Genomic DNA, 533,286 nt, shown 5'->3' on the forward strand with positions numbered 1-533,286 from the left:
GTAAGGGTAGTGAGCTGTCTTGAATAAAAAGCTGTGACTGCTGTTATGGCAGCTTGAAACAGGGATATACCAAAGCGATCTAAAATTGCAAAATTCCCCAGAGATGGTCTTCCAGATTTCCTACGTATATAGCATTCCACAGACCCCAGTGAAAGAGTAATCCACAATATCTTTCCCTTGTCATAACACAGAGCATAGGCATCAGGGAGAAGGGAAAGTTCCAGTTGCATGATGCTTTGTTGTTTCTCAAATTTAGGTCTTTCTGTTATTAGCTTTAAACACTATTTCCCAGGTCATGACTGTACTGGTTTAAAGAAATCGAAACACATATATAATCCTAGCATAAATATGTACAAGCCTACTGAAATGAAGTAGAAACCCCAGGAGGGGGAGCTGGAATGTGACATGTGGAATTCAAACTCTATCACCACAGAGTAGTTATAAAGCAGGTATGTTTAATCAGCATATGCCAGATGCAGGGGGATATTCTCACCTAACCTGCATACTGGAGGGCAAGAAAGGCACATACTTAAAGAGGAAGTTGCTTACATAAGATGTCCAAGAAAAGGTTGGATTTTTACAATGAGTCCCCAGAATGATTGACATTCCCCCCTTCGCCCCAAGTCTCCACTCTTTTACACATGTGTATCTCTCTGGTCTTTCTGATGAAGATCATTTTGTTATTTTCTTGGACTTGGGTTAGGATGAAGGATGCTTGGGTGTCTCTTGTTAATCATCTCATTGGCCACAACTCTGCTCACCAATCCGTTGCTTCTTTGTTAATTTGTGGTTTGCTGTTTTAGTCTACTGTCTCACATTCCAGAGATAGGGGAGCTAACAGTGTTCTTTGGAAACAATACGAGATCTTCTGTCTGCACTAATTGTCTAAGTCTGTAGAAAAGCATCTGTTATTGGCAGCAGGAACCTGGCTTAGCAAGGTCAAATCTGCAGCTGCCGATTCAACACCTCACATAATTTTTAACCTAACTTAATTTCCTTAATTCAGATGTAACTATAGACTACATGCAACAAACTTGGATCAGTTAGATGGCTTTTCAACAGGAAGCCGAAGTACTGGCAAGGTGTTCTTCAAACACGGTAGGACATGAGGTATGCAGGCAGAAACATGGCTTTTTGCCAAAGTGAAGTGGAAAAGACAATAAGTTAAAAGCTTAGGGAGAGAATGATACTGTGGCACAACTACTTCAAAACAGGAGAGAACAGTAAGGAAGTCTGGCTGTTGTCAGAGCACAAAGAAATACAGCTGAGTTCACCATAGAAGCAAATGACTGCTGTTTTTTGCATTTGGACTCCAAAGGAGCATACTGGCTGAGCTAATTTATACTCAAATGTCTGTAATTTAATTATGCATTGGTGAGAAGAGCTGGGAGAGATAAGGTTCACTTTGGAAAATGCAGCCCTTTCACAGTAAGAGCTGCAGGATAATGCAGTTCTGCCAAGAATCAAAGTCTTTGGTTGAACTTCGGAGCACCTTCTATTATCCTGACCTTTGCTTGATGATTTGTTTTAGATGGTAATTTGTAGGTGGCAGAGAGTCAGCTTACTGTAATCAAGGTATCTGTAAGCCCATAAATGTTAGTATCTGTGTCTTGAACTGCTCTTTCTTTGCACCAAACAGATGTGGAGTTGTCATCTGCACAGCTGCTGGTGTTCTTCCATTACGCTGAAAATTGGTCCCTTGCCGTGACGGACAAATCTCAGCTTTCTCTTCTTATGGCTCACCACTTCTGCTGCCCCTCAAAAACTAATAAGCTCCTAGTTCTCTGGAGCTGAGTCATCTTTTACCTTACCTCATTCCCTGAAAATGGACATCAAAATAGATGCTTCAAGAAGCTGTCATGGCAGTTGCTGTCTGCCTTTGGTTTGATTGCCAGAGTGTCTTTTGCTTTTATTTGTAACAAGCTGAGCATGTTGTTGGAGCCAGTCAAATAATCTAATTCTTAATCCTTTAAAAGATTTCCTTTGCACAGTAGCAACTGCCTTTGAACTCTGACTGCTCTGATTCTGAGTTCATTGAACTGTATCTTTTGTATTCACCAATGTTTGCAGTACGGTTTGTCAAAGGATTTCTCTCTTTGCCAAGGGCTGTGAGGGGCTGGGTACTCAGAGGAGTGAGGTGCGTGTCTCACAGAGCTTATGATCTAAGCAATGGGATTCAACTGAGTGAGGCATCAACAAATGAGAGTAAGATGCTCTGCCCTTGAAGTGTGACCCTGCTGAGAACTGTGCAAAAGAGCATAATCTGCTGTGTTCTGGTCAGGTCATGCTAGGTGGCTGGCAAGCTGACTTCCAATTTTTGTTCAGAAGACACTGGTTGCTCAAGTCCCTCAGTGACTGCTTTAGCCAATTCATGTAGTTCAGTTTGCTTGTCAGTCAGGACTTCTTACTACTCCTGAAGACTATTGGGGGGGGGAAAAAAAAAAATGAAACTGATACATGAAAATGCTTTTTTTAATCTAACATTCATGTTGATAAAGAAGTGTTAGCATGTTTCAGGATAATGCCTTCTGCCCTAATGACTAGTTCAATATAACCTACTCTTGTGATCTACCCTGCAAGATTCTTTTCTGTTCTTTTACTGATGCACCTTAAGCTTGTAACAGAAGGGTTTTAAGCACCATAGCACCTCCTTTAATGTTCTTTTCAGAACTAGTGTGCTGCAAATATTCAAAATTGAGCTGGTTGGAACTTTTTTTTTTTTTAAAAAAAAAAGGTATGAAAGAGCTTATTCATTCTTCCCATAAAGAATGGGAACAGCATGCCTTTATTCTCTACGTTTTCTTATTTTCTTGTCTATGCTCAGTATCTGCCATTCTACCTCCGGTGCTGCTTTATGCACCTCCTGTACCATGCCTGGTGGAGGCAATCACTGGCTAAGGAAAATGAGACTGTACCTTTCCTTGGTGAAGGTAAGATCTTGAACAACAAGATTGGGAATAGAAGGCTCTGGATTTCTTTTTTCCAGCTAGAGGATTTGAGAGCAGCTCAAACGTGCACTTGAAAGTGTTCATCCATGTCTGCTGCCTTAACTGTGCTCTAGCTTCCTCCTGTTGAAGAACTTTGACTTTTGGCAGACCCTCTCTTCTATGGGAGGTTAGGAGATTGTGAGATGCTGAAGAAATGATGCAGAAATGCATGTAAGCAACAGGTACATCAAGACTGAAACCTCTGTGAAGGTGAGGGGGGAAAGGAATATGTGTACACCTGGGTATTTGGGTACCCAGGAGAAAGATGTTGCCATGTACCACAGGAGCCTGGGAGGCTCTGCTCTTCTGCTACAGCTTCTCAGGGAAATAGGGCTTGGTGGTAGCTCTGTTGAGGGAGCTACACTTAGGAAATGGTCTTGCATTTTGAGTTAGGACATGAGCCTCTGGAATCTTTCAGTCTGCATCTGCTGGTACAGGGGCAATGTGGATGTATTTGCATTGAGATATCTTTCTATATGTTCACCTGCTTTCTCCAATGTTTCACATGTGCTGCATTGCAGAGAGATGCATTTTGTGTGTGTATATATGCATGGTCCTTGGCCAGGTTAGCTTAGAGTGAGTCCTTGTCCACCCAGATGGTCTTAAAAGTCAGGAACTAGAGGGGGAAAAAAAAAAAAAAGCAATAGTAGGACTGAGTGAGTCATCATAGCTGCTGTTCAAATGCCTGCAGAATAACATTGAACCTTTACTGTTATTTCAGCTGGGTAATTAGTTGTACACTGACACATAAATAATCCTGCTGTTCAAACTGCATGCCACTGAAAGCTGCAATGGAGTCACCTGGCAGACAAGTCAAGAGAGTCAGGTAGAAGAGCAGAATATGGAGAGATGGGACATATTTCACATTGTCTTGTGACAGTGTGAAATAGCATCTCTCAGCTTTCTGAAACCTAGTTCATTAAGAGTCTCCCCGCACTGTTTCCTTCCTCGACCCCTCCCTCTGCTTTAGTTTTAACTGTGTGGTTGTATGGGAACTGCTGAGTCACAGCCTGAACCTCTGATTGATCACCTGAGGTGAGCCATGAGTCAGCCAGAGGAGCACAGGTGAAGGCAATTCACCTGTGCTGCCGGAAGGGGTGGAGCCTGGCTGCAGCCCTCCTAGACCTATTTAAGAGCTGGCTACCAGAGAGGAAGGATCTCTTCTGGAGATCCCCTCTTTTGGTGTTTTCTGGTGAGCTCAACCCAAGGGTAAGCTCTTCCACTTATTCTCTTTTTGTGATTGTTGTCTGCTTTGCCTTACTCTCTTGATTATATTGCGATTATAACATCTTGGTTATACAGTGGTGGATTTCTAGACATGTCTGGGAAACTACCTCCCCCCTGCTTTTTGTTTCGTGGCCTTTATTTGAAAACAGCCACAAGGACAGCAGTAGAAGCTTGTCACCTGTGGTATGCCTTATTCTCTTCAGAACTGTCTCTGAGGGAAATCTGATTTAATGACCGCTGCAGGAGGGAGTTGGTCACAGGGTCCTGGTTTCTCTGGCTTATGGCAACCCCATGTGTTGATTTATTACATGTGTTGATTTATTTCTTTCCAGCAACTGAGGAAAGCTTGTCTCTGATAAAAGTCCCTGGTTTGATGATCTCAATGGTAAGAGCATACGGACAAGGAAGTTGGTCCTACTAGGAAGTTTGAGATTTGTGAGCAATAAATGATTAAAGACTCTGTTGTACCTTCCCAGAGATCCTCCTATCCGTCTTAAGGCAACATCTGCCTGCTCAATGCCTGCCATTTCAGTGACTTCCAAGCTTGCCTGTGCTATTGAAGTGAGTAGAGAAAATGTCTGCTCTTCCAAGTACCTGAACCAAAATCTTAGATAATACCCTCCTATCAGTGAGAAAAGCATTGTGCTTGTCTTAGAAAAAAATGAAATCTTGTTCTTCAACAAAGGAAATCCACTTTTAAAGAGCAGTTAGGCTTTCTTTGTACCTCTGCAGTATTACGCTGTTTTGGCAGACTGGAGGCAATGAGCAAGACTAGGTAAATGGGGTAAATCATTTATTTCAAAGCTCAGTCTAAAAGTAGACTCCCTTGAAAACTGGGGTGAAAAATGTAGTAGGGTGTTAGTTCCTTTTCAGCTCATCCATCTATGAGCCTGATTGCTTTTCCCTGCCACATTCTCCTGCTTTAAAGGTAGTATTGGCCGTTGCAAGGGAAACAAAAAAGGAGAAACTTTGTACATTATGATTCGTGATTAAAAAAGAGACTGGACAAACAATTTCCACATGAGGTTCTCTGTAACACAAATTGATCTTACAGTTCTCTTAATGTTTAAAACTTACAATGTGTGTCAGGTAGTGAAATCAGTGTTTTGCTTGTGGGCTTATGTAACTGCTATTAAAACTGACACTGCCATCAGCTCATCCTCGTATTTACAAAGATGAAAGTGAATTATAATTTCTAATCGTATTTCCTTTTAGTAAATGATAGTAATATCCTGAGTTTCAGCTATATGAGGCCAGGAAAAACATGTGGACAAGGCACAATCTTTCCTGAGGTGTGCTCAGACCACCGTGAGATGCTCAGTCCAACAGCACCCTCTACATCCTGTGAGTTTAAGCGCATCTCAGTGCATCCCTCACTGATGTGGTCTGTGTCAGGTGGTGATATCACTGACAACGCATTTTCTGGGCAACTTTTCATCTGACCTCAATGGCACACGAAGTTTAAAAGCAATTATTAATCAGAAGAGTAATTAAAGCCTTGGTGAACAAAATAAAATGTGGTGGAATCAAGCTTCTTGCCAACTCCCTCAGTTCTAGAAAACCAGTAATCCAGGCAAAACAGAACAAAGGCTGCTATTCACTGAAGAGTGCATTATATAGTCTGTGAACATTTTAGGGAAGAAGGGCATTATACAATGGTGCAGGCATTACGTGGTGGACACTACATGGAGGATGATTTGCAGAAGTATTACACTGTCTGTATATATGACACTATATTAGCCTAGATAATTGATCATAATTATTCTGCATGTAGATAATGTCTCAAAAGTTTCATATGCATATAAAGCATTATTCTGTGAATCATCCACCTTGTATTGTTCACCTCAACATAACACTAACTCCTCCCTATAAACCTTGCAATTTCATATAATGCCAACCTCCTTGTAACCCTCACCACCTCTATATGACACCCTCTTCAATATAACTATCCTCCATATGGTGTCTGTACAGATCCATATAACAACCTATTTATACAATAACTCCCCTAGAATTGCCTTCATACAATCTCAGTAGCACAGAATAAATTCTCTGGCAGTGGATGTTAAGATAATATACATTTTAAAAGTTTCACATTTTACAGTGATATAAATTAAGAACTGAAAGAAAGCTTCACTCCCAACAAAAAACAAGGTATCTCCACATTCCAATTCAATCTCTATCATTAAAAAAAAGACCATAACTGTTATTTATGTCTCTCATTTATTGCCACTGTAACACCCATCCAAATATATTGCCTATCCCTCCATATTATGTGTGCATCTCAATAAAATGCTTCCTCCAAATAACAACTCCTTTTGTATAATGCTTCATAAATAATCCACCATGTAATACTTACAACACTCACCTCAGTATAGTGCTTGCCCCTCCATATAACCCATGAACCTCAGGATAATACAGCCTTCCATATAGCCTCAATACAGCAGAATAATTCATCAGGTTGCGCGCTCTAAGATAATAGAAGTATAAAGGTTCACATTTTATGCTCCAATAAATAACTGAGACAGAGTGTGGTTTAACTCAGCAAGCTGCCAGTGGGGTTTCTGTACACATGTAAAACTACATGGAGATGCAGGGTGTGTACCCACTTACTTTATCTGCTCTCTTGAGTAGACAAATTCTTACTGCTAATAGCTGAGGTACTGGTCCAGACAGGTGAGGAGCAGCACATACTGTATGTATGTCCAGGGAACTGGCCCTGTTATCCCAGCATCATAGCAGTCAGGTGACAATGTGCTCATCTGGATGACAGATGAAATCTTTTAGCATATCTCACAGCTTGTCCATAGTAAGACGGTTATTGTCTTCCTCACGAGTACTGACTCTTCTTCCACTTATCCTCATGATGGCCCTTCTTCATCTTCTTCTTCTTCCATCTCGTTCTATTTGAACTTTATTTCCTTACTAAATGAGCTGACTTTCACAGCCATTTTTTTATTCTTGTGTATAAGAGTTGAACCACAGGGCCTCTTGCAGGGGTTGGAGCAACCACATGGCCTAGATGGAGAGTGGACATTGTATAGAATATAATTTAAGAATTACACCTGGCTTGTTTAACCTATGAACCGCATGTGGCCCAGTCCATCTTGTACTGCAGCCACCCACTGCTTTGAGCAATCATGGCAACAGCTCTGCCCCACTGAGCGGCCTGTGTATATGCAGCCCAAGACAATTCTTCTTCACTCAATGAGGCCCAGGCAAGCCAAAGGGTTGGACACAAGTGTTTTACACTGTATGTATATATGACACTCTTTGTCTAGCATAGAGTTAGCACAGACAAAATATTGTCTGGCATACAGAGTAGTTATGATCACTTATCCTTTTTATAAAATACATGTGAAATTGGATTGGAACAATAAGAGAGAAAAAGAATCACAGGAAAGATGCTTCGGAGCCTTCACTCATTTTGCAAACCAAGCTCCAAATCTGATCCCTGTGCTTCTGTCTGGTTCTTCCCTTCAAGAGTATTTTTCAAGGAAGCTCACAAGGTGGTGCTGTATCATCTTCCACGTCAGAGCTAGGAAAACTCTTTTGTATTGATCAAAACCAGAATGGAACAGGTTCACCCTTCCAGACTGATTTCAACCCATCTGGTTTGCTTTTGGTTTGGTGTTTTGCTGGTTTTTATTTTGTTTTTATTTATTTTTCTTTTTTTTTCTTGTTTTTCTTTGAGGCTCTGAGAATTGACTGTTAGTACAGCTCTGAGAAAGGGATTAACACTCTTCCTGCTAATCTCTGAAGTGATGATGTACAAGAAATTAAATCTGATTTTTCTTGGGGTACACTCAGCCCAGAAATGCTTCTAGATTCATTCCTTTCTAAATGTGTAAATAAGAGGGAGCCCACATAGGTAGTATGCGGTTTGTACTTGCTAAAGCAGCCATGACTGACAAAAACCTTTCCAGCCTGGAGATGCTGTGTAGCTTGCTGCTGGAGAGGTGTGGGCTGCATTTTGGCATTGATTGACTTTTCAACAGCATAAGGAAAATGCTTTAGTTAAAATCATTAAATATTCTTTTGGAATGCTTTCTGTGTATGAAGAGTGCATTTCCCAAGGAACATTAGGGGAAGAATGACTCTTTCCTACCAGGCAGCTCTGGGTACATACATACCTGCTGAACACCTTAGGTAAAATTATTTATGTCTAAAATTGTGAATCACCATTATCCATAGCTGTTGCTAAAGAATGCCCTTGTGGACCTGCCATGTTTCTGTCCCTTGTTCTTATGAGAAATGCAAGCTGAACTACTAGAAACCTTCCCAGCAGGTTCTGGTTCCAGGAGCCCTCATCTTCAACAATGGAGAAAAAAACATCTAGGCTTGAAAAGATTTTTCTTTAAGTCCTAAATTGTTTCTAATCATGATTTAAGATGCATCACAAAGGCTCTAAGTGAGATCAAAGAAGATCTATAAAATGGCAACTTCCTGGTTTTGATTTGCAATTTTCTTTCTCTATTTCTCTTTTCTTCACATATCATATTACTTTTTAAAATAATTCCCAGTGGGACATCATCTGTGAGATGCCTTCCCTCCCAGCCTGTCTATAGCTCAGCAATTAAGATGGAGGGTGCAGTGGAATTGCCAGGTCACAGCCTGAACCAATCACCAGGTCACCTGATCACCAGGTGAGAAGGTGTGGCTAATCCAGGGAGCTCAGGTGCAAGCAATGCACCTCAGTGATTGGAAGAGGTGGAGTCAGGATACTCTCCTCCTCACCCATCATTAGCAGCTAAGGGGATAATACTTTTTTGGATAGAGATTCTTCTCCTCTTGAGCTATCACTGGTCATGGGAAGGGGTGAACTGCTTTTCTGTGTGTTCTTGTTATGGGTTATTTCTCTGTAGTTCCTGTATTCCATTTGAAGGTACTGTCATCAACATCTTTTCCCATATGGAGGGGAATGAGGCAGGAGCATGAACAGGGCTATTCAGCTCAGCATTCTTCTTGGTGATACTGCAATTTTGGGTCAGCTCATTTGCACTACTGGCCAAAAACCTTAGTTTGTCTTGAGTCATTATAACTGAGGAAAGTAAAGATGTCACCTGCTTTGGGCTGTAATAATTAACTTCTGATTTATTTTGTTACTTAACAAAGACAAAAGGCCCTGAAGAAAGGTTCTGATCTCAATGAAAGTTCAGAGGCAATATATATTTTTAATAAAAATACTATCTGAGTAAGCAAAAGGTCATGCTCAGAAAATGAAATGTGAAGTGTTTTTTTTTTGTTTGTTTGTTTGTTTTTAAGTCAGCATTTACAGAAGGAATAATATCATCTGAGAACATGATGGAAACTACTTTTCAAACACTGAGTGAAACACTCTGGTAGCAGCAACTGAATGTTTTGTTTCAACAGCTCTGCAGAGGTATGTGCATGTACACTCTTTAAGCATATTTCAATAGGAATTTACTGATGAGAGGACTGTAGCTGTTGATCAAAGACCAACAGGAGACGTTATAATCATTTTTTAATGTGGGGGAAAGAAAAAAATAAGCTATTAAAATGTTGCTAGGAGATAAATTTCTTTTAAAATGGCTGTTTTCAAAAATTCAGCTTTATTTGTACCAATGTATTTTAATGATGAAATATATGAATTTTTTTTTGATAATTAAGTAAAAGTTTATGAAAAAAAGATTTCTGCTATATGTCTTCTGCTGTTCTTTTTTCCTGACATCATTCCTGGTATAGGGAGCAATATTTTCACTCTAAGTTAATAAGTCTTTTTAAATAAGAAATTATTTCTGTTTTATATATTAAGGAAAACAACAACCCTGATAAAAACTAATGATTGTATCTTCCTCATTTCCTATGAAAACAAGAAGTAAACAATAAAGCTGTTTTTATAAGTAATTGTATGTTTGATAAGCTGTAAAATTAAAAATGTGGTTATTTAAATATAGTATTTTTGTTTTGCTTTAATTTTTTTTTCTTTATTCAAACTAATTGTTTTCTTGCATTATTTTAGAAACCCATTATTTGGTGATGTGCACAGGCTACCTGATTATCAGATAGTTCTGTTCTCTGAAGGTTCTGTTCAGAGCCTATTTCAAGTAAAATTGTTATGGCTATGGCATTAGAGAAAGTTAAATATTTCATATACACACTTCCAAAGTCAGGCAGTTGAGTCCCACAGGCATTCTTGCATTTATATTCTAAGTATGGAAGAGTACAACGTGGGGTATCCTCCTCACCCCAAACCTACAATTGCTAGTATGCTCGCTTCGTCCCATTGATTTATGTATCATCTCTATGTAAATATTTCTGTTAGTAAAGCCTGCCTTTTATTTCCATGGAAGCTGCAACAGATACAAAGGGCACAATAACACCATTTGATAGAGGAAGTTCTCAGCTACAAACTGCTATTTTTCAGCACAGTCACTACCATGAGCTTTGCATTTTCACCAGTGACAAACACAAGTTTGCGTTTTGTAGCTGTATAAACTTGCATCAGTGGAGGGTCCTACTGTCTCCACTGCTGAAATGCACCTCTCACTGTGCTCACACCCTCTGTTTGGTCTCCATAAACATTCACTAAGTATTGATGAATGTCATTATGTGCCACCTTTTCCACGTGGAGGAATTGCATTACAGCCCTTTGCTTCATATGCATATCCATGTCAGACTCTGGACTGTCCTTCTGTTGCTACCTGTCTAATGGCAGTAAAACGTATGGTGGGAAGGTTCAACCTTTACAGCTGTATCACCATCAAGTGCCTTTTATGTTGTAGGCCAACATAATAAAATAGGAGGCATTACTTTTGGAGCATTCTTTGCGTGTGTGTGTATGTATATATATCTATATATATAGTGAATTGTAAGAATTTGGAGGCATGAATGATTTCTTTGAGATGCTGCAGAAGTTCCTAAACATTTGAGAACTGACCCCTACAGGAAAATTTCTGTGAAAAGGGTTTAATTTCTTTTTTGGGTGTGTGGTCACTACAACTTTGTATTACCATAAGGCATGCAATTTGCTTTGCTTTTTTAATTTAGCTTTTGTTAATACATGATTAATGGCATTGATTTTTTTTTTTTTGTTTTGTTTCTGCCTGCTTGTACATATATGCTAATTGAAATGGACTTAATTCATGCACCTAGGAGTAAAATGCTCTACACTTTTGTCCAAGGTGCACTCTGTCTCTAAGCAGTACAAATTCTTCAAGTTAGTTGTATCACTCTCCAATGGACTTGCAGAAATTGTGCTTTCTCCATTGTACCCCTATCTCAAATTTGTATTGGGTTCAGCTGGGACAGAAGTGATTTTTTTCATGTCTGATATGATGCTGTGTTTTAGCTTTGTGGTGTTCAGTCAAAGAGCAGTTCTCTATTGATTTCATTTCTCCGCGTGACCCCTTAGCATCAGCTAGGGATCTGGCTTTGGGAGGGCTGGGCTATGTCCCAGGATCATCAAAACCCAAGGAACAAGGCAGGGAAGGCATATCTCTGGGTGAAAACAGTCCCCTGCGTGCACCGTTCTCTGCCCCCACTCACCAGCACAGGGCTGGGGCAATGGCTTTTCCTGAAGAGAAGCAGACACAGAATGAAAAGGGGGAAGAGTAGCCCCTGGGGTGTAAGTCTTGAGTGCTGATACAAGGAGTCCATTTGGTTCCTAGTCTACAGACTATAATTATTCTCCATAAGAATGCTTTCAGAGTTGAGGCCTGTTTTTACTAACCTGCAGGTGCTCTGAAATGGTCAGCATGCTTTAAACCCTAGATGTGATCCTCTTGCATTTATAAAGCTGTTGTTTTCTTCATTACTTACATACAGAGTGTTCTTCCGTTATTCCAGCCTGTTCCTCCTGCTTTGCCTTGTCTTTTCATTTTCATTTTGCCAGTCTAACCTCAACTCTTATTATTTGGGTGGGAAGTTTTGTCTGAATTACTCTGGTTTTCCATTTCTTCCCTTCCACCTCCCTTACTCCTTCGAAAACTTATATTTTTTTTTCTGAAACATTTCCCAGTGATTGCAACAGAAGCTATTTAATTTCTAGATGAAGCAAATAGTTATTAGCTGACACAGGACTAATCCATCATGCAGATGGGACAAATGCTTGCCCTCAGCAGGAAGACATTAAGAACTGTTCAGCATTCTCTAGAGGCTTTTGGGGTGGCTTTGGGGAATTGCTTGCAAATCTCATGCTAAGAACATCAATAATTGTAGCTTCCTTTTTGTTTTCCATATTTCATCCTTTCACTGAATGCTTGTTTTTTGGTGTATGCTGGGTATGAAGTAGCTTGTTGTAATACAGAAATGAAAGCTCCCCTTTTGTGATGTATTGAAATTGCATTTCCAATATCAGAGTAAAGTGTTTAAAAAAAAAAAAAAAATGACTCATGCGTGCTTTTAATCAAGGCCATAATTGTGTGAAGAGGTTTGATCTCATAAAAGCTAGAGGGCCATATTTAAGTAATGAAAGGAACCTTTCTGTCAATTTTGGTGGCTTTTTATTACTTGGTTTGTTTATTTGCTGGGTTGTTGGGTGTTTTTTGCACTTTGTTGCTAATGGCACTGTTTTTTTCTTTGATACTAGTGTAAAAGTACAGCAAAACATCTTATGTGCAGTTTCAGTTGTGATTCATGCTTACAAGCAAAAGCTATGTGTGTGCTACTCAACGGTCTTTCTAAAGTTTTCCCTTCTGATACTTACAATCTGCAATGCAGAAAATCAGAAATCATGTTTGCAAAACTAGGTCTTGAGGATTGAATTATTCTTATCTAGCAGCAGTTCTAGCCCCAGATTAGATGTGTGTGGAAATGACTTCCTTTGCCTCAGAGATGAAGCTGTGTGCACACCTACTTTAGCACACTGAATATGGGAAATTTTCAAGGTAGATTTGAAGTTTTTTTTTAAGATAGGACTGAATTTCACATTGTATTTCTTAATCTATGTGTCAGTCAGCCATTATCTTAAATGGTGTGGACATCACTGAACAGGAAATCCTGCTGTGGATCATGTTGCTTATAACCATCTAGGCATTTCTGAGTTATGGACACTCATTGCAGAATTGTAGAGATTGAGAAGAACCTTTGAAGGTCATCTAGTCCAACACCCTGCTAAAGCAGTTTTCCTATAGTAGGCTGCATAGGAAAGTGTCCAGATGAATTTTAAATAAGATCCTACTTACTGCATTGTCTTCTTCCATGTAGGATCCTGAATTCCACTGTATCGTGTTCACTGCATCCAAGGCTGCCTCAACTTTCACATTCACAACCAGTCCTTCCTTTGTAAGAACAAGATCCCACCTCTCTCCTTTTTGACTCTTCCACCACCTGCCACTGGAAGTTTTCTTTCATGAACTGCAAGACCCTACTGGCCTGCTCGTGCCTTGTGGAATTGCTTCTTCAGCAAATACCAGAGTGGTTAATGTCCCTCATGAGAACAAGTACCTGTGATAGTGAGATTACTTTTTGCTGTCTGTAGAAGGCCTCATCAACTTCCTCTTCCTCTCCCTTGACTGGATAGATCTTACACACAAATATTAAGAACTTTAGGCTGTAGTTTCATGGTCACATTAAAGCAACAGAAATTGCTGCTGGAGCTGAGGAAGTAGTCTTGTCCCTGTATTATCTTTTGTACCTAAAAGGAACTGAAACCCATTCATGTTGCCATAATCTCCCTCTTGGCAGTAAGAAGTGAGCAGGATTTGGGCAGTGATTTATGTCCAGTATCTCTCATGGCCTTCTGTAGAGCTCCTGGGGTGGTAGCATAAGGAGAGAAGCAGAAAGATGCTGTTGACTTAGCAGCGTGGATATTGCCTTAGGGTTCATGCTGGCCCATTTGCAGCATGGGCACCTTTTGTCTATGTAAGACAAAGATCTTTAAGGCAGAAGCTCGAAGCAATGTAGGGGCTGGAAGAGTCACCTTGATGCCCAAGGAAAATCTGATGTGGGTGAAATTACAATACTTCCTGGAAAAATGGAGGAAGCACCCAAGTGAAGGGTGTTAAAGTACATCAACTTTAGGTCCCACTTTGGCAGTGCAAGTTGCTAAGGAGGATCAAGGGAAAAAAGTAACTCTCAAAATATATGTTCAACAAAGGTGAAGAGCCCTCTTCAGTCGATTTGAGCAAATTAAGGAACAGAGCAAGGATAAGAAAAGGGCTCCTTTTTTAAAACTCCTTTTCTAAAATTGTTTTTATTTATTTTTACTATCTTCTTACTCATTTTCAAGCCTTATTTGGGCTGCATATTTCCAGGGAGTTAGTAGTTACCCTATTACTGTCCTTGATCTGTGTGAATAGGGAACAGGAACAAGCATTTCAGATGCTGTAAAAGCTTTCTTTTGATTACCCTGGTTGAGAACATGATGTGCTCAAAGGAGTCGTTTAAAAGGCAAGTGTAGTTTTTTCAGCTTCCAAAATTGTTGTGACAGGCTTTTGTGTGGTCCTTGTCTTCTCTTGTTCTGAGGAAATAGAAAGTGAGCATCCTCTTTAGAACCTCTTCCATCTTTCTCTCCCCTTCTCCTTATGCTAAATAGGAAAGCTAGCTTGTGCCTCAAGGTTGATGTCTAATCTGAGTGTTATAAATATTTTTCTATGTTAAGTCTCCAAGATGTTTCAGTATAAATTTATTCAGGGGGAAATCAAGCTTCTTGTTGTTGTTTTTACATTTCTTTCTTGCATGCAGGTGCACTACTGATACATGACTGGTAAAAACGAGCAAGATTTCATAAACCATGAAAAAAGGGGCTTATGTTGGAGGTGGATGAAAGAGGCTTCAGCCCACTTTAAAACAAACAAAATCATTGTTAGTACAATGTGTTTCTTTTTATCCCTATTTTTATGCCTTGCTCTTTTCCCATGTTTGACCAGCAGAGCTTACTTGGCAGAATCCTTGTGCTCAGGGTAATTAATGCATCTGTTTGTTTGGTGTTTTTCCCAGATGTGTAAAGAAAAGGGTGCGTAGCACCCAACATGTCACTTTAGGATTAGATGGACTACTGATTATGTTGCTGCCTCTCTAGGCTGGGGAAGATATTGGCTGACAAAGGGATGCAAATGCAGTGAAGCTAACTTTTCAGAGAACAGTGAGTTAGCTGATTTATGAGATTCTGGTCTGCCCTCTTGAGGTTCTGTTGAATTTCAAAAGCAATAGGAAGATCCAAAATCTCTGGAGATGCAAGAAAAAAAAATATATATATTTGCACTCCCAGTAGCATGAGATGCAATTTCAATTATGGATAATCTCTGCAGTCATTTAGCCCATAAACTGACAATAACTAAACTAGAAGTCAAACATTTTTTAATATCAGTGTCTAAAACTTAACACTTTGTTATGTGAAGATCCTTTTTCACAGATGCTTTTGATTCAGGTTAACCATGCATAAAAAATAAAAATTGACATTCAGAATGTTAATATAGTATTTCTTGCTAAAGAATAGTTGGCTTTTCATGGCTTTTTTTTCACTGAAACAGTAATTAAAATATAAATGTGAGATTTAGGAAGGCACAGCTTTATGATGATATAAAACTTGAATTAGAAGAAATTTATGAGAGTGTAGTTAACCACTGGCCTTTTTCTACATTAAAGTTTAGTAAATTTTAATGACCTTAATTTTAGACCACTGTTATAGGGAAATGCTTCATCTTTAAATTTTTATACCTGTTTCCTGCTAAAAATAATGGAAATCAGGTAGAGCTAGCTGAGGGGTGAAATTTTGAAAATAAAACTCTATACAACCTGTCTTTATATGATCCATGGGCTTAGAAATGGACAATTTGAGCCAAACGTGATTTTCTATGTGAGAAGCATATAGGTGTTTGTTTGTTTTTCTTTTTCCTGTGTCAGAAAAGAAGAAAAAAGCAGAATTCCTCTCTGCAGCTGTATTTGGTTTTGAACCTTCTTGAGATGGCTGCTGCCTAGTCAACTTTGAGAGGAAAACTGCAACATTTTGAAGAAGAAAGAGTAGGTGCATGTGTGTAGCAACTGCTGCTAATAGGTAATACTAGGATGAAACAACTGAATGCATAGCTGTAGATATCCTTTCTTTTTGGAGGATCTCTTACTGCTGTAAGACTGTCACCAAGCTGATTGCTCACATTGTGGTGAATTTATGCAAAATAGGAGATTCCAGTATGTTTGGAAATGTAATCTGATCTATAATGGGGGTATATCAGCAAAACCTACCCCACCAAATGCTATTCTGAAGCAGCCTCTCCTGGCTCCTTTGTTACTCAAGATACATCTAGATTTACCACTGCCTTTTTCAACCTGTGAATTGTTAAAATAAAGGCAGCTTCAAGGAGTTGTGTGTGCTGCTTGGGAGGTAGCTATAGCTATGATGTCTCTGGTGAAACAAGTCTAGTGACTTAATTTGGGACTTCTAGTGATTGGGCTGGGCGGGGAACAGTGCTTCTGTACTCCCCAGTTATAATGGAGAAGAAAACAAGAAAAGCTCAATGTGGGAATATCTTCCACTGAAAAACCCAAGTGGACCTCAGAAGCATTATGACCCCAGCATACAAATATCTCCACAAGGTAAGAAATGGTTGCAAAAGGAACATCTACGATCTTTTCTGTACATATGTTGTAACTTGCTTAGCCAGAGTAGAAGTCTGCAAACATTTTTCTCTTCCTTTCTCTCTGCACTGTGGAAAAACACTGATTCCAGGTGGACTTGATAACATTTCTCAACTTGATGAGAAACTAAACAATAAATCTACAAAATATCCAGAAACCAGTGAGATATGAAAAGGCATTTGTCATTTACATTTCTCACCAGAAGACTGAACAATAGGAAAAAAAAAAAACCAACAAACAAAACACCTTTTTATTTTTCAAGTCTCAGTTTATATTTTTGTGGATAACAAGTGAAATAGCTTAGCCAATATAATCCTTATTTTGAATTTGTGAAATACTAGTCATACCTTCTCAGCAGTACATTTATTTTAATAGCACAGTATGTAATTCTATACCTTGCTAATATCAAAGATGCAGCTGTTACTTTTTACTTTGAAAAAAGGACTTGCAAAGGGTGATTTTTACTAAATTGCAGCGCCTGGTATCTGACATTATATTTCTATGGTTTAGCAGTAAATTTAGCTCTATTAATACCTACCTGATAATGGATCTTACTAATGCTGTGGATATATTAAAAATCTAGCATGTAGAAAGGCATTGGTCCTGTAAACAAAACTAAACAACAGATATTTTACAAATGTAAGATGATTCATCAAAGCCATAAGGACAGAAGTAATTTCAAGGGAAAAGGAAGTTTTATCTTTGATGCTTATATAAATCTCAGTCTCATCTCTTCATTCAGTCTATAAATGTTTTGTGATGATTGTAAGGATAAAAATACTGTCTCTTACCTAGACAGGCCTGTTTGAGAAGTGAGGTATTTCAGATCTCTCATCCCATTTCTAGTTACTTTATTTGATTTTCTACATATCATTAGTTTTTTGGGGGGTTATGCCAGCTGACATATAAAGACTTTCTTGTTCATTAGGTATTTGGTGCCTAAGTCAGCTCTGAGGGTTGCTTTTGGATAGAGAGAAAAAGTGAAGCAGTGAGGTGATTAACTGAGGGGGTTAATCCAACAGGTCTTGCTGAAGACTGAGGGAGATGTGCTGGAAGAACAGAAGTTTTATTGTGAGTTTAATAGACTTTCTCTTTGCAGGACTGGATCCTAAAAGTTCTATCTATATTATATCAATATAATATCAATGCCTCTTGAACACATGGGGAATAGAAGGCACTCAACATTCCTTCAGTTACAGCCACATATGGGCGCTGAGTTTTCAAATATAGGTTTAATGCCAGGCTTGAGAGCACCATTTCTTTTTTGCCCAAAGAGAATTGTTGGGGGGGAAGTAGTGTGCAGCTGAGAGGGCCTGTGAAAACTGGCTGAGTTCAAACACAGTTAACAAAAAACAAAAAACAAACAAACAAAAAAACACAAAAGCAGACCCAGTCCATTTAGCTATCAGCAGTGACTCAGAGTTCCCATTGGTCTGGAAGAATGTAATTCTGCATATAAGGTACCCACAGGTGCAGACAAGCCTGCAGCTCATTCCCTCTTTGCCCTTTGTTTAAAACTGTGAACACAACTCCTATATTTTCCTGCTCTGCACTGTTACACAGAGAAGCACGGGTTTGAATTACAAGGCAACTATAAGTAAGATGAGGAAGTTTAAAAGTGCCATAATATTTCTGGAACCTACTTAGTATTTAACACCCTTTAAAAAATAATCACCGCCATTTACAGCATTTGAGGTCAAGTAGGAAAGTAATGAGGCTTATTATTACTTTTTAAAATGACTTAAACTGTCTGCAGATAAGTGGGTTACTTTTGCATCATCTATTTTACTTGAATGAAAGTGATTCCCTCCATTTAAGTTAATAGAACACTAACAACTCTTCTGTACTTAGTTTTTTCTCTGCATTCTGATACGGTGAAAGGATATGGAGATGAAGTAGCAAGCTGGTAATAAAATTCAGGTGAGTGATGTTTTTGATATTTCAGTGATGTTTTAATATATTTGTTACTGTGGTCAAAAACAAAAACAAACAAACAAAAAAACTATTATAAGCAAACAAGAAACCAGTCAACTGGTAACAAATGTACTTCTCCTTATTGCAGAAAGTCACTAAAATGTCTACAGTAAAATGCGCTTCTGAAAGTTTTGTTTACTAGATTATTGTTTGAAACTAAACTCTGGAAAGCCAAATACTGCCCTTGTGTTCACCAAGTTGTTTTTTTGTTTGTTTGTTTAGATAATAGGTTCAATTGTATACTCAATCTTTTTCTAAAACTCTGCATCTTTTTGGCTTTTAAGATTTGATTTTCAGTTTAACGCCAATAAACCTCTTAAAAAACAAAAACAAACAAACAAAAACAAAACAAAACAAAAAAACCCAACTGAATTTCTCTGAAAAAAGCCTCAGTTTCATCAAACAACAGAATGTCATTCTGAATCAGTGTAAGAAATGCCCTTGCAATCTCCAGATCACTTAATGGAGAAGATCCCCAGTGGTCCTGCTGGTCGTTCCCCAGCAAATTCAATAATAACTCCCACAGGATCACTGTAGTTACACAGTGGAAGGGAAATTGGAAGTGGAGGAAATTGGAACAGCAGGTATCTGTAAAATTGGTGTACTGATTAACAAAATATGGAGCATAACTCTGCCTTTCTTTAGAGTACACCAATTCTGCCTAACTTTGTGTCTCAGGTGCTTTGAGTTATGAGAGATCTACTGCTTTTAAGAACATGCCTTATTCAATTATGAAAATAAGTTGAATTAAGGTTAAATTGTGTAAAATATTGCCCTTCCGGATTTTTTTTAGCAGTACAGGTGAGAGTTCAATATTTCAAAGTCAAACCACTAGTGTTTTTACAAAGGCCAAGATTTACTATGAGTAAATTATGGTGTGACCTCCATCTTTGTGCAGCCTAGGAACCCTGCTTGTAAACCAAGCCCTCTGCTGTACAAAGGCAAGAAACTAGACTCCATGCTTTGCCACTAAGGTATGCTATGAAGAGAATATTTTATGAAAGCTGGCAAATGCAGTAGGCAGTCTGTAGGGTGGTTTTCTGTGATTTCTGTTGAGTAATTTATAGCAAAAGGAGTACTATTTAATTTTTTTTTCAGATTCACAATAGGAAACCAGTTTAATCCTTTTGAAAGTGAAGTGATAACCTCTTATTCCTGATTAGTTCTGAGTACTGAAAGACACTATCTTACTAAGTTATTAAGTAGAGAGCTCATAGAAAGGAAAAAAAAACTGCTGGAAATAATAGGGAATTGAGGTGAAGTTCATTGATATATTTAATCTTGAAAACTGTTTCTGCATTCTCTCCTGCTGCAATAAGAGTGCAAGTTAACATTTGACTAAAGCAGATCAAAATCTCTGCAGTTGAAAGATTGGCATGCCTTCTTCATCTTCTCCTCAGCCTGTGTTTCAGCAGTGTTGTTGTGCAGGGAGCAGTCAGCTACCATCCCCTGTATTTTTGATGTTTTCTCCTTCAAAGAATGTGGCCTATTGTTGTATCAGTGATCTGATGTGACTTGCTGCAAGGCCTTAGCATAGCTAATGTTGACACATGTTCAGCCAATGTCTGAGGAGTAGCATGGTCTGGGCAGAGATACCACTTTGGTGGTAACCTGACTCTGGGTTCATATCTGCTTCAATCCTGCCAGAATGTTTGTCATGACAGGCTGCAAGAATTGGCAGTTTGCTTACTTAGCTAACTATCAACACTGGCTAACAGGGTAGTCCAGTCTTTCTGCTATGGAAACCTCTCTGTGCCCTTTGCCTACCTGTAGGACACAGAGTTGGTTCTTGGCATATTTCTATTCTAAATTAAATTGACAAGTTTAAGGCCGCAGCTATAAAGGCTGTTATTTTTGAATTAAGCTTGCTGCCAAATATGCATGTAAAACAACAGCTATTATGTTATTCTTACGGACATCTAAGCTGTCCATAAGGATATCTGTAGTATCTGTTTTCTCGCTTAAAAATGCCCTTCAGATATGGCATGAAGTGAATATGGCAAAGCAGAGTGCTAAGATAAATTTTAATAACAAATGCCTGAACAGTTATAGCTGCAAGAGCAGCACACTGGTTCACTACCCTTTGAATAGCACTCCTTGATTTGAAATTTTGGAGAGCGTGATCTTTCTTTTCTAACTTCCCTTCCCAAATGATTCATCTCTTACTTGGCTGTAAAGCAGAGAAAAGCTTTGAAAGTGGATCTTCCGCCGTCTCTCACTGAAATACCAAATGAAGGAAAGATGCCACCAATTTTTCTGCTCTGAGTTGGTTAGAAACTTTCTCCTTTTAGGAAAAAAAAAAAGAAAAGAAAAAAAAAAAGAGGTATCTTAGAATAGAAAGGAGTTAGTCATTGAGTGTTTTTTTCCTAGGGGTGTGTGCTACTAAAATCCTTGGGACTGGGCTCTGGGGAGATCTTAGTGGATCATTTTTCCTGGTAACTCTGAATAGCTCTGTGGATGAATCATCTGGGACACTTTAGATGCTTGAACCTTAGTGCTAGCAGTTGTATATCAAACTTAGCAGCATGGGCTCTGCTGCTCTGCTAGGGGAGATACTTCTATGCTCTGTGCTGAAAGCTCTTTTGTGGGTTTCACTCTTTAAAGGCTGAATTTTTCCAATTAGTGTTGCTAAGTTTTCATGGTTTGCAAATAGAGCTTTAGAAGTTAATTGGAATCAGAAACTAAAAGCATAGGGCAGCTTGTGTTGTGCTATAAGGTGATAAAAGAAATGCAGGTATGTCTCATTTCAAGAAGTGTGCTTTTCAGAATGATTCATCAAATATAGCTGATGCACTTTTCAGCATCAGTGTTGTGTGAGACCAAAAAGTATAGTCAAATAACAGTTCCTATCTTCATTTGGATCAGATAAAGAGCTAATCTTAAGGTACTGAAGTTCTTATGTTCCAAGTAACAATGTTGTTCAGTGTTTTTTTTTCTTATCCTCCCCCCTCTCATGATGGTATTTCTGTATATGAAGTAATTCTTTCTAAACCTAGAGAAACTAAGAAAATATTTGCAGTCTCTGTCATGAATACGAGAAGAAAAAAAAAGACTTGCAAAGAGAGCTTTTTGAATTTTTCAAGTATGTGTGCCTGGTAAGGTTAAATTAAATTGCATCTTAATTTGTTATCATTACATCATTTCTTGAATGTTGTTGAGAATTTCCATTCTTTGTCTTTACTCTGAGGAAGATCTCCCAGCCATGAATAACAGACTGTAAAGCTACTCAGGCAGATTCCTTCGTGGCTGACAACACATTTGGCCATAGATGAAGGGTGAAGGACATCAAACATCAAAACCTCTTTCCCCAGCTTCTGTGCATTGTTGCTTTTTGCAATTTGGCTGAATTTCTCTTTGGCTGTGGAGGAAGACCAGCAGAGAGCTACTGCTTTCTTTTTCACCCGTTAGCTTCACTTGCTGGAGGATGGATGCTGAGCACTCATGGTCCAGGATTGTATCCTGTACCACTACTTATGCCAGAAGCAAGAAGCATAGACTACTGATAAATGTTGCAAAAACAGTTGTGTTTGAAGGCTCAGCCTTTGTTTTTTCTTATTGTTTTGTTATATCCCCATTCCCATTTGATTGTCTGTGAAATGGGAAAAAACTCTGCAAGACATTCAGTCACTGGAACAGTCTCTAACCTGTCAGATAAGGCTGAACTCTTCCTACATGCTTCTGTCTTACAGTTTCACATCTTCTTCTCACTTCTGTTTAGATTTGTTACTCGAGAAGAACGACAAAGACTTCCACGGAGAACTTCTTGCTTGAATTGACAGAGATTTTGAGCTATGTAATGAGAGCTTACAACGGAAAAAAAGTCATGCACTTCCACTGCATCCACTTGCTTCCAGAAGGCTTAGAAGGGTTCAACCTGGTCTGTCTGACCAGAAAGAGACCCTGGAACAAATACTTTTTAATTGTAGGTAAGCATTAAAATGTGGAGTGAGAACAAGCAATGAAGCAAAAAATGCGCATGTCTCAGTTGTGTGATTTCACAGATGAAGCACTACTACATTTGTGGACTGAATTCTATTTGTATGAAGAATCTGATGTTGCATGGTATGTTTTTTGTGGCAGTTTGTGTATTTTCAGTAATATTCATAATTTTTGGGAAAGGCTCTGTGGCTATGGTTGTATTTCAACAGAAGAGACGTAGTAGTGCAGTTCGGTTTTGTGGTCTTGGTATGATCACTGAAGAAAAATGGGTTCCTAAGTTTAGGAGCCTGTTCTTAGAGTAGCAATCTAAGTATTATTTTCTTATTTAAATAAATTATATATATATGTATAAATGAAGGAAGAAAATGCCCCTCTTATTCCTGCATAATAACAACACTTTTTGAAACAGTAATGATTTTGCAGAACTGGATTATTTTCCCTGCTCCCTCCCAATGTCTCCTTCATTTAGACATCATGTGAGATGTCTCACCTCCAATTTTTATTATTTTTTCTATATTTTTAGCTGATTTTTACTATATTTACAGAGGAAAGTGCAACAGGACTGTTCTGGGAGTAGAAGAATGCATCTAAAAGAAATAATTTTTTTTTTGAGAAATTCAAGGTCATCTGAAGTTCTACCTCTAAAGATGTTTCTCAACATCAGTCAAAATGAGTGTTTAGCAAATGCTTATGTGATGTAGAAAATAAATGCAGTGAATTAATAGGAAAAAAAAATCCAATGCAAGGTTTGATAAATATTTGCCCTAAATTCCTTTTTTTTTTTTCCTTTAACTACATGGAGTGATCATGAATGAAGGTGGATTTTTGCCAAAGACATCTTGGTAGGGTTAAGGGCTGAAGTACAGTTTTTGAGAAGCAGGGAAAAGCTAAGAATGGAGCAAGAATGATCTTGAGAGAATTAGCAGAAATGCTGTACTTGAGGAAAAGGAAAAACTGCTGTTAAAATGCAAAAGTAAAAGGACGCATTAAATTGAAGTCTTTAAGAAAAGAAATTGTGAGGTTAACAAAAAGTGCTTCTGCGGTTGCTAATGGAAACTTCCGATGGCTGCAGGTGTAGCTCAGGATGTTCTGTAATTATATCGTCTGTTCTCAGACATTACCTTAGTGTTGGTTTGTAAGGTACTGGAGCGGAAGGCAGTGTATTTTTACTTGTGAGGAGATACTGGAATAAAGCTGTATTTTCGTGGAAGTAGTTAATGGATTTTTGGCTTTGATAAACAATGTTTCCACTGCTGTGCCCTAACCAGAAAATCTGTCTGTCTCTTTAGTTTGTGTATGAAAAGTGGAATAAATCAGAGCAGAGAAGCTGCTCTATTTGGGTAGGTGGGGAAAAAAAAGTGAGCAGTTATCAATGATAACTCTTTCTTTAAGACAGTGTCTTGGTCACTTTGTTGTTTTGCTTGTATGTTTTTTTGTTTTGTTTTTTTTTTAGGGGGGGAGGGTGGACACTGAAAATATCTGTCAGCCTCCTTTGCTAAGCTGTGCTATAATTTGCAGGGGAAAAATGTGAGTAGTGTCATATGGTGTGTGAGCCCACATTTTTCATTCCTGATGTTTGTGATTAAATTCAACATGTTTTTGGCTTCATCAGGGGAAGTGGAGCTATTCTTTATAATTAATTTGAGGACCATTTGGACAGTCTGACATACAAACACGTTTTATTGCATATTAGCCTATATTTTTGCACTGTAGTCAAATTTGGCCATGGAGCTGGGGGCAGGTGGGGAGCATACAATCACCCAGAATTCTGTCTGCAGTTTCAGTGTTCGTTCTTGAATTAAAAATTGTCTTCTGATTTCTGTTCTCCAAGAAAAAATCATATTGCTTCTTGTTACCTATGGGTTGGGATTACTCTGGCCTGGTTTTCAGTTTAGGAGGTGGTCCAATATATTAACCAAGCCTGGTGAGATTATGATAATTGACTTTGAGCAAAGGTGAGTTACCCAACATGTAAAAACTTTGCACCATTTGAGCTTGCATGCAATGTTCATCCTCTTTACACAGCCCACACTGCTCTATCAGGTGAGAAAAACATACAGATGCTTAACTGAAAACAGTTCAATGACAAAGGTGCTTATAAGGTATAGCTATGCATTTTTGCTTAGTACTAGAGCCCAAGGGAATCTTTTCTGCTTGAACTTTCCTATAAGGTTTCTAACTTCCAATCATTTTAAAATATATGGCTACAGTCAACCCAGCGTAACAAATTTATTTAATACAAATTTAGAAGGCATGACACATTTGTTTTTTTTTTCTGGTTAAACCAAAGACCATAATACAACAGTCCTACAAATTTAATTCAGTGTGGTTTATTGTACATTCCTTTAAAAGAGACAGAAAGCTGCCTGTAAGCTTTTCTCAGTTGTGTACCTATGTGACTGAGCCAGCTTGTTTAGAATTCTATGGTGAAGTGGGCTTCTACTGTACAGCATTGCCCACATTTGAAATGGGCTCTGTTGGTCCTGCCTGTCCCACAAATCAGTTCTGGTTACAGAATTCATAACTCTCTCTGTAAGAGGCATCAGGTAGCTGTTAAATGCCTTAGCTTCACATAATTCGTCAGGATTGCAATTTTTTCTTTAAATCACCAACTGATGCTTTAGGGATATAATATCTATGAAGTATCAGAGTAATCCATTCAGAATGTCTTGAATGCAGTGGTATAGAACAAATACTGTGCTACACAGTCCAGTGTTAACTTACAGCACGTATAACTTCAGGTATGATGAAACTGTGGGATGTTCATGGTGCTGTAGTATAGCGTTTACTCATGCACAAATCAAGTAAATCTAGTAACAAAACTCAGAACGTGAACTACAATTTTTGGAAGCAATACGTACATCACTGACTGGACAGTAAAAACTTTGTATTTTTAACTGTCAGAAATGCAGCATGTTTGCCTTTCTACTGAAAAGCAAATGCTAATGCTCCAGGTCTTTAAAATCTCCATTTAATTTTCTTCTGCATGAGGGAATATTTTTAACATAAGCTATTCCTTTCTCAAAATGTTTGTATGTTTATATTTACATGTGAAATAGCTCTTCCTCTCCCTAACATGGAATGGATTATTTTGGAGAAAATGAATGAAAATGTTGGATGGAGGGGATTTGAAGCAGATGCATATTTTTTGCTGGTAAATAGAGCTAAGTAATTATCCTGTTTATAGGTTGTGTCGACCTATGAGGTCTTCCAGCCCTACTGAACCAACTCTTTTAACTTGAATCAGGTTCTTGAGGAGGATGTGTCTTTGGAGAGAGCAAAAGAGCTTGTATCAAGATAAATAAGCAATATCTTGAACTTTAATCTTAATCCCAATACAAACAGCAATGGAACTGTGTTTATGTCAGATAATTCAGGTTATACATTTTCAAAAATGTGACTTATTTTAACACCTAAATTGTGACAATTGAAGCATACCAGAAAATATGGTAAAATGATAATATCACCCTATATATATATATACATATAATATGTATATTAGAAACATTTCCAGGTTTGGGAGTACTAGAATTAAATGTTTATCCAGAATAATTATTAGGGAAGCAACCTCAGTAAAACAAACAACGAAATCCAAACTAGTAAACTGTGGAAAAAGACATAAATTGAAGGCATGATGCAGTTTGTGGAGGAGGGGGATGCAGAGTAGCCCTCCTCCACAGCTTTTCCAATTCTTTTTTTATCTATGTTTTCTCATATTATCAAAACTGAGAAGGTAGAGAACAGGCTTAACAGCAAAGAGGAAATGCTGTGCTCTGAGGTCAGCTGGTAGGTCATACAAGCAGCCAGCAGGCAATGTGAGACATCTCAAAGAATTCATGTATGTCTAGAGATCTGAGTATAATGTCCTCAGTTTGGCCCAAGATTGAGGACATGATACTCAGATTCTGGAAAGGAGTGAACTACAGAAACTTAAAACTTTGTACAACTTCTGTGCCATTAGGTAGGATTGTTGTGGTTTAACCTTGCAGCAGTTTGATACCATGGAAGCTGAAATGCCTCTGTGCAGCACTGCTCAGCAACAACTGAAACATCAGTTTGTTATCAGTATTGTTTCTCTCCTAAAGACAAAACGTAGCATTATACCAGACACTGAAGAAAATCAATTCTGTCCCAGCTGCAGCCAGGATAAGGATCATATCAAATCTCTACAGTGTCTTACTGGCTCTGTGCAAGTCTTTCCCTGGGGTCAAAAATACAGGCATTGCTGAGCTGCCATGAGTTGTGCTGTTTGCTTCTGAGCACGTATTTCACCACAGTAAGACTTCAGAATCTGCCTGTCTGCGATGCAGTGTCAGTGAGGAGTGCCATGAGTGCCGGAGTACAGCCTGTGACATCCAAAAAACACCAAACACTATTGAAAGGGAAAAATATTCTTAATGATGAAGGAACTTCTATCCTACATTTGAGCCAGCTGTGTGCTGCTTAGTCTTAGATTGTGATGTTTGCAGGATGTAGATGTGGACATAAAGGATAAGGTATTTAACATGATGCTTAGATTATATCATATAGTGTATGAGAGAGAATGGTCTGTGTAAACACTTAATCTAGAAACCAGTGTTTCCGAGGGCAGACCCCTGAATTGAGCATCTTTCTGCTTACTATTGTAAGGAATTGAAGGAGCAATACTATTCCACTGTCCCTTTCAATGAGCAAGCTGGGCTCAAGGAGCACACAGAGTTCTTGTTTGTTGCTGTTTTTTTTTCCCCACCTCAGTGTAACTTTGACATTTTGAAGGAGCAGTTAAGCAGAGCAGTTATCCTTCAGACAAAACCAAGTATGTCTCCTTTCTTTACAAATGAGAATGTCATCGAGTAGCCTTTTGTTTGAATTAAATATTTCATTCCAATAAGACAGAACAGCTAATAATTTTATTTTCTGTTCCAGCTCAAAGATCTAAAGGTCCTTCAAAACTAAAATTGTTTTCAACCAAAAGAATTAATGGCAGTATTGAGTAAGAATGTTGTCTTCAATTTTATTTTTTTTTTTTCCATGCAAATAGCAAGGAACAGATAGGACTGTTCTGATACCACCCTGTCATATCACTTAGTCTTTTTTTTTTGTCCTTTGTTATTAAAAAAAAAACGAAAACAAACACCTCTTCTCAGCTTGTTTGGCAAGAGAAGCACTCAGCTCTTTGTGATAGAGAAGTTTGGAATGCACAGCTCATCTGTGTCAGGAAAGCAGGTTAGCACAAAAGCAAGCCGCTCCCACTTGAGCTGCCAGGGCCTGGCCTTCGTTGATGGTAAGGGCATGGAGGGATTTGTGCAATATAGCAATGCTTTCTGTGTGTGTAAAAGGTGACAGTGTGTCCTCATATATGAGAAGCTTTTCCTCTTTATGGTCAAGGATATTAATAACCAAACAAAAGCAATGGAGAATAGTTCAGATAAATTTGTTTGTCTCACACAGACCCCCAAATGTTTGATGTGAGAAATGATAACCAGTTATACACCTCAGTGCTCTCATCTAAGGCTTTGGGACTAACCAAAGCTCAGTCAAACATACAGTAGGAAACCGTGATGCAGATGTTGTATTGCTGCTACAAATTAATGTTCCGTGATATTCAGTGGCTATATGATAGTCTTGCTCAGTTATATCATAATAAATAACAAGTAACATTACAAAATTGCTCCTGCCTTCTGAATTACTGAGAGAAATCGGTTAGTAAATTGCTGAGTACCATACTTTTAGCTAATCATCATTAAGTATGTGTATATATGCACATACATGCACAAGGCTTTTTAATCAAAACTCAATATGAAACTGTCTGAGGAAAACCTGTTAGCTTCCTATGTGGCATAGTACAGTGTGACTCAACTGAATGTACTATGAAAGTTGGATTGCTTCTGTAGGTCACTGCCTATCACGAATGCTTTGTTGCATTAACAATCTCTGATACAGTATGTCTTTGGTTCTGTTTCATAGTAGGAATCTCCCTTTATAAAATGAACTTTGGCTGTCTTGAATCAAAGTTCACTATCCAAAATAATAGGTTTTATGTAGGTTTTACCCTGTCCAGTTAAGATTAAATAAATAATAAAGTGACCATTTCACCTGTGGGAAAATGGGGAAAAAGGCATTAAACACTTCTAGAATGGATTCCCCAGTCACATTATTTGCTGTAGGAGCCTATGATCTTTCATGTGAGTCAAGGTGGAAGAAAATATTTGGGATTAAAAGGTTTTGGTGTTCTTCCCATCTTCTTCCGTGAAAAGAGTAATAGACTTCTCAGCCATTTCAGGAAATGTGAAGAAGAAAACGTGAGAGAAGAGATTTCTCTTTTCTTGCTTCAGACTTTCCAGAGCTCTGATAATTTTCCAGCTTCTCCTACCTGCAGCACATTGGTTTTGAGTGATGGAAGAAGCCCAAGAATTTGAGGTGGGATGAGAGGCCATTGATTATATCACAGGCTTCCTCCATGCTGTGCAGATGGGAGTACAAGACTTGTCTCTGCTTCCCCAGCCACCTCAGCCCAAGCAAAGGGATCTGGGTGCCCTGGAGCGGATGGTGGGAAATGGCCTCTTGGATGGCCGTGGCTGGAATGTATCATCTGAACTTCTGTCCAAGCATACACTATCATTTTCAGTTTGTTTGAATGACTGTCATTTTAGACATCTGCTGTACTGTTTGGAAGGCTTAGAAGTAGAAGTAGGTACCTAGAGGTAGAATCTGATGCTTGATCTTTGGTATATTTAAAGAGCAATCAGAAGAATAAATCACAGTTCTATTCCGTTCTTTATCTTTCATATCAACATTTGATAGAAAGCGAAAATTATTCCATCTGATTTTGAGACAGGAATATTGAAAATCATAAGACAGGTTGTTGCTTTCACTTATTTTTAATGTTAATGTTGAGTTGACTCTGGCAATACTATCTGAGATCTGACAGTGTTAACTCACATCAAATTGTCATTGATAATGATTCTAAAAGACAAGGCAGGATATATGTATGTACATATACATTCCCCCAGGAAATAATAAAATAACTGAATATCTGTTTTTGAAGGCAGTGCGTACTATCTGCTAATTCACGTCAAATTCCGGCCTATGTTTTAGCCATTTTTCTCCAAATAGAAGAAAACAAGAAATATTTCACTTTTATAGTTTAGTGCTTTTTTTTTTTTTTTTTTTTTTTTAACTATTTTGACTCTGGCTTACAGCTGAACTATTTCAAAAAATGGCTTAAAAATTATTACGTTACTTGATGTTTAAACATTTCGTTTCATGTAGATCAGAAATGAGGACTTCAGTTGTTATTATTCAATAGTTTTCTCCTGTTATTGAAGTACCTCCATATGTGTTTGAGGAAGAGCCAAGAAAAGTCAGAATAAGCTTTTCGGTTATGTTACCACCACAGCAGGAATAGGATCTGAATTTGCAAAAATACTTCACAACTTACATTGTTGGTTTGGGGGGGGGGGGGGGTTCTTTTTGTTATTTTATTATTATTTTTACCAGAAGCTACTAAAAAAAATTTTTTTTTTTTGTAGCTTCTGGTAAAAATAATAAATAATAACAATAATGGAAGTTTCCTGGTGGATAATACTTGAGTTGTGTCCTATGGATTCTACTTTGTCAGTCCTGGCATGTATTTTTGTTTTGATTCTGTTTTGGAAGACAAATATTTATTTTCAACATTAATATTGTATGGCAAAGGCACTCAACATATCTATGAGAAGCTGTTATGAGACATAAACTGGTTTGCTTATTTAGGGGTTAGATTTATCAAGGTAGGGACTGTCATTCTTAGCCATAGGAGCGATAGGAAAGCTGATATCTTAAAGCTAAAATTAAATGCCTGAAAAACTGATATGAAAAAGTGATTGTTTCTAACAGCACATTATTTTTATTCATGTTTGTTTATTAATTTTTATAGTTTTTGAGCCAAAGAGCTTCTCTCATTGTTTCACTAAGTTTTGTTTCTCTTATTTTTTCTCTCTTTAAAATTCCAGTTGAAAGGAAAGAAAGAAAATGACTATTGCTAGTTATTTGCACATATATGATTACAAAATTATATATATAGTTATATATAAAGTACGCATTGTTTTACTAAGGTCTTCTATGGTCTTGTAAGCAGATGTGCATAGGCTGTTTGTTCCAGACAGAACGTACGTATGTGTATGTTGGCTATAAATACCAATACGTCATCCAAATGTCTCTTTATACACATTTTTATATCCAAAATAGTGAACAGCAGGACCAGGGAGATGATCCTAGATGATCCTGAGCTCTAGTGAGGCCGCAGCTCAAGTGCTGTGTTCTAGTGAGCACTGAACAGAGGGCAGTGAGCCCCTGAGAAGTTTTCAGAGAATAGTAACAAAACTGGTGGAGGATTTGGAGCACATCTTATGAGGAGCAGCTGAAGAAATTGGGATTGATCAGTCTGGAGAAGAGGAGGCTCAGGGGAGACTTCAAAGTCTCTACAACTGTCTGAAAGGAGGTTGTGGTGATATGGGGGTTGGTCTCCTCTTCTGGGTGAGACCTCCTCCTCTCCTCATCCAGCTATAGGCTGAGAAGGAATGGTCTGAAGTTACACCAAGGGAGGTTCAGGTTGGATAGCAGGAAAATTTTCTTCTCCAAAAAAGTGATGGGGCATTGGAACAGGCTGCACAGGGACAAGGACTCACTGTCCGTTGGAGGTGTTAAAGAAATGTATAGTTTTGGCACTGAGTAACAAGGTTGAGTAAGAAATATTGGTGAAGGTGGATGGCTGGATTAAATAATCAAGAGATCTTTTTCAACCTTAATGACTCTGTCATTCAGTGGTGAGGGGGAAAAGGAGGAACTGCAGATAGCAATGAAGGTGAAAAATACTGCTGTCCCAGATCTGCAAATCAAGGTGATGCCCATCAACTGCTGTATTATCTTGCTGTGTCTTTTACATTAAAATAGTGTCCTTCGCTTTAATTGACTTAGTGCTGACTAATATGCTGTCTGTGACAGGCATGTGAATTTTGTTAGTAAATGCTCTTTAAAACCTGCATTGCCATTACTTTGTAGCACCCATATAAGTTCATGTGAGTGTTGCTGAGTTTTCTCAGCTTTATGTCAGCAATAGTACACATTTCTAGTTGTATAGCTTTGTTTTCCAAACATTTCCAGCTTCTAAAGTTTAAAACATGTCCCCTTCCCTGACAAAGTGTTGCTGGTTTTCCTTTTCCAAATCATTCTGTCTCTGTATGGAATTTGTATTTTATTTAGAACGCAGTAGCCACTCTTTTCAAATTAGATAAATACATGTCAGATATTAAGTAGTGTACACTTACAAAGAGGCTGACGTAGTAAATGTAAGATGTAAAATGTGCATGCTTGCTTTTTTGTACTTAATCACAATGACAACTGTTGTGACAACGTACGTTAAAAAAAAATGTAGTTCTGATCTAATCTTCCTTTTTCTACTCTGAAGAGACAAGCAATCATGTTGTATTGTGATATATAGTAAGATCAAGTTACTTTGAAATTTCCCATTTTTTGATTTATTTTTCATGAAAACAAGTTAGATATGTAGAAGAAACAAGAAATCCTTCAAGTACGGAATAAGGCCAAGTTCTAAAACCCTAAAATCTAGCAGTACTGTATTAGCTAATGAAGTAGACCTGTATTAATCACTAAATGGGAAATTATCCATTTTAAAGGCAAAAACAAGTGGATATACATCACTGTCAATCCAGGGTAGCTAGATTCCTTATGATTTTTGTGCTGTTTCAATTAAAAAAGCAATGATTATTAAAGAAATGATATTATTTCAGAACAGCTTTATACTATCATAAAGCTATGGCTGGCATATTCTAGCCTGGCATATTCTGCACAACTCAGATCAGTCTAACCTATAATTTACTATCAACATATTTATCTCTGTGTAATATACAGTGAATATTTTTCGTTGCTCTAGCCACTCTACTAAATGTGTTGATACTCGAGAGGGAGCAGTGGGCTTTGAGAGTCTTATCAACAGATTCATTGAACTTGCTTTGTTCCTTTACTGGGATCCACATTCAAGAGAATTTGGAGCTTATATTTAATAAAAGGTAAATATGGATTAACTGAATAATATTCTAATCTCTGCACTCTACATATCATCTTCTTATTTCTCATATAGTCAGTAATTTTTGTTGGGAGTGCAACTTATATAACTAGCTGTATTACTTTCTTATTTCTTTTTTAATTGAAGCAGGAATTTTCCAGTTAACATAAGCCATATTGTACCATTGAGAAGACTCCTGCTGGTAGCATGTATTTCTTGAAGAAACAAAATATTGTTAACCCTTCCTTTTTTTCAGCAAACGTACTTAGAATTGCAACTACGGGTAGCAAACTAGACTAGAATATTAATTGCTTTTAGTGGGAGAAGGGAGTTCATTGAGTGCAGCTTAGGAATTAATCTGATAAGACTAGACTTAGAACCTCTTTTAGTTATCTGTCAAAGCAGTATAAAACCAAATAATTTGTTAGTGTTTACTTATTTTGGAAAAGACTGAATTGACAAGCAAACTTAAAAATATGGTCTTGTTTTCATTGGTGTTCTGAATGATTTGTTTTTAGACTGCTGGCACTGAATAAATAATGGAGATTGACTGCTTTCTGTGTGGCATTGTGCTCTGGGGCCTACAACCTCATGGCAGGTAATGACAGATCAGCTAAACATCTGCTTTAATATTCTTCTATGTAAGGATTATTGTACTCAGTATTTTCCAGGATGAAGTTCTATTAGAAGAAAACAATCTGTAGAAAACAAGCACAGTGAGGGTAACAGGTAGTACTGATCTGTTGTAATTATTAGGTTTGGTCAGTACGTAAGTTCTCTAGATACAGAATAGAATTGCTGGAAAATGCATGTTAATCAGAGTGTGAATTATGTAGGTACTACTCAACATATGGTCAAATCTCTGAGTTCAGACTCAAGAGCAGAAGTTTTTTTTATATGATTTGGGCTTTCCTAAGCATATAAAGAAACTGCTTTACTTTTTGGAGCCTGAGCTCACTAATGTGTACCTCCGGTACATCACAGCAGATCTGAAAGGAAGGCCAAATGGACAAGAACAGAATAAATTACTTCATCAGGTAATGTTTCTAACATTAGTACGTCAATCTGGAGGATGCTAAGGCAGTTAGTGGTAATTCTAAACAGAATTGCTTCTTTTTGCTTGAATGTAACCAGCCTTCAAATATAAGCATTTGAGTTAAATATGAAGAGTAACAGTGTCAGAAGCAGGATAGGCAAATCCAAAGTCAATTTAAATAAAAAACTCCTACACTTATATTCTAAATAAAATGATGAAACAGCTTTCAAAGTTTTTATGATAGTGGAGCGATTTGCTTTAATTCCTCAGATGTAGCACAAATCCGAGTATGTGTTACATCAACATTAACAAAATTGTGATGTGTTGATACAAGTAGTGTTCTGTAAGTTGTTCTGCATTGCTGCCTAAGACACCTAGCCGTTACCATGCTGAGACTGTGGCACTCCATCACTCCCAGAGCAGTCACAATGATGCCTGAATGAGCTATATCCCCCTGCAGTGGTTTGCAAATGCAGGATGAAGGTGATCTATGGTGCTTTGGTAGAGTCAGGAAGGAATGGAAGGATTTCTATAGCTTCTACATTGATGGGATCAGGAGGAGTCTGTCTGTAAGACTAGGCAGGGAAATAGAGGTTGTACTGGAGAAAGTGATCTCTTACTGCAGCAGGTGGGATAGCATCCCTATTTCTGTGGTACCTCATTCATTAAGCCAATATAAAAACTTCTTATTGGTGTTTGCAACTAATAAGGAAACAACATTAATCTGACTCGTCATAGGACTGTAATATTGAAATATTACTACTGAAAACGTTAGTCACATCAAATATTCATCAGATAATCCTCAGAACGAAGCACTTGCATTAATCCTTTATCAAATGATTTCAAATCCAGGGGCTTGCTGTCTTTCTGTGTCATGATTATTCCACCCTTTCTCCCACTTCCTTCAAACAGAAGTCTTTCTGGCTTCAGTAAAGACCACATGACATTGGTAACTACAGTCAAAGTAATGCACTGATCTTCTCCCAACAAATCCTTTCTTCAATTGGACACTTCCCTATGAAATATTTTGATCTGGGTTGAAGTCTATGCTAGATTATATTGTGAAGCTAGATACAGAACAGAGAGAGAAGGAAACTTTTGGTTGTTCTTTTATTGTTGGTTGTTCTTTTTTTTTGTTGTTGTTGGTTTTTGGGGAAAAGACATTAAACACACTCATTCCAATTCTGTATTAAGATTGCTCCTAAGATCAAAACACAGGTAATTGAAGAACGAATGGCAACAGCTAGCTACTGGCCTCAAGATCATAAAGCTGATTTTTTTAGAGTGGTTTTCTGCAAACCAGCAATGAGGAAAACAGATTATGACTTCTTCCTTAAAGAAACTGAGATATTTTGTAAGATGTCCAATAATTAATCTTTAGATATTAAAGCATCTAAATATAGAAGATTCCTATCTTAGCTAATCTTAAAATGATGAATCTCATTTTAAGATTAGAAGTTGCTATTGGTATATGCTGGAAGAAGCACTGAGACTGTCACAGCATTGGTTTATGTGTGAAATTCTATAATACTTCACAAAGCCCAAAACTTGTTGCATATTGCCTCCTTGACTGAGTTTTCCCATTTTAGCAGAGGACTTCTATCAATTCAAAAGAATTAAAGTTTAAAGCCTACCCAGCAGCATGTTCCTGCAGTCCAGAAGGCCGACAATATTCCTGGATTGCACCAGAAGAGGGATGGCCAGCAAGGAGAAGGAGGTGATTGTCTCCCCTTACTCTACCCTCTTGAAGTCCCATCTGGTGTACTGTGTCCAAGACTGGGTCCCCAGTACAGGAAGGATGCAGAGCTGTTGGAGTGGATCCAGAGGAGGGGCCACGAATATGATCAGAGGGCTGGAGCACCTCTCAACAAGCTGGGCTTGTTCAGTCTAGAGAAAAGAAGTCTCTGGGGAGACATCGTTGTGGCCTTTCAGTACCTGAAGGGAACATATAAACAGGAGAGAAACAGACTTTTTATGCAGTCTGAGAGTAATAGGGTAAGTGGGAATGGCTTTAAACTTAAAGAGGGGAAATTCAGGTTAGATGTTCGGAAGAAATTTTTCACTCAGAGAGTGGTGAGGCACCTGCACAGGCTGCCCAGAGAAGCTGTGGATGTCCCATCAAGTCCAGATTGGGTTTGGGCACCGGGCAGCCTGAGCTGGTGGGAGGCAGCCCTGCCCAGGTCAGGAGGTTGGAACTGAGTGGGCTTTTAAGGTCCCCTCCAAACTAAGTCATTCTATGATTCTACTTTGGACTGAGATTTCGATTCTTGTTTTATTTGGGTCCGGTATTTGGAACAGAGTACTCTAGAAATGGCATTCCCTCTTCTGTCAGCAAAGTAAGTAGAACAGAGTCATAGCCTGAGAGGTCTTGACTTGCAGCTTTCTTTTTTAATGGTCAAGAGGAAGCTTTGAAGCTGTGCCTGACATTCTGATGGTTTTAGTGCTCTTTGTTGCTTCCTGCTACACTGGAAGCAACTACCTCTTTGTGGGAAATGTTGTTGGACCTCCTTAGTAGTTTGAGTACTTCTGCTGTGTTTTGTGATATATTCATATGCTCTCATTTGCATTTTATGTCTGCAGTACTGAGTTCTGTTGTTTGTTGTATATCTGCGTTCCTGCATGAAAAGTCTTCAGACATCCCTGTGGTTATTCAATTTGTTGTTCATTTTCCAGTAGGTCTCTGCTTGATCTATTATGGAGATGAGCAAAAGTATGCCATTTTAAAGCTCCTAAGGGAGATGGGACTTATTCCACTGGGATTATGGATATTACTATTTATGTAGCATTAGAAAGGCCAATGGTGGCTTCTAGTCCCCTTTTCTGTATTTCTTTTCAAGACAGATGTAGGCCACCTGGGGGCAATTCAGTGAAGGTAAGAGGAAAAAATAAATTTATCTTGCAATTTATATCTGAATATTTCTCTTCAAGCTTGTATATCTCACTGCTTTATGCTCTTCAGAGAAGAATACTATAGAGCATTCCATATATTTCTAGTGTTATCTCTCCAAAGAGATGCAAATTGTTATTTCTCATGAAATCTGATAGATAAGTATTGGAGTACAGTGCCTTCTACTGTACAGAGATGTGACTATTGGATTGCTGCTTTGAATCTTTTAATATTAAAGTTATTAAAAATGCTTTATTTCTTTCAAACTTGCTTCCATTCTCTTAAGCAGTGGTATGTGTACGATCCTGTAGAATGCAGACATTTTAAATTACGAAATGTTCTGTAAACAACCAGTAAAACTGAATAACATGATGGTAACAATTACAACCTGGAATAACCTACTCCATCCCCCGAGCACTGTTGTAACTATTCTTCAAATTGGTTTTCTAGGCTCACTTTATTTCATTAATGTTTTTTACTGCATCCTTTGGGACATGATACCAGCACAATGTGGTTCTCACCCAGTAGGTGCTATTTTTTTTTTTTTAAGCTTCTTGAGATTGGCAACTTCTAGTACTATCCCTACCTTCTTTTTACTTTTCTATTTATTTGCACTTTAACAGCAAGAGAACAAATTCAATTTACTGAAATAAACATGCAAAACAAAGCTAATTTAAGTTAGATTCCTTAATAAGAGATGCCCGAAAGCTCAAGGAGACAGATCACTCAAGAACTGGAAAAATATTATCACATCTCTTCACAAAGAGAGGCAAAGGGTTTTTCAGGGGTCACTGCAATTTCTACAGGACTGTTTGCTCATTAATTTGTATATTCAGAAAGCAAAGAAAAGTATCGTTTGTGTGATGTGGGTTAGCAACGGTAATGAAAGATCACTGAAGTTATTTTAAAACTGCTGACTCTCTTAAAAACGTGTAATGATTTGTGAAAATTGTAGCAAAGGGTAATAGTATTAAGCAAAGTCTTTTAGTACCCTTTCATCTGTCATTCTTATGTTATTCAAACTGCAGTAGTGTATCGTAAAACAAAAAGAAGAGAAGCTTTATAGCCTCATGGCAATTTTTAATACTGTGTATAGAGAGAATTGTATGCTCTTTTAATGTTACTCATATCTTGACCCAGCTTCATCTCTGTCAGGATGCCATCAGCTTTCTTTCTCTTTCAGTATTTCCTCTTGTATAATCAATAGATATCAGGATGTTATAATCACAATATAATTGTATAATCAATAGATATCAAGATGTTATAATCACAATATAATCAAGACAGTTAGGCAAAATAGACAACGATCACAAAAAGAGAATAGGTGGAAGAGCTTACCCTTTGGCTGAGCTCACCATAAAACACCAAGAGAGGTGATCTCCAGAAGAGATCCTTCCCCTCTGGTAGCCAGCTCTTAAATAGGTCTAGGAGGGCTGGAGCCTGGCTCCACCCCTTCCAGCAGCACAGGTGAATTCCCTTCACCTGTGCTCCTCTGGCTGACTCATGGCTTGCCTCAGGTGATTAATCAGAGGTTCAGGCCGTGACTCAGCAGTACCCATACACCTCTTCAGTAGTAGTATCTGCCCCTCTGCATCACCATTTCCTTCCCTCTTTGCCTCCTGTTTCTGTCTTTTCCTTCCTGCTTTCTCCACCTGATACTCCTCCAACACAAGTGTTTGTGTGTCAGTTGAACCCCAGTGCCACTTTCTGTTCTCAGTGAAGGCAGATCCCAACTGCCCAGTAACGCTTCTGAGTGGAGAAAGATCCTCTTATCTCACTGCTTTGAAAAGTCTATCTCCTTTTAGGCACCATCATGGTCTAGAGGGAGATTGCAGTATTAAAGGGTGTTTATTGTACCGTGCGCATTTGTATTCTGCCTTTGAAAGGATGTTTAATGTTTTTAAGACCTTCCCATACTCTGAGGTTATTCTGAGCGGCATTAGTTATCACTGTTTGGCGCTCCAGAATATGCAAGACAAAATTTGCTATTCAGAGAACTACCCAATGTGTGCTGTCATCACCATAGCAGATTTTATTGCTGTACATTACTAAGATGTGAAAAGCTGGCAAACTGTTACTTTATTCCTTGAATTAGCATCCAAGTAGATTTCATTTGTTCCCAAATACCAATTGGAAAACAATAAGTGGATCCCATTTAATCTCTGACTCTAAGTAGGCTCATTAATTTCAGTGGGGTAGGACTAAGAAATGCCCTGTTTAAAAGAGTAATACATACTGTTTAAAAACCAGTGGAAGATTATGTCTACTCACTGAGAGTCTTAACATAATTATTCTTTTGGTTCATTTATGTGAAATGTTGCAATGCTTCTTGTAGGATCACTACCTCGGCTCTCCTGTAATTCAGTGCATTGAATCTAATTTATTTTTTTTTCAAAACCCTGTATTGTCAGTAATATCTAAAGTTTATGCTATGATTTTCTGCTTAGTTAAATTAGTTTAGCAATAAAAATGGGAACATGTAATTTAATACTCATTTCCAGTGGAAAAAAAAAAAAAAGAAAAAGGAAGAAAAAAGTAATTTGAGCAGAGTACAGAACGCATGCTATGACTTCAGATGAATAGAAATACTTGTTTTCAGTCACTGAAAGCAGTCATAAAAATAGATTGAATCTCAGATTTCAAAAGTAAATGACTGTTTTAGATACTTTTGATTTGGGATATCTTTGAAGTTTAATTCTTAGCACATTTGGAAATGAGTTTTAAAACATATCAACTTTGATACTCTGTATGTGGAAGTGTCTTGCATTATTAATGATTCTAGGAAATGTATGCTTACGTTATCAAGGGACAAGTTTTCTAGCAATTAACTGCCAAGAGAATTCCTGCTTGTTCTTGTGGGCAGTGCAAAGGGATGTGAAGATAGCAGGCTACAAGCAGGTGTGGGGAAGTAGGGGATATTGGCTGTCAAATGTAAGTCATCCTGGTTCCCAAAATAACATTGTCATGATGTAAAGCTGACTAGAGGCAACTTTAACTAAGCAATAAACTCTTTCTTTCACTGGACTAGCCAACAGGCAGTCATTCCTCAGTTCTTCATCACATTCAGGCTCTCATCTCTTGTCTTTCACAGCAGTTTCTGCTGAGTTGCAGGGAGAGAGCTTGCAATTATGGAAACTGTTTTTTATTCCTCAGAAACATAGAAAATAAGATTAGAAAGATCAATCAGCTCTATGTCCTTTCATTCAACTGTCTTATGGCAATTGTTCCCATGTAACCATTGAGCTCTCTAGGTTTCACCTGCCTCAAACTTATGCTCTTATAGCTGACAAACAGGAAATCCCAGGGACTTTATTAGAAACTACGTTTGTATATCTTGGCTTTCCAAATTACTCTTTGAGAAGAACTTTCCCGTTTCAGAATTTCTGGAAAACTAATTAGAAGTTTAATGCATCTTTTCTCTGCTGAGATTCTTGTACCTTCTAATGTTTCTGGAGTAAACTTATACCTGACTTTATTAATTACAGGCTTCCTGGCATTTAGGGGTCTTTCTGGAAATGGAGTGTAGGAACTGTAGTTGCTGAAGCAATTCTGAAAATCCCACCTATTGTTTCTAATGATTATTTTTTTTAAAGAAAGATAGTAAGCTTGAAGTTTTGACTTGAAGTTTTAATATAGGAATACAATTTTCTCTGCTCTTGTAAAGTAGTTAAGGAACAATTTCCAGTGAGTGGTTTAATTTTGCTGGCTTGTTCATCAGTAATGAGTCTATGTTTTCACACTGTTGATCTAACCATCTGATAGTAATTAAATTACTCTACATAGCAGTCTCTAAGATGTTACAATACTACTCTCAGAGGCTGAAACAAGGCAGTTCTGGAATAAAATTATAACTGTGACATAAAACATTAATGGAGATAGAGAACTTTTCTCTGCTGTTTCTCATATGTCTCCAGAAAGGCCTTATATTACCAAATGAAATGAAGCTGTTAGTGAGTTTGTTTAACTTTCAGTGAGTCTGTTCTAGTAGATGTGTTGTTTAAATAATAATAAAAAGCAGTGTAATTAGCTTCCATAGCTGTAAATGTCTTCTACTTTATTTCATCCTTGCTAGAATTATCTTGAAAAGAAAAGGGACAGCTCTATGAACTCCCTAGTCTATTGCTGCATGTGCAGACATTATTTTGCTCTCCTCATTTAGCAACTGTTGCTTCTGTCAGACTCCCAGCTCATTGAGGGCATGACTGAGCCATTAATTAGGTCTTTCCCTGTCCCATTGTGGCACATTATGTGGAGCTGCAGTGGCCAACTTCTGCATGCAGGGAAACTAAGGACCTCTTTGTCCTTCACTGCAGTCAGAAAGGATGATAGCAGTGACTGATGGCTCTCATGCTACATAGGTGACTCACTTGTCATTGAATTGCATAAGTGTGACTAGGCATGACACTAAACTTAACTTCATTTGCCTGTTTCTGTGCGAGCCCAGAGATTCCAGGGACTTCTTTAGGTGGTAAGAAGTGTGGGATGCAAGACCAGTAACAGCCTTCAGTGGATCAAGTAATGAAGTCTGGATCTTCCTGACCTCCAGCTCATTGCAACAGGCACCGAAAGCTCAGTACACCTGCACGGTCCCATAATTCTGACATTGCTACATTGCAGTAGCATCCCATGGTGATTGTTGATGAGGAAAACCTGTGTTCATACTGGAGAACCTACAGGATCACAGTCCTGCAAAATGCTCTATTTTCTATGCAAGGTGCTTAAAGCTGTTGACTCCTACAGCTGATTTTTAATTCTGATCTTTATGTCAGTCTGTAGCTAATGAGATATTCTCAAATGCTTCACAGAGTGAGCTCAGTCAGCACATAAAGGTTAGCCAGACAAAGATGGGCTATTGCATAAGAAGTCAAACTTAGAAGAAGGTTAATGGAATTATTTAAAAGTCATCTAAATTAAGTGAGACATAATGATGGCTACAGTGTAGTGATATTCATGCATATCTAAAATTTTGCAATACATATATGACTCATATGGAGACAGTGATTTCAGTTATTCTGTGAAATTCAATTTGATTTTCTCATTTAACCCGAGTCTGGATAAAACTGATGGAAAACATCAGGACAGTGTCATTGTGTCTCCATCTTCCCTTGCCTTCTGCATGACCAGGTTGGGTGCTGAAGACTTCACCTCTGTCAGACAATACTGTCAATGCTGTTTGCCCTCTGGCTCCATGGGAAGGTGTTTCAGTACTCCTATTAGTAGATATTAGAATGACAGTTCTTCCCACAGAGAGCTAAGAAGATCTTGTATTGTTTCCCTTTCTTCTGTGTGTAAAGAACAGTGGATATAAATGTATACTCATTTATATGTATACACATGAAATCTGTACGTGTGTGTAAGTATAAGGAACAAGGACCACTTATTAACAAAACTGGGGATTTTTTTCCCCCAACGTTTTACATAATTACATTAATGTGCACGAAGAGCTTTGGATTTTCTTTGCTTTGTTTCGGTGCATTAAAATAACCTACGTTTTGGGTGGACTGGAGGGTAAAATGAGAAAGCAATGATGGTTATGTTAGTATGCATGCATCTCTGATCTACGCTCATTTGTTTTCCACCTAGCTCCTTTTTTTTTTTTAATTTGTGTGTGTGTGTGATAGATGCATAAAACTTCCTGGTAGCTTAAACATATGGCAACCAAATAATTTTGGAAAGGTACTCATGACGAGTTCTCTGTCCTGTATCATGTTTTAGCCAATGCTCAGTACATTGTCTAGCAAAGATCCCATGCCCATTACAATCATAGGACGTAAGCAACTGAAAAGATTCACAGTGTACTCAGGACCAAGATGCTCATTTCTGTTCTGCATTGGTATTATAGTCTATGCAGAACAATCTATTTATTTTAGTATACGTATTTTATTTCTGTAATTCCACCTACATCTATTCCTGTGGTTGTTTGTTTGTTTGTTTTAAATACTAATTCACCGGTAAATCAGACTGAAGAATTTTAAGCGTCTTCCTTGACCGTGTATCATTTGGGATGATTTCCTGGAGACAGAAAGGGGCTGGCAGAGCACGTACCGCTGCCTTTACTTAAGGGAAGGCTCGGCACAGAAATGCTCCGAAGACTGGGTGCTGCGCTTCTTGCAAGCTTCCACATGGGGGCACAGACGGTTCACTCTTGCAAACCTCTGCGACGGGCTGCGGGAGGAAGAAAACCTGGTAAGTTTAATTCTGGCAAAACTTACGAAATAGCCATGGGACTGGAAGGTGTACAGGGGGCATGCCTGTTGAATCTCTGCCTGTGCTTTCTGGACACTCCAATTTCTACTTGCAGATTCAGCATACAGATGCTAACTTTCTTGAGGAAAACTGGGTTTCAAAAAGTGTTCTTGGTTTCCACATAGATGAGTTTGTGCATCTCCTTCTTAAAGTGGTTGGTTGTGATTTAATCTGGCAGGTGGCTGAGCACCACACGGTTGTTTGCTCACTCTCCAACTCCCAGTGGATAGAGGAGGTAATCTGGGGGGGAGTGGGAGGAGGAAGCAAAGTAGAACTCATGGCTGGAGATGAAACTATTTACTAAGGTAGAGAAAAGCAGAGGATAATTGTTATGATGATATATATATATATGTATGTATGCATGTATGTATATAAAATGCTATATGACACCAGACATCAAAGAAAACTTAGAGCAGCTAGAAAATATCATCATTCTTGTTTCAGTCATGAAATGTTAATGAGCCTAATAATGTGAAATATTGGTGGCTAATGGGTCATTTTTCCTTCTGGAAGAGGCGTTTAAGGGTTAAGAACTTGAAAGTGTTTTTTAACTGCTAACACACAAATAGATGAATCAATCAAAGTGCTCTGATTTTGAAATATTTTTGTTATTCTTTTTTTCCCCGCCATATGAGTGCACTGAAACTTCTATAGATAAGAAGACAGGAAAATAAAAAAATTCCTTTTGAAACTGAGATATAGTAGCACGCTATATTTTTTTCTTTAAAGAAAGTAAACACAACTGTTTAATCTTATTAAACAAACTTATTAAATGTCATCTTTTTCTCATAACTAATTCTGACAATTTTATTTAAAATGTTTTGGTAGCAGACATCTGACCAGCTCTTCTTAACTGACACGGAGTTAATTCAAGATTTCCTTGTATTTCTGTTCCTCACAGAACCTTAACAAGAACAGATGTTTCTGGGACCTCTCTGCGTGTGGGATGTGTTGCACCTCCAGAGCATGCTGTTCTGCCAAACACATTGGTACCCAGAAGCAATTACGACTTACCTGGACATGTGTGCCAAGCTTCATTTTTTGACTGGTGAACTGATGAATTACGACATGTATCCTCTTTATAGAGACACAGTAGTGCTTGATAAATAGGAAGGAATTCCCTGGATTTCCTCACTTTGCCCATCATGATGCACAATAAAAATTACACCCCCTTGAACTTTCATGGACATAAGTTTGCCTCCAGAAATCAGAGTGAAGGAACCCTTGGAAATGATCTGCCTCTGGCTGCACAGCCCCAAGAAGCAGGTCTGCTCCCATCACAGGCTGGCAGATAATATAACCCTAATGTGGCAGATAATAACCCTAAATGTGGTTGAACTCTCATCCCACATGTTGGGTATTCCCCTGGGATGCACTCAAAAAATCTGAAGAATTCAAAGAAAATAATCCATAAACTGTGAGCAGTGTGAAGAGGTTTGCCCACTAAGCCTGAAGCAAGTCTCTACCATCAAGATAACCTGTTCAGCCTCCTCTGGTTCCTGAAGTGCCCTTGTGGAAAAGTGCTGCCAGTGTTACTGTTTTCCTGCTGAGACTGATAGGGTTGGAGACAGCATCTGTGAAATGAAATTACAGCTCTCGATGCTTTCTACTTCATCTTGAGGAGATTTCAAGAGATACCGTGTAACCACTCTCAGTAATTTTTAATCCACTTGCTACTGTGGAAATTAATTAAGAGATTGTGAAAACAGCAGTGCTTTGCGGTGTTGGCTTGAGTCATGCTTCCAGCATGAGTTTATGGTAGACTAACAAAACCGATGAGATCCACTGTGCCTTCCGAAACAAAGAACTCAGTATTAAACAATTGGAAGGTTTTCATAAGAGAACACTAAGGCTGTAATGGTGGTCTCCTGAGTTTCTGTATATGCAACTAAAATGTCTGGAATTACCCTTGTGGTGAATGTAGCAATTAAAGTATGGACAACATTGTTTCGTTTGGAGTCATCATGACAGAGGCAAGTTGAATCACTGTTCCCATTTTATGACATGTATAATTCACTTACGGACCTGGGTTCGAGCTGTCAAGAAATGTAAAATAATCAAAGTTAACTTTTTTCTGAACTGAAGTAGTCCAAGAGAACTGAGTGCTCTCCAGAGTGCTTCACACATGAAGAGGAGGTACAGGTTAGTGGGCCAGAAGAGCCTCAGGGTGCTCTGGGGTCCGGCGCATGACCTAAAAGGGTAGCAGGTTGGTGCTAGACTTTACACAACTGCTCTTCTTGATACTACTATGACAACTAAATATTTTCTGGTGGCACTTCCACCAATGAGAGAAGACAGGAGAACATTGTTTTAATCTGATTTTACACTATATAGTAACTATGCCATATTCAGTATAAGTTTATTTAAATGAAAGATATGTATATGCTTACTGCAATTACCAGGGAGTGAGAGCAATGCACAGATTGATGTAACAGCTGAAAGATAGTCTGGGTGTTTAAAGGTAAAAATCCTTGAAAGGGTTCAACTCTTACTTTGTCACCTTCAGAGGGAAATTTGGGAAAGCTATGCAGAAGGGCAGAGGAGTGAAAGGAAACAGCTATTAAGACAACTGAAAACCTTTATTTGCAGTTAAATTAAATAGTTCAACTACCCAGGACCATATCTAGAGAAGGGCAGTGAAACTGTAAAGAGTCTGAAGCACAATCTTATCGGGAACAGTTGAGGAACTGGGATTATTCAGTCTGGAGAAGAGGAGGCTCAGGAGAGACCTTATCACTCTCTACAATGACCTGAAAGGAGGTTGTGGCAAGGTGGGAGTTGACCTCTTCTCCCAGATTACACCAATAGAATGAGAGGAAATGGATATAAGTTGTGCCAGGGGAGGTTCAGGTTGGATAGTAGGAAAATATTTTTCTCAGAAAGAGTGGTGAGGCATTGGAGCAGGCTGTCCAAGAAGATGGTGGAGTCATCATCCCTGGAGATGTTCAAGAAACTTGTAGATGTGACACTGAGGGACATGGCCTAAGGCATTTATAGGCAGGGGTTTATGGGTTGATGGTTGGAATCCACTGTCTTATTGGTCTTTCCAGCCTTAATGATTCTGTGCTTTAAACTCTCCTTCCTGAGTGTCCACAGAAGCAGCAGGAGGGTGGGAAAGTGAGAGATGTAAGTGGTTCAGCTGATAAGAGGTCTTGTTTTCCACAGTGACTAGGTGAGAAAACTGTTTTGAGAACTGAGAAATTTCACTTGCTTTACGCAGCTTTACTTGATGTGAATCACAGAATCACAGAATTGTAGGGGTTGGAAGGGACCTCCAGAGATCATCGAGTCCAACCCCCAATCAGTTTACTTGATGTGATTACTCGATTGAAGTATAGAAATTATCAAATACAGGGTACTTAGTACACAGAAAGACAATGTCACATTGTATTCAGGCTTTATAGTGTAAGCTGAAACATAGGCAGTCACTTGACAGGAGAAGAAACAGCAGATATTAAAGAGCACCTACCACAGACTTTGAATTTTTAATTCAGGGTAAATGTAAAGACAAAAATCAAGTCTCTAAGCACAGGTTTAAATCCAACCTCACTGGCTAATGCAGAGGAGATAAATGTTTTATAACTTGTGCAATGCAGCTGTTCACAAAACCTCATTCACCTATTGGGAGTGCTTTGGGGAAAATGATCAGTTACCAAGTAGCAAAGATTAAAATGTTCATTTCAAAGTAGATATTTCTGCTCATGCAAGGAAAAGGGTCTGGTTTTTTTTTGTTTGTTTGTTTTGGTGTTTTTTTTTTTGTGAGGGTTTTTTTTTTTTTTTTTTTTTTTTTGAGACTACTAAGTTCCCTAAAAAAAAAAAAACAACAACAACAACAAAAACTGTTCATTAAATCAGTAAAAATTTGACCTTTAATTTCAGTGAAAAAGAGAGTTGAAAAACATTTGGAAAATGCAGATTTTTAAATGTTAAATTAAGAGCTTGAAGTTCAAACACAGCTAAATTTACCACAGAAATTAAAAGCAGAAGAGATATTGAAATGTTGCATTCAACTTACCCGATAATATGAAGACTAAAATTCAGGAAAAATTCAATCTTTTCTGAAGTAGAGGAGTATCCTCAGTACATTGCTAAGAATTCCTTTTTTGTTCAGCAACTGAATTAAAACTCACCAATGGCCACTAGGAAGCCTATCAGCCTGATACTGTGGTTCTGTTCAGAGGTAAAAAAAGGGAAAAAGAAAAAGTTTAGAACTTCAGTGTAGAGAGGTGTCAAAAAGAAAAGGATTAAGGGAGAAATAGGTAATGGATTTGCTTCCGATTTATTTTGTGGCCAATATTGTTGGCACATCTCTGTCAGTGTTTTTGAAATGGCAGTATAGTATAGGCATTGTTCTGTGCACAGTGAAAGAGTAAGTGAAGAAAAAAAACAAGACGGAGCACAATGCAAATACAAAATGACCTTGTTCTGTGTAAGGGATGGCACTTTGAGCACATGGTTATTGCCACATTGACTGCTTGGTTATTGCTGCTGCCTAGGTGCAGGCTTATCCAAGTGCATCCACATTTCAAACATCTTGTTTTAAGGGATGCCAAAGTTTAATAGCAGTTGCCACTTTCTGTGTGCTTTTATGTACTTTGAAAGACAGGTTCATCCAGGATCACCTAGGATCCTCCAGTTTTTGCCGTAGGTATCTGTATGTAATCAAACTGCTTATTTTGCATGAAAGGTAATTTTAGGACATATATATAGGATACCAATTTAAAAAAAGAAGAAGAAGAAGAAAAAGAATTATGTTACTGTTCATCCGTAAGCCTAAGCATTTTGAGAATTGCCAAAATTATGTAATTATGTATCAGGGAAATATTGAAAAGAATTAGGAGGTATTGTGTAAAACATCAAGTTTCTGATTATTTTGAATTTCAAAGTAGAAAAAGAAAAGTAAAACTATTTCTACTATACATGTTTATAATGATCTGTAGTCTTTTACACTCCTATCCTCCTAGAATGCTACATACCATTTCAGAAAATTAGGACTGATTTCTACAGTGGATCTGTACTCCAAATGAATGGAAATTTTAGTCATTTCACTCAGTGACTGGTTTCACAGCATGACTGTAATAACAATGCCAGGTATTTCATGAAATACCTGAATAATGTAGGCATTTCACATAAGGCCCAGATAGAGCAGTCAAACGATTCTGCAGGATACCTGTTGTGTCAGTCATTGTGCTGAGTGACCGAAACTCAATAATTTCACAGAACAACAGGTTACACATGACAAGATGCATGTTTATCTTCAGACCTTTGCAATTTGCAAAGGTGGATCCACCATATTTCATGCTTGCTTAAGCCTAACCTGCTGAGCTCTGCCCCAGTTTTCCAGTCCCACTGTCAGCCTCATGAATTTGGTGAGCACTCGTGGGGAGAGGACAGTTGCTCCAGCAGCATCTAGTCCTGACAAGTCACATGGTGAGGTTCTGCTCAGCTGTGCTGGAAGTGAGGGGATATGAGCAAAGCAAAGGGGACCACAGCATTCACATGCTGCCAGGAATCCTCTTAATTGCTCCCACCTGGAGAAGAACTTCACATGTCTGAGAAACAGTGCTTGGTCTGGCTGAAACGTGCAGGGCTGAGTGGAGCTATACGGCTTGGCCATCTATCTGAACAAAAAGTGGCCCAGATCTGCTGGGTTCTTGCATAAAATAACATCCACACCACTAGTCCACGTCTGCTTGCAGCATAAAATGCTGTACCTGCTCTTGTGACAAACATGTAGTGTAAATAATATCTAAGACAGAAGGGAATACTTGGAAACAACAAATGTTGCTTTTCTCTTCAGTGTTTTGTTTGCTTGTTTCAGAGTGAAATAGCCAACAGAAGTCATTTACCATTTTTTTGTTTTCCACCATCTCTTAATTATATGAAAACATCAGAACTTTATTTAATCTTTAATTAGCATAATCCAAATACAAAGTTCAGCCTCATCAAGGACACAAAAATATTGATTACCTGTCCTTCCCACCATAGAGCCAAAAATCACTTCCGTGCTGTGCTTATTAATATATGCTCATAGCAATGACATTGAAATCTATCACTGCGATCAACCTTTATTTTCAGTCAGTCAATGGCCATTGACCCGTGCAGATAAATTACTGTAGTGAAGTTTGCAGCTGCTTGCTCAGGCTCTTACATCAATAGTTGACCTACTGAATGCTTATTCTTATTTTTCTCCTCTTCTTCCTACCAACAAAGCACAAACTATGCACAGAGATTTAAACAAATATATTATTAAGAAGCAGGTTGCAGATTATTTTCCTGTTCTCTGCAAAGACATGTGGTTTCTTTCTTATTTTTACCTGCTGGTGTCAGTAGAACACCCATTTTGCCAACCTGAAAGGGAGAGTGGAATAGTATTTTAAATAGAGGGAACTTCAGAAAAGGAATGTGTTGTCCTGTTGGCTACAAAAGATATTTCTAAGATAAAAATAGATAAAAGTAGATAAAAATAGTCTTCCTAAGTGATTGTTAGACTGTAACCTACACTACAACATTTTGGTCTTGATTTGAATAAAAAAATCCCAATGTTCAACTAGGTAATGTTGTTAGATTTTTTCTGTCATATCTGGAGACCTCCTGCAAGTATGGGGTCTGACTCTGGGCTTTATCATAGATTTTGAGACTTCAGAAGCAAAATCTTATTCTGACTCATCATTTAAATAACTTTCAACTTGGAAAATGAAATAATTTCTTAGGTTGGCTTCAGATTTCCCTCTTTGCTATACAAAAAATGAATAAACTGACAAGAAAGAAATGCATGGTAAAAAAAAAAAAGATAAGTCAACTTATTTGTGTCTTTTGTATTTTTGATTCAAAAAGGACGTGATTTTTATGCATCTTCAAAACTGTTTTCTCGTGTTATGAAACAAAGAAAAGTTCTAGCAAGCAGATGGCCTGGTACTTATTGTACAGAGCAACACGAAAGTTAAGGGATGTAATCTCAGTGCAAGTCTTGTGCCACTGAACTGGAAAATCTTTGAGATTTAGTTTTAGCCTATTCACCCTAAAGTTATTTTTTAAGGCAGAATGTGAGTTCAGTAGACAAGTATCACACTTGTTGTGTCTGATGAAATTGCTGTTAAATGACATGATTCAATAGAGGGTTTTCTGAGTTGTTTTTTGTTTTTTTTTTTCTATTTCCATTTAAAAAAGAAAAAAGCTAAATGTACATATATACTTTTTTTTTTTTTTTACAGAGCTGCAAGGCAGATTGCAACTACATTGTTTTGCCCTTCTTTTATATATAGCTCTGCAACTATCCATAACACCTGTGTTTACATTAGTGTTTTGTTTCAAGGCAGTAGTTTGGCTTTAGGGTTAATCCCCTGTTTGTCAGGGCCTTGAGAACACTGATGGACCTTAATGCTATGACTAGTTTCACCTGGGGCCTACACCTGAGACCAGCAGCCCCATTTCAACTCAGCTGGAGGCAATTAGTCCTGGCCTAGGCTACCCTGTAAAAGTACTTGTTTGTCTCTTGCTACTCTTGAGAACTTCAAAAACATTTTGAATGAGAAGTCTCTCCAGTGGTAGAGAACTCTGTGGAAGAGTCAGAATGCTCTTAATTTTACAGTTGCTACTAGGTGGAAGAGGAGTTGCAAGCAATGCTAGGGGTGTGAGGAGGTAAAGACCATTTAGATGCCTGTGTTAGCTGTGCTAACGTGTGAGGTGCAGTAGGTTGCTCCATTAAGGAGACCTTCAACTGCTGTTTAGATGGACATGTGCTACCTAACCTACCATATGCTTGGCCTCTCTGGATCCCAGAGCTTTTCTATTGGTCGGTTCAGAAGAGCCAGCATGTTGTGGAACCTGGTAGAAGACCACTGTGCAGATACGTGCAGGAACAGTCTTCTGGTTTAGTTTCTTCTCCAATCGATACTGCGTGCTTCCTGTGGAGATCTTCTGCATTGCTATCTTGGTAGCAAAAATGCTATTCTTTAAATGCATAATGGAAGAAACACGGGATGCATGTGAGTATATATATATTATCAGTCTATTGACTGCAAGAGCTATAGTACTTTCTAAAGCTTTTCCCTGGGACTCTGAGAGATCTCCTGTAAGTCAGAAACTAGTCATTGTACTCCTATCCTGTATTCACTCTTCGCTCACACTACTGTGTTAACTGTACATGCAGTAGGAGAACCCTCTTTAGCTTTCCTTCTTTCTCCCTTCTGACTGTGGCTTGTTATGGGCCGATAGCATAGACTGTTGCATTGTACTGTATGCACAGTATATTCAATCGCAGTTGCTGACAACAATAGACATAAGAGCACATACTATAGAATTGCAAATCTCATCTCTGCCTCTCAAGCAGTAGGAGTGACAAAGTAATGGGGTGCAAGGCAATGGCTAGAAAGCAGCCTGAGTGCTTGGAGGTGTGTGGCTGCAAAGGGCTACGGCTAGTCTTGAATGCAGATAGGGATACTTGAAATCCAGTAAGAAGATGGCAAGGTCAGTGGCACACCCCAAAATTTTTTAGACATGAGTGTAATATAGGCTTTTTCCCCTTTGGTGCAATGTGAGTGAAAATTGTCCTATCAGTGAGTATTTCTGGTAGGAAACAATCATGTTTGTGTAGAGTAAACATGATATGGTCACTGGCGCAGTGCAAGTTTATTTTATGCATCACTCAAGTATTTATTGAGGAAATAGAGGCTGAGCAAATATCCAAGAAGAAATCTTAGTATGATACATGATAATGTTGCTGTCCTTGCAGATGTACCATTTCAAGACATCAGAGGTCTTGATCACTTGTATGCTTCATTTGAAAGACTTAATAATAGTTGAGCATGTCTGCATGTAAGATGTTGACTCAGAGTAGGTCTGAAAGGCAAAGTAATAGAGATTGAATTTAAAAAGGAGAGCATTTCCTACAAGTTCACCAATACAACTATTTTTTGTCTGTATTCTGTTTTCTTTGGAGATTTCCTGGGGTGGGGGAGGGAGGAATTAAATAGCTTTAATTCTCACCATTAACTTAATATAATTCAGGATGATTTCATTGCTAAAAGTATAAAGTACAACTGGGTGTTCTAATCATAGTAACTACTGTATAATTAGTCTTCCGAATGAATGTTTTCCACTCATCAGAATGACTAAATAACTTGTTGAGTAAAATCCTTAATTTACATAACTAAAAGTCAATAACAGCTTCATCTACCTTCATCTGATTATATTCTGGTTTTATTTCTACATTTCATTGGCCACCTGCCACTCTCTCAAGAGTAGGAGGTAATTAGAACCAGGGATATTGCACTATAGTTTCACTTTTTACTGCACAGATGCAGTTGGGTGCTATTATCATATGTGGTACAATTTTGTGGATAATGTCATTATGTCCTTTTTGCCCATAAATTTAATGGGAAATGGGAATCAATTGAAAATGCATTTTAATCTCTGCATTATGCTACATTTTGCTTAATTTCCAAGTATATTCAAAATGGTATCTCAAAGTTTTAACAAAAATGTTACACCATGCAGACAGCAAATCTTCTGTTGCCTCTAACTGTTCTGTTTGCATATATACACACAAAAAATATTTTACTGTGATAAAATAATCTACTGTACAAAATACAATAGAAAGTATACTGAAGTAAGGGAACTTGATGTTTAAGAATAACTAATATTATTATGCTTTCTATATTGCATTTTCACCTCAACTGACCACACAGTACCATAATAAATTATAAATCACTGCAAGTAATGAAATTGTTACATGTTTATCTCTTTTTAAAATGAATTGCAGTACACCTTACGTAAAAGATTTTTTTATTTCACCAAACTAGTGTGTTACTTCTTATTCAGCTGCTACAAAACAAAAAATAAAAGCAGGTTGTTCTGCAGAGAGAATTGCTGAAGTGTTTTAGCACAAAGATTGGAAAAAATAAACACCTTCTTTGGATGGCCACTAACCACAGGAACAATTTCCCTGATATGTTTAACCCAGGTAATCTGTGAAGGGAGCTATGTCAAATGTTCCATCAATCCCCCTCCAGGAATGAAACTCATTTGCTACCATACTCTGCAATATAAATTTTTGTCAACCAATTCTTTCCACCTCTAGAAATGGCATCTTATAATCAACAAATTGGAAAAAAAAAGTTTCAGAATCTGAAAGTGACCAAAAAGTCCAGTTAGCCCCACCCAGTCTTTAATTAGTTCTAGATAACATTTTATTATCTTAGTTGCATTGGCTATTGATACATACATACTTTAATTTGGCATTTTTTTGTCCCGAGATTATACTACTTCTCTGCTTTAAGAATATTTTATCTTCTCTTTTTTCCTCTAATGAGTCTGAAAGAAGTGCAAGCTACCTATGAAGTTACCTTACATCATTTTAAATCAGTTCATGGCTTGGTTCCATTGGCTATAGAATGCAATATCACAAAAAATGTCATAACCTTTTCCCTTGAGGTTTTTTTTTCTTCCATTTGCATCAGCCTCTTAAAATTCTGTTGCATTCATTGCCAGCATATACCTCCTATATTTCTGATTGGCCTTTCATGCCTGTGAAGACATGAAAAATGGGGAGAAAATGTCTGTCATCTACTACAGCAAGCATCAGAGGCATTTCCTTCCTACCAGATTCATTGTTTTTTGCTTCTCAAGTCTCAAAGAGTTAACAAATCAATCAAATCAATTAACAAATCAAATCAATTAACAAATCAAAACAAATCAATCAGATCAATTAATCAAAAAATTAAAAATTAAAATGGCAAATGTCACGCATGCTTTAAGATATTTTCTAACTTCTTAGAAATTTGGGGTTACTACATTGGAAAATAGAAATATCTTTAAAACTTGCAGCTCCTGTAAATGGGGTCCAGGCCAATTATCAGATCAGTGTGAAGTAGAAAGCACTGAATGTTTAACTGTTTCATGAGGGACGGAAGCTAAACTTGGACTAATTTAATCCTTGTTTAAATTAAGGAAGAAAAAGCAGGATTAGCATTTCATAACATTATTTCTTCAGTGACCATGGGTATGTCTATTAATGATGAAGCTGATGAAGAACAGGCACAAACTTTGCACTACGTTAAGAAAATTCACAAATAAGAAGTGGGAATTGGATATAGGATTTTTCAAGTAGCTGTGTCTATCATGACGTTGGGATGTTATAGCAAAGAGGCATCAAGTGTTGATCAGGTTTGCAATGTGAAATGCCAGCACTAGCATTTCCCTCAAGTGTAGCACAAAACTTGCAGAAGGGATGAGTGTTTGATATTAGAACCATCTCATACGGGAGGAAACTTGAACTGAATCTACCTGATTTGTAACTCAGGAAGTCTGATAGACAAATTGATAGGGAGTTTTGTTGCTGTGGACAGGAGAAGAAAAGTGTACTAAACATGGAGAAGTTGCACAGAAGTTGTGCTACTCTTTTGAAGCAGGAATTTATATTTTAAATTAGCAGCTGCTTGAGGCTTCTTAGGAAACAAACATTTGAACAGTGGTAAGTTGCTACTGATGATTTATCTAATTGATGAAAGTAATTGAAGCAGCTTCTGGAAGGAAGGTATAAGGTGGAGAACAGCAACACAGGAATCTGATCTGAGTGGATTTGACTTGGAAAAGCTATGTCAATGAACAAAAACTTGCATCACTTTGAATGGATTTTTCTGCAAGGTTTCCTGTGGAAGCATGTTCCATAACTAACTATTACCTCATGCTATTGTAAATAATGAAAGAAAACAGAAAATGATCACTTATCCTGAGATGATTATGTTTGGTTTCAGGAAAGCAGCTTCACTTTTTCTAGTTGATATTTGGGAAGGAGATGTCAATTACTGCTTATTTACATGGCTGTGTGTCAGAGATATCGAACAAGGTTAGAATGCATTTTCCCTTCCCTTTCCCACAGTAGAGGAGACACTTCACCCATGTGGTTTGTTCAGCTGCTGATCTAATTGAACAACTGCTCTAGATGTACTCATAGCCAAATAATTATTCCTTTTCCTTTATTATGAAGAGACTTTGTAATTAGTGGAGAATTACTAAAATATTTCTGTGTATGTTGTCTCTGCTTCTTTCAGGAAAACTTATCTATACAAATATACCTGTTGAAGTACAATATATCCTCTAATTTGCTTATACTAATAACCTGACTTCGCTTTGAAATATCTTAGGACTTTAGAAATTCTTTATTTCTTCTTAATTTGCATTTGGATATATTGTCAAATTTTTTTTCCACTTCACAATCTTTTTTTATTCTATTCTTTTATTTGTTTTTTTTTTTTTAATTAGTCTCTCATCTTTCTTTTTGTTCTATAACAAAATCAAAGCATAGTATACTCCCTATATTATCATTCACTTGCTTAGTACTCTTTAACGGTGCATGCCCTTCCTTCGAACAGCTCTAGTTGATATCCATTGCCTTTAAAAGGTCTCTTTATGCCAAGATTGTCTAACTTCTTTCCTTGATTGCAGATAAAATATTGTCTTTTTTCACTTCCTTACTCATATATTATGTTTGTACGTTTACTTGTCATTCTTCAAGTTAGTATTTAAATTGTCTTCTCTTCCCCTTGGTAGCCTTCCAGCTGAACATCTTAGTCCTTTTTTCTCTTTATCCAGCAGTCTAGCATTATTTACTATTTAGCACTGCAGCATGACTAGTTAATTTGCTCCTTATAGGTTTTTGCTTTCCTATGGCTGCAATTTCTCTGGGATACCTACATCTCTGTGGCTCTCTGTATGTAAACTTTTGAAGATTAGATAAGCAATGTGTTTGATTTATATATCCCATTTTAGCTTTTGCATGCAAACATTCATATTAAATGCAATGAAGTTCTAATGCTTTTTGTATATACCTTCACCCAACTTGCTTTTGCTGATTTTTGTGTGCAGAATAATTGTATGTGCAGAATAATTGTATGTGCTATATGAAGTTTTCCCTCTATTCCAAAGCTTGAGTGCAATCTTCTTTACAATTCACATATTTGGATAGATGAAGTCTTCCTTTCTTCCTTATTATATGGGGAAAGTCTTAAGGTGATACAGAGCTTCTCTAATGACTTTACACCCAAGACTTTCATTCTGCCTTTGTCAAGGAAGATGTTCCATGATAAGGGTCCTAAATGTGATTTTCTTAAAGTGGGTAAATCTCAGGTTTCTTCTGGAAACTGCTGCTTGATAAATAACACAACCAGGGCAAGTGAGATTTCCTGAAATTTTGGTGACTTTGAGATTACAATAACTGTTAAACGCAATCTTTTATGCCTATACAATTCAAAACTAGGATATTTAGATGCCTCAGTGTTTCAAATTTCTTTTCAACAACAAAGAAACTTCAGCAGCAAAAAATGCTGTTTAAAATGCCACCTTGGCTGATAGCATAAGAAAATATCTGACACTTTCAATCACTGTTGATCTGTCTGTCTTAGTTGGCATTTGGTTTGGTTTTTGGGAGTTGGGGATGTTTTCAGATTTATGCATGTCACTTCTCATACTTTCCTTTGATTAATGAAAGTTTTTGATTTCAGAGATGTGTGAATGGGAATTCAATGGGAGTTTTGGGAAGTTTTTTTTCTTTTTGCTGTTAAGTAGATAATTATGAAAGAAATTATTGGCTTATTCTTATTGTGTTTGTGCACTCCAGAACTTTGGTATAAACCATATAATCTACCTAACTTACAAAATATTCAGACTGCTATCAGGTTATACTCTTTATCACATCAAATTGACCTAATCTTCTTCATCTATAGCTGTTGAATCATCCTTTAAGTTGGGCTTTAAGTCCCTATCAAAATTAGTGAAATTGCCTGCATTTCTTACCAGTTTGACTAGGTCATGTGAGGAACTAAGGAAAAAACTTAAGAAATTGGAGGGGAGAAAGAAGGTGGCAGTTTAAGAGGAGCTCTGGAAGACTTCTCAAAATTGATAGCATGATAGTAGTGATACCTTCTGCACTAGCTACTGTTTAAGTTCTTCCTGTAGAAAAACTTCCACTGATGAGTCTGCCAGTGAGACAAGATCTGACCAAAACAAGGTGATATTACTTGCTTACATCTCATCTTCTTACCAGCTATCATATTGGGCATTGTCACTTCAGAAAAGTGACTTCACCACTGTAGCAAACATTGTTTTCAGTGGTTCTGCTCAGTTAAGGAGCTCTGCTAAATGACAAAAGGAAAGGATTTTTTGTTGCTGTTGTAGTGATTGACCATCCTGATGATTTGTTGGTCTTCTCTAAAAGAGGAATACCTGAAGTTGGCCCATTCTCTTGAGTTGTTTTATCAAGTCACATGTTATAACTCTCATTACCTTTGGTGAATGCTTTAAAAAAAAAAAAAAAAAAAAAAAAAAAAAAAAACTGAACCTGCTTATGCTTTCTGAAGACAAGAAGCAGTGTTCTTTGTTGTCTCAGGAGGCAATCTACTGATGCTTTCAACCGTGGTAGGAAATAATTTTGTTTGCAAACTTGTGTACAGCATTAATGAAATCACCTAATTATCAAGTGTCTCTTAACATCCTCACGGAGTACTACTACCTAAAAGAGTTTTGTAACCACACATGAGCTATGTAAAAAAAAGAAAATCTGTTTTAACTTCTGTAAATGTAATTCAAGGTTAACAACTTACTTATATTTGCCAGCACTGTAAAAGGAAGGGATCTAACTGTGCCACTCCTTTTTAAGTGGTCTTAGTAAAGACCTTCTTCCAGTTTTCACTCAGTGCTCATGCCTAATGAGGCCTTCTCTAAAGCTGATGGCTTTGTCACAAATCACTTCTACTGCTCATCTTAACAGTTTTCTGACACGTGGTATATTTTGATTAGAAAAGACACAAGTCCAAAATGGTTAGTGAATGTTTGTTATTCAACAGCAAAATAATGCTTTCCATAGCTTTTATTCTTTATTAAAATACTAGAAAAGTGAAGTTAGCTTTAAATTGAAGAATCTGGGGCATGTCATAGGAGTGAGTCATAACTCATAAAACTTATTTGTTGGTATAGTATAGAAAATTTTAATTTGTCCCACAAATGAACTCAGGCTGCTGTTTTAAAAGAGCATGTAGGAGGTGTGCATAGATATCACATTAATTTCCTAAGAGTCCAGTGCATCCTGCTGCCATGGTACTCACGTCTTCAAAGAATTCAGCTCTGTAAAGCACTTGCTAGGAGTACATTTTTCATTAGTATGCCCTTTTCCTTTACCACATCAACATTAAATCAATAATGAACATTTCAGTTTGTGTTTGTCTGGTTCAAAACCACAAAACTCTGAAATAAAGTGCATTGAAAGTGGGCAATATATTGATGTAACCAGCCTAACCTGTGGAAGTTTAGAATGCATCTTAATGGAAGAGACGTATGTTCTATGACTGGTTCTAATGAAAAAGAATTAGGACTCATAAGAGACAAAATACAGAATGCAAAAAAGAAGTAAAAGGCTTCTGTGCACCAAATCTCAAAGATTTCAGAATAAAAGATGAGCTGATGGCTTGAAAGGCTGACAAACCAAAGGTAAACCCTGCCAGTTAAAATACAGCATAATGTTAAACTCCACCAGGCGGAGTAGGTAATGTTTGGTGGAAAATCTGAGTGTGAAATGACCACAGCTGATTTTCCCCTTCAGGCTTAACTCTGAGTCCAGGATTTGGGGAATGTTGTTTTACTTTTTTTTTAGTAATAGCACTGTACTATGAGGTTTGAGCCAGGAAGCCCTAGGGAGATGTTGCATTGAGTGGCAAGAAGAGTTACATGATGCAGGTGGGAGCTGCAAAAGGAACTCAACATTTAATGTGATGTAGAGAACTGTGAGAACTGTGTGCTCAGAATGGTTTATTGATTATTGAGCGTGTTTCTTAAAGTGAGTATCTTTCAACCTGCTGTGAAAGGGAGATCTGGATTTAGCCAAAGTTAAATATTGCATGTTAATGAAGTAGAAGAGTGATAAATAACATTCTGGAAGAAAACTAACTCTATTGGGATAGTTCTTCGATATAAATAATATGATATAATGTGATTGAAAAGCATTGGCCTTCCTCCAGCAATGCACAATGGGTGTTGCTGGTTGCTTACCCCACTGAGCTGTGAAAAAAAAAAAACCAACTAAATTGTCTGAGTAACATGTTGGTTATTGCTGTGATCCCTCTGTGCTACAAACATGAACTGCTTTTTGTGTGACTCAGACAGCAAGATCGCAGTTAACTCATGTGACGATAGGAAAAAGATTGATTTCTGGTGAGTTCATGACCTGTTTATTTCTGCAGAACAGGAATAGGTGTTGATGCTTCTGCTATGTAGGCTGGAATTGGTTCATAGCTGCCTGAGGGGCTTGAAGATGTGATTTTTATCAAAAGTAAATGGTATTTGGGCTTGCAGATCCTTAAGGTGAGATTGAAAACTTCAGCTTTGGCCCACCTGCATCTCTGCTTTCCTAATAAGAAGAAAAAAAAAAAAAAAGACTTGCAGCACTTAACATTTGATGTTAGGATGGGAAGCTTCACTCCTCTGGAATCTGCAGAAGATACTGAGATGATAATGTAGGGCAGTTGTGCAGGGGGAGAAATAATCTCTTCGAGCAATAGCTGAGTTTTTGGTGCCAGACCTCATAGCATAAACACTGTCCTCTCACTGCCATGACTACTAAGAAGTTATTCCTTCTGTTTCAAGATGCTGAGAAGACTTAAGATAGCATTAACATTTTTTCTTTATATGTTGTTGTCTTCAAGATATATAACAAATGTTAAAACAAGTGCTCATATTTCATTATTAATAGGCAAAGAGATAAAACTGCAGGGTTTTAATTCATTTGTGTAACTTACGCATTCACTTTGATTATGGAGACATAATTAAGATGGGTAATTACAAACCCTGCGCTTCCAACTTACTATTGCGTGAATATGTCACTATGGTGTCTTACAATATCAAGCTCACACGTAAAGCAAATTATCTATTTAGTTTGAATGATATCACTAGAGCCAATTTAAATTCTCTGATAAGCTCGATTATTCATTAGCTGGCTGCACACTATCTAAAAGCCACTCACATTTTGGTAAAAAGTTGGTGTATTATCCTACTCTAGATGCATTTGCTCTCAAAAGCCAAATATACAAGTTTAACAAGTTCAGCCGAGACCGTTTCATTTTTGCAGTTTCTAATTAACTGGAATTAAATTGCTGCTGACACATCTGTCTTAGATTGCGTTTCGCTGTGAGCTTCTGACCTGCTGCAAAATCCCTTTCAGAAAGTGGCTCTTAAGGCATGCTGCAGTCTCCTTCTGAACTGACAAAAAGGAAAAAGCAGTTTTCAATAGGCAGCTGGGTAAGTTCCCCTGAACTGATTGTTTCATGCTGCTGAATTTTAAAACGCGCCATTATTAGTATATTAGGCTCTGAACATGCTGGAGAGGTGTCTTTAGGTATTTAAATCAAAATAAATAAAATATTGACTAAGCTGAGCTCCATAGCTCACTGAATTAAACAGAAGCATTACATTCCAGTTTTAAACGATGCTTTTGTAGGGATTTATTCCAGTTTAAATCAATGCTTAAAACTCTCCGCTCTGAATTGATGTGGTACAAACTTTTGTGCATAGACAAAATCTGAGAGGTACTGCAGCACTCACTTGAAATTTATAGGAAGATCTATTTTTCCCTTTCCTTGAATGTTATTTCCCACATCATGTTACCATAGAATATCCCGCGTTGGAAGAGATCCTTAAGGATCATCAAGTCCAGCTCCTGGCTTCACATTGAATTACCAAAAACCAGACACAGGGTATGGGAGTGCTGTCCAAATGTTTATTGAACTTAGTCAAGACTGTTGTCATGCCAGCTGCCCTGAGCACCCTGTTCCAGGGCCCGACCGCCTCTGGTGCAGAACCTTTCCCTGACCCCAGCTGCCCTCCCCTGACGCAGCTCCATGCCGTTCCCTCTGGCCCTGTCACTGTCACGCAGAGCAGAGCTCAGCGCTGCCCCTCCGCTCCCTGTGAGGAGCTGCAGCCGCCATCAGGCCTTCCCTCAGCTCCTCTGCTCTGGACTGAACAACTCAGGGACCTCAGCCATCCCTTGCAAACCCTGCCCTCCAGACCCTTCCCCATCTTTGTGTCTCTCCTTTGGATGCTCTAAAGTAATTTTATGTCCTTTATGTCACCTTCTAGATTCTTGATACCATGCAATTTTTCACATGTATCAGGCCCTAGGGTTGTCAGGGAATGTGGAACAGTTAAACATTGTATATATACATTGTATATACATATATACATTGTATATGTGTATATGTTTTTTGTTTTTGTTTTTTTTTCCCTTGGATAAAGAATTCCTAATGATAGTCTGCGGTACCCACTGACACAGAGTTCCAGGTTAGAACTATGGCCTTTATCCATATCTGGTAAACTGCTGATTTGAATATTATCACTCTATGTTTCAGTGGGAAACAGCATGTAAGTAATTTAAGGAAAAAGTTTAAGACATTAAAGCTGACATTATAAGAAATAAACAATACAGTTGTGACTTCATGCCATTTCTGGCTTTAAGTTTTAAAGTTATTTTCTTCCATTAGTTGAAGTATGCATGAAGATAAATATATATCAATCCACTGAATATGAGTTTCAGATCTGAATCTCAAAAAACTCAAGGCAATGTAATATGAAGACTTTTGGGAGTAGATTCAGCTCCTGGTCTAGGTTGTCCTGTAGTAAAGCAAAAATGTATTACACAGAGAGGTGGTGGATGCCCCATCCCTGAAGACACTCAAGGTCAGGCTGAATGGGACTCTGAGTAGAGTTGGACTAGATGGTCTTTAAGGTTCTCTTCCAGTTCAAATGTTTCTATGAATGAAGCTTCTGCAGTAATAAGGAGAAAAAAAACAATTTTTTTTTTTATGTAATAAATATCACTGGCTTATAGATTTATTAAAATGAGTGTGCCTTAGTTTCAGCCAAGACTGTTAACAGCACACTGACGTTTGGTTGTTGCCGAGTTATGGGAGCACACCTGGGGCTGAACTGAGCCTCAGCAGCAGTTGGTGGTGCAGAGCTAGGACAGGTGGCCTGAATTAGTCCATGGATTTCTCCATATCAGGTGACACCATGCAGAAGGTTATAAAGCTATGGGCAGTTGGCTGAGGACCAACTCCTGCTGGGGAGTTGTGGGGTCAGCAGGTGGTGAGTAATTGCATTGCAACTATATATATTGATCTCATTTTGTTTTTGTTCCCATTTTCCTCTTCTTTCTTAGTTTTTATCTCAATCCAAGTTCTACTTTGTTTGAGTTAGTAAATGGCTGTATGGTGCTGAGCTGCTGCTGGGTTAAACGACAGTGAAGTGTCATATTTAGGATCTTCCAGGAGTATGGAGCTTTGAGCTGGATCTCCTGCACCTTTTAAAAAGTCAAGCTATAATCATTTAGATAAAATACAAACTAGAAAAGAACTTCTTAAAAGGTGAAGAAAATAAAAGCTGAGGTGGAAATAAAATAGGATTATAAACCTGAGTCTTCCTTCTATTCTACGTCTTTTCAGCATCTCTTCACACACACACACACTCTTAAATTCCTTCCTATCCAGCAATGTGCCAGCCAGACTATAACCACTGGATCCTGTGGTGTGGATGATTCTAGGAACATAAATGTTCTAAAATCACATGAATGCTTGAGAGTGCAAGTGATGCTGATAGGTCTTAATTGAGGTACAAACCCACAGCATAATTAGCATCTGATTGGATACATAAGTCTGGAAAATGCTATACCGTTTGTTGATTAGCCTGATCTAGTAGAAGTTGTTCCTACCTGTGGCAAGGAGATTAGTACTAAGTGACCTGTAAGGCTCCTCCCAGCCCAAGTTATTCTATGATAAATACCAAAATGTTATACAAAATTTGAAATTGCTGCTAAGAAGCACCAGAAAATATGATAGCTGGATTTTTCAGAACACTCTCTTGAGAATTAGAAAGCTAAGACTGGTCTGCCTCTATATATCCAGTCTCTTCTGCAAAAAGCAGCATGAGAGTGAGTAACACCATGCCATTGTGACCTCCCCTGCTGTTCTTAATAAACTGTCCTTTAGCTTCTCTGTTTTTCTTCCTTCTCTTGACTAGTCTGAGAGTAACAGCAAGGAACAGTTATTGTGGAGCAGGCTGCAAGGAGAGTGTTTTTACCATTATAGACATCAACATATAGCCCAAATATTTCCCAAGGGAGAGGAAAACAAAATGTCTGTGTCTCAGTGCAGGAAATATTTTACCTCATTTGAAATAAATAAGGCTAACAGCAGCAACTGCTATGCCTGAAAGAAGCAATTTCCTACCTTAATAATCCTGGAATTTTTCACTCTCTCTTTAAAATTAAATCTTGTAATTAAAATGCAAATCAATGCCATCATGATATAATAATCGGCAGGTTGATCTGAACCATAATGCTTATCTGTTGGAGAGGAGGTAAATAGAATAAACAATAAATATTTAGATTTGTGCATTTCAATTACAGCAAAATGTCAGCCCATTTTCCTTTCTTTTGGTGCAGTATTTGGCATGTGAACAGCTACAGTGAGAGATGCTGCTGCTAAGGAGGAGATGTCAGTTGAAAGTTTCTAAGGGATATGATGAGAAGACACTGTAAGTTATTTACTTTTGAGCTGTTCCCCCACTAATGTTGACTAACCATGCTTTCAAAAAATAAGTGATCAACTGAAGAAAATTGAACCCAATTGAAGACCCAGGGGAGAAACAAGTAAAAGGCATTTGAGTGTCTCTCTCTGCAGACACCCAATCCCAAGATGCAGAATCCCAAGGATCCTAAGCCTGAAAGATGTTGCTGTCTGTTCTGCAGGTTGTCTCCCTGCTCCAAAGCACTGAACAGCTACAATTCTTTTAAACTTTATGAATATGTTTGATGTTTTGAAGCCTTGACAGAAAGAACAGAGGGTGCTTCTACCAGGATTCATAAGCATGGCTGCATGTGCTTAAAACTTTAGGTAGACAACCTTGAAAATTTTCCAAGGTTCTTACCAACACCAATTTACGCAATATGACAGCATTCCAATTTAATGAGATCAACTTAACGCTTCAGTTAATATCATGCAAATGAAATGTGATTTGCTGGAACATATTCTACATGTCAAGTGTTATACGGGAGTAAGATTTATTAGTAAATAGTGAGCAATTCCCGTCACTGGCTTCATTAAAGAAAAAAAATGTTTTCTTGGAGGATATAGTCAAGAAAGACTGTTTAAACAAACAAACAAACAAAAAACTAAAAACATTTGGAATCTGGATGATTAATTTTAGTCAGCTGCACACTAAGCAGACAGTTACTTTCAAATTTTTACTTCTATAGAAGATAAGAAAGGAATGATTCTCTGGCTAGCTAGGTATTGTTAAATGTTCTCGTTGGTCTGGTCAGCTGGATCAAGAAATCACTTGAGACTGAAGTTGAAAATGTTCTTTTCATATGTTGACTAACTTAGCAAGTCTTCTATGTATGGGGATAATCGATATAATAAAAATGGAGAGGCTGACACGTGATGAGATGGGTTAATATCTCAATAAGCAGTGAAACAGTGCTGCATTAATAGAGGCTTCACATCCTGCTGTGCTGAGCTCAGGTTTCAGGTAAGGAATGATGAAAGGAGATGGTGACCCTCTCCAGGTAGGGATTCTGCAGACGTCATGTCTTCTTTATGTTGCTTTGGTAATTTTAAAGGCAGGATATTTCTGAAACCTGGTAGGGAATTCTAGTCAGTGTATTGATTACAAGTAAGTTGAGGGGCATTTTTTTCTGGTCGCAAGTTGGTTAGTGTTTTTGTTTCTTCTGCTGTCCAAGACTTTACCAAATAGTCTGATCAAACAATTTTCAGTCTCAGGGGATCTCTTCAGTCTGTTTGTTCTGATCAGAGGCTTTTCTTTGCATGCAATGTTTATTGTTGGTTTAGCTTGCACTTCTGCAAATTGTAAAGCACTGCCATTGGTGGTGGATAATGAGAGTAACAAATATCCCTGTTCTCACGTGAAAAGGGGCTGAGAGTGTCCATGTAAAAACACTCCTACAAATAATTCTGTATTTATATAGAGAACTTTGGAACATTCAAGTACAGAGAGCACACATTTATAGAACACTTCAAATGAACCGGTTGAGGTTATCCCTGTTTTAGAACTTGGTCTCTTGGGTTGGGATAAGGAATCTCACAGTGGTGACTTTGACCTGATCTTAGTTGTTGTGTCTATTCATACTTTTAAATCTTGCTGTCTTTCTCAAGTAAAATCAGAGGTGACTTGCACTATGGTATTCTTCTGGGAGATGGATTGAGGGGAAGCTCATGCTGAAAGAATCCAAGCTATGGTTAGCGTGAAAGACAAAAAAGAGGCTGCGAGTTCTCTCTGATTATACATTTTTCTTTGCAAAGCCAAAGTGCAGGCTACACAGATTTAGATGCTTTTTAATTATTAGTTTGAGTTGTATGTGTGTATGTCCCTATGGGTAGCATTCATAAAAATTCTTTAGTTTTTCTACACCTCCACGATTATTTAATGCATGAGAGTGCTGTCTTTTATGCAATTTATGCCAATGTGTGTCAGCTGAGATTTTTGGCCTGTTCTTCTTGACACTGCTTCTAAGAAGGCTCTATTAATTATACTGAAAAATTGCATGACATAAAAAAAAAAACCAACAAAAAAAAACCATGAAGCTTCACTTGATTCTTCTAAATGCAGGCCCAATCTGTTATTCTATACTTGCAATGCAAAAAAAAAAAAAAAAAAGTACTGAACACCTACAGTTGGTTAACTACATATTATGCAAATTAATAAACTCTGGTTTGAAAATGATCTTGTTCTGAATTACACACTCTGAAAACGCTGCTGTATTATAGCGCACTACTGCATTTACTGCTGGGGACTTTGCAGGCTTTACTATCTAACTCTTAGTTCTATTGGAGGAACAACAATTTCCAATAAATATTTTGAGAAATTGAAAAAAAAAAAAGAAAAATTAGAGCATCTCTACCTCAGATTTTTTCTATGTCTTCCAAACTCCACCACAGTGCCTATTTTTCAGCCCTGTGTCAGAACCAGTAGTCGTTTCAGTTGCAAGTATTGGCTTAGAATTCAGATCTCTGGAGTCAGTATGTGGACCCATCCTGAGGTGGAGAGCATAAAGGAAGGATTACTTGAATTATTTCTCATAATCACACTTCCACTCGTCTGTTAGTAATCAATGGTGCATAGAGTAAATTTGGACTGAGAGGAAGATTTTATATGTAGCATGTAATAGCTGTGACTATATTCTCACTGAAGTACTCGCAGAAATTTAATAGTTAAACTTCAGGTTGCTGAGATTTTTTGGAGGGATTTTATTTGCCTTCAAAAGGACAAAAGGTGGCAGATTAGTTGAATCAAAAGGAAAATGATTGCTTGCATTACTTTTGTTTTTCCTCCCCTGTATGTGAGGTATGGTCAGTCATCTTGACTTTTCAGAAAGACTGAGAGTATACTGAGGGTGAATACACCTTAACATGCCTCTTTTTTCATCGATCATTTGTGCCCTTCTCTCAGCAGAAGGCAATGCCACTTCAACTATCTTCACTCTTCCCCCCCTCCCCCCCCCCTTTTTTTTTTCCTTCACCTTTCATTTTAAGGATACCAAAATTTGCTCACCAAGGCTACATAGTGCTGTATGCTCATGCCTCATTGTACCACAACAATAATTCTGTGTTTGCTGAGTGGTCTGAAATTGCTTCCCATGAAGATGTTCAGTTATGTTAATGCCTTTCATTCCCTGAGAGGGTTCAATGCTGGTGGAAGTACGTTTTCCCACCCCTATTGAATTCCATGATGAAAACAAATCAATCTCGCTATGATTAATTATCCATTTCTCTTAAAATAAAGAGAAAGCTCAAGTGCAATTGATCTGCATCAATTGTTTTCTTGAACAGTATAGATGATACTGTATATCCAAATTAAACGCCATTGTTACTATTGGCTTTCTCATCTAAAAATGTAATAACAAAAAGGAAGTGTGGACTTTGTGGCAAGAAATCCTAGGTTTTTATGTGCATTGCTGCTGCAACAGCTGAACTACATACTCACTGTTGCTTTCCATCTCTTCTGAAAGACTGAGATGCACTTGAACATGGCACTGATTCTTGTTTCCGGCCATGAGCTTTGCTGTACCAAGCACTTTCATGCTGAAAACTTGCTTCACACCCTCTCTGAGGCACATGGGATTAAGCTTCATTCACAAAGTGATTTGTTTCTGGGAGTGGATATATACCCTGGGAACTGCAGGAAGGAGAGGACTTTAAGTGAGCCTCAGGAAGAGGAAGGAATGATGCTTCCCTGAGTGTTTGATAAGTTTTTATTTTTTCCATAACATCTCAATCTGTAACTAAAAGTTTGTGCTAATTGGTAATAAGTAAAATTCCTGGAGCTGAAACCGTTTTGCTTGCAGCACTGGCTTTATTTGAATTCAAAATGAGCCAACTGCCTATGCGTGCTGAGATACTCAGATGTTTTCCATTCTTTCCTATTTCTTCTGTCCGTGTGAAAGATGCATCCCCTATCTGCTGGCCAAAACTAACAGAAGTGAAACTGAAGATTACAAGTGCTGGTCCATTGATTTGCTGGATTCTAAAGTTGTTCAGGCTTTTGAGCCATCCTGGCCACTGCAGGCTGGAGGTCCTCTGTGCAGGGGCTCCCACCCTAGCAGCCTTCCTGGTAGCTGGCTGTCTGGGGACACGACCTGCACAAGGATGCTCTGTTGGTCATGCTGCCCTGCGTGAATCTTCCTCTGAGAGGTACTAGGGGTGTTACAGAAGCTTCAGATTGAACTGGAGGCTTTAGAGCCCTTGGGTGACAGCTCCTTGTTTTCAAGAGCTGTGCGCTGCTGCTGCTAGTCAAGACACAAGTGAAGGGTGGGACCTGGAGCTGCAGGCTGGTAAGATTGCTGGATCAGCCCAGGGCTGTGGAGGTTTGGGGATGGACAGTCCTAGGTCAGCAGAATAGGTAGGAAGGCTGCCCCAGTGCACCTGAGCCCCACAGGCAGTAGTTGCCCTGGGCTTGTCTTCAGAGAAGTTCTACAGAATGCCTTAGGCTGTATGAGTAGAACAAGCAGACAGTGTGGCAATTGGTGATGCCTTTCATTGCCTTCATTTTGTCTCCTGTTCCACTGTTAAATTACAGAGTTGTTTTCACCCTTCAAGGATGTGATATGAGATCAATATTAGAGTAGAAATTTCCCATGTATTCTTAATGTTTGCTAACCAAGCTGTGTAAATTAGTCTTGTATCTATTGCTTGGATTTCTCACATAACTTAAACCTTTTCAGTAACTATTTAGGGAGAAGTCACCATATAGTAACAAAATATAGACATAAGCATAATTTTTTCACATTTCTATGCTGTAAATTTTTGTGCAAGCGAAATACCTGAAATAAAATAGGTAAGCATAAACTGTGCATCTCCCTTATATTCACCCTAATTAATCTTTGTGCCTATGGAATTAAACTCCAACCATATATACTCTTAATCTTATCAAGGAGATCAATAAATAAATATATAGGCATTTAAAAGCTACTTAAAATACTGCTTCAGTAGAGCTCCTCCCAGATGCTCTCTAGTAAAACGTGGGAGCTTCTGACTCAAGACTCTGAGGTCAGTGGAATCTCAGTTCTAATGACCACAGTGCAAAGATGCTACATCTTCATGGTGCTGTGCAGGAACAATACTGGGTCAGGTTCAAGTCCTCAGCCGGGATTTGGAAGCAAGATGTATCTGCTGCAGAAAAAGATAGGCTGCAGGAGATGAGTATATATCCAAAATTCTAAAATGTTCTGAAATTTTTGGAACATACTAAATTCATTGTCTTCATATAATCTTATTAACGTCTTGAATTTACTATGCTGTGATGTATGTCTCATCATTCACAGACTCCTGCGGGAAAAGAAGTGCTTGCAAATTCCTTGTAAGTTACTGTTTTTTGCTAAGGCAGAGAAACAGAGACTGATAACAGGATAGATATCTCACTTCCATAAGCTGTGTTTGTATTGTGGCAGCTCTTTTTGCTGTTGTTTGTTTTTGTTGATGGTAAGTCTTGTATTGTTCCCTTTTTAACATGACTATGTGGATTTTCATCTGAGGTATAATAAGATTGTTTTTCTATTAGAGGACTGGTAGTAGAGATTTTGATGGAGACCAGAATTTCAGTAAAAAAAAAAAAAAAAGGTGGATCCTATTCAGTATTTGGAAATCAGAAATACTGATGGTAGATCTTGAAGTAGTAAATATGATTTGCAAATCCATCTGGAGCAGTGCTCTAAGGATCTACTTTAAACAGCATAAACTTTGACACTGGTAAATATAATGTCTGCATTTGAGGGAAAGGAAATATCTCAAAGGTCACGCTTAGTAATAGTATTCTAATCTTGATTAAAACTGAAAAAATTCAAGAGTGTGGTGAGCTAAATGGGGAAAAAAAGGCAATCATAGAATCACAGAATATCCCAAGTTGAAAGGGACTTTATAAGGATCATTGAGCCCAGTTCCTGGTTCCATACAGAACCACCCCAAAATCAGACAATATTATTGAGAGCATTGAACAGACACTTGAACTCCAGCAAGCTTGGTTCCATGCAATATGGGTGATCATGTAGAATGGTTGGATAAGAATACATCAACAGAAAAGCAAAGCATACATTTTGGTGAGTGTAATTATGTTGGAAGAACTTATCTGGATAGATCCTGACTCCATTCCTTGAAGGTTCTAAATTTTTCTGGACAATTCTAGAAGTCTATTACTTAAGCAGAGATTTTGTGTGTGGGCCTGATGCAGAAATTTCTCTTAGGAATTTAGAAAATGTTAATCATAGCCATAATACTCATTCTATCTCTTGCCCTTCAACCAGTGCAAATCCTAGATCTCAAATCTTCTGAGGTTGATTTTCATTTGAAAGTCAGGAGGAAAAAAGTCAAATAAATTAATTATTATATAAATTAGTTATTCTGCAGATGTACAGCCAAGGATTTATAAATTCCTTGTTATTCCAAACTGTAACGATATCCAGAAGATCAGTCTGGACTAAGTGAGACAGTTTTAAATAAATTCATAATAAGCAATCTCATTCTCAAAGTAGCAGAGCAGTCCTGGCTTTGTTAGAATTATTTTCCAAATGTCTTCCAAAATTAAATCTGAACAACAAACCTGATTTTAGAGTCCCTGAGATAATATATTGCCAAGATTCACACTTTGTGAGGTTGAAATTTCCAGTCAGCTTTGGTTCGTTTTTTTTTTTTTTTTTTTTTTTTTTTTTTGGACTCATCACATCCACAACTCAAGTTTTCCTCCATAACTTTTTTATTAAGGAGAAAATGAAACATTGACATTCTGTTGAATTGCAGTAACTATATTGCTGTCTTTAACTGTGTGCTTACAAAAAGATCTGTTAGATCTGTGCTACTACTTTTAGTGTTGCCTTATGTTGTCCCAATCAGTTCTCACACATAAATAGCATAATCTAGATTCTGCCATTAAGGTACTTCATTACTTTGAAAAGCAGTATCAATGAGTCAAGCCCAACCTGTATGTGTGCTTGGATCAACTTGTCAGTGGAACCCTCTAGGACAAAAAGGCTGAACCTCAAGGTAATCTTTCCATTCATTACAGCAGCTTTATGTTAATGAAAATCCAATAAATTTAATAGATTTCCTCTTAGTTTACACCAGTGTAAATGGGAGGGAAAACCAGACCTCAAGCATTTTAAAGAGAAGAATGACAATCAAATTTGTCTTTCTCGGGTCATTTCCAAAGGCAGTTACAGCTTGTGGTGCCTTCGCTATAATTTTGATCTGCAGCTAATCTGCAAGCTCAGACAGTGCCTGCATGTGTGACCATCCTGCAGAACCATTGGTTTGCCACAGTAATCTGTGTGTCCCAGCATGTGTAGGATTACCTTGAAAAGTGCTGTAAGGACCAGGCAGTAATTTCTTTCCTGGCATTAGCGTTCCTATAGGACAGAGTGCCATTAAATAAGAAAAGTTCATAACACTGTGTATGTCTCACACTATCATGTATTCCACTTTTGTAAGTGTGAACAGGGTTTTGGTATATGGGTGCATGCCCTCAAATACTGGGGATGGTCACGCCTGCAGGCAGACGTAGGTTTATGGTTATGTGTAGAGACAAGGTTTTGTTCATTGTTCCTCTTTCAGTTGTACAGCTTTTATTTCCATTTACTGAATAAGCAGGACTGTAGCACTTTTTGAGATAATAAGAGTAATGGTATGAGGCAAAATGAGAAAATCGAGGATCTCTCTCCTGTGTGGAGGGAAATACAGTCCACGAAGGCAGAAATAAAGAAGTGAGAATTTCAAATTTATGGCAACCCTAACCTGTTCCATTTTTTGATGTGTTGGAAATGGATCTGATGGCTATTTTCACTGTGCCATCACAAAGCTGAAGTGTCATGTCAGCTTCAGAACAGGATGAGCCAAAACATTCCCTACATTAGCAGAAACTTTGCCCAAACTTGTGGCTCTTACATTTAATTCCATTATTTTTATAAAAAGACTTTTTACTCTATTGATATTTGTGTTTGTGGAAGATGTTTTTCATATTTTCTTTGAAAACTCTTTTTGATTACTGTTTTTTTTTTTTTTAAATCAAAATACTATCGAATCTCACCCTGTAGAGTTTTTGTTTCTGAATTGCAGAAACATGGGGAAGAACTCAAATTTCATTCCTTCTCAACATTCAAGTAACAAAGATGTGTGGATTTTCATTTATTAGTAAAATTCATTTATTTACCAGCACTTTTTTCAGTCCTATTAATTTTTCATAATTTTTCATTAAACCTTGATTAAATTCTTACCTTGTTTTTTGTTTTTGTTTTTCATAAGAATGTGGTGGATTGGAAGTGACAGAGGTGAGTTGGGAATCTGCTGCATCACATGCAGATACGTTTTATTTGGCTCTGAAATAGAAAAGTTGATGGACAGAAACTGCACAGAAGCTTGTCTTTCTGCGTAACAGTAGGTAGTCTGGAGTAGTTTTTAGTCTTCCTGTAGTGTTATTGCTATGAAAACAGGCTACTGTATCTTGTTTTGAAGTAGAGCCTGGATGTTCAGCATAGCATAAAGCAACTGTAGCCTCTAAGAAACAGCTCTGATTTTTTCCTCCAGCCTTGCAACTTTTGTTGGTGCTTTTGTGTTAAGATGATGGCCTCTAACTGCGGTACAAAGCCTCTCTTGCAAGCTGTGCACCAGAAACCAGGGCTGACCCAGTTGCATCACAGCTCATGAAAACAAATTTCTTGAAGTATATTGTGCCAGACTGCTTGTGCCCCTGGAGATGTGTTAAACTCATCCCTACAGATGTACACAGGACTGCAGAACACTTCCAGCGCCTGAACTGAACACATCTTTCCCAGCAACTGTTCTTCCTCAGTTTGCTGAGTCCACAAAAGGGTGTAAGTGCTCTGCTTTATGTAGAGCAGAAAACCAAAATGCGCATCTCAGGGCCCTCATCCGGAGTTTAGCTGCTTGTGCTCAAGGCTGGCTCTGAAGTGTTGCAGCTGAGTTGCACTGGAAAAGAGTTGTGTGAGAAGCCTCTCCCTCAGGAGACACATTTATGCTCAGGCCCATGCCTGAGCTGTGTTGCAGCTGTGGCTGGCTGTGAATTCTAATGATCTTGACCTGATCGCTCTTGCAGACTTCCTGGCTTGGCTTCAGGCCTGCCTCATTCCTAAGGGATTGCCCGGTGCCCTGTGTGGCTGACCCTGCCTATGGTCACTGACCAGACCCACTCTGTTCTGTGTGTTCAGTTGCCTTACCTGCCTTGTACTCTCATCTTCAGACCATTGATTTCTTCTCTGTGAAGTGCAGCATATTCTTGCTGCTCCTCAAAGAAGCTGGAGTGTGATTACTCTTGCTTTTTCAGATGTGCTATTTGCTAATGACTCTGTGTCTAACCAAGGGAAGTTTTCTGGCATAGTACAGTCCTGTTTTGTTCTTATTATCAATTACTTCCAAAAAGAATAAGGCACAATGAATAGGGATTCTGTCTTGATGTCTTTTTACAGTGGGATTATGACAAGGCTTATCGTATTCCTGATTAAATATTCATAATAGTAATTACTTGTTCATATTACAATACTTCCTGCATGTCCAAGCTAAGATTAATGCTCCACTGTGCTAGGTAGTGCACAAATACAAACAACCTAGGGTGGGGGAGGAAAAATTACATGAGAGATGACAGAGGGCATAGTTAAATACATAGAAATTTGAAATCTGAGATTGAAGATTTCAGTATATTTAAAAAAAAAAAAAAAGCATCTTAAGATTTTGGAGAAAACAGAAACATTGTAGTGTTGTCAGAAAACAGATGCCATTTATCAGTTAGGAAGGAAATAACTTGCATGCTTCTGGCTGAGAATCTGCTGCTCAATATTTTGAGAAGTCATCTTGTCACCATCCCAGATAGTTGCCTGGTTCTCAGATCCATTTCATCTAGCAAGGATAAGGCTGTTAGCTAAGGATTTGGGAAACAGCCGATCTCAGTGAGCCCCTCAGTGTAAGTCTCTGAAACTTGTTTATGGAGGGGCATGCACAGGAAGTACAATCAATACATGAGGTTCCACAAACAGGACAAAAGGGAAGTCAGTTCTGAGGAAGCCAGTAGAGATCCTAAATGTATTCAGATCCCATGGAAGGGTGCTAAACTCAATGAATCCAATGAAAGCAAGATGCTATTTAAAAGCTGCACAATATATGCTGCAAGTCAACTGACATATTTAGAAATAACTTTAAGGGTAGAACCTGAAAGAAAGCCATGACTGCATTTTACTTTCCTGTTTAATATATTGTATGCAGTTTACTTTTCTAGTGCATTATTTTACATACATTTATTTTTTTCAAAAGCCATTCTCTATTTCGTGTGTAATTCCCTTGTCATTATGCATGTAGTTGGCAGCTCCTCAAAATCATCTTTTGATGTAAAAGGCAAAACTCTACTAAAGTCAATGGAGCGCTAACTATTTACATGTGCAAAACACTTCTCCAACAACAGTTAATATTATTACTTCGTTTTGCTGATGCATAAACACTGAGAGGAACAGACAATTTGTATTTTTTTAGATCCTCCATTTTGTTCTAGTCTAATTCTTTACAAAAATGTTACAATGTTGTATAATATTTATTCAGAATGGGAGGGACTATATCATCAGAACTACCTCTTAAACAGTTGGTGTTCTCTGCAGTCTTCTCTGGAATGGGAAATTAACCACTTGTGAAATTATGTTTTCACAAGAATAGATCAGAATTTGTGCTTTGATGGTACAACAAATCTAGACATTGAACTGGAGTTATTTCAAATTAAGAGAGTTGTTGTGGTTGTTTGCTTTGTTGATTTTGGTTGTTGTTTTGGTTTTAGTCAGATTTATAACTTTAGGTCTCTATCAGACAAAGTACAAAGTGTCTGCTTTCTTGTAAACTTCTTAAATCTGGAATAAAAACAGAAGGTTGTCCTATGCTGTTTCATGTTTTCAATATTTCAAGGGAGTTGTATTAGTTTCTATGAAGGTCTAATGCTTACTATACTTATTATAATTCATATTTTGAACAAGCTAGAAACTTTCCTGCTGTGTTTTCTAGTTTGTTTCTTTGTTTTATTTTTTTCCCCCAAAATTTTAAGGATGAGGAGTTATTCTCTTGTTTTTCTTGAACAATAGCAAAATTAAACTGATGTGCAAAATGAGGGTGCTCTCTGTCCATATGAGCCACAAGCAGCCAGATGACTTTCATTAAGGTTGTCCCAGCCCACTGGTTGGCGTGGTCTTTAGGCAACCTTCTTCAGGATATCTAGGAAATTCTAGACAGGCATTTTCTACTCAATATGCTAACCTAAGGCCTGCACACTCTATCACAAATTAAGTCTATACCACTTGGGATGATCTGTCATTCTCCATCCCTGCAAAATCTAATTCCAAATTCCGTTGAAGATATCAGTTGAAATAGAAAATTTATCAATGGTCAGTGAGATATATTTTTGTTTTTACCTCCTAACAGGCTGAATTATTCTTACAGACTGTTTCTCTCACTTGTTCATGGTTTATACCTAGAAATCAGAAAACAGAGTATTAGTTTTCAGCTTTATTCCTCTTATTTAGGAACTTCAGGTTTATTCTATACTATGAAGTCCAGACTTGAAAACAATCTTCAAAATCACAAGTGCAATTCAGTATATATGTTTTAACATTGCTGTTACAAGATTGGTCGGAAGATGTGCCTGAAAGCACTATAAATTCTTTGGATATTTATGGTCTTTGTGGAAGTGTGAGCTGAGTAGACTGTTTTTGTTTTTAAAGATTCAGTGAGATGGATTTTTTTTTTTGCCACTCCTTTCATATTTATTTTTTTCGTGTTTAAGAAAATTCATGTGTAAATTTAATTGTTTAGAAGTTTAATTGTATGTAATTATATAATTTATATTGTTCATAAGAATTTTTGAGGTTGTTATTTCTTTTTGTCTAGTCTAATAGGATGTTACCCACATGGATACTGCATCACAGATGGCCATGAATCTAGTTAACTGAGGTGACAATTGCTAATACTCAAATTGGTGCAAATTGACCTCTTTGTTAATAACTGTACACACAGTTCTCCACCGTCTGTCAAAAGAAATTGTTTCACTTAGGCTTAGCTTTTCCTACCATGTTTCTAAATGAGACAAAGACTGATGAATCTGGAAAATAATTGCAGTTGTAACATATCTATCTGGCAACATGATACTCCAGAAAGCTCTTTTCTGTCTGTTATCTGATAAATTAATTGCCGTTGTTGTAAGGCTTGGTTGGCCTATGTAGTTTTCCTCCACATTTCCTCATTCCTAAGGGATCTGGTACAATCTCAGAATGATCTTAAGTCAGTACTTAAGGTCCATTTATAGCAGTGAGCATAAAGAGTACAGAGCAGGACTGCTGTGGCATCTTGCACATCTGGAGTTCAGCTGATCTGCATTCTATCCCCCTCTTTCAGGTATTTCTTTCATGATCATCTTCAAATAAGTTGGATCTGTAGGTCTTGTCTGTATAATGAGTGGGAATGCTTAGCTATCATGGTAGGAATGGAGAGTAAAAAAGAAAGATCTGAGATAAGTAGTTAAATTGTGATACTATTGTAATAATATATAGAAACAGTGGTCAAGCCCATAAACTTATTCATGAAGTCATTACACAACACCTTTTGGAAGAATGAAATAGCTTACAATCTGATCAGAGAAGACAAAGATGAAAAAGAGACAGACTTGAAAGCGATGCTGCTGTACAGAAGGCGTTATTGAGATGGAAAATGCTACCTACCCTTCAGCATCACTGTCTCTGAAAGAAAACTAGACTTTTGTCCCCACTAGTATTATACTATTGCCTTTCATGGCATTAGTCCCAGGCATGGATTTCTCCAAAATAGTTTGGTTTAAATACTACAAAATAAAAATGCCTTATGTTCTAGTATTGGCGTGGGTTGGTTGGTTTTTTTTTTTGTTGTTGTTGTTTGTTTGTTTTGAAGAAAATCTGTGCTTCGCTCTTAATGGTATCATGGTACACCATAAGGTTTTCATTCCCTTCCAATCACTAATTTTTAGTTTTAATCTTTGTTTTTCATTTGAATTATCAACTCTCTCTATGAAAATACATAAAAAATTATTACTGAGTGGTTTGAAATTGGATTAGAATAGGTTTCTTCTTTGCCTGGTTTCCTGATGATTTTTGTGGTTTTGTTGTTGTAGTAATTATAGTCTGCCTTAGTTTAGATTTTGCTATCTCCCAATATGTCCCATTTAATTAGAACATACCCAATTAATGAATAATGGGCTTATGACTACGTAAGCCTGAAGATATTGAAACAAGATTTCTCTGCTGGGAAGGTATTATATTCTCAACATATGGTCTGAGCTTTGGATTTTGTGATTCTGAAGAATAGATTCACTCCAAGGTTAACAAAGAGTGAAAATTGAGATGTTAGAGGCAGATTTCAAATGTCGTGTTCAACATGCAAGATCCTGTATGCTTTGTCAGTCACCAAGCTAAAGTACAAATCAATAACACAGCTACAGGTGTTTATCTCCCAGCAGGGTTCTCATTCACATTAGCTAACTCAAAAGAGGCAATAAGGAAAACACAACTTTTCTTTTTTTTCTTTTTACCCTAGACTTTGGTTCAGGAATCACTTCTATCAATTACAGTCTGAAGGATCAAGCCATAACACCATAATGCTGTTACCTGCGATTCTTACTTTAGATACTGTAGTAAGTATACTATAAATCTTGTTTTGAAATCATGAAAGGTTTGAAAGCATGTCTGATTCTGAAAACCAGAAACTTCTTCCTATGCTATGATAATTTCAGCCTTTCCATGTTCCCGGACCTTCCTGCTTGTATAATGCTCTTAAACATGCTGAACTTTGGTTTGCATATCTGTCTACCTGTGCTGCAGAAAGCACAGTTTGGGGAGGAAGGATGTGTTTCTGAATTTCATCCTGCTGTGGAAAAAAGCTTTCAGAGGATATTAATGCTTACCAGAGCTCAGAACAGACTCTGTCAGAGTCAGAGATTGTAATTTGTTATGGATCTGAGTAGACTTGTGGCCTGCCAGTTTTTCCTTTCTTTCTCTTCATTTTATTTTCGTTTAGACTTTGTAAAAAGATGATTGAAACATTGAGTGTGTTTTATTCTTTTCAGTAAGACATGAGATTAATTTTACAGTTAAGAAATGCATTGAGTTCTTTATAGGCACCCCAAGCAGTATATGTATTTCTGCTGCCCCTAGGTAGCAGAATTTAAGAGGTCTGAAATCACAGGTAGAACACAAGTGAGCTATTTCTGTGAAACACTTCAGATACTCTAGAGTGCTTAAAAAAATAGGGATTTGATATAGATGGGTTTTTAATATTCCTCATAGAAGTAGATAGACCTTTATAGATATTACAAATATTACAATGAATTTTTTAAATGTATTTATGAACCCTGTAGGAACTTCCCTGATTCTCCCTATATTATAGTGAACTCCACTGCCATCGTGCTCATGCATAGAATGCTATAAAAACAAGCATACTGGTATGTTCAGTCTTGTTTCAGGCAACATAACTAATTTACCTGAATGCTACTGAGTTGAGCCTGCAGGACTCATGTAGATATTGGAATTTTTGAGCATTTGTATACTATTGTTGGAACAGTATTCACTCATTTCACAAAATCAGGTCAAAATAAGAAATAGAAGAAAAAAAAATCAGTATCATAGCAAAAGACAAGTTATAAATGTCTTAGATTAATTGTCTTCAAGATGATTACTGAAGGCAGTAGCCAAATTAATGCATTACAGCAATTGCTTGTAGTTGGCACTCTTATTTTTTTCCCAGCCTCATGTGATCAGATACTGTTTATGTCTCATGATACAGTGATGTATTTTCAGAGAAAAATGTATTCCTGCTCATGTGCTGACCTCTTCAGGGATGTTGTGAGGACTATCTTAAGCTATCTGTTTATGCCACTGGACCTTAGTTAATCACAGGTCATTTCAGTGTTCTGGAGATGTAACCTGTAATGCCAGCTCTCAGCTGCTCAGCCTCTCTGGAAGCAATCAGAAGATTCCTGCACAGTCCTTAGCCTACCAGTGAAGATTCACCAGTACCAATATTCTTCTTTACTGTATCAAATCTTCTTAGTAATTTAATCCACTCAACATCATGATCAGCCCTCTAGTCCTGTGGGCTGGTGGGAATGTCTATATATACATATATGTGTGTGTCTGTGTGTCTGTGTGTCTGTGTGTCTGTGTGTCTGTGTGTCTGTGTGTCTGTGTGTCTGTGTGTCTGTGTGTCTGTGTGTCTGTGTGTCTGTGTGTCTGTGTGTCTGTGTGTCTGTGTGTCTGTGTGTCTGTGTGTCTGTGTGTCTGTGTGTCTGTGTGTCTGTGTGTCTGTGTGTCTGTGTGTCTGTGTGTCTGTGTGTCTGTGTGTCTGTGTGTCTGTGTGTCTGTGTGTCTGTGTGTCTGTGTGTCTGTGTGTCTGTGTGTCTGTGTGTCTGTGTGTCTGTGTGTCTGTGTGTCTGTGTGTCTGTGTGTCTGTGTGTCTGTGTGTCTGTGTGTCTGTGTGTCTGTGTGTCTGTGTGTCTGTGTGTCTGTGTGTCTGTGTGTCTGTGTGTCTGTGTGTCTGTGTGTCTGTGTGTCTGTGTGTATATCTATTTATTTTTTCCTTTTGAGAGAGAAGAAAAAAAGGTTGCCAAACTCATCGTTTGTAGATACATGGGAGAACACAGATACAAGGGAAAATGGTTATAATGTGTCTGGATTTAAGACTTTTGGGACTGTTAAAAGCAGATTTGGAGTGAGCCTCCTCCTATTAAACAAAAAGAAAAAAAGCCATGAAAGAAATGAAGAATTAGAGAAGGAACTTTTAAGGAATATATGGGGATGGGTGCAAGCATTATGACTGCAGCATCTTTTGCTTTCATATAGCTTTGAGGCTAACCAGATTGTGTTTCAGTAAGTGCTGGCATGCTGGCAACACCAAAGAACAATTCAACTCATTGTTGGACCTACTTCTTGATTGTGTTGTGCCTTATGTTGTCCACTTGTAGGAACTGGAATGCGTTTATCGGAGATTGAAACTCCAAACAAAATGGAGTCCCTTGAAAGCCTAATTCAGCCCCTGAAAACACAGACACATAAGCACGGGGGCATTCTGTGTTCCACTGGCATTAAATATTTGTTTTCTTTCTGCAGTATTCATAACCTTACCACTTGAACTGACAGATATTTCGAGCCACTGCCTGGCTTCTCAGCTATCCTCAAGTCTGTCGAGTTTTTGAGCAGTTTTAATAGAGCTGGCATCTGAAATTCTGAAAATAAATTGTTCTTGCCAGTGGTTCTGCTGCTAATTCCTATAAGCATTTGTACTCAAACTGAATGTTTAGAATATCTTTTTCTCACTCTAAAAACAGTCTGAGAAGAGAGAGTTTTCTCCTATCCAGAGAAGGAAGGAAAAGGTTAGTGTTAATACCTCCTTGTGTATTGAAATGTGTTCACTAATTCTGGGAATGTGGTCATTAATTCTCATGCTTCTTTTTTTGTTTGTTTTTAAAGTGTTGTTTCATTGTGATGATTTGCGGGCAGCAAAATGAAAGTAGAAAAAAAATTAATAACCTACTATAAATTCTTTCTTTCAGGAGAATCTAAATTCAAAAAGAACATAAAAGGATGAGGTCAGGTAGTTTAACTGTGATAACAAAAGTCCATTTTTAAATGCTAATTAACTCACCAAACACACACCTGGTTTTTAATTAAGGTCTCTAATCATTTCACTTTAAAGTTACATATTCTATCACAGATTAAAAAATTAAATATATATATGTGCAGATTCTTGAATTTGTCTGAAAAGGGACCAGGCAAGTGATTAAAAAGAATGAAATCTACATGCAGAAGGAAAATTTAATGAGTTCTCATGAACAATTAAAGAGACCATTTGCATTCTTCTAGCTCTATTGGAAAAGAAAAAGAAAAAGGAGGAACTGGAAGAAAAAAAATCTAAGGAAAGTTTAGATACAATCACATGCTGTGAAGAGATAGAAAGGAGAACATTAAATGCTTTTCATGATTCCTCCTCAACTCCTCAATAGCACCACAGGATGCTTATTAGCATGCATATTGGTGTGACCTGGTTTACCACAGCTTTGCATGTAGGCAGGTGCTTAAAACAGGTGTACAAATCTTCTCTATTTTTTTTCTTTGTCAGAACTCTGATAATATGGACAGGTTGCACAGTTTATATCTGTTCTTTCTGTTGGGACTTTATGGCCCCTTGGTTGCTGCAGGTGGCTTTAGGCGATCTTGTTCAAATTGATTTATAATCCTTCTGAAAGAAGCAGAAAAGCGAGTTCTCAGTCTCAAAGAAAAATTTCCTTCCTTTCACATAACATAAAGCATTTCAAACATGCAGTGTGTTTGGTGTTACCCCCAAAGTGGATGTTAGTTACCAGAAACGTATCAAGCAGTAATTGCCACTATGTCTATAGCCCTGCTAACAACAGTGACATAATTGAAATTTAACATCAGTTTTCCTGTTTAACTCTACCTATCCATAATCGTGTTATCTGACATAGAAGTGGCTTGGAGGGGAAGTAATGCATTGTGCAATGCAAGCTGGACCAGGTGGACTGTTGCAAACAGCTATGAACATTGATCCAGGCCTGAGTATGTTGTGTCTTTAGATCATACAAGTGGAAAGAATACCTAATACCCAGTAATCTTTTAAGTACATTTAAGTCTGATCATGCAGAGTTCTACCAGTGATATCAACAGAACCGATGTTGGAGATAATGGAGCTCAGAGCTGTGGGAGGTTCTTCTGGGAACTTTGCTCTTCCCTGCAGGATCATCTTCATGCAGTTCACTGAACATCTTTCAGTGACTCTTTGAGAGCAATCTGTTTTGTAGAGCCACACTTTCCCTATGAGACCATAGCCCTACACTTTGTAGTCACTTAGAAAATAAGCTAAGAGAATCAGTGTCTGGAAAGATTACAGAAAGACCGCGTTATGACAATGAATTTGGTGCTCATTCCCATCTGATAAGATTAAGATTCAGAACAATTTTGGAGGTTTTACATCCAGAATAATTTCTCTGAAAAATCTTCCTTTTTTCCTTTCCCCCTCTCCTTTCTTTTTCCTCTTCCCACCCCCCCTTCCCCCCTTCTTTAAACCTCTTACATAGGAAAATAATTATGCAAACTGAAAAGGAACTTGTAATTCACACACAAGCAAGCAGAGAAGTGAAAAAGCAGCCTTCAAGCTATTAGAAATGTTGAACTGTGTAACTTTAAATGGTGCTGCTCTAATCGATGTTTTACCTAGCAGGAGAAGAGAAAACTCAAGCAAATAGTTAGCAGTTATTTTGCTTTCAGAAAGAACCCTGTCACAGACATCTTCCTACAAATGCCACATCACTTGCTAACAAGTTGTTCTGGGAGAATCTTCTTGCTGATTTATGTGCTGCCACACAATTATTTTTCAGTCACTGTGAACATCTTGGATTTTCCCTTTTGTTATTATACAATGAAAGATGCCCTGAACATGGACAAGAGAGCCTGTTAAACTGTTCTCTTCTGGATGCTAGGAGCACAGGAAACTAATGAACATGCTGTTCTTTATGTGTTATATGCATGGAAAACTATGGAAATATACATTATTTTCTGCCTTAACCCTGAAATAGCTAATATCTGTTTCTTATGCCGGGAGCATGGGGACCTATTTCTTTTAATCCGACAAATCAACTTCACAACTTAAATTTAGCACTAAGCGCTTCTGAAAGGAGCAATATTCCCTCTACTGTTACAGAGGAAGAAGAGTGCCTGTAGGTAAGGCATTAAATTGGGAGTCAGGGGACTCAGGGTCAGTGTCTGGCTCTCTGGCAGGGTTTTGTGATTTTAAGCAAACCACTTTCCTGCCTGACTGCGGTGCTCTGAGATAACACAGAGACTTGGGAGGGATGTGAATACTGCACAGTGAGTAGGGGCTAGCAAACAGCTAGGAGAGTTCTCTTTTCTCAGTCTTGTGACTGAGTTTTTTTTGCTGGTGAGGAATATAAAAGATTTGTGAAATTTTTATTTTAAGCAACAAAGCCGATGCTAGCTGCAGCACTGGGTAAGAATATCTGCTGTAAGCAGGCAGGTAGGGGTTTTCTTAGAGCATGAGCTGTTAGTTGTTGAACAACTTCTGGAAAGTTTCAGATGCTTTGGAATAGTAGGAATAATTCACATCTCATTCAAGGGCAGGAAACACAGTGGTGGTGATGTATCTTGGTAAATCTCATGTGCATCTACACCTCTGATGTCCTTGAAGTTATACACATTTGGAGAGTGAACCCTCAGGAAAGCACAAACCTGTCTCTTGTGGCCTAGTGGTGACTTGGTGTTAGAAGATTTTGAAGGAACCAGAAAGGCTTCATACTTATGTCACTGGAAATAACAACATCTATTTTTTATGGTTTGCTTTCTGTTAGTACATGCAATTAAAATTTTCCCTCTTCAGGAATTAATACCTTTGTTGCTGAAAGAAACTCTGGGCTCACTAGCCAAGATCTGTAATTGGTAACACATCATTAATAGTAAGTAAAACAAGAAAACCTGCTTCCTATGCACTTGTTGTTTTGCTCTTATTTTTGAAGGAGGATTTCTTCTGCTTTGTGAACATCGCCTTTTAGAAGGGATGGGGAGGATCAGGTAAAATGCTATACATGTTATTATAACCAGGCTATTGGCAGACTGTAACACAGTGTAGATGACACAACTAATTTTGCTGTTGAGAGATAATTTATGTGGCAAGTTTTACATGTAGCTGTAGTTTGTACAAGTTACTCTGTCTCCAGAGACAGTAGATGCATATAGCTTTGACCATGAGTCAGCCCTAAACCTGCATATCCCTTCCTCACAATGTCATTTGTATGCAAGAAGCTGTCCTGTGACATTCATCTCAGTAGGAATTAATTGTGTCACTTCTTGGAGAGCTTGTCTTGCTGCATAGATGTTTTTGTTTAAATTCAGACCAGATGTTTTGCAACCAATCTTCTACTTTGAATTTTGTCTGCTAAGAAAATAACTAATTAACATGTAATATTTCATAGTCTGCAGAGAAATTTTTATAGTTTATATATACTTATCTTTGCAAGGTTCACCAGATTCTGATTTTGAATGTTTTCAGTAACTTATCATGATGTGCACTTGACTCTCTCATAAGTAACATTGCAGCCATGTTGGTTTGAAAAACAAAGCAACAAAAATACAGCATAATAATGTGATGAAAATCACTGTTTATTCTCCCCCAGATAAACTCTTTCAGGGTAATTAATTAATTGCCTTTCTTTGAGGCTAAGCAGCTAATGAAGCATTCTTCACCAGCCTTAGCCATTGATTATTTACTGAAGGGACAATGTAGTGGCAAGGATGAGCTGAACTGTGGACAAAAATGCAACCTACGTACTTTATATGTCTGTAAGGGATGAACGTTTTCAACTTGTTTATTTATATTAATAGCATTCATAGACACAGAATTGTATAGTTGGCTTTTCATAGCCTTAAGGTTTGCTTTTAATTTTCAGAACTCAGATTGTTTATTTAGAGGTGCAGACAGATCATATATCTGAGAAGAACATGTATTTGAGGGTTTATGTTTTCCTTTTCAAGTTTGAGATATGTGGGGAAAATAATTTTCACTTGTAGTCCTGGTACCACTACTTTGGATGAGCAAAATGGAACACTGTATTGCATGTGGTGTAACCATTTATATCTGTGCAAACTGACTTAAATGCAATGTTGTAATCATCCACTGTTTCATACTTGCTTGAAGGTCTACTCAAGATAGAAGTCACACAGACTTTGCAGTTGATTTCAGATCAGTCCAGCCATGTCTTAGACACTAGGGACCCAGATTTGTTGGGGGGAATGGGATAGCCCTCGTTTTAACATCAACATGCTATAGAGAAGAGTATTCCTTATAGATTTATTACTGGAAATGTTAATGACTAAGGCCACTGCAGACATTTTGCTTCATGACCCTCCCTGAAGAGGATTTGCCCTCTTCCTCTTACTAACAGTGACTGTATTTTGGTGTTCAGTTAGACAAGAAGGGATAATTAATATTATGTGAGATAATTAACATTATGTGATATTAATAATATGTGAGGGTCATCCTCACTGATTGTTCTTTTGTTCCAAGGAGGTGTTTTGATACAGTCCTGATGGATCTCCTTTTATCTTGTGTCCTGGCTGATGCCTATATGGTGCTGTTAGAAGGGATAATGAATAGAGATTGCTGTGATGTCTGCATTATACAGCTTAGTGATTTACCTAGTGTGTAATGGATATGAGACCATGGATGAAGGCTGCCTGTTGAAATTCAAGCTGATTTATGCAATGTTTGTGGATTGGGAGATGACCCTACAGAGCTGTTTATATACATACCTTTAATTTGAAATTATATGCCCTATTATTTATTGTTCAAGCTAATATTCCTCTCTTTGGAGGCCAAGGCAGTATTAATATTTACCAGCTCAATTATCCTGCAGGAAACAAGTTGTGATGGAGCTTCTCCATGGTGATCCTTGACAGTTAACTGCTAACTGTTTGGTACTTTCTCTCATGTGGCCCTATGTTGTCAGTCTTGGCTACAGCCTGTGGCTCTCTCCATTTCACTTCTCCATCTCCACCCTTTCCAAAATAAGCAGCAAGAGTTCAAACTTGGCATACAAATCCAAAATATCCTGGGCAGGTTTGACAGTACTATTTCTTTTCACTATATCAATGAAATTTTCAAAACATCATTTACAGTTTTTAGGGATACTGATTCCATCTTCATGTTTAGACAAAGAAAAAAAAATATTCTTAGCCTCATGTGTGAAGATGAATTATTTTCATTAAGCCAGAACACTTAAAACTTAACAGTGAAAGAGGTTTTTAAAGTGGCTTTTAATGCATCTGTCATTCTTTTCATAACTTAATTACTAATACTCTAGCAATATTTTGCATTCTACTATTTTATCTGTAATTAGGTCGTCCTAATGTAATTTTTTAAGATGGAAATAACTTCTATGAAATCTGGAAAGTTCAGTTGAACCACTTTAAGTTGTTAAAATAATTGCAGAATTTAAAGATAATTGATATTCTGTGAATAAAGAAACAGACCCATTCCTTGATTTATTCAGATTGAATTAAAATCATAACATGCCATGCAGTTCTTTGTCACTGTTTTCTGTGCTGTGAATGAAGTCTAACACAGCATGCAGGAGGGAGATGAAAAATAATATCCCATGTTCAAATCCAAAGGTCATACTCAACTTTCACTTATTTCTTAGCCATCTATGTCTTCCCATGTTCAGTGCTATTCTAGCTGAGCAAATCCTAAGAATCAAGCAAATGACCTAATCATCCTAAGCCTATTTGCAAGTGTTCATTTACTGCTGCTGGATCCGAGAGTGAGTTGGCTTTGGAACAGTTTAGCTAACAGACTGTTCAGCCATGCAGCTAAAACACTATAGTAGATACTTTAGTGGGATGGCATTATGTTTCACACTACAGCCTTGTTAATTCCTCTTTTTGCCAGTAGGTCTTCCATTATAATTTTGTTGTTGTTATTTTGTTTTGGATAGATTCTTTTGTTTGTTTGTTTTGAAAGAGCTTTCACCATTAAATTTTATTCTGAAATGTATAGGTGATAAATCAGTGCATTTGAACAAAGACCCAGGAATGCATGTAGTGTACTGAAACACTGTGCCTTGCAAGAAGCAAGTAAAACTACTATTGAATGGTTCAAGTCTTACAGACCTGGTTCTTCTGTCATTTTATAATTTGGATTGTAAGTTTATTTAGCCTTCAACAAACAAGTCCGTGGATAGGAAAGAGTAAGGGGGAAAGGAACTTTAGGGACAGTAAAATGCTTCCAAAGGAAAACTAAGTGGTAAGGCAAAAGCAGCAGCTGGCAGCTGAAAAATGTAAAGAAAAAGTTGGTGAACAGAGCATCCCAGGGTGCACCTGGTTTCCAGAAGTCATCCAGAAAGGGGATTTCAGCTGCTACAGGGCTGCTTGTGTGAGTGAGCAGTAAGTTTGTCTTCAGTTCATAGCAAGCTAGCAGTGACAATCTTAGCAGTCATGCTCACTCACCTCTCTTCAGGTGAGGTCCACCTCTCTTCAAACCCTGTATTTCTAAGCACCTTCATCCAGACTGGAGCACTAGTTACTAGATGACATAGCTTCCACTCCTGAAGATAAATATGGGTGGGTTTTCTTTTATTTCACCAAAGAGAAAGAGAGAGAGAGAGAGAAGGAAGTTCATACACCACTCAATATTAACCATACTTACACAGCAAGCTATTGCACTTTATGAACACACTCCCTGAAAGCATCCTGTGACAGGTCAAAATGAAATTTAAAGGGAAAAAAAAAAAAACCAAACAACAAACCCTGCTTGCCTTTTTAATAACAGGCTATTGCATTTTCAGCACATGCACAACTGGATGAAGATGTTTGTCTCTATTTAAGACATTCAGTGGTAGATGTGAAGGTTTAATATGTGTCACAAATGTAACAGTTGTTTTCATGTACAGTTTTCTATAGAAGTCAGATGAGATATTCTGGAGTTGTTTGTCTTAAAAGAGAAAATTCATCTTTCACATGAAAAATCTCAACCAATTCAGTATTTTTGGATCCTTCGTGTATTAATGATGAAGGTGAGAAAGGCAAAGAGAGAGCTAATGAGCAACTCAATGGACTAAGAATCTGAGCTACTGCTGTCAAAGCAAATAGCAAGAAAACAAAAGTATATGATTGAGTTCAGCCTTCTACACCTCAAATAATTTCTTGGTGACCTTTTCTCCGTAAGTTGTGTTAAGAGCTAACTTAAATCATCCCTGCTGTCATCAATCCTGTTTTCACTGCTGCAATTGGAAAGATGTACTACCAGTGATCAATTAGAAGACACTACTGCTTTTATAGTGCTGTGGCCCATGAAACAATACTGTCATATGAAGACTACTTTGTCCTTCTCAGTGTCCTTGATACCAAAGACAACCCTTAAGAGGAACAAAATAGTGAGTAATGTTCTGTACGTGCTTCATCTTCTTTCACTGCAAATTGAATTAACATAGCCCTGAAAATGGAAAGCGACCAGTTGAAAATGAGTGTGTGCCTTCCTTTGTGACCCATCTAAGTCTATGTAACAAGCTGTAAAAGCTGTTTCAGCCTCTTCTCAGTTGGCTGAAGAGCAGCTTCTAATTAGCTACTTATCTAGTAAATTAAATAAAGTGAATCCTTATGGTATACACTGTAGCAAATGTAGGAGGAAGGGGAAAAGTAATACCGTGGATTTCTTCAAGGTACGAATTCCAGGTTTAGGAAACTATGCTTTTATATATATATATGTATAATTCAGCATATGTTTTTATCATGCTGCTGTGCAGGATACACCATGTAAAGAGGCTCATACCTCTCATCAGGCTTTCTTGGTACAACACAACATATATTGCCCTACTCGACTTTCATGAGAAAGCTTCCTGGGGACTTAAGAGAACTGCATAAATTGTCTGTATGATTCATACAACTTATTAAGTAAATGCTCCACGTGTTGCCAGTTGAAGTGGACACGTTTCAATTAGCAAGTTTATGTATCAGGCTCTAGCGAGCTATAATTGATTTGGGTCATGTGCTTACATTCACGAACGAGATAGTCAAAAGCAAGGTTACTGCAGATGCCAGGGGTGGTAAAGTCCCCAGTTGCTGCCGGGCAGGAGAGGGGAAGTGTGTGTGGGGAGATGTTACATTTGGTAAAACTATGTTATAGGCTATCAGGTTGTTGGGTTTTTTTCCCTCGCTCTGCCTAAGGGGTTCTATTTAGGGGCCTGGGATTGGTTTTTTGACAGCGAGAGGAAAATATATCTGTTTCATCCAGGATAAGTTCTCACAGCTGCTTCCCTGAAAAGCTTCAATACACCTGTGATTTTCAGAAGCAAATTCTGCACAGTTATCAAGGTGTTTGTGTCTGTCATAGTCTGCTCAGGTTCTGATGAGTTATACTCTGCTCAAAAACCTCTCTGATTAGTAGACTCAGATACAAATCTCTCTATGTTTTGCCTTCACTGAGCACACTCCCTCCCCTCCTGCCTGCTGGGAGAGAGGTGCCATGAATGTACTATTCTCAACCCATGAGGCCTCAGGACAAGATTTCAAAAGTGAGAAGAATTTCCCATGCAGGGAAAAGAACAAGAGCAAAACAGCATGGTGATATGGCAAGGTTGTCCGCATAATTTATGCTTGTGCAGCTCATTTTTACAGTGAGATTCTTCTAGTAGTGTTATTGAAATTACTGTGTTGCAAATGACTCTGCTGGTATATATTCCTGGCCTTTCAATGCATAATTTCAGGCTATGGCAGTGTTATCATGCTTGTTTTTAATGATGATACTTTGATGAATAATGAATCTTGTAAAGAGATTGCTGGGAGTTGGATGCTGATTTGTCCTATCTTTCATATGAAAACAAGGAGGAAAAGAATAAGGATAGTCACCAGAAAAATACAGAAGAGACCCCAGAGTCCAGTTTGCAGTAGGAAGGTATAGGCTTATAGGTATATATAGGTATATATAGGTATATGTAGGTATAGGGTTGTGCTGGAGAAAAAACAATTGATCTTGCTGAATAGGAGCTGTTGGACAAGACATTGATCTGAAGTCTTTTAACTATGAGAATAAATGTTATGATCTTTGGCCATCCCAAAAACTTGGGCTTGCCTTGAGTAGTCTTTAATTTTGCTGAGGAAACTGAAGGGAGATTTGCATATGCAAACTGAATTGAGGGACATCCTTCTTAAAATAAAAAAAAGCCAGGTGTCCCACCTCTATGAATATCTGAAAGAACTGATTTTAAGCAGTGTGTGAGCTCACCTATTCATCTCTATTGCCTGACTTTATTTTTAGGAAGAAACTGATTGTGAATTCAGAGACGGTATGTGTGAATCTTTTCACTGACATCTCCAGAAAGGTTTAAAGCAGAAGGTTTATATTTTGCAGGAGGAGAGGACTTTAATAATGTGCAACGGAGAGCTTCCAAGTATCAGGTGCTGGGGAAAGCAGTTATCAAGAGACTTCATAGAATTGGGAGTTGATGCTGCAGAAATTTCTGTAAATCACCAATATGCTCAGAGACTCTTAAATTAAAATATAGCACTTGGGGTCTCTTCTAATATTAAGCTTAAACACAGGGTGTCCTTTACCTGCAGCAAGAATCTGGGTAGGTGAGAGGTTGCAGATATGGTGAGATCACTGTCAAATTCAATGGAACTAATTTGGTATAAATTGGAAAACCAAAGCTGACTAGAGTTCATATGGGTACAAAGCAGAGGATAAATGGGATGTTAGGCTGAAGAGATTTGGGAATTATGTGGGACTGAGTGTGGGCAAAGGCTGCATAGGAGGAGTATGTAATGAAGCTTAAAAACTATGGGAAAGAAAATAGCTGCCACTCATCCTGTAAAACAGATTTTTAAAAAAAAAAGTAATTACCATTGCATGTTTGAAAAAATGACTGTGATCTGGAGAGCAGAGGAAAGATAAAACAAACAAACAAACAAAAAAACAACCAAACAACACATGCCTACTTTTCAGCTATGGAGATCAAACTCCTCAAAGGTTTACTCACTCCTTGACTTAAGTGACAGAGGTACATGTGACATATATAAAGGTTTTCATCCTGCAGTCTGGTGCATGTAGAAATGAATTAGGGAATGCAGGGTGTAGTTTCCAACTCTTGACATTTGTTTCAGTTTGCTTTTTAAGTCTGTGGGTAATCTACCAAAAACACTGCTGTTGAAAGAATGCTCCAAGAAAGCAGACTGTTAGCATTTCTTATTAGAAATGTTAAGCAGTTCTTGCTTTTACAGTAATCTCAAATGATTATTATGAAGAGAAATCAAGGTTTATGAAGCGTTTGTTACTATAATGATAGACTTCCTAGAATATCCTACTAGGAAAAATAGATAAAGTTGTGTGTGGAATATGCTGCATGGGAAACTGTACAGCGATGCACACTTCAAACATTCAAATTAAAATATTTAACAGTGAAAATCATTTGAAAAAGCCTGGCTTCATAAAATTAACATTATTTTGTTTTGTTTTCTGAAATTAATGGAATGCACATAGTCTGTAATCTGGAAATATTATACATATGTGATTTCAACTGTTTCAAGTCACTTTTCTATTATGATAAGGGTTAGTGATTTGTGGAGTTCAGCTTGTAAGCTGAGGAGAGTGGCTTTTCTTTGCATCTAGCTGTAATTCAAGCTTTTGTTTGAGTGACTTCAAAATGGATGTATCAGGCTGTTTAAATCTCATATTCCACTTGAAGTACTTCTGGATTCTAGGGCTGCTTTCTCTTAATTATTCTGGAGGGGGTGAAAGATATAATTCATGTTCATTTTAATTAATTTTAAAAAGACAAAATGAACATTTTAGTATAAAATTACTTCATGCTTCTGTTTGTGGCCTCTTGAGGGCAGTAGTCTTTCAGAGCTATAGAAACAGATTTGCCTAACTTTTCAGTCGAAGCATGCTCCTCGTAATAATCATAATTATCCATTGGCAATGCAGAGGGATGTGAGAATTCATTGTGTCATTCAATCAATAAAAATGCTGCACTCAAAATTTTCAAGCCAGTTTGTTCTTAAAAGTGTCACACAAGCATTTCTATTTGTGTTTCATTACGGTATAATCTGTATAACTGGACCATATGTTCAGCTAAAACTAGGCCTTACTCTGAAGATCTCCAACTCCACTAGAAATGAGAAAGCTTTGAATAAATCTTTTTGTTTCCTTGGAGAGAAGTAGATTTCACAAATCTTAGAGATGAACTCTGCAAATCTGACTGAGTCTTCAGTCTTTCAAAACCTACTTGTAGGTAATGAAAATGTATCTTATGCATTTTGACATACAAATGCCATTTGTTTTATACTCTAGCATTAAAATACTGCAGTGTGGGAGGCAGGCATGAGATCCAAGACTGTCTGGTGTTCCTAATGGGACCTCACTACCTCCTTGATACTGAGAATATTTAAACTTTCTAGTCAAGTAAATAAATGGTCCACTGGATACATATCCAGTTTGACTTGATTCACAGTCAAAACTGTGAACTTAAAGCTGTAGCAAAATCTGGAAGGAAAAGGAGGGGAAGCCATATTCCAACCCTGCCCATATCTTCCTCATTGCATGACACAGTCACCGACTAAACTGCTGGTATTGGAGTGGGAATTTATACCACAAACATTCCTTTCCAGATGAACATCCTAAGCTCCAGGCTACACTATTAAGCTCTGTTCTGTATTCTGCAACACCAAATACTATGATTTCTTTTCTATTAGAATATCCTCAATAGGTTGGGTTGTGTGTCATCAGCTTATATAACAACCACAGCCTGGTCCCTTTCGTTGAGAGAAATGTGTCTGCACCTGCAAGCACAGAGAGAAATTTATTCCAGAAGTCCTACTTCTCCCACAGGAATGTTCTAAATGCAAGATTTTTCATATTAAGTAGCTTTTCTTTTTCCTAGAGTTCTTGCTTTCTTTAGTTTTAAGTGGTGACAACCACAGTGGTATCTGACAGACCTGCTTGTGGGACAGCCATATCCAACCTATGGCCACACCCTGCCCCATGCCATCATGGCGGTGTCTCTGCCCCATGGTGTGGCCTGGCCTGATCCTGGGCATGAACTCATTGCTCACAACAACCAAATACCAGTGTGCACTCAGCTCTGCCTGGGTTGAAACTGCAACAGGGAGAGGGCACAGTGCAGTGCTGACTCAAGTGAAGGCAAGTGATTGTATATATTCTGATACAATGGCTGAACACGGTTCCACAAACAGTGAAAAATATGCAGCTGTGCTTTCTGTTTCAGTCAAGGAATTTGAGAATAGGTTTCAAGAATGCAGAGAAAACATCTTTTTTTTTTTTTTAATAGTAAAATATTTTGAGAAATAAGTGTATCATCTTGTAATAGCTATCAGCTGAAAATTCAGAAGTCTGAAATATTTGAAGTTGGATAGATATTCTTGACTAATATTATGTGCTATTGGCAAAAACTTTGCTATCATCTATTTTTTTTCACCTAGAGCCTGCTTTACTACTAAAACAAGACCGTGTTTGGCTTTCATAATGACTTGTTTAGAAGCTCTTTAAAATGCAAGCAGATTTCACAATTATGTTCTATTATGAGCTACCAACTGCAATTTCACTTCTACTTATCGAAGTTATCATGCAACTTACATCCCTGCAAGCAGAGGAAGATTTATACAAACATGGCACGGCAATAGCAACTTTGCATGCACGTCCTATTTATCTATTTCTTGCCCACTGAGCCAGCAGAGCCAGATGTTACAGGTGTCCCCAATCTCTGCTCAAGCCTGCTCCCCTACTGCCATCTGATTTCCACCTGGTAGGCTCTGAGCTGTGCTGAGTGAAGGAAACTCTGGCCCAGGCCAGCCACTCTCTTTTGGCACCAGGTTTCTGATTGAAAGGATGATGCGTTCAGTCATTTGAGATTAGATGCTGTAATGCAGCTAGATCTTATGTGCAAGGAAGGCAAAGATTTTTCAGCCTGCATCAAGTCAATAAACAGTAGGACTGCAGTTGATCTGTGCCTGTTCACTCATGTCAGTTCAAAGGATGGTTAAGTTAGATATGCTGTTTTGCCCATAGGTGAACTGCTCAACGCTGTGCTATTTCTCTCAGTGTTAAAACATAATACTGGTTTTAAGCATGCGTATGGGTTATGGATGCCTGGCATTATCCCTGGCAATTCTGTGTGTAACAAGGCCCCATTGCAGGGCATAGCTGGACACCCTGGGGAAAGCCTGGGGAAGAGGGCACAGTGTGGCCACAAGCAGAGGGAGAAACAGCCCTGTCTGCACCTGGAGGAGAGAAGGAGGAGGGCAGGAGGAGCACCAGGCACAGTGGAATAGAGATCCCCAGCAGCCCTGGACAGGAGACCCTGAGCTTTTACTCAGCTCCTGGTAGTAGACAGTAAAAAGCAAGCCTGGTTCTTTCTGCAATTCAGAGTAACAAACATTGCCCTTCTGATTCCCCTCGCTCCCTGGAAACCAACATTTCAAAAGTAAAAGTGAACTTCAGTAATCTATTCCATATTATGAGCTACTAGCAATAGCTGGGGTTGCAGTTTGAAACTATAAATTACCGTGCATAGATGATAGCTAGTCATTTTATTTATTTTTCCCTATAAAGCTTCCTGTTGTGTTTAAACTGCTGTAATCCTTAGAAGTGAAAGAATACGTGGGGCATAAAAGCTGTCTTATTGTAAAATTATGAGATATGCGCAGCGCTCATCAGATGCAGGAAAACCAACTCTGCTTTTTGTACTTCAAATATTAATTAAACTAAATATATATAGAATCTTTTATTTTTTGTCAAGAAGAATGGCAGCAGTTATTGCTATCTCCAGCAGCATTGTGTGAATTGTTAAAGGAAAGGGAGAGGCCAAGCTGCAACTTACTATCCAAATAGAGATGTACGAAAGGGAACCTGATGTATTCTGACAAAATAAAACAGTTGTGCAGCCCTGAAGAAGAGTCAGTATGGAAGCAGAGGTAAAGAAAACACAGGTTGATTTGGAGATCCAGGGCCAGGCTAAGCCTCCTGAAAAGCAGCTCATACAATTGAAGTTAGCAAAATCTTCCATGCTTTTTTTCCATTCTCGATTTAATTTGACACAAACTCTCTCTAATTGCTGCATTTAAAGTGAGAGTCTTTCCTCTGGAAAGCTTTTGTGTTTTTTTTTTTCCCAGTCATTTTTTCTTCAAAGTCCTGCTCAGGGTGAGACAGGATAGCTGGTGTCTGGTCCAGAATTTCTAGGCTGGTTATAATGAGAATCAGGCCTGGGCCTTTCATGTCACTGCACAGAGAACAAGCCCAGGGTGCATGCTTCAGAAGGCAATGCCAGTGCTGTCCAGAAGGTTCAAATGACTTTCTGTTTCAAGACCTCAATTAAATAAGACCATTCCTTGGCTGTTATGTCAATCAGCATATTTGCTCTGCATGCATGTAATCTTCCTGCTGAAAATCTGAGCTCTTAGCTGTACTACATACAACAGAGTCTATTAGATCAAATAGAGGCAACCACAACAGCATGGGTTTCAACTAGGTTTTATCTGGCTAAAGATAGATGCAATAAATAAAATCCCTTTCTCCTGTTGTTCTATTTCTGAATTTGTTTTTGATATCTCCAGTAATGTCCCTCCAAATTTCTGGATAATGCACTAAGAAGGGGCTGTATTAAAGGTAATTCAGTATAAATTACAATGTTCATTTAAGGGAGTTTTAGTGGCAGAGATCAGAAGTTTGTATGTATTAATTTTGTAACTTCTAGCTGTGCCAGCTGTATGACTTCTCCCTTCTAACTGCAAAGAATGTAATCCTTTTTTCTTGAACAGTTAAGAGAGGTGCATTTGGTGCTTTTTCTTTCTTTCAGTTGTGCAACTTTCCTTCTCTTTCTTCTGTTTTCCTTGACAAGAAGGAGGTAATTTGAAAGCAAAACATGAGCATCTTTGTTTCAAATTTCTTCTGAACACATTATTTTCCCTATAATGAAGAATTAATGGGAACTAAAAATAAAAGTTGGCTCTTTTTCTTTTTAATTTTTTTTTAAGCAAGGTATTTGATTGGCTCTATTTATTTATTTATTTTAAGCAAGATATTCCTTAACTAAACAATGATATAGAGTTAATTTCACACTCCGATTAGTGGAGATTTCCCTATGTGTGGAGCATTCAGACCCTAAGAATAAAGAAGACAAATGGTATTGATGAGCTTATGTGATGGTATTCTTTCTTTCCATCTACCCCTGTTCTATCTGTGGGTATGGAATGTGGAATGTAGCACATAGGATGGATGCAAAAGACAGAGAGAATCAGCAGGCTGGGAAACTACCAGCATTTGCAGAAAAAAAAGTTTCCCACAGTAGTGCTGTAAAAAACCTCTGGAAAGTTGCTGAATTACTTGATGCAATCTCTGGCAGGTGTAGGAGAATGCACATAGAGATTGACAGACATGGGTGTAACCTGTAAGTGAACAAATTCTCTTAAATAAGTCCTGAAGAACCATGTTTCGGTGGGGATACGGGGAGGGAATCATGACAAATGGAAGCTCATGGCCTTCATGGGGCTTTTCTTTTCCTGACAAAATTTGTTCTAGTGCCACTGAAGTTCTGTTTGCACGTCTTAATGGATTGTTGACCTTACCCTCCCAGCTTAAATGCCTAATAAATTTTTGAATCCTTCCCCTAGGTTTAATTACAGGAAAGCGCTTTTAAAGCACCAAATGAAACAGTACAAACAATGCACAAGAGAAGGAATTGTCACCCTTTCTGGCAATCTAATTTCTTCTGTGCTTCTTCTTGAACTACTTCAGAATAAGCTCTCCTTCTTCAGAAGACAAATCCAAATGTTAAACATTTCATACTTGAGTTCTCTGATCACTGTTCAAGGCATTGCTAGATTTTTATCTGCCTGCCTCTGACAGTAAGTAACAATTACTTGCTTGTATTGTTTGCTGAACTCAAGTCAGAGCTACAATAACCAGCTGTAAATTTCAAAACAATCGTAGAAATGGGTTCTACTGTTATTTGAGTGCTTCTCAGTATGCTTGATCCAGGCCACCTAATTTGAGGCATAGATGAAGATGCAGGCTTTACTGGAAGAATATAACCTTGAGGAAATAGGTGCAAAAAGAATACAATGGTGCAGCAGTTATAGCTGATGCAACGTAAAGATCCAAATGGTGCAGATTCTGCTGTTATCTTCACATGCTCCGTCTTCTATTTTCTTTGGGGATCAGTATTTATTTGGCTGTGCTGTGTGGAGGTGAGACAAAGACAGGTGATATCACACGTAATGTTTGCATTTGAAAGTGGTAAGATGTGAAGAACAGTGCTGGAGAAAGGAAGTAGCTTGGAAGATGGACTGGGAGGATAAACAGTTACTTTATTTTCTATGTTTTTTTCAGCAGTTTTTGTTGTTGAGATGCCTGAAGTAATAGCCCAAACAAAGCTGGACATGTCAGGTTTCAGAAAACATCCTCTGTCTTTGCTCTTCTGCTTTATTTACACCTGTTATTCAAAAGGCAGCAGATGTAGAAGCTTGATGGTACTCAGTGAATAGCTGATTTCTTGAGAAATGCTGTTTCTTGAGAATGCACAGTTAGTTAGGTGTTCACTGAGGGGGAATATATCCAAGTTCTGGGAAATCCGGGGAACTAGAGGAGACTGTACAGGAACTGTGGGCACTGCAGAAGGAAAATAGAGATAGGAGATGGAGTAGGGCTTGATGTATCACTGCTGGCTACTGATAATTAACTGCAGATTCAACAGAAAGGAAGAATGGAATTGAAATAAGATATCAAAGTAGAAATTAGAAGATAAACTGTAGGAGGGTATTAATTGGGAGATTCAGACAAGATGGAGAGTAGCCTGAATAGGCAAGTCAAATCAAGCAACAGATTTTTTTCTAATTATTTTCTCAAAATCACAGAATTGTAGGGGTTGGAAGGGACCTCTGGAGATCTAATTTAATGCCTTGCTAAAGCAGTTTCCTACAGCAGGTTGCACAGGAAAACACCCAGGCAGGTCTTGAATATCTCCAGAAAAGGAGACTCTCCAACATCCCTGGGCAGCCTGTTCCAGTGCTCTCTGACCCTCACAGGAACTAAGTTCTTCACAGCATGGAACTTCCTGTGTTACTGCTTGTTCCCATTGCCTCTTGTTCTGCTGCTGGGCACCACCAAAATGAACCTGGCCCCATTCACTTGACTCCTGCCCTTTAGATATTTATAATTAGTCTTCAGGCTGAACAGTCCCGGGTCTCTCAGCCTTTCCTCATAAGGGAGATGCTTCAGGCTCCTCATCACCTCTGTGGCCCTCCACTGGACTCTCTGCAGTATCTCCCTATCTTTCTTGAACTAAGGAGCACAGAACTGGACGCAGCACTCCAGATGTGGCCTCATGAGGGCAGAGTAGAGGGGGAGAATCAACTCCCTCACCCTGCTGGTCACTCTATTTTTTTGCAAGTACAATTTACTGTAACATAATAACTTATTCTGCTTTACATAATTTATGGTAACAGTGAAAGGCTTTTTTCTCCTGATGATATGTGGTAGACATAACGGGCATTACCCTTTAGTGACAGGAATCCGAACAAGAGACATATTGCTGTTTAGTTATATTTTTTTTTTGGATAAAGAAAAGGCCCTTCTGCTTTCTCCAGCTCTTAAATTGTTTCCTAGTAGGATGGAGTCAGTGAAGTTGATGCTGTCTGAATAAGTGGACTCCAGAGGACAAGGAGACCAGGTCCAGAGACCAGGAGGACAACACTGGAGGCTTGAGGCATAGGAAATAAAATAACAGACAGGGATGTTAATTGAATCAGAACATTGGACTAGTAGCAGCTTAGAAGAAAGTCTTAAACCCCTCAAGGACAGAAGGAAGGAGAATAAGGTGAGATGTTCTGCTTTACAGGGTTAATAATAGCATGGTGTTTTCTGATTAAGCTTCTGCGCGTTCTTTATGGGAGGATCCAGAAATTGAATTCATACTAGTATTGCATTTTCTCATTAGATCCTCTAAGATGGCATTGTTTGCCTTTTTGAATATTTTAGGCTGGTTTGTGCTTCTAAGGGTACTGCAAAAGGTTATTGCCGTAAATAATCATCAGGGATTTGGTATTCTTGCCAAAAATGTTTTCATTTTAATCAGATATAAGTATATTTGGAAAGCTTCAGAACTTGATTAGAAAAGTTCTCAAGTGGGGATATTTGCTTAAAAATATACCAGATTTTAAAGTCATATTTCCACACTTTTGTCCTCCAGTTATTCCATCCAATTTTTGCCTCTCCTATTAGGTTGTGACAGTCCCATGCAATCAATCAGAGATTCTTCCTAAGGCCAGGTAGTGTGGAGGAAGCAAAGGTTTGAATTTGCATCCTTAGAGGCTTTATTATGATCCTGAATTAAATACTCTTAAGAAAACTGAAGGTGAACTACGTTACAAGTAACATTTAACTCCTTAACTCCTCTTATCTTTGTAAAGAAGTCCAGAAGATGGTTCCTTTCTCACTATCTGGTCATTATCTGTAAGTACACAACGAAACAAACAGAACAAAAGTACAAAAAAATCTTAAACAAAGCAGATGATAAACTGCTGGGTATGCAAAAATGAAGGGTCACAGCAATCTAGTAGTAAATTGTTTTTTTTACTTTAAAATCCAAAATAAATGAACACATCTTGCTCTCGTTTACGCCTATGTAAATCGTGTTATATTCAGCAAAGATTTACAAAAAAGACAAAACTCATCATTTGCAAATTAAGAAATGAGCACATAATGGGGAAGAAACTGGGTGCCTACTATTTCCCAGGGCACTTATTTTTCGCCATTGAAAATTTACTTAAGCATCTTATACTTTATGCTTACTTGGGATCTTGACCACAGGCTGCACCTACGCTGTTTCAACCTCCCAAGTCCACTTGGCTGTATTTAGAAGTTGGAATTGTTACTAGCTACTTGCTGTCCTGGGACCTGGAAAACCTAGCCATGTTTTCAAAGTGTGGGAAGTATCCAGTATGAAGTTTTGCTACCCATTCTGTGTGGGATGGATGTGGATTTATCCCTGGGAGAGCATCTGAGACTGGGACACTGAAAACCTAGCATCCTAAACAATTGCAGCGAGGTGTTATGAGACTCCTGTTATTTTAATGTGCAACCAGCTGAGGCCAGCTAAAAAGTAAAGCAGAGCACTTAAATACCTTGAAGCACTGATTGGGCACTGGGCACCTCCTCCCAGCTCCAGTGAATAGAAACTACAGGTGCACAATACCTCACGGATAAGGCCCTACTGAGCAATTTGTACAGTCACTTTTGTCACTGCAGAATCCCTGAAGGAAAGTTAATGCTCTGAATCCACATTACACTGGTGTAAGAGATTGATTAACAGTACACAAAGGGTAGCACATCAGGCACTGACTAAGAGACCAATGGCATCACATGCAAAAAACAAAGCTTATGAGAGTCAGTTGTGGTTTTGGAATCATAGAAACACTTAATGTGGCTGTGGCATTTTTTCAGATTGTAATTTCCTCTTCACTGTTATTATAGTTCTTGAAAAGGGATGACAGCCTACTACCTTCAAAAAATGTTCTCTGTAAATAATAATTGCTTATTTGAATCTTTAACCTGCTGTGTTGCATAATTGCTGAAACACACTGAAAAATTATTGAATATATTCCTGAGCAAATATAATATGGCCATCTTTTGAAGAAAAGAAATTATCTTGCTAATATTACTGACTGCATGCTTATAGTTTTGCCTGCCAAGATAATGAGGAAAATTGTACACAGACTACTCTTCAATTACATATTGGGGAAAAGTCTTTTTTTTTTCTGTCTGTCATGATTTTGCCCAGAAGTAGAATACAATTTACAGTCTTATTCTGTATTGTTTAGCTGTTGGTTGAAGTTTCAGATACTGTGTAGCAAGGCAATTTGTTTCTTCTACATTTCTTTTTCCTTTGTGTTTAACTGTTGGTATTTTTAGTATAGGATCACAGAAAAAAAAAAAAAAAAAAAAAAAAAAAAAAAAAAAGCAAAGCGAATGCTTGACTATGACAAGTAGAATGGTACACCCACCTGCACCACAGACTGACAACATCACTGTACCTGAGTAAATGTTGAAAAATGTTGAGCTTGAGATACGGTTAGATTCTTCCCTATGAACACAGGACTTAAATGTAAAATATGATGCAGTAGGCTGCTTAATGTCTTCGTGGTGCACCTCCACAATGAGAGATTGTAGAATAACTAATTAAAACTTTAATTAACAAAAAAAAAAAACAAAAAAAAGGAAGTCATAAGGGTTTCAGGGATGGCTTTAGTTGTATTTGAAGGTCTTTCCTTTTGTATGGCAAATGTCTTCTTTTTTTTAATGGAAAATGTGGCATAACCAGTACTTTAAAGCAAATTTAGCTTGAATGAAATCAGGAAGTAATGTCTTTTCCTGAATTTCATTTATCTTTACACATTATTTCTCCTTTGAGGGTCAGAAGAACTGAAATGCTATTGTTACAAGTACAAAACAGTCCGACAACCCAACCTACAACACGGGTCTGTTATTCTGGAGCAGAGGCCCTTATTTTTCCTAGCACAGTGTTTCTTGTTGTCTGAGCAGACATTTGAGGTGAAAGTTGAAAAGAAGGTGTTCTGAACTGAGAATACAGCCTCAAAATAATCTGCAATTTCTTTCTGAGATATTCAGTCCTTCATATTTGAGTTGCATGTAGCTAATGTATTTGTGACTGGTCCTCTCTTGTTCTTCCCAGAGTACTTTGTGGAGAAGATAATCTTGCAAATATCTTTTCCTATAATTATTCTGAAAAATAAACACTTAGAGGAAAAAAACAGAATGCTGTATTTCACTATGATTTAATATTCATGGTAATGGTAATAAAGTAGATGTAATGCTATTTAAAGACAATTTAAAATTTACCAGAGTTTGCCCTTCAAGTGGTAACCAAATACGTAACATACATTTTGCAGATTAAATAGATTAAAATGCAGCCATGAACAGATATGTTTTCAATACTGTAAATGGGAGCGGGATAGAATATTTTAAGGGTGTTACATTGTCAAAACTACTTAAATAATTTTAGAGAACATCTTTAAAAGAAGGTTGTACTTAAAGGTCACTGTTACCTTATCGAAAGGTTATTTATTCCTAAATGTTCAAAACATTGCTGTGTTAGCTACGCTTCTCACATGTTGAGCACTCGCTTTGATTAGCAGCTGTATATTGATAAGCAGTCCCTGAGGTAATTTGATGCCCTGAGGGACGAGTGCTCAGAGAAACAGATTAAATCCAATTAAGAAACCATTTACCTGCCAGCTGTTAGCACATAGTGGTTTCTGAGGCCGTGATCTGCACTTAGCTTGGTGTAAATCAGTTTATTAGCTTGTTTGGATGTTTGGAGTCTCTTCTACCTGCTGTTTCTGAATATTTCCTCTAACAGTGTTAAATTCTGAATCATGTTTTTTTTCCAGTTCTCTTCCCCATATTGAAATAGCTCAGAGAAAATGAGTGAGGGCCAACTGAAAAAACTGCTACAAGTAATGAGGTACGTGTATGCTGTCCTGCAGTCATAGTTTAAGTACAGCATATTCTTTGGCTACGTGCACTCTACTTTGCCATGGAATAACATCTTAAAAAATTGTTGGTCCCTCCCCCCCTCTTTGTAGCAGTCAAAGAACGTTAGCACAGCAGATAATTTCTCAGTGACTGACAGATTGCATGTGTTAGACTCATAAAACCAGGAGTAAGATTTGACAAATATTTATTCATTAAAAAAAAAAAAAAATTTACAGGCTATGTAGAATTATGTTATATATATATATGTATTTATCTTTGATATGGAACAATTTAACTTGTTATGTTACTACTGAAAGTAGGAAGACAATTTCAAATAGAAGTGTTGTGGTTTAGCCTGGAAGCGGCTCAAAACCACTTAGCCATTTGCCTACTTCCCTCCATGCTGAGTGATGGGGGAGAGAATTGTAAGTGAACAAACAAGTAAAACTTGTAGGATGAGATTAAAAAACAACTGTCTACTATGACAGAAAAGAAACAGAGAAATGACAGTCATGATAATTACAGATCTACAAAACAAGGGATGCACAACACATTGCTCACCACCCACCGATACCCGGCCAGGCCCTAAACAACAGCTACCCCTCAGCCAACTCACATCAATTTCATAGTTTTTTTTAACTGATGTAACAGTTATGGAATATCCCTTTGGCAAGTTTAGGTCATCTGTCCTGGTTCTGTCCCCTCCCAGTTCCTTGTGCCCCTCAACCCCTGTCACTGGCAGGACAGTTTGAGAAGCTGAAGCACCCTTTGCTCTGTACAGCACTGTTCAGTGACAAGTAAAATGTCAGGGTGTTATCAATATTATTTTTTCCTAGAGTCAGAAACAGCATCATACCAAACACTCTGAAAAAAATCAACTCTGTCCCAGCTGAAACCAGAACACTAACCTAGACATAATCTAATCAGATTTTTCTCCCATTTCTCTTAGAGTTATTAATATGATTATTAATGCAGATTTTCAAGTGTAATTTCTGCTTGCTGCAGTTTCTCAGCTGTCTTTGTCATGGGAGGATTCTATTTAACTTGTGCAAAATGCAGAATTCAGAGATGTTCAACAATCCATTTACAAAACACTGTGTGGGAGGTACAGAAAAACATTTCTTATTCATTTTGAAAATTTAAAAGGCTATTATGTGTCTCTAAACTCTTCAGCAATTTTGTACCTTTTGCTGAAATTATATTTTCCTGCAACTGATGCTCCAAAGTTGTGCCTTAGGAGGGTCCTTTGTTAATACACTGAATTTTCATGTGACTAATGCTTTGAGGAGATGACAATGTAGCAGCCTTTTCCCTTGCTGGTTGAGCGAAGTCACCTATTCAACAGCTGAGAGGACTTTGCATTGCTCACAGGATGCGGGTCCTGTTTTACACTCTGATAAGAGATCTGCTATGAGAGTACAGACGATTGGCTGGAGGGATGGAATGAAGCCAAAGAGTTGCAATTACCCATGCATTAGCAAAGACTGCAAGGGCTGTAAATCAGAATATTTATTACATCTGGCACCTGACCCCACTGTCTTTTCTGACAAGCAGTTTCTCGGTTCATGTTTCCTTTTAACCTTGTTTAATCTGTAAGCGTTTAGATAGCCTGTGACTCTATTGGTGGTATCTGAAAATGAGCCCCCTATCTTTTTATTCCAAGTATGAAGACTAGAATTCTAAAGGGATCATACTGGATACATTGTCTTTTTTCATTTCTTCTGCCTGTAGAACAGAATTTGGATTATTGTTAGGAAGAGAAGTAAAAACAAAACAAAACAAAACAAAACCTCAGCATGATAGAAAGTTAAACCTTCTAATTGTATGAAGGAAAACAGAACATTAAAATGCCTCACAGTTACGTGGTTCTTAATCATATAATCATCTAGCATTAGGTTGTAAACTATGCACAAGCTATGAAACAAGCATGTTCATGCTGTGTTAAGCAAATTCAGTAAATCATGTTGGAGAACTGTATTGGTCTGAGCTTTCACTGCCAGAAACAGCTGTGCCTACAGAAAATGAATTTATCATGACCATATAGACTTATATGATTCATTTTGACATACTTTTATTTTTGTAAGGTTATTTGAATGAATTCAAGTGATGATCTAATTGTGGCCTTCATTTTGAGATGGGGTAGATTTGAGCCCAATGTTTCAGATATCTTTGGTCTACCATACCACTTCAGTGCTGTTTCTTATCTTTAGATTTTTCATTTAAGAGATCAGGCATTCAATTTGTTAAATTTACTCCTCTTTGAGGTCACTACAGTTTTTTGGTTTTTTCTTTTTTGTGGTCAACGAGGGAAGAGAGCTGTCTTTTCTTCTCTTTTTTTTCTTTTTTTTTATAATTTGTGTATGACTTGAATACCAATTAAATGATTAAAGCAAAATAATTCTCTATCATCGTTGATGGCATCTGAATGAGCTGATATTATGCAGGAAAGGGAGCCAGTCGTTGCTCAAATGAGGTCAAGAAAAGCACATAGAACATTAGAGGCCGTTAGTAAAGGCACAGTGAGCAGAACTGAAAGTGGTATGCCACTGTATAAATAATGTTTTTCATGTCTTGAATACAATATGGCATTCTTGTTATTCCACATCGAAAGGAACTAATGGAATGAAGAAAAAAAGCACAGATAACAGCAGCAATGATGATCAGAGTTGTAAGATGGATTGAATAGACTACACTTCATCAAGGAAAAGAGGGATATGATTAAGGAGGGATATGATAAGATGTGGTATGCTGGAAGTTGGTAATGTGATATGTAATGAACGATTATCCAGCGTCCTTCACAACACAAGAGGCTGACGGTACCAAAAGAAGCTAGCAGACTTGAAACTGTCAGCTTTAAAACAAACAAAAAAACAGAACTCCATGTAAATTTGGAAAGTGTAAATGCTGTGAAAGTCAAGTGGCTAAATTCATGGTGAATAGAATCATTGAGTGGAATCAGATATGATGGTCTCCTCACAGCCTTGGGCTCCACAGTCTCTAAACTGGTGATTTCCACTAGATTTGACAACAACATAAAGGCAGAGCATATCTATTCTTTGTTAAACATGTTCTGGTGACCACTGTTAGACACAGGTTAATGGATCTTTTTATCTGCCTCAGTGAGGAAGAAACTTCCTATATTTCTCAGAATTTTAAACATTATCCCCTCAGGAATTGCCACTTGTGCCCTTAAATAAAAACACAGTTACTGCCAGTTGCTGTCCCTCAAATTGATAATGGGATTGTGATCACAGCCTTCCTTACTCGCTGAGTCCTTAGCAGCAGCTCTGACAATTGCCATTTGTATTTTATCTGAGATTGGACAGGTAGTGGTTGATGTGCACAAGTTTCCTTTTCCTCAAACTGACACATATTTAATTTAGTTCTGGACTTTGTTCAGCTGCTTTGTTTTGCTGAAAAGCTCTAGAGGGTGAGTCAACAGCCACAAATCCTTCCAGGTTTGTGTTCAATTTGCAAATCCTATATTTGTAAATGAAAAAAAAGCCCTTTCTGTTCTCAGTGGGAATGTTTGTCAGATCTTTTTTGGCAACAGCAGTAAGTAGTTTATGGTCAATTTTGTCTAACAGTGGCCTCCCATAAATAAAGATGTGGAACCTTTTACATTCATTGACTGAGGCCAAAGGGCCTTATTCTTTTTGCACACATTAACACTTATATGTTTTAGACACTAAAAGAAAAAAATGACATTGATCAGCAGCTGTGACCAGAACTGGAGAAAGCCTGTACTATGACATGAATTTCTTTTATGCCCATTAGAAAATTTACCTCTGAATTTGTTGTGTGTTTTGGCTGTCTGAGATGCTCTCAGAGTCTGAGAAACTGAATGTCAGCTCAAGATTGCCTTGTTCATAATACCTGTATGTTAGCACAACCTCAGTACTGGTTTAAATAACTAATGAGATGCTAAGCTACCAAACTGAATTCATGCTCCAATGATTTTTTTTTGATTTTTCCACTCAAAATTTTATAGTCGTCTTATATAGTCTTTCTAGCCCCATCAAATGATGAACAATTGTTTGTATCAGCTGCTTCTTGTGGACTTTCATATCTCATTAGCTAGAAGAAAGTATCCCATACTTTTTGTCATTTCACTTGGATGCATGGATGAGATCTGGTCTGCTGTAGTGAACAGTGTGAGTGCGTCTTGATTATCAGTCAAAGAACAAGTAATTGAATGTTTTTAGTTTTGTTTTTTTTTTTTTTTTGGAAGACCAGTACAGGTAGAATAATTCGCCAAGTTAGAAATATTTTAAAACTTAGTTGTTTCAGTCCTCTGTCCTACTGATCTAATACTTTATATGGTACAATGGAGATTAATTATTTTAACCCTGTATTGGGCGCTTTCTTTGTCATAGTGCATGTATTTACTTTTCTCCACCATTTTTCATCCAGTGGATTTCTCTGTAAGTTTAATTACTTCTGCCTGAATGGGGAATGCTTTACCACTACTTCCAGTGAGCATCCAAAAAGAACCCAGGTACTACAGCATTGAAAACAACCTTGTGCTTGCCTCATCCAGTGTTTTTTCAGACTATTTCCTGAAAATCTGAGTTTGTTGTCCATCGCTTGAGTTTCTTTTGAGCAGTATTTGATTGCTTATATCATCAGAATACTGGTAAAGGTCTAGAGACATCTTTAAGTTCTTCCTCTTGCTATAAGGATGAATCAGTTATGTTGGTGTCAGTCCTAAGAGATGATTGTCTGTTTTGCCCTAAAATGTGGAGAACAGACTGCAAAGATGAAGAGAAGCATTTTATATATCTTAACCATTATTCAAGAAGTCCTTCATCCCAGATTTTTATTTTTATTTTTTTCTAAATGTAATAGAACCAGGACCAATTTGTTTAACATGTCATTTAATTCATTTAATTCCTGTTTTCACATTTCTGAATATCTCTGATTTTTCCAATTGAGTATACTTTGAGATTTATGTGTAGATGCAATACTTGGAGGCCATTTAATGCTGGATAAGACTGATAGGTTGTATAAGACTGTTAGGTTATATTCAATGTCTTTACAGAGTGATGCAATACCATGACATTTTTGACAGAAAGCAATTTGTAATAATTAAAATTATGTTGCAATAATCTTCTTATAATTTTGTTACAATTGATTTTCACTTGCTTGTGTTGTGATGTAGTCTCCTTTTACCCTCAAAAATGTAAATCAGATTTGCCAGAATCTTTTTGAATTCCAGACTTTGCTCTGTACACTGTGTCCTTTCTAGACTGGTGCCATGAATAATATTTAATAGGCATATGCTATATTCAGTCACCAAGATTTTGAAAGTGTGGGTTAATACTATACCTAAGAAAGAGTCCTGTGAATTGCCATGTAATGATGCCCTCAATTTCAACACTGTTATTGACAACTATTTTGAGAATGATTTTTCTGACCAGCTTGGCAGTATTTCTCTAGACGTCTTTGTACCTTCTGAGCTGGCTGATAAAAGTGTCATCTGAGGTAAATCCTTACTAAAGCCAAAATGCGTAACAGAGTCCTGCACCAATCTACAACAGTCATTTCTCTGTCAGAGAAGGAAAATTTGATTTGTTCAGTCTGTCATTAATTTCCCTATTTCTTTTTCTTCAAGATGTTTTTAAATTTTGAATTAATCCGAGTATTTAAATAGGAATTCAAATCAAACACGATTCAACTTCTTCCCTTATTTGCTTTTTGAAGATATTTACTGTACTTATCCTTGTCTAGTCTTCCTGCATCTCACCCACCATCTTGGAGATCAACAATACATACCACAGGTCATTGTTTAATTACTTCAAAAAAAGCAAAAAAAAAAGCATGTGTCCTAGGACAATCTGTTCCAGTACTTACTCCTCTCATGGTAAATTATTTTCAGCTTTTGTCTGATCTCAGCCTTCCAAGCTGCAATTTATGGCTGTTGTCCCTTGTTACATCATCTGCCAGGGTTGAGCTATTGTTTGTTTGTTTAGAGAGCATTTTTCCTGCTAAGAGGATTTTCTATGGATGGAGTTTCTCTGTCCATCTTTCTCTCGGGTTTATAAGTATGTAAGTAGAGATTTTTTTCTTGATTTTTCAAAGCAAAACACATTTTAGGAGAAAAATATCAACAACCCCTCAAATAATCAAAACTGCTTATTTATCAGCTTTGTTTTGTCAGATAGCTATAGCAAGTGTTACTTGAACTACCAGAAGCATAAGGAATGTATTTAATACCATGTTGTATGCCTTTGTAGGCTACTATGTTCTGAAAAATAATCCCAGGTTTATTGAGAACTCATTCAGAATTTCAGAATACTGGGTTTTTTTTACGCATGTTTTCGGTCTGCCATCATTTCTCTCAGCAATACAATTGATGCAAAGACAGCTGAGATATCTTTACTGAAGTTAAATTGGTTTTAATTTGATTTTTCACAAAGGCCTCACAAATCCTAATAAACTGGATTCATGTTCCTTCTCTGCTTTTCTGTATTCATCAGGAAGAACCACCTGATTGAGATGTTACCTAGTTAAGTGGGAATTAAACAGTGGATCAGAAAAACACTTTCCTGCCATGATGATGACCGTGCTAGTGCTGCCTGATTGGATCTTAGCATTTTAAAGCATTAAAGCCCTGTTTCAGTGAAGTGCTTGAACGCATGTATAACTTTAATCATTTGAGTAATTGCAATGATGCTCAACGTAAGAGGTGAAATTGGATTCATGTCCTGAGAGGTTTGTCTCATTTATGTATTGCTATTTGTTGTATGCAAACAGAGCTGAATATCAACTCAAAAGAAATCACTGTTTTCTTGCTTCCCAGCTTCCCACATCATCAAATGGAAAGCAAATAACAAGCTAGATTACAACTTGGAATTTTTTTGATGTGCAAAGTTCAGCTCCAAATCTGTAGTATTTCTGGAAAATCACTGAGATACTGAATTGTTTTTGGATTAAAGGGAATTTATTCTTGAGTTCAAGCAAATATTTCTTACAGCTCTATGTATTACAATATGAGCAAGTCTTATTTCATGCAACACTAACTTAGAGATGCTTTCCTAAGTAGAACTGATTACAGTATTTGTTTTCCTTTATATAGTCAGTGTCAATAGTAAGTCATGCATAAAGTTTATTAAGCCCTGCTGATTTTTTGTCATTTTTAGGAACCATATGCCTATGTATGTACTGTAGATGATTTGTAAAATCTTGTGCTGAAAAATGAAAAAAATCAGCACAAAAAATATCTAGACATTATAAGGAAAGTTTTGAGTCTTGTGTGCTGATCTCATAGCTAAACTGTAAAAAAATGACATTGGACTTGAAATATATGTATGTTCTTCTCAGGGTTTTTAATATTTGTTAAATAAGCTTCAGAAATGGAGTCCTGTGGGCAGTAAGGTATTGCAAGTGGTGCATAGAAGCCTATAGCCCATATGTAGATGGAATATCCATAGTTTCCTTCATCTCACATCTCTGACCTGATTCTGTTTGCATTGTGCAGCACTGTAAGAGGAAAGAAATAGTCATCTTAAGGGCAAGCTAACAGGTTTAAAAGTGGTGCAAATTCAGGTGATTTTATCTTCAGATAACCTTTTTTTCATAACTAACTCCCAGTTTCAGCAGAAATGAAAGAAACAGCATCAAAGTGAAAAGCAAGTTTCACTCTATGAATTTTCAGATCCAGCAGCTATGTGAAGTATAGGATGTGTCATAAAACAACTCATCTGTCAGTCACAAACCCAACGTGTCAGAAATGCAGTTTCTTGTTCCTGTGAAAGTCATGATAGACAATGGATAGTATGTGCACATTGTAAGAGGAAAACAACATTTTTCTTGTTTTCTTTTATGTTCTGGCAGGGTATTTTGAGTGGCTATGAGATAGAACTGCCAAAACTGTGATAGTTCTTCAAAAACTGGAACTAATGCAAATCTCTAAAATCCCCCCCCCTTTTTTTTTTTTTTACTAACACTGACCAGAAATGAATTTATCATATGTTTAAAGAATAAAGCAGCAACTGAAAAACAGTTGACCTGAAACATGTGGGAGAATAATAAGGTGAAGTTATCAAAATCAAGCTCTTCCAAAATGTGCCTGTAAAGTTCAGGTTTCTTTTCTGACCAGAAAGTGAAAGTTTCTGTTGAGTTTACATTTAAGAAAAGCCTCAGTAAAATAATAGGAAATTTTGTATATCTGCCAGTAAGATGTGAAAATATCAGTATAGATCCTGGGGCTTTCACATGGAAATAGGCTGCTTTTTGAAGAAAAATTTTCTGTTGTTGTTCTTGTGTGATCATCCTTTGAAAACACTACAGTTTGTTTCAGTGGAAAGAGAAGTCCTAACAGGTCTTTAGCAAAGATAAAATGTCTGTTAAGGACTAAGTGGGAGGAATGCAAAAAAACTGCAGATGTAGGTATAAATCCAAGTTGTCTATAAAACCTATGATATTCAGATACTTGATATCTGGTACACATTTAAAGAAGTAAGGCATATACAATAATCAGCTTAATCCAGAAAATTAAAATTATACATTTCTACATGCTAAGGGTATATGAAATAGAACCTAAAGGCAATGGGACAGATCTTCATCTGCACTAAATCAACATTTCCATATTTAGATGTCATTGCTTCATGAAAGTCTGTGAAAGTAGTCAGAAATGTGATTAAGTTCTTAAACAGGGATGGTACTAACATAAAGTTAAGGTTGCTTCAGGAGCTTATGATGAAGTTAGCACATTGAAGGACCTGAGAATTAATGGTAATTTTGATGAGAAATTTCTTCTTCACTAATGTATGTTGTGTATACACTGTGTACATAAAAAGACTATATATTGTACATTTTGCATAATCTACATAATATATCTTTATATGTATGTTTATATTTCTCAAGTCTTTTCTCTAATCCTGAGGAAGAACCAGAATTTACTCTTTTGCTAGTGGAATTGAAAAGTAGCTAGCTATTTACTGTTAGCAGTGTTCTTCATTTTGAGGGGAGTGGGGGTGGAGAAGAAAGCCTCTCTCAGTATAAAATATCATTTTTTAAATCTTGCTAATTATGGAATGAATTCACAATGGTAATAGACACATATTTATGTCATCAGCTTTTACTAAGAGAGACAAGCTTTGAAGAACATCTACAATCTTCCTTTATATTAAACTACCAATCAAGAAGTTTTTATTTGAATGCTAGTAAAATAGTTCTAAAGCTATCCCATGTGCTTATAGTCATTTTTGTGTATTTTCATATTTTCAGTATGGTCGCTTAAAGATTTTCCTACTCAACTCCTCCTGACCTTTGTTAGGTAACAGAGAATCCCTTTAGATAAATATATATATAGTTTTTTGCTATTGTTCTTTTTTCAAGATTTAGAGAAGGCTACCACTTCTGTTAAGAGCTAATAACAAACATGTTCAAGAATCAGAAAGTTCCATGCATGCCACCCAAAGTCTTATGTCTTTTTCTGCCTTGTCTCAGTGTCAGGGCCAAATAGGATTTACAGAGTTAAAAGCAATCATGGAAAGAAAAAAAATGAGATTATCATACATTAGATTAATGATGCCTATTAAAAAGGATCTAAGAGGCACTGTGAAAGAGTATAAGCACGAAAGAGGAGAGCAGAGGATGAATGTTGCCTATACTTTCCTTGCTTTGTCAGATTCAACTGTGTGGCCATAAATATTAGTCATCGTTTGCTTACAGTCATTACTAGAGAACTTGAGAACCTTGAGACTGGTGTAGTTGTTTTTTCTTGGGTCTGCCTGTATCTAGAGCTAGAAAGAAAACACTGTAACTGTGAAAGGTGAGTTGATAACCTGCAATAACCACAGAATAAGGTTTTCACAAGTACAGTATTGGAGCCTTGTGAGGTTTCTTTAGAAGTACTAGGTTGTTCTTTATGCCTGAAATGATAGGTACGAGCTTAGTCATTTCCACAGTTCATCAACTGGTCAGCATGTTTTAGTCTACTCATTAGTTTTGGGACTCTTGATTTCAATGCTATATCATTCTCACGATTTAAAGCTGTATCTTATTTTCATTCTAATGAAAATACTCTCATTTAATAAGGTCTCTCTTTGGAAGTGGTTCATTCTTGCTAGGTCTTGATTTATTTTTCCTGTGAATGGGCATGTGTTTTATGAGTTTGTGGGCGTACATATAAAAGCTGAAAGTTGTTGTTGTAAAGTTGAACCTAGTTTTACAAGTTTTTCTGCCAAGTTCAGTGACAAAGATTGTTGTGAAATCAAGCAGCCTTTGACACCTTCATTACCACAGTCCCATCTGCAGCCAGACATTTATGGGATCTTGGAATCTCTACTCTCTTGGTGTACTTTGCAAAATGATCCTATTTGTCTTGATACTTCTGTTAGGGCGTCCCTCTGATCCTTTAAAATATTTGTGATGTCAAATCTGCCAGGCCTGATGTTCTCCATGAGTAAGATGCACAAACACTGGTGAATGGCAGAACACGAGGCTGCTGTTGATGCTTTTTTCATAGTCAGGTTTGGAGGGAGCAAAAGTAAGAGGGTAGATGAGAAGAAAAGTGTTTAAAAATTACTAGTATCTATTTATACATGACACCTGGTGGTGTCAGCAGTCATCAGGAGAGGCCTTCACTTGGGATAGCTGATACACCTGGAGTAACTGAGGCCAACAGCAATTTTTTTTGATGACTTCTGCTATTTCATAATGTACTTACCCTTGAAGATTCCATAGAGATATTGATGAAATTCATTCTAAGTGCCAAATGTTGTCATTACAAAACTTTTTTTTTTTACAGCCACAGCTATTAGGCACTAACATTACATGTTAGCAGTATTTCGGTCTGTCTTCTGTAGATGCTGAGGCCAGGAGATTCTCAGACCAAGGATTCTGGAGCAAGCTGCAGCCCAATAATTCATGAGCCTTTCCTCTGCTTTCCCATCCCTGACACTATCTCTGCCATGCTGGAACATAGCTCAAACTACTGCCCACTGTGGCATTTCAGTCAGATCTGCTTTCTGTATGTCAATAATACACACTTCTTTCATTGGGAGACAGCGTAATTTCTCCCAGTCTCATTTCCAAAATACTGCTGGCCTTAACTTTCATTCAGTTGTCCTAATCTTGACACTGATAACATGTTGTGGTTTTAAGAAAATTGTATTAGCTAAGGCTAGTTTTCTGAAAGCATTCAGTTTTGATACAGAATGAAAAAGAGGTGAAAATTCCAGATCATTTGCCTTTTTAATACTCATTATTTTTCATTTCTTTTTATTTTTATTCATTTTTAAATTCTAGCTTTTGACTTCCATTTGCTTTTTCTTGCTGCATTAAACAGCTTTGTGCAAACCAGTATTTTCCCTTATTTAAAGTATTTGTACACTGTAATCAAACTGCCTTTCTGTCTTCTTTCTCAGATTGAACAGATTGAGATCTTTGTTTTCCAGTGTAAGGCACTGTCTCCAAACCCAAACTAATTTGTCTGGCTTCTTTTTACAAATCCTTTCATTTTTCAGCAACTTCTAAGAAATGAGGATGCCAGAACTATTTGCAATACTCTTGTATAGGTTTCACAAAAGCTATATACAAATGTAAAATTATTTTCTGGATCCTACTCACTACTCCTTTGTTTTCTAAAAGACTATTAACTTGGAACTCATTCCTACAGCTTTACAAAATTGCACTTGAGAATGATAGATTTTTATTTATGCAAAATGCTGTTTTAAGGTAATCAAAACTCCATGAGCTTAGATCAAATTTAGCAGCTGGATTCAGCCTAAAGGAGCAGTAAAATGTTTCAAGAGGCTATAAATTTCAATTTGACTCTTTGTTGTTTAATAGAAAATGTTTTGATTCCTCTTTGGAAAACTCTTGTTTTTTTTTAAAGTACAGAAAGAAATGATTTTGAAGTATTTCTCTTGAACCATGTTTTTCTTTTAATGTTGTTTCCACACACTTTCCTACACATACATTTCACGTCTGACACCAGACAGCACAAAACTAAAACAGGTTGCAACTTTTTTCAGCTCTGCCAACCTAAATCAAGTAGATGAGAAAACTAATTGCACAAATTGAGTATTGATGCAGGCTCAAGAGGAACTTTGCAGTGTGCTGGAACCCAACACTTAACAAATGATACAAGGGCTACATAGAAAAAATGCACAAAATTCCTATTGGAACACTTGTGACTAAAATATAATAGTAAGGAAAATATTCTGACTTGTTTCCAGGACTAAACAGACAAAATGTTGTCCAAACACTTGTAAATAAAACATAGCAAATGATATTCAGGAAGCAGTCCAACTTCTAACTTGCTTTTGCAACTTATCTATTCCTGTCATAGAGATGAAAGTCTAAAAATCAACAAATCAAACCAATATAACAATAATATAATATCATATATAATAATATATTAATATAACAATAATTATAATAACATTCCTATGGGTAGGACATGCAGCAGCAGCATTGCTGTTGCAAGTGGTGAAGGAAATAAGACTTTGACTAGCTGAAGTTGAATTTCTTTGTTTTGTAAAGATAGGTATGAGCATTAAACAGGCGATTAACAGATCTAATAAGAATGTGGTTTTTTGTTATAGATCTTCATCTGCCATTCTTGTGATACTGGTAGAAGAAACTTTGTAGGCAAGTTGAAAGAGGAAAAAGTCAACACTGGAGATCAGACTTTCTTTCCTACCTGCTTCCATTTACTACCCCACTTCATCTTGGAGGAATTTCTCCTTTTCACCTTGTCACATTGCATAGTGGTTAGTTTTCAGGACCAGGGGAGGCTTGCAGAGAGGATAAAATAATCATTATCTTAAAAAAAAAAAATTAATTAGTGCTGTGTATGTATTTTTCCTACTTCAAGTCCTTACACATGTGAATTATTTATGTTCTTTACTAATGGCTTCGAAATTTAGCCCATCTTTTGAAAACTGTTTTATAGACAGGTGGCCATGATGAAGATGGTGTTCCTCTGGAACAGCGTAGAGCAGGTACAAATACAGCCACTGTCTTTAGACTTCTTACAATTCTTTTGTTCTAATGTAGCTTGTATGTGCCAGCAAGAACATCAGAATATGCAACTATCTGAAACTGCCACACAGTACACTGGAGACAGGTGATGTTCCACTTACTAGCTCTGAGGAGAGATAAGGACTTGGCAAAGCTGAGAGTCACTGGTAGTCTCACTGGCAGTGAGGAACAGATAAATGTGTACTTTGTGCTGGTTTAAGACAGAGGGTCTTGCGGACTTTCTTCTCTTGAGTTTCACCCTCCTTACTTTTGGGTACATTGGTAATATTCATTTGATTTGTTTGTGACTGTGCCTTTGAATCCAATGGAAGCACTGAAAGCCCAGAATATTCAGCTTTCCAATACTTAATGGGTACAGCAAATACTCATTTTACTGAAACAGCTTTACTATCCCTGTGCATGTCCTTCTCCATACCTCACAACATAGATCAGCACCTACTGAAGAAAGATAGCCACAGACCTAGTAATGCAAGCATTCTAGGAAGATCACCCAGAATGTTGAAACAAATGCAGGGTTATAGGGCATCCTAAGGTAAGGTTAACAGCATAGCTAGAGGTTATTCTGTAAGTTTAACAAGCAAATTCAAAACTCATTTATGTTAAGTGATTAACAATAATATAATGAATTCATTAAGGTGTGTTGTAATATGCTATTTAAAATGAAATTGCTCTGTGTCTATTATGAGCTAATTTATTATATTCTTAGAGAAACTCCTGCAAAATTAATGTTGTATCATTCTTTAGTATTAGTATCAAGGAATATTAGTTTTAATGAACAAAGATAATGAAAGAAAGGAGGAAAATGCAGGAGGAAATAAAATAACTAAGCCAATGAGTTTTAAAATTCATCACTTTTTAGTGTTCTGTGAATGAATAAATAAGTTGCAAAGTAGATTACTGGGTTTCTCCAGGAGCTAAAGTCACTACAGATTCTAAGGCTGAATTAAAATTTCCACAGACCCTTCCTGAAGCCTCAAAGTGGCAGCTGCCAGAAAAAGCAGAATAATAGAACTAGTTGAACCTTCCTGAGCCTCATCCTTCCTGAATTAACTGGAAGGTGATGTTTCCCCATACAGTGGATCTAGCTAAGATCTGTTTCCCTGGTGACCTGTCTTCACCAAGGTGTAAGGCAACTAACTGGCACTGTCTTACAGACAGGCAAAATTAATTTCAGAGGTAGAGGGGCCCATAATTGTCTTCTGGAGGGTCCCTATGATTTCTGGAGGCATTTTTGTGTTAAATCCAGGTGTCCATATAGGCTCCAAAAGTAACTAGACTTTCTTTATTTCCTTGCCTAAGAAAAGCACAAAAAGGAAGACAGCAGAGTATGCCCATGCAAGTCATGCTAAACAGCAATAAATTATTCACTTCTTCACTCTGGCAGAATTTTCTGTTGCTGAGCCTGACATCTGGAGCGCTGTATGTTTTGTGAAAGGGAGTTGGGAGAGCTAAGAGGATGCTTTTATCCTAAATCAAGGTATGTGGATGTTGTTAGGTCTGATTATAAACAGACTTTTATCTCCTGCTCCAATCAATTAACAGTTGATGTCTGCTGTGCTGTAAATGCCATGAAGCAGTAGATTTTTTATTGACACCAAGGTACACTTAGTCATTAGTATACTCAGCGCTTATTTTCCTCAAGACATCCTCTTTGCCCAGAGAGGTTCTCTTTCCTATTGTGCTTAGTTATTTCTGCTCTCAAGCAGAGGTTCAGATCTTTCACTGATACAGTGATACAGCTGTCCTGAAGTTAATGAAGTTAATGGAGCAATGCTGAGCCACACTGGCTGAAGATTTGGCCAGTGGGAAACCTGTTATTCCAGAGCTCTCTAAAAGGGAAAGATAAACTGGAGAACTCCAGGAAAGGAGGATTTGAAAAAAACAGCTGTAATAATTTGCTCTACGATACACTATGTATTAACAAAAAAAAAAAAAAAAAAAAAAAAAAAAAGGAAGAGGTCTCTGAAATAAATCTTCTTTTCTTTTTCCCCTGTGGCATTATCTTTGTCTAATCAACTGTGACCTAAGACTCTCTGTGAACAAAACTTGCACACTTTGAAACTCACTTCTTAATGCAAATCAGCTCGCTTGTTTTCAGCTTCATAATCCTTTCCACCGCAACAGCCTATCAGGATGTCACAGACAGAAAATGATGACTTTTGATGAGTAATAAGAGGCAGGGACAAATGAATCCTTCAGGAAGAGGAGAAAAAAAATCCTCTTCAGATTAGATCTAACAAAAAGAGCTGAATTCATCAAGCATGTAATTTAAATCCAGTGATGATGTTTGCAAAGTTTACTTGGTCTTCAACTCCCTTTACATACTCTCTGTGCATGATGCAGCATAACTTTCTAATCTGCTGGCTCCCCATCACCACAGCAGCTGACAGCAAGAGTCCTGGAATTTGTCCCAAAAGAACATGAAAATCTAGCAAAACATTCCTGATGAATGAAACTGATGAAACAAAAGAGAAATGTTTCTATAGGGAGAATTAGGTGGAATTTTAATATCTGTTCACCATGCTGAAGATTTTTACTTGCTATCACCTATGTATGGGAGGCTTTTGTTTCTTCTGTCAGAATTGTCTGCCACCTACTGTTTATTCAGATGGTGTTTTTATAGTTAAGAGTGGCATAACTACCAACTAACAGATATTTCTTGCTGCAGGGATTTTGTGTCTCTGGGAGATTAGTTGAGTGACTTAGAAATTTGTCTTGCTTTTGGTTAGGGGTTATGCTTTTTGAGAGATGTTATATAGAAATATTGGGGATCTAGGGTCCTGAGCCTTCCCTGAAGCAGTGAGTGCTAATGATTAGCCTAGTCTTCCCTTGCAAATGGCACTTAAGTGATTTCAAAAATTAATGTATTGCCATTACTAAAATCTGAATGTTCATATGCACAGAATATAGCACACTCTCAGATGCCCTACCACAGAGAGGCAGATGCATATGGTTTTAACAGAATCCTTCCTGGTTTTAGGTATTTGAAAATCTCTGTATACTTGAACATGGCATAGTCATAGCAGCCCAGAAGAGGTACCAATTAAAGATGCTGCTTCAAAAGGAAGTAAGGAAGAAATAGAATCTTTCCCTCTTGCATTTCCCCTTTATTTCCCTGTGGCAGGAGTAACTCATGCTTTCCTCAGGAGATAACGTATTTTGGTGAAACTGTCTGCTTGAGTGGGTCTTTGCAATGAAAGAAGCATGATTTCATCCCTTGCTCTTTCAGCTTTTCATATCTCCTTTATCACATCCACATTAGCCTCAGGAATGAATGAAGCCTGTTTTATTTTCTCTGGCAATCTAAAGCAGGCATATTGGGACGGCAATCCCAAATAGGGTTCTCTTGTCTTTGGGAATTGTTATTATCTCTCTTGAGAAGCTGATCGTTGATTGTTCTGTATCAGTTCACATAGTGGTATGCAGCATCTTGCTCATTTAAAATTTAAAAACTTTGTTAATTTGATAACTGCATATGGAGCTGGTCCACAGGTGTCCAAGGCTTGGTAAAGAAGGAAGGGAAGAAATCTCATCTCTGAACATCAGCATGCAGTTTATGTCATTTGGCAGAGTCTGAAGTGTTTTTCAAATTAGAAATCTACTTTGGCTTCATTCAGGCATCTTCACCAGATTAAGCATACCATGCTGACCTGCCTGCCATTTTGACATTTTCACTGTTAACATTTTTCATAAACGTTTTAACTGATAGAAATGGGGAAAGAGGTACTATCCACATAAAGCTGATGATTTAAGCAGATTTGGTGGAATATGCTGATACTGGATGGAAAAACTAATGCAGTTATGAGTGACATCTCTGAAGAGAGAGGTACTTAGGTTGTCAGTGTACTGCAAAAACAATATAAGATGATGTGTTTTAGTACTAATGGCATTGAATAAGAATGGCTTTGGTAGAAGAGTCAAAAATCAGACATGACTAAATGCAGTGCTGGCTAAGTTTTGGAATCACATATAACACAAAAATAATGTCTAAGTAGCTTATATTTTATTCTAAGATACTCCTTAGGATGTCCCTTGAAAATAGCTGCACTATCAGATGAAGCTGTGACTCCTCTTTGTTTAGCCCTATGAAACACTGTCAGCACCACTGGGGTGCCTGCTAAGCTGTCTCACTGCCCCCTTTGAGTCACAGAATCATTAAGACTGGAAAGACCACTAAGATAATCTACCCAAAACATCAACCCATTGCAACCATACCAAAATCATGTCACTCGATGAGGCATCTACCTTTTTCTTGAAAACTTCCAGGGACGATGACTCTTCCATCTCCCTGGGCAGCCTGTTCCAATACCTCACTACCGTTTCTGAGAATATTTTATTCCTAATATCAAATCTGCACCTCCCTTGATGCAACTTGAGGCCATTACCTCTAGTCGCTAGTTAGCTGGGAAAAGAGAACGACCCTCACCTGTCAACAACCTCTTTTCAGGCAGTTGTAGAGAGCAATAAGGTCTCCCCTGAGTTTCCTCTTCTCCACTCTAAATAACTCCAGTTCCTTCAGCCACTTCTCTTTAGACTTGTGCTCCAGACTCTTCATCAACTTATTTGCCTTTCTCTGGACATACTCCAGGGTCTCATTGTTTTCCTTGTAGTAGAGGCCCTAAACTGAACACAGTAACTATCTCTGTGTGGTCAAGGAAACAAAGATTTAATTGAACCTTTCACTGGTGTCAGTGTTCAGGTGCAACCAAACAAGTACATGCACAAGCCTCTATGAAGCCAACTTGACTTCTCCTAACTGTAATGGGAGAATCACCATTAACTTATTTGGATACTGGATAAAAGCAGTGAGAGAAATTGCAAGTCATTAACATTCCTTGTGGAAGTGGGCTGATAAAACTATGAATGATTCTTCAAAAATTAGGTTGGGTTTTTAAAAAGGCTTTAATACTGTTAAGTAAGGGTCTTTGGCCACTACATTTTGTTATTTTTAGCCATTAAAAATATTTTATGGCAAATTTATACATGTTTAGAAACACCATGTGATTTTTAAGTGAGGACAAATTATTCTTCTTTGGGTTCTGTAGAATTTTTCTTCTCTGTTACAGAAAAAATTAACCTTAATTTATGAAAAATTAGGCAAGCTTAGTTCACAGTTTTAAGGAGCTATTCCAGTCAACGATCTACCAAAATAACTCAAGGGATGGAACACCTCCCTGGGAGGACAGGCTAAGAGATCTGGGGCTGTTCAGCCTGTGGAAGAGACGGCTCTGGGGAGACCTTATAGCAGCCTTTCTGTTTCTAAAGGGGAGGATCTAAGAAAGAAGGGGACAGACTCTTCAGCAGAGTCTGTTGTGACAGGACAAGGGGAAATGATTTCAAACTAAAGAGGGGAAATTTAGATTGGATATAAAAAACATTTTTTATGATAAGGGTAGTGAAGCACTGGAGCAAGTTGCCCAGAGGTGGTGGATGCTCCGTCCCGGGAGACAACCAAAGTCAGGCTGGACGGGGCTCTGATCCTGAACCTGATCTCTCTGTGGGTGTCCCCGTTCATCACAGGGGAGTTGGACTAGATGATCTTTAAAGGTCTCTTCTATGATTCTATATTTACTCCAAATGTCAGCATTAGCAGTAAGATGAAACTCAAGATACAATTTGCACATATAATGATTGTAAATGTATTAGTTCCAATGTTTTGTCAATTTGAAGGAATAGGATTTGGCTGGAGCCTGAAACACCCAAATTACATTCACAAATGGTAGGATCTGGGCTGGAGAGAAAACTCAAGGATTTCACCGACTGACTCTTTATACTGTTACACTGTAGGCTAATTTTAGTAGTTGCAGATAAACAGTTTATGTAATGTAAATAATCAGTTTATACTTAGCATTTAATTGCTATTGAAATGTAATTGGAGACTGTGGTTGTTGCTCCTAAATCAAGACAGTACTGGCTTGGATTCTGCATGTTTACAGAACTGGAGTAGAGCAAGCTGCTGTTCTCTAAGACTTCAAAAAAGAAGTATCACGTTTCACATTGCACCAGTTTGTAAACAGCAGAATGAATCATGCATCAGTGCTACCAAAATTGTTAATATGCAGTTTGTTACCATTTGTTTACCTCGATAAAATACTTATTTGAGATTAGGTAAACAAATTGCTTTTGATTATTTTTTTCAGAACTAATAATGCATGATTCTTGTTTCTCATTATTTGGAAACTTGAAATATATGTTTAATGAACATTTCACAATTGAAAAACATCCAAAAGTACAAATAGATGTTCAGATTAATACAGCAAATTCATTTTAACTAAGCTGTATACTTAAATTATTTTTAAGTTCTAAACTGTAAAATTCTGTTTAAGGCAAAACAGCTGTTAGAATGAATACATTTGCTTTAAATAGGAGCTCTGAAAATGTTAATGAAAACAGTGAAATTTGAAACGAAGCTGGCATACTCAAGAGTTAATGTACGAAACTGTATTATTGGATAAATTTTGTTTAAAGAGTGCATGGTTTGATTTCTTTCTACTTATTCTAACATTCAAACTAAGTGAAACTCCAGGGAATTATTAGAGAGAGAAATTAAAACAACAGATGGACTTGTAGTTACGTGCATAAGGACTTCTTTTCAAAAAGCCTCCTGACAATTTCAGATATTCCAAGTTTTTCTATTTAATTTCAAATGAAGAATCTTTCTTTTTGTGCAGAACTGTCAATCTCAGCAAACCCATAAGAAAATGATTTAAAAACATCATGAAATATATTTTTCCACTTGTCTTTTTTGAAGTACTTTGACAATCAGCTTATAAAGTAGGTAGAAAAATGCATTCCATTTTTTGATGAATGCAAAACATGAGCATTCAGATCTTTCAAACTGAGTAGGCTACAGTGCTTATCCAGGAATGATTTCTTTGCAGTCAAGCACATTGACATAGTCTTTGAAAACAAAATACCAAATTTTCCAGTGGTTTGTCTACTCTTAGAATTAGAAAAAAAAGTTTTTGGAGGGTGGTCATTCCTTTATCAGATCAAACCTCCCCAGGTGTCTGTAACATTGGATTTGCACCCTGACTGCAGTGTTAGAAGATAATGAAATAATTCATGAATTTCAGGGAAAGAGATCTGTTATTGCTGTACCTTTTAATTGTTTGGCCTCCTGCACTTGTTTTTAGCCATCACTAGTAATTCAGAGGGAAGAACAGAAAAGGTAAAAAAAAAATCTCTGTCAGCTTTTCCTTGCTAGCTTGACTTTCTACATGATGTACAGGAAAGTTTTGACGCTTTGTGGCAGAGCTGTTTAAATATCACCCAGCTTGTAGGAAATAGATGAATTAGAACCACAAGTGCCACAGAACAGCTAATCACAGCAGGGTCAGCTACCTCTGTTTATCTACCTCCGTTGGGCTTGATACAAAGATTTAGAAAAACAGATAGACAATACTTACAAACCTGTGAAACTAGCAAAGGCAGCTCCAAAGCAGGCACAGCACTCCTGTTTGAATAGGTTGGAATGGAGCTAGTCAGTGTACAAAAAATTTATTGCTGCAAGAGTCACCATGTATACTAAAATGTTCCTCTTTGATAACGTCATAGCCAGATCAAAGTTCACTTTTTATTGCAGTGTCACAGAGCACGGAGCAGTACTTTTCAATTTATATAATGTCTTCTTGCATCTCTGCCCACAGGTAACTACTAGCACTGAAGAATTCCTTAATTAGCTCTTTAAACAGAGTTGTGCTTCATGCAAAGGGTACCCAAACTTCTTCAATTTTCTTTTTAATATGCAGGTAGATAAATATATATTCACTGATCTTTATGTTCTTTTGTGTGTTGTTGTTTTTTGTTTTTTTTTTCCAGTAACTGTAAAAGCCTGGTTTTCCAAGTTGTTTTGTTGTTGTTGTTGTTGTTTCTTTTTAACACTTCTGGGATGGATATTCACCACTTTGTATTTGGGATCACACCAGTGAAAATTTAGATGAATTGAGTCTCTATAAATGTAAATGTGTTCCTGTTCTTTGAGATTACTCAGAACCACATAGAAAAGCTGTTTCTGGTTGTTAAGAATGTTGCTGCTTCAATAAGTGATTTTTATGAAGGCTGCAGGTACTGGGGCTGCAGAATCGTGGCAATGGGAAGGAAACAACCTCTTTCCGTCTATTATTTCACCTAATTTATAATAATGCGGTATTCAAATTTGAAGCATGATTTTGAATGGGATGCTTATAAAGCAGAATTACAACTAAGAAAGTTTAAAAAAACAGTTTTGATTAATAAGTAGCATTTTCCAAATGTTATATTTGGTTACTGAAATCTTACCTGTTAGCACCCAACGTTGACTGTGCTTATTAAAGCAAATAATTTTTGACAAACACAATGAAAAATTAAATGAAAAAAATTGCAAGTAGAACTTGAGTAAAACCGTATTTTATTGCTAATAGATACTCAATTCATTTTTAAATGCTTTCTCCTAAGATTTAGTACTCTCTGGCAAGAAAATAAGCTAATGTTCTTTAAATAGTAAATGAGGCTTCAAAAATTACATGGCATATCTAAAAGTTGTGTCAATTTATTACAACATTTAATATTTATAGTCATTTTTATTCTAATGGGATAGAGCTGTTTTATTTTTACTGTAGATTTTCACAGCTTGGTGGTAGCACAGCTAATTGAGCATGCAGGGCCAATGCATTGACCCATTCACAAAATGCTTTTCTGAGATTTACAGCCATCACAATGCAGCAAAAATTTGCTGATTTACTTAAGAAACTTCCAGCACAAGAAAACATGAAATTGTTCAATTGATGACTGCTACTGATATATTTTATTTATTCTTTCCCATTGCCAAAATGAGGTAAGTGACTAAAGTACAGCAGCTCACTTGATGTTAACAGTACAATCTTTGGAAACATTCTGACAGTGATACTGTTTTAGCTTCCACTTGCTATCATAAGAAGTATATAAAATGTTTTGAGTCTTCTCTTTGTAAATCCGGTTACACCAATATCATCACCAATTTTATTTGGACTATGACCGTGTCAAGTCTCATTCAGATCTTTAATACCTGAAGGGAACCTACACCCAGGAGGGGAGTAAACTCTTCAAAAGGGCTGACAATAGCAGGACTAGGGGAAATGGATCCAAGTTGAAGGAGGGAAGATTTAGGTTGGATGTTAGGGGGAAGTTCTTTACAAGGAGAGTGGTTAGGCCCTGGAACGGGCTGCCCAGGGAGGTTGTGGATGCCCCGTCCTTGGACGTGTTCAAGGCCAGGTTGGACAGGGTCCTGGGCAACCTGATCTGAATGTGTATGTTTGGTGGCCCTGCCAGGCAGGGGGGTTGGAACTACATGATCTTTGAGGTCCCTTCCAACCCGGGTGATTCTGTGATTCTGTGATTCTGTACCTATTGCTACAGAATTAGATTATTTTTCAATAGTTTCCTGAAGTTTATCCTAAATTAACACCAAAGCCTGAATTCACATCCAGTCATGATCATTAAAATTATGCAATTGAAAGACTCCTTCAGACTTCAGTAGATGTTTGCACTGGTCCCTTTATATCAATATACTTTCAGAATTAGTCTTGGAATTGTGCATTGAAGTGGATTGTGTATCTGTTCCAGCAATGCTAGGAAAAAAAAGTTCACTTTCATTTCAGCTGCTGGAAGTTTTCTTATTAATGAGTTCAAAATTTGACACCTGGAATATGAAAAAATTTTTGCATGCTGTACTGAGCTGTACTGTTTGTTCCTTTTGAGATAGGCAAACAGCCTTTCAGGACTTAATTGATAAAGTGTGCCACATAGCAAGAATTTTTTGTCCAACTTCTCCTGTTTGACAAAACAGCTTGAGCTTTGTGTTCCAGAGTAATCTTGTGTCTCACCGAATTACGCTCTTTGTGAGAAATGATTGATCTTTTCCAGTTCCAGATCTCCTCTGGCACAAATCACTAATCAGATTTGTAAGTCAGAGAAATCAGTTCTATCCCACTGTTCTATTGAAATGATCAGTAAATTACTAGGATAGGCCACATAAACATGCCTAGCAATGTTAATAAAGCTGGAAAATGGGTTGTGTTTCAGGAAAATACACAGGCAGAAGCATGGTTGGAAAATAGGAGTCCTGAGACTTTGTTCTCAGAAAACGATGAAACTGTAAGCAGTTGTTGTAAAAGCACTCTAGAAACCCTTTTGTTTCTTTGTGATATAGAAACCAAGAAAGAGGGAGGTCTGGGTTCCTTTGATTATGGAAGCTGAAAATCTGTCTGTACTCTTGATAGCTGGGTAAAATTACCTGAAAAAGAAAGGGTAGCATTTGAATAGAAAACCATAGCCATGTATTTATTAGTAAGAAAAGTATCACACGCAGGAGGAAGTTCTTGAGGGAAAAGAAGCAAGCAGAGTTCATAGTTGTTCACCAGCTATATTCCAGAGTCTGGAATTGGAGTTCTTGAAATTAGAGGACTTCAGCTGCAAGGCACCATCAAGAGACAGTGGTGAGAGAGGAGCAAAGCTGGAACTCATTTTGGACTTGGCTTTGGGAGGACTATAAGTTTTGGTAGTTTTAGTAACAGCCTGCAACCTAGCACTGAGGAGAAAGGAACAGGCAGCTTCCAGAGCTCTATGCAAGGTTTTGCTTTGCATGCTGTACCGTGATAAGCAGCAAGATGCAAGCTCAAAGCTTAGTTCTCTATAAAGCAAGGACAATGTGTAGCATTCCCATTGAAGTCAGTGATCCGATAGTACATAGAACACAGTACGCATCCTTCAATTCTGTCTCTTCATTATAGCATTTCATCTATTTTGTAAGGTGTAAAGATGTACAGAATGAATTGCTGATTTATTTTTAAGACCCTAAAGCGGAATCAACAAAGTACAAAAAGAACTGAATCCAAATGCAGGCACTGATAGCTTAAAAAGATTGGTTTTGTAGTCCACACAGAATGCTGCAGCTGCCTGTAGGAAGGATGTGAGGAATATATTTCTAAGTAGGTTGAGAACATTTGGGCTTAGTAGAAATTCATGAAAAAAGTCTGACAACAAATGCATGGCAATAAAATAGTCCATTGGCTTTTTTTTCTAAATCATCTTTTGTGTATAATTTCTCTTGTAAAACATGATGAGCTTTCCTCTATAGAAAGGCTGTGCCAGCTAGATAATAGCTAGAGGTCTCTCCTCCTTTTTCTCTCTGCAGAAGCCAAAACACCCTGGAGTCTCACATATCAAGACAGTATCACCTTTGTGGGGCCTGAGGATGAACAGACTAAGTCTCATTATTTTGCCAAGATATACACAATACTGCTGAAAAGTGTATAATAACTTAGAAAACTATTAACACAAAGTTTATGGCAGTCATAGACTCAGACATTTCTAGGTCAGTGTAAGATTTCTGCTGTCAAGAGTTCCCGAGCCTCTAGATGATGCTGTAAAGAAAGATTCACTCACTGTACTTGAACAGAGAGTGAGAGAGAGTGTACTTTAGCCTATTTCTTTGCTTGCTTGGTTCCTTATCTGTTTTCTGAAAGCTGCTGGAAAGCAACAGAGATTTAGCTGCCAGGTCTGAACTGCAGGGGTGGAATTGGCAGTAGTAAAAGCAAAAAGATTCAGCAAATAAAAGATAATATAGATCGTCTCCTGTTGTGCCTGTTTTCAAATTACTGTGTTTAAATGAACTTCTTGTTCTGCAAGCTGTCTTTAGTCTCTCACTTGCTGGCCTCCAATGACCTTTCTCTGATTTTCTTTTTCCTTTATAGTCTCATGGCATTGCAAACTTTTATCTGCCCTGCTGTAATTTAATTATGAATAAATTCAACACATACTTTTAATCTTATGGGAAGTCTCATCTCAATTTGTAGATGTTTAGGCAATGGAATAGAATGTAAGTTAATGCATTGTGCAATAGACTACTACTACATGATTTTTTGCCTTGTGAGTATATATAGGTTGCTCCAAAAGTAATTTCTGCTATTTACTTTGGTGGATACTACAACAGATACAAAGAACACAACATAACTATTTGATAGAGCAAATTCTCAGCTATTAAACACTATTTTTCAACATAGTCACCACCATTAGATATGCATTTTTGCCAGCCGAGAACAAGAGCCAACATGCTACATGGCTTGTCCTTCACATTGCTGTCTCCACTGCTGAAATGCACCACACTCCACCTCACTGTGTTGACATCCACTGTTTGGTCTCTGGAAATTTTCAGCAGGCACAATGTTAATATCCTATCTCTCCCTTTCTTCAGTACTGTATGGGAACTGCTGAGTCATGGCCTGAACCTCTGATTGATCACCTGAGGTGCACAATGAGTCAGCCACAGGATCACAGGTGAAGGCAATTCACCTGTGCTGCTGGAAGGGATGGAGCTTAGACCCATTTAAGAGCTGACTACTGGCAAAAGGATTTTTTCTGAAGAGCCCTCCTCTGGAGTTTTGCAGTGAGCCCAGGACATGGGTAAGCTTTCTATCTTTTATCTTTTTGTCGTTATGATCTGCTCTGCCAAACTCTCTTGTTTATTTCACGATTACAGCATCTTTATATTCGTTGACTATACAAGTACATACCTAAGATCTGAAAAAAAAAATCCTGGTCAGATTCAGTGGGAAAGATTATTTTTCTTATTTCTGTAAATGAAATCAGCCTAACGTAAACACTTTTCACCTGAATTTTGATGTTATTCTATGTGATATTTTTCTTAAATGTTTTTTTGGCACATGCAATTAAAAAGAAAAAGAAAACAACAGTAATAACGTGTAATGGAAGAAAAGTGCGCTGGAGTTGTTTGGTTTTATTTTTAGTTTTTTTTTTCCCCCTCCCCTCTTTCTCCTGTTTTCGTTACTTTAGAACTTTCAGGGCAGCTCCTGGAGGCTTTTGAGAAGCGTGCGTACTGCTGGCAGAGTGGTGTGTTTGGGACTGTGTTCATCTGTGCTAAAATGGGTGAGAAAGGGAGAACTGTCTGCTGTGATCTCATCATGACATTTCCCTGCTCAAACAACTTTAGTAGTCTGACATTGTCTGCTAGAAGGGAAAGGTTATCCAGTACTCCCTGGTTCCTTGCTGTTCAGTGACTAAGTAGTACTCAGCATTGTTCCAGATGGGAAGCAATACTAACGAGTCAAAAGAGAAGGATAACAGGCTACAATTGCTGAAGGGTGATCTAGAGCAAGTAATTGTTGAAAGGTAGAGCAAATGACCAAGGGTCAAGAGCTACATGTGTTGTTCTTTTTGTCACCATGTCATCAAGGAGGACTGTCAGAGGGTCTCTTAGTTGATGCCCCTTGAACTGACTTTACATTGATTGCCAGGGTGTTGTAGAAGTACCTAAAGAACTTGTAATGCTTAATGTAATTATATTCATAGCACAGAGTGTACCTTGCTTGAAATACTTGAATATCTACAGCAAAATAACAAACTGAACATGGAATTCCTAAGTCTGATGTCTCTAGACAAATAAGTACTTACAGTCTTTTCCACTCCTAGTTAAACTGCTTGTGCCAAAACTTGAACTGCACCACTTTCTGCATGTGTAGTAATGAACTTAAGAGTCAACACAAGTATTTGGAAGATAGGTTGTTCATCTCCCCTTTTGGCTTTTAATTTTTATGAGATGGACTTAACAAAACTGCCCCGTTCATCTGACTATGACCAACTGGGAGAACTATGTCTTGTGAAAGAGTTTGAGGTATGTAAGTGAAAGGCACATTGCTAATTTTAAATGCAGTTATTTTATTGGAAAAGTATACTTCTACTAGCAAAAAAATTTTTTGCAAAGTTGAGAAAGTAAAGCAAAGAAGGGAAACTTAGGGATGTGTTCTTTCTCATTCTTAATATGAGCAGCGTTGTATATTTGAGAAGGTTTGAAACCTGCTCTGATTTTTCAACTTTAACAGTGTGCTTTCCTTCAGGGCTGCATATATATTTTTCCTTTCACCTCCTCTTTCTCTTGGTGGATCTCAGTGCTTTCCATTCATTTCTTTTCCTGTTGCAGTGTGAAATGTGAAGGAAAGTGAAGAGAAACGTGCTTCTTACAAACTCTTATCAACTAGAAGCAATGCATATTGCCTAGTGTCCCAGGAAAAACTATAAAGGAAGGAATCTGAATCCTACAGGTCCATTATTATTGGCCTGTGGCATTGTTATTACTCAGCAAACAAAAAACCAACAAGACTAGAAATTGCAAGAATAAGACTTAAAAAATGCATGGCCAATGGCATTCAGGTGAATTTAATGCTAAGACTTCATTTTCTCTTGATATTTAGGTTTCCCAGACATTTACTTGGTGCCTGATTTTTATTGTTGTTGATTTTTTTTTGTGTATTATTATTATTATTATTGTATTCTTTCTTGTGTTCTCTCAATAGCAAAGCTCTGTATGTCCTTCAGCTCCCTAGGTAGTTCTTTCAAAATATCTCCTATCCAAAGAGGAAGTGGCTGGAACCACTTCTGAAATTCACTATGCTAGGACAGGTATTAAAACCATCAGGTAACCGTAGAAGGTAACAATTAAAATTTTCCACTCCATCTGCATCTCCAATGCAGATGGAGATTCCAATCTCCACATTGGAGATTTCCAATCCATCCATGCATCTCCAATGCATGGAGAGTAGCTTCCCAGAGTGCAAAATGCCACTGAGGAGCTTTTCAGAGGTGCTGTCTCCTGTTGGTGTTAAGAGCTTTTAAAATTCCTGTTAGCAATCAGCTTCTTCTACGTTCCTCTCTTCTGAAAGTGGCTACAGGCATCCCAAGAGAAAACAAGTAGTGTGGTATTGATAGGCTAACCAGTCTTTATTTGCTGTAGAGTAGCAGAAATCTTTTTATAGGTCTCACTGCGGGTTCATAATAGTTATTGCAGATAGATTGTACATAGTGACTTGTGGGAGCTACATTTGGTCTTTTTCAAAGGACCGAATAACTGAGGAGAAAATATTTATGGTTCAAGGTAGCTGAGCAACCCAGAATTCATTGTTTTGCACCAACTTTAGAATTTATTTTAGAAGAAAGCCATTTCTGACCAGCCTGAGGAAAAGCTAATTTCACAGAGAAAGTTGCATCCAAGCCATTAGTGATTGCTGAGATGCACTTTCCATAGATTAAAAGTCAGTCTTCTCTCTGTGATTGTGGACTCATTTGCAAGTAACTGATTTGATCAAACACACCAACTTGTGTTTGTGCTCCCCAGGCGTGGGACAAGGATGTTGTTAAGGAGGATTTTGTCAGGGCACTGTACTCTATGTGGTTTGTGTCTTTTCTATAAAGGATAGCTGCTCACCAAAGACACCTGACCCTTTTGTATAGGTATATTCAGCATCCTGGGTGTAACTTGAGTTATTGAAACTGCTCAGCTGTTACAGTAAAAAAAAAAAAACAAAAAACAAAAAAAAACCACGTTACTATACAACAGTGTTTGTGACAGTTTTGAGTTAAGTAAGAAAACTGTGGAGTGTTTTCTATATTTATGTCTCTTTGAAATGTTTCTTTGCTAATTTATGCCACCCACTGGGCAATCTGGCTCTCTGCCATCTTTCCTGTTGCCCTGCACAACTATGTTTGTAAGATTGGATGGTATAACCTAACAATTTACTGTTTTCAAGTGTTCAAAACTTCTCTCAGGAGTATTATGTATGTTTGGGTGTTTGTTTTTTTTTTTTTTCCTAGGCTTTATCACATACACAGCACAGGTTAGGTTTTCCTTACTTCATAACACAATTCCCTAATTCTTCTGTATTTTTCTAAAGTTTATCAAAAGGAGCACCTCTGAAAATGCACATGGGCCTGACACTGCATATGCCTATGAGTAGCAGTGCAGCTGGGACTCCTAACAGTGAGGTCAGTGGGCTGTAATTATTTCTTTACCCACTTTCTACACAGTCACTGAGAAGACATCTGTGCTCAGGCCTGCCAGCTGCCAAGCAACCTGGCTCTGGTCCATGAAAACACTTAAGTATGTGCTTATCTTGAAACAGGTATGTTGAACTATATCTTCAAAGAAACACTTTGCATATTTAAGAGCTTTGTTGATTCAGTGCCTAAAGAATACAGCATTTTTTTCAAAAGGAAGCTGTCTGTACCTCTATTTCATCTTCTGTCCTTTCTCCTGTCCACTCAGAGCACAAGTGCTTGAGGCAGCAACCATTTCTCATCCTCTATGACAGTATGTGCAGCATTTAGCGTTTGGGGATTTTTATCTGAACTGAAGCTTTTAATTGTCTTCAGTAGTTGCTGCTACTGTTCTGAGAGGAGAAAAGAGAGGAACTGTGCTTTTCTTTGTAAACGCTCATCATTATTCTCACTTCTTTCTCTTGCTCTCCTTTGCTTTTGTTAAGCATTCTGCTTTTGAGAGGCTTTCATATTTCAAGCTGCTGTTCAGAAATTCCCATGTGTTTTGCACATATATGTATGAAAACACTATCTTTAAATTTCTTGTTTCAATAAGATAATGTTGACAAGTGGGGGAAAAAAAAGACATTTTACTCAAGCCAATGAACTTGACTGCTGGGAACATAATAACTGAATATGCCAAGTTGGAAGGGACCTGGAAGGATCACCAAGTCCAACTTCTGGCTCCTCACAGCACCACCCAAAATCCAAACCCTCTGTTTTGAAAGAATTGTCCAAATGCTCCTTGAACTCTGGTACTTAGGGCTCTGCTCACTGCCCTGGGCAGCCGTTCCATGCCCACCTTTCCCTGACCCCCAGCTGCCCTCCCCTGATGCAGCTCCATGCTGTTCCCTCGGGCCCTGTCACTGACGCAGAGCAGAGCTCAGCGCTGCCCCTCCGCTCCCTGTGAGGACCTGCAGCAGCCATGACCCTTTCCTATATTTGTAGCCCTCCTTTGGACAGTCTGACAAATTTATGTCTTCCTTATACTGTGACAACCCAACCTTCACCAGGTGCTGGAGGTGCAGCTGCCCAGCACAGAGCGCAATGGGACAGCCCCTGCCCTTGCCTGGAGCATTCCTGTGTCAAGTGCACCCCTGGGTACAGTTGACAGCAAGGAAGTCAGGAAAGCAAATATTAATAGACCATCTTATGCTGAGCAAGGTAAGAATTTTATCAGTGTCTCCCTGCGCCTTCAAATGTGATAAAATTAGCGAGCAAAGATTAATATGAAATAAAATTTTAGTCAGGATACTTCCAAGTTCTGATGGAAATTTAATTTGGAGCCAAGCTAAGCATCTCAAACAACAGTGCTATGATTCTGGATCACTATGAATTAGGAGTGTTATCAGCATATTGTAGCGGAAAAGAAGACAAAACTGTAAACAAGTCTGGATATGCCATCATCAAGTCAATAACAAAATTCAGAGTATGTTTCAGAGCTGTTTCCTTTAAAAGCGATTTAGAATGAGCTAGTTTCAAGGTCCTTGTAAAGTGTGGCGAGAGGGACATCTTGCAAATGTGCACACACAGAAGAGAAGACAGAGGAATTATTGTTTCCAGCAAGTCTGAATGAGAGGCTTGCAGAGTTTCTAGAGGTTCTGGAAGGTGGTTGTCTTTTCACACGTTATCATAGGTGGTATGTTTGTGGCAGTGTGTGTTTGATCAAAGGAGGTGGCCTGAATCCTTCTCTTGTACTTACTATTCATTTTATCTTTTTCTCCTGTGAGTTCCTGGTGAAAGTTGTGCAGTTTAAAAGATGTGCTTTGTCACGGAGTTGACTAGATCAATTTATGTCCGTGACAGGGGCAACAGGCCTCTGCCCTCCCCCCCCCCCCCCCCCCCACCCCAGTCCCACAAAAAATGGGAAGGAAGGAAGGGAGGAAAAGAGCAGCGGCAACAATCTATGGAGGAAAACTTATTTTACTATAATATTGGAATACAAGATAACACAATATATACAATTTAATTGAAATTGAGATTAATAAATCAGACGAGATGAGAGAGAGAGAGTTCCCGGGACCGATTCAAACCTGAAAAGCTTGGAACGGCTAGGAAAGCACCCTCCAGCACCCACTGCCAGGCAGCAAGAGAGCGTCCCCCCCACCCGGAAGGGCCAGATCCCGTGACTGCTGTAATGTACAGGGATAGGTACTTGGAACTGGGGCAGTGACACTTTAATGCCCCGTACACTACATGATGTTTTGATGTGGAATACTGAAACCAAACAAAAAACAAAACATAGAACCATGACAGCTTTTATGAGTATGTCAGTCTTGAAAATATTGTAGCCTTCCAGGTCCTGCAAGTATTCAGTATTAGAGTTCTTTCTGCTTTTTTGTCTATGCATTGAGTTAACAATATGAAAATGAATGGGAAAACTTTTTAGTGCATCCAGGATAAACAGGATGCTTGCTAACTCATCTGGTCCTTCAAATACCCTTATATTTTTACACTGTAATACACTATCTCACTTGCATACTGTTCTCCCTTCACTATTTTCTGTACCATTCTTTTAATTTTAAAGTATGTCCTTCTTCTACATTTCTGTAGTATCTACTCTTCTTCCAGACATGTATTCTGTGGTTTAGACCCTTTGTGCATTCTCTTTTTCTGTCTCATTTGTCCTTGGACTACTTTATTTTTCTCTTACTTTTCATAGAATCATAGAAAGGCCTGGGTTGAAAGAGACCCCAAAAATCATCTTGTTTCAACCCCCCTGCTATGTGCAGGGTTGCCAACCACCAGACCAGGCTGCCCAGAGCCACATCAAGCCTGGCCTTGAATGCTTCCAGGGATGGGGCATCCACAGCCTCCTTGGGCAACCTGTTCCAGTGTGTCACCACCCTCTGTGTGAAAAATTTCCTCCTAATATCTAACCTAAACCTCTCCTGTCTCAGTTTAAATCTATTCCCCCTTATCCTATCACTATCCGCCCATGCAAACAGATGTATCCCTTCCTCCCTTCAAGTAATGGAAGGCCACAGTGAGGTCTCTCTGGAGCCTTCTCTTTTCTAAGCTAAACAAGGTGAACTTTTCCTAAGACAACTTGCAGACCTCAGGATGGTATAATTTTAGCTAAGTTTAGTAACAGTCACTGATGTCAAAGTTATGCAAAATGGGATTTATTTTGATTTTGTTGTTATTGTTCAGTCACTTTATCTAGATTTTTTTGCCTTCATTTCAATTTATACTTTGTAAAAATAAAAAAATGAAAAAAAAAAAAGTGGTCAACTATAATGATATCTATCTGTAATCATTACTGTAACAGGGTGGAACTGTTAATTTGGTTTACAGCATAAATACCATTTTGCCTGCTTATACTCATTCCCATTCTAAACTCCTGAGATCTTTTGTTTTCCTAACATCTGGCCTCTTCTTAAGATCTTAATAATGTTTTTTGTATCCTCCCTTCTCTTAAGATGAATCTTCCTCCCTGCTCTCATTTCCACCACCTTTAGAAGAGCCATTCAGTGTTTCTGCTGATTAGAGTCAGACTGAATTTGCATAAGCCAGTGGTTATCTAACCAGTATTCCATGCTCCTGTTAGTCTGAATTATCTCGTTCTTCTTTATCTGTCAAATATAAATAACAATTCTTTAGAGAAATCTAAGAAGCAAACATGTACCTTCTGAGCTTTAAATATATTCACATACTTTAAAGGAGCTAAAGCTCACGTCTTCTTCCTACAAAAAGTCAATGTCTGTCTTACCTGTATCTTGATTGCCACCCTTTTTGCTCCGGCAGCATAGTGCAGATCGATCTCTTCATGATGGCAGTCCCTTGTAGTTTGTTTTCTGCATGTACACCAGCCCTTTAGAGACACACTTACTGCATTGTTCAGTGGCTATTGGCACAAGAGAAAAGAAATCAAAATGGCCTGTAGATGGAAATAACAAGGGAGATAAATGACTCTGACAGCTAAACAAGGGGACTGTGGTCTGTCCAGAAGTGAAATTTTAATTGGGGAGGATGTGATGGTCATACTGAGAAATAACATATTCATTTGTATGCAGTTACCCCTCTGCAATAAATGCACATCCTTTTTTACTAAGGTTTTAGAGAGCTAGGACAGGTGAGCATCTTTTACTCAAAGCCCATTAAAGGTGAAGCATTAAAAAGTGGCTTTGCTGTCTCTGTAATAATGCACAATGGGATAATGAGGCTAGTTCACAATGAATAAAGCGTTGCTCTCCACTATATTAAAATGAGTGGTTTTATATGTGATAAATGCATCAAATGGTTACACAGAGCTTGATAGATAATTGGCAAATCGTGTAACCTTTCAAGAGAAGGTCATCTCTTAAACTCTTATGTCTCAGCTATTTTAATTTCATCTTTGCTGTTATTTAAATACTTTGATACTCTGAGTCGGCAGCTGGATTTCTCTCATTTAAGTGTTATTCACCCTACAGTGCATCAGTGAAATACAGTCTCATATGTGACTTTTCCATGATATTCAATTGAAGGAAAGAAAGACTGTCACAAGCATAATTCTTTTGTTTGGAATGACTGTATCAGCATAGAATTATTATTTTTCTTTTAAATAACTGTCGCTTTTGTGTAAGTGTATTCTGAATCATCAAATCTTCTCCTTTCTCTTTAGTGCAAAATTCACTTTGATTATTTATCCCTTATAAAAATAGCTTTAGATAGAGATTTCTCTAATATTAATTAGAGAGATTACTGCAAGTGTTTGTGGCCATTAGGGATTAACTTTCCAGACAGCGGAGAGTAGGTATTGCTAATAGTCTAGTGTTTAAATGTGTAAATGCTGGATATTTTTGTTAAATAAAATGAAGAGCATTATTTTCTTCCTTTGATTTTGAAATAGAAGTATGTGAAACTTTCCACCTGAGTCAACAGGTAACATTGAATGCCTACTATATGCAGTCTGGGAGGCGGTCCCCTCACCAGTGCTTTCAAGTTTAAGAACAGCTATCTGCTGAAAAAAGTCATACATGAAGTTCATTTTCCATCACTTTGAAATTGTAGTTATCCTCTCAGTTTAACAATGCTAGCATCAGAAAGAGAGAATACCAAAGAAAGTAGTTACACTTCAGAAAGTATAGTATCTACCTCTTCCTGCCTGGTACATTTCTCCAACTTTTAACAGGTTTTTAACACATTTTAAAGGACAGATTTGCTGGAAGATGAGGTAATGGAAAGATGAGACAAAACGTGATGAAGTCTTGACCACCACTAAAGGGGTGTTTTCCTTTCATGACAGGCACTTCAACACAGGGCTGCTAAGGGAGGTTGATGTTCACTTTACTTGAGCAAACCCATAAATTTCCTTCATCTGCTGAATGACTCTGAACTGCCCTTACGAAACAGTTTAGGATATAGGAGGTTCATTTGAAAATGCATCTTGGGCTCCGCTTTTCCTAGCATGGGCCAGGCAAGAGGCAGAGCACTTGAACTCCTCTGTGACATTTCTGCAAGCTGCAGTGTAAAGCATTATTAATACTGTATGGAAAAGAAGTTCCACGGTGTCCATTAGGCTCTCATATGCCATTCACTTCTTACTGAAAATAAATACAAACTAAGGCACAGGCAAGTGGATTGCTCGCTTGGTGTCATGTGTTTGTGTCAAAATTTTTTTGAATAAAAATACTCTGATTTTTATTTTCAGACGTAAAACTGAACCTGTTTTCACTAAGTTCCTTTGTGTGCTCTGACATGGGCACTTAAATCCCTGATTCTGCGTTCAGGAAAATAAAATGTGAAAACTCATTTTCTGCCACAATGGAACGGTACATGAGAATTACTTACGTACGTAGTTTCTTTCTTCTAAAAAGATATTGTTTTTAGAGTAAATGTTCTGCAAACTGGAATAATAGAAGAATGGTGAGGTAACTGATTTATGCTTAGTAACTTCTAAGCAATGTATTGAGGAAACCTTAAAGCCTTGCTTGCACTGGGTTGCATGTGATTTTATATGTTTTCTTGGACTTAAGACAGGTCCATGCCAGGCAGCTTCACATGACCCAGCACCCAGAGCACGTCTTTGCAAATAGATTAACCTTCTGAAAGACAAGTTGTCTTTAGGCCTGTAGTCACACGAATCAGGAAGGCTGAGTGCAGAAAGTCTTGTCTTGTAAAATACAGGTTGCTCTGATCAGTCCTGAGAAGTGTCTGTAAATACAGAAACTACTGATAAGGCAGCATAGATATTCTTTCAGGCAAGACCTGCTAAAACAAAACAATGGTGATTGCTGTCATCAGCTCTGACTGACAACTTTGCAGCCTCTGGTTTTCAATTACTTGCACCTTTTCTAAGAGATGCACCTACTTGAGTGAAATTTCATTATTAATCTCTGCCTGAACATAAATACTTTGTTTCTAGTGTTTGAGCTTACAAAACAGTTATTTCCTTGTAAGCTGAAGAAAACTACAAAGGAAAATATAGTCTGTAATAGGAACAGGGTGTTTTAAATAAGGGAAATTGCTGAAATTTGAAAGCTGACGTTTCTTTCAGAAATTACCCTTAAACTGAAGGGAATAGGAAGGAGATTGGTTTTAATTTGACCAATTTTAGCAGTTAAGAATTGATTTCTGAGAATGCACAATGGATTCCTCTTCTTTTTCCCATTCTCTGGTGAAGTGGAAAACCAGCAGGGCTGATATATATGTTTGCATGACTACTACAATCTTAAGTTTGCAATTTAACTACCCAAGCACCTGGGCCACAAATGAAACAGGAGTTCCTTTGTCCTTGGAGAAACAGAAAGAAACTAATTTGCTTTGAGACTTCACGCAAGTTACTCTCCATTAAGAAGAATGGGGAACTGTTCACATCTCCTCTTGTATCATCATAGGATCTTTTGAGTTGGAAGGGCCCATTAAAGACCATCTAGTCTGACTCTTCTGCAATGATCAGGGACACCTATGATGAGATCAGGCTGCTCAGAGCACAGCCTGACCTTGAGTGTCTCCAAGGGTGGGGTATCCAGCACCTGCCTGGGTAACCTGTTCCAGTGCCTCAACATCTTTTTTTGTAAGAAACTTCTTGATCCACGAAATCTTCATTTCTTAACCTTAGAAATATACACAATGCTTGAGATAAGATGAGATTTTAATACTTGCAGACAAATGAATGAAACAAAACATTGGAGATTTAGCTTAATCAAGCTTTTCTTGCATTTTCTGAAATTAACTTTTGTCCTCCTGCATATTATGCTTCATTGTGTGAGGTATAAAACAGACATAAGATTTCAATAAGACTTTTTTTTTTTAACATGGATAACTGTACTTCTGCGTAACTCAGTGTTGTGTTATGACCACTGCAAAAACAGACCAGCATGTTTGTATAGCATAAGTAGCATGAAGAAGGTTCCATAATGATTACTTCCTTCAGCTGTTTGCTGTTTTCCTTAGGAAAAAAATGAAGACCAAAGAAGCCAGACAACAATGGTATGCTTATAACAGGCCCAAGTGGTTCCTGCTAGTTTTAAGTTTTGAAGTCCTATTTAGTACCAATGTTTGTGTAAGAAATTGACAGCCATCTGATGTTGCATTGCTTCATGACAATGCAAGCAGCATCCTTAAAGGTAAGAGAAACTTGCAGCTCAACAACCCATGAGCAGTTCCCATGGATACAGATGTGAAACTGTGCTCAGAACTGTTCAGATCTGTGTACCAGTGGAGAAGAGGCCTTGGAAAATCTCCAGTCCTCACTTGAGAGTTCCACTATCTGATCTTGGCGTTCTATTACAGTCTATTTATCTTTTTAAGCACTTCTGTTGCTATTCTGGTCACGTTTAGACTGGAGCTAAATTTTGAGCTTTAGTTCCATCATGAGTTCTGTTTTTAGTTTGCTGCCTCCCCCATCCTGCTAGCAACTCCTCTTCTCATGCAGCCCAGGCCTTCTGTGGTGCAAGTACCCACTGCTGGCTCATGTCCAGCTTCTCATCCACCAAAACCTCTTTCTCCACAGGGCTGCTCTCAGCAAGTTCTTAGTGTCTACTCACCTCTGGGATTGTCCCAACCCAAAGTGCAGAACCTTTCACTTGGCCTTGTTCACACGAGCCCACTTTTCAAGCTTGCTGAGGTCCCTTTGGATGGAATCCCTTCATTCTGTTGTATTAACTGAACCACTCAACTTGGTGTCATCAGCTATCTTGCTTTGATCATAGTCTTAGCTGGAGTCTGAGGAAGTTAAAATATTAAGCTATCTTACATCAGTTTTAGACAGATTACAGACCCTCATCCTAATACAGCATCCATCCAATTGGAAAGGACATGGAATTTGCAACATAAGGCATCAGTGAGGTCTATTAAAATGAGATTACGTAAATAGTCTCTTGAATAGGCGCCTACCAATGCTATGTATTACAGAACTTTCAGCAAAAGATTGGAATAGAATTACTAAATTTCTTCAAGAATTAAAGCTGTAATAGTGTCTGCTATTTTCTCTAAGAACTCCTCTGTGTTCATTTAAACTGGGAGTTAATTTTGCCTTGAGGCTTTTCAGTGCTAGTGGCCTATCAGTTAGCCATCCTCAAAATAAGTTTATTTGGCCCTTCAAACGCCTGCAGCACAAAATCAATCTAATTTGAAAGCAGTTCTACTGAGATATTCTTATTATACTTTTATTTGGTCTTCACTGTTGAAATAACCTCTAAGACAATTGGTGTTTTTGTTCCCCTTGCCTTTTCCCTCCCAATTGACAACGAAGGAAGGATTTCTGAGGATGCTGAGTGTAATATGCGTTGTTAGAAGAATTGTTCTCTTGCAGTTTTGTCCGTATCACTGAGCAGTTTATTCTTTACTTACACCTTGAAGCACAGTTTGAGTAGAGCATCTGCTGGAATGTGGTTGGGATTAAGATTCTCGTGATTACCTTATATATCATGATTATCTTACAAAGCATTCCAGTATCTTTTTGTTGTTATGTTTTGTTTTTACCTATTTAATTCATTAAATTCTTACTGGTTTTGTTTGAATGAATGGAAAATAAGACTTACAGTATCTTTAGGTACAATCCATGGATTTGGATAAAGAGTGCCTATCGTAACTTTTTCAAATTTGGACTGTGATTCTTGGCAAGGATTCATCAGTGATGTCCAGAAATTACTTTAAAAAATTTTTGCCATGTACCTTTAGTGCTTCTCTCCACATTGTTTAATTCTGTCTGTTTGCCAGTATAAAAAGCACAAATGCTCTTCCTCTGCAAGTGTACTAAGATGTATGAATCATCTGAGTAGCATATCTCTTGAAAGGTCATGGCTAATCACGAAGAAAATGTACTTTATACAGAATAAGTACATGAGGAGTGAAAAAGCCCTAATTAAAGCACTGTTACTATTCCCCACTTCATAATTTAGAATTGGACAGATGCCCAATTGCTTTTTATCAGTGAACTATCTCCAAAATGATTATTTTTATAGAATATTCTGGGGTCACACTTCAGGTGAACTTCTTTGCCTGCCTCCAATTTCTAGTGGCTTGATCTGTTGGTCAGCAGGTCAGACGTAGAACACTGCACACCACATCCCAGGAAACCTTGATTGCTTGATGTATCCGTAGAACTTTTAGATGTGGAAAGTAGTTTTCCAGGGATTACAGGAGACCTTAAAATAGCACTTGGAGTCTGCAGCCCTAGACATTCCTCTTTCTTGGCTAGCAATGCATCTGTGATGGCATAGTTGGCATGTCTATGGCAGTAACTTGTAGCCTTCTTCATTGCTTTGTGACAACTGTGTGACCTGCGCTCTGTAAAAGAATACAGACCAAAACTTGGTGCTTTATCCTGGTGCCCCTCTCTGTGATACCTATACTGCTACTCTGAGTTCTTCCCACGCAGACTCTGAGTACAGTTTTCTGTTTTAGAAATGCTGTGCTTGGAGAGAATTATGTAACTCATAGCAGTGTTGCCTGCCTTGGAGGATATCAAAGATCTTACAGCACATGTAGGGAAATACTAACCCTGCTGCTGAGAACAAAGCTGCTTCCTTACAAAATTGTTTGTTATTATTGACAGTGCTGCATAACCTATGGGCAGCCTGGGCAGGGCAAACTTCCAGCAGGTGGAATGGATTCAATGGGAGATCAGAGGAAGTAGAGAGGGGAATGCTCATAAGCTGCCTCACATTTCTATGCATGTGTAGATGTGTGCTTCCAAATGAGCAGATGAAAACTATTATTTGCATTGTAATTTCAGTCCCAACCTGTGTGGAGGGTGAAAGGCTGAGCATAAGTGCTCAGCCCAGTTTGGTATTGCTCTATATCTGCACCATTGCTACTATTGAGTTTATTTTTCAGAGTGCCTCAAACATATTATTTGTGTGTGGAGTGAAATCTCAGGACGGTTTTCGTCTCGATCTCCAATCTTTGACTCCATATTCTTTTGTCAGCATTAAAACCCTGGAACACAGTGCTGGGTTTGGTTTTGAAGTGCTTTGTGCCTTTGTGTGAACCTCTGAGGCTGCCTTTTTACCATGTAACCGCCAGTATCGCGTTCCCAAGAGAGACTTACAAAACATCAGGTGACAGCTTGCTATTTATTTTAGCTGACATTGTCTAGAAGGTGCACTGTTAGTCATTTACTCCTCTAAAATGTTGTGTGAAAAATCTGGAATTTAGTCATGAGTTTTTTGTGCTGATCCTGAAAAGGAGGGGGTCTGCTGCCCTTCTCAGGGAGCAGAGCTGCTCTTCCATTAACTGAAGTGAGAAAATAAGTCAAAAAAATGGCTAGAACCATAAAATTCCTTCTGTACAAAGTCTTGTGGTCAGCTGCAAGACATCTGTCTAGTTTTAGCAAAGGAAGGAAGTACGGGAACAATGTATGTTTTGACACAAACTTCTGCAGGAGCCTCTAGATTGTGATTTATATTTAAAGAAATAGATATACATGTATATAGTTAGCGTGTACACAGTGTGTTTTTGTTTTATTTCCAGAGTATTTCTTGCTCAGAGCAAATGCATGTGAAATCTTAACTTGAAATTGCATTTCCCCAGTAATGAGAAAGAAGGCCTCTTGTCTCCAAGGGCTCTTGACCCAATCAGATTAACAAATTAATAATTGTAGGTTTCACAGAGTGATCTTCTCCTGTGAAATTAACTCACTCTGCTCCCATTTGACAGATGTCAGTATCTGGTAAAAATGTTACCGTGCTAATAAAGGAAAACTGGTCACTTAACAAATAGACTCAGAAGTGTAAAAGAAACAGCTCTCTTTCTGAGGGATGGATTTTCTTTTGACTGTCTAGGACTTATGATCTTCCTTTAAATAAAAAAAAATTAAATTGCATTCTTAAGTTTATTTCCTCCAATTTTCTTCTTATGTTTTATGTCAGAAAGAAATATTGATTGAGACGTAATACCATGTGCAGTGAGCACATTGATTATGTGTGTGATACTGATTGTTACTGTTAAGTGGAGCTCAGTGGTGGAAAAGGAACGTGCTGTTTCTCAAGCCTTCAGATTCACTTCTGATCCACAGCCCCATGTGCTGCAGCCACTAGTGCTCGTTTCCTATGAGTGCAGCAAGTGGCAGCACTTTTTCTTTTCCTTCCCCCATATCTCACATTTCAGTCCTTGCTTCCATCAATAGGAAGAAAACTTATCTGTAGAGAACATAGGGAACGGTGTGAGTAACCAACACAAGAGTTGCTTAAATGGATTTGTAAAACTCAATTGTTCTAAGCTTGTCCAAACTAGGACTACAATTTGAATTAAACATAAGGTGACTCCTTCCATTGAATTGATAAGTGCAAATAACATAGCTTGCAACTCTGTTTTATTTCCTAAACAGAAATGGTTCTTAGCAGCTTTCGGTTATGCTTCAGCTGCCTGCTGCTAAAGTTGTTTGCTTTTTCTTAGAAAATTTGGTCTTCTACAGCATTAAAGCAGACAAGCATGCATTTATCCTGCTTGTGCATACCTGGGGCTACAATCTGTAGATGTTTGAAAGGCAGGTTTTCTAATGAACGTGATAGCTTTCTACAAACTTTCTTTTAGCAAATATGAACAATAGGGATGGATGGTACAGTAAAAAGTTTTTGCTCGTCCTCACTCAACTTCTAGCTGGGACTGGATGTTTTGATGACAAAGGCAGTCCTTCCTGTTATTGAGAAATGTTCTTTTGCTGCTTAGCTATGAATCCCTTCTTTGCTTCTTTAATACGGTTTTCACTGTAAGATCCTGTGCTCTTGCTGTCCTTTTAGATGTGTGCTCTGGTATTTGGCTTGCTACCGGGACCTTAAAGCATGCATTTTGCAGTACTTGTTTCCATTTTGCAAATATGTTGAAGCACATTGTAATACCAGTTGATTTTTACAGCTGGTGTATGAATGGATTGTAGTCCCAACAGGAGAGTGATTGAAATGCAGACACTGAGAACAGCTGCTTACAGCGAAATCCTGTTTCCCAGTTGGTTTGCTCTGAGCACAGAGGAGTTCCCTAGAAAAGACAGATAACCTCTGCTTTTACTGTTGCTTAAAATATTCTCCATCCCAAGGTATAAGCTCTGGATCAAGGTTCCACATTTACTATTTCCACAGTATTCCTTCAGCAAAGCTAACCATGACCAAAGTCTGCTCAGTTAGGATTTTTTTTTTTTTTTCCTTTTCTACTATTGCTTTCATCCTCTCTAGGCCACAGGGTATTATACTACCTCGTGCCCTTCCAGTGGTGTCCTATATTAGCATAATTTTTAGGTATCAACAGTGAGATGCAATAACCTCTGGTATTAGAGATCATTAGAATTTTATGGGATTGCCTTTCTGTTCCAGTACTCCCATATACTATAGTTCACTCTCGCTTTTCAGTCTATTTCTCTGCATACTTAATCAATAATTAAGTAGCTAGCAGATAAATGAAGTAGAAAGGAATTTGGAATCTTTTATTTTGATATACCCTTTCTGAGTCTAATACACAGAATGGAAGAGAGAAAACCTTAATTTGTATGAATCAGCATCCTCTTTGGACACTGACTTAAACTGAATGAGGATCTTGGGTCCCATATAGTTTCAAAATTTTAAGTTTGTGTCTTAGAGAACCTCTGCAGTTATGCATTAAAGCTGTTATAAGGACAGCAGGCAAACTGCATATATTAACATGTTGTTGTTGCTAAATCTGAACCATTTTTTTTTCTGTAGAAGTGCTTAAGGGGAGAGAAAACATCCAAAACCTTGTCCAAATTGAGTCTTTATGATGCAACAAAAATGAAAAGCAAAAGCCAGACAAACGGAACATGTTTTTTATTGTTATTAAAAAGAATATGAATCTGGACTGGCAGCTTGTAAACGAAGATGCAATCTGATCTGATTTCAAATGGCCAAAATGTTGTACTATCTCAAAACAACCCATGGAAATCATTGCTTTTGTTAAATGATTAAATTGTCAGGAGCTTCATTTGCCTTTTTACTGAAAGGCAATTATGCCTCAGAAGAAAGTCCTGCATTTTCATATGGTTACCTTGCAAAATAAATATTAAAAACAAAAGAAAGCAAACTGTGTCTCAGCAGCAATGCAAACATGCACGTCGTTGGGCAACCTAGCTGCACTTTGCTCCCCATGCTCTCCACTGTTTGCACCTTTTTTTTCTGATACAGCATCCAACCCAACCTTCTCTCCCACTATATTTCTCTCTCTCTCTCTCTCTCTCTCTCTCTCTCTCTCTCTCTCTCTCTCTCTCTCTCTCTCTCTCTCTCTCTCTCTCTCTCTCTCCAATTTCTGATACGGTTAACTGAGGACTTATCTGGGTATTGAGGAAGAGGTGAAATTTATCAGAGAAACAACTATGTTTTCTTCTCAAACAACAGCCTTTTCAAAAAAATCCCTTCCACTCCAGCTAGTAGTAGTAGTAATCAACAATGAGGGCAATAAAACATATCTTCATTTACACTGGACTGACTCTTTTTTGAGTATACCGAGACAGGTGCAAATTTGTAGATTGTTTATAAAAGCCCAAAGGACGTTTATGACTCTCCTACTACTAATTATATGTGTTTATAAAATATCTTTTAATAGCGGTTGAAACATGCACTCAGGTGATTGAGCTAAATGAGTAAGACATGAAAAAAAACTGACAGAATTATTCAATTGGGAAAGTATAACCAAGGGAAAGAAGGCTGATTATTTATGATAAATAAAACACATCAATATGATGTTTATGTTGCCCTGACAGATGAATGAACTGCTATTTCTCAGCAAATGATATCAGGCCTCCCTGCTGGTTCCCACCCTCTATATAAGGATTGGACAGGATGCACTCAACTAACAATTAGTACCAAGCTAGTGAATAAATGTAGAGTATAATAAAGTACTTAGTTTTTTGACATAAAAGCAACATTTCCTTAAACAACATGTCTATCATTCCACAGAAGTGAACACTATATTGCATAAGTTTTATACTTTCTTTGCCTCATATACTAGGCAAAGATTTTTTTTGCAAGTATTTTCCTCAGTATTCCCTAAATAAAAATTGTCTATAAAATTGGCAATGGAAATGATATGTCATTTAATTTTATCTGAAAAGTAAAAAGAACACTGCTGTTAGTTATGAAAGTAAAAAAAAATAGCTGACAGTCAGCTGGCTCTCAGTGGTTTTTACTGAGCTATGCTCTGTGATAGATGAGAATATTCAATCATAAACTCCTGGAAATTAAAAATAACTTCATAGATAATATGAAATTACCAGTGTGCACCCAAATGAATGTGGATGCATTCAGAAGGCTACAGCTAACATGTAACTGATTCATTGAGAGGATACCTGAGGGCGAAATTCACAATCCCGTGTGCAAAATGTGGATGCTCACTCAACAGCTACCCAAGCTCATTACCTTGCTGCTTGTTCCCTCAAGAAATGTCAATGTCTTTTAACTAGGCCCAGGTGAAATAGATGTCACAAATTTAAATATTGAAATGTTAGGTGAAAGTTGAAATTCTTACTGTGATGCCAATCCTGTTTTAATGCATGCATGAAAATCAACTCATAGAAGCTAGAGTATTTTAATCTCTGATTATTTTGTTGTGGGCCCCTTTCCTTCTCTTTCTCCTTTTCCTCCTTTAAGGACTTTAATTTCAATAGAATCAAACTCAGGCCTAGTTTTTGGTGCTGAGGAATATGCAATACTCCTTTTTCAATGCAATTCATAGAATTCACCATAAGGTTTCAGCTAACATATTTCCAGTACACAAAAATGTACCACTCAGATGGAGATAAAAGGAAGAGGAGGAGCAAAAGGACTGTGAATGGCAAGAGGGTGCAAAACTGTTGGTGCTACTATAGAAAGTAAGGATGAGGTCAACACATAAACATCCAGAACTGAAATTCAGATTGTAAGCCAAATGGTTCATAAGTGTTTGCTGTATTTGAGGGTGAGAAAGACATCATCCTATGAATCACATATTATGATTTTATAAGTGTATTGGATATAAAATATCAAGTAAGAAATTGTTTTCCCATAAGAAAGCTGGAATCTGAACTTGAATACCTTTGGTAGACAAGTTTCAGATTCCAAAGATACTAATTTATCTCTTCAAATATTACTGGCCTTGAAACTGTGAAGGTAGATTGTAGTGGTAAAAAGGTAAAAATCTTTTACATTTATATGTAATTCAGAATTAGAATAGATTGATAGCTTTGTGCAAAACTTTCACCTCAAAATTGCTTCAAAAATTCCTCTTACACTGAAGTACTCCTTCTAAAACAGAATACATAACAGAAAATGTTCTACTTGGGTCTCATTTTAAAACAGGTTGATCTTTATAATCATAAACTGCACTTTAAAAGTGAAAGCAAATAATGGATGCCTCGAGCTGCTTTGTGCTGGAGATAGCAGTGCGGGTTTAACTTGCCTCATGGTAAGGAAGACCAGCATATACGAAAAATAATACATTTTTGGGGTTGTGGTGGCAAGGCACAAAGCAATGATCTACCTGTTCTTTAATGACTTGCTTTCACACTGTGCAAGTCTGTGAATTCAGCAACATAAGCATCCTGTGTTTATACATAACACTGTGTTCTGGGCTTGTTTTTTGAAAGAAGAGATAAGACAAAATGAGCTTCTAAACTAGGACACAAAAGGCAGCTATTCACTGGAACATCTGGGCTACATGAGCAAAGGATACTTTTTGGGAGTTACAAGGCAGAAAACTAGTTCATCATGAATGAGAGATTCTATTTTTCATCTCTTGCGTGATGAAGAAATTCTAAAGTTAAAGTTCAGAGCATTTGGAGATCAGGATAGCTTCTGCAAAGACAGTAGCGTTCCCACCTCTTTCCATCACCAAGAGCAAGAGGATAAAGGAATAGAATGCAGAATGACCCTAGCTATGAACTGATCTTGTCTGGAAAGAGTCAGCAGTCCTCCATTTATCTTTTACCTTTTGAATGTTTTTTTTCAGGCCTTTTCAAACACAAGAGTATCTGACTGGGTTTGCCCAAACAATAGAGTTAGAGTTGTGAGTTGTTCCTTTCAAGTCATCTGTTAGGATACATGTCTGTGGGGCAGTGCAGGCAGTCATCCACTCTGACCCTAGGTTAAATAGCTTCCAGACCAGTACTGGCTCTTGCTCTGCTAGTTCAGAGCACAGGCAGCACTTACATGTGTGTGACTCCTTGTGTTGCTCTCAGTGGACGTATCCTCCAATATGAATGATATTTTAGATGTCAAAAATGTGAAACAAATTGCTGTTCATCAGAGTGTGTAGGAATAGCAAGTAGGCACCATCCCAAAAGCAAGTAAATCACAGAAAGGCACATCATGCTGTATAGCAGAACTCCGGCCGGGTATGATCCTGTTACATAAGGGAGTAAGACAAGGTTTCAAATGACTTGTGCCTGGTGATTGTTCTTTCTTTCTCTCCTAGTTTTTCCTTTTTTGTTCTTCTCAGCCCTTTTCTCCTCAAGAGAAAGAAAGCCTCAGTACTGTTTTACTGTTGCCTGTTGACTTATCAAGAGTCCTTCTTGTCTCAGTTTTATAGGTGAGACAGTCTAGGAACAAAAAAATACCACCAGATGTTTTAAATGGCTGAGGTACTTCAGGAATGAACCCCCCTCAGGTACAGTAACTCATGAACAACTGCCTGGCTGAAACGTGTTCTCACCAAGCATCTGTCGGGAAATATTTGAATGGCAGATCAATTCATACGTATTGCATCATCTTTCTGTGGTCGGTTCACAATCAGGAGAAAGGGCTAAATTTGAGGAATAGCCTGCAGTAAATAATTTGCCCTTCTCTAGAAGCTTTTCTTCTCTGTGCATTTTTCTCCTGGTTTCTGCTCAGCACTTCTGAGTAGGCTCTTTACCCAGAAAACTTTGTCAATGGCTATACTCTGCTGTTGAAGTTCAGACTGTCTCCAGTGTAATGTAGAAAGGTAAAGCATTAATTAAAAAAAAAAAAAAAAAAAGCAAACTAATACTTAGAGCCCTGTGAACAGATGTAAGGCAGCACAGAGCTGATTCTTCTGGTTCATTTCTCCTTCCTACTTGCGCATTTATGCTGAGTCAGATAGATGAAACTATGCCTAGAGCAACACTCTTCAAATGCTTTTTCTCTGATGTGCAAAACACCTGTCCCCTCTCTCTCCTACTGCATTTAAAACAGTATAAATCTCATAATGGTATTTCTGTCTCTTTGTCTGGAGAAATGCATTCAAATCCATTGATACTTAACAACAGTAGCTCTTTAGCGGAGATGATAATTGGCTATTGGCTAAATAGAGGTACATTTAGTAGTTCTACATTTTGATCTGATTCTGCTTGCTTTTTTAATAACAGTTCTCAGGCAGTGAACCAGCAAGATATACTCTGACCCAATATAGCAATTCTCATTGTCCCGATAACAAGAAGATGGCCAACACTTTATATTCTTAAGGGAAATAAAAGAAACAAAGTCATGGACAATTTAGGAACAACTTGTTCATCAGGAAATTCTTTCCTAACGTTTGACATTTTTGTGGTTAGGTTGTGTCCTGCAGTGTATATTCTTGTATCTCCTTGTCAGATATGCTAATGCTATTGCAAAAGGATCTCATTATCTTTAGAGTCATGTATATCTTAAAAAAATCCTCCCCAAATTCTTTGCCTGAAAGATTTTTGCAGCAATAATTTCTTGACCTAATAGACTAAATTCTATCTTGTATTCAGTTTAACTTTTATGTTCTTCTGTCTAAGAAGAAGTATATCTGATTTATTTTCTATAAACCATTAGTCATTATGTATTACTTTATTACCTTTTTTGTTCTTAAATGTGCCATCTTCACTTTCTTTCTACAAAAGACTTTTTGTGCCTTTGGTACACATCTCCATCTCTGAGGCACCTTTTCCGAAAAATTTGCTTGCCATATTGGGTTGTCATTGTGCACTGAAGTTTTCTGCATGTTGACCTTTGTTTTTTCGACATTGCCTGGATCATCTTTCAGAAACGCCACAATTAAATTAGAAGCCAACAACACGCACAAGTAGGTCAAATTCTGTCACAGTTTGTGTTACCTTGCATTTTATTTGTTGTTGTATTCTCTGTTCACCCAGCTTTATTGGATTCCACTGGAGTGCAATACAGTCTCCCACGTCTTAATTATCCTGTATAACTTTGTGGCATCTGCAGTTTTTTGCTGCCTTGCAATTCATCTTTAGATCTCTCATGGATCATATGAATAAACCTACCGCACTGTGGGGTTTTGGGGCAGCCACTGGCAACATTTGACACATTTTAAATTCGACCATTAATCCCCCTCTTTAATTTCTGCCTCAGAGCTGGTTTCTATCCAGTGATGGACTTTTGGTTGTTTTGTGTTTCCCACTGTACCTGTAAGACACACAGAGGTATTCATTCCTTTAATGTCTCCCTGTATGGCAGCTAATTTTTCTCTTGCCACATAATCTATGGATACCAGGCCACTTGCAGCTGTTCCCATCTCATGCGAGGTGGTAGACTTGGCTTCTTTCCCAAGGCAGAGCCTTCCCCTAAATTCCCAGGTCCCTTTAGGAAGCCCATGAGCAACACAAAGTTGCATAAAACAGTAAAAATAAGCTGCTCTTCCCTGCAGAGAAGGAAGGCTTCCCTCCAGGGAATCCCAAAATCTAGCGAACAAAGCACTTAGTTATCTCAGGCAGTCTCATCATTTAAGGGAATGCAGTAGCACTGCAGTAAAATCACCACACAAATAGAGATGTCTCACAGGTCTAAACTTTCAAAATAAGGGCCGTTCGTAATTCCTTGCCGGCTGGTCTAACAGTAGTAGTCATTGTGGTTAAGTAGTTGGGAGAAATCTGGAATCATAGAAAGCTGTAGTGACTTGATAAATATTAACAAGTTAGTGTCATGCAGGGCATAAATCATCTTTGGCACTTCTATCAGCCCTAAAACACAGTCTGTGCCTGCCCTTGCATTTAGGAGCGCAGGTAGCTGCATAGACTTTAAAGTTAACTTCTTTTTCAGGCTGGCAAGGTTGATGAAAAGCACTCACCAGAGGGCAGAGCCTGATTCTTGAACTGTAGTTTTCACTTAGCATATACTTAATTAATACTTAGTGTTCCTTGAATGACAGTGAATTTTGAATACTTACAAGCATCCACCACTCAAGAGCTCTCTGGATCAAAGCTGTGTTCTCTTGTAATTGCAGGATTTTTTGTCTTTGCAGAAGCAATTTTTGAATGCTTTTACTTTCACACTGTCTCTAGCAGAGCACCAAGGCTGCAAACAGTGGAGAAAACAAGATCTCCACTATCTAACCAGAAATATTGCTTCCTTTTCTTCATCCTGCTGCATAGGAATTAAAAAATTGGAGAGGAAAAAAAAAAAAAAGTGACATTTATTTCTGCAGATCTAACTATTTGCAGATCCATATATTTGTGAAACTTTAATTTCAGGCCTAAGTTGACCTGACATGTCTTTGTAAGGAGCTTGCCCGAGGCCATGCAGTGACACTGTGTCAGCCAGAATTAGACCCCAAGAATTCTTGCCTTTCAGTCCACTAGACCAAGCTGCCTCTCGCCCCACCATTATTGTTCTCCAGGCCAAATCAGTTCAATTTCTACACACAGTTGATCTTTAAAAACTTGTATATCCTAATGACTTTTCCAAACCATTAGGGCAAACAAAATAATACCTGTACCTTTTTATACCTGTAAAAGTTATTACTTTTTGACTTTATTTTTCCACAGTGGAATTAAATCACACATGTGCCTTACATTTCAAAAGACTTTGAGGCATCTAAAGCTCCAGGAGTGCTGGTTCAATGTGTGTACTCATAAGTTAATGCTGACATTTTACAGGATTGCTCTTTGCTGTTTGACTGGCTCAGTGAGTGAAGTGATTGGAACTCAGTTAAAACTTTATTCTTCATTATCATTTCTGGCATCCCTCACCTACAAAAGTCATCATCCAGTGTTGATATTCTGTCCTCTCTCCTTGATCAAGGTCTGTGCAACCCAGATGATGTCTGTGCTCCCTACTGTATCTTTTTCCTTAAGGAAAAATGTGTTTCCTTGTGTGTTCCTTAAGAAAAAATGTGCTAAGGTCCAACTCTGGAGTTTAGCTCCTTTCTTAGCAGAACAGAGATTTTGAAGGTCTGAAACTGAGAGAATTTACAAAGCAAGATAGATTATGAGGACTTCTCTTGGTCTGTGCTGGGAAACTGCTGCTTAAATAATTTTTTTCAAGACTCAAGCTCTTTATAACCCTCAGTGTACAGCCCTGAACTAAGTGGAAGGCCATCACAGCTTCTTTACAAAGTTACAGGAACTTCGTCAGCCTTCAGATTTCAGTGATATACACTGTAGCTTTGGGACAATTTCTTACTATCTGTAGGTAATAACAGTAATGTCCTGCAGTGCTACAGTGCCTTTCATCTGTGGATATCAACAGGCTTTCTAAACATTAACTAGTTAAGTGACACTGCTCCAGCGAGATACACACTTCTGACTTGTGTGGCTCAGGTGGCTGTTATTAATCTAAAAGCTCTGAAAAAGCTGTCAGCCCTCTTGCAAGGCAGAGATAATGATAGACAAGAATATGTGGTGTTCTTGGGCCCTACACATTAGGATAGTTAAGGTAAGAAGGAATACTTTAGCACCATTTTTATATATTTTGGCTGTGTTCTTAAAAATATGTTACTGACCTAAAATCTGAATAGTTATGGAAAAGGAAATAAACATATATCTAAGAATAGCTGAAAGCAGTGATTTTTGTAGAGGAAGAAGTACAAGAAAGTCCTGATGTTGAGTCAAAGTAAATAAAACTCACCAAAGAACTCACATAACAAACACAAAATATTTGATGGGCTGTGGTGATATTTCAGTGAGCACCTGAAAGTTGAGATTACTTTTGGAGCTTTTATCATTCATTGAATACACTTACTTTTTACTAAAGGAGGAAAACAAACATCCTTTCTGCCAAAAAATGTTCTATTCTTTGATGAGTTACATTTTTATCTGAGAAATATGGTGAAATCCTTTTGGCCACTTTAAGAGAAATTACTATTTTCATACTGATGGTATGAGTTTGGATACGGCCTGCACTCGGGCAGCCAAGTTCTTTCCAGCCTCTCTCAGGACTGAGAGGATGAACTCTGTCCCTATATAATTCAGCCTTTGCTGAAGACATCCTTTACAGGAGAAGGAAAGTACATGTGTCACTTCCAGAAGAGACCTGGTGTTTGGCAGATCCAAGTACAGGTAGCCCTGAAATGACCAAATGTATAATATAATATAAGCATAATATCCTTATAATTACACCTTGTAGTGTAGTTTTTCCTTTACTGTGAGCTGATGTATTCTGGAATCATAGCCCACAGAACTTCAACGTTAGTGTTGCAGTGGTGACTTCCAAAGGCAGACATGATGACGGTCTCTGATGCCTTCTTTTTACAATGAGCTCTGCATAGGCAAGACCTCTTCTACCCAGCTAGAAAATAGGCTTACTTCTTAGGCCGAGCAAGGTGAAGCTCACTGTGAACATGGTTTAGGACAGACTCGCTGTATTTTAGAAGTGCTTAAGCGGTAAATGGTATAAGATCTAAAAGCAAAGAACTATGAATAAGCTTGAAGAGCAGTGTTAGAATCCAGCCATGCTCAACGGTGAAGTATTCTGGTGCTAAATCAGGTTACATTAATTTTGATCGATAGAATTCCTGTACTTCCAAGCATGCAAAGAATAGAATTGACTTCAGAAGGACAGTTTGAATCCTTTATTAAGGATTAGTAAGGATTGTGTTATAATCTCTGGAAGGAGTAAATATGCACCTCCTCACTTTAGCCATATCAGTACTGCTTTAAAAATGTAAGAAACAGTAGGTCCTACCTAGCTGTTTGCCTCTAAGGGAGAAGTAATTACAGGTCCATTCTTAAAAAATAATAACAAACCCACAGTTGCTTTATTGTATGAGCCCATCACAAAGACATCTTTAACATTGTAATGAACATCCAATGCTTAGCCCAAGTGAGGATGCATCCTAGCTGAAGTGAACGTACAATTGTCAGTTCATTGTTTAATTGTTATTGTGGCCCAAGGACTTGTACTGTTTCAGAGAAGGCACAGGCTACAGTCAGTGTAGATGCAAACTAAAATGCTTATTTGCTGTGATTTTCACACATAAATTTGTAAAATCAGTGTTGCATGTGTTTTGATATTACTAAATGCATGGATTTTCTTTTAAAACACTCTTTGGAGAATTAGTATTTGTTTCTGGCTGATCTTGCTAGGGCTGGAATCTCTCTTTTTTTTTTCTCTGACCATGCTGGAGCCTCTGTGCTTAAGTGAGGATTCATCACTAAGAGAGGCCTTGTGCAGAGTCCTAGTGCTGTATCTCAGGAGCAAGCAAAAGTCTTTGAGCATTTCTATGTGTACTGTACTCATCTGGCAGAGTTGCTCACCATCACTTTAATAAGCACAGAGCAGAGGTGGTCATCAGTTGCAGAAGAGCAGAGCTAACCAGTAACCTTCAGTGGCTGATGCCAGAATTAGAGGAAAATAGTGCCTCAGCACTGGTTTAATTTCTCTCAAACTCTACCTTTTATCTCCTTCCCCTATTCATTTGCTTTATTAATTACCATCCTTATTATGATGATAACAAGATGGAGGGAAGGAGAAAAAATGCTTTATGTAAAGAGTTTGTTTTCTATTTATGGCTCGTTCATCCAGATACCTTTAGTGCACATACAATGCTAATGAACATACAATTCTTGCTGTAACAGCAGCATAGCTCATTTCTCATGAAAATGTATAGACTCTTTCAATCTTTGAAGAGACTCTCAACAGCATCTTAAAATATGCCAGAAACATCACACTCTTGAAGGGAGAGTCTCAACAAGGTTTTTGGAGCTACATTACTCTCCATCCCAAATGTTTGTTGGCTTTTATTTCGTAATGTAGGAATGAAAGGGAATCCTTATCGTTTGCATATTATCTGATAAACTAATGCACTGTAGGGCAAGCTAGTCCTGTTTCAGTGCTCTGAACATCCACTGATGCTCTTATGGAGTTACTCATGTTGATGGTTGATGAATGTTCTTTGTGCCCATTTTCTTCTTCATATATTTTAGGAAAAAGAAGTGGAGCTACAATGAGACTAAATCAACTATTTATTTACTCAATGTCCGTATGCAAGTTTTTTTCCCACTCTGGATATACAAAGGATTTGAGAAAGGGTTTTGGGTTTGGCCCAAGGACAAGCCTCAGGTGTTGCAGGGCTTCTAGCATCACCTGTCACTCAGCTCGTGTGATGCTGAGATGCTGTGGCTCAGGCAAGTGGTGCTTGCATGCCTCCCATGCCCTCATGCAGGTGCTGCTGTCGTGGGGTCAGGACAGCAGGGCACTGCCTCAATGAGATCTTAGAAAATGTACATAAGAGAATCAGGTGTGCATGCAGCAGATCCCAGAGTTGCTCTAGCAGCTCCAGGTTGTTTGCAGTCCTTGTGGGTGTCTGTCAAATAATTGATTGCTGCTCTTTCTGGGTGGGAGGTTTCAGAAATATGTTTTCAAAGTAGATTTGAGGTCAAATAATGACACTCCAGTGACCTTCTGCAGTGTTGTACAGTGCCGTCTGTGCTAAGAAATTCTGCCTCTAGATACAGAAACAAACAAGCAAACCAACCCTGCTACATACACACCCACAAACCATGATTTTGCTTAATGAGAGCAGTACCCATGGTAGAAACTCACTCTCAGCCACTTTCCTAAGTGCTGCCATCATTTACTGTAAATTATTTCATAACAACTTGAAACAGAAATGATTTCAAGTCAGAAATGTGTCATTCACAGCAAATGCGGAGAAGTTCAAGTGACTATCACATGTGAATCACTTTGAATTCAGCTGACTACAGGATATAATTACCTCCATTTATTGTGTTTATGAACAATCCTTTGTGTGAAAAGGTGTTGTTTTCAGTTTTTAAAATACTTCTGGTGGACTCAGATTGAGATAAATTCCAGTTGAAGGAATACCTTTATTACCACAGTTAATGTCATTAATTGCTTTAAGTAGCTCAGTACAAAGATGCTTTGTATTCCTGGAGTTTGTGTTTTAAGTAAATGCCAAAGACGAGATAAAGGGACACTGATTAACACTGATAAATTACAGGGAGCACGTTTTCTCTGAACGGTTTCAGCCATCTTATTTTCAGCCTGTGTTATGCATTGTTAAACAAGGAGCACAGTTTTAGGTTATTGACTGAATAACCTTTTAGAGCTAAAGTTTGTCTTTGGAAACAGAGGAAAAAGTAAGTGCATCTCCTCACTGCCTCATTGCTTAGTAGTCCTTCTGCTTTCACATCCTTCATGCCTAAAGGCTCTGTTGGTAGAAAAAAACTTTAGTATTCCTTACTTTCTGCCAGTGATGTTATTTCAAAGGTTAGAGGAAGGGAGAAGATTTGCATACAAGAACACTTGAAAAAGTAATGGAAAAAAAGTGACTCACTCCCTTCCTCCATACAATCTCGCAATATTTGGATTTGAGGAGTACTCAAAATGTGTTTTTCTGGCAGTGCAGCACAACACTTTGAGGTAACACAGTCTGCTGCAGACAAACATGGAGACAATAAAACATATGAGCATCTGGCTGTTTGTTTTGTATAGTCAGTTTGAGGAAACTTTTTCTTATGTCAGCCCTAGGGGCTGCAGCTGTACCAACAAGGGGCTTCCCACAGCATGTTAGTAGTGGACAATATTCATTCAGTAGATGTTTGATTTTTGAAAGCAGTAAACATTCCTGTCTTTCAAAAGGCTGGTGTGCTGACTAGGTTTGGGGATGCTCCAGAGACTCCATGTCTACAACATGGGGGTACAAGATAAGCTTTTCTTCCTGGAAATACAAAGGTGAGCTGTTGCAGGATGTAGCAGTCAGGTTCTTCTAAGAGGAGGATTCTAGGGTAGAACACCAAGCTAGACGCACCAAAGGTATCCGCAAAGGTGTACAGTTGCTGTTCAGAAGCTTTAAACGAACCAGTTCTTTCCAGTGAACTTTTCTATTGATCCAGGGCAGTAAATGTTGGAGTCCGTGCTTACTTAATCACACACAGAGTCATTAACATTTTAAACATCTCCGTTAACCAGGAACAGCCAGGAAATCCTGATTTCCAGATTGCCTATGGATAGCAGAGAAGCAAGCATATTGGTGATTACCACTTTTCTGGCTACACTTTTCTCACTTTCCATCAGAGGAAAATGTGACCAGAAATCTCTTCTACCAAAATTTGTCCTTACACCTGCCTCTATCTGGAATATGTATCACTTCATGCACACAAATTGCAAATGAACAAATACTGTGTGTCCTGGTGTTTCAGTAAATGAGGGTAAAGGGAAGCACTGCCATGCTGTGACTTCCACAGTCTGGCATCCCAGTTCCCATTTCCATCAGCTAGGATAAAGGTTATCATCCAGTTTCTGGGGTCCTCATTTATGGCTTCTGCACTGGGCAGCAGGAGACAGTGAGGAATTTAAGAGTAAATGCTGCCTTCTACATTTTTGCTATCTAAGATGCTGTTTCTTAAACTAACATCAGCCACTTCAGGATGAACTCAGACTAGCACACAGATACAGGTAGACTATTTTTCTCCTTTTTAAAATACTGTTTATCTCCCTCAAAAAAGCTTTTCCTTAGTGCACTGTGTGCCTCTAGATATATTCAGCAGAGAAGTCAGCTGTCCTCTGTGGGAAATGAGACAGCACTATGGTATTGCTGCCCCTGCAAGGTCTGGTTTCACAAATTCATAGCAGGAAGAGGGTGAAGAGTTAAAAGGAGAGGTCAGGAGATAAAGAGGACAATAGCCCCTTGCCCTGCCTACGTGAAAAGATTTAGGCAGGATGGTTTGGCTGGCTCCCACGGGTCCAGGCCCTATACCATCTTTATCACGCAAGTCCTTCCTTCTCATTAAGAGGGGGACAAGACCATGCAGGTGTTCTGCTTCCTTCTGAAAGCTTTTTGGCTACCCTGTGCTATGCCCAGATATCTACTTATCATGAGAAAAGAAGTACAAGGATTCTAACTGCAAGCTTGACATCAGGCCCACATGGTCCACTGCAGCTCATAGGTCCCATTCTCTATTGGGGTCTTGTGCAGAGCTACTGCAAACTTCTGAGTTGTCTGCACTTCCTTGGCAAGGCAGAGCAGCCTGCTGCAGTGCACACCAGACTTTTTTGAGCTCACATTGAGCTCACACTCGAGTATTCTGCATTCAATTAGCTCTCAAGCAGACTGATTATCATTTAGGCCTTTACTGATAAATGTTGTTAATTCACTGGAATATGCTAATTAAATTATTTGCATTTTGTGCAGTTGATAGAGAAAGGGGGCTGAGTTGTGATGATTGTAGTTAGATGGAGAAGTCCATCACTCAGTGGATTTGTGAAATAGCACTTGAGGGAGATGCAGGTAAGCTGTGCAGGGCAGCTCCTAAGAGCAAGAAACTATCTTTCCCATGAATGTTTATGGAAGATAATGTAAATGCTTAGCCTTTTTCTTCTCACTTGCTCCTTTGCTATTCATTTTGTTAAGTTAAGCCTTTGTATTTATTTTCCTAATTAAGTTAACAAGTGAAGTGTGCCATTTAATTCAGCATATGATATCTCATTGCGATGCACACATTTCAGTAATAAAGCAGCATTATATAATGATTCTATTTTTCAAGCTTTGTGTCTCAATCAAATAGTGTGTGATATATTTGAAGATGTTTTTATTGCTGTTCTTAGAAAATATGAATATGATCGTGATTTTCTTTGGAAACAGAGAACTATACTGGAAACAGACCCCCTTCTTTGCTTTGCTTTGAGTTGGTTTCATTTACTAGGAAGTATATGTATAATTATCTCTCCCCTATTTTTCTGTCATGTTTCCTGGAGCCCAAGCAGAGCATGCTTCTACACAAAGCAGTCAATGAAAAGAACGGCATCTGTTGAAAGAGATTTTGCCTGTTGCTTAAAATTGATGTCTGTTTTCAAACAAAAATACATTCAGGCAGATTGACTGCTTTGAAAATGTTGGAAACATACTTCCATAACTTCAGTTAGAATGCCTTGATTACAATTTTGTGAGATTAGAAACTGAATTAGCTGTGTAGAGATGCACTGGAAAGTAAGCAGGAAACACAGTTCATACTGGAACTGTGAACTCTAAGCCTCTTTTATTCATTAAAAACCTACCTGTTGTTGCATGATTTACTATATGTTGTGTAAATAAATCACATCAGTGAGAGGAGAAAGGGAGCCAGCTCAAAACTCTTGCAAAGCAATCTTTCATAGCTTCCTTTCTGTTGGTTGCGTATAATGTAATATGATATAAATTGTAGATTATTTGAAATCTCCTTACTGAATAGACTGGAGGATGTAGGGGTTTGGAATAAAAAAAGTGAAAAAGGCGAGAGCAGTGGATACAGCTTCTCACAGGATGGCATCAGGATCTCGTGCATACTATCTGTGGAAGGTGTCATTCAGGTCTGGTTCACCTCTAGCATGTACAATGGAATTAGAAGAGTTTCATTTCCATTACTCATGCTGGGCTGGGCACTTTACAAGTGAAACTGTGTTCCTAGCACTGAAGGGTTTACATTTAGGTCAAGACTTTACTAGCCATTTAGTGAGTTCCTGCAAACTGGGGCTGGATTTGCTGATGGTATCCGGAGGTACAACTGGGCTGTAACGAGGTTGTACTTGGAAATTTGTAAAAGGAGCAGAAGTACAAAGCGCTAGATGGGGACAATGTTTCTGTCAGCAGCATTTGACATCAGTCTCTGCACCAAATTAGAACTGAGTAGAAGAAAGTACAACTCTACCAGTGTCAGTGTTTTCAAAGAAGTGTCCAGCTGTGTTGCTCCGTTGGAAAAGCCCAGAGTAACTAGAAAAAGCTGTTGAGTCTGACCCACTATGTCAAGTGCCTTGCCTAACACTCTCACTTTGGGGTTTTGTTTGTGGGTTCCTCTCCTCTCCTCTCCTCTCCTCTCCTCTCCTCTCCTCCCCTCCCCTCCCCTCCCCTCCCCTCCTCTCTCCTCTCCTCTCCTCTCCTCTCCTCCCCTCTCCTTTCTTTCTTTCTTCCTGCCTTCCTTTCTTCTTTTTAGTCTTCCTTTCCTTTCAGTCTCCTTCCCCTCCCCTCCCTTCCATTCCCTTTCTCCCTTCTTTCTTTCCTTCTTTCTTTAATAGTAAATAAATCCCACCTATCTTATCAATTTCATAGCATATTTTGTCTTTTTATAATTTGGCATGGAGATGAGTGTGAATATTAAAGGGTCTACTTCTTACTCAAATCTTTCTTTACTTTTGCTTTCTAATAATAAATTCTGCACAGAAGAGCTAGTAATTTTTTGTACCCCCATTCTGATCAACAGAACAACTGAATTTCTGATTGGTCTCTCCTTCAATTTGAAACAGTTTTCTCATTGGCAGCATCCCTGAAATAAATGAAAAGTGAGATTGTATTATTATTCTCATCAGACTTACCTCTACTTTTTAAGCATTGATTTTACTGCAAAGAGTAAATCTCAATGCCTTCATCTGATTAATGTCCTGTTCCTAATTTGCATGCAAGGATGCTATCTACCCAGAGGTCAGAGCAAAGGAGTGAGGTGAGCTGCATTAGTACTTCTTTCTCAATCATGGGTTTGGCAGCAAAGACAAAGAGGTTGAGAAGGAAAGCATGTGAAGATTCATGCCCAGGGGAAGAGATCAAAAAGGTCATTTTCAGCTCCATGACGTGCATGTTTCTTTTAATCAGTTAAAATAACAATCAAACATACAGAGCAGCAAAAATGAAATCTTGACTACTGCTGCTTATTCAGCGTTTACCAGATTTAGCTCATCTCAAAAGAATGGGTTTTTTTGTTCTGTTTTGTTTTGTTTTTTAATTTGCAATAGGGCTTTCCGAAGCTGTTTTCTGAGGCAGAGGAAGCAAGCACATAGCAAGGGGAAACCACGGGGAGTGATTCCCAGAAGCACTGTGTGGGGTTAGTAAAATGAGAAAGGAAGCTGGGCAAGAAGTGGAAAAATGGAAGTAAATTGACCTTAAGAGTCTGGTATTTCCAGCTACTAATTAATGATGAAGGTAATTGCATAGTTGAAACATAATTTAGTATAATTAAGGAAGCCCATTTCTTGGAAATGATGGATGCAGAGAGGGCCACTAGTTGTTCAACTCTAAAAGAGCAAATCATGAAGCAATTTGTCGAGTAACCTCTCCTGGAAAGGAAAAAACTCAGAGAATATTCTACTGACTCTGTTTTTCCATCAGCAGTGAGGAGACAGCCATGTCCTCCATGTCACAAGTCTCTCTTGCTCTGTGAGGTTTCCCTGCTGCCCTTCAGTCCCTTAGTGCCACCACAGCACTGCTCAAGCCTGGCTGAGCAATGTGAGGCCTCCTGCCTTCACCCCATGGCCCTCAGAGCAGCTGTAAATGGGCCCCACATGTTATTGGAAACCCATGTGGGAGAGTAGCTGATAGTCAAATGCAACCCATGGCTGACCTTCATTTCTTGATTTTATGAAGTGTTTTAGGCACTGTGAAGCTGAGATACAAGTACTGCAAGGACTTGCAGATTGTGGGAAGGACACCAATCAGATCCACGGGGTCAATTTGTTGCATCTTTTTGAAATGCCTGAGCAGCAGGTTTCCTCTCAAAGGATTTGTGCATAAGAACTAAGCAAGAAAGAGAGGCTTATACAGTGTTTAAACAAGGGGAGGTCTGTCTAAGGGCTGATTGTGTTTCAACTTGTGGCTAATAGGGTATTAGGACAGTTTGAGAGATTGCTTGTCTATGTCCTCCAAAAGAAAACTGGAAAGAAAATAATGAAACTGTAGTTTATTTGTTCTCAAATGCTGTACGGGATTCTTCCATCTTTCATAATACTAATATAGTCCATGCAGTGCTAGAAATGCTATATATATTGTCTGTCTTTGATGTTGGGGCTGTTCTACGACTCAGCTTTAGGCACCATTGCCTGGCCACATCCTTGGGCAGCTATGCAAACAGACTGAGGCACTCAGGTCCCACTGCAGCAGATGGAGCACAGGAAGCACAGGCAGGAGTGGCTGGGGATCGATTCTCCCAGTATGGCAGCTCCTCAGAAAGTGGCTGGCATGGCAGGTATCTGATCCTACCTCCACATCCCCTTTGTCCTCATCTCCCCATTCATTTTGGCAGGAGAGGCCTGTTTGCAGCCTGGTCACTTCTCTCCGTCATCCTATTGGCAGCAAAATACATTCGTTATGTTCATGAGAAGCTTTCAGCCAGCCCTGTCTGATATACTTGCATTTTGCGTATTTGCAGTATCTTGTTACATTCCTTATGAGTACTGACATCTCTAGATGTAATGTATTCAGGATCAATAAATACCATTAAAATCTTTATGCATATTATATTTAAGAGATAGGGAGTGTTTGAACAAGTCTCAAGTTAAGGGAGCTTATAAAGTTGACAAACATGCATTTTAAACTGGTTGTGAAGGCCAAATCTCAACCACGGTTTAGTTACTCCTTCTTCTGAAACACCCTTACTTCTATTTTCTAAGTTTTGATTAATGATGTTTCAATGTCCATTTAGGTAGCGTGAAATTAAAAGATCAGTGTTAGGTAAATTTTTCAAAAAAAATGGTTGTGATATTTTCATTTGAAATTTCATTATTTTTAAATATAAGAAGACCAGTCTAAAAGTAACGCTTCCTGTTTTATGATGTGGGTCCACATCAGAGACAGGTGTTGGTGGTATGGCAGTAGAGGTTGAACCTTCTTGCAAATATTCCATTACAGTTTGTTGCCATGCAACAGATGGCAGCAGAGGGGCAGTCTGACAGAATGGTGTCTGACACACAAAGTGTCAGAGAACTATATATATATATATATATATATATATATATATATATATATATATATATATATATATATAAAGCAAACGAGTGGAGCTGATTTCCTCCATGCAGAAAAAAATGGCACCCATTGACATTCATCAACGCTCGCTGAACGTTTATGGAGACCAAACAGTGGATGTGAGCACAGTGAGGCAGTGGGTGGTGCATTTCCACAGCAGTAACAATAACAGTGAGGCACCTTCAATAGGACAGATTTGTACAAGCACATCATGTGGACTGTTGGTCAAGGCCAGTGAAAATACAGAGATAATGGTTGTGACTGTGTTGAAAAACAGTGTTTTGTAGCAGAGAATGTGCTTTATCATATAATATTATTGTGTTCTTTGTATCAGTCGTAGTTCCATGGAAATAAATAGGGGGCATTACATTCAAAGTGACCAGGTTTTATATATATAAATATGTATATAAATATAAGTATTGATATTCTTTCACAGAAGTAACTTGCTGACTCACACTCAGGAAAGGTCTCCACCACCTTTATTTCCAGTCCTTAAAACTTTACACAGTGTGATGTGTGACATTCTTCTCTACACATCTTCATCACCCTGCATCCGTTCAGTCTGAAATATACATATATATATACATATATATACATATACAATATACATATATATATATAAAATTTTATTTTGCTGCGAGTATAACTCCCAATTCCAGTGAAGATATTTTGAGATGTAGAGTTCAGTAGAAATGCATATTAGACAAGTCTCAAACATATGCCTCCATCTCAGCCTCTCACAGCACATTCAGTAATTACCAACACTAGCATCTACCACCTCGTTTCATCATGACCCATTCCTCCAATTTGATGATGTCCATACCACTTGCATACTATCTCATACACCTTCGGTGCCTGTTGGAAGAAAAAAAGAGCTGTTCCTTTTTATTAAAGATGTGTCTCACACTATGATTCATTAATTTAACACTATCAAATTCTTGAAACCACGTAGACTTTATGGTACCATAAAGTGTCCTTCCTAACACAGAATGAATGCACCTTCCAGTACCTACCTAATACTGTAGTGATAATTGCACCACTGCACTATTTTATGAGGCAGTAACCCAGTTTCTGAGCAGATAAACTACAAGGCTGAAGGCTGAGTAGTTTGTCTTGATGAAGTAACCATATTATTGCTGAGTAAAACAGTATGATTGTACCACTGCTACTTTTCTACTCTTGAGAGAGGAGTGTTTTGCTTTACATTTTGTCATTATTGTTCTAACTCTTTCAATGCGCCTTTATCCAGATACTAAAACTAAACTAAAATCTCTATAGATTTGGGTTTAATTTCATTCTGTGTTTAAAATAGCTCACAAAAAAAAAAAAGATACTTGCAGTCAGTGCAATCATATAATGTCAGTGTGTTACGCTATTGTGTGTAGGCAGGCAGTATTAAAGAATTAGGCCTGCAAAGCAGTGAGCTGCTGGACAGAACACCTTTTGCTTAATATTGCTTTAAGGCCAGGTCCTAATGATAATATTTAGTGTGAAGCAAGTACAACCTGAGGTTTAGCATGAGATGTGTTTTCGACAAAGGAGAGGTTGCACACCACAGTCAGCATGGTGCAAAGAGATGCAAGTGCTGGCACAGCCCTGGGGCATCTGCTTATCAGCTGTAGGAGATAATGCTGGCCATGATTATCTGGATCTCCCAGTCTTAGAGGATGAGTCTTGATGGCTACTTATAAGTTCTTTCACTGCTGAGGACCAGACGCAACTCCCACAGGCTGCCTAGCTGCCTGTCACCTCACAGGAAGGATTTGAGACTCAATGGGACTGCTTACTTCTTCCACAGAATGCATGTGTGCAAGGAGGTTTGTGCATACAGGGAAATATTCCTCTTGCAGGCAATAACCTTGTGCTTTTTTTTGTTTCAATCGCTGTGTGCCTAACGTGGCTCTTGATGACTTGTGCATTCTTCTTAAGCTGCTGCGTTTGTTACATGAAGCTTTTATGCTGAGCTGTACAAAATCAATAAATAACAATAAGAGGATCTTTCATCTCCTTTTCCTGCATGCCTCTATTCCTCTTCACATATGCAGGGAATGTTGAAAGGCAAAATTATTTCCAAATCAAATGATGAACAGCGCCCTTCGATAACTCTTGCTTATATAGGAGATTCTGAAGAGAAAACAAAAATGTTTCTCTCTCTTCATCATAACTTCTTTCCTCAGGCTTAATAGAAAAAGATAAAATGAGAACCATTACAAAGACACACGCCAATTTGCAGGCAGAATATATTGCAGGTGAGTAGGCATTCACCTTCAGAGATAAAACTGAGTCAGAGAGAAAGAATCCACATTGCCCTTAGATGGAATGATCGTTCACATCGCCCTGGCTGTTTTTATGCTGGCCGTTTGTCAGTAAAGCAGCAGACATCTTTTTGCTGTACTCTGGCCCCAGAGTTCAAACAAAATGATGCCGTAATAGACGAACCTGTCCAAGTTATGAGAGTTATTAAATGTCTCTTCCTCTATATATAAACCTTGCTTTTCTACTCACAGGATAAATTATATACTCCCTTTAATTTAAAAAAATAAAAATAAAGATCACAGCTGTGTATTACTGAGGAAGAGTAGAAACTGTAAGAAAAGGGTGACTTCAAATTAAGGCTGCTTGTGTCATGGTTTGCAAGAAGATATAAGACAATCCACTGCTAGATCTTCTTTTTTGTACTGCAGTCACCTACTGCAATCCTGGATAGCAGCCTAAGGAGGATGGCAATATCTGTGGGTATCTTATGTCCCCCGCCTTCCCAGAGTGCTGGACAGGGTTGGAGGTGAGTTTCTGTCTCTATGGTCAGCTCTGACAACAGTGCAGACATATGCTGTCCTCGTTTAAGCTTCACTGCATCATCTGCAGTCAGAGTGAGGCCCTTATTTTTCTGTGGATGCGAACTCAGACATGCCTGTTACTTCAGGATGCCCAGCTTGAGATAAGCTGAAAGGTCTAGTTTTCAGAAGGTGCTGAGCGCATCCTTTTTTTTTTTTTTTTTTTTTTTTTTTTTTTGATTGAACAGAACCCTTTCATAGCTCTGAAGTCAAGGACCTCCAGTGGCCAATTAGTTTATGAACACTGTGGTTGATCTATAGTTATTTCTGAAACGCCATCCCTCTTATCTCCAGGCTACAACTAGAAAGGTAAAGCACCACGTAATTGCACAAGTGTCTCAGAAAATGGTGCAAATGCAAATTAAATTGTAGGATATTTCACACTGTGTACATAACTCCTGATGCTTGTTTTACAGTTAGTACAGTTCAGTGGTTTTTAAGATTCAGCATTACAATAGATTTAAATACAAGAAAACTAAATGTAAGTTCTCTGTCACAGTACCCTCCTCTGGACCCACTCCAACAGCTCCACATCTTTCCTGTGCTGGAGGTCCCAGGCGTGAATTTAGTACTCCAGATGGGGCCTCACAAGAGCAGAGTAAAGCAGAACAATCACCTCCTCCTGGCCACCTCACTTCTGATGTTGCCCAGTATACGCTTGGGCTTCTGGGAAGCAAGCACACACTGCTATTCATGTCCACCTTTACATCCACCAGAACAACGAAGTTCACCAGAGCACCACAAGGCTGCTCCCAAAGAGTTCTTCTCTCTGCCTGTGCTTTTGTATGGGAATACCCCAAGCCAGGTGCACACGATGCAGTGCAGTGCTGACTCAAGAGGTGGCAAATGATGCATTTTGATACACTTCCTAAACTCAGTCCTGTGAGCAATGAAATAGATGCAGCTGTGCTTTCTGTTGTAAGAAAGGAATTTGAGAAAAAGTTTCAAGATTGGCAAAACCATTATCATTTTTTGCCATACTTCTGACTCCATTTTTAGTCAGTATAAATATATTATCTGCAAATTTTCAGATGGAATGTATTGAGTTGCAATCAGATATTCACCTCAAAAATCTGATCATGTCTCACTACCAGACTTTTATAAGCCCCGTCTTAGTAGAGAGATATATCCCTCACTTCATAATCATGCCTTATTCATGTCATCGCTTTTGGAAGTATATACATTTGTAAAAAACTGTTTTTGAGCCTGAAGCACAGGAAAAGTAAAAATTCATCAAAAATCTCTGATGAATACTTTGAAAATTCACTAGGAATTGTAGCAACTTCCATCAATCTAGATTGATACATTAGTTTCACAAAAACAAGATCAAATAGCCCACTAGTTTTATGGTTTTGTTGCTCTGCTTTTTTTTTATGTTTTAATAAAAAATATTTAAAATTAAAATGTTTTGTTACTTGTGTAGGTTAACTATATTATGTATTTTGAGCGAGTCTCTCTGAAAGTAATGCCACTTGTTTTATTATGTTGGCCCATGATGTCAGAGGCAGATGTTGGTGGTATGGCAGTAGGGATTGAACCTTCCTACCAGTATCCCATTACATGCTGTTGCTGTGTGACAGATGGCACCAGAGGGGCAGTCTGACAGAATGGTGTCTGACATGGAAGTGTGTATGAAGCAAAGGGGTGAAATTGAATTCCTCCATGTGGAAAAAATGGCACTCATTGACATTCAGTGATGCTTGCTGAATATTTATGGAATCTAAGCGGATTTGAGCACAGTGAGGTAGTGGGTGGTGTGTTTCAGCAGTGGTGGCAATGACAGTGGGTCATCTACAGTGGAGTAGATTTTTACGAGCGCAGCATTCAGACTCTTGTCTGAATTCAGACTCTCTTCAAATGAGAGTCTGAAAATGCATAGTTAATGATGGCGACTGTGTTGAAAAATAGTGTTTTGTAACTGAGAATCTTCTCTATCAAACAGTGCTATTGTGCTCTTTGTATCTGTTGTAGTTACTATAAAAATAAATAGGAGGTATTACTTTCTGTGGAACCTAGGCCCAAGACAAATTTCTCTTCACTATATGCAGTCCACGCAAGCCAAAAGGTTGGGCAGTCATGCATTAGACCACTTTGGTCCCTTTGGAATTCATCCTCTCCTTCTGTCAAAAAAATATATAGGTGAATCCAACATATACTGACCAGTGCTATGCACCAGCTTTGCACCAGCTGCATGCCATGTGCCAGCCACATGCAAGCAATTAACAATGTGCCACAAGCCAGATGCCACAAGCTCTCTTATATAAAGAAAGTCTGAGGGAACTGGAGTAGAGAAGGCTCTGGGGAGAATTCACTGTGGCCAGTACTTGAAAGGAGTTCATAAACAGGAAAAAGACTGACTTCTTACATGGGCAGACAGTGATAGAGTTTGGATGGATAATTTTAAACCAAAAAAGAAGAGATTTAAGTTGGATATTAGGAGGAAATTTTTTACTCAGAGCATGGTGTGGCATTGGAATAGGCTGCCAAGAGAAGTTGTGGATGCCTCATCCCTGGAGGCATTCAAAGTCTTGGTAATTCAGTCTAGTGGGTAGTAAACCTGCCGCAGTGGGGGCTGCAACTGGATGGGGTTTATGGTCTCTTCCAATCCAAACCATTCTGTGATTCCCCGAGACCTCTCCCCTACTGAGCTCTCACAGCTTATCTTGCTTCATTCTTTCAGTGAGTCACACTGAAAAGTGCATTCTTTGTATGTCCTCTAGCATCTCCTGATTTAAGATTGTCCCTCAGCCACTGAGCCTTTAAGGATATGGTGTACACCATTAAGACTGTCTTGCCTGCATTCCACCTTTCCTGGGAGCAACAGAGATTCATAAGGAGACAATGACCAGCCAGCTCCTGGCACCTAACCACTTGGTCAGCTCCTACTCAGTGGCCTCTCACAGCTATGAATGATGCTATTTTCTCATAACCAAAGAACGACAGGCAGAAAAAAAATATTATTTATCTTCTAATATAATTTGCTTTTCCTCTTTAATTTTCCGTACGTGAAGGAAAGGAATAAAAAAATTACTCTCCCCTGCACCAGCTCACAATAGAGCTGCTTTGGCTCAGAGGCAGAATTTTTGTAATAACAGGTTTGTGTTTCAGAGTACAGACATCAGCAGACTGGCTATTTGTTTGGTTTGATTTTTTCATATGACCTAATCTCCTTCCAAGTAATGCCTCCCATCATCTCAGTTGATTCTATTCCTACATGTGCGCTTTCAGCAGTGACATTTCAATATCAAGGAAAGCTAAAGGCAGAGATTTCATTGCAGTAGCCCCCTTTGGGCTTTTGGCAAGATGTAGTGAGATGCCAGTTGTTACTAGTAATTTTATTTGAACAAGAATACACTAGAACATTCAACAAAGCAGAGTATATTTAACATTATTTCCTTCTGGTACATACCATATTTTGTCATAAGTGCTATGAAGGAGTCCAGTTGATCATGCAAAGTCTTGTTAGCTTTTCTAGCATCTTTCAGACCATTAGTTATTCAAAATGCAAGAACATTTTTAAGACTACACATTGTAATCTTTTCTTCTTTCTCCCACCACCCAATTAACAAATAGAAACAAAAATTGAAAAGTATTCAGAGCTATGTTTATCAACAAAAATGCTGATTCTATGAAACTGTTCTGTTGTTGTTTTTTTTTCTAAATCTCCCAACTACATTCCTTCTTCCATCATCTCATCTGTTGTTGTCTGCTGCACGTTTAGGCTATGTCACTATGTCCTGGGCACTTCTTGTGTGTTCAAGCATTTGGGTGGAAGATAAAAAATAGAATTTCAGTACTTAAGACTGCTGTGACCTTGGCTACTGTAACCTTATAATACCCTAGTCCTATTTGATTTTAGTGTCAGACACTTACCTGCCTGTTAAGATGCAGCTTTCTTCCAGAATTTCCCAGCCAGAGCACTCCACTGAGGAATGGTATGGTTTGTCCTGAACTCCCTAGTGAGCAAACAGCAGTAAGCCTTCATGTGTTGCTGCCTGAAAACCAAGCACTGTCTCAGGTTGGCCATCAGAGCACATATTGAGATATGTACCATTGTGACAACAGCCAGTGCCCAAGTCCCTGCTATTGCCCTTGGTACACTGACACTGGTACTCAACCCAGTCAAACTGGTGGTTATTCAGACAGTGGAATATGCTACGATAGCACCTATCACTACTTACACAGAGGAAAGAGAAGTGAGTACTCGCACACTCTAGTTTTAGAAATCCAGCTCAAGTAATGGAGGTAATTTAGCTGCCCCACTGAGTACAATTCCCCTCACACAGCTCATGGGGAGAGGTCCCTCCGATGGGCAGGAAGATCACACAGCTGCCAGACCAGCAACCCGGCAGAAGCATGGCATGCTCCCACGCTGAGGCAGAATCTTCCAGAGTTGATGGGCTTTGGAAGAGGAAAGTATCTCCTTTCCCATCTGCAGGAGCAACTTTGAAGATCAGCTGGGCATTCTGAGGACTTTGCTGTCACATCAGAAATGTGAAAGATAATTACTGGCCTCAAATGTCTTTACATAATAAGTAAAAGTACATGTCTTTCCACTGCTCCACTGTTCATCATTAAGCTTCCTGCCCAAAATTAACCAGTTTGTTTTACAATAGATTTTTTTTTTACCCAGAATGTCTTTTTTCCTTTTCCACAGAGAGACACTGTGGGTCTGCAAATGTGCTCAGAGGACTGGCCTGGTTTTCTGATTTCTGTGTTGTTTATTTTTTCCCTAGAAACTGCATCATTTGTTTCCCTCTGGTGTTGTTTATTTTATCATGCTCTGATGGACACCGAGGCCACAGCTTTTTACATACTAGTTACTCAAAATGTTTCCAAGAGGTCGTCTTGCCTGCCATCTTTCTGCCAGCTCTGTTTTTGTCAGGAGCTGCTTTGAAGGATTTCCATTTTGGTGGCCCACCCACATGCATGAAGTCTAAATCATGGGTAGGTGGTGATTTAAACTGAGTGAAAGAAGAAAAAATATCTGCAGCCTTTCTCCTATGAACTCTTCATTAATGAGCACAGAATTCACACTCTAGGTTCTGTAAACCTCATTTAGATGTGTCAATAAGAGCCAGAACCATATTAAAGGCCTGAAACTGGAAAAATAATTAAGAAGACTCAGTGCCAATTACTTTTCATCTTCAATCTGCTGCTTACAGTTCATACCCAACAAATACTGAAAGGTCATGAGTATTTTTTTTCTTTTCCTTATGAGCAGGCTATTTAGATTTCTTCTTAGTGTTCTAAGAAGAGACCACTGTACTTCAAGCCAAACAGCCTATCTCTCATATTAAATGGAAGTCAGACAAGGACAGTCCATTTTTCTTTTCAATAACAGGTGCTATTCAGAGCATTTCCTCTATTTTCCCTTACTATCGCAGACAAGGCAGTGGAAATGTAATCACTTTTAATCAGGTTTAATTATGTACTTTATTCTCATTCTTTATCTCTCCCAGTTGCTAAAATTGTGAGTTTCATCCTGCTTCCTTTGTTGGAGCACTGTAAAGCTATCAAACAACAATATGTGTCTGCATAGACATAGGTGCCTGCCCCAGAAGCCTGCCCTGACTTTGGCATCCCTGTTTCAGCTACTCTTGCCGTGAGGATTAATGTCAGGCATGTCTTGAACCGCAGTAAGTTTGTGCATTGCTGTGTGCCAGTGTGCCCTTGGAATTCCTCCACATCACAAATTCTGAAGCATCTCTCGAGCCAGTAATAGGTATGCGTTGTACCTATCGTATTCATCTCAGGGGTTTGGTGCTTCAAAGAAGATGCCAGGCTAATTCTCATAAATATTCCTCAGTTTATTAATGCTGAAAGGTGTCCCTCTCATCTTTTGATTTTTCAAAGTACAGTTCTCAGGGAAAAGAGTTAGAGGCTTGGATTTTTAAAAATCCTATTGTTAAAAGTAAAATGTTCTTACTGATGCCACTGTGAAAACTTTAGATTGCTTAAATAATTGTAAAAATCAATTTGATTTCATTTGTGCTTTTTCTGATCCAGTTATTTTTCTTTGCTTTATGTCAGCCAGTAAGGGTCAATGAATTTACCACATATTATTTTCTATCATTTCTAACTCCAGGTTTTCATATACTTGAAAGCATTTGAATTGTAAGTGCTACGGGCAAGGCTACAGCATATTTATTTATTCATTTTAATCGCTGCTGAAATAATAATCAAAAGCACTGCAATGAAATATTTATATTTTATTTATACTTGTGTTTAAGTTTTTGTTTTGTTTTGTTTTGTTTTAAAAAAGGCAGTACAATGTGGGTACTTAGAATGGGGAGATTCTTTTCCCCACTCTTTAAACTGTACTGGGTGTACCTCAGTCAAAGTTCAGGGATTCACAGTGCAAATCTTCGCTCCCTTTCGCATCATTTTCTGGCTGCTGGTGTGCAGAACATCATGCTGCTTCCATCTTTTTGTAACCTATTGCCATTCTAGTGACCTTTCCTTCTTTTCTCCAGCCTCCTTAAAAGTGAGCCACAGGCCAGAAAAAAAAAAAAAAAAAAAAAAAAAAAAAGGGGAAGGATGAAAATGGAAGCAGAATTGGCACTTACAGTTCCATCCAGCACATCTTTTTTCTACTCAAAAGGGAAATCTTTGTAACCTTGTCCAAAATGTCAACATATTTTCAAACAAATGTTGACAGGGGTGGGCAAACTTCAGCAAGAGTGTTTATTCTAAAGCTCTGTTTCTTACTCACTAAGACATCTTCTGTCATGATACATGCTAAGAAGGGTATATAGGCACTTTCCAGGTTGCAGTAAGGTTTTAGACATTCTGATAATTTGGCCATCATTCTCCTAGTCAAATCTGAGGGAAATGTGGGTTTGCTCCTAAGGTTGGTTTCTAACAACCCAATCGAAACTGGCTGTGGGCAAGGTCATTTAACAGCTGAATGGTCATCATTGCTTTCTGAGTGAGCAAAGTTATAATAGATGGGAGGTGGAGTGAGTCGCAGCTATTGAAAGCATAAAGTTAAAAAGGAGCTTTTAGACAGCTGTAGTATCAGGAGAGGCAAAAAAAAACCCAAAAACCATACATATGGAGTTGCTGTAGCGTAGATCTAGTGAGTCTGTTATTCATGGGCAGAAGGTCCACAGCAGGCTGTGCCAGGTTATTTTCATTAAGACTGGAGGAATCTAATGAATATAGAGGCAGCGGAGCTTGTTTGTCAGGGACAGAGATGCTCGCAATTTGAAATGGGAACTTTGACAATATAGGGGTGGCATGAGCCAGAGGTGAAATTCTGGGTCTGTTCATGATTTGAAGGAAATGGGATTTTTCCTTTGACTTCAAGGAAGCCAGGAATTTGTGCCAGAAAACTACTACATCTAACGTTGTAAAATGTATCAGTCACACTGGCAAAGAATAGATTTAGCTGATGCAGAATTTGTCATATAGCAATGCTGTTGCATCTGTCACAGTGCCTGAAGATGAGGAAGTACTAGCAACAACAGCAGAAATTGAATCTGTGTCTGTCTTGTGACAAATGTCACCTGAGTTAGCTATATGTGTGATTTTGACTGAAAATCTGAAACTGGAAACGGATAATGGAGTTGTTTATTCTTTGGCACTTGGTGAAAAGTGCAGAGGTAACTGCTGTACTTTAAATCAACTGTTGATATTTTTTATATGATTAACAAGGATTTTAAGGTTCATGAGGAATGACTGAGGCTGTTATCCCCACACGGCACTATAAAAAGGATTTTATTTTTAATCCTGTGAAGGGCACTGCGAATTGCTTTGGTGGCTTTGACAAAATAACAGCTGTGGTGACTGACGGTTCTCCAGCTGTGTGGGGGGGAGGCAGCAGCTTTATTGGTTTACTTAAAAAGAAATATGGAGTGAACTTCCTACCTTTTCGGTGAATGAGGCACTGAAAAGCCTTGTGCAGGAAGGTACTAGAGCTGGCAAATGTCAGGAAAGTTGTTAAAGTGATTAACCTTGTTAGAGCGGGAGTGAAGCTTTCAGCATCTACCGCTCTGTCTCTGCCACAAAAGTTGCTGAGAACACAGTTTAGGGATTGGTTTCTTCAAAAGTGTAAAAAGAGGTATTTTGAGAAATGAGAAATATTTTGTCCTAAAAGAATTAAATGGTGATTTTCACAATAAAGCCTTCTGGAGTCAATAAACAATTGCCAGACCTTATCAGCACAAATTGTTTACTACTGTTTTTTTTTATGTGACTTGGAATTTGCTTATAAAGTAATTCTTAACTCAAGTTTATTTTTAATAGAATCTTTAAAGCTATTGGAAAATACACTGGGCAGAAGACAACCCTCTCTGATATATTTCTGCTAGAATACAAGATGAAAAATGAATTATCTATAGAAGTTTTAATGTAATTTGTGTTTGTTTTTTCTTTGTTGTTGTTGTTTTTTGTTTGTTTGTTTGTTTGTTTTTGGTGTAGCTGGGCTAAAAGTACTAACCACTGCCCTTTTTCATTTCACAACATGAATGGATGCATTTTGTTCTTGGAGACAGGAATACTATAGACCTTGCATAGGCAAAAATTGTGTTGATTCAGCAATTCTTGCAGTCAGCCCTGAAGGACATGGCATGAAACCCAGCATCCATGTTTCCACAATCTTACTTAGGCTACGAAGTTTGAGCAGGCAACCAACGTTGGATATTGAGTTACATGTTTCAGTTTGGACACGGCTGAAGTAAGGCATTGCTTTTAGCCACAGGGATGGAGTACAGATAGCTGCATAATCAGCTCTTCTTTGTCCATCTGCAAATTAATAGCCTCTGGAAGGTGGGAGGAAAATGGCAGAAAACCTGGTTAATGGGAACTGCACCGATAAATGTTCCCCAAAAATTAGAGGAGTCAGCTTCAAAAATAAAATAAAATAAAACCTTTGTTCAATTTCAAAAGAAACCTCCTGAGTGGAAGAACTTCCTCTGTGTTTTGAATGTGATGAGTGAAGTGAAAAAGCGTAGATGAATCTGTGTGCTTTTACCTCATATGAACCCAGACAGAAGTATCAATGCAGATTTAGGTAACACAGTAACAGAGAAAACTCCTGAGGTAATCTTACCAATGAAGTCTTTCTTACTGGGTTGGAAATGAATGCTTCTGTTTTTAGAGGCAACGTTGTTTCTGTTGGCATTTCGGAATGCTAACCATCCTTCTAAATGATTAGCTGTAATAGGTTATTGTTGGAAGAAATAGCGGAAATGAAACCAAACCAATATTCTTTCCTTTAATCCAATTTTATGTCCGTGGTCTTGATTTTTTTTTTTTTTTTTTTTTTTTTTTTTTTTTTTTTTTCTCCAGTTTAAGTCTTATTTTGGTTGTAGGCCATGGCAGTATTGCAAAAAATCATTCGGCTTTTCACTATAAGTAATTTCTGTTCTAAAGGAATTCCTTCCACCTGCAGGAAACGCTGGTATAAATAAGACCAGACAAGTGATTGTGCCTTTCTTGAGAATTACTGGTGCTATAAATTTTAGTTAATCCCAGACACGAGCAGCAAGCACTGTAAAGCTCCAGGCCTTTAAACACGTGAATAGCTCCACTAAAAGCAGCAACAATTTGTGTGTGTTTAAAGCTAAGTACCAGCCTAAGTATTTATATGATCAGGATCTAAGGATAAATGTATTACCAAAGTAGCTCAAACCCCTAATTTCAGTCCTGTAATACTGGTATTGTTTGACTCTAATGTTACACTTGGATTGTCTTACCTGTTAACAACAAGACCTCTGAAAAAGCACAACACAGCTTTCATGTCTTGCCTGTTAACACTAGGAATAAGATATTTGTGCTATGTCTCAGTGAAGCTGTACTTTCTGCCCACGAAGAGGACACCATGTTCATTTCCTCCTATCCCCAAAACAGGTAGAGTTGCTCATATCAACACAAAGCATCTGCCAAAATTTTGTGGTCACTGTATAAATTCCAGAAAGTTGGTTTTTCTTCACATTTTCTTTACATTCCATCAACGCTTGTCTGCCAAAGTCAGTTGTTTATAAACACAATCAACCCACTCACCTGCTTCTATCATGTTATTTCTGATGCTGCAGACTGTAAGCAAGACTGAATGTGAAAGACTGCAGACCAACTGTAACTGTTCTGAGTTTTAGGGAGTTGTGTATTTAAGGACAGCAGTGAACAAACCTGAGTTTGTCATGCTTGTAGTAACCGACTCAAGTGTATATGGATTTTGCTTCTTTTCATAACTGTTTGTTTTGGTGCTCAATAGAATGGCAGTCTGAAGAGGTTGTTTTTTAACAATTATTATGACCTTTTATCTAAAAGTATATGTGAAAGACCTTGTAAAGAAGGAAAAGGGCAGGTGTTGCTGAAATGCTAAGTCACACCCTGAGCCAATGATTGAGCACCTGGTGAGAAGGCAGGGCCAACACAGGGAGCTCAGGTGCAGCTGAGTGACCAGAATGGATATAGCCAGGATCCTTCCCATCCCTCATTTAATTGTTGGCAGTGGAAGCAAAGGTATTTTGCTGGAGGTTCCTGCGTACCTGAGGTCTCTCAAAGGTAAGCACTTTTTTTTTTTCTTTTTTTCTATGGCTGCTGTATTTAGGCTTGTTCTCATTTGCTGTAGCCTAGGATTGTGCTACCCTGCTACTCTCGTGTTTTCCATCACATTATAGCATCACAGCAGGTAAAAACAGCTAAGGTGATTGTTATCTTCTTCTGTCAAAGAGGAGTTTGAGATGGCAGAAAGGGTGATTTTCTCCATGTAGGAGATAAGCATCGCTAATTGTATCTGTTGCTTCAAGAGATATCATGCTTCAGTGGTTCTCTGATGATGAAAGACCCCCTAATATACTGTTGTTTGAAAGAGGTCTTAGTATGTAGCTGGGAAAAGCCTGGAATGCTCCTTTTTCTCTAGAGGTTCATCTTCCAAACCTGCTGGTATTTCTATTGGAATGAAAGACTGGCAGAGGTATGTCTTTATGTGTAGCACATAACTGCGTTAAACTGCTCCACATAAAATCCTTTGCAGTTCCAGTGAAGTACTCTGGACCTCAGTGAAGTGTAGAATGAACTCAGTGAGCTGCTACATCCTGGTAGGGCTAGCTGAAGTTGAGATCAATAACCTGTTCAGTTTGGTCCTTCAGGAGTATGAACTGGAGAAAAAGCTGGTAGTCTAAGTGGCATGTAGGAATTCTTTGTTTTTTACTTAATCTAGATGTAATCTGTTTTCTTCTATAAGACTGTGATGGATTTACCTTTAATGCCATATTTATGCAATGTGGAACATACTTTTAGATTTCCAGGAGACTTCTAACTCCAAATGCTGTTTTTACGAAGGTGTTTGCAGATCATCTCGAAGAGCTTGTTAGTAGCATCTGCCTTTTTCCAAAGGATGTGGGACTGTCCTATAGGGCTGCGTAGTACTTTCAAACACCTCAGATTGAGCAGCAAGCAGAAAAAAAAAAAAGAAAAAAAAAAAAAGCTGGTGGGGCATTTGGGTGGGTGCAGACTTTGGGGTCTGAAGCTTATTGACTAGGGGAGGAAATACCTTACTGCAGATATGGTTACATCCAACTGCAGGACTGATGGGAGAGTGAGGGCAGCAGACATTTGAGTAGTAGAGTTTTTGGTAATAGGGAGACCTGAGTACAGTAATGGGCTGCTCGAGAACCAGCTGTGAGTTCATTCAATGATTGGATCTGACCAGACTCAGGTGTCTGTGCTTCAGGCTTGCTGATTACAGCCTCTCAGCAGAAAATGTCTGAAATAACTAGTGACTTGACTTGCTTCAAAGCACCCAGCTTGAGTCTCATGATTGGGCTAAATCTTCCAAAAGACCCTACCATATAGCCCTTGAAAATTGAGATTCAATTTTCAGCACCTCTGTTTAATTCTTCAGATTGAGAAGGGAGTGTTGGGGTTTGTAGCTTACTTCCTTTAATTGAAGATTTTGAAATTGTGACCTTTACTCTTAGTACCTCCTAAACCATCTTCTATGTGAAGAGAGGATATAAATTATTGTGGACTCATCTGAGGATTTACAGCACTTTAACCACTTACTGTTTGACCCACAGCATTTGCCTTGAAATACAAGGGCTGATATGAAGCTTTCTCATATAGCAGATGTTGAGTTCCTATCTAGAGTGAACAAACACTGTGTGCAGGGGGGTAAATATTCTTTGTCAGTGCATTGGAGTATCTGGATTTATGACTGCTGATGGTCTTGGATCTTCAACCCTTTTGTGCGAACATTTGAATTATTTGATTTAGTGGTAGTGCTGGTAAGAAGATCATTTCAGAACTGGAGCAGCTGGTTATGGGGTGTTTAAAATCAGTATAAAACAAAAATCCTCATGGCCTTGCTTGGTCCTCATTACAAGTCTCTTGTCCTTATTTTCATCTTATCTTTCTTTTGCTTCCCTCCTTCAAGTGCCTTCCTGTGCTCACTCAGACTAAGATCTCTGTTCAAGTACTGTATTTTAATATTTCTCTCTTCTCTGGGGAAAAGAAAAAAATCAATGGTGGGGGAAAAGTAGAGCAGCAGGGAACTGACCTGGCTGTACTTTAAGCCAGTGATGTCTGTGATAAGAATCTGTTGACCCGTGTTTTAATCTAACTTAATAATGTAAGTATAATTGCAAAAAAAAGACAAATGTGCTTAATTATAATTTGTCCTGTTAGACTTCATCTTATCCGGAATGCTTAGGCAGATGAAAGCACCTTAAGAAGGGTACATACCACCATATTCAAGTCTGTAAGTCTTCATGTTAATCACTTGCATAATGCAGTGGCAACACATACGCAGAAGTACTTGATTATAATTTTAAATTGTTACAGTAAGGCTAGCTCCTGTGAGCAGGTATTGAAGCTTGTAAAATGGATGATGGACGCTTAGGAGCACATGTGCTAAATTATCTGTTAGTGTATCAATCATGTTAATCTTTTGTAATGTTAGAATATAAGACCCTCTGTAGACATTGTCCTGCAATTCAGATGGTTATTGAAATGATTTAAATGCTGTGCTTGTTTCTGTAAAAATTCCTATGTTTTAAAAAAGTAAGGTCATGTTGCTAAAGCAGTCCATATGTTTGTGGGAGGTTTAGGTTCAGTCCTCTGCTTGGAACTAGATAAGCACATCAAGCTTTGCTTTGTCTCCATGGCTTTGCTGTAAAAGTCCACCTGGGAGGAACCAGAGGAACCAGAAAGGTTCCCAAGGAGACCCTAGGGGTCCCTTCTCTCAGAAATCTTTCCTTGTTGGATGCCTATTCCAGATATAAGTTCCTTTCCCTAAGTGAATCAACATCTTTCTAACAATGAAAGAGTTCTGATGCCATCAAGCACCACTTTGATTGTGAATGAAAAGAAACAGCATTAAGATAGACACTTAAATTCTAACACAGTGTGTAGTGGTTGGACAGAACAAGACACAGATCTGAATGATCTGAATTTCGTCCTACCTTCATTTATCCAGACCTGCAGAGGTTGTTTTGATACATACATCTGCTGAAGGTCGCAAGTTATTAGCTCATTTTTTGGGTGTCAGTTTTCTAAGATCACAGTGGTATTCTTTTGCAAATGTAGGGCTTGCAAACACCTGTTCTTTGTGATTTTACAGCTGTAGAAGGAGCAAAAAGGATGTGATTTCTGTATCTCCAAACATAGCACTGAGTGACATAGTTTAGTAATCATGGTGATGATGGCTTGATGGTTGAACTATATGATCTCAGTGATCTTTTCCAGCTTCAATGATTCTATGAAAGTTCTGCCAAATTTCTGGAAATCCTACAGGTAGCAGTTTTGCAGAGAATCACTGATTTGATGGCAAGTTAATGTAGTCATGTAGGTAATGTAGGTAGCTATTTTCATAAATTCTGTGATCTTTGAGGTAGAGACTTTTATGTTTCACTATGTAGAGGCTATTTTGTTTCCTCTCTGGAAAGAAGATGTGATTTTCACTTCACCTCCTAACAATATAATAAAGAAACCCTGAAGCTGTGATTGGTGTAACTCTTTCAGCTGAAGGGCAGCTCCTGCACTGTCAAGTTTATAATTGTAAAAGACACTGCAGTGTTGATGGAGGCAAAAAATAAATTTCACCTGGAGAGTTTTCTGTATTTTCTTATGAATGACACCAACATGATCTTCCAAAGACAGAAAATGTTGTTATTGCAACTAATTGGTATTTGTCTGCCTTCTATGCACGTTATATCATATCTTTGTGTTTCATTTTGGGTGGCAGGGCTTGGGCTAGGACAATTCAAAGTATTGGAGTTATGGTTCCATAAATTCTGTTTGCGTTCTGCATTAAAAACAAACAAAAATCAATCCTCATGTAAAGCACTTGTTGCTGAATTCTCTTTTCTTCACCCACTTTCTGGCTGTTTGAAAGGAATTAATGAGGCATAGATCACAAGCTGATGTTGTAGTTGTTCAAGGGCTTTCTTCTTCTGCTTAACTCCACTAAATAAGGACCGTTAAATCTCTGCTAATTTCTAAATATTAAAACTGCACTTAAAAGTATTTTCTCATTAATCTGTGACTAACCATAAAATGTAATATTTTCACCATGACTGTGGTGAAAATGCCCGTGAAACTTGTCAGCTTTGTCCTAGGCATATACAGTGTTGTAATAATGGATGTTATCCTGCTGAAATACTTCTGTTTTCTATTTAATTTGCATGCATGAATTATTATACCAATTTTGGTTATCAGTAAATTACTAGGTTTTTTTTATGGGAGTAATGCATACCGGGGCTGAAGCCTTCTGCATCCTGTGACCTAAAAGTCATTCTGACAGAGATGCTTAACTGTTTTCTAACTGTCTCATTTCTAAGTGCAAATGACCTTTATAAAAGGTGCTGAAATGACAGTGCTGAAGAATGGATCCCCATTAATCTTTCCAAGAGACTTCTGTATTGGCTAGAGATAGCAAAGGTACAGTAAGCTCACGTAGCACTGCTACTGTGGAACATGCAAATGTGCCATTGGCAGAGTGTACAAAAGATAAATATCGACTGAGTTTTCAGCTGCAGGTTTAGTCAAAACTTAATTTTTGTCTGAAGTTGCCCTGGAGTGTGCCCGAAGAAGGCCAGCAGAGCTGATGAGGTGTCTGGAGCACAAGTCGTATAGGAAGTGGCTGAGGGAACTGGGGTTCTTCATTCTGGAGAAGAGGAGGCTCAGGGGTGACCTTATTGTTCTCTACAGTGTCCTGAAAGGAGGTTGTAGTGAGGTGAAGGTCGGCTTCTTCTCCCAGGTAGCAGCAATAGGACTAGAGGTAATGGACTTAAATTGCTTCCAGGGAATGTTCAGTTGGGTATTAGGAATAATTTCTTTCCAGAAACAGTGCTGAGATATTGGAACAGGCTGTTGCCAGGGAGTTGGTAGAATCTCCATCCCTGCAGGTATTCAAGAAATTTATAGATGTGGCACTGAGGGACATGGTTAGTGAGCATGGTGGTGATAGGTTGATGATTGGACTAGATCTCTAAGATATATTTTCCAGTATGAATGACTCTAAGTCAAAATACCTAAAAGCATTTTCCAGACCAGCAGAAGGGGGGGAACCTGAACTGGGGTGAAAGATTTTGAGTACAGTTTCCAATGGATTCTTACAACCATTTGCCCCAGGGGCTGCCGGAAAGCTCTTAATGCACTGGATCAATATAGAAACTAAGATCCACCCATAGGGGGAATATTAGTTCTGCTTTGCAGATGTTTCTGGTATGGAAACTGACAACATGGCAGAAATGTTGTGAAGGGATAATTGGTATCCCCAGTGTGAGGTTTGTGCTTCTCTAGAGGAAAATGCATGATGCAAGTTTCACCAAGCCTGGTATTGAAGTATCTGGTATGAAACTGAAAATGCTAAATAAAATGTTCTTTTATCATGAAGCTCTCAAAGCACCAGGAAATACAGATGTCAGAAAAAAGTTCAGTGTGAGGCACACAATTCTTTCATTCTATTTATTCCTTCTATTTAAATATTGGTTATATGTTTGTTGCGCTAAAGTGTAATAAGGTTTGATGCTTCATGCTATTTTTAATACCTCCTGAAACAGCCTGCAAGATGTAGATGGGTCATAGGAAGCTCTCTGTTCCCCACCTGAATGGAGATTAAGGAAAACAAAGACCAGCCCTATTGGGCAAATATTTGTATTTACTACCAAGCATAGAAGAATCCTACTAAAAAGGCAGGGAAAAACTAATGTGGCAATGCAAATTAAGGAAAAAATTCCAGCGTAATTAGCTTTATGATACATTGACTGAACTGGAAATTAATGCTGTTCTTCCCCCCGTTTTGCATCTTCATGGCCCAAGAAGTAAAAACTTTTTTGTGAAAATGCTTTTAATTTCAAATCTCTTGCCAAAGTAGTAGCATGGAGTTAATTGCAAATGAAGGGAGGAGAGGGCTCATTAGGGAGCGCCTGCTGCCACTGAATTGCAGGCAGACAGGTTTATTCAATGCTGACACTGAGCAGGACCTGGTGTGCTTTAGAAGACTTCTCTTCCCAGAGCCCCTGGAAGTGCCAGCAGAGGCTAGCATGTCAATGATAGATATATGCTGATTTGTATACACACACTCACATAAACACTTAGATATGCTTCTGCACAAAATTCAGAAGACGGTAGTCTATTCTACATACATTTTTCCCTTGCACTCTGACCTGAGAAATATATTATCAAAATAGTATTTTACATACTTTTTTTTGTGCTTCTCAGAAGAAATTTTGATATGCAAAGTACTTTGTCTACTTCCAAGTATTTTTCTGCTGAGTACTTGTGTAGCTGTACGCTTCTGTCTCATGGAAGAAGACCAGATTTTTATCAAAGAAGGCAATGCCTTCTGGTTTCTTGCATTTATCAGATGTTATGTGCAGATGGAGATGCAGTGGAGAACTGATGCAGAGAGGAAGTTTGGACTGTTTGATAATGGCAAAATTACCAAGAAGAGCTGTCGTGTTTAGCCTTGTATTTCCTCCTTCTCTGTTCATTTGCTTCTTTAAATACATAAATTCACTCCTGTATGGAACAGCGGGATAGGAAGTACTTTGAGGGTGAAGCAAAGGTACTACCTACTTCTGTAGTTCGTTGTTATACAAGGAAAAGTTGAGAGTATAAAGCTGTACGCAAGCCATGAATTGAAAGTTCCTGCCTACAAAGCTGTGTTAGGGATTTGTAGCTCATTTCCATCTACAAGGAGTAGGGAAGAAAAAGGGGAAACTGAGAAAGATGCATTAGAAGAAAAACAGAACTATGATAAATGTGTGATGACTCAAGTACTCTCAGAAATAGGTTTGGCATTCTCTGCTAAAAAAGATATTACGTTATTAGACAAGTCTAAAACAATTTTTTTTGCCAACTTTTTTTTTGCTATCTTCAATTCTCTAATAGGATTTTTACGTTACATGTATACCTATCTACTGTCTTATCTGATTCTTACTCTAAAGTAGCAGAACTGGTATAGATCTAGGCCAAAAACCACTTCGATACATCATCTGTTCTGAGGTGCACATCTCAGAAAATGAGGATTGTTTGGATGCTTGCCTACGCTTTGTTTTGATGCTTCATGCTTGGAACAGATCCATGGCTGATATGCATGCATTAAATGTAATGCAAGAGCTTCTTTATGGTTAAACATTTCTGTATGGGAGGTGTTTTTACTATACTTCTGATGGTTGCACTCCATCCGCTCCTTTGTTGTCTCTCTTTTCAAAATTGAAGCAAGCACTGCTCCATTTCTAATACACGCTTAAATTTGCTCTAAAGCATTTGCCATTATTTGCAGTAGTTTGCATAATTCTAACCAAAACTCTACTATTATAAATGGCTTTATCAAACAGCTACATATTTTTATCCTGAGTAAATACTTTTCACATATCTCTGGAATGTGTTACACAATCTGAAGATGTACAAACAGATTCTAACTTTTCCAAAAGAAAATTATCTTAATGAACAGTGATGTCAATAGCCCAATTATTTCTAAATTTCCTTTTGCTCTGAAGTGAAAACATCTGCTTTCTTTCCTTAAGCCTTAGTTGCAGTGAGATAAAACAACAAATAGAGAATTGAGCTGCAGTCTAATGCTGGAAGTTATGTCTCTAACCTTGGAAGCTCTTTCAGGATTTACAAAATGCTACCTCACTGCATCTTCTACTCCTCGCTCTTGCCCCCAGGTACACCAACAGCAAGGTAATCAAAACGCTTACTTGGACTGCAGAAAACCACAGGCCATTTAATTAAGAAGGAGATCTGAATTTTGGTAGGAAACCACCCTTTCCATTGCCAGTCTCCCCTGCTCCTTCCTTTTGTCATTTGTCTCATTTGGCTAGCTCTGCCTATCTAGGCTAGAAAATCTTGCCATTTGGTGCAAAAAGTTAAAGCAAAAAAGTAGTGAACTTCTGTTGCTATGAAGAAAATCCATTATTTCATGGAATAAGTTCTCTGTGAGGGTTTTGGGGTTCAATTCATGGTGCTCTAACCTGAGCACCATACAGCAGCAGCGTAGTTTTGCAGAGTAGGGGGAATGCTTCTTCAGTGGCACTGAGAAAGATGTTTTCTCAAAAGTGATCATCCCTGAGGTCTTTTTTCCTTCCCTTCATATTTGAATGATGAGGTACTTGATGAATGACTTGGAATGAATATTTATTTACCCCTGGTTTTCTGATGGGTTCAAGAAACTCATCTTGCATGGGTGCTCACTTCTTAACTGAGGAATTTGTGAAATAAGAGATTGGGATTTTATTTTGATTTGGTTTGTTGTTTGTTTATTTAGTTAGGTAATGTAGTGAGAAAGGTGCAGTAACCAGTAAAGAGAAACTTAAGCTTTTCCTGTCTGCACAGCATTTACATGGATGATGCTCAGTCATTGTGTTCATTAGTCAGTAAGTCTTGGGTATCTTGATTTTTCTTCATGGAAGTATATGCACATCTGTCCTTCTGCCATTTTCTATAAAGTTTCTCCCCCCTGGAAATAAAATTCTTCCAAGTAATGGTTATCGTAACAGAGTTAACAAATCTATGCTCTGTAGGCACACCCTAGAGTACTATAATCTCTTTTGAGGCTTTTCTGGCTCATAATGGCCTGAGGTGTGATGTTTCATTATGGCCAAACATGCATCTTATGGTTTACTTTAAGACCTTTGCTACTGGGGGCAGAGACTGAATTCGTTCCAAATTAGTCTTTTCTTGTAGTAGTCTCCCCTCCAGCTATTTAGCAGTTTAGACTGTTATACTCACTGAAGATATAACAATTACAATAACTTTTGTGAGATATTCCATAAAGGAACAAACATCAAAGACTCTATTTCTGTGTCCCAGTTTTGGGGACTTTGCATGTGTGTACACCAAAATTTAATAGACTAAATGGCAAGAAATTGAAATCTTTCCTGACAGTCATCAATCAGTGACCTAGTAAAATTCATTTAGGGACAGAAAGGCTTAGGAGAATGTTGTTACTACACCATTATAGTGACATGAAGAGTTCCCAGCTGGACACCTGACTTCTTAAGATTACTTTTATGGGAGAGTCTTAGACACATTATCTGTTGTATTCTGCATTGAGTAGATCTGTAGGGTCTTGCCAATATATTGATCCCTAGCTCCAGTCTCATGGTGGGCATTAACTTTTATTCTTGCCCCCTATGTTTTGCATATATTTGAAAAAGCAGAAATAATCTTACCAGCAAGATCACTTAATAAGCCTACTTAGCCTCGGAGCCTGCATCCACTGTGCAGGAGTGACTTGCATTTTCTATAGCTCTTCAGCTATAACATCAAGTGCGAGTCTTCTCAGAGCACTTCTAACAAGAAGTTCAGAGGCTATGGTGTGTTTGTTTTCATTTTGTTTTTTCATTGTTTTTACACCAAAATTGAAAACTTCCTTCTAATAAGAAAATATCTTTTTTTTTCTTTCCCACTTTCCTGCAAAGCATTCCTGTCCCCCAGCTTTCCTCTGTTCTATTACTGAAGAGTTCTGATTTGTATTTGAGGAGTGCCTGGATAGATGGAGCTTTTAAGGGATTAAAATTTTTTTTAAAGAGTGATACTTTTTATTTGGAAGTTGGAAAGATAACATAACATCTAGAAGCACTATCTTTTTAATATACAAGATCCAGAAAAAAAAAAAAAATCATGTTCATTAAGTCTTTGTGCTACAAAAGCCAGTTATGGATATAACAAAACAGATGTAACTTAGTCATGCTTTTAACCTAGGCACTCTTTATCTTGTTGTGTGAGAGAACATATAGCAAAAAAAAAAAGGGTTGATATGTTCAGTGCTCAACTGAGTCACTTAGCACATGTTCTCAGAAGTTCATTAGTACTGATTTACTTGCACCAAAAGACCCATATAAAAATGATTGGGTATAGAATGTTAGACTGGTGGGGCAGGGGGGATCACAATATGCACCTTGCATTTTATGTTTTGTTCAAAGTGAGGTTCTTGGAAAAATATGGTGTAGCACCTGGGTACAATAGCTGCTCTAGGTAGTAATTGAAAGGATAAACAATGCAGATTGATCTAAATTGCTTTTGCCCCGTTTAGAACAGCCTGAATTAAAGAGCTTTTGTATTTAAAAAGAAGATACTCATCATTTTCAAGTGAACTGAACTGGAAGGAGGGTACAAGTGGTAAAACTCTGTCATACAAAAACATGTATATTCATAAAATATATACATTCTTCTCCACAGTTCTTCCTTTTCCCATCTTCACAACTTTCTTCTGCAAAATAGGGTGGAGCTTTGCAACTTCTTTCTTTACTTGTGCTCTAAAGAGAGGAGGAAATTTCGCTCAGGTACCAGCCACTTTTCAAAATAAATCATTAGCATGAATTCATAGAGAGTCAAAGTTTTGTCAATACTAGCAAAAAGTGATCTCTTACTGACTATGGTGTTTGTAACTTGAAGCTGATGTGGGGTGACATCTGAGGCCATTTGATTCACTGGCTACAGTCAGAGACACACTCATACTAACCCAGAAGAAAACATGACTGGAGTTATCTCAGTGATACAGTAGAAGTTAAAATATTCACTGCCACTCCTTAGAGAAAAACGAAGTCATTTCTGCTGATGAGGCATCTGACATTTCCAGGATAGGGACAAACATCCTGGTGACCAACAAATCTCAAAGTCGTCATGTGTGATCATGCATCTACCACTGCAATTGAAGTGATGCTGTTCTCAGTTTCTCTTGTGTGCACCCATAAACTGCAATCTTTTTAAAAACATAAGATAGTAGAAAAATGACCAGATTCTTGTTTAATATACTGCGTGTGCTGGTCTCCAGGCATATCTGAAAATTAGTGAGCTTGACTTTGCAGGTGAATTACGCTGTTTTTCCTTGTATAGAATTATAACTTAATGAATCTTTTATTTCTGCAAGAGTAACTGAAAATAGGTCATCTAAATTCTCCATTACTATACTGTATGTGCCCATCAGATACTGAAAAAATTGAGACATGTCAGTTAAATACTGCAGACAATGTATTATGCACATCAATCAGTGACTGGAAACAGTGTCCGAAATGTTATTTATTGCAAGTTTTCATCAAATATGCATTATTCTAATGATCGACACATTACAAAGATAGACACTTTGGTGAAAAATGATACAGAAGAAGATTAAAAAAGATTGCAGTCTACTTGGTCAGAAAATGTGGTTTAATTTAAAAATCATATAATTGTTATGGGAAGAGTCATATAAATCAAATATTTCAATGTTGACAAGATTTTTATCAAGCTTTCTAGTTCTCTGTAGTCTCCCATTATCACCCCGTGAGAGTATATATTAAAGCCAATTTCTAAGCTGTTGCAGTAAGAATAATGATGTAAGTTTTCCTTTCTGTGTTCCATTATCGGGAAGGTTTCACCCTATTTATTTGACCAACACTGGTGTGAGTAGAGGAAAGTGCATGAATATAAAGAAACCATTCACTTCACCTATGAACTCCCATAAAGCATATTGCCCTTGACACAGCCACGGTTCTTGTGAAGTCAGTATAAAAGTTCTGTCCAAATTCTTTTCCTGTAGAAAATTCTCCCGAATTTTCTTTTTCTTTTCACTGTAGTTCAGTGAATCAACTGAGCAGGAGAATCCCTTATTTTTCTTATATCAGAATGAACCAGTAACACAAAGTCTGCACGGAAAATGGACAGTATTATAGCAAAAGCCTTTCAGCATCCCTTCATCTCCTTCATATCTCTCACACAGGCAGCCATAAGCATGCATCAATTGATTGATTTGATTTTTCTCCCATTTGGGAAGTTCTGTGTGTTAATTGGCCATTGTACACGGGTTTAGCTCTCTTTAGTTTACATAAAGGAAACTTCGTGTACAATATCATTCTTGTAAAATCTTCAGAAAATTGTGAGGTTTTAGAAGCAGAAGACTGTATTTTAAGCCTGAGTGTCTCTGCAAGCCGGTGACGAATGAGTGTCAGTGAGATTTTGAAAGGGAAGATGGTAACTTAGAAAAGATTCAGGCATTGCCTACAGTCTGAGCTAACCAAAGATGAAGGAAGCCTGAGGACTTTTTTATTCTCAGCAGCAGTTCCTGATAAGATGGTGAATCACTTTTACAAAGCAACTCGACAACAAAACGCAATACTTTCTGGAGTAAGAACTGCATTCTGAACACCTAGAGAATACCTTGTAGGTAACATTTTCCAGTAACCCTCACAAACCAAAGTGACATCTGTGAGAAGGTGGAGCAGTAGGGATTGAAACTTATGGCAAATAGGGCTTGCCGCAGAGCACAACAACTGGCTCTTCTTGGAGTTGGTAACTTTTAAATAGAGGGCTTGTGTGCCAGTTCCCTAAAATTAAAAACGGATCCAAAGGAAATGACTTCCCAGAGAACAAGCCAGCCACTTTGGACTGACTGGACACAAGCCATCAACACAGCTGCCTGTGGCTGCAGCCAATTGCTGGTCTGCATGCTGCTAAGGGAGCGCAGTATCTCCCATAGAGCAGCAAACATATGGGCCTTGCAACAGCTAGCTCCAACAGGAGGAGGAAAAAGTAGCAGCAAATCACCAGGATTTGTTCTGTTTAATTATGGTGGACAGCAGAACTTCAAATACCGAGGATGCATGTCTAAGATGTGTGAATAAGGAAAGCGGAGATAGTTGCCAGGAAGGTACGCAGTTGTCCTTAGCCCTGTGTCATGGACTCTTTCTGCATGAGGCTGTTTCTCATGTTGTTGACTGAGAGTATTTTGAAATGACGTATATTTCCACCCTTTGAGTAAACTCTAAAATACATAAGCAAGCTGAAGCAATCTGTACGGTGCCAGCAGGGAAAATGTAGCATTGATTTTTTTTCTTCTGCTCTTACCTGAAGCACTCAGAAATAGGAAAACAAAAGCCCAGTGAGGAGTTTGTTGTTGGTCACAAATAAACATTATTTTCACAATCATAGAAGAGAGTAGTTTTAAAAGCATGGCTTAGAGATGTTGTTAAAATGTTTTAAAAGCATGCTTAGAGATTGTGTAGCTGTTCTTTTGCACAGATTATAAATAGAGCTGCTCACAATCTAATGTTGGTTGAAATTAGTGTCAGATTTTCCTGTGACACTTGTGATCTGGAGAGTGAGAATTGTGAGTTCTAGTCCAGGAAGATATGTACTGTTGTACTTGCAGGAAGAGTATTTGAACTACACACTCTTTGTTCAAGCTCTCAGAAGGAAGGATTACAAAACCCTGCAAAATACTGCATTATGGGTGTACTTTGCAAGACTGCTTAATTTTAATATGAATGTTTCTTTGGAAATAAGCAGCCATTTCTATTTATCACAAGATATTTAAGACTATGTGTGTCCTGTTCTTTACACATTATTCTGATCAAAGGTGACTTGCATTATACTTTTAAATATTGGTTGTTCCAGAATGGAAGAAAGACAGTGACTGAGTTTTTGCTGTTTATGTTCTGCCAAATTCAGGTGGAAACTTTAGCATTCGGGCCAATTGTTTTTGTTTTGAATGGTGCCAGAAACCCGTGCTGTCTGCTAACAGGAGATGGGTATTCTTTTTTTCTTAACATGTTTTTTTCATTGTTTTCCAAACTGCATCTCTATGGAAAGAATACAAATATCAGCCTTTGTTTTTGTCAATGAACTATTTACAAATAGCTGTTCTAATGCCTACTTCTTTCTTTACAATATCTCATTTCTGCTCACAAAGCAGGGAAATCAGGAAGAAGTCCTTGGTAATAGTGTGAAGCTAGCTTGTGATAATTTTGTTCAAGTATGCTTTTTATCTATAAGTGGCAGTAGAGTGTGAGCCACGTAAAATTCCTTTATATTGAATGAAATCACATCTGTATGACTAACAAGGTAGGCTTTGCAATCTGAGATTTAAGGAATAATTCTCATATTACATACATTTTTCTACCTATCTCTGCACAATAATTCCAAATGTCTGAGAGTAGCATCTTCTCTAGCCCTCTTGGTATGGTTGTTTTAAAAATTCGGACAGCCACTATGACAGCCAGTATTTTCCATCAGTGCCAGTCCTTCCATTGACCCCATTAACTATAGGATTAGCCATATTTCTCCCTGGGCAGGGCACACAGTAAAGGGCTGGGAAATAGCTTTGGGACAGCCTAGCACATACAAGGAAGACTGGAGCTTGTGAAGATTCTGAACACAATACTCCCAGTCCTGCACTCAAAGTTGAAGGAAGATGGTTGAGGGGGGGGGGGGGGGAGAAGGGGGGGGGAGTGGTCAAAGAGCAGCTGCAAGGTAGCAAAATGGAATGGAGCCAAGGACTTGAATTTTACATTTATTAGAGCTGCTGGAGCTGAGGACAGTCAGATGGAGGCTTTGTCTTCAGTGCCATTAAAGGGGATGAAAAAATAGTGTGTGTTTTTCCCAAGATAAAACATTTTTATTAGCTATCCAGCCATAAAATCCTATGCAAACAAGACACCTGTAGTTTCTATCACAAGTTCACATAAAACTACATATCCTTTCCTTCTAAGCTCATCTAGCTTAGGTTACGTAATTGCAAAGAAAACCCCATTGTTTTATTGACTAGGACTTTTACTTCCAGATATAGCTGATGCATGTCTACTCTATTGCTTTAAAAAAAAAAAAAAGAATTTTTGGATTTTGTTTTTTTATTTATATATATATTTTTTCCTTTTAAGGAGTATATATTCTCACTACCCTCTCAAGAAGTGCTGCAGATGGTTTTTATCTCTTTTTGTCTGCCTCTATAATAAGATCAATTAAATGGGCACCTTTTGCCTCCTGCCTTACTATGCTGTTTTCTGTTCTTTTACTTTCTACCACTTTTCCTCTCTACAGAAGCCATCAAAATCTTCTTGAATTTCTTTCAACTAAGCTAGCAATAAAATGTCGTCTTTGTTCCTTGGAGGCCCATTTTTTAGTTCCCCACCCTACCCCTCCCACCCCAGCAAAGGATCTCTGAATAGTGAATGGGTCCAGCAGGAAGTATCTTTCTTCTTTTAGGGGAATAGCACAAGAGATATACTGCTGCTTATCTTAGTGGTAAAACAAATGTACATGCCCAAGCATTATGTCTGAGGAAGAAAAGACTTCAGAATCATATTTGTAAATTATAGCTGTACTCAGTACAATGAAAGATAGTCTATATAGGACTTCTAAAATTTCACCTATTCTAAATTTTTACTTTTGCAAGCCATGGAATTTCCATTATTTCCTCTGGGAAGCAACTCCGATCCTAATGAATATTGCTCTTTTTCCTGTTTAAATGTAGTCTTTTTTACTGCATCTCATTACTATTAGTTTATGCTCTCTTGTCTTCATTTCCTTTTTCTTTCTATTGCTTTCAAGGAAATTCAGAGATTAAGAAGCCATGAACTAGTTGCAGCGCTTTAACCTAAATTGTGCCCAGTTATCAAATTATAGCTTCTAATTCCTGATTGATGATTTTTAAAAGCAGATGCTTGGATTATCTGGAGTGACTAGCACATAAGGTAGGACTGAGGATGCCAAAACCTTGGAGAACATCATGCTATGGGATTCAGTATCCTAAATGCAAATTCAAATTAGTAAGTTTGGCAAAGAAATATTCTAAGAATAGCTTATTCATGTTGATATTTAGGCATTAAAATCCTCTGCAGTTATCTTCACTTTCTACAAAGTAAATGTCTTGAATTTAAAAAGCTACTATGAGTTAAGTGAGCCAATTCTGCCCTTAATTAACCCATTCAGTCCCACCCCGCCAATAATGGATTCCATAAATGTAAGTAAGAGCAAACCCACCCTGCTGACAATATAAAGACTTGCTGTTACCACACATCTTATGTTCCTTTTCAGTGTTTCCAGAGCCTTTGTACTCTTCAGGACAAGGCAGGGGCTTTCCATCTTTGTGACTCTGGGATGGATCATATAGAAGTGGGAAACGTCAAAGTGCAGTAATTCCAGTTGAACTACAGTCTTGATTTATAGGTAGCCATGATTTGTAAGCTGTTGACCTTTCTCAATGGGAGAGTCTGTCTCAAGTGTGTGAAGCTGAAAAATAACAAAGCTATGAAATCAAGACCCGAAATAAAACTTCATCCTCCCAACCTCTTATAGAGAACAACATAATTCCAATTAAATGTCTCTGAAGAACTAAGAAAAACTGTTTAGATTTTTGAATGTCTTTTAGTTTTGTTTTTTCTTCCTCTGTGAGAACTCCAATTGAATGAGAGCCCTGTGAGAAAACTCAAGGAGTGGATCACTTTAACCACGTGATAACTGAATTGAGCATCTGAAGATCTCATTTCATTGCATTGCATTCTCTGTAAAAGATTGTGTTTAAGGATGTCAGGGCTGAGCCTCAATTACACAGGATGAGAGCTCTGAGATAAAACAAGCATTTGGGAAAAGCAAGACAAATGTCATTTATCTCTCAAGATTGGCCCCATTTGCCTTGCTCCTGCTGCTATGAGAAGCATTCTTCACACCAGGTTTTCTCAGGAGATTATCCACAGAGAGGGAAAAGTGGTTCCCACGATGCCAAGTCGCAGCATCCAGCAAGCATTAACATAACCTGTTCTGAGGCTGTTGGGTTACATATCTTGGGAATTCCATGATGGTGAGAAGTAGGTTGGAGGGAAGGAGAGGGAGATTTAAAGACAATTTTTTTTAATAGACAATCCCTCTTCTTGAGAATGTATATGTATATATGTAGGATGTAATATGCCACTTGTGCTAATGCTTACCATCTTAATCACAAAAGAGGCCAACTGTTGGCAGCAAGGAATTTGCAAATATAAACACTATAGGCAAGCTGCTGAAGCAGTGCTGTGTGAACAGCCTGCTGCCAGGGCTGCTGCTGCTGTTGGAAATGATGCCCAGAGAGCTCTTGAACAGGGCTTTCTCTTGCTCCATGTGCTTACTCAGCTCTGTGATGACTTGCTAACTCAAGTACCACAAAGCTACTTGTGAGTGCATAACCTCAGTCTTCGTTCTGCGTATTATTTCATGTTGCTCTGGAAATGTCTGACCTCTGAGAGTTGTTGTAAGTATGTTTTAGCAGGTAAGTGTTTTAGTGGATCTACTCTGCAGTGCCTTAGGAGAGGTTTAACCTATCTAGTTTTTCCATCTCTGCTGCTCTTGCATAAAGGCTGTTGTTAGGCTTACGTTTAGTTTTCAGGTACTCACAATGATACTGAAATTCTCAGAATCATGCAAATGTGTGAAAATTGAAAACAGTCTTGTTTGCTTCCTATGAGAACCCACAGGATCTGAGTTATCTTACTTGTTTGCCATAACTCGGAGGATATGAAAAAGGCTCATGCCTTGCACAAAAAGAGGAAGATGTGATGTATAGAAGGCTAATAAGGCCTAAGGGCTTGCTGCTCAGCATGGAGTTCAACAGCCTGAGAACATTCACAGCACTGAGCTTAAGACACAAGCTTCATATCCTGTACTGCAGTGCAATTGCTTGAATGCCTCATACTTTCATTCCCTTAAAGACTGCTTCTTGTCACAAACATGCTCTGATACTTGGGGGCATTTAACCTTTATTTACTCAAACCTCACTGCTTAGATTTTCTGGTTTGAATTGTTAGGGGATGACAATTGCTCTACTTCCCACAAAGATGCCTTAAATTGGGTCTTCAACTGTAGCTGGTATCAGCTGACAACTCCAGCATGAAACTTCTGAGTCCCATTCATTGAGGAACTGGCCTTTAACACTACTGCTTCCAGCCAGGCTAAACTAAGTTTATTATAGCACACCCTGATGAGATGAAATAACTTCAATCTTTCATTTCCAAATCTTCCTTCCATCTCTTCAACACAAAAAGTGTCCGGGAGCACATTTTCATTCATAGAGGTTCTACAGAATAGTTGTCAGCTGTATGTTAAAAACAAAAAGTGATTTCTGCGAACAGTACAGCAATGCTATCTTGGTGTTGCTAAGATAGAGGATTACTATGCCAGGATGCATCTGTGATCTGTCTTAAATACGTCGATGGATGTGAGATTTCTTTGCTTTGTACTGCTCATTCAAAAAACAGAAATTGAATTACTCCAAAGGCATCTGATGCTCCAGTGGTTCTATAGAAAACATGGAGCTTCCTTCTAACAGTTGATTCCAGAGATTGTAAAATCTGGGTGCTCTGCTGCCATTTCCTTTGCATCACTGTGTATTTCCACTCTGCCTTATAATTGACATCTTATTGCACTTACTACCATACCTTTGCATTTTCTTCTTGTAGCAAAGCTGTGTCAACCCAGGGAATCTTGCCCAAGCCCTGGGGTAGCTGAATGGAGTATGTGATAAGGTTGTAAATATCAATAATGTTAATATTCATGCAGATGCTCATTTTGTCTCAGGCAGTACAGAGAGGTTCCCACCACCTGCTCTGCAGAATGGTGTTTGCTTATTGATGCTGACTCTTGTTTGCAAGACTCAGCTGTTTTCTGGTGCTAGCTATAAAGCTGATGCTTACACCGTTCTTCTGCTTAAAGAAATGATCATTAACAATACTTAAGATTCATAGTGCTCTATTATAAACTTTGGTATGTTCAGAGGTAATTTTCACTGCCTATTAACATCAGGAATAAATCTGATGAGTTCATTAACTGGATTTATGCAATTTGTTGCTGCTGACAAGAAAAATATTAAGGCTTGAGTTAATACCTTTTTTTCTGGGTACGGAACAGGGTGAGCCTTTGATTTGCTTATTTGAACTTCCAAAAAACACTGCCTATATATCAGGTTTGCGTGAGTGTGGAAGATGTGCTCTTAATGAATGTTAACGTTATTCTGTGTATGCATGGGTTGACTATGTGACAGGGTTGAGAAGGCCTAGCTCTGACTCTTTGCAGTAGATGCAATATGCTTGCTAGAGGAGACATGAAAAGCTTCAGGCCTCATTCTAATACCTCAAGGCATTCAACAGTACTAAAGCCAAACTGCTGCACTGAGGGCAGAATGATGCCCAGCAGTGCAGGATATGTGCAGACTGGTCACGGAGCAGTTGTGCAGGGAAAGCATCCTACAGGAGCTTATAGAGAAGACCAGGCCATGCTTTCCTCAGAGGTACAGTACAGAAGAACAAGGAACAATATTCTCAAGCTACAGAAAAGGAAACTTTTAAGAGGATATAAAGGGAAAAAAGATCCCACTGAAGCTGGTCATGGATCTCCATCCTTGAAAGTATTTATAACTCAGCTAGAAAGGGCTGTGGGAAATCTGGTCTACTTTTGAATCCAGTCCTACTCTGAGCAGAAGATAGGGCTGGAGAGTTCCTAATGTCCCTTCCAACCTCAATTTTAATGTAAGTTTTATGTCTAATTTAAGCATATTCTTGGATTTTTTAAGTCTTCATTTTCTGGCCTTCCACAGAATAATGCACATGCTATACATCTTGAAGATGTTAGAATTTCATCTCTAGCAGCAGTAGTGGTGCACTAGCTATAGTAAATTGAAGGAAAAATTGTAAGAGAAATCTCAGCCTCAGATAGTTTAGGCTTTGAAGAAGAGGTCTTTTCCTTCAACTGCGTGCTTTTTTCTTCTTGCAATGCTGTGTTTGCTGGGCCTGGCTTTGAACTTCCAATTCCTAAGGCAATTAACCAGTCTTTTGAGTCGTCCTTGTTGTGTTTGCCCAGTGTGCAACAATAAAGGACCATGGTTTGAAATGTAATTTACTGATTTATTTTAGCTTCAGGCCTGTTTCTCTCCAAACCTAATACTGTTAGTAGGGTAAGGAGACAATAAGTGGTTGAAACTAAAGGCTATTTTATCTGCCCTAATCAGAGGATTATGTTGAAAAAACATGTACTTGACATATAAATAAAACAGCAATTAGAGGATTTTTTTTCTCTCTAAAGTACCAAATGTTTCATGTGAACTAATGCATTTTTTCATGTGATTTTCATAAGCAACTCATGGCTAGAGGCTTGAACAAAATTCAACTGTATAGAAAATGGGATGACATGCACTGATTATTTTTTTTTTTTAAATCAGTGCAAAAGATCTGGACTGATACTTCATTGGAAGAATTTAGTAGGGGAAAAACACACAGTGAATTATTTCCAAACCATTTTCAAAAGGAAAGATGATTCCAATTTTTTTTAATTAAAAATGTTTTTCAGAATTGCCAGTGCTTATAGTTTTCCATGTGTAATTTGTTTTTTGGAAACAGCTTTTTAAATAAATTTTCAATCACTTACTATCCTCAAGTTTTTTCAAGAAATGCACAAGATTTGTATTAATAAAGCACTAATAAATAATTTCTTGAACTAAAATGTTTATTTACCTGTAGTACCTGAGAACAGAACTTGCCTGGGTATAATTGCAGTGTGATTTATCCCGTAAGCTTCAGTAAGTATTGCTGCAGATGTGTGCTTTAGGCACTGAACAGAAAAGAGACATTAATAGTATCCTTTAGCATGACCAAGATGCACATTTACTAGATTATAGTAATCAAATAGTGTATGTCTTTTTTAAAAAAAAATAAATTAAAATAGAAACAAGGCTGTCAAAAATGCTTGTATAGGGCATTGTGCACTAGATCTTTTCCTCTTCGAAGACCTTGCCATTCTTTGTCACAGTTGTCACATTGTCAATGCTAAGATTTGATTAATGTGCTAGAAAATAGGTAGAAAGCGCAGATGGAAAATCTGCACTTAGGTTAGGGGATTTGGGTTCTTTTTTTGGCCATGGATAAGGGTGAGTGAGGATTTCAGAGTGGAATGAATGTTAATATGACTGCATATGCTTGTTCACTTCCAGAGCATGTAGTTAAGGCTGGACCAATCATTTTTCAGGAGTTAGCTGAATCGAACCTGTGGATTTGATGTAGCTGTCTTTGGCCATTGCTGTTGTAGCTTCACTTGGGAAGGTGATATATCAGATTGGATATTATGAAAAATGGAGCCCACCAGTGCACTGTTCCAGCAGGTCCCCATGGGCAGTAGTTCCCCCAACCCTCTTGCAGGGGGGACAGCCTGCTTCTCCATGGGCCTTTCCTGGACTGCAAGGAAATTCTGCTCCATGCCTGAAGCACCTCCTGCCCTCCTCCTGCACTGAACTTGGTGCCTGCAGGGCTGCTTCTCTCTTTATCATATCATTCTTCTCTCCCAGCTCTTGTTGCGCAGCAGTTTTTCCCTTCCTTAAATCTGCTGTCCCACAAGCACAACCCTCATCTCTCATGGCCCAGCTCTGGCCAGCAGCAGGTCCCTTTTGGAACCATCTGGAGCTTTTTCTTATCTCACATAGGGCAGTTGCTGGTCTCTGCCTCTGCTCACATAGGCCAATCCAATAGCTTCCTTGTTCCAAATGCTTGCCGTGTAAATCCTATGCAATTAGTTTCAGTTCACAGGATGGAAATGGAAGCACTAGAAGATCAAGTGATGTATCCAGTTTGGGATGGAGACTAGCCATCCTGATAACCAACTTAGTGCTTTGATGGATAGACTAGGTACCCTCCCTTCTGAAGAGCTTTGCAATTCTGTGAGTAGATCTACGTAAGGTCTTGACTAAAGAATTTATACTCTGCTCCTCGGAGTGTAAGCAAGCATAACTGTCATCAGTGGAAATGCACAGATTTTTACCAGAGAACCAATTTATAAAATCTGTCAAGGATAGTGTGGAAAAAGGAGGCATGCTTTTAAGTCTTGTAATTGTTTCTTGTGTTAATTTGTAAGAAAGGGCTGCGCACAAGAAATCTAGCACTAAGCTGAGACAGCATTATCTCTGATTTTGTTAGCTAATCTCCCATCTGTAAAACGTGCTTTGTTTGAAATATCTGCTGGGCACACGTTTCTCTGTGAATTTTTTTTTCTTTGGGTAATGAGAATACATTCAAGGAAATTAATTTGCAAATAGATACAGTTATTGCTGGATGAATGGATTCTCTTTGGCACTTGAGTTGTAGTGCTGCTGGTATCTGGATTGCTGGCACAGTGCAGGAGTCTTTAGATTGCTTGCCAGAACTCTTCCTGTAATGTTCTGAGGAAATGTATGTGACAACTTTGTAGTTTGAAGGGTGGATAGGAAACTTCTGCCAGCCACTTTAGAGCTTAACTCAGATTAGTTAGAGAGGAGGGGAGAAACACACTAGCATGTGTACTACTGCCTGGTGCTGCATTAAAAGAAACATGTGAATGACAGAAATGATTTGTCCTTATCACACTTCTCCTATTTAATTTTTTTTCTTATTCTGCAGTGAAATGCACTGATGGCTATGACCCTGTTGGTTTTATTTGACAGTATTTGCTCCAGTATGTTTTGTTTCATGTTCATACCCTAGCCAAACTGGAGACTTGAGCATCCCCCACAACTGCAGCTTAACATGGATAGTCACCAGGCTTTTTGCTGCCTGTAGGAAGGAGTGAAAAGCCACCTTAGGACCCCTGATATTTACAAAGCTTTGATGTGTCTGTAATATAAAAATCAGAAATGCAATGGGAAAAAGTAAAAGGCGCAGTCCATTATATTATGTAATGCAAAGAGTCCGATTAAAAGCTATCTTAAAGAAAATGAAGGATTAGATACATTCACGACCAAATTAAAAAAAATAACTCTTTAAAAACATTGAAAATCCTCTTTTATTTCTTCAAGCCTTATCTGTTTATTTTGCTGGCCTATCCTTTTGGTCATTGCTGTATGGGCAGGGAGGAAGAGATTGGGAAGTTCATTCCTATTTTTAGCTCTGTAGAAATATTCGTGATACAAAAAGAACAGCATCGAGTCTTTCAATTATCTCAGAAAGATCTCATTTCCACTTAGGTCTCAGTTTTTAATGGTGATATGCTTGAGAAAAGTTTGTTTCAGAACAAGTGCCTGGTTATGTATGGGGACAGGATACTTTGTTGCCCAAATAGGTGAGGTGAATTTAAAAAGGTACTCAGTATACTCTAATTATCCAAGCTCCTTCTGTAGTGGCATTAGAGAGAAAGTATTCTCCAAAAGATATTCTACCACTGTCTCACCTTATTTCCTGGTTTGTTTGCCTAGTGAGAAGACAGTGACTACAGCATACTTCACTGACACAGATCAGGTGCAACAAAACAATTTATTAAATGTACATATGATCTATAATCACATATATTCTAAGCAAACAGTGTATTAGCCTATGAATAATCAGTATTCCAGGGTGTAGGTAAATTAGGGTAGGTAAGGGTAAATTAGGTTGAGCAAGGTTATATAAATTCCAGGGAAGGTAAATTAGGGCAATAGAGGTTATATGTCCTGTCTTGTTGACATGTGCGTTATGGGATATGGCCTGGGAGAGGTGGAGGGGGAAGTGGGGGATGATCTCAGCCTGACTGAGGGGAGCTCCACAGAATGTCCTCCTGTATCCTGACTTCAATACCCTTTTTACATGACCTTGTTTTCAGTTCCCAAAAACATGAGGGTTTTTTTATGTGTTAATCACTGCACAGTTTTATGGTCTCTTTGTTTTTGCCAAAGGTGGCACTTTCTCTTTTCCTTGATGGTGTCTGGTCACAGTTCAGGCCTTGGACATGAGTACTAGGCTGCAAATGGCTAGGCATAGATAAGGTGAGAGCAGTGACAGGGGCAAAGTTATGGCCTTATCCAACCTGCCCTGCTAGGGGATGTTCACATCACTGACCAGAGGACAGCTATTGGACCTACCTCCTTTCCCATTCTCTGGTCTTGCATGACCTCTCTTCTTTTTCAGCAGGCAATGCTTGAGCCATACTCCACAACCACCTTCAGATAAGTGTCTTGGTTAGTGAGAGGAATGTCTTCCAGAAAGTGTTTGTATCTAACTTGTAGTAATAACAGGAGGCTTGATGCTAATGTGGTGGATGAAATGGAGAGATACCATGGAGTCTTCATGTTGAGGTCTAGAGACATTGGAAAGAATTGTCAAGTAAGACAGATTCCACTGTAATATTAATCAAAAGCCAAAGATAGGAAGTCTATTTGGAGTTGCTATTGAAATCAGAAAGAATTATTAAAACAGATTCCTCAAGTGTTTAACAATGACAAGTCCTCTGTAGTGGAAACTCAGAGCTAGGATATAGCATATGTTAGACTTCTTAGTTTTGTGAATATATACATAAGTGCAGGTTTGTTTTCTTCTGTAGTTGTCCAAAGGCAAAGGAGAAACATTCGCCTTAAAGATTAAGGAAAGATGACTTTAAATAAAGTATGTTTTTCTGTTTGATTGGATCAAATGGCCTTACTACCTCTTGGGAGGTTCCAAATCTCAACTTGTATAAATCATAATACTTCCATTTAAGTCATTCTTGTCCTTTCCCCTACATTTTTTAAGATCTTTTAGTCTTGGACTCATGGTGAAAAAGATAAAAGTAACGTCTCGTGTCCTTGAGAAATGTAAGGTCTTACCTTTGGCTACATTTAAAGAAAACTGTGTTCTAGAATACTCAATTACAATATCTTTATCCATGTAAAACAATTAAAGCATGACTATTTTTGTGATGTAGAAGGGACCTAAATTGTTTTCAACCATGCTAAAGTCTCTTTATTCAAGGTTGTAGTGTGGTTTGGGAATATGGTTGAGGCTTTCTGCACAGTAAAAGGGATTGTCCTTTAGCTGTATTCGGGTCATGTTTGATGCTGGCCACCCTGCAAAGTCTGTGACCTTCATGGAGCACAGTGGTGGGACAGAGATCTCCTTTGACAAAAATTCTTTGTAATGTCATGGTTTAATTGCAAGGGTCACATTTTTTGCCAATAAGCATGAAGGCAAACGAGGAACCAATGGTGCTGTGCTGTATGTGAGTTGACAATGAGTATAGCTCCTTGAATTGAGTCTGTTATACAGGTCTTGTAGTGTTATATGGATGATGAAATTCAGGGACAAGCAGAAAGCTTGTAAATGTGTATCTAATTAAACAATAGTAAAAAAAAAAAAAAAAGTTTGCACAGTCCTCTGCAGAGGAGATGGGTGTGGGTTAGATCATGCAAGGTGAAATGCAATCTTCTATTCAGTAAGAGGAAGACCTTTTGAATTAAGCTCATACTAAAGAGTTTGTGGGCACATTTTGTGATGTTAAAACCTTTCATGAAAATGTGCAAGTTTGTTATTTTTTTTTAATTGAACAGTAGAGTGAGAATATTTCAAGTACAAGAGGAAATGAAAAAACACTTTCCTCTGACATTTTCTAAACAAATAATTTCACACTAAAGATAGACCCTCCAGAAGTTACCTTCTTATGAAGGCAGTGCCATAGAAAATGGATCAACTGGAATGTGACCTCTCTAGCTTGCTAACATATTTCCTGGGACTTCCTTAGCCTGAATAACACAAGAGATTTTTTTTTTTTCTTTTGCCAACACAAAAGATAGCATCTTAAGATTCAGCAAGTCTTTCCACCTTGGTTTTGCACGTACATCTATTTATGCATATTTGTTTATCGCAGGTATACACAAGAACTATTATTTCACTGAATAGAAAAGAAACAGATTATGCTCTTCAGTCCTTTCCACACACAATTTATATCTTCCTGTGTCTTTATTCTTAAGCAAAGAAAAAGAAAAGCTAAATGTACAATGCTACATCACTAAGATCATCTTAATGTTATCTGACAACCTGCCAAGAGGCAAGGAAGAGGGACAGGACAACATAATGCAAAACTTCACAGTAACAAATGCTGATCTGCCAAAAATATGTTTAGCCCTTCTGGGAAATGGTTTGGTTTAGCACAGAAGTGATGCTGTTGCGCTTTCCATGAGTAGTCTCCAGAGGGATGGTGGGATTTGCATGTGATGAGAAGTAACCTCAGACTATTTAGCCAGAGAAGAAAAAAGGGGTAGAAGGCTTGGCTGAACTTCTGGAGGTTTAAGAAAGTCCCTTTAAAAATCAATCAGTCCTATCTCTTTGTGCTGTTCCCTAATTTGATGAAATATATTTTACTGAAGTACTGAAAACATTGGAGCAGATTATTTAAGCTATGTTAGTCACCAAATATCATGATTTAAAAAAAAAAAAAATCTCACCATGTTTTATTTTAATGAGGAAGGATTTTAGCTTCATTAATTTCTTAGTAAATATTTTTGCCAATGCAAGCTAAATCATATTCTGATATGAGTAGCAACCATGTTTCTTACTCTGCAGTGTGCCAATCTGAGCAAAGGCTGGGATGTGCTGGACAAAGAAGACCCCAGTGGTTGGTCTCCCTCATTGAAGTTGGTCACTCTTACATAGTGGTCCCTTGAGCCCTGTGTTCTGCCTCTTATCTCAGCTCTCTGCTTGCTCTGCTCTCACTGCCCAGCAGTCAAGAGAATCTGTGAGAATGCCCTGACAGTCACTGGCATCTCTCCTTTCCCTAGCTTCCACTTTCCCCTGGAAAAGTATGAAGCAAGTAAGAAAAGACTTATGTAGTGACAGAGTTTACACCACAGTGATAGTATGTACTCCTGCTTCCAGAAAGCAGATTGCCAAGCTGTCTCTTTTCAGGATGAACGCAAAACATTTCTACAAAATGCTTCCTTGCTATCACTCTTCTTCCAGAAGCATACGCTCATGCTCACATGCCAACTATTAAAGTAGATCTAAAAAAAAAAATCAGCCCACAAACTGGAATACTCAAGCTTAATCAAGCTGTTTTATTTCTTCTCTAGGCTGTGATGGTAAGAGAGAAGGGGAATTTTTGTTGTTGTTTTGTCTAAATGGAAGTATTAGGAGCAGCAAAGAATGGAGCTATTTACAATTTTAAATAAATATTCAGCTGTGTAAAGTCATAATTGGTGAAAGACAAGACTATAAAGGGTAATGGGTGGATGAAAATGATGGGAGAAGAAAGCCTGGAGTATTGTGAGCAGAGAGTGATGTTTTGGGGCCCTCTTGGAACATTGGAATAAGGAAGAGGAATGGTAGTAGAAAGCAGGGAGAGAGAAAGATAATGAGAATATGGAAAGCAGGAAAGTAGTTAAACCTACTCAAGCCAGCAAGAAGTAGAAGGGTTTGAGAATAGGAAATGAGACTGAAAAGCTCTCTCATGTATGGCAGGGAGAATGTGTAAGAGCCTGAGAGGATTAGAATGAGGAAAACAAGATGATTATATATTTCTTCTGATACAATTGGATGGCAAACATAAACCATTTTGATAATGCACATGTTTGTGTTAAATAAAATGAGGCATTCTCTATCTTTGAAAGATTTCCTCCGTAATCTGATCCCCCTTTTAGGGCTATGAAGAGTGATAAAGAAAACTAGATCAGATAGAGTCAGCCATGAAGTGTCTATCTCTTTACCTTCTCCTGCCGTTCCAAGTCTTTCATATCTAATGATGATTTTGGTGGTTGCTTGACCATTTGAGTGTCTGAAGTTCAAATGCACGTGCCACTGAAAAACACTTCACTATACAGGGCTTTCTTCTGACTTTCTTCTCTCTCTGTAGACTCAGTAACACAGAAACACCAAGGTTGGAAAAGACATACAAGATCATCCCATCCAACCATGCAAAACAGTTCACTGCTAGCTGTCTACAGTTGGTGTGTAGTTGAGGTAGAGTATGGTAGACTTATGGGCAAACAGTTCCTGTTGGAACTGTTACCATCTTCAAGACTTTTCCAGAACACAGTACATGCTGTACTTAAATTCAGGTAATCTTGAATTTTGATTATTTGATTCAAGTAAAAAAGAAGAAAAAGCCTACAAGAAAATTCTACTGACAATACCAGTCCTAGTTTACTCAATCTATATTTACAGAGTTCTGAAAGCAGATGAAGCATTCAGAGCTCTCCTGTGTGCTAGCAGAAGGCAAAGTTCATTCACATTAGATTTTTACTACTGCTTCTCCCTTTTGGGCAGTATAATGTAAAAGCAATGTAAATAGAAGTAAAATTAATGATAAATAGGTAAGTCTCTGAAAAAAATCCCCAGCAATATTTTAGCAACCTTCATATAATTCTCAAATCACAAAAATAAAAGGGAAAAATGAAACAATCTCCTGGTGTCAAAGATTTTCCAATGAAGACTTTCAAGATATTAGAAGAAGGGAAAGTTAATTGTTTGAAAGAGATTTAGAAGCCTAGAGAATAGTTGCTCTGAAAGTAATGCCTTCTATTTATTTTGATAGAAACTACAACAAATACAAAGTGCATATTAAATCTTTGATAGGTAAAATTCTCAACCACAAAATACTCTTTCAACATAATCACCACTGTTAGCTATGTATTTTTGCCAGCAATGTACAAGATTCTGCATGCTACACTCATAGAAATCTGCACCAATGGATGTGACCATCTGTTGCCGCTGCTGGAATGCACCACCTCCCACCTCACTGTGTTCACATCTACTGTTTGGTCTTCATAAATGTTCAGTAACCATTGAGGAACAACAGTGGGTGCAACTGTACCCTGCTTCCACATAGGGGAATTAAGGAGGAATTAAATTCCACCCTTTTGCTCCATGTACTCTTCCATGGTCAGATGCCATTTGGTCAGATTGCCTCTCCACTACCAACTGTCAGGCAGCAGCAAAATATGATAAATATTAATGGGAAGGTTCAGCTTCTGGTGGTGCAGTACCACCAACATCCTCTTCTGATGCTATGAGCCAACATTATAAAATAGGATGCATTTCTTTCAGGGCAGCCCTTGTATTACTGGTTGTAAAATTAGCATGGAACTGCGCTTGCTTGTTTTATCTTCACCTCAGAAGGGTTTGCTCTTTTTAAACATGAGGAATTTCCTTAGATGGTATGCATAGCGGCAGCTGGAGGGGAAAGTCAGGTTGCTTGTGAGCATGTTTTTCCCTTGCATTTTTCTGAACTCCTAATGGTTCCCAGATTTACAAAAACATATAGGAAAATTTTGCTAGATAGCAATTGTTTAAAATTTAAGTACAGAACATGCTAACCATGGTGCCTTTTAGCATAAGCATTTTAGAAATGCATTTTTGATGATAGAAGGACAGAGACCTCATGCTTCTGAAGTGGGATCTCTGAGGACTGACAGCTTCATCCAAAGGCAGCAGCTACAAGTCAGTAGGTTTCTGCACAGCAGAGCCCATCTCCTCAACACTTTCAATTGCAGAACAGGCCTAAGCTCTTCTCTCAGGCTGTGCCTTTTTTCCTTAATGCTAAGGAAAACCTTTTATCATACTTTTCTTTTTCAGTCTCCTTTCTGCAAGGTGAACCTGTAAACCCATTTCTGAAACTCGGAAGACTTGCAAATAGGGCAATAAATTCCAAGTGAGTTGACCTTTAGCCCACGGCTGTGTATGAAACTGCCTTTACAAGCTTGTGTTTCATGCAGTGTGTGAGTGACCATTAATGGGGAGTCTAAACTCTATTTATTTCATTGGTAAAACGACTCCTGGTTGATGGAGGCGATATTTTATTGCTGATTTCTCCTAATCACAAATTCCAGTTTGCTTACTGATTGTTAGAGACTTGAGGCTGCCTGTAAGTCACTCATTTAGTGCTAGTTCTTTCTAAATGAGAATTTCTGAGTGCTACAATCAGTGTTTAATTGAGAAGAAACAAATGTTGTGCTCTGAAAAAGGCTACAAAGAAGATTCAGAATTTTCTTAGAAAGTCAATGATATTTTGTGCTATATGGCTAACTCTGCTCTTCAGTGTTTGAGTAGGAAATGCATGTTATCATTACATCAGAAGTCTTGTCTATCTATCCCTGTTCCAGCAACAGTTGAATCATTAATCACATCCACTCCTCTGTGTGTTCAGACAGCGTCTGAGCTTGATAACCAGGTTTCCCTTCCCTTGCCTTACTCTTAGATATTTATATTTTTATACTTTTCTCTGTTAAAAACCCTCAGCCTCATAGCTTATTCATAAGTGTTCACAATTTTTAACAGAATGAATTAGAACCAGCATGCCAAATACCATGTCCCTCAGCACCACATCAACACATTTCTTGAACACCTCTAGGAACGGTGACCACCACCTTCCTTGGAAACCTGTTCCAATGTAGTCCCACCCCACTACAAAACATTTTACTGGCATAAAAATGATGCCAAAGCAATGTTACTATAGCAAAACCACACACTCGGAATTGAGGAGGTACCAAAAATAACATTCCCCATGTCTTTACTTAGTCTTGCAAACCGACTGCAATATGTAGTGAAATATTTTCTAAGCATTGTCACCAAGGAGTTTCCATAGGACTCCTGCTCCACTTGCGTATAGTCTGCAATGTACCCTGGAAATGAGCCGGAACTTCATAGTGAATTGCCTCTTTTCTCTCAGCCTCCTTGCTCATTTGCAGTGGGAATTCAAAGTTATGAGCTGAACAAAGTAGAGGAGCAAAGAAAGAGGAGGTAGTCCTGTGATTAAGGAAGTTAAAAAACACCATGAGATTTTAATCCTACTGGCTTCTTTCCTAATTCTTCCTTAGGTTCTTGGCATGACATTTGTCAAGTCACTGGGGTTATTTGTCTCTCTTGATATGTTTCTCATTTTTGAGGGGATGATTATGTTTTAAATTTCTGTCCATGTTTCTTATCAGCAGAAAAGATAATTGCGTGTAGCTGCTATCTAGCTAAATAGGATTTAGCACAATAGTGGCCCCCTTCTTACTTTGATCTTGATGAACCTTATTTTCCCACTTACAAAATACTACTCTGTGCTCACAGAAGTGTTGACAATGAGTATTTCTGAAACACTTTTTTTAAAAAAACTAGCAAAGCTGACGTAGAAAAGGCTAGAAAATTCATTGTTCAATTAAAATATGGGTCTTGTATTAAGTCTGAGTTGCTCATTCATGATTTTGAAAACAAAGTTGCAGCATCTGCAGAATTAATGTTCTCTAAAATAAAATATCCATTATGTCAACATTTTTCAACTGTTTCTCGGGGAAAACCTAAACAGTATATCCCTGTGCTTTAAACTGCATGGTGTGGAATCCTGTCTTAAAGGAATTGCAATGTGGGGCCACATATGGTCTCATGCTAATAAATTATGTAGTGCCTAAAAATGTTCTCAGATACTAAGATGCTACTGTCTATATCATAAAACCGTGTGTGCATGTATATATATAACATGTTTATATATGTATATGTGTTCATAGGTATGACTTTGGCTTGAGCTAATTAGCATTTTTTCTGAACAGTGAATTATACTGGCCATCCCTAGTAGGCAGTTAATATGTGGCTCTTATTTAGAAGGTCAAACATTGCTGTATGCTACTCTGTCTACTGGTTTCAGTGATCAACCGTAACCTTGAGCCAAATAAATTACAAGTGTTGCTAAATGAACCAAGGTCACATACCATATCACCCATCTAGTAATACTATTCAGCTTTCATTCTGCCTAAGCATGACATTATATTCTGAGATCCAATAGAACAGAGATTTACAGAGTATACCCCAGAAAGTCACATTTTTTCAGGGGACATGGAATTTGAAATTGGCTCCCATGGCATAGCAAGCCACTGCAAGGTAACATCATTTAAGATAAGTATTTTTTATTCTGAGGAGTGAGGAAAAAGGAAAGGAAGGCAAGTTAGTGAAAGCCAATCGTGCTGAAATATTTTGCTGCAAAAAAAACGAATGATTCATCAGCTGAAAATATTTGAAACTTCTGATTTGCAAAGAATTGTGACATTTAAACATTTAATTATGATACAGGATGGAAAATATTTTTGAAATATCAGGACTTGCAGTTATTTTCCTGTAAAGACAGATCTTTCACAAAGATACATGAAGAAGGCTATATCCAGTGCAATTCAGACTCTATAAAGACTTTCCACCTTTTTTTCTCATTTATCGTTGCAAAGTAGACACTGCTCAAGAATGAGTAAGGAACGTGTAACTGCCTTTCTATACGCAGCAAAAGCAGTGATATTTAAGGTCATGGAGACTTTTCTGCATGCAACCCCAGTGTTAATGAAATGCGTGAAATAAGTCTTACCAACTGAGGAAAAAATCTGTTTTTATAAAACCTAGTGAGAGAGTTGCATATGAAACCACTGCTGAAAGAGGAATTTTTCAGTGTAATATATATTTTTTTCTTTTGAGTAAAACAGCAGAGAAGTCTACCCAGCAGTTCAAAGTAGTGCACCAGGCGAGAAAGGGAGAAGTACAGGAAGCCATCCCTGACTCTTACGCAAATCAATTGTTGTTGCTTCCTGCAACTGTGACATTCCTGAAGAGGAAATCATAGAATAACTTTCATCTTTCTTCATGAAGCCCAAAGTACTTTGTCTGATACACAAAATGGAAGAAAACTATATGTGCCTTTTGGGAAGATCTGATCAGTAAAACTGTAGTCATTTATCTCACCTTAACTTCACCACTCTTATGTGCTTAGTCATTCTCATCCCTTGATGAGAGATGAGTCATTCTCATCCCTGCCTTATCTTTTTTCTTATAACCTCGTGTTTCTCCTTGATTTACCCTCCAAGAGGAAGCCTTTCCCTGAAGGAGCACCTCAACTTGTTTTTCACCATAACAGCTGTCCTTTTCCATACTCTTCTCCCTCTGTATTTCTCTCAGTGACTATTCTCTCAGGGAAGTAACAACTCCTCAAGGCTGCCTTACCTCCCCATCTTTACTTGGGCAGTATCTTTTCCACAGCTGTTACCCACACCTTAGACTCACAAGCCCTTTACCCATGCTTTATGCAGGTCCTCGCTGTTTTCCTTGCTAGTGGCTGTCCTTGATTGTCTATCTTTCTCCTGCCCTCCTCAGCAAAGGTCTCTTATAGGACCCATTACATCTTCAGTTTTCCGTAGACTCCTTTGCTAAGTTCATATTTCTGTGCAAATCTTTCCCTGCAGATATTGATGCCATTTTGCAATTATCTAGCTCACCTGCTTTTTCTGGTATCTGATAGCGTAATGGAAATTGATGCAACATGATGTAGAGAGACATGAGAAATGTTATCAAAGCTCCGTAGGGTCATCTGCCATGAAGAAGTATGTCAAGAGATAAAAGTTATTTCTTACCCAATGGGTACTTGTGGCTTCTTCCCTGATTCTGTTACCTCACCCAGTGCAACAGCTGGAACTTACCATGTGAGTCAACTGCTGCATGCCCTTTTCTGTCCTGAGCTTTCAAATGCTATGGACAGAAACCAATTAGATTATAAGGTATGACTCAGGCTTTGTTTGCTGCAAGCTTTACAGCCCAGACTTGGAAATTTGCAAGTCCTGTAAAACACAAAATGATCTTTCTTTTGCTTTCCCTACTCTGCTAAGGGAGAGTCTGCAGGCACGGAAGCATTTGCAAGAAGCATTTATGAGTTGTTTTTACTCTTATGGCTTCTATAGGAGAAATAGCATGGGCATATATATAATTGAGAACCTTCACTGAAAGAATTTCAGTGTTGGGAAAAGGACACATCTTCCCCCCAGTATGAATAGGCCCATTAACTTTTCAATTACTGCTTCTAAACACGTGAAAATGAATATATGCAAAGGTGACGTGATGAGAGAGGGGATTATAGCTTGGTGAATGGAGGAAGACTATTTGCGTAGTTTTGGGACAAAGAACAATTCTGCACAGTAGCAGAGCTTCTCACAGAGTCTCTGGTACTGATAATGAAAAAAAGGAGCAGTCTTATGAACGCATGTAGGTTTGTAGGTATCAGCAATTTATGCTGTCTTATTAATATTAGAGTATTAATAGCTGTGCTGCTCTTACTAGTCCCTATCCTGGGGCTTTCATAAGTTAAGGCTATGGAAAGAAAAGATATCTTTTTACTATTCTAACCAGTATGCTTATACAGGTTTTCAGGCATGAAAACCTCTTTGTGTTACCTCTTTTCATCTTCATATAATGAAGAACACAAGAAGAAAGATAGTGCATTAAAAAGACCATCCTCCATCTAAATTGAGGCTGCTAGTCCATGCACACAAATCAGGAAGTTCCACAACAAAGTAAAATTTGTACACACCCCCTGTGCTGTGTGTGGGGACTGTGAGATGATCTTTCGTTGCAGGACCACATGCTGTTTTTCCTTTAGAACCCTGCTCATCCGAATCAGACAATGAAGATGCCCCTTGGGCCAGCAGCTGGTGATCTTATTTCTGGCACACTGAAACTGTTTTCAGTGTTTTGCTTTTCCGTTTCACAGCATTTTAATACACTTCTCCTGCATGTTAGGATCATTTACCACCACATCTTCTCACACAGCCCTGTTATTCCAGGTTGGAAGAACACCAAATCTCTAACTCTTCTGAAATGTCTTAAAAATGTAACCTAAATCCTAACTTACTGTTTTTATCAAGACCCTGGATAATTGTACTTTGGCTACAGTCATCCCTCTGAGGGCATGCCATCGGTACACTTCAGAGTGCTATGGAACTTTTTCTCAGCCCCCAAATGTCTTTGCCAGCTTTTTCTCCATGCTGGAAAGCCCAGTCATCTCTCATTGGCAATTTTTGTGTAGTTCTCTTGACACTGAGGCTGAGCAACCTCTCCCCAATCATTCAGTGACTTATGCAGGCAGATCTAGTGCTGATGCTTCTGACAAGTTTTGAATGTCAGCCTTCTCAGGCACCTTTTTGTCTACAGGTTCACACTTTGGGGAACGTTGCTGCTATAGTTATTCAAACTCTTTGGGGTGAGCATTATTCACTGGCCCCATTCTGTTTAATAGTTTTAAATATTCTGCTTTGGGGAACTGTTTTCAGTTGCTGCACTTTCTTTTGTCAGTGCTGTGTAGCTGTAGTTCAGATATTCTGCCTTGTGCTGACAATACAAACTCAGCGAGAGATGATGGCCTGGGATCTCTCAGCAGAGACCTTGCAGAGGTCACGTGCATCAACAAAACCCAAGCTGCCACTTAGAGCCACAATAAATACTCATCCTGATCATGCATTATCACCCACTCCATCCTTATCAAGGGATGTGAGTGTATTTTCAAGTATTTATCAATTAAGTCTCAAAATATCTTATTGAGGTACTGTAAATTAGGTGATAAAGGGATCAATTTACCTAATGCTGATATGCACCTACTTCAGAAATTAAATAGCACATCACAGCTATTGAACAATGCACATTTAAATTCCTGAATGATGAACTACAGCCACAGGCAGGGAAATTAACTCCTGCACTGCAGCATTGCGTGACTCACTCAGCAGCCGGGAGTTTTTATAAGTGAACAAAGAGGAATGAAATGGTTTTCTTTATGGAAAAAGAAAAACTTCTTTAAGCCATTTCTGGGGAGAGGAGAAAGTACACTTATATCAGAAAATGTCAAAATTTAGCAGTCTGGTAGCTAATTGGATCATTTTGTTTGCCACGTTAACAAGGTAGTCTAAGGTTCTAGTTTTCCATCATTTATAGAAGTGAGAGGGGGTCTTCTTGGAACTTTCAAGCTTTGTGTGGAAAGTCCAAAAGCCATACATTCGTGTTGCTCTGCAGAAGGACCTGCCTGCATTTGTATGTCTAGGAAACCCAGACCTCCCAGCAACTGTTTAGATGAGTTGGCAAATAGGTAGATTTGTGACAGAAATAATTTTTGTGGCTCATTGGGGGCTCATTAAATGATATTTCTGAGAGATATTTCTGTATTAAAGAATTGACTAGTTCTGATGCAAGCCTGGAAAATTCCTAACTGTTTTTCTGTTTTCTTTTTGGTAACCATTATAAAATGACAATCTCTACTTTTGGATCCCAGGGTAAATCAGAAGCAGTACTGTAGTCACTGCATTTGCATTGTCAGGTAATTATCTTAGAGTGAAACTGAGGCCCTATTTTTGCTTCACTCTCTTTGATGAATGCTATTCTACAAGGTATCTTTGTACCATTTAGAAATATCAGTAGACTAAGGTCTTCAAATGACAATAATTTGAAGATTAGATTTCATATTCTGTGACCTTGGAGCTTGATTACAGCAATAATTTTCTTGCTTGATTCTCTGCTGATTGATCAGCAATTTCTTGTTCACGCATAATGCAGCTGCTGCCATGTATTTTTTGCTAGATCTTGGTTAGCACAATACTTTATAGATGAACCTTGTTAATATTGCTGCCTGGAAAACCATTTTAAATTACTTGTGTGGCTAGCCACCTTCTTAAGCACCCGCCCAATTTGATTGCACTCATACTAATATTCCCAATACCAGGAAAAGAAGCTCTATTGTTACTGTTTTTCAGGTGGGAAAAGAGAAAGGTAGTCTTTCTCAGATGATCCATCACGCACTGAAGCTGAGAGCAATCGGGCTCTTTATTGACTGCTCAGCAGTGAAGAGCTCTTGCTTGTCACTGTCAAGTCTCCCTTGTTTTGTACTACTGAAACGGTCGGTGAAGCAGAGACTTTCTTCTCAGCCCACTGCTTACCCTGTGTGCATGCAGTGAGGAAAGCCAAGATGTTAGGCTTCTGTGTGGGAGAAAATGGGGTAGTTCACACATGAGCAGTTGAGATGCACCCAGCAGGAGCAGAGGACCAGAGCATCATATACGAATTTGGGCATTCATCTTGGAGCTCAGTGAATTCAGATCAAAACTCTGGCTTAAACAGAGAGAGCAATGGTTTGTTATGGCTCTTACGTGTATACATTAGCTACAGATTTACTACTTTTTGAAGAGAGAAAAAAGATTACATCCTTCATTGACAAGAAATTCCCCATTGGATCTGAAAAAATCAGTCTTCTCAACATTTAAAAAAAAAAAAAAAAGTCAATAACATTTTCAGGAAGATTAGAAATAATACAGTTATGTTGTTTTCTAAATTGGAAATTTTGCAGCAGGTTCTACTCTATGGAAAATGCACAAAACCAGGGGGGGTTTCTCAAAAACCAAAGGGTACACCTGGCTGTTTACATTTTTTAGTCTCTCTTTTTCTTTTTTTTTTTTTCCTCGGGCAGAAGCTTTTAAATTTCTTTCTGGTGTGATTTACATTTTTGTTATACCAAGCACCAGTCTCAAATGGATAGGCCTATAGCTGTTTGGCCACTATGCAGAATGTAATAGTGGAAAAACTGATTCAATAAACATCCCACAGATTTTGAAAGAAATGGATTTGAGAGCCCCTTTGCTTTCTTACATGGTTTAGGTCCAACACTGTGTGTTATAGAAGAGGACAGTGGAAGAAGTAGGTTTCTTTGGGTCTGTGTAAAAAAAATCCTTTCAGGATGGATTCACGTAGTAGGGCTTCTAACAATTTATTTGCTGTTGGGTCTTTTTATTCCAACTTAAGATTTCTTATTGATTGATGCCAAATCCTGGAAAAGAGATTTCCTCTCTCCATTCATTTATCACTGTGAATAGCTGATAATCTGCAGCTTTGCAGAAACTTGTTTGGACCCTATCCTCAGACAACTTTTGTACTCGTCTTTCAATTCCTCTGATGTGTTATGCCTGCTATGCATGAATGCTGTAACTCTACAGCATGACCAACAGAGGCAACTGGAACCTACCAGACCATGGACTTCATTTTTTGAGTACCTGCAGCTCTTGTTGAAATTGGGCATGTTGGTAGCTTCTGAAAATGATACTCTCTCCCCCATCTTTGTATGAGAAATTTTGCCAAAAGCCTTTGGGGATCAAGTATTGTTGCAGGAAGGCTGATAGTTAATAAACCTTGTCAACCCTGCCTTGTTCTTCTAATCACATTTTACAGTGTGTTTTGGTTTAGTTTTTAATCTCATCTGTTCTCTCCTTTCTTGCTCTGCCTATATTTTTAGCTTTATAACTGAAAGCCCTTGATGGGAAATGCATACACATGCATCACTTGCAGAAAGATGAAATGTGCTTCTACCACTATTTTTTAATTTACAGTACATACCACTTATATTTTTCCAGGAAAGCTTTATTGTAAAACATTGCCCTGTTTTCACAAGTGGAAACCAAAGCTTATTTTTCATAGATACACAAATGTTTTCATAAGCAGATTGTTCCTTTTAATAAAGAACAGATGCACCCAATTTTGTCTAACGGCTGCTCAGAATGCAGCCAGCATGAGTCTTGACAAGTTGGAGGATTACATACTGTGGTTTAGGAAGTCCACCAGCAGAAATCAATATAGCTGCAATCAATCTAGCTATGTTAATCATCATTAGATGTCAATTGGTGTCCATGTTCTCAGTCCCCTTCTTTAAATGCTGGGGAGCCTCCCTTATATTAGTCAGAGTTAATGATTTAAGAAAATAACCTGTGTGTCTACACACTCCAGTTGAGATAATAGTTTCACCTCGGTTTTATTAATAAGTACGATAAATACAACTCTTTCAAATATTGGGGCTGCACTTAGAGGCAGCAGAGCACATGCTTCAGTAGTGGATTTCCTATTTAAAAACTATGATTAAGAAATGCTTAACTGTAAACAACTGATTTAATGAATTTTAATTTAAGGTCAGAGAAAGCTAGGTAGTTTCTTGATTGTGCAGTGCATATACAAGTGCAGCAGATCTTTGTCAGTGTGTGAGCCCCAGGATGGCCAAATGGAGTTCTTTGCTATGCCTATGAGGAAAGTGTGCTTCTTTAGCTTCAGCTATTGCAAACTTTGTTTTCCTTTTGGTCAGCCTTTGATAAGGCAGTCAAAATAAGAACTACTGCAACTGTCTGTATCAGTGATGTTATCTTTGGACATCTATATTCAAACTCATGACTTCAGGCAGAACAGTAAATGGCTTACCACTTCAGTATCGATGCTGCAAAGCTGTACCCTGCTGGGCCACTTGGTCCTGAGTGCCACAAGTCCAGTAGGTGTTCAAAGCCACCGTGTTATGTGACAAAACTTGGTTATTTTTCCTCAAGAGTCATCATGCAGCTAGAATAAAAAGGTCACGCTAAAATGAAAGGGTCAGGCTATCAGCATATGGAAATTATCCTTTCTCTGAACAACAGGCCAAAGCCAAAAGAAAGTTTCCATAGACGAGTGCTCTTTGGTGCCATTAGAAATCGTGCTATTTATCTGTTTCAGAAGAAAAAAAACCTGCTGATCTTCTACTCAGTTGAATGACTAGTTCACACATGTCGAGACATAAAAGACAAAACTGAGTGGCAAAGTCAGCACAACTTGGGTGGAAAATGTAGAGAGAACCAAGGGCATTTGTGAAAAAGTTGCAGAGTGGATTGCTGAAGCATGAAGGAAAAATGGTCTGTCTTTTTATATTCAGTGTTGAATGTACACAGAAACATTAAAAGATCTGATGGCTGCAATCTGCTCTAACCTTTTATCTGTGAATAGTGATCTAATAACTCACTCTTGGCTGTACCAGTTATGAGTTATCACTTTGCTTCCTCGTGAAGATGAATGTAAACGTCTTCACAGCTTTCAGCATCATGCATTTGGTAATTCACAGTGTGTATGCGCAAGTGAACAAGCTACGTTATTAAATTAATAATAAAATTTGTCTTCGTTTAAGTTGCAGCAGGAGATGTATTTTCTTTTTCTCTCTTTTTATTAGTAAATAAGAATTTTTAGCTGCATGAGTGTCAAGCACGAGCTACTGCCTCCCCACATCCTGTCAGTATACTGATGCAAATCAACTGATAGGAAATTAGATATTGTAGATTATAACTTCTTTTGAGAAAAGTAAAAAATTGTATTTCATACATAAAAAAAACCCTAAATCTTGATTGCTTTTCTGAAGCAAGTAGACAGCAGAAGCTTTTTCCTGTAAAAAATAAAACTGTTAAGCTGTTAAATAGAGGTTTTAGTATGGTACCAGTAAACCCACAGCATTTAATGACCGATTTGATGTAACATTAGCCAACTCAGTTTGCTTGGGATCATTAAATAACTGTGTTATTAGCTGTCGATAATAACCAGTCTTACATTTGGTAATGTATACCTTGTATATATCTCATATGCAGCTAAGCATAAAGGTAAGACTGTGTAAAACAGATCAAATAATTCTATCACTTTTTATACTTCATAAATCAGATTTTACATTGTAACGATTTAATGGAATCATAGAATGGCCAGGATTGAAGAGGACCACAAAAAAGACCATCTATTTCTAATCCCCCTGCTATATGCAGGGCCACCCACCACCAGACTAGGATGCCCAGAGTCGCATCCAGCCTGGCCTTGAATGCCTCCAGGGATGGGGCATCCACAACCTTCTTGGGCAACCTGTTCCAGCGTGTCACCACCCTCTGTGTGAAAATATTCCTCTTAATATCTAACCTAAACCTCCCCTGTCTCAGTTTAAATCCATTCCCCCTTGTCCTATCACTATCCACCCGTGTAAACAGCAATTCCCTCTACTGTTTATACACTCCTTTCAATGCCATAATGAGGTCTGCCCAGTGCCTTCTCTTCTCCAAGTTAAACAGACCCAGTTCACTCAACCCTTCCTTACAGGAAAGATGCTCCAGCCCTCTGATCATCTTAGTGGCCCTCCTCTGGACTTGTTCCAAGAGCTCCCTGTCTTTCTTGCGCTGGGGACCCCAGACCTGGACATGTATTCCAGATGGGTCCTCACAAGAGCCAAGTAGATTTTGGTGCATGCTGTAATTAGGAAAGGCAATCAATCTTCTATATTTAAAACATATCTTTGTTACTGGAGTTTGAAACTAAAATCTGTACTCCAAATATATTGCTGCTCCTCATGAGCTGGAGTTGGGCCAACTTCTCTTCCCCGCTTCATTCCTTGACTGAGGTTGACAAAAGAAAGCTCTTCGTGCCATATCCAACCTGAATGATTCTATAATTCAATGGTTTTATACGGGAAGCCCTCTTCCATGCACACTCTGGGGTCAGAGGTGATTCAAGGGGCTGTGTTTAGTTCCTGTTCTTTCGAATAGTAGGTTCCTGTTTTGCAAACTGCTTGAACTGGAAAAATCATGGTTAATCTCTACAGCTTTTCCCCGAGGCCATGGGACTGTATATTTCTCCCATGGGTTTTACTTATGTAACTTGTTCCAGTTTCAGAGAGATGACTGATTTTGTTGAAGGTATTGGTGCATAAAATTGAAGTGCTAGGAGGACAGGTAACATCTTTAGGATGAGAATGGACTTTTTAAGTGTAATCAGAATGATTCCTTTACTCAACAGACCACATTCTGCAAATACCTCTGCTAAACTTTTGCGCAACTGTCAGGCCGTGATGCTTGAAACAATCTAGCTCAGTAACAAATAGCAATATGTAGGTTGCCCTGAAATCAATACTTCCTATTATTTCCATAGAAAGTACAGTAGATACAAAGAGCACAGTAACACTATTTGATAGAGCAAATTCTCAGCCTCAAAACACTATTTTTTAACATAGTCATCACCATGAGCTCTGCATTTTTGCTAGTGATGGGTTTGCTTGTAAAAATCTTTATGGCCATCTGGAACGTGGCTTGTCTTTCATGTCGCTGTCACCACTGCAGCAACACACTACCTACTGCCTCACCATGCTCACATCCACTGTTTGGCCTTCATAAATGATCAGTAAGCACTGATGAATGTCAATGGATGCCATTTTTTCCACACAGAGGAATTTGGTTCTTCTCCTTTGCTTCATATATACTTCATGTCAGACACCATTCTGTCAGACTGCCTGTCTGTTACCATTTGTTGGAAGGCTATAAAATGTGATGGAATAATGCCGTACCATCAATACCTGCATCTGACATCATGGACCAGTATAATGAAATGGAAGATATTACTTTCAGGACTTTTAAGCCCTCGAAGCTTCATGTACTGAAGCTTTCATACTACAACAGTTGCAAGAAATAATCCTAAATGTCCACTGAGCTGATAGATTTCCAGCCTGAATCATAGAATAATTAAGGTTGGAAAAGACCCCTAAGATCATCTAATTCAATCGTCAATCTACCACCATGCCCACTGTGTCCCTCAGTGCCACATCTACATATTTCTTGAACACCTCCAGAGATGGTGACTTCATCACCACCCTGGGCAGCTTGTTCCAGTGCCTCATGTCTTAATTTCTTCTTTATGTCCTGAGCCTGCCTTGGCATGACTTGAAGCCATTACTTCTCATCCTACCCAGGATAAGTAGGGTGACCCACATCTCTTACAACCTCCCTTCTGGTTATTTCAGAGAGCAATATAGTCACCCCTGATCCTCCTTCAGGCTGAAGAATCCCAATTCCCTCAGCCACTCCCCTTAAGACTTGTGCTTCAGACCTCTCACAGCTTCATTGCCCTTCTCTGGATGTGCTCCAGGGCCTCAGTGACCTTGCAGTGAGGGGCCCAAAACTGACCAAAGTATTCAAGGTATGGTCTCAGAACTGCTGAGTACAGGAGGAAGATTATTTCCCCAGTCCTTCTGGCTACACTATTTCTGACACAAGCTAGCTTGCTGTTGGTCTTTTTGGCCACCTGGGCACAATGCTGGCTCACATTGAGCCATCTGCCAGCTATCAGCTCACACACCCAAATCTTTTTCCACTGCACAGCTTTTTAGCCACTCTGCCCCATACGTGCCCTGTTGCATATAATTGTTTTGACTGAAGTGCAGTACCAAGCCCTTGGTCTTGTTAAAGTTCATACAATTGGCCTCACCCCATCAATCCAGCCTAGATCCCTTTGTAGAGCCTTCCCACCCCCAAGCAGATCAACACTTCCTTCCAACTTGGTGTCATCTACAAACTTACCAACTATGTATTCATCCAGATCATCAATAACGATACGAAAAAGGACAGGACCCAGTACTGACCTCTGGGGAGCATCATTCATGGCCATAACTAAATGGATTTAACTTCATTCAGCACCACTCTTTGGGCTCAGCAATCCAGCCATTTTTTTTACCCACCAAAGAGTACATCTGCCCAAGAGATGCCAGATTCTCCCACAAAACGCAGTAGGAAATAGTGTCAAAGACTTCACTAGAGTCTAGGTAGATGACATTTACAGCCTTTCCCTTATCCACCAGATGAGTCACCTGGTCATAGAAGGATATCACATAGGTCAAGTAGAACCCACCTTTCATGAACCCATGCTGGCTACGCCTGGTCTCCTGGGCGTTCTGCATATGCTATGTGATCACACTTAAAATGTACTCCTTGACTTTCCTCAATAACAAGGTCAAGCTGATAGGCCAGTAGTTCCTCTGATCCTCCTTCTGACCCTTGTTGTAGATGAATGCCACATCTTGCAAGTCTCCAGTCATTGGGATCTTCCCAGTTTGTAAGGAATGCTTATAAATGATGGAAAGTTGCAAAGCATGTTTTAAATGCACGTGATTTTAAAACACGCTTGTTCAATTCATTGGCAAAATTTTCTATGACATCAGTGATAAAGGAACAAGTCCCCTGCTTCAGTACTGCAGAAGCAGCTAGAACAGCTTCAGGATTGTTAAAAGTGCCATGTAAGCATTCTACTGTATATAATGAAGAGTAGAGAGCTCCTGGTATTCCTAGAATGCTGTACTTCTCCCTTTGAAATGACATTGTCTCCTTTGCACCAAGACCTGAGGTGGCTCCAAGTTTTTCCAGGATGTGAGGAAGCAGTTTCCAGGATGTGAGGAACAGTGCTGGGGCTGTAAGGAGCTCAGTAGGAAATTAGGGTTAAGCTGCTGCTTCCTCAAGAATTGAGGTGGGGGATTGGCAATGGCTAGGACACCTGTTGGTCCTACCATGAGATTGGGTTCTGAGTGGGGCTGCCCCATGTCTACTTATGCTCTTGGCCATCATGAGGACAAGCGTACTTCCCAATACAGTGATGACAACTGTCACCATGGGAGTTTTACTGTGTCATAACTGTGTTTTCTGCTAAGACTGCCTTCTTCCCTTTAGAGCTGTCTCCCTGCTGCCAAGTTTTTTTAGAGCTTTAGGTGTTTGGTTGTCATTTTTCTTCCAGGCAGTCTTTAATGTGCAGCTGCAGTTGCACTGCTCCATGTGTCAGATTTTCTGAACATTCAGGGAGAGGTTAAACAATGAGCAACCCCAGGGAAGCAATGGATCTATTAATAAGAAGCATGTTGAACAAAGCAAGGCCTACTTTCCCATGGAGTCAGATCTCATGGTAAGATTCCTCAGCATCTAATAAGGCTTGGATTCTGCTTGAACATGTCTCTTCCGTGGAGGGGCATATTTTTCAGTCTCATTTTTCTGTCTTGTTGAATTCTAATGCTGAATAAAAGGTGAGGTTATCTTGCAACCTTCCTCTCTGCAGGGATGCTAATAGGATCGTTCTTCTCCCAGCCACCTGTTTTCGTATAACTTGCAGGAGCTTACTATTTCTGAGAATGGTGTTGACTTGATTTGACAGACCAGTGGTTTCAGACTATACTGGGGAGACGGACAAAGTACACCTACATAAATGAATGCATAACCTCTGCTTCTGTGGGGAATCAAGCAAAGAAGCATTTTAAAATAATGAGATTATTTTCCAAAACAAAAATATGTAAGCTCCTATAGGGCAGAATGTAGCAAACGCACAAATCTTTCTCTTCTTCTAACAGAATTGCTCATTGCACTTCTTCAAGCCATTGAAAGTTTTAGGGCTGGTAAAATAGTTTCCACTAGAATGTTTCTGTTGTTTTCCTAATTTATTTCTTTATGATTTTTTTTTCTTCATTTTACTTATAAGAAAAATGTGAAGACTGTGTCAACAACATGATAATCAGTTTAGACTAGGTTTTGAGATTCTCCAAATATTCAATCTCTTTTCCAGTGGCCAAAACATGAAGGTTAGAAAATATTTTAGTCTGAAGAATTTTATTTTAATTATTATTTTTATTATTATTATTCAAGAGAAAATGGTTTCCTGGCGGGTATCCAAAACAGCCAGCAAACATCGTCTTCAGGAGAGTCAAAAAAGCCAAAGCTGGTAGTTCCAGTGTGCCTGTCCAGCCTGACAATACCAAGCAACTTCTGTGCATTTTGTTGTGTACTGAACACCACATACACAAGACTTGGGCAAACCAGGCTTAGACAGTGGACCACCATGCATACAAAACACTGTTTTCTATTGTACTATGCTGCTAGAGTGGAAGCTGCACAATTAATGGACTGAATGCTGAGCTATGCTCTCCACTCAGAGCAGTCATTCCATTTTATCTTTAGTATACTGCGCTGTGATAGCAGCAGCATTTCTATTAAGTTAATTTGAGTTGGAGTGCTTTTCACTCAAACTTGTGCTGTCTGGCTAATATCGCCATGAGCTTGTCTCTGATTAATCTTGTCAAATATATCCTACCATCAGTGAATACCAAATTCTCCTGAAATACTGACATATATTTGTCAGCAGATTCAAGTAATTTCTGTGCACATAGGCAAAATTTGGGTCTCCTTGAGGTCATATTCACATTTCATAAAAGCGGTGCAAAAAAAGGCAATAAAGATGAAATCTGCAATTGCATACCACTTATTAGAAAGAAGAAATAGCTGAAATATATGATGACCTTCAATTTCAAGTCTGCAGATTAAGTAAACTTACTTCCCAGCATATAAAAGAAATCCTCTCTATTAATAACCAGAATACACATCTCCAAAATTTAAACATTACTTCTTTCATTATTTCTAAAACAAAGAAGAGGAAGAAATTGTGATAATAGTTACCCCCTTTATCAAAAATATTATAAACTGCACTGGAACCTAGTGGAATTTCCTTCATAACCTGTGGAAGATGTGATCATTCTCTGGATGACCTTCATGTCCACCACTGGAGCACATGGGTTTTCCCTCACAAAAACAGTGTGCTGGCTGGAAAGTTCACCAAGTCCATCGAGCTCACTTCCACTCAGATCTGTGTTGCTTGGTCTAACTCTAAGCTTTACAAACTTCCTGGGGCAGGGGTATGGCAACCTCTCTGGCAAGCTGGTTTCTGCACTGCACTACGCTCCTAATGAAGAAAGCTTTTTTCTGAATTGTCCTAATCCAACCCTCCCAGCCACAGTCTGTAACTGCCACCTCTTCTTATACTGTCTATTGACGCTGAAAGATGTTCTAGACAGACATCTTTGCACTTTCTCTTTGAATACATGCAGACTCCTGCCATTTTGCTTCTTACAGTCATCTTCATCATACTTGACTCCAGCTCCTCGTACATCTCCTTGCAGGGCATATGCCCATGGTCCCTGCCTCACTGCAGGACCTTTTCCAGTTTCTCCACATCCCTTTCCACCTACGTGTCCCCATTCTGGAGGCAGCATTTCAGGGCAGCTTCACCTGAGAAGAGGGGTGAAGCTTTCATAGAGTCAGAATATCCCAAGTTGGAAGGGATCCATAAGGATCACCACGTCCAATTCCTGGCTCCACACAGGACCACACAAAATTCAAAGCATATTTCTGAGAATGTTTCCTCAACCTGCTAGCCACCCTCCTCCCAAAGCAGCCCTATGTCTGGTTTGCAATGACAGTGTTCCATTGGTTCATCCTTAACTTGACATCTGTCACAGCCCTCAGGTCATTCTCTTTGTCTTGTCTGTCTGCTGCTAACTTGCTGTTTGCTCTTTCTTGAGTCATTAATTTTATTTGCACGTGCCTCTTATCCCTGCTGTTTCAGCATCTCTGTCAATTTGAAGCGAGAGCTCTGTGTAATCTCTAAGAGACTGTTTCATAGTATATATTTGCACAGTACTCAGTACAGTAAGGTCCCATAATCTTGCTTATATATATATCTACTAATTAAGTGGAAAGGTTTTATTTTCTATTGCAATTCTAATCCACACATTAAGTCAACTTTAAGTCATGTCCTTATTTCAGGACTGCAACAATAAGAACTATATTGTGAAGGGATTGGCATGATAAAAGAGCAAGGAATGTTGGATCACTGAACCATAGAATGGTCTGGGTTGAAAAGGACCATAATAATCATCGAGCTTCAACCTCCCTGCTATGTACAGGGTCACCAACCACCAGATCGGGCTGCCCAGAGTCACATCCAGCCTGGCCTTGAGTGTCTCCAGGGATGGGGCATCCACAGCCAACTTGGGCAACTTGTTCCAGTGCATCACCACCCTCTGTGTGAAAAAATTCCTCCTAATATCTAACCTAAACCTCCCCTGTCTTTGTTTAAATCCATTTCCCCTTGTCCTATCGCTGTCCACCCATTCCTCCTCCTGTTTATATGCTCCTTTCAAATATAGGAAGACCACAATGAGGTCTCCCCAGAGCCTTCTCTCCTCCAGATTTTTTCCTGTTTTGACTATACTTTGATTTGTGTAACATTCTGTAGTAATGGAGTCTGCTTCATTCACCTGGAAGACAACAAACCACAGTTTATATTTGTATATACTGAAGTCCCACTCAGAGATATTTCTAAGCACTTGAAAGGATAGCATACGATATCATCATGTATAATTTTTTACCCCTATGCAGTCCTCCCAGAAAATTCCCAGCCAAGTTTTGGGAGTTGGGATTTACGAGGCACTATTCCCAGAAGGTAATTTGTGGTCACTATCCCTTAGAGATGAAAATAATTCAGTAACATAAATCTCTGAGATGTCATGTAGCTGGATTCAGTGCCTAGGAGCAATCCTGGACATGTTTAATTTATCAGTACAGGCATAGCCATACATGCCTGCCCTGTGCGATTATGTGGAACTCAAGTTCTGTATTCATACAACAGCAGTAATTGAGAAATAAATAACCTTCTTACTGCTATTGAAAAGGTGAGTGAGGCCTATGTTGCCTGCAATGAAGCATAGATCAATAAAGTTATGCTAAACAAAATAAAACAGTGTAAAGACAACAGAAATCATATAAGCTGTGATAATAGGCTTTAATAGTATTTCCATAAAGACAGAGAAGAACTCCTGTTATTTGAAAAGAAGAAAAATGTGCTGCTCCTTGCAAAACATATTTTTATGTCAGCTCAGCTCTTAAAAAACAAAAAAAAATTCTGTCCAGAAAATTTCAATTTCAAGCTCTTCGAGTTCTGGACAGCTTTTCAGCTCACTGACTTGCTGGTCCCCTCCATCCTCCTTCCCTCTCACTGCCTTTTCCTGTAGCTCTGCTGTCCATGCTCCCACAGAGGTCTTTGAAGGTCACTCCATCCTTCCTGAAGTCCAGTCCTTCAAACCAACTGAGCATCAAGGTTCTCCATGGTGGTGCCAGGGTTGTACAGCTTGCCTGCAATGCTAATTGCTGCAATGGCAACAATGGGCTTATTAGTCTTCATTGTACTTTTCTGTGAACACATACAGACAGCTCCGAAACTACTCTAACTCACTGGATTGTCACCTCTGTTTTCTCTTTATACCTTTTTCCCCTTTCTTTGTTTCAAAGCATTTTTACAAAATATTGTGTATTTTGGTCTCCTGCAGGGTAACCCAATCGCATAACCCTTCTGGTAAACAGGGCTGTCAACTCTTTGTAAATCAACGAGCTGCTGTAAATATTGTAGTTACCATATAATTAAGCCAAATTAATACATTCTCCTGAAATTCCATTAATCTCTGCACTACATAGCTATATTTCCTTTTCCTCCATTCCATTTGCCTGCTATAATGAATCCATGTAACCCCTGAGAGGTTGTCAAGCCAGAGACCAACACATACAAGAGAATAGGACTGTAATCTAGAAATTACTCCTTGAAAAAAGCTCTGTGAGGTTTCAGAGAATTAAAGTGGAGTTGTCACTCCTTGCGAAAGCAGAATTCTTTAACATATTTAAATGGAAAAGTTAAAAAAAAAAAAACCTTGCAGGGTTCCTCACTTCCATTTTTAGTCTCTGTTTTGACTTTTCATTGCAATTCAGGATGGAAGCTGTCCAAGCACCAGAATGGCCTGCAGGAAGGCTTACACTGCAGCCTCCCTGCTGCCTGGCATTATCCCACAGAGAGCCGGAGCAGCTGCAGCCCAAGCAATGAGTAGCCCAGGGTGCTAATAACCAAGCCCTTTCTCACTTAACTGAATGTCTGCAGGTCATACTTCACCAGTTCCAGTTAAATACTTTGCTGCACTATACATAAGTCGCTCTGAAAGTAGTGCCTCCTATTTATTTCTATAGAAAACAATAGACACAAAGAGCAGAATAGCACTGTTTGATAGAGCAAATTCTCAGCTACAAAACAATGTTTTTTGACACAGTCACTGCCATTAGTTATGCATTTTTTTCCAGCAATGACCAAGAACCTGCATGCCATGCTCGTAAAATTCTGTACCAGCAGAGGTGATACACTGTCACTGTTTTTCACCACCCACTGCCTCACTTTGCTCACATCCACTGTTTGGTCTCCATAAGCATTCATCAAGCATCAATTAATGTCAGAGGGTGCCATTTTTTCTTCATGGTGGAATTCAGTGACACACCTTTACTTCATCTGCACTCTATGTCAGATGCCATTTGATCAGACTTCCCTTCTGCTACCATCAGTCACACAGCAGCAAAATCTAATGGAACACTGATGGGATGGTTCAATTTCTGCTGCTGTACCACCGACATCAACACCTATACCAACAACATTAAAAAAAAAAAAAAAAAAAAAAAAAAAAAAAAAAGGAGGCATTACTTTTGGAGCGATCCTCAAATTTAATGATGTATTCTGCATGTGCGTTATTGTTAGTAAAGACATGTGATGCGTTAGTAGCACTATTCAGGGCTGTTGTCACATTCCAACTTGTCTCAGTAGGTGTTGTCAGAGCTATGTGAATGCTAGCAGACAGGTTGTCGAGCAGAAGGTTTGCTTCTAGACCTTGTTATTTTTCTTTTCATTTGTGGATCATCATTTTTGGGAGAGCAGCATTTCTCTAAGGTTCTTTATTGTATTTTGATGAGATCAAACTTTCTTCAGAGCCCTTAATTTGGTTGTCAAGGCAGTATTTTCTTCAGTAATATGCAAATGTACAAATTGCTTTCAATGCATGTGTGTGCATGAAATTCTTCCTTTTCAAGCACCCCCCTAATAATCTAGAAAAATAATCTAGCCACCATAGCTCATTAAGTAACCTATCTACTACACTTCACATATTAAAAATCATGTTAGCAGGCTGCCCTGTGGTGCCCCATCGCCAGAGGTGTTCAAAGGCAAGTTGGATGGGGCCCTGGGCAGCCTCACCTGGTGGTGGCAGCCCTGCCCACAGCACAGACTTGGGGCTGGGTTGGCTGCAAGGTCCTTTTCAGCCTAAGCCATTTGGGGATTCTATGAAATCACACTCAAAGCATCATATATTAAGTAACTTCACTTGATTTTGTGGGAAGAAAACTGATCTCAACTGTATCAAGGAATAAAATGTTTACTATTTTGTTTTCAAGTCAGCATAAAAGGGTTTGATTTTGGTGTTTTATTTGTTGTTTTTTTTTCAACAATGCTGTAGCTCACCGGCTCATGGTATGGGACTGGAAGGGTATTGATGATGTTAATGGGTTTTCAATAGCCACACAGTCTAGCTACCCTGTGAAGTTCACTAGACGAATTACTAACCTTGTATGACTGCCAGCACTTTTGAGGTGGAAATGCAATGCTGTTAAATGAAGCAAAACTGGCGTTAGCACCCCAATGAATACAGTCTCGTGTTTTGATTGGAGAGTCACCCAGAAGGTTTGGTCTTTTTGAGCCTGCTGCATTGCCTTTTTCACAAGAGGTGTTTCTGATGTAGTGGCTAACCTTAATCTGGGCATAGATTTGGCTGAGAGTTCTTTAGTTTGCATGAAGTCTTGATCAGGATTAGCTGGTATATATTTTATTAGCTTGGTGGGAAATATCTATGAAGGCTCACAAGGAAGATTCAGAGGGGAAACCTGAGTATAGAAGGGGAATATAAGAATAGTGTGTGTGTGGTGTGGGGGACCAGAGATACTGAAACAAAACACATTAACGAACTCTGGTAGTGTTGTATCCTGCATCATTAGCAGGAAATGAAGGCAGAAATTAATTAGGTATAGAGTTCCTCCAATTTCCGTCAAGAAAAGTCATTGATTTTTGCTCTGTTCTTTACTGACAGCAACACTGTAGAGAAGAGAGGGCTACAGCACTTGCCTTTCTTCTGTTCCCGCTCTCATCAGCATGCTTGGCCAAATAAATCTGGTCTGCATACACCCTCCATCCCAGGAAGGGCTGTGCTGCACACAGAGGTGGGGAGAGAGCTGCAGAGCCCAGCAGATCCAGGAAGAGGCAGGTCCTGTGGTTCAGTTGAGCATCACTGACAGAACTTGCTGGAGGGGAAAATTAGGCACTAGTCTGCAAACAATCTGTAATTTTCAGAGCTTGCTCTACTGAATCCAGCTTACTACCCCTAGCATAGATCTGCACACCACAGGTGCAGAGCTCCCTCCATACATCTTCTAGGAGGTATGTGCAGCTTCAAAACTAAAATACTAAAATCTGGCACTGTGTCTCCAGTGAATAGGGAAAGCGTGCTTTTTCACACTGAAGTAGCTAACCCATATACAATCCTACAGAAGACAACACAAAGGAGTGGAAACATAAGCCCATTTCCATCCTTGTGTTACGCTATCAAGATGTTTTTGCAGGGGGTTGGACTAGATGAGCTTCAGATGTCCATTCCAACCTCTGCAATTCAGTGATGATTACTGCTTTGAAAATGGCAGGGGTAACTCTGAACAATAATGCAGCTAGCAGGTGGGGGAAATCCTGCAAAAAGGAGGGAAAAGCATTCAGAGAAATTCACAATTGGGAGTTGTTTCTGAGATTGAATTAAGACACAGCTTCCTGGTATTTTTGAGAGCAAAGATGAACCTGATCTTCTAGAAGATGTACGCGTGAGGTTTGAATCTAGATCTCTTGAAACAATTTTGGTTTCGGCACCCAAAATCCACCATTCTCCTCTTACACAGCTTATCATGTCACTGCATTTGGTTTCATTTATTTTTTTATTTATTTATTGGGATCTAGATTTTCTTAGGGAAACTATTTTAACATCACATAAAATACCTGTCTCCCACTCTGCTGGATTCTGATGCTCTGCTTCATGCCAGTAGTAGTTTATATACACTCAGTTCACTGCAAAACACACAAAAACTCATAGAGTTATGACATGTCATAATCCAGCTCAAGGTGAGAATCTCACCCCTCCTGGTATAAGAGCCACAGGCACTTGTAGTATGTTCCAGCAGAACTCATATGAAACATCATTGTGAGACCCAGTCCTTTAACTAGATAATCAAGACTGAAAACATAGTTTCTATAGTTCTGAGGACATCAGGGACATCTCCATTCCCAGTAATTTTCTCAGCTGGTTTCAGTATGTAGGCTTAGTGATGGAATCAATGTGTCGGAGGAAGGACATCAAGATTTTATGATATTGCTGTATCACAAGTAATTTGCAATGCTTTTCCTTCCTGTCAGCACAGTTAAGATGACATCTTGCAGTGATTTAGTCAGGAACAAGATATTTCCAGGCATTTCCCTATGTTTTTTTTATTGTAAGGAATAATAAAAGTTTGCTCGTAATTTCTTATGTTTAAGTACTTTTCATAGCTGAGAAAGGTCTGTACAGAGCTCTGGTATTTGGATTTCATCTATTTTTACAAAAGAAAATTATAATTAAGCTTATAGAGTAAACGACTTATTGAATTTTTCTTTTGACATGATTGATTTCTGTATTGACTCTAGGAAATGGAAACTAGTAAGTGGAATCTGACACAAAAGAAATATTTGGGCTCTACAGTAATGCCATTTACTACAGTAAGAGCTAAACTAGAATACAAATTGCCACCAGCTTCTGCATATGCAGATGCATTTTTTTCCTCAGGGTCACAGTTGCATCCTGCAGGAAGAGGGCAAAATAAACACAGCCAGTGATTCCCTGTCACTGCAACGGCAGTGGGTGGGAGGGAAGTTGTACGTAATTAGGGCACCTGGCAAGAAATTTGGCCTGGAAAACATTAACATACAATGTGTCAGAAAAGCTTAAGTCTCCCTCTGCTCTTCCACATGGAATAAACATTAGAATAACCTGCAGGTGAGTGTATTTCTGTGCCAGCCTGAAATAAGCTTTGGCTCTTCTCCCTTTACTATTATTCACCACTCCAGATGACCAGTGATACTGATGTTGTTCTTAATCTGTGTTGAGCAGCAGTACCACTGTATGTCAGATGCGCTATCGGTCATAAAACTGCAAAGTGATGATGTTGATGTTCCAAGTGAATTTTTACCTGCTGCATAATTTCATAAAACAATAAACACAAATCTCCTGCATTCATCCAGTGGCACTGTTAATTTGCAGAGCATCAGGTGAAAAATCACTACAACTTGCTCACCTAATAATAATAACGGTCAGCCAGAATTGCTAATAAATCAGGCTTAGACACTCTAAGACATTCAATCTAGATTATTTATTTTTTCATTAGAAGGCTTGCTTTTGCAATTTGTTATTCCTTGTATTATTTACGTTCTACTGATACTCACGTTTTGCTCTGCTATGGCCCAAACTCCAAAGGCAAGCAAAGGCAGAGCTCCAGGGATGCCTCGCTAGGCATTACAGTTTAGCCCCTTCTTCATTCAGCAGCAAACCCTGCACAGGGACGATGCCTGTAGGCACTTTCCCTGAGTTTCTCTGTGTCTTGTGCCACCAGAGCCTGGCATGGGGATTGCATGCAGGTGTGGGTCCAGAGGAAGGGATGGGTTTGGGGCTGCGGTGGGCAAGGGAGGGGCTTGATTCAAAGGGCGCTTCTTGAATACCCCTCCGATGGCAAGGGGACTGTGCTGGGTTACAGCAGGCATTTGTAAGCTGAGAAAATTGAGACAAGATGTGGAACGAAATGCCAGTCATTTCTCTATCTGTGAATTCATAATGTGTGGAATAAAACGCTAGCATGTAACATTTGACTGTTGGAAAAGATGAAAAGAGGTTATTTTCAAATCCCCCAAATGACATGAGTTCTGCAATTAGAAGTAAAGGAACTTCAAAGTCTCCCAAAAATGCTGCAATAAGTGTTGTAATGCCTTTGGGGGAGAAAAGCAATAAAGCTGTCATGAGATGGGGATCTTGCTTTTCCTTCCATTTTGTTTCTGGGCTGAATACTCTTCCATGCTGCAAATAATTGCAGATACAGCTCCATTGGACATCTCGGAGACTCTCTCTTTTATCTACCACTCCTGGAAACAAAACCAGCAGTGCTGCCTGATCTGATGGCCCCAGGTCTGAAAGCAAGCTGGGATAAGCAGGGCAGGGCCCTATTGGTGAGGTGTCTTCCGAGATTCACTCCCCCAACCCTGAGCTTACAAAGCTCACATCACTGATTTTCAAAATGTGCTTAAGCTCATCTATTTCTCTCGCCTTTCCATGCAGATGGAATGAATGGAAATAATTGAGTTGAGAGGAAAGGCTTTAGTTTTGGTGCATTGGGAGACTTTCAGTAATAGCATTAGTGTACTTATTAAAATGTCTTGCTTATCCATGCCGTGTTTTAGACAGGGGTACTGCATTTTCCTCTAGAAGTATAAATGACAAGCTAATAGTCAATTTATGAGCATGACTGACTGGATGGGAATTTGCTAGCATTAATATGTTCTCATTAGAGAAGTTTTATAGTTCTTTGGTCAACAGGGAAGATGTGTGGCCACAAATGGTGAGGTGCTGGAACAGACTGCCCAGAGAAGCTGTGGATGCCCCATCCCTGGAGGTGTTCGGGTCCAGATTGGATGGGGCTGTTGGCAGCCTGATTTAGTGGTTGGCAACCCTGTCCACAGCAGGGGCTTGGAACCAGATGATCTTTGAGGTCCCTTCCAAACCAAACCACTCTATGATTCTATGAAATAAACATCACTTTAAACCAGGATTGACTCCAGCAGATGTTTGCCACCTCATGGCCAGCAGCTCCTGCTGAGAACCCCCTTTTGTCAGGGCCACATTGACCACAGGAACCAAGGGCTCATTCTCAAACTCTCCTCATCCCCAGGTCCCTGGACAGTCTTGCTCTTTGTAGCTTCACCATGTGACTGGAATTTCTCCATAGCCACTACATGTTAAAAACAGAGTTAAAAATGCCAGCCTGGCTTGCAGCTAAGCACAGGACCCTGCTAGTTATTAATGGGTTTCCACAAGGATTGAACATGTAATGCTGAGTTCCATAGGACTGTGGCATTGCAACTGAGGTGATACATTGCAGTCTTGCTACGGCGAGAGCTAATAATCGGATACACCCTTCCCAAGAGGGAGACAGCTGCAAAGATGCAAGCCCTGAAGTCAGAGCAGTTTTTCCACAGCTAGCAGAGATTACATAAACCCTGAGCAAAAGCCCCCGACATCTATTTTATTTTGAACAGAAGGCTAAAATGGGAACGATGAAATGCTCCAGATTCAGCAACTATAAATACAGGGATGACATGAACTGCTAAATTAATAGCAGGACTTCCTTCATGCGAGTGTTGCTGCCTTGTAAAATAAGACCCCAAAAAAAGAAACACAGCTACCCCATATACACACACATCTCTAAGAAAACTGCCTAGAAAAGAAAGAAGAAATGTTGCCTGGGTTGACTGAGCAATAGGAAGGCATTTTGGTACGGGAGCCTCGGATTCATCGGCTGCGTGTGCTGTGGGCCTTGGGATGCTCTGCATGGTGGAGGAAGGAGCACATCAGTGGTGCTTCTCACAGCACCTTCTCTGCTTCCATCTGCCATTGCCCTGCGTGGGGGAAGAGCTCTGATCGTTCTCTAGGAAGTTATTCAGGTGTCTGCGCAAAGTATGTGAGTGGTTGTTACGTAGACAGGAAGCACTGACAGTCTGATGTACAAATCACAACACGTATCGCTTGGCCTCTGAGCACTTCCACACTTGCGTAATTAAAATGGATCTGTAGATGTTTTTGTAAGTAAACATGCTGAAAATCTACAGAGTAAAAATATAACAACAGTGAAACTAACATTCTGCACAAATTGGAAATATGTCCCTTGATGTCAAAGTGTAAATCAAAGCATTTATGCAAAATGCAAAAGATGTTGGAAACCCTGGGCAATCATACACAGATATATCTGAACAGTAGTTTAAGTTTTATTATTTAGTGGAAGTTTTTCCCCTAGCATCAAAAAAAGAAATGTAAACCCATCAAGGAGACTATAAATATCTTGAGTTTTCATCTAGTAAATCATGACAGAGCTGAAATATTATAGCAGTACCTCATGTCAGATGATTTACTTTATTGGGGGCAAAATAACAGTTCCTGAAAGGTTTATGCTGTGTAGCTGTATAATCCAGTTGCCAAGAGAGCAAAGGTTGCACTACCTTTCACTTGCCTTACGGTTTGATGAGGGGCTTTGTTTAGAATGGCCTTCTTTCTGTCTAGCATCTGTGTGGGAACACAAAAATCAGAAAAGATAAAAAGGAAACTTAGAGAAGTTCTGCAGGGCAAAGTTTCCAGGAGATAATCACAAATATCTGCAGAAAGCCCTTGCAGATGTTTATTACCCTTTTGTATGGGACTGCAGTGCCTCTGTGCACTGTGCGTTTGTGTGTAACACTTCATTTGCTCTGTCTGCGGTGCCTCAGCTGCCGTTATTCAGCAGGCTTCATTTACCTCCGCGGAGCTAAGCCAGGTTACATCAGACTGGTTACATTGCTGGCACGCATTCTCAGAGTTTAAAAAATGCACAGCCCTTTCTTGTGAGGTTGGTAAAGACAGAAAGCTGACATTTAGATTTAACATTACATGCATGTTGGTGAAACAGCATGTAAGTATTCAGGTATCTATCGGCTTAAGACCCTAATTAAAAGAGGCAGAAAACACAAATAGGCACACAGGCTCAGGCATACTCACAGTTTCAAAAACTGAAGTTGTATTTCAGGGGGACAAGCTATTTGCACAGCTTGACAGTGATAGTACAAGGGAGAATGGCTTTAAGCCCAAAAAAGGGAGATTTAGGTGAGATGTTAGAAGGAAACTTCTTACTCAGTGGGTAGTGAGGCAGTGGCAGAGCTGCTCAGAGAAGCTGTGGTGCCCCATCCCTAGAGGTGCTGAAGGCCAGGTTGGATGGGGCCCTGGGCAGCTGAGCTGGTGCTGGCAGCTCTGTCCATGGTAGGGAGTTACAACTGGGTAGACTGCAAGGTTTCTTTCAACTCAAGCCATTCTACGATTCTATGAAAAGTTGGGTCTACGGAAGTATGGTAAAGTACCCAACCTCCAAATTGACAGATGAGAATGACTTTGTTACAGAAATAGGAGTGTGATACGCACTGGGTTGTAAACAGTAAATGTTCCAAACGTGGGGATGATATGCACGTCCCTCTCCAAAACTTGCTAGTCAGCCTCTGTCATTTGACACATGAAGTTTTGTGGTAGATCTTTCTGTTCTTTGTACTGCTGGGATGTGAAAGCTAGCAAAGCAAGGGGAAAAAAAAGTGCCGCTGCTGATGACTTATTTAAATGAATAAATAAATAAATAAATAAACAAATAAATAAATAAAAGGAGCCCATTAACATTTCAAACACATTAAAAAACAGGAAAACAAAGCCACAAAGATCTCTGGGTAAATCCACAGCTGGTGTTAAGTGGCAAAGTGTCGGAGCAGTATGTGACGTCTTCTTCTAGTTCAAAGAGAAATTAATTCAGTGAAGCTCTGCAGTTTTATGTCATGTAGGTCAGGCTAGAAGCACACTGTTGTCCCCTGTGGTTTTATATAGACTGGAAAGTGTGGCCAAGCTTGATGTCCTTCTCTCTAAATAGCATCATGCATTCCCTCAGCTGGAGCAGAGTCCTGAGCTAAATGGACCATTGATCTGTCCCAGTAAAGTATTTCCTATGTTTTCATAATCTTATCTATAAATCTCCCCCAGCTGATAGCAGGAGCAGTTCCAGCCTACACTTATGAAATATTTATCTTTCTATCTGTCTACCTAGACTGCATCCTTCCTCTTGTACTCTACCTCTTCCTTTACCAGTATTTATTTTTTCTGCTCTCCAGTGAAGTTGTAAGTTACCCAAGGAAGGGTATATCTTCCAAATACTCTCTACAGTGTGATTAATATACTTCTGAACACTAAAAAGCGGAGTCTTATAGATTTGCTTTCTGTGGGGACACCTACTTTACTTCCCACATTGCAGACTTCCTCAATCCCAAATCAAGGAAACCACTCATACAATGTGAGAAGTAACCACAGACAGCCTAACCATCACTACTATGATATGGGATGGTTTGGCAGGTTGACACATGTAGCTCCAACAGAATGGAGTCTCAAGATTCACTTTCCTCTTAAGAAACAAATCCAGAAGATGCCTGCCACTAGTTGATGGGAAACATTACAACCAATATCTTTTATCTACATTATGATCAATATGGCTTTCAGGTGGTTGACACCTGCTTGTCAGATGTCTATGTACAATAAGCAGCAGGAGAAAACTTCAACCTAGACTACTGGTAGAGTACACCTAGAGTAATTTTGTGCGTCTCTGTCAACAACACTAGCAGTAATCACATGACATGAAAAGAAGCTAAAGTTCTGTAAAATAGATAGAAGCAATATTTATTATCTATGTAAACTCTAGATTTCCTAGATTTAAATAAAAAAAAAAAAAAGGGCGGGGAGGGGGAGGGGGAGAGGGAGGGGCGAGCAGGAAATACAAGATCAGCGAGGTGCACCAACTTGCATGTGTGGGAAATACAATTGTGTCAGGCAATTTGTGGCCAAAGAATGGACCTGTAAAAATTTTTCATGGCTGTTCCTATTTCTGTCCTTCTATACCTTGAACAGAGTGTGTACATAAGAACAGTCATTCCCACCTCTAATCCACACAGGCAATACAGTGGTCACAAACTGCGAGTCTTTTGCTGTGATATTGTGGCTTGAAAAACTCTAATGGTTATCTGAAATTGGATTTTGAGGCTGAGATCTTCCTTGTTAAGCACCTAGTTACAGAAGCTGAAGAGTTCTTAAAGACAAGCTCCAGGAGGTAGCGTGAGATGTTACCCTCCTGCTTCCCACCCTCCTCCCTTGATACATTTCATGCCTGGTGAAGAAGTCAGCAGAAGGCTTCACATAAGTTATAGCCTAACTGCTCAAAAGACCAGGGTTTTTTAGTGAGGTCTGTGCTTAGAAAGCAGCCAGTGAATGGATGCATCTGCCACACCAGTATGCATCCAATTCAGCTGGAGAGCAGGAGCACTCAGCAGTCTGGGTAATAACCCTGCAAGCCACTGCAGCTCCATTTGCAAGTTTGCCTGACAGAATCCCAAATGCCATTTACTTTCTGTAGTGCCTAATATTTGCTGAACCAAGTCAACTATTTGCAATAGAGTTCTGTAAAGCAAAATTTCCCCTGAGGCTTTAACAACTGATAATCCAATATTAGATAGAATAACATTAAATTAGGGAAATATAATCTCATGATTCAGGGCATGTGCCAACTTCATGCCAAGGCAGGTAGGTAGGAAGCAAGCCAAGCTGTGAAGATGTTGAGCCACTGTATTGGAAGTGCTGAATCATGGCCTGAACCTCTAATTGATCACCTGAGGCAAGCAGTGAGTCAGCTACAGGAGCACAGGTGAAGGCAATCCACCTGTGCTGCCGGAAGGGGTGGAGCCTAGCTCCACCTCTCCTAGACCCACTTAAGAGTTGACTACCAGTAGGAAAGGATTTCTTCTGGAGATCTGTCCTCTGGAGTTTTGTAGCAAAGCCTAGGATGAGGGTAAGCTTTCTATCTATTTTCTTTTTGTTATTATATTCTGCTTTGCCAAACTCTCTTGTTTATTTCACAATATATAGCATCTTTATATTCACTGGCTATACAGCCATGCATACCCTCAACCCTCCTGAATCTACTACTAGGCATTGTCTGAGATAGGAGATTGAATAGGAGAGATTTAACCTGTTGTGATAGCTATATTTTTTTGTCTTTATAGACTACAGACTTTTTTCTGTATCTTGGCTTCACGTAAGTTATGTAGAATCATGCAAACAATTGTACCATACTAGATAAAAACACAGGAGAACAAATAATCTTGTGAGCAGTTTCAGGAAAGAGATGTGTAGTGTTGTGCTGACAAACTACTGTGTATTTATGGAGTGCTTCCACAGTAAATACAGCACTTGGAGCTATCGCAGCACTATTCTGCATCCTTAAGCAATTAGGATATGCCCAAAAAGTTCCTGTACAAAACTGGTTTAATCCCCATTCATCATTAATGCCCAAGTAGCTTTGTGTGCAAAAGTAGCATGAAGAAAGATGAACAAAGGACTGCCAAACAAGTATGAATGAGCCGTTTTTTGTTTTTCCCTAGTTATTTGGAAGGGCCTTTCTATATTATATCACACTGGACTGCTCCCACAGCTTCTGCTGTAATAATGTACAAGTGAATTGTGTACATACACATTATGAATATAAATCAAGCAATATTCTTTGAATGCAGTGTGTTTTTTGTCCTTCAGTGATATAGCATGTAAGAAAGAGTTCTACAATTAAATCAAAATTAAGAAGCAAACATCTAAAAAGGCTACATAACACACATTCTCTGTCTTTGTTTCCTATGGAATACTGATTTCAGACAAAATTAGGGAAATCAATTTCTTTTTTCCTGGAGTAACTCCTGAAGTTATATCACAGTGTACTTTTTTCTTCGCTAAATTTTGAGATGAACACATAAGAAAAATTAAAATGTGTCTGTGGTACATTGGTTTTCTGCAAATGTGACGGTGAAGTCACCTCAGCAAGTGTACAAAAATTGTGACATTATCCATGTACTGCAGAAAGAGATCTCCAGAAATTCGCAAATATAAAAGTAGCACAGCAAGATCTTAGGTTCAGAAGATTCTCTGCAGTTTCAGAGATTTTCATGCGTAGTTGAGATAGAAACCGTGAACAGGGCAATTACGCACACATTTTAACTCAGAATATTTTTTCTGCCCACTTTCAGTATGCACAATGAACATAATGGGTTCCATTTTCAAAATCATATAAGAACCAGGAAAATATTTTCAGAAGTAACTCAGACACCTAAAGCTGAAAGAAGTGCCCATCTGTACTCCAAGTCAGTTACAAACCCACATAATAGCGTTAACAAGATACTGGATCTCAATTTGCTCACTACGATTGGACTCAACGCTATGCTTAGATGGATACATGCCTTTCATATGGAAATAGCTCACTTTTGTCATGCCTGAAGAAAACGTTCTAAAGTTAGTTGTGATTACAGGGATCCGGATGTAAGTTTGTCTTTGTAGTGATTTGTAAAGGAAAAAACAAAAATGACTAGCTTATTATTCCCACCCAGACTCTGCAGAAGATTGGTGTCCATTCAGAACATTTCCATGCACTAAGAACTGATCAGGCATTTGTCACAGAAGGTGAAAGAGATTTCCCCTGGCAGAGACCGGAGAGGATGCAAAAGGGCAACTAAATTACTACTAGCAGGAAGAAAACTACCTGTAATCCATCTGTAGTGAAGGAGGAAGCTTTTACTTCAGCATCAACCTATATGCTTTGGGAAGATCATGCCACCTTCCCTCTTCTTACTCTTTTTCTCCTTACTACTTTAGTTGTGACAAACACTGAATAAGTGTTTATGTGCTCATGCCCAAAGGAACACAAAGCCTTGAATAAAGAGCTGCAATAAACCAGTTAGCAAGTCCTAAATACAAGTTATGTCTGTACTCATTCTGGAAATACAAAAGTAGTCAAGTGCTTAAAAAAAAATATCCAAACTGTTTTACAACTGCAGAAAAAAATGTTCTCCAAACTCCATCTTCCTCACATCAGGCCAATAGGCAAACCTTCCTTTAAGAGCAATACACAACCAGTGTAGCAATATGAGGAGTTTAGGATTAAAGTTTAATATGATAGATGAGATACTACCATCCTCAGTCTTCCTTGACAATCACTTTTATGAAAGATTTTACTCCCACTCTCCTGTACCTGACCCACATTCCTCAATTCTGCTTTGAAAACCTCAGAGAAAGTGTATTACAAGGAACTCCTACCATCTAGGTTCAGATTAGATTATTTTTGTCTCCAAATAAGAAGTGTTAGCTAATAAGATTCCCTGTCACACCCAAATCAAGGACTGTGTTACATTATTCATATGGAAAAGAAAAGGTTTCAAATTACTTCATGTCCACAAGAAATAGTCACCTGCTTTTCCCAGCATCCCACAGGTTGATCCAAGGCAGTTCTATTCTGAGAAAATGCTTATTCTCATTAATCTCTATAAAATCTCAAAAAATGACAATATCTACAACTAATAATTCTACTAATCATTTTGTAAACTAAACTAAAATGATTTTGTTTTAATGCTGTGAAATATTTGGGTTGGTTTTGACCATTTCGAAGTTCTTTTTACATTTGACTGACCTTCAACATAAGTTATCTTATATTTTAAATTGGGGACATTTTGAACCAGCAACTAGAATATATTATTAATAACACATTGAAACAGATTATACTATAAATGGTCAATTTGCTCATACATTTACACGCTCTTTGGCTCTAAAATATTGGAAGAGAGACAAGAAACTTTCCATTGCAAAGCAAATATTTTTCTTCGTATTGAAAAGCTTTGAGGTAATTTATGTGCAAACAGTTTTGACGTTCCAATTCAGAAACTTGTTTGATTGACCTGTTCATAGTTATTGAGGAACACTGAAATGCACAAATAAGTTTCAGGTGTCTGGCTATCCTAACACCGGGATGTAAGCCTAGTATTTGAGAAATCTCTGACTCATTTTGAGAGCAGACATGTTCTAATTCTTCAATTTTATTTCTCCCACTATGAAACCATTGTGATCTATTTAAAAACGAAGCAGTATCTTAATTTCACTAAAACCTGATGAAACTTCTGCTTTCACATTACTGGCGTCTTATTCTATTAATCCCAGAATCAAGCATACTCAAGTATATTCAGCTATCACTTTATGTTCATTTGGATGTCAGTCCCCTGGTCAGAGCATCTATTCACATGGCAAAAATATTTCTCTAAATCCTTTGCAGGATCAAGGTCCCAGCCTATAAATAAGTAGTGGCTATATACTATAAGTAGTGTCCTAGGTTGTATAGTACTCAGTAAAATGAAGTTGATGTCTTCTAGAATGTCTGAGCCTTCAACATATTGATTCATAAAATAAAAAAGAACACTAGGAAAGTGACCCTAAAGAACACAAAATAAATTCTGGTACTTTAAAAGGTAAGCTTCGTTTCTTTGAAGAAGGTCATATCTAACTTCTTGTACTGGGTGAGTCTCATTCAAGCAGTCAAAATGGAGCTTACCATAATTTCGTCTTGGATTTGTTTCTATCAGTGTCCATTCTCCTTTTGATGGACGGTCCAGGAATATTTCAGAGCAGTGTGCATTGCTATAGTTCTGATATTTTTAGGAGCCATCTGGATGAATGATCTTTTTCTTGCAGTTACCTAACATTTCCTTTGTTTCTTTTGCTGCTTTCATATATTTAAATTAGGTTCTAGGGTCTGGAAAAAAAAAAAAAACAAAAAAAAAACATAACGTCTTGCCTTCTGACTTCAGCCAAGGAATCTGGCCCACATTGACACATATAGAGGAATAATTAATTGAGGTGTATTAGCATTTTCTGCTGTTTGGCTTGACTAATGCTGAGGACAGAAACTTACTTTCTGTTCTTCAACATAGTAGAGTACTTCTGAACACTTAGAAATGAGTTACTCCTCGTATTTGCAATAGTCAACAATTTGAAACGTGTATGTGTAATTAATAGTGTCAGAAACAGGAAAAGACATATGGTTGATTTTTTTCTTCCTATGGAAATCAAAGCTTTAATATTTCAGAAAGAAGAAGCCAGACCATAGGAATGCCCTGCGCTTGTTGCTTTGATAGTCAGGAGACATGAATATTATTATTGATGTGCAAACACAAAGAGCTGGAGGCTTGTAACTCAGTTTCTGTGTGATTAAAAACCTGCAGGAGGTGCTTGGTGCCATTAGGCACAGGATGTTTATGATATAAGGGAGCAGAAATGACAACTGACCTTTCCTGGAGACATGAATGAGCCTGGTACAACTCTGGGGCTTAATTTCCCTGCAAGTGCCTCTTGCCTCTTCCCACCCCACATGGCTTCATCTTTCTGAATCCTACCTCAGGCCTCCTTTGTTTCACATTACTGTGTCGTAGTCAGAGTGTACATTTAATCACTGAAACTTTTAGCCTTCTGTGAGAGATCTTTTCTTTCTACCATCATTCCTCCTGAAGAAGATGATGTTCTTTCTCTCCTCCTAACTTTCCTTTCACCAGGTGGTGCTATGCAATGGAGCATGCTCAGGGCAGGCTTACTCCTGCCGGCCCTCCATCTGTTCCTGGGGGGGACAAAAAAAAATCTGGAAGTGACAAACTTGGAAGCCTTGGATACTTGCCTTTTTACTTGAGTGAGTTTCTCCTTCACTAACATGGCCCTGCAGCACCACACAGAGCACCTGGTGTGTGAACCACCCTTGAGCCTGTTGTCACCTAGGACCATCCCAGGTACCACAGGGGGCTCAATCACACATAGTCACTAAACATTTCCACAAGACCAGGGTGAGAGGAACCCGGAATGAAAGATTTGGCTGCAATTTAAAAAACAAATCTACCTGCTGGCTTTCTAGGCTTATGGAAAGTAGACTAGCATTTGTGCTCTCTGCAGAAAATAGCTGGCAGATAAGACAAAGGCTTAATCAAAAGTATTGCCTCCTATTTTAGTATGCTGGCCCACAGTATCAGAGTATGCTAGTAAAGATCAGACCTTCCCACCAGTGTTCCATTACATTTTGTTGCCGTGCAAGAGGTGGAAGCAGAGGGGTAGTCTGATAGAATGGCGTCTGACACTGAAGTGTGTGTGAAGTAAAGGTGTGACACTGAATACCTCCACATGGAAAAAAGAGGCACCTATTGGTATTCACTGACACTTGCTGAACGTTGGTGGAGACCAAACAGTGGATGTGAGCGCATTAAGGTGGTGAGAAGTACATTTCAGCAGTGGTGGCATTGACAGCAGATCAGCTTTGCTGTTGCAGATATTTGCAAGCGTTGCATGCAGGCTCTTTTTCGTGACTGGTGAAAACACAGAACTAATGATAGTGACTGTGGAAAAATAGTGTTTTGTATCTGAGAATCTGCTCTATCAAATACTGTTACTGTGTTCTTTGTATTGTGTAATTTCTGTACAAATAAGTAGGAGTCGTTACCTTTAGAAAGACCTACATAATTTGATTGGACTGAGGTGATGTGTTAAAAACATGATGGTATGATATAGAAAGAGTCTCTTTGTGTTCCCCTCTGACACTCTGCTTTCATTTGTCCTTGTTCCTTTTGCTATTCAAAAATTGTACAAAATGGTAATCATAACTTACTGGTAAAATATCCTAAGGATGAATGGTGGTGAGTATTGCCCTCGTATAATAAGAGGCCAGGCCAGGCTATGTCGGCTATGATATAGCACAGTAATTGTGCCTCCGGCACCTTTAAACTCCCTAGGCTTTAGTCTGTATTATGCTCCTAACCTTAGAAATGCACTGCTATGACTTTAAAGTCACTGAATCTCTACATCATTTAATTCCGTTGCTCGGTGCATAAACAACTGTATCAAATCAGAAATTGTGGTATAGTTTCCCTACTGGAGTAATGTGATCTCTCTCTTAGATAGATATATTAAAATGTCAGGAAAACTACCCTCTTTCCCGAGCCCTTAACCAAGTCTTTTTTTAATTTCTCTTTTGATTTTTTGCTATGGTATAGTTGACGTCAAAACCTTCCGCTTATGAACCCAGCCAGAACTGTTCTATAGGTTATCTAGATAAAACTGCTAGGTCGCTCTTCTGGTCACTTCGCTTGTTCCAAGAAGTGAAAGCCCCGTAAATCTCCAATATCATCCAATCATCATCTTGCAGCATCTGACGGCCATGGATTGAACTCTGCTTAATTGCCTTTGAACTTCACCATTGGTAATTGCAAAGGAAGACAAATTTATTAAAAAAATAAAAAAATCCCAAATTGAAACTTCTAAATTCTGTTTCTGCTAGATTGCAAAGGCAGAAATATTCTCTGAGATGAATAGCAGAAGACAGTGTAACAAATTAATACAAATGAAGTCATTCCTGAGTGACTCCATCTGCTTTGGAAATGAAGCTCGGACTTTCCGAAATGTGGCCATGATCCAGATAATTAGGCTTGACTCCAAATGAAGCCACACAGGTAACTTATAGCTTCATTAACTCTCTTCAGGAAGGCAGGCATCCAAAAACTAACCTTAATAGAGCAGCATATGATCCATTGACAATCTGTTTGATATTAAAAAATGAACTTTGTTTTTACTATGTTACATGAGTATTAGACCAATAACATATGCAGAACAAAATGCAAGGGACTGGACATGTTCTTGTCTCTTGCATTACACGTCAGTCACTGTATCCAGAGAACTGGGATCGCAAATTTTTGTTTACGAAACTTAATCAAAATACATTAATAATCTACAAAACCTAAGCGAGGCAAGTAAGGTGTCTTCAAGTGTCTTTCTTCTGTAATCAGCAGGGGGATTATTAGGTAATAACAAATGTTATTCATCTTCATAATGGCTAAATGACAGCCTGCTTAAAAATAACAAATGACTACTCTTCATCATGTATTACAGGGTGAATATGACCTTCACGTACTTTAAGCAAACAAGTCCTCTTTTCAAAGACTTCCCTGGTTCTTTAATTGATAATGATGAGATGCTTTATCTTTGCTGAGGGGAAAAAAAAAAGCACTCACTAGTTATACCATTTATTTTAGGCTTGGAGGCATATTATATAGCCCTCTCTGTCAGAAAAGATGCTGAGATATAATACTGATTTTTTCATTGATAATAAATTAATGCATAATTAAAGTGGTTAGTGAGGTGCATAATGAACTCCTGTGAGATATTTCCCCTTAATGTTTATCAGCCTTATGTGTGATTTTTTTTTTACTGTTGACGTTCCTTCTTCACTGCAAAGAATTGCAGAAAATTGGACTGAAAGAAGCCCAAAGTTCTCTTGTAAGTCTGTCCATCTTGAGATAAGAGCCTCATTGATGCCCAGCAGATGTCTGCCTGACATCCTCTTGAAAACCTCCAGTGCTGACACTTTTTTCCCCCCATAAAAACCAGTTCCGATCCTTGCAGCTAGGAATGTTTTCAAAGCATCTAACTTTAATCTCTCTTTTTGCTATTTAAGCCCATGTGTTTTACAGAGTAGGTTCTGATGTGTCAATACCAAAACTCTTCTGTAGATTTATTTGTGCTTTCTGAGCAAGTTTCTTTGAGCCTGAAAAGACTAAAGCATGTGTAGCAGCTTACATACATCAGCAGTCAGACCGATGAGGATGGAAGCCTAAACAAGTGCTGTCTAATACAGTAAAAATAGCCATCCTTCCTTAGTAGAACTTCAGTAGTACGTCACTTTTTCTATTTTTATTCTTTAAATGTAACTGCTTTGGGTAACGCAGGCAGCTCTGATCCCTGCTAATGATAGGTTTTGAACATTTTGTCCTTTTACAAATAATTACAGCCAGAAAGGTATTTGTGCCTTCTGCTACAGAAAGGCACAGTTATTGCACCTTTTACTATGGTAAATTAAGGCAATTATTTGTAAACATTGTCTATAGATAAAGAAAAAACAGAATAATTACCATTCTTGCTCCTGCGATTTGAAAGATACTGCTTCATTTGCCAAGTCACGGCCATATTTGACTCATTTGCCATGCAATTTACACCCACAGGATTTGAGATGAGGTAGAATTAGAGATTGCTCCTACCTCTTGTTTCTCTCACAGTATGATGGGTGTTGCAAACAAAATGTCATTTGCCAAAAATACTCAAAACAGAGGAAAAGTGATACAAGCATTGGTGGAGATCATATTACTGATCTTAGACAAAGGTGAAGTGAAGAATGTTATTCCTTGAATAGAAGGGACCTCTTAATTATATTCCATAAAAAGAAATCCAATATTGAAATAAGTGCAATATTGGCTTTGCTTGGTCTCATATTAATTATAGCGCAGTACAATACTGTTCTGAATTTTTTTTGTTGTACATTCTAAGAGAAAATAGTGGTCTGGATCATTCCAATTTAAGCTACTTTTCTGCAGTATCTGGATTTTTGTTTTTTGTTGTTTGTTTTTTTTTTTTTCCCCCTGCAAATCAGTATGTGATTATTTGTCGCTGCCTTTTCTTTATTCAAGCACAAAATGAAGGCATTGATTTTTACTTTTTCTAACATGCTTATTGAATTATCTCCATAAGTCAGCCAACAGTTGAATAAATACCATAGCTAACAATAGTAAATTATATCTTTTTCAGTTTTCTTTTTCACTTCCCAGGGTACAAGTATGCCAAAATTCAAACCTGTTTTAGAAATGCGTGCATACACACATATGCATAGAAAGCTTCTAATATAGATATACATTTTATATTTATTTTGATCATCTTCTCTTTGGAGACATATGACAAAAATTAAAGGGAAGCCATTAGCTGTTATGGTAACTCTGAGATGTCTGGTTCAAGCTAAGCAAGTATGGTAAGGGCAGGCAGATGGTCTGATGTTCTCCCATAACACTTTGCCAAAAGCTAATGGTTATTTGCTGCTTAAGAAACATAGACCACAGAAACATTAGGATTGGAAGAGACTGCTAAGATCATCTAGCCTAATCATCAATCATCCCCACCATGCTCGCTAACCATGGCCCTTAGTGCCTCATCCACATGTTTCTTGAACACCTCCAGGGATGGTGACTCCATCACTTCCCCCGGCAGCCTATGCCACTGCCTCACCACTCTTTCTGAGGATAAATGTTTCCTCATATCCAAACAGAACTTCCCCCTGGTGCAACTTGAGTCCATTACCCTTATCAGGGTCAGAGTCTTATCACCCTTATCAGGGAGAAGAGACCAACATCCCCCCCCCCCCCATCACAACCTCCTTTCAGGCAGTTGTAGAGGGTGATGTCTCCCCTGAGCCTCCTCTTCTCCAGACTGAACAATCCCAGTTCCCTCAGCTGTTCCCATAAGACTTGTGCCCCAGACCCTCACCGGATTTGTTGCCCTTCTCTGGGCATGCTCAAGGGCCTTGATGTCTTTCTTGTAAAGAGGGGCCAAAACTGAACATTGTACTTGAGGTGTACCCTCACCAGTGCTGCAAATCAGAACAATAGCACCTTAAATAGATGATTTATTAAAATTATCAGTGTCACCTTCTAAATGATTGTATTTTCCTGTTTTTACCAAATTTGAGAAATCCTGAGGAAGAACATGACGCTGGGGAGTAATGTCTGAAAACCTTCTGAAGTTTCTTCTTCCAACTCACCATCATTCTCAAGAATATTTGTCATCAACATTTTTTTTTTCTATCTTTCTAGCCTGTGTCATGATTCTATGCCCATTTGTCTCTTATGTGAAATTACAGCATTATCAGTGTGTTTTTAATGTGAAAGCTCTACCATTCTCGCTACAGTGCTGAATTACAGAGTGAGAGTTAATTCTGATCAGGATCCTGTTTTCCTGACATTTCCCCCTAGCAGAATTTCAGTCATTCATGAAATAAACTGATAACAGTACAAAATTAATACAATTCCCTCTTTGCATATTATTTATTAGATGCAAGATGACAATAGGACAAATTCTGAAGTAATGTTACTAACTGCAGGGTCACAAGCTTTATTTCATTTTTTTCTGCTGTGCAAAAGAAGGGGCAAGGCAGTTCCAGGAAGCTTCCCTCACTGGACCTTTGGTGGAAGATGTGCAGGATTGAGAGACATGCTGGAACAGTGGTGAGCACTAGGTAAACTGACTGCATGGCTCCATCCCTCCATGACTCAACTTTATTCCATTTGCTGTTTTGCTCAGGGCTGGTGTCAGCCGTACTTGAGCTCCCAACAGACAAATACTCTCACTCCCTGGTATTCCCCCTCAGTTTCCTGCCCCAGCATCTTTTATTCTGGTGGACCAGTTTCCTCTCCACAGAGGGCTGCATTTTTGGTAAAGAATGTAGTGCATTCTGTAATCTGAAATCAATAAAGCACTCGAAAGTGAGGAAATGGCGCTACGTAAATCAGTCAGCTATCAATATTATGCTTGTTGCTCAATAGCATAATTTTCAGACAAAGTTGCCTGCAGACGTTTCCCTTAAGTAACCAGATAATTCTTTAAAAGAGAAAGTTGTAGGAGGGCTTGGGCTTTTCCAAGTTTACCTGAATACCCTTCAGTGTTTTGGGAAGCTGGACTTCGACCAAGTTTTTGTATTAGGGAAGGGTGTCTCTCCATGTTCTAAGAATTTAAGTGAATCCTATGGGTAGATGACAAATCACATTTGGATCTGGCATGAAAGAAAACATAGGTAACACACAAAACCAAGACACAAGATTTTGAGTAAAGTTTGCTGAATAACTTCTGTATGAAAATATAGACATATACTGCTATATCACAAGTATCATGAATTGTAGCTCTGAAGAGGAGTAATTAAATGAGTAAAGAGAGCTGATAAAAACACTAGTCTCATTGAATCAAATCCTATTGTTTATAGGTAGATAATAAGTCTTCTGGGAATATTTCTGAAAAGGGCTCTACAGTACATATCTGTGTAGAGCTCTCCTTCAGTCAGTGTCTACATAAGCCACAGATTTTACCCCCGCAGATACCTAACATTTTAAGAAAAGAAAGAATATGTGTGTCTTTGCCTATACTGATACAAGTTATATATCCTAAGAGTCAAGACTTTGCTTATTAGCAGCCTTCCTGGAGCTAATCAGCCCAAAATAACTGTATTACTTAGAAGTCATTTAAAGACAAATCTATTGAAAAGTGTTTTTTAAATGAGCAAAAAAGTATTACAATAAATTTCCAATGTATTTTCATTATTACTCTACTTCCTGAAGCAAGTTTTAAAATGGACCTCAATTATGCAGGCACAGTGCGATATAGAAGCAAATGTTAGGATTTGAATGTCTGATTTGACATTGCAGTTCTTGTTTGCATCCCCAAATCAGATAGATACCTATTCTCTTTATTTATGCCTACTATTTATAGACCATGGGGAAAACTAATCTCAAGTTTGTACGAAAGAAGGGGACAGAGTCTTTAGCAGGATCTGCTGTGACAGGAGGTGGGGAAATGGTTTCAAGTTGAAAGAGAGGAGATTTAAATAGGATATAAGGAAGAAATATTTTACAGAGTGGGTGGAGGCACTGGAACAGGTTGATTGGTGAGGTATTGGAATCCCTGTCCCTAGACACATTCAAGGTCAGGCTGGATGGAACTCTGAGCAACCTGATCTCACTGGTTCATTGTAGGGGAGTTGAAGTAAAGATCCCTTCTGTATTTATGTGCCTTGAAGTCTTTCCTATGTCATTCTATCAATGTGGGACTGGTTGAAAGAGCTAAAAAAATAGACAGTCAAGCAGTCTCAAGAGGTGAGGAGAAACGTAGAGTTTATTGATATATTTAAGCTATGCTGAGTGGCAGGACTAGCAGTCCTAATAATCTTTAAAAAATTGACAGACCATCAGATTTGGAGGTGTTGTCAGAAGACAAAAAAGGTTTTTCCTCTGTCCAATACCTATGAATTCTATGAATTGTCTAAAGAGAGATTATTCATATTGCAGATAATCTGTGCTCCAACCACTATTACCCCTAGTTGTGTTCACCCAGGCCAAGTTAAAGCTGGAAGTAATGGTAGGTAGATTAAGTGGAATAATAATAATGCTAGCCTAGAGATCTCTACATTCCATGACATCAATGCCATTATGCTTTGTTGTTTCTCTTATTACTTCACCATATACCTCTGAAACCTCGCTTACAATTAAGGTGCCTGATGTTTATTCAAGGTACTCTCTCATATTAGACTAAATAGTGAAGAGTTACTTTGGATGATTTCAGATACCACAGAAAAATAACCAGATTCTGGAACTATTTGGGCAAACCAAAGACTATTTTCTGCAAGGAAAAGATGAAACACTCCATTGTAACATCAGTATAGAGCAACTTGTTAATAATAAACGTATTCTGGAAAATAAACCCCATGATATTGAAATAATATATAGCTTTTGTTTACTTATATCTGGAAGGAGAACAGTAACTTCCACACTCAAGGCCAAGCAATACAAAAATGGAACATTTCAATTTGTTTGTGCCTCTTTTCAAAGGAAACAGTCCCCTTAATGTCATCCTGTCTTCCTTTTCCCTACCATCGCAATCGGTATTTTCTGATTTTGTGACCAGAATGTGGCAGACCTCTCACTTTAGATGGGGCTTAGATCAAAATCTAACATCTGTGAATGATGTTCCTGCCCACAGCACAGGGGGTGGATATAGTGATCTCTAAGGTCACTTCCAACCCAAATCATTCTGTGATTTTATGATTCTAAATCTTCCCTCATCTATTCTGAATCTCTGCCCAACGCATGGAAAATTTACCACTACAAATATTGTACTAGTTCTGTCTGAATCCAGCCTGTTCATCTATTATATGTATGGACAAGTGACCATGGAAGAGCATTAGGAGCTTCCTCAGGACTAGGCCAGAGAGCTCAAAGGACAAGTTCCATCACATGTACATCACCCAACTGTGCCATGCCTCACCTACCACAGTGCTTGGGGAAATGGCTTCAGCTGATTTCTTTTACCCAGTCATATCTCAAACAGGCTTGTGGACCTGCGTAGTTTAAAATTAATTTGTTTAACCTGCCTGTAAAGTATTTTGATTTTTTTTTTCCCTGGGGAATGGCCCAGCATACCTTAACGAAAATGCCCCAATCAGATATGTAGCCAGTGCAAGTTATTTACAGCTCAAATGAGGCAATTATCTTTGATACTCAATGTCAAAGATCAGTTTTTGCTCATGGCTGTATAACCTTTTCTATCCAGGAATGAAAAGCCTCTTTGTAGGATAGGAAAAGTAACCAAAGAGGGTATGAAGAAGTCTATAAATATGTAATATTCCCGGGAAGCCAGCAAAGCAGCAAGCAGGTGCAATAGTTAATGCATGCATACAATGCTGCTCAGCTGTACTGATGCAAGTTTGCACAATCAGAGTTATTTTCTGGTATCTTTTGTAAGCTATAAAACACCGAAAGGAACAGTGGGCAATATCTGACTTCCTGTTACCTCATTATGCATCACAGAACTTTGCTTCCTATCTGGTCAGTGTGTCACCACATGAGCTCAACCCAAAACTTAACTAACCTATTTGCATAAGAAAAATTCATTCTGGGGAACTCTGCATGAGATACTGGATAATATTACTTGGTGCTGTGTTATTTCTCAATTAAAAATTAAGAAGCTGACCACTCAGGTGGCTTGCTTAAAATAATTAATCTTAAATACAACATCGTGAAAGTCAGTAATGGGCTGGAAAGAAAGGCAAAGTTAACTAAACTTAATTGCAGCCCTTTTTTTTTCCCCAAATACATGTTTAATACTAAATGAGATACTTAACAATAACTATGGGCAACACATTAATTAAAAAAAATAATAATCAGGTAAACTGAAAGTTAAAAGACAAGTTAAATATTCATAGGGTTTTTTTTCTTTCAGAATTACTGATGGCCAGGAAATTTTGACTGCAATATTTCCTGTCAGAAAATGGTATTTCCTCTGAGCAAAACAGTCTCTGCGGGAATATGTCAATTATGACAAAATGGGAAGGAAGGGCAGTAAATGAATCCTTTTAGTGGTATCAAAACATTATGTTTTGAAGTGTTTCTGAACATTACCAGCATGGTGTTTCTTTTAATTATAATAATTTTATAGTCTGGTTTAAAAGTGAGATTCGAACAAAACATTCAAACACTATAAAATGGGTCTTTCCAGTCTCTCTAAAAGCTTTTTTTTTTTTTTAGTATGTATTTTATTTAACTCCCTTTGCCTTCAAAATTACGTTTAGGAAAATCATGTTTTCATTTACTGCAAAAATGTCTCAGGTAGTGATTCTTAAATAAAAGAAATTTCAGATTTGTACAGCTTTACTTAACACCTAGTCATATTTTTGCCCCATTATTTGCTCTAGATGGGTTCACACCTGTCTTGGGAGATGACAGAAATGAGATGGAAGATGTTTATGTTTCTTTCTTTCAAAGGTTGAAGGAAAATCTTGTTTCAGTGGCAAACCGAATATTCATTTAAGAAATTCTGCCCCTCTCCCCTTCTTTTCTCATTGATTACCTATTCCATCAACATCCCGTACCACCTAAGCTAAATCAGAACACAGAAATGATCTTCGGTTTTGTTTTTTAATCTATTTCCTTCAATTCTACTGTTTCAGTCCAGGTTGTCTAGATAACTATACTTGTAGTATAACTTTAATAACAGCTGTCAGTACAACTGGCGAGAGAGGCTGTGTAAATGGGAAAAAAGGTGGTGAGGTAGAAGTGAAAAAGACAGCTCTTTTACTGGCCTTGGTACTGAAGAAAATGTATTGTAGACTTCTGCAAAGGTTCAGATCCATCCATAAGGATAAGCAGATCTTTACTTATTTAGACAGACTTGATTAAAACAAGATACTCCCATTCGGTACAGACAAGCATTAATGGAGTCATTTCACCTGCTGTAGTGTTTCATCTTTGCAATGATTGCAGTGATGAAGCTGCTTAAATTCGAAATGCTCCCAACTTTTGCTAAAGCTTCCAGAATTTCCAAGACACTTGTATATGCTGTTTACACATAAAATATGCCCTTATACTATACATGACATCAATATCACAGTTAAAAATAGACAAATTGTCTAATTTTATGAGTGATTGAGTAAATGCCTGAGTGGGTTGGGATTTTGTACAAGGGCTCTCATCTCACAGGTCAAGGGTTCAAATGTATTCCAAATCAATACTAACTGAGAGTTATTACCTCTGGGTGGCCTGTGTGAAATGAATGGTGGTTCTAGCCTAATTTCTAGTTGACAGATGTCTGTGCCATCAAAAAAAATACCATCATTACATTTGGCATTCTTCACATAAGCTTCAACATAGAAGCCAAAGACAGACTGGGCACAGAGGTGGAATTAATCTCTTATGAAAGGACTATAGTCCAAAACAGAGATAGAACAGATTATTCAGGCAGTGTGAGGGAACACTGCAGTGCTAGTGCTTGTATTTTTTCCTTCCTCTGAATCAAGAGAGGACAGAATTTCTCATGTTTTCAATCTGGTATATCTTCATAAAGCCCAAATTCACTTTTGCATGGGAAAATGTGTAAGCAGCTTATTTGTGCTACCAAGTTAGATTGTGTCAACAACTCCACTGTAAACCCCAGCGAAGTATGATAATGTAATCTGGGCTAAAAGTTGATGGGGAGATTCTCAGCTCTAAAGTCTATTTCAAACCACGTTAAAAAATACGTTAGGCCACTTATAAGTTAAAATACCCAAGGCTAAATAAAAATAATAAAAGAGTCCTTTCATCTTAGCATGGAATGCAAAGAGGAAATTGAGTGTCAAATATTCTATGGTTTAAAAAATATCCCTGCATCTGTGCATCAAATGAGGAAGTCTTGATAATTCTTCCTGATTAAGTCTGAGGATGTTTAAGAGGTTCTTCTTGTTTGAATTTTTGGGAATATGCTATCAGCAGGTCCTGGAGACAGACCGCAGAGAGCTTTAAAAAATGTGAGTGATAACATTTTGAAATCACTGCAGAACTTTACTGCCACAAAGAAAAAATATGTAGATTTGGCTTACTCCCAATGGGAAGATGAGCTGCATAGTTCTGTGCAGCTTGAAGGCGTTAAATTTGCCTAGTGGGAAGACCAGTTAAAAGAGAATTACAGCAGTTTAAGCATGAAAAATAAGAGTATGCTGCGCATCAGCAGTCTCAGTTCTCAGGCAGATACTGTGAGCCTTAATTCTTGCTGCATTTCTCAACTGAAAGAACAAAGATAATCAATGATTTTAAGAAAAAAGTAACTCTTCTTATTTGTGCATAATAAAAGCATATTTTTTAACATTCATCCTTGAGATCACAAGCCTGAAAAGGGGGTAGATCTTGGCACCAAAAGTTTATCAGATAAATGCATTTTAGTGGGATGTAAAAGGTTGGATCCTAAGTCCACTAGGGCTGTCTTTAAGAATCAGGCCCTCTAATACTTCTCATTTCCTGTGGTACTTTGCTGATGTGCAGTGACTCAAGAACAGGACTCAGTACGAACCACTCTGGGAAAGAAATTCAAGGATGCAGAAAGCTGCTGCCTTCTCTAACTGGTCCCAGCACAGAAAACTGGCAAAGAAGGAACACAGAGCTCAGTAGTGGTAGCTTCTTGTCCTCAAGTGAGGTATTGCCCAGGCCAAATGGACTTTAAGCGTAAGGCATTTGTTGACCAGGTACTCCATGAAATTAAAAAAAAATCCCATCAAAGACACTGAATAGTCTGAAAATTTAACAGCACCCTTCACTAAAAGGCTTATGTTCTTTGTGTATTTAAAGAGGAAAAAATCCTATCAAGGCATTTTAGGAAGCAATGGCACTTTTACAGGAAATACACCAAACCATCTTATTCTTTTTACCCATCTCTATCTTCTATGGAGCTAAACTGTAGACAAATAACAATCTGGGAATACAGGCTGTTGATAGAAAAGTTAGTATAGAAACACAAATACTCCAACCACAGCTTCCAGAGATCAAAGGGTCTTGAATAACAACTTGTATCCTCAAATAAAAATTTTAACAGAATGTCTGTACAGAATCAAATAATCCCCAGACAAGTTACCTAAGTAGTCAGTAAGAAGAAGAAGGGTACTTCATCTTGATTTAGCACCTAACTCAAGCAGTACTTCTGGAGGCCCATTTTTTCATGATTGCACTGCAAAATGCACATGATTGTGTTCGTGCTCAATTTGTAAGAGCTAGGATCTGGCTCATTACTTAAAGAAGAGCTGGTTTGGAAGAGAAAGCAGTGTTTGCTAGCTCCCTATACATGGAGATGTGTTGGTGTGGATGGCAAGTGTCATCCCTGGGCTGTGGGGCTGCTGCATGAGGTTAGCTCAGGGCTCCAGGGCTGCACCACAGGGCATGGCCAGGCACTTTGGGGAGAGCTTTGGAGAAGAGAGGCACAATACTGTCAGCAGCTGCGAAAACAGGGAAAGAACCCTACCAGCACCCAGGGGAGAGGAGGAGATGATCTCCTTATCTCTATATGCACGTCAGCTTTTCCATCTTCCTCTGTTCTACTGAGGAGGGGCAGCGGGAGTGGTTGTGTGGGCACCTGGTAATCCACCACAATCTCATATCAACTTCCGTGTATTAACCTTACAGACTGCACTGTTTAACTACAGAAAATAAAGCCGCTCATTGTCTCAAATTACCTAGGAGAATTTCATTATGGTACAAAATTCAAAAGCATAATACAAAAGCATTTACGAGCCAGAGGGGTATCAGCTGCAAAGCACCAACACCCCAACCTTTATCTGTAAGAATTCCCAACAGAGGTAATTTGAAACTTATGCATTGGAGAAAGAAAGCTGAGGAAACTGTGCTGATGCCTGAAAAGCGAGCTGTTCTAAAACTCACCAAATAGCATGGAGGAGAACAGGACAGTTCTTGTCTGACACTGTCTTGAAGGCACTGCTCTGAGTGCATCTCCTGGGCAAGGGTACGCTTCTCTGAGAGGAAGGTGACTCTACCAGGAAGTACTTGTTAGGTTTGTTGTTTTGTTTTTAGAAAATGCAAGGATTTCCTAGTGTTCTCTCTTTGCAGTGTCCTGATGTGCACACAGCTAGGGGAATGCACGTATCTCCCTCTTCTCCTGATGTTCTTCCATACTGTGAAGGAGAAAGAAGGCTCCGCATGCCAAATTCTTTCTGTCTGGAGACATCAGGGATAACAGCAGAATTACAGTGTAATTAACTCTTAGTGTTCTTTGCTACAGGAAAGGCATAGCTCTTTGAAATTGTTTCCATCCAAGAGAAATTTTTTTCTGCATAAAGCTAGGTCCAATATGTTGCCTAGTCTAACTGAAGGTAGCACTGCACTCGCTAAGTTATCTATGTACCGTCTGCTCACTTTGATTTATAACTTTTTTTCTTGGAAAAGCTCTGGCTGCTCCTAAGAAAGCAAAGAAAAGGACCTCTCATCCCCTCACCCTCAGTTTCTCAACCACCCCATGGAGCTTTCTATAAAGGGTTGATGTAGCAAGGTATTTAAGTGCATCAGTCAGGGTTAATTTGTTTCCAGTTACATTTGCTCAATAGAAGAGAAGTTACATGAAAAAAAATAAAGCCCTTCTAAACTCGGGATTGCTTACTGGCCCAGATGCATCTCATTTCACTTCCCCAAGATACTTCCAGAAGGAACCCAATCTCTTTACATTTGTTATCTTCTCCTACAGAAGGGAAGAAATGAGGGAGAGACAATTGCAGAGAACAGTACTTATCCTCCCCTCCTTCACCATTTGCTGCAGGAAGAAGTATTAAGAGACAAGTTCCTCCTCAAGTTTCTTCACATAAGCAGGATGAACTCAGAGAGCCTGAGCCAGGAGCTCATAAACTCTTGCTGGTTTAATGAGCAACCTAAATAGCAAAGACTGAAGCACTTTGAGCACTTAGGGAGCTCCAAAAGTCCTGTAGTTCCAGAAGTAAAAGGCAATCAAAATAGGTGTTGGGGTGAGTGGGAGAAGGGGAACAAGCAAAAAAAAATGTGACTCCTAGGGTTATCTGAAATTGTGCAAAATGTGGGGAAGAAGGTGAGACAGCATTTGACTGTATCTGCAAACAGCATCCACAGGTGCATTAGAAAGGGAGAGAGAGATTCAGAAGGTAACTGGTTCTGACAGTGGCTAGTCTGCAGGCATAACATTTTGTTCTACTGAAAACAAGAATGCCTGGGCTGTTAGGAACAGATGCCAGAGTCTTTGGGAAATTACATAGATGCAAAGTGACAGTTAAAGCCAAACAACCCCCTGACGGATGGGAGCTGGAGGCTCTAGGGCTGCCACCACTTCACAGAAAGAAACCGTACCTACCCACATCAGTAGTGCTATCTGTAGATTGCCACAGTATCACAGGAGGTGGTGGTTATTTACAGTTACCTGAAATTGTTAAGACAGACAGGTGTGTCACCTTCTCCAAGTCTCAGGAAGAAGAGGCTGGGGCTGCCTGGGGCAAGCTGTCTCCTCTGAGGACTGCTCAGTAGGATGGAGCCACAGGGGCTGAGGGGACACGGGCATCTGAATCATGTTGTGAGACTCACTGCCTCCTCAGGCAAGCAGCACAAGAGTTGGAGGCAACTCCGAGAACTTGAGCAGCAATGTCTGAACTCCTGGAGCAGGTGCAGGTGTTAGTCTGGCTGCAGTTGTGTTGAGCTGGGCACTAAAAGTGTTACGTCTGGCATTTTATTGGCAAGCTTTTATGTTGCAAGGGAAGTTGCTGAGGATTCTGCTTTGCTCCCTGGGCAGAGCTTGTGCAGAGGCCTAAGAATCTGCTGAAGTGATGCAAAGCTGTTTGGTACTGGTCTCAGACAAAGGAGTCAGATCCTTCAGGAGTCTTAAATCCTGAAAGGCTGATGGATGTGGCACCTTGCCAGCAGTGCCACCTGCACAGAGCAGAGAGAAGGCACTCTAGGCCACACTCAGATGCTAAGGGCCCCTACAGCAGCAGGGAGAGAGAGAAGAAAAGAAGACCCGCATATAAGCATGTGTCTAAGGAGATTCCAGACCATGTCAAGTCTATTGTTTGGGGACTGAAATGAAAAATGTGTGGAAATACACCTGAACATCAGATTTCAAAGATCCTGAACATGTACCAGGAGCCAAAAGGACAAGAGCTGCCTCAAATGGAAATATACTAAGGTGTTTGCAAATAGCAAAGGTCGTGGAGCAGGACTTTAGTAAAGCATACACTACAAAATGAGGCATATTATTTTAGACAATGTCTCTCACCCATTTTCTTCAGTGTTGTCCTAAGTCACCGGATGGTGCAGAAAAAGAAAAGAAAGCTGCTCTGGGTTCTCAAAGATAATTACCAGCAGTTTCACTTTTTCCTGTGGTTTTATTTAACATAATTCATCACCTGATTTTTACCAATAAGGCAAAAATCCGTTCAGTGATGACAACATTGTGATGAAGACCTCCATGTCTATGAAGTGAGATAATAAGGGAGAAACGATGTACCAAAGGTGCACACTCTCCGAAACAGATCAAGAATATGACATTTTTAGTGAAATGGAAATACAGCTTAACATTGAGAGATTTAGTCAGGAAGGGAAGAACTGAAAGTCTTGCTATTTGGATTTAAAGAGTAAGGGTTTGAGCCACCAGCAATTCTGGCAGCATGGCAGTCTGTCAGAAACCTCTCCTTTTGGCACGTGTAGGTAACTGCAATTACTGCAGCTGCATTCTTTTCAATATGAAGTACGGGGAAGATACTTTTCTCAGCCAAGATGATATAAACTCAAAGTAATTCTATCAGCATGCAAGAGCTAATCTTGTTTATGAAATGCAGCCAGTACCTGTTTTGTATGACTCTTTTTCTTCCTTCCTGTCAGTGAGGGAATCTGTATTTGGCTGTTTTATTTTGTGTCTGTTTGGATACATCAATGTATTAGGGGAATTTAGGAAGTCTGCCTCTCCAGAAGGATTGCTGTGCTTACATTCAGATTACATTACGTGCCTGATTTAGCTTAGGCCTTGCTGGATTTTGTTGCTTGGCTTATGATCCAAAGACTATTGAAGGCATGAAAAGGAGCCTCACTGTCTTTGAGCCAGGCCCTTCTTTGAGAGTGTTGCCCTTCACAGTCATACAACAGAATCCTTCAGGATTATTGGACTCGATAGCCCAGAAATGCAGGTTTATTGTACAGCTCTTAATGCAAATGTGAAAAAATTTATCCAAGCCAGATGTAAGCATTCAGGTAATATTGTGTTGTCAATAGAAAATGTGTGCAAAGGTCGCTTTTAAGTACAGCATGTGGCCTCTGCTGGACTTAAGATAGATGAATCCTAGAAAAACCATTTTTTGTGGTGGTCACCTCAGTAAAAACATCTGCTGAGTGAAATACTTCAGCCAAAAAGTAAGCACAAGACATAAAGGAACATAAAAATAAAACTAGCTGCATTAAGAGAAGTCAGGAAAATAAACCTGAAATATTTTACTGCTGTTGTAGATATTGGTAGTACGCATTCCCTCTTGGTATTATCTCTGGTTCTGGTGATCTTCACCTCAGAAATGAACTGACCAAGTATATCAGTTCCAAAGTTTCTATAATAGTAGTATGTTTTACTACACCTATTGAAGGTTATGCCTGAGAGTCCAAAAGTTTCAGTTACCCACTGCTGATGAGGCTTTATTCTAGTCAACGGCAAGCCTCTAACAGCAGAAATAGATGGAAATTGGAATTCTTGTTTGATTTTTACAGTGTCTGCCCCGTGCACAGAGCCTTAAATCTCATTTTTACTCAGAATATCGTCTGAATGGCTGTTTGTGCTCCTGGGAATGACTAAGTGCGTTTTTATTTTCTCCTCTTTTGTGCTACTTAAAAAAAGTTTTATTTCCTGCAGTTTATCACCCAAATTCCAAGAGTTTCAGAAGCTGGAATATTTCAGGCTATTTCCCCTATTCTGAATTGTATGTTGGTATATCTCATTTATATAGAAGGTTGCAGGCTGCTGTATCTTCCAGCCTATGATGCTGACATGCTCAGTGTTAAATCCTGATTTCTCTCTTCTTCGTGAAACAGGATGGCCTTCACCAGACCTGCCCTCTCTGAGAGGTGCAGTGCACTTCTCTGTGCAGTACATGGGCCCCATCTCCCCACTATACATGCTATCCTTCTTTGCCTTCCAAGAGGTGCACAGCCAAACCAGACCTGTCCAAAAATTCCTATGGGACTCTGTCAGTTATTCTAAACATTAATCAGCTAAGGCCTTATAATACGAATTCTCAGCTTTTCGTAAGATTTGCTTTGATTTCTCACATGGAAAACCATTTGTCTCTAAGACGCCTTCCTAAGAGTTTCATTTCAGATAAGGAGTGGATTTTTTAAACTAATTTCTCAGTTGTCACACTTACTTTGCTCTGTTTCATATTGATATTGAAAACATGCTACTTTTTGATGAAAATAAACTGAAGGATACACTGGGAGCACACCTGATGTGCTACAACCACTAGCAGGTATTCCACTCACAGTACTCGACTAGGACCAGACCTAATCCAAAGGAAACCCTTTCCAAAATGTGTTTGGCCTTGATGTCAGATCTTGTATACCAGCTTTTTCACTCTGCAGATCCACTCTTATTATGCAGCATTGTTTGCTGATGTAGATCTAGCCAAAGAGGATATTAATGCAAAACTATCCCAGATCACATTAAGCTGTCTCAGACAAGTGCCATGTATTTGGAAAATGAAGGATGTAATAATGTAGTATGATAAATGCTCCAGAGTTATGTGAATTCTGGCATTTAATTTTCCGGTAGTTTATTTCAAAACAATGCGGACAGTATCAACATAGCTGCAGTGATGTTTGTGAATATTAATAATAATATAGAATAGAATCATAGAATCACCAAGGTTGGAAAAGGCCTTCAAGATCATCCAGTCCAACCGTTCACCTATTCCCAGTAGCTCCCACTGAACCATGTCCCTCAACACAACATCCAGCCTTTCCTTGAACACCCCCAGGCTCGGTGACTCCACCACCTCCCTGGGCATCCATTCCAGTGCCTGACCACCCTTCTGAAAAGTAATACTTCCTAATGTCCAGCCTGAATCTCCCCTGCCGTAGCTTGAAGCCATTTCCCCTGGTCCTATCACTAATGACACGAGAGAAGAGGCCGACCCCCAGCTCACTACAACCTCCCTTCAGGAAGTTATAGAGAGCAATGAGGTCTCCCCTGAGCCTCCTCTTCTCCAGGCTGAACATTCCCAGCTCCTTCAGCCTCTCCTCATATGGCCTGTGTTCCAGACCCCTCACCAGCTTTGTTGCCCTTCTTTGAACACGTTCCAGGGCCTCAATATCTTCCTTGCAGTGAGGGGCCCAAAACTGGACACAGTACTCGAGGTGCGGCCTCACGAGTGCTGAATATAGGGGGACAATCACCTCTCCGCTCCTGCTTGCAACGCTGTTTCTGATGCAAGCCAGGATGCCATTGGCCTTCTTGGCCACCTGGGCACACTGTTGGCTCATGTTCAGCCGAGCATCAATCAATACCCCCAGGTCCATTTCCTCTACGCAGTCCTCCAGCCACACCGCCCCAAGCCTGTAGCGTCGCCTGGGGTTGTTGTGGCCAAAGTGCAGGACCCAGTGAAAATATGAAAACCTTACCTCTTGAAACACAGCGAGCACTCTGATTTAGATTTTCTAGATTCATATATTTTTATAACCATTACAAATGTTCCTCCAAAAACATTAATATGGACTGATCTCCGGCTGGCTTTGTCCTGCCCTCAGAAGTGTGCACTGAGATGTCTCTGTGGCACCCCAAGAGTCTACGGTCTTCATGGAAGCACAGGCACCCAGCTCCAGCTGCTGTGCATGACAGAGTCAGGATCTTTGCTCCTCAGACAGGAAGACAAATCTCAGTGACTTTGTGAAACAGTTTTCGCATCAACTGGAGTCCTTGGCTCAGCTCCCCTCTGCTTTCTTTCCCATCATTCCTGGAGTTTTCATCCACAGATCCTGGGACCAATCTATCAGTGAAGTAAACTGTAAACTGTAGATTACACACCATTTGATCTACTGAACCACATCCAGGCATGGCAGGTGCTCCCTAAACTTGGAGCTGGAAAGAATGAAAGTTCTTACGTGCTTCCTTTTGTACTAGTCTGTTGAGAGAGTCTGTCAAACATAGAGAAGCCTCCATCTAGTTTGAAGGCTTTTGAGTCTATGATATTTAGGATGAAGTAAATAAAAACCATCATAGAAAAGCTGGGAAGAAGCAAGAGAGGACTTATAATGTGGAAGTGAAGGAGTTCGTACCAAGATGATCAGAAAAAGATGGGGGAAAAAAAACAACACAGTGAAACCATGGATATGAGCACTGCGCTTTAAATTACATGTGTTTATCTATCAGCAACTGTTTGACCGATACGTTCTTAAAAATTGGAAGCCATGTATTTATAGGTCACTTGCTTTCTCCTAGCCCTGTGATCCTCGAGATACCAGGTATAAATGAGATTTGAATAGCAACCTCTCTGCTCCTATGTCTTGTTGAGCGGAAGAAAAAATATAGAGAGCCAGTTCCTCAGCTTTTTTATTCAGAACTTGAAATGCGTAGACAATTCAGAAACTGAGGAATTACTGGCTTATTCCTATTCAGAAGCTGGATAAATCAGTAGAGCAAGTGTTTTCTTTGTATCAACTTCCTTCTGAGTTTCCACTGATGAGAAAGTGGCAGCCACCATGGCTAAAAACAAAAGCAGAATTGGCTGGGGAATTGAGCTGAACTGATAGCAAGAGAAAAGCTTCAATTCTCCAAGGAGGACCATGTTCCTGGCAGGCTGGCTGTTTCCCTTGAAAGACTCTGAACAGCTGGGAGCATTGTTTAGTGTAAGATGGCCAAGGACAGTTCCTCAGTCTGGGATGACTTAAATTGTCCTCCCAGTGAGACACTTTGCAAACTACAGAGTAGAGCACAGTGAATTCTTCTGATGCTTCTCCTGCCTATTCATGCAACAAAACTGAAATCATCAGAGATATGTTAATTGCAGGAGCCTCAAAGCAAAACTAGATAATACTTCCCAAGGGAGGAGGGCTCACCACATTTCCTGCTGTCACCAAGCAATGAGTAACATTTACTGCATGGGAGCTGAGATATGATACAATAAATTACGCTTGCTATTTGCATATTCACACAAGCACGTGAAAATAAAAGGCAATGGACTACGGGTAAATTTAAGCTGGGAGTGACATTCACTGGTCATTAAGGAAGGTATTAAAATACGTTTTTTTTCTGCCTTTTGGATGTTCTCTTTTCTTTGTGATTTCTTCAGTATTGTAAACCTGCTTGGTATTTGTGAATAGGAAAGTATTGCCTGGTAAGGGCACTTGGGAAACATGCTTCTTGTTAGAGCACTGGTATAGAAGTTCAGGTGAAGAGCCAATTCCAATGGTAGCTATGAAGAAAGTTGTGTTTGTGTGTTACAGTTAGTTTCATTATGGAAGGCAAGATGATAAATGGAACAAGCCATGAAGCCCAGCTGGCTGCTCAGAAAAGGTGGGAAGGCAGGCAGGAAAGAAGGAAGGCAGGCAAGCAGAAAGACAGTAATGAAAGCAGAATGGCAGGCCGGCAGAATAGAAAGGAAGCAGGCAGGTGGAAAGGAAGATGGAAAGGAAAAAGAAAGGAAGAAGTAAAAATCTTACATTTCCTTTGCCATATCAAGGCAGTTTAAACATTATTATTATAACAAAAATACAGCTCCCAGCTCCCAGTGTCAAAGACTCCTAATGGCCATGAACTGACATGTCAGTTCAGTGAAGAGGTGTTCAGGAAATCAATTAAACCTACAGGTAGGTTATGTTAAGTTCTGAGTAATTTGAGGCATGAAATAACGTGAATAAGCACTCTTACTCCTGAGAAGTGGTTCTTGTGCAACTGAGCAAGGTTTTGATGTCTGTACCAGAGCTGCTTGCAACTGCGGGATCTTAAGAGCATGAAGGACATTTCATCTAGTGCAGTCTGGCACCTTTTGTTGAAACAGAACTCAGACACTCGTGTGTCGGGAAAAACATGCGTTTTAGTGTTAATGGAGCCAAAGTGAAAGTCTGAACATTGTGTAGGACGAGAGACAGGCTTCAAAAAAACCTAAGGAAGGGCAGTCAGCCCCTAACTGGGGTCTAGGAGAGGTGCTGCCAGACTCCATCCGGAGTCACATAGGTGAATTGCCTTCACCTGTGCTCTCGGGGCTGATCCAGTCCTTTCCCCAGGTGATCAATCAGTGGTCCAGGCCATGACTCAACAGTTCCCATACAGTGTCTTACAGTGTAAATGGTCTCACATCCCTTCTCATGCTACTAAAGAAAGACCACTGCATCCATGCAGCTGTGCCTTGGAGATAGCAACTGGAGAACTGTATGTAGAAGACTTCAGAATAAGACCTCCAGAGAGGCAATCAGGATATGATCAGGCAGCATAAAAAGATGCTGTATCCCTGCTAGATACTTCTGACCTGTGGTTGGCATCCAGATCCCCATTGCATTACATTACACTACATCCATTGCATTACAGTTGGATGTGTGCCCTCCTCTCAGAGGGAGGCTGTTGCAATTGTAGCAGGGAGGGCAAGGAACACAGTGTGCACATTGCCTCAGCCACCACAGGTCATACTCCTGCATTATTAGCAGAAGCCAAGGAAGAAGGCAGATTTGTCATAACATGACAGGGTGTGACATGGGACAGCTGAGATATGGGAACGTATTTGCTGTCCCTAGCAGCCTGTTGTTCTAGAGAGCTGCCTGCAATCCCTCTTGGGTAATCATAGCCATGACAAGAAGTGCAGAAAAAGAAGTCTTTGGAGATAAAGTTAAAATAATTCTGAGCTATGAGCCTTATTGCTTTTTTTTTTCTGTGGAGGAGGCAAGATTAGGGACTGTATCTTTCTGCACTGAAGCAATTTATGAAGACTATTGTTCGTTAGACATAAATATGGTATAGAGCTAACGGAACTGCATTTTATACAGGTTGCTCTGAAAGTATACCTCCTATTTATTTCCATTGAAACTACAAGAAATACAAAGGGCACAATAATATTATTTGATAGAGAAAATTCTCAGCTACAAAACACAGTCATTAACAACCACATTAACATTACGCATTTTTTTTGCCAGAGATGAACAAGAGCTCTTCAATTCATGGTATGACAGCTGTGCAGGGCTGTGAAGAACGTGGCTTGTCTTTGACTTTGCTATCAACAGTGCACCATCCATGCCTCACTGTGCTCACATCCACTGCTTGGTCTCCATAAATGTTCAGCAAGTGTCAATGAATGTCACTGAGCTCCATTCTTTCTACATAGAGGAATTCAGTGACATATCTTTGCTTTATGTGCACATCTACATCAGACACCATTTGATCAGACTGCCCCTCTGCTGCCATCTGTTGCACAGCAACACATAATGGAGTACTGCTTGGAAGGACCAACCTCTACTGCCATACCACTAACACGCACCAACATAATAAAATAAGAGGCATTACTTTCAGAGCAGCCCTCATACACTGCTGCCTTTTGTATACATAAGTTTGCTGTTTCTACTGTCTATTTTCATCAGTTGTCTTGTACCTCATTGCTATTATCCATATATCCTTGCCATTTTGGTGGTGAGTCCACAACAACACTACTTCTGTACATGTGCTATACAGCTACTTTAAGAATGTGTAGGCAGTCTAGTGAATCTGAGCAATTTCAGAGCTATTGCACACATAAAGATCAATTCTGCACTGCTGGAGCAATCCAGCTCTCCTCAGCCCCCCACTGTGCTACTGTTTCTCGAGCTACAGCACACTGACAGGGAAATATGAACATATATGCCATGAAAGCAAAACTGAAGGAGCTGCAGGACCAGTGCTGTCTGAAAAAATTTAAGAGACCCCAAGTTTCAAATGAAATGGAGTGACACGGTCTTGTAAAAACTACCATCAGGGAGAAAGAGAAATATATTGGGATGCTTGTAGGTCATTGTTAATTAAAAAAGCATCTGATTATCATTAACATAAATTGTCACTGAAGGAAATGGGCCCTTCATTGCAGGAGACAAACTGGCTGAGTTAGCTTAAATTGTCTGAAGTACATGTACCATGTGACGGAACCAGCGAAGAAACTGAAGGCAAATTATAACTCTGCATGTAGATAACTAATTCAGAAAACAGTTAAGCTGATGTTGAACCTCAGTGTTTTGTTCAATTGCAATAGTGCCAGCACAAGCAATGGTTGAGTTAAAGCAGCAAATTTCTTATAGCTGAAGACAACATTCCTACATTTGCAAAAGTTAAGGGAATCAAAAATAGCAATGCAAAAAGTCATAAACTCTTGATATTTATAGGTATATCTCAAAAAAAGAAAGCCCTAGCACATAGATTAATTTGTATCTCTCCACTTGCCAGACAGGTCTGTGCCAAACCCTGTTATATTTTGATTTAGTAATTCTTTCCTACAGATAATTCCACCTAGTTAGAATTTGACTCGGAGGTATTTGGTCTTCCTCTTGCTCCAAAAGTCACTCTGCTTTATGCTTGCATTGCCAGTGGCTATACCAAGAATAGCCCAGTGACTGACACAGCTTCCAAAGCACTTGGAAAATCTTACTGTTTGTTTGAAACTCCACTCTCCGAAGGAAAATTATCAAATGGAGCAAGAAAAGCTTTAAAGGCTACACAAATCTTTAATTTCAGTGATATACAATGTATCGTACAACAGGAGAAAATCTATCTCAATATGAATCTAAAGCACACCTTCCCTCTTTCTGCATCTACACAGAGGTTAGCAGCTGGAGTTTTGGGGTCATTTTACTAAGTCACGCCATTAAGTAACAGTTGCATTATTGAGCTTGAGTCTTCATGTAGTCTCTTTGTTTCCTCTCGCCTGAGCACTGCTGCAGAATTGAGCAACTAGTACACTGGTCGTGTGTGCAAATCAGTGTAGTCCTCCTCACTTTGTTGGAGCTAACGTGATTTACATGAATCATGCAATTGTCCCATCTCATGTAAATGTGCTTCTCAGGTTACCATATCCCTTTTCTAAATTCATGTTTTGAGATCTGTAAGTTCTATCACATCATTAAACAGTAAATAAACATTTCCATTATGATAAATTAATAGCTGGTAAAGTTTAGTAAAGAGCAACTCTTTTACCGATACTTTGAAATAGATGTTTTATTTCATTTAGAAGTTGATGGGCATTTTTTAATATTTTGTCTTTTGATTTCCTTTCTTAAATTTTTTCATTTTCAAACAAGCACAAACATTACCTTTAAATGTGCTGTGCTGTTTTGGACGGGAGACTATTTCAGCATTTCTGAAACCACCTGAAAGTTTCCAGACCTATCTCCTCTTTATTGTTGCTAAAAATGTCTGCTGAATTTGAAAGTAGTTTGAGCTCTCTGAAAACTCTTTTTTATGATTTTTCAGCTAAGCTCTGACTATGATAACCACTAGGATGCTTCCTGAAAATGTTCCTTTTTCTCATCTTTGGTTTACCTCTAGCAGCCATCCTCCCTTCACCAAAAGGTATCTGGTGCTTTCTTTTTTCTCGTCAGCTCTTGCACCCAAAGGTGCTATCAAAGCTGAAACTGTTCTGTTACAAATGTGGTTTGTTCATCTTAAAACTCTAAACTTGAAGCCCTTGCATGGAGGAAATGTGTATGTGATTCTTCCTCTCTACTCTGCTCTCTTGAGTAGCTCCCACCTGGAGTACTCCCACCTGGAGTACTGCATCCAGTTCTGGGGCCCCCACCACAAGAAGGACATGGAGCTGCTGGAGAGGGTCCAGAGGAGGGTCACAGAGATGAGCAGAGGTCTGGATCACCTCCCTTACAAGGACAGGCTGAGAGAGCTGGGGCTTCAGCCCAGAGAAGGCTCCAGAGGGACCTAACAGCACCCTACCAGTACCTGAAGGGGATCTACAGGAAAGCTGGGGGGGGATGTTTAATAAGGGCAAGTAGCAACAAGTGCAAAGAGTTTTAAACTGCAAGAGAGTTGATTTAGTTATCAGGAAGAAATTTCTTACTGTGAAGATGGTGAGACACTGGAACAGGTTGCCCAGAGAGGTTGCAGCTGCCCCCTCCTTGGGAGCATTAAAGGATGGAGCTTTGAGCAACCTGGTCTGGTGGGACATGTCCCTGCCTATAGCAGAGGGCTGGAACTAGATGATCTTACAGGTCCCTTCCAACCCAAACCATTCTATGATTCCATGATTGATTCTATGATTTCCAGCAAGTTGCAACATAAGGATGTATCATCTCTGACAGGACAGGCCCTGGTCTTTGGGAGGTCCTAAGCAATCAAAAAAAATGTACCTGAGAGGCAGGATTGTTGACTAGTAGTTACTATTTTGGACCCATTGGATGTTCACTTCATGCCTCTCATATCAACATGATTGCTTCATAGGAAAAGAGGCATGGGGCACTCTTTCAAAACAGATTTTGAGTAGTTAATGTCTATGTAGATGGTCATCATGGCTTATTTTAAAGAGGCTTGCTCTTCAAACTGTTCTCACACCCATCTAAAAGCTCAGACTCTTCCAAAGGGATCCTAAAATCACAAAGCAGCCTCTATCCCCAGTTTAAAGGAGGGTATCTTTTACTTTTCATTCCCAAAGGCCTCGATGCCTGAGTTAAAGAGGAAAGCCTATTTTGATTTTGCTGCAGATATTCAATGATACTGCACTATGAATGTATAAAGAAGGCTCAATTGCGTATAAACTCTTTGGGGAAAATGTTTGTTGACATGAACAGGATTTTTTGCTTGAGTAAGGCCCACAGGATTTGGTCTGATAGGTGTCTTGAGGTTTTCTGTCACAACTGTGCTGTGATGCCAACTACAGTGACAGCAACAGCGAATCAGACGTTTTTAGCTTGTAAACCCAGCTCGCACATGGGCATACTGGAAAGCCCACCTCCTACTCTGGACAGGTACATTTACATATGCAAAACAAAGCTTCAGTTGTCTTAAAAATGTAAATTAGCCTCCAATGTGTCTGCCTGTGAACACATGCTACAGAATTAGCTAACGTGCCCTGAACACAGATTTTTACTATATTCACGGAAACTCGTATCTTCAAAGGAAAATAAAGAAGAGATTTCTTGTTGACTTTGCTCTTATTCTATCTATTCTAGGAAAACCGAAGACATATTTCATTTATGAAAAGCTACTTCAACTAGCTTAGCAATCAAGTTAGAGGCACCTCAATAGTAACATACCGCCTTTGTCATTTTTCATACACTTCTGTATTTTATGTACTGCACTGATATGGAGCTTTTCTTGAAGAGTTTTCTTTTGAATCACTAAATAGTTGAACAGACTGTCACTAGAAAACGCTTTGGAACTTTTATGAGCGTACTTTTATTGTAAATATTCATTTACAGAGGAGCTATTTCAGTACCAGAGCTTAAGAAACAGTGCCATGAAAATTCTTAGCTAGAATAGTCTATAATTTGTTGGGTTTATTTAGTAAAACTCTCAGTCACAGATGGCAAATTTTAGTCAGAATTAATAAACATATAAGCATGTTGATTTGCGGTATTATTTCATCTTATTTCCCTCTTCTGTGTATTCATAAAGTCTTTGAAAACCTTAAGCTTTATCACTGTCTCTTAGAAAAAGCATAATCATGGTATGAAATTAGTTTTCTCTCACTCCGTCTGTTGGGATCTCAGTGCACTTCTAGCTAATATGCAAATAACTGTTTTCCTGCATAACTTGTCCCCCTCCTTGAAGACAGAAATAGTGTGGCAGAAGATGATAAAAGTTTAGTGGCTAAATAAGTTGCCCCTGAGCTGCACACAGAGCACCGGTATGTCTTCAGGCTCCACTTATGCCAGCTAAAACTGTGCTCTTGCATGGCATGCTTCAGACTGTTACCTGAATTTTCATTCAAGATCACACATGAGTGTTTCTGGGGGTGTGAAAGGGATCAACCCCAAAGTGACTGTTAATGTGAACCTGGTCAAACTGGTCAACATTCTGAGTGACATTTAAGCCACAGAGAGAAGCCAGGTTTCCCTTTCGTTAATTCAAGTGATGTCTCAACCACTTCTGGAGGAGTCTAGAACAGTGCCCAAGAAATAAGCCATGGGAGGGGTCCTGTTGTCATCTCCTTTGATTTGGCTGGCTGGTATCGTAGCCAAGATTCGGCTAGTATCTGGTGTCTCAACCACTCCTGGAACTAGAGCCAACTACAACTATCAGTAAGGGTATAGATAGGGGAGGCTGTCCCTTCCCTTTTTGCTTTGATACTGTAAATAGGGGCTAGGAGGCCCTTCCCTTTTTTGCTTTAGCACTATAAATAGGGGCTACTGGGAGGATGGCCCAGGCCTCTTCTTAATCTCCTATTAATGTTGATTCTTTTTCCCTCTTATGTATGGACTATGAGTGTTGTTTCCCCTTAATCTAATGGGGGATTTGTCAATGTGGTAACCCCTTCCTCCCTTCACAGGTGGGACATGAAAAGGTGCACTGGGATGAAAGACCCATCTGCCTCACTGCACAGAGGGGCAAGCACGAGGCCCTGGGCAATAACTCTAAGCCACTGGTTTTCCTTTGCTAAGAGTTTCCTCTTTTCATTAGGCTAGAGAAGGTGACTGAATTTATTAGCCTAAACTGGGCTGGAACAGATGAGATTTACAGTGATATATAGAAGAAAAGCCAAGTCAGAGGAAAAAGATGAAAAATTGAAATGATAAAGTTGTATTGGTAGCTTGTTGAGGTAATTGAAATGCCTTGTTATGTTGTGTTGTGATGGGTTCAAATAAAATACAGGTGCAGTTTGTCTAGATCATGCCTGTAGCACACTACAAAATAGATTCCTCTCTTCTACTGTTAAGGACAGGTTCAATTTTTGGCTGTCAGTGTGGATTGTGAAGGGATGAGATGAGAATAAAACTTCTCCTTACTGATGTGCTTGACAGTCCGGCATTGTTTGTGCTATGCTACTTGCAGCAGGTTGGTGAGCATTATTCAAGGCACCATTTTTGCAGACAAGCACAGTGCTCCCAGTTTGTGCCCTGCTCTGGTTTCTGCTTGGAGAAAGGTCTCCAGCTGTGGTGCAGTGTCATCCTCAGAGCCACAACCTAGTCCCCAGGGGCACTGAGGAATGTCCATGCACCTCACTGAGGTGTATCCACACTGTGGCACTGCTCTGGGAAGGCAGCTCTGTTCAGAATGTCCCTGGATGCTTTGGCTTTGGCTGTCAGCAGAACCAGTCCTGAAGCAGCGCACATGTAAAATGAGGAAGGAATAGAATTAATAAGATCCCTCTAAACTGCAAGGAAATAATTTAATAGAGGTTATTGTGTAGATTTCAAGAGGGAAAAGGTGCTATCCACGTAAAATGACGTGGATTCCGGAAGCTATAGCTCAAGCCATGCACACATTGAAAATCCTAAGTCTTACCTGAATCAGGACAAGAGTCTGAGCACCCTGGTCTGGCTAATCATACATTTATTTCCTATTTAGTCCTTAAGTCCACTCAGAAAACACGGTCTCCAAACCATGCCTTACAACAGCAGTGTTCTCAAGGAAGACACAAATACTAGACTGGTAGAGCACTAGCTTACTATTTTTGTTATCTGTAGAGGTAAGATGCAGAAGTGACAGCATGTACCTACTGCAAGTCCAAAGCAATGTAACTGCTTTCTGGCATACTACTTCTACCACAGCTTAATACCCTGTGGCTGAAAACTGTTTTCCATAAGCTTCAACACTTATAGGCTGCAATTTGATTACTTCGTGTGGTCAGGAGAAGATTTTTTTTAAGTGTATTCCCAATACAGCAGTGAAAACATGTCAGAAGCTATTAATATTGCAGAGGAGTAACCAGGTTCCCAGGTAGGTATTTTATAATTACATAAGTAGCAGCATTGTAACAGTCAGAGTGATCTAAGGCTATATAACAGAGGGTAACTTTGGGAGGAGAAGTAATGCTTGCAATGAAACAAGTTTGTACCTAGGGGGAAAAAAAAAAAAACAAACCCAAAAAACAGGCCAGCTTTTGCTCTGGGAAGGACTTGTGTGCTGATCCATCCTTTCATTCTAATCAGTTGGTCTAATAGGAAATGTTACCTGTGTCTACAAACCTTGCCTTGCAAATACATGTGATTTGAATCAATAAATAAATCTTCATTGCACAATTAATAAGCACATGATAATTTAATGCCAATGAGTTTGTCAGTAGTGACATGTAGGCTGTACACAAAATCTCTTTAAATACAAACCAGTTTACATGTATTTTGAAAATTATTATCGTGAGTGAAGCCTCTAATGTGCCTGTAAAATGTAATTCAACTTTTTCTGTAGTCTCTTTCTCTGTCTCCATAATGCCCTTGATTCTTTACTTTGTGTTAAGGATATGTATTGACTTTGTAAAATCACTGTAGCAGACTGTAAATGATGTGTTCAAAGAAAAATCACTGCCCAGTTCCCATAGAGAGAACATGAACAGTGCTGGGCAATCAGAGTTATGCTGCATTTTATATTGTGACATCCAGTGCAATCAGGAAAAGCAGCCCAAGCACAGACATCACTGACTTCTGACAATAGAAGTCTGTTCCTTTTAATATTCATACTGAGAAATATGAAGTGTTTTTCCTTCTTCACCTTACTCCCTTCACATTAGTGCCTGTCATCATCCATGGGGAGAAGACAATCCTTCATTACCTACACTTTCTTCCAATATTTGAAAGGAGCATATAAACAGGAGGGGAAATGGCTGTTTACGGAGGTGGATAATGATAGGACAAGGGGGAATGGATTTAAACTGAGACAGGGGAGGTTTAGGTTAGATATTAGGAGGAAGTTTTTCACACAGAGGGTGGTGATGCACTGGACCAGGTTGCCCAAGGAGGTTGTGGATGCCCCATCCCTGGAGGCATTCAAGGCCAGGCTGGATGTGGCTCTGGGCTTCCTGGTCTGGTGGTTGGTGACCCTGCACATAAAAACTAGATGATCATCATGATCTTTTCAACCCAGTCCATTCTATGGTTCTATGATGATGATACACTTCCTTTGCTGCAAGAATGTAACTACCAATATGACAACTGCTTGTGTACAGCCAGCATATTCCCTCCAATTTGTCCACAGTCCATACACAACACCTGGTAGCAGACACACCACAGAAAACATTTTTGTCCTTGCACCTAAGCAGTTCAGCTACAGATATTCACAAGTGCTTTTTCCAAAAGACTGGAAGAGCAGAAAAGCTGCTCATCAGAAAAGCTTTTAAAAGTAAATATTATAGTAAGAACACAGCTCTGTGTATTTTGGATTTAAAATTCCACATGCTGGATAATAAAGAGTAAGTGGTACTGTGAGGGAGAGGAAGGGGAGGATGAAGCCAAGGTATCATGGCAATTGCTTGGCAGCTTGCCTTGGTGACCTTCAGCTTCATGAGCCTCATGGTGTGCTCTGTCTGGTACGAGTAGGACTCTGAACTTTTATGCTTTTGTCTCAAAATGAAACCAGGTCTCAAACAAAACCAGTAAAGTCCAGACAAGTTTTCAAGTTGGCTCCTGCTCTTAGGATTTCCTGGTACCTTGGAGTTTGAAAGCCTCAGCATAAAGGGAAAGCCAGTGCACATCAGTGGGAGATAAGGCAGGGTTTTCCTCAGTGGCTCCAAACAAATGGGGGAATCAAACTCTTCTCCTGAAGATGTGGACGGAGCAGAGTGTGGTGATGGTCTCTTTGTAAAAGGCAGAAATAAAAGTCTGCATTCAATTCAGTGTCTTCCCTAAGGACAGCCATTCAGAAAGATGATGCTGAATTCTACTGCCTCCCTTCAAAGAGACAATAGACTAAAGCAGGACTTAAATGATGAACTGAAAATTAGATTTAACAAGAGGTGTAAGAGGCAAGCAGAGGCTTAATTTTTAAGAGCAGAAGATAGCCCAAAACACAGCTGTGCTGCCAAATGGCCAGGTTTGGATATGAGTTTGACTCAGGTTGTCATTAATTAGGGTAGAAGATAAGAAAGCCTTGTGGGATTTGTCCTACTATTTGTGAAGACAACCCACTGCATTAAGTGACTGACTAACGCCAATTAAGGGAAGAGGCAGAGCAAAGACACAGTTCTGAGGTTTGACAGTGTAAGCTCAGAGAGCCCCCTATAAGAGGTGAAAACTTAGGCCCTAGCAATGAGCTGTGTCTGGGGTCTAATCACCAATTACCTGGAGGAAAGGGAGAGTGGAGATAATACAAAGGCCTCAGCAGTCAGTATTGTGGAGCTTGCATCCATTTGTGCCTTCTTTGCTTCAGCCATGTCAGGGTCATGCTGAGCTCTCCGCTGGATTTTCTGTGCATGTGAACTCTTTGAGAGGCTGAGGAGCTCGGGAGTTTTACCATTGCAGCACACATGACATCTGGCACTTTCTTGGTGAGTAGAGTTGGTATTCTCATCTGTGGACATGACAGCTTGAAAGCCGTTCCTATTGCTGATATAGTGACATTTTACAAAGTCGGTATGCTTTTATGTGCACATTGCTTTCACCATTCCTGCTGTTACGGGTGTGTTGTCTCTGTACATCACTTTTTCAGTGGTGTGCAGTGTTGTTATATTACTTGGTGCCTTCTTGCTTTTGGGGGATGGCCTCATTTTTCCACTTGTCATATAAAATCCTTCTTTTTTAATATTCACTTTCTGCCTTCCTCAAAACTTGTTGCATCTGAAAAGACATCATTCAACGCACAGCTAAAAAAAAAAAAATCATTCAAGATTAACCTCAAAAACAAACCAGCAGTTAAAGGACCTGAGAAAGCCAGCTACATCTTGTTGAGTCCTGCAACCCTTCTTGGTGCAAATATCTGGTGCTAGTAGTGCTGAAGACTGAGTGGTTCCCATTGGTGATACCAGCTGTACTGTTGTACCACGATACAGCCCACATCTGCAAAACTTTTGTCTGAAGAATCATGAACAGAGTGGGGTAAAATCAGGCAGGGATGTAAGTTATGCAGCAACACAAAAGCTGTTGTATGACACGAAATGACAACACCAGAGCTGAAAATAGCTGTTTTTTTTCAGCTTTCTCCTCCATCGTTTCTTCAGCTCTGTCATTTAGGTAACTTGTAACTCATTCTTCATCTCAGTCCTGCAAGATAGACAACTATATGAACCCGTAAGCAATATCCATACGTAATGCTGCTGCTCTCAAGTTTTCCTTGTAGGGGAACAGTGTAAATAGCTTGCAGCATACAAAATTCTCTTGTTCAAACAGTGATAGCAAAATGTTCCTTTCATCTCTCCGAAAGCCTCTAAATTTTAAAACTGCTCAGCATGCTGCATTCTTTAGTATTTTTTACTCTGTTTTGCATGGCTTTAGCATTATGTATAATATGGTGGCACTGAGAACATCGAGTATTGGAGACAAAAGATTTAGTTCTTTCATGTAAGGATATTTAACCACAGTTGTGCTCAATAGAATAACCTATATTCAAGAACTGATTTTTGTGATTCATTTAAGGTTGATGAGAGCTAGAGTCAGGTTTATTTTATTTAAAATATATGTTTTGTTTTTGAGGAAGGAGGTGATGTAGATTCTTACCCAGCTCTTCTGTGCACTCTGCATGAGGATGTTTGAAAACTTACTCACTTTCTCTGTGAAAAGGCTGGTGGTTGATATCACACAAATGACGTTGATACAGGTGAGATGATAGGCATATTTCTGCCATGTACTCTCAATTCTGATTTCATAGGCATGTGAGAGCACTCTGCAGTTCGCATGACTCAGCCCCGTGCTGGGGGGAGCATGAGACAAGCACTGATAGTGTAAGTTCCTCCTCTGTTTTACTGTACATCTCACAACAGCTCCCAGAAAAGACAGTTGCTGTCACTGAGATGTGTCCCTGTGAATGAAGACAACACACAGGGGAGAAATTAGAGTACCCAGCCACACCTGCTCTGGTAAAACACAGTGTTTGGATAATCCATTCTGCTGTATATGTGAAAGCGAGGGGCTCATGAGTTAAATGGGTGTTGTTTTCTTCAGTGCTCACGCTGTATATTCAAAAATTCTCATGGGTTTTCTCTGTCATATATACAAGGGCTGGATTACATACTATATATTAACCCTAAATTATAACCTGAAATAATAGGCATTATCTGTATTTATTTTTGTGGTGCTGTGACATATACAGTAATCAAAGAGCCTTCACTGCAGCTTCCATTCCATTAAAGCTGTCATATGTATTTTATTCTATTTTTTGTCCTTACTGCTGCAGTTCAACCTGAGGAAAAAGAGCAAGCTTACAGACTACGCTTAAACCGAGATGCAAACTTCTCAGAGAAGTGGTATCTGTTTTGCCTTTTAAATTAAAATCAGACATCAGAGCAGGCTGCCCAGGGAGTTGGTGGAGTCACCATCCCTGGAGGTGTGTGGATGTGGCGCTGAGGGACATGGGCAGCAGGGGGATTTGATGGCTGGACTGGGTCATTTTAGCGGTCTCTTCCAACCTCACTGATGCTATGATTTTATAATATATGCAGTACACTACATTGAAGCACAGAAATAGAGATGTTTGTATATGCTGCAAGAAGATACATGTTGTGAATCAAATCCTAGCCTGGATGTACACACTCATTCAGTATCAGCTGCATTCCAGCAACAGGTTGTGTGTTGCTCCTGGGAGCGGAGTCCCAATGTGATGGTGTGCTGATAACTTTTTGAGATGATGTAACACACATCCCATCTTGCTGTCAGGGAGAAGTGGCACTGAGGGGCACATCTGGCTTCTCATTACTAGAAATATCCTGAGCTTCTGGTGCTGACCAGTGGAACTGACATAAGAGCCTGTTCTGCCCCCCTGGGCTCTTACACTGAGTCCAGAGATGAGCACATGACAAAGGAAGCTGGGATAACATCTTATGGCTTCCCAACAAATCAAAGCACTCATTTGTCACCGCTGTAATTCACCGTTTGGGGCACCGTGCCAGGCTCCAAGCTCCCAATAACTTCTCTCGAGAGATTTGTGTGCCCTTTTTCTTTCATAATGCTGAAATGACAAAGTTGTGGTCAATATGAAAAATGTGGGGCCAGAAAACTAGCCAGCATGACCTTAGTTCTGTAAATAACCATTAGTGCAGGTCTGGATGGAGGAAAAAAAACCCAAATCTCAATTGTATCATCTGAATCTTCATCTCCAGATCTGACTACTGAGGGACTGGCACTGTCCCAAAGAATCGATTATGAGATTTAGAGCTTCCCACTGCCCACCTTGGGCTCAGCCACAGGCTGTTGGGACTCTGCTCTTCTCTGAGCTCAGTGGGGCTGCTTGAGTGCTTCCAGCTCTGTGCTCTGTGCTGGCAGGGGCCAGAAATACAGCCTGGCTATCCAAGTGGGTGAGATTCCATCCCCACGTCACTGAGGTTGGCATGAGTTTACTCCCTTCCCCTTCTGCCTGCAGGAAGGTGAGGGTGGCTGGGTGGCTATAAGGCAGGTTGATGGCAGAGGGGATGCTCCGTGCCCTGTCCTGCTGCCCTGTGCTGTGCTGCTTTCCAGGCAGCGTATTCCAACCAGCCCAGCAGCGTATATGGATGCCTAGATGATCTTTAAAAGTGGATGTAAAACCCTTTTATTATTTGGTTGCTTTTCCAAAGTATTACACAAACCCTCCAGGAAACTGTACTGTTTACCCTCATAAAAGTAGCTCTGACATTAGTCTGGGGATGTTTATTAACTAAAACTGAGCCTTCTAAGGAAAATCAGCTTTCATCTCTCTCTCTTTGTTAAATAAAGCAAAGCTTCACCCCCTCTCCCCCACACACACTCAGTACTACTTCTGCTCTCTCTCAGCATCCCGTTCCCTCGCAGCCATCCCAGAGGTGCGGACACCCTCGCCGAGGGGGGTGCGCGGGGACGCGGCGTCAGCAAGGGGGTTCCACGGGGGGTGGGCCGGGGGGGCCGGCGGAGGAGGGCGCGGTGCCCGGCACCAATCGCCTCCCGCTCGCACCCGCCGCGATAGCCGCAGGCAGCGCCAGCCCCGCGCAAAGCCCGCGCACGCCCCGCGCAAGGCAGGCGGCGCTGCGCCCCGCGCAGCCGGAGGCGGGAGCGAACGGCAGCGTTGCGCGGAGGCGCCCGGCGGGGCCCTGCGAGGAGCGGAGCGGAGCGGCGTGGGGCGGCGATGTGAGGGCGCAGCCGGCGAGCGGGGCAGCCCCACCGCCGGGGAGGCAGCCCGGAGCTTCTGCGCGTAGCGAGGTAACGCGTCCGGTCCTCAGCGGGACTGCTTTCTGTCGTCTTTCCTTCTGGCTCACCGTTTCCCCATCTTTATCTTATCTGTTTCTTTTCCCCCCTCCTTTTTTTTTTTTTTTCCTTCATTTTCCTTTTTTTCCTCTTTTCAATTTTCTTCTTTTTTTTCTTTCTTTACCCCTCTCTTTTTTTCCTTTTCTTTTTTCCCTCTTTCCCTTTTCTCTCTCTTTCCCCTTTTTCTCTTTCTTTCCTCCTTTTCTGCCTCTCTTTCCCCCTTTTCTCTTTTTTCCTTTTTCTCTCTTTCTCTCTTTTCCCTTTTTCTTTCCCTGTTTTTCATTGCCCCTGTTTATTTTACCCACCCTCCTTCTTTCCAGCACTCCTCCTCTCCCAGCCTCTCACCCAGGGCTGGGTTCGGGGCAATCCCACCGTGCCTCGCTTCGGAGCTGCCCCGGGACGCTCCCGGCTGCAGGTGCGGCGGGAGGGGAGGGGTAGCCCCGGGGAGGTGCGGCGAGAACACTCGGAGCCGGAGCGTGGGCACGGAGCGGCCGCCTCCAACTTTCTCGGGGCACGAACCGCGGGGGTTTCTGCGGAGAAGGTGCAGGTTGTGCGCGGCGAGCGGTGGGAGCTGCCCCTGCCGGGGCTCCCGAGGAAGCAGCGAAGCCCCCCGGGGGGTTCCGGGCTCGGCGGGCGCTGCGGGAGAGGCAGCGGGCGCGGGGGGGAGCGGGGCGTGTGAGCGGGAGCTGATGGTAAAAGATACGGAAGGAAGAGCCCCAGTGGCTGAGACATAAATCAGGCAGAATATATGGGGAGTTGATGAGAATAGGTCTTTTCACCCTTAAAAAAAAAAAAAAAAAAATAGGCACTCTGGAAGAGAAAAAGGAGGCTGATTATTGGCATCCAGCTCCGAATCCCAGGCAGCTGATGCTGAGGGGAGCCAAAGGGAGCAGTTCTTCTTGGTTTAAAAACAGCAAGACAGTCTCTGCCAAAGATTGCTGTAAACACTGAATAAAGATTTCATTGTGGCTCGGTGTGACTAGAATAATTAGGCGGTTAATTGTTCATTCTGATCTTAAAGTGCAGCAATCAGTAGTGCACAGTAGGAAAAATACAGGGGGAAGAGAGGAAAAACAGCAATAGGAAAATGATAGGAAAATCTATGACTTTTTCCTCTCCCGCAGGTTTTTCTTTTGAGGCTGAGAGCACGTGGGTGCTGGTCTGTTTAGATAGAGAACACCTTCATGCAGTCGGGGTGTAATTGTGCTTTTGCAGCCACTGTGTCAACATCGCTGTGGGCTGGACAAAATCAAATTATGAGACTTAGAGAAATCCCATTTTATGGAAATGAAATCTGAAGATGCCAGGAGAATGAATGTCTGAGCTTGATTGACTGATAGCAATAAATGCATTTTACTTATGTGTACACTTTATTGCCAGCTCAGCAGGGATGCAAGCTAATGGTGCCAACCTTTGTGCTGCTCCAAGACATTTTTCAAGCAGGCACACAAGGTTTTATTGGTAAACCGTTCTGAGTTTTTAACGCTGTGATTGTGCCTCCCTTCAAATCGAGCTCCTTGCAGCACTGACTCTTCCATGGTAGTCTAAGGAAATGCTCTCTCTTGTTGCACTGTGAGCTGTTCCCTGTGACGCAGTAGGAAAGCGCAACCTGCGTGTGCTTGTACTGGGGGAGGCTGTAAGTTGTCGAGCAAGATGTGCTTACATGCATTAGAATAGGATGCGCTGATAGGAACTGAATGATGGCACCACAGGCAAGAAAGGTTTTCTTTCCTATGCAGAATGCTTTTCCATATGTGGTAGTTCATAAAGAAGCATGCTAATGGGTTAATTGACAGAAAAGAAGGAAGAGTGCTGTGTTTAAAAGAAAGAAAACTTCCAAAGTTCAGAGGCATTTGAGCAAAGTGGAAGAGACTTTAAAAAGTCTGATTGTAAAGGAAACACAGTCATCCCTCGCATGACTTCGTGGACTTTGGAGAAGTTATATGAAAGATTCAGTCTGCTCAGAGACGTCCATGTAGCCTGCCCATCCATCCTAAGCAAATAAATAAAGGTGCTGGGGTTGGGCAAGAGAAGCTCAGTTAAATATCTTTTTCTGTCACTGTCTATGCAGAAAGCACTGTCAAACAGAAATAGACCTTTCATTCAGCTCTCAGAAGTAGAACAATTTGTCGTATTTTGTTGAAGATGAGTTTGTTGAAGGTTTCAATCTGAACAAGACAATCTTGCGAGATTTTTGTGGAAAGAAAGGTGGAGAAAATACAAAGCATGTTGTCTGTTCAAGGGTACAAAATGGACACAAAACACTGCAGTCTTTGCTCTCCGGTCACAGAGTTTAGGGCAGCCAGGACAGAAAGGTGAACTCCAGAGTTCTGTCCAAAGTGATGGTAAAGAAAATCAAGTGGATATGCAAGTGTCAAGGTTGAAATATGCTTCACAAGCATTTTTATTAAGCTGTTGAATGTGCTTTATCCAACCACAATGACACTGGTATTCTGTCTGTGAAGATATTCCTGATTTAATTGCAAGGTGTATTGAAAGAGTCTTCCAGGCATTTTGCTTGCCAGTACAGTCTAGAGAGAGATATTGGTAGCTTTGTTTGCACTCTGAGACACCATAGAGTGTTGTGCTCTTGTTAAAGCAGTTCCGAAAGTGTAGTGATCAAGTGAACACAAAGGAGACTGCTCAAGCTTGTGCTTGTGATGTTCTGACAAAGAATGTTTCTGAAGTCCACATAGTGATATTCTTACACAAAGATATTAGAGTTTAGAACAATCTGTAGTACAGAAACATGATTTTGAGAGAAGTCTGAGGTGTTTTTTTCCTGCATTCCCAAATACAACATTTACCAAATGGCTCCTCTTTTCTTTAATAAAATGTGATGAAAACATATTTTGGGCATCACAGTAAGTTGGGGAGGAGGTCTTTCTTGCATTGTTACATGTTTAACAAAATACACAGAGGATTTTAAACTGATATTCAGGAAAAACACTTGCCATTGAATACTACCTTATACCTAAAAGTTGTTTGAAACGCACAGTACATCTTCATAATAAAATTGCATTGTCACAGACGTAATTGTTATTCATAACAAGTAGTCTCACAAACAGATTCCATCCCTGTAAGTATTGAGTCTCAGTCAGGCCAATTATGACTAAATTACTGCATGTTCTCTGCTGTATCAACTAATTAAAGGGTAATTAATAAAATGATAATTTCATTCTATGGCAATGTCTACATCTGGTTGTCATAGCAGAGTTTGTTTGACATATGGTTAAATGGTCAGATAGTACGTTGTATGAATACATTTGCATAGAACACCTGGCAAGCCAGAGGAATTTTAACCCTTAACACATTGATTTCAAGAATCTGTGTCAGTGTATCATTAGCTTGCTCATTCTTCTCACCTGGTCTTCTTAAGCATTTAAGAAAATTTGGTTCTTCAAGGATATTTAAGTGAGTAACTCTTCGGTAGGGGAAGAGTGGGAAGTGAACTTGGGATATTAGATTGGAGAAGCAAGGTAATATTGCACTGGCTTGTCACTATGGGAAACAAAGTTCTGGTAAGAGACTCTCCATAGACCCTAGAATTACAGGGTGCACCCTCTAAGGAAAATTGGGCTGGAATTCGCACAGAGACAAAATGATCTCTTTTCGTAGATTCAGTTGTGTGTCGGAATAAAGGCTGAGGTTGTGGTCACAACAGCATGGAAAAATCTGCATTGCAGGCTTCCCACACTGTACCTGTCATCTATAGATAAAACAAAACTTTTCTCCCATGGGACAGTAACCATGAAAGTCACACATCCTGGAAAAAAAAAAGAAGCAGCAGCAATCTTTTATCAAGTCAACAGATGATACAAACAAAACAATCCTGGTTTAGGCACCTGATGCTCAAGATGCTGCCTGCACATCTTCTGAAATATTAGTAATTGAATTCTTCAGGGCAGTCTATGCATATTTTTTCATACTTTTTTTTTTTTTTTTAGCTTTCTTTTATTTTCAGGGAATGTATCTTAAGCCCCAGTATTGCTGTGAAATATTACAACCTGTGCTGTTTCAAAGTACGCAGAAGAGTATTTCTGTCCTTTAAACTGTAAATAGTAGTACTGAAACGTGGGTTAAATTACCGTTTCTCATCTGTACTGGGTCAAGCTGGATCCCTCAGAGAACTGAGGATGAGACAAGAAATTGCAGACATAATGTTTTCCTTCTCTTTAGGAAAGAAAAAAATAATAATATAAAAGGGGGGGAAATAACTAGTGCTTTTTCAGCAATTGAGCAAGACGAAAAGGATGTAGTAAACTGCAGGAAGGCATGAAAGTCTGTCTTTTCCTATGCAAATGATCCTCAGTGAACAGTTCCCTCAGTGAATAGTCAGGGTGGCTCATCACCTCATGTCAGGTGCAGAGTTTGGCCAGTGATGCTTATAAAGCGCTGTTTGTGTGTCTCTCTGAGAGTCAGAGTCCTGTTTCTTGAGAATTTCCAAGTGCACAGATCTATCTCATTTTCATTCTACTCATGGAACTCATTAACACCTGGAAAATCTTTTATAGCATTTAACTGCATCAGATGCACTGTCCGGCACATGTTTTCTTAATAGGGCTTTCACTGTGGCATTGTCAAAGAACCCTTATGTCACAGCTGGGAACATGAATCTGTCATGTCAGTTCTGTACCCTGTTTGAGACAGGAATAGTGTATGAGTGTTTTATGGAGGAGCTGAACATGCCCATATACTGCATTAGTGTGAAAGAATGCGGAGCTTGTTCTCCTAAATAAAGATTCAGGCTGGTGGTAGTGGAGTACTTTGTACTATTAAAACACTGCTGCCTCTAAAGCATTGTGCTTAAGGAAAGGCAAGTTTGAGGCGTTCAAGACGCTCATAGTCTTCTAGTGGTGTAACGCTGTTGGTTAACGATATGTCATCATTTACATTTCATTGGGAAAAAATTGCCAGAGGTTTCTAATTCTGCCGTAGCAACTTGGTTGAAACTGGAAGTTGATATGAAAGTCCTCACCCTGGGAATATTTGTTTTTAAAACAAGTTTGATTTAAATATATTTGGTAATATAAAAAGAAGGGGAAGAGAAGTAAATGTTTTCTAATTCTGTATGCTTTTTGTGCCCATTAAATCACTGTAAAACCCAATTTTAAATAGCCTACTTTGTAGCTCTTTAATCAGCATGCCTAGGGTAATTAAAAAAGGATAGAACTGTGAATACTGGCTGCAGTACATGTGTAAGACCTACTTTTTCAGAGGAATTTTTAACATAGTTACATGCATTTCATTTAAAAATTAAATGCTTAAAATTCACCAGCTCTGACACTACCAAGCCTGTCACAAGGATACTCCCCTTTGAAAAGGATCTGCAGACTTGAGTGACCATCACTGTTGTGAAGGTGCTAGCTTGGGCGGTCACCTACAGAATTTGTGCATGAAAGGGGCATTTTATGCAGTCACAGGAGGTACTGTCTTTTAAAATGCTTGTCTTACTTTGAAAACTCGAGTATAGTTCATACACTAAGAAACGTGCCGTTCCCTTGGGCCCTGTTGCTGTCACTCAGAGCAGAGCTCAGCGCTGCCCCTCCGCTCCTGTGAGGAGCTGCAGCCAACCATCAGGTCTCCCCTCAGCTCCTCTGCTCTGGGCTGAACAACCCAGGGCCCTCAGCTGCTCTTCATACACCTTGCCCTCCACACCGTTCACTATTTTCATAGCCCTCCTTTCTTACAGTTTTATGCCCTTCTTATACTGTGGCACTCCAGAGCTGCCCACAGTGCGCCTTTTTTTTTTTCAGAAGGACAGAAGTCCTTCATGCTTTTGACCTTCTCAATAAATAGGTAACTGATGGAGCAAGCCCAGCATCAAACTATGTAGGGTTTGCCCTGCTGAACCGTGCAGCAGCCAGCAGCACAGTCCAGAGGTCCTGACAGTTTTCAAATTGACAGCACACTGGGGATGAATTATTCTACATGATTCCTTTAAGCTACTACAGAAGCAAATCAAAGGTAAAAAGAAAAAAAAAGAGTCTACATAATTAACCTTTTTGCCTAGGTATTGTGACACATAGTTAAGAGCCCTTGCAATATGTAACTTAGTTACAGAAAAGTGAGTTAAGGATTGAGGGAAAGGCTTAACTATAAATTTCCTTGCTTGTATGAATTTAATTTAGGATTGCCATCATGATGTAGCATAAATTAAAATAGTGATAGCAGATCGCTACTTGGCAAACCTCTTAAGAAGACTATGGGTACCTCACGAGGTTATTATAAATGGAATGTCTGCTGTATGCGTAGTCCATTGCTGAAATTAGTCTGTTCTTTAATTTTAAGATACTCTTGAAAAGGAAAGAGGTGATTTAACAGGTGAAGTTCCATAGTGAGAATTAGAAGACCAACTTCTGGAAAAAAAGCATTTCCTAAACAGTTTAGAAGTGTTTCCCAGCTGAAAATCGGAACTTTTGTCCTCCAGTCCAAACGTTATCTAGAGGTCATTGACCATTCTAGTACATATTACTTATTGCTTGAGCTGAAGTTCTTGCTTCACAGGGAAAATATGTGTTTAAGTAACAGAGAAGTACAAGAGAAATCAGCACGCCTACTCAAGGGTGTACGGAACTACTTAGGGCAGAGGAATGCCTTCCAAGGAAGGAGATTTGGGGAAGAGTATAGATCAGTGGTTTATGTCCGTTTGAGGTTTTTTTCATGGCTAGATGTGTCTATCACTACCATATCTCTTGAGAGGATCCATTGCACTTATCTGTCTGGTTCGTGTTTTCCATATGGACTTGCTGTACTCCTGTGTCTTCTTCAGAAAGTAAAATAGAGATGGGCAGGCTCCATGCAAGCAATTAGGAGTGCCAGATCTTCATGGGCATCTCTCTAAGGCAAGGGAAAATGAATACAAGCTGTTAAATTTATTCTGATAGGAAGCCTGCTCCCAAGCACCCTCTTTGAGGACACCCCTTGAGCGCCCAGGGGAGATTTTGTCAAGTGAATAGAAAGCATCCTTGATAGTGACAACAGGAAGAGCAATCAGACCCTTGGAAAGGCATCAGTGAAGTAATGACTCAGACCAGTGCCTGTGGCCCATAGACCTGCACGCCTTACATCCTATCAGCCCTCCTTGGGAGGAAGAACCAGAAGGAGCAGAAAATTGCCCTTGTAGAACATGCTGAATGCCAGGGAGTTGTAGCAGAGGAGGCGCCTAGGCGCAGTGCTGTAAGAAAAAGCTGAAATCAGCCTTCAAGCAGATGACAAGAGAGGATCTGTCAAAGCAGCCTTTAAGAGTACAGAGAGCACATTGCGAAAAAATGATGATAATAGCAACAAAGCCTTGCAGAGATTGAACAGAGGAAGAAACTGCAGGAGAGCAAGAAAGCAGATTTGAATAGTGAGAAAGAGAAAAAGAAATTACAAATGTCTTAATAAAATAACAGACAGTAAGGGACAGACTGGATCAGTGACAAGTATGGAATTTGGCAGTGACTTGGAGATGAAGTAATACAAAAGGAAGACAAATGACTTGTAGGTTTGTGGACAAACATGGCAGAAAGCAGAGCAGTTTGTGGTAGTAAATACTGGCTGAACAGCACCTAGATCTCACAAGAAGACTCTGGGGTGAGTACTTGATATTGGAGGGGTTTTGTAAGAAAATCAGGTTCCTTGTTTTGTGTGTGGAATTTCAGGTAGTTCATCAGTAAGCCAAGAGAAAGGCATCTGTTGCCAAAGTGTTGTAGATATTAGGGTTGTATACATCAAAAATGTAACAACTGTATAGAAATTCTGTACTGACTCATGGCTATGCTCTTCCTGGTGTTCTAGACTTTTGAAGGGTTAATTCTCATTAGGGTGTGTTCAAGGGCACTGCTGTGGGCACGGTGGAACTGCATTCTCTTACATATGCAATGATTGAGGTACGCTATTGGTAATGACTCATGTATGTACATGGTACGTCTCAACATGAAAGATGTTAGGCTCAGATTGGTAGAGGAGCTGATGATCAAAAGATCCCAACAAACCCACTCAACCACCAACTCAGCTGACAGTCTCTTTCTATCTGTTTTCTTGCCAATCTGCCCGAAATTGCTCTTTGAGTGCCATCTTGCGTTCTGTCATGCTGCTCTGTGACAGTTCAAGGACCTCCCATTAAAATTCATTTATGTCATGATAACTACTAAACATTTGCCTATTAGCAAGATAATGAATGAACCATGGTTCTCAGCGGCAATACCCTGCAAAACTATTAACTTCCTATTAAAAAATCCATATCTCCATGACACTTGTTCGCTTCCCATGTCTGGGTTCTCCCAAAGAATTCACTCTTCACTGGAGAGGAGCTCCACTGTATCACCTCTGCAATCTCTTACTGGGTTGTAGAGGTGTTTATGCAGAATAACCATGCACAGTGATGTGTGGCAGATAGGTATTTACTTTTTAACATGTATTCCCAGCCTTGAAAAATGCGTTTTGATAAAAATGTGTTTCTAGTTTTATTCCTTTAATTACGAGGCCCTTGCTTTGCTGGAACTTCAATAGTTGCATCAAAAGTAACTTACAGGGTGTGCCACTCGCTTTCTTTTTCGTGTGTCAGTTTAATAAAGCATAGTGAAATGGTTCTAGATAACCATGTGAAATATTTTTTATCCTATTGCTCTCTTTCTTTGCTGAGATATAACTGCATCAGTGCTAATATCTGCACAGTGGGCAAAATATGATTTCCACAGGAGTATATGATGAATATTTTTGAAGCTAATATAGGTCTGAACACTATATTCCCATTACTTTTAATGATCACTGAGCATCAAAATTCCCAAAGTAGCTACAGTTACCCACCAAATTGTCCTCAAAGAGTTGGTGGACCAAAACTGTTTTTATTCTAAGATAAATTAACTTCTTCCTCCCTCTAAGAGCTTACCACGTTATTTACTAAAGAAGCAATTATCAAATGTCATAATATATTTGACTTGCTAGTTGTAAATATCCAGCCTATCAGCTGTATGTGTATTTATAATTTCCTTAGGTCCATTGGTCTGTCTTTTTAGGCACCACAAAAAAGGGAACAAACCACTTAATTTCTGATATAAAATACCATCCCATGCAGAATAATTATTTTCTAGGAAGACCCCCTGCATTGCAGGGCTCGAGGAGAGTTAGAAGAAAGTCTATTTTCTCATATGTCAATGATTGGTGTCATTTCTGCCTGAAGAGATGGCTTTGGTTCTGTATGCTCACAGGCTATTCAGACACATGTCTGAAATCATTGCTTTGATGAACTTCTTTCTATGGTAATTTACTCATCAGGGTACCATTTTGCAATGTCAGACTGTTACTTGAAGAACATTTACATGACGTAGTGAAGTAGAATACAAATTAGAGTGATATTTTATACAGCGATTTTTCTTTACTGATTTGCTTTACTGCATATACAGAGACCACTTGAAAAGCTTCCTTCTGCTGCATAATTCCACTGCCAATCATAAGTTTAGAAATAACCATACCGTTCTCCTTTAGCAGGTTGGTAGCAATCTCTGTAAGGATAAGAAACAGAGTAATGTAATGCTGCATAATCTACATGTTCAGCACTGAAAAAATCTCTCTGTCATCAATGAAAAAAGGCAGAAACTGTTTTTCTTGAAAGCTCAGTACTAGATGAAAGTATTTAGAACACAGAAATATCAGAAAACTGCAGAGGAGGATACATTAGAAAGTTCTAGCCATATTGACCAATAAACAATTTATGGAAAGAACACAAACAAACTGTTAGAATATTTTAAGACTGTAGCTTCTGACAAGTATACTTTATTTATGACTTTGCAGAGCAATCTTTTCCAGTAATGTTTATAGGATGTAGAAAAGAAAGAGAGGGGGAAGAGGGAGACCCAATGTTTTATGCTCTTGCACCAAGCCATGTGTGGGGTATTATCAACATCCATGAGATAATCTCAATATTCCTGCCTCACAAACCACTGGAACTAAAAGAAGCACAAAAATAGTGTATTAAATGAGTAAAGAAATGAAGAGGAGGGAATGGTTCTGCCCCATCTGAAACTTGTATGATACCAGTGCCAATAAAGGAGAGCTTCAAGCAAAGGCAATTGAGGTTGAAAAAGGAAACTGGGATGGAGTAGGAAAAGGGCCTGGCCTTAGGACAACTTCTGCCACTTTCAGATACTCTGTTAGCAAAAGTCAATTCACTTCTGATTGCGACATTTATCTAGGTAAGGACAGAAATGAGTCTGTTCTCAAGAGACTCTGAGCCAACAGGGATTCGGGTTGCTTTTGGCTATACAGTGAATCTGGATGCTTGAGAAACTATGCAGTTTTAGTTTGTGAGACCAGGCAGAAATAAAACTTTTATTAATAAAACTGTTATTAATAGCTATCATTTGTATTTTATGGTGTCTGCAGGTGCTAGATGTGATGCAGCCCCCTGTGCTGTGCAAACGTGTAGAACTGGTAGGTGATAGTTCTGTTCTGCCAAACCTTAGATTTCAAAATCATCACGTTTCAGAAAGAAACCAAAGCCCTTTGAAAATGTTCAGACAAAAGAGCTGTCAGAGCATTCACATTTAGGAATGAATAGGTCAAGATTTTGAACATGTTCTGACCAGCACAATTAAAACACAAGGCAGAGCAATGATAGAGCAGGCCTAGAAAACCACGTGAGCCACCAGGGAGCAAAGGCAAGGGAAGCTAACACTGGATTCAGGCCCCTGGTTTCTACTCTCATGCTACATCATGACACATCCCCAGATGCATCCATCTTCCTTGTGTGAACTGTTTCTGAGCCATGGGTCACAAGCCCTGTGGGGAATGGCAGTGCTCTTTACTTTGGAGACCCACCAGTAATGACGCTCTGTGTGCAAGGCTCTAAGGAGAGCAGTGTAACCCCTGGAAGCCCTGGCACCACACTGTAGCCAAGGAGAGCTGCTTGTGCAGGGACACCTTCTTCCATCTCAACACCACTTCCTAGGGCAGCGCTGCTTCCAACCCACTGCTGGAGAAAACACTGGTGGGGAAGAATGATGTAGGAATGAACACATCAGGAAGAATGTCACAGTATCTTTAGGATAACTGCAAAGAGCATTCTGCTTTAACAGAAACTTCAGCAGTGTTGGTTCACTGGATGAGTGTGCTTCTAACAAATCTGTCGAGCATGATAAATGGTACTCTCTTAATATTCTAATTTTACTGGATCTGATGAGCAGCTTTCGGAGTTCAGAGGCAGAAAAAGACTATTTGAAAGATGGTTCTTACAAGAAGCTAATTGCATGCAGGGCTTTCAGAAATATTAGGTCAGTTCCTGTTCAAAAGTTGGGTGTCTGCACTTCTTAGTGGCAACAAAATTAATTCTTCTGGACTTGGGGAAAAAAAGGAGTACTTTGATTTTTACTGGTTAATGTATTGTTGTGTCTTACTTCAAATAACATTTTTAAGTTTTAAGCCATTCCACAAAGGAAGAGATATCATTTCAAACATGAAGGTTTGGTATAAAATAATTCCAGCAAAAATTGATTGTATAGGCACTATATTTATATGGCTTTTGTAAAATACTGCTTTTTTAATGCTAATATTTCAGCAGTAGAAATGAAATATTGCAGCTGAGTTCTCTTCTGGACACATACATAAAAATACCATTTACACCAGTACAGCAGTGAAAGCAATGTGATTTAAGTGGGTTCAGATCTAGCCCCACTGGCCAAATTCTAGTTTTAATTACACCCTATCTATCTTAAAAATCCAGGATTTACTATCTCAGGACAGACTGGTGGTCTAATAGCTCTGGCGTCTTGTCTGGAAAAATGACCTATGTCAGATATTTCAAAGAAAGATGTAAAAGATCTTTACAACACAGCACTGTCTATGTTATTTGGCTTTAATACACTGGCTTCCATGGGATTGGTTACACTGGTGAAATTAGAATTAATTTCACCTATGGAGGGTCTGAATTTGGTTCATAACAAGCAACTGATCTGTACTTGATTGATGACTTCAGTTGTTGTTTTTTTTTTTAATTAGCTTACTGTTATTATTGTGTTACACTGATGACCCCATAGCTTGGAAGTTCCATCCATCAGAGCAGATCTTGCCAAGGTTCCTGAGGAGGTTTCTACCTAACTAGAGGGGTTATGGAAAAGTGTGAAGAAGCACCTGATGTGCTTCTTCAAGCCCAGGTTTAAAATAATTTTTGAAACAAACATTATTGTGAAAAGTACAGTACACAGGGCTGCTTGTAAACAGTACTTTAAAAATCTGCTGTTTTGAAGAAAGATTAATCTGAAAAGATTTTCAAAGGCATTCTTTAGCTAGACATCACACTGAGTCACTAGCTTGATAATAGTGTTCATACCAGGCATTCTGCCTTGATAGTCCCACTCAAAGGATTCAAAAAGCAAGCTACAATAAACAGCTTGGTTTGATCACAGAAGTGTCAAATAAAGTATTTTCCTGTTGGAAAAGGAAGTTCATTAAATTTGAAAAGATTCTTAGTGAAAATTGACCTTTTGGCAAATTGTTGCACAAAGAAAAATGTGTCTGGCATACATTTTGTGTTTGGGATGCGATTTTGCACTGGTGTTAAGCATCTTGAGGGTGAGATTGTCATGACTGGCGGGGCTCTAAGCATGGCTGGGGGAAAGGATCCCTGGGTTAGGCAGAGACGAGTAGACCAAGAACATCATCTCCCAGACACGGCCTTTTAGATGGCATCAAGGAGTGATGCTACCACAATACTCCTGCCCCTGGCACTGAACATTTTATTTCAGAAACTTCCCAATCACTCATTTCACAACATAGAAATTACAATTTTTGCTTCTTAAAACTGACTTTTTAAATGTTTGTAGGGGGAGAAATTACATTATTTTTGCATTTCATTGTGACTTGGGAAAAATACCAAATACTATAACTTCTTGTGAGACAAAAATATTGTTTTTCAATCTGATATAAAAATTGTATGGCCACAGTAAGTATCCTCAATCACTTGTAATAGAAAAAAATAATATGTACTGCTACATTTCTCTTCAAATGGTCCTTGGCTAACTTAGACTTTACTGTGTGAGTGAGGCTGCAGCCATCACTGTGTGCACACATACAACTGGAGACATCCTCGTCATCTGAACCTATGGGTTCTTCTTATGGTGTACAAGACTGTCTCCAATATTAAATACCTCCATTATAAGCATCTTATAAAAGAGAACTCAGGGAAATGTGTAAATTAAAAATATAACAGGAAAGAGATTGAGTAGCCCTCTATAGAGTCTTCTTTGTGATTGCACAAAGATTTGAGGGCTTCAAAATCATCCCTTTCCAAGAGATGTACTTTTCCAGTGGGGTGAGAAGCAAGAAATTCCTAAAATTTCTTAGCTTCAGGAAAGCAGAAGTGACAATTTCCCATGCAAGAGGTCCTGTATTTTTTTGTTCACCGAATTCTCATGTAACTAATCCATTAGTGCTGTTTTTTTCTGTTGCTGATATGAATTAAATCCTTACACTGCAGTTCTGCCATATACCCATCTTCTTTTCATAGCCTCTGTTTCCTTGTCTTAATTATAGCCATAAAGTGGTCTTCCTATTATGCATGCTTTAGCATGAGTTCATCTGTATCATTCAACTGCAGAAGTAATGCTTCATGCAACCTGTGGAGAGAAAAAGACACAGGGCAGTATAGTGGCATTGAATTAGCTGTCCCTTGTATGCTTCTTTCCTGATCTTTACTGGAGACATGCAGTATGCTTTGAATGTTTCTTGAGGGTCCTTGCACCTCTGTCAACACATTTGCCCACTTATATGGTTCAAAACTTATATTCATTCTGTCTTTTCTTCTCTAGTCATTGTTTGGAGGTAACCTCTGGATGGTACAACATTAATCAGGGAAAAAAATCTCGATAGAGCAGGCTTTACTATGTATTGTGCCAGCATGTAACATACCAAAACAAGGCATGCGATGCTGTGGAAGGTAGACGTGCTCAAGGCTGAGCTTGAAATAATTTTGCACATGAACAGATGTGATTCCAGTGCATTATCATCTTTAGCTCCCTATGATGATCTGTGAAGTTTGCACATTTCTGGCAGCCATGATGAGGCTCCAGCTTTTGGAAAGCCACCCTGAGACCTTGGCACTAACACTCCCAAAAAGTAATGACCATCACAGACCTCACCTTCTTCACAAGCAAAGTGCTGCTTTTTTATTTGCCTAACATTTGGCAGCATGTAGATTTAAAACAACAAAAACAAAGCCCAGCCAAAACAAAACACCACACTGCCTACTTAGTCCTTCCTTGCAAAGAGGAAGAGAGGGACAGTACACTCCATATGGCAGATGTTGGTTGTTTAATGATCTGCAGGATGGCACTCAGATGCTGCAATGATGTATGGCCCCATGGGGAAGAGAGCAAAACAACCTCTGTGCCCCTCTTCTCAGCAGCGTGAGAAAAGGGGCCCATCTGTGAGTGGAAACGAGAAACCTGAAAATACAACTAGCAGCAAATGCTTTGGTCATCCTACAGTGCACGCACATCCCTGTGCTCCCCATTGCATGGAAGAGTGATTAAAGCCTCGTTTTTGAGGACTTAAGTGGTATAGTGCGCTGTGCTGGTTCTCTTACTGGGCATGGATTCAATCCCTTTATGTGTGCATGTGTGAGCATCACCCAAAGCATCCCAGGCAGTGTAAACTGCAGAAGTTCAAAGCTCTAGGATTCCTCTTCATTGCTTTTCTAGGTGCTCCCTCTGATCTTGGCTTTTCATCCCTGGCTTTATTTTGAAAAGTATCTCCCCCGTTTCTTCACGTGTCAGGTTGCAGGCAGATTCCCTTTCCTGGTAGCTAGTGTCCATTCGTGTTGCTTTGTGCATAGTTTACATCTTCACAGTCCATAATGAAACCGAGACTTGAAGGAAAAGTCTCTCTCTCCAGCTGTCATGTCTTGCTGTGGCAGCAAACTGGTGTTTCATTGTAAAAGATGTTAATTTCAATCTGAGCTGTGGCTGTGTTGAGAGAAGCATAAAAGGAATTCTTGATTATCTGTATCAGTATCGTTGTCCCTGGGGACAGGCTCTGAATCCTCAGATCACATATGGCAAGAGTGCTGTGATAAAATATGCATCAATAAAACTTTGCAATTTATGATAATAAAGGAGTGGAAAGTTTTATACACTGTGATAATTATTCCTGACTGGTATTTTTTCCTCCCTTTCATTCTTCTGTACTACTCTGTTTTTAAGCCTTTTTCTGCTTCTTGTACTACTGACTTGCACTGTTGAAACTGTGGGTTCACAAAGCAGGGAGCTCTCTTCCTTCCTGGGTCCCTGACCTCCGTTAGGCATCAGTCCACTTACAGGGCAGGAGGAATTTGCCCTCTCCGAGAAGGATCCGCAGCACCACTCTGCACTCTTCTCACTCTGTTGTGTATGCAGGCACACGACATCTAGCATGAATTTCCAAGTAGCTTCCAAAAAGGATCAAATTATATTCCTCTGATCTTCTTTGCATATCTCGTTACTGTAATCAATGAGAGATGCATACATTTGCATGAAGGTAGGCTTTATCCCATTTTGCATGTCACCTGCATTGTTTTAAATGTATTTCATTTAAATGATGTTTTTAATCTTTTGAAGTAGGAAAAATAATGATATGTTTACAGTCCTGGGAAGTAAACACTGGTCTATTAAATACCACCAATATATTATCTGCAACCTTATTTTTTTCCCCAGCTGACTGTATTTGTGGTGGCCGTGGTATGAGAGACCTTGTTTTCTGCTTTGGCACACTTGATAGCGATTAATCATATACCTTGCAATGTGTGGCCCCACAATGCAAACTGTTTGCATGCCTGGATTCTAACTGACTTCAAAGGGACTTCCACGTGTCGTGTTTACAGGCAACGCTCCTTTACTCAACACCCTCTCTGACATGTTTGCACAGCATCCAGCGCAGTGGGACCTTCAGTTTGCTGGGACATCTAAGCCCTACTGTAACAGTCATTAGTACTGCCAGTCTTGTGCTTTCCCCTTTTATTTTACCTTTCTCAGTATTTTTCTTCAGCTGGCCTAACAGCAACAAATCATTCGTTTTTATCCTTTTTAAGGCTTTTTTTTTTTCCTCCACAATTAAGGAAACTACTTATGGGAAACAGTTTAGCCATCAAGAACGTGTTCCTTACTGACACTCACTTGACTAAATTGTGCGCTCTGGTGCGATGGTGACAAAGTACTTATCTTGAAGCACATGCTATTTCCTATCGACTTTAATAGCACTTAATCACCTGCTAGAGGTTCAGCACGTGCTGAAGGGTTGCGAACACTGGGTTCCAGAAATCTGTACTGATTCAGTCCTGCCCATTCAGCCTTTTTTCAAGTTTCTGCAGGTGCTTGAATTTCATCAAAGACAATGAGACCTAGATCATTTGCGTAAGTGCTTACGTGGACTTCCATGTCTCTAAAGTTTTGCTGAATCTAGACCTACCTGATTAAAAGGTGCTCAGATGTTCAGCGGAGAGATCAGATTGCTTGTAATGGGAAGGCTATTTGCAAGTGCTTTCTTTCTCGTGCAGATGTAGTGCAAAAGACAAAATGTAATACTATTTTAGTTCCACTTTAAGGAGTGATGAGAGATTAAGGTTACAAAAATAATCATTTCTAATTATATAAGTGGAAGAAGGAGTGGACGATGAGGTTAGTAATGAAAAAAAAAAGGATCTGGGTTTTTTTTCTGCCTCTGTATTTGTGTGAATTAATAGGAACTTGCAGACTATTAGAAAGTTGATTGAATTTTGTTTCTTAACTTTGCTCTTTTTTATTAGGGTGATCCTAAAAGCAGGTGGCTTTCAATTAGTTTTGTTGACAGTGCTGGCTAATGTTGTAATGATCCTTGGGAAAGGGAAAGAAAAGAGATTTATTGCAGAAGGGATAAGCTAGGCCAGGCAAAGAGACAGAGTACATAACCACTAATTAACTCATGTAGTCATTAAAGAGAAAAAAAAAAAAAAAAAGGAGAAAGGAAAAACAACAGGCAACCTGAGAGAGGATTGTAAAGCATTTCTGCACTGCAGATCAGACCCCTGAGCTTTCGTTACACTGTGCATATCATATTAGATGGTATATATGAGCCAATTGCATATAAATCACATTCTCCCAATTTTGCAAGTCCTTGTCACAGAGCATATTTAATTTAACATTGTAATATTTATTTTCTAAAGTTGTAAGTAGGCCAAAACATATCCAGTAAAACGAGCGTTCTGCCACAGCACAGTGCCTGACCTACACTCCAGCAGAAAATTAACCCTAATTCATCTTCACGGTGACCATACGCCAAATAACCATTTCAGTTGCTCCATTCCTGCCCTTCGCTGACTTTGCTGAAGCAATTTTGCCTAACTCAGTTTGGATTTTTAATTACATCTATTCCATTCATTTGTTCCCACTTAAAACCACGGTTTTGTGCTTGGGCGACTTGTAAGCAAGCTTTGCTTGGTCTTAGTATCCTTTAGGGACAGACTCAAGCCAGAATGCGCATATGTTTGTTGAAACCATGTCAAATGGGAATGCTAACTCACATCTTTGAGCTTTGTTTTCTGACACAAAGGGTCAAAGTCTGTCTGCTTATTGCCATTTGTCCCTTCCCTCCCCTGCCCTCAGTATTATTTTAAATTCACATTATGGATGAGCATTTGTGCGCATAGGTACAACTCAGAGAGGAAAACAGAGGCCCTTTTATTCTTCAAAGAGTCTCTCCAAATGATGTGTTTGGGGCATCCCTCACAACCATTAGCACTTTTCTAACGTCATGGCTGGTAAGGATTTCAGCCAGTCTGCAGACAAAGTTTGTTTTCAGATACCAGATAGAGAGACTGTGAGAGACATTATTGTTTGATTTTGTTATTCTTGATAAGAATTAATAGGAATTTATTAAGACTGTGTGTTTATTGCATCTGTTATTTGAGTTATTAATGCTATGTTTTTCATTATAGCACAATATAGCTCATTCTTCTGCTCTTCCCAAGATTAACAGAGATTGTATCTGAATTCCATAATGCTTTCTACAACTTTCTACAACTGGGCATATAAGGATGTGAAGTGAGAAGGCTGCAGAAAGGACACTGAGATAAGGCAATCTGAGTCTTCTCACTGATCTCCTGCCACGCATAGATCAAAATGTTTCATGACAAAGACTATCAAATTTCATTTATCTCTTGAATGCAAATTAGCCCTAAGAAGTTACAGTATGGGAAGAAAAGGTGAAATGTATTTAAATTATTATTATTTTTTTTTTTTTTCAAAAACTGTATTTATCAAAGTCAGGTGACTTCTGGCTTTGACATCACACAGGTAAAGCCCAGCTGTCATTTCTTAGCTCTGATACAATTCTGCTTATGAACAAAACTTGGCCCGTAAGGGAACATATGGGAGAAGCAGAAGGTTAACATTGGAGGGAATGCACCTCTACAGGTGGCATTTATTTAACCCTGCTGTGCATGTGCGTTGCATCCAGGCAGGGGACAGGAGCAGGGTCCCCCCTCACAGAGCCACCTGGGGGCTGCTCCCAGAAGCAGTGAGGACAGGGCAGGGTCGAGGGCTGTGCCTCCAGCCCCTGTGGAGTCTGGGCACACTGTCATACAGGCAGCAGGTGGAGGTTGGCTGTTTGCTGCCTGTTCTCACCCAGCACCATCCTGGTGCCTGGCTCTGGCATCTGGCAGTGGAAAGGGAGCCATGCTGTGGCCTGCTTGGCCTAGCGTCATGGCCTGAGCAGCTTTGTCTCATCGACGGCTGCCAAATCCCTCTCCTCACCCAGGGTGTTACTAAAGGGGTGGTGGGGCCTGGCTCACCATGGGGCTTTGGCACCTGTGCTGCAGTATTTGGGGTGGGAGCTGGGTGTCTGTGCAAGGCACATCCCGATACCCATCTCATCCATATATCTTGCAAGTGTCAAGCCTTGCCTTGAGCATCCTACGCTAAAAGACAACTAAAATTGAACAGAGAATGTATATACAGAGGGTCACATAACAGGGATGCTGAGCAAACTAATGGTGCAAGTGTGCATGGGGCTGTGAGCTGCTGCATGGAAATTAGGAAATCAGGGGAGAGCAAGGATCAAGCCAGGGCAAAGAGCTGGAGCCTCACTGCTCCCCGCAGCACAGCCCTGCCCAGTGCCTCTGGCTGAGGTGCAGGAATGTGGGTAACTGCATAAGTAGATGTGAAATTATAGGAGCCACCACAATCAAAATGTGCTGACTTTGGAGAAGATTTGAAGCTTTTGTGCAGCTATACTAAATACAATTTGCGGAAACAGTGCAATGTTTTAAAATAATTGATGCTCACACAATCACAAGCCATGATTTATCTTTGAGCATTCTCGTTCAATCAGGCTGTTTTGTGACTGAATGAAATATCCCCATATTGTTGCTACAAGCGTTTCCGTTAGCCTGGGTGAGGAATTTACAAAATTTCTTATATTTTTTGCTGGTTTGTTTGTTTTATTTTATTTTTATCTCGACTATCCATCTTTCTGGCAGCGGGTTATTCTAAAGTACATAGTGCGGGATTACTAATGCCTGCCCTAATGCTTTAATGCTTTTTTTCAGCACACAGTCTGTATTCATTCTTAGCTATGCATGCATCTTCTAGTCACATTAGATAATCTATTTTTTTTTTTCCTTTTTTCTTCATGCTGAACATAAAGGAAAAAGAAAACTGTGAGCATCCTGTGTATTTCATTGCAGTTCTTAATGACTGTACTTGTATTACTTCACTAAGAAAAAAAAAGAAAAAAGTGGTAGTACTAATTGTAAAAAGCTGTCTGGCTGCAGCATACAGGATGAAAAGTGTTATGCATTACGGCATTCGATTCTATTACACTGCTTGGTTGCAAAATTATATACTAAGTACATTAGTTTAGAATTAGAGCAGAATGTAAGTACCTAAATATTGAACGAGTTCTCACCCTATTTACTTCTTGTGAAAAAGAAGTGGAGTTTTTTTTACAAGCATCCATTAGATGTACTCTGCTATAAAACTTCTGAGTTCTTAAGATGGAGGTAATTTTATGAGGTGTCATGTCAGGAAGCTCTGCAGGCGGTCTGCACACAAGGCATTACTGAGGACACGTAGTCCTCATGGAAGATGCTTATTGCAACTTTAATTGTGTAAGCAACATTTCTAAAAAATGATAGTAACTTCTGTAGGACCAGATGTTATAGCTGGGCATGCATTTGACCCAACTTTTATTCATCTGTATCATCCTATCTAATGAAGGGTATTAATTCCGCTCACAAGACTTGTTGCATGACACCCGTACTACTCTCTCTTACTATACACTGCACTCTTCTGACAAGTTCCTGCAATAACACTGAAATCCCTCTGTGGGGACCTAGTATACATATCAGAGTTGGGACAGGAAGATAAGACAGGCCTGGCGAAGATAACAATAAGGAGTTTTTTAAGTGATGTCACCCATTTTCTCTTCCATGATCAGTTGCAGGCTTTGAATGAGGAGTGTTTGAAATTAAGTTTTTCTAGGATATCAATTCCACCTTGTGCTACTAATAATGGCCAATCACGGATTGTTGATTTCACTTAAGAAACAAAAGATCTCTGAAGATGTGTTCAGCTTTGCCTCAAGTGTTCAAGGGTATTTATTCCCAACTTATTGAGTGCATCACATACAGATACTAGTAAAACCAATTATGTCATGGAAGTGACTGGTAGACTGCAAGGCAATAGTATTTTTTCAGCTGGTTAAATGAGATAGCTATGTACCTGACCTGTACATTGTATCAGCACAGGTAACCTATTGCAGTTCAGACAAATGGGTGATACTTGCCTCAGAAAGATAGCAGTGGGAGCCATGAGATCATTTGTGCTTCTTCTTCTCAGTGTCCTTAGCAAGAGAATGTCTTGAAAACATTGCGAGGAAGGACGATTACAGTGGAAGTGCAGAGAAGTCTCTTTTAACAGCAGACTTCACTCACTGCCGCTGCCAGTCTTTGAGCATGAAATATTTGCTAATAAAGATAGGACTGAAAATTATCAAACATATCTTAAAATTCAGCTCCACTGAGTTTGATGGGAACTTTAGCAATGAATTCCTTTGAAATATTATGCCCACTAAATAGGAAAGAGTAGACAATATCAGTGAATAGTATTTTCCAGGTGGAAAATTAGCTACCCTACATCCTATGCTACTATTATTTATTATTAAGGGCTAACTCTCAAGGGGTGCTGGTACAGAAACATATAGGCAGACAAATCCTGTAGCAGAGAGCTTTAAACTGCCCAATGACAGGTCCCTGTGGAAAGCTTTTTCAAAGAATTAAGAACTTTTTTTTTCATACCATCTTTGACCTGTCCAGAAAATAGTCCCAGATCCTCTTGTCAGATACCATGTGCCACAGAAGCAGGTGTGGTGCATTCTTCTTCCCAAAAGCTCTGTATCCCAAATGTAGAGTAGCCCTATTTTTTACAGTACAAGGATAAGACTTGTTTAGAATGCTATTAAATTATTGTTGTTTTTTGTTTTCTTTGTTTTGTTTTTAATTAAGACATAAGAACTGTTTGCAAGAAGGGATGCATTTAAATAATGCTGCTTTTGTATTGCTGCAGGGGTCACAGTCTTGTTTGTGTATCATTACTTAGTTTTCCATTGCAGTGCTGTATTACTAGTGCTGTTGTCATTAAATTCTGCTAGCATGTAGACTGGTGTGGTGCTGGAGAAAAAAAGTAGAAAAGCAGTGGTGATGTTCCTATGAGCTGAGAGCCTGCGTGGATTCTATATTCAGAAGAAGCATATAGGAAAGAGAAGAGTTAGGACAGCAACATCTCATGGTAATGACATTGTAATACTGGTAATGTACTCCATAGTAACATAATGTATTTTTTTTTCCTTGAAGACAGGCACCTGAGGATAAATAGAGTATGTTTAGATGCCTGTTAGGCTCAGTGTTATTAGATGCCAATGAGCAACTGGAAGTGAGCCCACAGGAGTTATTTGACTGTAAACTAGAGCCTATCCTAGAAAGACATTTCTTGTGTGAGCCATGGAGACGGCTGCGGGGGATCAGATTATGTGTGGTCCGAGGCTAGCAGGGAAAAATGAGCAATGCATATTCAGAAAATGGGAAGTTAATATGAAGACAGAACATTGTAGAATCTTTTAAGACATAGGAAGATTCTTGATCCCAATGTGCCTTGAGTGTTGGCACTTTTGCTTAGTGAAATATGTTAACTGAGACCAGGATATTTGGCTTGGGGGCTGAACTGAACACCCTACGTTACAGATAGGTTTTCAAGAAAAATGGAAGACATGACTACTTGTCCTGATCGCTAAAAGCAGCCTTTTAAATTCTGCTTCTTGCTGCAGAATTAATGGGCATGCACATCTCTTGCTGGAATACTTTGAACTATATTGAAAGACAGATGTTTTATTAATCTAATTTTCATTAGATGACTTTGAACAAAGTTGTAAAGGAAATACTGAAATATTTTTAATGAGATTATAATAATTTACCTAAGTAACATTAGTAAAGCAATAGATAATGGTGACAAATTACCATGGAATCTTTTAGGCAGTAGAGATGAGGCTCACAAGAATACTGAATAAAGTCTCTAGGGACCACACAGGTAAAATAAATTCCTAACTCTGAGATGCTGAGGTCTATTCCACGGTGAGATGTGAGAGCTCATCTGGGACTTTTGTCATATAATTTCCCAGTAAGAAGTAAGCAGAGAAATAGTGAGTGCCATGAAATTTAAGAACCAGTTCCTGCAGGAGCAGAGTGGCTAAATAAGCCTACTGTCCTAGGACTTGTTTGCACTAGCCATATTACCTCTGTTTTGCCTCCTGTAGGCAGGGTCAGCTCCACAGCATCTCCTGTTTGCCTCCACGTGCACTGTGAGCATCCAGACAAAACCAGACCCTTTCACGGCCCCGAGAGATGTGTTCCATGGCAAGGCCCAAGCCACATGTGTGCTAGACTGCCAGCCAAGGCTCAAAGCACAACTAATTGGGGAGAACTACCTACAGATTTCCTCTCCGTGGGACATTCGTTCGAGTTTCTCTTCTCTTAGTTATATTTACATTATATGCACAGGGCCCTCATGATTTCCAGTTCTGTCAGCTCTGAAATAAGCCAGCTGAAATTGGCTGAAATAACAGAAACTGAAATAAGACCATGGGTTTTAAACTAATTATGTGCACCCTGGAAGGACAGACATAAATACAGAGCCATGTCTTAAAGAACACGCTGTGAGTGCATAAGCTCCCATGGCCTCAGCTTTGAAAAGTCCATAGAGGCACATCAGTCACTGCTAGGATTGTGCTTGATAACAGAGATGATCCTGTATTACATAGTGTTGTATAGACGATCCAATCCCAGATCTCATATGGGAAAACCGTTTGATGGGACAGGTATTTTCTGTGTTTTTGTGGCAGCAAGATGCTTTCCCAGATGCTCAGCAACCCCAGGCTGCATATCCAGGAGCTGACTGCTGTTTGCTTGCAGATAAGTCAACCATGGGCTGTAAATCTGATGTACTGGGCTGCATCTGCAGAGACACTGTACCCACCATGGGCAGCATGCCTGCCCAGACCCTGCCACACAGGCACAGGGGAGTCATTCTCCTCACATAACATATATTTATCCAGAGTAGTGGAGGTCCCCATTCGGCACTGTCCTTCAGCAGTCATATGGTGGCTCTGTGGACAGAGGGATGGTTAAAATTGTATCATTTCTTTATGATGCCATGCTTGAAATGGTGCAAGTGCTGAAAGGGATAATATTTCCAGAAGGATGAGAGAACAGAGATCATCAGCAAGGCAAGAAAGCCCTTGCCTAAACTGAAGATGAATATTCCCCTTTTCTATCGTAAAATAGAGTGAATTCAGGACTGGACAGTTTAAAAAATGAATGTGACGTGAGTCTCTCATATGCAGTAAAACTGAGACAGAAGCCTGACCCTGTTTTTCACTAGCACCCCATCCTCCGGCACCGTCTCTGTTCAGTTAAGGACATGCTTAATAAAAGATGCACGTTTCTGCTGTGGCGAATTTAATGGTGCTGAAGTCCATCCCACTGCAAGACGGCAGTTAAGTACCTGCTTAACTTTTAGCAAGTCCCCAAGTACCCGCTGTAATCCGCTCCTGATCATCATCTCAAGTACAAAGACATCTGCCTCAAATGAAAGTGCATTCAACTGTGCGTTTCATTACAGATATTTAGGAGATCTAACTGTTATGCAGTTAACGGGATAATGCACTACTTAATCATTTATTAATAATTATTGGATAAGGGTACAACTATTGTTTACCTGTAGTTACAATCTCTGCAATCTCTGTTGATTAGAATTGCACTATACACTGATGATGCTGGAAGAGCTTTTCTTATGTAAGAATGTGCGTTGCCAAAACTTGAACAATACCGTAGTCTGTTTTCCTTTTTCCAAAACTGGCAAAACAGAACAGGGAAAGCAAAGCCTCTCCAACAAGCTCATTCAATTATGAAATACTGCAGAGGAGGTGTGGGAGGAGGACAAGAAGAAATTCTTTCTAATGCTCACAGTAATTAATTTTTTAGCCTTGAGATGAAGCCCAAAGCCCATGACTTGGATTTGATGTTTGTTTAAATAGCAATTGCTTTTGTGTCCTAGAAATGATGCAACATTATGTTGCCATATAATGCCTACAATCCAAAAATGACTGAAACTTTTTCAGACTGCTCACCTTAGCTTGTCCCTTTTAGTGACCATCACTTTCCTTCCTTTCGGGAACTTGCCTCGCCTCTCAGATAAACAGCCAAGTTCTCTCCAGAAAACATAGGCTGAGTCATTAACTTCTTGGCATCAGTGACTGAATGCTCACTTGCTAGGCTCACAATAAGCTGGTATACAAAGCTTTTCCACTTAGGCACTAAAGTCAAAGAACAGGGTATTCAGCTCATCTAATTACCTGTCTAAAAGGGCCTAACTGAGTAGAAAAAAGAAGACCATGGCTTAGATTTGGATCTGCGTTACACTGCTGAAAACTTCAGGGCAATCAGTAATGCTGCTTCATATTCATATCTGGCTCTGTGTCCGCTTACCGCATTAGTCTGAATCTCAGAATCTGTAATCAGCAACCTGCAATTAACTCGCTGTGTTTGTGCCCTTCTGATTAATCATAACACTCCATATTATTATTAATGCAAACAGTTACCATAAAATATTTCTTCATTAGTTCTGGCTGGTCGGCTTTTTGATTCTCCCCTTTCCTACTGGAAAAAAATAATTAGCCAGGAATAATACAATTAAGAATGATTTAAATCAATTCTATTAACTTGCTTTAATCAGTCATGTGTTCCTCAGTCTCCTTTAAGTCTCCTCAGAGGAGCTGCTTCTGCACCAGTGCTTCCTCAAGGACTTCTGCCTGCTCTGCCTGTCTCCCCCACCTGATGACTGCACGACACAGGGATCAGTGGGGACAGGGCCATGTAAGGCCCTGACCTTTAATTAGAATGAGGGACTTGGCCGGACGGTGCTTGGGTTTGAATTACAGCCAGTCCTATTACAGCTCAGGCCCCAACCTGAGCTACATCCTCCCCTTGTAATGCTTCCATCTGGCATCATCAGGCAGTGCAGCTTTGCAAAATAGCGTGTTACAAACCCAGCATGTGAACAGGCAGAAGCAGCCCCTTGGAAAGACTAAGGTTCATCCTTCTCCTTCCCCTTTGTAATGGAAGGACGGTCAGGACAGAGAGCTGGATTTTGCTGGAGATGTTGGTACTGGAATGGATACTGAGCCCTGAGCTGGGACTTTTCTAATACAGCGTTGTAAATTCATACTGTGGTGGCAGCGTAAAATCATCGTATTGTAGCATTTACATTTGCAGAGTGCAGACTTTGTCCATCAAACTTCTACTTCATTAGTTTGGACTGAAGGGCTCCCTTCCTTTTCCAGTTTACCCTTTCTCTTGTTCCCCTCTCCTTTCTTCCCTTTCTCTCATAGTTTCATTTTCTCCCCACATAAGATGAACCTAATGTATGGTACATCTATATGGACAACAGCTTTATTTTAGAGGTTGTCAGAAGGCATAAACCCTTTGACCTAATGTCCAGGGATTGAAACACAGACTGCATAAAGGGCAGAAAATAATGGTAGCCTTTGTGTGATGCATTTTGTCATTAGTTTTCAATTAGTTAAAAATTATCTGGTGTACTCAGCCAGCTAAACTACTGTCTTTCAATGTGGGATGAAGTGTGCTGGCTGGACCATGCAGAAGAGCATGACCATCTTCTGCGGAGTCATGGGCAGCGCCCAAGACCCACATTCCAGCTTCTCAGTGGTCCTGGCCAGGTCTGGCTCCTCAAGAGCCCAGAAGGAAAAGGTCAAAAGGAAAAGCGTGACTCGTCTTCTTATAACAGGGAGCATGACATAACAGAGGGTGAAAACGGGTGGAATTTGCTTGATGCCTCTTTATGCCACCACTTGGGGATGTTTGCTTGGGAGAGTATTCGGTAGCTCTTCAGAGATTCTGGGGCAGCAGGCATGGACTAATAGGAAGTATTTTCCTCATGTATAGACAAAGCCATTCAAATGCTGCTCTTAAGGGCTCCTAGGATTTAAGTTAAGACAGTGCCTTTTGTGATTATTTGAATACCAATAGAAATAGCATTTGATTTCCAGGAATTAAAGCTGCATTACTGTTCAGGCAGTCTCCTGTCTTTTGTTTCCATAGTTTCTAAGTAGGACAGAATCCTAACTCCATTAATGTCTGGAAAAAGAGTTGTCTTTTGAGCCTATGCAATACCTTGAAAGCTTAGGGGCAAGTTTTGCTCTCATTACACTGAGCTAAAGCAAGATTACTTTGTTTTCACGGTTGTTTTATTTCCCTGTACTTTAGTTCCTTCCCTCTTGCTGGTTAAGTCAGACGTCCCTTGCTGGGAAAATGTGAGGTTAACAGGACATTTCCCAGAAACAACATAGCAATTTGATAGAATGCAGCAAAAAGAGATTTAAGAATGAATTGTGTGATTGAAATGAAATGAGTTAAAGGCTTTATTTCTGAGAAAAAATGCCAAAAATTATAATCTTTCCCCATCACAATGGTAGACATCGACATTATTAATGCCAATGGCATATAAGGATAAGAAGTTTGTAACTGGAGGCTTGCAGCAGCCAAACTAAAAATACTATTACTTAAGCAATTGCCTGTGGAGGAAGAGGCAAAAGTAAGCAGTAATGTTTTCATCCAAGGCAAAGTAGCCCTGCTGGAATGTGAACATAAGAGTACATCCCCTGCCTCAGTGCTATTGTGGTCTGGAGCAGAGACAGAGCAGAGTGAATCCATGGTTAGGAACAACATGGGAGATGGCTTCTGGGGGCAGTGTTACAACCAGCATTAACATTTCGGCTTTTCTCTCAGAACACCTTTGCTATTTAATTCCAGAAAGAGTTCTTAGCACCAGACTATGCTGCTGGGCCTCATGGCAGACTTTGCTGCAGAGGGACAGCTAAAGCAGACAGTGATGAGCCTGTCTTCATAGTCACTTGGCTGTCTTTCATTGTGCCCTCTTCTTTAGTTTTTCCTGCCTTAATTTCTTCTTCTGTAGCTTTAAGCTTATTAATTTCTGCCTTGAAGCCTGGTGTTTCCATCTCCTTCCATCTGACATTTTCTCTTTGCTTCAGGCCCGATTCATTTTTTCCTTTATCACTTCCTTCAGCACCACACTGCTGAAGGCAGGTTCTCCTGATGCTCAGGGGCGACGCAGTTTGTGTTGGTGATTCACAGTTGTTCTTGCTGTCTGCTTCTTGTGCCCACATCCACCATCACTGCTGCCCTCCATCCCTCGTCTCCTCAGGCTGCACTCAGTGTCCCCATTCCCGGCACTGTTCCTTGGTGGTGCCTCCTGCTGCCATCTGCAGGGGAGGAGACTGCCAGCCCTCCAGGAAGCCCTAACAGGACACGAGGCTCCCTGAAAGCAGACCTCACCATCTCACCCATGCTCATCCATCAGCAAAGGCAAAGTTTCCTTGGTTGGGGCAGGTGGGTGTTTGGGAGACCCATTCACACCAAGGCCTACGGAAAATAGCTTCTGCTCCTTTAATACACCTTATTTTGGTCTTTTCTGTAGCAATATTAATGGTTTGTTTTTCTTCTCACCACTCCTGTGGAGACAGTCCTCTTTCCCATTTTGTCTCTGTGGGCTCCGTTCCTCCTTGCAGTGCAGCAGCTCTTTCATTTTGGCTTTCTGCCCACTTTTTCCACAGACAACACCCGTAAAAGGAGATATTTTATTTTCTTTTTCCTGTTTGTCTATTTCTTTCTCCCTCTTCTCTTTTTGCAACCTTTCTCTTAGCACAGTGTCTCCTCTTTTGTCACCTTTTACATGAGCTACAGCCTGCACCTTACGGTGAGTTGCAGCTCCTCCATTTCTGATCATAGGTAGTTTTGAGTCTACCTCAGCCCTGCCACAGACAGAACATAGGATCTTGGGGAAACAGTGCAGCTTCGCCAGTAGTCAGGGCTTTGTTAATAAATAACCCAAACAGCAGACAGAAGACAAGATTTCAGAGCAAGAGTTTTGAGTGCTTTCTCCTTAAAATGACTTCGCAGTACTTCAAGTAACTGCCCCAGGTGGAGGGCAGACGGGAGACCTCTCCATGTCTCTCTGTACTGGTGTGCTCCTCTCCTTCCCCTCCGCTTTCACTGATCTCTCCCCTGGACTTCCAAGCATCTCCACAAGCATGTCTTTACCTGTCCATGGAAATGTACTACAACCACCTTTGGTTTTCTTGTTGCATCCTTCCTTAAATTCTCTTGTCAGCTGAGTTAACTTCATGATGCATAATAGTCAGGGGAAAAGGCTGCCTCCTACTTTTTTTATTCCCTTCCTATCTCATTCCATCTTTTAGGAGTGCCTTTTATTATGAGTTACTTGTATCAGCAATGTACTTCCTCCAGCAAACTCACTCTGCTTGTTTCAAACGTGTGTTGATGATGTTTTATTCTTGTCATGTGAGATACAGTAATCCAGTTTAAATTCACGATTAGACTAGGAAGGACATGAAATACCTGAATTTGCAAAATTAGTGTAGATACTTACCAGTTGGCAGCTCGTTCCCTTACTTCCTCCCCACCTCTCTGCTGGAAGCCCTTAATCCACTACTCAGATGCATCGGCTGATGCTATGCTGTGAATCAAGAAAATGTCTTTCTGCATTGTTAATTTCGGTGTCATAATCGCACCTCATGTTGTCTTCATAGACGTGTGCCATGGCATAACCTGATGAGATGTAACCTGTGCTCTAATCGGCAGCAGGGAGTCAGCATGCCAATGGAGTCTCCTAGCAGCCTGTCTGCAGAGAGCCTTGGAAAAGGGAAAAAAGGGAGAAAAGGGAAGGCTGGCTCGCTGGGCTATGAGCAGGGTGTTAGTTGTGTGCTTGAGGCAGTTGGTGGGTTTCAGGCTCAGAGGCCTGGAGCTCCACCTGGGTTTCAAATGATTCCATTCCTGTTTTACAACATCTTGTGACAGAATGTGTAAACAGGCTGCACAGAGAGGTTGTGGTTGCCCTGACATCCAACCAAGGCAAGGTTGGATGCCACCCTGGGCAACCTGATCTTGTACTTGATCTAGTGATTGGCAACACTGCCTGCAGCAGGGGGGCTGGAACTTGAAGATCCTTGAGGTCTCTTCCAACCCAAGCCATCCCTTGTCTCTTTGTTTCTATGATTGTGTGTGACAGGAATTGAGAAATGCTTTCTCATGCTTTCTTCTCTTTTTGGATTAAAAAAAAATAAATTGATTTGAAAATGATCTTCCACTTAAAGGGAGCTTATGAGCAGGAGAGAAATACATGGATAGATAGTGATTGGACAAGGGGGAATAGTTTTAAACTGAAAGACAGGTGATTTAGATTAGATGTCAGAGGGAAATTTGTCACTCAGAGGGCAGTGAGGCAGTGACACAGCTGAACAGAGAAGCTGTGGGTGCCCCATCTCTGGAGGCACTGAAGGCCAGGTTGGATGGGGTCCTGGACAGCTGAGCTGGTGCAGGGCAGCCCTGTCCATGGCAGGGGGTTGGAAGTAAATGGTCTTTGAGGTCTCTTGAAACCCAAGGCATTGTATGATTCTGTGATTCTATGATTTACATAATCAGAACCTTGTTCCCTATGTGCCATTCCTCCATCCTTCCATTGAAACCCTGAAGGTTCTTCCATAGGCTGGCTATTTTCACTATTAAAATGCAGATATATTTCTGCTTTCCAGCACTTTAGTATGATCAGTCACAATAGAAATGAGCATGCCTAGCCACAAAGTTCCACCATACACCAGGAGATTGTTCCTGCAGCTTTGTTTCTCACCCCCATTTCCCCACACATGATCTCTCCTTCCCAAAGCCCCCAGAAATTCTTGCAGCTCATATTCTGATCTCTTCCAGCATGCTTCTTCCTGGCTAGACAAGAGTCCAAAGGCAAAAGTGAGAGATAAAGCCAGGCCTCACACCCAGACCTTGGCTCTGTTTGCAGTCAGAGCAGAATGAGTGGATGGGACACTCAGCATTAGCCAACCATTAGTGGAGGGTTTCTTCAGTGTTTGTTCATCAGCAGCAGCCAGGGACTGTGCATCTCAGGCAGCGAGTCTCTCAGGATGGCAAGTGTTTCTCCTGTGTTTAATCCACCAGGATGCCAGTCTGAGCTGCGTGATGTATTATGGCAATACCATCCCAGAGTTGCAAACCTGTATACCATTCTGCCAAGGAAGTGTTTTTCCAAATATGCAGAAAGCTGCCAACTAGTTGTTTGTGCAGCTTAGTAAATTCTAGGTAATTTTCTTCTTAGAAGTGGAAAGAAAGGGAAAAACAATAAAGCAAAATAATCTGCAATTCCCCAGGCATTATGTAGGACTGTTCCTTAGAAGGAACAGCGGGGCTGCTCCTCACTGCCTGCAAAGCCCCTAACAGGCACTGGTGGCACTGGTGAGGGAAAGCAGTGTTCCCAGGGGACAGCTTCTCTCAGCTGAGAATTAAGGATCAGGGCACTCGGCCAGCGTGCCCCAGGGTGAAGGCACAGTTGCCTTGAGCAATTTGGTAGTGAGAACTGCCACATGAGAGCCAGGGGGGAGCCAGTGTGAGTGGGTGGGAGAGGGCTGCAACAGACACACTGCTCCCCACAAGCCCCTGCTGCTCCTGAAGATGCACAGCACAGGGGGCATGGACATCCTCTCCAGTCTAGGGGATGCTGCTTGTCTCCATGTTTCCTGAGGGTCTCAAGAACGCCCTGTGGAGCACGAGCCCCAAGTTGTCACTGGGTGCAGAGGGTGAGGAAGTGATGAGGGCTGAGCGGAACCAGAAATAACAGCCTCTCTCCGTTTTCATACAGCTGTGTTGATACACAAAAGCTTGGCAACATTTTTTTTAAAGGGACTCTGTTACCTATTAGAAGACTGAATCCTTTGGTATTCATGAAGAAGAATTCATGAATTCTGTAGCAGTTAACTTTAAAAATGTAGCAATATGCTGAATGCTGATTACTGAGCTGTGTAAAAAAGGGGGCCAAACCAGAGCAATACTTCATTATTTTATTTTCATTCCAAGTGAGTTTCATTACTTTAGCAGGCACAGAGCTAACAGCCTCAGCCCTACACCTGCTTTTATGGATTCCGTCCCATGTCCCGTTCTGTCTTTGCTCACTGCAGTTTTCCCATACCACTGCAGCAGAGAATGCAGGATTTTAAGAGCTAAGCTGAGAAAAAAGCAATGGGAATTTGAGAATGGGAGAGCCAAGCACAAAGGTACAGGTTAAAGCATGTGGCTGTGATACTCCTGAGGTGCGCTGGGTTATTCACATGCCCGCTCTGCCACTTCAAGTCGCGGGTGGTAAAAACAAGATGTTCAGAACCAATCTAGATGATTTCTCAGGGAGTGCTGTGTAAATGTGATAACCACCACCAGTGAGAATAAAGCAAATGGCAAGAAAATGGGAAGAAAAAAAAAAGAAAAAAAAAAAAAGCAGGCAGCCTGGTCTTTGGTGGATTCACTGTGAGCCTGCCGTGTCAGGAGCCATCGTATTTATTGGCTGAAACCCGGCTGCCAGCCTTATCCCTGCTCTCCATCAGCCCTGAGACTGTGCTGAGCAAACTTCTTCTGAAGGATTGTCGGTTTGTAGCCAGCGCAGGCAACGCGTCTCTGTCAGGAACAGTAATGCGTGTCGACAAGTGCACATTAATTTTAGATTATTCATCCTGACAAGGCTGTTGATTTGGAGGTTTGCTGCAACTGTTGGTTTAAACAGGCACAGAAGAAAGCTGGAGGCATGAGCAAAACCCAAAAGGGGACTTCTGGGAGGGGAGCTAATATCCTGATGGAAAGTCTTCCTAAATTTGTCTAGAGCTCAGCTTTGAGCTTGGAAAGCTGAAGTGAAATAGAGATGTATTTCAAGGTCTAGCAGCACAGGAGAGGTAACCATGGCAATTTAACCTATTCAGGATGAGATAGGAAGAAGCAAGATAGAGTTCCTTCGGTCTTTTTATGTTGAAAATGTTTTGTGTGTGATAAAGGAAAGGTCATCAGCAAATTAATAAAGGAAATTAATAAAGTGCACAAGGTGGGGGTTTGTCCTGTGCTCAGCACAGCTGGGGAGGTGTCCCAACAGTCCCTACAGCCAGAACTGGCAAAAATGCTCTGTTAGATCTCACCTGATAAAGTTAAGGATAGAAATTCCTCCTGCATGAAGGAATGAATCTCTGCACAGAGAGGTTGTAGATGCCCCGTGTCCGGAGGTGTTCAAGGCCAGCTTGGATGGGGCCCTGGGCAGCTTCATCTAGTATTAAATATGGAGGTTGGTGGCCCTGCATGCGGCAGGAGGGGTTGAAGCTTCATGATCCTTGACATTCCTTCCAACCCAAGTCATTCTGTGATTCTGTGATTCTGAGTGAATAAAGGACTTTATAAAGCTTACATTGCCAAGCTGAGCTCTGTGAGGGGCTTCTCTCACAGAAGCATATGGGGAGAGGCAATTTGCTGATAAGCTCCAATCAGTGCGTCCAAAGAACTTACAGTATGCCGCAGAATAAAGCAGCCTGCCATCCTCACAGGTGAGAGAAGAATCTATACAAGGAAAGAAAAGGAGTGGAATAAACTGTGTGTTCAGGTTCCATTGTTATTTTTGAGAAGATGCAAGCAAATATCAAAAATACAGGTGGGTGTGATAGCATCGGTTTGCCTTGCTCTTACAGCGATGAGGAAATTCACAGCTGTGAGGCAGGAGGATGAGCAGAGCCTTAGTTCTGTACCTGCTGTCATCAAGCATCCCTACTTGCTTTTCTCTGAAGATTACATTTTTAACGCATGTTGCACAAGAACAGGCGACTCTTCCTTAACATTATCTTTTGATAACCACAGCTTGATGGCCTTCAGATTCACGTCATCAACCAATAGTTCTCATCATGCATAAACTTTTCTGTTATTAAAATAAACTTTCAGTAAAAAATGCACACTTTGAGATTTCTACATAGAGAGGACAAAGAACTGAAACTGCCATCCTCTTTGAAACTTCCCCAGCAAGGAGACAAAGTTCCAGACATCTAAGTATTTAATGTCCTCCTAAGGAAATGTTTTAGCTCATGGACTGTTAATGCATATAATAATGTGTTTTCTTTTTTTTTTATAAGTACAGATCTGATCATTCCAGATCATTCAAGTCTTCACCTCTAGCTTTCATTCTTCCTGAAAAAACTGCTACTTTCTTGTACTGGGTTGGCAGGAAGAGATGTGGAGGTGGTGTGCTGGCTTTGCTATGGGGGTTAGTGAATGTCATTGCTGTGCAGTCTAGCAGAAATGACAACCAGTTCTCAAGAGACTGATCCTTCTGTGATTTTGGTTGTGAGTACCAAAACTCTCAGCAGCAGCCAATAATAGCAGGGTGTTTTCCCAGAGGCTGTGTTGCTTCCTGCTGAGCATACTCCTCACCTGGAGCACCAGCGCTGCTTGAGCTCTGCAACAGGACCAATGCCAGGCACTGAGGTGGAGGAAGGGACAACTTCACAGGTAAAATGGCTAATTGATAGCCATCTCCCTTTGGCTATGAAATTAATATTGGAGTCAGAATGTAAGCTGGTTGATGAGTTCTGCCCTGGTGAAGGACATGAAGGAGGTGCTAGCGTTCAGGTGTGTAAGGGCTTCTCACAGCTGCACATAGCTGAGCACCATCTCCAGCTGGGTGGGCTCTCAGAGCAGCACACAGAGAGATGTCTCTGCATTTTTCTTGACAGAGCATGAGCAGTCTCAGTGGCTAATAGCATGAAATCTGACAATCCTCAGTCATCTGAATTCAGGTGAAAAATATGGGCTGAGATTCTGAATCTGCTGCTGCTCCCAAGCAGTAACGTACTTTCCCTTTTCTGCGCCAGGCTACAGAAATTGCTCATGGCAGCCTGTGATGGAGCACATTTCCGCCAGTTGCTTATTCTCCTTTGCACGCAGAAGTTGTACCTGACTCCTCCTCCCCTCTCATTGCCCAGCATGCCTCATGCAGCTACACGTACTCCACAGATGCAGGAAGGCTGAGGCCTTGCCACAAGCTGCACTTCATTCTCCATTTGAAAGGTGGTTCCCCCTCAGACTGCAGCAGTAATGGCTTTGGCTAGACAGAGAAAAACATCTTTTAAGCCCCAGCCAACTACAGCTAGGTTGTTGTGTTTACAGTGTAAGAATGTGGTAAAAATGCAGGGAGAAATGGGGCAAAGTGACTGAAGATGATATGTCTGAGGTGGAAGGATGCGGCTTGTAAGCCCTTCCTTTGCTCCCAAGGAAAGCTAACGGAAGAAAAAGAGACTGGAGCCACAGAGAGAAGGAGGTCTTGTAGTAAGGCCCTTGAAATCAGATAAGGATAAAACTCCAAGTGAAATCTGAATTAAAAAACTCTCCACCCATCACCATTCTGTGTCCCAAATGCCTTACGAGCTCTTAAACATACTGGTTCTAGCAGGATTTTTCGTTTTCCTTTAGCCATAGCTGTTTCACTAAGATTAAAAAACTCCAGGATTTTCTAATATTTGAGTGTGTTGTAATTTTGGTGGTCATCCTTAATCTTTTTTCCCTAGCACAGCTCTTTCTCTCATCAGCTTAATATTTAAACTGGATTCATTTTTAATGCTTTAATATGCAAACACATTTATGTCAAAATTGATTCAATATTTAAACTTGTTCAGTTTCAAACACATTTTATGCTTCAGCTGCTCCAACTTGTAGATTATTTCAAATGTGGAATTGATTCCAAAATTAAGCAGGTTTAAATGTTCAGTCAATTTATTTTAAAGTATGTGTGTGTTTTAGAGACCTGTATTGAGAAATGATAATTTTCTTTCCTGGTGCTTTGCAGTTCACAGTGCGTCAGCAGTTTGAAGGCACGTATGGCTGGGTACGATTTCCCAAAGCCTAAGCAAGCCTTGTATAGGACCTACAAAATGGCAGGTGTCCACCCTGTGCACAGAGACAGTGGGCAGACCTGGAAAGAGAGACAGTCAACCTCAGAAACTTGGTTTTGCCTTTCTTCAAAAATGTTTGGTGACAACTAGAATGGAAAACTCGACCTTTTGTCTCTGGAACTCCTGTTTGAAATCCCTTATTTCTCTGTTTCAAAGAAGAGGTTTAAAGCCCATTTTCCTGCTTCTTCAAGTCCACATAGAATGTTCCGAAGTGTATTATTAGAGCTTTAATTTTTATTGATTTGCCTTTTTTCCAAGCAGCACTGAAATCTCTGTTCAGTCAAAGCAAAGAGAATGGGAGGAGGTAGAGTAATGCGGGATGTTTTGATTGATTTTTGTCCATTTCAGTGGTGAGGAGTGCAAAACTAAATGTGGCTTGAAGTAGTTCTCCTTTTGTTTTGGTTTGTTGTTGAAAAAACACCCTCAGTAAAACTTGATGTTTTCTAGCTGGCTTTTTCTTATAAAACTAGAAGAAAATCTCCAGCTTTTCAGCTGGCATGAGTTTCTCTGCAATCTTATGGGAGGGAAAAAGAATACTGAGTGGTTGCAGAGACCTTTGCAATTTGATGCACAAGTGGTGCATCTTCATGGTAGACAGGGAAAGACATTTTCTTTGCTGACTGGTTTGTATAAATGACCAGAGGTGCTCTGCTTCTGTTGTTACTGATCTGGTACTTATTAATGAGTATTAAAAGAAAAAAAAAAACTAAAAAATAGTTAGAATGTGGCTAGATGACTGCTTGCAGCACTGTTGATGTTTCTTAGGTAGACTTTTCCTTGTAGCAGTTATTTCCTGTCCTTCAGAGAGTGCTAATTTTGCACATGCTGTTAAATCCAAAACAAAAAAAAAATCTCAGGTAAACCACTTCTCATATTGGTTCTAGTGTGGAAAAGAAGAAATTAATTAGAGTTTTGGCTGTTTTTCAGGACTCCTATAATTTAAGAATAGTTCTTTTCTTCAAAATGAAATGTTGTGTAGCAGCAGTTAATGATGTAGATGAGCATTTTTGTTTGTTTTTTTTTCCCCATTCTCTTCAAATTTAAATCTCTGAGTTTTGAACATCTGAGTGCTGGCCAGTGTGCGCATATTAGACGGTTTTCATTTCAGAACTGAGCACGTGAACGTATTATCACTATAATGGGATCACACTAAGAGCTGATAGGTTATATATACTTGCCATCATCATCTGTAAAAAAATAATATGTAGGTTTCATATTTGCATAACTTTCTACATTTGCAAAAACTCAGCTTTTCTGTGTCAGACACATTTTGCCTAAAGTTATATTTTAACAAAACCATAGGTAACAGAAAACAATTCCATGGATTTCTTAAGAGCTTAGGGGGTTTCAGAAGACAGTATGTACACACACACTCGCTGAATGAATAAGTTACTGTGTCTTATTTATTTACAGCATTTTGTTTTTCCTGTGAGAGACAGCTGCACCAACCCAAAGAAAATATTCAGGTGTTCAGTAGTAGTAGAATCTGGGAGAAGATTAGGGGCAGCTGCTAGAGGAGCCCGAGGCTCCTTCTATCCTACCTAATTAATCATGCCTGGGGCTGCTCTCCAACACTGAAACCAGTGGATACAAAAGGGTTTGTGAGACTGGGGGCCATTCTTTCAATCCTGAAAGATGGATGATCATTAAGTCCCATCATGACTTAATTTACTGAGGTAAAGATAGCCTAACAGCTTACATTCTTAGAGCACACCCCTGTAACTCCAACAGCAGCATGTGGTACCAAGAGGATTTACTTTTTTGTTTCCAGGAGCAATATAAAGGCTTTTGGATTAGTAGCTGCTGTTCCCTGTAGCTCCCTTCTCCATGGATGCTGCATTGTAGTTCCTGTTTACAAATGGACTGCATCCAAATTCCCTGCTATATGTATATGTGTGTGTATATATATACGTATGGGACTTGGTGAAGAGCAGTAGTCTTAGTTTCATGCCCAAATTCTCTTTTGCTGGATAAGAAGGATGACGATACTCAATCCTTTGGTATGAAAATGTAACTAAGATGTATCCTGAATGCAGATGGGAAAGCTGCCTGAGTGTGAGCACTTTGAGAAATTAGAAAACTGTAGAATTTGGTGACAGATCACTGTCTGATGTAAAATTTCCATGACGGGAGAAACAACTGAATTCTGTGTGGTTTTCAGTGGATCCAGAAATGCAGTGGTGTTAACATGACCTTGTCACTGCAGAACATTAGACAATTAAATACACTCATGTTTTTGACAGAGAAATCTTAGTCTGTGTAATACCATGGTAAACAACTAGCTTAAAATTCTATCATCCTTTATTAAATATGCAGAGTAAGAAAAGAAAGAGATTAATGCATCTGACATACAAACAGCAATCTAACTTAGTTTTAGCAGTATATCCCATTTCCTTAAACTTTAGCTGTAGAAAGATCATTCAGCAAGACTTTGGCTGATATTACTGGTTATAGTGATTGTTCTCATTATAGAAAAGATAAAATGTCAGGTGAGCTAGATTGGAGCTGTTTTGTCATGTCTTGGCTCCCTGAAGACAAGGAAAAAAGGATAAACAAGCATTGAAGAATGCGCAAAGAACATCAAGAAAAGTGAAAAATGGTTTTTGTTTCTGAGATGGGCTGTTACTTGCGACAGTGCCTGTAGAGTGGTGTGCACAGCACATATTCTTCTTGACCAGTTCAAGAGCTGTCTTTGGAATGGTGCTAGACCAATTATTTGGTAACTGCTTTTATAACTGTATATGCAGTGTAGCAACAAAAACTTTCCCCTTAGCCAAGCACACTAAGAGTCACACAGAGACAGAGGAATGCTGAAGTGCACACAAATGTGCATAAGAATGTCCAGATCACACAGAAGATAAAAGGAGAGTAAAGAAAAAGGGTTGGAAATGGAAAGAAACACAAAAGAAGATAGAGGACCATAAATTTGTTCATAATTCAGTAGAGCTTTGCCAGACCTAGTTATGAGGCAAAGAGCTGCTAATGTCCTCTAGATCTCTCTGACTTCCTTGGTTCAATCTCATCATTTTCCAGGAACAGAGGAAGTAAGGTCCAACAGCATTAGGACAGTTAGGACTCGTGTTCAGAGGTGTCCCCATTACACATACTATCTGCTTACTTGTATGTGTGGCCTTAGTGCCTAATTATACTAACTTTCAATTACCTTTGCAAATATATGCCCTCTTAAAAGAAGGTAGAATAGCATGTTCTCTCTGTACTTTATTAGCACATTGTTTTATACAATTGATTTCTGGTCTGATTTCTCATGCCTGTTGCTCAGACTTCAGCAGAATTCCCATTCTCATCAGTTGGATACCTCATTGTTCTTCATGATTTTTGCTGACTACGTGCTGTTAATTTTGTGCAACACAATGAATTGCATATATGCTGCTTCAGGAAAAGTAGTTTCTTATTTATATGTGCTCAGTTACTATTTAAATAAAAAAGAAGAAGAAGAAGAAACACAGCCCTACCAGATCTAAAAACTGCAAGTTGTAGTTGAACGTGGGCAGTTACAGTGGGTCTGTGGAGCCAGTGATACAGGAATATATTCAAAACAGTAGTTTGACCCTTGTATTATCAAGTGCATGTAACATATGCTTGAGAAATACTCAACGTCTGGGAATCCACATACTCTCCTTATGGGCTATCTGTATTCATGTGTGATCCAAAAGGCTGATCAGCTACAATGCTGTGTCCATATTTTTCAAAGAAATCTACAGTGACCCAGAATATCTCAAAGAATTAGACTGAGATGAGCAAGGGAAATGTTAAAAGCTGTCTGTTGTAATATATATTTATGAAATGCACAACACATTAGGTGATATGGACTGCTGTTTCATTAACTATACATTTTGAAAAGAGATTTTTCTTTGCCTTTTAAATGGTTTTTGTAAGAATAAAGAATATCATTACATCAAAGGAAATATTCATATAACCCAAAAGATCTGACATAAGCCCTCAAATGCCAAGCAACCCATAGACAGTATTAGAATTCTGTGTGTACCTCTAGCCATTAATGCAAATCAGTAAAAGGTTCCAAAAAAATGTCAGCTTTTATGCTGTAATTCTATGACAAAAGGACCTGAAGGCAGACAAAGTGAGTATGCCCAACTGATCACTTTTCACAACAGTAACATTGTCATTGAAATATTTTTAAAATGCCATAATTTATTACCTCAGAAGAAGGGTTTGATACCTCTCAGAGACACATCCATGCACTGAGAAAGCTTGAGATTCACTTTCCCCTTGAAGATGGCCTTGGGACGTTCTGCCTTGCAGGAATGCTCCTTACCTCCTTGACCTTATCAAACCTTTCTGCCACTATTTCTTCTGCTAGTGAGGGCAGCTTTGCACTTCCTACATTGCTAGTCAACTCTGGCAAGGGTATGGAGGTGGTGCTGGATTTGGGATTCAGTGGTGTCCTCTCAACCTCTGCCTGGCTGGGCTAGGAGTCAGAACTTTTAGTAGAAATCTGCTTTGGAGCAATGGTGAAGCAAATGTGTATATTATCACCATGGACCATATACTGCTTGAAAAATCTACACAGCTCTTGAAAAGACAGCAAGAACAAGAAATACGAGGTTCCTATTCATATACACTGGACAAATAGAAGAGAGCTTTCAGTACTTTGGATGCTTTTCATTAATTCTTTATGTTTATGTAGATTACCTTTTAATTCTATGAAGAAGAAGAATCATCTTGAATTCAATTTCTTGTTTTTCTTTTGAAAGGGAAAATCACACACCAGCTGTAATAGAAATTCTAATTAACCAATAATAAGCTATCAGTATTTTTTCTAACAATCAGATTTTATGGGCTTGAAAGTTAAGTAATGGAGAAGAATCAATACAGAGAAAGAAATCAATATGCCTTGCATGCACTGCTTCCTAAGTTCAGAACAAACCCTCAGAAATGTCTGCAATTCTTCCATTATCGCCATGTATTTTAAAAGCTGTGAAAAATCAGATGCACAAAAAATGTTCCAAAAACAAATGTAATCATAAATTCTCCTCACTCCCCTACCTCCCGTCCCCCAAATGTGCATTTATTTCCATTGCCTCAATCAGAAGAAAGAGGTTTGTACATGCTGTTTAGTTCAGCAGAGATGATTCAAGGACTGGTGATGAAAATTGCTAGAGACACAAAAAGACTTCCATAGAAGAGACAGTAAAAATCCTGAAGCTGTTTAGTCTGGAGATTAAACAAATAATGTGGAGCATGACAGATGTATACTAAGTAATGAATATTATAGAGGAGGCAACTTAGGAACTCACAATTACCTTTTCTTTATAACACACAACAAACTGCTTAGAGAGGTTATCTTTTTTTACCCAAGAGCACAGTTAAATATGAAATTCATTGTTACTAACTATCACTCATGCTAAGAGTTTAGTAAAAAAAAAACAAAAACAAAAGAGTTTGGAAATATATATGTATCAACATACATACTTAGCTATTAATATCTATTGAAATGTCAGAATAGCAGAAATATCTATTGATAACTTGGATCAACTTGAAAACATATTGGATCAGAAGGCTATATTCTTCGAAAGGGAAGCCTTTCGAAGGTCGTGCATTTGTATAGGATCTTTGCACACCCTCTGAAATCTCTGTGACCAGTCACAGGTGAAGGCAGAAACCAGGTTGAGGGGTGTCAGTGCTCTGCACTGACTTAGCAGCAGTTGTACATCTGTAAAACATAAAGAAAGTAGGGCTGCAAGCTCAAGAGGCCATTCCTTCCTGAAGACAGCATCAATTATACTTCCAATTTAAGCCTGCTTTTTAAGATGTCCTCAAGTGGAGATACAAGAACCTCCCCACGTGGCCTGCCACCATGCTTGATGAGGCCCATCTGCACAAAGCGGCCCTCGTCCATTGTCCACCCCTCCCTGACCTGACTGTGTAGGCTGTTCACCTTCGGCACAGAGGAGCAAATCATGCCTTTCTTTTTCATGACACCATCTCACATTCCTGATGACTGTTATAATACTGCTTCCTTAGTTCTTTCTTCTTCTGGCTAATTAGCTGCCATTTGTTAAAGTTCTACTCTGAAGCCACATTTTCCAGACCTCTAATCTGTCCCAGTGCCTGCCTCTGCCATGCCTCCACTTGAGCCACACACGCTTTGAATATGGACATGGCCCTACATGAAGCTTCCTCAGTGCCAAGTGTAATGCGAAGGGCTGTTCCAGATGTCTTGCTGTTTCCCTGTTTCTACATCCCAGTATGGTGCTTCCTTTTTTAGTACCAGCAGGACATTTTTGAGTCTTGTTCAGTTTGTGGTCTGTTACCACCTCTGAGCTTTTTCCCTTGAACTGCACATTATGATCTCCCGCCCCTCACCCCCCCGAGAAGTATAGCTGATTAACCCAAAGAAGACATATACCTTATCTTATTCCTCCCATGTTGCATCCACTGTAAAACAAGAAAAGGGTTACTTATTTTGAATGTCTGAGTTTTGTAGTATATCACATGAACAGAATAATATAAAGAGGGTAATGGATCACTTAAAGAATTCTTGTACACTCATTTGCTATGTGTAATTCAGCTCACCTTATTTATTGCAATAGCAAATCATTTACTCCAGAGGCTAGGAGTAATCTTAATCATACAGAATTTCATGACATTTTTCAGTTTTGAAAAATTTGGCTGTGTGTGGATTTACCAAACAGAAACCAGATTGATTTCACTTTTGCAGTTTCCACAGAAGTCAGCAATAGTCTTAAGGAAATATGTGAGTTCACTAGTTTACTCCACTCAGCTGTTGATGATTGTTTATCTCCTAGGAAGGATACAGAAATGTATTGAATCATTAAATGACTGTTTTTACCACAGTATGAGTTAAAGTTTTGTCACTAATATAACAATGATGTTTAGAACACACATGGAAATTCTCAGATATTCTAATGTCATGATAGGTGCTCACAATGTAACAGAGGGACTATCAAGAGAACAATTTTCCAATAATCATTCTTGAAGTCAAGTTTTCATAAGTTACAACATTTGTTTTCTAATTTCAAAATTTGAATCTTCTTTCTAACGTTTTTCAAACATAGACAAATGCCAGGGTTGCATCTTTGCTTTCCTAATAACCCAATCACGTAATTCGCAAAGACCATGAGTTTTTCCTAGGTAGATACACTGGAAAAAGTTCTGGTATAGCTACCCCTATAGTTGTACTGTTGTATTGACTGTTCGCATAAGCATCACTTGTTTTCCCATCTTAACAGAAGCTTTTATACTGACATGCTGGCAAAAGGACATACAGTTCATGAGATTTAAAGTTCTCCAACCTCAGTGAAGAGGCAAGCTGAAAGATGCCCATATAATCATTGACTTTTCGTTTAAACCAATTTAGCAATTAGCTCTATAAAAATCTTCAAAGCTCCCAGCCACAAGTCTCACCCTGTGTCTCTGCCTTTTGGTCAGCTCTGCTTATGTTCCAGCTCCAGCTTGGGAGAAAAGCAGAAGCTCCTGACTTCCACTTTCCTCCATGACCATGGTCAAAGCAGTTGGAATCAGGAATCTCATCCATGGCCAAGAGAAGACAGAAAGCCAACCACTCTGGGGTTCTATTATCTCATTCTACAGAAAACTGGAGAGCCAGTGAAAGCTGATCCACTGAGTCATGCATTCATTCCTCTGCTCGTGCATAGCACAGATGTGTGCCCTTCCTCAGCATAGGCAGATGGCTACATTTCAGTATAGGTTTTAAATTTGGGGAAATCTTAAATTGGGTCACAAAAATGGAGCAGAGAAGGTGCAGCTAAGCAGATATGCTCTTCTTTTTCTGCTTTATTCTCAGTTCCTGCTGATCTTGTAGCATTGATCTGCTACTTTTAATAAAAAGCAGTTGTTTACCTCCCTCGTCTGGAAGCTCCTAATGCCCTAATAAAGCAATCACAAAAGTGCTGTTTTCTTTGTTTTCTATGAAAGCATTTCTCTCTCCATACTCCCCTCATGTACAGGCAGGCAAAGTCTGTTAACACACTGCAGCTATCTGATCGCAATCAGGACCTTGCATCCTGATTTTACTTAGTGGCTCTTTTGGCACAGGGATGTTTTAGAGTTTATGCAAAGTGATTCTGGCCTCTTGTTTCGAACATAAAGGTTCTTTCTAATTCTGCAGTACCTTCTTTCTTCAGAAAAACAAAACAATACTCTTCTGTTCTTAAATCAATATAACTTGTAAAATAGAAATTCCTCCACAAACCAGGCTGAATAAATTATGTCGTTAGGAATCAGACCTCCACTTATAGAAGATGTGATTCTGTGGGCTATACAGGCTCACAAAGTCAGACATCCAAGCTGTTGGAGTCAGATACTTCTCTAATCTGAAAAAGCAACTCTGGGTAAATAGCATGGTGGTGTGTGGTCTCTATCTATTCTGCCTGCACAGTACCAAGCTGCTGACAAGTAATGGATGTATTTGTCATCACAGTCTCCTTGATAGTTTGGGCAGTGCCCTCACCCATGCTTCCCCTGGAGCCAGAAGTAAGTGAAGCCACAAAGTCTGCCTGGTGTTTGGCAGTCACTCTGGTAGCCCATGGAAATTAAATTTCCCAACTCTGACACCAGAGCAAAACTCAAAACATTCATTCTGACTTCATGAAATGGAAGTTAGAATATTAGCTTTGAGCAACTTGAAGAAAAGGCATGTTATTTTGAAAAGGTCTCCATGACCATGTTTTCTTCTTTCCTTCAGGCTGTATGTGTCTTAATGCATGGGAAAAGAGAGGGATAGAAGTCAGCTGCTCAAAAAGGATTTCTCTTGTTTACTCTCAAAAACTATCGAGGGAAGGAGCAGGCAACACATCTTAATCTGCACTTTCCTTAAAGTCCTTCCTTGCTTTGCATTACACAGTTGGCCTCAGCTCTGTCAAATGAGAAAAGGGGTCAGGAGTGCTTGAAGTGGAGATCCCAAGTTACTATTCCAAGAAACTGATGGTTCTCTGTCAGGGATTCCTCTTACACTGAAAAACATCTAGTAAGGTGTTCAGTAGCCCAAGGAGGAGGGGGAGGGAGAATATTTATCTTCTATTCGCAAGTAACTTTATTCTGAAAAATTACCACTTAAAAAGAACACCTTCTTGCTCAGGAGGTCTAATGAAATCTTGAGTTTCTCTTGCTGCTTTTTCTTCGCTGTGCCCTGAAGACTCAATACAGATAGGCAGACAGACTCTGAACTTTCCATAATCCTCAGAAATGTTTTCAGGCAGCTAATTAGTCGCAACCTGCCTTATAGCAGTATGGCCAATAGAACTGCATACGGTTCAGCTGTGGCACAGTTTGGCCAGTTGGCCATTCCTGCTTGGTAGTTGTGAAAAAGATATTGTCAAGAAATATCTATGTAGAGTTTGCAAGGTCTGCAGTCAGGAAACAAGTAGACACTTTCCTCTCAAGCTGAATGTATTTTATGCAGAAAATCAATGTGAAGTAATAGACATCCATAGTGTGATTTTTGCTGGAACATCTTAGAATAACGATGCATTTTAACTCCCAATTATGCTGTGAGACATAAAAGTCTTGGAGGTCTTCATATGTGGATGCTTTTCTTTTTCTGAATTTAATCATAGAATTATATCTACTATCATATACATAGGCTTAATGTTTAATTCATTAGGTCCCCAAGGAAATCTTCAGGTTCTACACAAAGCCATGAAAATCTGCCTTTCCCGTGCAGAGACCCTATTGTCAGGCCCACCTCAACACCCCTCCACAGCTAACATTTCTTGATTAGAGGAAAACAATATTAGGCCTCAGCTGTGATATGACAGTTGAGCTATTTAAAGCTCCCCACTTTAGCAATTCAGAGCGATATTAAAATGTGCAATCCCTGGTAATTGAGATTGGAGTTAAGGACAGATCAATGAAGCAAAGGCAATTTGGAAATGGCAGTAATAATTATGAGTCCCTTTGCTTCCACGAAACATGAACTAGTGAACATCCAGCAGTGGTACAGGTGCTGCAGGATGAAGAAAGAGGAAAAAGAGAGCATTGGGGCAAAACCAAACCAAATTTAAATCTGAGAAAGCTGTCACTTCAGCCTAAATCTGAGGAACAAGAAGAAATAACATTTGCATCCTTGTTCTAAAGGCTGGATGAGAGCCAGAATTGTCCTCAGCATCTCTCTGTTTCACTTTCACTTGAGGGCTCAGGACAGCATGGGCTAGACTTGGCTGTGTCTGGGTATTTCTGACTGCTGCAGGCACTGGAGCTGGGCCCTAGGCTCATGGAACTCTGCAGCTGTCTGGAATTACCCAGTTTCTGGGAGCTCCCCAGGCTCCCGGAGGGCTCCATGTGACTCCCACATACAGATGATGACATACACAGCCCTCACCAGGATGCTGGAGAAAAGTAGGCTGCTAAAACAAAGAGGCAGGCAGTGAGGGGAAAGAGGAACTGGGCAAAATAGACCATGAGAAGAGGACAAAGACAAAGGGGTTGGTCATGGGTGGCAATCCCAGACCTTTTTCACATTTTGCCAGTGCATCCTTGCATCCATAGTCTACTGAAACTCATTTGCAGCTCTGTGCCTTTTCAGATACATCATAGCAGAACCTCTTCCAAGCTGAACCACTAAGACTCCAGTAAATATGAATGAGGAGAGTGTTCCTCATTATAACGTTGCTTAAAAAACACCTACAATGACCTCAGTCTTGTGACCAACATTCCTTCCTCAGCTGCCTCCTTTAAGTTCTTTTCTCACTCACTTCTGTTCCTCTTTCTGCTTCTTTTATGTGATATTTTTGGTTGAGAGGCCATGAAAAGGAAAGGCAATAAATGCAGTGTGTTCAACCACTGCCAAAAGCTGGAGTCACTTCACAGAGACAGAGGAAGCTAGGGCTTACTATGTAATCCTGAACATGTGAAAACTGAAGCAGGTCACTGTGGGGTACAGATCACAAGATGCATTGCTACAGCCCCTTTGGTTTTTCAGTCTCGTCAGTAAAATGAAATCTTTATTTCATTTTGCCCTTATTAGAAAAAATAAAAATAAAAAGGATATCTTGCTTAAAGTATCTAGTGTGCTAGATTGGAAGCAAATTGATTTCATTGCTCAGGACCAATTTATGATAGTCTTAAATAAGCTTTCTTTAACAGGTGCAAATTGCATGCCTCAGTTTACTTGCTGAGGAATAAAATTAAGCCAGCACAAAGCTGGTTGTGACTCACATATAATGAAATGAAAACAGTATCATCACCATTAAGCAGCAAATAAAGCTATTGATTCCTTGCACGCTGTCAGGTTCAATTCAATTGTGTTTTTTTCTCCTTTTTGTCCTTAATTGTGCGGTTCATGCTGAATCCTCATTTTAATGCATGGAATGGCATGATGCCACTACCTTCATACCTAAGCATCTAAAATGCAAGCCTGCTGAGCCCCAGCATATCTTTTTTGGACTTAATTAAAGTCAGCTATGTTCACAGCACCTGATAAAGACAGATATTTTAGTCCCGAGACTGTTAGGAGTGGCAAGACAACAGATCCACTCCATGCACAATGTCAGGCTGTGCTATACTCTTCCTGGCTGTGCACATCCCTGGATGAATGCATCACAGGTGACTTCCATTTAGCTTGCACAGATAAACCAGGCCATGAGCAAGTGGTGCACTGAGCCAAAGCAAAAGATAGGAGGGGAGGAAAGTGCTGCAGCAGTCAAAATGTGAAAGAAAAGCCCTGAATGACTTTGCTCATGGGGGCAATGGGCAGCAGGGTGCAAGGGGTGAAGCAGAGGTGGAGTACTAAGTGAGGAAGAAGGGAGAAGGGCATCTCATAGAATCATAGAATATCCTTAGTTGGAAGGGACCCACAAAGATCATTGGGTCCAACTCCTGGCTCCACACAGCATCACCTAACATCCAAACCCTATGAGAGCACTGTCCTAACACTCCCTGAACTCTGGCACTTGGAACCATGCCCACTGCCCTGGGCACCCTGTTCCATGCCTACTACCCTCTGGTGAATAATTTTTCCCTATGGATTGGGCTGCCAGATGTATGCAGTGGTAGGGAGTTGTTGTACCTCTTCTGATGAACAGAGCGTGCTGAATAGTGGGAAGAGGTGGAGGTTTTGTTGATTTTTTTAAAACAACCATACAAATCAGCTGAATAGCATATTCACTGGATATTGTTCAAGCAGCACTTTTCCCTGCTTGTGGCCAGTTTGCAATAGATGTATTCATGCTGAGGGCAACCTTATTCTGCGAGCTATTCATGAAGTGCTTTCTTAATATGCATCAGTGGCAAATTTGGTCCTGGCTGTGTAGTTGTGTTGGGAATGGTCTAGACTGATGCTATTTTTCCACTTCTGACTTTCTGATGAATATGATCTGTGACGTATAGACCAGTTCTAGTCTCTTGACTCAGACCTTCCAAAGTGATCTCCCTCAGCTCCAGCTCCTGCAGCACGGTCTTCCTGTTCCACTTGCTGTGAGCCAGGGAGTCAGTGCACTGTAGGCAGCAAGTGCTGATTATCCAAGAGGTGACATGTCTGGGTGATGTTTTGCTTCTGCCCAGATTCACAGGGATTTCTAACACAATTAGGTGAGTATCAGATAGAGTCACTTCACAAGAAGCAGTGAAACATTTTCTCTGCCTTCCAGATGAGCGTTACAGAAAAGGAGGAGATTAGAATAAATCCCCTGGCATAAATTCAAACAAACTACACCTGCCAGCATCTTAATTAGGGTCTGAAGATATTGTATCAAGTGTATTTGTGAGGATATTGACTGAAAAATCAACAAGAAAGAGCCTCACAGGGCTCATTTCCTCACAGAGTCCTAGGGTCAGTGTTTCTCATGTTCTCTGGGGCAACTTCTTATACCGTGGAAAAATTTTACTGTCACTTCTACCCTACCTGTTTGCATGGCACAAGACTGAAATACTAGGAAAGTTGATGTTGAGATACTGTTCTCACTTGAGGTGGTTTGGTTTTTTTGTTTGCTTGTTTGTTTTTTTAAGAATATTTCAACTCTAAAGAAAATTAGGATTGTTTGATTGCTACTTGAGTTTTGTATTTGAGGTGTCCTTCATCACTTTATAAAAGCTCCTTGAGTCTGTGGTACCATCCCCCCTGCAACAGCACTTAGAGAATTTGTCTGATATAAATACCACGTCACAGAATCATCAAATCATTAAGATTAGAAATGACCTCTAAGATGATCTAGTCATGGTTTGAACCAGAAATTGAGGATCTGGTAGGAAGGCAGGGCCAACCCAGGGGAACTCAGGTGCATGCAATGTACTTGAGTGAGTGGAAGGGGTGGAGTCAGGATGTACCCCTTCCCAGACCTCATAGAAGGGCTGGCAGTGAAGGTGAGGGTATCTTACTGGAAATTCCCGCCTATCTGAGGTCTTCCAAAGGTAAGCAGCTCTTTTTCTTTATTTTTGTAACCACAGCTGCTGAATTTGGGCTTGTCCTTATTTGCTGTAGCTAAAGACTTTGCTACCCTGCTGTTATTGCTGTGCTTTCCATCACATTATAGCATTTTTCCCCTAGTTTGCTACAACTTTCTTTCACGAACTGCGGAGAAAAATTAAGGTTGATGGAGAGTCCTTCAGACCTCAGACAGTGCCACCTCTGAATTTCACAAAACTGAGTTTTAGCTTCATAATGATCTCAGGTTACTTTTCCTTGAAAAGATGAATATTGATATTTGTTATCAGTTGTTATCACCACTGTTCTAAGTTTTACTGACAGGCTAAAAGAAACACATGGCGTAAAGTGCTTCTGATTTCCATTTCATATCCTGTCTAGATCTGTGTGGGCATTGTGGAGCCTGCTTCCATTCTCTAAACATATATCTTATTCTGTCTCTCATGCTGAAAATGCAGAACAGAAAAGAATTGCTGATTTGGGGTCTCGCTTTTGAATGGGAAGGGTTTAGATCTATGTGGGCTTAACTTTCCTGGAGCATTATAATAATGCAGAAGATTTCGATGAGATTAATACAAGCGGGTCCATCACTTCTGTGATTTCCTGCAAAAGCACACAGATATAGTTAAGCTTATATTCCTCTCCTGTATAGGCAGGATATTTCTTACTCTGTAGATATTGCCTTGAACATCTGTGGTGGGAGGGAGGAAGGAAACAGATAAAAGCAAACAAAATAAAACCCCTACTGTTTAAATCTGCGTTATGGCCTTCAGGTCTCTGCTTTGTCTGTTACATGAGTTCCTGTTCTCCAATTTTCACCTCTTCTTTCATCCCCCATTTTGATTTCTATTGCGGTATGGTATATGTTGAATTAAACAGAAGCAGTGACTCTAAAACTTTCCGATGCAGATGATAAAGCCAGCACCACCAAATGAGAATTTCCCTTGGTAGGTTTGTTTGCAGCTTGTTTACTGCTGCTTGCAGCTGTTTCAGGTGGTCTTCCCCACCATCTGCCTGGGAATGACTGCAGGGGGGGTGAGAGGGTCTGGTGTGAGGTAGAGCTCCCCACATTTCCTACTGCATTGGAGGGATCCCACCTACCACATCCACAGAGGCTGCTCAGCACAGCCTCCAAGTGATAACATTAGAAGCATCACATTATTTTGTTTTTTTCCTTTCCATCAGATTCTCCAACTCAATGAATCATTAATGTGGTTTAGAATGGAAATGAAAATGCCACAAAAGAGCATCTCATTGCAGGATGTCTGTAAAGATATACAAAAGGATCTTTTCATAGGTAATTATTCAAACCATTTCATATAACTGTCACCATTAAAAGGTCACTAACTTTTACCACAGGGGGCTTCCTGAAGAAGATGCATCGTTGCAGCCATCTTCTAAAAGCAAGTAAATACTCTGCTGTCATGCATGGTCATCATGGAATCATAGCATGGCTTGGGCTGGAAGGAACCTCAAAGGCCATCTAGTTCCAACCCCCTGCTATGGACAGGGTTGCCCCCCCACTAGATCAAGCAGTAGCTCCCCAATGATACTGCTTGGCTTTATCTTATCTTAGCAGAGAGGATCAAGGTGACCATCGTGACAGGCAGTGTGTAACCTCATAACAAATAGCGGTTCTTTCCCTGCAGAGCTTGCACTCGCACAATGGTAGACAAGACTGTATCTCAGGCATGTCATCTTTTCCTGGTAATAAGTGCAGTACAACCTACAGTGTTCCTGCTATATTTCATTTCAGATTTTAATTGCACACTATCATTCTCATTCCAAATTAAGATCTCAGGGCGTGTTTTAAACTGTAAATACACATTAAAAAGTTGACATTCATTACACAACTGCTCAAGCAAACATGTATGTTGCACATTAAAAAAGCAGATATACTTGTAGAGAAGTTAATATATGAAGTTGCTGTAGAAAAAGAAGTCCTTTGGGTATATCACATATAATCCTTTTCCTTATCTGTTATAACATGTTCTCTGTCAAACAGAGTTGAAATTGGCTAAATGGATTCCAATTGTATTAGATGAGGACTGACAGGTAATAAGAAATGACTGTACACCTTTTTCTTTGGGAAATCCAGCTAAAATCCTTTATTCTCAAGTTTGACGATACAAGTGACATAATTTCCAGCAATATGGTTTGATTTGATTTGCAGCTGTATTTTTAAGCTGCAAAGCTACTTAAAAAAAAAAAAAAAAAAAAAAAAAAAAAAAAAAGTGAGGCTACACAGATGTTTTCTGAGATTGCCCTCTTGCTAGCAAAAGAAGTCCTGTGCATCCCTGAGCTCTGTGAACATTTGCAAAATCTCAGGAGGTTACATACGGGCATAATGGGTGCCAGCAAATATTACATGCCATCCTTAGAGTCAGATGTCAATATCCTCATTGCAGTGTGAGCCAAGTGAACCCTGACATGCAAAAGAAAGGAACATTTATTTGCACTGAAGTGGTGCTAAGTGTTTAGAAGTCCATTGGAAGGTGCAAGAACAGGGTCTAATAGTGATAGGACAAGGGAGAATGGATTTAAACTAAAAGAAAGGAAATTCAGGTTAGATGTTAGGGAGAAATCTTTCACTCAGAGGACAGTGAGGCCAGAGAAGCTGTGGTGCCCCATCCCTGGAGGCACTCAAGGCCAGGTTGGATGGGACCCTGGGCAGCTGAGATGGCGGTGGCAGTCCTGCCCATGGCACAGGGTTGAGACTGGTGGGCTTTGACGTCCCTTCCAACCTGAGCCTTCTGTGATTCCATTCTATTATTTAAAAAAAAAAAAAAAAAAAAAATCTTTCTTGGAGTGAAAATTGAAGGGAGGTTTGGAGATACCTAAGGACAAGATGCAACATGCTGCCTAAGTGAGATGATAATGAGGCAGAACTACTCCCGGAGAGCAGAGATTAGCCCAGAGCTGCCTTGGTCAAAGACAAGGGCAGCTGTTCAGACCAGTAACATTTTGTCTATGCAGAACAGGTTGTGCTTAGTGCTTCCGTAACTTAAGAAACTTGGTATTGTTTAACCTCCTATTTTTCTCTCATTCTGTTTATCCCAATCACCACATAATATCCAGCAGTAAAGAAAAGAAGAAGAAAAAAGAAAGGAAAAAAAACTTCATTTCTTATGGGAAGCCTGGAAGAAAGTGCTTATTTCAACTGAAAATTAATCCCAAATGATATCTTTCATATGGTAAGAAACTGGTGTTTTCCAGTCATGTTAAGTGGAGACTGCCTATCCTACTAGGCACATGATAATTTTTTTTGCAGCCACATTGTCTGCTTTTTCTGAAAGCTGTCAGAGCTCAGGAGCCTTAAACAAGCACATAAATATTATTCCAAATATCTAATTTCAAACAGCTTTTGGCATGTTATTCTAGTGCTTGTGCTCAAGCTTCAGTAGTACCAAAGATGTTTTTGTGGTCTTCTGGCTTATGTTTCAACAGATATTGTTGAAATTCATGCAGTGTTCATTATTAGTGATTATTCCTCACTGGGAACACTTGTTGAATGAGCCTTTCTCCTGCACCAGTAATAGGTGGTTGATTGGTGCTGATTTAATGATGCATAGCATCTTATCTCCTGCTGAGACCGGAGCTCACAAGAACTGCCAGGGATGTGCCTGTTGAGAAGCTGACATGGGCTGCATATTTCATGTGTTGCTGAGGCGTGCAGCCAGGCTGTGTAGTGATCAAACCCCAGAAGATGTACGTATCTCCAGTTTTCCTATGTAACAAAAATCTTGTCATCTGTTGACATAAAAGACCGAGATAACTGCTCTGTGACCTGATATAGTTCTTCAGTCTGGACAGATGAGACAAATCTAAATAATTGAGCATGAGCTCCTCTGATTTTCATCATGTTAATGCAGTGCCACATCCAAAACATAAAACAGTTTTGAACTTACTATGCTTATCTGCTGCTTGCAGTCTTCATTGTGATTTCCAGTCCAGGGAAAAAGGAAATGCCAGCAAAGTTGGATTTATACTGGGTCACCTAGCTAGTGTCTCCCAGCTCATCTGCAGCAGCTTTCTGCTCTGCCTTTCAAACCATGCATATTTTGGAAACTGCTGTTTTCTGCTCTCTAGAAACTAGTACTTGGCAGCTCTCAGTTGGATGAGAGTTCACAGCATGGGGTTCACACCCTGGATGCACTCTCTGACTGGGATGGGGAGCTGTGTTTGCCAATTCAGACCCCACGGTAGAACTTGTCCCAAGTGTCCCAACACTGACTCCTTCTCCTTTCTCCCAGCGGCGGCCAGTTGCCGTTCCCCTCTAAGCTCTCCTTTATGGGCAGTGGTTAAAGTACAAAATATAATGTTTTACCTTATGTTAAGCTAACTAAAAGTGTGCATGTACATCTATGTACACAAGCATACACATTCACAGACACGTTTCATCTGTGACAGGATCACATCCATCACCATACCTCACCTCAATGCTCACAGCCTGTAGCCCATGGTCTCACTTATCCTTGTTCTTTCTCAGTCTTGCAAGGAGAGAAAATTCCAGCATGAGTATAGTTTCACTGAGTGGAAAGCTCCTTGCTGCCTCCTGTTCAGAAAACTGGAGACAGGCATCATTTACTCTGTTGTGGTTACCCTTGCAAAAGATTCTGTTTTACAGCTTAATCTTATTTCCTTTTAATAGCATCTGTTGGCAGAATTTAGAAAAAGTGAAGCAACAGGAGACCACTCACCGTCTCATTCATAACAATATAATACCAAGGCTTCTTTATTGCTATTCCTATTTAGAGTGACTGCAGTTTGCATTGAATTTACCTGAGATTCACAACTTCATTTCCAGCTAACTATCTGATTTTGAGTGCTTTTTTTCCTTTAAAGCTTTATTTGTTAATGCATTTTTCTATAATTATGCGATGATCACTCCTAAGTGCACAGTTTACATTGAACAGAGCCATTAAACATTACTGCTGGGAGTTGGCTGTTTCACATGGTTGTGAAGAGATCTTTGTGTTTAAACCCAAAACAGCTTTACAGGGCAAAAATATATTTAGCTACAGGAATCTCCAGTTGCTATTTTTGTTGACGTCAGTAGTTAATAGGCTGGACAGCCTACAGGGTAATTTTGCAGACAGTGTAAAGCAGTTCTGTGCTCAGCAGAGATTTCAGCATCCTTGCTGTGCATATACAGCATATGTGTGCTGTAGTGGTGGCTTTGAATCATGCTCGATCTGATGCAAGGGCTTCATGATGCTCTAGAAGCTATCAACAGGGTCTTTTTTTCTTCTCTAAATTCATTCCTAGATGAGGAAGGGATTTTATAATCACAGAACCTTGATTTCTACCTCTGGCAAAGGTCTTGGCCAAGTTTGAATTAAACAAACAAACAAAAACTACAGCTCTTTGACAACACATTTACAGCTCAGGTGGGTGCGTTATCGTTTGAGGAAAACATTAGTATGTGTAACATTAGTGATGAATAATTAACATACAGTTATAACACCTTTCATCTTTATGGATTTTTTATGGGCTACAATCATTGAATTTTCTCCAGATCAATAAGATGGAATAAGATAGAGCTGCAGTTAAGGAGTGATTGCTCTCAAATGGTCCAGGAACTGAAGATGACTTCTACACACAGAGGAAACAACAGAGAATTTAGCTAGGCAGAAAATACTAGCAGGAAGTAAGCATCTAGTGATGGAGCTTAGCATCTAGTGATGAAGCTTAGTTTCTTAGAGGTTTCCTGCTCATGACATTTCCCAGACCTTCCTTAGCTTTAAAAAAGCCAGGAATCATAATATGGAGTGCCATGAGTGCTTAGAAGCTGCAACAGGATACACATAGGCAGGGTCCTGTTTCTATTTGGACATTTAGGTTTGCTGAATCAAAAAAAAAAAAAAAATTGTTATGAATGTATGAAGAAGAAACGTGAGTGGCTGCAGTGGCCTTCAGAGAACTCTGTCCTCTGAGCATGAGGTCAGCAGACACGAGACTGCCAAGGTGCCACTTCTGCCCTAGCGCAGTGAGCAGCAAGACAGGAGGTCCTCAATAGGCAGGAAAGGGCGTTAGGTTGTCTGATCAAAAAAAAAAGCCAAGCCTCTTTGGTCCAGCGTTCAAAAATAAGTGATTTAGGACTGCAGAGGGAAAAGCTATTTTGGATCCGTTTGTAATCGAGGCCAATTGAAAGGACTGATGTTGCAGTTGCAGAGCAGTTGGCAGAGTAGTGACATGATGGTCCTTGGGCCCCACCTAGGATGCAAGGGTCAAGCTGCAGCCAATGAGCATCCAACATGCTGTAATGGAGTCCTGGCTACCTTAGAAGCCTTTGACAGCCACAGGAAGGTGATAAAGGACTAACAGACTTCAGTTCTGCAAGATAAACGTGGCTGGCTCTAGAGAGTTTTGTTCACTCCAGCCTTGTCGCCGTAGCCAGCTGACAAGAGATCTTGTGCTTTTTGAAGTCACTGATTTTGCTCCCATTTGGAACAGCAGGCCAAGCAGGTTGAGTGCCATGATAAGCAAAGTCAGAGCTCCAGAGGCTTTGGCAAGAGGTCTGTCCTGGGCAGGTGAATGGATGTCCATTCCTCAGGAAGCACTGCCCATTCTTCACTGTATATTGACTTCAGAGGTCAATCCCAACTTCACTCTGGCATGCAATTACTTTCAGATCTTTATTTTTCTGCAAAAAAAATTACTTGCTATGAATGCATTTCCCTATTTATAAAGAGGAAGGTCACATTCATCCTATATTCAGATTTCTTGAGCGTGGCGCTAATTAAAGCCAATGACAATCTAGCCCATTTTATAGACATTAAAACTCCTTCACTGACTCCTCCTAAGTAAGGAAGATTTCCTGAATATAAATAATGTCTGAAATTGATCCTAAAGCCTCAGTTCTTATTTTCTTTGCAGGAATGTGTGTTTTATTGACTTTGCTGTGTTTTCAAGAGGGAAGCAAAAGCTACTTTACATAGGGTTCTAAAAACACCCCTTTCCAATGTAAGCATTTGCCCACTGGATGGTGACTTGCCATTATCTGCCTTGATTAAAAAGAATAGCTGGAAACAAGAATGTATGGGGCTAAAACAGTGCAGTCTCTCAGGTGCGTGCTTCTGAAATAGTTGAATTCATGGGCTTATGACTATTAAAAAATCAATTCAGAATGGATTTGTCGTTCCAGTTTTGCTGACTGTTCATAGTTTTTAGAAATGAAAATCAGGCTGTAAAACTTCCACTTTTTTTTTTTTTTTTTTTAATGGAGAATCTAATGGAAAATGAAGCTGTTAAGTATTTTCCATAGCTTCCTCCAGAGATCTTTAAAAATGATCTAAAATTACAACGTCTTTTAAAGTAATTAGTTCAGTTTATGGGCTGTTTAAGAAACAAAATTGCTTATCTGAGATAAGTTGGAGAAGTTATTAAGGTCAAAAAGCCATTCTCTGGATTGACGTTACAAACTGAAAATGTGACTTCGCATTTTACTTTTCTTCAGTGCCTCTGATTTTTCATGATTTCCCTTTTGTTATTATGTTTTTGCTTTTGGTATGTGATGCTAGAGTGAACTCATCTGTATAAAAGACATCAGCAAAATTTTAGCGCTTTCCTGTTCTAGTCTAACTCTTGTCCAGAGTTCTATGCCAAATATCATAGAATTATAGAATCATTTCAGACCTTTAAAATCACCAGATTAAACCATTAACCTAACACTACCAGGTCCACCATTAAGCCATGTCCCTGAGCACCATGTCCACACATCTTTTATGTACTTCTGAGGCTGGCTACTCCAACGCTTCCCTGGCCATGATTCTGAAGAGAATCTGTAAAGAGTATAAATGGATTTGGCCTCACATCAGCATTGTAACTTGTGCCATGCTGCAATTAGTTGCAATTGTAAATGGTCTTCAAAGTCCATAAAATCTCCATATCTCTACAGACCCTTCAATTCTTTGTTCCCCCCAAAGAAATAATGCAAATGAAAATTTTATGTCATAATAATCTCAGTAAATGTGATATGGTTCTTGAGTTGGTCCAATTCATCTTCTGTGTATTTAGCCATTTCATTCAACTATAGGTATAAGTATGTAACTGTGTCACAGTTTGAAGAGTTAATCATGCGGCACCCCTTCACCCCCTTGGGAGTTGGGGGGAAGGAAGAGAAAGAAACTCAATTGAGATAGGAGAAACTAATTTATTAAACAGAATGTGAGATAATACAGAATAATTGAGAATAATAAATCAAATGAACCAAAGAGGAATCAGAGGAGACAGAAAGAGAGTCAGTCTGAGTCTTTATCGGCAGGCCCTCCACAGCTGGCCTCCTGTAAAAGACAAGAGAGCTTGCACTCACCTGGAATTGGGAGATCACATCTCCCAGAGCCAGAACTCACTTGAAATAGCTGAGTCTGCTAGAAGTAGTAAATGAGGAATGCACCCAGCACCAGCTTAAGCATCAGACAGCCTACTGCATGGTGCCATGATGTGGGATACTGATAAAACAAGGACAGTGTGATTTCAAATTCTCTGCTACTCCCTGTTTTGCAAAAATGACTAGTGATTTTGGTATCTTCTCATTGCTTAAGTGAAATGAGATACTGATGCCACGTTATTCCCACTATGTAAATGAGGAACTGAGTCACAGAGGCCATTGTTTTTGCATGCCCTATTACAAGCTGCTTCAGAATTTTTTTTTGTATTTTATATTCAGAATCCGTGTTTCATGAGCAGCAAATGGTCAGCAGTTTGGCAGATCATATGAGAGAGTGGCGAATCTTAAACCCAGAAAATGTTGGACAGTTAGGAGCTGCCTGAGAAAAGACTGGGTTAAAGGACTGCAGTTTCACCTGCTCATATAACCACATCTTCCAAATCTGCTATGGGTGATGTAGAGGCTTTACAATGCAGTGTCTCTCTCTTTGCTCTCATAAGAGAACCTTCCTTCTGCTCATCAAATTATCCTGTCGCATCTCTTTCCACACTGACCCTTCAGTCACTTTTTCTGCACCACACCAACCTTCAATTTATTCCATTTCCTTATTGCCTTCAGGTCCTATCGGTCCTAGTGTTTGCCCCTTCTGTTTCAGCTTAACTTCCACCCTGACACAGCCACCCATCAGAATGTCAGTGATTGAGGACACACAGGAAGCTTCTCTGCATGAATAGTTGCCGAATAGTACAGAGAGAAAAACAGAAGCAAACGTAATATTGACTACTGCTGAATTTTTTTTTTCCACATTAATTTCTCATTGACTATGAGAATTGGACATCCTGACTGAGGGAATGTGATTGTTGAGAAGTTAGCTTACAGTGAATGATGGTTTTTCAGTGCTTGACAGACAGCAGTATGCTGAAAAGTGTCTGACATACTCTCATGTGATAGCAGTAATCATGTCGGTCAAGGGAAGAACCTAATACTTCTCACTGGCATTCATCAGCCCCAAAAATTAAAGGTCCCTTTCAAATCTGATGTTTCACATCTCTCTCTGTCAGACGCTGACAAAGAATTCATTTCCACTGCATGGCTTTGAGTGTATCTTTGCCTGAAGAAAGCACTTTGAACTCCCTTTATCTCATCTGCAAAAGAAGATGACAGCTCATTGCTATAGAAAATATGTGTCTGATAACTATATTATCTCTTAAAACACTCTTTTCAGCCCCAGACAACCAAATGCTCACCACAGAGGCAAAACAGAACCCTCCTCATTACTTTACTTCTCTGTAAGAGTTAATTCTGCACTTCATAACACTTGTCCATAGACTAAGGCATATGGTGGGCATGCTGGGAGAGATGGTGTAGGGAGTGTGAGAGGGAATATCAGAGAACTTCTTCTGCACTTCTTGTCTTTTTTTTTCCCAAGATATTCCATGTCTGTCCTTTTTATACACAACATTCCATTCTGCTTTTTTTGGGCAGCCCAGTCCACATAGATATGACCAGAAATGCTCCCTTTCTTAATTCTGCCTGACACAATGGGGATTATATGGACTGCTCATAATCTCCACTTCATTTTTTATTTGTCAGATCAGAAGGATTGGCTGGGTCCATGGTGCACATCACCCACCACTCCACTCCTCAAAGCAGTGTCCTGCCACTGCTGGCTGCAACACGACTTCACACAAGCTGTATCCAATCTATTGCTACGCTGCATTGTCACCTGTTAAAATTGGTCTTGTTCCTCAGTTCCCTCCATTTTCAAGCTGGAAAGGAGAGAGGGATAGATAAGCCCCAGTTTAATTTGTTCTGGCAATTATTGGAAATCTCCCACAGAGAGAGAAGCCCTTGCCTATCGGTACAGAATGACTTACAGCCATATGGGCCCAGACAAAAGGAGACCCTGCTTTTCTGCAAGTCTATTCACTTATGTTAGACATACAGGCTCAGGTACTGGCCTATTCGAATCTTAATGGGGAAAAAAGAGAGAGAAGAACATATTAAAAAAAAAAAAAAAAAAAGAATTTAGAAAAAAAGAATAAAAGAAAAAGGATAAAAACTATAAAGTGAGAGCTGGCATTGAAGGCTCGAGAACAAAATGTGAACAGGGGAAGAAAGGGGGAGAAAACTGATTTGACTATCCAGTCCAGTAGATAACTACACTGATACTGTTTGTGTTTCAGAAGTATCAGAATAATGCTATTAGTACAGATAAAGGTTACAGTAAGATTGATTTTGAAACATGAATTGGAGATGTGTGTTTTGGAGCTGAGATACCAGCTAAGCTTCTTTTTTCTCTCTCTTTCTCTCCCTCTCTTCTTCTTCCTCTATTTTTGCAAATCAGGATTCAGCATTAATTCAACCCAAATGAAAGTGTTAGGATAAAAAAAAACCTTTGAGAGGCATTTTAAAATACAATTTCCTGCAAAATGAATGTGTAAGTTTATTTAAAAAAGAAAAAAAAAAAATCAACGTACTAGTCAAAAGGTGAAAGAAATATATTACATGATTATGGAGGGAAAAAGAGGTTATTTAAGAAATAGCTGAAATGGCAGTTCTTTTAAAATTGTGATGTGGGTGCCATTAAAATGCAATGACAATGGCAGCTTTTTCCTTACACTCTGCTCCTGAGAAGAGGAAAGAAGTGTTTGTTGAGCAAATCACTTTAAATTCCAGATTTTTCCCTGCCTCTGGATTAATTTTGTCAATTTATCCCTTTAACAATACTTAATGGTAATTCTTATGGCTGGCTGGCTTGTCTACTCTGAAAACAGCTGACAGAATTAAATGTCATAGTTTGGTCATTGACTTCCCAGGAATTTCTTATTGTTTTAATAATTTGTTACAGAAGAAGAGCTATAATGTGAACCTAAGAAATAACAGGCACTCCCCCTTTCCCCCCCTCCCCCTTATTTTTAAAGGAATTATTGGGACTGATCCAAAGCTCATTGCATTGATTGAAAATGCTTTTGCTGGCATTGCTGGATTTGGAGCTGATGTATTGTCTATAGGGATTATAACCCCTGTCGTTGTTGTTGTCTGCAAGAGAAATTTAAGAACATACAACACTAATGAATATCTGCCTTCTTTTTGTTAATGGTGATTTCTTTGAGGAATGATTAAAGAATTTCTGGCTGATCAATGCTTTAGTTACACAAGTTAAAAGTAAAGTTTTAGAACAAAAATATGCTGCCAGATAGTTAAAAGATGCATGTGTCTTTCTAGGGAAATTAGTTCTTACTGCAATTAGTGGCCATTGTGTCTGAGCATTAATAGCCTAGGGCAAACATAATAAACCAGTTCCTAACTGTTGGTAATGACAGATTTCTCAGGGATTATTACTTAATTAACAATAATTTGAAAGGATGGTTCAGCTGAGATGAAGCATTCATTTATATGGCATATCTAAACAATATAGATCAAAAGAGCACGTAGTCTGTTAACATTTCTCTTGGTCTTTTGGTTTCATTTTTGTATGTCTGCCTGCCTGCCTACATAAAATATTATTTTTGCATCTGAGCAGCTTTCTTTGTGGGTCCATATAGCAGTAATTGGTTCCCCATTGGATATATATGCATTGTTTCATCGTCATGCTGCGTCTTCTGGGTCTAGGCAGATGATGATTTTAATTGGAAATGCTAACTTGATCAGGAAATTACCTCCCACACCCACGCTTTCCATCTTCCCCACACCAGAATGGGGCAACTGTTTCCCCAACACATGCATTATTCATTCCCAGCCACCTCAACATGAAATGTTTGCTATTGTTCCCACCATCCACCCACGTAGCTTATGTTCTCTCGGCATCTTTTTGAATGAATGGCTTCTGTATACCTCACCTCATGGATTACTGGTCTCATTCACATACTAGTGCATCAGTTGAGAAAGAGGCTAGTTCTTCGGACAAAGAATATTCTGATTGGTTTGGGGTGATGTCTATTTTTTCCTTGAAAACTACCACACGCTATAATGCAAATGAAACTTTTTCTTTAGAGCCGATTGTGTTAAAGAGAACAAAGCTGCCGAAGTGCCTGTTGTGCTGCCCAGGAGTGTACGAGGGAAAGGCAGTGATAAGCTGAGCTGCTGTAGCAAATGACAGGAGTGCAGAGAAGTGCAAACGTAGTGAAAGGTATGTTGTAACACCACTGTTTCTTTTTGCTGTTACCTGTTTTCTTTATAGCTTCTTGTTGAATATGGTGGATTGCTTGAAAACAGGGAAGTTCCAAGCAGCGTTGTATTTTTGTGTTGGTAAGAAACAAATGCATCTGCTGTGTTCTCCAGGATCTAGACAAGTTGTCTAAAACAGTTCTTGAGAAATATTAAGTAGCTGTCTGTTGCAGTCATTGGTATCCATATGAAGAGCTTAGGAATACTTCCATTATTTGCTCCTCAAAATTCTGTTCAAGGAGGCTCTAATTTTAAACCCATGCATTCCTTAAGAGTGACGGTGACAGTGACATGGGCATGTTATTCTTAAAGAAGTTGTAAAACTCTTCTAATTGAAAAGTTGATTTGTTAAATAGGCATTAGAGCCATACGTTTCTATTTGTACTCACAGAAAATTCCTGTTCAAAGAGCTAATCCGCCTGTCTTGGCTGTCTACTTGGAAGCTTGTGTTTGGAAGTAGATTAGAATTGCACTTGTTGAGAGCTCTGACTTGTGCAGTGGATCAAGATTGATTACAGTGACACCAAATTTCACTTTTATTGCAGTAGAATTTAAAGATTTCCTTAGTTCACATGACATCAAAGGTGTCCTTCTAAATAAATATCTTGCAGTGCTCTATCTTAGGGCATATTTCATTATGTACGATGTAATCAGATTGATATGGTATTGCATCAGAAACAGCACATGCTGTTTTGAAATGTGCCTTGTGGGAAAACAAAATAGGGAATAAATAACAATATATGTGTTTGAAAAGAATGGTTACAGTGAATGAAGTTCAGTTGTGCTAATTAATAGCATTGGACAGGCGCTGCAGCTACTCCTGAAATACTGAATGAATGTTAAACCAGAAATCAGAAGTTTTATCATCGTTGACATATTTCTTTCCAAATCACTGTTCACATTTCTTGTAGTTTATTCAATTTTCCTTCATAGCAAAATGGTTAGTGACTACGGCTACAGACTGCACTGACCGAAATTAGTGGAGTTTGGGGACTGTCATCAGAGAAAGTTTCCTGTGTCTTTTAAGGAAAGTTGCAGCAACAGGTGAAAACCTTCACAAGCAGAACAGCAGGATTCCTTCACACAAGGAAATTTGCACTTTCCTCTTCCCTCATGTGGTACAGGAAAAGAAGCAGTAATAGTTCTGCTTAGTCAAGGCCAACTCTCCAGCTGCCTCGCCAACTCCCTGCCTCACGTGTTGTGGTGTTGCTGTCACAGGGGGACCCTGAGACCTCCACAGCAGGGTTCCTGCTCTCTGCCCAAGAGAGTTCCTCATCAAAATGGCCGTGGAAGGGGTTCTTCTGGGAGCCTCTGTCCCCTAAGGCAGGTGGAAGTTGCAGGGAGCATAGAGGGTGCCATAGACACAGCAAGGAACAAGCAGAAAACCCTGTTCCAGCTTTGAGCAGTTTTGCTTGAAGCTGTTTCTGTGCAGAAATAGGACAGCTCAGACTGTCATGTCTCCACATCACTCCAGCAGCCTGCAATGCTTTCCCTATTCGGGTTTTGCAAGATAGCTCTCTCCTATTTATATGTTCCTAAAAATGTAACTTTTCACTGTGGCTTCGAAAGCCGGCCACATTCACTGGTTTATTACTTCAATATTTACCTAGAAATTAGCAGCAACAGATCTAATCAAATCTGATAATTACTTCAGTGTGACTCAAACCCTGGACTTAAAAGTGACTTGGAACTGTGCAAGTAGCTATGGATGTGAGTTGCGTATGAGTTGGGTTTGCCTTCCTAGGATCACAAAACTGCATGCATATGCATGAGCTTGTCATATCTTCTAAGGGAAATGAACCCCATGCATTCCATATATGTCATATTATTTTGCATTATATTACTTTATAGTATATTTTATTTTATTATATTATACTCTTTTATTTTAGGTGAATGAAATATTGATTAAGAAATCCAATCCCCTCCTGTTATGCAAGTGGAGATCATTCTGACGTTAAAAAGCAGAAAATTTCATTTAAGCTCTATTTTGCTTATTATCATGTGATTGGCAGGAAAAGTATTTCTTGGAGGGAAGATGTTTTAGTGGCTGGAGAAGATGTGATAGATTTTTGACAGGTAATACTGTGAATTTATATTGCGCTTCCATTCCAAATTATGTCACAGTAATATAAATAGCACCTGAATAAAATTTTCATTTCTTTAGACCTATTTTGTGCCCACAGTTATTCATTGTTGCTAATGAGACAATTAATAGGCTAATGGGCACAAATGATAGAATATAAACATTTAACTCTGCCATCTGAATGTCAAAGCTGCCTACAAAGTGTACGGTTAGGAACTGTAATTCTTTTCTGTGCCTGTTGCAGAACCTCAGGTCATATCTTCATGTTTCCATTCACCTGTGTATGCTGAAGGGTGCAAATGAGTAAAGCAACTGAGATTTGTTCTATGCAAAGTCTGTACAAATCTAGAGGCTAGGCCAGAGTCTTTTAGAGAAAATATAGTCTTATGCAAGGAAAAGTACTTTTCTTGCTTTTGAAATACGCACATCCAAGGTTGAATGCAATAATGTAGAGTGTTGCTAAGTAAGACTGCATAGGCCAGAAGTGAATCAATGCCAGCTGTAAGTGAATTTAGACAAACAGAAAAGTGAGCTTATAGCAGGTGAGAAAGAACATATACTATTACGGTAAGTTCTGATCATTTTTAAAAGGCAGAGGTAGCTCTGGTCTTCTGTGCCTGAACTAATGCAAAATGTGCATTACTTACTGTGTCCCATGATGTTGAACAAGTTATGATGGAGACGCTTTGTTTTACTGGAAATGTGTTTGTACTTACCAGGAAGGATCAGTTAATTATTTTCACTTGAATACTTTTGACTGTGAAACTGTATTCTGAGATAGGAATCAGTAAGAAAAGTGCGTGGGTAGTTTTTCTTATATAGGGATTTGAAAGGCAATGGGGAAGATTGGTCTTTTACAAGCTATGGGAAGTTCTGCCTAGTTACCATTTTTATATCCACTTGAGCTTTCACAAAGCTTCAGTTAACATATACAGAAACAGAAGCCCCTTCTGAATCAATACAACAACATTTGATGATCATTTTATGAAATAAAATTACAGCCTTCATGCCGTTGTAGGGATTACAGAATACTCTATAACACAAAAATACAGAGTTTAAGGGTACAATCTCAGAGATAATTTTAAAAAATGACATTTAGGCATACAAGACTCTGGGCCTGATCTACCTGTCATGCTCCCACTGCTGTTACAGAAGTGGGAGCAGAGTGCCATTGGGGTGAATTCACTGTTCCCAGACAGCCCCACAGCACAGCAGTCACAGATAAGCACCTTCTGGTCATCTCCCTTCCTGGAAAGACTAATTTCTCATGACGATTGAGGATTTTTTTCTTCATATATTTTCTAATGGCCACAAGAAGCACTAAGCATCCTAAAGTTTATTTGTTATGTTCACATATGCTTAAAAGTGTCAGCCATGCTTCTACCACTTAATAAACTGGTTTATTTGAGCACTTGCACAGGAGAGGCAATTCACAGCACGTGTGGATTCAGTGTAACAGGAGGAAGCAAAAGGGTGAAAGGACCCAAAGAAGAAGACTAAAGCAAAATGAGTACTCAAGCTTTTTTTTTTTTTTTTTACACTATAAGATGTGATTTTATGTTTTGGGGTCACAGAAATATAGGACTTTCCTAACTTCCTTCTGTCTTTTGCTTATGATAAAAGATCAAAAGTCACCAGAACAACTTCCATTAGCCTACTCACTAACCTTATGTGAAAAGCTACAAAAGTGCAGATTTCACTGTTTCTGTCAGTCGTCTCTTCCAATACTTCACCCACCTGATACTAAAAGTTTGGTTTGCTTGTAACCTGAATTCCTCTTGCTTCAAAGTAGGTTTAGTGCACCCCAGTTGGTGCACTGCAGAGTTGGTGCAGTGCAGAGCAGCATTTTCCTCCTTTACCACAACCTATGCATTGAAGCTCTGGCTCCTATTCAGTTTGTAGTCAGCTCTTTTCTTACAGTGCTGATTCCTAGGCTATTATTTACTTCCATATTCTTGGGCATTTGATTTAGCCATTCTAAGACTTGTGTTTTCAGTTTGCCCTTATTGAATTTTCTCATATTGATTTCTTTCACTTTATTCAGTTTATCAGGATCATTTCTAATTCTAACCCCATCTTTGCAAGTGCTTGCAGCCTCTCCCAGCCTGATGTCGTCCTCACATTTTACAACTGTACTGCATCATCCAAGGTGTTAGTATAAATACTTGGTATAAATGAATAGCCCTGGACATGAAACAAAGTCTGGCGTGGTCATTTGGTGTTGTCTCCCATTAGCTGAGACACTGAGCTATGGTATCTACTCTTTGAGTTATTTTCCAGTCTGTCTTACTCTTATTTTACCTGGGCCATATTGCCCCATCTTACTTTTGACAGTGAATTGTAGAGCTTTGTAAAATATCTTACAAAAGTCAAAAAGTGTTGTGTTTTTCTCATCTTGCATCTGCTAGGCTAGTTATTTTATCAAAGCAAGGGAGATCCGGTTTGCTTGTCGTCAACGCGTTCTTCACAAATCCATATTCACTGTTCCTTACCAAATTGTTATCCTCAAGATACTAAAAAGCTGGCTGATTGCTCCAGTAAATTTCCAAATACTGAAGGTAAGCTGAAGGATCTATAATTCACTATTTACTCCCCAACGACCCCATTCCTCTCACCTCACTTTAAATGTAGATATGCTTCTTTTTCTTTCAGTCCCCTAGGAATTCACTCGTCTTCTATAAGCTTATGAAGATAATCACTAATGTTTTGACTATTGCTCTAGCTAGTTTATGAAGTACCTGGGGGTAAATTCTGTATGGACTGATTGATTTGGCAAGAGATTTCAAAAATGTAGGTTACGCAGCTTGAGACGAAGCAAACATAATATCTAGATGTCCCATCAATTTTTCACTGGGCACTAGATCAGGCTTTGGCCAAGACTGAGCTTTGCTGATGGGGTAAAAATATATTTTTCTTTGTGCTTCTCCCAAACTTTAAAAGAAAAGATGGAATAATGGTTGGATAATTTGGAAGAAATTGAAGGTGATATTTACACTGCTAGATATCTAGAGAAATAATTCTTCAGTCAAAAGGAAGAAAATAAAACTCACACTTCAGTGCCTAAACCATTCACAAGGGTCAGAAAGGAATTCTCACCTTTTACAACACCTCATAACAGTACAGCCTTCTTTTTCATCGTTATTAACTAAAGATGATGTATCAAGCAGGCTATCATACTATTGACCTCTAAAAGCACTGGTGCTTATTCTCATTTCTCTTTATTTTCCACTTTTCTTCCTTCCCCTGTCTGAAATTTCAAATACAAAATATTGAATTAATTAGATTTCACCCACAAAGAGGAAGAAACAGTGATATCAAGGATGGATGTTTCATCTTCATCTGGAAGCAAAGTTTTCTTGAGCGTCTGTCTTTCAGACAAGTTGTTGTAAGTTTGCATGCACTTGTCTTTCAAGTTTCAAAATTTCCCAGCAATTCATAAATCAGTATGTAAGAAAAATTCAACTTTTCCTCCTTTTCTCCACTTTCTGCAGTTAGTATTTCATTTGTTCCAGACTAGAAGCCTACTCCATTTTCACTTGGGGAAGTGCTGTCCCTCAAGCTTCTTGCTGTAATCCTCTTTACTTCTATTAATTACAGCTATTCTGATGCCAAGTTTCTTTTGTCAGAATTTCCTTTCCTTCTGAGCTATTGCATCCAAAGAATACTGTGGGGAACTTTAACTACTTGGAACGAGCAGTTATTGGCAATTTCCAAAGGCAAAAATCTCAACATTCAGAGCAAAGGTCTGGTTTGGAAGGGATATCCTCATGTCTAGAAAAAATACAGTGCAGTACTGAATAAAAGATCCACAAATAAGTTAGAAGAGAAATAAATAAAACTGCCTACTGCTGCAATGCACACATGAGCTAGAAACAAAGCTGTAATCTCATTTGAGAAGTTCTTCTGCAATATATTTTATTTGCTTCTCTTTCATACATTTTCTGCATTTTCTTGCTCTCCTTTGATTGCGTATTAACAATTCTTTGCCTGAATTCTTGAGAATTAAGAAAGAATCATTAAATTATTTGGAGAGTACATTAAGCAACTGCCCATGGTGGGAGAAATGGGCCTTGATATTTCCATGCAGTTGTTGGCAGAAGAGTCTTTCTGTGTTTATGTGCTGTGGCCAGGATCAACAATTCTTCATATCCAGGCTGATGTCTCTGTATTTAAAAAGAAGATATTATGCTTAGATATTAAAGGGGACCAAAGTGACCTGCTAGTGACCACCAGTGAAGAATAGCAAATGGAAACCATAGCCTACTTTCAGGTCCATACTCAGAGTTTGCACTGGTGTGCACCATTAGACTGCAGGCAGTGGGATGGTCCTTGGAATTTCTATGGATAAAACTGTCCTTTGTGGCTATTTACAAATATGTCAAGAGCAAGGCAACAACAAAACCTGGTTTATTATGGCTGTATCTTTTCCCTCTAACTCCTTCTTGCTGTACACAATAATCTGGGCTTCTTCTAGCTGCCTTGGCATACCAGTTCAACACCCATTACTACTGTGGGAGAGCAAAGTGATCACTTGACCAAAGAGATTAACTTCTCAACCTTTCCTTGGTGGGGCCATTAATTGGAGTTCTCTTCCCTATTGTACTTGCTAATTCCTATGGAGTAGACAGAAATGTAGCAGTCCTTGGGATCTCTGCATTTTATGATATTGATGGAGCGACAGATTATATCATTGTGTAAACAAATTTATTTGGGAATCTAGATCTAGATTTCAGATATGAAAAATCCTGAGAAGGACAACAGCTCGATTACATCAGATGATAGAAGGATAAGTGTTATGGCCAAGAATACCTTAGCTCTTACAAAATTTGCTATTACTGTTTGGTGTTGAATTTTAAGACAGTTGGATCACTGGTTTTTGGAGACTCCTCTGAAAGACTCGCCTGTAACAAACTGCCAAGGCAAGAGTTTGCAATCATGACAAAGCCTAGGAAATCTTATATTCTATTAAATATTAGATCTTAACCATTAAGAAACCCAGACAGAGGAACTAATCCATCTAGAATACTCAGCTTCTGACAGAGGAGGGGGCTGGGAAACCTGGGAACATCTCCCAGCAGTGGATTATGAATAAGACAGAAAGTAGATAATGGAATCATCTTCTTAAGAGGTACTCTTTGTGCATGTCACATTTTCACGGGTCAGTTAGTTAATACCTCTCATACACTCCCTGTGGAGACTGCAACAATTGATTTTGAATACCAAAATCCAGAATTTGCATGCAAAGTATATGAGGTTGTTTTTCAGATTTTATTATTCTTACCATATTTAAACAGATGTGTGGCAAATGAGGTCAGCAGATCTTTATTCCTTCTTAATTCTTTCAGCCTGAAAGTGTCCTGTGAAGGCCAGGCACACATATTCTATATTTCTAGAAACACTCTGAAGCTGTGATAAGAACAAGATAGCACTAACAGTTCAGATAGAAAAAAGCTGTAAGTCTTCTGTTTCTTTTGCTGGTTTCATTTCATATACAGCAGCTAAAAGTTGGCGTGGAAATGTTCATCCTCTTGGTTTGTAGCATGTCTTCATGTTCAGACAGGGAAATCTGTGAAGTCAAGAAAAAGTACCGATGCCAGTGTTGAACAGCTGAAACAATGTCATACTCAAGAAATATGAATTAGAGGAAAAATGTTCACCTCTTACAGCACGTGCAGCTATTCTGAAGCTTCTTTCTAAATGAATACAGAAACAATTTCAAGTTTAAAAAAAAAAAAAAAAAGTGCAGTGAGTATATACGCTTATTTTGAGAAATATTGTTTTCTGTCTGGAAATAAAAATACCCCATTCAATTCTTTGTCCTCAGCAGCTACTCTTGGATGTGAGATGTTTTGGTCTAGTTTTAATGTGTCAAAATGCTGTATGAAATACCAAGCTAACAAGGAACATGGTCGTAATGAAACTAAGAAGTTGTCTTCACCAGTGACAGCACATTGGCTCTGACCTATCATTACTTTCAATCATCATGCATGAGTAAAAATACATACCTGAAAGACCTCTATCTGCTTTCAGACAGACAGTTGCTTCTCTTATCTGTCTCCATATAGGAGATAATGCTTTTTTCCATCTACAGCACTTAGTGGGTATCAGTGAGCCTTATCATTTATCCAGCAGCTCCAGGATAAGAAAGAGTCCAGTTTTCATTGCTACTTGGAAATCTGCCATATTCAGAGGACTTGCATACCCAAAGTGCAATGTTTAGTTGCTTAAGGAAATGATTTGCTACCACAGCCACCGTGTAACACAGGCAGGGACACTTCAGGTTCAAAATGCATTCTAGGCGTGCAGTAGGAATGGGTTTTAGCCCATTGCAGGGGAATGAGAGATCAGGTTAGAATCCACTCAGGACCTGGAAAAGGAGAGACAGGGGTAGAAGGAAGTAAATGAAAATAAAAGAAAGAAAGAAGGAATGGACTTTTGATTTTTTTTGTCAAAGACGATTGTAACGGTTGTGAGTAGGTCCTACTCTGGCTATAAGTACTCCACTGGCTAGAGCACCAAGTCATACCCCTAAGCGACGTCCCTGCTGGCCTCATAGCTTGCAGAGATTCGGTGGGCAATGCAATATTCAGAAGAGAGGGCAGACTCACCCAGCATTACCATCTCTTCTTCTCTACACTAGCTAACAGGCATCATCTCTTCACATTGCACCTGACCTATCCTTCTCCTTCTTCCCTTTTGAAAATGTAGGAAATTCTGCCATTCTCACCCAAACCTCTCAGTCTTTGACAAAAATCAATAGATTTTTCTTTTATTGCTTGGAAGCTTTGGGAGAGGCCTGAGCAATGGCTTCTGGTACAGCTGCTTAGCAAGAAAAAAGGTCACACTTTGACAGGAGTTCCTATATTTAAAAATGTTACCTGCTTGAGAGGGCATGAACATCAAGTAACAATTTCTTGTTGCTTGCAAACATTTTTTCTTGACAGGGTTTCAAAAGCAGTCAGAAGACTATGCGAACTAAAGTGAATTTTGTATTCGTAATGGAAGCATAGTATGACTTCATATGTTTTATACATTTTTGCAAATCCTTTATAGGACAAGGGTTGCTTTATCTGGCACTTATTTGGATTTTCCAATGAATTTGCAGTGCCTCATTTGTTCTTACTGAGGCTGACTTCAAGTAGAGTCAATTAGACCAGTTTTTGAAATCCTATCTTCCTTCTCTCCTGCTCTTTTACTATAGTATTTACTGTACCTCCCACTGAGTAAAAGCTGCGTATCAGATCTTCACCTGATGTAAGTTATCAGCATCATTTTATTTAGAAACATTTACTTTTTGATTGTGTGCATGTTTCATTCTTTTTGATCTTTTTATGAGCCTGTAACGATAGGGCTGGGATTTATACAATGGGATTCCCTGTCATTCTGTGGGATTTTTTGCTCTGCCTGCACTCTGTAGCTTTGAAGCACTTCAGATCTTGAGTAAAATGAGTTCACTGATGTGTCCCAGGAGAGACCGTTGACTGGTCTGTGGATGTAATTTTATGACAATGGATTGTATTGTGAGTTAATGTTTATGCACCATATGGTACATTGTCAAGTTTCATTGTATTTATGAAGATCTCAATAAAATGAAGTAAAAAGTAAAAATACATATTCAGGCCCAGTCTATAGTCAGTAACAAACTCCTCTAGATTTTTCTTTTTAAATTGAACTTGTCTAGTGAATATAAGAAGGGCTAATAATAACAGTAAGACTGGTCGGGGATAAGACATACGCAGTTCTGGAAGCAGTACAGATTCATTTAGGCCTGTAGTCAGCCTGCTGAACAGTACCTAACTTAGGTACTGAAAGCATTAGGAAATTTAAAATGAGACAGGATTATGCAAATTGTCATAGAGATTTTAGAACCTAGCTCAGTGCAGGAGAGAAGTCTTGGAGGCTGGTGCTAGGCACCTTTTACAGGATATCTGCCTAGCAAAGAACACAGCTTACACATTCTTACTGACTGATGGTCATGTTGGGTTATTCCAAAGGCATCTGACAACAAAGCTGTGAGCGAGTAAGGGTACAGGAAATGTAAGAAGTAATCTGTGAAAACATAAAAGAGTGACATATTTGATGAGGGAAAAAACTGAACAACACTTTCATCCCCATCTTGGGTTCAGAATGTCACAGGACATTCAAGGAATAAAGTAAATAGCTCACTTGAAGAATTCTTTTCACTGAACTTCAGTTTCTTCCTACTGGGTTAGAGTTAGAGTTGTTTGGTTTCTTTCGGTAAAATAGTGGGGGACAACTCTTTAAAAAGGTGTCATTAAGCACAGAAATAATTTTCCATTCACATATTATTATTGCAGTGTATGTACTGCCAGGTAACATTTAAATACATATATTAAAAATATCACACGTATTTGTATATTTATGTATGGATAAAGTGGAGGAAGGAGTTTAAAAGCGATTTCCTCTTTCTTCCCCATTTTTCACTTAGTATGTTTCCTGTAAATGAATTGCCTCTGCTCTGGGGATGTGCCTGCATGGGAGCCTCTGCAGTGTTCTATACGAGTGCTAGGTCCATACAGCAAAATCCATTAAAAGACCAGGGATAAAGGATGTAAGCATGTAATTAGTTTTATGAATGCAAATATTCCACTGACTTTCTGGGAGACTCCCTGCTCAAGATGGCAAATTCACTAAGCATGCATGTAAACCTTTTCAAGTTTCAGCTTTTTAACTATAAAACCCTTGGCATTTATGTAAATATGTATTGAGCACAATACATTTCAATCCCAGTGGAACTCTCTGCATGCTCACATGGTCATCCTAACTATTAATATCTTTATCCTTTCTTTGTAAGTGCTGTTCTCTTCAGAATTAACATGATAAATGAGTCACTTGCAAGAAATGCTAGAAGTTGGTTCTGGTGCATATTTCTTTTTCCCTTTCATCTTTGACCAGAATTAGGTATTCAATTAAGAAGTTTAATTACAGTACAAATATGGAGGGGTAGTGGAGCCTTTAAAAATGGAACATGAACAGTATCTCACACTTGGAATATGCCTGTTTTACTTGCATAGTATGTGCTAAAAGAAAGATTTGTATTTGAAAAAGTGGAAAGTGCCTCGTGACTCTTTTGTGTAGAAAAATTAGATGGTTCCTCTGTGTTATATATAGGTCACCAGTTGCATGGGGTTCAATTAGATCTTCATGGGTCTTTATAAAGCCAAAAGCCATATTTGTAACTGTTGAGTTGCAAGGAAAAGGATTTTCAACAATGTCTTCAAGGCAAGTACAGGAAAAGAAAGTAACCTAAACAACTGAGCTGGTAATCAAATATTCATCACAAAAGAAGGGGCAAGCAAGGAGTTCACTTTGGGTCAGGGATCTAAACAGCACAGATGCAGCTAAGCTTATTACAATAGGGTACTCAACTGTGAGTAGCAAACTGGGTTCTGAAACACGTTTAATTTTTCTTGAAAAATAAAATACACTGCACATTGTGGTCATGCAATCTTCTTAGGCTTAATTGTTTTTTGTGTGTATGAGCAAGGAAAATAAGATTTCCCTCCTATTACTGCTTTGAAATCCTTTGCTCATCCCTGTGCTGAGCCATGAAATACGTGTTTCTAAAATGTATTTTATATAACGGGGAGAAGTCCATCAGTTCTGTGTTTGCAGATATAGTTAAGAACCTGTTTTGGAGAGCTCCAAGGAATAAATTAAGAGACCATTAGAGGTCTTTATCAGTTATGCCAAGAAGCACCTTCCTGTATGACCGATTCCCTTGATCTTCCTGCAAAGAACTACCCTGCCTGAGGCAGAACAGACTGCCTCAATGTCTGTGTCATCCATCTGTGGCAAAAAGCTCTAAGGCCCGCATAAGGCTAGAGACCCGACCAAGTCAGTGCAGTCAGAGCATATGGCTATCAATCCGGCCAACTGCCATAGCTACAGTCCAGGTGACTCTGTACTCATTCATCACACTCACCTGGTGAGGCAGCCATTTGCACAAGTCCTCTGAAAGATCCAGTCATTCATGGCTTTAACTATGCAATTCAAGCCCTATATGTATATAACTGCTTTTATCTGAGAAATACCTTGCTTGAAAAATAGTATGTCTTGCAGAGCCAAGGTCCAACTGTAGATGAAGTTGAGTAGAAGAAGGACCAAAGAGATCAACAGCACCACAGACCAGAAGTTTGCAAAGGTCTTTTCATTCTTTCAGTATGATCTAAAGACCTGAGATAGAAAAAAAAAATAGCGTAATACTTCTTCAGCTTCAGATGTTGAGGAACTGTTTGTGATTAAACTCTGTTATTCGTTGTAGTATTGAACCTGCGTGCTAACCGTTTTGGAAAGGAATGAGACACCAAAAACTCCGGTATTAGCATCAAAAAAAGAAAATAAGGAAAAACAAACAAACAAACAAAAAAAAACCCACTGTTTGTGCCCTACACTAAAGTAGGATTGCGTTGGGAAGAGTAAATACTCTTTATAATTTTGCTGCTGAGGATCACAGTTTTGCACACTCTTTAAGAAAGGTTCCTCGTGGAACTGCATGACAGTGCAGAGTGGCCTTCAAATGAAAAAAGCTGTTTTCATAGACAACCTGTAATAATGCATATCCAGAGGAAAAGCATCCTCATGACCAGAATTCTTCTGCTATTACCTCACTACAGGTATGCCGTTAATTCTGTACGTTTATATATTCATATCTCAGTACTACCTTGATTGAGGGCTATTGGCCTTCATTGGCTGAATTTAATTGCAGGAGACAACTGGCAACATTAGTTTTCAAATCATGTTTGGGGCATTCACCTACAATATAATTCTCGTTGCCACAGGAAATGCTTCATCATGCTGTGTCACTACTTTTGTCATACAGAGAAAAATGTAACTAACTTGTACAAAAGATGTAGTTCTAAAAGTAAAACTCTAGATGGGATCTCAGCCAGTGTCTCTCTCTGCTTTCCCATCCAATGGCATAGTAAAGACAGTGATGAGTTCTCTCAACACATGGAGAGAGGCTGTGGGAAGCCTCTCCCCATCTTTATTCATCAGTATAACAATGGTTTTCAATAATGTCCCCTTACCTTGGTTGAGAAAATGTGCTCTTGACAACATATAAAGAACACGGTGTATGTACCTATTATGTGATAAGACCTTCAACTTCCTTTCTCCAGTGTAAAAATATTTTGGCCATCAGGAGATAAGGATTAGCAGGACAGAGAGAGGCAAGCACTCCATGTACTGTTGTTGGACTCCTTAGACTGTGAGCATCCAGTAAGAACCTTACCCCTGCCTCTCACACAGGCGCTGCCTTCTTCATGTAATGACAAATACACAGTTTGCTGAGGTCCTTCTATGCTTATATTACTTAGATAAATCCCTATTCTTTGCCTTTTCAAACAGTATTATATAGCTAATATCTAAACACCTAGCAGTTCTGTAAGTTGTTGTGCTTAAAAGAGATCTATCAAGTTCTGTGTTTATAATTTGTCTTTTCTTTGTTGCACCTAACCTTAGGTTTAAAACCTTTCAAGGTACAGACTTGTTAGTTGTTTGTTATGCTTCACAACTTGATTGGCTAGCAGCACTGTATAGTCATATTCCTTCAGGGCTTTATATTTGGAAACATCATTTTGTGTAGAAATCAATCTAAGACAGTTATTTTGAGTTTATTTTCCTTGAGGATATGTATTTCAGAATTAATCTGTCTCTTTCAGATTTCAGTGATCTTTTGAATTAAATTCTGATTTGCTAATTCAGCAGAAAGTAGAGATTTCTGAGGGTCGCAGGACTCCAGTTATACCAAGTTGGATGCTAGAATTTTTTCCAATGTTCTCCTCTCTGTTGAAAGCATTGTATTGTTTCAGCCATCACTTCAAAATACTATGGTAAAAATGTTTATAATACTTTTTCTGATATTTGACAGCTGTCTCCTGCTACTTTTTATTTCCAGGGGATAGAGCGATTAATTAACTATGGAACAGCAGTAAAATGAAATGTATGTTACTTTCTTAATCCTCCAAGCCTAATATGCCTTTCTTAATGAATCCATCTGTCTTGAAGAAAATTGAGAACAGAGTTCTGAAAAAGAGCAGCAACAACACTAGTCCCATAGAGGATGTATGGAGTATTTTGGAAGAGTAATTTGAGTGCAGTATCACATCATTAAACCCAGCAAAATGGTGAAGGAAAGGGTTGCTACAATCCATAGCCTGGACTGAGGTCACCGACTAATCTGACTTTATGACTACAAAAGATCCTAGACTGATGAGAAAGTGTCCTCTGATAGAGGTCAGCATTCCTCAGCCAAAACGGATCTTTCAGACTGGTGGAGGAAAAATGTGTTAGGACACATCACACAATAGCATGTGACCGTCAGCACTCTGAAACCTTTTGTGGGTTATAAAATGATTAACTGGCCATTCAAATTCTAGAAATGTTGCATTTGTAGCAGCAATCAGCTCCTCAGAGAGGAGGCAGCAGAGTGTGAAACCTGAATTCAAGCAGCAGGGAAGGTTTAAAGTATAATTAAAACCAGAAATAACTTGCAGCTGCTAGAAATGAAATTCAAGGTTGGTAATGCAGCAATGTATGTATTTAAGTAGACATGTTTGCATGCACGTGTGTGTAATGACAATGGCAGAGTTCTCAAACAACAACAAAAAAAAAACCTGTTGCAAAAAGTGTTTGCCAGATATTATAAATTTCCAGAGTGAGCAGTATTAAGTATTCTCTGAGGACTTCTGGTCATAAACATTTGTTAAGAGTATGCACTTAGCTCATGCCAGTCAACACTAAAAAGAAACACTACAACTAAGTTAGCAAAGTAGAGAACTCTTATTTACTGACTAAGTCCTGGTGATTCTTTTATCTGAGGTTCCAGTTCTGCAGCTTATATGGTAATACTCTTCACAGTTTCAGAATGCGTGCATCCCGTTATTATATTTTTATATTGAAGATTAAATATTTTATAGTATATTTGCCTATTGAAGAAATTCTTTTACCTTGGGAAAAATAAGATCCTGCTATGAATTTCCTTTAACTTTACAGGAGGCTGTGATTCTCAGAACCAGGATCTCTCTTGGACATTTCAAAGGACTACACACAAGACTTGCTTTCTTCTCAAGGGACCTAAGATACTGTGTTTTGACTTTTAAGTCAGCCCTAGTATACGGATGTGGACTTCAGGTAGAATGAGCAATGCAAAGAACTTGTTTGGACTTGGGGTCTCCTTGTACTTTTGGGGACTGATGGACCTAACTACAACTGTGCTGTCAGGAAGTGCCAGGCCCCTGACTGAAGGGCCAGAAGACAACCTGTCAGACAAGTTGCATCAGCGAATGAAGAGGAGCTGGGTGTGGAACCAGTTCTTTGTTCTGGAGGAATACACGGGAACGGATCCTCTCTACGTTGGGAAGGTAAGAGCTGCCCCATGAGGATGTCTGGTAGAGTACATGCATTTGTGCACATGCAGACCGTGGCAAAACATGGGAAGTTTCTCTAAATGCATTTTTATTCCCTTCTTTCTGGCAGAGAATCTATTCACATTAATTTCACTTCAGCTCCCAAGAGCTTTTCAGCAGTGTCACCTTTAGCCATGAAGAATTTCCTTTTCAAGGTGCTGTCAATATATTTGCCTATTTCAAAGAGATCCGCTGTAACCATCATCAACTGTAATTGAGGTAGTGTTAGAAAGTCTGCAGTGATCTTTCCAGGGACTTCTTCAATGTCAAGACAAAGCAAGGTTGTATTGACTCGGGAGGATTAGGAAGGAAAGGAAGTGTTTGTGATCATGCTTCTGTCTGTGATCAAGTCAGCTGGAAGATGAAATTCACAATCAAATGAAATAGCCAATATCTCTTGAAAACTGACATTTCAGTTTTTGTTTTCTGCAAATCTCTGAGGTCAGAGTATTTTCTTTCTTACCACAGCTTGACCCCAGGTTAATTATGTGGACTAGAGAGAAGTAGAAGGATAGAGTGACAGCTTATTAAATACAACAGTCCTATTTTCAGATCCCTTACACACTAAGAATATATACATCAGTACAAACATTTGTAAAATTGACTGCTATGCTCACCCTGTCTACCTGGCAGCATTTTGAATTCACTTTACTCCAGCTCCTTGAAGAACATGCTGATGGAAGTCAGGCCCGTAATGTCTGCCATCACAATCTACCTCACTATATCCATCCTCCTTAGTCTTCTTTCCCAACATTTGTAAAGACTCTGAACTATTTAAAGTATCGACCTGCTAATCAAAGTATTGACCAGCTATTCAAAGGCCTGTGGGCAGCACTAGGTTTGCATTCATTAAAACCGAGCTGACAGATCTGGGAAGAGTGGGGAGGGTTAGTGTAGTGAAGTGTTTGAACAATGCAAATAAGATTTTACATGTCTAGGTGATGAGCACAGCCTAAATATAGGTAGATATGACAAATTAAGTGAAGAAGTGATGCCAGAAAACAATTCCTTCAGATTTCATTGCTTTCCTTCCAAGCTATCTGTCTGCAAAAAAAAAAAAGAATCACAAATCCAAAGGCACATTTCGGACTTGCATTTATCGTTTTACAAATCCACAGAGTTAAACTGTGCCTTCAGTCATACCAGTATAAATCAAAATGAATGCACTGGCTTCAAAGGACCTCCTTCCAATTTATCCTTGTGTGACTGACAGCAAGGTGTGCTCTCCTTCCTTCCTCCCATAGCAGTGGAATTACCAGTGATTGCCATCAAATGAGACAACATTTGTCTTCATTCATCTCTGTGCCTAACTTTTCAGCTCTTGAGATCCCTATTGATTAAGGAAATTCTTATTTTCATGCAACTTATAACTTTGGAACGATGACCAAACACATTATTTTGCATACTCAATTTCACCTGAAATGAATCCAGATTTGCATTGTAAGCTGAATTTTAGCTACAAGCAGTACTGGAAGTACTCAACTCCTCTTTGCTTTAGAATTCTGGTATTAGGAGCACAAAAACATGGAACATGCAGCAGTTCTCTTGAGCTTGTTCCCACTCAGTTCTACTGAATGGGGATAGCAGCAGTGGCATTTCATGGTCTGTGTTCACTACATAAACAGCCAAGCTTCCATGAGTGAGCTCTTTTCTACACCATGGTTGGGTCGCAATAGGGGCGAGCTAGGGCTAATTAGCCCTCAGGGTTAACAGGGCCAATTAGCCTTATGCACTGACAACCTGCTGGCTAGCTTGTTCCAACAGCCTTCTGAGTCTGTTTCGTGTACACCAACCATCATGGAATTGTGCTGCCAAAATGTCCTTCGGGATCCAAAATCTCATCCTCTCCCATCCCTAAACCAAGCTCAGAGCAGTGGGGTGAGCGCTGCAGCAGCTGCCAGGAGGGAAGGGCCTCCCCTCTCTTCAAACAGCTGAAGACGCAGACCCTTGGAAGGAGCTGCAGCCTACCACAATCCATCACCACGCCTGCACCTGAGGGATCCGTAGGAAAGGGGTCAGCAGGGAAGAGGCTGTGGGCTGAATTAATTGTTCTGGCAGGACAGAAATTTTTCATCCCGTATCACCCCAGGCAGGCTCAGAAATATCTCGTGCAGAGCTAGACGAAAACGGAGAAGGACTGCGGGCCTCAGTGCCAGCACCAGCCCTTGAAACTGCCCTGGGTGCCTGCTGGACAAACAGAGCCTCCTCTGACCCCTACGACCCACAGCACCCTGCAACATCCTGCTTGCCAGGCCTTGCTTTCATCCGCCTGCTTTGCACAGACCCTGTGGCAGATGGAAACAGCGTACAGTGTTGGTCCAGATATATTTACTTCATGCTCTAAAGACATCTCATAAGGGAGGAGCTCCTCTGGTGCTCTTGTACAGCTGTTTCAGGCTAGCTACGTGCTGCTGAAGCAACCTCAAAATAGCTTGAGTCAAGCCCTGGGTACAGGCTTGCCTCATATGATTTTCAAGGCTGCTATAAAAAATGTACTTTCCTATGTACCTGTAAGTCATGGAGCAAAGTATCTATTGGGCAGGGAAATGAAAGGGAACTTCCTGAGGTGAAGTCAGTACAACTTTTGCTTTTCTCCAGTGCTCATTATTCTTATATAAAGTGTTTCAGCTCCAGAAGTTTCCATGTTGCAGATAAATATGAGGCTTGAGCTTTCTTATAGGTAACCACTGTTAGATAGTAGGACGAACTAGGGAAACTACAGTCCTTGCATGTGCTGCAGCAGGTACTTTCCACATTTGTCTGGCAAACTAAACTGCTTCAGTACTTGAACTGGAGACAGACTTCACTGCTTTGCAGTGTTGGAGCTTCCCTAAGTCCTATTTCAGAGAAAAGAGGCATTTGAACCACAGCAACTGAATGAGCGAATAAAATGCTTTCTTTCTACAGACCATCAATACATATTAACAAAGTGCTCTCATGCATCCTCACAAATTCCCCTGCAGGTGTTACCTCCCTGGAAGCAGAGATGGGGGAGCACATCACGGATAGAATCACAGCCATTCAGTGGGTCTGCGTGAGTCCTTCCCTGAGCTGCCCCCAGAAGCACCACTCTCTTGCATGTGCTCTTTGCCAGAAAATGTGCTGTTTAGGTGCAGGTACAGCCTCCTTAATCTTTGTACTGTCCTTATCAAAAGCAGCTCAGGTTGGCACAGGTAGCAATTTCTTTTATACAGAAGAGAAAGTACATTTAAATTGTTCCTACTTCTGAGCCAGCCACATGGCAGCACAATTTATTACACCACCCATTAAATAGAGCCAGCTTAAAGCTGGATCACCTTTCCAGTACAGTCACTTCTACATACACTCCACCATCATGATATTGGGTTTGTCACTGCAATGGTGTGAGCTTCAGTTTCTGTGGACACCTCATTCTTTCAGATTTATTAATCTGCATTTATTAAGTCTTTTTCTTTTTTCTTTTTCTTTTTTTTTTTTTCTTTTCTTTTTTTTTTTTTTTTTTTTGCTATGTCTTCAGGTTATATGAGAAGCTACAAATCTGCTGCTAGCATTTCTTATTGCCCAGTCTTAACTGAGACCTTGGTTGAGGCTTTTAACAAATCACAGTTAGACAGAGATCCTCTTGTACTCCTAAATTCTTATTAATGTGCCATGGTTGTTCCTTGTTTTTCTCCCTATATAAATGCTTTCATTCCAAACGAGGCTTTGAACAGAAGGGGTAATTTAACTCATCAGTTTTATTCAATATCTTATTCCAAGTCTTTACAACTTTTCAGAACATCCGCTATTTTAAAACATGCTCTTTTTCTTTTTCCTTTTTTTTTTTCTTTCTTTATCATTTGTCTTTTCCTTTGGCTTTGCCCTCACTGTGACTTTTTCTTTCCTTTGTCTTTTTTTTTTTTTTCTTATTAAATAATGACTTCTTGATATTCCAAAACATGTTTTCTTCCATCAGACCCAACTCTAAATTCCCCAGTCAGGTCTAACATCTGTAATTATCTGAGCAGCTGCACATACTTACCAGTGTGCTTATTCACTAAAACAAATGCCTAAGATGTAGCTTCTGAATCAATTTGAAAACCTACATAGGTCACTCTGAAAGTAATGCCTCCTATTTATTTCCATGCAAACTACAATGGATGCAGAGAGTAAAATAACGCTGTTTGATAGAGCAAATTCTTAGCTACAAAATATTATTTTTTCAGCATAGTCACCACTAACAGCTATTTCACCATTTTCACCAGCAATGAACAAACCTGCATGACATGCTTGTAAAAATCTGCACCAGTGTTGGTGAGCCACTGTTTAACACCTGCTATGAGGGCATTGCTTCTGAAACACACCACTCACCACCTCAGTGTGCTCACATCCACTGTTTGTTCTCCATAAACATGCAGCAGCCATCAGTGAATGTCACTGGGTGCCATTTTTTCCATATGGAGGAATTCAGTGACATACTTTTGTTTCATACACACTTCCATGTCAGATGCCATTTGGTCAGACTGCCCCTCTGATGCCATCTATCACACTGTGAAAGCATGTACTAGAATACTGGTGGGAAAGTTCAGCCTCTACTGCCATACCACCATCATCTGCCTCTGACCTCATGGGCCAACATCAGAAAATAGGAGGCATTACTTTGAGAGCAACTCTTGTATAACAGCTTCCTTCTTTTGGAAGTATGCTGTTTATGAGCGATGACAGTGATAATCCCTGAGCCATGAGTGTTTAGGGCAAATAATGACAACCACTGTTGTTTTTTAAATTAATCACAAAACGCTGTTTCCTGAAGATGTGCCAGTTTGCAATTCTGGCACCTGCGTGAGAAATAATACATACAGCAGTCATCTAAACGTAACTGTTTTGCCAATTTTTTCTGGGCTTGTTCTCCCTCCATTTAGCTGATGCATCACCTGAGAGCTGCCAGCATTCCTCCTAAGGCCCGATACAGATTTCTCAGATACAGCAGCCACTGCAGAGACCGTGAGCAAAATGATGAAATGAAGTATCAATTACCTGACAAGACAGTTGTCACAAGCACTTTAGAGCTTAGCTGTGGCAGATGGGTTCCTGCCTTTAGCAATCGTTGTCAGGGCATTTGTTAAAGGTCAACGTGCCACCTAAGTACTCGGATGACTGGGTGTTGGTTGGCTGGTTTGCTTTGTTTTATCTATTCTTTATTCATTTCCAAATACCATAATCACAATTCAAAACAACATTCACACCTCAGCTGTTCCTTTAAGTTCCTTTTGATTGTTGCACCTCCTAACACCACCCTGTTGGTTAGGACTGAAACAGTTCTATATTCTCTAGGCACTGGTCAAGACTTTATGCTCTATTCCTCAAAACCATGGAAGTATGAGCATACTGTTAAGCACTCAGACAGTGAAGTTAAGTGTTCTGTTTGTCTTTTGATAGTCATTCCAGTATTTCAGAGGAACCAGGTGTTTAACAGAATGGTAGTCCCTGGGATGATTTGTTTCTGTTTCAGATGATAATTTGCACAGCATTTACTTTTCTTCTGTTCTGTAGCATTCCCAGCTATCTGTGGCTGCTCAGAACTAATTAGCAGTCATGCAATAAATCCATTTGCTAATTCTCTAGAATCTCTGGGATACCTCTCATCTATATATCCTACAACAGACACAATGAAACGTTCCTCATTGATTACCTTACCTACTGCTTGACAGTAATTCTTTCCTGAAGATGTAATGGTCCAGATGAATTTTTCTTGCTTTTCATGGGAAAATTTCAGGGGACTTTCTTTAGAAGACATCTGAATGATGGCACTCACTGAGTAGCTCTCCCATCCTCCTTTCTCCTTGGTTACAAAGAGATTTACTTCATCTGCCTGATATTATGCTACCCCCGCAGTATCTCTCTCCTCCATGAACAAGCATTGTCTATATTTTTGCTGACCTCTCCTTCTCTGGCAGTGAGTCTTTTTCAATGGCTACTGCAACCCGGCAAAGGATAATTCTTGTGCTAAACGAGATTTGAAAGAGGCACAGGGCCTGTTCCTTCACTGTAAAGTTCAGTAAGACCAAAATGCTCACATGCTCAGTGTCTTTTGGAAGCTACTTGCCCTGCTCATGCTCTAAGTCAGTCCTGTTCTTTTCTACAGCTCCACTCCGACATGGACAGAGGAGATGGTTCCATCAAATACATCCTCTCAGGAGAGGGAGCTGGCATCGTGTTTACAATTGATGATACCACGGGGGACATTCATGCTATTCAGAGACTGGACAGAGAAGAAAGGTCACAGTATACCCTGCGAGCACAGGCTCTGGACAGACGAACAGGCCGCCCGATGGAACCAGAGTCTGAGTTCATCATCAAAATCCAAGACATCAATGACAATGAGCCCAAGTTCCTGGATGGACCTTATGTGGCCTCTGTTCCAGAAATGTCACCTGTGGGTAAGGCAGATTTTGTGGTTAGAGACAGTCTCCAAAACATCAGTTCCTTGACTCTTTGGACTCTGTGTTTGCTCCTCATAAAAGCTGCAGGGCAGGAGATCTTCCTCAGGGGTGCCTGGGTGCTGCAGGAGGAATGTAGGCTTTGCACCACCATCAGATGGGCACCTCTGAAAGGAAAAATGTGAAAGGGAAATGGAGAGCTGAAGAAAGGTGTAATTTGAGCATGCTATCCGCAGACAACTAGCAGTAATGTAGTGCTGCTTCTCCCCTGCCCTCAGATGGTAGTATAAGTAATGACCATTAGACATCCACTACCAGCCAGGAAATTACGGTTACAGAAACCAATGCAAGTTCAAACTGAGAGCTGAAATGATGTCCAGAAGCCCTTGAAATTGCGTAGACACAATGACAATTTTTAGCAACTTTCCACCTTCTAATCCTGTATGCCTGCACTGAACGCTGTTCAGTCAATCCCGAAGATCCAGTACTGTTTGCTCTGCACTTCTAGAAAGTGAGATCATGCCAAAGACAGTCATTATTGCAGTGTAGCCAGAGGGCAAATAGCATCCTTCTTATCTACACATCAAGATAAACCATTATCCCATTATCATGTGACAATTCTAATAGTCACATTAAGTACTCTTTTTTACTGGATTTTTTTCTTTCTTTTGGAGAGGTATGTTCCTTTTTGGCTCAGTAGCACTATTTCTGAAATAATACCAAATAAATCACATCCTGAAGTTACAGATGTGTTCAACTCCTCATTCTTCAAGATAATGTTGGCATAAGGCTGGAAACAAGTACCAATTCAAAAATTCCTTTCAGAAATAATGTTACTTAATGTTAGCGGGTAGCTTGAATTCATGTTTATTTTGCAGTGTGTATCTAATAATACTGGATTTGTTTCTCACACAAAACATGATGTAGAAGGCTAAATGCATTCATAAAAGCATTGTCTGACATTTTAAGGAGTCAAAACATATATTTCAAACAGTTATGTCTCACCTTCTCCTTCTTCTTGATAAATTACATCACCTACATGCCATTATTAGCTTCAGAGGATGCAGACCTTGAAAACTGACTGAAGGAAGAGTATATGCATCTGTGCAGAGCCCAAAAGGTACTTTTGCAGGGTGTAATCTGTAGTCCATACAACGTAAATTGCAGGGCTACAGAGAGGTTATCTGAGAGATGCATCCCCTCATGCTCAGAATTTGTGAACAATTTCCATTCCTTAGTCAACATATAGCACCCATGGACCTCCTGCAGTAATCTGTGATTTATTCTATAGATGTTATTTGAGCTGATTTCAGATAACATTTTAAAGCAAGAAAGGGGGAAAAGAAACAAGTAGCATGTTACTAATAACTCCCTGCAAACCACCACGAAATGCTGTTAGGTCAGCAGTTCTGCACCCGTGCTCCATAGAGTTCTTACTCTTTTATATCTTCCTAAAGATGCTTAATGAATTTATGCCTATTAATTCCTTTAGTGCTATTGAAATACAAATGTGAGCAATAAATACAAACACCACCAGAACCAAATGTAGAGATTTTGTGTGGGAAAACTTGTCAAACATTTTGATATGAGCTGTGTACTTTTATCCCACACGGTCTTCGTAATTTATTTATTTATTTATTGTCAGGCACCTCTGTAATTCAGGTGACAGCAACAGATGCTGATGACCCAACCTATGGGAACAGCGCAAGAGTTGTGTACAGCATTCTCCAAGGACAGCCATATTTCTCTGTGGACTCTCGGACAGGTATGTTATTTCATTTGGGAATGAGCCAGTGTGAAAAATAAATGAAAAAAAAATTAAGAAGAAGAGGTACGTCGTGACTGGATGCAGAAACTGGACAGCACAGCAGTGTGAGGTGGTTAAAGCAAGAATGTGGTAATGAACTCCAGAAGAAGGACTCTGCAGCAATATGTTCATCTGAGTGACCATATTCTGCTGTTAAGGAACGGGGCTTGTTTGATGCTTTGTGAATATCTTGTTAGCTTCTATCACTGCAGTGATGTCTTCAGCAGATCTGGTAGGTAACCAGAACTGGAAAGAGCAAGTTGAAGCATGTAGTTATGTGGAGTAGTTTTACCTAAGGGTGTTCTTGTTAATAACCTTAAATTTATCTCCAAGACAATCTCTCTGTCTTGCTTGTTTTCTCTCTCTTTTTCTGTATATACCTAAGGATTATATCCAAAGGAGGAATCTGACAGGTTTTGACAGTTTCTAAAGGGCATCTGTAGTGCTAAGGTCAGAAACTCATAAGACGATAGTCTCTGCTGAGCCTTAGGGGACAAAGTAGGAAAAAAAAATCACTTTATAATCCATTACTGAAAGTTAGCAATTTCTGGTTAGCAGGTGTATTATCCAAAGACAACGTGCAAACCAGCTCTATGCTATTCAATTAAAGCAGTAACATTTGTTTTGTAATCAGGTTATCAAACATAGAAAAATAAGGGCATAATCATCATTTTTGTTAAGTACTGAATGATTTCTAGGAAAGCAAAGAGGTAACATTCTGCCTCAGATCCAGTATTGATTTAACAGCTGGAGTGCAACTTAGGCTGCAGAAAAGTCCTTTTAGTCCAAAACCATGTACTTGATTGCTTTTTAGCAGAAAAGATCCTCTTTCTCCATTTAGAAATTTCCCGGTCACTTAGACCTGGATCTCTAGACATGAGATCCAGAGCAACGTCTGCGCAACGTTCAGGGTGCACACACTTGTCGTCCAGACATTTGTCATCCAGAAACTATTTTTTCCACATCACAGGTACAGGACTCTAACCAATTTCTCCAATGCAAACCTGCCTGCAGGATTTGATAACCAACAAAATGTGATTGCCCGTCTCATGTTCTTCAAAAGCAGAGATAGAGCATAAGCAATCACCAGTTCCTTTGTAGTGATGCCTGATGATTAAAGCACCTAGGAGTGTGCACGCCATTTCAATGCACTCCTCTGCCAGCAGCCCTTGGGGTCCCTATCCCTCATCTCCCAACATGGCCTTGCTCAAGAACACTGCTCCTGCACTGTTCTGTCATTTACCTCATGTATTTTGCATTAACCTAGATGCAAAGCAATTCAAAGAAAGGCCAAGAGCCTCTGTCCTTTTTCACAGAATAACAGAATCACAGAATCTTAGGGATTGGAAGGGACCTCCAGAGATCAAGTCCAACCCTCCTGCCAAAGCAGGTTCCCTATAGCAGGTCACACAAGTAGGTGTCCAGACGGGTCTTGAATATATCCAGAGAAGGAGAATCCACAACCTCCCTGGGCAGCCTGTTCCAGTGAACAAAGTTTCCAGAGGACTTTCACAGCCTGTTCATGATCAAATTCCCCTAAAAGGTTAAAGATGTGGATTTAAATCCCATCAGGCAGTAGGCAAATGTCCCTGATTTTCTCACATCCTGTGAAACTATTTGGCTGTTATGGAACAGAAAGGACATCATCTCTGCTCTTTACTATTTTTTAAGAGCCATGTCCAAGTTGCTAAAAGCAATAGTGCCAGCACCTGATTTTGGAGAATCTGAGGATCTGAGTCCTTCCCATAACCACGGAGAAGGCTTAAGGTTCATCACCATCCTCAGCGTTCCTTGGCCAACCAATTGCATGCAGCAGCAGGAGGAGGTGCGTGGCCACTCCTCCAAAGATTACACAGCAAGGTTGTGTATCCAGGTGGAGGGGCCCTGTAGAACCTGTGTTTTACTTTTTTTGTAAAAACCAAACCAATTATGTGCTGGGCATTTCCAGAAAAGCCAAACCTTTTGGAGGAAGGGGGACCTGGGAGCTGGGAGCAGAGGGCATGTGTGAATCTGAATGGCTTTGAGGGTTGGTGTGCTGGACCACAGACCACAAATGCAAGTGCTGATGTCTTCTTTAGATTTAGCTCACTCTCTCTCAAGGACAAGACAGGAGGAGGAATTCTCAGCAAAATATTTGCTTGTAGAGAAAATACATTCCAACATGCTATGCATTTTCATCTTGTTTCTATTACTGAGGAGTTGAGGAGTTGCTCAACTTTGCAGGATGAGACTCTTAAGAACTCCAGGCAGCAAAATTAAAATAGTGCACTGTGAATTGCCCGGTCCTGGTCGCTATTTCTTTCCTTTTACATTCAGTGATAATTGCCAATGCAATATCTTTTTACTGCATTTTTATTAAACCCATACATTGCTCGCCTGCTAAAAATAAAGACTAAAGGAGATCACTGCAGCTGGCAGTGCCCTGATGCAAGCACCCTGCACGCTGCTCCATGCAGACAGGGTGGGTGCCTGGGGCTGAGGGGGCCGTGTGGAGGGACACCCTGAATGTGTTCCAGAGTGCAGCCATGGCTTTGGGTGCCGCAGTGTCCGGCAACGCGTCCTGCCCCAGTCGGCTGCTTGCAACCTTCATAAGAGAAGAGCTGCTGCCACCTCACGTCCGCTCGCAGTAGTGTCACCCGAGGAGGGCGACGGCCAACCTCCCCTCCCTACTCCCCCCCGCCTTCCCATAGAATTAAGGACATTTCAGTAGGAAAAGACCTTCAAGGTCAAACTATAGTTGCCCCAGGCCTAGGTGTCTACTGGACTTCAGTCAGCTCATCCCAAGGACTCTGTGCAGGAGGACAGCCTGGAAACCTCTGTATTTTTTCTCTGATCCCATTACTTCTACCTTTTATGCAGTGTTTTTTTAGCCTGAGTACAGCCATAATTCAGCATAGCGCGCTGTGTTCCCACAGTCCTTATCCAGCTGCTGTGGAAGGCAGCGCTTTAATTTTGAATGGACAGCCTGCCCCACATCTGATGCGTTTTAACCGGGCTCCTTTAAAATTCATGCCTTCTGTTGACCTAGATTTAATTTGGGTGAGTTTTACTGTGCCAACAAAGGTGAGACTGAGTGCAGAGTCTTGTCTGATGCTTTGTGTAGGGAGCACACTGCAGAAGCAGGACCACCCTGCCTCATTTGTGCACTAACTGCTGTCTCCTTTGTTCCCCAAACCACTTCCCCTTTCAATCTCACAGGCTTAATTAGGACAGCTCTGATGAACATGGACAGAGAAGCAAAAGAGTATTACGAAGTGATTGTCCAGGCCAAGGATATGGGTGGACAGCTGGGAGGATTAGCTGGAACAACCACAGTCAACATCACGCTCTCTGATGTCAATGACAACCCACCCAGATTTCCACAGAGTGAGTATCCACCCTGTCAAGATGGCAAAAAGGGCAGCGCCGCATGACTGCTGTCTGGTCCCATTCCAGCTATTTGCAAACTTGGTGTGGTAATAACGAGAGATGAGCATGATTTCAGATCAAAGGAGGAACTTTCCTTCAGAAAAATACCAAAACGAAGCCTCCAATAGTTTGTCTTTCAGTAAAGGTTCCTGTCTGCCAAAATCATCAAAAGCAACCTGCTTTTCACAGGGTAGAAAATTAATTTACAGGACAACATTTAAAGAATAAAGGAGAGCTATTCCAAGGCTGCTCATGGCCGTTGCCTTTGGCTGCTAATAGCTGCCCTGGTTCTCTCTTAGTCCTATCTCCAAAAGGCTGTCTGTCAGATCAGGGCCATGTGGCAGTTCTGGAAGCTGGAATATAATTCATTCAACACCGCAGCCAGGCCACTGCAGGGAGCGTCTGGTTGCTGAGCTGTTGGCGTCACACAGGCTGTCCCACAGGCTGTTCTCTAGTAAAGATTCCCTTAAACCTCAGCAGTATACAGCTAAACGATAAGCAACGCAACAGCAACAGTCAATGGAATCTGAAAACAGATACCTCCACTCTTAGCTTCATCTTTACAAAGTCTTAAAGCAAGATTTGAATTTTTTTGCTCTTTTGTGTGTGTGTGTGTGTTAATTATTCTAGGTCAAATTTACCTACTATATTGCATTTAAAAATCAGACATAAAAATTCAGATCTGTTTGTACTAAATCTTCCAAAGGACCTACGATACATTTCTATTTTTTAAAAAAAGTCCATTTTCTAGTGGAATAGATCAGTTCTCAAGCTATTTCAGTTTTGCCGTTTTTCTTATCTGGATGAGGAACAAAAGCTCCTGCAGTTCTTTTTGTTGCTCTGCTTCTTCTCCATCTGTTTCTGCATGTGGCATTGATATATCAAAACACTCCACAAAGACTAGCAAGAAGCATCAACTTCTACTTCCCTTCTCCTTTGAGAACAACTTACTGAACACATCATCACCAATCCTGTTTGGAAAATGGCATGAATTGTAACTTTGATATCAAAGCCTAGATTAAGGAAAATGAGAACAAATCAAACCCTACCCTTGGTGTTAGTCTGCCTTGTAAAGCACAATAATTGGACAGAGAAAGTGCAGCGAGGATGGTTTGGACATGAAGTAGGATGGCAGGACGGTATTTTATAAAAAGCATTTATATTTTTAAAACATGTAGTTTTAAAATGCATACTTTTAAAATCGCAGTTATTTCTTTAGCTGCTAAGCAAATCAGTGATGTGCTAAATGTGCTCAAGGCCAGGTTTGTAGAGAGAGGCAGTACATTTGAGTAGAGCAACTGTTAAATTTGGGAGAAGGAACAGTCAAGCTTCTGAGCTCTCAAAGCACTGCACAAGTTTGTGCAGACTTGGTGAAGGATCCGTGGTGCTCAGCATTTGTGTGCTTGTTCCAGTTGTATGTCTTTCCCACTATGTTTCATATCCTGCTATAGATAATAGCTGCACCACCACCTGTGCTAATTGCTCAATTTTTCCATCTGAAGTTCCTGTTTTTGATTTTATTGCTATTTTGAACAGAACCCTGTGAGCAAACCTGTTGGTAAGACAAACACCTGCATCAAACATTCCCTGGCAACTCAGTCTGGCTGTGGTCCGTTAAAGGAGATCACACTGTGCTGTGTCCACTCTGGGAAAGGTCGTATTGATTCCCATCAGACTAGGGGTATTATGGCCCATCTCGAGGCACCTTTTGAATTAGCATGCAGTTTCTGGCTCCTTTTCACAGCTTGTTGTTCTGTTTCTCCCTGCTTCTTGTGGCAGAGCACTACCAGATGAGTGTGCTGGAGTCTGCTCCTGTCAGCTCCACCGTGGGCCGCGTGGTTGCTAAAGACCTGGACGAAGGCATTAACGCAGAGATGAAGTACAGCCTCGTGGATGGAGATGGGCTGGATGTCTTTGATATTAATACCGATCCTAATTACCAAGTTGGCATCATAACTGTGAGAAAGGTAGTAAAGTTTCCTTTTTGTAGTAATTTATAGCTAGTGGTCCTGGTTACACTTTATGTGTGCAGTATTCCCCTATGCGTGTAGTAACTTGGCTCCCGTTGCGTGGCAGTAGCCCCTTTCCTGCTATAAAACAGCATTTCTTTAACATTCATTGCTAAAATATGAAAGCAGATCACATTCCTAGGAGCAGCCTTTCAAAAGCAGGGACAGTGCTAGCATAAACATGTCTTTTCCCACCAAAGGAATATTCAGATTCGCTATTTATCTATTTAAATATTCTCTGTAGCTTAATTATCCTACAATGCAAGAAATTAGATCAATATTTGCATTTGAACTATACACATTTTTCACTCCGGTGTCCCACAAACAATAATAAAGCATGCCTTAGAATTATTTATAAACCAATAAAACCAAGGCAGTGTTTTTTTTTTAATTGCTGCTTGAAGATCCATAAATGCTAATTAGGTTGGAAGAAGCTGTTTCTAAAATGGCAGCTGTGAAGCTGCTAGTGCTCGGTACCGCAGGCTATAGAGAACGGAGTAGACCTTTCTGCTTAGACTCCCTGCTACAGGATATTTATTCTACAATCTTACATAAGTGCAAGAAGTACTTCTAGGTTACGAAATTGTAACCATATTTCTGAGTAAGTGTATGTCTGGTGTACTAATAAGAGAATATATACTCCCTTTAAATAGCCTGGGACAAAAATGTATGCTAAAATGGAAGTACACCTGGGATTGATTTGACCCTGCAAGTCTCTGTGCCCTACAGCAAAGCATTTAAGCATGTATTTATGGTCACTTCTCTCCAACTCTTATTTATGTGCACTAAGCCCTAAAGTTAAGCGTGTGCTTAAATGCTTTGCTAGAACAAAATAACTGTTGAATAAAAACCTTACTGGAATTTTTCACTTATTTATTGATGAAATAAAGTAGTTTATGTGGAGTACATATGTCAATTAGTGTGACTTCGCTTATCCTAAATACAGCTTTACTAGATGTTAATTTGTACCAGAAGCAGTTATAAAAAGTTTATGACATCAATCATACTGGATATGTACCAACATCACACTGCTCAATCCATCCACTGTATATAAATGTCTCTAGAATGTGATCTATACCTGGCACTGTTTGAAATGTTGCAGTCATCAATAGCCAAACATTGGGAAGTCGTCCTTTGGAGCTATGCAACCAAAACCAAAAATTGTCATGCAATTGGTATTGTTAGAAAATAATATCACAGTAAGGGGAAAGAGGGAGAGAGAATTTCTAACACCAGAATGAATTCTTTGAAAAAAAAGGCATCTCTCCTCTCAGCTGTGTGCTCAGCAGGAGGCAGCCATCTTGCCCTCCTCACGCAGTCACGTTGGAAAGAGGTTAGAATGCATCCAAAGCAGAAGGTACATGGAAGGCTCAGAAGTCTAAGCCACAGCAATGAAGGAGGCCAAAGCAAACTGAGGTGGTCTGAGCCCAGAATGTGGTGGCCTGCCACAGCTTTAATTTTTCTTTTTTTTTGTTCCTAACTTGAGCACCCTAGGCAAATATTTCCTAACATAGTTGGATTTTATAGCTTTTAAGTCTTTCTGTGATTTGAGTGCTCTTTTTATAACAGCTTTTTGGTTTTTGTGCAGTGTTTCTCACATGGTCTTCTTCATGTGAGAATCCAGGAGATAGAATGGCCTCCTTCCTGATACACATTCAGGCAGCTTTGCATTGCGCACTTCTTGCCAGATGGACATTAACTATTGCTTGATTGTGTGAATATATTTATTGCTGTTTTACAATGCATTAATACACAATTGGTAGAGCATAATGACTCCATACTAATGGGTAATATATTTGTACATCTACTTGAATTCTTGCTGACAAGTGCTATGTCTGCCGTGTCCACTGATTCACCAGGAGAATTAAGTGCAGCAGAAGTAAGTTTTGGATCATCTGCTTGTGCCTCCATTTTCTTGTCCAGCTCCTTGCCCTATCTAGTCATATGTCTTCAAAGTGAAAGAGCTGAAAGGAAAAAACAAAGGTTTTGGATGTGAACAAGAATGGCCTTACTAGAGACTGAATGAACTGAGAGTGCATGGTATTCCACATACAGCATTCCAATTTGTACAAATGCAGCCACACGTTTTGAAAGCCATCCCTGTACCAAAAATGATATCCCACTAGGCAACCCTGAGAATGGGGACATTTCTTCCCTGGTACAAAGTCTGCCCTGCTTAGAAAGCCTGTGTTAAGTAGATCCAGTTGTGCTGGCTTTCAACATTAATGCTCCCTGAAATACAGAAATAAAGGGCTGTGATCATTTAATCCCTGTATGATTGCTTGTAACTCCTGACTAGTGCTTGGAAAAATATGATTGTGTCCTCTAAAAATTGCACTTAATCTGGTGAAAAAGTTCCATGCAGTCATTCTTGTCATGTTTTCTCTTGTTGGGATTGGTAAATTGCACATTAAATATGAAATTGTCCATTTAAATCCAAGCAGGTTTTAGAGAAGCTCCATTTAATTCAGGGATCTGTAAAAAGGAGCATAGAGGGAAATTAAAGATTTATTTATTGAAAATTTCAGTGTCAGAATCTATTATTTCCATACCCTGGATCCCCAAGTAAATAACTTTATCTAGAAAGGAAATCAAGTTCACGCAAGTACTAACAGATAAAACTCATCTCTTCTTATGCATGCTCTGGGACCTCCTCGTCATGACTGCCACCAGGGCCCATTTCTGAGGAACCAGCTCCTCACATCTTTGCCTGTTTTCAGGTGCTTCCAAACTACCTGTTTCTGCCTGATTTTTTTTTTCGTTTCTGTTTTTTTCCCAGACTAGAATGAAAATGTGAATCACAATACCAGGGTGGTGCAGCCACTCTTGTTTTCGTTATAGCAAGAAGAATGAAAGAATGCACATTTTAAAGTGACTGCAGTATGAATACATATTGCAAACTGACTTTTTTCAGTTCAACTGTCAAAAATAATTAAAAACAAGATGCAGGCATTGCCACTGCCAGTACAGCTGTCACTCAGCGCTCTGTTTCCACCTGCAAATATTAATCTTTATTACCCTTGTGAATAAAGCTCATTGTAGAGATTTATTATTTACAATAAGAATTAGCTTATGTGAGAGGGCATCTTCTGAAGATTAAAATATGGACTAAATCATGTGATGCAGCTAGCCTAATCATAGATACGATTTTTCTCATTAGCCTTTAAGCTTTGAGAGCAAGAAAAGCTACACCTTGAAAGTCGAAGGTGCCAACTCCCACCTGGAGATGCGCTTCCTGAACCTGGGTCCTTTCCGAGACACCACCACTGTCCACATCAGCGTGGAGGATGTGGATGAGCCTCCTGTTTTCGAGCCCAGTTTTTACTTTGTGGAGGTGCCTGAGGATGTGGAGATTGGGGCCACCATACAGATCATTTCTGCCAAGGATCCGGATGTGACCAACAATTCAATCAGGTCTGTATTTTCTTCTTGTGTCCCCCAGGAGTGTTTCCTGATACCTCTGGTTGATGGACTGGCAATGGGGCTGACGCAGGACAGGTGGGAGGGACTCTTTCTTTCCAGCCTGTTAAAGTCATCAGTGAGTTTAATCAAACAGGATCTCATACTACAAGGGGCCTGGTTACAACTGGCAAAGCAAAGCAGGAGCTCACCCTTGCTTTTTCTGTGGCACACATAGCTAGCATTGCCATGAACTGGTCAAGGCAAGCCCTGACAGCGTAAATTAAAAACAAACTCCAGACCTTTGTGCTTTTGCTGGCACAGTCTGACAACAAAACTGACAGCATTGCTGAGAATCTGCTGTAGGACTGAGGGGAAAGTAATGAGCTCACTTCTCTCTTCCCATTCTGTTTCATAACCATTGCTATTTGCAACCTGTCTTTGTCAACAGCTCAAGTGCACAGCATTTGGAGTAGTTTGAACGCATACTAATGAGCACACATGAGCCACTGAATTCTATAGTGTTTGGTCAAAGCTGCAGAGCTAAATGTACCTGTAAGGAGTTATGGAAGGCAAAAGGTGTATTTACAGCCCTAGGAGCTGCAGAGCTACAACTCAGAAAGGAGCCATAAGGGCAGCTTTGTGTGATAGCGGTACTGTTTTCCATGGTTGCTGCTGAACCAGCCCAATTTATCAGAGAAGACTGATTTTCTCAGAGGCCAACCCACATACTGGTTTTCACTGCCTGCAGAAGCTCCAGGTGTTTGCAAGTTACTAATCCCAGCAGGTCAGCTGCTCCTCTCACCTGCAAAGCGCTTTGGGTGCTGACCCTGAACCTGTGTTTGGATTCTGAGTAGTCTGCACTCAGCTATCTGTACTCAGTAACTGGGAAATACTGGAAAGAGTCATAGCACTGAGAGTCTTCAAAGAAAGGGAAGTCTATACGAGCAACTCCATGGGCTTCAGCTGAGAGATGCAAGCAGACACAAAGACTGTTTTTCTTGATGTGTTACTGCTGTAATTAAGTTTTTCATCTCTTCTACTTAATATACCCACTTTTTCTACCTACATTATAAAGCTATCCTACTTCTCATGACATTGTTTCAAATTATTGAGTAAAACTAAACTGCTATACTGTCTGCAGCACAGCTTCATTACCCTAAACTTTTTTTCTGCCTGCATCTATTTTGCTGATTGCAGTCTAGCATTATCCAGACACTGCAGCACAAACAGCTTTGTGCTAATCTGCTTTAAATAGTATAGAAATAATTCTGTGGAGTATTGGCAGTGTTCGTTGTTATTTCTAATAAGTTTTCTTTTAGTTTTCTTGAGAGCTTTCCAGTGGCTGCCTGTGATGAAAAAGCATTCTAGAAAGCATAGAAGGCATTGCCAAGGATATTTAAAAACACGTTACACACTGTAAAGATTCCTCTATAACTTTTTTCTGTCCCACCTTTCTTCTTTCTTTCCTTCCCGTCTTCCTCCCTTCCCACTTTCCTTTCTTTTTCTTTCCTTTTTCTTTTTTCCTCCACACCTTGTACATACAAATGTGAATGACTGAGATAAAGAAAAAAAAAAGAATAAGTACTATTTGAATACCACTAGCAATGCTAACTAAAATGCAAATGTCAAGTATTGCTTCTCCTACTCCGTGCCTCTAATGTGGTTTCCTCCATCCACACCAACTCTGTGTTTTATCAGTCTGGCTATGTTTTGGGCTTGCACAAATTTCACTTTGCACAGGGTAAAACAAAATAAGAGGATCCCAGATACCTACCTCATTACATAAGATGGAATATGTCTGAAATTAAAATGGAGACCTGACACGTCCTTTGGCCGTTTTGTCAATTACAGGAGTCAGGTCATATCTCAGCAGTGCTCTGGACCCCCACACTGTAAACTTCCAATTGCTAGAAGTACACCATGATTCGTTGTCAGGGAATTTAGGAAGATTACCTCCAGAGTACAATAGAAATGAGTATGTAGGAGCAGGCCTTGTTAACAAGGCAACATACATGCAGAATCCAGGCTAAGACTCCACCTGTGCTTCTTGACACCAGTGATTAATACTGCACCACTAATCACAAGGCCGTATTCAATTTCATATACTCATTGGCCTTAAACTGTCAGAGGGAAATTCTTTTTATAGTCTCATGCAAAAATAATTATTATAGCAAAATATAGCAACCCTCGTACATATTTCCCAAATAAATCAAATTCCTCAGAAATTTCTTTATTTATGAAGAGGTGGAAAGAATTGGAAGTGAAAGGGAAGCAAGCCTGCCTTTCCACCCTATTTCATTCTTCTGAAACAGCATAACCTAACAGTACTTTATATCCCAGCTTAATGCATCACTATATAAAGATCGGGCTGGCATTCTCATTCCAGTGAATGCACTTAGGCTGAAAGGAGAAAATTCAGACAGCAAGCCCTGCTCAGCATCTGTTATGACTAATGCTTTCAATTCCCATCAACTTGGAAGAAAGAACCAAGAGAGAAGAAGTCCAGGCTCTGTTCAAGTCTGTGGCATTTGCATAAACACATGGGTAGCTTTTGCCAGAGGATCTCTTACCATGTTAACATAATTAGCTAGGAAGGCGACTGGTACGAACTGGTGGTAAGAGTATTTGAAGCACATAATTGAGTATGTTACACACCCTGCAAACATGTCTTTGCCTCCAGTCTTCTCATCTGCTGAAGGAAAACTTGATGACTGATGGGAAAACCTGACATCACCCCTTGCAAGGACGTGGCTCTGTCAGTAGGGCAGTTCAGGGTTCAAATGGAGTTAATTCCACTGGAAGGAAGAGAGAATGTAAAAGCGAGAGCAAGGGAATGGTTCCTCCTCCTCAGCCCAAGTGCCCAGTGAGGGAGTTGGTGTGAAGTCATTTTCAAACAGCCTGAACTGTGCCCAAGGGAAAGGTATAATTATTTTGCTTAGAAAAAGAGCTTGCACTCCTCAATGACAGATTTTCTCTGTAAAGCAGATGTTCCCATACCGAGCTGTGTCTTGCTTTGAGGCTGCTTCCTCTAAATCTTCCTGTCCTCCATCTCCATCCCAGCAGTTCTCGCTGTTACGTGCCATTAGCCATGCGAACTACTCATTTTTCAAGTGTCTTTCTCTGTACCTATACAAGTCACTGGAGCACACAGCTGAGTTGTGGATTTGCTATATAGGATTCCTAGTATTCCCACTGCTGGAGTACTTTGTTGAACATAGAATCACAGAATCATTTGAGTTGGAAGGGACCTTTAAAGTCTATCCAGTCCAACTCCCCTGGAGTGAACAGGAACACCTACAGCGAGATCAGAGCTCCCTCCAGCCTGACCTAAATGTTTCTAGGGACAGGGCATCTACCACCTCTCTGGGCAACCTGTGTCCATTCTTATTGTAAGAAAAAAAACTTATTCCTGACATCCAATCTAAATTTCCTTTCTTCTAGTTTGAGATCACTGTCCTGTCACACAGCAGACCCTGCTAAAGAATCTGTCCCCTTCTTTCTTATAGCCCCATTTTAGACATTGAAAGGCTGCTATCATGTCTCACAGGAGTTACAAAATGCTTTCAATGTATACTCTTGCAGGTACTCGATTGACAGGAGCAGTGATCCGGGGAGGTTCTTCTATGTTGACATCACTTCAGGAGCACTGATGACTGCAAGACCTCTGGACCGGGAGGACGTTTCCTGGCACAACATCACAGTGCTGGCTATGGAGCTGAGTAAGGAGAATGCAGACTGTGCACAGATTGAAGAGATATAATAGACAAAGCAGGCTGAAAGACCAGGATTCAGCAATTCATAGGATCTTATGTATTGAAGGGGAAGTGATATTGAGTTACTTCTCAGATACCAGCAAGCCAGTACAATATTTTATTAATTTCTTATGCTCCTTTTCACAAGGTGGTGGGAGAAGGGGAGGCTGGCATTTAAACGCAGAGTGCATTTTTTTCTTTTCATTAGTATTCTAGGGATTTATTTAAAACTCTTCCTAAAATATGTCTCTGTGAAAGCTCTGTTTCTCCAGAAGGACTGGGCAGGTGCAAAGGCTGTGCAGCTGCCAGAACTGCCAGTCCTACCTGGGAAGACTGCACAGTGCAGGGACTGGCAGGCAGCAATGATTCTTTACTATTAGGTTGCTTCTGGAAATCTGCTCTGGGCCAGAAGCAAGTGAGTGGCACCACCATCTGCTCTCTGCATGGATGATTTGTGGAGGGTGCTGTGTGCTCTTGTATGAAAACCCCACAGCAACTGGAACTTAATAGACTCTCAGGTTTTACAATGAACTAAAACTCATCTCAGGATTCACCCCACCAAGGCTGTGAGAACAAGGAGATGCTGATCATTTCATAGCAACGCAATGAAAAATGGTACTGGGTTCACAATACTTACAAATATGAGCTTCGTAAAGAACCTTACAATATATGGGCAAATAAAATAAAGAGTTCACCCAATCTTCACCTGAAATCTCTTTGTTCCACACAGTTTTTGGTCAGGATTTCAGTTCATTGGCAGAGGAGCAGCAGTCTTCCAGAAGCTTGCTGCCAAAAGCTGAGCGATTCCTCATCTTTGAAGAAGCTTCTGTTACATCCAGGCTGCACCAGGGATGTGGGGCAGTTTGAAAGGAAACAAATTGAGAAGCTGTCCCAAACCCAACCAATCAACTTGAAGTTAGCAGGGAGAATATTTCACAAGAGTCAGGAGGAAATCTGCCACACATTTGCATGCTGAAACAGCCTACAAAGCCTTCCTGTTGCATTTTTAGTAGTGAGAGCGGCTGGTGACATGGTGGGATCTCACCCCATCTGTTTCAATGCTAGCTTTATTTTCAGCCACTGATGGTCATCACAGTTCCATGTAGATGCACACTGCCATGGAAGTCCTTAGAAGCCACCCCTGTAGCCGCACTGCAAAGCGAGAGCAGTCTGATGATGTCTTTCTTCCTTTGACTCACCTTCCCTGCCTCCTCTGCCAGTTTTGCACTGTACGTGTGCAGCACAGTATTTTAACTTAGCTTCAGGAATGCTGCAGTTGTGCACTCCTAAAGCTTCTTGTTTCAGAAGTCAGGTGAATATTATTGAGTATAAATGCAGACACTCTTGTGACAGGTTTGTGAGCGAGATGTGTATGGGTATGTGGAAAGCCAAAGGTTGAAATTATATATCAGAAAGAAACAGTATAGTTCAAGAGTATTATCTCATTGACATGATGTAAAACACATTATGGATTCGGCACACTGAATTTGCAAGAAAATTCCAGAGTATGAGAAAATTATTGTTTATATGAACACATCATTTTATGCTATAAAGTGAGATATATTTGGAGATCTATGCATGACACTTTATGGTTCAGACAAGATTACTTTTAAAGGAATTTCTAGATTTTTGCTCCCTTTCTTACCTCCTAATCATGATTTTCTTTTTCTCCTTCCTCTTAGAGTTTCATTTTATCTTTTAATGAGGGGAAAAAGTTGTTCTGGGGCAGAAAAACACAGTAAAATAAAACTTACTCTGTGGCTACCGAGTTTGGAAACTGTGAAGAGATGTGAAATGATGTCTGAATATACTGGGCAAAAGAGCTAATGAACCAGTGGACAGAAATATCACAAATGATGTCATCCAGAATGTGAAATTTTCATTGCAATTTTAAGCCTCAATGAAAGCTTTGCTGTACCATTTCATGTGTTATTGCATTTTAACCCCCTCTACAAAGTAGCAAAAAAAACTTGCCACAATATTTTTGTGTTCAAGGAATATAAATTCTGAGGAGAAAGATACCTGAAATGCAGAAGTACTGTTTCCAACAAGCTCCAAGTAAAAAGCCTGTCCTTAAAAACAGCCTCAGCATAACTCATGCTACTGGTATAGAGGCTCAACAAGCAGCATTTCCTAGCCAAAGCTGTGACTGCAGGGCACTGTCTAAAACTTTTACTATAGAAATAGTCCCCTTTGACTGAACTGAGTTGAAGCCTTTTGTATCTAAAGGAATTTGAAAATGATGTGACCAGATGGAAAGCCAGGATAGATAGTGTAGCATTTGCTGCTTCACTCTGAGTCATACAACAAGCAAGTGACCGCAGTCTCTGATGAAAAACAAAGTAATTTAATGGGAATCAATAGTAAAAAGGCTGCTGTAGCTCATCAGCAGAGTGGGGAGCTAGCCCTTTCCCTTGCCACATTTTGCCTTTCCTCACATTGTCCCCCCTCCTTGCAGACAACCCCTCACAGGTGGGCAGTGTCTCCGTCACAGTGAAAGTCCTGGATGTGAACGACAACGCGCCAGAGTTTGCGAGGTTCTACGAAGCTTTTGTTTGTGAAAATGCCAAAGCAGGACAGGTGAGAAATGCTGGGGATACTGGGGGCTGTCAGGAGGCAAGGCTGTGAGAAAGCCCATCAGACAGGATGAGCGCAAAGAACAGAGCTTGCCTAACCAAACATTGCACCTGAGCTCTCGTGAGCAGTTGCCTGTGCTGCTTTCTAAGGGCAAGCACATCACAATGATGTGTGCATCATATAGAGCACCATTTTCTCTCCAACAGTAGTTTCCAAACTCACTGCACAGTACATTTCACTGCTGAAATAAAGCCTACCCTTGGGCAGGTGCCAGCAGGCAAGCAGCCAGTGTGTCCTGTAGCAGCAATAAAGAGAGGACAAGTGTTATAAGAAATGCCACGGAGTCAGTTCAGCCTGTGTATGACCAGCAAGGCTTACTTGTAAAAGACCCTATTTATAAGAGCCTTAATCACCTCGACTTATGGGAGCTGGACACAATATGCTGCATCGACTTCAAAGGGTGGCAAACTGAGTCCATTCTGCTGTGAACTGGAGATTACAGAGAATCATAGTTAAAACAGGACTCCCAGTTCTGCACACTGTGAACCCACATCTCCAAGCAAGCAGTAATACCAATTTGCTTCAGCCCTTTCCAAAGCCCCTTGAACGTGGTCTGCCTGTATCACACATGGACAGGAGCTTACACTCGCTGTTGGTACTGCACTTTGTGCAGGGGAACTGCATAATAGGGGAAATGGTTTTAAGTTGAAGGAGGGAAGATTTAGGTTAGATGTTAGGGGGAAGTTCTTTACTAGGAGAGTGGTTAGGCCCTGGAACGGGCTGCCCAGGGAGGTTGTGGATGCCCCGTCCTTGGACGTGTTTAAGGCCAGGTTGGATGGGGTCCTGGGCAACCTGATCTGAATGTGTATGTTTGGTGGCCCTGCTAGGCAGGGGGGTTGGAACTACATGATCCTTGGGGTCCCTTCCAACCCGGGTGATTCTGTGATTCTGTGATTCTGTGATTTGTGCTGCTGATTGCTGGTGGGATGCAACCTGCTGTTTCACTGCCATAGTGGGGACCTGTGTCTCCAAATGCATGGCTGACAAGCATAGTATAAGCACACAGATGCACAACTGATTATTTATGAAGAAAAAATTACAGTAGCAATATCACTGCTCATTCAGTTGGGCTCCTCCCAGCTTGCTGTGAAGCAGAATGAAATAGTTATTCACTGCTGGAACAATCAGCTCACTAAAAATCACATACAGGATAATTTCATCCTACTAACTTAATAAAGAACATAAGGAATAAAAATCATTGCCTAGACATTTTGCAGGTTTTGAAAGGACTGTCAGGTTGGATATTAGGAAAACTTCTTTTCCAGAAGAGGGATAAGACACTGGCACAGGCTGCCCAGGGAGATGATGGAGTCATTGCCCTGGAGGTGTTCAAGAAACATGTGGATGTATCACTGAGGAACAGGGCATGGTGGGGTGGGTTAGTAGTTGGATTAGATAATCTTAGTGGTCTTTGCCAACCTTAATAGTTCCACGATTTTAAACCTCTGTAAGTGAGTTGACAAACCTCTTCTTGGATTTATTATTGTCTTAGTTTCTTTCCTCTGTTTTATTTGTTGCTCATACAAAGCATCCACGTGGTTGCACTTTCTCTTTGTTTTCCACTGACTTTTTGGAAGAGCTTAATGATAAAAGGAACCAACCTCAAGTATTTTTCTACCTGCAAAATGAAGCTGAAAATATGTATGGGCTTTCTTACAAACTCTTTAAAGCATGTGTATTTTCTGAACACCCTGGGTTCTCAAAAGGAAAGGTATGGCAAAAGATAGACACATGGGGGAAAAGTGTTATTTGAACCAAATTATCTCCTCCTTCGTTTAAAAGTGATTTGCAGAGTGATAGCAAAATAAAATGAAACCTGCAAGGCAGTTTTATTCCAGGTTGCTTATATTTACATATATAAATGTATATTGTATTTATTGTTTATTTGTTTACGTGAGGCATATTTAGCTTCTCACCTGCTTCTGCTTTGTTCTCGTATTGTGCAGCTGATCCAGACAGTGAGCGCCATTGACCGGGATGACCCACAGGAGGGTCAGCACTTCTACTACAGCCTGGCTCCAGAGGCAGCCAACAACCCCAACTTTACTCTGAGGGACAATCAAGGTAATCAGAGCAGACGTGGACAGTTAGCTACTCTAATTTCTAATGTCCGAGTTGGGCTCGAGAGTTTGTGACTTACAGTGTGTGATAAGACTGCCATTTCAGATAATACCAAGTGACACCTGCTCCTTAAAGGCAATGATAAAATGACATATTTCTTAATACATTTGAAGGTTATATGATATTTTCCTCTCTATAAGTATTCTCTAGTAATAGGCCCCCCTTTTCTTCTTAGAGGAAATGTGTCACTGTTTTGTGCAAATTTGGGTCTTGTGGTCAGGCTGCAGGCATCTTGGATTACTAGGGTGGAAATTGCATTCGTTGAAAAGGAGATGCTTAAAGGTAGGCTAGAAACTGGAATGAGGATACAAATCTGAAGGGAATTACATTGCTCTTTTTTGTACTCTTCTTGTTTTCTTCCAGGCACTGAAATGGAAGTTTCTCATATTGTTCCCATCTTTTTCCCCAAGCACTTTTTTTTCTTCCTCTATGCATACCCTCATTTATTGCCTAGGAAAGGCAGGGAGGTGGGGGAGAGATGCCAGGCCTTAGGGAATAATTTGAAATGCAGCTAAATGTCTATGTAAAAGGTTTCAGCAGAAACTGAAATACCAGTGGGGAGACTCGTGGCAAAGGGCTGGCATTTGTGTATCCTCACCAGTGGAATTCACTTATTTTAGGGAAGTTTTGGTGGTTTTGGAGCCTGAAGGAAAACTGTGTTGTGAGCATGCGTTCATACGACTCTAGTTGATAGAGGACCTTTGTGGGCAAACGGGTGCAGAAGTGAGGTCTGCAGCTGCCTTCAGCAGAAAAGAAAGATGACCTTGAATAATCCAGTGCAGAGCACCAAAAGTTGATGTGGTGTCAGTAGGAGCGTGTAAAGTACTACAAACCAGCAAGGAATTCTATTAGAAAAGGGGATCCAGGTACCTGCAGCATCCGTGACCTGTTTCCAGGCATAGTGCTGATCCTACTCCCACATGAGCACACATGCTTACTTGTCACACTTGTTTCCATAAGCCCCCATCTATGCCTCTTGCAAGCATGTGAAAGAGTAACCTAATGGCTAATAAACAAACTTCTTCCATCACTAACCAAATATATCTTAAATGATGCTACTTGCAGAGCCTGGAGTTCTCCTTCACAGCATGCTAGTGCTTTTACAGCCCAAAAACATTTTATCCTTTAGAGTCCCCGAAGACTCACCACACAATTTCTTGCATTTTTATCTCTAATTCTCTGTCTCTTTTTTTTTTAACTTTTGAACATATATTGCCAAAATAAATTAGAAGATAAAACACAACCATTGCTAAAACATTTGGCAGTCTAGGCTCATTCTGTCCTGAAGGCATTGTTCTAAAAACGGAAACACATAATTCCCACCATCAGATGCATTTTTTCTGTCTAAGGCCATACATGCTGTAATTTATAGTGACAGCAGTGACTGAATGGCCGTGCCTTCTGCTTTCTGCAAAATACCAGTTTTCCAGAGCTACATATCATGAGAAGCATAGGGTACTGTTGGTTACAAATCTGAAATAAAAATGTGAAGTATCATACCACTGACTATTTGAAATATACACATTAAGGGTTAATTTACTGCCTTGGCAATTTGGAGTGCAGTAGTTGTTTCAGTACCAATAATTTATATTTTCATCTAGGGACCACTAAGTACTACATAAATTATAAGATTTAGTCACCGAAGGCAAAGATATACTGCATGCCCCAGGATGGAAAGACAAGGAATGGAACCTGCCTTGCTCGTTGCAGCCTCTGTGTCTAACCATGAGACAGCAACGCTTTCCTGGCTGTGGGAAGACACTGTTCAGATCAGCAGTTGTGCTAATTACTTGGTTGTGCCATACAGTAGTAAGAAAAACTGCGAGACGTGAAGCCATCTTTGCAGCAATGAAAATTTAAGTAACAAACAGATCACAGTTCGCATTCTGATGAGCTGCTTTACATATTCCTTTGACCCTTGTTATTACAGTCTCTGAGAACTACTTTAAGCTATTCATTCTCCCCCTAGCTTTGGCAGCTAGAGAAATCCTATTGTCTTCACTTTGTAGACAGGGATCTGGGGTGAGCAGAAATTAATCTACTTACATGCCTGGTTCCCTTTGAGTCTGGTAAAATCAGTGGGCAATAGACTTGCAAGTATCTGCAAAAATTAGGGCCTGAATTACTTCTCAAGGACATATAGGAAATATGTGATGAATCACAGAACTGAGCTGAGTTCTCCCTTCTCTTTTGTTAGTGTTAGAGGGCATCAGTGGGCTGTCTTTGTCCCACTTCTAAATCTGGGTAAGATAGTGCTGGGAAAGGGTTGGTAAAAGAGGCTTGCTGTGAGAATGGGATGAGCAACAAAATAAGCTTACCAAATATCCAGACTAAACTTTGAGCTGGTCTCCTCTTGACTTTTGTCTGCTGCCCTCCATTTGAGGGTAACAGGAGTTAATGAAGAGAGTAGTCACTTGGATGGGTGCAGGCATCGGTGTCATACCACCATCAGGACCATCAGTGGAAGTCCCTGAAAGTCCTCTCTCTTGCATTTCAATTAAAATGTCAGGGAGGAGAGGCTCTAAGTCTTGTTCTCACAAGCACACCAGTCAGAATGGCCAGAAGGATATTTCTCATGTTCGCACCAATCTCAGGGGTGCAGGATCACACACTGTGCTCTACAATGCCTCTGCTCAGTGTGGTAGCTAACTGAATATCGTCAGTAATCTGCAAGACAGCAATGCTGTACTGGAAGCTGGATGCAAAAGTACTGTGCATTCTTATTGTGCTTTTTAAATTAATTTATTTTTAATATAATAAGGCTATCATGTTCACCCAGGCCTTGTTGTGTCAATGGCTAGGACTTAGCAGATATCAAATCTGGAAGAAAATAGTGCATTCCAATTTCTGCCATGCTGCTTCACATTCTATCATGTCCTTTGCAGTGCAGCAGCACATCAGATGGCGTTGGCTTCTGATGAATCACACAACAAGCTCTGGCACCAGCCTATTGCCATTGTGGTGTAACAGGTACAGTGATTCCTTAGGGATGATTTATGTAGATGCTTGTCTAGTACAGAGCAAAACAAAGCAAAAGGGCTGAAACATAATGCTGACAGACACCAAGGGAACCATATGGCCAAGAATATTTAGGACCTATGTGATAGGATCAGCACATCACAGCAAAGTTATGTACATATATAAATATATATATACCCTTCAATATTTGATTACAGAAACTTGTTTTTTAGCTGAAAAATATATATATATATACATATATATATTTATATGTATTTGCACAACTTGAATCACTGCCTGTGATTTCTTCTACGGGCAAAGTATGGCCAGCTCCAGAATAATGAAGTGTTTTTCCTTCACAAAGAGCAGTTTCACATAAAATGAAGGTTTGCTGTCACCTGAGTGGAATTTATGACTTCTGTTACTGGCCAGTTTAAACAGCGTGAGTCTTTCACCCAGGAAAGAGAAAGGCAACCAAACCACTGCACTGTTAAGATGACTGAAGTGCAATATAAATCCAGACGTTTTGTCATTTTCTGCCCTTTGGGTTGCTTTTTCTCATGCCACAACAGGCCAAATAATGAAAAGATGTGGTATTGATAGCTGAGGAGGATGTACTGAAGGGCACATAGCCTGAAGAAGAAGTGAAAGCACTTGTGTGTGTCCCAGGAGAGAAAGGAAAGTGGGGCTCACAGTGAGGAGCCCTTGTTCAGGAGCTGTAGTGGCTGTAGGGTGCTGATCTCTGCTGGGTCTTAGGACATGATGCTGAAAATATGTCTGCATCTGTCACACCTGCTGCACTTGTTCAGAGCAGCACAGCCTATTGAAGGATGGTAAAATCAGCAAAAGCTGAAACATCATCCATTTTAAGCAACCTGGGGGATTTCATCCTGCATCTGGTGCTATTTGGTTGTTCTTTTCAAAGCCCCAGCTCTTGGGATCCCGTGATTTAAGGAGATGCTACAGTTCTGTTACTTACTCACATACAGGCACAGGTGCACTTCAGTATTTTACACTTTCAGAGCAAAAGCTTGAAATGTCATGGATATATAAGGCATGAAACATCCTGAGATTGCTTTTAAAAACTATGGAAACTGAGATTGTTTTTATAACTGTGGAGCCTGACTCTCAGTACTTGCAGACACCAGTGCTGCCTGCTGTTGAGAGCTTCGCAGCACAAAATATGGAACTTGCAGCATAGTTTAAGTCTGGTAGGGAAGCATAAAGATTCCAGCTTGAATTGCATACATTCCAAAGCTGGCTGTATATAAAGCTCATAATCTCACTCCTAAAGACCATCAAATAATTTCTGATATCGCTGATTAACCTGCATGTCAATCAGTCTCCACACTGAACAAAATGACCAAAGATTTTAATTTTAGCAGTGAGTTGACATGGAAATAATCACAGAGTCATAGGGGTGGAAATTAAACAATCAGTTGTTGGTATCATGTGTTTTTTTTCATAGTTTACTTGTGATTGCATTACTGGCTGGTTCCAGGCAGCCAGCTCCATTGTGCCAACCCAGCAAGGACCAGCTGATTGACATCCTGCATTTCCAAGCACAGCACATGTATGCTGGAAGCAACCTAAATATGCAGATAGCCAGACCACAGCCTCTTTTGAACCCAGGGAACAGGAAACAAAACTAAGTAGTAAAAGAAACTGCATGAAGCCCAAATCCCCACAATCTCACAGCAACGCTGTGCATGGTCAGGGTTTGTAGGTCTGCCAAAAAGAGAAAAAAGATCCTTTGTTCTCCACCTATCTTTGCCGGCTCAAGATTTGCAAACACATTTATAAGATGTGCCAACTTTCCTGCAGGTTCTTTTAGACGCCCTGGTGGGCCAAATCATATTGGAGACATTCAATTCAGCCTTGCTCTTTCCCAAAGTCTCTGAGGCCACAAAGCTTAAAAGTCAGTACAGGTAAAATACACTGATCTCCAGAGAATTTGCCATGGCATTTCGGAGATAAGACTTGAGGAGAACAAAGTCCTGAATCCACTCTCCTTCTTACTAGGAAACTCAGTGCACAGTTTGAGGAATTTGGGGGAGAAGGTAAACAGGAATTCAGAAGCCATTGGAAATCCTGACATTAAATATATATACATAGCTCTGTTCTTATATATATGTATATATAAGTATACATACATATATATATATATATGGAGAGAAAGCGCCAGATGAAGGAATTTCCCTCAACATGAAAATTAAAGGCAATCTCCTCTTAGGTCACTCTCTTGCTCCTTTGTTTCTGCAGCATCGTTTCAACCCATTTTGTTTCAAGTTCTAATAAAAATCAGGTGGCAGAATGGTCAAATTAAAGCAGCACAATTTTGACAATGACGACAAAGTACTCTGACTTTTTCCAATGGCAAAAGTGCTGATGAAATTGCACATATTTCACTGAAAAAATGTTTTGTTGCAAAATTTTCGACCCACTGCTCTTTAGGATAACCAGCTGTCATTTTCGCTGTCTTTTGTTCCTTTGTTCCCTGTCTTCTTGTTGCCTCAAGCAGATGGCCATGCCTCATATCAAAAACCATAAAGACAACCTTAGCATGTCTGCAAGGGTTATACACCAGCATCTACAAAATGGTGGCAGCTCTTAAGAGCCATGTCTAGAAAAGGTGCTGAGCAAGAACAAACAGGGATAACAAGCCTCCTTCAACAATTCATTTCCATCCTGCCTTCTGAGAGCTCTTCTAGCTAAAACTGAAGGCTGTGAGTTTGCTCTGGGCACTTTATGTCAGAAAGGGTGAAAGCAACTTGTAAGGTGTGCATGCCTTGCAGGTTTTGAGCTATGGCCTCAGAAGATATTGAAATATGAGAGGCAGAGGCAAAACGCTGATCAGTGACAAACTGTTTTTTAAAAAAGGATAAAGAAAAAAAAAGGGAAGACAAATGGATGTGGGTCTAGGGCTGATTTTTTTTAGACCTCCTTTTCTGATGAATATATTTGTTCTTCTTTTCTCTCCATTTATTTCCAACCCACAGACAACACGGCATGGATTTTGACGAGGCGCTCTGGCTTCAGACAGCACGAGCAGAACATCTTTTACCTCCCCATCCTGATCAGTGACAACGGCCGCCCTGTGCTGAGCAGCACAGGCACGCTGACTGTGCACGTGTGCAGCTGTGACGAAGGCGGCATGGTGATGTCCTGCAATGCTGAGGCCTACGTCCTCCCTGTCAGCCTGAGCAGAGGAGCACTCATTGCAATCCTCGCCTGCATATTTGTCCTGCTAGGTAAAGCCTTATCTGCTTCTTGGGAGGATGAGCTCTTCTGTCCTGGCCAGGGGGTTGCTAACCTACTAAAGATGAAGGATACAAATGCACGTGCACATAAAGGGCCAAAACATGGAACAGGCGTAGTCGGCCCCATATTGCTTCAGACAGGGGTATAGGGATGGGGGAAATAATACAGACTGCAAATATTCTGGCAGATCCCTGTTGTGCCAGGATGTCTCATATGGCCCTGCTATATGAGAAGAAGTACGTCAGGAGGAAGTAGAAAACTGAGCATCTTCCATATGTTCTCTCTACACAAGCATATTTCATTTTTTTTGTTTGATTAGTTGAGGTTTTTTGCCCAGACCTTCTATTTCCCCTGTTAGCCTTGAGTATTAAAAGAACTTCTGTTCCCTTGTTCAGACTCTTGAGTTGTGAGATATTAATTCAAAACACATTTTCCCTGAAGTTTCAGAGGCTCAGTCTGAGGATCAGTAGAGTAGTAAAAACAACAAAAAACTTTAAATTCTATCTCTATAAAGTCTAGATGCCTCAACCCAAACTTTCAGCGTTCAAAACCCTTGCTGAGTTCTAGCTGAAGATACAGTCACCAGGTGACAGCACATTTTCTGCAGTGAAGGCCTCTTGGTGCCTGTGTATGCTAAGAATCATCTGCATCTCAGTATTGCTGAGCAACTGACAGTAATTCTACTCAGCCCAAAGCAGCATTTTTCAGATAAGCACAGAAATGCTTAGGAGCAGATGAAGGAGCTGCCTCAGCCATTTGCCATGTAGGGAGACATACTACCATGGTGAATCTTCCATCATGGGCTTACCATTCCCCCACTTATGTCACGTGCAGCACCCAGACCAAGAGGCTTTCCTAAAGCAGGCTGCAAATCCACCTACAAAGCAGGAAAAAAAAAAAAACAACCACATCTTTGTGAAGCTGCTGCAGATAAGTAGTTACTAATGCTTGATCTGGCTACCTTTAAAGTATCTCAAGTACCAGACTGCAAACACTACTGGCTAGACTTGTCCCAGATGTTGTCCCTAGACTTGTGACCAAAAGTTAAGACTTAAGGTAAGCTAAGGGACAGATAGGCAGGACCTCGAGATACTGATCTCAGGCAGATATCTGCATCCCTCCACCTGCAAACATCACAGCTCTTTGTATCCGAGGGGCTGCCTCAGGCATAAAGACTTTGCAAGATCTGCCCTCTTACTGATGGCCCCATGTTTTGTTTGCCTCCCACAGTGCTGGTGCTCCTCATCCTCTCCATGCGGCGCCAGCGGAAGCAGCCATACATCATAGACGAGGAGGAGAACATCCATGAGAACATCGTCAGGTATGACGATGAAGGCGGCGGGGAGGAGGACACTGAGGCCTTTGATATCGCCGCCATGTGGAACCCACGGGAGGCCCAGCTTGTGGTGAAAAACAGGCAGGACATGCTCCCTGAAATAGAGAGCCTCTCCAGATATGTGCCTCAGGCATGCATCATGGACAACAACGTCCACAATTACGTGCTTGCCAAGCTGTATGAGGCTGACATGGACCTCTGGGCTCCTCCCTTCGACTCCCTCCAGACATATATGTTTGAAGGGAATGGCTCGGTGGCAGAGTCGCTCAGCTCCCTACAGTCGGTGACCACAGACTCAGACCAGAGCTACGATTACCTGACGGACTGGGGCCCGCGCTTCAAAAAGCTGGCTGAGATGTACGGTGCCACGGACAGCAGTGGGGCCCTATGGTAACAGACAAGGAATTGCAGAGGGGTTTCCGTGTGAAGTGGCATCAGATTAGATCCATTCTCATTAGATGCTTCCATGGACATGGGTGAGGCCTCCTAAAATAGCAATACCGTGCTCCAATGAGAATGGGAAGAAGAGCGTGAATGAAGGTCTCTATGGATCAGCTTTACTTGGTTAAATTAAGTCATATTTTGAAACAGTGAGAAGCAGAAGGAAGAAAGTTTTTCTGTTTTTCTACAGAAAAATTGGAAAGCTCCACCCCTGGAATATAATGACGTTACTCTCTCCCTCCCTCTTTCTCTCTCTCATACATGGCAGCTTACTGAGCTCTGTATGTCTGGGTTCAAAGACCAGCAAACACCAATTGTAATCTCCAACTCACAGAAGACTGGTTCCTCATTGGTTATTTTCCCCCATTACAATGGGAGAAAAAATAAATAAAAAAGACATGCTTGCTAACAAGAGAAAAAAAACACAAAGCAGAAAATTGAAACTGGAATCTCAGAGGGCTCTTTGTAAACTAAACCTCCTTTCTCTGTTGCTAACAGAGTCCTTTCCTAAATCTTTACAAGGAAGGCTGAGATTATTTTTTTTCACCTGGCTGAGAGAGCTGGGGAAGAGGCTTTGACTTTCTGCTCTAGTTTAATGACTGACATGAGTCATTGACATTAATACTAATCCATCTCCTATTGAGTTTGTGTAAATTTATTCTCCTCCCGGCTCTTTAAAACCATGACACTGCTAAACTGCTCAGAACAAAAACAGAAGATCTGCCTCTTTTGCACTGTAGATGTCTCTTCCATGTGCCAAATGTGAAGATTAGATTCTACCAATGAAAGCCAAATAAATTTTAAAAAAGAAAAAGCTATATTTGGTAACTACATGGGTTAGATGGGCTTTCCTAATCTGTGTGAGGTCAATCCAAGGGATGTTTACATACTGTAGATAACCTACTTGAACAAATGCAGTATTATAGACCAATAAATGGATGTAAGAAAATTACATGTATAAGTTTTGTATATTTGTTAATTTTGGTAATAAATATGATGTACTGCATACAGTACAGTACCTTAGCACCTCTTTTAATAAAAGTTAAACAGAAGGGAAAGTCTGATGGCAATTTATTGACTATCTTGCAAACAGCAGTTAGTGCATATCTGTGGCTTTATTGTCACCTGCCTCGGGCACCAAGAAGAAGAAATGTTTTGTCAGCACTGCATCGAGGATACAAGCCTTCAGTTTATAGGTTTGAGCAGACTGCTTCCTGCTTTTATTGGCACTGGCTTGGACAGTGCCCTCAGCAGTGAATCAGCCCACGCCCAGCCCATCAGAGTAGTTAACATTTCTGACCCAAGGAAGTATGTTTTCTTTTTTAACATTACAGCTGGGTCAATAAGAATCTCAGAAACTAGTTACACCGCCCTAAAAGAAGCTCATGCCTTCAGAAACATGACAAGACAGTCCACAACACACAATAGTCATTCATGGTCCATTCTACTCTGCAGATGAAGTTCTGAGCCTGGATCTTATCTTGTTTACCTGTATAAATGGGGACAACAGGAAATTACACTAATGCAAGTTTCATGAAAGGTAGAAAAAAGCTTCTGGAGCAGAACAGTCTGCAGTTTCTTTCTAGCTAAGACCAGCATGTCAAGGGAGCTGATCCTGCCACTCTGCACTGCAGAGGCCTACAGAGGGGGGAAGGCTTGAAACCTTCCCCAGTGATCTCAATACTGCATTTCTTTATCTGGGTTCCCAGAAAGCAAGGCATCTCCCACCAACGCCTTGATGAACAGCTGTAACTCCTATATCAGCTACATACTGACAAGGGAATCTCATCTTGCTGGGTTGGATACTCATAGTGCTGCACATGCTTCTTCAAAAGGGTGCACAATCCAGCAAGGAGGTTAGGACTGCCTGGATATATCAACTGCCACCACGTCCACTGCTCAAATGGATACACAGCAAATACAAGTTGGCCAGACTCCCTTTTAAATAAATAATTGTTTTTACTTAAGGCAGGATGCAAGATCACAGTGTCAGTCTGGTGCACAGCTGTGGGAAAGACTCAGACATAACACCTGTCAATATTCCATTATTAATGCATCCCTATCTACAAAACGGAGATCATGGCCTGCTCTACATTAGCTATTCAGCCTGCAGGTTCAGGGGAGCAGTTCTCATTCTGTGTGGACAAGGGCTATTACAATGTATCAGAATCATAAAAGGAAAAAAATGTGCTATTTAGCTATGCTTGCAGTTACATTCTCCCTGCCAAGCTCAGCCTTCAACTCATTGTCCAGTCTCCGCATGTAAACTTTGTTCTAGCATTTAAAAGCAAAACACAGCTGTGGTATAATACCTGATCAGCTTGATGCCATTAAACAAACAGAATGCCAGCCTTTTACTTTTGTTTATAGCATCATTACTGGGAACAACTCATCTCTCTTGCTGTATTTGTGCTTCAGAGCCCATATTTGGCTTTTAAATCTGACCTAGTTTTGGCTGTTAATCTTCATGGAGAGTCTGTGGATGCTACCGATGGTAATCAATACACTACAAATACTGGAGCATCTCCCTTTGCTGAAGATGAGCAAAGGGAGCGAAAGCTGCAGTACGATTGCACTATTGCACATAGGAGGCCCTGCCTCCCTCATTTCTTTTGACTTCATTAGTGCTCCGCAGAGTTAATTATAAAACCACACAACGGCTTGGGTTGGAAGGGAATGTAAAGCCCACCCAATTCCAATCTCCTGCTGTTGGCAGGGTTGCCAGCCACCAGCTCAGTCCGCCAGGGCCCCATCCAGCCTGGCCTTGAGTGCCTTCAGGGATGGGACATAAATGAAATCCACTCCAATCCTAGGACAGCTCCAACAGCATCACTCTGAAAATGGAAAAAGCTCCACTTTCCCTGCAGCAAGAAACAGGGAGTGTTTGCAGAGCCTGGTGACATTTTCTAGTTGTTTGGATGGACTGAGTTTATAAACATTTTGTGGCTGGAAGTGCCTGCCTTTAAATCTCATTTGTTTTAACTATCCTCAGGATTTCCCTCAGAGCTGCTTCAGTTGATGCTGTTAAGAGGGTCTTGTCATGCAGGGGACATGCAAGGTCATGTTCACAGTAAATAATGAGCCTGCATTCACAACAGACCTGTTAAAGGGCATGATTAACTCCCAAGACCTGTGCTGGAGTGGGTGGGATTCATCTAGAAGTACCAACATCGGAGGGGGTCGGGGTCAAAATACATCTGACCACAAACTGAAACCACATGGAGACCGCTGTTGCATGTAATCCCACCACTGAATACTGGCTTGTAGGACCCACACAATGGGTCACACACAGGGAGGTGATGACAGTCAAGGCACAGGGGCACAAAGCTGATGTGTGTGAGAGGACACAGAAACAGCTCATGTGGAAAAAGGGGGTGCAACATCTCAGGGCTTCAGAAGATGCAGAGCTGGGCCCCATATTCCGGGAAGAGCAGGAAGCAGCAGGGAAACTGCTGCCTTGTCATGAGGTTTGGGGCACAGTGGGTTGAAAATGCTATTTAAGAGGTTTGAGAATCACAGAAAGGAGAGAAAATGGAGTTATTAATCTGTGTGGATGTTCAGTTTACCCATGCAAAGAGCACATTCAGGATATGATGAAAGAATAACCACAACAGAAAACTATTTGCCCCACTTCACATCCTTCTAGCTGAAGAGAAGAGGCAGAAAATGAAGAACTGTCCTACAGTTGTCGAAGCAAATGTCTAAGGATAAAGAGAAAGCTGTGTCTGCAGCAGCTACTTGCTGCTGTAATTTGCAGTGTAAATGAGGATTTTGCAGGGTCACACAATAGAGGGACTTCATGTTCCTCCATGGGTCAATGGAGGAATGCCCCCCCAATCCTTATATCTGTGCTTCCTAATTTCATAGAATCACACAATTGTAAGATTGGAAATGAGCTGCAAGATCATCTAGTCCAACCGTCCTCCCGCTAATATTGCTATCACAAACCTCTAAACCATATCTTGTAGCTCCTCATCCAGACACCTCTTGAACCCTGCTAGGGACGGTGACTCCACCACCTCCCTGGGCAGACCATACAGGGCATGAAGATCAATCCCACTTTACTCTAAAGAACAGGTTCATACATGAATCATAACATATCTTAAGTGATTTATAGCTGATATAACCATTTTACAGATGAGTAATACATGTTGCAAGTCCATCAACAGAAGATTTAATGGATAGGCAATCAGTCAGCCCATGTGACAACTAATTAACCATACATTAAGACCTCTCCCTGTGCCCCATGAATCCTTACAGTGCTGGTCACAAACACAGCCTCAGCACTACACCTTGCAGTGGTAACAAAAGCAAGTGGACCTTGCTGTTATGCTCTAGCTCTCCCATTTGCAGCCCAGTGCAAAAGGATACAACAAGCTATCATGGCAGCCAGCCTCATGTCTGGCAGAGCCCTGCTCCACCAGGGCAGGAGGCAAGCAGTTCTTTTGGTTTCATTATCTGCATGTACACTCTCACAAATGTCAAATATCCCTCACAAAACCCTCCATCTAGCATGCAGTGACTTTGGGATGCTGATACATCTCCTTTGCTCTTGAGTTTTAGTAATTCTACCAAAGTAGTAGTAGTAGTAGTAGTACTTCTACCAAAGGTAAGAGAGGAGGATTATGAGCTGGAAACAAGGAGGGAGGGAGAAAGAGAGGGTGAAGAAAGGAGTGAGCCAGAGGCACATGGGTTTAGGAGTGGTTGGATTCTCTTCATTCAGGATGTCCTATTTTCCCAGTGAGCAGCCTGTAGAAAATGCAAGAAGCTGTCCTGCATAAAGAGAAAGACTGCCCTGATAAGCAAGCAAGCTGGCACATGCAGAAGATCGTGACACTGTATGGGAAGGTACAGGTCACAGCCAGGGGTTGTTTCCACTTAGTCCAGAGGTGGTGGATAAGCCAGAGCAGCTTCTTTAGTGTAAAGGAAGGCCCACATTTTTTTGAGGCATTATTTCATCGGTTTGTACACCATGGTCTGACAAGTTTTGTAGGTTTGGTGATCCTCAGGAGATCACCAAATATCAGGAGGACACGGAGTCCAAGGCTCCACCTCTGCAGCTCCAAGGACTGGGATCCAGTGACATGGTGGTGGACAACGGGGAGCTGGAAACAAACATAGCACTATACTCAGAGAATGGAGAGGAAAGGAGACCTGACAGCTGCTGTAGGACCAATACTGCAATCCCAGAGTAGATAGTAATGCATCAAGCCTGGTCAGCAGGACCCACTGCTCTGCTCTTGTTTTCTTGATTTCTCCTAAAAAAATGTAGTAACAAGGCCATATATCTGAAAGCAGAAATAGCAAAAGCTAAGCAAATACTTGCTTGCAGAATTCTTTGTGTCCAAGTTCAGACAGTTAGAAATACCACCAGGAGAAAAGCTGGAGAAAATCTCCTCCTCTGTTTGTTTTCTTTATGGATATCATTGCAATTGAGCATATCACAACACTATAAACTCATCCAGGCAGCCACTTCCCTTGGGTCTCTGAAAGACTCTGGAAAACACAGTAATCAATGTCCTGATGGGATCCCATGATGCCCTTGCTCCCATTGAAATCAGCACACTGATTTCAAGGACAAAACTTTATTGCTTACATTTTAAAAGGTGGAGAACCTTTTGTGGACTATCCGTGCTACTGTCCACAGCAATTTCTTCCCTATAATTGCTTCAAAAATCTTTTAACTACCATGTCATTCAGAAAGATTTCACTTAGATAATAAACAGCACACACGTAATATTCCTCAAGGTAGTTTTCAGTGAAGGACAAATATCCCAACATCATGCTATTAAAGCATCTCTGAGGAATAACAAAACAGACAGCCCATCCAGAAAGTTGAAGGGGCAAATCTCGTGTAGTGATCTGTTTTGTCCTTGAGTTTGTATTCAATTGATTTTTGATGCAAGAAGTGAAAAAATAATGTTAATTAGTATAACTAATAATAAGTTACTAGAGAAAGGAGAAGCATAGCTGAACATAAAAATAATTTTCCTAGTGAGAAACAGCAAAGCTTATGAGCAAAATCTTTACACTTAAGTGCCTTTCTAATTGTAATGGACTGGGATGACTTTGAATGTTTGGTGGTTTTTATTTTTGCTTCCACAACCAAAATTAAGCTAGCCACACAGCAAACTCCCCAAAACCAGAGCATTAGCGTTCATTGATTTTGCAAAACAAAAGCCAAGATTTTCTGCCCTGCTCTAATGAGCTCCTCTAATTCTTCTGTTTGAAAAGTCTCACACAAATTTCTGGTTGCCTTCAAGGTTTCATATACACTTTTTTTTAACCCTCCATTCTTTCAGTAAGGCTGCTGTTCCGAGCAGGTTCCTCAGCATTTAGGCAAACATATAGTGCCGTTACTGTTTTGTCCTTAATTATGCCTTTTTTTCTCTTTTACTCATAAGCACTAATTGAGTCATGATCTCTTTGCAAATGTGACTTAACCTGATGTTCCCCTGCTTACTCAGACCATTAAGAAAATAACAGCACTGGTAATTAACTGAGGGCTGGCAATATAACTTGGCTCTCAGCCCACAGTGGGTGAAAGGTCAAGTGAAAAGTAAGATGTGTAAATGCACACTAAGAGAACCAGAAACTAGGCACCAATCAGACATACAAGAATAGCAAAGGCAAATTTTAGACATCATGCTGAGTAAACTGAGTGCAGCCTTCTGTATGCAGTCTGAGTGGTGCAAAGCCTTCGCAGCAGAACGAAGCAACAGATTATACAGAGGTTGCTGCTCATCAGACAGGAGAGAGCAAGCAGCTCAGTGCAGGGGAATCCTTTTAATTGAGGAATGCACACAAGCAAGGATGCAAGAGGTGGAAAAACATCTTCTGGCACTCTTAATTGTGAAACCAAACTCCAGGTAGTGCAGCTAATGAACATTGCATTTCACCCTAAACTGGAGAAGAGGCACGCTGCAAGCTCAATTGGTTTTTTTCTCAGTCCCAAATTTTTTTGCTATTCCTCTACAACCACATCTCTTCTTTCTCCTTACTCTTATGCTATTCATGGGCCAATTATAAAGCCCTCATGCAGCCAATTTCATACCCCTGAATCCCCATCAGTTATAATCATAGCGGTGGAGTCTAGTGAATGAAGAGGCTGCTCATATTTCAAAGCTTAATGAGTTCCATTTCTTTTAATGGTATACTTCTATTAAAATTCATGGTCATTTTTCTCCATTAATTTCATTTATGAATTAATTCCTTCTAATTTTCTAAAGCATGACGTGACCAGTGACTTATGTAGGTCATGCCAAACGAGTGTCAGCAAAACCTTTATAATGCAACATCTTGTATTCTGTACACCTTGATCATGGCCCTCCCACACTTTTTAATTGGGATTCACAAGGCTAGAGGAAGAAAAGGGACAACGATCATAGTTTATGTTCAGAGAATGGTGAAAAATTCAAGTGATCCACATTACAGAAAGAGCTCTCATGTAAAGGGAACGCTGTGCCTGAGATACAAGAGAGCTCTGCTTCACTTAGTCACAGCGAATAATATACGGGCAGAAGGAGTACAAAGCCTGGATGTTATAATGTCTTCTGTTTTCTTCTATTTCTGCTTGAAGACTGAGCAGCGTGCCAGAAGGTAATCACATCCTCCAGGTAAATGGAATAAGAAGCTGAGAGTATTGAAAAGCATCTATCTAGGGCAGCTCACAGCACATGAGCACCCAAAGTAAAACTGCTAGACATTTACCAGGATTCTACCAGCACAGTGCATGCATCTGATACCAAAGCCATGTGGGGCAGCAGAGCACCTCTGAGAAGAGTTGTGCTCAAGTCTCAGCAGTTCTGCCCAGCAACAGTCACAGCAGGGGCAGCTGTAGGCTCAGCAGCAGGCATGGCATAGCAATGAACCACAGCCAGCACACTGGGGCTGCTTTGCTGAAGATTTACCATGGGGAGGCTCACTAAAAGTGGGTAATTGCAACCTTAGCGTGGTAATTTGTTAGTTAAGAGTCTCCTTCTGGATCTGCCTTCCTGCTCTGGTAACATGCCCTGGTATGAGCATCTACAAGACAATTTATTGGTGTAAACAGTCATTGCAAAGCCTCTTTCTTCCTCCCAAATAGTCAATAAAGCATGACAAGTCTCAAAGGCGTACTTTGCACAAAGTACTGCATCACGTAATGCCCAGGGCCATATTTCCTTCACTCTCACACTGATTCATCATCCCACTGCTCCAGTTTAACACGGTACAGAGGATTTCAAGAATTCAAAATTATTCTTGGAGATCGTTTTTGATGCGGCTCAAGAGTTAGTTGAAACAAACAAAGCAGTGTGAAGAACATTTTTTTCCTGCTCCATACTGTTTGCACCACGGTATCATGGCATTTTCTATTGCTATGCACAGTTGTTTTACACATATTAAAAAGATTCCCACAGAGCTGCTCACAATTTACAGGAAGAAATTCATCTTTCAGCCACTCAACTGATAGCTGCAGAGACTAGCTGGTAGCAATCAGAGCTCATAATACATTGCTTCCTCAGCAAAAAATATAGTTCTGTACGTAAACCTGCAAATTTTGGGTCACCAGCAAACTCGGAGCACATAATTGTTATCAGATTAACTCATCTAGCTGGAAGTAGGAGTCCTTAAAAGACTCAAAGATATCATTATTTTGTTAAGTCACATTAAAATCTCAGAGATGCTTAAATCATTTGATTGTTTGAGTTCCAAAGAAGCACACTGTTCTGTAAACCAATCTAAAGAAATTTTCTTAACTGACATTTAAGGTGAGATGGAAGCATCAAGTACAAAATCTGCTCACATCTCTGTAGTGTAGCTGGAAAAAACAAAGGAAAAACAATCTCTAGCTCTGCTTTCAGTCTAAAGGAATTTAGAGTCCACAAAATCCTAATAATACTGCTTACCACAGCACCAGAAGGCATTCAGGTGCTGGAATGACATAGAACCCTATATAAAACAGAATAGCAGTGAGTTGGCTGCTTTATGGGATACAAAAATGACAAGATCCTTCTCTCAGACTAATTACTGGAAAAGTCTGGATCCTCCAAACATCAAACATTGCCCTCCAGTGCACAGAAAATTGCTTTAAAAAGTAATTATTAGTCACTGAAAGGAACCAGAACAATTTTGGAAGAAAGGAAGCAGAACAGTTCTGAAATAAGTGAATTTATTATCTTGCTAGGCAAAGAAAAAGAAAGAGAAGAGAGAATGAGAACATATAAATACAACACACAGATATTTCAGTGTTCAAATTCCAAAAACTATGGTTTATGGTAAAGTCAACCACTGTTCTAAGTAGCCACTCATTTCAGTTGTTCAGAGAGGACTTAGCTGCTGAGCAGAAGAATCAAGAGCCATGTTAGATGCTCTTAAGTTTGCAAGGCATCGATGTGGGGCCGACACATACAACATGAGACTGGAAAGCTATATGACACTGGAGAAGCAGCTGGAGTGTACAGTTCAGGAGCATCTGGAAGAACACTAAGATCTCACTTGGAAAACTGAGCCTCCATCCTCTTCTCTTAAACCTTTCTAATTCAGTTTACTCCAAACGTATTTGTATGTTGCTGTATGTGTAATTTGCATCTTACACTCTCTGACTGCATCACTTTAACTTTTTGTAACAGTTCTATCTGCCCTGATTTAGTCCTAAGGCAATTTAAAGTGCAGATGAAACAAATGGACCTGAGAAAATATTATTTGACTCTACTATGAAAGCATGATTGACTTCGCACACTGCTTTTCCAAGAAGAAAAATAGAGGAGACATTCTCACAGGGGCAGAGAGCTTGATGCCAATAATCAGTATGATTTTTCCCTTTAAGTCATCAGTATGAATCCTGTTCAGCTCAAGAGGATGGCACAGCACAGGAAGTATCACAGTCAGGGCTGCTTGCTGGAATAGACTGTGGGAAATATAAACTCTAGATCAAGATTTTCCTTATGCACATTGTCAAGAGCGCTACCACCACCAGGAAAACCAGGCATACAAGAGGTCATAGAATCATAGAATGGCCTGGGTTGAAAAGGACCATAACTATCATTTAGTTTCAACCCCCCTGCTATGTGCAGGGTCACCAACCACCAGACCTCCAGGAGGGTCAGGGTGAGTCTCTGCTTTCCCATGCCAACTGACAGGTATTAGCAGAGGCCAGAAAGCATGGGCTTTCTGGTGTAAGAACTCGTCCTAACAGTGTGCCCTGGGTGCTCCTGGAAGTCACCACATCTGCACCTCTGACTTAAGGGCAGAACAGCTTGAAGATTATTTACCTTTCATTCCCTTCCTCACCAAAACATACTGAACAGAACAATAAAGTGACTCAGTTATACTGCGTGTTCTCTAGTTCATGTTATACCCTCTGTGTATTCCACCATCCAAGGTGCTCTCAATAATTAAGAAGAAATAACATCAGAATGCTTAGCTGAGCTAAACTCTTTGAAAGTTACCCATCAGCATTGTTTATTTTCATTTAGTGTAATTGTTACACCAGAAATCCTTTTGCTCCAAAGAGACAGGACACACGTAAGAAAGAAAATGCAACATTCACAATTCCTTGTTCTTAATTTGCCTGGGGCAACTCAAAACTTACGCTGATGTTAAATTCTATACCATCCAGTCCATGTTGGTTAAGAACTGCTCTGCCTACACTCAAGGGAAGAAACAAAGCCACAAGTAAAAGATCAGCATTTTTTAAACATATCTTAAATCATTGTTTCTGACTTAATTTCCAAGGGAAATGGCTACAATGCATTAAATACAGCATACTTGGGTAGGGAACGTGGACTGTACGGTAACCTGAAAAATTCATGTAGCTGAAGTGACCTTACTGGATCCAGTAACGCAGTCAGTCTCTTTTCCATCAGCTCTCACAGCTGCAATTAAAAGGAACAGAGGGCGCTGATACTCTAAAATAACTTGTTTATTAATCAGAAGGCCTAGCTGTATCCAGCAAGAAGTTGTATGCCATGAGAAGGGGTGACATCAGTAACTGAGAGAGAACTGATAAGAGTTCTTTCTAATGTTCTTTCCTCATTTTAATTGCTTTGACCCCTCTCCCAGCCTCCTTTCCTTTCAGTCAAAATTGTTGCACTTATTAGTGTTATCATTACAGAAATTGTATTCTTCCCATGAATATCATTGTGCCTTGATAGAAAAGAAGTGAACTACTCACTTTTCCAGTGAAAAGCTGAGGTTCTTTACTGGCTGTTTTAGCAAATTTTTACAGATTATTTAAATTCTTCAATGAGGAAAACTACCACCCATTTCCCAGCTGGTTCCTCCTACTGTTTCATCTACACTACAGTTTTCAAACAAAAAATTAATTTGGTTGGTTGCTTCTTATGGGATGTGCAAACAGCACTGCTCTGAATAGCCATTTTTCTAATCAAAAATGAAGGGACAGATTCACAGGGGAGAATCCCTTGCACAGAAGCAATTACTAAAAGGCAAACATTACGGCTGCTTTTATTGACTTCAGTAACAGCCGGTAGTTTTCTGTCTCTTTGATAGTCAGGCAACTGACTGAAAAATGAAACAGAAGGAATGAACTTCAGGAATTCACTTAAGCTTTAACCAAGCAGATGCATCAAGAGAATATGGAAGTCTTTCTCCATTTCCAAAGCAATCTCTCCTTTGAAGTAGCAACTCATCGCTGCTACATTATGTGAAAGCTCCTATTTACCTAATCCAGGTTCATCTTTTGCTTATGCAGAGGACATAATCAAAATTATTTGCATTACTGCTCATATTGCTGCTGTGTGTGGCAAACTCTGGTCCTCTGGGGCAGCAGCACAGCATGGAAGCGATGTTGACAGCAGGTTCCTACATTTCAGTTTAGCTCTAATGATGGCTAAGGTATTACTAGCTACTGCAATTACAGATCTTCATAAACTAAATGTTCACGCAGCTGAGCATATTGAGTGCTAGCAATTTCCATTCTGGTGATTAAGAAGCCTTCAGAGTAGTAACAGCTCACCAAAGAGGTATTCAAAAAAACCAAAAAACAAAAAACAAAGAACAATCATTGCAGCTTGTTTGTTTCTTAACAGAACAGTACATCGTTTAACTCTATTTTGCAGAAGGCTTTTCACAGTTAATACAGGGATCTGCAAATTGCCTTTACTTTCATACCTCCTGAGACTGCCTGGTGGCAGAAAGGTGTATGAGAACATGAAAGAAAGGAAGAAACGTATCTTCATGCAGAGACAGGATGTGAAGGGAGGAAAAAGTACCCAAGGATGTGGGCAACAAGAGCAGCCCTCCAGCAGTCATTCAGTGGAAACTTATTCCATTACTTCATGGCTCTTTCAGTTTACTTAGTTGGCACAAAGTGAATTCATTCCTACATACAAGAGAAATTTGTCTGTCCTAATGAGACTGGAAAGTTAATTCTGATGAGTAAGACAAAACAGGCACACAGCAAAGCTGAGAGTCATTTAGTGCAGCCTATTATATCCCTCTGTACCATGAGGAAGTTTGGGCTCCAGTTCACAAAGCAGCAACGCAGTGCAATGACGCTCACCTCAGTGGGAGGTGGTGACACCAGAGCCAGTGCAAAGGCCAGTCCACAAATTACTCTTAGAGGTCTATCTAACACCACACACAACTACTTTAGTAAAAGTAATGCCGTGAGACTCTTCCCCCAGCTCTGAAAGAGAGCAAGGAAAATGTTGTTCTTTAGATCCCCTCTCTAAGCCAGCACGGCTCTATTCATCAGCCGCGGGGAGCCTCGTCTTTATTTAGGAAATGGTATTTATAATGCGGTGCTATACTCTATGTCAGTTCCCAGAGGACAGTCTGTGCAGTCTCTGTTGCTCTAGTGGAAGTGAACAGCTGCTTTCTAGATTTCCCAAAGCCCTGGTGCAAAATAAATCCTTCTCTCTTCACTTAATTTTAAAGAGCAACTATCGTTGGGCAGGGAATATATGTGGGAAAGGAGCAAAAGCAAGGAATGAATTATTTTATATCATTTCTCTCCTATATTATCTGCAATGTAATCATTTAAACTACAAAACCAGCAAAACTAAAGATACCATCAGAGGAGCAGCTGAGGAACTGCCACAAACGTCATCTCCCTCCATCTCTTCCCTTTCCCCACGGTAATTTCACTCTTTTCTGCTTCCCAATTCTTCACTAAAATGAAAGAAAAAAAGGAATCTGAAACTGAACACGTTTCATCCAAGAGAAAAAGGGAAAATGAGAGCAAACGATATATAGATTTCTTTCAGTTCCTTTAATGTAGCCTCCACAGGTCTAAGGTCAAGACTGAATCGTTGTTTCCATTTCACTTCTTATTTTTAGCAGGTTTATACAGTTCCGTTGACTTAATATACCCTGGGTTGAAATTCAGTTTACAGAGCAGGAAAGCCAGTTGTTTAATCTGAAGAGGTCACACAGTCAGTCTGAAGGGTTACCCTGCATTATTTTTATTTCTGGACACATCCAACTTTAAAATTCTCTCTTTTAAATGCTGAGACAAGCTTTGGTTCTTCCATGAAGAAATCCAGAGGGGGGAGCCCCTTGATTTTTCATCCCCTTTCTATTTGTTCCATGTGCCATTAAGCTTTCCCCACTGTTCTCTTTTTAAGCACGTACTCACAGCAGAATGAGGTGTTGGTATCTGTGCTCTGACATACTGGGGAAGTCAGCAAGAACTATTATGCTCCCTAGTGCTCATATTTATGGGGAGGTATATTCATGTTTCCACCATCTGTTTACCTTTTCAGTTAACACCAAATGCTTCCGCTCACATATTCTCCCAGTCACAAGGCTGCCCTTTACATTCAGGCAGTTTTATAAATGATGCACGTCTGATAAAAATTCACCTGGTGCTTGAACTTCACCTGGAGTTTAGCAGCATGCTGCTGTATCTCCAAATGCAATTATGGTTTAACAGCATGGTGTCTCCTCTCTCATTTCCAAACTAGATGGAATAAAAGATAAATAAAAAGTAACATGTATACTCAATCTCATCCATGCATCTGCATTTACACACAGACTCGCATGCACAAACTGTAGATTATATGCATTCACATATACATCAATTTAATGTCCTCTGTTCTTTAATCAATTATCCATGATAATCCATTGTATTCCCCCAGGTACTCAGTCATCAAAGCCACGTTAAACCTCTTCTTGAAGATCAAATGGCTCTTTAATCCATTTATTTACAGTTTACTGAGTTATAGAAAATTAATCAGGATCATAAGTTAGCTGCTGCAGCGAGCCTCTTCTGAAGGCTGCTATCATTGCAGACAGTAATTCTCAGAGAGCCAACAGGATGGGGGGAAGAAAGGAACGAATCTTCCAACATCTGTTCCTCTCATCAGCCGCCGTCAATGACTGCCTCCCCCTGATCCTTGTTTGATCAAACTCCACTCCATCAAATCCATTTAAATGAATTAGCACTACTAAGGTAACCGAAGAGCTAATTAGTCTTAAACTTTGTAGTTGAGTTCTTCACATGTTGTCTCCTGATGTCTAGAAGGCTAAGCAAGAGCTTTTCTTCTGAAGCTATCTGGGCACAAAAACATGTGTGTAAGGAAGTATTTGAACACAAATACAGCCTCTTTTTTTTTTTTTTTTTGACTTGGCAAAAGTTTCAATGCTATTGTCCTACGCAAATATTCTCCTCCTCACATTTCTAGCCACTCTACTGATGAATACTTACTGGCCAACTTTCTGGATGTGATTGGTGTTGAACCACTATAATTAGCTGTTGATTAGGCAAGGCTCCACAAATGTAAGGCCCAACTAATTAATGCATGTTCACGTTTGCCATGCATATTCACACTGATTCTTCTCTACAGCAGCAGAGAAACAAAACCAGTTAAACTGATGGACTGTGAGAACCTGAATGAATTTCTTATTAATTCTGCAAAGCCCAACTATGATATTAATTCTCAAGTTTGCATACACAGACAAACACAAACACAGCAACCTCTAAAATTCTGCTGTGGCTTTCAGAAACTGTAGGAGCAGAGATAAGTAGCAAAGCATGGCTGTTACAACTGAAGTTCTGTTGCCAACTGGTGCTGCAGAAGGATTCAGAGTAAATGCAAAATTGTCAAGGTTTCAGTTTTCCTTCTTCTCTAAAGATGATATTACAATCACGACTAACATTTTCCAAATACATATCATGCAATAGACATGCTGAAACTTTGCTGATCCTATAATCAGTTCTCAGGAGGAGATAACAGATAAAACTTTTCTTCAGCAAGGAACATATATGTATGATGTCAGAAATGACCCAGAAGTGATTCACATCACTCTTTTGACATGTCGCCTTCAAATGATTTCACAAATGACCACTTCATTTTCAATTATTCCTTTGGTTAAGTGATAATGTCACCAGACTAGAATGTTGTCATAGGGTAGCTGTCCCCTCCTGCTGTATAATGTCTATTTACTTCATTTCTGTTACACAAAGCAATCAAGGAGCTAGACTTTGTGTAAAAGACTACGTGTGTCTGACAGTACTGTTACCAAAGAGCTGCAGACTGGCTGCATCTGAGAACAGAGTGCTTCCATGCTACAGATAACTCCCAGACTGGTTACCTGATAAAATATACTTTAATGTTTTTGTTTTTAAATTACACCCTTTCACAGATGAGTTGGATCCCAGTAGTTCAGAATACTGTGTCTTAAAATTTGTATTGATAAATAAATGCTATTTAAGCAACTGGACTGCTTGGTATTCATTTAGTAGAATTATTGAATAAAGGCACTTGGATGAAATCAATAGGAGGATGTCAGAAGGAGAAAATTAAAATAGATCCTCCTAATTTAATGTGACAACTTCTTCTGGCTCTCTGCCATGAAAAAAAATTGTACCGACTTGTGTCTTTGTACAATGACATATCAATAAGCATCTATTTGTGAGTCAGGGCATTTAATTCTTCATTCACATATTGCAGACTGCTGTTAAAGAGATGCTATCAAATTCTGCAGCATCTGCACAAGGCTGCTTAAGTCTGCTTTTCCTCACACTAATATAAAACAATGCAATAGAGTTAAACCCACACAAATAGCTGCACAGGGAATAAGGAAATGGAGCCAAGTGAATCCAATATTCAATACCTTACCCTTTTTTCCTGCTTACAGTTCTACTTTATAACAACATTAGTCACCTCCCAAAACACTGCAGCTATCAGATAAGTCAGGTAAAGACACAACAGAGCCCTCATGAAGGGTTCAGGCCACTGTCAAGTTCTCCTTGATTGTAGTCAGCTTCAGCACAAAAAGGGCCTGTGAATCCTGTGTCTGGTCTTAGCATGCCAGGCACTTGTCTGATGTGGAACATCTACTGTTTCTCTCAACAATTCCCATATTTCATTCCTAAACATCCCAGGCTAAATTCAACTCAAAGGCTGTTACTGACTGTACCAAAATACATCCTAGACAGAACACTAGACAAGCATTCTCAAAACTCAAACTACATAAGCATTTTTCAGCACAGCATCAAATTCTGCTATTTGTGGTTCATTCTTCTTTTTTGCCTAGAGGGGACAATTTCACATGCATTTCCTGGATAGGAACAGGAAGAAAAATCATGTAGCACTTTCCAAGCAGTGATGTGCCCACCAAAATACGATTCGCTATGCTTCTTGCAGTGTCTTCCACTGGTGCATAGGGTAAAATCACCAGGGCCTATGAACACCTTTCTACTCCCCATCAGCTGTGAAGAATCTGAAGCACATCATACAACACATTTTCCAGCAACCAAAAGATGGCAGTGTTTCAGAGCTTTACAAGTGTCTGTGTACAAAAGGACAGCTTGTTAGATGGCAGTAGGTAGTACTCTATGTTGTCTTCAAAGGTTAAGAATCAGCTGGTTTATGATACTTCAAACCAATGATAAGGAAATAAACAAACTGGTAACCTATGAAAACATAGGAATCCTTGGCAAAACCTATTAATTTGTTCTGAATATTCTTCAAGGCTATCAAACCAATGCTACAACCAAAATTGCATATATGCTTGTGGGACGTGTGTGAGATGGTAAAGAATGAGCTTGCAAATTAAATACTACATTTAAAAGTTTTTCTTCAACAAGTTCCAGTCATTGGCAAGGAGCTCAGCTAAGCTTCACATCACAAATGCTGTTTGAGCCCACTCCGTTGCACTGTAAACTAACATAGCAAAGAAAAATCATGCACGTCTGCAAAATTGATACGGTTTGCTTTTGATAATCTAGCAGATGTATCTTTTCAGCTCATCTCTGCTTCACAGTAACTTGGAAATGAGACACCATGGTAGGAGTGCACACCCATTCTCTGGCCTTTAAGTTGAAAGCATTTCCAACTTCACTGGAAATATAACTTCAGTACAGTACAACTCCTACAACATTTGCAAATAGATCTACACTCCTCAAGTGGCTACAGAGAACCACGTGATCATTACACAAATTGAAATTGCCCTGACACAGGCAGATTTCAGTGTTTGAAAACTTAACAGCATTTCAGTATGCTGTTCTACCCTTTCATCTCCTATAGATAGATGCTCCAGCCCATAACAGAGGTCTTGAGTAATGCAAACCTACAAAGAGAGGCTGCAGAAGCCTTGCAGAGGCTCTCACCTCCCTGTGAAACTGTAAGTATGTACTATTAGCACATTTTCTCAGTCCATTCCCAATGCACAACTAAACCCTTTTAGCAGTCCATACAACTCACACACTGGTGTTGTATTAGCCGTTTACATTTCAGTTCTTCTTCCTGTGCTTTCTGCACTTTTGAAGCTCTCACTGTTCTCTTAGACCCTCTTATTTCTGCAGATTTTGTCTTCTCTTCATTGACTTTCCCCACCCTCTGGCCACCTAGTGAGGGCAGTACACAACACTTCTCAAGTGCTCTGACTGCTATGTCACCTGAAATGTTTGCAATCTCTCACGTGCCCTACAATGTTTCCAAAAACAGTAGTCACTAACTAGAATCTTTCTTGGGTGTAACCTTCCCAATTCATCTTTCTTCTTCTCATTTTAAATGATCAGGGGACAAACTGAATTTCTATGGTGGAAATGTAGATCTTTTATAGTATCACTAGAGTTGGAAGGGACCCATAAAGACCATTTAGTCCAACTCCCCTGCAATGAACAGGGACACCTACAGTGAGATCAAGTTGCTCAGAGCCAGTCTGACTTTGAATGTCTCCACACTTGGAGCATCTGCCATATCTCTGGGTGTATGGGCACTGCTGAGTCACAGCCTGAACCTCTGATTGATCACCTGAGGCGAGCCATGAGTCAGCCAGAGGAGCACAGGTGAAGGCAGTTCTCCTGTGGTGCCAGAAGGGGTGGAGCCAGGCTCCAGCCCTCCTAGACCTATTTAAGAGCTGGCTACCAGTGGGGAAGGATCTCTTGTGGAGATTGCTTCTGCTGGTGTTTTGTGAGTGAGCCCAGGATAGGGGTAAGCCTTCTATTTATTCTCTTTTGTTGTCATAGTCTGCTTTGCCTAACTCTCTTGTTTATTTTGTGATTATAACATCCTAATATTCTTTGATTATACGCTTGGTGAGTCAGGCAGGTCAAATATACTGAAATTTACATCATGTCTTTTCTTTGGAATTTCTATAAATGGGTCAAGGGGGAGAACAATACTCTTCTAGAGAAAATGATTCCAGGGCAGATCCCAGGATTTGTGGGTTCCCCCTATCATGAGCTAGAGGTTATCATTGAAAAATCTGCTCCCTTACACGTTACGGACAATATCTCCCCATATTGCATGGCGGATTCCTTTCAGGAACTTAGCAAGGATGTGCTGATCACTAAAGAAAGACAACTGGCTGCCTCCACGGTGGTATGGCCACTATTAAGTGCCTTAAATCATGCTGAAATAAGAAATAATACTTTAGAGAATGAAAATCAATTTCTGAAAGACCATATTGAAAAACTAGAGCAAGAATTTGGCGTATTAACAGGGAAGAAGCCAATTTTACATTTTCCCTTAGGCCAAGTTCGTAACACTTCATTAAACGATGACCAGACTCCTGAATCAACAGACTTCATTGATCAGGAAAATAAAAAATCCCAATTAGATCTTGGATATCCAATTCTGACTGATCCACTAGAAGTCCATCCTGTCATAACTCAGAAAACAAAAATAGTGCAGGACCAACCAGCAAGGGGTGCCGCCTGATCAGTGGCCCCCTGCCCAGACTCATTTACATGTAATGGCCCGGCCATACACGGCAATAGAATTGATGGATTTAGTACAGAGATTTTGGCAGAAGCCTAGAGAAAGTGTGCTGGCTTGGTTATTAAGACTGTGGGATTCTGGGGCAGAAAGTGTCTTGGTGAATGGCCCAGAAATAGCCAAGTTGGCCACCATGACTGTCCATCCTGCTCTCAGGCAGAGGTTATATGCAGGTAATCAATACCTTGATGAAAACCATTCTATAATAGAATGGTTAATGGTGGCCTACCATATGGTATGGCTGAATAAATCAGATATACCTCTACATACAGGGATGTGATCCTCCATGGAGGACCTCCAGAATTATATCTGTGAACTGGGCGTAAGAGAGGCTATCTATGAAGACACATTTGATGGCCCTGATATGGTCAAATTTTCAGCAGGGATGAGATACTTGATTCTACAGCAAGCTCCCTCTCATCTCTACGGTACCCTAGTCTCTATGTCAAATCCCCTGGTGGCCTCAGAAGTTGTAGTCCAGCAGGCTGCCCAATTAGTGGCCGACCTGTGATAAACAGAATGCCTGTGGACTAGGCACAACATTCAGATGTCGGAAGAAGCAGGGGTCCTGCTGTTAAGTAAAACCAAAATGTCAGCTACTTGAGCTCCTCAATTGGGACCCATAAGGGTCTCCCAAAAACAAATGTTTAATGATTTAATTTGGGCTGGGGTCCAATTTGCTAAGATCGACCGCCAGCCCAACCATGTCCTTCTCCAGCTCTGGAGACAACTACGGGACAATCAAAAATTCCAAACTATCCTAAGAAATCAAGGGTAAGGGTTATAGAGAGGGTACCAACAGCATGGAACCTAGAAGATTTCGTTGTTCCAAATAGGAAAAAAAAAAAAAAAAGCTGCCTCAGGTGTCTCGGGCCACAATGCCTGAGCCACTGTAAGCAAAAGAATTGGCCCTAGCACAATTCATGGTGTGACAAGGGATGTTAGTCCCCCCTAGGGCCTCCAGATGGGACTGGATGCCCTATGTAGAATTAACGATTTATTGGTCCTGAAAAAATATTCAGAGTTATGGCATTAGTGGACACCAGAGCAGAAACATCAATTATCTATGGAGATCCAATGAAATTTGATGGGGACAGAGTGATGATTGGTGGTTTTGGGGGACAGACTATTCCTGTCACTCAAACATGGTTAAAACTGGGGGTTGGGAGTCTCCCACCCTGGGAGTACAAGGTGTCTATTGCTCCAGTCCAAGAATACATCCTGGGCATAGACATTCCATGGGGTCTGGCTCTCCAGACAACCGTGGGAGAGATCAGACTTCGACAAAGATATATCAGTATCTGGGCGATGCAGACAATATTAAGAGGCCATGTGAAACATGGGCCTATTTGCCTGCCGAAACCGCACCGGATTACTAACGTTAGACAGTATAGACTCCCGGGTGGGCAAGATGAAATATCGAGAAAGGTGCAGGAATTAGAAAAAGTGGGCATTATAAGACCTGCACACAGCCCGTATAACTCCCCCATATGGCCGGTGCGAAAGTCGGATGGCACATGGAGAATGACAGTGGATTACAGAGAATTAAATAAGGTTATGTCGCCTATTCATGCATGCGAGCCATATGGATGGTTATAACCAAGGAACCCGGTGATGGTATCCTAAACATTTGCACAGTTAGTTGGGCTATGTACCAGGGGCTCACTCTTTGGATTGCACAGTGGGCCACTCAGGAATGGACTATCCATGCCTCACCAATCTGGGGCAAAGATGTGGTTAGACATATGGAATATGGTCAAACACAGGATTGTACGTGTCTACCATGTTTCTGGTCATCAGCCCCTACAGTCACCAGGAAACGATGAAGCTGGACATGCTGGCCCGAGTTCAATGGATTGAGAATTCACCATCTGAGAACATCGCCTGCTGGTTACATCAGAAGCTATGGCATGCTGGACAAAAGATGATGTGAGCAGCTGCTGAAGCATGGGGACTGCCCATACAGCTATCTGATATCGTCCAGGCATGCCAGGATTGCGATGCTTGCTCCAAGATGAGACTGAGATTGTTGCCTGAAACAACAGCCCATCTTGCTAGAGGACACAATCTTCCCCAGCAATGGCAGGTCGATTATATCGGGCCCCTTCCTCGCTCTGAGGGGGCAAGATACACCCTGACCTGTGTTGACACTGCAAGTGGGCTGCTGCAGGCCTATGCAGTACCGAAAGCAAACCAGGCATATACCATCAAGGCACTCACTAAACTGATGTCTGCCTATGGGACACCTCAAGTCAAGAGTGACCAAGGGACTCATTTTACTGGTGCAACAATACAGCGCTAGGCAGAAGAAAATAACATCGAATGGAGATTCCACCTGCCGTGTAATCCAATGGGGGCAGGCCTCATCGAATGTTATAAGGGTATTCTTAAGGCTGCCCTGAAGACAGACTCCCAGTCCTTGCAGGGGTGGACAAAAAGACTGTATGAAACCTGTGGGACCTGAATGAAAGACCTTGAGACAGCAGACCAAGTGCCCTGAGAATGTTGTAGGCGACAAGGGCCATCCCACTTAGGATCCAAATTATGGGCAGTGATCATCAGGTAAGACCCCAGATTGGTAATGAAAATAATATTCTGCTCCCTGCCCCTCGGAATTTAGAGCCGGGTACCCATAAAATAAAATGGCCCTTGAAGGTGCAGGTAGGACCCAAGTGGTGTGGCCTACTTGCACCTTGGGGGAGACTATTGGAGGTGGGAGGCTCAGTAGTCCCTCCAGTACATGGCCTGCTGATATTGTGGTCAACACTCCGATCTTTATTGCTGAAGGGACCCCCATCATGTCCCTGTGGCAGATCAGGACACCTCCTTTGGTGCCTGATATCATTATGCAGCCGCAGATATCCGGCCAAAAGGTGTGGTACAGGCAGCCAGGACGTGCCCCAGTACAAGCGGAAGTGTTGACCCAGGATAGAAATATGGCCTGTATCTTGCCCTGGAGAGCAGACCTTCCCCTCCTGGTACCTCTGAATTCACCTGTGCTGCCAGAAGGGGTGGAGCCTGGCTCCAGCCCTCCTAGACCTATTTAGAAGCTGGCTACCAGTGGGGAAGGATCTCGTGGAGATTGCCTCTGCTGGTGTTTTGTGAGTGAGCCCAGGATAGGGGTAAGCCTTCTATTTATTCCCTTTTGTTATCATAGTCTGCTTTGCCTAACTCTCCTGTTTATTTTATGATTATAACATCCTAATATTCTTTGACTATTCTCTGGGCAATTTGTTCCAGCATCTCACCATCCCCACTGTAAAAAAACTTCTTCCTTTTATCCAATCTAAATCTCCTGTCCTTTAATTTTAAACCTTTTCTCCTTGCCCTATCATAGCAGACCCTACTGAAGTCTGTCTCCTTTCTTCTTATAGTCCCCCTTCAGGTATTGAAAGGCTGCGATCTGGTCTCCTCATAACCCAGCTCCTCTGTTAGTGACATATGAAGACTTTAAGAGTGGGGGAGTAGCAAACTGGAGGAGAAAAGATTTTACAGCTAAAGAAACCATATGTCAACCTGAAGGACAGCATCCAATCTGTACCTCTGCTGCTGAATTTCCTTTCAATGCTACTGGCTTTAATCTTCAGATCTATGGCAGTAGTCAGTAAAATGTGGATATTACCCTTCTACTTGAAAGATGCTATGAGGTTTTTAGTATTTGAAATCCATGAGGTTATTCCAGCACAAGCACCTGAGAAAAGCCCAGAAGGAAAAGAACACATCCACATTTAAGAGAGAGTTTATGAGTCCACATATAGGAGGAGTGGGAAAAAAAAAGGAATATTTTAGAAGATTTGAGAATGAGCACCAATTTTCCTGTGTGCTGGGTGACTCCTGTGGAAAAACCATAACCAAATAGTAATCCATGCATACATCTGTGAATACATATATACTCTGACACATATACATATATAGCACTTCAACAAAAAAAATCTTCCAGTTTTTGCTCACTCATGGAATTTTCTATCACAGGCACCTATCACAAGATAGAACACTGCTTTTCACTTTTGCCCTTATTTATTGAAATATACTCTCATTTTCACCTTCATTGTGACCTTTTCCCTTGTTTCTCACTTTCCATGTCTGTACAATCTGATGCTCTCTTCCATCCTCCCAAGACGTAACATTGCACAGCAAAACCAAAACACTGTCAGGATTGTATTTCTTTGAGAGACTTTTCTTCAGACTACTACTGCCCTCCTGAGAGGCATGTGATTCCCATTAGAGTCAGTGTAAGCTCTGCTGCAAAGCGACTGCAATCTGTATCTCACAAGCTCTCCACCAGACTGTGGGGGCTCTGATCGTTAAACACTGCCATTTTATATAGTTAGGAGTGCTAATTTATATGCTTGTATTTTAACCAGAATGGAACAGCTTCAGTATTTTTTTATTCCTCTTCTGTAGCCAAAAATAAAACTTCCTGATAAGTCTGAGCTAAAATATTTTACATCATGCAAGTAGCTCCAAGACCAGGGAGTGAGAAGACTCCAATGAGCCCTTTGTGACTGCTGGCCTGTGAGAAAGGAGGAAGATGTCATTTTCTCAGCTAAATAAAAACATCTGATTGGAAAAACACGTGTGACAGACTGTGGAATATACATTAGAATACCTTTATTGTTTTAACATTTTTAAAAAAGAACATAAAAACAGGATTCATTGAGATTTTCTTTAAAATAAGCTGCTAAGAACTGTATTATAGCTATGTACGTTCTTGGAATCTCATTCTTATTCAACTATACACAATCGTGCTTTCTGTTTCAACCTTCAGTGTCACTCAGTCTCTCAGCTTAGAAAAATAAACTGTGTCCAGAAAGCTGAGCTGGTCCTCTTAGGGTCAAATTGGAATAGTGTTATCAGCACTGTTGTGACAAAAATCACTGGATTTTAATGACATTTTGCAATAGTAATCCCATAGAGGCAGGAAAAATACCAGAAGATGCTAAGAAAGAGGAAAGAGAGCACTTGCTGTTAAGTAAACATTAAAGAAAGTGAACTCAGACAAAGACAGTTGTTGACTTAATCCACTGAATGTCAGAAGAAATTGCTTCTGGAGAACAAAGAGAGAACAGCATCCCAATAGGAACTGATCCTCATGGACCTGCAGTTCTCCTGCACTTTATTAAGCCATGCAGAGGAACTGCCCAAACATGTAAGTCTTGCATTTCAAACGCCACAAAGTTCCCAAAGGAATTAAGTAGTTAGGGAGGATGTATGTACATACATGCTTTGGGCTGCTTCAAAACTATCTTGAAGATGCAGAAAAGAAAAAGAGTGCTCCAAAAGAGCATTTGGCACCCGGCCACACAGGAGGCAGCCCAGCCCCACACTGGAACAATGTTTCCAACAGTGTTGGAACAAGACTCACAGTTCTTATTAGTATACTCCAGCAGACTCTTCTTGAATAGGGAATTGGACCAGGTCATCTCCAGATGGCCTCTCTTCACACCTCTGTCTTTCTCTGAATTTGTGACTCAGTTTTCCATGAGTATTCAATAGGATTCAAATCTGCATGTATTTACTCTTTTCTAAATGATAGGGCAATTGATTTCAGTACTCCAGTAACTGTTTAAAATACAAATCTGTGAGGTTTTTGATCATTTACAGTCCTAGACTACAAGAGTACCCAGGCAAGCACACTTTTGTTCCAAACTCATAGGTAAACAGGCTCTTCCTACACTAGAAACATTAGTCATAGTATTTGTATTCTCAGTACCTCGGAAGATCAATCTCTACTTACATATACTTTTATCAGTTATTTAGAAATTAATATAAAATAGCCTCTGCACATAGAATTCAGTTATTGGCACAATAAAATATAGAGTGCCATGCTCTCCTGTCAGAGCAATCTATGCCTTACGTAACTGAAAGATGGGGGGGGGAATTCTCATGGCCACAGTGAACAAACAATTTCATGCAGATTTTCATGCTGCAATAAAAAGAGTTGATGAGATGCTCAATGCATAAAGAATAGAGTCATCAAGCCCCATCCAGCCTGACCTTGAGTGTCTTCAGGGAAGGAGCATCTACCACCTCTCTGGGCAACATTTTCCAGTGCCTCACCACCCTCACTATAAAAATCTTCCTCTTTATAACCCAAGTCTCCCCTCTTTCTGCTTGAAATCATTTTCCCTCAACCTATCACACTAAAGAGTCAGATTCCTTCAATATCTAAAGGAGGGATGCAAGATGGAAATCTGCTACAGACTTCTCCAGGCTGAACAGACCCAGCTCTCCTGTCCTCATAGTGACATGTACCATCCCTTGGATCCCCCCCCCCCCCCAGTTATTTTTTCCTCACATAGTTAGGAGGAAGGAATGACTTAGGACTGTGCATGCTGGTTATTTTCCAAGATCAATAGCAGCAGCCAGGGCCAAGGACAACTCTTTTGAAAGGAGAGGTGAAAGTAGCTATGATTTTCTATAGAGTCTCATCCCATCAAGATAACATGGTTAATACTTGATGGCCTCAGAGACCCACAAATAATACATAGGGGTCAGGAATCCAAAGGAAGAAGAAAACCCACAGGTTGCTGTGGCATTTTACCCATTTCTTTCATTAAGATATATAGTTTTTCTTTAATTCACACACCATAGTGTCAAAGAAGATGCCTCCCAGACACCTGCGTGTTTTTAGGATAACAGGCAGACCCTCCACCACATGAAAGACAGGAGCAGCAACGACAATTCGGGAAGTGTTGGTTGCATTCTTCTGCCACCAGCTGGTCTCTGGGAATAGAAACCACTGGGTTAAACCTGGAGGAACCATTTCCCAGCATCACCAGTATTTTTCAAAGCTCTCATTTTCTTTCTGAGAAAGTATTTTAAAATACTGTGATATCAGTCTATGCAAATATACAAGTTTGTCTTCATTTCACTCTTACTTGTCTATATCCTATTATGTCAGTAGAAAAGGTGCATGACATGATGCTGTAAGCTATGTCACAACAAGCTGACATGTAATATGATGAGACATTACAATCTCAAAATATCTATTTATTTTTTGTTATCTCTTAAGACAGTTGACTAAGGAAAACTTAGAGAAGGTATCTAGGTGACAAGAAAGAAAGAAGAAAATGGTTGCATTCTTTTACCACAAAATGCATCTCTCTACTTTGGCATTAAAGCACCCAAAGCTAAGAAGGTGCGTAAAACAATACAACTGAACTACGAGTGTGCAATGGCAGCTGCAAGCATTGATCTTCACTGTTTTGGGTGAATCCCTCAGAAGATAATAATTTTAAAGCCATGTTCTCTTTTTGAGCCAAACACCATGTTCTCTTTTTGAACCATTCAGTAACTCCCATATGGAGCTGTAAATGCTAGGTCTATGTCAAAGACAATTCAGGTAGCATTATCATCAATTCAGGTAATATTAAAAACTTATAAAGAGCAAAATATGGGAGGTCTGACCTCCTCTAAAGCAGACAGGAGCACTGAGTCCAGGCACTCTAGCATTCTTAAAAAAGTGGATTAGCTGGAATTTCCCCCTCCCCCCCCACTCAGAAGAGACTTTAAGACCTGCTAAAAATAAGGCATTTAAAACAAACAAAAACCAACAAAACTCTATTTCACTCTGAAAAGTCACAGGAAATAGTGACTTACCATAACAGCTTTAGTAATAATTTCTGAGGTCACTGCTAAGCAATTGCCTTTTACTTAGACAGAACTTATAAATTCCATCCTTAGATCTTCTTGCACTTTTGTAAGCTATGCTGAAAAGCTCTCCTACACTGAAACGAGCTATTTCCCATCAGTAAGTACCTACACCCAGCAACAAAATCACTTCGCAATTTCTTTTTCTTGAATAGAGAGGCTACCACTGTTATCAATCACTGTTACACCTTATTGCAAAAAGAACTGATTTCTGAACACACCAACTAAAACAAGGAAGACAACAAGAAACTGGTTAAAATCCAATCAAAACATATTTTCCAATCACGAGCATCAACACACTTTATTTAAAGGTTGACTCAAACCATTTTGTTCAGTCTAATAACTGTTAGGTATGGCAATGTGTGTGTTAATCATTTGTCTTTTTCTGGAGTTTCTAGTTTAAGACTGTTACTAAAGATATAATGCTGTCAAAGAAGTTTCAAAGATTTCTTCTGAAATGTCAAACAAATCTGTTTCATTATTTCTAGAATGCTGAAGTGATATTTAAAAAGAAAATAAAGTTCTCCACTTACTCTACATTTTTCAGGACAATGGGGATTTTGAAGAGTCACTATGGTGAATCTGTCAACTTTCCCAAGTTTATTTTCTCTCTTTTAAATGTCACCTTTCTGAGAATGTTCTGATAAGTATATTTGCTGTCCATGTAAATAATAGGAATTTAACACATCCACAGTATCTCACTGGAACATCATAAATAATCCTGGCACCAACCGCTAAGAAAGTGTGATTGCAAAATATCAATTACAACTGGCTCATAAAGACAGCACTGGCCATCCTGGCACTGAATGTGGGAAAAACAGTATGTGATCATGTAACCAAAGGCTGGATCACAAAGCCTACACACAAGGGGATTGAGTTAAGCCTCCATAGGCAAATACCTGAATTCTGTCATTTATAAACTCAATTGGCATTTCCTGAACACTCGAGTTTGCAATCTGAATAGCATTATTTAATTTAGAGGTTGTATGTAACTACTGAGGACTAATATGAGAGTATCATTATCATAAAAGTATCATGATGTAAAGAGATAGATGCTTAGGTAGCCAAGTTCTTTCCACATAATTTCATCTGAGTAACAAAGCAGGGCCTGAGTCTGTTATGAAGCTCACAGGGCTAAGAGTTAATAACATAGTGGATAGCAGTCTATACTATTACACTGTAGCACGTACATAGCTGATGCATTGCTAAACGCAAAAAGAATATAGATCTCATCCTTTGATGATACCTTACCTTCCCCATGAATTCTTTTCTCAGACATGACTAGTTCCTAAAAAAAAAAAAAAAAAAAAAAAGCAGAGCAAGTTTTTCACTGCTATACCTTCCTATTTAGCACAGCGATCCTTTGTCATTACCCACCAGTATGGATCTAGCAGACACGAAGATAACACTGGTCAGGAAATGTTTTCTTTTCAGTGAGAATACATTTATTTCCCAAAATTCTTTTCCCCTTTCAAATTTCTATTTAGGAGGATCTGAATGTTGGCTTTGCACTGACTTGGTCATTACTTCAACAAGACATTTTTGAAGCTAATAGCAGTTCTATCTGTTAACAATAGCAGAAAATAATTGGAAGTGAAAAACAATGGCCTGCCACTCACCGCTGCAAATAAAAGAATATAGGCCCCAGTTAGAGCCTAGAGTAGTAATGGGAAATTGGCCTTAATAGACTTCTGCTTGGACTGTAAAGTAAAAACTGGTGTTGTTCAAGGGATTTTCTTTAAGAAGATTATCTTCCAACTCCTTGTGTTAACATCCTCAGATAGTCAAGAGCAGGGTAAATGAGATGACAGTAATCTTTGGAATGTCCTAAGAGGTATGTTAACAAGTCCTAAAAACATGAATAAAATGTAACTTGGTATATTTCAAACATTAACGATCTGGAATTACCATAAAGAACCATGGCAACAACAGGCAATTAATTCACACTTATTCAGATTACCATAGAAACTGGACCAACATACCAGAAATTATCTATAATTTCTCACTCCAAACATTCTAGCGCAGTCTATAACTTCCATAGTAATTGCCTGCTCATAATAGCCACAGAAATATTTTAAAAATCTGTACAAAACACTATGAAATCTTGACATAATGAAGGCCAAACATTATTTTTAAACCCTCACAGCTTTTGCCTGTATTATAATAAACCACATAGGAGCAAAAAACCTTTCCATCTTCCAATATGGTACAGCAGAAATTAACAGCATTCTGTCAGATAAAAGAACAATACACTTACATCAAGACAAATCACAGCTCTAAGACCTGCTAATGCAGAGCAGACCTGCAGCATGCAGCCTTCCTGATGCTTTGTCTCCTTTTTCGAGAGATCTCCCTTAGCTTGGAGTTGAACAGCCATTTTGTTACAGAAGCTTGTTATAGATGGTTAAGGAAAAACAAGAGGGGCCAAAGATTGTCCTTGATTCTGTATGCAAACCCATAGCTTTTCAAATCCCCAAATACTAGAAATTCTACTGAAAACATTATTGATATTACTGTCAGAAATTGGTACCTAACTATCCCCATTAGGACTAATGCTATATAAAGCATACCTGGGTACTATTTAAATTACATTTTCAATAGTTTTACTTAATCTATTTCCAGTAAAAGCCATTTAAATGTAATTTCAATAGATCAACATTACTAATAAGGAAGGGAAACTACTGACGCAGTGATGACATCAGGGAGGCAGAACTGGAGCAGAAGTATATTTAAAGTCAGGACAGGTCAAGTCATGGGGAAAAAAATTGTGAAAAATAATCAAATTCAGACTCTACTATATATAAATATACTTCTTACTTGCTAACAATCCTGGCAGACATACGTATTTAAAGAAATATACCATACTGTCTTAGAGAATTAGTTATCAGGTAGCCCAAGTTATGAGATACTGAACAACAGTGCAAGTCACTTAGTATGGCAATGGCATTAGAACATACATTAGATCTTGCACTAGGATACTGTACAACATTTATCATTAACTCTTGAAAAGCAGTATTTCATGGGTGAAATTGCTACAGAGTGATAGAGCACCATGTTTCACATTGACATCATATTTTTCAGGAAACTCAGCACTTTTAGAAAGGTACAAATTTCTCCGGGCTACAGATGTACAACATAAAATATTCAAAGAGAAATCTGGTCATGGTGACAGTTAAAGTTAATCTAACTCTGCTTCTCAGTCTCTAAAGCCACTTGAGCACATCACAGCTCATAAGATAAACTTGCCTCAAAAAGCCTAAGCAAGTTGATTGTAACTTAAAATCCAAGGCCTTCACAACCACCACCTACACAAAGTATTGGCTGTGACTACAGCTGTGCAACTCAAAGTCCTTGCCACCAGCTGTCAGGTCTATGCACGCATCCCAGGCACACCCAGACCCTCACAGGCATTGCCAGGAGACCAGCACAGCACCTTACAGCATGCATTCAGATTGCACATAACAGGCACTGACACTGCGTCCACCTGGGCTTCTTCCTAACAAGGAAACTGAGATTTACAGCCACCACCTCCAGCAACTACAAGTCTCTATTCTCTTTTGTGACTTGGACCCTGCCAGAAAGAAGTAAGGTTTATGAAACATTTATGGATACTAGATTAGATACTATCTGCTTTTGCTGTGCGTGTTTCTACTGAAGCTATTTATGTCACTTATTATGACTTAATATTTACTATGGCTTCAGTTTGACACTTTGACATCTTAAAGCATCTAAGCAGAACTACTCACATGCTTTACATTGCATACACAAGATGAATAAGTATTTTGTTGAATCAGTGCTATGCTCCCAATGAAGCTGATAAGAAGACCATCACTTCTGACGAGAAGGCCTGCTGTCACCTCCAGAAGAGGGCAGTGCTGACTTAAACTAGCCGTTTCAGTGAAAGCTCTGACTCACAAAAGGCAGTAAGTTTTCTCCGAGAAAGCTATCTCAATCAGAATATTGCAAAGTTGTATACAAATATCACACCGCACAGGAACAGCCAGTAGAGCAGTCCTGAATGAGATACCAAGTTTTGAAATTTTAACAGCATTCAGTTCACCTTCAGATTTGAACAGAAGCTGGGTCTGTATCTCACAGCCTCCCCATCATCAGAAGGCACTAGACAAGTTAGACAAACTACTATTTCTAGGAAAAGAATAATTATTGGTAGGGGTTGTTATCTCCCACTTCATCTTGTGGCACTCTATCTCACTCTTGCTTTTATCAGAGGAAGAAATAAAGGGCTTCACACCCAGAGTAACCCAGATATTACTCCCCTAGATGTGCAGAGAAGCATGTGGAAAGGTCGTCTTGGTTCAGATTTTCCTTTACATAGGTAGCTTGCATGTAAAAGCAGAAAGAAAGTTAGTGTTACTTAAAAAATTGTAGCCCAGGGGCTAAAAAGTAATAGGTTGAACATTCACTTCCAAACAACAGAAAATGTGTTGCAGAAGTGGTGCAGTATCAATAGTTCACAAGCTGATTTGGCCCAGTTCTGTGACTGGTAGGGCAGAGGGATACACAGATCTCCAGGAAGGGAGAACAGGGGACCTCAATTAATTGAAAACAGTGGTAATGATTTAAGGAGAAACAAACCAATGCAGAAATAATCTTACAGCAAGTGTAAGTAAGAAGACTTCAAGGCCAGCCTTGTTTTAGCTGATCTTCCAAGTGAATATTATGATAACTATTATATGCCCAAACAACAGCAATGAGATAGTGAGAATGCACATATTTGAAGGGCCCTGGGAAAGGAAGATACCATACCAAGGTAAAGCATTTGATTATGAACTCCACCCTGGACAGAGCAAACTATCATTAGCCTCCTTAGGCACAAGTGTTTGCCAAATAGCACAGAGTCCTTGAGGCAAATCAAACTCCGAAAATACCTTATGTACAATTAATAAACATACAGTTAGAACAGCAGCATAGTTAGGAGAGTATTTTACAGGCTTGTAATTTGAAAGATTATCACAGTGGAAAAAGGCATTTTGTAAGCAATGAAAGGCTTACCTACATCCTAGGTGCACAGTAGAAAACTCCAGAAGAAAGGAACTCCATGAAGAGACCCTTCCCCTGTGGCAGTCAGCCCTTAAATGGGGTCTAGGACGGGGAGTCCCACCCCTTCTGATCACACAGCTGAATTGCCCTCACCTGTGCTCCCAGGGCTGACTCAGTCCTTGCCTCAGGTGATCAATCAGTAGTTCAGGCTGTGACTCAGCAGTTCCTATACACCTTATGAAAATGAAACAATGCAAATCTCAATCAGAGCTGAAATTCATGGGAAATGGAGAGAAAGATAGGAGGCTGCTGCCAAGGATTTAAAAAGAGCCTCATTCTGTATCTGTAAGAAATGGATGCCAGCAAAGTGGAGGCAATCAGAAGATAGCTTTGTCTCTGACAAGCTCCATTCCTGACAGGCTTTGACTCTGATCATTTGTCATTTTAAAGAGCTTTTAGTTATTTTGGGTACAGGAGGTTATGAAATGCAATTATAAGAGCTGGAGGAGGTCTGCATACCAGATAAACACCTGGCAGAGATGTTTCTAAGCAATAGGCAGGGAATCCAAAATGTCTGTGCACACTGTATTGCAAAGAAATGGGGTAGTTCTCAGAAACTGAAATCCCAGCAGGACTCAGGTCATGCTCATGTCTTTGGCCTGAGTGCCAAAAAAAAAAAACCAAACTGCTGGAGGAGTTGTAAAAACACAGGAACTCAACACAAAGTGAGGTAAAGCTTAGGGAACATGGACAATAGTTTCACACTGTGATGATGATAGAAATAACAAAATATGAGTCAAAAATAAAACTGGAAAACAAAGGCCATGTAGCTTCACGTCAGGGCACTGCAGACCAGCAGCTTCCTGGGGCCAAGCTTAGGATCTCCCCTGGTGGGCCAGCCAGGTCCTGTGCCAGGGCCAAACTGGGATGTGAGTCCATTGTGAAACCCACAAGACCTATGGCTATGGTGGTCGTCACAGCAAGGCCTGCTGGTGCCTTGAGGACCCTGACAACAAGTGAAAATATTCAGAATTAAAAGAGTCCTGCAATCCATGGAACCATTACCCTTAGGGTACAAAAAGCACAGCCTGCAACAAGGAACTCAGGGAAAAATATCATAAACTGCAAGAGTACTTAATCACATCTGAAGGGGTATCAGTGTGCATACTGCAGACACGAGAGGTGCTGGTGGCACTGCTGCTGCTGAGAGGAGTGCCCTCTACAAAGCAGCTGCAAAGTAATGGGAAATTAACAGAAGTGACAGAAGCTGCCTGCTTAGAGACAGAAGGCGTACCTACTAGCTTCTAATTTTGGGGTGTGTACAAGGAAATGGAGCATCAGAAAAATAGCTCAGTGCAGTGTTGAAAATTTGAAGGGAATTAAGTGGTTAAGAGAAAATGATAGCCTGCCATAAAGGCTGTGGTGGTAGGAGGAATAAGTGTTCTCATCTAGCTCAACAGGAAAGTAGTTAGAAACAGTTTCATAGCATTATTACTATACTTCCCACTTCTAGTTTTGGAAAATATACAAGGCTAGCAGCTGTGCCCTCACCCAGTATCAGTATTCACTTCTTAAATGTGTGTTTTCATAGTGAAGATTATTGCTGCCAGGTGCTGTGGTGTTTCACAGGTTACCTCTCCCTAGCTGAATTCAACAGAAGCAAAACCTGTTATCAGTTTGTGGCATCTACCACCAAATGATCAAGTCCTAAGCAGACAAAACTTGGATATGTTTCTCTACCAGCTGCACTGCTGGCTGACTCTGAAGAGGTTTTGAGTTTTGCCCCTTACAAATACAAACCAGTAGGTGTTTAAAAGTTTTTCTGTGTCCAGTAGCTTACAAAAAATCTTTACAGTGCTCAGTATTTCATTGCAGCTCCCCAAGGGTGGAGGTATTCCTCCATTCCCTCAGGTTAACTGTGTTCAGAAGCAGGCCTGTGACTAGCACTTTGCAGAGCATTTCCTGTGAAGATGGCAGGGGAACTTGCACTTTGAGAGAGTATGGATCAGTCTCATGTACAGGAAAAATAAAACATTAAGGACACGGCATGGGAAAGGGATATACAAATTTGGGGGTTGCATCAGGGTATCTGAGAATGTAAATGATCTCTTTAACTCACATAAGAAAGTGCTTCCATTAAAATAATCTAATTCCTAACTTTTTTCTTCTATACCTTATCATATTAATTTCTTTATATAAAGCCTTGGCACTGCACTTATTAAGTTAATTAGTTTGTCTTCATAAAGAAAAAATGAAAACCCTGCAGGTGCAATGCATCTCGTGAGTTATTGCTCTGATTTAATTCAATCAATTTAAGACAGTTTCTTAAACAAAAGAAATAAATTTAGGGTTACTTAATGCTAACATTATAGTACTAGCATAATACTGTAATGGTGAACTTAATCTGGATCCTGAGTAATTCTGAGGGCAGGACACTGCTGCATAGTTACAGCCAAGAGCAGGCTTTTCTAAATTAGCTCTGGACAACTTTGCCTGTGCTTCATCTGTACTTCCACCTTTCAAGAATTAGAGAAAGGAGGAAATATGTGCTGTGGAGTTACAAATGAACCAGTCTAAATGCATTTATCAAAGCCAGTAAGAATGCAATCAGTGATAATGCAGTAGTCTTAAGCAAACAGGCTTTGTCGTTTCAAATAGGAGTCTGACTGACAGAGGAAATATGTTCCTGGATAATTCACAAAGGCATGATTAATGTAAGACTTTCAGTAGATTTATCATGTGACAGATCCTGATGGGAAAAAGCAGTGGGTGGGAACGGGGTATCTTGAATACAGCAAAGAAAAGAGGAAGTGCAGTGCAGCGCTAGCCAGAATCAGTCTTTGATTTCATTTTTGCAACAGTCAGACATAAAAAAAGCCCAGCCAGAGAATAAAGATTTGTGTAGGAGGCAGCCAGATATTAGGTGTTAGCCTGGGATGACCTGACTCACTCATGTAACGACAATTAAGTACTATGTTAAGTGACTGCTTCTGATTAAATGCCACAGTGCCAGTGCTATTCTGATTTGCACCCACTGTGTGAAGAATGTCTTCCAATGAATATGTCCATGACATTTTTAAACTAGAAGCTGAGCCTCAGGGACAAGAGTTGGACTGCTTTAGTCACCAAGGATAATGCTTTAAGAGTATCTTCTTCTACTTGGGAGGGAAATCCCCATACCAATGAAGATAAACTGCTCACACAGGGCCAGGCAATTAGCGGTTCTTCCATGTCTATCTCCCTTGCACTGGAACCATCAGCACCCATTGCCACAATAGGCACAGCAACTGAATTCCTAAAGAGGCACCTAAGGGCTGCCTGAAGCTGTGGAAAAAGGTTTAAGCTAATCTTTGCTGTGGGCTTTCATTCTCCTCTCCCAGCCCACTGCAGAAAGCATGCAACATGTAGTTAGTGAGGCAAATGTGTCAGAATAGCTTGCAAACTAAGCATGCTCAGTACTTTTGCCTGCTAAGACAAAAGTCAGATCCTGCAAAATGGGAAACCCTACAGAGAGTGCTTGTAGTACCTGCTGCAGAGCAGGAGCGAGAGATAGGGCACAGAGCAGGTAGGAGGCTCTGGGTTTTAAGTCTCTATAAACTGTTGCTTTCACTGTGGTTAGAATTTGGGATATCTCAGTTGCTTATAAAATGTAAAATCACAGGAATCATAGAGGAATCATAGAGGTCAAAATGAGCACTGCTGCAGGAAGTTCTTACGGTTGTATGCAGGGAAGGTTTCTCAGGAGGTATCTCTCTGGGCTTTCTCTGTTTCTTACAGACTTTTCATGAGAGTCTATTGCTGGCAACTTCCAGAGATGGGGACGCTGACCCACGTGGAACTTTTCTTTGACTTTTATTCTGATCCAGCACAGCTGTTCCTAACAGTCCAACAGAAGGACAGCTGCCTCCCCTGCCTTCGTCACAGCACCACCCCAGGAGGTGTGTGTTGCTGAGGGAAGAGACTGCATTTCACCAGGTTCATGACACTGGGACAGCAGCTGTGACAACACCATACCCTTCCAGATAGATCCTGTCCTTTTCAAGCATTCTTTTCTATGCCAGCGTTACAGCTCCTGCAGTATGCCACAAAGTAAAAACAGGTTGAAAGTCAATATAAATGACAAAAGAAAACCATTCGGGTGTCAAGCCTTCCCTGTAGTTAGGTACTCTGTAGTTGAAACTGTTAGAGTACAGCAGCTCATCTCACAACACTGCATGAGAATCACCAGTGCAAAGAAGCAGAGAAGCACCGTTGTGCCCCTACAATCAGTTTCTTCCACCATAGCCTCATACTTAATAAAAATTTAAATGCTAAGACATTAGTGGGCTTGATCTGACATTGAAGATGAGAGAGGACCTTGAATTTAATACAGAGCATAGCAAGCAACATGCTGAAGTAACAGTTATGCCAATACATCAACGTCATACATGGTAACTGCCCCAAGGGTGGAAGGTACTAGAGCAGAAAAGAGATTACCAGGGCCTGAAATTCTGTTTCTTCAGGATATCTTTAATGCCACAGTCAGTGTTCCTGGGCTGACAAGAACAATAAAGGGTGGTAGGTTACCTCGCTCTTGTCAATGGAAAAAAAAAAATCTAAGAACAGCACAAGCTCCACACGTTTATGTTTCTCACCAAGAGGCCGTCGTGGGAAGGCTGCTTGGAGAGCTGGACCAGCAATAAGAGAACAGTTGACCTTCAAAGATAACACTCTAATTATCTTTTCATCCACCCTGAACAAGAGTGATCTGTATTTTCTCAAGGAGCAGTGTTCATCATGTGGTTATTTTTAGTCATATTTTTTCTTGTGAATTCCAATCTTCCAGCTCCTTTTAAACAATTTCTAGTGGGTGGGAAAAGCAACTACAAGCAAGCAAGCATTTTCAGAGTCTAGAAGAGCTGCTTCACCTAGAGTTCCCAGTTAGATCTTGTGCAGAATAGAAGATTTGCATCAGACAAATCTCCCATATCCAACCTTCATTTTCACATATTGAGTTAATCTGAGTCAATTCCAGTGGCAGAGACTGCTCATATATAAACAAGGAAGAAAATGAGCAGAGCCCTATTATATTATTTACAAGGTGTTAAAACATCACACAAAGATTTACACACAAACAAAGGAGAAAGTCTCTGCCCTTGAGATCCTAATCTAATTTCAGAGAGATTGTACATTCCACATGCATACAGAGTGGTGGTACATGGGTGGAGAGCCCACAGATTTTTTTCTTTGAGTATCATAAAAAGCTTAACTTGACACACTGAAAAAAATCAATTTGTAATAGCTTTTTTTCTCCGGAAAAAAAAAAAAAATTGCTATTTGTGCTACTCTGCTGCATTACCTATAATCATGGTTTCCCATCAGTACCAATACTGCTTCTGTCTTCAGTTCTGATTTTTACATGACATTCATTGGCCTTAACAATAAAAGATAGAATGATTTTTTTAATTCACAGGGAGTAATCTGTGGTACTCACAGGGACAGCTTTCCATACAGCCTTAAACTCTTCTTAAGTAGTGTCTGGATTAACATAATCAGGAACAGGATCTGAGGCTGGGGGATTTTGAGGTAAATATAGCACAGGTTGAGAAATGAAACGTCAGTGAGGTATGGGAATGTTGGCCAGATAGGGAATATCAGAAACCATCAGAAAAAGAGGAAGCCCTGCATTACAAGAGTATAACCAGACTGCCTTACTTAGCCTAGAAAAGAGGAAAGGGAGAATAACCAAGTTTGGCAGGTAGGTGTCAAAGCCCCATGAAAGAGAGCATACTATGTGTTTGCACTCAGTAGTCTCAGACAGAAAGCAATCTCCTATGATTCGATGTAGTTTAAGTTTCAGGGACTGGAATAGAATTTGAGCTCTGCATCATGACACAGAGTTGTAATCCAAAAAATACGCCTTGCACAGCAATGATTGTGTTCACACATGCACTCCAGTGAACAGGTGGTTAAATTCAGCTCTGCTCTCCTTTCCACTCATGTCCTGTTCAGCTAATGGAACATCTGAGCGGCGTTAGGATGATTCTGAGAAGGTCGGGCTGTAAGCCTGTGGAACTCAGCCGACCCTCATGCCAAAGATTCTCTACTAGAATTTCTATTTTGTGTCAGAAACAGTTGAGAAAAACACCTTGCCGACGATAGGCTCTATGTTTTCTATGTTCTGCCAAATCACTCTCTTACATCATTAAATTAAAACTAACCAGAGGCAGCGGAGCAGTGTACAGCTAAACATCAACAATATAGGAGCATCTTCAGGAGAGATGTACAGCAACATGAGCCTGTTATCTGGACCTCAGTGGGGTTGGAAACAGTAGGCTTTGAAAAAGTTGCTGTCATCTTCACACATAGAAGAAAGCTAAAAGCCTAGACTTGTGTTGTTGATTTTGAATGGCCACAAGTTAAGCAGCTTCACAACTTGCCACTGTGTGCAGAGGGGAGCCAGAAAGATTCCTCAATAGATAGAAAGGTATATCAGTGTTTCTAAAGTTCAAAGAAAGAAGATCATTTTATCTAGAGCAAAGCAAGACTAAGCTGTTGAGTTCACTGGGATAAAATCCATCCCTTTTCATCAAAAGCTGAACAAATTGAAAAAGTGACTAATAGCTTTCATACTATGCAAAAATCAGGCTCTTCTGTGCAATAACTGAACTACTAAAACAGAGACTGAATCCAGACTAGATGTTGTGAGTCATAGAATTGTAACTCTTATTTTGTCAGCAATGAGGTCCAGGAAGGGAAAGGGAGATGACAACTCCTTAATCTGCTAGAGGATGGTTAAAATCCACCAGAATCTTTGATGGCAAACAAGATCCCTAGAGCTTGTGCGACCTCAGAGAAGCAGACACTGGCACAATTCAGGGATTGAAGGAGATGGAGTTTTATCATAGTCAGGGTGAGGTCCTGGGCTGGATTGTAGAGAAGGTCTGGGAATCATTCTTTGTTGGATCAGAAAGACTAATGCTGATGAAACGAAAGACTGCTTGTATTACTGTCTACATTAAGTATTGCAGCAATGGTTATGGGCCTTTTATATCACCCACGTCTGGAGGAGAAAGGCAACATGTAGACAATAGCACCCTTCAGTGAGGCAGTGATGCTTAGCAACTCTATATTTGTCAGCCTGGATTTTAGCGCTTGCCCCTCCACGTGCACTGCTCTGGCTTATGAAGGAAGCTAGGAAGTAAGTCATCCAAGAAGCCAAGTAAGGTACTTCTTAGAAAGTATGAGAATTGGAGTAGATTACTTGTCACCTCTTTATTTCTTGGTTTCGTTTTAACAAAAATGGTTCAGACAAGCCACTCCTACCGTAACATTACAGCCATTAATGAACTGCTGTAAACTTGAGGTAGTGTCTGCTTAGCAATGATCTATCACTTTTGACAGGCTGCCAGATAGCTTCTATCAAGACCGTTTTAAAATAATTACGAAATTATATACCCAACTGCAGATGGAGTCACTGCAGTAGATTAGTTCCTTCTTTGGGGGCAAGTTGGACAGAAATAGATGCCCAATGAAAAGAAAGGCACTTGTCTAGATTTAAAGAGCACAGGCAGACTTTAGCTGGCTAAACAGATATGCATACATATGCAAAAGGAGGTCTTAAGCAAAAAAAAAAAAAAAAAAAAAGTCATATCCCTAAAGTACTCTGACATGACCTTGGGAGGAGTCATTTGGATGCAGGCTACATGCCAAAGAACATGGTCTCCTGACATGAAACAAGTTCTGATGAGTCAGGAAAGCTATAAGGTCACACGAAAGCAGTGATGAAGGCCTCCAGAGACAGCTCTGGTGGAGGCAGAGATCAGCAAAAGCCCTGTAGGGAACACAGCATGCTACTAACTGTTTAACTGTGAGAAGCAGATAGCAGATCGTGGCTTTGAATATCTTTCCAAGCAAGCCCAAATCACCCTCAGCACACCAACTAGAATGGTTCTTTATTTTTTTTAACCAGTATTCCTGAGATGCTTCTGATTTTCTGTGATGACAGAGCAACCTTTCTTTTCTAAGCAAATTACAGTAAATTTCACTTGTGTGAAAACAGAAGTGTCAACAGGACTCTGGCTGTGGTTTTGGCCTTCCCATATTGCCGTATGAATATATACAAGAGAACAATAACTACGTTTTCTTAAATGCTTGTAGGCAAACTGTTGTTTTTGGGAGAGGTGGAAGAACACTGTGATTCAGTACTGGTAGTGTCATGGCATATAAACACAACTCTCACTGAGAGCATAACAATGGCTTTGTTTTGCTGTGCACAGCTGAGAAGGATCACCAAAATAAACCTGACTCAAACAAACCAGAAATGTTTTGTTTCTTGTCTTTCTTTAGTTATGTTCAGGGTATAATTGCACTGAAGTCCATCATATGTAACCTGCATAGGCTGGAAATTAATGTGATTATAAAGTAAGAGCTGTTTTGAACACAGATGATTATGTTTTTAACCCTTTTTTAAGTAGTCATGTGATGAAAAGCCTGAAAAGAAGATGACGACAATTCTACATCTTTGTGGAAGTTAATGCAAGTTTTTACTTGCATGCCTGAATAAAAGCCCTGCTTGAAAAGAGAGACTGAAGCCTACAGTTCTAAAAGCCAAGGTATTTCGGAGGAGAAAAGTCAGGTGTACATAATAGGAAGGGAGCAACAGGATTTCCAGTCTCCATAGAACCCCAGATCTTTGCAAATCCCCACTTCCCATCCCTTCTTTCTCCAGCTGCTACATCCTCACTGTAGAAATGACAACATGGCAGCTCACGGACACACCTTTGATTTGTTTATTCTGCAAACTTTCACACGTGGAAGGGAAGATGTTTTAAATAAGGCAGTGTTTCCTCATATTCTTTTTCTAGACTCAATGTGAAAATGTTGCAAGTCACATCTTCCACTATGAATCTGAATTCTCTCCCACTGCTTACTTCCCCTTTCATATTTTCTCATACGAGAAGTGATAAAATATCTTCAAAAGTTTCCTGTCCAGACATTAACTCTCCTGCTTTCCTTACAGGTGAACATTTCTTCCCCTTCTATGCTGTGGTATAATCTTAGCACAAGCACTGGTGATACTGGCATAGGAGTGATGACTTGCACAGAAATGCTCAGGAAAGGAGATGGTCACTAGAAAACTGTACTCAAGGACTGGTGTTTCTTCTTTAGCAGTGAAAAAGTTGTTATTTGCAATCTCAATTTAATCCTGCTGCAGACAAAGCTCCTGGAGTTTTCACTTCTGGGCTAATTAGAAGTGTAACCAACAAGAATAGTGCAGAATGCTGAGTTAATCTTGCCACCACAACATAAGAAACACAGATGTCTTCTTTCAAATAGAGTTTTATAGCATGATCATTATTTCATGTTAGCTATACATTAGGAAAAGTTTGCTGACAATACGAAGCTGAGAGGAGCAGCTGACACACCAAAGGCTGTGTTTCCAGTCAGCAAGACCTGGACAGGCTAGTGAGTTAGGTGGAGAGCAACCTGATGAGCTTCAACATGTGTCCTACACCTGGGGAGGAATAAAGTCATGTATCAGGATAGGTTAGGGGATGACCTTCTGGAGAGGAGCTTTGCAGAGGACTTGGAGATTCTGGTGGGCAACAGATTGGCCATGAGCCCTTATGGCCAAGAGTGCCAATGATATCCTGGGCTGCATTAGGAAGAAGAAGAGAGCAGCCGGCAGATTGAGGGAGGTGATCCTCCACCTCTACTCTGCCCTGGTGAGGTCACATCCAAAGTATTGTGTCTAGTTCTGTGCTCTTCAACTCAAAAAAGACAGGGAACCCCTGACAGAGTCCAGCAGAAGGCTACACAGATGATGAGGGGCCTGGAGCACCTCCGTTATGAGAAAAGGCTGAGATCTGGGACTATTGAGCCTGGCGAAGAGAAGGCTAAGAGGGGATATCATCACTGTTTGTAAGTATCTAATGTGCCAAAGTCAGGTCAGTGGGAGCAGACCTTTTTTGGTGGCATGTAGCAATAGAACAAGGGGCAACAGGCACAAAGCGCAACACAGAAAATTACGTACTGACAAGGAAGAAATTCCTTCCTGTGAGGTTGACAGAGCACAGAAACAGGCTGCCCAGAGAGAGGTTGTGGAATTCCCTTCTCTGGAGATATTCAGACACATCTGGATATGTTGCTGTGCTACCTACTGCAGGGGACTTGCTTTAGTAGAGTTGGACTTGATCTTCAGAGGTCCCTTACAACCCCTGAAATTCTGAAAATGCTTTATAAAGGGGAAAAAAAAAAAAAAAAAAAAAAAAAGGAAAAAAAAAAAGGAAGAAGAAGAGGAAGAAGAAGAAAGTGAAAAAATGAGAGAAAAAGACTTATAGGCATAGTATCAACTTGTACTTGCAGCCAGACATATTGTACATGGCAACAAAACAGGGAGAGGGGATGCTGTAATTGATGGACGGCCGTACTGAACAAAGGCTGTAATGTCTTCCCACCAGGTTGCATAAAAGGCTAATTTGTAATGATTGGGCCCACGCCCACACACAAGCCCACCCATGATTAATGAGCAAATGGTTTTCCACTTTCCAAAGCACATAGGCAAGTCACAGCAGGGGTGTAGGGACAGCATAAGTATCAAGCAATAAAAGCAGTGATTTATGCTCAGACATACATGAGCAGCTGCTGGTTCTGCTGTGCCTCCACCTGGATCACCACCAGCCACTGGATAATCCATCTTTCAAGTACCCCATCAGCACCTTCACCCTCTCCTACACTTCATCCAGATAACAACTGCCTCAAGTAGCATTCCTAAATTCTTCTCTAGACTGCTGAAATCTCCTTCTTTTTATTTTTTAATAGAAGTTTAATTTTTATGTGATCAAGCACCAAGACCAGACTTTAAGAAAAAGCACTGCTAATCTGAATGCATGATCTAAGCCACCAGAGACAGCAAATCCATCACTACAAAAATCAAGAATTAGCTAACAACTAACTAATCTTCTGACAAGTGATTTCTTTATTGTTCTCATAAAAGTGACTTCTAAATTAATGAGAAATACTCTGGGTGTTTATCCTATTGAGATCTTTTTCCTGCCATAAAAAAAAAATATTAATCATCGTTTAATTAATTATTTAATCGTGGCCTTTTTGCAAAGAAAAATCTTCTTGCAAATGGCTTTCACTACTGCAGACTTAAGCAAAATCAGCTCTCCCATCTCATTTGGTTTAGTAGGAGATTAAAAGCCAAATTGCACTTTAATATTACATATTAAACAAATATACAAAGAAAAGCTCATCCAGGAGGAAATGGCAGGTTGGGCAGATGTGGCCTTATTTGCCTCCTACTGTTATCGAATAGAATGCGTGTGGGTCAGAACAGCTGGCCTGTGAGTTCCATGGGATCTCTCTTATTGAAAGGAAATACAGTTTTTAAGACTTAACACTTATGTCTTAGCAGAATTCTAAGCAATTCTACAATAACACATAGTCAATTCACACAAATAGAAATGGCCAAAGGCAGAATCACTGATGAAATAACATGATTAGGAGAAAAGTGGAGCTTTTTGGTTTTGCTTTGATTCTTTCCATAGATAAATGTTGACCAATTTAAATTGCAACTGCATCCCCACTACAGGTGAGCAGCTGAAATTTTTAACAACTCTTTTCATTGCTATATTTCTTGGCTTAGGTGCACCTTGAGAAGACACCTTCCTGAGCGTACCTAGAAACTGCACTGAAGCCCTGAGATTGATAAGTAGCAGCAATGTTAAGTCTTGACTACAAATGAAGAGGATATGACAGATTTTTGTTATTGCAGAGGTGCTTTGGTGACAAGCTTTATGGAACAAGTGCATCTGAGGGACATTTAGGACAGGCAAAACAATTCTACCAACCAATAAGCTTAGATTACAATAACTCATGTTAAAGCTTGTCAGCATCCAAAAATACAACACTGTCTGAAAAATAAATCTATCAGCCTCATTCTTGTTCTCCTCCTCTTTAACTGTATGAGCGCTGCCTCTCTTCTGAAAGGCAGAAAAACAGTTCTTAGAAGAGCAGATCATTCAATAGGACACAAGATTGCCTTCTCACCTATTGCAATCAGTTGCTTTTGGTGTAGTTTTATTTCCCTGATAATAAACACAGAGCAGATCCTTTCTCTGCACCTCCACCCTACCATTCACACCCCAAATGAAGCATTGAGTCCCTGCAGAAGTAGAGACCACCCAATACAGAAGGCAAAATGGAGACAGCTCAATTAATGGGCAGCCATATACCTTAAGATCTACCCATTTTTTCCTACCTCTTCACATCTCTTCCTCATTCATGACTCCAGGATCCCCCTGCATGATACAACCAGCCCTGCAGCACAGCAACTTTCTGACTAACCTCAGCATCAGGAACTCATAATACTGCTCAGAATTGTCCTGGGTCTTTCCGCACCACTACTCTGCTCTTGTAGAGCATCACACAAGCACCAGGGCATGCTTCTCCTTACTTCTTTCTACCAGCAATGCTGCAACACCAGGGTACTCCAATTATGCAGTCCTGAAAATCAAATTTGGATTTGAAGACACTCCCTTTCCATATTGCAACAGCCTTCTAATGCTACTCTATGGCCTGAATCCCCCAGATAGAAAGCTATGAGGCATTTGTACTCTCTACCGAGATCTCAAGATCTGGGGAGTCAGGGCCGTATTTCCGTTCAAGCTCAGAGGAAGCACTGCCCATGCTGGTGAGTAGTGAACATGGATGCCTGTAGCGGGTGAACAGAGATGAAAGATTTAGCACACATGCATTTATTTCAGAAAAGCCAGGTGATATCATTTTTAAGAAGGCAGGATGTCCAGGGACAAAGATGTATTTTGATCAGACACCTCCAAGCACTGCCTCTGGTGCTTCCCAAATTCAGTTAAAACACCATTATTATGCATGGTTTTTTTTCACATGGAAACCCATATTCACCACATCGCACAGGGAATAGAGTAGCGATCTCTACCAGTCATCTTCATAACATCAAGATAGATACATTCTGGGCCTCTCCTCCTAAGACTTTCCACCTTTTCCCCTACCAGTGCCCTTTGTTTTCTCATCCTGAGCACCAGCTTCTGGATGCAACACGTGATATCTTTCACCTGAAGCAGATCTCCAGAGGAAGGGTTAAGAGGAATCATGTTACTCAGGAAAATCTCTCCTCTGTTTCCTGAAATCTAGTATGCAAAAAAGAAGAGGGAATGTTGAGATGCTATTGAAAATAGAAAGCTTTTTATATGAAACTATTTCTCCTAGACTGACTATGGAAAGAATGTTTTCTACAACTAATAAAGTATGCATACTTTATATACGCTTTGCAGTGCATATATAAACAAGGAGCAATTCAGATAAAATTATATACAAGATGTTTTATCATCTGCAAATTATCATTTTTAAGGCAGCTGTTAATTGATCTTCAGAATATATAAGATCATTTCTGTTCCTTAACATAATATTTCATTAGTGTGTTAAGATAATACTTATTGGGATGCTGTATTTCTTTTTTGAAAGATGTGTCCCCAGAAATATGTATTTTTTTCATTGTTCCTGTACGCCTAAGTACCACTTTTTTTCTCCTTAGTTTATGTAGAGTCTTGTAATAATAAGTAATAATATATTAATTCTAATTTCAACATTTTATTTTTTGGCTGATTTTAGAGCTATGCTATCAGAAACATAAAGTGCACAAACATATGTCAGTATGCAGATCAGCTTCATCTGCAGCCCTATGTACTTCATTTGTTGCTTCAACTATTATTTGTTATTTCATAAATACATATAGATTTAGAATCCATGTGCTAACTAACTTGTGGATAACACCTTTTTCATCCTTAGAAAAAAATAAGCAACATCCCCAGAGAGAGAGGGAAGGAGACATCATGGGAGGACTAAAGGGTAGCAATTGCTTTCGTGGGAAAATGGAGGGGCAGAGCTATCTCGGGAGGTAGGAAGGGGAAGAAAAAATAGAGAAATGGGGCTGTGGCAACTCAAACTGCTGTTGATATTTTAAGTCAAAAGAAGAAAGGGAAAAACAAACAGCTGCTCCCTCATGATGCAAAGGATTCCCCTTGCTCAGAAGCAATGGCAGCAGCACACCCAGTGCCACAGTGGGCCATCAGCAAGTTGCCCAGACAGCATGCTGCTCAGAGAGCCAGCTTTCATCTCTTCTGGGATAGGGTGTGATGCAAGTGGTCTTACCGAGCCATCCTGCCCCACACATGCAATCAGCTTGAGCACCACAGACTGTTCTCCAAACTTATTTCCCTAAAAGTATGTGAAAGAAACAGCTTGAGGTCTCATCTTCAGTGAACTTACCAGCACTAAGGTTGAGAAGATCCAGCGGGCTGATGCTATGATTCACTCTGACCTAGTTTTGATTAAGATGTTTTAACAGAAAGTTAAGGCCTAATGTGACCAGTTCTGGACTCCCCAGTACAACAGAGACATGGATATAATGGAGAGAGTCTGGCATAGGAACACAAATTTTATGAAGGGACTGGAGCACGAGGAAAGGCTGAACGAGCTGGATAAATTCATCCTGAACAAGAGAAGGCTCAGGGAATGTCATCAATGTCTATAAATACCTCAAGGGAGGCTGCAAAAAAGATGGAGCCATGCTCTTCTCAGCTGCGTCCAGGGACAAGACAAGAAGCAATGGGCACAAGCTGAAAGGCAGAAAGTGCTGTCTGAGCATGATGCAGAAATGCTTTTTCTCTCAGAGGGTGACCAATCACGGGCACAGGCTGCCCAGAGAGGATGTAGAGTCTCCTTTGGAGATATTCAAAATAAATGGCCATGGTCAAACACCTCTAAGTTTCCTGCTTGAGTAGAACTAGATGACCTCCAGAGGTCTCTTCTACTCTCAGCCATCCTGTGTCATTTGCTTGCCACACTATGATATGGAGACAACAGGTATGTTACACTATCGTATCTGTTAGGGTGTACAGTGGCATATTTTCATGGAATCATGGCTTGGGTTGAAAAGGACCAGAGTGGAGCTGCCTAACTTCACGCACCTCTCTACCTGGCCATTTATATCCTGGTTTTAAGCTAAGGTGTCAGGCAGAGATGTGGGGAGACCAAAGAGGCAGAACCTGGAATTGAACCACAGGTACCAAACAGGAAAAGGTGGCCAGACAGTAACCTCCTCCTCAGCCCTCTCCAGGGATTTATACTGTGTGCTGTATGAAAAAGTACTTCCCTTTTTATATGCACAATTCCCATCTTCATTTCTTCATATCTGTACAAGAGCTGGGCGCAGAAGACCCTCCATATGCCTGCATTTCTCCTAAAAGGAAGACCCAGAAAGCTCATAATATGCTTGGTCAGCCTGTAGCAAGGGTCAGTGGGAGAAAAGGTAAAATTCACAAGTCAGAGTCCTCATAGCCAGTAGGCCCAGTTCACTTATGCCTTCTGAATGCTATGCTGATACTGAAATACAGGTGCTTTACATGAGCCACACTTAAGAAACATAATAAATGATCTCTCCCCACTTGAGGATCAAATTCCTACAGATGAAACATCCAATCTTCCAGCCAGCATTTCAGCATTACTTTTAAAATGTACCTTCCAGTTCATAATAATAAACGGAATATGCTTTCAAAATTGAGGCACCTGAGTAAAAGAAATGCTCACATCTCAAATACATTCAAGTAGCTGGGCCTTATGAGATGGAAGAAATACTGTAGGCAGCATGGAAAAAGCTCTGAACGTTTCTGTATCTTAGCATACTGTGAACCTTAGTCAAGAAAATGCAGTGCTTCTCCCAGAAAACGTATGACCTGAAAAGATCCGTCTGTCCTCATACAGGGTTTTCCTAATTTAATTTTAATTTTTATCAAGCTCAATTACATATGCATTTTGTTTGTCGTTAATGCAGCTCAAAATGTACCAAGTATATTAACGAGAGGATGGAATGAAGAGTTTTTTGGAGCAAAAAAACACAGGAAGTTGGAACACACCCAGTGAAAGGTTAAAGGTTTGATGTGAGGAATTTCTATTGTTTATACACACATGTATTCTTTTGGCTAGGGTGGTGCACCTAAATGGTGTTCTTGCTTCCTCTAGCTGCTCAAGGCCTAACAACAAAACACAATTAGAGGTAAAAATCATTTTCTGGCTTGTTTCTTATCTCTGACAAGTCTCTGAAGTTCTGGGGCTAAAATACATTTCACACGCTTTGCAATCAATCTAGACTGGCTGCAGAATTAGGTCCATTCAAATGTCATTTCATAAAGGAAACAAACAGTTCTGATACAGATGCCATACTTAAGAAATAGCCATGCAGCCTGGGACTCTTTACAGGGAAAAACCTGGAATTCAGGCATCAACTCTTCTCAGAGCAGACTCTTCCTGTGGCAGAGAGCTTGGACACATTTTCTGCCCACACATAACAGTTCTTCATGGCTCCTGTGACCTGAGGGAGAGAGGGGTCACACACAACACCTGCAGAGGACAGCTCATGTTGTATATCCCTCTTTGCATTTACATACCACTTGCTACACTTCCAGATGGGAAGAGATTGATTGCTAGTGCAGTCATCTTTATAAAGGGAACAACACCTGCTGCAGTCTCCCAAGTCGTTGGCTCACACAGCTGACACAAGCATTTCATTAGCACCGTCAGAATTACAATGAGTGACAGCCAGAAAATCTTTGGGTACTTCAGCAGGGTAGCAGTAGAGCTCTGATTAATATTTAAGCACCCATGTTTGCAGAAGCAGCGTTTTATTTGCTTTGAAAATACTTCTCATTGCAGCACAGTCTGGCGTTCATAAGGGAAAATAGAGCTGTGTGACATTCATGAAGAGTCCTGTGCTGTCTTTTCATCATTCGAGATATTTTTCACAACCGTATGAATGTATCTCAGCAACTCACACTGTAATTGAACTAGCACTGCTGGATTAAGACAGTTTTCCATTTTCAATGCCTGGCTGCTGAACCAATTTACTCCGGGACTTATCTCTCAATGGAATACTATGGAAATAGTAAAATTTCAGCTTGGAGCTATTGGCTGTCAGGGCTGGAACAGCAGGAGATTGTGCTCTGTGATTTCCCTCTGTTTCAGTCTCATTGTCACAAACCACACCAACTTTGGGGGAAAAAAATTGCTCCTAAAGTTTTGAACTATACCTTTGTCTGCAGCAAAGAAAGATAAAACTGAGGTGCAGGTAGGGTAAGGCACTGAAACATTTCATTGGTTTGGGTAGGAATTTCAACAAGCTGAAGTGAACCTTTCCCAAAACGGTAAATGGTCTGAGTTTGAATGTGGAAAATTGTAGACATGAAGTATTAGGTCTGAAAGAAAAATTAATGAGCTGTTGAGGGCAAACTGGAGCACAGCTTAGAACTAGCAGAACTCTTCCTCAGTGGCACTTATACCATAAATTTCTCATGCTCTTGACTGCTATGCAAACCTTGGGAAACTTTCTTAGTGAGCTGAAGGAGTTACAGAAATAGACTTTAAAGAAGAATCAAAATGATAGATTTTCACCATCAGTGCCAAGATTGCTGTACTTGTAGACACTGTTAAAGCAGCAAAAATGCAGTGAAATCTAATGGAGAAATCCTGTTTCTGAGTCTGGTCTATGTCAGGTGATATATGTGTAAATCTAAGAAAGAATCATCTTAGGAGTGCTGCAAGCTTGTGTATTTCTTTTGTAAATGGGAAGGACTTCCTTCACTGACTGTGGCCGAACTGTAAAGAGCTAAGATATTAAACTGCAATTACTTCTGATAAGTGATATTTTTTAAATAAAAACCTGGAGAAGTTATTCCTGATTCAGAGCCATATGGATCCTTCTTCAAAGATAATGGAATGACGTGAGCATGCCCCTGACTGGGAATAGACTTGGTGTAAAACCAGACATGGAATTTCTTTGAGTTAAAAATCATCTAGCTCCAGCCCCATGCTATGGTCAGGGCTGCCACCACCAGCTGACCAGGGCCCCATCTAGACCTGGTCTTGAGCATCTCTTGGGATGGGGCACCACAGCTTCTCTGGGCACTGCTTCACTGCCCTCTGACTGAAGAACATCTATTCTGCATCTCACCTCTTTTAGTTTAAAATCATTCTCCCTTGTCCTATCACTATCACACAGGATAAAAAGTCTGTCTTCCTCCTGAGTATAGGCTCCTTTCAAGTTTTGGAAAGCCACTTACATCATATGAATCTAGGGCTGGAATTCTACAAAGCAGCTCTGCAACAGTTTGGAAAATGAACCTCTTTAATCAAGGGGTTGATTTTCTTTTTATGGTTTTTATCTGTTTTAATTTCTTGCCAATGGTATATCTGTCTACCACATGAGTTTTCAAAGTACTTTCGCAATGCTTACCTTCCCAAACCTGAAGGTGATTTCATGTATCTTAAAGTACCACACATTACTGCTAAAATGGTAGCTGAAATTATGTAATTCAAACCATTCTGAACATACTATTATTTATCTTGAAACTATCATTGGAGCACAGGAGAGGATGTTTCTACTGAGTCACAAATGGCAAAACACATAGTTTTTATCATAAAAAGACTTAAATGTCTACCAGTGAGTACAAATCAGTATGCTATGGATCAGCTCTTGATGGAAATAGAAAGCAGTGAGTTTTGTGCTGAGAAACGTTCCATGAATGAGTCCAACTTAGTCATTTCATTTGATAAAGGAGATGTCAGCCTGTAATTCATAAGGCACTTCAGTTCCGTGAGCATTAAAACATGAGCCAGATTAAAAGATTGTATATATTAAGGTCCTGGTCCCTTAGTCATGCAAAATAAAATATTTTGCCTTTGTCAAGGAAAAGCTTTGCCTCGAAGCCTTCAAGATTGGATTGTAAGGGGGAAATATTGCTTTTTCCCCAGGCAGTAAAAACCTGGCACTCAGTGAACCAATAACTTTCTGAAATATGAATATGACAGGATTTCTGAGCAAGGCGTAAGTCAAGCGGTTTTGGGTATGCATCTGCACACTGAATGGAGTCTGGAGCAGCTACTCTCCACAGATTATTCCATTCTAATTAGAAGACTGTACTTTGCCTAGGTGCCTTTCTAGCCTTTGTTTTGGAAGGTAACTCATAAGGTGCATTCACATGAATAATAGTGTGGGGCTGCTGCTTCCATAGATGCTTAACATGTGGTCACTTGTAACTACAAGATTCTGCTATGCAGAATGGATTTGCTGAAGGTAGGTGGCTTACACACCAAAGTCATCACTCAACTGCCCAAGCTGTCATGGGCTTAAACCTCTCCAGGAGTAGCTGTGGCGTGCCCTGCTGGCATTCTATTGAGGGGCCAAAAGAGGTAACTACCAAATCTGGTCAGAGCATGTGAGCACAAATGTGTTCGCCTTTATCCATACAGCAATTTGGAAGAAGCCACTTAAAGAAAAGCAGGGGTACTGCTCCTTCTCAACCCTTCCCAATTATATAAGCCTGTGCAAAATTACAGACTTAACAATTTATGGATTACATAAACTGGCTGTGTATATTAGTGAAAGTGTTTTTAATAGTTCTTAAAAACAAAACAAAATGAAAAAACTAGCTAAGAGTGTTACCTATCTACAGGCCAGAGAGGGATCATTAACAAAATTTTACATTATGTAAAGTATTTCTTGCTCTACTAGCCGCAGCAACCTGCAGGGACTTGGCTAGGAGGCACCTTCTGCACATTCAATTCAGAAAACAACTCAGTGGCAAGTACAATTCCACCTGTTAGAAAATGTATTTCTACTTGTCCCTTTAAGACAAATACCTAGCCAAAGCACACTTCGAACTCTAGATTGGAGGAGATGAGAAGCAAATAACCAAGACAGAAATCCTCATTTAGACAATAGGGTGATAAAAGACAGTCTGTTCACCCAGGGCTTTCTGAGCAACTCCTATGAAGTATCCCAATCTCTGTGAGGAAGAATATGGGACTTTCAGGTGCTGTCCTGTAAGGCTGAAGACAATTTCTATGAAGACCTATTTTTATGAGGATCAGCATTTCAGGTAATAACATGTACTAAAATTAGAACATAGGAGAAAAATATGAGGAAATCTGCTGTATGATTTGTTTCTGTGTCTCTTCATTGAGATGTTGGAGGCAGTTCAGAACAGTCAAGATGACAGTGAGGAGTGGTTGTGACTCTGCCCATGACAGAGGGGTTGAAACAATATAATCTTTGACGTCCTTTTCAACCAATTCTATGGCCATTCTATGATTCTATGATTCTCTGAATGAGATCACAGAGTACCGGCCTCAAGTGTATCACAATCTTACTGAGGAAAGTAAAATCTGAGCTTGATGAAAAACAAGTTTCAGGCTTAGCTAGAATGCAGTTGACTTCCTTCCATCACCAATTTCAAAAATATCTGTGAAAAATAACCTGCTCTCCAGGACAGTGCTTCCCCAAAGCCATACATGGGACAATTTGTACACTAAAGGATTTTCCCTCATACTCCCCAATGTAGTCTACTCCAGATAATTGCATTTATACTGAAATTGAGTGCTAGTGAGGAAAATACCATTCGCTGTAAAAAGCCTCTGGCATCACTGTATTACTTCAAAACTCTTTTTGTCCGTGATTTACCTATGAAATACCAAGATTCCACTGTGATCTGTTTTCTCCACATCTTTTCCAAAAACTACTCCTGTTTCACAGTAGCTGGATATAAACTGAGTCAATTCCCCCCACACATATTTTTTTTCCCCTCTAAGAGAAACTGTGGTATAGAGGTGTGCTTGTGTTGTACAGAATGTGACTCATGCCAGAATTGACAAAACATGCAGTAATCAGAAGACAATGGTGCCTCGAGGTCAGCGCCCAAGGCCAAGAAATTTAGAATTCAGGTGACAGCAAACATGTGAGCCATGCAAAAGCCCACACTAAGTTAAGCACTTTTTAACATGCTGTGCATGACTGCATGACAGGAATTATGGCATTATGTTCAAATCCTGTGATAGCATCCTCATCTGAAACCAAAATCCTACATTTAAATGATAAGACAGCAACAGAAGTTATAAACTGCATGACAAAACAGAGTCCACAGTCTCAGGACTGAACTATGAGCTTATGCAAGAGCGTTCTGAATGCTAAAGCATCTATCATTTTTATATCCTATAGTCATGACTCAGTGAGAAGATACCATATCTGAGTAAATAATACAAAAGGATACTGATTTCTGAATTCTTTGTGATTGAAAGGAGAGAGTCCAATAGACTGGGGCTCGTGGAGCTTAAGGTCACTAAAAGGCAGTAATTAATCAACCCAAGATTGGCCTCTGTATTTTAAAAATAATTAACACTCACCCAGTCTTCTACTGGAGCCAGTATCCTGCGCTTGTTCAAGCGTACTTTACAAAGAGGTAACACAAACATCAGGAGGATTGGAAAAAAAATCTGTGTTTGTTTTTCGTTTGTTTGTTGTTTTTATGCTGTTACACGGAGCTCCTAGTTCAAAATCTGTGCTTTATTTGATGTTTCTTTTGGTGTAATTTTAGCTTCCAGCTACATCTTGTCTTGCACTTGTCCAGACTTTTCTCTCTGATCGAGACACTTTTCATATCAAACTATTGACAGCTGAACACGGCCATCCCTCACATGGCTTGTATCTCACAGTGCTGTTGCCACTGCTGAAATATACCACCTGCAGCCTCACTGTACTCACATCCACTCTTTACTGCCCATAAACACTCATTAAGTGACAATGAGTGTCAGTGGATGCCTTTTTTTCCACATGGAGGAATTCAGTGACATCAGTCATACACACTTCCACGTCAGACACTGGTCAGACTGCCCCTCTGATGCCTGCTGTCACAGAGCAACAAAATGTAATGGAGTATTGGTGGGAAGGTTCAATCCCTACTGCCATACTACCAATGCCCACCTCTAACTTCCTGGGCCAACACAATCAAGTAGGAGGCATTACATACACAGGAGACATAACTTACAGGATGTACCTTTCAGTGTCCCATTCTTACCACACTTTATGCAGATACCAGATAGGAATTTGAAGAACAGTTTTACCAGAGAAAGCGAATACATTTTTATAAACTTCACAGAGTATTGGCAATCTGCATGGACTTCAAGGCCTTGTTTGCAATACAAGTCCTGCAGTTCAGATAAGCTTTCTAACAAAGCTCTCAGAGAGTACCAAGAGGCTCGTTCTTAAAGTACATCTTTCCCATTCAATGGACCTACTAAAATGTCAGTGGTTTCTGGGCTGGTTCAGCCCGATTCTGTGACTAATTGGGGCAGAAGACCCACACCCTGGGAGAGGGGGAAGGGGCATGAAGAAAAAAGGCAGGGAGATGGACCTGAAAACAAAACAGTGGCAAAAAGCTGAGAGGGAAAACTAATTTACTAAGCATAATAGCAGAATTTCCCCTTTCTTGTTTCAAGGTCAATCTAGCACAAGGTGTAATGTATTTTGGAAGAGCACCAAAGTCTGTAGAGGTGTACAGGGCATATGGCAATGTCAAAGAATGTCAGGATGCACACAGGACCTTTACCACCAGTTCCACTGCACCTGAGAAACGCCCCGACGAGGCTCATGAAGGACTTGGGCTGTGGTAAAGGCTACAAGTATAACCCCATGTACAAGGAACCTGTGGAGCAGGACTATCTGCCAGAAGAGCTGAAAGGAACAGACTTCTTTAAGGAACGAAGAACGTGACAGCCCTGCTCTGAATACTTCTTGTTATTATGATGCATACGTTTGTATTGGGATGAAGATTTCCCTGCTGATTGCAGCCCAATATTTCTGGAGCTGAGAGGACGAAGTCGCTCCGCCCCTGAAGTATTCTTGGTTTTTCTGCTGTCATTCCAAAGGAGTTTTGTAAACCACTGCAGTCAGGCAGTATGGAAATACAAAAGTAACCTTAGCAATGTAGTTCTGTCACCCACTGGTTCAAGGGAAGTGGAGAAAAAAAAAGTGCTTTCCACTTTGGCCCTTGTATCTTGTCTTTTCCTTATCTTGAGATAAGGAATATGATCATGCTGCTTTTTAAAATGGGAATCCAATTCAAACTTTTAGAATGTTTATTTTCAGAAAAAATTAGAGACTGTATTCTCCCCTCCCCTGGTAAAATGCAGTAAACAAAATAGAATTACAGTGTAATTCTTCCTTGTATGATGTTCCGGAGAAATTTTCTCCAACATTTATTCAACTAATAAACTTGTGGAAATCAGTGCCTTTACATTTGTTTGAATACTTACAACAGCAGTGTGGTTTTGAAAGTCTGAAAATCCTTTGACTTTTTTCATGTCTATTTTCTACAGAAAATGTAAACTATTTCTGGAATTATGGTAGTCATTAAAATTGCTGAAATGGTTGTTTTTGAAGTTACATCACTTACAAAGGTTGGTGTAACATTTTGGTAAATACTTTTGGAAAGCAGATTCCTGATAGCAAAGCACCCTCTGGTATTTTGAGTTGTATTTAGCATGAACTTTGGATTGAAAAGCTGAGCCAGACAAATTGAATGCCTGCTCTTAAAATAGAGAATTCGGCTTTGTCCTCCTACTGAAAACATATGAGGGAGTGTCACACCTCCATGGTAGACTGGCTGGGGAGAAGCCCTGCTCCTCACAGCAAGCCCCACTATCCTCCAAACTCAGCACTGAGCCGAGCAATCCCTGGGCAGTTGGGACAGAGACAGTTAGCACATCCCAGGGCTGAGGATGTGCAAGATGATCAAGGGCAGCTCTCCCCTGCACTGGGGAGCCTATGGCTGGGCCCAGCGCTCCAGCTGCAGCCTCCTTAGAGCTGAGCAGAGGGACAGGATCAGCGCCCTTTGCACGCTGGCAGCACGCTGGCACCTCGTGCAGCCCAGCTCAGCACTCACCTTTGCGGGCAGAGCTCCTTGCCAGTTCAGCCGAGAGTCCGGCAGGACTCCTGTGTTCTGTCCAGCTGGGTGGCCCCGTCTACGGTGTGGCCCGGAGGTGTTCCGCCCCAGGGGCAGAAATTTGCCCTTCCCCCCGCTCGTTTAAATGGCGGGATCATTGCAGTAACTTGTGCTCCATCTCCGACTTGTTGAAGCCCTCACGTGTTTTGTTAGCACTGCCATGAGTGCCAATTCCTGGTGGTGGAAATAAGGTTGTGTTTCTACGCCCTCCCCAAGGAGCGGAATATGGAGGAAGCGTGATGGGTAGGGACAGCAATGCCAACGGCCTGGTCAATAACACAGAGACTTTTTCTTCTTTGTTGTAACAGATGTTCATTTTATTTATTTAGTCTGCAAGCAGCAGGCCGAGAGGTAGATGTCGTCCTCCCGGCCCGCCGGAGCCGTGCTCTGACGGCAGTGAGGTGCCGGCCTAGTGCCGCCGTCGGGGCCGCCTCTTGCGGGGTGGGGACGAGTCCTGGCGGCTGCTGCTGGCCTTCCTCTTTGGGGGGCGCTGGGGCCCCCCACGCGAGCGGTCCCTGCCCTGGGTGGAGGGGCCCGCTGCCGCCGCCTGCCCTGGCTCCTCCTGGGGCTCCTCCGCTGAGGGCGCGGTGGCGGTGCTGGGGCGCCCGGGTCCCCCAGGAGAGCTGCCGGGCAGCTCCTCGGCGCTGCGCCCTGCGGGGCTGGTGGAGCGGCCTGGGCCCGAGGTGGAAGGCTCCAGATGGGAGGTGCTGCTGATGGTGCTGGCTGCAGGGCTGTCCTCCCGTCCTCCAGCAGCGTGGCTGTCCCGGTGGTCCAGCTCGTGGCGGATCGTGGGGCCGTACAGGGCTGCTGCGGTGCCGATGAGCCTTCTCACGAAGGGCACCACATCGCCGTCGGTGATTGGCTGCAGCGCCTGCAGCAAGGCCTCCTCGTCCAGTCCATGCTCACAGAGGAAGTTCATGGTGGTCCACTGTCCCGCATGGACTTCCCACCAGTCATCGCTGGACTGCTGCTGGATCTCCTCCTGCAGCCATTGGAGCAGGGGTTCGAGGTCTCCCTGATGTTCCCTGAAAAATGCAGCCCAGACCTCGGCTGGAAAGTTGTGCTCAGGTGGGATGAGCACCGGCTCTGCAGGCCCCTGCTCCTCCTGCAGGCCTTGATCTTGGTCTGAGTGCGCTGCGGGCTGCGGGACAGCACACTCGAGGAAGTCATCATCCGACCTCACCGAGTATCGGATGGTTGTAATTTCGTGCCCACATACGGCACAACTCGGCTTCTTGTAGGCCCACCAGATGGCACAGCCGTAGCACAGCTGGTGTTGGCAGGGGGTCATGTAGGTGACATCCTCCCGAATTTGCCCGCAGATGGGGCAGACCCAGTCGGATGCCACGTCCATGGCCCCGGGCTGTGCGGTGGGCTGGGGAGAGCTGAGGTCGGGAAGCTGCTCCCCTCGCTGGTGCTGCAGCAAGCAGAAGGTGTTACGAACTGCAAAAGAGAGAGAGAGCCTGCGGTCACTTGCTGCCCCGGTCCCTCAGCAGCAAACCCTCCCGGTCCCTGTTCCCCACCAGCTGCTGCAGGGGCCGTGATGTCCTGCACCACTCACCTCTGCCGCTACAAACGCACCCTGTGCGGCCCCAGCTGCCCGAGGCAGGCAGGGCTGGGGGAAACGCTGCTGATACTGTGGGACGGGCACCAAGAACTGGTGCCAGCAGCCCCACAGCTCAACACAACCAACTCGCTCAGTGCTCCAAGTCTCGCAGCTATGCTCAACTGGAGTCCAGGCACGAGTGCTGGCCTCTGCCAGAGCCCAGATCTATACAGGAAAGGCTAGCGAGGTCACAGTCATCTCCATTGCTGACATCACAACAAATTGGTTGGTGACCTCACTGTCCATCATTGCATGTGATGGGGCCCCAGCCTGGGCCTCCATTGCCCACCATCATTCCGTGATTTTCCTTTGTAACAGTGATAGACTTGGGAAAATAAAAATTGCACGTTTCTACTGCCCATGTAACTTGTAGCCAACCTGTGATTAATTGGTGCCACAAGATGCCATGACTAAGCTTGACAGGTTCAATATGCAGCAATGGATCCCACTTTGGCTGGGCTGAGGACCGGCTCCTCACAGTTGCTGTCTGCCCATACTGTGTGGATAATGGACTGCACGCCCTGTTTGCAGAGTGGTCACTGGGGCCTGCTGCTAGTCCATAGCTGGGTACGGTGGAAACAAAACTGGTGGCAGCATGGCATGGTGCATCCACGCTGTCCCAGTTCTCCAAGCCTATGGGCAATGTTTGTCTAATGCCACTTCCATGCTTCCACCAGTTGCGGTGAGCATGGGAGAGCAGGAGATGACGATGTGCTCCCCAGCTGAGATGCTGTGACAGCAGGCGTCACGCTGGAGGAAGACAAGAGACCCCACGGGCATGGGCCGGCCTGGGGAGGGTCCCTCAAGAATCCCCCTCCAGCTGCCAGCGTGAGGCATTGCCACGCTGCCTACCTGCGCTGCTGCACGCGCCTCTCCGCGATGTCCCGGCTGCCTGCTGCCAGCAGGGTCGGGGTACAGCAAAGTGGCTCTGAGACGGCGTCTGAGAGCTGCGCTAGCAGCACCCAGAGCACGTTTCAGCTCCAAAACTCGCCCTGTCCACACTCCAGTCCTCGCACAGTCGCTCGGTCGGAGGCCAGGCACAAACTGCCGGGCCGGGCTGCCGCGCCCGCGTTAAAGCAGCGTGGGCCAAGCAGTCACAATGCGTCGCACGGAGACGTCACAAACCACGGCTCGGCCGTGTCGCCAGTGCTCACCTTCACTGGGTGACATCACCACCCATCCCACAGCGATGTCGCCGTCCATTGCTTGCTCATCACCGTGCGCCGGCCTCACCTGCTGCACGCGTGTCAGCAGCACTCCAAAAAATTTTGCTCATATTTGTTGCTATTTTTTTCTGTCTAACAACCTAACTGCACTTGCTGTACGCTGATACTGCACACTTGTACTGCTCACTGGCGTGGAAAATCACATTCTTCTTTTTGTTCATGGCTTTTTACTTTTATCATTTCAGTGCTGCCCTGAGTGTGGTATCTCAAATTTAAGTCAGATGATAAACTAGATGGTACGTGATGTATTTGGTGTTAGGTAATGCAGTAGGCGTGCAGCTCCGTGAAATGAAGGACTTCTGTTTTCCTGTTGACAAGCCAAGACGCCATGCAGTTCAGCTTGCGACTGTCTATATTAGAAGTACTGAGAGGTTTTGAATTGGCTGGTTTGCAAATCAGTGTTTAACATGGGCTTCCTTTTGGTCTTCCGTTGAACAATGCTGGAAAATTGCTCCCTTTTTGGAACATCCATTTAATTTCCTTGCTGAAAAGGGAGTTGCTGGGATAGCGCCCTTCTTCAGAGACAGCACTCTAAGGCAGAGAACCATGCATATGGTAGTGTGTGGGTCGCTCCGAAAATAGTGCCTCCTACTTTTTTCCATGAAAACTGTCACAGATACAAAAAGCACAAGAACATTATTTAATAGAGAAAATTCTCAGCTACAAAACACTATTTCACCATTCGCTAACCAGCCACAAGTATTATCTAAATTTCACTACTGCTGTAAAAAAAATATATACCCTTCTGATTCCTTCATGTAGTCTCTCTGTATTTGTCTGCTTTGAGATTCAGCTTTCTGTACTCCAGTTGATTTTAGGAGACTAGAACTCCACTCTGTTGAAGCCAGTATATTGCACATTTCAAATTAAACAGTTCTTAATATCTTCAGAAATCTATCTTAAATCACTATTCCAGAAAATTCTTGTCCTTGTTAACCATGCACACCTTTTGCTTCTTCATAATCTGTCTGCCACACCATAAGAAACAACTGTAGTGACTCTGCATGAGCAGCTTTCCCCCATGCAGGTGAGCCCCTTGCTAGATGAGCAGTACTGGGGAAAGAGTGGCCCCCATAAACGTGCAGGTAACAAACTTGTGCTAATGAACTCCCCTGAGTGCTAGGAAGGATATGATCTCACTCCTGAGGACAGCTTTCTTCTCAAGATCATATTTAAAATCCTTTTTTTCTGAACTTTTAAAAAAGCCATTTTTAGGATATGATCTAGGGTATTTTGAATTACTATAGTAACCACTGTAAGTGCTAAAGCATATGATACCCTCTATTATGATAAATATTGACACCCATTATGTCTCAAAATGACGTTTTAACCCACATGGTATTATTTCCCTGCTCTGTAAATGGGAACATGACGTCAGTAGCCAGTGGGCTTGACTGAGACTTTGATGAATGTAGAATATGACTGAAGCTAAAAGAAAACTGAGAAAATCTGTTAAAACAGATAGCACATCCAGGCAATATCATCACATTAATCTAAGGATGAGGAATTGATATTTGGATGACCTTAGGTTATTCCCACTTGGTGTGAGTCAAAAGCAGTCACCTATCTGGTTTTAGGATAAACAAATAATTTAGATAACGAGTTAATTTCCTTGTTAACATCAATGATCTGAATGACACACAGGCTAGAACCTCTGAAAACAGCAAAACTAATGTAGCAGGATTCTCACAGTTTGTTTCCTGTGCCCAGCCTGGCTGGAGACACCTGGGCAAGGATGTTCCTTGTGATATTTGCTTCAGCACTTCCAATATTGCTGAAGCAAGCAAAACCAATACAATACATTTGAAAAGTCAGACTCACTTTGACCATCAGAATAGAGAAAATCATGCTTTTGGATTATCTGTGAGTGTGGCTGAACCAATTCAGCCCCTTTTTTTCATTCCTGAAGACCACCTCTATTCTGCTCTCTTTCGGAAACTGTGATGAACTGCCCTTTTCAAAACCTCCCCCATGAACTTAAAAACTGAAACTGGTGCCTCCCATGAAACAGGAGGGGAGCAAAGACATCACATCAGCAGGAAGAGAAGCAGCTGATTGCCCTCAAACTGAAAGCTCCTTCCTTGCCATTTTCTACTGAATTTGCTAAGCAGGACAAAGCAATTGGGATATAGGAGCTCATTTGTAATGTCATCTCCAGGACTGTTTCAAACAAACAGTGCAAAGCAAAAGCACTTTTCTGTTCAATGGATCATGTTGTGGGTTTTGAATATGGAATGCGAATGAGCTTGTTGCTGGGGAAGAACAACAGGCAGTAGCCTGAAGTGTCCACAAATGGAGAAGTAGGGATGAAAAATGAGGTTGTTTGTGAGGCCGGTGAATGGAGGATAAATGGCCAGCAGGAAAAAAACAAAGGAAAGTGAGAGATCACTTGGCAAAGACGTGGCATTATTTTCAGCGAAAAGCTAAGATGAAAATCTGAAGAGCAATCTACTATCTCTGCTTCCCTGACAATCACAAACTAGGTGGGCTCAAATGACCAAGTTGCAGAAAGCTGCATCCCAGCCCAATACTGCTGCAGGGAGGGGGTGCGGCTCCCACTATTTTGGCCATCCAAGGTGAAGCCCCAAAGGGCAGGCATCTCAAGGGCTTGGAGGCTCAGTAGTTTCTGCAAATAAGATCCATTTAATGGTCTCAGTCAGAGCACCAGAACAATGAGGCTTTGTTGCTACTGACAGACAGAAACAATCAGTCAGGGACAGAGGAACAAACACGAACAAAGCAAACCTCTCATTTGCACAAAGGAAGCTATTTTTAGATGCAGAATTCAACATCATTAGCATGCAGTCAGATTTCCGTAGAGGAGTGCACGAACCAAAGTTTGCACTCAAGTAGTTACTGTGACCTTGGAGGACTTTCCTCCTGAACTTCACTGAGAGCAAAAGTGGACCCCAAAGGCTAATTCTGTGGTCTGAATTCTTCAGGCTCACAGAGCAGCTGCACGGATTTGGCCTGCAAAGCACAGTGCTACTGGAGGTGAGAAATGATATCAGCATCCGGGCCCAGAGGATTTTATGAATCTGCCCAACTCTGAAAGAACCAAAAATAGACAGATTTTCTGAGCTCTGACCATACAAATGATCCTCGTAAAGCTGTCAGTGCAGAAGACTGACAGACGGTGCCTGAAAGGTCATAAAATCAATAAACAGAAAGTCAGCTCACAGAAAAGCTAATAGGAGAGTAACTGCCCTTTGGCTCAAAGCAGGAGAAAAAGGTACACATCCCTGATGGTTTCGAGGTGGCAGCTTCTTTGTTGCTTCTAAAGGCCAGAGAGGTGTCTTTGTTTTCCATCATTCCACTTGGTTTTGCAATCAGCCCAATCTGCAGACACTGTAATAAAAACAGTTCTGAAATCCAGAGGGAAACATTACCTTTCCCTGATGAGTATGGAATGAGAAAGGTGTTATCTGATCCCCCAACGTTCTGCATGGGCTGTTAGCACAGCTCCTCTGTGCAAATTACACAAGGAGCAAACCTCAGGTACCTGCTTCCCAGGTGGAACCACAAAGACTGCAAGCAAAGCCCAAATAAGCACTTTTTCACAGCAGCATCTTGAAGACACCCAAGGGATCTGGACCATTTTACACACTGACCAAAATGCCATGGTTAGAATTATCCTGGAAATGACATGTTTTCTTCTCCTGCATAAGGTAACAACCATAAGAAGAGAAAAATGAACTGTGGTTGCAAGTGAGGAAAAAGAAGTGAAAGATGCACAGAGGGGAAAATGAAAGAAAGGACACATAGCTTGTTATTATTCTGTGAGAAACCACAGCAATTCAGCAACAGTTTAGGTTATACACACAGATGGGTAATGCAAGGGGTGTTTACTCCAGTGCCATTTTTTTTGCAAGATCCTCTTTGACTTTAAGCCATTCTGATTTCTTGCATCCAGTAAAACTCCAGTGCATCGTCTCCCAAAGGCCACTCTGTGTATTCTCAGGATGCAGCTCCAAGTTATACAAGTTACCTGAGCATACAAATTACTCTTCTGCAGTGTTCCCACTGTCCTTGAAGGGGTATGGACTCATAAGTGTGAAAATGTGGTGCTCTGGCAGCAGCTGTACTTCAGAGAAGCTTGAGAGGAAAAAAAGATCCAAGAGTGCTGAAGCAAAAAAAGAAAGGTCATGTTAATCAACAGAACAACCTGCCATGGGCAAGAGACTCAGCTACATTTTGCTGCCAGGGAAAACTCCCAGAGATGCTGTGCTATTTGGGTGTTGAGCTGATCAGCATCCACTTGTTCTTGCTTTCCTCAAAAAAAACTGAATCAAAGGAAGAGCAGCAGAAGTAAACATCTTACGAATGCAGTTGCAAAGAATGAATTTTTTATTTGGAATTCAAAAGTCAATCAGTAAAAAGAAATCAATGGTCTCCACTGATCCAGTTCACCATACTTTTGGCTTTCACGTACCTCTGAATAATTTCCTGATGACTGCTGAGCAAAGAAGCAAAGTTGAGGATACACAGTCAGCTCACAGTCAGCTTGCGGTATGCTACAATCTGCCCCCAGTTGTTTTATGAATCAACCCTGCAAAGATTCAAACACACATATTACATCAGTGCATAATATCGGTTTGCATATGACATTCACATTAAATTATTCAAAAGAGGAGAGAGAATGGTGTTTTAAAATTAGAGGAATGGTACCAAATAATTGGAGTCATGTATAGGAGAGTATTCCTGTTTGCATGCATGCGTGAAAGAGTTGAAAGAGAGAGAGCAAAACTGCAAAACTGAAAATCTCTGTGTAGAGGTGAGTTCCATTGGAGAGTGAGAACTCCAACCTTATTATTACTTTAGATAATGGATTCTTGCAGGGTTTTCCCTACAAGCTTTTTATATCCTCATGAAAACAAATCCCATGCTCATGAGGCAACTCAGGGAATGCCATGTGAAGTCTTACGACGTGCATAACACTAAACACATGCACATATATATATATAAACACATGCACATATATTTTATACATGTATATATGGACAGTTATAAAACAGGCTTCAGTTTGTGCTAAATGTCCTCAAGCTACACACATGGTTTGGGGAAATGAGCAGGAACATTTGTTCTTTCGCTTTGATTTTTTTTAATTGCACACCATATATTTTGAGAGATAATTGCTGTTAGCAAACTTCTCCATCATCCCTGCTGTCAGACTAAAACCATGCAGGCACACGAGGAACAATTCACTAAAACAGATACCTACATTAGCAAAAGAAAGAACAAAACCATGCTTTGTCTGAATTTTCTACTGTCACTTGCTTTTGAACTTACTAACCATTCATGGTTTTGTGAAGTATTTAGAAGGTTGTTTTAATTACAGTAATATACAGTTTTGATTGATACATCAATATGCAATTAAATTTTGTAGTGCTTCTCATATGAACCATATTCTAAAATGTCTTTCTGCATTAAATCCTATATAACTATATCTTAAACAAGTTTTAATTCACTTTGAATTCTACCATGCATTCAAGTTATCAAGGTCAGAGCTTTCATTTAAAAACGAGATAAGAACACATTTTTAAAGAGGTATTTTAGAATGGCTGCTGCACAAGACCTGAAGACCACAAGAGCTGTAATCTGGAGGCCTGGCAGTTGGGTTTTTTCCTTCATTTTAGTCTTGCAGAAGTAGTCTGCTCTACAGCTAAAAAAATATATATATAGCATTATGAAAACTTGGATTTATCAAGGATAAATCTCAGCCTATTTGGCAGATGTGTGTTGGAGACTCCAGTAGCTAAGCTTTCCTATGCACTAAAAAAAATCGAAAGAAAAAACACTCAAAGGGAACTTTCTTGTCCCCAGATCTGTCGATGAGCACGGCCAGAGCACATGAGCAGGGCATGTTCAGGCATCATGCTCAGTGCCAGCAGAGAGCTTAGAGCTTCCCCATTCAGTAGTCTGCCCACAGGCACCTGAAAAATGCCCCATGTTTATCACTGAGGTGAAAGAGCAGTGCTACTATCAGCTTCCCAACAGTGTTTGAACGCCTACACACACTGATCATAGAATCACCGAGGTTGAAACAGACCTCTAAAATTATCTAGTCAACCATCCACCTACCGCCATTGCCCACTAAACCATACTTAGGCAGAGGCAAAGAATTCAATATTTTGGGATGCAGACTGTTAACTGGTAAACCACCTGCCCTATATCTGCTTTACTTCTTCCAGATTAGCTTATTCCAGACACCTGGTACACCAAGCCCAGTGCTTCAGCCCTGCCCCCTTTTTCCCAGAGATGTTGCCAGGAAGATGCAGGGCCTGTAAAAGAGGAAACTTGTGGAAGAAGATGTAAACAAGAGCCACTTTTTCACAGCACAGCAGGAAACTGGTGCAGAGTCACAGAAGGGACAGACCTGAGGAGAAGCCTGGGGCAAAGCTGGGCACTGGGAAGGGAGATCCTCCTTGGCTCCAACCCTGACACGGGCCCTTGGGAAGGACAAAACACAGAGAGCAGCCAATGGAGGGCCAGTGGAGGAGCTGTGAGACAGGACAGCACTGGGGAGGCTTTGACCACGGGTAGGTTTCACCTGCAGAGAGGATACCTAGCCAAAGGAGCCATGATGACAGCCCAGGAACGGGAGAGGATTTTGTCCAGCTGGGTACTACCATGCTGCTGCATGTCTCTGTAAGACAGCCTTGGGACTGTGCATCTGCCATAACAACACTGTGGCAAAACAAATCTGTGTCTTTTACTAGTACACAACTATTCTGACTTCAACAAGGCCTCTTTCAATACATCCATGGGCAGCCTGGCTTTGTTTCAGCCTACGCTTTGTTTACTTTGGCTCTTCCTGGAAAGGGAACCACTATCGAAGCAATTGTAAATTTGTTTTCTTGATGAGGCACATTAGTACTTTATACCCAGCTGAAGGTAATAATAGCTTAAGTATAGCCTTAAGATTTAGCAGCTGAACTCCACCCAGGTGCTTTATTTTCACTGTGTTACACAGACCTTATCCATCCCTTGGTCTCTGCATAGGCAGCTCTTATCAACATTTGAGTGTACACAGAAAAAAAAGGAAAAAAAAAAAAAACCAAATATAATCAGAGACAACAATCTCATGGCGTAAGTAGAGGAAAACAAGTAGTTTTAGATAAGCACTGGCCTAGTGTGCTAATCTGCTGTTCAGCAATACTTAGTCACGCTGAGAGCATTTTATTCGCCATTAGTCCTGGCGTTTCAAACACCACTGCTCACGCGGTGTCTCACTCTCTGAGAATAAAGGTGGCAGAACTGGGCCTTCATGATTTATCCACGCTCCACATCGGACTGCCACAAAAACCTGCTCGATTTGCATTGTTCCCATTACACAGGCATGACTGGGGCTGCTCAAAAGTGATGCATTGGTGCAATTAGTGTGCCCGTCTGCACCTGTGGCCAATTAATTAGGCTGGGGACACTGGAAAGATGAACAGTAGCTTGAGAGCTGTTTGCACGCCACAGACGATGCTAGCAACCTTCTAACCAGGGCAGGAAGGAACTAAAACACTGGCTTGTTTGTTTAATTACTGGTGTTGATTGCACAGAACGTGTCCTAAGTCACAACTCTGTATTTATTTATTTATTCCCCAGCACAGATAGGATGAAAGCCCATCAGATGGAATTTAGAGACATCTTCTTTCTTGAGGTCTAGAGCTTCTGATCCATCCTGGACACAACAGATCTAAAGATGGTGCTGAATCTTCAGATACCTCAGCAGCAAAGCTCTGAATACAGCTGATTGAAGGCCCAAATTAATTAATAGGAGCTAACAGCCTTGATGTTCTGTGGTAACAGATAGCATCAAAGTGAAAACCACTACGTATTCAGTGTCAACCATGCTAATGCAATTATTCTAGTCATACAATTTCCAGACCTGCCAGGGAACACAACCAACACCCTTCTACTCATTTTTCTAGGATTAATTTAACCCATTACGTTTTGTAATCAGGTCCTGCCCTGCAGCCTTCTGACTGTTGCTCCATAGCTCTCAACCCCTGACAGCTGATAGAAGCATACAGAAAAAAAAAATTAAGTGATAAGCTCAGATCAGGATAATGCTGGCAATAATCTGAGCTGACTAAATGCAGCTCAGGGTGTTTATTCACATAACACTGACAGCAAAGCATATCAGCTAGTTGGTGTTATGCCTTGCAGTTATGACTTTACAAGCTCATTTTCAGCCACTCAGCTGACCTGTTTGCTTCACTCCCCCTTCTCTGGCACCATTGAGAACCATGCACTTCATCTTCAGATGGAGACTGCACAATCTAACATACCAATGAAACATCTCAGCCTTACTGCTCCCACCACAAGGTCAACTTGCAGGCATGCCCATTCAAAGGATTGGAGGAAACAGCCACAGAGGAAATAAACAGCAAGCTCTTTGCTGGGTAATTTGTTACACTGTCATCATCAACCCCAGCAAAAGAATAAAGTGAAACAATGAGCAGCATCAAGGTTAGATAGGCTGGGCTCAGACATTAAATACACAAAGCAATATATTCATCTGGGTGAAGCCTAAAAATGCCATGGATAACAAACAGCAGGCAGCAAATCAGTGCTTCAGGTAGCAGGAGAAACTTTTGAGAAGCAGTCATTAATTTGGCTACAGTGATGAATTCCTCAATGGTGAAAGCAACAACCCACTTCACAGCTTTACAGATTCATTGCTTACGAGGCCATGAGGAACTGCACAATAATTTAACCTGCCCTCCTGCATAAGACTTCAGCTATCAGCAATCTTTTATAATGCCTTCAGCTGGTGGTAGATGGGTGGTTTAATGAGACATCTTTCACATATTTGAGTTCTTCCTCCCAGCTTCCCATGCAAGCACTGGGGAGAAGGCCCAGCAGCAAAATGACTCTAATTGGCCCCATTTTGCTCTCCTGTTGGTGGAGGTGTTCAAGAAACATGCAGATGTGGCACTAAGAGTTGTGGTAGTGGACATGGTAATGATAGATTGATGGTTAGTACTAGATGATCTTAATGATCTTTTCCAACCTTAATGATCCTATGATTCTGCACTTGCTGTCCCAGACTAACTCTGCCCATCCTCACAATACACAGTAGACCAGCTTCTTGGCCACTGACTTTGCCCTTTCTTGCCACGTTAGTCCACAGGCGACACAACCCCAGCATTTTTCTCTCACCCCATAGCCCACAGGGCCTCTGAGCTGGAGACCTGCAAATCTAGCCAAAGGGCAGCAAAGCCTCCAAAAAGGCCACACCAAAGGGCCCATCATTGGAACAAGCCTGCACTGCATGCTATCCCTCAAAACATGTCCTACATATCCTGTATACAGTGCCCGTGACACAAACGGAATCAAAGAATCATTAAGGATGGAAAAGACCACTAAGAACATCTAGTCCAACCATCAACCATCTAACTGTGCCCACTAACCATGTCCCTCAGAGCCACATGTACCCTTAAAAATCCCCAGGCATGGTGAGTCCACAACTTCCCTGGGCAGTCTGTTCCAGTGTATCGGTGGATGTTACAGGGAGAGAGAAAGCACTGCTGTTTGAGAAAGCTTCCATTTAGCCTGAGAGCTACAGCTGTAGTGGGTCCTGATATTTCCTCACTGCTTAGACTGGAATTTACAGATTTTGGGTATTTCATGCCACATTATCAGTCTCCCTCAGTACTGACTTAACCACTTCAATTTCTCACTTGTGAAGGCACCTCTTTACAGATACTGCGAGCCCTCCTGCCTCTCAGTAGAATTTCCTCTCCCCTTATTCTCTCAGTACTTCAACCAAGTGGCATAACTAAGGTAAATTCAGGGCAACTGTCATCTGCCTGTATCTTGTTTTGATGCAGGCTGCTCTTATTTCAGGCTTGAAGAAGAAGAGCTTGGGGGCACAAAAAATCTTTTCTCCCTCAGCTTATCGCTTTATCTAATAAAACATGCTATCTCACCTGACAAACCTGATTTATACTCTAGCTCATCTCAGCTAAAACCATCATATTTCCTAAGCAATCACAAATGACAGAGCACTATTTGGTTTTGCTTCGCTTTTGATACTAAAAAATGAACAAATGCACAATTTTCAGGCTTTTCCTTTCTTTGACAATGCTTCTGTACATTTCTGCCAATTGGTATTTGTCACATCAAAGTGAATCTGGATGACCCACGCCTAATTGTGCAAAGTCACTAACTGGAAAGTGATGCCATGAAAGTCACGGTATAGCACTGCTAATGAAGGAATTCAGCCTCTTACAGCTGTAGAACTCCACTTGTCCCAGGCTATTTACAGGCAGCCAGTACCACCAAAATTCACAACTCAAGGATAAAATATATATTTAAAATGCTAGTAGAGGCTGTGTATCAAAAGAAAAGGAATTTCTAGAAGAGAAGCATAAATAAGGTGTAATTTCCTATGGACTGGTTTCTCACTGTTCACTACAAGCTCCAATTTAATTTTTTCTTCTGCTTGAGTCATTTACTGGGGGGATCTCTCCCATACAGACTTTTAAGTAAGATTCAAGTCCATGCTGTACCTTTTTCATAGCTTTGGTACGTACACAATCACCGTCTCTTTTCCTTTTACTCTTCTATCCACACATCATCAGAACAGAAATTATCCTTTAGATGGCTATCACAGTGTTAAATTTCATTTGAAAGGTCATTGGAAAGGGACACAGTGACTCAGTATAAGCATACATGACTCATTTCCATAGGAAACCAGGCTTAAAAATGGAAGATTTACAAGGAAAATGAGCTGCACTTTGGCTCAAAGCAATACACTCACTGGAAGCATCAGAGTTTGCTGAATATAAAAAGTTAGCTGTATATATTTGTCCTCACCTTGGGTGTTGTAAATCCTCAGAGATCCTCAGAAGACATTGTGTTTATATTCATTATTATCTGTAGCCCACAGATTTCATGTTTATATTCCATGTGTCAGCTAAGGAGGTATGGGAACATCACTAGACACATGTGTGAGCCCAGGCATGTGTATGCACAAGGACATGTACACTCAGGTATCACAAAGAGCATTCACAGGGAGATGTCACAACAGCTCCAGTCCCACAGGACATAGATTTGCACCCATAGCAAGGGCACAGTCGCATCAAACTTGCAGAGATAGAGCTGCCCTAGGAAAGATGGGGTGTGTGACCATTCAGAAGAATCTTTTCTACCTCTTTCTCACAAGTGCATAAAAGCAGCTTTCTCATGGACCACTTGAAAGTCACCTCCACACATCTGAAACCTGGCTGAGGATCTCAGCCTGCCTTTATTACTGCGCTACTCTATTAAAGCTCTCAGTGGAACTGATGAGTGAATGTCCCAGCCAATTTTACTTTTTGTATTAAAAAAGAAAAGGATACACCAGTCTATTGAAAATCATTTTAAAGAATTTTAATCATAGCAAATGTGTCTGAACAGTTCTCATAAAATCAGTGCTTCCACATATACAAAGGACAAGACTCCAGAGACTGACCTACAAAAATACAGGGGAAGAAAGGGCAATGGAATGGGTTGGACACAGCAACACTTAAGATACTTTTTAGGACAGGCAAAGCAAGCAAAGAACGTTTCCACAAACATTCAGAGCATTGACAGCACTTTGATTTTACCTTTATAAAAATAATACTTGGCAAGGTTTTGACAAGGCAGCCCAGCAGCTCATGTATCAGTAGGGGCTGAGAAGAGCTTTGCAAGAAAAGAAAGGGGAAGCCTTCTAATAATACATTATATTTGTTCTTGCCTCTGAATTGCACCAATTACTTCAGTTCTCAGCCACCAACACAGCCAACCTGCTTACTTAGCTAGAACTAAGGGGAGGAGAGGGAGCCCACAGAGAGCAAACAAACATATAAAACAGAATGTAAAACAAGGAGCAGAGATAGTGGTAGGGTTGTAGAAGACCTGTGTAGTACCTGTACACCCAAGGCTACACTCAACCTCCTTGGCTTCTGGTGCAACCATTAATGAACCTGGAAGCCCAGAGTAGCAAGAGGACATCATCACAACCAGGCAGCGCAGGGCACGCCTGCCTTCTTTTTCAAAAACCTCTGTTCAGTTCTTGCTTTAAGTGATGGACTCAGTGCATGAACTGAGTGCGTGTACACATCTTCTCCTCAGTGTTGAGGGAGAGAACTAGCTCACTTCAGAGCTGCACTTGAGGATGCTCTTGCAGTCATTATGACTGTTCCATACTTCTCCTTTGGCTTTTTAACATGTGTCAAAGTTTATTTGTCTTCACCCAAATAAAAAAAAATGTCTCTCCTACTTCCTCTCTCCCTTAGTAATGCAGAAACCTTTGCCAGCAAGGCTAGCACAAGGACTGGCCCTGTGGGATAGGTTTGCTAGAATCACAGCTTACAGAATATTCCAGGTTGGAAGGGAGCCACAGGGATCATTGAGTCCAACTCCTGGCTCCAGACTGGACCATCTAAAATTCAAACCCTATGTCTGAGAACACTGCCTGAACACTTCTTGAGCTCTGGCACCTTGGTGCCATGACCACTACTTTTTCCACCTCTGTGGTTTTCCTAAAGCACAACCTGACCCTCCCCTGACACAGCTGCATGTTGCTCCCTCAGGCTCTACAGCAAACTTCCAACATCTTTGGTGTGATTAGGGCTGCTGCAGCTGAAATCATCTGACCTGGTATTAACTGAAAGGAGCTTGAAACATCCATTGGGAAGCTGACAGGCAGCTCCCCCAGAGAACACATGCATGTGTGCAGTCAACCCTACCTTCTCCACTGCCATCCTCTGCCACACTGGCCTGCTGGTTCAGATCACAGGGATCATTGCCTGAATCTACAGCAGGGAGATGCTCCTGCATGCAACAGTCCCTCTGTGTTTTCCAGCAGTTGTGGACCTCATCTGCTTACTCCCAGGATTTACAAATAATTTTCTTCTAAACGTCTTCCGCTGAACAAGCTGTAGGCTCCAGAACAGGAAGACTACTGGGATTCATTCAGAGCACAGCTGAAATGCAGGGGCACCTCCTCTCTCTTAAGCAGATCTACAACAGATAGCAGAAATGAGGGTTGAATTAAGAATAATTATACTCTTTTTGTTTTTTCTAGTTCCTGTTTTTGTTTTTGTTTTTTTTTTTCCAAAGCAATTATAAGCAAAATGAGGCTAGAGGAGGGGGTGGAAGGATGAGAAACACTTTTTAGAGCCTACCAGAAGAGAATCTGAGCAACACGCCAGGTCTCAGCCTAGAATCCTGCAGCCCATTTTGGTAATCTCTTACCTGAAGCTGAATGAAAGGACAGGTCCTTCAGTTCATAGGATAGGAAGTGGCTGAGAGACCTCTGCATTTGTGACAATTCAGCTGAAGGATCCTTACAGAAAGGTTTTGACATTTCTTTCAAACATTAGAATCCTATCTATTGTAAAACAACCGTGAGTTGCAAGCTCTAACCTGGGATGTGCTCAACTACTCTCTTTCAGCAAGGAGAACGTGTCCCTACTGAGCTGCTACTCCAGAAGTTTGTGGCAGGTGACAGCCGTGCTCCAGGCTGTTCAACACCTGTCCCAGGACACCTCCCTCCTTGGGCCATGCAAGGAAATGTGGCTATGGTCTGCACAGAAATGATATAACCAAACTCTCATCTTCTTCTTGCAAAAATCAGGTCACTGACCCGATCAAGGATTTTACAGTCTCTTCAAGAGAGGGATAATTTGCCCTCAAAATTGGTCAATATCTCCTTATGAAAGGCTGCTTCCTGTACATCTATAAAACAAGGACTGCCACTGCATGTAGGACATATGACAAAGAACCTCGCAGGCTGAGTCCGCTAATGGCTTTAAATGAGGTATGAGACCCGAGTTTGATCTCTGAGAACAGACAGCCAAAGCTAATTCCACACCCACTGCTCTCAGTGCTCAAAACCCAAAATGTCTGGGCCTTGCACATTTCAGCAAGCATTTCAAATTTAATAGGCAGCACGTGACATTTCATTGAGATTTTGATGCTACTGCAGTTTTCATCTGTTAGGAGGTTTATGAGATACTTCAAAATAGAAGCACAAACATACATTTAGGAATTCAGCGGACCTAATCCAAGCCATGAATATGGGTTTGCTTCTTCCTTTCCCCCCCTCCCCCACCAAACAAAGTAGAATCACAGAATTGATGTCTCTGATGCACTAGAACTACAACAAAAAGAGCTGACAACGAGGAACCTTATTTGTAACATAGGGCAGTGCAAATAGTTTCTAGTCTCTGATTTGTTTTGCCCCTTATTTTGCTGTTGCTTCTTTTTCCCCCCAGAAATACTAGGTAGGGTTACAGTATTTTGAAAGGTATAATAATCCAAAACATTTATTTACAGAGCACTGATGATGATAGCAATACACTGAAGGGATATGACAAATGTATTACATTACTGTACAAAGCCCTGGAGATGTTCCTATATGTGTGGAGACTTGTTATCATTTTCATCACTGAAAATGCCATAGAAGTCTCAGGTACGTTCAGATAGGTTTCTCCTTGCAAATCTGCAGGAAAACAGACTGGCAAAGCAACGGGCAGAAGAAAAAGAAACGGGAGACAGCAGTCTCGCAAGGAAGCAGTGCAAAGTGCTTTCTAGGCTCCTTGTTACAAAGGACAAAAGAAAGAATTCAAACCCAAAGATGTCAGGCATCAGCAACAACCAACACAGGCAGCATCTAGGGTATTAAAATTTGTCCACTACTCATTTATCCACTACTCCTCAACAACATTTCTCTCTGTCCCTGGGGTTCACTGGAGCTGCTTCATGCTTGTTGTGCTTGGATGGCTGCCGAGAGACACTCAGCGTTGTTGCAACGCTTTGTTTATCACAAAGCTACACTCCTTGCTGGTAACATTTTACAACTCTTATCACACTGTTCAATCCAGCTACAACTGTCCAAACCTTGTCTTCTCTAAACCAGATGAGGTCAGAAAGGGAAAGAAAGCACAGCACATGTAGCCACTGCAGTTAGCCAGTTTAGCAAACACAATCATTAAGCAGGGATTCTGTTGTATCAGCCTGTAGGTTTAGCAAATCCCTCAGCATTTCAAAACAGCAGGAGAAACGCTACTAGAATTCAATTTATTTTTCCAGAGTTCCCTAAATCATAGTCACTCCGCATCCTTAGGATGGTTTCTGCCATGAACTGGGACTGCGTGCTTTTACTTTTTTTCATTATTATTTCCTTCTATGAGTTAAGAATTGTCAGCCAGGTACAATTGCAATTAAAAATAAGAGCTACAAAAATACAGGTTTCTACATTCAAACACCTGAAAACAGCTGCCCTGGGGGACTACAGAGCCTCTGCTACCCAATATGCTTTCGAATAGCAATATCGTCTTCCCCAAAGCACAGCTGATTAACTTCACTAAAAGAATTATGCAGATTAGCAAAGTTTAAAAAAAAATAACACCTAAAGGTAAAGTCCAACTGTCTTCAAGAAAGCATTCAGTGTATGGCCAGATCCCTTCACCTTCTGTACATTTAATGCTTTAGCTCTTGCTCAGTATATTAACCTGAATCATGTTCCAAATTTTTCAGTAAATTTCTTAAGCAAATATTTGAGAAACATCTGTGACCGTTATTCCAAATAATTTAAGCAAGAAATTATTCATTTGCATTTCAGTCAGCAAATTGGCCATGCCTGGAGACTGATCTTCCTTTCATTCTTGCAGTCAGCCACGTGCATGTGGCACACGATGGGCTGCTTTGAAAGTACCATAGGATCACTGAATCATAGAATGGCCTGAGTTGAAAAGGACCACAATGATCATCTAGTTTCAACCCCCCTGCTATGTGCAGGGTCACCAACCAGCAGACCAGGCTGCCCAGAGCCACATCCAGCCTGGCCTTGAATGCCTCCAGGGATGGGGCATGCACAGCCTCCTTGGACAACCTGTTCCAGTGCGTCACCACCCTCTGTGTGAAAAACTTCCTCCTCATATCTAACCCAAACCTCTCAAAGCAAAAGCACATACTTTTTACAATTGGAAGCAGCTTGCAGGGGATGGATTCTTTCTTTTTTTCTTCTTTTCTTTTTTTTCAGATCTTGGGGCACATTCCTACCCTCTTAAGCACACACAAACCCTAATGCTTCAGGTCTAGGCAGTGCACACAGTGGCCTATGGGGCAATGCTTCCAAAACCAGTCAGCACAGTGACAGCACACACACATCCTTTTGTCATTCTCAAGATGGGTGAACCAGTAACCTTGAGCAAGAAGGTTAAATTTCTGAATTTATCTATTTACTCCATCCCAAGAACCAAAGCAGAAGGTCACACACCATTCATCTGATCCTCCTGTCTTATGCCTCGTAAGTTGAGTACAGCAGCAGTACAAAATAGCCACTTCTTTTGTTTACACCTTCTCAGGCCTAAGAGGTTCAGTAAATCCTATCCTTAGCTGTTTGGGATTTACAACTTTCGTTACCAACATCATGATTTATCCTGGGAGATGGCCACCTGCTTTTCTTAGGATCAGGCAACACACATGTAAACAAAACAAGCTTTTGTTTTCTACAGTGCAACAGATCCACACACACTGAACATTCACTCATTTGCTTCTTTTTTATCCCAGCTTCTTCCCATTGAACTTCTGCTTAGCTTGTACCTCAGTCCTGAGCTTCAGCAACGTATCGGCACCCTGAAGTATTCCTGCCTACACATCAAGCTTCTCAGTTACATGGAAAACTATACCGAAATAGGCAACTTCCCATCTCCACAGTATTGAAAGAAAAAAAGCAATCACGAGTTTCACAGCCAAGGTATTCTTAGTACATCATTTGACAGAAATGACACGCACGGTTCACTACTAAACATCCCAGTAGATGGTTTTGTACACACAGATCTGAACTTGCAGGTGACCGCCTAACTGACTGCTCATTTCCCTTCTCCTTCTGCGCCGTTTCTTCCTGCTCTTGAGCCTGTTGAGGCCAAGCCTCTTTGTTGCCTTCAAGCTTTCAGGAGCGCTTGATGAAGGTGTTACAAATGAACTTCAAACGAATTCATAACCAGCACTGGAGTAAAAACCCAGGCTTCTAGCTGTTCTGTGACACCCTAGCTTGGAGGCAGTAGTCCTGTGCAGCAGCACAACGTGCCTGCTTACACAAGGCAGCTCAAAGGGAGCTGCACTCATCTCATGCAAAAACCAGGCAGCAATACCTGGGCTTTGTGCTATCATGCCATCTATCTCAGCACTGTAAAGTACATGACCTTCCTGAGCTGTAAGTGCCTGGGGCCCTTTTTCTAATCCTCTTGGCCTCTATTACATAAGAGCATGTGCTTTGTGCTTACCTCCACCCCTGAGCATGGCAACACTTCTCCATGCTCATACACGCAGGGTGTCAGTACATTCCCACAAGTCTCCATCTCATTGCCATGCTTAGGTGCCTCAGGCTGGTACAAATGAGGAGGGGGAAAACAGGCTTGTGTAGATCTGAAGGGGACTGTGGGAAGGATAGGAAGTTGTTGGGTTTTTTTTGGCTGTGGATCTCATCTAGTCTCTGTGAATTGCTTCAGACGTATAGGAACTTGTTAGCACAAAAATTATAGGATTTACTTAGAGCTGAAATGAGAAATTTATTGAAGCATTAGGAAACACTTGAAAAACAAGAATGCATTTATTAAGCCTTAAATTTCACTGAACTTTGAAGGTAATTTTTTTCATTAAAGATGCTCAGGGCAACTTCAGAAACGTCTGCAAAATCATTCAACTTGAGGATGAAGCAAGCAGCTTTGTTTGTTGACACAGGCATGCAAGAGGCAAAGTGACAAAGAACAGAACAGCCCCAGCTGTCAAGCCCACGGACAGCACACAGCATGGGAAAGGTCACTAAAACGTGCTGTAAATCCACTGCAGCACTGCCAGGCCATCTCACCCTGCTGAAGCTCAGGCACAAAAACGTTGCCTCCAGGGCCAGCTGATACTTCAACAGCCTCCTGGATGACACCAGAACTCATTTGTTCCCATGCAATCTCTTCTTCCCTCCATCCCTGCTTTGCCTTCATCCAAGCACAGAAGAAGTCTGGAAAAGGACGAATCTCAAGCCACGCTATATGTGCAACTAGGATAAGGAAATTGGGTATTATTTTTTTTCTTTCATTTTAGCTCCATCATGAACGTACCAAAACCAGTCCAAAGTCAGCCACCCTTGTTTCAGAAGACCTATGACAAAGGTGGCCCAGGGCTCATGGCTCACGGCATTACTATGACTGGGAGGGCAGAGCCAGGTCCCCATCAGTGCAATGCATGTCAAGTCAAGGCCAACAGCCCCTCACTCCCATGAGCACGAAGTGTACTTAATACTTTTAAATCATCTGATTAATCAGATAGAAAAATCTGTTGCATGGCTGAGTAGTCTTCAGCTCTAATTTCATATTCCGTGGTAATTATATGTGAAACTCCTTTTATCATTTACTACAACCCACACTTAACACTTCGCCTTAAAACACTAAGACTCGAATTTCAGCCAACCCCTCATAAAAAAAACCAGCAACTCTGCCAAATTCCCATCCACGCTCTTTGATAGCAAAGTAACAGAGGTACCATAATTCATTCAATATCATTCTTTTCCTGTTAATGTTTTATTCAGACAGAGCTTCATTAATAAAGATGAAACTTTGGGCTCATGATTGCTCCATGTTCACAAAACATTCAGACTCCTTTACATCGTGGTTAAGCATGAAGAATTACTGAGCACAATTTCCTAAAAGAAATCCCACATACCAAAATTGCATATTTTGAATTTTTAAAATTCACTGAACCAAATTTCACAGAGTGAATCCTAAAGTCTGTTTGCCAGGAAAGCACAAGCCAAAAATGGAAGTCGGGGTCTTCTGGGATAACAAAGAAGTTGGACCCCAACGCACATATTCTTCCCACTAAACAAGCCATTAAATACACATTCACAGAGTAATTTGTTCTAAAAAATGCATTTGTAATTTCCCACAACCACTTTCTGTATAATTTTTGGCCGCTCAGACAGCACTGGAGTCACAGTTAAGTCTCTTTTTTGTTTGGTGGAACTCAGCAGTGACTTTGACTTCTTACTGGACAGCAGGCAACAAAAATTAGCCCAGAACTCAATGATTTTCACACAAGTCCAAATGTCTCCCACAGAAAAAATAACATACAAAGACAAGAATGCTTTTTTAAAAACCAAAAAAGAACAAAACTGATCCAAACTCTGTTTATAGCAGTACTTTTCAATGCCAGGAATTGGACCGTGGAACGCGGGATGACTACTGACACACTTGAGAAGCATTTTTAACCCTGCACGTGACAACAAACTATTCAGTTCTCTTCTTATAAGTCAGCAGATACTTGAGGTGATCCGACACGACGTGGCAGCTGCAACTTTAAAATGAGAGTCACAGTCTAAAGCCAGAACAAAAACATCTCTTGAATTTCTGTTAAAAAGAAGGAATTAATGTACACACCGCACACGCAGACACAAATCTTGAGGTTTCCCTTATTGCTCTTACACAAGGCCGTAAGCAGGTAAATGGCTGGATCAGAAAATAGGTCAAACATGCATTTCAGCAGGCATAAAAGTACAGGAAATTCATACTAACAAAACAATGCATTGCATTACATAACACGAGATGGTATTCTGCTAATACAGGACGTCATCAACACCAGATAAACTCCATTTCTGCCTGTTGTATAATGTGCTGTGCAGTGTGGTATTTTAACCTAATTTCTGGTTGCTCCTTCATACTGCACTCTCCATGTGGGGATGAAGAGGGGCAGTTTTCAAGACAACTTCTGTGCAGTGCAGAGAAACCTTGGCCTCAAGAGCTCCAAGGGCAGCACAAGGTTAGGGTTAGCGCCGTTATCTCCTGCTCTCTGACTGCTTCGTGTCATCAAAATCTTGGATATGCAGAAGTTGATGCCAAATGCTTCCATGCTGTTCTCAGAGCACCTCCCAGCTACGCTATGTACTCCTGGTATAAGCATGAATTGCTACAGCGGATAAGGCAGTAGAGGCCTGAGTCCTGTATTTAGTCACTTCCCTATGAGTCTATAAAGGCAAGAGTTTTTGGTGAACTGGCTTTTGTTTACACAATAAGCAGTAGAGTGTGGATGTCACCAGAAACCTGGCTGCTTACTGGGAACAAGTGATTAACATGTTCACAGACACATTCTGGAATTCCTGTCATTCTTTACTGCGAAGAAATCAAATGTGCTGCTGAGCGATGTCGATGCATTACAATTCTCATAAGTTCAAGGCATACTGCACATCACCTTGCACCAAAAAAAAGGCATTGAATTTGTTATCTGAGGATAATGGTTTTTTTTCTGTGCTATGAATACATATGACTGTTCCTCTCCAAACGTGATCATACGTACACCACAATTAAGCACCATATGTTTATGCTATCCTGCAGTTAACAGAAATTAAGGAAGAAAATGGTGGTGTGGGAAAGAGGAGGGAAAGAAATCCAGCACTAAGTCAGACGTATGTTCTTGACATTTCTAGTTGAGAATGTTTACTGTGAACCAGAAGCAAAATCAGAAAACCACCACCATCTACAAGGCCAACCTTGGCACTGTACAGTCAAAATTATGTTCTCTGTTGTTATAATACAACCTTGAACAATCTCTAACTAATTACTAGAGAGAGCACTGGGTGGACAAGTCACTCTTCAGAGAGATCACACGTAGGCAACTGCTTATACTTTGTACTTGCAGAAAGAACCAATGCTGATCAATAGAATTTTCTGTCTTAGTGAAGGCCTGCTATGTATCTCTCCATCTGATCCTTAAATCTCACAGATTTCAGCATTCACACTTAGCAACTCACACAGAGCTCCATTTAAGCTACAAACAATACTAAATCTAGTGGAGCAAGGTGCTGCTGCAGGTTCAGGAATTTGGCTCAATCTAAATAGAGAACTGCAAATAACTGGGAAATTAGGACATTCATAAGTGGATAGGGATATTTCCTGTGCTTTTTCTTCATATCTGTCATAACAAAGACCAACATTCATATCAAATGTGGCAAAAGGTCTACATCATGCTCACCTATGCATTTTAACACCTGGACAGCCACACTGATTAATGAGGGACAGCACACCCCAGAAGAGGGTTCAGCTAAGCTGTGTTCTTCTTCCAGCTCTGTCACTGCCTCTTATACAAAGGCATAAAGACTGCACAGAAAGGTCCATGGTCTGTTGGCATGGTGAGGGTTCCTTACAGCAACTTCTTTCTCATACTACCCATGGGTGTGCAGCTGTATCTCCTGTGAGATAGGGAGGCAAAATAGGTGTATATTTCTCTAAAAAAAAAAAAAAAGAAAAGAAAGAAAACCCAACCGCCAGAAAAAGAAAAGGAAGAACAAATTGCTGTCACGTCCTTGCAGGAAGGAGTCCTAGGACTTCTCATGACCCACTTCTTCACTAATAGCCATGAAGGCCAAGTCTGCAGGAAGCCCACTTGCCAGATCAGAGGTAAAACAGTATGACTAATGTTCACCATTCAGAGCCATTCTTCATGTGAAGTGTGTTAGGCAGAAATGTTTGGCTGCATTGCTAAGTATTCCTCCTAGGCTCACTTTGCTTCCCTGCTCAGAACCTCCTTCAAATAGAAGATTCTTAAGTGTCACTTCCCCACAGCCGTAAACAGTGGGGAAAATCAGACACAGGCAAAAAACCACATACCACAGAACCAAACAATTGCTTGTAAAATGTTTCCTTTTAAAAACTATTGTACAACCTCCTAACTTAGTTTAATTAATGTGCAGCTTAAAACATAGAAAATGTCTTACCAACTAAATGATTTCTGTTTTACAAGTCTCCCCTTCCCCCCAGTTAAAAAATAACACATGTGGGTTGGTATCGAACACTTTTCACTGAGTCACAGGCCAGTTCTCCTTCAATTCTACATGGAGCAGTTCTGATTTTGAGCTACCGCGGTTAGAGAAGAGCTCATACTGCATACTTTAAGAGTACAACCAGCTACACAGATGTCTTTAATCTCATAACACAATAAAAACTGCCATAAATTACAGTCCCCTTGATAAATGATTATGGTGACGCATGCAGTCCTTCTCATTGCCGTTACCATCAGACACTGGACATAGGTTTCTCCACTGGTGCCGAGGGCTGTGGCCAGGCTGGTGCACCACCATCTGGGAACAAAGTGTCCTGCAGTCATCGGCCAAAGTTTCGGTGAATTGTCTCACTCGATACCACCACCACCACCAACCCAACCCCTGGGTGAGCAACCCCGGGGCAGCCCCACACCCCTCAGCCGCATGAGATCACCGTGAAGCGCTTGGAAATGCATGACATGTTGTGGAGGACGATGCCCAGGAGAAAGACCAAGACGCAGGCCACCAGGATCACAGTGCAAACCCCCGACCAGGTGGAGCTTTTCACCACGCCTCTGCGGTCAGGCTCCTCCGCACCTGCCTCAGCAGGAAGGCCACCCTGCAGCGGCTGCTGCTCGGCCGGGATCGTCACCACCGCCAGGGACTTCTGCTGGCTGCCAGGCAGGAGGCGACAGCCGACGTCTCCCGGCAGCATAGCCCTCTCCTTGGAGAGGGGCAGGGGCAGCATGTAGCACCCGTTGCTGGGGAGTTTGATGAAGACAGGGGTGTGCTCAGAGGTGTGGGGGATGGCGATGACGGCGATCACCTCGGGGTCATCAGGCAGCTGTGACACAGAGTAGCCCGGCGGCAGCTTGGTGATACCACGGCACCAGGGACACCGCAGGTCCTTCTGGCTGGTCCTCATCTGCTGCAGGCACACCGAGCAGCACGTGTGCTTGCAGTCCAGCAGCTTGGGCCGCCTGCGCGGGCTGTAGTAGTTGAAGCAAATCTGGCACTCCAGCAGGGAGTCCTGGGACAGCGTCTCCATGGTGGCCAGCAAGGCGCAGCGAGGCACTGCCAGCCTGGTGGGGGTCTGGACACAGTGTCCCACAGACACCTTCAACTGCTTCTTCTCAAGAAGGCTGGGAAAAGCGCAGGGAAACCTCCAGCCCTTCAGCACCTGAGGCAAATAGAAACATGAATCAGTTGGTTACTGACAGGAACGTGAGGAAACACAAGCCTAGCTACAGGTGAATTCGTAAGGTGGCAAGAGAAACAAATCTGCAACTCTTAACAAGCAAGTATTATTTTGTCAGCTTTACCAAACCAGTCGTGATAGCCAGCATTCACCCTTTTCTTGCAGTTATAAAATCACTATCAACCCTTCAGACTTCTACTCATATTTATTCCCTTGAAAGGAGAGGCACAAAGCAGGTCCTTCAGCATCCACCTCATATTTTCGGAACTTTCTTTCAGCCCTTTCTGCACCATAACAATTCTTCTCATTTTGCCCTCTAAAACCGTGATGACTTTTAGCCATTTGGTTCAACCACTAAGTCTGTATGCAAGGTGGAAGGAAAAAAATGTTTAAACAGATGCATTTCCACAGGCTTCCGAAGTTCAAACACATCCATGAATGAGCAACCACCTAACTACATCGAAACACCCACGCCTGTGCGCAACAGAAAGGAATGGCAAGTTCTTCAGTTAAATTAACTGTGGGCTAGGTTAGACGAACAGCTTGTGAAATAAACCTCATCCCTGACAAAGGCATCCCCTGAGGTGAAAGGCTCTGCTGAGAACCCAGGACTGCAGCACAGCATGAAGAATGCACAGCACTGAAAGCAAGCTGCTGCTGACCTTGTTCTTAGCTAGTCATTAAAAAAGGATTCCTTGCACTTCCCACTTATTCCTTACAGCTAAGCAAAAAGAGGCAGCTGTATTTACTTCCACAGCAAGTTGTTTAGCCTTGTTTGATTTCAGCCGCTCCAACGCATGTAAATATGAAGGAGAGATATTTTTTACAACTTTTTGCTCCGCCTTCCTCACTCTGTTTGAAGAAGTATCAGATCAAATTTGCATCCAGATAATACAAGAAAACAAATCCAAAATATCTGCGTGGGGACCTTGATTGTCTCTTATCACAACGTTATATGCAAAAGAGTTAACACCACGGCTGTCGCATGATTTTTTCCCTTCCACAGTATTATTTCTTTTTCTTTCCTCCAGGTCATAGCAACTGGGGTGCAACACACTAATCAATAGGTGACACCAGCAGAACAGGAATAACGTCATTCAAGACAAACCAGGCATAAACACGGGGTTTGCAATGCAGGGTAGGCCTCTAGACTACAACATCCCACATCCTGCCAATATTTGAGCTGGGAAAACAAAATACGCGTCATCTCTTCAGATGCTAATGACTCGTCACTGGCTGGCAGCACTGGCCCTGCTGCCGATTTTGTAACAGCAGTAGATTTTGGCTCACAAAACGCTTCAACAAACATGCAGTGACAACCCTGACTCAGGAGGCAGAAGGGGCTGAGGTTATGAAAGCTGGAGCTTGTGAGAAAAGCCACGTTCCAGCTGTGGGAATGAGCATTTTGGGATGCTTTGCCTAAGACCCTGACCAGTGTGAAGCCTGTGCAGGGACTGGGACAAGATGCCCAAGCACCGGGTGTACACTGCACAAGGCTTTAACAGATACCCCACATGCAGAAGGAACCACACACTGCCATGGAGGGGGCTCTGCATTCACAGCTCACGTGCAGGCTATAACCAAGGGAAAGGAGCAGAAAAAGAGGAAAGGACCGATCTTTTGCATCACTATCTCCATATCCCTAAGGCAAAGGCAGGCACAAGGAAGACTGAAAGAAAGGATCTTCAAAAGACTGGTATGTACATGAACAAGAAAAATGGAAGAGCCAGGCACCTCCTAGCTGAAAAAGAGTGAGAGGGAAAGGCCAGATTAGAAACAAGTTAACAGGAACTCAAGTCACCAGAACCAGTTTCCAATCAACCACATGTGATCCAGCAATTTTATACAAATTCTTCACAGTCATGCACTCTCTCTGGCAATGAGCTCAGACATTAAAAGATGCAACTCTAATGTCCTAGGGATAGCCCTAGGTATATGCAAAACTGTTTAAAAAACTATATAAAAATACTGCAATACTATTATGAGAGGTAGAATATTATTATGAGACCACTGAAATTCTCTGATCCCATTTAATTATCATCTGTAACAACTTCTCTCCAGTTACAGCACTCAAGTAAAATAGTTTCTATTGATCTTCAAGCAATTGAGATCTTGCTCATTTTTTTCTGACCTCCTATCCTTGTACAGGAGTTATATATTCACATGCTATCGAGCCCTCCATCCCTGTTGCAGTTACATTCTTAAGGCAGAGAAACGAAATACAGGCAGAAAAACGAAATAAAAGTCACCTCCAAGCAAAGAGTGTTCAAGAAAAACGAAAACATCCATTCCAGACCTGGTCTGAATGCTAAGTAATGGTGTGAGGCACTTATCCAAGAGATCCAAGTTACAAAGCACTGATGGCACTTAAGGGAACGAAAGGAGAAAAAACAAACAAACAAACAAAAAAAAAAGCCAACAGAGTGGAGTCAAATTTAAAGGGTATGATGGGACCTAGGACCTGCGTGATGTTTGGGCTCAACAATCCTTGCAGGTCTCTTCTAGCTCGGGATATTCTATGATTCTTCAGTATACCTGCAGAACACACTGTGACCATGACAGCCCCATTTTGATCTGGTGTTGAATCAAAGAAACAGTCACTTCCAACCATATCTTAAAGTTACATGTTTAATCACAAACACTGTTGTGAAGAGCAAGGCTGCATGATACATATGCCTATTTCAAATCACAACGTTTCTTTCCCACAATGCCTCAAGTAACAACCAGAGATATAGTATGACTGATCATTGGTGACATCCTGTAAGCGGAGGCTAGTATGATTCCTTCAGAACATGTCTAAGGACAAGTTAAATGGCAGCCATCTAACAGCCATCTAGCTCATCGGTCTTCACAGACGCTGATGAGGTTGCCTTTCCCACAGTTCACATATTTAGTTTGGTGAGTGAAATGCATCTTCACTCCCAACCACACTGAAAGGCATAGAAGAAAGTCAAGCCATCACCTACAGTAAGAATTAAAGCACACAGTACTATTTGCTTCATTCTACCGCATGCGGTTAGAAAGGAAAAAGCCACACCAACTCTCCTGGTACTTTTCTACCACTTTATTTCAGTAGCTAAGCAAAGAGTTAATGCTGCAGTAACCTCCTGGATGGAAAGCTGAGCTGTTGGGTCTGTGATCAACAGCTCTGTGCTAGCTGGAGGTACTGAGCTATCACAAGTGAGCACCTTGCTCAGAGCTCACTCAGATGCACTCCTTCTGGTGCTTCGAGCCCAACAACCAAGAAGCAGCCAGGCTTTGTGTTTGTCACACAGTAGCAGCCACAGGGGCTGCTGGCAGGAAAACTGTGGGGAAAAAAAATTCAGAAAAGACTCTGTGGGGCTTTAAGAGAGACAGCGTTGTGTATGGATGGACATGGGCATGCATGTGCAAGGAATGGGGAACACCACATTCACAGAAAAAGGCAAATGCAACTGCAATTAGTAACTCTGCCTGGCATAAATCTGACAGCAACTGGAGCTCTTCAGTGCTGAGATCTACCTAGCAACACAAACAAAAATTAACGGAGTATGAAAAATGCTCCAAAATTCAAGTATCAGACAGGTGCAGCAGCAGCAGAGGAAGTGAGAGGAGACAGACCTGCAAAGCAGCATCAGGAAACCCCCCTGCCTACCCCTTCATCCTTACTGCGGCCGATTTCCAAGGGACTGCTGATGGCCACTGCAAGGAGAGATTAACACACAGCGATAGAGTCTGCTCTCAGGAGAAGAGAGCCAGGGAGGAACCTGAGAAAGTGATGAACTGCAGGTGGCTCAGAGCATGACACAGAGGCCCACCTTGCAGTCCGGGGCTGCCCTCTGAGGAGTCTTAAAGATTTGAGAAAATACCACATGACTTGAAAGCAACATGGACACAAAGCTCTGGAGAATAAAACACGGCTCTCAGCTGTTTGTCATTCATGCCATCTGCTCTCCCAATACCTTGTCAAAGGCTGAGGCAGGGCCTCAAACTCTTTTTTTGGGTGATGCCAGGCATGCTGTAGCACTGGCGCCCTGCTTCCCAAGGTATCAAAGGGGGAAAGGGCATTTACTGCAGCTCCCAGCTTCCCAACACAATGCAGAGAGGTGTTGCACAAGGCGTACAAAAGGTTTCTTCAGCTAATGCAACACAGCTACAGGGGGAGGAAAGAGAAAGCAAAGAGGTTTGATTAAAATTGGGTTTGCTGCAAAGAATGTTGGCACAAACACTAACTATAAAGCAAGCAGAAAAGGCAGTTATTTTTGGAAGTGGTGCAAAGACGGACATTAAACATCCACTGGATGTGAGATGGACAAGTTCATGAACACAACAATGACAAACCATTGCCTGTTAACACGGTATAAGGACAGCCCCAAGGACCATGCAATGAAAAGCACAGTCTTGAAGGGGTGCTGCCTCTACCAGAGAATGAAGAACTGTCTTCACACATATTTCTAACTTATTAAGGCTTCAAATTATACCAGCATGAAAGCCACAAAAAGATATTTTAATAATGCCCATGGAATTTAATACAATTCAGCGAAGGTTAAATATTGCATCATGTTGTTAAAGACTGGCTCCAGGGCACGTTGGTGTAGTTAGCTGATCACTGAAAGCCTCGAAAACTTTGCACATACTTATGCATGTGTTCAGGCACGCTGTGCTTGCTGCATGGCAAGGTTACTAACAGACATCTAGCACGGTGCTGCGATGATAAAACTTCACCTTTCTCAACGAAGGTTCATTACAAAAACTCCCCAAACTCATTAAGAATTCTGTGATGGTATTACTGTCTATGATTTATGACAAGGAAGATTCACCGGGTTCAGGTGCCCTTAGGCTAGAAAGGAGAGGGAGGGGCAGCACAGGGGGGAACTAATTGTAAAAGCCCTCTGCCCACAGACATGGAAAGAAATGCCTGCTGCAGTCACTTAAAGCTGACAGTGAATAGGAAGAACATAATTAATATCTGATTGCATTTCTGCTACAAACTCAACATCTATTAATGTTTTCAGCAGATTTGTGTTTGGGACTGTTGCAAATACGTAGGACATACTACCTGATTTTCTCTGAATATCCTTCAACGATTCCATTTATTTTTAGGCTGTTCTGTAGCACTAATTACCATAGAAACTGAAACAGCACAAAGATTAATTAAATTATTCAGCACAACACCCTTGTTAAGAGAGTATTATCATTATTACACCCTTTTATTATCTAAGAAAAGAAGCGCAGAGAGATGAAGTAGTTGGTCCAAGGTCATGCAAACACCACCCAGGTTGCCCCACTTCTCACCTCATGAGTCAGCAAGCAAGGGTGGAAGACTCTAGACAGATTATTTTTTTGCAACGCAGAAACAAGGCTCAGAAAATCGCCTGATTCCCCTAATTGCTCCTATGTGGCAGCATCTCCATGTCCTGTCCAAGATTTTCTGTTCATTGAACATACCAATTATTCCACAGACCATGCAAAATATGAAAGCCTGTGATCGAAAAGTTAAAGCATCTCCGCAGACATCATGCAAACTGCGACTGAGACAATGTCTGCATTTTGAGGAACACAAAGTTAACAATAAAACAACAAATTTAATTCAATTTTCTCTTGGGAATTACTAATTTGCCAGGCACCTTTCGCCTAAGATGGACAGCCTACACCCACTATCCGTTCCATTTTGTTATTCACAATGGTACAGAAATACTGCAGAGCAAAAGCATTTTAATTTGACCGAATCCTTAGCCAGCATATACTGGCATTGATCCTTCAGCTTTAATCCAACCCTTGCCAAGAAGACAACTAGGCACATGTACTCTCAGATGCGTAGAGCCACAGAAAATAACGCTGAATGAAACTATGAAATATGAGCCTGCAACATCCTATGAACATGTGCCAGGGGATCCATGCTGATGAAGAACCTGCTCTGGGTGATCTCAATAGCAAAGACTAAACAGGACAGCAGCTGGCCTCCCTCTCTGGCACTGAGCACTCAGAAGTGGATCACAGAGCCTGGCTGCAAGGTGTTAACGCACTGCATCTACTTCAGGAATTGCCACCAGCCAGCCCTTCCAACAGACAGCAGAGACATAAAGGCCCACCACGCTACTGTAACCAGTTGCAGAACTTTACATTTTTGGAGCAAAACCACATCAGCTGAAAACAGCAGTCTTTAGCGTTTTCATAGAAACAGAGAGAGACTCACTTGCTGTACATTGCTCCATCTCACCTCAAAAGCTCTGCTGCTCCCTCCTCTTATCTGCAAACTGTGACACGTCCACATTCCCCAGCTCCAAAGACTTTATTTTGGTCAAATATGATCAGGATAAGCTGCACTTTGTTCCAACAGCAAACACTACTAATCACCCATGATGTGCCTGGTCAGCAAATGATGAGTACAGTTTTTTACTGCTGAGTCAAAACAGTACAGCCACGCTCACCAGAAAGTTTCATGCAGTGTTTTACCAGAGGAAAGGCTATTTGAAATCAAAATATTCCTGATAAATGTGCCTATTTCAGGCACATTTATTCTGCCCTTCCAGCCCTTCAGTAGCCCTCCTTGCAGTTGAACGTGGGGACCAGACCATAGAGTCTGACATGCTCCTCACCAACTCAGAGCTTCCAGGTTAGCAGCTTTTACAAGGTGACAAGCCAAGTTGCTCCAGAGCCATAGGTCCCTGAAACTCCCAGCTCCCAGCCTGGAAGAGCACAAGAGATCGCTGCATGCACAGCTGCCCGGCCAGAAAGAGTCTCGTGAGGTATTCCTCCTCATTTCTGCTGTCTGGAAGTTCTCTTCCTGCATGAAGAGTGCATTGGCAGGATAAGACCCGACCCTGGTCATGAAACATCCCAAATCTGGAAATTCTCCTGCAGAGGATATAAAGCGTTCCCTCTCAACATGAAAATGAACAAAAACTCCAGGGTTCAAAGCATCTCAAGTAGCAGTGCTCATTTTTGCAGTTCATTCTCACTGTAACTCTGGCAGAGTCATTAGCACTTCATCAGTTTTCTTGGCTGCTCTTAATTATGCCTGACACACTGGTAAACCCTAAGGTGAGAGGAATTAAAAGCCAGGTTTCTCCACCACCAAGTGACAAATCCATTTGCCACTCAAGCTGACATAAAGAGGAATGGGGGCGGAGGCCCAGCAGAAAAGCAATCTTCTCCTCATTCCCTAACTAAAAGCCACATGGTTAGTCATCGATGGCCAAGACACATGGAACAGATGGTTGGCAAGGGCAGATTTAAAGTATCTTCCCTAATTTAAAGTGATGTCACAAATTAAGCCACAAAGGCCAAATTCCAGAACCTCACAGCTATATGCAAGCAAAGAGCAAAGCTTGCTCTGTGGATATTAAACTTGTTCTAAGTAACTCACAGTGCAGCATCTTTCCAAAAAAGATTTTCATTTATGGCTATGTGGTGAGATTCTGTGGTACTCAAAATGTAGAGGGAGAGAGACCACAAAGCAACTGATCGCTTAAAATGACAAATTTGTTCTTCCATTACAGCTTTATGCTTCATCTGCCATTGATAGAATTTGCCTGATACCTGAAGAGAAACTTAATTAAAACATTCTTCCATCCCTCCCTCCCCTGAGAATCCATTACAAAATACCACCATCCAAAAAAAAAAAAAAAAAAAAAATTTAAATAAAACTCAAATGCTTCTCACTGATACAGGTCAGTGGGCGCTCGACTGGAAATCAGCTTGAAGTAGTGTATTAAGGCAGTCGACTATTAGAGAAGTGAATGGAGCAGCTCTCCAAGTAATTTTTGATAAAATCAGGTCAAAATCTGCCTGCATATTGGCTCAAACAGAGGAAGACAGAAAGGAATCAATATTCGCATTTCATATGCTGTTTATATAGTGTGAAAACTATAAATCCCGTTTCACGCTTACCTCAAGCAACTCTGCTCTGTGTTTCTGTCTCATACACAGGACCCACAAAGTGTGACTTCCTGAGAAAGCGATGCTCAGACCCACACTGCTCAGTAGCCCCAGCCATGGCACTGCTCCCCAGGGCTGGGCTGGACTGTGTTTTGTGAGGGTGTGGGTAGGGGAGGTTTCTTCCTTTGCTTCAGCAAATAACAGAAAAAAAGCAAGAGATCTAAGGGAATCAAAACAATACACCCTTGTACATTGAAAAGGATGGGATTAAGCAATTGGAAAACATCGCATTAAAAGCCTCATAATAATAAAGATCTTTTCTGTCCTACAGACCCCAAAGAAACAGAGGAAGGTTTAAGGGAGACAGCACTGAGAGGGGAGCTTTATACCTTTTTACCTTTCTCCTGAAATTTACTGAGCAAGGGAGTAAAGTCCCCTGTTTATCAAGAGAAAAGGTTCAGCAGATGTCATAACACAGAAGAATGACTTCCAAGAGCTTATCTTCTTCACAAGAGAGCAGCCGATAACCAGCTAGCATGGCTCCTCAAGGTCACCCACAAAATGCCATTTCCTAATGCAGACAAATTGTGATCTTCACGCATTCACAGCCTCTGATAAGTGCTACAACTATCCCAGGTCACTGCACTGGTCATTCTAGTTTGCAGACTACACCAAAAGGAACTGGAACCAATCCAAAAGCTTATTGGAAACTAATCATTCACCCCGTAGCACTCCTGGCAGCTAATAATATTAATACCACATTCACTGCCTGAGTTTTGGGAACAGTCCAACGCTCACTGCAAATGCAGATCACAAGCAAAGGTAGGCCAAGCCCAAGTAGCATACATATTCATGGCTTCCTATTTCTAGGTGATCTATTTTCCTTGTATATATCAGGACCTTACAAGAGTAAAATCCTCCCTAAAAGATCTGGCATACTAAAGAGAATAAATAACTTTTTCCAACCGTTTCCCAACTGCATGTTCTACCTATAAGTACAAACACTCCACGAGGTCTGGAGCAGCCAAGTAATGAAGTGAATAATCTGACATTAGCCACTGAAGTTAATGGGATGACAAACGCTCTTGAGGTCAGTCGTACATTTACATATTTACCACGCTATCCATCAGCATAAGTAATACAGAGAACTGGTGTCAGCAGCCACAGGCAGATCACTAAATCTCTAAGTGGCAGAAGCCTTCACTCCTCCTTTACCACCCCGAAAATGGGCAACCTGGCAAAACACAACCCAATCTTCCTAGAACAGCTGCAACTAACCTGACTGGTTGCATGTAAAGATTCAAAGCCCTGGTCCCACCAGGGATTATTTCTGACTATAAGGGAGGAAACAAACCAATGCCAGGAAGGGTTCCTGGATCTCCCATTCATGCCAGTAGACATGGGCATGGCTGTGGGAAAAAGATGATTTCCGTGAATGGTCTTCTAGGATGAAGCCTAGAATAAGGTGAGAGAATCTGGATTGCCTCATGTGAACCAGCACAGTTTGCAAGATGAGTCACCTTGCAGCTAAGCACTAAGGTACCCTAGAGGCCAACAACCGTAACTCAAGCAGCAACTGGGCCTGCACTGGCATGTCACACAACCCTCTCAGGTGGGCCAAGATAAATTACAGCTCCCCAGAGACTGAGCACAAAGCTGCAGAGCTGCCAGCCTCTCAGCTCTGACAGTTCTGCCATAATGGAGACTGGCCATCAGCCACTCAAATGCTCAGGCACGGGAAAATAAACTCTTCTTGCTCATGTTACTCAAAATCTTTGCTTTCTTTCACAGAGATGGTAGGTATTCAATCCTAACAGCCACTCACCTTCTGTAGCTGCGAGGAGTTTATCAGACCTGCCAAGCTCTGTCAGGTTGTATTTCATTCTTTACGGCGAGTTTCAAAGTTCGGGCTAGACATCACCCATCATACTTCTGCCAGTCAAAGTCTGGCTGCTTTAGAAACACCCTGGTGTGAAAAACACTCCACTTGGCAGCACTTATCTAACAGTATACAGCATTCACTGCATGAAGGAGTGCAGATGCTGAGAAAGGACGGTGTTACGCTACCTTAGAACAAAAAATCAAAATGAAGCAAACTGCTTTGCTGCTTAATCTAAGGCCTAATTCTGCAGAATTATCTTTGAGAACAAGCAGAACAAGCTTTGAGAAGATAATGAGCACAACATTGCTAATGCTCAAGACTTCATCACAATCACAATCCTGATTGTACAGAGCAACACCGAGTCCCTTAGGCTCATGATTATCAACAATCAGCTCAGTATTCAGCGAAAAGCTTGAAAACATCAGCTTCAGAAGCCTCAGACTCTGATTAGCCAGAACACCCAGAACTTCAGTCTCTATCTTGCAAACCAGTCTCGTGATTCCCTGGGACTCAGACTCTGAGTTACAGCTAACTAAAAAATGCAGTTTCAAATTAAACAAATACATTGGTGGTTTCAGATCAAATTAAGCAAATACTTTCTCCCTGGGCAAAAACAGTAATTTCCATTAAAATGTCAACTCATTTCAGCTTTCATTTCAGTTTGACTGTTTTCCTTCATAGGAAAAAAATTTTACCTGGGTAAAGCAAAGGGCAAACAAAGCTTTTTGCACCGACTCTGGAATAACATTTTCTTGCTGTTGTCAGAGACTGAATGAGACAGAAGTACCATTTACTCTCACCACCCTACTGCTGAATGCAAATGTCTAAGTCAGACAATACACCGTGTTTTCTTCTTCCTTCACAGCCTAGGGAATGCTAATGATAAATACACCCAACTATTAAGCAGTAGTTTCATAGCTGCACATTTGCAAAGAATCATTCATCCTGGCTCAAAAATAAAAAATCACAACATGGGGCATTTTAATCATATAAGTCACATTCCCTGATGTGATTAAAGCCTGAAGGCTTCTCTGTTTGATGGGATTACTGGTTTTAGAGGTGTTTCTTGTAGAAGAGCTAAAGGATCTTGATTCAGAAAGGCAGGCAGTTCAGAGTCACACTCATCCCACAAGTCTCAAAAACACATCCCCAAAAGTCACTAACAGCTTATGAACACGTATCAGAGAAGCTTCACCACATACATCCAACACATATTACACATAGCATCACACAGAACAGCACTTCCAGCCAAAAAGGTGCCACTTAGACTGCTGGAAGAAAGGAGGAAAGGAGGAAAGGCCAAAAGTCTGTTTCGTCACACTGTGAAGTGCAGCACTGGAGATGTGATACAGAATTGGAGCTATCTACACAGAATTAAAGTTAATTCCATTCAGTTCAGATCTTAATTCTATTTTGTTAAAATAATTCCTGCGTGCCTTACAGTGATTATGAAGCACTGGAAATATCAATGCCTACAGCCAAAGCAATGCCACAGGAACCATGCAACTTACACCAGTTGAAGTGTAAGACTGAAAATCAATGTGACAAAGCAGATGCGAGACATCTCTCTTCTCTATTATGGAATCAAGTCACATTTAGGATGAAAAATACTTTACTCTGGACCCAGGTTTGCGCTGTGCCACAAAGTACAACATCCCTTGCTTTCTAGCCAAAAGAATTTCCAATTTATTTAGTTCACTGACATCACTGTTACTTTTTACAGTTGGGTCAGCACTGTCCTAACTTTTGCTTAAGTAACTTCATTTGTCAAGTGCCTTCATTCTAATGATTACTCCTTTAGAAATCAAACACGTGCTCTTTTTTATGTCTCGTGTTTTGCCAAAAAGCAGCATCTACTGGGAAAATCATTCTCTGAACTTTAAACCACTCCTTCATACAGTGTTCTGTATTTTTTTTATGCAGTGGAACTTGTGCTGGGTTCTTTCACACTGAGTTTGCAGAGCACCTGTCAGGGTGAAGTCCTTGCCAATATATTGGGTACTTAAGTGCTATGACAATTAAAAAAAAACAACGTAGGCATCAATACAAATAGTTAATGCTGTTATTATTACTAACACCCCCGAGCTTTGGTGTGAGCTCTAATCTCCTAGAGCAGCTGCTTCTTGAAAACATAGCTAAACAGAGCAACAGCCAGCAGATGGCACTCCAGAATACACAGCACGGAGAAGCAAGGCTTGCAGGACCGAGCAAGCCCGTTCAAATCAGCTGTGCCACCGGCTTCAAGTTTGGTTTGGATTAAAGACCATCTCCCTTTCTCTCTCCCAAAGAGCAGAGACTAATAAATGCCTCCAGCCCCACCTTTGAAAACCATGACTGCGCTGTATAAGAGGAATCATGTCTGAAAGCACAGTGCACGGCACATCCTAAGTGCTGGACTCATGGCTTGCTCCATAAAGGGGAAAGCTCCCTTTGGGCAGGCTGAGACATTTACCCATGCTGTGTATGGAGAACTGGCAGCCTTTTTCTGTGTCCTACTGCTCTCCTGAACTCCTTCAAACAAGCTGAAATAATGCTGTCTTTTACTGCTTTAAAACAGCAACAATAAACAACACACCCTAATGATTAAGAGACCATTTTCCCTCCTGTTTATTTTTAGCTTCCCCTACACATACAAAAACATCCACAGCCTTGCCTGCACGGCCATGAAGCATCTCTACAGATGGCTCCTGGCGGCACAGCGTCGATTCCCAGCCTCCTCAGAGCCCTCTGCCTCACCCCATCGCTCACACTCCTCCTGCAGCAAATTCAGTCAAACTGACACTTCTTCCAATTAAATGCTGACTGGCAGGAAAGCCTCTGTCTAGTATCCTCATCAGCCAGAAGAAATAAATCCAGCTCAAAGAGCTCTGGCTCACCCAGTCTTTGAGGATCTCATGTAACCGTAAGAGCAATTAGTTTGTTTTTCTCCTGGTTGAAAAGCTCCCAATCAGTCTTAAAAACAAGACCCTTTGAAACACCATGCAACCAGGGAAGGACAGGAGGACATGGTACCTTTTAACCCAGGAAGATTGTGCTTTCCTTTTAGAAACTGAAATTTTAAAGCTAGTTGTTTTGTCTAACTCCAGGTATCAAGCACAGCAGTTCATTTTAAGAGACCTAATGAAATGACTCAGCTGACAAAGATACCATTTCTACACCATCCTCCCCTGAAAAAGTTTAGAGTCAAAACATTAAAGTCATACAACTGGGTGGGAAAAAAAGGCTGTGTTTTATCAGAAGTCCTCGTGAATTATCTAAAAACTACACCAATACTGAAGATATTCATCCCTCATGCAAAAAAAAAAAAAAAAAAAAAAAGCAGATATTCTTACCACTTACACTTTCCTTAAAGGCAAATCTGTACCATGGGATCCTTCTGTTTATGCAGAAGTAGGAGAAAAGTCTGTCAGAAAGTAATTACTTTTCCTCTCCTGTATTTGTCAGTGGATCTCTGGCACCTTCCCCCACAAATTGACCCCAGATATACACAGACACAAAACTTTTGAACTTTAAGGTCATCTCTGTGGGTATGAGCAACGCATAAACCAAACAAAATCAGGCAAAGCAACCTGTCCCCCTTGAAGAGCATCCACATTTAATGCCACATGATATTCACTGCGTTTCTGGAAATTCATACATATCTAGAATTCACAACTCATTCCCAGCAAGCAGTAACACATACCATTTTTTCTTGTTGGTCACCAATATTATCCAGCTAAAGAAGCAGGATTCAGCTCAAGATCCATGTATCATACACACACCACAGTCCGCAAATATCTTTTACTACATTAGAATGGGCTGATGACAAAGAAAGAGGAATAGGGCAACTGTTCTTGCTTACTCTGCCTTCCTAGCAGCTATCCCAGTGTGGATTTGCCTCATAAAATATTAATCTGTAGAAAAGTCAGCCATGAAGCAGAACTGTAACCCATACCAATTTTAAACACGGAGCAGCAATGAAGCGTGTAACTGTCTGGTGATTATCATGAGACATCAGAAGTACTTCCAAGTTAGCAAGCGTTGCAGTTATTGCTGTAAGAACTTACTTGATCTCCGTTTCCAGGCTCTCCCCAAGCAGATGGATGTTCCACTTGACATTCCACCCACCTGATGTGGAAGCAGAACTCAGGGGTGCCCAGGCTTCTCTATGCTTTCTTTTCACTACAACAAACTGCACTGTCTAATGAGCAACCTCTCCTGACAAAGGAGACTGCAATTAACGTGGACTCTTCAGAGCTTTGGTGTTCCCAAGCAGTAGAATATAGGTAAATGGTGGCAAGCAGGTTCAGAAAGGCACACAGAATTCCCTGGTACTGACTGCAGTCAACAAAGATAAAAACAGCCAATTTTTTTGAAAGGTCTGAATTTAAATTAAGAAGAAAATATCATATATTTAATGGAGCGGAGGGACCAAAGAGGGAAGAAATACCAGAACAAAGCTTCTTGCTTTAAAGAATATCATTCTATCCGCCTATATTCTTTTCACAAACAAGCTCAGATTTTGCAAGTAGACTTTCGGACTCCTCAGAATAATAGTGGTGCAAGTGCAAAACACAGCTGCTTAGCTGGGAGTAGTGCAGCTGTAATGGGATTAAGCTGAAGACCTTTTAAAAAAAAAAAAAAATTACATTTTTTCATTCCTTTATGTCTGATTGCATAAGGCCTCTAAAGAATGCAGTAAAGGTCATCGAAATGCACGGTCCTTTCTTGATAGAAAAACGCCACTGTATATTTTTTAAAATCACACAAAAGAAGTATGCGCTAAGTGCCAGAAACCGAGACCTTTAAAATTCCAACTCAGCATGATATTATGATTTATAATTGTGCATGTATAGGTTACAGCCACCTCTGTATTTCCCTTCACTTAAAAAAAAGCAACAGCTTTATAATCTTATTAAAGGACAAAGTTGTAGATTCTTATCACTTCATTAAATTGCCAGTGCATGATCTTTAATTTTTTTTTGTTCCTGTTTCATAACCACTCATTAACATAAAAAGATAAGAATTTATCCAATGGGCCAGAGTGAGTTTCAGCCAGTAGAAGAGAGGGCAGTGGAGGAAAGTAACCCAAGCATTGGGAAAGATGAGTCAGGCTCCTGAAAACACAGAGCGAGGTTTTGTTTGCTTTCTTAAAGGGAAGGAGTCATGTTTTCAAACTTTTCTCTGCGATAATAATGGCTATATTTTAAGAGAGGTGAGGTTCTGAGAGAAACCCATTATTATTGACACATTGGCTTTGAGGGAAATGCAGCAACACATCTGTTTGAGCTACAGTGGGATTCTTCAAGGTCTACAACAGTATTCCTGTGGTTATGGGGACATGCTTCCATTGGCCTTCACCACTCATGTTTGGGCCATGCTGGCTCCAAACTGGACATAAAGATGAAAGTAATGTCACAAAATGGTACCCTTCCTTTACATAACTTCTAACAAGCATGAGTCTGTTAGCAGCCCCCTATCTACCCTTTCTTGGGCCAAGGATGTGGCTGCATCAGCGAAGAGAAGATGCAGACTCTAAATGAAGACTCCGAACTGGAATGCGGTGTGAGGATATTTCCCTAAACTATTTCTGAAGACGGGCATTATTTCCTCTTAAAATGAACATTTCCTTATATAAAATGTTTTTCACTGGATTATTTTGCCCATTTACGAGCATATTCAAGAACACCAGTATGATTTGGTTTTGTATTTTTCATATATAAATCTATGATTATTTTCATACGACGTAAATAATCACACAGATTCTGCAGGAAAATAAACAGTCTCCTTAAAGCCTCATTTCTATGATTCTTTCAAGTCTGAGTCCTGTCCTGGCAGCCTTTCTCTGTGGCAGTCATCCCCACACATGAAGCATCTGTACTGCACTGGTCTAAGCCTCTTTCACAGTAATTCTTCTCAGGAGGAGATCTGGAATAGGTTTTTACCACAGATCCTCCCAATGGACAACAGGCGACCCCACAAGCAGTCCCACTTGCAGCAAACACAATGTATGTGACTGGCTCTGTTTGAGAAGAATGCTTCACTCTTCCCAGCCTCTAGAGAAAGAAGAGGGAGGCTAAATCTCAAACAATTCAGCAAAAGCTTTCAAAAAAGGCAACCACTAGATTGTTATAATGACCTCAAAATTATCCTGATGTGTCCTAGACTTCTTGATCAACTGACACTCCCATTCAACTTCTACTACTTGTGTGGTTTTGGGGTTTTTTTTAATGGTAGTAGCACAGAGAGAGTGGCAGCTTCCAAGAGGTTTTAAGCTGAAAGAAGATAATGAAATTGAGAGAATGAGGAGATCAAGTTGCTGTACACCTTAAGACTTTTAAAAGGGTCATTTTTTTGAAGGGGAGTTGCTGATGAGCCAACTGTAACAGCATTAAGTGGCCTTGTAAAAATAACCAACTACTTACTAAAAGCAAATTTGGGAGCAATACTACTTGAGTATTTTCTTATCAAGTGGCTATTATGGACCAGCTTTTATCTTCTAGACATGTTTAAACTTCATATATTGCTTACTCTAATAGACTGAATATATACCAGTAGGCCACAATTACTGCAACCACAGTATTTCTGTTGATTTCCATTTTGGCAAGGTAATCTACCTTGTTAAAAGTAAAATCTGAAGTTTAATATGTAATTTGAGCACATTCCCTTTGCCAATCTCATTCTGTTCAATATGTAGAAATGTTTATGCTAGACCAGCAAAAGGAGTCTCTTAGGCAAATCAAACCACCATCTCCTACTCACTCTACTTAGACCTTAAAAGAAATTCCATTATTCTGCTGTCACGTTTGTTATTGTAAATGCCTAAAAAATGATATTTTACTCATGAAAATTAAGCCAAAGTTCTGATTTAAAATTAGTCATAAGTGAGTTTTAAGGAGAACGTGGATTTTCAAATGAATGCCTTATTGAAGGAAATGAATAACTGTTACCTGTACTAAAGAAAATATTGCCTTTCTACTAAATAATGGAAATTTGGCAATTTGTTTTCAGATCTGTGAAACGCTGCCCATACTATCACAGGGTCTTTACATATGGGATGACTCATGATTCCAATCACCAAAACAGATTGGATTTCCGAGCAAGATTTTATCTCCAACAACCACAATGGGCAACTCAGTGTGAAAAGAAGAGATGCAAGTCAGCCACAAAGCCAAGCCCAGAGGGAAGAAATGGGAAAACAAAGCATGCCAATTAGTTCCCATGGGAAATGGCGCTAACATTCCTAAACCAGGGTGTTCCATCTAATTTTTAGTTACGGGTTATCTGTCTTCCATCCATAAACTAAAACAATGAACTTTCTGACAAAACCTTGGATGCTGTAAAGATTTCCGGAAGGCAATGCAGGGTGAATCTTCACACTAGCTGTCAAACTAACTAAAGAGGCAAACAGCTTCACCCTATTGCTGCTCAGAAGGCTTTTTTCTTCTGCTAAAGGAATGTTCTTAAGGCTACACATTCTGACACAGCAAGATATTCTGACTCCATCCTTTGTCATGCAGTTCTTCCAGTTTTTAATCTAAAAGAACACTACTATGCAGGACTGAATCTTTAAATCTTCATTCATCAGAATTGCTAAAGGCTTTAGTTAGGTTGCACCTAACTAAACCTTACTGTCCTAGCAGGATAGAAAGACCTCGATCTGCAGCATTCTATAGCCCCAGTGCCTGAGCCTGAAATGAAACAGAATTAGAGGGACTCGTGGCTTCTGCGTGCTGCAAGCAACCAATCTCATCATGGAATTAGAATCTTAATGGGTCAGGGCTTAGGAAGACAGTAAGGCCAAAACACAGTATCTCCTTGAACGTGGGGAGAAATGGTCCCTTTTCATCATCTCCAGATCCCAGTGCAACTTACTGCAATGAAAGAAAGATTCAGAGAACTACGTACAAACAAACTAGCTTAATAAACCCCATTATTTCAGAATTGTTAAATAATCTAGAGTATCAGTATTGCTGACTACCTGCTCTCTTCAAAGGTTTCTTCTCCTTACTCACGAAAAAAGAAATACGCTGAGCTTCAATACAGCTGAAGAAGCAATCTGTTTCTAGCATGGGTCTGCCACAAAACTGGCTCACTCACATAAGGGGCTGGTTCCTAAACCACAGTCATCTCTCCAAGAGGTAACCAGTACTTGGTCTTCCTCAAGGCAGAACCTTAGGCAACAAACAAACGAACAAACAAAAAACAACAGCAAAAAATATGAATCAGCACCTTTACTTATATCTTAAAACCAATGATCTCCTACCAGTGGATGCCTCAGCAGGATTTGAGGAAGGTAACAAAGAAACTAAATCTGCTGCCTGCAAGCTTGAGTTCTCTGCAAAGATTACACCACCATTAGTTAAAAAATAAAAATAGGGAGCACTACTTAAGAAAAGGTTTAAAGATACTTAGCTGCAATACTGGGTCTGTGAGCTGTACTCAGGAAGCATTTCTAACAGGAGTTACGCACTGGGCACAAATTTTGAAGTATTAATACAGCCATCACTGCATGTCTCAGCTTTACCTGCATCAGGAAAATCAAAACTGGTCTAAATTTAGCACCAAATATTTGTTCTCTCCAAGTTAATCTTCGTGCAATAGGCTGAGGACTTCCCCAAGCCAAGCGCCACAGGAAGATTCAGTAAGCCTAGACAAGAACCTGAGTTCTTCTATACTCATTGCAGAAGGAAACTTTCATTCACTAAGCATCAAACTGACAAAATAATAATATTCTTATCCTTTCTCCCAGATGAATGTTTTAAGTACCAGCAATTTCAGCAGCTCAGCAGAGCTCTGCCAGTGCCTCCTGCTGAACCCATTCTACTTTGAAGTGCATAATTCAATATTCAGGTCAGAAAGGAAAAGTGAGTATGAGGGATGAGAGAGACCTGGGTTCCTGTCCCTGCTCCAATGAAAATTTAATTACTTTCTATTAAAAATTCATTTGGAGAAGAGCTAGAATCCAGGCAGTCTAACAGCTTTACCTACAAAAAGATCCATGACCAACTGCCACCAGAGGTACAGCCCTACTGTCCTCTGGGTGAGCACCAAACCTCACACAGAGAGCAAACACTAGGCTCCTTCCCTGCTTGCATCTGAAAAGAAGGCATCAAACTCCAAAAGAGAATTAAAAAGAGCAATTTAGCATCTTTCCCTGCAACAGAAGGAGGACTGCAGAGTTAAAAGAGCTACTTTTGACTCTTCCTTGGTTGAAGCCAGCCTTCGTTGCTCCCTATCTGAGATGCTGGCTTTTTCAAATCCCACTCATGAGGCTCCTTTCTCCTGGCATTGCACCAGCAACATTATTATCTGCATCCCTAGGCTAAGGTATCTGGAAGCTTGATGCTGCTGTATTTATGGTCTTTTGGGTATCTACTCTACAGCAATTGTCCATAGCAGATGCCATATATGAGCGTCCAGCCAGCCAGGGGCAAGGCAACAGGAGGGAATGGAAGGAAAAGAGGAACCCTGGTACAGCTGCTGCAGTCTCTGGTGGTGAAGAGTCTGCCCTAGGGCTGATCACCTTACAATCAGTGCTGGGTTCTGGCTTGTAAAAGCCAAGTGTGCACAGCTGTGGCCATCTCGTCCTCAAACACCTGTCTGTCTGCATGTGAACGTAACTAAAACTTTTTTCCAAACAAGTTGCTGGGTTTTTCTGTTCTTTTTCTGTTGTTTTTTTTTGTTTTGTTTTGTTTTATTTTTTAAATCATTGGTTGTTCAGCTACTGACACCAGTGTTGCCTTCAGCAAAAGAAGCATGCAAAGGATGACTTCCCAACAGCTTTCCCTATGTGACACAAGAGTAAACAGGAGGGGCACTTCCATTACTTTCTAGAAGGAGATGAGCTCCTACTGAATACCTGATTCAGGCTCTAAGCAATTTTCACCCATCACTTGAAAGTTAAATAATTATCCTGTTTAAAGAAACCTAGCAATTATATTTCCACCCTCCACCCCCCAGCAACTACTGCTGTTGTGACAATATTCATCTTGTCCATTATGACTATTATCTGCTGTATAAATATTGATGATCTGAGTAATTGCTGTTCTGTACATATGCTTCTCACAGATATAAATTTCTCTGCCTGAAGTAGGCTGCTGACAAAGTGTTTTCCTCCTTTTGCATGGCAATGAAACATTACTGGAGGTGCCACTGAGAGTTGTTAGACCTCGGGAAAAAAAGAGAAAAAAAGCAATGAGCACCAACAGCCTTTGGAGCAGAGGCAACAAAGCTGGTCTGGAACACAGTTCTTATGAGAAATGGCTGAGGGAACTGGGATTGTTCAGTCCAGAGAAGAGGAGGCTCAGAGGAGATGTTATCACTCTCCACAATGACCTGAAAGCCTCTTCTCCCAGGTTAACAAGCAACAGGATGAGAGGGATAGCTTTAAGTTGTAATAGGGGTGGTTCAGATTGAACATGAAAAAAAAGGTGAGGCATTGAAGCAGGCTGCCCAGGAAAGAGGTGGAGTCATCATCTTTGGAGGTGTCCAAGAAACACGCAGATGTGGCACTGAAGGAGACAGTTAGCATGGTGGGGATTAGTTGATAGTTGGATTAGATGATCTTAGTGGTCTTTCCAATCTTAAGGATTCTACAATTCTGTGAAATGCTGTTTGCCTCGATTGCTGAAACTGAGTAGTCCCAGAGAGTAACAAGTTAGCTACCATGGCATTCAGGCAGCTTAAATTTAGCTTAGGCTGTGCCAAAACCAGATGCTGCTTCAAAGGGCAAGAGTTGTGCTGGCCTCTAGATTGGCTGCTACTGGAACCCGTGCTGAGCAGGGCATGAATGCTTCTAAATGTGCTGCATACAACACGTATGTTGTACCCAGACACAGGCTTTCTGATAATGGTGGTACTCATTCTCAATTAATAGAAGACAAGCTAGTTGTGCACTGGATGATGAATGCCACCTCTGAACCCATGCCTGCAGACAGCCATCAGGTCAAATGAGTCCAAATTGCTCCTGAGGAATCAAACCCCTCTACTAGGACACCACAGACTTGCAACGCATTCTTTTTGCTGGTTAAGTGCTTTTACCAAGCAGATGTTGTGACCAGTCAGGGAGTCCAGCATCTTCTCACAGCCAGCCAAAAACAGGCATCCCACTGCACATGCTGCATGATCTGCTCATCCTGCCTCACAGCCTGGCAGTGCAAAGCTCTGGTTGGTTTAGATGGGACTGCAGCACAGCCCTACACAGGCACAGAGTCCCACACGTCAGGACTTGAATTTTGCCCCTGGACTTCAAATAGCCAGCAGCGTAGGGGGATTAAGGTTTTCTTAGTGGGCACTGACTTTCTAAGAGTCACGGTCTGAGCCTTCAGAGAATTACACCTCTGGAATTACTGTTAAAGAGATGGGAGATTTTTTCAGACACAGCAAAGTTCACACCAAGTTTCCTTGTAGCACAGCTCCACCCATCCTTTGCACAGTATCTGGAAACTAACACTGGATGCTCAAAAAATAAAAATTCTTTTCTAACTTATATCTGCTATAGAAATTTAAGACTGAGATTAGGAAGGGTGCATCAGACTGCAGAAAATAACCTCAGAAAAACACTGGGCTCCCTGCAGGAGCTGGAGACCAGGGCAGGAACAAGAGGAAACAGGGTGGATGGGGACAGGGAAAAGCAGGAAGCCAGGGTGAACTCAGATAAGGTGTGAGCAGAGTTTGGAGTGCCTGGAGGTGGAGAGGGAGGAACTGAGTGTTTTTAATGAGCCAAAGAAATAGTCTGGAAGTCTTACTTTCTTTTCTGCCCTGTTCAAGCAATTACATAATAAACCATTATACATAATCATAGCTGCCACTATTTATATATACATATATTACATGCTGATGAACAGGCTCAAATATTTACTAACACTGACACAACTTATCTTCTCCCTGTGATATTGAGTGTTAAGCCGTGCAATTGCTCAACACAGTAATTCCCCTTCTCCCTTCTGCAGCTTCTTTGATCCCCTTTCCTCCATAATTTAAACAGTGCCATGGGGATTAGTGTGTTACAGTCTTTAATGACAACTGCTGTACATCTTGAAGGGAAGTTGCTTCCAGCAGGAAATTAAAGGTTGAACTCCTACCAGTAACCCTGGGCATGCTTAACTAATGCTAAGCCACATAACATAACCTAATTAGTACAACAGGTCCTTTAAAAGAAATCCACATGACCTCACTGTCAGTTCTGATACTGAGTCATTTTGGAAACCAGTTGAAACAGAGCCCTGCATAATTCCCTATCATCAAAAGTGCACTGCACTGACTGAATAGACTGGATCCTAGCTACAGCAGCCAGGTAGCCTCCACCCTCTCCACTCTGTTTTCCCCCTTCTGGTTTTACAAGGCACAATTTGGTGGTCTCCAGCAAATATTCAGCCCTACCTAAGCACCTTCCTAAAGTTACATTTCCTAAGCCTGTTTTGCCTGAACACAGATCAGTACTGCATAACCTGCTTGCACACAGAATGCTCTGCTGCTAATGTAAATTATTTTGCATGCAAACACAAAAAGCAGTGTGGGCCAAGCAATTGTCCCATTCACAAGCAAAAGCATTTGGTACTCACAGGTTTTTACAGGTATATGGTTTGAATGCAACGTGCCCACAACATTGAAAGTCCTGTTAGAACACCTTCAAAAACATGATTCAAATCTGAAGTGCTGAGTTTTCTGAGTCACTAAAAAGTGAAATCAAATTTCCCCCAAATAATGCTCTATCTCCTGGGTAGTTATTAATCCCAAGTTCTGTACTAAAATCTCCACAACTTAACTTTGCTATGACAATCACTGTCCAACATAACTTTTCCAGCCAACCTGGAAGGTGAAGAAATAAAACCTCAGAACACCACAGCCACATCGCCATCCTTAGAGAGGATGCAGTCAGAGTTGCAAAACTGCAGCTTTACCAACTCGCTGTGTTTTCATCAAGAGAGCCGCTAATTTCATCACATCTGCACCAAAATTGCTATGTCCACAAAAAGAAATGCTTTGCTGGGTTCTCATCCTGATAAAGCATCCCTCATGGAGATGTGAAAATGCAATTTCACTGTAAAAATAAATGCAGCAGAGTTAATCATTTCTTGTACTTGCCACACGGCCATCTATTTTCACTGCTTCCAAACATCCACTGCACTCCCAAAGCTTACAAAGCTAACAATGTGTGGGCTGCTTCTCTGGCTCTGGGAGGTGCACGACATCTCTGGCCTCTCCCTCTGCTACAACCATACTATTCTGCACCAGCTTTTCACAGGAAGGGAATTTGCAAGAAGAGATTTTGCCAGTATCTGGAGCTCTGTGCTTTATAAGCTAGAAAATGCAGCAAAAAAAAACTGATGGAAGATGCATGCACACTATCATAATCAAATTTATTTACATGATGCACTCCTGAAGCAAACTACCACATACTAAATGTATCACCTGATAATCCAAAGAAACCTAATAAGCTGTTTGAGACACCAAGCAATCTCCTGAAATTGCTGCTACTCATACAAAGTAGTTTCTTCTCTTTGCTTGCAAAAGGTGCCAGCAATCTTTCAACAGAAAATGGCAAAAAGGGGAAATTTACAAAACAAGTCATATAACACAGTTCACAAGCACTTGTTTACTTATGTGTTTAGCTTCCTTTTACAAGGCACTACAGAACTGCAACTGGTATTTCTTTCTGCTTATTATTTTCACAGCCCTCGAGTGGTGTGTGTTTTCTTCTTCAGCTAATGCCTAGAAGACTCCCAGTCTTCACTTCAAGAATATTCATTCAAGATCCAGAGAGCCTGAACACATCTATACTGACATGAGTGAAGAAGCCACACTTTCCTGGTGTGCTACAGCCAATTTACAGTACGCTTTTCAGATGAAGCTCATCTTCATTAACCTTAAAAACTGATTTTAATAAGGCCAGTAGGCTTCTGGCTGCTTAGGAAGCTCTGAACAGAGAGCACTACTGATGGGACTCACTGTTTTGGATGACTCGTACCACCAGTCCCCTGCTCAAAGGATGTCAAAAAAGACTGTCAGGACATCAGACGTTGAGAAAGAGGATGCATTAAAGGAGTAAAACAAACAAAAACCCAAACTAATGGTTACCTGGTCTTCCTGGCCTCTTATTTATTTTGCTTCTCAGTAGCAAGAATAAAAAATAAAACGTTAATGATGTCACAGAGGCAGTTACTTAATGAACAATCTGCCAACAGTTTTGCTTTCAAAAGTACAATTAAGGTGTTTTTTTTTCCTCTTGGAAAAGATGTACTTAATACAGAAGCTCAGCATTTCTGTCACGTTTGACACTACTGAAGCATTCAAAGGTGGTTTCCCCCACCTAGATGCTCACGTACATTTCTCTGCATCCACTCCACTGCACGAGCAAGCCATGCAGAAATGAAACAGGATCTGCTTGTTACTGTGCAGGATTGGATTTGTGCAAGGGGGAAGCCACTGCATCTCAAGAGCATGGGGCATGTCACACCGATGACTTCAGCCCCTGTGAGAGAGGTGTTGGCTTCTGCTTAGAGCTGTGCATTGCAAATGAAACAGATGGGAGAAGCTCATGAATCGTGATACTGGGACAGAGAAGCAGCAGGCAAGCCACTCCAAGCAACACACAGCACGGGATTGAGCTAAGAGCTGCCCACGTCTCTGGTACTAACTAATATAACAAAAGTCAGTGGACTAACAGAAAAAAACCACTGGGCACAGGCTATGTGAGACTCTTGACTAGCTTTAAATCGACCATAAACATTCTGGAGTTAGAAAAGGGAATGGGCAAGGAAGTGGAGAACCAAGCCCACATTTACATACTACCAGAACACAAAGCAGAATAACCTGCAAAGCTACTACAGGTTGCTACTAACACCATTTTTTCTTCATAGAAGTAACTTTTTGTAAATCACTGCGAGAACAAACAGCGTTGAAGCACAGGACTTGGCCCCTTGATTTCTCCCGTAAAAATAAGAGTATTCCAATACAAAGGCAGCTACTCACCTGTTCTGAATACATGTTTAGAAGGTAAGAGAAGTTGGTCCCTCTGCACTTTGCCTGCCCTGCAGTACTTCACCGATTAGCAGTGACATCAATGCTCAGGATCAGCCAAGCCTCTGGGAAGCCAAGTTACCCCAATGCAACAGCTGCCTTTGTTTCCTTTTGACAGCACAACAACTGGAATTTTCCAGCTTCACTACCACTTTGGAAGAAAATAAATGAGACTACTAATGAAGGTTCAAACAGCAGATCTCATGAATTACACACACATACAAAAATCCCTTCTGTTTGATCCCAGACATCCACAGGTCTGTAATGAGAACTATGAACACAGAGTACTGATCATCTCATCAGTAATGCAAATAACCATACTGGCCTCTCAGTGAGCACCTCCCAGGCTTACACAATGTGCCCTCAGCCCACACAGCCCCATGTGCAGGAGCTGCCCCATCACTCAGAACCAGCCCTGTGTGATAACGCAGCACACCACAGCTCAGCTGCAGCTGGCAGCAACATCACCTCGTGTTTGAGCCCAAGCCATCCCCCAGCTGTCAGAACACCTCAAGAGCACCTCCCAAGCTTGTCTGTCCCCAGCTAAGCAAGGAGCTGCTGGATATGGAGACAATAGGTGTGAAGGCTACACTTGGACAAGCAACGTGTAGCTGCAGTCACTGATGTTAGCAGACCTGCCACAGTGGAACAAAGAAAACAGGCTCCCAAGCACCTGCAAACAGCATAACTCCAGTTCATTTCTATAAGATATTGCTAAGAGTGAAGTCTTGAGGAATTTAAATATTCCAAACAGCAAGAGGAACGGCTCGGCACTGCATCCTGCTGCCATGAGCCCTTCCCAGCACAGCTCCAGCAGCAGCAGCTCCCCGCTTAGCTGATTTGTTGGACATCGAATGCCTCTCTCAGCAAGTTTTCCCCATCTGAGCAGCAAGTGTTTGTATAACAGAAATCCTCCTATCAGCACTGCCAGCTGTGCCTGACGTACAGCCACCACACGCAAACACACCACAAAATCTTAACATCCACACAACTGCTTCGTGCCTGGGCTGATGGCATTCAGACTATTGGCTACCTTGCCTCCCACAGCAAGCAGGCTCCTCAGTATGCCACTCTTCCTAATTACCTCAGAGCATTAGCACGCCAACCTGCACTAGGATGGGAAACGCAGCCAGAGGAATTCATCTCTAAACCTCACCGCATGGATTGCAGCTGCTGCCCGGGGAAGATAAGTGGGGGAAAGAGGGAACCTGCCACTGCTAAGTGGACCCAGGACCTCCTTCCAGGACACAGAGGGAGGCACAGGGCACGAAGCTTGAAAACCAGCATGCCAGGACACTCGGGCAGAACACCTCCACCCCAAATTAATCACTTTCAGAATGAGTCCACCCAACACCTGAGCACACCGCTTACATAACATGACTGCAGCTGATGGGAGGGCTGCTTAAATGCCAGGACTTGCCAAGTTTGGGACATGAGTCCATGCTTCTGGACAGGACCTTCTAAAAAGGTGCCTCATTCTCTCAGCTTTTTATTTACAAGAAAGCAGGAGGGGGCAAGTGGAAAATATGCTGATGCTTCCTCCTCTTAATTAACTTACCTACATATGCACTTTCTCAAAATAAGTGCAATTAGGGCAAATTAGGCTTTAAGAAACTCAGCAGAGTTTTCAATCCCAGAGGAAAGAAGGACTAGGGAAAACCACTACCAAGCAGTGTTTTTGTTAAAGACTACAGAAAATCAAAATTGGATGAAGAATGTTTTGGTCCAATTCTAGATGAAGCATACTCCACCAAAACTGCTGTCCATGAGAAAACCTCACACAGCACACAAACATCTGGGTTGTGTTTTTGAGTCAGCATTCACCAGAAGTTAGCTATCTAGTGCCTAAAACTGTGATCTGTGCTTCTCACAGGCTGAGACAGGGATTCATCAGCTGGGACATTACTGCATCAGGGATGAGGCAACACAGTGCCCGTGTCAGTAGCTGGCATGGAGCATGGAGGAAATTAGGTCCCATGGCACCCATCTCCAAAAGCCAAGTGGCTCCAGCATCTTGCTCCTATCAACAGAAGTGCAAGGTGCATAGGGGGAATGCAAGCCCACCACCTGGATGCCTCATGCAGGCTTGAGCATTTCACCATCACAGGTGAAGTAGGAGCTGCTCAATATAGCCTCCTTTTTTCTTCTTCTTTTTCAGACCTGATTGACTGTCTAGACACAGCACACTGCCACGCAATGCAACTGAAGACTGAGAGCACCAGAGTGTAGAAAACAGACTGGCCCAGGCTTTTATTTTTTTTCTTTTTGTTCTGGACAATATATTGCAGTCTACATCAACAAACTCATTGGAAAAAAGAAAAAAAAAAGCTTGATCTGCCATGCACCTTAGAAGCTGGCTGCTGAAAAAATCCAGAATGCAATTAAAACATGGATTCCTTTTAAGTTTCACTTCCCTCTGCAATTTTATAATCGTCTCATCCATCAATTCTGAAAGAATATTAATACTGGCATCAGCTGGCTCTCCACCTCTTCTGCTGAGCCAGCTCTCCCAAAGTCCTGTCCGTGCCTTTCAGCATCCAACCAACCACAGGCGCTCTGAGGAAGAGGAGAGGGGGAGGCAGAGCTGGAGATGGAAGGATGCCAGCAAGGCACATGCAACACGAGGCCACACCACAGGGCAATGGCCTATGTCCCCATGTAGCTGTGATGACTTGCGGTGCATAAATATGCCCTCAGAAGGAAAACACACACAAATTATCCAGAACAAGGCTGCAGCAGAGATCACCTGAAGCCAACACGTGACCCTTACTCACAATCAACCAGATCACACACGCTCGTGGCTGCCTTCCAGGCTGGAGGTGGCCAGGTCAGTGATGTGCAACCTTCTTCCAATACACAGAACCATTTCTTTGCCCCTCTGAAAGCTGTGTAGGTCTCTGTTTTGATACAAGCCATTTTTTCCCCATTACCTTTCCCAAACTCTTCAGACGACGTCCTTGGCTCCAAAAACCTGCAGATCAGAGCCAAAAAGCAGTGCTATGCTCCTTTGAGTACCTTTTTCTTTTTCAAATAGGTAAAGATCAGTTCCAAAATACTTGGACTTGTTCACACATAGTGTCAGTGCTGGGAGAAATGGCTGATGCCAGATTTCAGTATCTATCTTATTAATTAATTAGTAGAGACATACAATCTGTCAAGTCATCCAAAACTTTTAAAGATGCTCTGTTCTGTCATTCTTTCATTATTCTAATTTGACATGTTTCTTATCTGTCGTGATCATGATTAATATCACAAATTCCCAAGAACACAAGTCTGAGTTTAAAGCCATTCTCATCCCATTTTGTATCACTGCAGGTCAGGCTGGCCATTCCAAGCCCAGTCTCAATTGGCAACAGTCACTTTCTTTGCTGGTATCCACTTTTCTTCATCTATTTTAATGAAACAAAAAAGCTCCAAGAGCGTACAGAAAGCCAACTGTTACACTCATTTCACCAGAATCAGAATTTCTGCTTCTTCCTTTCTTACTGCAGTGTGAGGTTTATACCAAACTTCTTTTCCCACCTCTCCTCTGAACAAAGCTCTAGGAAGACATTCACTGTAAATTGGTCAGCATAATTTAAATACAGGCCAAAAAGCATCTAATTGCTGGATCAGACTACATGTTACCTCCAGGAAGTGACTGAGATGCACCAATTTGCTCTTCCGTTGAAGCCCAGCCTCTAGAACCTACATCCACATGCCCCTCAAAAAACTAAAAGAAATGTAAATGGCCAGTCTTCCTCATTGTTCTATGCAGCAAAGTAATTTAAGGCTCATATTCACACCTATAAAACAGCATATTTACCCAGGCTTAACAGTAGAACAAGCTAGATGAGATCAAGTGAGACTACATACAAAGAAACGCTGAAAAACAGAGCACAGCATATTCTTTAAGTAGAAAGCAGCTTTACAGGGTTGGCCTACAGCAGCCATTTACCCCACTGCCTGATCTCAGAGGATGTCCACAGCAATAGCTGTACACTAAAAGCAAGGAAGATTAATCCCCAAAGATGCTTCGCTCAAGGTTTTGGACTGGCCTTTACCTACAGTCTGAAAACATAAAAATTCTAGATGTGAATTTCAGTCAAGATGACACACAACACCTCTATGGTATCTAGATCCAGGATCTCTGAAAAATTATAGGTAGCACTGGCAGCACTAATGGAAAGGCCTGGGCCACAGCTGTGGCACCAGCAAGCCAGAGGAGAGGCAGAAGGCAGGTGTTGTAGATGGATAGGACCAAAAAGGATGGAAGGGGTGAAAACCGAGGCAGGAGGAACAAGCAAGTCAGAGAGGAGTTGAGAAGCAGCAGTACCTTGCCTAGTCCATCCCAAAATGGGACCTGGGCCAGAAAGCTTCCCCAGCACAGCATACGAGCTGCTGAGCAGTCACCCCGTTCTAACAATTAGTACCATCCAAAGCCAATTGGTGCAAGCTACTAGGTCATGGATTAGAAATTAATGCTGCAGCCCAAAGGTCTAAGCCCTGTGGATGACCCGGGTCACTGCAGATTCATGCGACAGGTCAATTTTTTTTATTTATCTCTCCCATTTCCCTTTGTCCAGCTAGAAAATTACATAAAGGCTCAGATGCGGTAGATTCTTAATACAAGGTCTGTGAACTTTGAGCGCTCCAAAATTAAGAGGTATCACGAGAACTGCCTCAACCTTCACCCAGCTCCCGTAACACATCTTCACTGATGCTCTCTCTAATTCTAAAGCAGCAAATCAGCTTCTGTAGGCAAAAAAGATAGGGACTGTGCAATAAAGTGACAGTGGTCCCTCAGACCCTGCCCCACTCAGTGGAAACAAGGAAGATAAGTGAACAAGACATGGCAGGAAAAGAGAGACAACTTTACTTGCAAAGTTCGATGTTCCACCCTGCAGGCAGGACTTGCCTTTCTCTCACGTTGAGTATTTGCAAAATGCTCAGCAAGCTCAACTGCTAAAAGCAGTTTTTCCCTGCTCTCTGCAAATCTAGTGCATCTAAGGCTGCCCTGCAAGAGTGCCAAGACTTCCAGCTCCAGTCAGCTGCCCCTGTGTTTCTAGCAGATGAACTGCTACATCATGGCAGGCACTCTGGGGTGAGTGAAAAACAAAAACATCCCTCAGCATCATTTTTAGGCAGCCAAAAATTGAAGTTTCCATCATTTGAGCTCTGTTTGCTCTTTGCCTCCATTCCTGAAAATGAATGCAGTGCCAGCATCTGAGATGTTGCAAGAGTGAGAACTTCCCCGCCTGCGAAGCCCCCAGGAAGGAACTAACAGCACTGCTCAGCTCGAGGTTTGGGTGGGGTGTAAAATAAATACGTGGAGACGCATGCAGAAAGTAAATGGGGAAGAGAAAACGAATTATGCAGTAACTACCTATCCACTAAAAGAGGGACTCTGAAAGGGAAAAAATGATGTGATTACAGAATTAAAGATTGTATCATAATGCAGATGCAAAGGGGAGCCGTGTAAATGTTAGTTCTGGCACTTCCTTGCTTTTGTCCGCTGGATTTTGTAACCTCATTGTTCTCCTACTGTCATTATTTTGTAAGTAATTTGAAAGCAACATAATTATGAGCTCGTATGTTTATATCTTTTCATCATTAATAACATGTGGAACAACCAGCAGACTGCTCCCAGCGTGATTGATGCCTCCAGCAGATGGCTACGAATGATTCTTTTTCCTCCCCGGCTATCAGAGGTAAAGAGTAGGGAGGAGAGAGGGAGATTTCATATTTGAACTTCAATTTCATGCACAAACATTTGGGGATTTTGGGGTTGCTTAAGATGAGGAAACCAAGACCGATATCAATCAGTTGCTCTGAAATGAATCGTAACAGATCGGATTTGAAAAGCAGAAGCACGGAGCAGCTGATGTGTTTTGCCCAAGGTCAAGATGAAAACTCCCAAGGCCTGGATCCCAAATTACCCAGCTGACAGCTCCAAACCTCCGAACCCCTCCCATACCAAAACTTCTTTAAGCATAATTACCGCTGTTAACTGCAGGTCAGGGAAGAAGCCGATCACCTCTAGGCTGTGTTTGCTGGTGAATGCAGCCAAAGAGCAACTTCTAAGAGTGTGTCATAGAAAACACAGCTGCAAGCAAACATTATGGTTGTACGTGCTCATCCTGGATGATAAGCCTTACATTGTTTGTTGCTGGTTTGTTTTTATGTGTGGTTTTGTTGTTTTTTTTTTTTTTTTTTTTTTTTTTAAAGTAAATTACTCTGTGCACCTTGGACTTCAGGCTGCTTGCCAACACATTTCTCAGAGTTGGACGAGTCTGGCTCATCCTGCTTCATGAGGGAAAGCAGCTGCAATAGCAACAACCTGACTTGCTTTATTTGCAGATGATATTAGCTGACGAGAGGCAGCACGTCTGATGGCACACTCACTATATAGGCTTTGTGCTCTTAAAAAAACTCTATTTGTCTTTGTATGCTCCCATATGTTAACACCCCCTTCTTCTTTCTTTCTAGTATTTTTACCTTGTCTAGCAGGTGCTGGCAGCAACTGTCACAAGCTTTGCACGCTGCTTTTCCTAACAAAGCAAGCTTTGCTGCCGTCCTTCCTTGCCCTCGGAACCTGGGTAACCTGGAGCTACCAGGTCCCCAGGTTCAGACAGAGCCCACAGCATCCCTTCCCCAGCTCTTGGCATAAAACCTAACACAGAAAGCACCAGCCCATCACTAAGCACGTGCAGCTAACTCAAAACATCCAATGCTGGTTAACACAAGCAGGCAGGGATGTGGCAGCAGCAATGCTGGGCTCCTGTCCCAGGGCTTCTCACACAGAAGCTCTAAGGCCAGCACCTTCAGAGGAAGGACCTGCACACATCTGCTGCGAGCCCCAGGCTTGCTGTTATCTGTCACAGATGTTTGCTGTGTCACCTCACTAGCCACTGCTGTGCTGGGAGAAGGACAGAGGGACCTGCAGCCCTCCTGCAGTCTGGTGCTCTGCGCCCTGTAACCTGCCATGGAGTTCCAGCTACACAGCTTGTCGTTCCACCTCACTTTGACAGCTGCTTCTAATCTTAGTGACATAGCACACAGTTTGGAAGGCTGTTAAGAGATCCAGCTTAGCCCACTAAGGTGATCCTTATGGTTCTGACATCAAAGATGGATGCTGGAAGTCTCTGAAGGGCCACTCTGACAGTGGGTACCTAACAGGTCAGGAGGGGGCTGCAAGGGAATTAAGCTCCATTCACTGAAGCTATTGTAGGGGAAACACGTGGTACTGAGTGCTGTCTTCAGGACAACTGAAATCACCACTGAACTCAAAGAGGTGAGGCCTGCAAGCACCCAGATAATTGCAGTGCTATTGCACACCTCTGCCAAAGTCCTCCCTGCTCATTCCACTCAGTTCAAGGAGTCCTGGAGGTCACACAGCAGGCTCCCATCTGTGGCCGCCAGCCTTCTGTCCCTCCCAGGCCTCAAGCAGCTCCTACTTTATGAACCAAAGGGCAGCCATGCTGAGAGGAAATGCAATTTGCAAGCCCTGCCTACTTGAGGTACACGTCTTCTGCCCTCCTGCCCTCCTACTGCACTACTTCACACCAACCCCTGCCGTGGGGACCATGCACACCACATGGCATGGCCAGGCCTGCACAGGCTCTGTGTTTGACCACTACAAGTCATCTCTCCCCTGCCAAAGACAGCACTGCTTTGAGGATTTCCCATCTATCCAGCCTCTAGTCCTACCAAGTGGGAGATCAATGGCCTTCAGGACTGTCAGCCATTGCTACAAGCTGGAGGATTGTTACCCAAGGATGAGTGTGGAAGCTGCTGGTGCTTCTTGCTCATTAGGATCGCTGCCAGGGAGGTACTCCCATCCCAGACCTCAGCTCCTCACCTGGGACAGTCACATCAGGCAGCAAGACACATCACGGTCTCCATGCTGATGACCTACACTAAGACACACCAAGCCAGTGCCTGTAGGATGGATAACACTGCTGTGGGCGGAAAAGCAGCTGCCTGGAGAGGGGGCAAAGGCCTCATGAGCTCAGGAGACTCTGGGAAGCTGGGAGGACTGCCCTTGACACCTCTTGCAGCTGGACATCGCTCCCGAGGGCTGGCTTTTCTCTTCCCTTTCTTCGCAGGGCCCAGAAGCAGCAAAGCTATTTGTGGAGAAAACAGCACCAGCACAGCAAGCAGGCAACTCTGGGCTGACCCAAAACAGCTGTGGAATTTCTTCAGAAGCTCTGCATGCTCTGAATGAGAGGCAAATCCACCCTCCAGCCCACTCACCAGACAGAGGCAAAGCCTAAGAACAGGACAGAATTTAAGGCATGCTAGAATGTCAGGCTTTGGAAATGCATTGTCCACATTCTCCACTAAAGCACTCATGCCCCAAATCCACCATCTTTTATTCAGAGTGTACATCATTTACTCAGCTGAACAGCCAGCCACACTCAAGCCAGACAAATTACTTGCCCGAATAACTGCTGCCTGATGCAAGGACAGTGGGACTGCCTGACATGTAAATATAGATATACAGTATTATATAAAACCAATAAAAAACCAGAGCCATTGGCCAGACCCTAAAGTCAATGCTGTGTGCAGAAATACAAATCGCTGGGTCTTTGGTAGAGTCACACTAACTGATCACCCACATCACATGTATCACTGTAGAGATGTACCCTCTAGGCACGAACTGGTGAATGGGGTCACAGTCTGAAAAATATTTCAGTGACTTAGAAAACTTAATTCTGCTTGAAATCCTCCACAGAACTCCAGAGAAGTAGCACTGCTCCTTCTTTGTATTCACTAGTCACAAGTGAGGGCAGCTCCCCCATTCCAAACCCAGCCATGACATGGTATCTGTTCCAAGCAGTATGCAAGCAAAAAAGATGCACAGTTCACACCCTGGAAAGCTTATGGAAGACAGCCCTTGGCTTAACATCCCTGCATGCAAGCTTGCTTGAGCGTATCATTCTTCAATTTCACCAGAACAATGAACGTGATAAGTTAAAACCATGCTGAAGCCTCCGTAGGGCTGTCACTAATAGAGCTCCTGCTCCACTCCATCAAGGGGTCAATGCAAGAACCCTGAATGGAGCCAGAAAGGGGCACTGGAAAAACACACACACAGGGATTCTGGCAGAGCTAGAGACCCACCGAGTTGAATGGGGAGCGGTGCCCAGAAGCCTCTACCTGCCAGCTCCCTGCACGCTCTGCTATGCCGGAGCCTATCTGGATGAGTGGCTCCTTCCAAGCTACTTCATTTACATGTATAATTTAAACATATCATATTAAGGCAGAAATAGCATTGATTGTCCTGCTGGCATTTCTAATCTGGATGTTCAGCATCATCGGCCACTGCTTCCAAGGAGACTTCGCAACATGTATACAACTTGGACCAGGTACTGCCCCAATAACTTCTCTCCCCCCAAGTCAAGCAACAGCAAACACCTTTCTCATTTGTCTCCACATACCTGGCAAGCTGTGCAAAACCTCCAATAGACACATCAGACTTGAAGCAGAGATGTGAGCTTTTGGGCCGTGTCACCAACAGAAGCATGTGCACACAAGGAATTATCTGCCCTGATGATACATCAGTGCCCCTGACAGCCATGGCCCCAAGTTATCCTGACCCCGTACTCCTCGGCCACAGTTAATGCTATGTTTCACCCCTCATGCAGTTAACAAAAAGCTCAAACCCAATCCCATTACATAGCCAAGAACAGCGTTTCCAGCAGAAGGCTTTGTTTCTGAATCACGATTATCATCGTGCTGCGAGTTCTGTGCTAGCTCAGACACCGAGGGCATTTCAGAAGGGCTGTGACCTCTGCCTGAATGCAGGAGGCTACCAGCAACACCTTGGTGACACTGCAAGTCAGAAGGTTACAGGTATTTTCCGGCAGCCTCAGGCAGACCCAAAACCTGAGCCAATCTGTATAAAATGATCTCTGAAAGATAGTATTTAAAAAAAAAAAAAAAAAAAAAAAAAAAAAAAAAAAAAAAAACACCAAACCATGGACCGTATCTGCAAGAAGAGTTTCGCTGAGAAAACGAGAGCGGAGGAATTACAGTGTTTATAGCTGCATTAATAGGACCTTATCAGAAGCCTGTTTGCTTTGTTCTCCTTTTATTTTCTTAAAACATACACCTATATGACAGAAACACGCCCTAGCGCCTCCCCGCCTGCCGACCTGAGGCATACCCAAGCTTCAGAAGCTTCCCAAGAAAGTCTCTCCAGCCCGAGCCGGCATGTCGGAACAGAGCCCGCCGATGGATGCAGGGCTCGGGGAACCGCTCGGGAGATCCGCGCCGCGACCTGAGCCGGGAGGCGGCATCTCCGCCCGCACCGAACTCCGCGCCGCTCTGCGGGGCCGGGCTGCGCGCGGACCCTGCGCTAAGCGGCAGCTCCCGAGCGACCGCCTATCCGCTCCGCTAACTGCCAGCATGGAAAGGGGAAGGAAAAAAAGAAAAGAAAGAAAAAAAAGGAAAGAAAGAAAGAAAGAAAAAAGCCATAGACTCCATGTAGATTATAGCGCTGATAACCAAAAGTCCGCAAGTAACCCGGCTTTACCCGCGAGCGAGGCGCAAGGACGAGCCCACCCCGGCGATGCGGCGGGCGCTGCCGGGCAGCTCTCTAAGTAACCTTCGCGCCCCGCCGCCCCCGCGCCCGGCCATTACCTGCGCCGCCACCACCGCCGCCGCCGCCTCCCTCCCCGCAGCCCGCGGCTCGCACCGGGAGGCCGCGCCGCTCCGTCCTGCCGCCGGCGAAGCCGGGCGCGGCGGCCGCTTACGAAACGCGCGGCTGGCTCCGGCCGGGGCGGAGGAGCGGCGGGCGGGAGGTGTGGCGGGGGCGACGCGCCCACCCCGCCCCGGCCCCCCCTCACCCCCTGCGGCGGCACCGCGGCATCCGTCGCGCCTCGCGCTCCGCTCCCGGGCGACGGCTGACCTTGCCGACGGCCGTCCTCGCCGCCGACCGCCCCGCGCCCGCCGTAGCCGGCGCCCTCGCCCCGGCGGCCGGCGCCGCCCCCCGTCCCCCGCCCCGCCGGGTGCAGGGCCGAGGCGGGGCTCGGGCGGCGGGGAGCGACGGAGCCGCCCCGGCGTGTGTGTGGCCCCCGCCCGGGGGGCGGCCCGAGGGGGCGGCGTGCCCTCCGCAGCAGCCCGGTCCGGGGGGCGGCCGTCCGGCCCCGGCTGGGGGCATCGGGGCTGCTCTGCGGTTTGACGTCCTGCCTCGGGGCACGGCGGCGGCACCTCAACTGTCAGCCTCGCTGAGCTCCGTGCCCTCGGGGCTGCCCCGTGGGACTGCCGAAGCCCGTACAGGGCAGGTGATCCAACACAAAACTTTGGCCTTGGAGACCTGCGGTCCCAGCTCCAGGCTTGAACCTGCACCACTGCTGCACCTTGCTGTAGGCTATAGGTGTGCGCCCGGCGCTGTAGGGAATGAGGCCTCCATTTCAATCGCTACATCAAGGCCTGTGTCTACCAAAGAGCACAGGGCTGCTGCCTGCAAAGAGAACGACCCTATTTCCATTAGCAGTAGGAAAAAGTGTATGTGCCTTCAGGCATCACACATGGAGCAGGAGAGCAGATGAGAGGAGCAACAAACCTTGTTCCACTTGAAGCAGTTGCCCATTGAGTGAGAGAAGAGTTGCAGGTCATCTTGGTGTGACAGCTCCATGAAGATACTGGCTGTAGAGGAGGCAAACCTCCATCATGAGCAAAATAAACAGGTTTCACAAAAGCTAAGCATCCTTCCCTTTCTTCTCCCTGCTCTTCTCTACATGGAGCTAATGGCCAAACTGAGTTTCAAACTGAGCTACCACATCTTAGCATCTATAGCACACACACAATTATGGTTCTGGGTGCTGTCATAAATACTGAAAACTCAGTTACCGCTCTCAGGATGGGCATTCAGAACAGATTTTCAGATCCTGCAGTCTTTTTAGATCAAAGTGTTCTCATCAAATAATTGAAAGAATGCTGGAGAAGCCACGCGGGCCGAATTCCCCCATCAGGCCTGCCCCCAAAGTAGCAGTCATTAACATCTCTAACTTCTCATCACTGATTCACACCACAGCCATCATCTCAGCACACACATATGGTTTTCGTTTCCCCACGAGAGGCTGACAGGGTGGCTCGAAAGCTGTCAGTGCTCTCCCTGCTCTATGCCCAGCTGCTTGGGATACAGCACACAATATGGCCACTGTGGGGGAAGGATCTCGTTGCAGGCCTGGGCACTCAGCTGCAGCCATGCTTCTGGCTTGGGGTAGGCTGTTGGTATGGTTAAGGAGCAAAGGTGAATTTGCATCACAAATCTGTGTGACATCCTGTTTCTGAACAGACATCTCAGGTTTTGGAGGTGTACATGCCTTGGTGTGCCAAGTTCCCTTCACTGCTCAGGTCAGCTCCCCTTTCCTCCCTAGAAAGCAGGTGGCAACCAAAGCAGCACTGCAGCACCAGCTCTCCACGAACATGGGAGAGGAAAATGCCTCACAAAATGGAAATAAATGTTTCACAAATGGCAGATGGTGTTTGCCAGAATCCTGGGACCATACAGACATAAAGACCATAGAATCATAGGAGTTGGAAAGGACCTTGCATCCCACCCAGCCCCAACCCCCTGCCATAGGCAGAGTTACAGTCTACCATACCAAGTTGCCTATGGCCTCATCCAGTCTGGCCTTGAGCCCACAACTTCTCCAGGCAACCTGTTCCAGTGCCTCACCATGATAACCCACTGGGCAGTGCCAAAGAGCACAGGGACTTTTACCATTGCTGCTGCTGTGCTTTTCTGACTGCAGCAGAGCCCAGCTGAGAGCGGGACACCCACATAGACCCTGTCCCAGCCTAGCATACAGCAGAGAGCTGACTGCTTGCACACCGACATGCAGACACAGCTCTGGGTCCTGAGGAGCTGCTGTGCATGCTGAGATTCTAGCATCTGACTCCCTCTGCTGAATGGGATTAAAGTTATGTATGCATACAGTTCCTCGCAGAAGTGCTGCCAAATAGATAGAGCAGACAAAGGGAAGGAGAAAAGAAGTGTAATTATTCCCAGGAGGATTCTTGCGCTGCCGGTGTCATCCCCCAGGCTGCACCTATTATGAGAATAAGAATCTGTAGATCTCTAGAGAAGAAAGCTTAGAAAGTTCTCAGCAATAAGCTTAAAAGAAAGGTAATAAGAATACAGCTTCAGCTTGCTCCACACAGTCCACAATTATAAACCTCTGTTCACAAGGACTTAGATTTGTAGAAGGCAGCAAGTTCCTTGGCATCACCCTCTTCAGTGTGTCCCTCATAAAAACTGCATGCAGTGGATCATCCAATGTGGGGGGCACCCAAAGGCAGAGTGGAAGTGGTCCTGTGCTGCATTCTGCTGCTGGTTGTTACACTCACCTGTTTTGTGGTGTTGAGGGATCCCTTTTTTCATCCAGAAGTTGCTGTCAATTTTTACAAATGTAGCAGGTGTAACACTGAATTCTAGAGAACTGCTCTTGGATGTGCTCACTCAAGCACGGCTCATATTGGTGGGGTCCTGAGGAAATATTATTCATGGGAACAGGTGAAGAAGTCCCTAGAAGTGCTGAAGACCCACAGCAGAGGTAACTTACTCCTAGTTTCTGCATTACGATCACCTGAGGGACCTCTAACAGGCCATATATCTGTGGGAGCTCAGTGTCAAACTTTCCGCTCCAGGCAGGAGCAAGTCACCAAATAATCATAAAGCTGAACTGGGGCTTGCAAGCGTTTTAAAAATAATCAGCACACATGGGATTCATTCCTCTTAGTTTCTGAGCCCACGGTATAGAATTAAGTCATGTTCCCAAGGTTTATTCTGTTACTAAGAGGCCCAGGAACTTTTTTTTTTGTTATCCTAGTTTCCTCAAGAAACAAAGTTTATATCATCATACTGTCTACCTTCCTTTCTTCCTCTTTTCCTTCAGCAGCTTTGGAATCTTTTGGCTAAACTGTCAGAGCAGGAGAAATCAGGGACAGTAATGCCTCCTCTTTCTTCTTTTTTCAGTCATGAACAGGACAGAGTGAAGAAACTTCTCTGAGCCCCCCCAAGCAAGAGACAGGGAGGATTTGGCTGTTCTCTGCTCTGTTTGGCAGCCAGCAAGCACACATGCACAAGGTACGTAACCAGCCTTCCTAGCACCCACTACTCATCTAACATCCGTCAATGGAAAAAATGAAGACTGCTACAGTTTCAGACCTCTGAGGCCAATGGAAAAAGAACGCACTTGCCATAAAATCATTGCTGAATTGGGGTCTGTCAAACCTCCCGCCTTACATGAAAGCTTCATTAAAGGCCATTGCCTAAAATTGCAGGTCAAAAATACAACCCATGGAAACTGAAAAGGCATCCATTGGTGGGTGAATGCAGTTCTGCCCCGCTGGTCACATGTAATTGTCATTTCTCATTTGATACCCTGTGATAAAACCATGAGGAATATTTTGGCCTAAAATCTGATAGGCTTCTACAAGTTCCCTTGTTCTCTTCCTTAAAATGTTATTTTATTGCACTTTTAAATACTCAGCAGAGTGAGTATTTTTACAGATTGCCAACCTGAAATGAACGTGTAGAAAGGCTGCGTATTCACAGTAATTCGGTTTAATAAATTGCTTTGAGCCCCCTAGAATCATAGAATCATTAAGGTTGGAAAAGCCCACTGAGATCATCTAGTCCAACCATCAACCCATCACCACCGTGCCCACTAACCATGGTCCTCAGTGCCACATCTCCCACTCCCTCTCTCTCAAAAATTACAAATATCTCACCAATTAAGAGGTGTCTTCTCCACTCTGCTAACACTGAAGACTTCCTGCTGGAGATGGTTAATCTGGCTGTCACAGAAGGGTGAAAATGAAATTCTGTATTCACTTGCAATCCATTCAGCCCACTTTTTATCCTCAGGTTAGGTTCAGAAGTCTGACCGATGATCTTCTACTATGCTGGTTTGAAAACACTCATCTGTTATCCATAGCCTTAAAAAGGAAGGTGCATAGACATCTTTCAGCACAACACTTAGGGAAGTTGCTTTTCAGTATCTATTGGCTGCCTCCTTAATGACAGGAGAGCTGTCCCAGCAGGTGATTCAGAATGGGAGACCAGCTTGGATGGCTCTGAGTCACCTTCTGCCTGGGCTGTTATCCTTCTACAGACAACAGAGGGTAAAGGCTTCTTGAACTCATATGCTCAGAGATGGGCAACGTAAATAGCCTTCCAATGCATAGAGCAGTTGGGCATACTGATTCATCCTCCATCTCCCTGAAAGTGATGACTCTCCCTAAATCTCCTCAGAGATCCGCTGACCCCATGTCCCACCGCCAACAACACCACAAGGCTCTGGGTATCCTGCTCAGATGTGCCTGCAACAGGAAGGCCAGCTTTCATCAGCAGAGGAAGGGAACTCTGGAGATCCTCCTCCCAACCTCCTGCTCAAGGCAGGGTCAGCTATGCAGGGTGCTCTGGGCCATCTCCTGCTGGATTTTGAGCTGGATTTATTGCTAGTGCAGAGTGCTGGATAAACAAACTAGTGGTGCCACCACAGCAGTTAATCTCTGCAGTCCTGGATATTGTCTTTGCTGCTGCAGCTGTCAAGAAATGAAAGAGAAAAGAGGAGTTGAGGAGCTCTGGCAATTTTCTGCTGAGCTGCACTTTTATCTCTCCTTGCTCCATCACTAGGTAATGCTTAGACAAGTACACCGATACGAATCAAATCTTGATCCTTCATTTTGTACCATACATCAATACAGAATCATGCCTGTATCCTCTCGGTAATTAATAGGGCACTGTATATTAAAGAAAAGAGTAAGTATCTGTGTGAAAAAATATTCGCACATCAGTGAATTTCAATTACCAAAAGCTCTGGTGTTTTGGTTTGTTTTTTTTTTTTAAGCCTTTTCTGTTATCCAAAGCAATGTTGAATTTGTTTCTGGGTATTGTCTATATTGAAAGTCCATTAGTCAGGCAGCCCCTCATTCATCCATGTTAATTCACTGTCCTCCTCTGAAGTAGCTGAGGTTTAACAGAATTACTGCCTTCATATACAAATGCTGCACAAATAAATAACAGGGAGATATTTCATCATAATTTAATACGTGCAACAACTACTTCATTCACTGTTTGTGACTTTCAAATCAGAGCATCGTGATGCTCCTTTGGCACCAGCTTGCAACAAAATAGATAGTCCTCTTGCTGACAAAAAGCTCCATTAAAAAGAATGTTAAGGTAGCAAACAGAAGCATTCAGAATCAGGAAATGGCTGATTGTGTAAGTCTCTCTTGACATAATCACGCTCTTCAACAACATGAGTGCATGCTGCTTTCCACATGATGCTGGGCTCCCCACCAGCTCGGTGGGATCTCAGTAGCACAATTCTCTCATTGTACTTCCCATTGCCAACCTCCCTAGTCACCTGTCCATATGCCACCACCCCCAGCTGTCCTTGTGCCCTTGTCCCTGTTCTCCAGCCCTAGGGGTCTCTTTATGCCTTCTGGTGTGACCTCCTTTTCTTGACAAACTGTTGCTCACATGTCACGCCAGCACCAGTTTCCCACCCCAACTCCTAGACCGGGTTTCTTGCAATGCCTGTCTTGGCCAGACCTGCCAATGCCACCCCAAATCCTCAGCCCCAATCTTTCTGTACTGCTTAAGTCCGCCTATTTATGCCACCTGCAAAAATCAAGAACACTTCCTTCTTGCTGTTTTGGGTCAAGGAGACAAATGTTGTAGGGCTCAGGTCTCTGTGCCCGTGCCAGCAGGCAGGAAGAAGAGTGTTGGCAGAAGCCTCCCACCAAGTCTTTGAAGCCAAAGCACCATCTCTGCAGAGGAAACATCAAGCAGGTGCCAAACTTGCAAGCCTCTACCAGGCCTGTGCAAACTATGATTTTCCAAGGGCTCACAACTTGGCTGAATCTGGATATTTTTCACAGGAGGTACAAAAGAGACATGCTTGGAACTAGACTGTACACATATCTTATCATTGGCTTTGTTAATTTCCTGGCTTCCTACATGTTTCATGAGAAAGATGTTTTGGGAAAAACATTCCTAGAAGGAGTGAATGGCCAGAAACATCTCTCTAGAAGCAAACTGAGGTAGTCATCTGACATGGAAAATGTTAGCCCAAAAGGCTATGGTTTAAACAAGATGAAGAATATGGAGAGAAAAAAAAAAGTGGTACAACTCAACTCAGACTATAATTAGAGCAAACTGATCTCTAGCCTAAATCAAGTCCCCTGTGTATTACCCTAAGGATAGTATGAGTCCACAGTCCACATTACAGGCACTGCGAAGATGAAACCACACTGTAAAGCTCTAAGTATAGTTCATTATCACCAAACCACTCAGCCAGCACTGGGTTTTACACCCCTTGATTGGTGTTATAAAGTCATGGTTACTTCAGGTTGAACACTTGGCTCACATCCCACAATGAAAGTCCAGCAGTGATCAAGGGAGACAGACCTTTATTTAGCAGAGAAAATAAAGTGGGATGTGGGAAGTCTGTGTGTTTATACAGTCTTATTTTTACCTTTGCCTGATTGTGCCTGCTGTCACATGCAGGAGTAGCTATCTTGAAGCACACTTAGCTGAGCAGCATTACTCACATGGCTAAGAGTTAACAGGATTAAGACCAAGGGTTGAAATTTCAGTGTGGAAGCTGAAGCATGCATGGGAAAACAAGCATGCTGGGATGCTGATGTACTCAGCGCTATCATGGCAGCAGTGAACACTCTTCATCTTAACACTTCCTGAAAATGATATCATTTATAATTAACACTGCAGCTGTGGATTCATCGCCATTTTAAATGAATCGAGTAACAAAGCTCTTTAAGAAATCCCATGGATTTTCTGGGATAGACAATATGGCCAGTGAAGCATGTGAAAATGAAAGCAATATTTATTTGTTTATTATTGGGACTGCTGAAAAGGAGACAATGCTATATATGCATTAGCAGAGGAGATGGCACTGCTTGTACCGAGGAATACATTATTCTGTCCCTGTGAGAGATCAGGCCCCTGTGGCTGAGGCAATTCCTGCCCAGCAGTCTTTCATTCAGGGCCTCTCCCTGCAGCCCTCACACCCCTGGAAGAAGACAGAAGGATTTCACCATTGTCAAATTTGAACAGGACCATTTATGCAAACAAATGCCTCCAGGACCAGACCTGCCAAGGCAGGGCTGTTCAAACCTAGGTCAACACGTACAGCTTGTTGCTTCTATATATGTCTTCAAGATCTTTCCACCTCCTGTCCTGCTGAAAACATGAATCTGGGAATGTTTAGGACCCCATTGCCTAAGAAGCCATCAGGGCTATAGCAGCACAGGCACCCGTGCTGGTATGGCTTCCACCTCTGAGACACACACAGTCACAGTAGAGCCATGTGTGACCTAGAGCAGTGATGCAAGCACTCTCTAAATTACTGTCTCTTCCTAGCCTCGTTTAGTTAATACATGACTTTGTATTTGACAACTTAAGTATGGTCAAAGAGGGAATAAAGCTCTTTTCGAGCTCATAGGTGATCTCGTTAAAAGTCACTTGCCTAGAGCTCCTGTACTCCAGTCATATACTGTACTCCAGTTTGTATATGCTTGCTGGCACAGTGCCACTTATATCACATTTAAGATCGCTGCCAGAAAATACGTACTGAGGTTCCTAGTTCACACCTCTGGGCTCTGAGGCTCACACGATCCATGTGTCTGATGTCAATCCTGTGAGATGTCAACTTTTAAACATGCCTCTTATTTAAAGAGAGTTGTTCAAAACCCCTTCTTCGCTCCTTCCTTTAAGGAGAGCAAGCCTTCTAAGAAGTCTGGTTGAAGGATAGGAAGACATGGCTGAAGAGCAAGAAAAGAGACCAGGCCTCATTTCTGAAGTCAGATGGGACTTACTCCCTGTAATCACTAGGAAGCCTTTAAAAAAAAATCACTGTGTTATTGTTTGGACTGATAAAAGTTATCAGTGAGAAAAGCTTTTCTTTTAAATATCTTTCTAGGCTTGGAAAATCCTCCCTGTGCTAAAGGCAGAAAAGGTTCAAAGGCTTTATCTGTCTTTCTAAGAAACTACCCCATCAATTCATTTATCTGCCAAACAAGTTCTCTGAAGAGTCCAAAGGGTGTGCTTGGACACAAGCCTCACAAGGGCAAACCTTTCAGGGCCACACCAGTCCCCTTTAAAACCAGTAGAATTTCCATCAGCAGCAACAGGATTTGGACCATCCCTTAAGTGAGTTACTAACTATCTGCTAGAGGCCATCTGTCTGCAAAGAGATGACAAGGAAGGACATGGAAAAGGGAATATGTCTCTCTTCTTTGCAAGGAAGGCTAGTCTGATTCGTGGTTATTTTATAACAGTACACTTATTTCAGCATTAATAATGGACCAACCTGCAGGAGAAGTTTGCAGGAGAGAGCCTGCCTGGGGGTTGTAATGAAACTGCCAAGTATCCGCTAGGGAGGCAGTGGGGAAGCTGCTCAAGGCAGAGAGGCTTTGGAGAATGCTTCTTTAAAGCCAAAGTGCTGAAGAATGTTTTGCCCATTCATCATCCTCAAAGAAAAGTGCTTGGCCACGCTCCATGAAGGGAGGGGAGAACACAGCAATTGGACCTCCAGCAGCCTCCAGGGAAATAATTCAGAAAGAACATGAATAAATAAGATAGAATTTGCTAGTCTTAATATCACATAGCTTTCTTCATGCTCTCTGTCTAACATTTGAATTATCTCCCAACCATTTTCCTTTTTTCCACTAGGATCTTCCTACAGCTTTCACCATTTCTTAGCCCCTGTCCTCCATTCTCTATGGTGTCTTCAAGTTCTTCCCATATTCTGTCTCACCTTGTCTTCTTTTTTTTTTTCTTTTCCGTTTTTCTCATGGGTTCTCTCCATCTTTCTCTTCCTTTAAGTCCTACTTTGCTATTTTCATCTTATTTCCATGTCTTTCCCCTCCACTGCTTATTTTTCTACTCATTTCTCTGTCTCTCTTTCAGCCTTCTTTCCAAACCATCTTGACATATCTCCACGATGCTTCACAGACCTCCAAGCCTCTATTATTTTATCCTTTCCCAAGCAAATGTTTCCTTTCATTGTTATTTTCCCAGCTTTGAACAAAGAAAAACCCTTGACTCCAAGCCACAGGCTTATGCTCAAAGTGCAGAGCTGCAAATACCCTTTTCCAGAAGCCTTCCAGCTGTTTACCAACATCCCAAGGGCAGCCACCCAGTGAAGGAGATGTGGATCCTCGCAGTGAAACATCCTCTGCGGGAGAAGTGACAGCAACATACCAGCATAGGTCATGTCTGCCCAAAGCTTATTGGAAATAAGGACATTGTTAATTAAGTTGCAACTATAGCAGTCAACACACTCTAGGAAATTCTTTGCTAAAAGGCACTGGACTGTGAGTTTGGCTGAAAGCTGCAGGCTCTGGCCTTTTGAATTATGCAACACAGGTGTCTAAAAACAAACAAACAAACAAACAAACAGCAAATGTGATAAAAGAAAATGGAGAAAGCATGTTTAGGCAAAGTTTTCCAACGCGGGGTTCACCTAAGCATGGCAGAACTGAACTGCATCTTAAAGTCAAACATAATGATGAGAGACAAGCCAACTCCACTGAAACCTTCTTCCACGTGGGACTTCACCTTTCCTATTCATCGTAACTGCCTACAGCAAGTTGAGCTGCTCTCTGTGTGAGATTCATTGGCCCAGGTAGCTTTGATTTGTTCAGCTGTGCCTTTATTGAAGTGAGATCAAGCAGCATCATTCTCAATCCTATTAATTTTTTTTTTCTTTTCACCTCATACCCCATAATTCATTCCTTCCCTGCTGCTATGAAGGATATTATTATTTGGCCTGAACTCTTGTAACCATCTTCCACATCCTCAGTGTGTTCTAAATACAGCACCCTTCCCCAGCCAGATCCAGCCCAGGCTGGCTTGTTCTACTTCTTATTTTGTGAGGAAAACGTCTCTGATGTGTGATGGTGGCTCCAAGAGGCTGCCAGGCTGCAAGGGGAGAAATGCTCAAATGAATGAGGAGGATCAAACTGTAAATCTAAGGTGGGGACGGAGGTTGCCTCTGGTCCCTTGCTCCTGCTGCTCTCAGTGCAACCAGTCTTTACCTCACACTGGATTATTTTCGAGCTGTGAAAACAGCTGCAGTTGCAAGCAGCTGCTTGCCAGAGCCTAATATTTCTCCTACCTGCCCAGACATCCCATATAACAAGAAAGTGCTGATGGCAGCATAACAAACGTCTCTCTGGAGCTGATGCTTTGTGGCCATGTCTGCAGCTGGAGCCCCATCACAGCCTCACCAGCAGGTTGGTTCCTGCTGACTATATTTTAAGGCATTTCCATGCACTCACTGCTAACTTCTACGTGGCTCTCACAAAGACTGTCTCACATTATCTCTCATGGGATTATTAGGATGATATGGGGTTTTTTTTCTATAGTATCAGAAGAAAGCCTCAGTTTATGGCCCTGGCGATGCAAGTCTTGCCTGCTATTTAACCCCAGATGTTTCTGCATGTTTATCAAGATGGATAAGCAGTGACAGTCACTCTGAGTGATGCACCCACACCTGCACACGGGTTGCTCAGGATGTGGAAGTTACAAATCTCTGCTTATCTGCTGATGGCTTAACTACCCTTTTCCCTAATGTGCCTCTTTCAGGAAACATCCAACAGCACAGTCAGGGTGGCCAGAGGCTAAACTGCATCCAAATCCTCACCTTTGTATATATGCAATAATGTAGATCATTTTATTTTAAAACAACATCAATTTGCTCCTATCACCACTGACTTCTCCAGGCCTCCAAGCCACAAACCAGCATCCTAGACAGGTATCCCTGAGGTCACAAAGCTAGGAGACACTCACCAGCTCTAAGCATGCCTTTCCTTGGGTGCCCATGGGCTGGCCTGAGGTGCTTCCACGAGCAGATAGCCGCGTTCAGCACCTGATAGCAATCACGGCCTTTGTCTGCCCATCCTCTCTCACCTCTGAGTCATTAGGATTCTCTTAAGGTTCTTTGTCTCCTTATTTGGGTGTCTTTTGACTGTAATCCCGCTCCTTGTCTTTCTGCTGTCAGCTCTGAACTGCTCAAGTTTTTGTCTGTTGTTCTGACTTGTCCTTTCTTCGCCCAGCCCGAGTCCCTGCCAGCTGTGTGCATATGTCCTGCAGTGGTGATAACCTGCTCAACAGAGAGCTTCCTCTGGCCACAGACGAAATCTGGGGAGAAACACAGCAAGTACAGCCCCCCGCTGAGCTGCATTCCTCTCTGCCCCAGCCCTAGAACAAGCTCTGGGAGGATGAGAAGGTGCCAGGGTTATATTCTGCAGATAAGCCAAGTGCACATGAAGCAATTGCTGCCTACACTGCCTGTTTAAATGCCCACACTTCTGAGGGAACAGCATTGGCTTGGACTGGTAGAACTGCAAGCCAACACACATTCATCACTATAATTTTATACAGCTGTGTTATTTTCACAGTTTATGGTGACACCATCTCATTTATGAAGTACACACAGCAGTTACACATATGGCTGTATTATTTCCAGCACTTCAAGTGCAATTAGTAATTTCATCGAGCTAACGCTGTCAAAACTACAGCAGCAGTACACACTGTAGTGCAGCTGTCCAAAATTTAGACAGTGCCATGTATGTTTATGCGGTGAGCACATAGCTGTTTGTGTGCCTGAATTTGGGCCACTGTCTCCAAAATGTTTACCAGAGGTTTCAGGTGAAATTCTACAGCTTTGGCTCCTTTTTGGTAAAGATGCCTACTCAGTTATGCTTTGGACATGATAGAAGGTTTGTGGCTCTGAATTGCCACGCCATCACTTGTAAAAGAAACACTGTTTCGGTCCAACCCAAACACTTTTGTGAGTTAGAACGCAGACCAGAGTAATCAGGCCCCGTGTTCATAGATCAGGAGATGAAAGGGGCCTATTCATAGAATCATTAAGGTTGGAAAAGACCGCTAAGATTATCTAGTCCAACCATCAACCCATCACTACCATGCCCAATAACCACGGTCCTCAGTACCACACCTACATGTTTCCTGAGCACCTCCAGGAACAGAGACTCCACCACCTCCCTGGGCAGCCATTCCAGTGCCTCACTACTCCTGAGAAGAAATGTTTCCTAATATTCAGCTTGAACCTCTCCTGGCACAACTTAAAGTCACTACCCCTCATTCTATCACAGTTACATGGAAGAAGAGGCTGACCCCTACATAAGCACAGCCTCCCTTCAGGCAGTTGTAGAGAGCAATAAGATCTCCCCTGAGCCTCCTCTTCTCCAGACTGAACAATCCCAGTTCCTCCAGCCGCTTCCCATGAGACTCGTGCTCCAGACCCTTCACAGCTTCATCGCTCAAAATTAAGGATCACTTTCCTAGGGAAAGAAGAACACTGCTAAGTGGGCAGGCTGGGCAAGAAGAGGAAGAAGATACAATTCTCATGAGTAATTGTGCTTGCCAAAAAACGTGCCAGTTTGCACGTCACTGATTTATTCCAAGCGTGGTAATCACTATCATCGTAGTTTTACTCTGTCTAATGAGAGGTATTACCTATTGCTGAGTGATTCAAAAGATTCAAAACACTGCTGTCAACTTCTATGCTGACTTTCACCAGCATTTGCATGCCAGCAAACTTAGCAAAGGAGCAACTTGCAAAGGTACCAGAACAAACAGTTGCCCTTGGTTCTTTGTGTGCCCCCGCAGCACATCTGAAACTCAGACCTTTCACGCAGGTGTCAAACATCAGGAAACTGTGAAAATTGTGCCCCAGTTTTGCAATATGCATTTATATTAGAATAAAAGCTTCCTCCTGACACATTCAAAATTTGTTTATAGTCTTCTAGGTTTTCTTAAGACCCCAAGCTGAGGCATGGAGCATGGCGAGGCTTCCTCAGCTCCTGGGACTGCTTCTGAGACCAGAAGACAAAGTCACCTCCAGGTCCCCAGTCAAAATTAATAGATTTTTCTAGCAGTTCTGTCTTTCTCCATGCTCCATGAAAGAACGGACCTATCCATACCACTGCCCCCTGTGCTTGGCTAAGTAGAAGTGCAGTAAAATACTAAGAGCAGGAATGAAGGCAGGTTCAAGGGGTCTCTGGCACATTTCACATGCTGACAAAGTGAAATTGCATTGAGTCAGCCTCTGACACAAGAGAAAGTATAACTTTTTTACTCTACTTTTTGGAAACTGCTGTTTGGCTTGCTTTCCCCCACAATCAGGTTGACACATTGTCAAGTGCGACAGCACTTCAGCTGGCCCATTCAAGCAGTTGATGTTGCAATATTTACAGGCTATGTCTCACCACTTGGGCAGGGGGCTGAGCAGAAATTTGTATTTAAAATCTTCCAGGACAAACTGTTCTCTTTTATTGCTGCTTCAGATGGAAACTTCCAGTGTGGTTCTAAAGCTTCCCTGTGTTCCTGCAGCCAGGTGGTCTCTGTGTAGGGCTGGCATTTCAGTCTCTCAGAGTCTCTCGATCTCTATTTAATTTTCTCTTTGCCTTCTTGTCTTCTCTGGTCACTACCTCATCAAGAGCAATCATGACAATTTGTTTTTTTCTTTGATTACTATATTTTGACTTGAGATAGAGTGGGAATGCTTCCCCTCACAGACACTGCACATGAAAGTTCATGTCCACGATTTTTTTCCTTTGTGGTAAAAAGCATTAAATTCCTGAGCTACACTACGGTGTATGGAGTTCTAGGTTTTAACTGACCTGTTTCCTTCCTGTTCTGCTTACTGACTCATTTCCTTAAATCTAATTTGAGCTTGAGTGTAAGCCTCAGACAGTACATCAGTAGTGTCCATAACACCCATTGATCAAACAAACAGAAAGGGATGGCAGGCAAAGTGGAAACATTTCCATTACTTTCACAAGAGAGAAATAAATATTATTTTCTGATGGGAGATGAGGAGGAACAACAGTGGACAGCCATGGAGTGGGCCATGTGCTTCTTCCAGACGGAACCTTACCTGTTGTTCCTGTGTCCAAGAACAACTCACATGAAATCCGTGCAAATATTGAACCTGGATCCATGAACCTGGTAATTTTCATCAATTATCTCTTTGGTAGCTGACTACAGTAAAAATCCTTCAATATCACTTATAAAAGAATTAGAGGAGCTGAGAGTACTTTTTTTTCTGGAGCTGGGCAAACTGAAGAGCACCTACTTTTCACTTCTACCTTACGAAACAGTTGAGGTATTCATCCTATCTAGATACCACTGGATATGTCACTTAAATTGAGTTTCTCCACTTTCTTTCTTTAATTTTTTTTTTTTTTAACAGTGATTTAAACTTTTGCATTTCCAGTTCACCAGAGCACAGATTTCAAAGGCAAATGTGATCTTGCTTTTCCTCACTCAGGCAGCTGTTTGCTCTGAGAGAAGCCTTTGAATGCAAATAACAAAGACACTGCAAATATTCTTTATTCAAAACCACCTGTGAACCAGCAGTTCTCTGTCTCCCCTCTACCTGGTCCACAATTAAAGTCATTTTTTACTGAATGCTTGCCCCTGGCTCACTTTTAGCAAATTTAGAGAGTTAAATCTGATCAAAAAGCTACTGGAGGAGTGGTTGGCTGTGCAGAGTCAGCTGGGCTTGTTCCAAGCACCCAGTAACTTCAGCACAATCCTTTCTGTATTGAAATGGACCTGTGTAGGTATGTAACAACTCAATCTACAAGAAGGTGCTGTGGCTGTAGTTTTATGCCCACACATGAGCACAGATCAAATATTAAATTGCAAGCACCCTTCTATCTACTCACATTTAATTGCACCTGAACTGTCAAAAGGCAGTCTTTGATCATGGGCAAGTTTCAAGCCCTTGCTTGCAATTAAAGAAGATGTTACAGGAATCATCAGACTGCTTTTGGAGTGGGAGTAAAGGAAGCTGAAGAATGCAGGCACTCTAGCAGCAAAATACATTGGGGCTCCACCCTTCCAACAAATAAACTACAGATAAAGATTGCTGTGAAATGATGCTGATTCAATAATGCACCCTGAAATGCCGTCAACTGCGTTTTTATCTGCAAGGTACTTTATGGACTCCAACAATGAGCTCACAGAAAGGCCTGTGAGGTACTTGAGGTGTTGTGGCACTACCTCTTCAGAAAATGCAGAACCAAAAAGGCTGAATGTCTTGACCAAGGCTAAAGTGTGTCAAGGGCAGAGTATTTATGTATCCTGGTCTCATAATGCCTTGTCCCAGTAACAGGATCTCAGATCATTCCCATAGATTCTTTACCAACAAGTTCTGATTTAAAAAAGAAAACAAAAACAAAAACAAACAACAACAACAAAAACAGCAGCATTTCAGTGATTATTTGGTCCCATTTTCTATGCATATTTCCTTCTGGAATGCTCTGAACAAATGCTCTGGCTCCAACCAACTGATAGGAGGAATCACTAGAAAGCAAAACAAATACAGCACAAACGCTACTGTTGTGTCTTAAAAAGTCAGAATTTGCTGAGGAGACTGAGAAGATGCCCATCAGCAGTGAAATTACTACTACTTGTTATTATTATTGCCAAGGGGTGTTATCGTTATCTCAGAGCCTTGGTGGGAAAATGTGCACAGCAGTTTTGTCTAGGCCAGATTTCACTATCAAAAAAGCATGACTTAACACCCCCAGCAAGAAAGCCGTGTCCTCCTGCTTCCTTCTTAGGGAAAAGAAAAAATCATTCCTTATACTTTTCATTACTGCAGTTTGTCCTGGCTAACTTATGCCTCAGGAAATGAAGAGACATTGCCCTGGCCTTCCTTGCCCCAATGCAGTGTCTTTGGTGCCCGAGGTCCTGTCCTGATATGTGCCTCCTGGGCCGAGCAGCCAACGTTGTGCAAGTCATGCAGTAGCCAGCAACAGCTCCATTAGCTGCTGAACCTTGATAAACTGATAGCAATAGCTTTTTATGGCAGGTAAACCACGTAACAGTAGCCATTTCATGCTTTGAAGTGATAAAAAACATCCCCCAGTACCCATATTATGGCCTTCCTTCTAGAGGTGATTGTGGCATACCTTAAACCTGCATCAGACAAGGACAAATGTGTCTCTGCTCCATTCTTCTTTGGTTATTTGGCAGCCAAGGAAAAAAATCCCATGGCTGGGGCAGTGAGACAAGGTTTGCTGTGTCTGGTGGTCTTCCCCTTCGGGGAGCCTGGGGCAAAATGCTCTCAGGAGCCACTGTCTACTAGGAAAAGGCCTTGGCAATGCAGGATTTCCCATAGTGGATTCGGTTGAAGGCTGTTACACTCCTCTGTTGCCCTAAGGGATAAATGTTACCTAGAAGGCTGGTGCTTTAGACATCAAAGAATGCCAGGGGATTTTTCTTTTTTTATTTCTTCTTCTTCTTTTTTTTTTTTTAATTGCTCTGAGTAATTTTTAAGCCAGACATTTTCATAAAAGAGGATCAATTCAAAATCCACTTCAGAGTTGCTGAGTGAAGAAGCTGGGATCCAAAGAGAGGCTTAAAAAAAAGTGACAATGGGGGAAAAAAAAAAAAAAGAAAGAAAGAAACATGTAGACAATCTATTCCTCAGGGTGTTTGTTCTCCCTTTTGAGATCCTTTATAAGCTGCTCTGATCTGCAGCTTCCAACTGGTACATGCTTGTTCCCAGGGAACTAAACACCCCGCCTGCATGCTTTCCTTTACTTGAGCATAAGGCATGCTTGTAAATCTAACCTGCCTTTAAATTTCTTCATGAGCATATTGCATCTCCTACAGTTCCCTAAATGAAATGCACAAATCTCTCAGCTAAATTGGCCCTTATGTCACTGAGGTTTTATCTGCTTGTTGTTAGGAGCGACCGTATGTCACAGATGGAAGGTCAGGGGGGTTGAGATGTATGGTGTGAGGGATTCATTATTTTCTGAGTGTCTGATCTGACCTATCTTTAAATAAAAGGCCTGCTTCTCAAAGGGAGGATCCTCAGCACTTTTTGAAACTGCTCAAGCCTTCCTTACCAGGTCTTCAGCTAAGCCCACCAACACAGAGCTACTATGGTCATGCGAAGTCATTTGAAATCATAATACACGTCCAAGTGAAAGACTTATCTTTTCAAATATTGGACCATGAACACAATGTACACCCACAAAAAGTGTCCAGAATGACTGGGTTTGAGGGAATAGGGTGAAAGAGGCACTAGAGAGACAAATTTGGTTGAAAATGCAAGTACTATACAAACAACAAATGCATACACAAATATACATAAAAGCAAAAAATGCCCCTAATGCTGGTGGTTCTTTTCTCAAACCCGAGAAGCAGTACAAAGGAAAATGTTGAAATCTGCCTTCTTGTCTCAGGGCCTGAATGTAAAGCATGGTAGAAAATGGGTAGAAAAGAAAATGAAGCCTCATTTCACTGAATAACCCCCAAATGAATTAAAAGCAAACACACCAAAAGGTCAGCAAATAGATAGATGTGAATTCAATTCTTTTGCGATTTCGTTTGCAACAAGTCATGCCATTACTAAAAGCACTGGAAAACAGATTGTCAGAAAAAAATACATTTTTTTTTCAGCAAGTGGTGTCTGCTCAAAAATAACATGCACTGTGGTGTTTACATTGTGGCTCCACAGGGCTGCTTCCTGAGCAAAAGGCTTTGAGCTGCCTCCCAGCTTCAGCAGGACAGGATATAGCATATTATTCCCAGGATACCCCAGGCTACGATCTCTGTTTCAGCTCAAGAGAAGATAAAAGTGTCAATCAAAATGGCTCCAAACTAGTAGCTCCCAGGTCCCACTCTGGCAGTTGTTGGTCTGCTGGGGTCCCCCTAAGTCAGCTGGTTACCCACCTCCTGATAGTAACCACAGAGCCAATAGCCCAGGAGGGAAATCTGAAGAGCAGAGCGTTGAGAGGCATATAGATTTGTGTACAGCAAGAGCGTCCATCAGACCCAATGACAAGGCATTCTGAGGTAGCAATATGTGCACATGCATCATATATACCAAATTATCATAGGCTTAAGTCCTGAATTTATATCTGTTCAAGATAACTGATGTAGTTGGAAGAAATGAACTGCAGAGGCATGCAGCAAAGTGCATCTGCGTTGGTGCAATTTTTCACAATCCTTTTCTGCACAGCCTTTACATTTATCTCTGCCCAAAAAGCCTCCTAACATTCCTAAAACCTCAGCAGTTGTGAAGAACCAGATTTAGCCCAGTGAAGAAAACTGAAGGGAGAAAACTGGGATATGAAGCTCCCTGAGCTCAGAGGAGGCTGCAGCCTCTTGGACAAAGGGATTTCATCCAGAAATATATCTGGTAAATACCCAAGTAGCAATTCTGTCTCATCTTGCTTGGGGTCAAAGGAAAAACACTGTTTTCAGGTTTGGTATTAGGAAAAATTATTCTCTGTAAGAGTGGTAATACATTGGAACAGGGAAGTGGGGAAGCTACTGTCCCTGGAGATTTTCAAGAAAGGGGTAGATGTGGCACTGAGGGACACGGTTAGTGGGCATGGTGGGGGTGGGTTGACAGTTGGACTTGGTGATCTTAGAGGTCTTTTCCAGCCTTAATGATTGTATGAGTCTCTCATGAAACCAAAACCAGGTGGGGTGGGAATTCTGTTCCACCCCATGATAAATAGCCTGTGGCTCAAATGCCCTACCTCTTTGCCTAGGATTTCTGACATAGAAATTCTCAGTTTAGGACAAGGTTGGGGATGGTTTTCTAAAAGCAACAAACCAAAGAGCCAGCTCCTTCCTATTCAGGTGTTGCAAGTTTTCTGTTACTTGGATGAATTATTCAGGTCACAATTAGTGATGGGCATGCTTGTGGACACAAATTCCCAGCTTCAAAGCACAGTTGGGTAATGCAGCTTGTAGTCCCTCGGGGTCCCAGCTACTTCTTGAAGTCCGTCATAGACTGGAATCACCTTAAAAGAGACATTAGGCCTAATTCAGAAAGGCAAATTTAGTCCGATATTCTAAATGCAACTCCTCTGTCGTAAGCTGCAGCTTTAATTAACTTCAGGTACATTATTATGAAAGACAGCAGTGACAAACTACTGAACAACCTCCCCCTCCTGAGGATTCCACAACACAGAAACCAACCAAATGCTTAACCTTGCCAGTCACGGCACTCTATTGACACAGGCAATTATAGCTAATCACAGCAATTACTAATAAAGCATTATCAAAGATAATGAAAAAGAGGCCATTTACAACACCTGCTTAAGATGATCCAAGGTCATAACAAGATGTGACCAAGCAGGACAGCCATGCCAGGTGCCAAGCCTTTCTCAAGGCCTGGCTGTGGCAGAATTGGTGCCAGGGACCTCATGGTGGCTGCAGCTCCTCACAGGGAGCAGAAAAGCAGCACTGAGCTCTGCTGTCTGTCTCTGACAGCAACAGGGCCCAAGGGAATGGCATGGAATGTGTCAGGGGAGGGACAGCTGGAGGTTAGGGAAAGGGTCTGCACCAGAGGGCGGTGCACATGGAACGGGCTGCACAGGGCAGTGGGCACTGCACCTGAGCTTGCCAGCATTCAAGAAGCAAACGGACAATGCTCTTAGACATAGGGTATGATTTTTGGATGGTCCTGTGTGGAGCCAGGAGCTGGACCTGATGATCCCTATGGGTCCCTTCCAACTTGGGAGATTCTACAGTTCAAGCACAGCGCTCAGCAGACCTCTCCACCTGGTCTTTGGTCCCTGCTAAGCAGGAGTTCTCACAGCTCCCCCAGCCCCAATGGGCTTTTTGGCCACAAGCTGGATCCCTGACTGCCACAAAATAGTGGGAACTGGGTGGATCCTTATCTCCAACATCAGGCATGTTTGCAAAGGCAAAAGATCAAATTGCTGGGCCTTCTACTGCAGGTCACCTCTTTAAATGGCCATGCGGGAATGGAGCAAGGGTGTTTTTCTGGCTGACCCGCTGCTTTCAGAAGTTTGCCTTTTACCTCAGCCTCCGATTTATTTCCCACATTCTACATTAAAATACATATGAAAAAAATGGTAGCTTGTGTGAAGGTGACAAAGATCAGCACGAGCAGTTTCTATCCCAACGAACGGGACTTCTGTCAGAGCAGCTACATTAAGATGGATGTTTCCCTCTGTGCAAAGAAAACAAGTTTTTTTAAACCTGCTGGGCACTTATTTAACCAACACACATCTAATGCACTGGTTCCATGGCCTCCGAGGTTATCCAGTGAGGAGTCCCTCTGAGGACATTCATACCAGTGCAAAGGGTAGGCAAAGAGTGTGCCACATGGGTGGGAGTGTGCTGTGGGGATGGCAGTTGCATAGGGTGCAGCAGAGGAGATCAGCCTGAGCAACAGCAAAAATGACCTTGTTTGGTTTGTTATACTAAATGCACATAAAGTAGAGGAGTCTTAGCAACGTGCAGGGAAGAAAGAAGTTCAGCCTTGGCCCACAAGCGAAGCAGGGAGTAAAATTAATGCTTTCCTATCTGCCTTCTAGCATTACTTACTGATCCTCAGATCTGGATGCTGGCTCAATTCCCAGTATATGTAGCCTTATTTTTTTCCTGCTGCACAGTCCCAACTATTTGTAGTCACAGGTTAAAGCAGATTTTATTGGTTTTACAGTCTCCTGTATATTGCTACAGAAGAAACGGGATTCAGCACAGTAGCATCAACGCGTTGCTGAGCACAGAGCAAATTCCCAGGGCTTTTTATTGGATTTCTCTATCTGGTACCAGGCAAATCACCCACAGGGATGAAAATTGCTGCGAAGTCCAAGAGGAGCAAAAGTTTTACAATAAATGGCTGGATCAGGTCCAGAAGGAAGACTGGAGTGCCGCCAGGCTGCCATTCCCCAAGCAACCATGGCTGGCATTTGCAAGCCAGTTCCCAGCAGTGCCAGTTCAGGGCGACCAGCTGGCGGCTACTGCAGCACGCAACGAAGTAGGAAGAGTCATACGGAGCTGCTGAAGAGATGGCAGGAGGGCAGGAAGGAAGAGCACAGAGCACACTGCAGAGAAGCAGAGAGAGAATCTCCTTCCAGTCTATGCACACAGAAAACACCATTCAGTTACAGAAAGCAGCATATGCAAGTACTCAGCTGCATGGCCCATGTGTGAGTGTAAATGGCCACGATGATATCTAGCTTAAAACAAGGGCTGGAAAGCCTTTTAAGACAAACACACTAGAAAATCTTTGAAACAAAAAATATCACTTGCATGCTGCCCAACCATGTTTTGAAGGATGCTTTGTGGAAAAGTGAGGACAGTCACCTCATAATGTCCCAGCAAGGATGAGGAAGGCCATGAAGACTGAGCACCATGCACACTGCAGGATACACTCATACAGATTTGAGACTAGCCATCAGTGAATTACCCTGAGCTATTGAGGCATCTTATCCATCCTGTGAAGGGACTGCTATGAAATCCAAGTTTAATCTGTTCTAGTAATACAGAAGTCAAGTGTGAATACCTGCAATAAAGCAGTTTGAGAGTGGAGCTCTGTAAATCGTACTATCATAGAATCACCATAGAATCACAGAATGGCTCGGGTTGGAAGGGACCTTGCAGCACACTCAGCTCCAACCCACAGGCAGGGCTGCCACCACCAGCTTAGGCTGCCCAGGGCCCCATCCAACCTGGCCTTGAGTGCCTCCAGGGACAGGGCACCACAGCTTCTCTGGGCAGCTGTGCCACTGCCTCGCTGCCCTCTCAGTAAAGAATTTCCTCCTTATGTCTCCCCACTTATGCTTTAAAGCCACTCCTGCTCGTCCTATCACTATCAGACCACGTCTTCCTCCTGCTGATAGGCTCCCTTTAAGTACTGGAAGGATATGAGATGTAAACCACTTTGCCAAGCAGTCCCATTTGACAAGGCATTTCCTGAACAGAAGAGGAACCAAAGTTAAATTCTTAGAGATCTATCAGCAATTCTGAAGAACGTGAAAAATATCCAGGGCTTGGGCAAAGAGAAAAGCAGTGCAGTGCTTTTCCTCCAGGCTTTTCCTGCAAACATTTCTGACCACCGCCAGCATGATGGGTGTAACTTAAAATATGCTGGATGAGTAGACCAAACATATGGAAGAGCTATTTACGTTAGGCTAATGGCAAGTTTATGCCTTCAATCTGTGAAACATTGTTTTGGACTTAAATCTCAGCAAACAGCTCTTTTTCTGGACAGCCCCTCAGGTTGCTTTATCCACCTGTGAGGGAAGCACCCCCATTCCTCCCTGCTCCAAACTGCGTCTGTCTGCAAAAATGAGGTTATTCAGACCCGTAAAATACTTTGCAGTCTCTAGAGGAAGCACACAGTGTAACTCTGCATCTGACGGTTGTCAGCAAATAAGCATGGCTCTTCAAGCTGACTCACTCAAAGAAACAAACTAATCCCTACTAGACCTCACACAGGAGGTCTTGTTATCATCTTCGGAGAGATTTGGAGAAGAACATGTCAATGATCTCCTATAAACACAGCTCCCACCAAGGAGACTAACAGCCTGCTGGTTTGAGGAAAACAAGGGCTAAACCTGACCCAGATGTTCATTAATTCAAGTCACATTCCCACCTATGGTGCCGAAGTTCAAGTTTACTTCTTCCAATTGCTGTTGGATTGAGTTAGCACAACACTATTAAGCTGTCTTGTTTCCATAACATCTGCTAAGAAGCAGATGCAGTGGGGTAATGGTAAACTTTGGTGATGTGAAAGCAAAGGAAATTCTAACTCAGAGCCCTTGAAAGATGAGAAGAGATAAAAGAGAAACAAGACTTCCTTGAGGAAGGGATGATGTATGGATATTGCAGTGTCAGGCTATGTAAACACAGCTGCAAATTTCCACGCAGAGTCAAGCTGCTTTATGGGCTGTTTATTATACATCTAGATGGATATCTCTTTATATACTTATTGGAAACAAATATCCACATAAAACACCCTCGTGTAAGTGCTACGCAGGCCTTCGCATAGCAAAGAAATTGCTACAAGTGGGACGAGGGAAATGCCTAATGCAGTATTACAGAGCATTGGGATTGGAGTGATGACTACAGGCCAGCCATCTCAATGAAATCAGTGGCACTTAGGTTTGCGTGCGTTACAGCTTGATGTTAACCCAGCACACCGTGATAGCAACATCGCAGCATCTGCTGCAGTCCTGCAAGCACTGCCACTGTTGAGTCTTCTACACAGCAGCCTGAGGCCATCCATCATCTGCCAACGTGCCAGTCAGTGCGAGGGGAAAGACAATTACCCAAGCAGATAGCAGCAGCAGTGTTTCATTAGACATGCAATAGAAATTGGCTATAAAGGAAATGCAGAGATAAAACCAAATAAAATCAGAGGGCCTGGCAGGGGATCCATCTGGTTTATCAAAACATTTATAGGCTTGGTGTTTCAGTTTGTTTTCCTGCATGCAGCCGCAAGGGAAGCATGGCCAGGGGGACAGGTAGCAACTGCCTTCCATGGCACCAGGTTTTGGACCTTTTTAAGCAAGCTCCTTACAAACAGCTCAAAACTTGCAACCAGCAAGTTAGCAGACTGCTGGTTCTCATACCAGTACCTCTCTCAAACACACAGCAATCCAAGTTCAACTCCATCCCTCCAAAACTAACCATTCTTAGTTTGCCGTATTTCTTTTCAGCTAGAGAAGGATCTGAATTTCCATCTGCATCATCTTCTGTGCCCAGACAAGGAAGAGAACGGGAACAAGAAGCCAAGGAACAGGAGCACACTTCCTTTCTGGCAGCTAACAAAACTTACAGGGGTTCACAAAGCTGTGACCTGAGCTTTTCAAACAAGCATGCTATTCACTTTGCACAATACCTTGTAACACTCCTATAAAGTCACTATCACATGCACATGCTCTTTCTCTCCAACTTTTGGTTTCTTTCAGAACATCTATTCCAACCAGCAGAAGCCGGGCTGAAACAAAAAGCAGCAACCAGGCTCATCAAAAATGGCAGGTGGGGACTGATGTGCTAACAAAGCTCCAGGTGAGAGAACACTGCCCAAATCCAGAAGTGTCACCATGGGACCATTTGCTCAAGGGTCACATGTGTTAACTAACTGAGATGTTTTTACCTGATTTCTCACCATCTCTTTGGCCTCATGGAATAGGAACAGTAAGATGTGGCAGACTGAAGGTGCAGTGATGGAAACCTCTGATGTATATCTCCTACAAAATTATGATGGAAATGGCTTGTTCTAGCAAAATACTCCCTCTCCTCCTCCCTCCTCCCCAAAACAAATGTTATCAAATAGGTTGGGAAGTATTTTGCTTATTTACATTTCCTCTGGACAGGAACAATCCAAAACCTCATCCAGTGAGAATACAAGGCAACAGACTACATCACAAACTTCTCGGTGGGGAGACGACAGCCATCCAGTGTCCTCATATACTGAAAGACAAGTGGAGAAGGGGAACTGGATGCTCCCTCAGGAAGAAGTGGTGGCAGTAGATGCAAATGGCTTCCTTCTGCTCCTGTCTCCCCTCCGTGGTCCTGTATGGTCCATGTACAGAGATACAAGTGGCTCTGGGGAGCACGGTGCTAGATGCAAGCTGCTGTGGGAGGAGGAGAAGCAGCATTTCTCACAGCTGAATTCTTGCCAGCCTGAGCTGAAGTTCATGAACTCACTCAGCCTCTGGCCCAAGGCTGAGTTCAGCTGCATCTGTGGTCTGATGAAGCGCTCCACATAGTCGTAATATCAATTTCTATTTCAGCTGAGTCCTTCTCTAAGGCAGGAGGTGATTCCTCTTCCTGACTGAAGAGCAGGGTTTAAGCTGTATTTGCTAATGCATTAGAAGGGATTTGCTCTGTTAATTTTCACAAATACCAAGTCCCTTCTGCAGGCATAATATTTATTTGTACAGAAAAAACTGTAATTTGTCTGGGGAACACAGAGCTTCTCTTTTTCTCTCCATTGTCTCCAGATGAAGTGATCAAGATCTGATAGCAGACAGCTCTTTATTCAAGTAGACAATTGCACAGTGAGATCTAATGATTGGAAACTTAGCTTGGAAACAAGATGCATTTTTTTCTATTATTTATCACAAGCCATTGAGAGCCATTAGCTGCTAGACCAAACTACCACTCAGAAACAGAGAATCTTCATTTCTGGATTCATTTGGTTAAAACTACATATTCCTCTAAAAGGGATGCTGTAGCTCTAACAACTTACAGGTCTGAAGCAGAAATTACTCTGCAGAATAATATGACCAAAATTATGGAGGCTGGGTCAATCAGGCTGGATGATCTAATAGTTCCTTCTGGCCTTAAACACTATGAATCACGGATGTGGGGTGCCCTCCCTGGAGAGCTTCACAATGCCTTGCCAACACCAGGCTGTGATCTGCTCCTGTACTCTGAGCCAGCCACAGGAGCACCCAACAACCCCAAAGCTGTGTTATATGGCTTTAGTGGCCACCTCTAAAGAGATAAAGTCCACCCATTAGGGAATTAAATATTTCAGAAGAACAGCTACCAAATTTACATGGACGAATTTCCCTTTTACAAACAAGGGCAGACTGGCATTATAGGCCTTATCATCTGAGGGCCTGAAACCCCTCAGGACTTCTTGCCTTCCCTGCAAAAGCACCACGTTGCTTTGAGATGGTTGGCTTGGTGACCTCGGGTAACAATATGGAGGTGAAACATCCTCTGATTTTCTTCCTCACAAAAAACTGACTGACCACCTGCCCCACCTCTCTGTAGTACAGGCAACCACAGGGAGCGGAGGTGCGGACCCTCCAGCTTAGGTAGTGCCAGACCAGCAGTGCCGCTGGGCAGCACACTGTGCATGGGAGAATACGGTCATGCAGACTCGACATAGTGGGAAATAAAACACTGAGATGTGGGCTGCTCTGCAGGAAGGATTTGCTTCTGAAAGCCCAAAGCACTCCAGCAAGACTGCAGTAGCACAGAATCAGAAAATCATAGGCTTGAGCTGGAAGGGACCTTTAAAGACCATCTAGTCCAACTCCCCTGCAATGAACAGGGAAACCTACAGCTAGGTCAGGTTGCTCAGAGTCCCATCCCTTAGGCATCCACCACCTCTCTGGGCAACCTGCTCCAGTGCCTCACCACCATTACTGTAAAAAACTTCTTTCTCATATCCAATCTAAATCTCCCCTCTTTTAGTTGGAAACCATTTTCCCTTGTCCTGTCTCAACAGACCCTACTGAAGAGACTGTCCCCTTCTTTCTTACAGACCCCCTTTTAGATACTGAAATTGTCAGGTCTTTCTGGAACTGAACAGCCTCAGCCTGAACCCAAATTGTTTCCAGCAGAGAGGCAATAGCTTCAGAGGCCTTTTCTGCCTGACTATGTGAGTTACTCACCAAAGTCTGACCAAGGTGATGCATAGATACCACAGTCACGGAGGAAGTCTTTGCAATTGCTGACCCACTGTGTAGTTTCCACACTATTGATACCTTTCCATTATCTGCTGTACTTCTCAGATAAAGGAAAGCTGATGGCCCCACTACAAGCATTAACAGTGAAACCATACATGACAAAATTAAGGCTTAAAACTAGTGCAATTCTGGAAATTTCTAAGGAAACCTAATCATTGCAGCATCAGAACTGCTGAACCAAGGTTTGAGAACAAAGAGCAGGGAATGACCCTCCAGTGCATCATCCCAGGGCCCTGCTCCAACGGTGTGCAATGAAGCTGCTGCTCATGGCAAAGCAGATTGCATCAAGCCTCCTGAGGCATCCATCCCTCCTCTGCAGACATTAGACCACACATCTTGTAGGTGGAAAGTAACTGCAGAACGAGCCTGAATGGTGCTCTGCCTTATCCAGACTTGCTGAAGACAATATTGCCACCAGATGCAGTATTTTTCCAATTAAACCTGTAGCAAGTGCTTTCCGATGTGCTACTGCATTGTTCTTCATGCTTTTTCTCTCTGTGAGCAGTTCCATTGCTCTTAATGTATCGTTTACTATTAAGTCTTACTTTGACTCGAGGTAGTGTTTTCAGCAGGCACACATCGTGTGAGCAAACCAACAACTTAACAGACTTGTGATTTGCTGATGCTCTTGTTAAGCAGAATAGAGAGCACACTCGTTTTCATAAAGCATTGCTACAGAAAGCACAGCCTATGGAAAAAAAAAGTCAAGAAGCCTTTGCTCTGATCAAAGAATTTAGCCTTAGGTTGGCTGCAAACCCTTCTGTAACTGAAACTCAGTGAAAGAAGGGAGATGAAGGCCTTTGCCTCATCGCTGAGCCTTTTTATCTCCTTTTTGCTGAGGATTTCTGGCTTCTGGAAAGGACTGGGTCCCATTTCTTATCTGCAGCAGACTATGGTAAGGCTGCATTACAGGAGTTATGGGTATGAGGCAGGTGGGAGCTATAAGAGCATCAGCTGCATCAGCAGGGATAGGGTTTAATGTTTCAGAATCACTGTGCTGAGGTTCTTCGAGACTTTGGCAAATAGACTGAGCAGAATACTAAAGTACATACTGAAACACTTCTTTACATGAGGAAGAAAATCCTTTGAGCTCAACAAAACGTGTGTGCTTTGTCTCAGTTCCCTTTGTGCAAGGAGGGGGTCATCACCAATCTGTCAGTGATGTGCTGAATTACGGATTGTGAAAGGCACAGCTACCACGGCAGTAGAACTCTATAAACATCCCAAACAAAAATACGTGGACAGACACATGTAGCTGAAGGAGTTTGCATTTTAGTGGGCATTACCACAGCACACTGAATTAAATTCATCCCTGAAAAGTCTTGAAACTAAAAGGGTAATGTCTCCCCATTTCCTCCTCTCCCATTTTATGATAATCACGGTCCATCAATGCATCCAGTTTTCAGAGGCAGAATTCTGCAGTCCCTTCTCTTCTTCTTGTGCATCAAAAGGCAGGCAAGAAAAAAACAGCTCAGTCTGAGGACAGTTAGGCCTGCAATATGACATTGGCTTTCTTCCACTCCATTCTCTAAGTCAAACCAGCTGACCAGCTCTGGGATGCCCATCTCTGTAGAGCCTTTTCCCACAGCCAACAAGAAAGGGGAATTGCTTTAGTGGCTGCCTGAATCAGAGCAGCACTTCTGGGATTTTTTCACCCCCCTCTCTCTGTATAGAAGAGTCAACATAATAGTGCAACATGACAAGATGTTGAGCCACATTGCCAAGACAACTTGCACACTTTGCATTTTTCCTATTAGAGATGCATCAGTGAGTATGGAAGAGGGAGAGAGAAAATAGTCCTGAGCTGTCAAGCCCAGCCCCAAAAGCCTTTGTGTTTTCACGTTAGCATTGAGATGGAGCATTACAATACACTGATGATTTGTAGCACTCAACTGCTGTAGAAAATCTGGCCCTTTACTAAAACTGTTTTCCCAAGAAACAAATAAAGGAAACAAAACCAACAAAAACATTACAAATGGCCAGACCTGAAGTTTACAAAGTGCAGAGCTAACCTTAACCCTAAGACCAAGGCTTTCTTTCAGCTCCTTCCATCTTCCATATCTGAGTTATTCCCCCAGATTGCAGTATCAAAAATTGTAGGTTCCGTTTCTTAACACTAGGAAGAAAGAGATGTTAAATGATGGAGGCTTTGAATACATTTTCAGAGGTTTGTTTTTATTCTGAACTTAGAGCTGATTTTAGGCAAGTTTGCCCAAGCTTTTTTAGTTCAAAAATTATATTAAAACAAATACGTGAGCAACTACTGAGCCAGAATTTCTGAAAACATTTGTAAGAACCATTATAATGAAACACACTTCAGTGCCAGGTACCTATTTGAGTTGAATTTTATATGATCTTTGGTTGATGAGGATGAAAGGGCGACAATTTACTACCAATAGTCATCCAGCAAGTGGATCGAAGAAGAAAATTCTTCGAGAGAGAAGACAAGAAAATGCTCTCTCTGAATATTTTGTTGGATGAAAATTTGATATCACCATTACTAGGGAAAGGGTTTCTATAATTTACCTCTGCACCCCTCCAAATTCTATCTCTTCCAACATCCAACACAAATGACAGCAGCATGAATCAGATTCAAGATCTGATTGTTGCTCCTTCTTGTTGCACCCGAGCCGTTTCGATTTGCCATGAGCGAGACACGAGTTGCCCATTGCTGAGTAACACTGTGACCAGGATGAGCCTTTCTGCTGCTCCAAAAAGAACAAATTCATTCCTTCACAAACTGAAGGCAGTTCATTTTAAGCCTTTTTAATTGTAAATGAAGTGTGAGATTATGGGGAAGGAGTACTGTACGATGAAAATTGGCTTGATAATTGTAAGTCAGAATAATGGAATTATTAGCATTTAACCATTACACTAATTACTGCTCTATTGCTTATACTGACACAGCCAACTTAAATACTCAGGGCCATTCAAAGAGTTTACTCTGGGAGCTCTTGTTTCCAAGTAAGAAACAAAAATATGTTTGGATTAACCACCCCACCCTCGCTAAAGCTTTTAAAACGTTGCTGATGTGCATCAGGGTTTTAATGACACCTGACTGAAGATGTTGGCTTTTCTATATCTACAGAACTGAACCGTGTGTTGGGCGATCACCTCTGCATGGCATCTTGGCAGAGATGAGGTTATTGGCTTTACTATTTTGTTGGATTTCTGACAGAACTTTTCTAATCCAGTATACTCTTTTTATAAAGGTTGCATCAGGAAAACACATACATTGCAGAACTTTGTTATCACCTACAAATAAAACCTTGGCTGCAGATCATGAACATCATACCTACTTGAGAAGCGCAAACATATGTATGTATAGAGATATGACAAATGAGTCCTTTGCGTTCATCTTGACAATTAATCTCAGTGATTTGCTTCCATTTTAAGGACAGAGGAGAAAAAAGACAGGTTACAAGCTGTTTTCCAATGCAGCAGCCCATTTTCGCCCCAGCTGAACGGTCAGACTGATATTTGCCAGGCCCGCTTGACAAGGAAAGGGGAGTATTTTTCCATTAACAAGAAAATTAATTGGAGGCTTGTTTTGAAATACAGCTGAGCAAAGAGTTACCCTCTGTTAAGATTCTGATTCCTGCACTGTACCATATTTTTCCACATAAACTCTTCTGCAAAAATAGCTTTCTCTCTGATAAGTGTTTAAATATAGAATGCCATAAAGGAGAGCAACTTTTTCTGAAATAAATCACTTTTTAGCAAAACACTTTCTCTTTTGCCTTGCTTTTCAATTAAAAACAGTCTTCCAAAAACCATCTTTTTAAAGATCATAAAGTGAACTCTAGAAATGTTAGGATTTGGGAGAGCAGAGAAGGTCGTCATTAGATTTTCTTTTTAAAAAAGGAACAAAAGAAGTTGATTTATCAGAGAAAAAAATCCTTTACACTTCCCTTCAGATTCACTACCATCTCTTTTCTAATTCAAAGTAGATTTTAAAGGAAAAAAAAAAAAAGTAGCTTCCATGGTCTTCAAACTTCGTTTCTTGAGAAAACTGTTCTTTAAGGCACTGGAACAGCCTGCCTAGAGAGGTTGTCAAGTTTCCTTCTCAGGAGATGCTCGAAACTCACCTGGACACTTTCCTGTGCGACCTGCTGTAAGGCAACCTGCTGTAGCAGGGGGTTGGACTCAGTAAGCTCCAAAGGTCCCTTCCAACCCCCATGGTTGAAGGTATCTATCTACTACTTCCAGTCACCTATCCGAGGCCCACATGTGATCTCAGTCATTTCAACAGGATTTGAGAACTGTGGCTCTGCTGATGTTAAGTAGTACTTTTCGTCAATTGGTTCCTCTGGCAGCAGGGCAGGGGATAAGGGTGAGGCACCCTAGGCATCTCTGATTGCACTGAGGTTAATTGCAGCAACAAAATCAGGAACGTAACTCTCCGCACCCTCAGCAAAGGGCAGGGCACATCCATGGGACTGCAGAATCCATAGCACTCAAGCGCTGTGGACGCTTTCGGACACACCAATCGAAGAGGAGGAGAACTTACGAGCACTTGCACACCCTTCTGCACGCAGAGCTCAAGGGGCAATAATAGGCTTGGCAGATACAGCCAGCTCTTTCCTCCAGAGCGCATTAACCCATGCCCTCTCTTTCACGTCAGCAAAATGCCATTGCCGTGGTGGGGAATTGCTGGGTCCTGACCATGGCAGAGCTGGAGCAGCCTTTCCTCAAAGCCACCAGCCAAGTGCTGGATGTCCCCTGCTTCAGTGGCCTTGCATTTGCCAAAGGTACTGATTTAGAAAAATCCCTGCGAAAACAGTAACTGCAATAACTGGCACAACAATGGGCATGGGATTTGCTTTTTAGTGGCAATGAAAAACCCAGCATCTCCTCTGTAGCTGGCCGGCGTGGAGTCCTGCAAACCTAGTAGAATAGGAGCCAAGTGTTGCACTGTGTTGGCAGCCACATGCCCTGGTCACCCTTTGTCCGTG

At 40.5% G+C, this 533,286-nt stretch overlaps 3 protein-coding genes and 2 long non-coding RNA genes across 21 annotated transcripts in view; 3 read left to right on the top strand and 2 right to left on the bottom strand.

Annotated features, from left to right (window-relative positions):
- The window catches only part of LOC125691065 (uncharacterized), a 5,020-nt gene extending 242 nt beyond the window's left edge, over positions 1 to 4,778 (top strand). The window contains exons 2-3 of the long non-coding RNA XR_007375903.1: positions 4,547 to 4,599; positions 4,691 to 4,778. This is a non-coding gene — a long non-coding RNA (uncharacterized LOC125691065). The remainder of the gene's footprint in view (positions 1 to 4,546; positions 4,600 to 4,690) is intronic.
- A 4,153-nt stretch (positions 4,779 to 8,931) lies between these two features.
- LOC125691064 (uncharacterized) lies at positions 8,932 to 13,977 on the top strand. The gene is made up of 3 exons (XR_007375902.1): positions 8,932 to 9,096; positions 9,477 to 9,594; positions 13,380 to 13,977. It is a non-coding gene; the product is annotated as an uncharacterized LOC125691064 (long non-coding RNA).
- A 63,049-nt stretch (positions 13,978 to 77,026) lies between these two features.
- Positions 77,027 to 385,897, top strand: CDH20 (cadherin 20). Of its 7 annotated transcripts, none has more exons than XM_048939692.1 (13): positions 77,027 to 77,123; positions 126,780 to 126,988; positions 350,877 to 351,244; positions 357,393 to 357,687; positions 359,333 to 359,452; positions 362,693 to 362,860; positions 364,682 to 364,869; positions 368,072 to 368,325; positions 371,896 to 372,032; positions 374,524 to 374,645; positions 376,649 to 376,766; positions 382,781 to 383,032; positions 384,273 to 385,897. In XM_048939692.1, the coding sequence occupies exons 3-13, from the start codon at positions 351,002 to 351,004 to the stop codon at positions 384,770 to 384,772; spliced, it is 2,397 nt and encodes a 798-aa protein (XP_048795649.1). In that variant the 5' UTR covers positions 77,027 to 77,123; positions 126,780 to 126,988; positions 350,877 to 351,001; the 3' UTR covers positions 384,773 to 385,897. The 7 variants fall into 7 exon arrangements, with proteins under 7 accessions (XP_048795649.1, XP_048795648.1, XP_048795652.1 ...); XM_048939688.1 differs by lacking the exons at positions 77,027 to 77,123; positions 126,780 to 126,988 and adding exons at positions 274,240 to 274,385; positions 335,603 to 335,738; XM_048939689.1 differs by lacking the exons at positions 77,027 to 77,123; positions 126,780 to 126,988 and adding exons at positions 323,142 to 323,201; positions 335,603 to 335,738.
- Positions 385,898 to 440,906: 55,009 nt separating this feature from the next.
- LOC125691341 (uncharacterized) lies at positions 440,907 to 447,520 on the bottom strand. The gene is made up of 3 exons (XM_048940608.1): positions 447,318 to 447,520; positions 443,258 to 443,936; positions 440,907 to 441,940 (listed from the first exon to the last, which is right to left on the bottom strand). Exons 2-3 carry the CDS (start codon positions 443,304 to 443,306, stop codon positions 440,907 to 440,909), a joined length of 1,083 nt encoding a protein of 360 aa, XP_048796565.1. The 5' UTR covers positions 443,307 to 443,936; positions 447,318 to 447,520.
- A 13,374-nt stretch (positions 447,521 to 460,894) lies between these two features.
- On the bottom strand, positions 460,895 to 502,012 carry RNF152 (ring finger protein 152). Of its 11 annotated transcripts, none has more exons than XM_048939235.1 (2): positions 501,945 to 502,012; positions 460,895 to 466,287 (listed from the first exon to the last, which is right to left on the bottom strand). In XM_048939235.1, exon 2 carries the CDS (start codon positions 466,153 to 466,155, stop codon positions 465,544 to 465,546), a length of 612 nt encoding a protein of 203 aa, XP_048795192.1. In that variant the 5' UTR covers positions 466,156 to 466,287; positions 501,945 to 502,012; the 3' UTR covers positions 460,895 to 465,543. The 11 variants fall into 11 exon arrangements, with proteins under 11 accessions (XP_048795192.1, XP_048795191.1, XP_048795189.1 ...); XM_048939234.1 differs by having other exon boundaries at positions 501,883 to 501,973; XM_048939232.1 differs by lacking the exon at positions 501,945 to 502,012 and adding an exon at positions 501,677 to 501,775.
- Positions 502,013 to 533,286: the final 31,274 nt, after the last annotated feature.

Source organism: Lagopus muta, chromosome 3 (assembly GCF_023343835.1).
Source record: "Lagopus muta isolate bLagMut1 chromosome 3, bLagMut1 primary, whole genome shotgun sequence".
NCBI classification, from domain to species: domain Eukaryota; kingdom Metazoa; phylum Chordata; class Aves; order Galliformes; family Phasianidae; genus Lagopus; species Lagopus muta.

Bases quoted from the DNA above. Each gene is read 5' to 3' on its own strand.
- CDH20 (XM_048939692.1), top strand. From the start codon at position 351,002: ATGTGGACTTCAGGTAGAATGAGCAATGCAAAGAACTTGTTTGGACTT. The intron at 351,245-357,392 runs GTAAGAGCTGCC...TCTTTTCTACAG, and splicing joins ATCCTCTCTACGTTGGGAAG to CTCCACTCCGACATGGACAG. The intron at 362,861-364,681 runs GTGAGTATCCAC...TTCTTGTGGCAG, and splicing joins CCCACCCAGATTTCCACAGA to AGCACTACCAGATGAGTGTG.
- RNF152 (XM_048939229.1), bottom strand. From the start codon at position 495,422: ATGCTGTGCTGGGGAAGCTTTCTGGCCCAGGTCCCATTTTGGGATGGA. The intron at 466,288-495,365 runs GTACTGCTGCTT...TATTTGCCTCAG, and splicing joins TTTGGGATGGACTAGGCAAG to GTGCTGAAGGGCTGGAGGTT.
- LOC125691341 (XM_048940608.1), bottom strand. From the start codon at position 443,306: ATGGACGGCGACATCGCTGTGGGATGGGTGGTGATGTCACCCAGTGAA. The intron at 441,941-443,257 runs GTGAGCACTGGC...TCTCTTTTGCAG, and splicing joins GGTGATGTCACCCAGTGAAG to TTCGTAACACCTTCTGCTTG.